Here is a 573,094-nt window from a genome sequence, read left to right as displayed (position 1 = left end):
CATACAGAGTAAAAAAAGTTATTCAGATTACTGGATACTGACATTCCAAAAAGCTCATAAAGTTTTATTTATTCCAACAGAGGCTAAAATGAATTCCATGTCTGACAGTAAACTTACTTCCAATAGCCATGTATCTGAAGAAAAGCCAACCAGAAATGAGACTGTCCTTTGTACTTCTTGGTTGTTTCTTCATGATGTCAAGATCTGGAGGATTGAAGCCGAGGGCTGTAGCAGGTAAACCGTCAGTGACCAAGTTAACCCACAATAGTTGAACAGGGATTAAAGCTTCAGGGATACCAAGAGCAGCTGTCAGGAAAATACTGAAAAAATGTTTAGTCTTGATAGTGAGTTAGGTCAACCAAAATTGAACATCCTTTTTTTGCCTTCAGAATTTGCAAATGACAAGTTATACTCTTTGAAATAATGACTGCAGTTCCTTCTAAAGTCATTACATATTTCATCCTGTTTCTTCTGCAATGAGCAGGTATACTTTACAATTAAATCTTCTGATTCAGCTAGCTCATAAAAAGAATTCAAAAATCACAAAAAAAATTTAAGTCTCCTTACCATACAACTTCACCAATATTAGATGAGATCAAATAACGGATAAACTGTTTCATGTTGTTGTAGATGGCTCTGCCTTCCTCAACAGCAGCCACAATGGAGGCAAAGTTGTCATCAGCCAACACCATCTGTGCAAAAGGAGTCAAGGACAAATATCTTAAGTCATTTATAACTTTACAGCTACATAAATTTGTTCTTCTAGAAATATAGGACCTTTCTTCTATGAAATAAATGACCCAATTTCCACATACTGTAAATCTATACATTTGTTCTGTGAACTATGTACATCAGTACTGCTTAATAAAAATTATAAAATACAACAGCCCTCTTTATGCTATTTAATGAGAATCTGTAATTTTGGTTCTTTTTTTTAAAATATAATCTTGAATTTTGTCATTCACAATGTAGATACTATGCAGAGGACCATTATCTGTAGATTGTAATTTGATAAAATTCATAGAATCTATGGAAAATCTATAAAGGTAAACAATTCTGTCATTAAACCAATAGGAATGTTACAGTCATCATATGCCTGCTAATATTATTTCTATGATATTTTTAAAAGGATATCTGATGCAGTCTTGGCCACAGCAGTTCCTGATCCCATGGCAATACCAATTTCAGCTTTCTTCAGAGCGGGGGCATCATTTACACCATCACCTGTCTGTAAAATAAGGAACAAATAGTTGAAAAACTTTATCACTCAAAATACAAAAGACTCATTTATAATATATCAAAATAAAGCAAGTGTTACTCATAAAAGAGATCTTACACTTCTCCAAGTACTTGCATTTGACTTTACTTTCAGACAGAGTACCTTATTATTTATTTTTGTTATAATGAGTAGTCTGCCCTTGATACTCAAGATTTATTGTTGATTGTCTGAATTGACATAAATCGGCACAACAGAAGAAAGAAAACTGACTAAACAAAGAATGATCAATGTTAAATTAGCTATGTAGATGAAGCTGTTTAATTTGTTCATGTAAATCAATGCTTAGTTTCCAGGGACAATTTCTTCTTTTTCTCTACTACAAGTATCAGCCAGTAAGATAACTGACAGTTTTCAAAAAATATCAATAAACTTCTTCTGTATCGTACCATGGCAGAAACTTCTCCTTCACCCTGTAAATACTCTACAATTTTACTCTTGTGTGTAGGTTCTACTCTGGCAAACAGTCTAGCCTTCATACATGCTCTTCTCTGTTCCTCGATTGAGAGATCATCAAACTCACGTCCAGTGAATGACAATCCTTCTGTTGATTCATTCTCTCCAAATACGCCAATTCTTCTACAGATAGCTTCAGCTGTTGCCTAAAATATATCAAATACTTGTATTAAAAATCATAACAGCCAGCTCGGAGAACATTCTTAAAAATCTGTATGCCCAAATTTGCAGGTTTCTAATGAAACCATACTAATTTATTTACATGTTATCTTTTTCAATTCATTTTCTTTTATCATAAAATTTACAATGTACTACAATGTGAACTTAATTATTGACAGCATTGATTTTGGTGGTTTTAAATGCAACTTAAAAAGTTACTTATTTTTAATGCAGTTTCCCATAAGACAAAATAAATTTAATTTTTTAAATTTCAGCTATATAAAAATTAATGCCTTATTTTCTATCACAGAATCTAAAATAGTACCTTATTATCACCAGTAATGACAATAACCCTGATTCCTGCATCACGGCAACGTTTGATGGAGTCCATTACTTCTGTTCTTGGAGGATCCAGCATACCAACTACACCAACAAAGGTCATGTTTGTCTACAAATACGGAAGAATCTTGTATCAATGGTGTAAAACAAAGTTAAAGCCAAAATCAGTAACATTTTCTAAGTTAAGTGTCACCAGGGGCAACTAACATTTTGGTGAGGGAAAGTTATCAATCACACTCACCTTTCCCTTTGAGATGTAGAATACTTAAAATTTCAAAAGGATTCATTAAGTTCAGAGTGCAAAGTTTTAGCACAAGCAAATTTTCATTTGAATTTTCTCATAGAAGCCAAACATTTCCAAGAACTCTAGACCACCCTAGTTCAATGAGGGCACAAATCGGTAGTTTTCCACTGTTTTAAATCATGCTTTGAGCTACATTCATATTTTGACTTTGTGATGACTTTTTTCATGCACATTTCATTCAGTTTTTTTCAATTCACACTCTCTTAAGTTGGAGGTCCAATTTCAACATCACATCAACAGTGTAATTGTGGTCAAATATCAGATAGGTCACAAGTAAAAACAAAACCTGTAAAGCTATCAAAGACTTACCTCGTACTCAATAAATTTTCGTGAATCTTCTAAGTCCATGTCCTCTCTCCTTGGTGGGTTATCAATTGTGGCTAAGGCCAAACATCTCAGGGTATCACGACCTAATTGATAGTCATAAAATGTAATTGATGGATGTAAAGAAAATATGATTAGATTCTTTCTTCTCAAGATTTTTTTTTAATTCAAATTTGTTGACAGAAAATTGATACATTCTGAATTTTAATTATCATAAATTTGAAAGCAGTTCATTAATTAATTAAAAGCTTGAATGTGTTAATGTGTTAAACTCGAAGATGTCAAACAGTATAGTGTTCTAGGATTCCACTTTCCTGTCATCTGGAAAGCTTGAATTTTTTAAAGGATTTGTTAAGTTTGGAAAGCAAACTTCATGTGTGGAAAAGTTACTCATCATTTAGAGTTTTTCAAAAGAAGCCTTAAGTTTTGAAAAAGATGAATGGTGTGGGACAATTGTCAAGAGCATAAAATTAGTTAATGCATACCAGTTCCGTAAGAAGCAACATGTTTCATGATCTCATTCTTGATGGCTGGTGACATGGGAACTTTGTTAGCTCCAACCCTGACATGAGTACATCTGTCCAAAATACCTTCTGGAGCTCCCTGAAAGTTCATACTGAACAATAAGGCACTGATAATAAATGTTTCATTTCAATGTAAATGCGTCAATATAACTATTGATACATTGAACTGGAGAGATAATTCATTATTGAATTTTTGTCCTGAAATTATCTGTAAAATATACCTGAATAAAGATAGTAGGATAGTAGTGATGAGGGAGATGAATGTTTTAAAGGAAGTCCACACTAAAATTATGCAGTTGGTTGCACAAAGACAAATTTTGTTTTCAAAAAATTTCCTCCCTTTCATTTCACCAATGCATCCTTTCTCAAAGTTGAATGTCATTTTTTTTTATTACACTGACAGCATTACAGCATTGAAATTCATTGAAAAAGGGAGATAACTCTTTTTTCATGAAAAATTTTGTTGCTTTGTAAGGGAACTTTTAAAATCATTATCAGAGCCATCCATCCTCCATTGTTTGAAATCACTATACTATTTGACATACGATATAATATAATATACATATAACATGAAAAATGAACAAAAACTTCTGTGAGAAAAAAAATATGTTGTGCCACCCACATCATAGAATATGCTTGAGTTTTACATAGACAGCCTATTAAATGCATGAAAATAAATGAGATTTTTGTTTGTTTGTTGGGGTTTAATGTCCCAACAAACAAACAAACAAACAAAAATCTCATTTATTTTTATGCATTTAAGAGGCTGTCTACGTAAAACTCAAGCATATTCTATGATGTGGGTGGCACAACATATTTTTTTTCTAACAGAAGATTTTGAAATAAAGATTAAACTGAAGATACTACTTAACCAAATCTTGTTGTGTAAGGAGGTAGATTTTCAATAACAAAAAATGCAGGCTTAACCAAGTACAAAATACTTTTTTTTAAAACTCTGTAACAGATCAGCTGATTTGGTCATGAAATGAAGGTTATAGAAATGTCATATAATTAGAATGCCAGAAGTTTCTAGCTAAGATCATCAGCATTTAAGCAGATAAGGCTTTTGCACTTCAAATTATGCAACATTCCATTAAACAAGTCAGTGCAAAAATCACCAATCTCAAGTTACTAATGTATAAACACAACATTATCACTAATAAATATTACATCATTTTAATTATAGAAGATTATGGAACTTGTTACATCAGAAACAATCTCAGCAAATATCTTTGATTATTTAAGGTATGACGTCAACATAAATCATTTCTGCCTTGTTATCACACTTAATAATCCTTCACCTGATTCAACTTCTATTTTCACATTTTAGAACTTCCTTCACCCATATAACATTGGTACTACTTAAGAATATTCATCTTGATGAATCCATAAGCTAAATAATCACATGAGTTGAATAAATAATATAAGGAATCTACTTTACAATGCGATCACAGTTCAAAATTCACAATTTTTTAAAATCATATAAAAAAAAAAACGACATCCTAATATATAACCTTACAAAGGTTCTCAAACCATGGTAAACAAATGACCAATATAGATAACAAACAGCTAAAACTTTGGGGTCATTGATTGGTTATTACTATGAGTCAAGAACATCAACAAATAGCTAAAATTGTAAGGTACATAATGGATTTTTTACCATGATTCAAGAATTTCAACAAACAGCCAAACTTAAGAGGTCACTGATTGGTTTTTACAAAGACACAAGAACATTCAAGATGTTATGATGGCTCTGATACACAGAACCTAACTTGTACATTTTCAATAAAATAAAATTGTAGTCATAATAGAATCAAAATTAATCACAAAGACTTTTGGTTTACCATGGACTGTCCATGTATGTTGATGAATTGCTAAAAACGAAATAATCAAAATACATTGCCAGCTCGTGGTATAGCTAATGATAATATGTATATTATTTCTATAACATCTACAATGACTTTTCTTATAGTTGATCTGAATTCAAGTTAACCAATGTCTGGCTAATCAGGCCAATTCACGATAGTAAAATTCCTTAACAAGAGTTATCTCACCTTGGCAAACATTTTACATCCCTGGGCAGTACGGGTGGGTTTGTTTGGTGAGCAATAAACACTCATTGACTTCCTGTCACGGGAGAACTCAAGCGTAAATTCCTTCTTCCACATTTGACTGATAACATGATTGCAAGCTGTACCCTTCTCACGTTTGTTTAGTCCAGTTTTATCAGTGTTGTAGTAGTTCATTTTCTCTACCAGCACAGTGAGGGCAGTCTCTGTGGCTTCTCCTACTTTCTCATAAATGTTCTTGGTCTTTAAAAAAAAAACCAAATTTATGTTTAATAATTCTTAAAAACTTAAAGAAAAAATCTTTATTGTATAGAACAGTTTCAAGTTACTAATTATTATTTGCATCATTATAACTAGATTATAATAAAAAAAAAGGGTTATTTTCTCTGCTATATATTGCATAATGAGGTTTTTTAAATGATACCAGTCTTCTTTATTATTTTAATTATTTAGGAGTTTAATAAGTAAAAAATAAACTTGTCTTTTTTCCAAATCTATTTGCCAACATCAACTTAACTCAAAGGTTACATGTGGAAGTCTTTATTTAAATAAATGACTCAATAAGTAGAAAAATTCATTTTTAAGGAATAAGGGAGGAAACTCACATCATTATAATCTACACTGGAATCATTGCACATGACACAAACTGTAGCCAACTCTTCTAATCCTGGGAATTCACCACTAAGAACCTTCTTTCCATCTTTGTAGCTAATAAATAAATGGTGATTGATTAAAGCATAAATGTTCAAGCACTGAATCATAATACAACAAAATAGATAAGATGAACATTTTGTCACAGTATACAGCTAAGATATAATCACAGTAATTAATTCTGGAAAATGTTTTGGACAGTTTCAGATATTATGTTGTGCATTCCCAACAGCAATCATGTCAATAAACAAAATAGTAGTTTTATTACTGGTATTCTTTTGCGAAAATTGGAAGTTTTTATGCTGACTGAATGTTAGAAAAACACAGAGAATAACCATGATACATAGCACTGTCCTTTATCATATTTAAAATTTCTATCAAATTTCATTGAAACTCATTTCACACTTGGGAAGGTTATGAAAAGAAAGACCTTGGACTAGTAAAGAATGATACATACATGTCACCTTCTGGAGCATATGTTGATCCTGTAATCTCAAACTGATCAGTTTTAACATCATTTCCTTCAATCTTGGCAAAGGTGAACATCTAAAAATATATACTAATAATTATATATGATAGAACCATGGATGCTAAGGTACTTAATGTACAAATTGAGTCTTAAACATTCAAGGAATGACTTTTACATTTTTTCCATGTATGAAGAAATAACCTCAATCATGGTGCACAATAAATAACCTGCATAGCAGGTTATTTTCAAGTGTGCACCAAAGACATAGATGTTACTTCAAATAGATCAAAAAAATTTAACAGTCAAGTCATTTCTTATAATTTAATGGAAGCATTAACATTCCAAGAGTAAAGTTTGATGACGTCAAGTTATAACAAACTTTTGTTATTTGTTCTTAGATGATGGAAGAAATTGTTCATCCAATCAGAATCTGTTACTTCTGAAATTAATCTATACAACAATAACATATGAGATGTTAGAATTTGTTATCAACTTAATCATGTAATTATGACTTTGTGACCAGTCTTGTATTTTCTTCTTGTCACACTCTAGACAAAATCATTTTGTAACAATTCATACTTAATATTGTCAAATAAAGTTAAGTTCTAAAAACTCTTGGAACTCTATGTAATAAAGCTTCTTGAAGAATTTTTGTGTGCTTAATTAAGATAAACTCATCTACTTCGTATATTTTACAACTTCAAGAAGTCAGCTATAATATCTACTAACAACACGACTGGATACTATGCAGTTCACTTGATTACCTACCCTGCAGACAGACATCTGATTGGTTGTCAAGGTACCAGTTTTGTCAGAGCAGATGACTGAAGTACACCCAAGAGTTTCTACAGATGGTAAACTTCTGACAATAGCATTCTTCTTGGCCATTCTTCTTGTACCTGAAACACAAATATTAAGACACTATTAAATTGTCCATTAGTTGTTATCTGGTTACAAAATGTTTAAAAACATGATTTTTGTTAAGGATAAGTTCCAGGAATAAACAATTGGTACATTTTTTTCTCAGTTACCAGAAGTTATTGAAAGATGATTATTATAAAACTGGGTCTTTCTGGGAGTATAAGTTGGGTATGACTTCAAAACGAATAAAACTTGAGAAATTACATATAAGTGAATTCCAAAATTTATGGCAGTGGTAATTTCCATGATGTTCAAGACTATTTCTTGCTATAAAATACTTCTAATAAATCAAAAAAAAATTAATTTTCATTGTGTTGTTTTTTGTTCCATATTTGTGTAATGTTAAATTTCAGATAATTAGACACTTTAGCATAGGAACAACTACTTGTATAAAATTGTGACAGTTGACCTGTATCAATACTAGGTTTGTAGGGTATCATAGCACCTGATGGCTGTGTACACAATAATCTAAAATAAATTCAAGTAGTTGTAACTACTCATTCTATGTGTAATGTGTATGTTATGGATCTAATCCTGGTAGCATTATCTCAGTATCCATTAACTACACACCCAAAGCAAGACATGTTGTGATGACAGCAGGTAATCCTTCTGGAATGGCAGCAACAGCCAAGGCTACAGCAATCTTGAAGTAGTAAATAGCACCCTGAAATAGTCAATTACAAAAGTGATTAACAGATATAGTATTTACTGTTAGGTTTTTACTGGGAGTTCTTGCAATATTCCTGACTCTGCCAAGTCAGAATGTTCTTTTAGGTCTAATTCAGATTTAGATATTTATCACATATATATATATTTCCTCGCTTAAGATATGTTTTTCAATGGTACACCAGGACTGTAAACCTACTTTTTCCTGAGACTTTTCTAACAATACATTATATTCCAACACCTAATTAATTTTTTCCCAAGTTTTGTGGTGCCAATGCTAACCCACTAGGATCAAAACCATTAAACAAGATGCATGGAGTAAAGCAAAAAAACAAAAAAAAATAAGAAAAAACAATAATTGCAGACCAAGTTGATGACTAGCAGTTAATGTTATTCAAATCAATATTTGACATTTCAATTGTGATTTACGTAAGTGTTAAACAGTGTATGTACATGTGTTAAATAATGAATTCTAAACAACCAACAGCAAAAATCACTCAAAGAAAATAGACCATATTCCAATGGAGACAATAACTTCAATACTTAAAGAAAATAAACCAAATTTCAAAGGAGAGAATAACTTCAATACTCAAAGAAAACAGACCATATTCCAAAGGAGACAATAACTTCAATACTCAAAGAAAATAGACCATATTCCAAAGGAGACAATAACTTCAATACTCAAAGAAAATAGACCATATTCCAAAGGAGACAATAACTTCAATACTTAAAGAAAATAAACCAAATTTCAAAGGAGACAATAACTTCAATACTCAAAGAAAATAGACCATATTCCAATGGAGACAATAACTTCAATACTTAAAGAAAATAAACCAAATTTCAAAGGAGAGAATAACTTCAATACTCAAAGAAAACAGACCATATTCCAAAGGAGACAATAACTTCAATACTCAAAGAAAATAGACCATATTCCAAAGGAGACAATAACTTCAATACTTAAAGAAAATAAACCAAATTTCAAAGGAGAGAATAACTTCAATACTCAAAGAAAATAGACCATATTCCAAAGGAGACAATAACTTCAATACTCAAAGAAAATAGACCATATTCCAAAGGAGACAATAACTTCAATACTCAAAGAAAACAGACCATATTCCAAAGGAGACAATAACTTCAATACTCAAAGAAAATAGACCATATTCCAAAGGAGACAATAACTTCAATACTCAAAGAAAACAGACCATATTCCAAAGGAAACAATAACTTCAATACTTTAAGAAAATAGACCATATTCCAAAGGAGAGAATAACTTCAATACTTTGAGAAAATAGACCATATTCCAAAGGAGAGAATAACTTCAATACTTTAAGAAAATAGACCATATTCCAAAGGAGAGAATAACTTCAATACTCAAAGAAAATAGACCATATTCCAAAGGAGAGAAATCAATAACTTCAATACTTAAAGTGTTGCTTTACGAAAATTAAAAACAGTGACAATCCAATTTATATTGAAATTTGGCTTCAAGGATAAAATAAAACCCCATTATAATACCAACTCTGACTAAAACTCAAAATATTTTTAAGGATAATTTACATTAAAATCAATAACATATTGAGCATTTAAAACCAGCCAAACATTTTCATTTCCCTAAAGCTAGAAAATTAATTTAAAACCTTTTTCAGTATGTGTAACTCCATGTCTCAAAAACATTTTATTATGATATATCAAGTCATTTTATTGTTTACAGTAAAATCCCCTTAACATGAATCTTCTATGGACTTGAATGGCTTGGGTTACTCAGTCTTATCAATTTTTTTTTATTAAAATATCACTTATTTGATTTACACAAGTGTTGGCATGAACATGTCTGAATATGTATTTACAAAAATGAATCAATATTTATCCACTGTCCATCTGTAGATAGAGACAGTACAGCAGATGGATGGATAGTATATTAATAACACTAAGAATTTTTACATTTGCTAATTAAACATTGATAGAGATTTGTAGCTCGTCTCATGTTTGACTATTCAGCAGTCCTTTACACAAAAGTTTGCAAGTGTAATATAAGATGTTAGTTACGATATTACAATACCTAGATCAATTATGATGTCATAACTTACAACAAATGAACACATTCTCACATTTGATAAAGAACTAATCCTCATTTTACTGCTTGACTGATCTTTAATTGTTCTCCAATACTTACTTTAACCCAAGATCCACCATGAGCAGGGTCGTTGAAATGTCCTATGTTAATGGCCCATACAGCAATACAGATAATGGTGATCACCTGAAAAATAGTACAGGAAAATACTGTTTACATACAACACAGGTTGATATGAGTATTTAGGGATTGAATACTGACCAATATAAAAAGCCTCAACTTGAATTTTGTTTACTGATCAACAAATACAAATATCTGCTGCTTGAAAATTTGTGAAAATAGAAACTCATATGTTTTTATAATATGGTTTTGGTTAATTGTCCATTAAAAAATATGTTTTTGATAAACAAACATAACTAATAACTAATTAATACATTATGTCAGTGGGCTTCTGCTTGTCATGTCTTTGGTTTCTTGTATTTTTCTTCCTAGGTTGAAGCCAAATTGTTTACAGTGAAATAATGTATTGATGTCAACTGAAAGTACTTTAATATTATTGACACACTTTTGACATAATATAAGGTAACAGTGAAAAATTAATGCCAGGGATAACACATGAAATCTCTATTAGCCATCATGAATCTAACACCTTAGAGAAACCCTGGTATTTTTGTTATTGAAATACTGAATTCTAAGGCAAAATCCGTGAGGCAGTATTATCTTTCAATACCATATATGCCTATAATATAGTATTACAGACATTTGTAAATTGAAGATAAGAACCATAAAGAAAAATCCCCATAGCAACTCAAAGTTTGCATATTTAGAGGTGTTGTCAGTTCATCCTTTTGTGTATATACATAATAACAAACCACTAATTAAAACTTTCCAGGAAACACACAAGAAATTATAAAATACAACAATAGCAAAATAGAAAATTACTGATGCTAGGAATGTTTGTTAGAATGTGTACTCAGTGATCCACAGGTAGAAATTAAATGAGAGTGTAAAAAACTAAATAGGGGTATTTAGTAGTTAATCAATACAATAGAGTTTTTTCAAAAAATGGATCTTCCAGTATCATTTATTACAAAATTTATTTCAAAATCATCTGACTCCGCATCAAATTTAAGGTGTGCTAACATGCAACCAACATGCTAGAATTCTACCTGACGTGGACCTGCATCTTGTACTTTACACATGATAAAAATATGACGTGCTCAATATGAATATGACATAACACTGAACTAGACATGACAGTACTAATTAGACAGTATCTGAAGCCCTAAAGTGTGAGTTAATATGCAGATCAGCAAAACCTTACATTGCCAAGATAAACAGCAATAAAATGCTACATATGTTTGTTATGTAGAACCTCTATTAAAACTTCAACAATACTGATTCACCATAGAAACAGTATAAATGTCACAAGATAGAGAATTCTGAAGTGCATATATCTGCTCTGAAGGGCCTAGCCCAATACATGGTATGAAGTGAAGCATATTCTGTTTACAAGAGGCTAGCAACTAATCTACTGAAGGTGGCACAAGCATATCCTTTTGACGATCAATCATTTACCACACACAAACCAAATACCAATTCAGTTTATAGTATATCTAAATGAACCAAATCTTAGTTCTACAAAAAAAAAAAGAATTTTCAGAACCATTCACAATCCAGCAGTCCACCCCTAGAGTTATAATACCATTCTAAAACAAACAATATGATAGGAAGTTACACACAGTGATATTTTTGTACCAAATATCTGCTATCATCTATTTCACATCATATAACATATTTCTCATCAGAAAAGTAATAATTTACACAATCAAAGGCATCCATCATTACATTTATGAGATCTTCAGGAAGCAAAGGCCAGTACATTTCAAAATAACATCAAGCCAATATGAAAGGATGATTAGATACAGCTGAACTAACTGTCTTTGATAGGCTTTTAGAGAAAACTCAATTTTGTAAAGATCAAAGGTAAATATACCTTTTCTTGATTAAACTGAAGAAGTATTGTCCTTGAAAATTGATCTACAAAAGATGCAACGTCAATTGGTAGAAAACTTAAAATGACCTTAAATCTAATATTTCAAGGTCATGAATACAAGGGCTACCAGAAATTTCAATACTTATAGAACTTAGGTTTACAAGGATACAGAATTAATTTCATTATGTATAGAGATTAACTGCAACTGGCTTGGATTAAAACTAACTTTATGCTAAAGTAAGAAGTTGTCAGATCTTCCATAAGTAGCATCTAGTAAATCTGTGATGATGATCAACACAAAAATTGGGGGCAGATGGGAATTAATTGACAATTATGATTCAGTCACCTCAATTATCAGTGTAATATGTCAACTTAGACACAGATATTAAAATTCTTCAGTACATTTAAAAAACAAATATGGGTGTGCAGATCATTAAGTAAGTAATATCCATGTAGAGTCATTGATGGAATGTAATAACATAGAAGTCCAGAAGACTATCAATACTTGCATGAAAGTCAAGAATGATAGTTAAGTAGTACTCCAGCTAAGAATCATGCAAAATATGATACATGGTTGGAAAGCCTACATATTTTTATTTTTGATATTTTGTTTAAAATGCTTCAGTAAACAGAAATGAACATTTGGTTTTTCGTATAACCCGTGCTCATAGGAGATAAAAATTGTATAGAATGCACTGTAGAATTCAAAATTAAGGGAGAAACTCTGTAAATGCCAGTCAAGTACAACAGAATCTATTGGATTTTTTGTGTTAATTACCTCTTAAGAGCAGGTAGATTTGAATTACACATTTCACAATATAGAACCATAAAACAACTTAATCACAAAAATAAAAATATGTAGCCTTATTTGCGGAGTATCACATTTTTCAGATTTTGCATGATTCTTACAAAGACAGCTACTTAATTCATCTGAGATCTGTTCTGTACTATTTTAACTGAGGGACAGAAAGTCATTTATCTGCTGTGAAATCCAAATAAAGAATACAATTACTGGGAAATATGAGTCAGGGTTAGACATTGGTTGTGTCAAGTTAAATAGACTTGTGAGACAAGTGGCAGTTACAGGACAGCCACAGACATTTGAGTATTGGAAGCTATTTGTTTGCTGTGAAATAAAACAGAGAAAAACAATTACCTACCAATGAAGAATATTGGATTGAAAGTAGATGTCTTCAGTATTTAACCTCAATACAGTTTTCACTTTAGACAGAATACATGAAAGGAATACTGATGCATAGCAAGTTTAATATACAACCAGGGGCGCATTTCTTTTACCCGAATCTGAAACATGATTCTGATTCATATTATTTTGCTTCGCTACCAAGCCATTTTGTTACTTTTGAAACATGTTTGTTTTGATAGAAACTGAAACATGTTACAGTTTCTCAAATGTTGTATTTTAATCACCGAATCATGTTTCTGTTTTTTGAAACATTGTACTGAAACATTTTTCAGATTCAGGTAAAAGAAATGCGCCCCAGGAGTCAGAATATTCATTATCAGTGTTTCAGGGTCAGTAAAATTAATACTGTAATAGCACTTTTGAAACAGAAGTGACAAAAAAAAAATTAAAACAAACAGGCAAAAACAAGGAAAGAACAATTTTAAGACAAACACTGTTCGATCTATACATTTTACATTTAATTTCATAGTAAATAGTTATGAATTTTCAGGTGTTGAAAAACCATTATTTATGTTATGGTAATTCCATTCAGATTTTTGATGTTGGACTTGATAATTCCTAACAAGTTACTACAATACTTTACCAAAAACAAGTCTATGACTGCACAATTTCTCTTCTTAAAGTTAGGAACAAATCCTTATTAGTACTAACGATGAAACATGCAAGGCATACCACACGTTTGTAGCATCACATGACACAGTAATCTCTAGAGAATTCACATGGAACCTTTACTGCATCAATTTAACAAGTAATAATGACCACATTGCTTAAAAACACAAACATATTATTTTTTATCTGATTTTCTTTTATTGAGAAGAGTCATGACCTTTGAATTGCTTACATCACACATATAGAACTAGAATTGCTTCATGCTCTGACATTTTAAAATCTGGATCTAATCATTGCAAAAGTACAGAAAAAAAGACAAAGTACAGGTACATTTTCTGAATTAAACCTGCCTTAGTACTATATGATGGGCACTTCAAATCCAACAATTCAATCTAGATAGAGTACAAGATAGGGACAAGTCCATTGTTCAAAGAAAGCACAAGGTTTAATGATGGCAACACAATGAAGATGTAAATTAGAACATTGATATAAAGCAAATTTCATGAAAAAGTGATCCAATTTTATAGAAAAGGCGGCTTAAACACAGAACTAAACACTGAAGTATTACATTCACATCTTTTACATTCTTAGCTTTCACAGCTATTCAGGTGCACACTTAAAACTTTAAATATGAAGGCCACAGTCCATTTTAGAGATTGGAAAGAGGTGTGAATTTAAATTTTTAGGTAAAGATGAGAAGTGTCAAAATCTGAACATACAGACAACAAAGTAAAACCAAACAGCCACAAAAATCAGCAGATAATTGTTTCCCTAGTTATTAAAGAAATAAGCCACCAAATCTGTGATGTAATCCAGATCTAACTGACTGAACTAATTACACCCCAGGAAATACCTGTAATCTTTACACATGCATAACATCAGGAACAGATACCAGCCAATCAGAACATGATATAGATTATCATCCTGGCAGGGGTCAGCCAATCATATCATCTGATACATAGATACTGGGGTGATAAGATATTTATAAAAACTGTTCAGCACTTATGCATGAAAAATTAAAGCTTTTCTCAGTTAAAAGCATAATTATGTTCGAATGATTAACACTCCATCTGAACAAAAGAAAATCCAACTGTCAAAATGATCCCTAGGAATTTTATCTTAAAAGTTGTATTTTGAGCCAAAATTTAATATAAAATCGTATCTGCCTTTTCTAGCATATTTCTTTTCATATTATTGATTCTAAGACAATCCTACAAACAAAGAACTGGAACTCAACAGGATTTCATTGATCTGCACACGAACTGAACACTAGCTACTGAAGGCTAATATTTACTTGCCTTAGACTGAGATAATAGCCTCTTAAGGAGTCATTGTATTACCCAGTTTCATTGGCGTTATATTTCAACCATCTTGACAATCAGATGGACAAAGTTTTATCATTTTCAATTATGATCCAGAAGGGGCATTTACCTTGAACCCAAAGACATGTTCCCTATAAATTGGAAGTTCACGACAGACTCTTTATGTCCAAAAGTAGACTAGAACAAACAGGTGAAGCATTCATGTCACAAATATTTTCAAGCTATTTTCTCCCTTGATACCTTTGACAGTTGTTGTCCAAACTCATCCAGTTTCTGCTGTAATGGTGTCTTTTCTGTCTCTGTGTCCATCATCTCGTCTCGGATTTTCCCTGGAAAGAGAAAAAGTTACTACATTTAATTATAGGACTGGTGTAATTTTTAAGCACCACGAAGAATATTTTGTCCAATTGTAAAGATAAGACACTAAATGTTCCATGCCAACAAACTTTGGGCATATAGAATTTGATTTGTGCATCTGTCGGTGACAGGGTTGGACACTTAACAGTAGTCCTGCCCCTTCATAATTTGTGAGAGGACTACTTAGAAATTTTAATTGGTAGTCCTTTGAGCTACCTTAATAATTTAAAAATTTTATCATTCCTAAGGACAGGACCGTAAAATAATTTTGAGGACTACCAAATATATCTATCAGAAAATCCAGTGGGCTACCTGTGCATAAATGGCTAGTGTCAATCCGTATCCAAACTTTTATTACTGCAAAATGTTTTTAACAACTTGATAAAATAATATTTTTTGCAATACAGTTCTGGTTATTATAATTCAGACTAACTCTGTATCTGAAGTTACATCTGTTCGACATGGTGATGCTGGAATACTCCTGCCTGCCAGGTAAAGCTCTGTTTAATGCCTCAATAATTACTCAAGTTAAAACAGTTAATCATCTGTAATCAACTCTGACATTTCAGTGCTCATTTTACCAAAAGAAATCTGTAGTAAATTAGCTTGTTAAATTATTACATCAGTTTCTAACTCAATTTTCACAACTCAATAATGTTTAAAATGCTTTCTATTTGTATCTGGTAGACAGTTTAGTGGGAAGGTTACATTCATTTACTTCAAAAAAATGTTACAGGTCTTAAAAACTACAAAAAAAATGCTTCACTTAAATATTTGAAAAATCAGGTGGTAAGTAAAGGATGAATTTATGTTCGTTTTTTTTCCTACACCTGCCCTGTCAAAAGAGACATAACCCCCAACTAAAAAAACTGGTTAAATGCACACATACATACATACACTTTGTATCATGTCTTAACTAACTATAAATGTTCATGAATTTGGAGCAGTAGTTTTTCATCTTAGGAGTTCACTTACATAAGTTTGACAAGAAGACATACAGGACAAAAACAAAAAGTCTTTCCACCAAAGCTGTGCCTTTGTAAATATTTTGTTCTTCACTGTGTGGAGAATTTGTTCAGTGAACAGTCAATAATGTAATCCAACTATTTTTATTTTTTATTATAAATGATGATCAAGCAATTTCAAGGTAAACATAAAGAAATCTTCAATTCCTAGTAAACCACAGATACCAAATATAAGCCAGTGACTTTAAAGATTACACACAGTATCAGAATTTGACAGACTCTAACTCAATGTGAGGATAAAATGAAGAAAAAAGAAAGATGCAAACAAACAATAAGTAAGCAAGTTGAAAAGTCTCAATTATCTTTCATGATTCAATATTGCTGTATAAGTTGCTTCAGAATAGACAAGCTCCAGACTATGATCACTATATAAAGATTTCCATTTTACCTGATGGGAGCAGCTGTATATAGGTCTTGGAAGTGATATCATTATAAAGTTATAGCTATTATCCTAGCAATGATGTATTATTAATCAATGTCATGATTCCCAGGGTAAAAAGAGCAAGATTGATAGGATGATCACTTAGACTATTGATCCTTATATGTCTATAAAATACAGCATCACCGATTGACAGGTTCTTACTTCACATACAGAACCAAAAACAACCCAACCTTGTTTATAGAAACTATTGGCGTTTCTATATCTATCAAAAAGTATAACAAGTTAACACTTCAGACACAAGATTTCTCTGGTTAGATTTTCTGTATTACACTTCTCTTGATTTAATTCACTTGTAATATGATGGGTGCAGCTGGCAGAGCAGGACATACTTATCCTTCCAGAGCACCTGATATCACTCCAGGTTTTTTGAGGGAGTTCACATTGCAAACTTGTGCTTATTTTTTTTTAGTTTTTGTGTAATCTTGTTTTTCCTTTCTTCAGTTTTAATGTGTAATTGTATTTTATTCTGTTGTCTAAATTGTGACTGTGGATCTTCTCTGTTTCCTGTTTTCATGTTTTGGTCATGTTTTGGGATTCTGACTTCTCTGCATTGTTTTTCTGTTTAATGCTTCAGTATTGCTATCAATTGAAGAAACTAATCAGTAGCCTAATGGAGAAAAAAGTTCATAGTAATTTGAAAGTATTGATAGCATTAGCAATGATAATACATGACCTTTCATTTTTCGACTAATATCTTCTAAGGGTGAATGAAAATCATAATAGCTGTCAAGATTACTGTTGCAAAAAATAATTGTGTACCCAATAAACCAGTCAAGTATTTATGTGCTCTCTAAATATGGGTAGAAGGTGTTCAGTTGATATAATTTACAGCTGTTCTAGCTAGTCTGGCAAAACACAAGGCTAGAACAACATATGTTTTCTCTGAAAAAGAATTGTTATGAGAAAACTGCCCTAAGTCTTCTGATTTGTCTAATTATATCAACATTATTATATAAAACAAAAATAAGTAAGATAAGCACGATCCTTCTGTTACCCCAAATATTAGCATTGTTCTGGTAAAATACAGCTAGTGAAAAAGCCCATGAATAAGGGGTTTCCATAGGGGAGTTCACATACTTTTTGGCATTACGTAAAAATAATTGGCAATTTAATCTGATATCATTGAAAAGTGTTTGGCATCTATTCATAACAATCTGCTGGTGCATGAAGAAAAGGATAAAAGTAGCTGAAGGACAAACTACAGGAGTCAGTGACCTCAGATACCAACCTTGAAGCATCTGATGGTAAAAAAAGAGACAAATAATGTGACCTTTTGAACCTAATATATTGAGGAGGAGGTTAGGGTTGGTTTCTCTTTTGTTACAGCACCTTAGTTAATCTGTTCTCATTGTTCACTTGTCAAATTTTCATCAACTTCCAAATGTACTACTGTAATTGTTATTGATCAAGAAAATAAAAACACTATTACAGAATATCTCTACATACAAACATGTGAAAAAGGTTGATTAGAAAACACTTTTATGTTTATTTCACCTTCTGTGACTGAGAAGTTGGAGAATATCCTTAAAACAAGCACTGTGTAGAGTAGAATTTCAAGTATTGTAAACTTGGACAACTTACAGTAAAGACAAGTGAATGGATATTTATAGAGTTTTAAGTACACAGTGGTCTATGAAACATAAAAAAAAAAAAAAAAAAAAAAAATCACATGAAAATTTCATTTCTATTTTAAATTTTTTTTTATCAATGCCTCCATATCTAATTGAAATTTTTAATGAAACTGACCACATCAATAACTATTGAACCTAAAGTGGCTGAGGAAGGTCAAAGTCAACATTGAACATCAACCACAGAGATTTACTAAATCTGTTCTAAACAGATTGTGTTGATCAATACTGGAACAAATTCCAACCATTTGGGGAATGAGAAATAATGTTTTAAGCCTTTCATATTTACAGAAATAGCACACTTGAATATAAATCACTTCAAAATCTCTAAAAGGAAATAAGAAGTCTCTATTAGGAAATAAGAAAGTGTGAAAATTGGAGACAGAAAACATCTTGACAGACATAGAACAATCCCATGGGGTATTAATTATGCTGTTAGATGCTGCACCACTGTATAGATACTTATTCATTGCAAATTTGCAGCCACATTAGTATTACCACCGGGATTTTCTGTTTTCTAAAATAAGTCAGAAATAAACCATACCAAATGGAAAATTAATATTAGACTGGACTATACACTAAGTGCTTACATAAAAAACCAATTAAAAAGTCAGTAATAGCCAGGAGTCAAAATTTTCTTTCAAGAATGAAACATCCTTAACTTCACTTGAGGAAAACCTTGAGACCCCAATAAAGTTTTAATGAATACAGCTGAAGGTCCTGGGTCAGATTTTGATAGTTCCGAGACCTCAGACCTCAAATAATTAGAATCCTGACTAGTAGTATGATATAAACTCTCATGCTATCTTATACAGTTGTAAATGGGGCATACATACAAGTTCTGCAAGATTCAAAGAAAAACTACAGGTAAACAGAAGAATGACTAAAAGGCACCTGTGATCACATAAATTTCTACAACCATGTATTTTTTCATTAAAAAAAAAACACCCACCACAAATGAACAGCTAACCAAACAATTAAATTATTCTCAGAACCTCTAATCTTAAATGAAAGTTTCAAACAGGTACTGTTCAAACTAATTACTGTCAATTTTATCTTTTTTATTGGCTCTTAAATACCAATGTTTAATACGTTGCACACCCTACCACTAATTCATGCACCTTTTGTCTGCTGTTTGAAAAAGACTACTTTACATCATTATTTCTTCTAAGTACAATTTTTCATATGCCAAGTTACATAGGGAGAGAAACTTCCATGTTAGAAGATGATGAGGCTCCATAAGCTTTTAATCACACAATCATTTGTATTATGTTCAAACATGATTTTTTAATATTCATAAATGCGATAAAAGACTTTCTGCAGGTGTACCTAATATTATATATATATATATATATATATATATATATATATATATATATATATATATATATATATATATATATATATATATATATATTCTCTCATCAAATTCTGATTTTTTTTGTAAATGATATTAGTCATTATGAACACTTAATGTGTTACAGCATACAGTATAAATCTTAACATAATTGATCAGTTGTCTGGAAACTCATTAAGTCATCAAATCATACAAAAAAATGAAATTCAAGGGCATCCTCAGGAGGCAAGCTTAAAATAGGTTATGTTTGATGGGAAATCGACTATAGATATGAATGTAGCCAGAACTTATTTTGCTATAACAGACCTTAGACATCAAAGATTTAAGCCTAAGATAATATAAGATCTATAAAGTTGAAGATTCTTTCAGGGATAGACTAGTCTATATAATACATGCATCATGGCATTGTCTGTGCCACTTGAACAATCAATTTCAACAAGTGACATTTCAGTAAACTTACTAAACTAACTGGTGTTGCTTAACCAGCCCATACAAACCAGACCACTTTTTATAGCAGACTATATCAAATAGAGGAATAGATGCTAACAAGCTTGAGACAAAACTGCAGGTGCAAAACTAATACTCATCAAAATTTAAGTCAATGACCTTTATTGCATGCTAAAATAAGATTATGTCTTTGAACAAAATGATTTTTGGCAATTGTAAACTCGTTATATTGATTATTCAATATAAATATTATGTATATCTGCAGTAAAACATATTACATGTTATTGGTTTTCCATCAATCTGTGAAATAGCTCATTTAATACATAGTTTACTCAAAAAGGACGGCTTTGTAGAACATTATCGAGGACAAATGAAATACTCAGCATGTTAAAGAGTAATCAAAGGATTGAAAAAAAAAATGAAATGGTGATCTAATGATTACTTGGTAACCTTTAATGGCAAATAAATAATAAACTTGAGTCAGTTAACCCTAAAAACTACAAGTTAATCATGTATACCTCCCATTATCATAAAGACATAGTTTGTGTCTAACTCGGACAGCAATGATGAAAAATTCTCTCAAGACAAGTGCAAAGATTCTTTTCTGTATCACTGTCATAGCACCCAGTAGTAAAGGTACAAATGGTTAACTGGTAAAATGTATCAATGTTATGACAGAAAATAAACTGAAATGGACAGAATAGGAAGTGCAAATGATACTGTTGATAATATTTGGGCAACTACTACATGTATTACCACTACCACGCACACTATTATTGTTTGAGGTGCCTATGTCTAGGATAAAGGACCCATTGTATGGCTTCCTGCCACTGTACCAGTGTTTTCAACAGCAACAACTGACACTGCAAAAAAAAAAACTCTTGGAAGCTAAAATAAGTTTTCATAAAACATAACCACAACATTTAATACAAAATATCCCCAAAAAAATATCAAAGTACCACACAGCACAGAACCAGATACAAACAGGTGACTGATCAACAGGTACTAGCAACTAAGTAAACAATAGGGCAGATTTTCAGTACAACACATCCCACTCTTGTCTATATTAACATCCATTTTTACTCCTACAGCACCATTTACCAATAACCATTACTTTCTTTGTTAAAAACATGTACTCTATAATTTAGCCTAATCTAATGACAAACTTCAGTTCAATATCCCTTAGACTGGTTACCAACAAAGACCAGAAATAAACCCTCCCACACCTGACCATTATGTTCTGTATAGTCATTATTTTTCCTATGTCTATAGACTAATTGATTGTTAACAGCTTTATGATCAACCACCATTATCTTAAATTAAAAATATCTAAATTATCAACCACCATTATCTTAAATTAAAAGTATCTAAATTATCAACCACCATTATCTTAAATTAAAAGTATCTAAATTGAGTTATATCTATCCTTGAAAAGTCTTAAAATATAAACCTAGAGATTGTGATAAATTTTTCAGAAAATATAGATGTTTGAACTCTTCATCATTATGCTTTAAAATTGCATCAATAAGATTCATGAGTCTGCAAATTGTGACAAAAACTATTCTCAGCCACTATATATTAATTTCATTAATTTTAATAATTAGTTGTCTGTCTGTCCCTCGACAGTTTCCAGATGAAAACTTGAAATCAAATTTTCAGATTCGTTTTGAAACTCTGCAGTTGCTAAGTACTATGAAATACAGGTTAAGTTCAATTTTCAGCAAAATCCAAAATGCAGTTTTCAAGTTGAGCCATTTTTAACAATTTCCCATCCCCCCTTTTTCACCATTACATGGCAGAAGCACTTACTGTTCAAATAATGGCCAACTTTTTTTGAATGATCGCCAGACATAAAAATAGTCCCGATAGTCTGTATCTAGTCTATTATAGTTGAGACCTAAATTTTAAAGAATTTGTTTAGGATCTTGCAAATCAACACCTGGAGGAGAATTTTGGGGAGGGAGAATGTCAGTTGTTCTTGTATTAGTTATATACATATGATCACTGCTAGTTGCTTCAAAAACCAAAATTCATTTTCAAAGATTTTTATAAAGTGACTATTGACCAGTAGCGAGTTAATTTTACAATGCCAAACACTACTTTCACAAGCCAGATTTCAGATTATCAGCACCTTCACTGGTTGTCTATTGTTCTTACTGACTGATAGTTCTTTTATCTCATTCTACTGCCATGATACTAAAAATACCTGCAATTTCCAATGACAATAATGTGTCAAATCGATTGTCACAGATGAACAGAACAGTGCCTACAAATGTACTTTGAAGGTCTCCTTTAGTTAGGTCTACCATCACATCTCATCTTATCAAGCTCAAAAAGATAGTCTCTGTCTTCACTTCAACAATTGCTGTTATTCTATATTTATTGTAGACTGACTATTTCTTCCATTACAGTGGGTGTTTTCCATTAATGAGAGACAATGAAAACACAGCTATATGTGGCAGACTTACATTTAGAGTTATAATCATTTACCTTCATCTGGGAGAAAGTGATCTACCTAATACCCAGAACATTCAAACTATATAACAATACTTCCCTACTTTAACCAAATGATTGGTAATTAACTGTTAAAGCCATTTTACTGTGGTATAAACTGTATTAACCTGGCACTTCCTTCATATGTTTACAAAACTCTTGGATTACAGGAATTAATGTTTACAATGTTTGGCTAAGTATTTACAGCCTACTTCAATTTTGTAACAAAATCTAACCCTGAATCTAATTTCCTATTTTTGAGATTTAAGATTTAAGTGTACTCTAGAATTCTAAACATCACTGATCATAGAAAAACTCTAAAGTAAACTGGAAATAGTTCTGTCAGCAGCCTGCCAGGTCTCTGGGTTTTATTACAGTTTCATTTGTCTTGATTTCTGCTTTCATCAAACTAATTACCCATTGTTTATTGTTAATTTTATTTCATCAAAAACACAAATTATAGCCTTACAGCAGGTGCTTCAGTTTTCTTGAAAGCCATAAAATAGGACTGTTTATAGAATTACAATCTCAAGGCCAGGCATATTAATGTTTTCATCAAAATCTCTACTCTATCCTTCAAATGTCAATATAAAGATAGGCAAGGAGAAATTTGGCTTGCCACGAGATTAATAAGACTGAATTAGAATTTCATTTTTTATGATTAATTAGATATAAGCTCTCAACAAGTTGGCAGAAAAGAAAGAATCTTAATTTGTTTAAATCCCATTCTCTGGCAATTTTCTAAGATTGGGTATAACCTAATATATCCAGCATCAGTAGACTGCTGGAAATTAAACTGATGAAATGGGTCTTTCAACATTCATGAAGAAGATTCGAAAATGTTAGCATTGTTAGAGGTTAGATTATAGAGAGCAGCAACTTTGATGAAAAATAGATGTCAACATTTGGCTTATGTATACACTTTTGCTTTCTCCTATAAGTCAAACTGTTTAAAAAAGATACACACAGAGTACAAAAGAACTAAATCAACATAGTTTCTCTCAAATTACATATGGTATAGCATTCAGTTTCATGAAGTAATAATTTAAAGATAATTCAAACAGTTCACAGTATCAAGAAAAACGCTCAAAAAATAGTAATTGTCCTGTTCAACCATTATGTTCCATCGGTGTTTGTTGAAAAAATAATCCACCTATGAAGCTACAAGATAAGATAAAATGAACTTTCAGCCTACCAAGGTATCATCTAAACTCTTAACCTATGTATAATCATATAACATGAAAACAAACATTTGTAAGACCAGATAAATCAAAATAATATCAATAAGAACTGACACAGAGGATCAATAAAAAGAGAGGGAGGTAAGTAACTGATATACCATGAATAATAGATAGCAAAAAGGTTTCCACAGAGCTCTTAGATATTCTGACCACCCTAGAAAAAGATGGAAGCATTCACAGCATGTTTTAATTTCTTGTTTGCAGAAACATATACTATAAGGTTATCATTCTTGTTACACAGATTTGTTCACAATGTCCTACAATGTAGTTATCTCTTACATGTATGTTACATATATAACCCAAATTTTAAATCATATGAACAACTTGGCTGGCATTCCTACAAAAGGGGAAGACACTAACTTTCCAGTGTACTTGGTCCATACTCCTAGCTTTCCAGTGTACTTGGTCCATACTCCTAACTTTCCAGTGTACTTGGTCCATACTCCTAACTTTCCAGTGTACTTGGTCCATACTCCTAGCTTTTGGTGGTCAAGGTTGCTCATTCAATGTTTAACTTCAGTGTGTATTCTTTTTGTTTATTTGTTTAAATTATGGTCTTTTTTTCTATCTTTTTTGGGTCTAATGTCTGTACTAGTACCATGAATATCCTGTTCCTAAGGTTTGTGGTTTTATGGATTGAGAAACAGGATATTCATGATACAGGGATCAAGACTATACCCCCCAAAAAATAGACATAAGACTATAACTTAAACACATAAACAAAATGAATACACACTATAGTTAAACATTGAACGAAAAACTGGGAGTATGGACTCCTTAAAGTTACTTTCAATTTAAAATTTTATCTTTGTGCAAGTTTTTATGTCCTCACAACTTCCCTCTCATATTCAGCTGAGTCAGCAAATTTCTCCTTTTGGCTAATAGAGGGTACAATTTAAGTGTAAAACAAACACAGGAAACCAACAACTGACATCAAAGAAATAAATCATTATCTAATACACTGCAGGGTATGACCAATAGTCAAAACATGGACAGCAAGAAGACATTAGAATCTCCCAAGTCACTATGATCCCTACCATATGTCTGAACCTTCTGTTCAGTATTTACTTTGTTATGGTTGAACATAACCAAACAAACATTACATCCCTGTAAACTCTGTATTCTCATGACCTTCTTGTGAGTTCTCTCAGTCTGATGATTAGTTTTTATTGATAGGAAATTAAGGGTAATCAAACAGACCTTGGTTTCAGGCTTTCAAATTAACAAGCATAGAAATTCTATCTTGGATTTGATTATTACAGATTCACTGAAGATCAAAAGGATGCCAGTGACAGGTTAGATACTGCCTGCCTGCCAATTACAGAATATATAGAATTATATGTTCAATGATATTTTGATTGTTTTGTTTTTATTTGAAAATGTGATGATGATCTCTGAATTTCCTTAATAATTCTTATTCTCAACCCTTTTTGTACCCAAGATTCCATATTCTTGTTAAGGCCAATCAATTAATATGTATCTATGATTACTGGTGTGATCCAAAGATCTGCTTTAGCTGCTAACATCCAAAGGAACCATCCATCACTTAAAGACCTTCCTAATCCCAGGTTTAACTTGTCTGTCAGCTTGTGAAGATTCAGTATCATCAGAAATCCTTGAGGAATTTAACTTATACAATGTATATATACTAAGATGTTGGCAGGGAAGTTATATTAGCTGTCAGAAATAAACTCTAAGAATTTATACTAAAGAAAAGATGCTTCATGACCTAAATAACTCATAAAATGAACAGGAACTCAGTGAAAACCATAGTCATTCTGAGATCTGTGTCTATGAGGGTGATTTCTGAAAGTATTTACTATTTTGGATTTATATTACACACAGTGCATTTGTGATGCTTCACAATATCTGTCCATTTACCATGTACTTAAAAAGCACACACAGAAGCTCAGAAATTACTAAAGCAAAACATTTTACTAGGTAGTCATTTTATCAATATTAATTCAAGACTTCCATTTTATTCAATGCTGATTTTTTCCAACAGAGAAAGCAATTTTTTTCTCATGTAATCTTGAAAGATAGGAAGTAATATGAAAATTAAATACTGGTACAGATATTTGCTACAGAATTGTAACCAAAGATATTTTGATGTAACCAGCAAAAAGCTAATTTAACTCTTCATAAAGATAAGTGTCGAGAGCATATTTCAATAGATGATTCAAGGGATGAAAGTCCAAAAATTGTAAAGGCATAAATAATCTGCATAGTGTAAGATCAAAAAGACACAAAACAATATCAGAATAAGACATTCAGAAGATATGGAAATATCCTAATTACTGAAATAGAAAAAAAGACATTCAGAAGATATGGAAATATCCTAATTACTGAAATACAAAGGTAATGTAATAAAACACAGCAGAAACACATGTCATAAATAGAAGACTTGAGCAGAACTGTTTCTACAGGAATAACTTATCAAGTGCAGCGTTTTGCTTAAGTTCAATTTATGTAGGTAAAGAAACTGCAGAAGAATACAACAGAAAGACATATTACCAGATAGCATAATCACAAGATTATGACAATGGCAATATTCGTTAGAAATATAATGGTAGTATAAATTAAGTAGCATACCAATGAATTACTGTATTTATACTCTGTAGGTGAGTTTCTTCCACAGTAAGAAAATTTTTATTAGTTGACTAAGTTTAAACTCCATACTATTATCCTACATGTCTACAAAATCCAGGTTATGAACATCAAGGCGCAACATAGGCAAAGAAGGTCATCAACTGTGAGATCATCAAAGATGAATGGATCTGAGAAGAGTTATGAAATCTCATATGAGTCTTAGAGAACATAAAATCTTAGAAACCTAAGTCTATATACATAGCTACTTACACTGGTTCAGTCCCCAGACAATTCAATGACAAACTGATTACTGACATATACATGTATATAAACATTTATAGAAGAAAAAGCTATATTTTTAGATTCCTGCCTTCATGCCATATAATCTTTGGTTTTGGTAAGTAGCAGACATTCTTTAATTGAATCTAATTCCTGAAAAGGGCTTGCTATGACACAGTCGGTCTTTCCAATCTTAACCTAAAAAATTTCCTACTGACAGAAACTCAGATTTGACCATTTTCTCGTACATTGTACATAAGCAGATAAAAACTTCCAAAACATTTGTCTGACATGTCTGTCAGTTGTTATTTCATAATGACTGCCTGTCACCACTAGCATCATGCCTGAGTCTAGTGGAAAGTAGAAATTCAGTTTCAATTTGCATACCTTTAAAGGAAAGTTGTTGAAATTCATGATTCAGACAAATATCTGAAAAAGTTATTGGCACATTACAAAGACAGGAGAGATGGATATAAATATAGGACATAAGGAAAAATTTAATGAGGAAAGATAAGGATAATAAGTCCTATCATTACTTAGATGAAAGTGCTATATTTAACAAAGATTTAATTAGATTCCTGCCTTCATGCCATGTGCCAAAACATACAGTAAAAGACATTCTCTGATTAAATGTATGCATCTAATTGAACCAAGTTGCCTGAAGTCGTAATTATTTTATTATGCAACGAAATTAACTCATTTCCACATAGATGACTTCAAGTTAGAAGGCTTCAGTAAATTATTACTTGTTCAAAGAAGGAATTCTTTTATGTTTTCCATTGCCAATGTTTAATTTTCCATTGAAGCTAAATTTAGCACAAAATATTATGAGTAAGGCAAACAATACAAACATTAGGCAAAAAAAAAATTATGTCTGTTTCCTGTTACCCTATCTACTCTAAACATTTAATGGACATTGTTAAGTCTTGATATTTTCATCATTAGGTTTTTGAAAAATAAAATAATTTCCCTATCTACCCTATGTTTTTCTTGCTGGTAGCAGGAAACAAGACTATTATCTTTTTGGCCTAAAACAATTTGTTTTAGGAGTAATAGATATACAGGGCTGCTCTATAATTTTCACTGCTAAGAGAACATTGCCAATAATTTCAATTCTTCTTGTCTAAAGTAAATGCTGAATCATAATCTTTAAGTATGCCTATGTAGCTAAATGCATATGTTAAATTCATTTACATAAAGTAACAAAAAAGTGTGTCATCAGTCTCAACACATTACATATTTTTTTTCAAATTTGTATCACAGGGTACATGAGCACCAAGTTTCATTAAAATACATGTAATACTTAAACACAATATGATGCCTAAACATGTATGTTTTCATTCTTGCTTAAGATGTTAAATATCAAATCTATATTCAAAGTCTTTTTAGTAATAGTCATTCATTTATGGGTTTTACTAGATTTTAAAGATAAAAAACTAAATGTATATTTCAAATTCACAAGTTCTACACTCTAATGATATTCTTTTTTTCATTTTATGCAAACACTATTTTGAATGTTATTATCACACTCCAATAGATTTGCATCCATAAATCCAAAATATATGTCATATTTGCACAAAATATCTTGCACTATTTGATGAAAAAATTGGTGAAGTTATAATTTAAGCTTTAGAATTTTTCAACTATTTTTGTACAAGGCCAATCTGATACGTCCAATAGTGGGGCAGATGCCAATACTAATGATGAAACAAGCAAACCAAAGCTTCAAGAGAATAAATATCTTTTAACATCATTAACATTTTGATTACACATTAATAAAGTAAATTTTTAAAGTAAGTACATGTATGAATTTAATCAAGAAGAATATTTTGATTACATTAATGTAAGGTTTTAAAGTAAGTACATGTATGATTTTAATCAAGAAGAACATTTTGATTACATTAATGTAAGGTTTTAAAGTAAGTACATGTATGATTTTAATCAAGAAGAACATTTTGATTACATTAATGTAAAGTTTTAAAGTAAGTACATGTATGAATTTAATGACATTTCACATTAGTCTTCTCAACATCATAGAGTGGTATTACAAACAATGAACCTTTTGCACTAAAAAATGTTTGTGCATATTAACAAGAAAGACAGATAAGCTGGTCTTATTTCATTTCATAACAACTTATAAGCTAAAGAAATATCTTTTCAGCACTGTAACATCAAGAAAGGAGACTTAGGCCAATAATGTGATCTTCTTTAGATCATCAATAGATTATAAGTCACTAATGGCTGCACCCAAGGTCATTCTCCTGATGCTGTGTGTTTAGACAGGAGATGCATGATTAGTGCACAATCTGCAGTATACTGTATCACTGTGACGCAAGTCTACATCTGGAACAGTACCCAAGCCATGTGCTGAATGTTAATTAGCGATTAATTAAACAATATTATCTTTTTTTTCCTTATCTATAGAGGAGATTCCTTGGCTCAAATGTCAAAATCTTGTTAGCTATTTGCTATTTATGTTCATACAATTTGCCTTCTCAATATTTAATCATCAGACCATCCTGATCTACGCAGTTCCTAATTTTATAGACTGGCAGTATAAATTTAATGTCTTCAGGACTTTTCTGTGATACTGCCTATTTCTATTAATGTTGAACAAGTTTGCCAACTGAGTATCTAATTTGGCATCATCAGAAACATACAGCTATTTTCTGCCATGTTAATGAAACCTTGAAGGAATATCTTTAAATTAATTTACCTTTCAATATAACCTAAGGAAATTACTTTAAGTTCATGTAAATTTGCCAGTTTTATAACCACATACTTAGAAAATGGTAGAACTTCTTATTTCTTATATTCTTTCTATAGAAATGTTAAACCCAGAGTTTGTACTATAAAGTACCCACATTGCCAAATGCTAATTTAGACCAGATGCACCTAATCAAGTCTAAGAAAGTCCCAATCTAAAGTATAGGATATAAGCCACACAATTTTTTTTCTGCTACTGTAATCAGTATAGCATGTTTAGCGCAAAACTTCTGTTAGTGCTAACACAGAACACTATTGTAAATTGTTATCCTATTTAAAGCACCCTCATCCACAGATAGTCAAAGTTATGAAAAAAAAAGTCACAAAGTAAAAAATCTGTATACAATGTATCTCCCCTTCACATCAGTCATAAATTAAGTATCTAACAAATACACAAGTCATTCCCAATTCTAGACAAAAATTTTCAAGAAAGCTCTACCATGTACATACATGTACATCAATATACAGCAGTCTTACTTAACCAACAACTAAAACCAGATTCATAAAGAGAACTCATTTCCAGATAGATTTAAAAGTAGATATAGGTATTTTCATTTACATCTCTTTATTTCTTTTTTATATCAGTTATGAACTTAATGCGAATTCAATAGGGTAATTGTAGTAATTTGTTTTATCATCAGCAGGAAGTTACATTAAGACATCATATTTTTTATCTGTCTCTCGAGGTTTTTGATAAATGCTTGCTTCACATATCACTATTTTTCCATTATCATTGCATAATTATGTAATATTAACTAAGTGAAATCAGCTGTTGAGTCAAGAAGTAACTCATCATCAGTACATACATTTTTTTCTGAGTTTCTCCAGTATGGGCTTGTTAGGTTACACTGTGTTTCTATTTATATTCAATTCAATGATTGTGTAATTTGTTCAGCTATCAGTTGATAGATAAGACCATATCTTTTCTCTTATTTCCTGTAAAGTTATGTATAACCTCTAACAGCTTACCAACGCATTAATTCACGCTTTGTTAAATCATCAGTTTGATACATGTAGAGATGTTATAACAACAAAAACAAGAAATAAATTGCCACCAAAGGAATTCATACGTTTTATACAGAGAGCAAAACAGTCCTTAGCTACAGCACACAGACTTACCAATTTCGGTGTTGAGTCCAGTTCCAATAACAATACCTCGACATTTTCCAGCGGCAATGTTAGTTCCCTATAAATTGAAATAAACAAATCAATTGAACAAAATATGGACATAACAAACAAACCTGTACATAACTGATTATAAAAAATGTCGATTTCTAGACTAAAATGTTGACCACTGAAAGCATTTTAGAAAATTACCTTCCAGAAAACTGATACAAAAGAATGGAAATCATGAAAAATTTTGTTGGTCACATGACAAAAGTAAGACAACATTTTTTTTTAGTTTCAGGCAGTGTCTTTCTCATATTAGTTAAATCAACTGTGTTGAAGAGTAACCAAGAGAACTAAGATTCCAGTGGAAATCAACAGAATAAATTCTGTCAATAAAGGCAAGACAGGGAAAACAAACAATAAAAAAGTAAATGAGCAACCCTGACTCCATTAAAACTAGCTAAGGCCAAAATAAAAAATATCCTAGACTCTCATCCTCTCCTGACCTAATTTTTTTACACTATCGAAAAATTTTATTTTGATTTTTTTTCCAAATTTAGGTCAACTTCTTTCAAATTGACAGCATTTTTCACTTAAACTGACAAAAAGAAAAAAATATAATTCCCCCACCAGCCTGCCCCTAATTTACAAAACTGTTTGATTAGAATCTAGGATTTTTTTTATGATGGCCTTAAGAGAAATATAAGCAGAAAACTTACAGAGAAGAGAACATTTTTCTTGTCCTGGTTGACAGCTCTTGGGTCTGGGATGGGGTCTGTATGTTTGATGACACTTACACTCTCTCCTGAAAATATACATAGGGAATATATAGAATGAGTATTGTAAATGTATTAATTTTCACAGATAATGTCACATAAACATTTTCTTGGTTTCAAAAACTGATAAGTGTTAAATAGTGTAAAAAATCCATTTCACTGGTACTACTTTTCATGCTTTCCTGTGCACTGTGAAAATAATAGAGAAAATAAGTAATATTATTTACAGTATATATGGTACATGTATTATGTAAGATTGTTGTATCAGAAATTAAAATGTTACATGTATACCATGAAGGAACTTTTATATTCAAGTATCTACTTTTTGATTGTCTGTCATTGATCAGTTCTTTGAAAAAGTTTTCTTGGCATATTTTAAGTATTCAATGAAAATTTTATATTGTGTTGAGAATTCATAATTTGTGGTTCACCAAAAACCACTCAAACAGGAAACCCACCAGATAAGGTAATTTTAGTGAACTTTTCACTCATGAAGTTGTCTAAATAGGGTTCCCTGTAATATCATCCAAATAGTTCAGTAGAATTAGTTACATGTACACATTCACCCAAGTCCTTGTTGTAAGTGGATTACAGGAAGTCAAACTTTATTGTGGTCAGGAGAAATTTGTTAGTTAGGATTCCTTTCCATGTACAGTAACATTAGCTATTTACAACTTGGATAATTATGACAAGTTTTCCATACACAAGAAGAAGTATCCAGCTATGAAATGAACTATGTAGACAAAAAATCAAGACTTGTATAATTTTTGTCTGCTGTTGGGTACCTTTTAAGAACTAAATATTCTCAGAGCCAAAAATTTTATTTGCATACCCACTTCTGATTAATTAAAGTCTGCAGGCACATAAACCTATTACCAGTATAAATAATGTAAAACTGAAGAAAATTAATGACACTGTCATTAAATGACTACATGTTTGGTCATTTAAAGTTAGGCCACAAGCAGTGAAATATAAATGGATTGAACCAATTTAATTACAGTCTACAATACACACAGGGTTAATTTCCTTTTACATGTCAATGTATACAGAATACACATCATATGTTGTAAATACAAATTGTTGACATACAAATGCATGTACAAGAACCACATGTGGAACAGCATATAGCTGTAACTACAACTACATGTATGTTGTGCAAAGAGAAAACAATTACCAAACTTGAAGCAATATTACAGGTTTTTTTTTAATGGTTCTTGGTTTATTTGTGTAAAACTGTTGGCAAATCAATATTGTTTTACACATGTATTTTAAATGCACATAATCTTGATTATTACTGCACCATAAGATAAACAGAAAGGTAGAATATTACCAGAAAGGTTATCAGTAAAATATCACTTATAAAGATCATTGTATATTAATTTTTTTTATATTTTTTAGTATATATATAAAGAACATCATGTTATTTATTATCCTATTTAATATCATACATGTACTAATCCAGAACTTCAATATAAGGTCTAGACTACATGTGTAAGTGTGTGCTGTTTTTTTTTCTGTGTGTACTTCTTGGTTCCTTTGTGTTGCAGCTTCTGTTTTTCACTTGTTAATTGTGGTGTTCAAGGTGTTGTCTTGTCAACGCCCTAGTTTATATCTGTGGTACTACTACTTTTTTCTTTAAATACACCATCTGTACATGTATATTATTAAAGATTAACTTTCCTATAAAAAAATCATATTTAATCATGTTGCCAACTTATCCTTCAGAGTCTGTTACTTAACACAATCTTTTTGAGAATTATGAGTTATAATGATTGATTTACCATAATAATCAGCATGAAATAATTCGATATCATGGATCCTTTCAATTGCAGAATCCTTGGTATGCAGACAAAAAGACAGAAATTTTCAATAGTTCTGATATTTAACAGATTAAGAGCTATTATAACCCAGTGAAATCTTTTCCTAATGACCACGAATGGCTATGAATATCTATACTTCAGGTAAAAACATTGATTGTGAAAAGTGAAAGTTATCTTCAACTACCTGGCAGTGATAATGGAAAGGAATTTAAGTATAAATGTAAATAGTTCTAATACTATTATGAAGTCAAATTTATAAAAGTTCCCTTTGTTTTAAACTGTAATGATTAAGGCTACATGAACATTGTAGTTATGCTCAATAACCAGTGAAACCTTTCCCATTTGGTTACTCTACAGGTAAGAAGATAAAGAAGTAACAAATAATATTTTAATGTTTGCCTAATACTATTTGGGTTGGGCCAATTTAAAAAAGAAACCAACAAAATTTGAATTTTGGCCTGAAGTTATATTTGTGTAGAGCCAATTTATAAAAGAAACCAACAATATTTTAATGTCGGCATAATACTATTTGGGCTGGGCCAATTAAAAGAAGAGACCAATAATATTTTCATGTTGGCCTTATACTACTTAAAGAAGAAAGAAACAAAAAATTACTGTTGGCCTAATACAACTTGAGTAGGGCTAGTTCTAAAGAAGAGACCAATAATATCTCACTGATGGCATAGGGCTATTTTGGGTAGGGCCAACCTTAAGAAGAAAAAATAAAATTCAGATGTTTGCAAAACACTACATCTACACATATTGTTATCTGCATTAAGGCTGATATCAGCATGTGTGGTACAGGAAATACTGAGATAAGGTATGCATGCTGTACAGGTTGAATGTTTATTGTCTTGTACAGATGCAGGAAATATTGGCACTGTACAGATTATTATACCTGTGTAAAGGGATATGACCTTTGTCTAAAAGCTACATAGAATTTTCATACTCAGGATAGTTTGGATGGACACCCTGGTGGTTTTAATTTAAATGAAAATTGATAATGTTATATAATCTGGTGCACAGATCTTTTCACATTCACCTATAATTTACAATGGAAAAAATGTAAACATACATTTGAAGGGAGGAATTTGCTAGACAAGGCTGTAATTGTGTGCATAGCAGATAGACCAATGACTTCCAACCTTTGACCTTACCTGTTAAAATGGACTGATCTATTCTAAGAGTTGTGGAATGGATAGTGCTTATTCTAATATCTGCAGGAACCTTGTCTCCCACTGAAAAAGAAAAATTTCTACTAAAATGTCTGATTACCTGGAACAAATTGAAAACTACTCAGAGTTTTTTTTCTAGACCAGGCCCTATTCCATCATTTAACTTAATATCATATCTCAAGGCAAAGCACAAGAAAATCTACCATTTAAAGAACAAGAATTATAGTTCAACCCATACAGGCACTTGAACAGAGTGAGACGGCCTCTAGCCCATGTCAATATAATTTGTTATTTATGTAGAAGAAATTTACCTTCAAGTATTAAAAGAAATCCTCATACAGAAAGATTTTGTAAAGTGTAAAATTAAAAACAAAATGAATTTCTAATTTTCTATTACCATTTTCCATTTCTGATATACCTATTACATCCTTTCTTTCCACATAATAATGAAGAGATAAAAACTGTAACCAACTTATGTCAGTATTAATTCACTTGGTATTAAAAGGTATCTTTATCTTATTGACTTGTATATAACTACATGTACTATAGCAGTTATGTAACACAAATGAAAACTGACCAGCTCTTATACATGTACATCATATGTTTCACAAGTAATCAACTTACTAGCCTCTAATTCTTATATACCACTATTTGGATTCTTTTCATTAAAAAAACCAAGGATCACCTTTAAATCAACAGAAAACCTAAATAATTACCAGCAAAATTTTCTGGGTCATTGTTCCTGTCCTCTTTAACCTTGGTATAATACAGTCAGTAGAGATTTTGTCTGCAGAACTAAATAGTATTCCATTTCTTCCAACTTATTCAAGGAAAACTTAATAAAATCCCTCAAAGAAGTCTGTTTTTCCCCCATCCCAATAATTTTCCTATCGGAGAGAAACTTACCAGAAACCTCTATAATACCCTTACTAGCTATAATTCTCTAGGTTCTTATCCATCCAATATTTAACCATGTCACAAGAAACTTACCAGAAACCTCTACAATATCTCTGGGGACTAAGTTACTAGCTATAATTCTCTAGGTTCTTATCCATCCAATATTTAACCATGTCACAAGACACTTACCAGAAACCTCTACAATATCTCTGGGGACTAAGTCACTAGCTATAATTCTCTAGGTTCTTATCCATCCAATATTTAACCATGTCACAAGACACTTACCAGAAACCTCTACAATATCTCTGGTGACTAAGTTACTAGCTATAATTCTCTAGGTTCTTATTCATCCAATATTTAACCATGTCACAAGAAACTTACCAGAAACCTCTACAATATCTCTGAGGACTAAGTTACTAGCTATAATTCTCTAGGTTCTTATTCATCCAATATTTAACCATGTCACAAGAAACTTACCAGAAATCTCTACAATATCTCTGAGGACTAAGTTACTAGCTATAATTTTCTAGGTTCTTATCCATCCAATATTTAACCATGTCACAAGAAACTTACCAGAAACCTCTACAATATCTCTGGTGACTAAGTTACTAGCTGTAATTCTCTAGGTTCTTATCCATCCAATATTTAACCATGTCACAAGAAACTTACCAGAAACCTCTACAATATCTCTGGTGACTAAGTCACTAGCTATAATTCTCTAGGTTCTTATCCATCCAATATTTAACCATGTCACAAGACACTTACCAGAAACCTCTACAATATCTCTGGGGACTAAGTTACTCACTACAATTCTCTAGGTTCTTATTCATCCAATATTTAACCATGTCACAAGAAACTTACCAGAAACCTCTACAATATCTCTGGGGACTAAGTTACTAGCTATAATTCTCTAGGTTCTTATTCATCCAATATTTAACCATGTCACAAGACACTTACCAGAAACCTCTACAATATCTCCAGGGACTAAGTTACTAGCTCTAATTCTTTGGATTCCTCTATGATTTTTTCTAACTACTTTAGCTATTTCAGGCTCATACTCTTTTAATGCTTCAATGGCACTTTCTGCATTTTTTTCCTGAGAAAAAAAAAGAAAAGAGATATTTAAATATTCTACTATAAAATATACAATTTACTATAACATCATCATGTCTAAGACATGACTGGTTGCAACTTCTATAAGAAGTAAAATCTTTCTCATGGCAATTAAGGTTAAACATGGTACCAACATACTTTTTGTAAAGTTTGATTTTCTACAAACAATATTTGAGCATTTTTTTCTCTCATCTTTTGGAGTCTTTATATCAATACAAATCAAATTTAACATTTGAATCTGAGAGTTTGCTCTTGTAATTTTTGTTGCAAAGGCCTACTCTAGTCCTACTAATATACATGTATAACAGACACTGCTGGTACCAGTGGTTCTTGTCAGTCTGATATAACCAAAAATGAGCTTACAAAATGTAAATTTTCCCATATGGTTAAGGAAATTTCCCACTGCCCCTTACATTCAATAATTGTTCCTTTTTCACAAAGATTTCTGTTTATTTAGAGTCAATAATCTTGTTTGTTCAGAGACTTAACAATTAGTACTTAATTAATGCTCTTTCTTCAGACTAACACATGTGTAACTTATCATAATAAAATAGGGTTAAATTCTGTGCCATCAAAAAGATACTAGATTTCTGAAGGACACCAAGATTTGATGTACTAAATAGAGAGGAAACAATTAGCTTATGAGATTCATCTGTCATTACATAATGTTACATGTACATCTCTACATGTAGCAACTGCCAAGCTAATTAATGCAGCAAGTGTTTCTTGTTTAGAGAAGGGCAGTGCATTAGACAGTTAATATCCTCAAAATTTCTTATGTCTGCCATTTCTTTTGGCTACAAGGAAAAAGGGAAGGAAAGTTCTTCTGTCAGAATGACAGTGTAGACAGTGCTTACATCAAGATTCTGCAGGTCTTTGATTATTTTTGGCAACATGAGAAAATGGCAGGAGGAAGACAAACAAATTCACAAAGACATTAAAGCTTCATGTTTCCATTTAACTGACCATTTAACTTCTGGATACACTCAAAAGTTGGAGGGGGAAAGAGATATAGAGCAGGGCATAATCTGGGTGGTGAAATGGAGATTTAAGTTGGCAAGAATTTTAAAAAATGGTAAAAAGTCTAAGAGAAGTCGTCAATGACTGTGAATTTTACATTTATATTTTAAGTATACAATTGTAAATGAAAAGCATATCTTAAAACATTTATCTCCCACCTTAAAAAATGCAAGAGGTGCATAAGTTAAGGAACATCAAATTCTCACTAAATTTTCAACACTATAAAATTAAAACACCTTAGGGTGTAAACAAAATAATTTATTCTAGGTCAGAACAAAGCATGTAAAAGATCACCCTTTCTTGAATCTATCTTAGTCATGCAAGTGTTTACATCAAAGCTTCTAGAGGATAATCAGAAATCAATTTTAGGTATATTATATTTACACCTGTCTAGAATTGAGAAAGGTCAAAAAGCTGTGGTGTATACAATCAACCATTATATTGAGCTTATAATGCTTTATTTATACCTTTAGTATGATGAAGTGGAAAATCAAAATAAAGTTTTCACATAAAGGATGCAGAGATTTAACAGATAAATGTCTTTTTTTTTCAAAGCTTGCTTTACATGTTCTACAAGACAACATCTTATTTTCACAGTGAGAACAGGTTTTCCAAGTTTTATTTCAAAATGTATATTTACTAGCTCATGAAAACATTAGTCAATGGTATGAAGAAGCTTAGCCTGATTCATACTTAATGTTCTCTTTATGACAACTACAGGTTTGATACGGTTCTTGTAACAAAACCAGACTAGCAACCAACATAAAGTTTTCCAGCCAGGTTTTCTAAAGAAAGATATCCACTAAGTCAACCTCAATGAACATCACTTACAGCCAAATAGAGACAATACATATTCAAGTATTTATATATAAGACACTCACACCAGTGATACAAAAATGTACTACCCTTTTTGATGTAAGATAAAGAAAACAGTGGTCTTCTAACTGCTGTCTTGAGTATAAATTAATTTAAAATGTTTTTGACTGACAACGAAAAGTACCCAAATATTGCTAGATCATGAGTAAATATTGAAACTGAAGTAAGTAATAGGCATGATATTAAAATGAAATCTTTGAATGAGAATTATAGTTCATCCAACTCCAGTATCAATACAATATTCTTGTCTTTATGCTATAATCTATTTACATTTCCATTCAAAGGGTAAAAATAAATTCATTTGATCGACACAGTTATTACACACACATTAGGAACCCACCCATCTAGCTTGAGCAATATAAGAGAGCAAGTTTTTAAAAAGCATTAGGTCGGTTTCTTCAATAGAAGTTTTTTTTTACTTCAGTGTTAGAACCTAAACCCTTTCCTCCACCCACCAAAACTATCAGTATTGACTGTGTAATCATTACATGTACATGTACCCAAGATTACCTATGATTCTAACAGCCTCGATATTGTGTGGAAATGTTTTCATGCTTCTACTGATGTTTTAAGTAGCTGTATTTGTAAGAATCATGCAAAATCTGAAAAATGTGACACCCCAACAAAGGCTACATATTTTTATATTTGTTATTAAATTGCATTATGGGTCTATACCATGAAATGTGTAATTATTCATTCCAATCTGCCTGCTCTTAGGAGATAATCAACATTGAAAATCCCATAGATTCTATTGTATTTGTGTGTCATTTGCAGAGTTATCTCCCTTAATTTTGAACTCTACAGTGTATTCTATATAATTTTTATCTCCTAAGAACACAGGTTATATGAAAAACTGAATGTTAATTTCTGTTTACTATGGCAATTCAAATAAAATATCAAAAATAAAAATATGTAAGCTTTTACCCATGAATCACATTTTGCATGATTCTTAGCTGGAATGGTACTTAACACACTGTACATAGTCTTTCAATATTATTAAAATTTTGTTAAAGATTTATATAAATATTCTAAATTCTTTGTGTCCTGTAATTTGTTTTCAGTCTAGTAAATGTTTGATGACCATATGCTACAGATTTTGTACCTTACATGTAAATATTTAAAACCTTTGGATCTCAGTAATTACAGCAACTCACAGGAGTCACACTTATTACTGAGGGCTAAATGGAAGCAGATTGTACAGTCTTCTCCCACTGTTACATATATGAACTGTACAATGTTACACTGTACAATGTAAACAAACATTAAACCGCAGTACTTGTAGTACACTATACTTATAAAAAATAAATTGTTTTGACACATTCCATTATTTATTGACCACTAAGTACCCATTGGACATTTTTATGTTTAATGATATAAAATAATAACACTTAACAAGTACATGTATATCTATATGTTTGGTCAACTGGAATGTGACATGTACTTGTACATGTAGCTGGTATGCTATAGTGAGGAAGTTCATAAATATGCATTGAATACTATAGAAAATTAAGAACTTAAGCACAGCATGATACAACTGCAGTGGTCAATCCCTGAACAAATGGGGCAAGTGTGGACACATTAGAAGTTTTTGACACACTTACGCATAAGGACTTACAATTCATTAGGAAACAACAACTGGTTTGGTCACAAATTCAGATAAAAAATTAAGATCCTGATTTTTTCGTGTTGCCCATTTGACTGCTTATAAAACCGTTAGAGATATCTGTGACATGATTGACAAATGCATACAGGATTTTTCATAAGGAATCCAATTATTTTAAATTTCAAAATCAGACCAAATATTAAAAAAAGCAAATTTTGGGGGTGCAGCCCTTTTGACTCCTTACAACTCGAAAACCATAAGTAATATCTGAATTCTGATTGAACAATGCAGGCAGATATTTTCATAAAGAATCCTATAAAATAAATAAAAATTGGACCAACAATTAACAAGTTATTGTCTTGACATCTGGAAAATGCATATTTCTGCCCCACCCCTCTTCTGCAAAGTTTAAGTCTACAACCTCTAAATCAATCCAAGTCTGACCATTGTGGTATTGAAAATTGAGAAACAATATCATTGACTGCCTATGCTTCTACAATGACTTTAATGGGACCCAAGCAAATTGCTACAAAGATACATCAGAGTACAGAGAAACATTAAACACAAGGTGAGTCCTCTGTTATACAAAAATACATAAAATACAAAAACAATTACTGTACATGTACATGTGACCACTCATTTTGAAGGTAAAATATTAATTGTTTTCAGTAGAAACATGTATTTTCATGTTACACCTGTATTTGCACCTGTTCCCTGGTATTTTTACCTTTAGTTATCTGTTATTAAACACCCACTAATATTATAAATCTATTCAACTACAATGGAGATCAATAACTAAAGTAAAGGCATTTGTCATTGGCCCAGGAAATCTAGGACATAATGTTAAATTGCTATGGTGTCACAGGACCCAGGATTCTATGACATATTGTAAACCTGCTGTAATGTCAAAGGACCTAGGAATCTGAGGCATAATTACAGTTCCAATGTACAATCAATCTATTGTTCCCAGGCTCCTACATGTAAATTTATTATGTTTCATATACATGCATTTTATAAATGTACTGGACAAAGTTGTGTCATTACAACAGTTACTGAGAAAGAAATATCACTAAGTTTTGTAGGGCTTCATGTACATGTATTATTCAAAATTAAAACTATTTTTTCTTTCATATACAAAAGGAACATGCAGGTCCACAAACCACAAAAAAAAAGAATCCACAATTAAAAAAGACATTTCAAAGAACTGTCCCAAGTTAAAATTGATAACTTATAGAACATATAGAATTTCATAGTACCTGCACATGTATTTTGTACATGTAACTATAATCAATTACATGTGGCATTAATTGTACAAGACTACGTCAATATCACATATGTAATAAACGCATGTACTGTGAAAGTTAAACAAGTTTGTGGATTCATGAATTAGTGGTTTTTGAATTTCCAGTATACACATCAATAAGAATCTACTATTCGTTGGGAACCAAATTTTGTGGTTTGACCTACCCATGAAAACCACAGAAATTAGTACCCAACAAACAATCGTACTTTCACAGTAATTAAACCAAGCTTATTCATATTGTATCAATGTGCTAAAGTGAATGACCCTTCAATGCAACACTTGCACCAGCTCTGTTCATTCACATCAAAGAGATGCAAAGGTGAATAATTTGGCCAACACACAAAACTGCCTAAGAGATTATATTAAGATGATGAGATTTATATTGGATCATTACAAAGCGTGCAATAAGCTATTAACTGGGCAACACTAGTGTAAATCAAGAATTTATAAGTATATATACACATGGCATAAGCTAAATTAGAGAGGAAGGGAGGCATGAACGTTTTCTGAAATTATTTGGTTAAGAGGACCAAATAGAAGCTTGTCATCAAGTCCAAGTAGACACTCTTTTGACAAAATGTAAATATTACATGTACATGTATACAAGTACACTTACTGGGTACATTCAGAATTCTCCTGATGCCATTACAGCACTGTGCTTTTTAAAAATGAATTTCAGTTTAAATGCACAATGAGCACTGTGTTGTTTTTGGAGACAAGCTTTTAGAGCTAGCTATGCCTGTATACACTGTTCTATTTCATACATAATGTATTTATGTGGAGGACATTCGTGCATATTCTGTATACCACAGTGACAGTAGCACAACTATGTTCAAATTATAGAATTCCTAAGCATAAGTACTAAACTCTGTTACAGTGTACCAATTAAATTTTCACTCAACAGACAGCATCAGGAATACAGCATGTACTTGTGTATGTATATTGATTACTGAAAACTACAAATACTTTCTATTTTAGTTCAGATCTTGCAAGGTACGAAATTGAGCATTGCTCAAATCTTAAATAAATACAATAAATATAGCTGAATGTGTTATAAACAAGAATCACAGATAAAAATAAACAGCCCTGAATCAAACAAGAAAAAGTTCTAAGATAAGGTAAACTTATTGAGGAGCTAGGCAAATAAAACCTATGAATATTTATTACAATACCTAACCATACTGACGTCAAATTGTAAATTTTTAGAGAGGGGTCATAATTTAACCAACTGGAATCAATTATACAGAGGGGCATGACGTCAAATCGTAACTGCTAAAGAATGCTTATAATCTTATCTGGTGTTCTATTTCTGTTACATCCCATGCACTAATGTGTAACAACCTTGTAATAACAGAAAACGCATTAAACATATGCTGAACAGGAAAAAAAGAGCCACTTCATGACCTTCATCTTCTGGTTTCAAAGTCAGCAAACCTTGATACATAATCAATTACCATGCAATTCCTGTTCCTGCCTATTACTTAATTAGATAACACTGCAGTCCTAGACCATGTTTAAATATGTACATGTGTATAAATACAATGTACATTTAGACTTCAAGTACAAATGTACATGTACATGTGCATGTGTATAAATACCTTTTACAGTATTCTCCTCCAAGTACATCACTACATGTACTTGTGTGTGAATATTTTTTGCATATTCTTCAGGTACAACAACATTGTAGCTCATTCTTCAGAGAAATGATTGATTACTTCACATGATGACTTATATACATCACATCAGACTTGAATTTTTGACTTCACACTTCGTTGTGTCATAGAAAAATTAACTAACTGTAGATCCTTTTTTCTTAGGGAGTATGATTTGAATTACTCTGTAAATTAGGAGCTGATATTCTGGGGAAACAAAATCAAGTGTGATAATTAATCCTGCCAATTGTGAGGTGTGAAAAAGATGTTGTTTACATTGGTTGCTAGGCAACAGTTAAATGCTGTACAAGAACAATTCTGTCGCTAATGAACTTCACATCACCTTGAGCGAGATCAATCGACACAAACTTGAGTTTCCTAGAAATGAGGCATAAATGTCTGTAGATTAATGCCCTGTGAATGTTGTTTTGAAAATTACTGAGTACCAGACTTCTTTGAGAGTAGTTATGCTATCAACGTATGTTGTACAGATGCAGTAAATATACAGCAATAATCTGGCTTAACAGGAAATTAATTGTTAGGAGAAAGGTCTGCCATAGTTTGCTATTAAGAATATGATTGGTTATTCATGATTTTCAAGTAATTAATGATGGAGGTACATGTACACCCCATTTTTAAAAAATTTTTTAAGAATCAATTTCATTTCTTATACAATAAAAAAAAACAAGAAAATGGCGAAAAAAGTCCTAAATTAATAAATTTTGGCAAAGAGATACAAACTTACAGTTGCATAGTACAAACATGTACTGTACATGTAGAGCAAAATTCTAATAAGTAGTCAACTGTCTAAGCTGCCAACCAGAAATTTGGGGTTTCCATCTAATACATGTATATAATGTACAAAATGAAGCTCCAACTTTCTAACAAATGGCTAAAAATTGTCAGGGGAGTACAAAAGTTTGTTCTTAATATTAAAAGAAGCTGTCGTCTAATTAATTGAATTTTACATAAATGCACTTAAGACTATCAAAATTGTTCTGGGCGGCTAGCACTTTACTGACATGTTTACATGTTTGGTTGTAATGTATCACTGAAGCCTGCATGTATTACTGTACATAAATGTAGAAAACAGAAAGAAATAGTGTACACTAGCCATACATACATTTGTACATTTATTTCTATTTAAAATTAACGTAAGTTTTAATTTCAAAATAAAATAAAAAAATATCAATTCTTCATGTCTTACTAGATATTTTATAAGGGTATTTGATTTAAATCGTTAACAAGATCTTCAATCTACAACAAGATCAATGTTTGTTGTTTATGTTCACAAAATAAAAAATTTAAATTACAACAAAATTTCAATAGCTTGCACATACAAGACCAGACCTTACATACAATAGTACAATGATGTAAGAGGCCTGAACAATAACTGTGGTATGTACATGTAACAAGAGATATTTAAAACTTTTGCCGTACAATAAATATGTAAATCTGTTGGTTTTTTGGGGGGGATACAAAAAAGGTAAAATTTTGAAACTAAACAAAATCACATATTTGTGAGTCAAATTGCATGGTTTACAACATGTACAGCCAAGTGTTCATTAAATTAGATTTACAGGGCTTATATGTGCATGTACATGTAAATACATTGTATGAACATTAATATATTACAATGCACTTTCAGTACATTGTCATACATTACCAAAGTTACATGTACATATTTTTGATTTTATTAAAAAAAAAAAAAAAAAAAAAAAAGAAGTCATCAACAGGGATCAAATTTTACTGGAAATACTCGCTAAATGCGAGTGGAATTTCAATTTAGCGAGTTGAAGCTACATCATACCGGCAAATTTTAGCAAGTGTTTTTTTTTAAATGCCAAGTTTCACTTTCCAGCGTCAGGATCATTAGAATGCTTGATACAAGGGTTATTTCTCTTGCCTTAAAGCATTTTACTGACCAGGTAATACACAAGAAAATTAAATGGCCTTGAAAGGTCAATATTTATTATGCCAGCACGAGTCGACAAATCACAGCTTTTCTAAATAACTAACAAACAGAAACTCTCAGAAGTAGGCTTAGATCATGCAGATAGTGGCACCACAAGCCAGCCGGACAATAACAACAACATTTTCATTAATCAAGTTGTTAATGCTTCTTTAAAGACTGTTAGGAAATGGGGGAAGGAATTTCAAATCATTTAATGAGAATTGACATGAGTGGAAGGCACTGAACAGTTACGAGTCAAGGCCATTTGTTACACGCTGATGATATAATGAACAGAAAACAAAGACGCCAAATACTGTCCCTTATGGCCCTAACCAATAGTTGTTTGTTGTCTTTTGATTGTATTTTAGCTGTTTAAATTGTTTAATATTACTACATACTAAAAAATTGAGCAAGTGACAATTTATTTTAGCAAGTTGAAAAACATAGCACTTGCTATTTTTAGCAAGTGGTAAGAAATGGGAAAATCAATCCCTGCATCAGTTGGGAAAGAGCAATGCAGCAGTGGAACTAGGGGGTGGGCATTAGGGTTGTCGTGTCTGATTTTGTGATTTTCACACAAAATTTGGACAATAATGAGCAAATATTGTCATGAAAACATCCCTTCTAAATGTCTGCATGGGCCCCTGCAATTTACAAATGCACTGTACCGTACAATAATGTACAATGTATCTATAAATGTACACATGCACAATGTACATTTACTTCAATTTTGATAAAAATGGCTCTTCTACATGCTGTAAAAAGTATAGAAATGCACAGAAATCAAAGATGTACATTAGGCTTAGTGGATTATTTCATTAAAAGGACTTACCTGCCATACACCAACAATAGCGTTACAAATTAAAATCGTCAATATAACAAATGGCTCTACAAAGGCTGTTACTTGTTCATCACTTTCTTCAAACCAAGCTAACACCTGTGAAGAACAAAGAGTCAATATTACCCTACCTTAAAACAAATCTAAGAATGTTTACCATCAATATTACCCTACCTACATTGTAAAAACAAAACAAACCTCAAATTGTTTAGCAACATTTTATAATGTCTGTAATCGAATGATTAATGATTATGAAATACATACATGTACATTAGAATTTCTTAGCATATGCTATATGATTTGACAGTCTGATTCCTTTGTTTCAACTTGCATGATATACCCTGTACATGTCTTTTCATAATCACTGGATTACAGACATTATAAAATGTTGCTAACAAGTCTGATGACCTGAGGTTAGTAAATATTGGAGAAGGCTACTACCGGTAAAAGCTCTATTTCAGTAAAACTCAAGAATAGCATTTTAGCACTCAGGGCTATTGGTTCTTTTTATCAGCTACAAGTAGCCTTGTGGTCTAGTGTGCCCGTCAAAGGTTTGATATTACTAAATTGTGATTTCAAAATGTAAATTACCTGAAATACTGCATGCACCTTGGTAAATGTGTACTGAAGTGTACAGGGCATTTATGATGGACAATATCCAATAGGTTTTAACAGTTCTGATTGAATCTTATACTGTAAATACATGTACACATACATGTATGTAAATATACATGTGCTTAATGCAGCACTGTAAGAAAAAGTGCTTTACTACACGTATGTATTGTAAATGTATATGTACATGTATGCAGAAGTAGAAATCTGACTGGTTAAGTGGGCAAGTTATACTTAAACAACCCCAATGGAATGAAAAAGATCAAGGCCACCCAAGGGTCTTCAATAAATGACGAGGAAACCCTCACACCACAGGGCAGGCTGTAAGTATTGAAGCAAGTAAAATGATTGACTGCAAGAAGTACATTGGGCAAGCTCTATTTGAATTAAACTTGGCCATTAAGAGATCAGCTTGCTATAGACTAGTGGGTGAGCGCTTACAAAACAATTGTACTTCAACCTCAATCTGAACACTTATCATAGTGGAAGTTATTGATGACAGCTCTACAATTATATTAATAAAATACTTACAAAAGATATTACAGCAGCTAATAAAAGAATCTTTACTAATAAATCATCGAATTGCTCTAGAATTAGTTCCCAGAGAGGTTTACCTGCAAAATACATCAGATAAAATGATTGATACCATACAATGTAAATCTTCAAGCAATGCAAAATATGGTTCATTATATTTAGCAGTAGCAGAAAGCAACATGTACAACTTGTATCATAATGTCAGATGATGACTTGCATTTTGTATGCAGGATAAAATAAGAACTTGTTAAAACATTATGAATTAAGAATGGAGGCACATGTACAAATAAAAAAACAGAACATATTTACCCCAACTAAGTGATAAAGTGACAGGTACAATACTATTATGAAGTGCAATTCCTTTCCACTTTTAAGAAATACAGAAATTACAGATGTTTTTATGTACATGTACATTAAAGAGTACACACAAAAAAAAACCCAAAATTTACACAAACTGGGATTATGGATAAGGTGTATTAGCACTACACGTAGCTGGGATAGCATCTTACACAGTTCATATGCATATTTTGTATATCATTTATGAATTGCACTTAAATAGTCCTTAAGGATTGTGTAAGTCAGGTCTGCTAAAAAAAAAATGTACATGCACCTTGAATCTGTGCCTGATTTTAAAAAAGGATAAAAATGTACAGTACCTTATGCCTTGTAGGCTCTTCCATGAACATCCACCCAACACATGTATATTTACACTCAGATGTTCAAACCAAATGAAATACATATACATGTAGTTAAAACATGTACATACATGTACTGTAAAGGTACAAATGTAGTGTACTGCTATACATGCACGCGTTTTGTAGGTCAACTACAATAATCTGTTTTGTCTACCAGGCAATTTATTGCTTTACATCAGTGTATTTTTTTAATCATATTGAAATTCATTAGAAGACAGCCATATGGCATACATGTAACAAAATTTTCTGAAACACATGTAATTTAGCCTTCTGTTAAAAGCAGCCGCTCCTGCTTATGTTGAAAACCACAGCAGGGTGCTTTAACATGCAAGGAACATGTTACAATATATGCAGTTATACATGTACATATATGTATTTTTTTTAGAACAGTTTAGAAAGAAATGTGGAGTTATTAATTATTAAAGTCAAAAATACAATGTACAATGAACAAAAAATGTACATCTTCTACCAATGTTTTTAATCAGTAATTTAAAATTTTACATGAATAGGCTTCAGTCGAAAATGTTAATCTTAATCGTCTCCCTCTTCAAATTTTAGTAAAAAGATGTGTACATCAAAAGTAAGACTTAGCCCTTATCATGAACAGCTCCCTCCATATACCTTACAGCTCTGTTCCTCACTTTTGGTGTGACGTCACACTTTAATTTGATTGGTCATTTGAAGGAATTCAAACTGACCAAAAGCCATTCAGAACTACCAAGCCCATGTGCCGAAATGGAATTTTTTTTTCAATCATAAAAAAATTTAGAAGTTGAATGCTCTGGAAGTTCTGTTCAAATGATCATTTAAAAGATGAGTTTTTAATAATAAAGAGAATAGTAGCTACAGGTTTTTAATTTTCTTTCGGGGTTCAACTAGTATTTACCAAAGGAACATTGAACCTACAGCAGTATATGAAGGTTCACCTGGCTACATCTAGATCTTGTGGTGCCCGGATGTTCAGAATAGAGAATAGTCTTATAATATCTCTTAACTTACATTTAAAGACCTACAGTATACAGTAGTTTTACACACATGTTCAATGTACATGTGTAAGAAATAAGCATACATGTACAAAATATATGTGGACTTATTTATTAATTTTATCAACACAAAATGTTCAGGCATTAAATCAATATCATCAATGTGCAATTGTTACTGTGTGCTATCATGAGTAAATGTACTGGATATTAAGACAGGTAGCTAAGGGCATGATCAAAATCTAACATCCAATCTTTTCATTATCCCAATTTATGGTTTCTCTATCATTTTGTAACATCACCTATATCAGTGGTTTCTTATGGAAAAGCATTATTAAGAATTGTTTTTTTAATATGGTACATTAAAATGTTCATTAGAAATCTCTGACAGGCGTGAGTGTAGTAGGGGTCAAAACGTGTTCAGTGTTTACACAGGAAAGGGAAGTAGCATTCAAATGATCAAACGTACAACTAAATGATAACATTCGTTACATGAAAACATACCTTCTTCTGCTGGTAATTCTGAAAAATAAATATAAAAATCTTCGTTTAAACAACTAAAACTTACAGTTCTTAAGAAAAATCTGTTAAGTACATGGAGAAATCGCGAAATGTAAAATCACATATTAGTTTTTATTAGGTGACGAAACATGTGTGAAAGACGTCATAGCACGCATGTAATTTGACAATTTACTCACCATTAGGACCATATTTTTCCAACCCGGATTTTACTTGATCCTCACTTAATCCTGAAGTTTCTGCTACATTAAAATAATCCAAAACTTCTTCCACAGATTTTGTATGAGAAGCCTCCATTGTCAGTCACTCTGTATTTATCAATTCGAAAAGCCTGTCAGAACATTCACGAAAATCCCATCAAATTATAGAATTAAATTCTCTGTTGGACCCTAAACACTCCACTGGTGACAAATGGAAGCTGTTTGAAAATTCAAGCAAGAAATTAATCAATTTCTAGCTTGAGTTTTCGATGCAGAACAGTAGAGCACCGTACTCTGGTATCACAGAATCGCTGCCGTGTTAGGTAAAGGAAGAATCTACGTCAGCAAATTAGGGGAGTCAACTCTGTATATTAATCAATGGCATATTTCATTGAAATATTGGTTTCCGTAATTTTAAGTTATTTTTTTAAATAGATAGTTACAATTTTTATTAATATGCCATTCAAGTATATAATTGTTCCCAAGAAATCATGGAACCAATGGAACAATCCAGTGTTTACATACGACCCAAATCAGATGTGGTGGAATTTGATTGGTCGGTCTATAATGACGCCCTGGGTCAAAGGAGTTGTAGTTACTATTTTTGTATCAAATTTCCCAACTTTTTTTTCAATCGTTTGAAAAAATGACTCCTTAGAGTTAACAATATATTATTCTTTGCAGTTTTTTTTCTGATCAATCGCTTTTAATTCTGAACAAACTCGTCGTATTGAATACTTATGACAGAGACTCGCCCCTTAAGTACTAGCACTAGGGGAGGGAAGCGGGAATGGAGTACCACCTCCACCCCTTATGTAAAAACAAAGAAGGAAGGAAACAAAAAAAAATACTAAAAAGACAGAAAAAACAAAACAGCAAAAAGAGAAATAAAGTTTATATAGTTTTAAAACGGGCTGATTTGGACAGGGTTGGAGGGTGATGCATATATACATAATTTTTCCTTGTATTATGACATCATTTGTAGGGCTTTCTTGGCTCTCTTATACTTATTTGTCATAGAAAATATAGTTAACCTTCTTCCTTAATTACAAAAAAAAATCCTTTTTAATAAAGCCGATTATTAACAAAATAAATAAATAAATAAATAAGCAGTAAATGAAATAACTAGAGCAGGCGCGTAGCTGAGGACAAATTGAAGTGTAGGCAAAATTACGGTAGGGGGTCTGGGGCCCCCAGCAGGTCCAGGGCAGAGCCCTGGTAGGGGGTACAGGGGGCCGAAGCTCCGCGGAGATAGCGTTTTAGAGCATCATTTATGCCTCTGCTGGATGTATTTTATCTCAAAAAAAAAAAAAAAAAATTGGCAAAATTAAGTGCAGGCAAAAGCTTTTTTATCTAACGGCAGCTACGCGCCTGTAGAGGCTCCAAACAACCTGAATCGCTCGCCTGGGTTGATCTTTTTTGTGAATACCAAGAAAACATATTCTTAATAATCATATCTGAGGTCCATTCTAATCAACTTTTATTGGATTCAGTCCAGTAATAGAATTATAAATAGAAAAAGGTAGAAAAGGGCAGTGACGCCAATAGTGGTTCTCTAATGTTCATTTGTTTTATGGAAAATTTATCCACAGACGAGCGACGCCGACGGCAGACGCAAAGTGATGGTATAAACTCTCATGGCCTTGGGACAGGCGGGCTTAAAAGCTAATGTTTGCCAACTTAACATTTTAAAATTTCACACTTTTGTCTTTATATCATAATATATATGGTATAGTTACTCTTCACTTGACATATATCTAAATGAATTCATAAAATCCGACACAACGGACTTTAAATGCGCCGTAGTTGTGTTTTTATATTTTAAAATAATATGTGCAAAGTAACATCCTAAATACTTAACATTTTGATGAAATCATAACTGTTTTGACCATCCATGAACCCCCATTCTTCAGAACATACTTAAAAGACTAAATTGTGTAATAACAGATCATTAATATAGTCATTGAGTTTTGACATACCAAAAGGAAAACAAATCCTCCAAACAATAAAACCAAACAAAAAAATACAAAAAACGAAAACGAAACAATAAAATAACGAACAAATAAACTTGTAAATGCAACCAAAGGTAGTCTGGGGTCTTAATTCAATACATAAACGATGAGAAAAATCTGCCATCGAGTAAAGCCCATGAACAACACGTAAAGGTGCAGTATTGATACATAATGGTATATATACATATATATTGTGTTACTCGTGACATATTATGAAATTTACTTGTAAATGATCAATTTTGTAATGAAATAAAACTGTGGGCTGCTACACAAACGTTGGTTAACCAGAATCAATGATGACATATCGGTAACACATTGTAAACCATTACTAGCTCTTAAGAACGATAACTCTAATTTAAAAAAGCCCTGTGGACAGCGAAGATGTATGAACTTGTATACAAAATAAATTTGAAACATCTCTTTATAAGTCTTTCTTCAAAATGTCACGGTTAATCACATTTTATAGCAAAGAAAAATATCGAAACTATTTTATCGTTAATGATAATACAGATATTCTCGGATCTTCTCACTCACAGTACTTTCTGCTAAAAGGTTAGGAAAGTTGGGGTCTGGATTTATTATATACCAGTCGACTCCCCATATACCAAAAAACTTCATATGGATCGTATCAATGCAATTTCAGCTATTATAATACACAATTTTCGTATTCATTTCCTTTTTTTTCATATTTAAAGACGTCTTTCGTGGAAGACTCCGTGGCCCAATGGATAAGGCACCGGCCTCCTAAACTTTTCATTGTTTGAAAAATACTACTTGAAAAGAAATCCTGTTTTACGTATCTGTGACGAAAATGTTGTGATTGACTTTTAGTATGCAAGCCACTATATGATATGGAAGCTTAACTTAACATACATGATATTATTAATTGTTATCTGTGATATGTGAATTAGTGGGAGATTAGCACAATAATTCTTTTACATGTAAATATATTTGTGTGAATAAACTTTTATCAAGAAAAAAAAAAGGCACCGGCCTCCTAACCCGGGGATTGCGGGTTCGAGTCCCGTAGGAGGTATACTTTTTACAACACCTGTTCTTTCAAATTTATCCACATAAAAGATAAAACATGACCTTTTCGACTTTAATTTTGCAAATCTTTCAATAAAAAGAAAACAAAGATCCAGCTAGCAAACATACAAAGAAGCAAATTAGAAACAAACAAAAAGTGTATTGTCTACGGCACCCGGTATTCCCAGGCGGTCACCCATCCAAGTACTAACCGGGCTCGACGTTGCTTAACTGGTCGGTTTTTGGATGCACCATCTGTAGGATGTAAACATTGTGTCGTCCGAGAATTTTTCTTTGTTTGGTGAGTTCTTCGCCGTATTTTTGTGTGTAAATATTTCCTGAACATTGTTAGATGATATTTGCTTTAAAGTGATAATAGTTTCCATATAAATATTCGTTTTATATCCCCTTTTCCTGCTTTTTCGTAGCAGGAAAAAGGGGGAGGAAAGGTGCGCTCCATTCTTTTCTGGAGATCTATCTAAGAACTAATGGCGAACTTTGAAAGAAGTGGACCAGAAAGGTCCAATAGAAAGTCTTTTAATGTTGAAAATGAATTTTCAAAGGAGAAAACTGTTTTAATTTCATGTGTACTTGAAGGTTTTGGGAAAGTAGAACCTGATTCAGTAATTGATGAAATTGAATTGAAATGTGGTAGAGGAAGTGTTATAGCATGTGTGCCAAAGACCGGCAGTGGATATGAAGTTGTATTTAGAGAGAGGCAGATGATGGAACCAATTCTTGGTGATTTATCAGTCAGTGGTAAAACATTTAAAGTGACTGAATTAGAATCCAGCTTCAGATATGTTTCAATACTCAACTTGAGTATGTATGTTACTGATGCTGAAATTATTGAAAGATTTTCAAAAATTGGAGTTGAAGTGGTGTCACCAATTAAAAAACATAAGATGAAGTCGAAAAAACTATATTTATGATGGAACAAGAGTATTTAAGGCAAAACTTCCGCCTAATATGAAATCCATCCCCTACTCGATGAAGTTCTCAGTGAATGAAAAAGAAACTGCATACTATCGTGTGATCCACAATCATCAAGTTAGAGTGTACCATGGGTGTTTTAGCCCGGACCACATATATAAAGATTATCCTGATTTCAAGTGTTTTGAATGTGGCGAGCAAGGTCATATTAGTAGGAAATGCTTGAAAAATAAGTGTTCTTTCTGCTTTTACAAGAAGGAGAACTGTAAGTGTGAAACCTTGAGGAAGACAGGCGTGGGTAATTCATGTACAGAATTCCAAACTGATTCCTACTCAGGCATTTTTAAGGATCATGACATTCAACATTCAAGTGACAGAATGTTTCATACAGAAAATGATGATTCAAGCGATGTTTCTGAAGATGATGAATGGGCACAGAACACTAGAAGATGTGAAAATGTTGTCAGTAGTGTTCATTCCCGTTGTCGTGGTGATGTCAGTCATGTTGACACTAATGGCGATGCTACCCATACAACTGTGGAGGCGGTTGTTGAGCCGATAGCGAATGGTGATAATGGTGTTGCTAGCCATATCACAGATGATGTTCCGAATGGTGTTGCTAGCCAGTGTATTGATGAATGTGACGGTGCTAGTCACGATGGAGAGAATCATGAAGTGGATGGTGATGACGTTTCTGAGGTGTTAGATGATGTTTGTGACATGGTTCATGGTGTTGAAGATGTTGTAAGTGGTGAAGATAAAGAAAAAGTAGAATCAGAAATCGATCATGACAATCTTACTAATAATGTAGATGTTAGCCATGTTAATTTGGTTGAATTTAATGATGTCTCTGGTGTATCTGAGAATAATGTTAAAGATATTGATCATATATCTAATATAGAAAATACTGTCTCCTCTCAGGATAAAATCAAAAGCCAGGGAGGAGTCAGCCATAGTACTTGTGATACTTTGGATGATTTTGAAATGGACACCCATTCATTGACAAGTGATTGTCAGTTGGCGAGTGGTGATGAGTTTACTGTTGTGGGTAAGAAAAAATCCTACTTGGGTATCAAAAGGCGAAATAAATTTCAGATTAAGCCTAATTTAAAGGCAGCTAGATTGTCAAATGTTAAAAATAAGTTAATGAAGTAACAATGGAGTGGAATGTGTCATTAGTTATGAACTTTTGTTTTGTGATGGCTACTTTTAACTTCATTAGCCTTAATTGTAATGGATTGTGTGACAAAAATAAAAGGGATTGTATTTTTGCATTATGTATTGAAAGAAAATATGACATTGTTTGTTTACAGGAAACATTTTGGACTGATAAATTGTATGAGGATATTCAAATTGATAAAACTGTATGGGATGGTGAGATTTTTGCCAGTAATAGCATTTGTAATAGGAAAGGGGTTGCCATTCTTGTAAGTAAAAGGTTGAAAAATGTTTTTAAAGTTTGTGAGAGTGTATGTGGAAGATTAGTTCATATACAAGGTAAAATTCTTGACAAAAGTTTGGACATAATTAATTTGTATGCTCCAAATAGTGTTAGTGAAAAGTGTAATTTTTTCAATGATTGTAAAAGTAAAATATATGGAGATGAATTTATTATAATAGCAGGTGATTATAATACCACTCTTTCCCCTTTAGACAAAAGTGGGAAAACTTTTTTTATGCTGACAGATCTTTAAAATGTCTGACTGAATTGATAAATGAAAAAAGGTTTATCTGATGTATGGAGAGATAGAAATGTAGGTGTTAAAATGTTTTCAAGAAAACAAGTTGTACAAAGTTTTTTAACTCAAAGTAAAATTGATTATTTTTTAGTTTCTTGTAATTTAAAACCATTTATAAAGAATGTTTTTTACAATGATACATCTTTTAGTGATCATTCTATTGTTAGTATGAAATTAGATTTTTCTGAAGTTGAAAAAGGACCTGGTGTTTGGATTTTTAACAAGTCCTTATTGAGTGATGATTTTTTTGTTGAAAAAATTAGAAATATCTTACTTGATGAAATTGGTTCAGATTTTTATTTTTCACATCCATTAATTTGGTGGGATAATTTGAAATATAAAATCAAGAAAACAAGTCAACTCTATGGTAAAGAAAAACAGAGAGAGTTATATAGAGATTATTATAGAATACAGAATAAGTTACAAGAATTGTCAATAAAGGCTGCTTGTGGTAATGATATAGATCATTTCAAATATTTAGAGTTGAAAGAGGAACTTGAAGGTTTAGAAAAACATAGATGTAATGGTGCTGTTATAAGATCCAAATGTCAATATTCATTAGAAAGTGATAAAAATACAGCCTATTTTTTGAATTTAGAGAAACATAGACAGAATAGAAATATGATAAATGGTTTAAAAAATTGTGATGGTAATGTTGTCAGTGAAACTGCTGAAATTTTAGATGTTATTTATAGTTTTTATAAAAGGCTATTTTCTTGTGTACAAACTGATTATGAAGCAATTGATAAAATGTTAGATTGTATTAACGTCAATGTTGACGTTTGTGATGTTGAAAAATGTGATGAGGAAATTAATATTGAAGAAATAAAAACCTCTATAAAAGGTATGAAACAAGGAAAAACACCTGGTCCTGATGGACTCACGGTGGAGTTTTATTTATATTTTTTTAATGAGTTGAAAGATGTTTTGAAATATATTTATGATACAGTTGAAGAGAATAAAGTTTTATTTAGGTCTATGAGGTATGGAATGATTAACCTAATTTATAAAAATAGAGGTGACAAAACTGACTTGAAAAATTTTGGACCTATCAGTTTATTGAATGTAGATTATAAAATATTAGCAAGAGTCATGGCAAATAGGTTTAAATTTGTACTTCCAAAGATTATTTCACTAACTCAGAGTTGTTGTATAATAGGTAAAGACATCTCTGATACTACTGTTACTGTAAGAGACATAATTGACTTGGTTGAAATGGATAATCTAGAATGTTATTTGTTAAAATTAGATCAGGAAAAGGCTTTTGACAGGGTTGGGCATGAATATCTTTTTTCGGTTTTACAAAAATTTGGTTTTGGGGAGAGATTTATATCTTGGATAAAATTTTTTTATACAGATATTTTTAGTACTGTCAAGTGCAATGGTTTCCTATCCAAATATTTTCCATTGGCAAACTCTGTTAAACAAGGTTGCCCAATATCTGCTTTATTGTATGTTTTAGTTGCTGAACCTTTAAGTATAATGATCAAAAGGAATGATAGGATTCAAGGTATTAACATTCCTGTTGTGAATATTGAAGAAAAAATATTTTCACATGCTGATGACACTACATTGATATTGTCTGACAAAAATTCAGTAACTGAATCATTTAATGTTTTACAATTGTATGAACAAGCATCTGGGGCAAAATTAAATAAAGATAAATCTGAAATTTTGGCATTGGGTACTGGAAAAATATCAAAAAATGATTTAGATGCTTGGAAAATTAAAGAGTGTGATGGGGTTTTACAGCTTTTAGGCATATGGATTGGCAAGGATAAAAAGTTATGTGATAGTCTGAATTGGGAATGCAAAGTGCAGTCTATTTCAAAACTACTGAATCTTTGGAAAATGAGACAATTGTCAATACATGGTAGAGTAACTGTGATAAATACTCTTTTAATGAGCAAACTTTGGTATACTCTGATGGTAGTTAATATACCAGAAAAATGCTATTTAGATATAAAGAAATTGTGCATCGGGTTTTTGTGGAATGATAAACCATCTTTGGTTGCTTATGATGTTGCTATTAACAGAATACTAGATGGAGGTTTGAACTTTTCAGAAATTTTACATAAGATGTATGCTTTTAGACTTAAATTTTTAAGTCGTTTGTTAGATGTAGAGTATTGTGCTGTTTGGAAGCATCTTTGTACTTATTTCTTTTCCAAATTACAAGATATGAAACTTGGTATTGAGATTTTGTTCTGTGAATTTAAGCAGAGACAGTTGGGGAGTTTACCCGATTTTTATAAATGTATGCTGTTTGCTTGGGGAAAGATACGTGATTATATTGAAATTGATATCAATTTGAATAATGTATTTGACCTGCTTCTGTTCAATAATCCTTTGATTACTAATAATGGTAATATGCTGTATATCAAGACTTTTATAGATGCAGGCATTATTAAAGTGAAAGATTTAGCATTTGAATGTAAAAAGGGATTCATGAGAGATGAGTTTGTTCAAGATATTGTTTCTGAAAAGTTTCCACAGGTATCTGCTGCTAAGATTATTAAGGTAGTACAATGTATAAAACAATGTATTCCTGATGAATGTAAAATTTTAGTAGAAAATAATGAAAATGTTCGTAGAAATCTCAGTTTGAATATAGAATGTAATGTTAATAATAGAAAGTACTCTTTTCCTAGTACAACAAAGTTGTTTTATTCTATGTTGTTGAAATCATTATCAAAAGAACCAAACGCTGTCAAATATTGGTGTGAGATGTGTTCTGATTTTGATACTCAAAAAGTCCAAACAATTTTGAACTTTCCATTTTTACCAAGTGATTGGATTGAGTTATCATTTAAAATATTTCATAGAGTTTTATTTACTAAGGAGAGGTTATTGAGATATCGCATTACTGATGATTCATTGTGTCCAGTTTGTGATGATATGCATGAGGACTTAGAACATCTTATAATTTCGTGTAGATGTTTGACTCGATTCAATGACTTTTTTAAAGACTTTTTACATAATATATTGTGTAATAGTTCAGCTAGCTTTATCAATATGTTAGACTTTAATTTTCTATGTTATTTCGGTCTACTCAAGAAAGATAAAAAAGTTAAATTTTATTTTGTTAATACTGCTTTATCTGTTAGAAGGTTTTGTGTGGTAAAGAGAAGAAATTTAGTCATGAAAGATGAGAAAGTTTTGCACATTATTTCTTATTTTAAATCTGTTCTTCAAAAGCATGTTAATTATGCTTACATGTATTATATACCGAAAAAGAACTTTTCTTTGTTTCAAAAATATTACTTGAATGACAATCCTGTTCTGCGCATCTCTGATGATAATGTTGTGATAGACTTTTAAATATACTTATTCATATATATACTGTCAATGTAATTGAAGGAAAATTTGTGATCTGTGATATGTGAATTATTGGGAGACTAGCCCAATAATTCTTTTATATGATGTTTTACTGTGAATAAAATTTTATCAAGATAAAAAAAAAGGCACCGGCCTCCTAAGCCGGGGATTGCGGGTTCGAGTCCCGTCGGAGGTATACTTTTTACAACATTTGTTCTGTCAAATTTATCCACATAGAAGATAAAACATGACCTTTTCGACTTTAATTTTACAAATCTTTCAATAAAAAGAAAAAAAAGATCCAGCTAGCAAACATACAAAGAAGCAAATTAGAAACCAACAAAAAGTGTATTGTCTACGGCACCCGGTATTCCCAGGCGGTCACCCATCCAAGTACTAACCGGGCTCGACGTTGCTTAACTTCGGTGATCAGACGAGAACCGGTGCTTTCAACGTGATATGGTCGTAGACACTAGTTTATTAAAATAAGCACATATCTGTTCTTTCAAATTTATCCACATAGAAGATAAAACATGACCTTTTCGACTTTAATTTTACAAATCTTTCAATAAAAAAGAAAAAAAAGATCCAGCTAGCAAACATACAAAGAAGCAAATTAGAAACAAACAAAAAGTGTATTGTCTACGGCACCCGGTATTCCCAGGCGGTCACCCATCCAAGTACTAACCGGGCTCGACGTTGCTTAACTTCGGTGATCAGACGAGAACCGGTGCTTTCAACGTGATATGGTCGTAGACACTAGTTTATTAAAATAAGCACATATAAAGCTTCGAATCACCGGAAGCTGGCTTTCTTTACTCAATTTGGCAAAAATTTAGATCAGAATGTTTATAAAAACTACAAAACAATAGATTCAATCATTTTTTAGCAAGGAACATCTCAGTACATGACTGTCTAAACTGCATTTTCATGATACAATTTTTGCAATCGTGCTCTTTTATCCTCTGATGAAAGGAAATGATACATTATACCACTTGGGTGATCCTTTGTTTTGGAGAAATAGATTTAAAGACTTCTTTACTATACATTTTTCAAGTTTCAGCATTTGTTGACAACAGTCATTCAGCACACAAATGACATTCATATTTAACGACATCTTTTGTGGAAGCCTCCAAGGCCCAATGGATAAGGCACCGGCCTCCTAAACTTTTCATTATGTATCCATCATTGATAACAGTAAGATTGATTTCTTGTTACTGCAAGAAACGTTCTGGGATGATGATTTCATTTTGAATTTTGATAGAATTTATGATGGTTGTGTTTTATATTCTAATAGTAGTACTAAAAGGCAAGGAGTTGCTATTCTTGTGAACAAAAGGTTTAAAAATAATGTTAAAGTTATTTTTAAAGATGATGTGGGCAGATTTTTACATGTCCAATTTGAACATGAAGGTTGTATTTATAACATATTTAATATTTATGCATATAATTCTGTTAAGGAAAGGTGTGAGTTTTTTACATTCCTCAATCAATATATTAGTTCTTATGAGAATATAATTGTATCAGGTGATTGGAATACAACATTGTCCAGCCTAGATAGATGTGGTAAATCTGTACACAGGAATGATATGAGTTATAACTTATTATGTAATTTGATGACAGATAACAATGTATATGATGTATGGAGATGTAGAAATCCTTGTGTTAGAACGTTTTCATGGAAACGAGTAAGTGATTTTTATTTACAACAATCAAGATTGGATTATTTTCTCATTTCTAGAAATTTGTCAAGTTTTGTACAACATATAAATTACAAAGACACTACTTTAAGTGATCATTCTTTTGTTGAAATGAGAATAGTTTTTGATGATGTAGAAAGAGGCCCGGGTGTGTGGATTTTTAATAATACATTGTTAGATAATAATGAGTTTGTATCAACTGTTTTGAATATTATCAATGATAGTAAGGAATGTACTCTTTTTGATGATGATGTTTTAATTTGGTGGGATAATTTAAAGTTTAGAATTAAGAAATTCTCTCAAGTTTTCAGTAAGAAAATTGCAAAAGAGAAAAATGCAGAGTATTATTGCATACAAAATAAGATACAGCGAATATGTATGAGAATTGCTGAAGGTGAACAAATTAATGTAGAAAGGTATGAGAATTTAAAGCTTGAATTAAACAATTTAGAGGAAGAGAAATGTAAAGGTGCTATATTGAGGTCGAAGGCTTTTTGGGCTACAGAAAATGATAAATGTACAAAATATTTTTTGAACTTAGAGAAATATAAGCAAGAGAGTAATAGTATTAAAGAACTTTTTGATCATGATGGTAAAAATATTGTTTCTGATACTGATGGCTTATTAGACATACAGTATAAGTTTTATGATGAGTTGTATTCATGTGTAGAAACAGACAAAAATGCTATGGAGGTTTTGTTGCAAAATATAGATGTAAAAGTTGATAGTTTTGATCGAGGAGTATGTGATAATGATATTACTGAAGAAGAGATTTTTGTTGCATTACATAAAATGTCTAAAAATAAGAGTCCAGGATCTGATGGACTAACTGTTGAGTTTTATTGTAAATTTTATCATGTTTTAAAAGATATTTTACTGAAGGTATTTAAGGCCGTTGAAAAATGTAACACTTTATCAAGGTCTATGAAAAATGGTGTACTGTCTCTTATTTATAAGAAAAAAGGTGATAAAAGGGATTTAAAGAATTATAGACCTATTTCATTGTTGCAAGTTGATTACAAGATTTTAGCACGTGTCATGTCAAATAGATTCAAATCAGTACTTTGCAAGATAATATCAAATAGTCAGTCATGTTGTATACCTGGTAGAGATATTGCAGATACAATAGCTAGTGTACGTGATGTAATAAATATGGTAGAAGATGATGGTGTAGAAGGGTATATTTGATCAAGAGAAAGCTTTTGACAGAGTGTCTCATGATTATCTCATTAGAGTATTAGAATGTTTTGGTTTTGGATGTAAATTTATTAATTGGATTAGGATTTTTTATACCGATATTCAGAGTACTGTCAAGTGTAACGGTTTTTTAACAAAATATTTTAAGATACGAAATGGAATTAGGCAAGGTTGCCCTATCAGTGCTTTGTTGTATGTTTTATCAGCAGAACCACTGTCAATGGCAATTAAGAAACATTGTAATATTAATGGAATACGTATACCTTACAGTAAAGAAACTGCAGTTTTGTTTCAACATGCAGATGATACTACCTTATGTTTGAGCGATAAAAAAATCTATTGAATGTACTTTTGATGTATTTAATTTATATAGTAGAGCATCAGGTTCTAAGATTAATAGAAGTAAGTCTGAAATTTTATGTATTGGAAAAGGAAGTTTGACTGATGTTGATAAGACTGTACTTGGATTAAGAATTTGTGAAAAATGTATTCAAGTTCTTGGCGTTTATGTTGGTGTAGACATTGATGTATGTAATGACATGAATTGGAAGGATAAGATCAGAAAAATAAGAAGTATTGTTAATATGTGGAAACAAAGACAATTGACTCTATCTGGTAGAAATATTGTAATTTCTTCTTTATTGGTATCGAGAATTTGGTATTTATTAGCTGTTTCGCCAATACCTGAAAATGTACTGACAGATTTAAAGCAAATATGTATTGAGTTTTTGTGGGATTCTAAATCTCATTTAATACAATATGCAACTATTACTGGTATGAAACAGGATGGTGGCTTGAATTTTCAAGATATTTATTTAAAAATGTGTTCATTTAGATTGAAATTTTTAGGAAGATTTTTAAACTCTGAGTGCAATTGTATTTGGAAAAGTATCTTCAGCTATTTTTTGAGAAGAGTACATTGTATGAATCTTTCTAGGCCTGTTTTATTTTTGCGTTTAAACAAAAATGATTTATTATGTTTACCGCATGTGTACAGAGAAATGTTGGAAGCATGGCAGTGCATTAGAAAAGATGTAACTTTTAATATAGGAAACTGTGATGTTTATAATCAACCACTGTTTTATAATAGCTTGATGTTCGTATCTGGTAAAGAATGGGAATGTTTTATAAAAGCTGGTATTGTACTAGTTAAAGATATATCATATGAAGCTATACCTGGATTTTTGCCAGGTCAGGCAATTTTTGATATGATGAGAGAAAAAGAAATAGATGTTAATTTTAACATTGTCAGGAAATTGTATATGTTATTATTGAATCATATTTCTGCTGAGTGGAAAGAAGTCGTTTTGACAAATTGTCATTTGAAAAATGAAGAACTCTCCCAATTTTATGTTCAATTCGACAGTAAAGTGTGTGACATGACGCTATGTACAACAAAAAGGTTTTATTCATTACTATTACAAAAGTGTTTTATTAAACATAAATGTTATGAATTTTGGTATGATCAATATGGTATTCATGAAAGTGATTTCCGTTTTGTGTGGAAACAAGTACATAATTTTTGGAAACCATCTGAATGTATTGATCTAGACTACAAATTGTGTCACAACAGGATTTTTACTAATGTTAAACTTTGTAAGATTGGAATAATAGACAGTAGCACCTGTCAAAATTGTGACTGTGAGAAGGAAACTTTATTTCATATTTTTTTGACATGTGAGTTACTTGTTAAATTTCATGATTTTATGTTTGATATTTTAGAGACACTATTTGTAAAATCAGAGGAAAATTTGATACATAACTATACTTACATGAGGATATTTATGCTGGGTTTATCATCTAATGTGAAAGGTGTTAATATTCATTATGTTAATTTTTTGTTGTCTATTGGAAGACTCTGTATAATGAAGCAAAGACAAATGTTCAAAAATGGCACAAGAGGTATTAACCTAATAACATATTTCAAATACACACTGAAACATTATATTAGTTATTTTTATTTCTATTGTAAATTTACAAACAGACTAACAGTCTTTGAAAAGAAGTTTTTGAAAGATAATCCAACTGTGATGTTAGAGGAAGATGTGCTGTTATTCAAACTGTGATAAATTGTATATTCTTAAGTTCTGTAACATGATGATTTTATAGATATTCTGATTTGTATTGTTATTTCGTATAGTTTTATTCAATAAAGATAAAAAAAAAGGCACCGGCCTCCTAAGCCGGGGATTGCGGGTTCGAGTCCGTCGGAGGTATACTTTTTACAACATCTGTTCTTTCAAATTTATCCACATAGAAGATAAAACATGACCTTTTCGACTTTAATTTTACAAATCTTTCAATAAAAAGAAAAAAAAGATCCAGCTAGCAAACATACAAAGAAGCAAATTAGAAACCAACAAAAAGTGTATTGTCTACGGCACCCGGTATTCCCAGGCGGTCACCCATCCAAGTACTAACCGGGCTCGACGTTGCTTAACTTCGGTGATCAGACGAGAACCGGTTTTTTTTTTATCTTTATTGAATAAAACTATACGAAATAACAAAATAGAATTTCCATACCAAGATTCATATCTAGAACTTTTGATAAAAAATAAGTGCAAGTATGTTTCCACCCTGCATTAGACGAGAACCGGTGCTTTCAACGTGATATGGTCGTAGACACTAGTTTATTAAAATAAGCACATATAAAGCTTCGAATCACCGGAAGCTGGCTTTCTTTACTCAATTTGGCAAAAATTTAGATCAGAATGTTTATAAAAACTACAAAACAATAGATTCAATCATTTTTTAGCAAGGAACATCTCAGTACATGACTGTCTAAACTGCATTTTCATGATACAATTTTTGCAATCGTGCTCTTTTATCCTCTGATGAAAGGAAATGATACATTATACCACTTGGGTGATCTTCTGTTTTGGAGAAATAGATTTAAAGTCTTCTTTACTATACATTTTTCAAGTTTCAGCATTTGTTGACAACAGTCATTCAGCACACAAATGACATTCATATTTAACGACATCTTTTGTGGAAGCCTCCGAGGCCCAATGGATAAGGCACCGGAGAGATGGTGGTTTTTGGATGTACCATATGTAAGATGTAAACATTGACGTCCGAGAATTATTCTTTGTTTGGTGAGTTCTTCGCCGTATTTATGTGTATAAACATTTTCTGAACATTGATTTGTTACCTTTGAGCTAAATTGATAATAATTTCTGCATAAAGATTCGTTTGTGATCCCTTTTTCCTGCTTTTTTGTAGCAGGAAAAAGGGGGAGGAAAGGTGCGTTCGATTCCTTTTTTTGAGATCTGTCTGTAAACCAATGGCAAACTCTGAAAGAAATGGACCAGAAAGGTCCAATAGAAAATTCTTTAATGGGGATTGATGAAATTGAAGCGCAGTGTGGTAGAGGAAATATTGTAGCATGTGTGCCAAAGTCTGGCTGCGGATATGAAGTGGTTTTTAGAGAGAGGGAGATGATGGAACCTATTCTTGGTGATATGTCAGTTGGTGGTAAAACATGCAAAGTAACTGAGTTAGAATCCAGTTTTAGATATGTCTCAATACTCAACTTAAGTATGTATGTCACTGATGCTGAAATCATACAAAGATTTTCAAAAATTGGAGTTGAAGTGGTGTCACCAATTAAGAAACATAAAATGAAGTCAAAAAATTATATATATGACGGAACAAGAGTCTTTAAGGCAAAACTTCCACCTAAGATGAAGTCTATTCCTTACTCGATGAAATTCTCCGTCAATGAGAAAGAGACTGCGTACTACCGTGTAGTACATAATCAGCAAGTAAAAGTATGCCATGGATGTTTTAGTCCGGACCACATATATAAAGACTGTCCTGACTTCAAATGTTTTGAATGTGGTGAACAAGGGCATATCAGTAGAAAGTGTTTGAAAAATAAGTGTTCTTTCTGCTTCTACAAGAAAGAGAACTGTAAGTGTAATACCTTGAGAAAGAATGATATGGGAAATTCATTTACAGAATTCCAAACTGATGCCTTCTCGGGCACGTTTAGGCATAATGATAATAGACATTCAAGTAATAGAATGTATAACATTGAGAGTGATGACACAAGTGTTAATGATTTTGAAGATGATGAATGGGCACGGAATACTAGAAGGTGTGAAAATGACAAAATCAGTGTTCATCTCCATCGTAGTGATGATGTTAATCATGTTTCCACTGATGGCGAAGCTAGACATATAACTGGTGAGGCTGTTATTAAGCCAATGGCGAAATGTGGTAATGGTTTTGCTAGCCCTATCACAGAAGATGTTGAGGAAGTGAACTTGGATGATGTTCCAAATGGCGTTGCTAGCCAGTGTACTGATGAAAGTGACGGTGCTAGTCACTATGAAGAGAATGATGTAGTAGATGGTAGTGATCTTTCTAAGGTGGTGGTTGGTGATACTGTTTGTGACACGGCTCATTGTGTTAAAGATATGGAAAGTGGTGAAGGAAAAGACAAGACAGATACAGATATAGATCATAACAATATTATAAATGATGTAGGTGTAAGCATGGTTAATTTGGATAAATTAGATAGTGTTTCTGGTGTGTCCATGAAAAATGTTTCAGATATTGATAATATGTCCATTGTAGACAATGCTGTCTCCTCTCAGGAAGAAATTGAAAGCCAGGGAGGAGACAGCCAGAGTACATGTGATACTTTGGATGATTTTGAAATGGACACTCATTCACTGACAAGTGATTTTCAAGGGGTGAGTGGTGATGAATTTACTCTTGTTGGTAAGAAAAAATCCTACTTGGGTATTAAAAGACGAAATAAATTTCAGATTAAGCCTAATTTAAAGGCAGCTAGATTGTCAAATGTTAAAAATAAGTCAATGAAGTAACAATGGAGTGGAATATGTCATTAGTTTTGAACTTTTGTTTTGTGATGGCTACTTTTAACTTCATTAGCCTTAATTGTAATGGTTTGTGTGACAAACATAAAAGGGATTGTATTTTTGCATTATGTATTGAAAGAAAATATGACATTGTTTGTTTACAGGAAACATTTTGGACTGATAAATTGTATGATGATATTCAAACTGATAAAACTGTATGGGATGGTGAGATGTTTGCCAGTAATAGCATTTGTAATAGGAAAGGGTTGCCATTCTTGTAAGTAAAAGGTTGAAAAATGTTTTTAAAGTTTGTGAGAGTGTATGTGGAATATTAGTTTATTATACAAGGTAAAAATCATGACAAATGTGTGGACATAATTAATTTGTATGCTCCAGATAATATCAGTGAAAAGTGCATTTTTGTTTTCAATGATTGTAAAAGTAAAGTATATGGAGATGAATTTCTTGGAATAGCAGGTGGTTATAATACCACTCTCACTTCTTTAGACAAAAGTGGGAAAACGGTTTTGTTATGCTGACAAATCTGTTAAATGTCTGACTGAATTAATAAATGAAAAAGGTTTATCTGATGTATGGAGAGATAGAAATATAGGTGTTAAAATGTTTTCAAGAAAACAAGTTGTACAAAGTTTTTTAACTCAAAGTAGAATTGATTATTTTTTAGTTTCTTGTAATTTGAAACCATTTATAAAGAATGTTTTTTATAATGATACATCTTTCAGTGATCATTCTATTGTTAGTATGAAATTAGATTTTTCTGAAGTTGAAAAGGGACCTGGTGTTTGGATTTTTAACAAGTCCTTATTGAATGATGATTGTTTTGTTGAAAAAATTAGAAATATTTTACTTGATGAAATTGGTTCAGATTTTTATTTTGCACATCCATTAATTTGGTGGGATAATTTGAAATATAGAATAAAGAAAACAAGTCAACTCTGTGGTAAGGAAAAACAGAGAGAGTTATATAGAGATTATTATAGAATACAGAATCAGTTACAAGAATTGTCAATAAAGGCTGCTTGTGGTAATGATATAGATAATGTCAAATATTTAGAGTTGAAAGAGGAACTTGAAGGTTTAGAAAAACATAGATGTAATGGTGCTGTTATAAGATCTAAATGTCAATATTCATTAGAAAGTGATAAAAATACAGCCTATTTTTTGAATTTAGAGAAACAAAGACAGAATAGAAATATGATAAATGGTTTAAAAAATTGTGATGGTAATGTTGTCAGTGAAACTGCTGAAATTTTAGATGTTATTCATAGTTTTTATGAAAGGCTTTTTTCTTGTGTACAAACTGATTATGAAGCCATTGATAAAATGTTAGATTGTATTAACGTCAATGTTGATGATTGTGATGTTGAAAAATGTGATGAGGAAATTAATATTGAAGAAATAAAAACCTCTATAAAAGGTATGAAACAAGGAAAAACACCTGGTCCTGATGGACTCACGGTGGAGTTTTATTTATACTTTTTTAATGAGTTGAAAGATGTTTTGAAATATATTTATGATGCAGTTGAAGATAATAAAGTTTTATTTAGGTCTATGAGGTATGGAATGATTAACCTAATTTATAAAAATAGAGGTGACAAAACTGACCTGAAAAATTTTAGACCTATCAGTTTATTGAATGTAGATTATAAAATATTAGCAAGAGTCATGGCAAATAGGTTTAAATTTGTACTTCCAAAGATTATTTCACCAACTCAGAGTTGTTGTATAATAGGTAAAGACATCTCTGACACTATTGTTACTGTAAGAGACATAATTGACTTGGTTGAAATGGATAATTTAGAATGTTATTTGTTAAAGTTGGATCAGGAAAAGGCTTTTGACAGGGTTGGGCATGAATATCTTTTCTCGGTTTTACAAAAATTTGGTTTTGGGGAGAGATTTATTTCTTAGATAAAAGTTTTTATACAGATATTTTTAGTACTGTCAAGTGCAATGGTTTCCTATCCAAATATTTTCCATTGGCAAACTCTGTTTAACAAAGGTTGCCCAATATCTGCTTTATTGTATGTATTAGTTGCTGAACCTTTAAGTATAATGATCAAAAGGAATGATAGGATTCAAGGTATTAACATTCCTGTTGTGAATATTGAAGAAAAAATATTTTCACATGCTGATGACACTACATTGATATTGTCTGACAAAAATTCAGTAACTGAATCCTTTAATGTTTTACAATTGTATGAACAAGCATCTGGGGCAAAATTAAATAAAGATAAATCTGAAATTTTGGCATTGGGTACTGGAAAAATATCAAAAAATGATTTAGATGCTTGGAAAATTAGAGAGTGTGATGGGGTTTTACAGCTTTTAGGCATATGGATTGGCAAAGATAAGAAGTTATGTGATAATCTAAATTGGGATTGCAAAGTGCAGTCTATTTCAAAAATACTGAATCTTTGGAAAATGAGACAATTGTCAATCCATGGTAGAGTAACTGTGATAAATACTCTTTTAATGAGCAAGCTTTGGTATACTCCGATGGTAGTTAATATACCAGAAAAATACTATAAAGATATAAAGAAATTGTGCATCGGGTTTTTGTGGAATGATAAACCACCTTTGGTTGCTTATGATGTTGTTATTAATAGAATACTAGATGGAGGTTTGAACTTTCCAGAAATTTTACATAAGATGTATGCGTTTAGACTTAAATTTTTAAGTCGTTTGTTAGATGTAGAGTATTGTGCTGTTTGGAAGCATCTTTGTACTTATTTCTTTTCCAAAGTACAAGATATGAAACTTGGTATTGAGATTTTGTTCTGTGAATTTAAGCAGAGACAGTTGGAGAGTTTACCCGATTTTTATAAATGTATGCTGTTTGCTTGGGGAAAGATACTTGATTATATTGAAATTGATATCAATTTGAATAATATATTTGACCTGCCTCTGTTCAATAATCCTTTGATTACTAATAATGGTAATATGCTGTATATCAAGACTTTTATAGATGCAGGCATTATTAAAGTGAAAGATTTAGCATTTGAATGTAAAAAGGGATTCATGAGAGATGAGTTTGTTCAAGATATTGTTTCTGAAAAGTTTCCACAGGTATCTGCTGCTAAGATTATTAAGGTAGTACAATGTATAAAACAATGTATTCCTGATGAATGTAAAATTTTAGTAGAAAATAATGAAAATGTTCGTAGAAATCTCAGTTTGAATATAGAATGTAATGTTAATAATAGAAAGTACTCTTTTCCTAGTACAACAAAGTTTTTTTATTCTATGTTGTTGAAATCATTATCAAAAGAACCAAATGCTGTCAAATATTGGTGTGAGATGTTTTCTGATTTTGATACTCAAAAAGTCCAAACAATTTTGAACTTTTCATTTTTACCAAGTGATTGGATTGAGTTATCATTTAAAATATTTCATAGAGTTTTATTTACTAAGGAGAGGTTATTGAGATGTCGCATTACTGATGATTCATTGTGTCCAGTTTGTGACGATATGCATGAGGACTTAGAACATCTTATAATTTCGTGTAGATGTTTGACTCGATTCAATGACTTTTTTAAAGACTTTTTACATAATATATTGTGTAATAGTTCAGCTAGCTTTATCAATATGTTAGACTTTAATTTTCTATGTTATTTCGGTCTACTCAAGAATGATAAAAAAGTTAACTTTTATTTTGTTAATACTGCTTTATCTGTTAGAAGGTTTTGTGTGGTAAAGAGAAGAAATTTAGTCATGAAAGATGAGAAAGTTTTGCACATTATTTCTTATTTTAAATCTGTTCTTCAAAAGCATGTTAATTATGCTTACATGTATTATATACAGAAAAAGAACTTTTCTTTGTTTCAAAAATATCACTTGAATGACAATCCTGTTCTGCGCATCTCTGATGATAATGTTGTGATAGACTTTTAAATATACTTATTCATATATACTGTCAATGTAATGTCAGAAAAATTTGTGATCTGTGATATGTGAATTATTGGGAGACTAGCCCAATAATTCTTTTATATGATGTTTTACTGTGAATAAAATTTTATCAAGATAAAAAAAAAGGCACCGGCCTCCTAAGCCGGGGATTGCGGGTTCGAGTCCCGTCGGAGGTATACTTTTTACAACATCTGTTCTTTCAAATTTATCCACATAAAAGATAAAACATGACCTTTTCGACTTTAATTTTGCAAATCTTTCAATAAAAAGAAAAAACAAGATCCAGCTAGCAAACATACAAAGAAGCAAATTAGAAACCAACAAAAAGTGTATTGTCTACGGCACCCGGTATTCCCAGGCGGTCACCCATCCAAGTACTAACCGGGCTCGACGTTGCTTAACTTCGGTGATCAGACGAGAACCGGTGCTTTCAACGTGATATGGTCGTAGACACTAGTTTATTAAAATAACCACATATAAAGATTCGAATCACCGGAAGCTGGCTTTCTTTACTCAATTTGGCAAAAATTTAGATCAGAATGTTTATAAAAACTACAAAACAATAGATTCAATCATTTTTTAGCAAGGAACATCTCAGTACATGACTGTCTAAACTGCATTTTCATGATTCAATTTTTGCAATCGTGCTCTTTTATCCTCTGATGAAAGGAAATGATACATTATACCACTTGGGTGATCCTTTGTTTTGGAGAAATAGATTTAAAGACTTCTTTACTATACATTTTTCAAGTTTCAGCATTTGTTGACAACAGTCATTCAGCACACAAATGACATTCATATTTGACGACATCTTTTGTGGAAGCCTCCGTGGCCCAATGGATAAGGCACCGGCCTCCTATTAGGAACAAGGAGTTTTCGAGTTAAACACGACCATCAGAGGCAGTTATGTAACTATTGTGGATCTCCTGGTCATAAGTACAGACAATGTCCACAACTAGTCTGTTTCAACTGTGATAAGCATGGTCATAAAGAGCATGAGTGTAAGATACCTCCGTGTGAATATTGCAAGAAAAGACTTAGGCATTGTTTTTGCAAAGAAAAGAAATGTCAATACTGCAACAAGGAAACATGCATTTGTCCTTGTTTCACTTGTGACAAGATGAAGGAAGATTGCAAATGTAAGTGCAAAGAATGTAGATTGGTAACTGAGAGGTGTATTTGCAGAAAGGAAGATAGTGATCATGTAATTAAGGATAAAAAAAGGAAACAACACTAAATGAGAATGGAGTTGAGGATGATCAAACAAATTACGAAGTTGAAATTGCAGATGTTTCAGTGGAAAGTGAGAAAGAAAATGGGGATTTTACAGATCGAGTTACTGAAGAGGAAGATATGGTCGGCGAGAAAAAATCAACAAAGGGTGTGGTCTGCGCGACCAATGTAGAAGTTGATGATGTGGTCTTCGGCGCCACAGAAAAGAATGATGATTTGGTCTTCGGGGCCAATAAAAATAGTGATGATTTGGCCTTCGGGGCCAATAAAAACAGGGTTAGTGTGGTCTTCGGGACTACAGAGGAGAGAAATGAAATGGTCCTTAGGACCATGACGGATGGTGAAAAGCTTGATCTGAGCGTTGGTGATGATAATATGGTCTTCGGGGCCAAAGAGGATTCTAATGTGGTCTTCGGGACCACATGTGATGATAACATTGACAGACAATGTAGTGAAGGTCTTACTGGAGATGAATCAACTGAAGGAATCGCTAAAGGACAGAAAAGACAAAGAGATGATATTTCAAGAACAGGTGACTCTGATGATGAAACTGTTTTTGTACATAAGCATATTGTAAAAGAAAATGCTGAAGAAGATAATATTGTTAGTGAAGGTATGGACACTGACACCATCTCCAGTGGTGAAAACACTGGAGTCGATGTCACATTAGAAACAGAGGTTGGTTTGTCTTGTTCTGGGAGCTCAGATGTAAGTGCTTCTGAATTTTGTACAGTAGAAGGTAAAAAAAGAAGGAACAAGATGAAATTTTATCCGAATGTAAATAATATTAAGAAAGACAAATCCAGCCAAAAGAATATTAACAATGGAGATGTTTAATGTATGTTTCAATATTTTTATTTTTACAATGGTGCTGTTTGTAAGCAACAATTGTAATGGGTTGAGAGACGTTAATAAATTTAAGAAATATGTATCAATTATTGATAATAGTAGGATTGATTTCTTGTTACTACAAGAAACCTTCTGGGATGATGATTTTATTTTGAATATTGATAGAATGTACGACGGTCATGTTTTATATTCTAATAGTAGTACTAAAAGACAAGGTGTTGCTATTCTTGTGCATAAAAGGTTTAAACAAAATGTAAAATTGATTTCAAAGGATGATGAAGGTAGATTTTTACATGTCCAATTTGAACATGAAGGTTGTATTTATAACATATTGAATATTTATGCATATAACTCTTTTAGAGAAAGATGTGAGTTTTTTACATTTCTTAATCAATATATTAGTTCCTATGATAATATTATTTTATCGGGTGATTGGAATACAACTTTGTCAAATCTGGATAGATCTGGTAAAACTGTACACAGAAATGATATGAGTTATAATTTACTTTGTAGTTTGATGTCAGATAACAATTTATATGATGTGTGGAGAACTAGAAACCCTGGTGATAAAACTTTTTCATGGAAACGAGTTAGTGATTTTTATTTACAACAATCAAGATTGGATTATTTTCTCATTACTAGAAATTTGTCAAATTTTGTACAATATGTAAAGTATAAAGATACTTCTTTAAGCGATCATTCTTTTGTGGAAATGAGAGTTGTGTTTGATGAAGTAGAAAGAGGTCCAGGTGTATGGATTTTTAACAATACATTGTTGGATAATGACGATTATGTAACAAATATGTTTAATATTATTGATGACAGTAAGAAATGTTCTCTTTTTGATGATGATGTATTGATTTGGTGGGATAATTTAAAATATAGAATTAAGAAATTCTCTCAAGTTTTTAGTAAGAGAATTGCAAAAGAGAAAAATGCTGAGTATTATTGTATACAAAATAAGATACAAAAGTTATGTATGAGAATTGCAGAAGGAGAAAATGTAGATGTAGAAAGATATGAAAACTTAAAGTTAGAATTAAGTGTATTAGAAGAAGAGAAATGTAAAGGTGCTATTTTGAGATCAAAAGCTTTTTGGGCCACAGAAAACGATAAATGTACAAAGTATTTTTTGAATTTAGAAAAGTACAAGCAAGAGAGTAATTGTATTAAAGAATTAATTGATTTTGATGATAATACTACTGTTTCTGATACTGATGGTTTGTTAGACTTACAATATAGGTTTTATAGTAAGTTATATTCATGTGTGGAAACAGACAAAAAATCAATGGATGTTTTGTTGCAAAATATAGATGTAAAAGTTGATGATTTTGATCAAGGAGTATGTGATAGTGATATTACTGAAGAAGAAATTTTTGTTGCATTACATAAAATGTCTAAAAATAAGAGTCCAGGATCTGATGGACTGACGTTGGAGTTTTATTGTACATTTTATCATATTTTAAAGGATACTTTACTGAAGGTGTTTAAGGCAGTTGAAAAGAGTAACACTTTATCAAGGTCTATGAGAAATGGTGTACTGTCTCTTATTTATAAGAAAAAAGGTGATAAAAGGGATTTAAAGAATTATAGACCGATTTCATTGTTACAAGTTGATTATAAGATATTAGCACGTGTCATGTCAAATAGATTTAAATCAGTACTTTGTCAAATAATTTCAAACAGCCAGTCATGTTGTATACCTGGTAGAGATATTGCAGATACAATAGCAAGTGTACGTGATGTAATAAATATGGTTGATGATGATGATGTAGAAGGGTATATTTTAAAATTTGATCAAGAGAAAGCTTTTGACAGAGTGAGTCATGATTATCTCATTAGAGTATTAGAAGGTTTTGGTTTTGGATGTAAATTTATTAATTGGATTAGGATTTTTTATACTGATATTCAAAGTACTGTCAAGTGTAATGGTTTTTTAACAAAATATTTTAAAGTTAGAAATGGTATTAGGCAAGGATGCCCTATTAGTGCTTTATTGTATGTTTTATCGGCAGAACCACTGTCAATGACAATAAAGAAAGATTGTAATATTAATGGTATACGTATACCTTATAGTAATGAAACTGCAGTTTTGTTTCAACATGCAGATGATACTACATTATGTTTGAGTGATAAAAAATCTATTAAATATACCTTTGATGTATTTGATTTATATAGTAGGGCATCAGGTTCTAAGATTAACAGAAGTAAGTCTGAAATTTTATGTATTGGAAAAGGAAATTTGACTGATGATGATAAGACTGTACTTGGATTAAGAGTTTGTGAAAAATGTATTCAAGTTCTTGGTGTTTATGTTGGTGTAGATATTGATGTATGTAATGATATGAATTGGAAGGATAAGATAAGAAAAATAAGATGTATTGTTAATATGTGGAAACAAAGACGTTTGACTTTATCTGGAAGAAATGTTGTAATTTCTTCTTTATTGGTATCTAGAATTTGGTATTTATTAGCTGTTTCTCCAATACCTGAAAATGTGTTGACAGATTTGAAACAAATATGTATTGATTTTTTGTGGAATTCTAAATCTCATTTAGTACAATATGCTACTATTACTGGTATGAAACAAGATGGTGGCTTGAATTTTCAAGATATATATTTAAAAATGTTATCATTTAGATTAAAATTTTTAGGGAGATTTTTAAATCCTGAATGCAATTGTATTTGGAAAAGTACCTTTAGCTATTTTTTGAGAAGAGTGCATTGTATGAATCTTTCGAGGTCAGTTCTATTTTTGTTTTTAAACAAAAAGGATTTATTATGTTTACCGCATGTGTACAGAGAAATGTTGGAAGCATGGCAGTGTATTAGAAAAGATATAACTTTTAATATAGGAGACTCTGATGTTTATAATCAACCACTGTTTTATAATAGTTCTAAGTTTGTGTCTGGTAAAGAATGGGAATATTTCATAAAAGCTGGTATTGTTCAAATTAAAGATATTTCATATGAAGCTATACCTGGATTTTTGCCAGTTCATGCAATTTTTGATATGATGAGAGAAAAAGAAATAGATGTTACTTTTAACATTGTCAGAAAATTGTATATGTTATTATTGAATCACATTCCTGTCGAGTGGAAAGAAGTTGTTTTGACAAAATGTAATGTGAAAAATGATGAATTGTCTCAATTCTATGTTCAGTTTGACAATAAAGTATGTGACATGTCGTTGTGTAAAACAAAAAGATTTTATACGTTACTGTTACAAAAGTGTTTTATTAAACCTAAATGTTATGAATTTTGGTGTGAACAATGTGATATTCATGAAAGTGATTTCTGTTTTGTTTGGAAACAGATACATAGTTTCTGGAAACCATCTGAATGTATTGATCTAGATTTCAAGTTATGTCACAATAAGATTTTTACTAATGTTAAACTATGTAAAATAGGAATAATAGACAGCAATGTGTGTCAAAACTGTGACTGTGAAGAGGAAACTTTATTTCATATTTTTCTAACATGTGACATACTTGTTAACTTTCATGATTTCGTATTTGATATTTTAGAGACACTATTTGTACAATCAGAGGTGAACTTAATACAGGAACATACTTATATGACGTTATTTTTGTTGGGTGTATCATCCAGTGTAAAGGGTGTAAATGTTCACTTTGTTAATTTTTTGCTGTCTATTGGAAGACTGTGTATAATGAAACAAAGACAAATGTTCAAAAATGGTACACGAAGTATTAACCTAATTGCATATTTCAAATACACACTGAGACATTACATTGGTTATTTTTATATGTATTGTAAATCTACAAACAGACTTTCAGTCTTTCATAAAAAGTTCTTGAGAGACAATCCCATTGTGATGTTAGAAGATGTGTTGTTATTCAAACTGTGATAAATTGTATAGTCTTCAATTGTATAATATTATGATTTTATAGACATTGTGATTTGCATTGTTATATAGTATTGTTTTATTCAATAAAGATAAAAAAAAAAAAAAAGGCACCGGCCTCCTAAGCCGGGGATTGCGGGTTCGAGTCCCGTCGGAGGTATACTTTTTACAACATCTGTTCTTTCAAATTTATCCACATAGAAGATAAAACATGACCTTTTCGACTTTAATTTTACAAATCTTTCAATAAAAAGAAAAAAAAAAAAAGATCCAGCTAGCAAACATACAAAGAAGCAAATTAGAAACCAACAAAAAGTGTATTGTCTACGGCACCCGGTATTCCCAGGCGGTCACCCATCCAAGTACTAACCGGGCTCGACGTTGCTTAACTTCGGTGATCAGACGAGAACCGGTGCTTTCAACGTGATATGGTCGTAGACACTAGTTTATTAAAATAAGCACATATCTGTTCTTTCAAATTTATCCACATAGAAGATAAAACATGACCTTTTCGACTTTAATTTTACAAATCTTTCAATAAAAAAGAAAAAAAGATCCAGCTAGCAAACATACAAAGAAGCAAATTAGAAACAAACAAAAAGTGAATTGTCTACGGCACCCGGGATTCCCAGGCGGTCACCCATCCAAGTACTAACCGGGCTCGACGTTGCTTAACTTCGGTGATCAGACGAGAACCGGTTTTTTTTATCTTTATTAAAATAAGTCATCATCATGTTCACAAATAAAAACATTATTATATCACAATAATCTGAAATATCACAGTTAATCTTTCACATATTATATGTTAAACATTAATACATTGTCAGTCTTTTCCAAAAGCGGATTGTACATTAAAAATCGTTTTTCAAAAACTCTACTTAATATCTTATTCTGACTCATGTACATATGGAAGTAATAAATATAATGCTTAAAGGTAAATTGAAAAAACTGGATCAAATTGACATTTGTTTGACCATTCATCACAAGATTTCTTCTTCTATAGATACAAAATCTCACTGTTGACATGAGGAAATTAACAAACACATCATTTACTCCTTTCACTGACCAGCGTAAACCTAAGAAAAGAAGTTGGTCACTCTCAACTAGGCTTATTCGATCGGAATCACAATTTTCAAAACATTTTGTCAATAGTAATGAAATATAATCAAGAAATTCATCTAACTCATCACATTCTAAAAATAAATGTAAAATGTTTTCTGGTTTTTGTCCACATACATCACAAATACCACTATCAGATAACCCAATTTTCTGTAGTTTAACTTTGGTATACAAAGTACCATGTAAAAGCTTAAAATCTAATTCTATCATATTAGCAGGTTTCCAGTACATATTCAAATATTTCCAGATTGGAACTAAATCAACATCTTCAATATTAAAAATTGTTTTCCACATGAGAGTACCAATAGGTTTTTCAGTACATTGACCAATCACACAGTTATACAATGTCTTTGATGTACAACTAGTTAATGCACATAATACATTTCCATACTCAATTAGTATGTCAATAGTCCTCAAAACATTTCTTCTATGAAGTTCTGTATTAACAATTCGTTTCCATTCCTCTGGAATAGCACATATTAATTTATAATATCTATCAACAATTCTGTCAATATCATAGTTTTCACATACATTTTGAATAATTTCTACAATGGCATTAGCTGGCAAAAACCCAGGTTTTACTTCATAACAAATGTCTTTCACAGATACAATACCAGCTAAAATAAAATCCTTGTAAACAATTATTTTGTTATCACTAAGTATTCTAGGATTACTAAAAAGAGGCTGGTCATAAATGTTCTCAATACTTAAATCAAAATGTATCTTATCTTTTAAAAAATACATAGCTTGAAACATTTCTTGATACACAACAGGAATATGACGCAACTCACAATTAGGTACTTTCATATACAATATATTCATCTCTATTCCCATATCATATATCTTGGAAGCAAAATATCTAAAAGTATGTTTCCACAACACATTATAATGTTCATCTATTAACCTACCGAAAAACCTTAATCTAAAAGCAAACATTTTACAATTCATATCAGATAATTGTAAACCACCATTATCTTTCGAGTCAATAATACTCTTATATTTTACAAGATGTGTCTTTTGACTCCAGATATAATTGACACATAATGTCGTCACCTCTTTGTTAACCCAATCAGGTAAAGGTATCACAAACAAAGCATACCAAAATTTTGACATCATTAATGAATTTATAACAGTAACTCTACCTTGTATTGTTAAATGTCTTTGTGACCACATGTACAATAAACGCTTCAATTTGTCAATTTTTGATTTCCAATTCATTTCTTCACAAAGCTTCTTATCATTACCAATAAAAACACCTAAAAGCTGAATTATATTTTCACAAATTTTTAAACCATAGTCAGTTTTTTCTACATCAGATAGCAAACCACTACCAATACATAAAATTTCTGTTTTCTGTCTATTAATTTTTGCACCACTTACTCTACCATACAATTCAAATTCATCAAAAGTTGCACATATAGATTTTTTATTACAAACAGACAAAGTAGTATCATCAGCATGTTGATATATTAATCCAGATTTGTCACTATTTGGAATACTTATACCTTGAATATCATTATTCTGTACAATTCTACTATGTAAAGGTTCAGCAGCAAGTACATACAACAGAGCACTAATTGGACATCCTTGTCGTATTCCATTTTTCACATAAAAATATTTTGATAGAAATCCATTACATTTTACAGAACTACTTATTCCTTTATAAAATATTTCTATCCACTTTACAAACCTATCACCAAAACCAAATTTCTTTAAAACTTGTAATAAATAAAAATGACTAACTCTATCAAAGGCTTTTTCCTGATCAATTTTAACAATGTAACCTTCAAGTTCATCTTGTTCCACAAGTTCAATGATATCTCTCACATTTGCTATATTATTACTAATATCTCGTCCTACAATACAACATGTTTGATCTTCAGAAATAATTTTAGGTAAAATATGCTTAAATCTATTGGCCATCACTCTTGCTAATATCTTATAATCTACCTGCAGTAGAGATATAGGCCTATAATTTTTAATACATTTTTTGTCACCTTTGTTTTTGTAAAAAACACTTAGAACACCACATTTCATGGATCTACACAATTCACCTTCTTGTTCAATGGTTTTGAATAACTGTAATAAAATATCTTTCAACTCATCATAAAAAGTACAATAAAACTCTACAGTCAGTCCATCTGATCCTGGACTTTTATTTTTTGACATTTCTAAAATAGCCTTATGAATTTCTTCAGGAAATATATCAGCATCACAAGACAAACAATCATCATCTTCAACTTTTTTATCTACACATGCTAAAAATTCATCAATTCTATCTATATCAATATTAACAGAAAAGTATAAATTGCTATAAAAATCATATTGCAATTGTAAAATACTATCAGTATCTGACACAATTTTATTGTCAGGAGTTAACAACTCCTTAATTGAACAATTTTCTTGTTTATACTTCTCTAAATTTAAAAAGTATTTAGTATTCTTGTCAGATTCAACTGCCCATATAGCTTTAGATCTGAGAATAGCACCTTTACATTTTTCACTCTCATACTCTGATAGTTCTAATTTAATACTCTCAAGTTTTGTTACATCAATAACTTCACCATTGGCAGCCCTATTACATATATTACCTATAAGATTTTGTAATCTATAATACTCTCTTTTCTTTTCTCTAGCTAATTTAGATGACAATATCTGAGAAAATTTCTTTATCTTATATTTCAAATTATCCCACCATATTACAATATCTCTAGTATACAATTCATTTTCTTTTTCATTCACAATCATTTCTCTAATTTTTCTAACATATTCATCATTAAGTAACAGAGTATTGTTCAAAATCCATAGTCCAGGACCTCTTTCAACATTATTACAATTTAAATTCATAATTACAAAACTATGATCACTCAGTGATGTAACATTGTAGTAAACATTTTGTACAAAGAAGACAACGCTCTACTGATTAAAAAATAATCTATTCTAGATTGTTGTAGTTCCCCATTTGATACTCTTTTCCAAGAAAACAATCTTGAATACATATTTCGAGCCCTCCATACGTCATATAAATGACTACTTTCTATAATTTGGCACAATTTTCTACATGGTTCATCAACAAGATGCTTTGTTTTACTGCCTCTATCAAGATTAGAAAGAGTAGTATTAAAATCACCACCAACAATAACATTTTCTAAAGAATCAATGTAAGTTTGCACATACTGAAAAAACTTAACACGTTCTGCGTTAATGTTTGGTGCATATACAGAAATTAAATTAAACACAATATTATTTTCAGTATATTTTACATGATTACATGTATAAATCTACCTTCAATATCTTTATGAACAAATGTTACTCTATTTTTGTCATAATTACTAACAAGTATGGCCACACCCTGTCTACTGTTATGTCCATTACTATAATATATATCGCCATTAAACAAGTGTTTAACACCATTTATATAATCATCACTCCAAAACGTTTCTTGTAAAAATACAATACCAAATCTTCTATCATCAATAACACTTACAAGTCTTTCAAAGTTATGTATGGATTTCAGCCCATTACAATTAAAAGAACATATAAGTACCATTACAAAAACAAAAGCATATAGTTTATATATAATCTTATCCATCATCTTAAAGTTCAGTTTTTTTCATTAGATTTTCTACAATGTTTCCCGTTAAGATTGGGAGTCACTTTAATTCTACCCCTTCTTTCTAATTTTCTTTCTAATTGTTTTTCTTTTTTCCTATTTTTCTTTAAGTCTTTACTACTCAAAGAAAATTGATCACTAGTATCAGGAGTACTCTGTGATTCCTCATCAGAGCACCCCGAATATAAAATATCAGATGCACCTTCTGCGGTGACTTCTTCGTCACCAACTAAGGTGCTTGCTGCCTCAGCACTATCTACAAAATTAGCAATCTGGTCTAAAAAATCTATTTCACCAGAAGAAATATCTTCATCTTGTATTTTAATCTTTTTACCATCCTTTCCCTCTTTACATAGCCGTGATGCCTCATTCTTATAACTGTCAGAGTCATCTTCATCATTCGCATCCCTTTCCTCACTACTATAATCGTTTTCACTAGATGAAACATCCAGTTTTCTCTTTCTGTTATCATCACCAACTTCCATTTGTTCATCTTTGTCATCAACACCAGACTCTGAAAAAACCTCACTACTCAAATGAGACTCTTCAACCACTGCTTCTTTCACCAGAGTAGTATCCACTTCATCATTAGTGGACACCTCGGAATTTAAGTTTTCAACTTCATCATCTTTTTCTTGTGAACTAGTACTATCACACGAACAAGGATGACAATTGCAGTCCTGGCAAGGACAAACACAAGGTTCACTTCTACAAAGTGAACACAAATTACTTTTCAAATTGCATTGACATGGCTCAGTTTCGCAAACATAACAAGCGCATGTACATGTAGTTTGTCCACACACTGAACATTTGCAATTGCAAAAGAATAAACCACAATCGTTGCAGCCAACTGTCGTCGGGGATACGGATTTCTACGCAAAAACCCATTTACACAAACGCACAATTTTGGAAAACGCTTACATCTGTCACATTTGTCAGCCTTACAATCTTTAAGTATATGTCCTCTATTGCCACAGCCATTGCACTCAATGTAAGGGCATTCTTTGCGCATATGATCAGGTGAAAAACACTCTGAACACACTTTAGCTTGATTGTTATGTTTTACTCGGAAATATCGAGTGGTAGAACCTACTCTAAACGGCATTGTCCATGGTAATGCAGAGATTCCCTGTGAAAATTTGCATTTCACAATTCTAGTGCCATCGGCAACTTGTGTTCCAGGGACTGTTTTTCTATAAACTGGAGACACTACGGAAATTCCTTTGCTAGTTAACTTCATTGTAATGGCATCATCCTCGATAAATGCAGGGAGTTTCATAAATGAAACTATAACAACATCAGAAAATAATAGGTTCACACGGTATCTGCGACCTGCTATATCAATACCATCAGCTAATTTAAAAGCGTTTTCTTGTGTATTCATCGTAATATCATAGCATTCGGAATCATTTTTCACCACTGCTAATACAGTATTGATTCCAGTAACATTCTCAATAGACTCTATGATAATCCTCTCACCGCGTATATTAGTATCTATTCCTTCAATGCGGAACGTACACTCCTTGAGATATCTCCTATTTTCATGAACATAAGTTCCCTTCCTTCAAAAGGAATTATTCCCATTCTTTCTTCCGGAATTCATTCCAACTCCAGAACTTTCCGGTGCGTTGGTCCGAGAATCGTTCATTTGGCTTTCAGACATATTGTGAAAAACAAATCAAACACACCGCAAACCCCCCTTTTTCCTGCGCGTAAAAGGCAGGAAAGGGGGAATATACGAAGTGTTCGTGCACAAATAACAATGAATATGAGTTCTTTACATCAATAATTACTAGCAGAAACAGTTCATCAATTCAAAATTTGGCGTTAGACTCACCAAAACATCAAATCATCGGGAGCTCCAGGAATGTAAACATACATACGGTACATCCAAAGACCGACCCCCAGATCAGAATGTTTATAAAAACTACAAAACAATAGATTCAATCATTTTGACTGTCTAAACTGCATTTTCATGATACAATTTTTGCAATCGTGCTCTTTTATCCTCTGATGAAAGGAAATGATACATTATACCACTTGGGTGATCTTCTGTTTTGGAGAAATAGATTTAAAGACTTCTTTACTATACATTTTTCAAGTTTCAGCATTTGTTGACAACAGTCATTCAGCACACAAATGACATTCATATTTAACGACATCTTTTGTGGAAGCCTCCGTGGCCCAATGGATAAGGCACCGGTGAGCTGGTTTTTGGATGTACCATGTTTAACATGTAAACAAAGTGTTGTCCGAAAATTATTCTGATTTTGGTGAGTTCTTCGCCATATTTGTAACTGTAAACATTTCCTGAAGTTTAATGTGTATTATATGATTGAATGTGACATATATTATCGCATAATATTTGTTGAATAGCCCCTTTTCCTGTGTTTTCGTTACAGGGAAAAGGGGGAGGGAAGGTGTGTTCGATTTATATTCAGTGGTTTGACTAAAGACTGATGGCAAACTTTAATAATAGTGGGGGAGAAAGTTCCCGAAAAAACATGAATTTTTCAAATGAACAGTTCTCAAAGGAGAAAACCGTTTTAGTTGGGTGCCCCGTAGATGGTTTTGGTGCCGTGGAGGCTGAAATAATTATTGATGAAATTGAGAAGAAATGTGGTGTTGGAAGTGTCGTTGCATGCGTACCGAAAAATGGAGTTGGTTATGAGGTGGTACTAAGAGAGAGAAAAATGATGGAATCCGTTATTGGTGAACTATCTTTAAATGGTAAAAAGTGCGCTGTTAATGAATTAGAGGCAAGTTTTAAGTACGTTTCAATTCTAAATTTAAGTATGTATGTCTCAGATCGAGAAATTATTGATAGATTTTCCAAGATTGGAGTGGAGATTGTTTCTCCGATAAAGAAGCATAGGATGAAGTCGAAGAATAATGTCTTTGACGGCACTCGTATTTTCAAAGTTAAACTTCCGCCGAACATGGCTTCAATACCGTATTCAATGAAGTTTTCAGTTAATGAAAAGGAGACGGCTTACTACCGGGTTATTCATAACCAACAAGTCAAGGTGTGCTCTGGGTGCTTTAGCTCAGAACATATATACAAAGACTGTCCAGAATTTAAATGTTTTGAATGTGGTCAGCAGGGGCACATTAGTAGAAAATGTTTAAAAAACAAGTGTGCGTTTTGTTTTCGAAAGAAAGACTATTGTAATTGCAAAGCCAGAGAAGAATTGCAAATTGTGAATCAATTTCCACAATTTTCTTCTGAGAATTTGCAGGAAATGTCATGTCGGGAGTTGATAAAAGAAGCAGATGAGGAGGCTATGAAAACCACAGATGTGAAAGTTGGATATATGGATAAAAATTGTAAGGAGAAGGAGGTTTGTACAAGTGTGCAGGAGAATGTTGATTCTCGTGAAGATACAGATGTAGGAGATAGTATGGAAGATGGAATCGTGAGTGTAAATGGCGATGCTAGTCATTACACTGAGGATGTAGATGAAGTGGGTTTTGGTGAAAGTGCTAAAGGTGGTGCTAGCCTTTGCACTGATGATGAGGGTGACGGTGATTGGAATGGAGATGGTATTTACATTGATCAGGAAGAGTGTTTTGAGATGGATGATGGTGTTGATGATGACATTGCGGAATGTGTCAGAGATGATAAAGTCAAGAAAGGTACAGATAAAGAATTAAACGATATTTGTTTGAATAATTGTAATATTGAACCAGTTTTGCTTACTAAATCAAATGTTGAATTGTCTGGTGAAAATAGAATTGATAAATTGTCTGATGGTTTAGGTGTTGAAAGTGCTGTCTCCCCCCTTGAACAAAATGACAGTAGCCAGGGGGAAGTCAGAAGTTCATGTGATTCTCTGGATGAGATTACTATGGACACTTTTCCCGTGGTCAGTGAAGACCAAGAGGAAAGTGGAGATACTTTCACTGTTGTAGGGAAGAAGAGAAATTACTTGGGTATTAAAAGGAGAAGTATGCTTAATATCAAGCCTAATATTAAAGCAGCAAGGTTGTCAAATTTACAAAAACATTTGAATAGTTAATAATGGAGTGTTTAATGTTGTATATTATTAGAATTATTTTTGTGATGGCTACTTATAACTTCATAAGTTTTAATTGTAATGGTCTATGTAACCAAAGTAAAAAGGATTGTATTTTTTCATTATGTAATGAAAGAAAGTATGATATTGTATGCTTACAGGAAACATTTTGGAATAATATTATTTTTGAAGATATAAAGAATGATAAGACATTATGGAATGGTGATATTTTTGCAAGTAATAGTAACTGTAATAGACAGGGTGTTGCAATTCTTGTCAGTAAAAACCTTAAAAATGTATTTAAAGTTTGTGAATGTGTACCTGGTAGATTTATTCATATTCAAGGTAAAATCAATGATAAAATTGTAGATATTTTTAATTTGTATGTTCCTAATAGTGTAAGTGAAAAATGTGAATTTTTTGAAGATTGTAAAAGTAAAATTAAAGGAGACGGATATGTTATAGTAGCAGGCGATTTTAATACTGCACTGTCTCCTTTAGATAAAAGTGGGAAAACTGCTTTTTATGCAGATAGGTCTGTGAAATATCTTAATACTATGATGCACGATAATTGTTTGTTTGATGTCTGGAGAGACAGAAATGCAGGTGTCAAAATGTTTTCACGAAAACAAGTTGTACAAGGTTTTTTGACACAGAGTAGAATTGACTATTTTTTAGTTTCTAGTAATGTTAAGCCCTGTATTAAAAATATTTTTATAGAGATACTTGTTTTAGTGATCACTGTATTGTTAGCATGAAATTAGATTTTACAGAGGTTGAAAGAGGACCAGGTATCTGGATTTTTAACTATTCCTTATTAGATAATGAAGAATATGTAACAAGAATCAGAAAGTTATTAGAAGATGAAATATGTTCAGATTTTTATTATTCAAACCCTCTCATTTGGTGGGATAATTTGAAATTTAGTATTAAGAGAATAAGTCAAATCTATGGCAAAGAAAATCAGAAAGAGAGAAGCAAAGAATATTTTAAATTGCAAAATAAGTTACAAGAATTGTCAGTGAAGTCTGCATGTGGTATAGAAATTGATTATGTAAAATATTTAGAATTAAAAGATGAACTTGAAGCTATAGAAAAACATAGATGTAATGGTGCTATATTAAGGTCTAAATGTCAACATGCCTTAGAAAGTGACAAGAATACTGCTTATTTCTTAAGTCTAGAAAAATATAAACAAAATAAGAATTTGATAAGTACTTTGAGAAATTGTGATGGTAATGCTGTTAGTAGTACTGTGGAATTATTAGATGTTGTGCATAATTTTTATGAAAAATTGTTTTCATGTGTAAATACTGACAATAATGCAATCAATGACATGTTAGATTGTGTTGATGTTAAAGTTGATGATATTGATATTACTAAATGTGATGATGATATATGTATTGATGAGATTGAACAATCATTGAAAGGAATGAAAAAAGGCAAAACGCCTGGCTCTGATGGATTGACTGTTGAAATCTATCTTTATTTTTTAAATGAATTGAAACCTGTATTGAAATATATTTATGATAGTATTGAAGAAAATAAAGTTTTATCTAGGTCTATGAGATATGGCATGATTAATTTGATATATAAGAATAGAGGTGACAAATCTGAACTTAAAAATTTCAGACCTATAACTTTATTAAATGTGGATTATAAAATACTAGCAAGAGTAATGGCTAACAGGTTTAAGTTTGTATTACCAAAAATTATATCACCTACTCAAAGTTGCTGTATTATAGGTAAAGACATTTCTGACACTACTGCAAGTGTTAGAGATATTATTGATTTGGTTGAAATGGATGATTTAGAATGTTACTTGTTGAAACTTGATCAGGAAAAAGCATTTGACAGGGTTGGACATGAATATTTATTTTCTGTCTTGCAGAAATTTGGATTTGGGGAGAAATTTATTTCTTGGATAAAAATATTTTATACTGACATTTTCAGCACTGTCAAGTGTAATGGATTCCTGTCCAAATATTTTCAATTAAAGAACTCTGTAAAGCAAGGTTGTCCTATATCAGCTTTATTATATGTATTAGTAGCTGAACCATTGAGTACAATGATTAAAAAGAATAGTAGTATTAGAGGTTTGAATATTCCTAATACAAACGTTGAAGAAAAGATTTTTTCACATGCTGATGACACTACTTTAATTTTGTCTGACAAAAATTCAGTAGATGAAGCCTTTAGAGTTTTACATTTGTATGAACAAGCATCTGGGGCAAAATTAAATAAGGATAAATCGGAAATTTTGGCATTGGGAACTGGAACTATTTCAAAACATGAATTAGATGCTTGGAGTATTAGAGAGTGTGATGGGGTTTTACAGCTTTTAGGCATATGGATTGGTAAGGATAAATCTCTTTGTGATAGTTTGAATTGGGATTGCAAAGTACAATCTATTTTGAAGCTATTGAATTTTTGGAAAATGAGACACTTATCAATACATGGTAGATTAACTGTAATAAATACTTTATTGATGAGTAAACTTTGGTATACTCTTATGGTTGTTAATATACCAGAAAAACATTATTTAGAAATTAAGAAGATATGTATTGATTTTTTGTGGAATGATAAACCATCTCTAGTTGCATATGATGTAATAACTAATAAGGTGTTAGATGGTGGTTTAAATTTTCCTGAAATTTTTCATAAAATGTATGCATTTAGACTAAAGTTTTTACAGAGGCTATTAGATATGGATTATAATGCTGTTTGGAAAGTTACATGTCTTTATTTCTTTTCTAAAGTACAAGGAATGAACCTTGGTGTTGAATTATTGTATTGCGATTTTACTCATAAACAATTAGGATGTTTGCCTGATTTTTATAAATGTATGTTGTATGCATGGGGGAAGATACGTCATTGTATGGAAATAGAAATTAATGTGACTAACGTTTTTGATATTCCCCTCTTCTGTAATCCAATGATTGTGAATGGTGATAGTATGTTATATATGAGAACATTTATAGAAGCAGGTATTATCAAGATTAAGGACTTAGCTTATGAATGCAAGAGAGGTTTTATGAAGGACACTTATATTCAAGATATTGTATCTCAAAAGTTCCCTGATGTTTCCGTTGATAAAATTATTAAAGTAGTTTTAGTTGAAGAAAATGCAAACACTTGTAAAGCAACTGTTTTAAATATAATTTACAGCGTTAATGGTAGAAAGTATGCTTTACCTAATACAACAAGATCATTTTATGATATACTGTTAAAGACATTAACAAGAGAACCTAATTCTGTAAAATACTGGTGTGAAATATTTTCAGATTTTGATGTTCAAAAAGTACAAAAAGTTTTGAACTTTTCATTTTTACAAAGTGATTGGATTGAGTCATCATTCAAAATTTTCCATAGAGTTTTCTTCACTAAGGAGAGACTGATGAGATGCCAAATTACTGTTGATTCTATGTGTCCAGTTTGCGAAGATGTGCATGAAGACTTGGAGCACTTGATCATTGTGTGTAGATGTTTGACTCAGTTCAATGACTTTTTTAAAGATTTCCTACATAACATTCTGTGTAATAGTTCTACTAGCTTTGTCAATACTCTAGATTTCAAATATATATGTTACTTTGGTCTAGTCAAGAAGGATAAAAATATAAACTTATACTTTGTGAATACAGTTTTATGTGCTAGAAGATTCTGTGTACTAAAGAGGAGAAATATCTCTATGAAGGATGATCATTTGATAGACATAGTGCCATATTTTAAAAATGTTCTGCAAAAACATGTGAGTTATGCATACTTGTATTATAAACAGAAGAAGTGCATGTATTTATTTGAAAAGTATTATTTAAACAAAAATCCTGTACTAAGGATAAGTAATGATGAAGTACATATTGAGTTTTAATTGAGATCTGTTGTTAATAATTGTTACAATTCTAACCAACACTGTGATAATATGAATTAATGGGAGACTAGCCCAATAATTCTTTTATGAATGTATTTATTTGAATAAAATTTTATCAAAATAAAAATAAAAAAAAGGCACCGGCCTCCTAAGCCGGGGATTGCGGGTTCGAGTCCCGTCGGAGGTATACTTTTTACAGCATCTGTTCTTTCAAATTTATCCACATAGAAGATAAAACATCACCTTTTCGACTTTAATTTTGCAAATCTTTCAATAAAAAGAAAAAAAAGATCCAGCTAGCAAACATACAAAGAAGCAAATTAGAAACCAACAAAAAGTGTATTGTCTACGGCACCCGGTATTCCCAGGAGGCCACCCATCCAAGTACTAACCGGGCTCGACGTTGCTTAACTTCGGTGATCAGACGAGAACCGGTGCTTTCAACGTGATATGGTCGTAGACACTAGTTTATTAAAATAAGCACATATCTGTTCTTTCAAATTTATCCACATAGAAGATAAAACATGACCTTTTCGACTTTAATTTTACAAATCTTTCAATAAAAAAGAAAAAAAAGATCCAGCTAGCAAACATACAAAGAAGCAAATTAGAAACAAACAAAAAGTGTATTGTCTACGGCACCCGGTATTCCCAGGCGGTCACCCATCCAAGTACTAACCGGGCTCGACGTTGCTTAACTTCGGTGATCAGACGAGAACCGGTTTTTTTTTTTTTTTTCTTGATAAAAGTTTATTCACAGAAATATATTTACATGTAAAAGAATTATTGGGCTAATCTCCCACTAATTCACATATCACAGATAACAATTAATAATATCATGTATGTTAAGTCAGTCTTCCATATTATATAATGGCTTACATACTAAAAGTCAATCACAACATTTTCGTCACAGATACGTAAAACAGGATTTCTTTTCAAGTAGTATTTTTCAAACAATGAAAAGTTCTTCTTTTTATAATACATATAAGCATAATTTACATGTCGCTGAAGTACGGACTTAAAATAATTTTGAATATCTAGTACTTTCTCATCTTTCACAGCTACATTTCTCCTTTTCACAACACAAAATTTTCTAAATGCTAAGACAGTATTAACAAAATAATAGTTACTGTTTTTATCTTTCTCAGTTAATCCAAAATAACATAGAAAATTAAAATCAAGCATATTGACATATCTTGTAGAGCTATTGCACAAAATATTATGTAGGAAATCCTTCAAAAAGTTGTTGAATTTAGTTAAACATCTACATGAAATTATAAGATGTTCCAAATCTTCATGTACATCATAACATACTGGACATAAAGAATCAATAGTAATATGACATCTGAATAATCTCTCCTTCGTAAATAAAACTCTATGGAAAATTTTAAACGATGTTTCAATACAGTCACTAGGTAAAAATGGAAAATTCAAAATATTTTGAACCCTTTGTACATTAAAATCACTAAATACTTCATACCAGTAGCTGACAGCATTTGGCATTATTGTGCTAGTTTCTAAGAGCATACCATAACAAATTTTTGCCGTTCTAGGTAATGTATATTTTTTACCATTATCATTATATACTACATTCAGAACAGGTTTATTATAGTTATATGCATTTTCTCTAACTAAACGTTTTACCTGTTCTGGAATACACTGCTTAATACACTGAACTACATCAACAATTCTATCAGCAACTAACTCAGGAAACCTTTGAGAGACTATATCCTGTACATATTTTTTCTTCAAAAAACCTTTTTTACATTCAAATGCCAAGTCTTTAATTTTAACTATTCCTGCATCTACAAAGGGTTTAATATACAACATTTTCCCATCATTTACTATCATTGGATTATAAAACAATGGAATATCAAATACATTATTCACATTTATATCAATTTCCATATGAGTACGAATCTTTCCCCAAGCATATAACATACACTTATAAAAATCAGGTAAAATACCTAATTGTCTATTATTAAGATCACAAAATAGAATTTCCATACCAAGATTCATATCTAGAACTTTTGATAAAAAATAAGTGCAAGTATGTTTCCACGCTGCATTATAATCATTATCTAACAATCGACTTAAAAATTTAAGTCTAAAAGCATACATTTTGTGAAATATATCTGGAAAATTTAAACCACCATTCAAAACTCTATTTATTATAACATCATATGCAACCAATGATGGCTTATTATTCCACAAAAAATCTACACACATCTTTTTAATGTCTAAATAGTATTTCTCAGGTATATTAACCACCATTAGAGTATACCATAATTTACTCATCAACAAGGTATTTATAACCGTTACTCTACCCTGTATTGATAAATGTCTCATTTTCCAAAAATTCAATAATTTTGAAATAGATTGCGCTTTGCAATCCCAATTTAAATTATCACAAACAGTTTTGTCTTTGCCAATCCATATACCTAAAAGCTGAAGAACCCCATCACACTCTTTAATATTCCAAGCATCTATTTCTTGTTTCGATATCTTTCCGGTACCCAATGCCAAAATTTCAGATTTATCTTTATTCAATTTTGCCCCAGATGCTTGTTCATACAACTTTAAAACTCCAAAGGCCTCATTTACTGAATTTTTGTCAGACAATATCAATGTTGTATCATCTGCATGTGAAAATATTTTCTCCTCACCAGATGCATTGGGAATTTGTATACCATGAATTCTATCATTCCTTTTAATCATAATACTCAAGGGTTCAGCAACTAACACATATAACAAAGCTGATATAGGACACCCTTGTTTTACAGAGTTCTTTAATTGAAAATACTTGGACAAAAAACCATTGAATTTGACAGTGCTGAAAATGTCAGTATAAAATATCTTTATCCATGAAATGAATTTCTCCCCAAATCCAAATTTCTGCAATACAGAAAATAAGTAGTCATGTCCAACTCTGTCAAATGCCTTTTCCTGATCAAGTTTCAGCAAATAACATTCCAAATCATCCATTTCTACTAATTCTATAATATCTCTGATACTTACAGTAGTATCAGAAATATCTTTACCAATAATACAACAACTCTGATTTGGTGATATAATCTTTGGTAATACAAATTTAAATCTGTTGGCCATTACTCTGGCTAAAATTTTATAATCAACATTTAACAAAGTTATAGGTCTGAAGTTTTTCAGGTCAGACTTGTCACCTCTATTCTTATAAATCAGGTTAATCATTCCATATCTCATAGATCTTGACAAAATTTTATTTTCTCCAATACAGTCATAAATATATTTCAATACCGGTTTCAACTCACTAAAAAAGTATAAATAAAATTCTACAGTAAGCCCATCAGGGCCAGGTGTTTTACCCTTTTTCATGCCTTTTATAGAGGTTTCAATTTCATCACTAGTAATTTCACCATCACAGTTTTCAATATCACAATTTTCACCACTAACGTTAACACAGTCTAACATTTCCTCTATTGCCTCATGATCAGTTTGAACACAAGAAAAGAGTTTCTCATAAAAATTGTGTACAACATCTAACATTTCAGCAGAATCATTGACAACAACACCATCACAATTTTTTAAACTACATATCATATTTCTGTTTTGTCTATGTTTCTCTAAACTTAAGAAATAAGCTGTATTCTTATCACTTTCAATTGAATACTGACATTTTGATCTAATAATAGCACCATTACATTTGTGTTTTTCTAAACTTTCTAATTCATCTTTCAATTCTAAATATTTGACATGATCAATTGATATACCACAAGCTGACTTCACAGACATTTCTTGCAGCTTATTTTGTAACCTAAAATACTCTCTATTTAATTCTTTTTGTTTCTCTTTGCCATATATTTGGCTGACTTTCTTTACTCTATATTTCAAATTATCCCACCAAATAAGTGGATTTGACAAATAAAAATCAGAACCAATTTCATCAAATAAAATTTGTCTAATCTTTTCAACATAAACATCATCATTTAATAAGGTTTCATTAAAAAGCCAAACACCAGGTCCTTTTTCAACTTCAGAGAAATCAAGTTTCATATTTATAATGCTATGATCACTAAAGCATGTGTCGCTATAAAAAATATTTCTTATACATGATTTTAAATTACTAGATACCAAAATATAATCAATCCTACTTTGTGTTAAAAAACCTTGAACTACCTGTTTTCTAGAAAACATTTTGACATTCATATTTCTATTTCTCCATACATCAAATAAACATTTATCATTCATCAAATTAGTTAAACATTTTACAGATTTATCTGCATAAAACGTAGTTTTTCCACTTCTATCTAAAGGACAGAACGCAGTATTGAAATCTCCTACAACTATAATATATTCATCTCCATATATTTTGTCTTTACAATCATTAAAAAAAATACATTTATCACTGATACTATTAGGAGCATACACGTTGATTATATCAACATTTTTACCTTCAACTTTACCTTGAATATGCAATAATCTTCCACATATACTATCACAAACTTTAAAAACATTTCTCAATCTTTTACTTAAAAGAATAGCCACACCTTTTCTATTACAATTACTATTACTAGCAAAAATATCACCACCCCATACACTATTGTCATTCTGTATAATTTTATATAAATCATCATTCCAGAATGTTTCTTGTAAACATACAACATCATATTTCCTTTCATTACACAGTGCAAAAATACACTCTCTTTTATTTTTGTCACAAAGACCATTACAATTAAGGCTTATAAAATTAAAAGAAGCCATCGCAAAACAAAAATGTAAAATAGCAAACATATAACACTCCATTGTTCCTTATTTCAATTTTTTATGTATATTCGATAACCTTGCTGCTTTCAGATTAGGCTTTATATTAATCTTACTACGCCTCTTGACACCCAAGGCATTTTTTTTCTTAGCTACAAGAGTAAAATCATTTTCACTTGCCCCTTGACTACTATCAGTCATCAGGAAAGTATCCATTTCAAAGTCGTCTAAAGTGTCACATGAACTCTGACTGACTTCCCCCTGACTGTTAATTTGTTCTAGAGGGGAGACAGAAGCTTCTATATTCAAAATAGAACCTATTTTACAATCATTTTCTGAAACATTTTCTTTTGGCATAACACATTTACTTTTAGATTTAACATAATCAACATTGTTAACATTAAGTTCAATATCAACATTACTTTCTTCTTTATCTGTCTTGTTTCTTTCTTGGTCACCATAAACCATACTATCATCTTGTCCAACTTCCCCAGACACTTCATCATCACCATCTACCATCTCAGCTTCATCATCATTGACCAAAACGGCACCATTCACATCACCATTACCATCACCCTCATCACTGCAATGGCTAGCAACGACACTTGAAATAACATCTAAATCAATATTCTCATCATCTTCAGTGATATGACTAGCAACGCCATTATCACTACAAGCCGAAGACTGACAACCACGCTCAACAGTGTAATGATTCGCAACATCATTCTTTCCGCTATCACTGACATCATTTACATCATCAAGATGAGCATTAACAGTTATATTACTCTCACCATTGGTATGGTCATCATCCATTATTCTGCTACATGGCCATACATCGTCATCTCGTGTAAATGTTCCTTGGAATTCAGCAAAAGAATTGTCTACGTGTGTTTTCTTTAGAGTACTACACTTACAGCTAACCTTCCTATGCAAACACTTAGAGCACTTATTCTTAAAGCATTTCTTCCTGACATGACCTTGCTCTCCACATTCAAAACATTTGAATTCAGGACAGTCCTTATACATGTGGTCAGGACTAAAGCAACCATTACAGACTTTTACCTGGTGATTATGAATCACGCGGTAATATGCAGTCTCTTTCTCATTGACTGAAAACTTCATTGAATATGGGATTGACTTCATATTCGGGGGAAGTTTGGCTTTGAAAATTCTTGTTCCATCATAAATATTGTTCTTTGATTTCATCTTATGTTTCTTAATAACAGAAACAATTTCAACACCAATTTTATTAAATCTATCCACAATTTCCTCATCAGTCACATACATACTCAAATTAAGTATCGAAACTAATCTAAAGCTAGATTGCAATTCACTCACTTTGCATCTTTTTCCATCCACAGTCAGATCACCGAGTACTGGTTCCATCATCTGCCTTTCTCGAAACACAATTTCATAGCCGTAACCAGTTTTTGGCACACATGCAATTACACTTCCTATACCACATTTCGATTCAATGTCATCTATCAACAAATCAGGCTCTAGTTTTCCAAAACCCTCCAGAGCACAAGCAATTAACACAGTTTTCTCCTTAGAAAATTTGCTATCATAATTAGCCGACTTTCCATTGGACCTGTCTGGTCCACTTCCGTCAAAGTTAGCCATTGGTTTTTAGTAAGATCTCCAAATAGTAATCAAACACACCCTTCCTCCCCCTTTTTCCTGCACCGAAATTGCAGGAAAAGGGGCAAACAAACAATTATTTCTAAGCAAACTGTGGTCACATTCAATCAATAATTAATTAGCAATCTTCAGAAAATGTTTATGAACACAGATAAGGCGATGAACTCACCAAACAATGAAAAATCTCCGGACGACACAATGTTTACATTTCACATATGGTACATCCAAAAACCAGTCCATCAACGTGATATGGTCGTAGACACTAGCTTATTAAAATAAGCACATATAAAGCTTCGAATCACCGGAAGCTGGCTTTCTTTACTCAATTTGGCAAAAATTTAGATCAGAATGTTTATAAAAACTACACAACAATAGATTCAATCATTTTTTAGCAAGGAACATCTCAGTACATGACTGTCTAAACTGCTCTTTTATCCTCTGATGAAAGGAAATGATACATTATACCACTTGGGTGATCTTCTGTTTTGGAGAAATAGATTTAAAGACTTCTTTACTATACATTTTTCAAGTTTCAGCATTTGTTGACAACAATCATTCAGCACACAAATGACATTCATATTTAACGACATCTTTTGTGGAAGCCTCCGTGGCCCAATGGATAAGGCACCGGCCTCCTGGAGCTGGTTTTTGGATGTACCATGTTTAACATGTAAACAAAGTGTTGTCCGGAAATTATTCTGATTTTGGTGAGTTCTTCGCCATATTTGTAACTGTAAACATTTCCTGAAGTTTAATGTGTATTATATGATTGAATGTGACATATATTATCGCATAATAATAATAAGATATTAATATAATAATATTAATATAATAAGATATTAGCACGTGTCATGTCAAATAGATTTAAATCAGTACTTTGTCAAATAATTTCAAACAGCCAGTCATGTTGTATACCTGGTAGAGATATTGCAGATACAATAGCAAGTGTACGTGATGTAATAAATATGGTTGATGATGATGATGTAGAAGGGTATATTTTAAAATTTGATCAAGAGAAAGCTTTTGACAGAGTGAGTCATGATTATCTCATTAGAGTATTAGAAGGTTTTGGTTTTGGATGTAAATTTATTAATTGGATTAGGATTTTTTTATACTGATATTCAAAGCACTGTCAAGTGTAATGGTTTTTTAACAAAATATTTTAAAGTTAGAAATGGTATTAGGCAAGGATGCCCTATTAGTGCTTTATTGTATGTTTTATCGGCAGAACCACTGTCAATGACAATAAAGAAAGATTGTAATATTAATGGTATACGTATACCTTATAGTAATGAAACTGCAGTTTTGTTTCAACATGCAGATGATACTACATTATGTTTGAGTGATAAAAAATCTATTAAATATACCTTTGATGTATTTGATTTATATAGTAGGGCATCAGGTTCTAAGATTAACAGAAGTAAGTCTGAAATTTTATGTATTGGAAAAGGAAATTTGACTGATGATGATAAGACTGTACTTGGATTAAGAGTTTGTGAAAAATGTATTCAAGTTCTTGGTGTTTATGTTGGTGTAGATATTGATGTATGTAATGATATGAATTGGAAGGATAAGATAAGAAAAATAAGATGTATTGTTAATATGTGGAAACAAAGACGTTTGACTTTATCTGGAAGAAATGTTGTAATTTCTTCTTTATTGGTATCTAGAATTTGGTATTTATTAGCTGTTTCTCCAATACCTGAAAATGTGTTGACAGATTTGAAACAAATATGTATTGATTTTTTGTGGAATTCTAAATCTCATTTAGTACAATATGCTACTATTACTGGTATGAAACAAGATGGTGGCTTGAATTTTCAAGATATATATTTAAAAATGTTATCATTTAGATTAAAATTTTTAGGGAGATTTTTAAATCCTGAATGCAATTGTATTTGGAAAAGTACCTTTAGCTATTTTTTGAGAAGAGTGCATTGTATGAATCTTTCGAGGTCAGTTCTATTTTTGTTTTTAAACAAAAAGGATTTATTATGTTTACCGCATGTGTACAGAGAAATGTTGGAAGCATGGCAGTGTATTAGAAAAGATATAACTTTTAATATAGGAGACTCTGATGTTTATAATCAACCACTGTTTTATAATAGTTCTAAGTTTGTGTCTGGTAAAGAATGGGAATATTTCATAAAAGCTGGTATTGTTCAAATTAAAGATATTTCATATGAAGCTATACCTGGATTTTTGCCAGTTCATGCAATTTTTGATATGATGAGAGAAAAAGAAATAGATGTTACTTTTAACATTGTCAGAAAATTGTATATGTTATTATTGAATCACATTCCTGTCGAGTGGAAAGAAGTTGTTTTGACAAAATGTAATGTGAAAAATGATGAATTGTCTCAATTCTATGTTCAGTTTGACAATAAAGTATGTGACATGTCGTTGTGTAAAACAAAAAGATTTTATACGTTACTGTTACAAAAGTGTTTTATTAAACCTAAATGTTATGAATTTTGGTGTGAACAATGTGATATTCATGAAAGTGATTTCTGTTTTGTTTGGAAACAGATACATAGTTTCTGGAAACCATCTGAATGTATTGATCTAGATTTCAAGTTATGTCACAATAAGATTTTTACTAATGTTAAACTATGTAAAATAGGAATAATAGACAGCAATGTGTGTCAAAACTGTGACTGTGAAGAGGAAACTTTATTTCATATTTTTCTAACATGTGACATACTTGTTAACTTTCATGATTTCGTATTTGATATTTTAGAGACACTATTTGTACAATCAGAGGTGAACTTAATACAGGAACATACTTATATGACGTTATTTTTGTTGGGTGTATCATCCAGTGTAAAGGGTGTAAATGTTCACTTTGTTAATTTTTTGCTGTCTATTGGAAGACTGTGTATAATGAAACAAAGACAAATGTTCAAAAATGGTACACGAAGTATTAACCTAATTGCATATTTCAAATACACACTGAGACATTACATTGGTTATTTTTATATGTATTGTAAATCTTCAAACAGACTTTCAGTCTTTCATAAAAAGTTCTTGAGAGACAATCCCATTGTGATGTTAGAAGAAGATGTGTTGTTATTCAAACTGTGATAAATTGTATATTCTTAAGTTCTGTAACATGATGATTTTATAGATATTCTGATTTGTATTGTTATTTCGTATAGTTTTATTCAATAAAGATAAAAAAAAAAAAAAAAGGCACCGGCCTCCTAAGCCGGGGATTGCGGGTTCGAGTCCCGTCGGAGGTATACTTTTTACAGCATCTGCTCTTTCAAATTTATCCACATAGAAGATAAAACATCACCTTTTCGACTTTAATTTTGCAAATCTTTCAATAAAAAAGAAAAAAAAGATCCAGCTAGCAAACATACAAAGAAGCAAATTAGAAACCAACAAAAAGTGTATTGTCTACGGCACCCGGTATTCCCAGGCGGCCACCCATCCAAGTACTAACCGGGCTCGACGTTGCTTAACTTCGGTGATCAGACGAGAACCGGTGCTTTCAACGTGATATGGTCGTAGACACTAGTTTATTAAAATAAGCACATATCTGTTCTTTCAAATTTATCCACACAGAAGATAAAACATGACCTTTTCGACTTTAATTTTACAAATCTTTCAATAAAAAAGAAAAAAAAGATCCAGCTAGCAAACATACAAAGAAGCAAATTAGAAACCAATAAAAAGTGTATTGTCTACGGCACCCGGTATTCCCAGGCGGTCACCCATCCAAGTACTAACCGGGCTCGACGTTGCTTAATTTCGGTGATCAGACGAGAACCGGTGCTTTCAACGTGATATGGTCGTAGACACTAGTTTATTAAAATAAGCACATATAAAGCTTCGAATCACCGGAAGCTGGCTTTCTTTACTCAATTTGGCAAAAATTTAGATCAGAATGTTTATAAAAACTACAAAACAATAGATTCAATCATTTTTTAGCAAGGAACATCTCAGTACATGACTGTCTAAACTGCATTTTCATGATACAATTTTTGCAATCGTGCTCTTTTATCCTCTGATGAAAGGAAATGATACATTATACCACTTGGGTGATCTTCTGTTTTGGAGAAATAGATTTAAAGACTTCTTTACTATACATTTTTCAAGTTTCAGCATTTGTTGACAACAGTCATTCAGCACACAAATGACATTCATATTTAACGACATCTTTTGTGGAAGCCTCCGTGGCCCAATGGATAAGGCACCGGCCTCCGGGACTTCCGGTTAAGCTTTCAAGGTGAGCGGACGTACCTGATTTAGCTGAGAGAAAATCCGAAGTTTTTGCTGTTTAAAACCAGCCATCAGTTGATGGTTGGTCCATGTATTGATTTAGTGTCATTATTGGTGAAGTATAGAATCTTTATTTGTCCATATTTTGACATTTTGTGACAGTTTAGCCCTCCCCTCACCATGTCGGGTGAAAGGGGGGAGCCCCGTTCCAAAACCCGAAAACTGAAGGAACACACAGTGTCAGTTGATGTTGGTGATAATAAACGTATAAAGGCAGCTGATGTCATTGCAAGTATTGAAAAGGAAGTTGGGGAGGGAATGGTGGAAGCGTGTGTACCAAAAAGCGGTAATTTCTTTGAAATAACACTCAAACAAACTGATGCTGTGGAACTTTTGGTTGATACTGGTTTTAAGGTTGAAAGTAAATCTTTTAAACCCAAACAGATTTTTTCCGAGCAAAAAGTTGTTAGTTTCTTCAATGTTTCGCACTACGTTGCAGACTCGGAAATAACAGATAAATTAGTTAATCTTGGCCTTGAAGTGAAGTCATCGATGAAACGAAACGTTCACCCAGGCACTCAAGTGGAAAATGGCACGAGGTATGTTGTGGTGAAATTTAACAATGAAATTAAAAGCCTCCCTTACACGATGAAATTACCAACAGGTGTTAACTCGTTTGAGTATATTCGTGTGACACACGATAATCAGAGGAAAGTTTGTACCAAATGCTTTGAAACCGATCATGTGTTTTCGAAATGTCCAGAAAACAGATGTTTCAAGTGTTTAAGGCTTGGGCACTTAGCCCGATTTTGTAACACTCCTCCATGTAGTAAGTGTAATCTACATGTGACGAGATGTAAGTGCCCCAGTTGGCCCGATGACACACATGAGTCCCAAAACAATGATGATAATGAGGAGATCGACACTGATGAGAATGTCGAAAAAGATGAGATAGGCAGTGATGATGAGTATGATGATATCAAAGATGATGATGTTGATGTTGCTAATGGTAGAGAAAAAGATGATGATCCTGTTACAAATGAACATGATGAGAGCATAAATGATAACAATCATGATGATACACATAAATCTGGAGAAAATGGTGATGATAATGGACAATCTGACGAGGAACTAAACCTGATGGCCTCTGGTGGAAATCAGACGGAACAATTAGACAATAACTCTTTTGTTGATTTACCTGTTAAAAAAAGTAATGAAAAATCAACTAGCCCTCCCCCCTCTACTTCACAATCGCCTCCTCATCACACTAATTCTGCCCCCTCTGGTATAAATAGTGACACTGAGATGACTGATGAGGAGTTGGCTGTGAATATGGTGAAAATTCGCCGCAAAAGATTGGTGAATGGTCCAAAGTTTTCGAAAGATGAATTGAAAAAGATAAGAATGGATCCCAGAAACAAATTAACAGAATCAAATTCATCCAATTAAATCTTTTTCAATTTATTATTATCTTTCAGATGATAAGTATTGTTTCTTTCAATGTAAATGGTCTTCGAGACTTGTCAAAATTTCAGCAGTTATGTACTTACTGTTCTGAAAATTATTATGATGTTGTAGGGTTACAAGAAACTTTTTGGTCAGAAGATTTAATTGAGAATTTGTCTAAGTTCTGGAGTGGTCAAATATTTCATTCATGTAGTGATATTCACAGACAAGGTGTGGCCTTTTTAATAAGCAAAAAAATAGAAAATGAAGTAAAATATATACAGGGTTTCGATGGTAGGTGTATTCAAATACAGCTTCACCAGGATGACAAAGTTTTTGATATTGTTAATTGTTATGCTCCTAATTTAGTCCTTGAGAGGAGCAAGTTTTTTGACAGCATATTAGATAAGTTATCTGACCCCGAAAATGTCATTCTGTTGGGGGATTTGAATACATCTATGTCAACACTTGATAGGTGTGGCAGATCACAACACACTGAAGACAAAGCTTATAAATCTATTAGTAAATTTTGTGACAATTTCAACCTTTATGATGTATGGCGCTCAAGGAATCCAAATGCTCGAGTGTACTCTTGGCGCCGAGTGGTTCAAAATATTCTCATTCAGAGTAGGATTGACTTCATCTTTATTCCAAAATCTTTTTCTGTTTTTGTCAAAAATATTTATCATAAGCACAGCACTTTCAGTGATCATTCTTTGGTAGTTTTAAATATAGAATTTTGTGAAGTTGAGAGAGGTCCAGGATTATGGGTGTTTAATAACACACTGTTAAATGATGAAGAGTTTGTTTTAAAAATTGAGAAATTAATAGAAACTGAAAAACAGTGTAGACTATATGATGACGAGCCACTGATTTGGTATGATAATTTAAAATTTAAGATTAAACAACTATCTAAAGTAGTTTCAAAAGATAAAAAGCGTGCCGAAAGATCGGAATATTTTAAAATTCAAAGAGAATGCGAAAAGTTCTCTCTTGCTGTGGCAAATGATGAAGAGGTTGATATAAATAAATTTGAAGAAATTAAATTAAAACTTAAAAGTTACGAGGACATAATCTGCAAAGGAGCTATATTACGCTCTAAAGCTCACTGGGCTATTGAAGGTGATAAAAATTCTAAGTATTTTTTAGAGCTTGAAAAATATAAGCAAAAAAGTAATGCTATCAAAGAGTTGAAAACAAAAGAAGGTATCATTGTAAATACAACTGAACAAATTTTAGAAGAAGTGAGGTCCTTTTATGAGGAGTTGTATTCCTGTACGCACATTAACAAGAATAGCGCACATGAGATTTTAGATTTTATTACCAAAAAAGTTCCGGAAAATGATATGGAAAATTTAGAAGCTGATTTTACTTGCGACGAAATTAAAACGGCACTATTTAGTATGACAAAAAATAAATCGCCGGGTCCGGATGGTTTAACTGCGGAATTTTTTTGCAGGTTTTATCATTTGTTTGAAAATATTTTTATGAAAATATTTAGTATTATTCAAGAAGAGCAGATTATGACTAGATCAATGAGACATGGGGTTATAACCTTAATCTATAAAAACAGAGGTGATAAAAATTCATTAAAGAATTTCAGACCGATTTCTTTATTATGCGTTGATTACAAAATAATGGCTCGCATCATGTCGAACCGACTAAAATTCGTTCTGCCTAAATTAATATCGAATAGCCAAACGTGTTGTATTTTAGGTCGTGATATTGCTGATACGACTTCGAGTATTCGAGATCTGATAGAAATAATTGAAAACGATAATTTAGAAGCATATCTGATCAAAGTAGACCAAGAGAAAGCCTTTGATAAAGTTGATCATGATTACCTTTTTCTTGTTTTACAGAAATTTGGCTTTGGTCCAAAATTTATAGAGTGGATTAAAATATTTTACAAAAATGTTAACAGTAGTGTCAAATGCAATGGCTTCTTGACCAAGTATGTTAAGCTTAAAAATTCTATAAAACAAGGATGTCCGCTTTCCGCGTTATTGTACGTTATCGCCGCAGAACCACTAGGACAAGCCATAGCAAAAAATCAAACTATACGAGGAGTAACAATTCCGAAATCTGAAAGAGAAGCGCGAATATTTCAACACGCAGATGACACGAATATTTTCACAAGTGACAAAAACTCGATAGATGAAGTTTTCAATGTTTTGAAACTTTATAGTGATGCGTCCGGTGCGAAAATCAACAAGCAAAAATCAGAAATTATGTGTCTCGGGTCCGGAACATTATCTGATAACGAGCTAAATAAATTAGAAATACAAAGATGTGAAGATGTTACAAAAGTGCTAGGCATTTACGTTGGTAAAAACCGAAATGCGTGTGACGACCTCAACTGGAGAGACAAGCTTAAGAAAATAAAAACTATTTTATTTTTCTGGCTAAAACGAGATTTAACATTACCCGGTCGAGCCACGGTTTTGACATCGTTAATTATATCACGGTTTTACTATACTCTCACAGTTTGTCCGCTACCGGAATATGTAAAAAATGAACTTCGAGTAGCCGTCATGAAGTTTCTGTGGCAAAACAAAGCGCATTTAGTGAAATATCAAACTATAGTTGGTGAAAAACTTTCCGGTGGGTTAAATATTCCTGATATTTTTATAAAGATGCAAGCATTCCGGATAAAATTTCTCCGGAAATATTTAGATCCTGATTGTACATCCATTTGGAAAGTAACACTAGATTATTTTATTTTCAAAATTGATCACATGAATCTTAAGCAGAATATTGTGTACACATTTTTGAATTCTGCTCAGCTGAAAAGGTTGCCTCTTTATTATCAGGAGATGTTTGCAGCTTTTTACAGAATAAAATCCAAGTTGAAATTTCAAATTGAAGTTCAACATGCCTACAGTAATCCGATATTTTGTAACCCGAAAATAACACACAACGGTAAGATGCTTCTTTTTGACGACTTTGCACAAGCCGGTTTGATTCAAATTAAGGATGTGTGTTATGAATTCATTCCTGGATTTTTCACTTCTGATGCGATAGTAGAAATTATTCATCGTAGATTTCCGGACGAAAAACCATACACAATCGAATCCGCTTTTAACAAGATATTGCGTTGTATTCCTGACGAATGGAAAATATTGCTCCGACATAACAATCCGGTCAATGCTAATTGCGTCCCACAAATAATGCTTTGCTTTGAAAATAATGCAGAAATTCCATTATTGACGGCTGTAACAAAACAAATATACAAACTCTTCATGTCTACTTTCTTTGAAAAACCGACCTCTGAGTTAAAGTGGGCGGAGAAATTTCCATCGATCAATTTTAGACAAGTGTACTCAGTAGCCAATCAGGTGGGACTTTGTCCAGATCTTCATTGTTTGAATTATAGGCTGGTTAATAGAGCAATTTTCACACTTGATAAACTGTCTAAATTTAGTCAGGTAGATACCAATACATGTAAAGCGTGCGGGTATTGTACTGAGGATTTAGCACACCTGTTTATTTTTTGTACGAAATTAAAATCAGTACATGATTACCTGAAAGATTTATTACATAACATATTTATTAATGTCCCACCTGATATTGTAAACATGATCAACTATGACGAACTGATATATTTTGGCTATTTGAGGTCTTCCAACATAGTAAATGTTCATTTTTTGAACTTTTTATTAAGTATTGCTAGATTGTGCATTTTTAAAGTTAGGAATATTCTCGTTTTTAAAGGTAAAAACTTGGATACTTTACGTTTATTTAAGTACACAATGCAGAAGTATGTAGAGTACGCATATTCATTTTATAAGATGAAAAATCAAATGTGGTTTTTTGAAAAATATTTTTTACGAAACAACACACTATTGAAAATACAGAATGATAAGGTAGTTTTATTTCTGTAGCTACTGGGGAGGTAGACTTCAGTCTGGCAGTTTTTGGGTTCTAATTATTTAAATTTTAGTTGGTACATTAGTCATTGCCCTGCACGGAATTTGCTTATTTACTGGTCGGTAGAGAGGCGCTTGCCACCTATCGTTAGGTTCGACTAAGTCTGGTGCGGGCCGATGGTGATATACTTTGTTGCATTTAGTTGATTGGTAGTCGTTGTCTTTTATCTACACAGTGTACAGTAAACAAAATGGATAACTTTACAATTTACACATACACGTACATGAATAGTATGAACACATAGAAATGACGTTAATAGTTACTCTGGGACTGTAGGTTATATCTATTTTCCCTCTAACCAATTGAATGAATGCAATGATACTTATGCAAATGTGGTCACGAATGATTACATAAGGCTGTGAAAACATCGAAAATTCTATCTGTAGTTTATTTCGGGCTATAACATGTGAAAATGACTTTTGTTGGTTTGGCTTGCAGTGTTGTGTACCTCCTTTGTGGTTAATACATATTAAGAGTGGGCTTCAAAACTATTAATTTCGATGTTATTTAGAACATATGAAATATTTTCAATGGTGTGTTGTGATATTTTAAACACAGTACAAATGAGGTTTTCCATCTATTATTTACATTTGCACCAGGGTGACTAATGATAACACCCTTAAATATATTAAAGAGTATTTAAGTTAGCCGTGTATACACATTAAATTTACGAGTAAAATGTAACGGTACCATATGTAACTTTATGAGGGTGACTAATAATAACACCTGAAAGAATTCTAAAGGGTTTTAGTCATATATACATATTAAAAAAGGTGACTAATGATAACACCCCAAAACTTCTTAGAATCAGGGTGACAGTACAAGTCAAAATTGCCCGCTGCTATGGTTCAGTATACAAAGAAGAATAACTTAAGTAATTATGACTTTAATGAGACCACAGTTGTGATCTCCCCTGGATAGTGCATGCATATGGACAGGGTCTTCTATTGGTTCCGGATTATTTTTTTATATACAAAGAAACCAATAGACGGCACTGATAACTTCTGCACCCAACACTCAATACTATACAAGTAAATAAAGACATTGGATTAATTACATCAATGATGGAATCCCTCACAGATGTACAAGATAAGCTCCACATTATAGTATTTAATATTTAGCACTGTGATAGCGGATTTCGGGGATTGTCCGATTCCGTTTTTATTGTATTGTATGTATTATAATTTTAATAAATGATAAAAAAAAGGCACCGGCCTCCTAAGCCGGGGATTGCGGGTTCGAGTCCCGTCGGAGGTATACTTTTTACAACATCTGTTCTTTCAAATTTATCCACATAGAAGATAAAACGTCACCTTTTCGACTTTAATTTTGCAAATCTTTCAATAAAAAGAAAAAAAAGATCCAGCTAGCAAACATACAAAGAAGCAAATTAGAAACCAACAAAAAGTGTATTGTCTACGGCACCCGGTATTCCCAGGCGGCCACCCATCCAAGTACTAACCGGGCTCGACGTTGCTTAACTTCGGTGATCAGACGAGAACCGGTGCTTTCAACGTGATATGGTCGTAGACACTAGTTTATTAAAATAAGCACATATCTGTTCTTTCAAATTTATCCACACAGAAGATAAAACATGACCTTTTCGACTTTAATTTTACAAATCTTTCAATAAAAAAGAAAAAAAAGATCCAGCTAGCAAACATACAAAGAAGCAAATTAGAAACCAAGAAAAAGTGTATTGTCTACGGCACCCGGTATTCCCAGGCGGTCACCCATCCAAGTACTAACCGGGCTCGACGTTGCTTAACTTCGGTGATCAGACGAGAACCGGTGCTTTCAACGTGATATGGTCGTAGACACTAGTTTATTAAAATAAGCACATATAAAGCTTCGAATCACCGGAAGCTGGCTTTCTTTACTCAATTTGGCAAAAATTTAGATCAGAATGTTTATAAAAACTACAAAACAATAGATTCAATCATTTTTTAGCAAGGAACATCTCAGTACATGACTGTCTAAACTGCATTTTCATGATACAATTTTTGCAATCGTGCTCTTTTATCCTCTGATGAAAGGATATGATACATTATACCACTTGGGTGATCCTTTGTTTTGGAGAAATAGATTTAAAGACTTCTTTACTATACATTTTTCAAGTTTCAGCATTTGTTGACAACAGTCATTCAGCACACAAATGACATTCATATTTAACGACATCTTTTGTGGAAGCCTCCGTGGCCCAATGGATAAGGCACCGGCCTCCTAAGCCGGGGATTGCGGGTTCGAGTCCCGTCGGAGGTATACTTTTTACAACATCTGTTCTTTCAAATTTATCCACATAGAAGATAAAACGTCACCTTTTCGACTTTAATTTTGCAAATCTTTCAATAAAAAGAAAAAAAAGATCCAGCTAGCAAACATACAAAGAAGCAAATTAGAAACCAAGAAAAAGTGTATTGTCTACGGCACCCGGTATTCCCAGGCGGTCACCCATCCAAGTACTAACCGGGCTCGACGTTGCTTAACTTCGGTGATCAGACGAGAACCGGTGCTTTCAACGTGATATGGTCGTAGACACTAGTTTATTAAAATAAGCACATATCTGTTCTTTCAAATTTATCCACATAGAAGATAAAACGTCACCTTTTCGACTTTAATTTTACAAATCTTTCAATAAAAAAGAAAAAAAGATCCAGCTAGCAAACATACAAAGAAGCAAATTAGAAACCAAGAAAAAGTGTATTGTCTACGGCACCCGGTATTCCCAGGCGGTCACCCATCCAAGTACTAACCGGGCTCGACGTTGCTTAACTTCGGTGATCAGACGAGAACCGGTGCTTTCAACGTGATATGGTCGTAGACACTAGTTTATTAAAATAAGCACATATAAAGCTTCGAATCACCGGAAGCTGGCTTTCTTTACTCAATTTGGCAAAAATTTAGATCAGAATGTTTATAAAAACTACAAAACAATAGATTCAATCATTTTTTAGCAAGGAACATCTCAGTACATGACTGTCTAAACTGCATTTTCATGATACAATTTTTGCAATCGTGCTCTTTTATCCTCTGATGAAAGGAAATGATACATTATACCACTTGGGTGATCTTCTGTTTTGGAGAAATAGATTTAAAGACTTCTTTACTATACATTTTTCAACTTTCAGCATTTGTTGACAACAGTCATTCAGCACACAAATGACATTCATATTTAACGACATCTTTTGTGGAAGCCTCCGTGGCCCAATGGATAAGGCACCGGCCTCCTAAGCCGGGGATTGCGGGTTCGAGTCCCGTCGGAGGTATACTTTTTACAACATCTGTTCTTTCAAATTTATCCACATAGAAGAGAAAACAGGTTGGTTTTTGGATGTACCATGTTCAACATGTAAACAAAGTGTCGTCCGGAAATTATTCTGAATTTGGTGAGTTATTCGCCACATATGTGTTTATAAACAGTTGTTGAAGTTTATTTTGTATTATATGACTGTATGTGATATATATTACAGACTAATATTCGTTTAGTATCCCCTTTTCCTGCGTTTTCGTTGCAGGAAAAAGGGGGAGGAAAGGTGTGTTTGATTTGTTGTTTGCTGATCTAAGTAAACCCCAATGGCGAACTTTGACAGCAACGGGGCAGAAAGGTCCCAACGGAATTGGTTCAATTCTAAAGACAAATTTTCTAAAGAGAAAACGGTGTTAGTAAGCTGTGTAATTGATGGTTTTGGTGCAGTTAAGGCTGAAAAACTAATTGATGAAATTGAAAGTAAATGTGGATTAGGTAGCGTTGTGGCATGTGTGATGAAAAATGGAGTTGGCTTTGAAGTGGTGTTTAGAGAGAGACAATTGATGGAACCAATTCTTGGTGAATTAAACCTTGATGGCAAAATCTGTAATGTGAACGAACTGGAGGCAAAGTTCAAATATGTTTCGATATTGAATCTTAGTATGTATGTTTCAGATGAAGAGATTATTGACAGATTTTCTAAAATTGGTGTAGAGGTTGTTTCTCCAATAAAGAAGCATAGAATGAAGTCCAAAATTAATGTATATGATGGCACTCGTATTTTCAAAGCTAAACTTCCGCCTAATATGGTAGCAATACCATACTCCATGAAATTTTCTGTAAATGAAAAAGAAACAGCTTATTACAGGGTTATACATAACCAACAAGTCAAGGTCTGCTCTGGATGCTTTAGCCCAGAACATATGCACAAAGACTGCCCTGAATTTATATGTTTTGAATGTGGTGAACAGGGCCACATAAGTAGGAAATGTTTGAAAAACAAGTGTTCGTTTTGTTTTCATAAGAAAGACAAATGTAACTGTGGTGTTAGAAAGGAATTGCACATTGACAATACATACTCACCATTATCTCAGATGGAAAGTTTACAGGAGACAATGTCTAGAGATAACATTGCAAAGAAGGGAGATGTGAAAGATAGCAAGGAGTGTGACGAGAATATTGATTATATTGATGAGAATTGCAATGTAAAGGAAAATAGCTGTACGAATGTTGATGATATGACTGATCAAAATGAAAGTACACCTGTAGATCAAAATGGAAATGCAAAGGTGAATGACGATGCTAGTCATTATTCTGAAGATGCTGGTAAAGTTGTTTCGAGAGGAAGTGCTCTAGGTGTTGCTAACCTTAGCACTGTTGAACTTGGTGATGATGGTAGTGGGGATGACATAGATGATGAATGTTTTGAGATGGAAGATGATGTGATTGATGACTGTGAATGTGACGAAAAAGTAAAGGCAGATACAAGTACAAAACATGATAATGTAGTCTTGAACAATTGTAATACTCAATCAATTGAATTTGTTAAATCAAGTGTTGAATTTTCTGCTGAAAATATTTTAAAAGATGATGTTAAATCGGATAGATTAGTTGTAGATGGTATTGTCTCCTCCCTGGAACAAGATAAAAGCAGCCAGGAGGGAGTCAGATATTCATATGATTCTCTAGATGAGATTAGTATGGACACTTTTCCTTTGACTAATGAATGTCTAGGGGCAAGTGGAGATGATTTTACTGTCGTTGAAAAGAAAAAGAAGTATTTAGGTATCAAAAGAAGGAGTAAGCTTAAGGTTACGCCTAATATAAAGGCAGCAAAATTATCAAATGTACAAAAAAAATTTGGTAAATAAAAATGGAGAGTCCTATTGTTGATATTATTATATTACTTTTTGTGATGGCTACTTATAATTTTATAAGCCTTAACTGCAATGGTCTTTGTGATAGAAATAAAAGAGATTGTATTTTTTCATTATGTAGTGAAAGGAAATATGATATTGTATGTTTACAAGAAACTTTTTGGAATAATGATACATTTGAAGATTTAAAGAAGGATAAGATTTTATGGAGTGGTGATATTTTTGCAAGTAATAGTAATTGTAATAGACAAGGTGTTGCTATTCTTGTTAGTAAAAGTCTTAAAAATGTATTTAAAGTTTGTGAATGTTTACCTGGTAGATTTATCCATATTCAAGGTATAATTAATGATAGAACGGTTGATATTTTTAATGTATATGCTCCTAATAGTGTAAGTGAGAAATGTCTTTTTTTTGAAGTTTGTAAAAGTAAAATTGAAGGAGATGGCTATGTTATAGTGGCTGGTGATTTTAATACTACTCTGTCTCCTTTAGATAAAAGTGGAAAAACTGCTTTTTATGCAGATAGGTCTGTGAAGCATCTTACTAGTATAATGAATGAAAAATGTTTGTTTGATGTCTGGAGAGATAGAAATATAGGTGTTAAAATGTTTTCACGAAAACAAGTTGTTCAAGGTTTTTTAACACAGAGTAGAATTGACTATTTTTTAGTTTCTAGTAATATTAAGTCTTGTATCAAAAATATATTTTATAGAGATACCTGTTTTAGTGATCATTGTATTGTGAGTATGAAGTTAGATTTTTCTGAGGTTGAAAGAGGACCAGGGATCTGGATTTTTAATCACTCCTTATTAGCTGATGAAGAGTATGTTGCTAGGATCAGAAAATTGTTAGAAGATGAAATAGGTACAGATTTTTATAATTCAAATCCACTCATTTGGTGGGACAATTTGAAATTTAGTATCAAGAGAATAAGTCAAATATATGGTAAAGAAAAACAAAAAGAGATTAACAGACAATACTTCAAATTGCAAAATAAATTACAAGAACTGTCTGTGAAGTCTGCTTGTGGTATAAAAATTGACCATGTAAAGTACTTAGAATTAAAGAGTGAACTTGAGACTATAGAAAAACATAGATGTAATGGTGCTATATTAAGATCTAAATGTCAACATGCCTTAGAAAGTGACAAAAATACTGCTTATTTTTTAAGTTTAGAAAGGTATAAACAGAATAAGAATTTAATATGTACTTTGAAAAATTGTGATGGAAATGCTGTTAATAGTACTGTGGAATTACTAAATGTTGTACATGACTTTTATGAAAAATTGTTTTCATGTGTAAATACTGACAATGATGCAATTAATGACATGTTAGATTGTGTTGATGTTAAAGTTGATGATATTGATATTACTAAATGTGATGATGATATATGTATTGATGAGATTGTACAATCATTAAAAGGAATGAAAAAGGGCAAAACGCCTGGCTCTGATGGATTAACTATTGAATTTTATCTTTATTTTCTAGATGAACTGACGCCTGTATTGAAATATATTTATGATAGTATTGAAGAAAATAAAGTTTTATCTAGATCTATGAGATATGGTATGATAAATTTGATATATAAGAATAGAGGTGACAAGTCTATGTTGAAAAATTTTAGACCTATAACTTTATTAAATGTTGATTATAAAATCTTAGCAAGAGTAATGGCTAACAGGTTTAAGTTTGTATTACCAAAAATTATATCACCTACTCAAAGTTGTTGTATTATAGGTAAAGATATTTCTGACACTACTGCAAGTGTTAGAGATATTATTGATTTGGTTGAAATGGATAATTTAGAATGTTATTTGTTGAAACTTGACCAGGAAAAAGCATTTGACAGGGTTGGACATGAATATTTATTTTCTGTCTTGCAGAAATTTGGATTTGGGGAGAAATTTATTTCTTGGATTAAAATATTTTATACAGACATTTTCAGCACTGTCAAGTGTAATGGGTTCTTATCCAAATATTTTCAATTAAAGAACTCTGTAAAACAAGGATGTCCTATATCAGCTTTATTATATGTATTAGTAGCTGAACCATTGAGTACAATGATTAAAAAGAATAGTAGTATTAGAGGTTTGAATATTCCTAATACAAATGTTGAAGAAAAGATTTTTTCACATGCTGATGACACCACTTTAATATTATCTGACAAAAATTCAGTAAATGAAGCCTTTAAAGTTTTACATTTGTATGAACAAGCATCTGGGGCAAAATTAAATAAAGATAAATCAGAAATTTTGGCATTGGTTGGGGACTGGAACTATTTCAAAAAATGAATTAGATGCTTGGAGTATTAGAGAGTGTGATGGGGTTTTACAGATTTTAGGCATATGGATTGGCAAGGATAAATCTCTTTGTGATAGTTTGAATTGGGATTGCAAAGTACAATCTATTTTGAAGTTACTGAATTTTTGGAAAATGAGACACTTATCAATACATGGTAGATTAACTGTAATAAATACATTATTGATGAGCAAACTTTGGTATACTCTTATGGTTGTAAATATACCAGAAAAACATTATTTAGAAATTAAGAAGATATGTATTAATTTTTTATGGAATGATAAACCATCTCTAGTTGCATATGATGTAATAACTAATAAGGTGTTAGATGGTGGTTTAAATTTTCCAGACATTTTTCATAAAATGTATGCATTTAGACTAAAGTTTTTAAGTAGGCTATTAGATGTGGATTATAATGCTGTTTGGAAAATTACATGTCTTTATTTCTTTTCTAAAGTACAAGAAATGAATCTTGGTGTTGAAATATTGTTTTGTGATTTCACTCATAGACAATTAGGATGTTTGCCTGATTTTTATAAAAGCATGTTGTATTCATGGGGGAAGATACGTCATAGTATGGAAATAGAAATAAATGTGAATAACGTTTTTGATGTTCCCCTTTTCTGTAATCCAATGATTGTAAATGGTGGTAGTATGTTATATCTGAGAACATTTATTGATGCAGGTATTATCAAGATTAAGGACTTAGCATATGAATGCAAGAAAGGTTTTATGAAGGAAACATATATTCAAGATATTGTATCTCAAAAGTTCCCTGACGTTTCCGTTGATAAAATTATTAAAGTAGTGAAATGTATTATGAATTGTATTCCACAAGATTATATGGTTTTAGTTGAAGAAAATGCCAACACTTGTAAACTACATGTTTTAAATATTATTTACAGTGTAAATGGTAGAAAGTGTGCTTTGCCTAATACAACAAGATCATTTTATGATATACTGTTAAAGACATTAACACGGGAGCCTAATTCTGTAAAATACTGGAGTGAATTATTTTCAGATTTTGATGTTCAAAAAGTTCAAAAAGTTTTGAACTTTTCATTTTTACAGAGTGATTGGATTGAGTCATCATTTAAAATTTTCCATAGAGTTTTCTTTACTAAGGAGAAACTGATGAGATGTCATATTACTGCTGATTCTATGTGTCCAGTTTGCGAAGATGTACATGAGGACTTGGAGCATTTGATTATTGTGTGTAGATGTTTGACTCAGTTCAATGACTTTTTAAAAGATTTTTTACATAACATATTGTGTAATAGTTCTGCAAACTTTGTCAATACACTAGATTTCAATTATATGTGTTACTTTGGTCTATTCAAGAAGGATAAAAATATAAACTTATACTTTGTAAATACAGTTTTATGTGCTAGAAGATTTTGTGTTGTAAAGAGGAGAAATATCTCTATGAAGGATGACAAATTGATGGACATAGTGCCATATTTTAAAAATGTTCTGCAAAAACATGTGAATTATGCATACTTGTATTATAAACAGAAGAAGTACATGTATTTATTTGAAAAGTATTATTTAAACAAAAATCCTGTATTAAGAATAAGTAATGATGAAGTACATATTGACTTTTAATTCACATATAATTGTTTGTTAACATTTGTTACAATTCTAACTAATACTGTGATATTGTGAATTATTGGGAGACTAGCCCAATGGTTCTTTTATGAATGTATTTATGTGAATAAAATTTTATCAAGAGAAAAAAAAAAAAAAGGCACCGGCCTCCTAAGCCGGGGATTGCGGGTTCGAGTCCCGTCGGAGGTATACTTTTTACAACATCTGTTCTTTCAAATTTATCCACATAGAAGATAAAACGTCACCTTTTCGACTTTAATTTTGCAAATCTTTCAATAAAAAGAAAAAAAAGATCCAGCTAGCAAACATACAAAGAAGCAAATTAGAAACCAAGAAAAAGTGTATTGTCTACGGCACCCGGTATTCCCAGGCGGTCACCCATCCAAGTACTAACCGGGCTCGACGTTGCTTAACTTCGGTGATCAGACGAGAACCGGTGCTTTCAACGTGATATGGTCGTAGACACTAGTTTATTAAAATAAGCACATATCTGTTCTTTCAAATTTATCCACATAGAAGATAAAACATGACCTTTTCGACTTTAATTTTACAAATCTTTCAATAAAAAAGAAAAAAAAGATCCAGCTAGCAAACATACAAAGAAGCAAATTAGAAACCAAGAAAAAGTGTATTGTCTACGGCACCCGGTATTCCCAGGCGGTCACCCATCCAAGTACTAACCGGGCTCGACGTTGCTTAACTTCGGTGATCAGACGAGAACCGGTGCTTTCAACGTGATATGGTCGTAGACACTAGTTTATTAAAATAAGCACATATAAAGCTTCGAATCACCGGAAGCTGGCTTTCTTTACTCAATTTGGCAAAAATTTAGATCAGAATGTTTATAAAAACTACAAAACAATAGATTCAATCATTTTTTAGCAAGGAACATCTCAGTACATGACTGTCTAAACTGCATTTTCATGATACAATTTTTGCAATCGTGCTCTTTTATCCTCTGATGAAAGGAAATGATACATTATACTACTTGGGTGATCTTCTGTTTTGGAGAAATAGATTTAAAGACTTCTTTACTATACATTTTTCAACTTTCAGCATTTGTTGACAACAGTCATTCAGCACACAAATGACATTCATATTTAACGACATCTTTTGTGGAAGCCTCCGTGGCCCAATGGATAAGGCACCGGCCTCCTAAGCCGGGGATTGCGGGTTCGAGTCCCGTCGGAGGTATACTTTTTACAACATCTGTTCTTTCAAATTTATCCACATAGAAGATAAAACGTCACCTTTTCGACTTTAATTTTGCAAATCTTTCAATAAAAAGAAAAAAAAGATCCAGCTAGCAAACATACAAAGAAGCAAATTAGAAACCAAGAAAAAGTGTATTGTCTACGGCACCCGGTATTCCCAGGCGGTCACCCATCCAAGTACTAACCGGGCTCGACGTTGCTTAACTTCGGTGATCAGACGAGAACCGGTGTTTTCAACGTGATATGGTCGTAGACACTAGTTTATTAAAATAAGCACATATCTGTTCTTTCAAATTTATCCACATAGAAGATAAAACATGACCTTTTCGACTTTAATTTTACAAATCTTTCAATAAAAAGAAAAAAAGATCCAGCTAGCAAACATACAAAGAAGCAAATTAGAAACCAACAAAAAGTGTATTGTCTACGGCACCCGGTATTCCCAGGCGGTCACCCATCCAAGTACTAACCGGGCTCGACGTTGCTTAACTTCGGTGATCAGACGAGAACCGGTGTTTTCAACGTGATATGGTCGTAGACACTAGTTTATTAAAATAAGCACATATCTGTTCTTTCAAATTTATCCACATAGAAGATAAAACATGACCTTTTCGACTTTAATTTTACAAATCTTTCAATAAAAAAGAAAAAAAAGATCCAGCTAGCAAACATACAAAGAAGCAAATTAGAAACCAAGAAAAAGTGTATTGTCTACGGCACCCGGTATTCCCAGGCGGTCACCCATCCAAGTACTAACCGGGCTCGACGTTGCTTAACTTCGGTGATCAGACGAGAACCGGTGCTTTCAACGTGATATGGTCGTAGACACTAGTTTATTAAAATAAGCACATATAAAGCTTCGAATCACCGGAAGCTGGCTTTCTTTACTCAATTTGGCAAAAATTTAGATCAGAATGTTTATAAAAACTACAAAACAATAGATTCAATCATTTTTTAGCAAGGAACATCTCAGTACATGACTGTCTAAACTGCATTTTCATGATACAATTTTTGCAATCGTGCTCTTTTATCCTCTGATGAAAGGAAATGATACATTATACCACTTGGGTGATCTTCTGTTTTGGAGAAATAGATTTAAAGACTTCTTTACTATACATTTTTCAACTTTCAGCATTTGTTGACAACAGTCATTCAGCACACAAATGACATTCATATTTAACGACATCTTTTGTGGAAGCCTCCGTGGCCCAATGGATAAGGCACCGGCCTCCTAAGCCGGGGATTGCGGGTTCGAGTCCCGTCGGAGGTATACTTTTTACAACATCTGTTCTTTCAAATTTATCCACATAGAAGATAAAACGTCACCTTTTCGACTTTAATTTTGCAAATCTTTCAATAAAAAGAAAAAAAAGATCCAGCTAGCAAACATACAAAGAAGCAAATTAGAAACCAAGAAAAAGTGTATTGTCTACGGCACCCGGTATTCCCAGGCGGTCACCCATCCAAGTACTAACCGGGCTCGACGTTGCTTAACTTCGGTGATCAGACGAGAACCGGTGCTTTCAACGTGATATGGTCGTAGACACTAGTTTATTAAAATAAGCACATATAAAGCTTCGAATCACCGGAAGCTGGCTTTCTTTACTCAATTTGGCAAAAATTTAGATCAGAATGTTTATAAAAACTACAAAACAATAGATTCAATCATTTTTTAGCAAGGAACATCTCAGTACATGACTGTCTAAACTGCATTTTCATGATACAATTTTTGCAATCGTGCTCTTTTATCCTCTGATGAAAGGAAATGATACATTATACCACTTGGGTGATCTTCTGTTTTGGAGAAATAGATTTAAAGACTTCTTTACTATACATTTTTCAACTTTCAGCATTTGTTGACAACAGTCATTCAGCACACAAATGACATTCATATTTAACGACATCTTTTGTGGAAGCCTCCGTGGCCCAATGGATAAGGCACCGGCCTCCTAAGCCGGGGATTGCGGGTTCGAGTCCCGTCGGAGGTATACTTTTTACAACATCTGTTCTTTCAAATTTATCCACATAGAAGATAAAACGTCACCTTTTCGACTTTAATTTTGCAAATCTTTCAATAAAAAGAAAAAAAAGATCCAGCTAGCAAACATACAAAGAAGCAAATTAGAAACCAAGAAAAAGTGTATTGTCTACGGCACCCGGTATTCCCAGGCGGTCACCCATCCAAGTACTAACCGGGCTCGACGTTGCTTAACTTCGGTGATCAGACGAGAACCGGTGCTTTCAACGTGATATGGTCGTAGACACTAGTTTATTAAAATAAGCACATATAAAGCTTCGAATCACCGGAAGCTGGCTTTCTTTACTCAATTTGGCAAAAATTTAGATCAGAATGTTTATAAAAACTACAAAACAATAGATTCAATCATTTTTTAGCAAGGAACATCTCAGTACATGACTGTCTAAACTGCATTTTCATGATACAATTTTTGCAATCGTGCTCTTTTATCCTCTGATGAAAGGAAATGATACATTATACCACTTGGGTGATCTTCTGTTTTGGAGAAATAGATTTAAAGACTTCTTTACTATACATTTTTCAACTTTCAGCATTTGTTGACAACAGTCATTCAGCACACAAATGACATTCATATTTAACGACATCTTTTGTGGAAGCCTCCGTGGCCCAATGGATAAGGCACCGGCCTCCTAAGCCGGGGATTGCGGGTTCGAGTCCCGTCGGAGGTATACTTTTTACAACATCTGTTCTTTCAAATTTATCCACATAGAAGATAAAACGTCACCTTTTCGACTTTAATTTTGCAAATCTTTCAATAAAAAGAAAAAAAAGATCCAGCTAGCAAACATACAAAGAAGCAAATTAGAAACCAAGAAAAAGTGTATTGTCTACGGCACCCGGTATTCCCAGGCGGTCACCCATCCAAGTACTAACCGGGCTCGACGTTGCTTAACTTCGGTGATCAGACGAGAACCGGTGCTTTCAACGTGATATGGTCGTAGACACTAGTTTATTAAAATAAGCACATATAAAGCTTCGAATCACCGGAAGCTGGCTTTCTTTACTCAATTTGGCAAAAATTTAGATCAGAATGTTTATAAAAACTACAAAACAATAGATTCAATCATTTTTTAGCAAGGAACATCTCAGTACATGACTGTCTAAACTGCATTTTCATGATACAATTTTTGCAATCGTGCTCTTTTATCCTCTGATGAAAGGAAATGATACATTATACCACTTGGGTGATCTTCTGTTTTGGAGAAATAGATTTAAAGACTTCTTTACTATACATTTTTCAACTTTCAGCATTTGTTGACAACAGTCATTCAGCACACAAATGACATTCATATTTAACGACATCTTTTGTGGAAGCCTCCGTGGCCCAATGGATAAGGCACCGGCCTCCTAAGCCGGGGATTGCGGGTTCGAGTCCCGTCGGAGGTATACTTTTTACAACATCTGTTCTTTCAAATTTATCCACATAGAAGATAAAACGTCACCTTTTCGACTTTAATTTTGCAAATCTTTCAATAAAAAGAAAAAAAAGATCCAGCTAGCAAACATACAAAGAAGCAAATTAGAAACCAAGAAAAAGTGTATTGTCTACGGCACCCGGTATTCCCAGGCGGTCACCCATCCAAGTACTAACCGGGCTCGACGTTGCTTAACTTCGGTGATCAGACGAGAACCGGTGCTTTCAACGTGATATGGTCGTAGACACTAGTTTATTAAAATAAGCACATATCTGTTCTTTCAAATTTATCCACATAGAAGATAAAACATGACCTTTTCGACTTTAATTTTACAAATCTTTCAATAAAAAAGAAAAAAAAAGATCCAGCTAGCAAACATACAAAGAAGCAAATTAGAAACCAAGAAAAAGTGTATTGTCTACGGCACCCGGTATTCCCAGGCGGTCACCCATCCAAGTACTAACCGGGCTCGACGTTGCTTAACTTCGGTGATCAGACGAGAACCGGTGTTTTCAACGTGATATGGTCGTAGACACTAGTTTATTAAAATAAGCACATATCTGTTCTTTCAAATTTATCCACATAGAAGATAAAACATGACCTTTTCGACTTTAATTTTACAAATCTTTCAATAAAAAAGAAAAAAAAGATCCAGCTAGCAAACATACAAAGAAGCAAATTAGAAACCAAGAAAAAGTGTATTGTCTACGGCACCCGGTATTCCCAGGCGGTCACCCATCCAAGTACTAACCGGGCTCGACGTTGCTTAACTTCGGTGATCAGACGAGAACCGGTGCTTTCAACGTGATATGGTCGTAGACACTAGTTTATTAAAATAAGCACATATAAAGCTTCGAATCACCGGAAGCTGGCTTTCTTTACTCAATTTGGCAAAAATTTAGATCAGAATGTTTATAAAAACTACAAAACAATAGATTCAATCATTTTTTAGCAAGGAACATCTCAGTACATGACTGTCTAAACTGCATTTTCATGATACAATTTTTGCAATCGTGCTCTTTTATCCTCTGATGAAAGGAAATGATACATTATACCACTTGGGTGATCTTCTGTTTTGGAGAAATAGATTTAAAGACTTCTTTACTATACATTTTTCAACTTTCAGCATTTGTTGACAACAGTCATTCAGCACACAAATGACATTCATATTTAACGACATCTTTTGTGGAAGCCTCCGTGGCCCAATGGATAAGGCACCGGCCTCCTAAGCCGGGGATTGCGGGTTCGAGTCCCGTCGGAGGTATACTTTTTACAACATCTGTTCTTTCAAATTTATCCACATAGAAGATAAAACGTCACCTTTTCGACTTTAATTTTGCAAATCTTTCAATAAAAAGAAAAAAAAGATCCAGCTAGCAAACATACAAAGAAGCAAATTAGAAACCAAGAAAAAGTGTATTGTCTACGGCACCCGGTATTCCCAGGCGGTCACCCATCCAAGTACTAACCGGGCTCGACGTTGCTTAACTTCGGTGATCAGACGAGAACCGGTGCTTTCAACGTGATATGGTCGTAGACACTAGTTTATTAAAATAAGCACATATAAAGCTTCGAATCACCGGAAGCTGGCTTTCTTTACTCAATTTGGCAAAAATTTAGATCAGAATGTTTATAAAAACTACAAAACAATAGATTCAATCATTTTTTAGCAAGGAACATCTCAGTACATGACTGTCTAAACTGCATTTTCATGATACAATTTTTGCAATCGTGCTCTTTTATCCTCTGATGAAAGGAAATGATACATTATACCACTTGGGTGATCTTCTGTTTTGGAGAAATAGATTTAAAGACTTCTTTACTATACATTTTTCAACTTTCAGCATTTGTTGACAACAGTCATTCAGCACACAAATGACATTCATATTTAACGACATCTTTTGTGGAAGCCTCCGTGGCCCAATGGATAAGGCACCGGCCTCCTAAGCCGGGGATTGCGGGTTCGAGTCCCGTCGGAGGTATACTTTTTACAACATCTGTTCTTTCAAATTTATCCACATAGAAGATAAAACGTCACCTTTTCGACTTTAATTTTGCAAATCTTTCAATAAAAAGAAAAAAAAGATCCAGCTAGCAAACATACAAAGAAGCAAATTAGAAACCAAGAAAAAGTGTATTGTCTACGGCACCCGGTATTCCCAGGCGGTCACCCATCCAAGTACTAACCGGGCTCGATGTTGCTTAACTTCGGTGATCAGACGAGAACCGGTGCTTTCAACGTGATATGGTCGTAGACACTAGTTTATTAAAATAAGCACATATAAAGCTTCGAATCACCGGAAGCTGGCTTTCTTTACTCAATTTGGCAAAAATTTAGATCAGAATGTTTATAAAAACTACAAAACAATAGATTCAATCATTTTTTAGCAAGGAACATCTCAGTACATGACTGTCTAAACTGCATTTTCATGATACAATTTTTGCAATCGTGCTCTTTTATCCTCTGATGAAAGGAAATGATACATTATACCACTTGGGTGATCTTCTGTTTTGGAGAAATAGATTTAAAGACTTCTTTACTATACATTTTTCAACTTTCAGCATTTGTTGACAACAGTCATTCAGCACACAAATGACATTCATATTTAACGACATCTTTTGTGGAAGCCTCCGTGGCCCAATGGATAAGGCACCGGCCTCCTAAGCCGGGTATTGCGGGTTCGAGTCCCGTGGGAGGTATACTTTTTTACAACATCTGTTCTTTCAAATTTATCCACATAGAAGATAAAACGTCACCTTTTCGACTTTAATTTTTGCAAATCTTTCAATAAAAAGAAAAAAAAGATCCAGCTAGCAAACATACAAAGAAGCAAATTAGAAACCAAGAAAAAGTGTATTGTCTACGGCACCCGGTATTCCCAGGCGGTCACCCATCCAAGTACTAACCGGGCTCGACGTTGCTTAACTTCGGTGATCAGACGAGAACCGGTGTTTTCAACGTGATATGGTCGTAGACACTAGTTTATTAAAATAAGCACATATAAAGCTTCGAATCACCGGAAGCTGGCTTTCTTTACTCAATTTGGCAAAAATTTAGATCAGAATGTTTATAAAAACTACAAAACAATAGATTCAATCATTTTTTAGCAAGGAACATCTCAGTACATGACTGTCTAAACTGCATTTTCATGATACAATTTTTGCAATCGTGCTCTTTTATCCTCTGATGAAAGGAAATGATACATTATACCACTTGGGTGATCTTCTGTTTTGGAGAAATAGATTTAAAGACTTCTTTACTATACATTTTTCAAGTTTCAGCATTTGTTGACAACAGTCATTCAGCACACAAATGACATTCATATTTAACGACATCTTTTGTGGAAGCCTCCGTGGCCCAATGGATAAGGCACCGGCCTTTTGCCGGTTAAGCTTTCAAGGTGAGCGGACGTACCTGATTTAGCTGAGAGAAAATCCGAAGTTTTTGCTGTTTAAAACCAGCCATCAGTTGATGGTTGGTCCATGTATTGATTTAGTGTCATTATTGGTGAAGTATAGAACCTTTATTTGTCCATATTTTGACATTTTGTGACAGTTTAGCCCTCCCCTCACCATGTCGGGTGAAAGGGGGGAGCCCCGTTCCAAAACCCGAAAACTGAAGGAACACACAGTGTCAGTTGATGTTGGTGATAATAAACGTATAAAGGCAGCTGATGTCATTGCAAGTATTGAAAAGGAAGTTGGGGAGGGAATGGTGGAAGCGTGTGTACCAAAAAGCGGTAATTTCTTTGAAATAACACTCAAACAAACTGATGCTGTGGAACTTTTGGTTGATACTGGTTTTAAGGTTGAAAGTAAATCTTTTAAACCCAAACAGATTTTTTCCGAGCAAAAAGTTGTTAGTTTCTTCAATGTTTCACACTACGTTGCAGACTCGGAAATAACAGATAAATTAGTTAATCTTGGCCTTGAAGTGAAGTCATCGATGAAACGAAACGTTCACCCAGGCACTCAAGTGGAAAATGGCACGAGGTATGTTGTGGTGAAATTTAACAATGAAATTAAAAGCCTCCCTTACACGATGAAATTACCAACAGGTGTTAACTCGTTTGAGTATATTCGTGTGACACACGATAATCAGAGGAAAGTTTGTACCAAATGCTTTGAAACCGATCATGTGTTTTCGAAATGTCCAGAAAACAGATGTTTCAAGTGTTTAAGGCTTGGGCACTTAGCCCGATTTTGTAACACTCCTCCATGTAGTAAGTGTAATCTGCATGTGACGAGATGTAAGTGCCCCAGTTGGCCCGATGACACACATGAGTCCCAAAACAATGATGATAATGAGGAGATCGACACTGATGAGAATGTCGAAAAAGATGAGATAGGCAGTGATGATGAGTATGATGATATCAAAGATGATGATGTTGATGTTGCTAATGGTAGAGAAAAAGATGATGATCCTGTTACAAATGAACATGATGAGAGCATAAATGATAACAATCATGATGATACACATAAATCTGGAGAAAATGGTGATGATAATGGACAATCTGACGAGGAACTAAACCTGATGGCCTCTGGTGGAAATCAGACGGAACAATTAGACAATAACTCTTTTGTTGATTTACCTGTTAAAAAAAGTAATGAAAAATCAACTAGCCCTCCCCCCTCTACTTCACAATCCCCTCCTCATCACACTAATTCTGCCCCCTCTGGTATAAATAGTGACACTGAGATGACTGATGAGGAGTTGGCTGTGAATATGGTGAAAATTCGCCGCAAAAGATTGGTGAATGGTCCAAAGTTTTCGAAAGATGAATTGAAAAAGATAAGAATGGATCCCAGAAACAAATTAACAGAATCAAATTCATCCAATTAAATCTTTTTCAATTTATTATTATCTTTCAGATGATAAGTATTGTTTCTTTCAATGTAAATGGTCTTCGAGACTTGTCAAAATTTCAGCAGTTATGTACTTACTGTTCTGAAAATTATTATGATGTTGTAGGGTTACAAGAAACTTTTTGGTCAGAAGATTTAATTGAGAATTTGTCTAAGTTCTGGAGTGGTCAAATATTTCATTCATGTAGTGATATTCACAGACAAGGTGTGGCCTTTTTAATAAGCAAAAAAATAGAAAATGAAGTAAAATATATACAGGGTTTCGATGGTAGGTGTATTCAAATACAGCTTCACCAGGATGACAAAGTTTTTGATATTGTTAATTGTTATGCTCCTAATTTAGTCCTTGAGAGGAGCAAGTTTTTTGACAGCATATTAGATAAGTTATCTGACCCCGAAAATGTCATTCTGTTGGGGGATTTGAATACATCTATGTCAACACTTGATAGGTGTGGCAGATCACAACACACTGAAGACAAAGCTTATAAATCTATTAGTAAATTTTGTGACAATTTCAACCTTTATGATGTATGGCGCTCAAGGAATCCAAATGCTCGAGTGTACTCTTGGCGCCGAGTGGTTCAAAATATTCTCATTCAGAGTAGGATTGACTTCATCTTTATTCCAAAATCTTTTTCTGTTTTTGTCAAAAATATTTATCATAAGCACAGCACTTTCAGTGATCATTCTTTAGTAGTTTTAAATATAGAATTTTGTGAAGTTGAGAGAGGTCCAGGATTATGGGTGTTTAATAACACACTGTTAAATGATGAAGAGTTTGTTTTAAAAATTGAGAAATTAATAGAAACTGAAAAACAGTGTAGACTATATGATGACGAGCCACTGATTTGGTATGATAATTTAAAATTTAAGATTAAACAACTATCTAAAGTAGTTTCAAAAGATAAAAAGCGTGCCGAAAGATCGGAATATTTTAAAATTCAAAGAGAATTCGAAAAGTTCTCTCTTGCTGTGGCAAATGATGAAGAGGTTGATATAAATAAATTTGAAGAAATTAAATTAAAACTTAAAAGTTACGAGGACATAATCTGCAAAGGAGCTATATTACGCTCTAAAGCTCACTGGGCTATTGAAGGTGATAAAAATTCTAAGTATTTTTTAGAGCTTGAAAAATATAAGCAAAAAAGTAATGCTATCAAAGAGTTGAAAACAAAAGAAGGTATCATTGTAAATACAACTGAACAAATTTTAGAAGAAGTGAGGTCCTTTTATGAGGAGTTGTATTCCTGTACGCACATTAACAAGAATAGCGCACATGAGATTTTAGATTTTATTACCAAAAAAGTTCCGGAAAATGATATGGAAAATTTAGAAGCTGATTTTACTTGCGACGAAATTAAAACGGCACTATTTAGTATGACAAAAAATAAATCGCCGGGTCCGGATGGTTTAACTGCGGAATTTTTTTGCAGGTTTTATCATTTGTTTGAAAATATTTTTATGAAAATATTTAGTATTATTCAAGAAGAGCAGATTATGACTAGATCAATGAGACATGGGGTTATAACCTTAATCTATAAAAACAGAGGTGATAAAAATTCATTAAAGAATTTCAGACCGATTTCTTTATTATGCGTTGATTACAAAATAATGGCTCGCATCATGTCGAACCGACTAAAATTCGTTCTGCCTAAATTAATATCGAATAGCCAAACGTGTTGTATTTTAGGTCGTGATATTGCTGATACGACTTCGAGTATTCGAGATCTGATAGAAATAATTGAAAACGATAATTTAGAAGCATATCTGATCAAAGTAGACCAAGAGAAAGCCTTTGATAAAGTTGATCATGATTACCTTTTTCTTGTTTTACAGAAATTTGGCTTTGGTCCAAAATTTATAGAGTGGATTAAAATATTTTACAAAAATGTTAACAGTAGTGTCAAATGCAATGGCTTCTTGACCAAGTATGTTAAGCTTAAAAATTCTATAAAACAAGGATGTCCGCTTTCCGCGTTATTGTACGTTATCGCCGCAGAACCACTAGGACAAGCCATAGCAAAAAATCAAACTATACGAGGAGTAACAATTCCGAAATCTGAAAGAGAAGCGCGAATATTTCAACACGCAGATGACACGAATATTTTCACAAGTGACAAAAACTCGATAGATGAAGTTTTCAATGTTTTGAAACTTTATAGTGATGCGTCCGGTGCGAAAATCAACAAGCAAAAATCAGAAATTATGTGTCTCGGGTCCGGAACATTATCTGATAACGAGCTAAATAAATTAGAAATACAAAGATGTGAAGATGTTACAAAAGTGCTAGGCATTTACGTTGGTAAAAACCGAAATGCGTGTGACGACCTCAACTGGAGAGACAAGCTTAAGAAAATAAAAACTATTTTATTTTTCTGGCTAAAACGAGATTTAACATTACCCGGTCGAGCCACGGTTTTGACATCGTTAATTATATCACGGTTTTACTATACTCTCACAGTTTGTCCGCTACCGGAATATGTAAAAAATGAACTTCGAGTAGCCGTCATGAAGTTTCTGTGGCAAAACAAAGCGCATTTAGTGAAATATCAAACTATAGTTGGTGAAAAACTTTCCGGTGGGTTAAATATTCCTGATATTTTTATAAAGATGCAAGCATTCCGGATAAAATTTCTCCGGAAATATTTAGATCCTGATTGTACATCCATTTGGAAAGTAACACTAGATTATTTTATTTTCAAAATTGATCACATGAATCTTAAGCAGAATATTGTGTACACATTTTTGAATTCTGCTCAGCTGAAAAGGTTGCCTCTTTATTATCAGGAGATGTTTGCAGCTTTTTACAGAATAAAATCCAAGTTGAAATTTCAAATTGAAGTTCAACATGCCTACAGTAATCCGATATTTTGTAACCCGAAAATAACACACAACGGTAAGATGCTTCTTTTTGACGACTTTGCACAAGCCGGTTTGATTCAAATTAAGGATGTGTGTTATGAATTCATTCCTGGATTTTTCACTTCTGATGCGATAGTAGAAATTATTCATCGTAGATTTCCGGACGAAAAACCATACACAATCGAATCCGCTTTTAACAAGATATTGCGTTGTATTCCTGACGAATGGAAAATATTGCTCCGACATAACAATCCGGTCAATGCTAATTGCGTCCCACAAATAATGCTTTGCTTTGAAAATAATGCAGAAATTCCATTATTGACGGCTGTAACAAAACAAATATACAAACTCTTCATGTCTACTTTCTTTGAAAAACCGACCTCTGAGTTAAAGTGGGCGGAGAAATTTCCATCGATCAATTTTAGACAAGTGTACTCAGTAGCCAATCAGGTGGGACTTTGTCCAGATCTTCATTGTTTGAATTATAGGCTGGTTAATAGAGCAATTTTCACACTTGATAAACTGTCTAAATTTAGTCAGGTAGATACCAATACATGTAAAGCGTGCGGGTATTGTACTGAGGATTTAGCACACCTGTTTATTTTTTGTACGAAATTAAAATCAGTACATGATTACCTGAAAGATTTATTACATAACATATTTATTAATGTCCCACCTGATATTGTAAACATGATCAACTATGACGAACTGATATATTTTGGCTATTTGAGGTCTTCCAACATAGTAAATGTTCATTTTTTGAACTTTTTATTAAGTATTGCTAGATTGTGCATTTTTAAAGTTAGGAATATTCTCGTTTTTAAAGGTAAAAACTTGGATACTTTACGTTTATTTAAGTACACAATGCAGAAGTATGTAGAGTACGCATATTCATTTTATAAGATGAAAAATCAAATGTGGTTTTTTGAAAAATATTTTTTACGAAACAACACACTATTGAAAATACAGAATGATAAGGTAGTTTTATTTCTGTAGCTACTGGGGAGGTAGACTTCAGTCTGGCAGTTTTTGGGTTCTAATTATTTAAATTTTAGTTGGTACATTAGTCATTGCCCTGCACGGAATTTGCTTATTTACTGGTCGGTAGAGAGGCGCTTGCCACCTATCGTTAGGTTCGACTAAGTCTGGTGCGGGCCGATGGTGATATACTTTGTTGCATTTAGTTGATTGGTAGTCGTTGTCTTTTATCTACACAGTGTACAGTAAACAAAATGGATAACTTTACAATTTACACATACACGTACATGAATAGTATGAACACATAGAAATGACGTTAATAGTTACTCTGGGACTGTAGGTTATATCTATTTTCCCTCTAACCAATTGAATGAATGCAATGATACTTATGCAAATGTGGTCACGAATGATTACATAAGGCTGTGAAAACATCGAAAATTCTATCTGTAGTTTATTTCGGGCTATAACATGTGAAAATGACTTTTGTTGGTTTGGCTTGCAGTGTTGTGTACCTCCTTTGTGGTTAATACATATTAAGAGTGGGCTTCAAAACTATTAATTTCGATGTTATTTAGAACATATGAAATATTTTCAATGGTGTGTTGTGATATTTTAAACACAGTACAAATGAGGTTTTCCATCTATTATTTACATTTGCACCAGGGTGACTAATGATAACACCCTTAAATATATTAAAGAGTATTTAAGTTAGCCGTGTATACACATTAAATTTACGAGTAAAATGTAACGGTACCATATGTAACTTTATGAGGGTGACTAATAATAACACCTGAAAGAATTCTAAAGGGTTTTAGTCATATATACATATTAAAAAAGGTGACTAATGATAACACCCCAAAACTTCTTAGAATCAGGGTGACAGTACAAGTCAAAATTGCCCGCTGCTATGGTTCAGTATACAAAGAAGAATAACTTAAGTAATTATGACTTTAATGAGACCACAGTTGTGATCTCCCCTGGATAGTGCATGCATATGGACAGGGTCTTCTATTGGTTCCGGATTATTTTTTTATATACAAAGAAACCAATAGACGGCACTGATAACTTCTGCACCCAACACTCAATACTATACAAGTAAATAAAGACATTGGATTAATTACATCAATGATGGAATCCCTCACAGATGTACAAGATAAGCTCCACATTATAGTATTTAATATTTAGCACTGTGATAGCGGATTTCGGGGATTGTCCGATTCCGTTTTTATTGTATTGTATGTATTATAATTTTAATAAATGATAAAAAAAAGGCACCGGCCTCCTAAGCCGGGGATTGCGGGTTCGAGTCCCGTCGGAGGTATACTTTTTACAACATCTGTTCTTTCAAATTTATCCACATAGAAGATAAAACGTCACCTTTTCGACTTTAATTTTGCAAATCTTTCAATAAAAAGAAAAAAAAGATCCAGCTAGCAAACATACAAAGAAGCAAATTAGAAACCAACAAAAAGTGTATTGTCTACGGCACCCGGTATTCCCAGGCGGCCACCCATCCAAGTACTAACCGGGCTCGACGTTGCTTAACTTCGGTGATCAGACGAGAACCGGTGCTTTCAACGTGATATGGTCGTAGACACTAGTTTATTAAAATAAGCACATATCTGTTCTTTCAAATTTATCCACACAGAAGATAAAACATGACCTTTTCGACTTTAATTTTACAAATCTTTCAATAAAAAAGAAAAAAAAGATCCAGCTAGCAAACATACAAAGAAGCAAATTAGAAACCAAGAAAAAGTGTATTGTCTACGGCACCCGGTATTCCCAGGCGGTCACCCATCCAAGTACTAACCGGGCTCGACGTTGCTTAACTTCGGTGATCAGACGAGAACCGGTGCTTTCAACGTGATATGGTCGTAGACACTAGTTTATTAAAATAAGCACATATAAAGCTTCGAATCACCGGAAGCTGGCTTTCTTTACTCAATTTGGCAAAAATTTAGATCAGAATGTTTATAAAAACTACAAAACAATAGATTCAATCATTTTTTAGCAAGGAACATCTCAGTACATGACTGTCTAAACTGCATTTTCATGATACAATTTTTGCAATCGTGCTCTTTTATCCTCTGATGAAAGGATATGATACATTATACCACTTGGGTGATCCTTTGTTTTGGAGAAATAGATTTAAAGACTTCTTTACTATACATTTTTCAAGTTTCAGCATTTGTTGACAACAGTCATTCAGCACACAAATGACATTCATATTTAACGACATCTTTTGTGGAAGCCTCCGTGGCCCAATGGATAAGGCACCGGCCTCCTAAGCCGGGGATTGCGGGTTCGAGTCCCGTCGGAGGTATACTTTTTACAACATCTGTTCTTTCAAATTTATCCACATAGAAGATAAAACGTCACCTTTTCGACTTTAATTTTGCAAATCTTTCAATAAAAAGAAAAAAAAGATCCAGCTAGCAAACATACAAAGAAGCAAATTAGAAACCAAGAAAAAGTGTATTGTCTACGGCACCCGGTATTCCCAGGCGGTCACCCATCCAAGTACTAACCGGGCTCGACGTTGCTTAACTTCGGTGATCAGACGAGAACCGGTGCTTTCAACGTGATATGGTCGTAGACACTAGTTTATTAAAATAAGCACATATCTGTTCTTTCAAATTTATCCACATAGAAGATAAAACGTCACCTTTTCGACTTTAATTTTACAAATCTTTCAATAAAAAAGAAAAAAAGATCCAGCTAGCAAACATACAAAGAAGCAAATTAGAAACCAAGAAAAAGTGTATTGTCTACGGCACCCGGTATTCCCAGGCGGTCACCCATCCAAGTACTAACCGGGCTCGACGTTGCTTAACTTCGGTGATCAGACGAGAACCGGTGCTTTCAACGTGATATGGTCGTAGACACTAGTTTATTAAAATAAGCACATATAAAGCTTCGAATCACCGGAAGCTGGCTTTCTTTACTCAATTTGGCAAAAATTTAGATCAGAATGTTTATAAAAACTACAAAACAATAGATTCAATCATTTTTTAGCAAGGAACATCTCAGTACATGACTGTCTAAACTGCATTTTCATGATACAATTTTTGCAATCGTGCTCTTTTATCCTCTGATGAAAGGAAATGATACATTATACCACTTGGGTGATCTTCTGTTTTGGAGAAATAGATTTAAAGACTTCTTTACTATACATTTTTCAACTTTCAGCATTTGTTGACAACAGTCATTCAGCACACAAATGACATTCATATTTAACGACATCTTTTGTGGAAGCCTCCGTGGCCCAATGGATAAGGCACCGGCCTCCTAAGCCGGGGATTGCGGGTTCGAGTCCCGTCGGAGGTATACTTTTTACAACATCTGTTCTTTCAAATTTATCCACATAGAAGAGAAAACAGGTTGGTTTTTGGATGTACCATGTTCAACATGTAAACAAAGTGTCGTCCGGAAATTATTCTGAATTTGGTGAGTTATTCGCCACATATGTGTTTATAAACAGTTGTTGAAGTTTATTTTGTATTATATGACTGTATGTGATATATATTACAGACTAATATTCGTTTAGTATCCCCTTTTCCTGCGTTTTCGTTGCAGGAAAAAGGGGGAGGAAAGGTGTGTTTGATTTGTTGTTTGCTGATCTAAGTAAACCCCAATGGCGAACTTTGACAGCAACGGGGCAGAAAGGTCCCAACGGAATTGGTTCAATTCTAAAGACAAATTTTCTAAAGAGAAAACGGTGTTAGTAAGCTGTGTAATTGATGGTTTTGGTGCAGTTAAGGCTGAAAAACTAATTGATGAAATTGAAAGTAAATGTGGATTAGGTAGCGTTGTGGCATGTGTGATGAAAAATGGAGTTGGCTTTGAAGTGGTGTTTAGAGAGAGACAATTGATGGAACCAATTCTTGGTGAATTAAACCTTGATGGCAAAATCTGTAATGTGAACGAACTGGAGGCAAAGTTCAAATATGTTTCGATATTGAATCTTAGTATGTATGTTTCAGATGAAGAGATTATTGACAGATTTTCTAAAATTGGTGTAGAGGTTGTTTCTCCAATAAAGAAGCATAGAATGAAGTCCAAAATTAATGTATATGATGGCACTCGTATTTTCAAAGCTAAACTTCCGCCTAATATGGTAGCAATACCATACTCCATGAAATTTTCTGTAAATGAAAAAGAAACAGCTTATTACAGGGTTATACATAACCAACAAGTCAAGGTCTGCTCTGGATGCTTTAGCCCAGAACATATGCACAAAGACTGCCCTGAATTTATATGTTTTGAATGTGGTGAACAGGGCCACATAAGTAGGAAATGTTTGAAAAACAAGTGTTCGTTTTGTTTTCATAAGAAAGACAAATGTAACTGTGGTGTTAGAAAGGAATTGCACATTGACAATACATACTCACCATTATCTCAGATGGAAAGTTTACAGGAGACAATGTCTAGAGATAACATTGCAAAGAAGGGAGATGTGAAAGATAGCAAGGAGTGTGACGAGAATATTGATTATATTGATGAGAATTGCAATGTAAAGGAAAATAGCTGTACGAATGTTGATGATATGACTGATCAAAATGAAAGTACACCTGTAGATCAAAATGGAAATGCAAAGGTGAATGACGATGCTAGTCATTATTCTGAAGATGCTGGTAAAGTTGTTTCGAGAGGAAGTGCTCTAGGTGTTGCTAACCTTAGCACTGTTGAACTTGGTGATGATGGTAGTGGGGATGACATAGATGATGAATGTTTTGAGATGGAAGATGATGTGATTGATGACTGTGAATGTGACGAAAAAGTAAAGGCAGATACAAGTACAAAACATGATAATGTAGTCTTGAACAATTGTAATACTCAATCAATTGAATTTGTTAAATCAAGTGTTGAATTTTCTGCTGAAAATATTTTAAAAGATGATGTTAAATCGGATAGATTAGTTGTAGATGGTATTGTCTCCTCCCTGGAACAAGATAAAAGCAGCCAGGAGGGAGTCAGATATTCATATGATTCTCTAGATGAGATTAGTATGGACACTTTTCCTTTGACTAATGAATGTCTAGGGGCAAGTGGAGATGATTTTACTGTCGTTGAAAAGAAAAAGAAGTATTTAGGTATCAAAAGAAGGAGTAAGCTTAAGGTTACGCCTAATATAAAGGCAGCAAAATTATCAAATGTACAAAAAAAATTTGGTAAATAAAAATGGAGAGTCCTATTGTTGATATTATTATATTACTTTTTGTGATGGCTACTTATAATTTTATAAGCCTTAACTGCAATGGTCTTTGTGATAGAAATAAAAGAGATTGTATTTTTTCATTATGTAGTGAAAGGAAATATGATATTGTATGTTTACAAGAAACTTTTTGGAATAATGATACATTTGAAGATTTAAAGAAGGATAAGATTTTATGGAGTGGTGATATTTTTGCAAGTAATAGTAATTGTAATAGACAAGGTGTTGCTATTCTTGTTAGTAAAAGTCTTAAAAATGTATTTAAAGTTTGTGAATGTTTACCTGGTAGATTTATCCATATTCAAGGTATAATTAATGATAGAACGGTTGATATTTTTAATGTATATGCTCCTAATAGTGTAAGTGAGAAATGTCTTTTTTTTGAAGTTTGTAAAAGTAAAATTGAAGGAGATGGCTATGTTATAGTGGCTGGTGATTTTAATACTACTCTGTCTCCTTTAGATAAAAGTGGAAAAACTGCTTTTTATGCAGATAGGTCTGTGAAGCATCTTACTAGTATTATGAATGAAAAATGTTTGTTTGATGTCTGGAGAGATAGAAATATAGGTGTTAAAATGTTTTCACGAAAACAAGTTGTTCAAGGTTTTTTAACACAGAGTAGAATTGACTATTTTTTAGTTTCTAGTAATATTAAGTCTTGTATCAAAAATATATTTTATAGAGATACCTGTTTTAGTGATCATTGTATTGTGAGTATGAAGTTAGATTTTTCTGAGGTTGAAAGAGAACCAGGGATCTGGATTTTTAATCACTCCTTATTAGCTGATGAAGAGTATGTTGCTAGGATCAGAAAATTGTTAGAAGATGAAATAGGTACAGATTTTTATAATTCAAATCCACTCATTTGGTGGGACAATTTGAAATTTAGTATCAAGAGAATAAGTCAAATATATGGTAAAGAAAAACAAAAAGAGATTAACAGACAATACTTCAAATTGCAAAATAAATTACAAGAACTGTCTGTGAAGTCTGCTTGTGGTATAAAAATTGACCATGTAAAGTACTTAGAATTAAAGAGTGAACTTGAGACTATAGAAAAACATAGATGTAATGGTGCTATATTAAGATCTAAATGTCAACATGCCTTAGAAAGTGACAAAAATACTGCTTATTTTTTAAGTTTAGAAAGGTATAAACAGAATAAGAATTTAATATGTACTTTGAAAAATTGTGATGGAAATGCTGTTAATAGTACTGTGGAATTACTAAATGTTGTACATGACTTTTATGAAAAATTGTTTTCATGTGTAAATACTGACAATGATGCAATTAATGACATGTTAGATTGTGTTGATGTTAAAGTTGATGATATTGATATTACTAAATGTGATGATGATATATGTATTGATGAGATTGTACAATCATTAAAAGGAATGAAAAAGGGCAAAACGCCTGGCTCTGATGGATTAACTATTGAATTTTATCTTTATTTTCTAGATGAACTGACGCCTGTATTGAAATATATTTATGATAGTATTGAAGAAAATAAAGTTTTATCTAGATCTATGAGATATGGTATGATAAATTTGATATATAAGAATAGAGGTGACAAGTCTATGTTGAAAAATTTTAGACCTATAACTTTATTAAATGTTGATTATAAAATCTTAGCAAGAGTAATGGCTAACAGGTTTAAGTTTGTATTACCAAAAATTATATCACCTACTCAAAGTTGTTGTATTATAGGTAAAGATATTTCTGACACTACTGCAAGTGTTAGAGATATTATTGATTTGGTTGAAATGGATAATTTAGAATGTTATTTGTTGAAACTTGACCAGGAAAAAGCATTTGACAGGGTTGGACATGAATATTTATTTTCTGTCTTGCAGAAATTTGGATTTGGGGAGAAATTTATTTCTTGGATTAAAATATTTTATACAGACATTTTCAGCACTGTCAAGTGTAATGGGTTCTTATCCAAATATTTTCAATTAAAGAACTCTGTAAAACAAGGATGTCCTATATCAGCTTTATTATATGTATTAGTAGCTGAACCATTGAGTACAATGATTAAAAAGAATAGTAGTATTAGAGGTTTGAATATTCCTAATACAAATGTTGAAGAAAAGATTTTTTCACATGCTGATGACACCACTTTAATATTATCTGACAAAAATTCAGTAAATGAAGCCTTTAAAGTTTTACATTTGTATGAACAAGCATCTGGGGCAAAATTAAATAAAGATAAATCAGAAATTTTGGCATTGGTTGGGGACTGGAACTATTTCAAAAAATGAATTAGATGCTTGGAGTATTAGAGAGTGTGATGGGGTTTTACAGATTTTAGGCATATGGATTGGCAAGGATAAATCTCTTTGTGATAGTTTGAATTGGGATTGCAAAGTACAATCTATTTTGAAGTTACTGAATTTTTGGAAAATGAGACACTTATCAATACATGGTAGATTAACTGTAATAAATACATTATTGATGAGCAAACTTTGGTATACTCTTATGGTTGTAAATATACCAGAAAAACATTATTTAGAAATTAAGAAGATATGTATTAATTTTTTATGGAATGATAAACCATCTCTAGTTGCATATGATGTAATAACTAATAAGGTGTTAGATGGTGGTTTAAATTTTCCAGACATTTTTCATAAAATGTATGCATTTAGACTAAAGTTTTTAAGTAGGCTATTAGATGTGGATTATAATGCTGTTTGGAAAATTACATGTCTTTATTTCTTTTCTAAAGTACAAGAAATGAATCTTGGTGTTGAAATATTGTTTTGTGATTTCACTCATAGACAATTAGGATGTTTGCCTGATTTTTATAAAAGCATGTTGTATTCATGGGGGAAGATACGTCATAGTATGGAAATAGAAATAAATGTGAATAACGTTTTTGATGTTCCCCTTTTCTGTAATCCAATGATTGTAAATGGTGGTAGTATGTTATATCTGAGAACATTTATTGATGCAGGTATTATCAAGATTAAGGACTTAGCATATGAATGCAAGAAAGGTTTTATGAAGGAAACATATATTCAAGATATTGTATCTCAAAAGTTCCCTGACGTTTCCGTTGATAAAATTATTAAAGTAGTGAAATGTATTATGAATTGTATTCCACAAGATTATATGGTTTTAGTTGAAGAAAATGCCAACACTTGTAAACTACATGTTTTAAATATTATTTACAGTGTAAATGGTAGAAAGTGTGCTTTGCCTAATACAACAAGATCATTTTATGATATACTGTTAAAGACATTAACACGGGAGCCTAATTCTGTAAAATACTGGAGTGAATTATTTTCAGATTTTGATGTTCAAAAAGTTCAAAAAGTTTTGAACTTTTCATTTTTACAGAGTGATTGGATTGAGTCATCATTTAAAATTTTCCATAGAGTTTTCTTTACTAAGGAGAAACTGATGAGATGTCATATTACTGCTGATTCTATGTGTCCAGTTTGCGAAGATGTACATGAGGACTTGGAGCATTTGATTATTGTGTGTAGATGTTTGACTCAGTTCAATGACTTTTTAAAAGATTTTTTACATAACATATTGTGTAATAGTTCTGCAAACTTTGTCAATACACTAGATTTCAATTATATGTGTTACTTTGGTCTATTCAAGAAGGATAAAAATATAAACTTATACTTTGTAAATACAGTTTTATGTGCTAGAAGATTTTGTGTTGTAAAGAGGAGAAATATCTCTATGAAGGATGACAAATTGATGGACATAGTGCCATATTTTAAAAATGTTCTGCAAAAACATGTGAATTATGCATACTTGTATTATAAACAGAAGAAGTACATGTATTTATTTGAAAAGTATTATTTAAACAAAAATCCTGTATTAAGAATAAGTAATGATGAAGTACATATTGACTTTTAATTCACATATAATTGTTTGTTAACATTTGTTACAATTCTAACTAATACTGTGATATTGTGAATTATTGGGAGACTAGCCCAATGGTTCTTTTATGAATGTATTTATGTGAATAAAATTTTATCAAGAGAAAAAAAAAAAAAAGGCACCGGCCTCCTAAGCCGGGGATTGCGGGTTCGAGTCCCGTCGGAGGTATACTTTTTACAACATCTGTTCTTTCAAATTTATCCACATAGAAGATAAAACGTCACCTTTTCGACTTTAATTTTGCAAATCTTTCAATAAAAAGAAAAAAAAGATCCAGCTAGCAAACATACAAAGAAGCAAATTAGAAACCAAGAAAAAGTGTATTGTCTACGGCACCCGGTATTCCCAGGCGGTCACCCATCCAAGTACTAACCGGGCTCGACGTTGCTTAACTTCGGTGATCAGACGAGAACCGGTGCTTTCAACGTGATATGGTCGTAGACACTAGTTTATTAAAATAAGCACATATCTGTTCTTTCAAATTTATCCACATAGAAGATAAAACATGACCTTTTCGACTTTAATTTTACAAATCTTTCAATAAAAAAGAAAAAAAAGATCCAGCTAGCAAACATACAAAGAAGCAAATTAGAAACCAAGAAAAAGTGTATTGTCTACGGCACCCGGTATTCCCAGGCGGTCACCCATCCAAGTACTAACCGGGCTCGACGTTGCTTAACTTCGGTGATCAGACGAGAACCGGTGCTTTCAACGTGATATGGTCGTAGACACTAGTTTATTAAAATAAGCACATATAAAGCTTCGAATCACCGGAAGCTGGCTTTCTTTACTCAATTTGGCAAAAATTTAGATCAGAATGTTTATAAAAACTACAAAACAATAGATTCAATCATTTTTTAGCAAGGAACATCTCAGTACATGACTGTCTAAACTGCATTTTCATGATACAATTTTTGCAATCGTGCTCTTTTATCCTCTGATGAAAGGAAATGATACATTATACCACTTGGGTGATCTTCTGTTTTGGAGAAATAGATTTAAAGACTTCTTTACTATACATTTTTCAACTTTCAGCATTTGTTGACAACAGTCATTCAGCACACAAATGACATTCATATTTAACGACATCTTTTGTGGAAGCCTCCGTGGCCCAATGGATAAGGCACCGGCCTCCTAAGCCGGGGATTGCGGGTTCGAGTCCCGTCGGAGGTATACTTTTTACAACATCTGTTCTTTCAAATTTATCCACATAGAAGATAAAACATGACCTTTTCGACTTTAATTTTACAAATCTTTCAATAAAAAGAAAAAAAAGATCCAGCTAGCAAACATACAAAGAAGCAAATTAGAAACCAAGAAAAAGTGTATTGTCTACGGCACCCGGTATTCCCAGGCGGTCACCCATCCAAGTACTAACCGGGCTCGACGTTGCTTAACTTCGGTGATCAGACGAGAACCGGTGCTTTCAACGTGATATGGTCGTAGACACTAGTTTATTAAAATAAGCACATATCTGTTCTTTCAAATTTATCCACATAGAAGATAAAACATGACCTTTTCGACTTTAATTTTACAAATCTTTCAATAAAAAGAAAAAAAAGATCCAGCTAGCAAACATACAAAGAAGCAAATTAGAAACCAACAAAAAGTGTATTGTCTACGGCACCCGGTATTCCCAGGCGGTCACCCATCCAAGTACTAACCGGGCTCGACGTTGCTTAACTTCGGTGATCAGACGAGAACCGGTGTTTTCAACGTGATATGGTCGTAGACACTAGTTTATTAAAATAAGCACATATCTGTTCTTTCAAATTTATCCACATAGAAGATAAAACATGACCTTTTCGACTTTAATTTTACAAATCTTTCAATAAAAAAGAAAAAAAAGATCCAGCTAGCAAACATACAAAGAAGCAAATTAGAAACCAAGAAAAAGTGTATTGTCTACGGCACCCGGTATTCCCAGGCGGTCACCCATCCAAGTACTAACCGGGCTCGACGTTGCTTAACTTCGGTGATCAGACGAGAACCGGTGCTTTCAACGTGATATGATCGTAGACACTAGTTTATTAAAATAAGCACATATAAAGCTTCGAATCACCGGAAGCTGGCTTTCTTTACTCAATTTGGCAAAAATTTAGATCAGAATGTTTATAAAAACTACAAAACAATAGATTCAATCATTTTTTAGCAAGGAACATCTCAGTACATGACTGTCTAAACTGCATTTTCATGATACAATTTTTGCAATCGTGCTCTTTTATCCTCTGATGAAAGGAAATGATACATTATACCACTTGGGTGATCTTCTGTTTTGGAGAAATAGATTTAAAGACTTCTTTACTATACATTTTTCAACTTTCAGCATTTGTTGACAACAGTCATTCAGCACACAAATGACATTCATATTTAACGACATCTTTTGTGGAAGCCTCCGTGGCCCAATGGATAAGGCACCGGCCTCCTAAGCCGGGGATTGCGGGTTCGAGTCCCGTCGGAGGTATACTTTTTACAACATCTGTTCTTTCAAATTTATCCACATAGAAGATAAAACGTCACCTTTTCGACTTTAATTTTGCAAATCTTTCAATAAAAAGAAAAAAAAGATCCAGCTAGCAAACATACAAAGAAGCAAATTAGAAACCAAGAAAAAGTGTATTGTCTACGGCACCCGGTATTCCCAGGCGGTCACCCATCCAAGTACTAACCGGGCTCGACGTTGCTTAACTTCGGTGATCAGACGAGAACCGGTGTTTTCAACGTGATATGGTCGTAGACACTAGTTTATTAAAATAAGCACATATAAAGCTTCGAATCACCGGAAGCTGGCTTTCTTTACTCAATTTGGCAAAAATTTAGATCAGAATGTTTATAAAAACTACAAAACAATAGATTCAATCATTTTTTAGCAAGGAACATCTCAGTACATGACTGTCTAAACTGCATTTTCATGATACAATTTTTGCAATCGTGCTCTTTTATCCTCTGATGAAAGGAAATGATACATTATACCACTTGGGTGATCTTCTGTTTTGGAGAAATAGATTTAAAGACTTCTTTACTATACATTTTTCAACTTTCAGCATTTGTTGACAACAGTCATTCAGCACACAAATGACATTCATATTTAACGACATCTTTTGTGGAAGCCTCCGTGGCCCAATGGATAAGGCACCGGCCTCCTAAGCCGGGGATTGCGGGTTCGAGTCCCGTCGGAGGTATACTTTTTACAACATCTGTTCTTTCAAATTTATCCACATAGAAGATAAAACGTCACCTTTTCGACTTTAATTTTGCAAATCTTTCAATAAAAAGAAAAAAAAGATCCAGCTAGCAAACATACAAAGAAGCAAATTAGAAACCAAGAAAAAGTGTATTGTCTACGGCACCCGGTATTCCCAGGCGGTCACCCATCCAAGTACTAACCGGGCTCGACGTTGCTTAACTTCGGTGATCAGACGAGAACCGGTGCTTTCAACGTGATATGGTCGTAGACACTAGTTTATTAAAATAAGCACATATAAAGCTTCGAATCACCGGAAGCTGGCTTTCTTTACTCAATTTGGCAAAAATTTAGATCAGAATGTTTATAAAAACTACAAAACAATAGATTCAATCATTTTTTAGCAAGGAACATCTCAGTACATGACTGTCTAAACTGCATTTTCATGATACAATTTTTGCAATCGTGCTCTTTTATCCTCTGATGAAAGGAAATGATACATTATACCACTTGGGTGATCTTCTGTTTTGGAGAAATAGATTTAAAGACTTCTTTACTATACATTTTTCAACTTTCAGCATTTGTTGACAACAGTCATTCAGCACACAAATGACATTCATATTTAACGACATCTTTTGTGGAAGCCTCCGTGGCCCAATGGATAAGGCACCGGCCTCCTAAGCCGGGGATTGCGGGTTCGAGTCCCGTCGGAGGTATACTTTTTACAACATCTGTTCTTTCAAATTTATCCACATAGAAGATAAAACGTCACCTTTTCGACTTTAATTTTGCAAATCTTTCAATAAAAAGAAAAAAAAGATCCAGCTAGCAAACATACAAAGAAGCAAATTAGAAACCAAGAAAAAGTGTATTGTCTACGGCACCCGGTATTCCCAGGCGGTCACCCATCCAAGTACTAACCGGGCTCGACGTTGCTTAACTTCGGTGATCAGACGAGAACCGGTGCTTTCAACGTGATATGGTCGTAGACACTAGTTTATTAAAATAAGCACATATCTGTTCTTTCAAATTTATCCACATAGAAGATAAAACATGACCTTTTCGACTTTAATTTTACAAATCTTTCAATAAAAAAGAAAAAAAAAGATCCAGCTAGCAAACATACAAAGAAGCAAATTAGAAACCAAGAAAAAGTGTATTGTCTACGGCACCCGGTATTCCCAGGCGGTCACCCATCCAAGTACTAACCGGGCTCGACGTTGCTTAACTTCGGTGATCAGACGAGAACCGGTGTTTTCAACGTGATATGGTCGTAGACACTAGTTTATTAAAATAAGCACATATCTGTTCTTTCAAATTTATCCACATAGAAGATAAAACATGACCTTTTCGACTTTAATTTTACAAATCTTTCAATAAAAAAGAAAAAAAAGATCCAGCTAGCAAACATACAAAGAAGCAAATTAGAAACCAAGAAAAAGTGTATTGTCTACGGCACCCGGTATTCCCAGGCGGTCACCCATCCAAGTACTAACCGGGCTCGACGTTGCTTAACTTCGGTGATCAGACGAGAACCGGTGCTTTCAACGTGATATGGTCGTAGACACTAGTTTATTAAAATAAGCACATATAAAGCTTCGAATCACCGGAAGCTGGCTTTCTTTACTCAATTTGGCAAAAATTTAGATCAGAATGTTTATAAAAACTACAAAACAATAGATTCAATCATTTTTTAGCAAGGAACATCTCAGTACATGACTGTCTAAACTGCATTTTCATGATACAATTTTTGCAATCGTGCTCTTTTATCCTCTGATGAAAGGAAATGATACATTATACCACTTGGGTGATCTTCTGTTTTGGAGAAATAGATTTAAAGACTTCTTTACTATACATTTTTCAACTTTCAGCATTTGTTGACAACAGTCATTCAGCACACAAATGACATTCATATTTAACGACATCTTTTGTGGAAGCCTCCGTGGCCCAATGGATAAGGCACCGGCCTCCTAAGCCGGGGATTGCGGGTTCGAGTCCCGTCGGAGGTATACTTTTTACAACATCTGTTCTTTCAAATTTATCCACATAGAAGATAAAACGTCACCTTTTCGACTTTAATTTTGCAAATCTTTCAATAAAAAGAAAAAAAAGATCCAGCTAGCAAACATACAAAGAAGCAAATTAGAAACCAAGAAAAAGTGTATTGTCTACGGCACCCGGTATTCCCAGGCGGTCACCCATCCAAGTACTAACCGGGCTCGACGTTGCTTAACTTCGGTGATCAGACGAGAACCGGTGCTTTCAACGTGATATGGTCGTAGACACTAGTTTATTAAAATAAGCACATATAAAGCTTCGAATCACCGGAAGCTGGCTTTCTTTACTCAATTTGGCAAAAATTTAGATCAGAATGTTTATAAAAACTACAAAACAATAGATTCAATCATTTTTTAGCAAGGAACATCTCAGTACATGACTGTCTAAACTGCATTTTCATGATACAATTTTTGCAATCGTGCTCTTTTATCCTCTGATGAAAGGAAATGATACATTATACCACTTGGGTGATCTTCTGTTTTGGAGAAATAGATTTAAAGACTTCTTTACTATACATTTTTCAACTTTCAGCATTTGTTGACAACAGTCATTCAGCACACAAATGACATTCATATTTAACGACATCTTTTGTGGAAGCCTCCGTGGCCCAATGGATAAGGCACCGGCCTCCTAAGCCGGGGATTGCGGGTTCGAGTCCCGTCGGAGGTATACTTTTTACAACATCTGTTCTTTCAAATTTATCCACATAGAAGATAAAACGTCACCTTTTCGACTTTAATTTTGCAAATCTTTCAATAAAAAGAAAAAAAAGATCCAGCTAGCAAACATACAAAGAAGCAAATTAGAAACCAAGAAAAAGTGTATTGTCTACGGCACCCGGTATTCCCAGGCGGTCACCCATCCAAGTACTAACCGGGCTCGACGTTGCTTAACTTCGGTGATCAGACGAGAACCGGTGCTTTCAACGTGATATGGTCGTAGACACTAGTTTATTAAAATAAGCACATATCTGTTCTTTCAAATTTATCCACATAGAAGATAAAACATGACCTTTTCGACTTTAATTTTACAAATCTTTCAATAAAAAAGAAAAAAAAAGATCCAGCTAGCAAACATACAAAGAAGCAAATTAGAAACCAAGAAAAAGTGTATTGTCTACGGCACCCGGTATTCCCAGGCGGTCACCCATCCAAGTACTAACCGGGCTCGACGTTGCTTAACTTCGGTGATCAGACGAGAACCGGTGTTTTCAACGTGATATGGTCGTAGACACTAGTTTATTAAAATAAGCACATATCTGTTCTTTCAAATTTATCCACATAGAAGATAAAACATGACCTTTTCGACTTTAATTTTACAAATCTTTCAATAAAAAAGAAAAAAAAGATCCAGCTAGCAAACATACAAAGAAGCAAATTAGAAACCAAGAAAAAGTGTATTGTCTACGGCACCCGGTATTCCCAGGCGGTCACCCATCCAAGTACTAACCGGGCTCGACGTTGCTTAACTTCGGTGATCAGACGAGAACCGGTGCTTTCAACGTGATATGGTCGTAGACACTAGTTTATTAAAATAAGCACATATAAAGCTTCGAATCACCGGAAGCTGGCTTTCTTTACTCAATTTGGCAAAAATTTAGATCAGAATGTTTATAAAAACTACAAAACAATAGATTCAATCATTTTTTAGCAAGGAACATCTCAGTACATGACTGTCTAAACTGCATTTTCATGATACAATTTTTGCAATCGTGCTCTTTTATCCTCTGATGAAAGGAAATGATACATTATACCACTTGGGTGATCTTCTGTTTTGGAGAAATAGATTTAAAGACTTCTTTACTATACATTTTTCAACTTTCAGCATTTGTTGACAACAGTCATTCAGCACACAAATGACATTCATATTTAACGACATCTTTTGTGGAAGCCTCCGTGGCCCAATGGATAAGGCACCGGCCTCCTAAGCCGGGGATTGCGGGTTCGAGTCCCGTCGGAGGTATACTTTTTACAACATCTGTTCTTTCAAATTTATCCACATAGAAGATAAAACGTCACCTTTTCGACTTTAATTTTGCAAATCTTTCAATAAAAAGAAAAAAAAGATCCAGCTAGCAAACATACAAAGAAGCAAATTAGAAACCAAGAAAAAGTGTATTGTCTACGGCACCCGGTATTCCCAGGCGGTCACCCATCCAAGTACTAACCGGGCTCGACGTTGCTTAACTTCGGTGATCAGACGAGAACCGGTGCTTTCAACGTGATATGGTCGTAGACACTAGTTTATTAAAATAAGCACATATAAAGCTTCGAATCACCGGAAGCTGGCTTTCTTTACTCAATTTGGCAAAAATTTAGATCAGAATGTTTATAAAAACTACAAAACAATAGATTCAATCATTTTTTAGCAAGGAACATCTCAGTACATGACTGTCTAAACTGCATTTTCATGATACAATTTTTGCAATCGTGCTCTTTTATCCTCTGATGAAAGGAAATGATACATTATACCACTTGGGTGATCTTCTGTTTTGGAGAAATAGATTTAAAGACTTCTTTACTATACATTTTTCAACTTTCAGCATTTGTTGACAACAGTCATTCAGCACACAAATGACATTCATATTTAACGACATCTTTTGTGGAAGCCTCCGTGGCCCAATGGATAAGGCACCGGCCTCCTAAGCCGGGGATTGCGGGTTCGAGTCCCGTCGGAGGTATACTTTTTACAACATCTGTTCTTTCAAATTTATCCACATAGAAGATAAAACGTCACCTTTTCGACTTTAATTTTGCAAATCTTTCAATAAAAAGAAAAAAAAGATCCAGCTAGCAAACATACAAAGAAGCAAATTAGAAACCAAGAAAAAGTGTATTGTCTACGGCACCCGGTATTCCCAGGCGGTCACCCATCCAAGTACTAACCGGGCTCGACGTTGCTTAACTTCGGTGATCAGACGAGAACCGGTGCTTTCAACGTGATATGGTCGTAGACACTAGTTTATTAAAATAAGCACATATCTGTTCTTTCAAATTTATCCACATAGAAGATAAAACATGACCTTTTCGACTTTAATTTTACAAATCTTTCAATAAAAAAGAAAAAAAAAGATCCAGCTAGCAAACATACAAAGAAGCAAATTAGAAACCAAGAAAAAGTGTATTGTCTACGGCACCCGGTATTCCCAGGCGGTCACCCATCCAAGTACTAACCGGGCTCGACGTTGCTTAACTTCGGTGATCAGACGAGAACCGGTGTTTTCAACGTGATATGGTCGTAGACACTAGTTTATTAAAATAAGCACATATCTGTTCTTTCAAATTTATCCACATAGAAGATAAAACATGACCTTTTCGACTTTAATTTTACAAATCTTTCAATAAAAAAGAAAAAAAAGATCCAGCTAGCAAACATACAAAGAAGCAAATTAGAAACCAAGAAAAAGTGTATTGTCTACGGCACCCGGTATTCCCAGGCGGTCACCCATCCAAGTACTAACCGGGCTCGACGTTGCTTAACTTCGGTGATCAGACGAGAACCGGTGCTTTCAACGTGATATGGTCGTAGACACTAGTTTATTAAAATAAGCACATATAAAGCTTCGAATCACCGGAAGCTGGCTTTCTTTACTCAATTTGGCAAAAATTTAGATCAGAATGTTTATAAAAACTACAAAACAATAGATTCAATCATTTTTTAGCAAGGAACATCTCAGTACATGACTGTCTAAACTGCATTTTCATGATACAATTTTTGCAATCGTGCTCTTTTATCCTCTGATGAAAGGAAATGATACATTATACCACTTGGGTGATCTTCTGTTTTGGAGAAATAGATTTAAAGACTTCTTTACTATACATTTTTCAACTTTCAGCATTTGTTGACAACAGTCATTCAGCACACAAATGACATTCATATTTAACGACATCTTTTGTGGAAGCCTCCGTGGCCCAATGGATAAGGCACCGGCCTCCTAAGCCGGGGATTGCGGGTTCGAGTCCCGTCGGAGGTATACTTTTTACAACATCTGTTCTTTCAAATTTATCCACATAGAAGATAAAACGTCACCTTTTCGACTTTAATTTTGCAAATCTTTCAATAAAAAGAAAAAAAAGATCCAGCTAGCAAACATACAAAGAAGCAAATTAGAAACCAAGAAAAAGTGTATTGTCTACGGCACCCGGTATTCCCAGGCGGTCACCCATCCAAGTACTAACCGGGCTCGACGTTGCTTAACTTCGGTGATCAGACGAGAACCGGTGCTTTCAACGTGATATGGTCGTAGACACTAGTTTATTAAAATAAGCACATATAAAGCTTCGAATCACCGGAAGCTGGCTTTCTTTACTCAATTTGGCAAAAATTTAGATCAGAATGTTTATAAAAACTACAAAACAATAGATTCAATCATTTTTTAGCAAGGAACATCTCAGTACATGACTGTCTAAACTGCATTTTCATGATACAATTTTTGCAATCGTGCTCTTTTATCCTCTGATGAAAGGAAATGATACATTATACCACTTGGGTGATCTTCTGTTTTGGAGAAATAGATTTAAAGACTTCTTTACTATACATTTTTCAACTTTCAGCATTTGTTGACAACAGTCATTCAGCACACAAATGACATTCATATTTAACGACATCTTTTGTGGAAGCCTCCGTGGCCCAATGGATAAGGCACCGGCCTCCTAAGCCGGGGATTGCGGGTTCGAGTCCCGTCGGAGGTATACTTTTTACAACATCTGTTCTTTCAAATTTATCCACATAGAAGATAAAACGTCACCTTTTCGACTTTAATTTTGCAAATCTTTCAATAAAAAGAAAAAAAAGATCCAGCTAGCAAACATACAAAGAAGCAAATTAGAAACCAAGAAAAAGTGTATTGTCTACGGCACCCGGTATTCCCAGGCGGTCACCCATCCAAGTACTAACCGGGCTCGACGTTGCTTAACTTCGGTGATCAGACGAGAACCGGTGCTTTCAACGTGATATGGTCGTAGACACTAGTTTATTAAAATAAGCACATATCTGTTCTTTCAAATTTATCCACATAGAAGATAAAACATGACCTTTTCGACTTTAATTTTACAAATCTTTCAATAAAAAAGAAAAAAAAAGATCCAGCTAGCAAACATACAAAGAAGCAAATTAGAAACCAAGAAAAAGTGTATTGTCTACGGCACCCGGTATTCCCAGGCGGTCACCCATCCAAGTACTAACCGGGCTCGACGTTGCTTAACTTCGGTGATCAGACGAGAACCGGTGTTTTCAACGTGATATGGTCGTAGACACTAGTTTATTAAAATAAGCACATATCTGTTCTTTCAAATTTATCCACATAGAAGATAAAACATGACCTTTTCGACTTTAATTTTACAAATCTTTCAATAAAAAAGAAAAAAAAGATCCAGCTAGCAAACATACAAAGAAGCAAATTAGAAACCAAGAAAAAGTGTATTGTCTACGGCACCCGGTATTCCCAGGCGGTCACCCATCCAAGTACTAACCGGGCTCGACGTTGCTTAACTTCGGTGATCAGACGAGAACCGGTGCTTTCAACGTGATATGGTCGTAGACACTAGTTTATTAAAATAAGCACATATAAAGCTTCGAATCACCGGAAGCTGGCTTTCTTTACTCAATTTGGCAAAAATTTAGATCAGAATGTTTATAAAAACTACAAAACAATAGATTCAATCATTTTTTAGCAAGGAACATCTCAGTACATGACTGTCTAAACTGCATTTTCATGATACAATTTTTGCAATCGTGCTCTTTTATCCTCTGATGAAAGGAAATGATACATTATACCACTTGGGTGATCTTCTGTTTTGGAGAAATAGATTTAAAGACTTCTTTACTATACATTTTTCAACTTTCAGCATTTGTTGACAACAGTCATTCAGCACACAAATGACATTCATATTTAACGACATCTTTTGTGGAAGCCTCCGTGGCCCAATGGATAAGGCACCGGCCTCCTAAGCCGGGGATTGCGGGTTCGAGTCCCGTCGGAGGTATACTTTTTACAACATCTGTTCTTTCAAATTTATCCACATAGAAGATAAAACGTCACCTTTTCGACTTTAATTTTGCAAATCTTTCAATAAAAAGAAAAAAAAGATCCAGCTAGCAAACATACAAAGAAGCAAATTAGAAACCAAGAAAAAGTGTATTGTCTACGGCACCCGGTATTCCCAGGCGGTCACCCATCCAAGTACTAACCGGGCTCGACGTTGCTTAACTTCGGTGATCAGACGAGAACCGGTGCTTTCAACGTGCTTACAAAACAATAGATTCAATCATTTTTTAGCAAGGAACATCTCAGTACATGACTGTCTAAACTGCATTTTCATGATACAATTTTTGCAATCGTGCTCTTTTATCCTCTGATGAAAGGAAATGATACATTATACCACTTGGGTGATCTTCTGTTTTGGAGAAATAGATTTAAAGACTTCTTTACTATACATTTTTCAACTTTCAGCATTTGTTGACAACAGTCATTCAGCACACAAATGACATTCATATTTAACGACATCTTTTGTGGAAGCCTCCGTGGCCCAATGGATAAGGCACCGGCCTCCTAAGCCGGGGATTGCGGGTTCGAGTCCCGTCGGAGGTATACTTTTTACAACATCTGTTCTTTCAAATTTATCCACATAGAAGATAAAACGTCACCTTTTCGACTTTAATTTTGCAAATCTTTCAATAAAAAGAAAAAAAAGATCCAGCTAGCAAACATACAAAGAAGCAAATTAGAAACCAAGAAAAAGTGTATTGTCTACGGCACCCGGTATTCCCAGGCGGTCACCCATCCAAGTACTAACCGGGCTCGACGTTGCTTAACTTCGGTGATCAGACGAGAACCGGTGCTTTCAACGTGATATGGTCGTAGACACTAGTTTATTAAAATAAGCACATATCTGTTCTTTCAAATTTATCCACATAGAAGATAAAACATGACCTTTTCGACTTTAATTTTACAAATCTTTCAATAAAAAAGAAAAAAAAAGATCCAGCTAGCAAACATACAAAGAAGCAAATTAGAAACCAAGAAAAAGTGTATTGTCTACGGCACCCGGTATTCCCAGGCGGTCACCCATCCAAGTACTAACCGGGCTCGACGTTGCTTAACTTCGGTGATCAGACGAGAACCGGTGTTTTCAACGTGATATGGTCGTAGACACTAGTTTATTAAAATAAGCACATATCTGTTCTTTCAAATTTATCCACATAGAAGATAAAACATGACCTTTTCGACTTTAATTTTACAAATCTTTCAATAAAAAAGAAAAAAAAAGATCCAGCTAGCAAACATACAAAGAAGCAAATTAGAAACCAAGAAAAAGTGTATTGTCTACGGCACCCGGTATTCCCAGGCGGTCACCCATCCAAGTACTAACCGGGCTCGACGTTGCTTAACTTCGGTGATCAGACGAGAACCGGTGCTTTCAACGTGATATGGTCGTAGACACTAGTTTATTAAAATAAGCACATATAAAGCTTCGAATCACCGGAAGCTGGCTTTCTTTACTCAATTTGGCAAAAATTTAGATCAGAATGTTTATAAAAACTACAAAACAATAGATTCAATCATTTTTTAGCAAGGAACATCTCAGTACATGACTGTCTAAACTGCATTTTCATGATACAATTTTTGCAATCGTGCTCTTTTATCCTCTGATGAAAGGAAATGATACATTATACCACTTGGGTGATCTTCTGTTTTGGAGAAATAGATTTAAAGACTTCTTTACTATACATTTTTCAACTTTCAGCATTTGTTGACAACAGTCATTCAGCACACAAATGACATTCATATTTAACGACATCTTTTGTGGAAGCCTCCGTGGCCCAATGGATAAGGCACCGGCCTCCTAAGCCGGGGATTGCGGGTTCGAGTCCCGTCGGAGGTATACTTTTTACAACATCTGTTCTTTCAAATTTATCCACATAGAAGATAAAACGTCACCTTTTCGACTTTAATTTTGCAAATCTTTCAATAAAAAGAAAAAAAAGATCCAGCTAGCAAACATACAAAGAAGCAAATTAGAAACCAAGAAAAAGTGTATTGTCTACGGCACCCGGTATTCCCAGGCGGTCACCCATCCAAGTACTAACCGGGCTCGACGTTGCTTAACTTCGGTGATCAGACGAGAACCGGTGCTTTCAACGTGATATGGTCGTAGACACTAGTTTATTAAAATAAGCACATATCTGTTCTTTCAAATTTATCCACATAGAAGATAAAACATGACCTTTTCGACTTTAATTTTACAAATCTTTCAATAAAAAAGAAAAAAAAAGATCCAGCTAGCAAACATACAAAGAAGCAAATTAGAAACAAACAAAAAGTGTATTGTCTACGGCACCCGGTATTCCCAGGCGGTCACCCATCCAAGTACTAACCGGGCTCGACGTTGCTTAACTTCGGTGATCAGACGAGAACCGGTGTTTTCAACGTGATATGGTCGTAGACACTAGTTTATTAAAATAAGCACATATCTGTTCTTTCAAATTTATCCACATAGAAGATAAAACATGACCTTTTCGACTTTAATTTTACAAATCTTTCAATAAAAAAGAAAAAAAAGATCCAGCTAGCAAACATACAAAGAAGCAAATTAGAAACCAAGAAAAAGTGTATTGTCTACGGCACCCGGTATTCCCAGGCGGTCACCCATCCAAGTACTAACCGGGCTCGACGTTGCTTAACTTCGGTGATCAGACGAGAACCGGTGCTTTCAACGTGATATGGTCGTAGACACTAGTTTATTAAAATAAGCACATATAAAGCTTCGAATCACCGGAAGCTGGCTTTCTTTACTCAATTTGGCAAAAATTTAGATCAGAATGTTTATAAAAACTACAAAACAATAGATTCAATCATTTTTTAGCAAGGAACATCTCAGTACATGACTGTCTAAACTGCATTTTCATGATACAATTTTTGCAATCGTGCTCTTTTATCCTCTGATGAAAGGAAATGATACATTATACCACTTGGGTGATCTTCTGTTTTGGAGAAATAGATTTAAAGACTTCTTTACTATACATTTTTCAACTTTCAGCATTTGTTGACAACAGTCATTCAGCACACAAATGACATTCATATTTAACGACATCTTTTGTGGAAGCCTCCGTGGCCCAATGGATAAGGCACCGGCCTCCTAAGCCGGGGATTGCGGGTTCGAGTCCCGTCGGAGGTATACTTTTTACAACATCTGTTCTTTCAAATTTATCCACATAGAAGATAAAACGTCACCTTTTCGACTTTAATTTTGCAAATCTTTCAATAAAAAGAAAAAAAAGATCCAGCTAGCAAACATACAAAGAAGCAAATTAGAAACCAAGAAAAAGTGTATTGTCTACGGCACCCGGTATTCCCAGGCGGTCACCCATCCAAGTACTAACCGGGCTCGACGTTGCTTAACTTCGGTGATCAGACGAGAACCGGTGCTTTCAACGTGATATGGTCGTAGACACTAGTTTATTAAAATAAGCACATATAAAGCTTCGAATCACCGGAAGCTGGCTTTCTTTACTCAATTTGGCAAAAATTTAGATCAGAATGTTTATAAAAACTACAAAACAATAGATTCAATCATTTTTTAGCAAGGAACATCTCAGTACATGACTGTCTAAACTGCATTTTCATGATACAATTTTTGCAATCGTGCTCTTTTATCCTCTGATGAAAGGAAATGATACATTATACCACTTGGGTGATCTTCTGTTTTGGAGAAATAGATTTAAAGACTTCTTTACTATACATTTTTCAACTTTCAGCATTTGTTGACAACAGTCATTCAGCACACAAATGACATTCATATTTAACGACATCTTTTGTGGAAGCCTCCGTGGCCCAATGGATAAGGCACCGGCCTCCTAAGCCGGGGATTGCGGGTTCGAGTCCCGTCGGAGGTATACTTTTTACAACATCTGTTCTTTCAAATTTATCCACATAGAAGATAAAACGTCACCTTTTCGACTTTAATTTTGCAAATCTTTCAATAAAAAGAAAAAAAAGATCCAGCTAGCAAACATACAAAGAAGCAAATTAGAAACCAAGAAAAAGTGTATTGTCTACGGCACCCGGTATTCCCAGGCGGTCACCCATCCAAGTACTAACCGGGCTCGACGTTGCTTAACTTCGGTGATCAGACGAGAACCGGTGCTTTCAACGTGATATGGTCGTAGACACTAGTTTATTAAAATAAGCACATATAAAGCTTCGAATCACCGGAAGCTGGCTTTCTTTACTCAATTTGGCAAAAATTTAGATCAGAATGTTTATAAAAACTACAAAACAATAGATTCAATCATTTTTTAGCAAGGAACATCTCAGTACATGACTGTCTAAACTGCATTTTCATGATACAATTTTTGCAATCGTGCTCTTTTATCCTCTGATGAAAGGAAATGATACATTATACCACTTGGGTGATCTTCTGTTTTGGAGAAATAGATTTAAAGACTTCTTTACTATACATTTTTCAACTTTCAGCATTTGTTGACAACAGTCATTCAGCACACAAATGACATTCATATTTAACGACATCTTTTGTGGAAGCCTCCGTGGCCCAATGGATAAGGCACCGGCCTCCTAAGCCGGGGATTGCGGGTTCGAGTCCCGTCGGAGGTATACTTTTTACAACATCTGTTCTTTCAAATTTATCCACATAGAAGATAAAACGTCACCTTTTCGACTTTAATTTTGCAAATCTTTCAATAAAAAGAAAAAAAAGATCCAGCTAGCAAACATACAAAGAAGCAAATTAGAAACCAAGAAAAAGTGTATTGTCTACGGCACCCGGTATTCCCAGGCGGTCACCCATCCAAGTACTAACCGGGCTCGACGTTGCTTAACTTCGGTGATCAGACGAGAACCGGTGCTTTCAACGTGATATGGTCGTAGACACTAGTTTATTAAAATAAGCACATATAAAGCTTCGAATCACCGGAAGCTGGCTTTCTTTACTCAATTTGGCAAAAATTTAGATCAGAATGTTTATAAAAACTACAAAACAATAGATTCAATCATTTTTTAGCAAGGAACATCTCAGTACATGACTGTCTAAACTGCATTTTCATGATACAATTTTTGCAATCGTGCTCTTTTATCCTCTGATGAAAGGAAATGATACATTATACCACTTGGGTGATCTTCTGTTTTGGAGAAATAGATTTAAAGACTTCTTTACTATACATTTTTCAACTTTCAGCATTTGTTGACAACAGTCATTCAGCACACAAATGACATTCATATTTAACGACATCTTTTGTGGAAGCCTCCGTGGCCCAATGGATAAGGCACCGGCCTCCTAAGCCGGGGATTGCGGGTTCGAGTCCCGTCGGAGGTATACTTTTTACAACATCTGTTCTTTCAAATTTATCCACATAGAAGATAAAACGTCACCTTTTCGACTTTAATTTTGCAAATCTTTCAATAAAAAGAAAAAAAAGATCCAGCTAGCAAACATACAAAGAAGCAAATTAGAAACCAAGAAAAAGTGTATTGTCTACGGCACCCGGTATTCCCAGGCGGTCACCCATCCAAGTACTAACCGGGCTCGACGTTGCTTAACTTCGGTGATCAGACGAGAACCGGTGCTTTCAACGTGATATGGTCGTAGACACTAGTTTATTAAAATAAGCACATATCTGTTCTTTCAAATTTATCCACATAGAAGATAAAACATGACCTTTTCGACTTTAATTTTACAAATCTTTCAATAAAAAAGAAAAAAAAAGATCCAGCTAGCAAACATACAAAGAAGCAAATTAGAAACAAACAAAAAGTGTATTGTCTACGGCACCCGGTATTCCCAGGCGGTCACCCATCCAAGTACTAACCGGGCTCGACGTTGCTTAACTTCGGTGATCAGACGAGAACCGGTGTTTTCAACGTGATATGGTCGTAGACACTAGTTTATTAAAATAAGCACATATCTGTTCTTTCAAATTTATCCACATAGAAGATAAAACATGACCTTTTCGACTTTAATTTTACAAATCTTTCAATAAAAAAGAAAAAAAAGATCCAGCTAGCAAACATACAAAGAAGCAAATTAGAAACCAAGAAAAAGTGTATTGTCTACGGCACCCGGTATTCCCAGGCGGTCACCCATCCAAGTACTAACCGGGCTCGACGTTGCTTAACTTCGGTGATCAGACGAGAACCGGTGCTTTCAACGTGATATGGTCGTAGACACTAGTTTATTAAAATAAGCACATATAAAGCTTCGAATCACCGGAAGCTGGCTTTCTTTACTCAATTTGGCAAAAATTTAGATCAGAATGTTTATAAAAACTACAAAACAATAGATTCAATCATTTTTTAGCAAGGAACATCTCAGTACATGACTGTCTAAACTGCATTTTCATGATACAATTTTTGCAATCGTGCTCTTTTATCCTCTGATGAAAGGAAATGATACATTATACCACTTGGGTGATCTTCTGTTTTGGAGAAATAGATTTAAAGACTTCTTTACTATACATTTTTCAACTTTCAGCATTTGTTGACAACAGTCATTCAGCACACAAATGACATTCATATTTAACGACATCTTTTGTGGAAGCCTCCGTGGCCCAATGGATAAGGCACCGGCCTCCTAAGCCGGGAATTGCGGGTTCGAGTCCCGTCGGAGGTATACTTTTTACAACATCTGTTCTTTCAAATTTATCCACATAGAAGATAAAACGTCACCTTTTCGACTTTAATTTTGCAAATCTTTCAATAAAAAGAAAAAAAAGATCCAGCTAGCAAACATACAAAGAAGCAAATTAGAAACCAAGAAAAAGTGTATTGTCTACGGCACCCGGTATTCCCAGGCGGTCACCCATCCAAGTACTAACCGGGCTCGACGTTGCTTAACTTCGGTGATCAGACGAGAACCGGTGCTTTCAACGTGATATGGTCGTAGACACTAGTTTATTAAAATAAGCACATATAAAGCTTCGAATCACCGGAAGCTGGCTTTCTTTACTCAATTTGGCAAAAATTTAGATCAGAATGTTTATAAAAACTACAAAACAATAGATTCAATCATTTTTTAGCAAGGAACATCTCAGTACATGACTGTCTAAACTGCATTTTCATGATACAATTTTTGCAATCGTGCTCTTTTATCCTCTGATGAAAGGAAATGATACATTATACCACTTGGGTGATCTTCTGTTTTGGAGAAATAGATTTAAAGACTTCTTTACTATACATTTTTCAACTTTCAGCATTTGTTGACAACAGTCATTCAGCACACAAATGACATTCATATTTAACGACATCTTTTGTGGAAGCCTCCGTGGCCCAATGGATAAGGCACCGGCCTCCTAAGCCGGGGATTGCGGGTTCGAGTCCCGTCGGAGGTATACTTTTTACAACATCTGTTCTTTCAAATTTATCCACATAGAAGATAAAACGTCACCTTTTCGACTTTAATTTTGCAAATCTTTCAATAAAAAGAAAAAAAAGATCCAGCTAGCAAACATACAAAGAAGCAAATTAGAAACCAAGAAAAAGTGTATTGTCTACGGCACCCGGTATTCCCAGGCGGTCACCCATCCAAGTACTAACCGGGCTCGACGTTGCTTAACTTCGGTGATCAGACGAGAACCGGTGCTTTCAACGTGATATGGTCGTAGACACTAGTTTATTAAAATAAGCACATATAAAGCTTCGAATCACCGGAAGCTGGCTTTCTTTACTCAATTTGGCAAAAATTTAGATCAGAATGTTTATAAAAACTACAAAACAATAGATTCAATCATTTTTTAGCAAGGAACATCTCAGTACATGACTGTCTAAACTGCATTTTCATGATACAATTTTTGCAATCGTGCTCTTTTATCCTCTGATGAAAGGAAATGATACATTATACCACTTGGGTGATCTTCTGTTTTGGAGAAATAGATTTAAAGACTTCTTTACTATACATTTTTCAACTTTCAGCATTTGTTGACAACAGTCATTCAGCACACAAATGACATTCATATTTAACGACATCTTTTGTGGAAGCCTCCGTGGCCCAATGGATAAGGCACCGGCCTCCTAAGCCGGGGATTGCGGGTTCGAGTCCCGTCGGAGGTATACTTTTTACAACATCTGTTCTTTCAAATTTATCCACATAGAAGATAAAACGTCACCTTTTCGACTTTAATTTTGCAAATCTTTCAATAAAAAGAAAAAAAAGATCCAGCTAGCAAACATACAAAGAAGCAAATTAGAAACCAAGAAAAAGTGTATTGTCTACGGCACCCGGTATTCCCAGGCGGTCACCCATCCAAGTACTAACCGGGCTCGACGTTGCTTAACTTCGGTGATCAGACGAGAACCGGTGCTTTCAACGTGATATGGTCGTAGACACTAGTTTATTAAAATAAGCACATATAAAGCTTCGAATCACCGGAAGCTGGCTTTCTTTACTCAATTTGGCAAAAATTTAGATCAGAATGTTTATAAAAACTACAAAACAATAGATTCAATCATTTTTTAGCAAGGAACATCTCAGTACATGACTGTCTAAACTGCATTTTCATGATACAATTTTTGCAATCGTGCTCTTTTATCCTCTGATGAAAGGAAATGATACATTATACCACTTGGGTGATCTTCTGTTTTGGAGAAATAGATTTAAAGACTTCTTTACTATACATTTTTCAACTTTCAGCATTTGTTGACAACAGTCATTCAGCACACAAATGACATTCATATTTAACGACATCTTTTGTGGAAGCCTCCGTGGCCCAATGGATAAGGCACCGGCCTCCTAAGCCGGGGATTGCGGGTTCGAGTCCCGTCGGAGGTATACTTTTTACAACATCTGTTCTTTCAAATTTATCCACATAGAAGATAAAACGTCACCTTTTCGACTTTAATTTTGCAAATCTTTCAATAAAAAGAAAAAAAAGATCCAGCTAGCAAACATACAAAGAAGCAAATTAGAAACCAAGAAAAAGTGTATTGTCTACGGCACCCGGTATTCCCAGGCGGTCACCCATCCAAGTACTAACCGGGCTCGACGTTGCTTAACTTCGGTGATCAGACGAGAACCGGTGCTTTCAACGTGATATGGTCGTAGACACTAGTTTATTAAAATAAGCACATATCTGTTCTTTCAAATTTATCCACATAGAAGATAAAACATGACCTTTTCGACTTTAATTTTACAAATCTTTCAATAAAAAAGAAAAAAAAAGATCCAGCTAGCAAACATACAAAGAAGCAAATTAGAAACCAAGAAAAAGTGTATTGTCTACGGCACCCGGTATTCCCAGGCGGTCACCCATCCAAGTACTAACCGGGCTCGACGTTGCTTAACTTCGGTGATCAGACGAGAACCGGTGCTTTCAACGTGATATGGTCGTAGACACTAGTTTATTAAAATAAGCACATATAAAGCTTCGAATCACCGGAAGCTGGCTTTCTTTACTCAATTTGGCAAAAATTTAGATCAGAATGTTTATAAAAACTACAAAACAATAGATTCAATCATTTTTTAGCAAGGAACATCTCAGTACATGACTGTCTAAACTGCATTTTCATGATACAATTTTTGCAATCGTGCTCTTTTATCCTCTGATGAAAGGAAATGATACATTATACCACTTGGGTGATCTTCTGTTTTGGAGAAATAGATTTAAAAACTTCTTTACTATACATTTTTCAAGTTTCAGCATTTGTTGACAACAGTCATTCAGCACACAAATGACATTCATATTTAACGACATCTTTTGTGGAAGCCTCCGTGGCCCAATGGATAAGGCACCGGCCTCCTAAGCCGGGGATTGCGGGTTCGAGTCCCGTCGGAGGTATACTTTTTACAACATCTGTTCTTTCAAATTTATCCACATAGAAGATAAAACGTCACCTTTTCGACTTTAATTTTGCAAATCTTTCAATAAAAAGAAAAAAAAGATCCAGCTAGCAAACATACAAAGAAGCAAATTAGAAACCAAGAAAAAGTGTATTGTCTACGGCACCCGGTATTCCCAGGCGGTCACCCATCCAAGTACTAACCGGGCTCGACGTTGCTTAACTTCGGTGATCAGACGAGAACCGGTGCTTTCAACGTGATATGGTCGTAGACACTAGTTTATTAAAATAAGCACATATCTGTTCTTTCAAATTTATCCACATAGAAGATAAAACATGACCTTTTCGACTTTAATTTTACAAATCTTTCAATAAAAAAGAAAAAAAAAGATCCAGCTAGCAAACATACAAAGAAGCAAATTAGAAACCAAGAAAAAGTGTATTGTCTACGGCACCCGGTATTCCCAGGCGGTCACCCATCCAAGTACTAACCGGGCTCGACGTTGCTTAACTTCGGTGATCAGACGAGAACCGGTGCTTTCAACGTGATATGGTCGTAGACACTAGTTTATTAAAATAAGCACATATAAAGCTTCGAATCACCGGAAGCTGGCTTTCTTTACTCAATTTGGCAAAAATTTAGATCAGAATGTTTATAAAAACTACAAAACAATAGATTCAATCATTTTTTAGCAAGGAACATCTCAGTACATGACTGTCTAAACTGCATTTTCATGATACAATTTTTGCAATCGTGCTCTTTTATCCTCTGATGAAAGGAAATGATACATTATACCACTTGGGTGATCTTCTGTTTTGGAGAAATAGATTTAAAAACTTCTTTACTATACATTTTTCAAGTTTCAGCATTTGTTGACAACAGTCATTCAGCACACAAATGACATTCATATTTAACGACATCTTTTGTGGAAGCCTCCGTGGCCCAATGGATAAGGCACCGGCCTCCTAAGCCGGGGATTGCGGGTTCGAGTCCCGTCGGAGGTATACTTTTTACAACATCTGTTCTTTCAAATTTATCCACATAGAAGATAAAACGTCACCTTTTCGACTTTAATTTTGCAAATCTTTCAATAAAAAGAAAAAAAAGATCCAGCTAGCAAACATACAAAGAAGCAAATTAGAAACCAAGAAAAAGTGTATTGTCTACGGCACCCGGTATTCCCAGGCGGTCACCCATCCAAGTACTAACCGGGCTCGACGTTGCTTAACTTCGGTGATCAGACGAGAACCGGTGCTTTCAACGTGATATGGTCGTAGACACTAGTTTATTAAAATAAGCACATATAAAGCTTCGAATCACCGGAAGCTGGCTTTCTTTACTCAATTTGGCAAAAATTTAGATCAGAATGTTTATAAAAACTACAAAACAATAGATTCAATCATTTTTTAGCAAGGAACATCTCAGTACATGACTGTCTAAACTGCATTTTCATGATACAATTTTTGCAATCGTGCTCTTTTATCCTCTGATGAAAGGATATGATACATTATACCACTTGGGTGATCTTCTGTTTTGGAGAAATAGATTTAAAGACTTCTTTACTATACATTTTTCAAGTTTCAGCATTTGTTGACAACAGTCATTCAGCACACAAATGACATTCATATTTAACGACAACTTTTGTGGAAGCCTCCGTGGCCCAATGGATAAGGCACCGGCCTCCTAAGCCGGGGATTGCGGGTTCGAGTCCCGTCGGAGGTATACTTTTTACAACATCTGTTCTTTCAAATTTATCCACATAGAAGATAAAACGTCACCTTTTCGACTTTAATTTTGCAAATCTTTCAATAAAAAGAAAAAAAAGATCCAGCTAGCAAACATACAAAGAAGCAAATTAGAAACCAAGAAAAAGTGTATTGTCTACGGCACCCGGTATTCCCAGGCGGTCACCCATCCAAGTACTAACCGGGCTCGACGTTGCTTAACTTCGGTGATCAGACGAGAACCGGTGCTTTCAACGTGATATGGTCGTAGACACTAGTTTATTAAAATAAGCACATATAAAGCTTCGAATCACCGGAAGCTGGCTTTCTTTACTCAATTTGGCAAAAATTTAGATCAGAATGTTTATAAAAACTACAAAACAATAGATTCAATCATTTTTTAGCAAGGAACATCTCAGTACATGACTGTCTAAACTGCATTTTCATGATACAATTTTTGCAATCGTGCTCTTTTATCCTCTGATGAAAGGAAATGATACATTATACCACTTGGGTGATCTTCTGTTTTGGAGAAATAGATTTAAAGACTTCTTTACTATACATTTTTCAACTTTCAGCATTTGTTGACAACAGTCATTCAGCACACAAATGACATTCATATTTAACGACATCTTTTGTGGAAGCCTCCGTGGCCCAATGGATAAGGCACCGGCCTCCTAAGCCGGGGATTGCGGGTTCGAGTCCCGTCGGAGGTATACTTTTTACAACATCTGTTCTTTCAAATTTATCCACATAGAAGATAAAACGTCACCTTTTCGACTTTAATTTTGCAAATCTTTCAATAAAAAGAAAAAAAAGATCCAGCTAGCAAACATACAAAGAAGCAAATTAGAAACCAAGAAAAAGTGTATTGTCTACGGCACCCGGTATTCCCAGGCGGTCACCCATCCAAGTACTAACCGGGCTCGACGTTGCTTAACTTCGGTGATCAGACGAGAACCGGTGCTTTCAACGTGATATGGTCGTAGACACTAGTTTATTAAAATAAGCACATATAAAGCTTCGAATCACCGGAAGCTGGCTTTCTTTACTCAATTTGGCAAAAATTTAGATCAGAATGTTTATAAAAACTACAAAACAATAGATTCAATCATTTTTTAGCAAGGAACATCTCAGTACATGACTGTCTAAACTGCATTTTCATGATACAATTTTTGCAATCGTGCTCTTTTATCCTCTGATGAAAGGAAATGATACATTATACCACTTGGGTGATCTTCTGTTTTGGAGAAATAGATTTAAAAACTTCTTTACTATACATTTTTCAAGTTTCAGCATTTGTTGACAACAGTCATTCAGCACACAAATGACATTCATATTTAACGACATCTTTTGTGGAAGCCTCCGTGGCCCAATGGATAAGGCACCGGCCTCCTAAGCCGGGGATTGCGGGTTCGAGTCCCGTCGGAGGTATACTTTTTACAACATCTGTTCTTTCAAATTTATCCACATAGAAGATAAAACGTCACCTTTTCGACTTTAATTTTGCAAATCTTTCAACGTGATATGGTCGTAGACACTAGTTTATTAAAATAAGCACATATCTGTTCTTTCAAATTTATCCACATAGAAGATAAAACATGACCTTTTCGACTTTAATTTTACAAATCTTTCAATAAAAAGAAAAAAAAAAAGATCCAGCTAGCAAACATACAAAGAAGCAAATTAGAAACCAACAAAAAGTGTATTGTCTACGGCACCCGGTATTCCCAGGCGGTCACCCATCCAAGTACTAACCGGGCTCGACGTTGCTTAACTTCGGTGATCAGACGAGAACCGGTGTTTTCAACGTGATATGGTCGTAGACACTAGTTTATTAAAATAAGCACATATCTGTTCTTTCAAATTTATCCACATAGAAGATAAAACATGACCTTTTCGACTTTAATTTTACAAATCTTTCAATAAAAAAGAAAAAAAAGATCCAGCTAGCAAACATACAAAGAAGCAAATTAGAAACCAAGAAAAAGTGTATTGTCTACGGCACCCGGTATTCCCAGGCGGTCACCCATCCAAGTACTAACCGGGCTCGACGTTGCTTAACTTCGGTGATCAGACGAGAACCGGTTTTTTTTTTTTTTTCTTGATAAAAGTTTATTCACAGAAATATATTTACATGTAAAAGAATTATTGGGCTAATCTCCCACTAATTCACATATCACAGATAACAATTAATAATATCATGTATGTTAAGTCAATCTTCCATATTATATAGTGGCTTGCATACTAAAAGTCAATGACAACATTTTCGTCACAGATACGTAAAACAGGATTTCTTTTCAAGTAGTATTTTTCAAACAATGAAAAGTTCTTCTTTTTATAATACATATAAGCATAATTTACATGTCGCTGAAGTACGGACTTAAAATAATTTTGAATATCTAGTACTTTCTCATCTTTCACAGCTACATTTCTCCTTTTCACAACACAAAATTTTCTAAATGCTAAGACAGTATTAACAAAATAATAGTTACTGTTTTTATCTTTCTCAGTTAATCCAAAATAACATAGAAAATTAAAATCAAGCATATTGACATATCTTGTAGAGCTATTGCACAAAATATTATGTAGGAAATCCTTCAAAAAGTTGTTGAATTTAGTTAAACATCTACATGAAATTATAAGATGTTCCAAATCTTCATGTACATCATAACATACTGGACATAAAGAATCAATAGTAATATGACATCTGAATAATCTCTCCTTCGTAAATAAAACTCTATGGAAAATTTTAAACGATGTTTCAATACAGTCACTAGGTAAAAATTGAAAATTCAAAACATTTTGAACCCTTTGTACATTAAAATCACTAAATACTTCATACCAGTAGCTGACAGCATTTGGCATTATTGTGCTAGTTTCTAAGAGCATACCATAACAAATTTTTGCCGTTCTAGGTAATGTATATTTTTTACCATTATCATTATACACTACATTCAGAACAGGTTTATTATAGTTATATGCATTTTCTCTAACTAAACGTTTTACCTGTTCTGGAATACACTGCTTAATACACTGAACTACATCAACAATTCTATCAGCAACTAACTCAGGAAACCTTTGAGAGACTATATCCTGTACATATTTGTTCTTCAAAAAACCTTTTTTACATTCAAATGCCAAGTCTTTAATTTTAACTATTCCTGCATCTACAAAGGGTTTAATATACAACATTTTCCCATCATTTACTATCATTGGATTATAAAACAATGGAATATCAAATACATTATTCACATTTATATCAATTTCCATATGAGTACGAATCTTTCCCCAAGCATATAACATACACTTATAAAAATCAGGTAAAATACCTAATTGTCTATTATTAAGATCACAAAATAGAATTTCCATACCAAGATTCATATCTAGAACTTTTGATAAAAAATAAGTGCAAGTATGTTTCCACACTGCATTATAATCATTATCTAACAATCGACTTAAAAATTTAAGTCTAAAAGCATACATTTTGTGAAATATATCTGGAAAATTTAAACCACCATTCAAAACTCTATTTATTATAACATCATATGCAACCAATGATGGCTTATTATTCCACAAAAAATCTACACACATCTTTTTAATGTCTAAATAGTATTTCTCAGGTATATTAACCACCATTAGAGTATACCATAATTTACTCATCAACAAGGTATTTATAACCGTTATTCTACCCTGTATTGATAAATGTCTCATTTTCCAAAAATTCAATAATTTTGAAATAGATTGCGCTTTGCAATCCCAATTTAAATTATCACAAACAGTTTTGTCTTTGCCAATCCATATACCTAAAAGCTGAAGAACCCCATCACACTCTTTAATATTCCAAGCATCTATTTCTTGTTTCGATATCTTTCCGGTACCCAATGCCAAAATTTCAGATTTATCTTTATTCAATTTTGCCCCAGATGCTTGTTCATATAAATTTAAAACTCCAAAGGCCTCATTTACTGAATTTTTGTCAGACAATATCAATGTTGTATCATCTGCATGTGAAAATATTTTCTCCTCACCAGATGCATTGGGAATTTGTATACCATGAATTCTATCATTCCTTTTAATCATAATACTCAAGGGTTCAGCAACTAACACATATAACAAAGCTGATATAGGACACCCTTGTTTTACAGAGTTCTTTAATTGAAAATACTTGGACAAAAAACCATTGAATTTGACAGTGCTGAAAATGTCAGTATAAAATATCTTTATCCATGAAATGAATCTCTCCCCAAATCCAAATTTCTGCAATACAGAAAATAAGTAGTCATGTCCAACTCTGTCAAATGCCTTTTCCTGATCAAGTTTCAGCAAATAACATTCCAAATCATCCATTTCTATTAATTCTATAATATCTCTGATACTTACTGTAGTATCAGAAATATCTTTACCAATAATACAACAACTCTGATTTGGTGATATAATCTTTGGTAATACAAATTTAAATCTGTTGGCCATTACTCTGGCTAAAATTTTATAATCAACATTTAACAAAGTTATAGGTCTGAAGTTTTTCAGGTCAGACTTGTCACCTCTATTCTTATAAATCAGGTTAATCATTCCATATCTCATAGATCTTGACAAAATTTTATTTTCTCCAATACAGTCATAAATATATTTCAATACCGGTTTCAACTCACTAAAAAAGTATAAATAAAATTCTACAGTAAGCCCATCAGGGCCAGGTGTTTTACCCTTTTTCATGCCTTTTATAGAGGTTTCAATTTCATCACTAGTAATTTCACCATCACAGTTTTCAATATCACAATTTTCAACACTAACGTTAACACAGTCTAACATTTCCTCTATTGCCTCATGATCAGTTTGAACACAAGAAAAGAGTTTCTCATAAAAATTGTGTACAACATCTAACATTTCAGCAGAATCATTGACAACAACACCATCACAATTTTTTAAACTACATATCATATTTCTGTTTTGTCTATGTTTCTCTAAACTTAAGAAATAAGCTGTATTCTTATCACTTTCAATTGAATACTGACATTTTGATCTAATAATAGCACCATTACATTTGTGTTTTTCTAAACTTTCTAATTCATCTTTCAATTCTAAATATTTGACATGATCAATTGATATACCACAAGCTGACTTCACAGACATTTCTTGCAGCTTATTTTGTAACCTAAAATACTCTCTATTTAATTCTTTTTGTTTCTCTTTGCCATATATTTGGCTGACTTTCTTTACTCTATATTTCAAATTATCCCACCAAATAAGTGGATTTGACAAATAAAAATCAGAACCAATTTCATCAAATAAAATTTGTCTAATCTTTTCAACATAAACATCATCATTTAATAAGGTTTCATTAAAAAGCCAAACACCAGGTCCTTTTTCAACTTCAGAGAAATCAAGTTTCATATTTATAATGCTATGATCACTAAAGCATGTGTCGCTATAAAAAATATTTCTTATACATGATTTTAAATTACTAGATACCAAAATATAATCAATCCTACTTTGTGTTAAAAAACCTTGAACTACCTGTTTTCTAGAAAACATTTTGACATTCATATTTCTATTTCTCCATACATCAAATAAACATTTATCATTCATCAAATTAGTTAAACATTTTACAGATTTATCTGCATAAAACGTAGTTTTTCCACTTCTATCTAAAGGACAGAACGCAGTATTGAAATCTCCTACAACTATAATATATTCATCTCCATATATTTTGTCTTTACAATCATTAAAAAAAATACATTTATCACTGATACTATTAGGAGCATACACGTTGATTATATCAACATTTTTACCTTCAACTTTACCTTGAATATGCAATAATCTTCCACATATACTATCACAAACTTTAAAAACATTTCTCAATCTTTTACTTAAAAGAATAGCCACACCTTTTCTATTACAATTACTATTACTAGCAAAAATATCACCACCCCATACACTATTGTCATTCTGTATAATTTTATATAAATCATCATTCCAGAATGTTTCTTGTAAACATACAACATCATATTTCCTTTCATTACACAGTGCAAAAATACACTCTCTTTTATTTTTGTCACAAAGACCATTACAATTAAGGCTTATAAAATTAAAAGAAGCCATCGCAAAACAAAAATGTAAAATAGCAAACATATAACACTCCATTGTTCCTTATTTCAATTTTTTATGTATATTCGATAACCTTGCTGCTTTCAGATTAGGCTTTATATTAATCTTACTACGCCTCTTGACACCCAAGGCATTTTTTTTCTTAGCTACAAGAGTAAAATCATTTTCACTTGCCCCTTGACTACTATCAGTCATCAGGAAAGTATCCATTTCAAAGTCGTCTAAAGTGTCACATGAACTCTGACTGACTTCCCCCTGACTGTTAATTTGTTCTAGAGGGGAGACAGAAGCTTCTATATTCAAAATAGAACCTATTTTACAATCATTTTCTGAAACATTTTCTTTTGGCATAACACATTTACTTTTAGATTTAACATAATCAACATTGTTAACATTAAGTTCAATATCAACATTACTTTCTTCTTTATCTGTCTTGTTTCTTTCTTGGTCACCATAAACCATACTATCATCTTGTCCAACTTCCCCAGACACTTCATCATCACCATCTACCATCTCAGCTTCATCATCATTGACCAAAACGGCACCATTCACATCACCATTACCATCACCCTCATCACTGCAATGGCTAGCAACGACACTTGAAATAACATCTAAATCAATATTCTCATCATCTTCAGTGATATGACTAGCAACGCCATTATCACTACAAGCCGAAGACTGACAACCACGCTCAACAGTGTAATGATTCGCAACATCATTCTTTCCGCTATCACTGACATCATTTACATCATCAAGATGAGCATTAACAGTTATATTACTCTCACCATTGGTATGGTCATCATCCATTATTCTGCTACATGGCCATACATCGTCATCTCGTGTAAATGTTCCTTGGAATTCAGCAAAAGAATTGTCTACGTGTGTTTTCTTTAGAGTACTACACTTACAGCTAACCTTCCTATGCAAACACTTAGAGCACTTATTCTTAAAGCATTTCTTCCTGACATGACCTTGCTCTCCACATTCAAAACATTTGAATTCAGGACAGTCCTTATACATGTGGTCAGGACTAAAGCAACCATTACAGACTTTTACCTGGTGATTATGAATCACGCGGTAATATGCAGTCTCTTTCTCATTGACTGAAAACTTCATTGAATATGGGATTGACTTCATATTCGGGGGAAGTTTGGCTTTGAAAATTCTTGTTCCATCATAAATATTGTTCTTTGATTTCATCTTATGTTTCTTAATAACAGAAACAATTTCAACACCAATTTTATTAAATCTATCCACAATTTCCTCATCAGTCACATACATACTCAAATTAAGTATCGAAACTAATCTAAAGCTAGATTGCAATTCACTCACTTTGCATCTTTTTCCATCCACAGTCAGATCACCGAGTACTGGTTCCATCATCTGCCTTTCTCGAAACACAATTTCATAGCCGTAACCAGTTTTTGGCACACATGCAATTACACTTCCTATACCACATTTCGATTCAATGTCATCTATCAACAAATCAGGCTCTAGTTTTCCAAAACCCTCCAGAGCACAAGCAATTAACACAGTTTTCTCCTTAGAAAATTTGCTATCATAATTAGCCGACTTTCCATTGGACCTGTCTGGTCCACTTCCGTCAAAGTTAGCCATTGGTTTTTAGTAAGATCTCCAAATAGTAATCAAACACACCCTTCCTCCCCCTTTTTCCTGCACCGAAATTGCAGGAAAAGGGGCAAACAAACAATTATTTCTAAGCAAACTGTGGTCACATTCAATCAATAATTAATTAGCAATCTTCAGAAAATGTTTATGAACACAGATAAGGCGATGAACTCACCAAACAATGAAAAATCTCCGGACGACACAATGTTTACATTTCACATATGGTACATCCAAAAACCAGTCCATCAACGTGATATGGTCGTAGACACTAGCTTATTAAAATAAGCACATATAAAGCTTCGAATCACCGGAAGCTGGCTTTCTTTACTCAATTTGGCAAAAATTTAGATCAGAATGTTTATAAAAACTACACAACAATAGATTCAATCATTTTTTAGCAAGGAACATCTCAGTACATGACTGTCTAAACTGCTCTTTTATCCTCTGATGAAAGGAAATGATACATTATACCACTTGGGTGATCTTCTGTTTTGGAGAAATAGATTTAAAGACTTCTTTACTATACATTTTTCAAGTTTCAGCATTTGTTGACAACAATCATTCAGCACACAAATGACATTCATATTTAACGACATCTTTTGTGGAAGCCTCCGTGGCCCAATGGATAAGGCACCGGCCTCCTGGAGCTGGTTTTTGGATGTACCATGTTTAACATGTAAACAAAGTGTTGTCCGGAAATTATTCTGATTTTGGTGAGTTCTTCGCCATATTTGTAACTGTAAACATTTCCTGAAGTTTAATGTGTATTATATGATTGAATGTGACATATATTATCGCATAATAATAATAAGATATTAATATAATAATATTAATATAATAAGATATTAGCACGTGTCATGTCAAATAGATTTAAATCAGTACTTTGTCAAATAATTTCAAACAGCCAGTCATGTTGTATACCTGGTAGAGATATTGCAGATACAATAGCAAGTGTACGTGATGTAATAAATATGGTTGATGATGATGATGTAGAAGGGTATATTTTAAAATTTGATCAAGAGAAAGCTTTTGACAGAGTGAGTCATGATTATCTCATTAGAGTATTAGAAGGTTTTGGTTTTGGATGTAAATTTATTAATTGGATTAGGATTTTTTTATACTGATATTCAAAGCACTGTCAAGTGTAATGGTTTTTTAACAAAATATTTTAAAGTTAGAAATGGTATTAGGCAAGGATGCCCTATTAGTGCTTTATTGTATGTTTTATCGGCAGAACCACTGTCAATGACAATAAAGAAAGATTGTAATATTAATGGTATACGTATACCTTATAGTAATGAAACTGCAGTTTTGTTTCAACATGCAGATGATACTACATTATGTTTGAGTGATAAAAAATCTATTAAATATACCTTTGATGTATTTGATTTATATAGTAGGGCATCAGGTTCTAAGATTAACAGAAGTAAGTCTGAAATTTTATGTATTGGAAAAGGAAATTTGACTGATGATGATAAGACTGTACTTGGATTAAGAGTTTGTGAAAAATGTATTCAAGTTCTTGGTGTTTATGTTGGTGTAGATATTGATGTATGTAATGATATGAATTGGAAGGATAAGATAAGAAAAATAAGATGTATTGTTAATATGTGGAAACAAAGACGTTTGACTTTATCTGGAAGAAATGTTGTAATTTCTTCTTTATTGGTATCTAGAATTTGGTATTTATTAGCTGTTTCTCCAATACCTGAAAATGTGTTGACAGATTTGAAACAAATATGTATTGATTTTTTGTGGAATTCTAAATCTCATTTAGTACAATATGCTACTATTACTGGTATGAAACAAGATGGTGGCTTGAATTTTCAAGATATATATTTAAAAATGTTATCATTTAGATTAAAATTTTTAGGGAGATTTTTAAATCCTGAATGCAATTGTATTTGGAAAAGTACCTTTAGCTATTTTTTGAGAAGAGTGCATTGTATGAATCTTTCGAGGTCAGTTCTATTTTTGTTTTTAAACAAAAAGGATTTATTATGTTTACCGCATGTGTACAGAGAAATGTTGGAAGCATGGCAGTGTATTAGAAAAGATATAACTTTTAATATAGGAGACTCTGATGTTTATAATCAACCACTGTTTTATAATAGTTCTAAGTTTGTGTCTGGTAAAGAATGGGAATATTTCATAAAAGCTGGTATTGTTCAAATTAAAGATATTTCATATGAAGCTATACCTGGATTTTTGCCAGTTCATGCAATTTTTGATATGATGAGAGAAAAAGAAATAGATGTTACTTTTAACATTGTCAGAAAATTGTATATGTTATTATTGAATCACATTCCTGTCGAGTGGAAAGAAGTTGTTTTGACAAAATGTAATGTGAAAAATGATGAATTGTCTCAATTCTATGTTCAGTTTGACAATAAAGTATGTGACATGTCGTTGTGTAAAACAAAAAGATTTTATACGTTACTGTTACAAAAGTGTTTTATTAAACCTAAATGTTATGAATTTTGGTGTGAACAATGTGATATTCATGAAAGTGATTTCTGTTTTGTTTGGAAACAGATACATAGTTTCTGGAAACCATCTGAATGTATTGATCTAGATTTCAAGTTATGTCACAATAAGATTTTTACTAATGTTAAACTATGTAAAATAGGAATAATAGACAGCAATGTGTGTCAAAACTGTGACTGTGAAGAGGAAACTTTATTTCATATTTTTCTAACATGTGACATACTTGTTAACTTTCATGATTTCGTATTTGATATTTTAGAGACACTATTTGTACAATCAGAGGTGAACTTAATACAGGAACATACTTATATGACGTTATTTTTGTTGGGTGTATCATCCAGTGTAAAGGGTGTAAATGTTCACTTTGTTAATTTTTTGCTGTCTATTGGAAGACTGTGTATAATGAAACAAAGACAAATGTTCAAAAATGGTACACGAAGTATTAACCTAATTGCATATTTCAAATACACACTGAGACATTACATTGGTTATTTTTATATGTATTGTAAATCTTCAAACAGACTTTCAGTCTTTCATAAAAAGTTCTTGAGAGACAATCCCATTGTGATGTTAGAAGAAGATGTGTTGTTATTCAAACTGTGATAAATTGTATATTCTTAAGTTCTGTAACATGATGATTTTATAGATATTCTGATTTGTATTGTTATTTCGTATAGTTTTATTCAATAAAGATAAAAAAAAAAAAAAAAAGGCACCGGCCTCCTAAGCCGGGGATTGCGGGTTCGAGTCCCGTCGGAGGTATACTTTTTACAGCATCTGCTCTTTCAAATTTATCCACATAGAAGATAAAACATCACCTTTTCGACTTTAATTTTGCAAATCTTTCAATAAAAAAGAAAAAAAAGATCCAGCTAGCAAACATACAAAGAAGCAAATTAGAAACCAACAAAAAGTGTATTGTCTACGGCACCCGGTATTCCCAGGCGGCCACCCATCCAAGTACTAACCGGGCTCGACGTTGCTTAACTTCGGTGATCAGACGAGAACCGGTGCTTTCAACGTGATATGGTCGTAGACACTAGTTTATTAAAATAAGCACATATCTGTTCTTTCAAATTTATCCACACAGAAGATAAAACATGACCTTTTCGACTTTAATTTTACAAATCTTTCAATAAAAAAGAAAAAAAAGATCCAGCTAGCAAACATACAAAGAAGCAAATTAGAAACCAATAAAAAGTGTATTGTCTACGGCACCCGGTATTCCCAGGCGGTCACCCATCCAAGTACTAACCGGGCTCGACGTTGCTTAACTTCGGTGATCAGACGAGAACCGGTGCTTTCAACGTGATATGGTCGTAGACACTAGTTTATTAAAATAAGCACATATAAAGCTTCGAATCACCGGAAGCTGGCTTTCTTTACTCAATTTGGCAAAAATTTAGATCAGAATGTTTATAAAAACTACAAAACAATAGATTCAATCATTTTTTAGCAAGGAACATCTCAGTACATGACTGTCTAAACTGCATTTTCATGATACAATTTTTGCAATCGTGCTCTTTTATCCTCTGATGAAAGGAAATGATACATTATACCACTTGGGTGATCTTCTGTTTTGGAGAAATAGATTTAAAGACTTCTTTACTATACATTTTTCAACTTTCAGCATTTGTTGACAACAGTCATTCAGCACACAAATGACATTCATATTTAACGACATCTTTTGTGGAAGCCTCCGTGGCCCAATGGATAAGGCACCGGCCTCCTAAGCCGGGGATTGCGGGTTCGAGTCCCGTCGGAGGTATACTTTTTACAACATCTGTTCTTTCAAATTTATCCACATAGAAGATAAAACGTCACCTTTTCGACTTTAATTTTGCAAATCTTTCAATAAAAAGAAAAAAAAGATCCAGCTAGCAAACATACAAAGAAGCAAATTAGAAACCAAGAAAAAGTGTATTGTCTACGGCACCCGGTATTCCCAGGCGGTCACCCATCCAAGTACTAACCGGGCTCGACGTTGCTTAACTTCGGTGATCAGACGAGAACCGGTGCTTTCAACGTGATATGGTCGTAGACACTAGTTTATTAAAATAAGCACATATCTGTTCTTTCAAATTTATCCACATAGAAGATAAAACATGACCTTTTCGACTTTAATTTTACAAATCTTTCAATAAAAAAGAAAAAAAAAGATCCAGCTAGCAAACATACAAAGAAGCAAATTAGAAACCAAGAAAAAGTGTATTGTCTACGGCACCCGGTATTCCCAGGCGGTCACCCATCCAAGTACTAACCGGGCTCGACGTTGCTTAACTTCGGTGATCAGACGAGAACCGGTGTTTTCAACGTGATATGGTCGTAGACACTAGTTTATTAAAATAAGCACATATCTGTTCTTTCAAATTTATCCACATAGAAGATAAAACATGACCTTTTCGACTTTAATTTTACAAATCTTTCAATAAAAAAGAAAAAAAAGATCCAGCTAGCAAACATACAAAGAAGCAAATTAGAAACCAAGAAAAAGTGTATTGTCTACGGCACCCGGTATTCCCAGGCGGTCACCCATCCAAGTACTAACCGGGCTCGACGTTGCTTAACTTCGGTGATCAGACGAGAACCGGTGCTTTCAACGTGATATGGTCGTAGACACTAGTTTATTAAAATAAGCACATATAAAGCTTCGAATCACCGGAAGCTGGCTTTCTTTACTCAATTTGGCAAAAATTTAGATCAGAATGTTTATAAAAACTACAAAACAATAGATTCAATCATTTTTTAGCAAGGAACATCTCAGTACATGACTGTCTAAACTGCATTTTCATGATACAATTTTTGCAATCGTGCTCTTTTATCCTCTGATGAAAGGAAATGATACATTATACCACTTGGGTGATCTTCTGTTTTGGAGAAATAGATTTAAAGACTTCTTTACTATACATTTTTCAAGTTTCAGCATTTGTTGACAACAGTCATTCAGCACACAAATGACATTCATATTTAACGACATCTTTTGTGGAAGCCTCCGTGGCCCAATGGATAAGGCACCGGCCTCCAGGAGGCTGGTTTTTGGATGTACCATGTTTAACATGTAAACAAAGTGTTGTCCGGAAATTATTCTGATTTTGGTGAGTTCTTCGCCATATTTGTAACTGTAAACATTTCCTGAAGTTTAATGTGTATTATATGATTGAATGTGACATATATTATCGCATAATATTTGTTGAATAGCCCCTTTTCCTGTGTTTTCGTTACAGGGAAAAGGGGGAGGGAAGGTGTGTTCGATTTGTATTCAGTGGTTTGACTAAAGACTGATGGCAAACTTTAATAATAGTGGGGGAGAAAGTTCTCGAAAAAACATGAATTTTTCAAATGAACAGTTCTCAAAGGAGAAAACCGTTTTAGTTGGGTGTCCCGTAGATGGTTTTGGTGCCGTGGAGGCTGAAATGATTATTGATGAAATTGAGAAGAAATGTGGTGTTGGAAGTGTCGTTGCATGCGTACCGAAAAATGGAGTTGGTTATGAGGTGGTACTAAGAGAGAGAAAAATGATGGAATCCGTTATTGGTGAACTATCTTTAAATGGTAAAAAGTGCGCTGTTAATGAATTAGAGGCAAGTTTTAAGTACGTTTCAATACTAAATTTAAGTATGTATGTCTCAGATCGAGAAATTATTGATAGATTTTCCAAGATTGGAGTGGAGATTGTTTCTCCGATAAAGAAGCATAGGATGAAGTCAAAGAATAATGTCTTTGACGGAACTCGTATTTTCAAAGTTAAACTTCCGCCGAACATGGCTTCAATACCGTATTCAATGAAGTTTTCAGTTAATGAAAAGGAGACGGCTTACTACCGGGTTATTCATAACCAACAAGTCAAGGTGTGCTCTGGGTGCTTTAGCTCAGAACATATATACAAAGACTGTCCAGAATTTAAATGTTTTGAATGTGGTCAGCAGGGGCACATTAGTAGAAAATGTTTAAAAAACAAGTGTGCGTTTTGTTTTCGAAAGAAAGACTATTGTAATTGCAAAGCCAGAGAAGAATTGCAAATTGTGAATCAATTTCCACAATTTTCTTCTGAGAATTTGCAGGAAATGTCATGTCGGGAGTTGATAAAAGAAGCAGATGAGGAGGCTATGAAAACCACAGATGTGAAAGTTGGATATATGGATAAAAATTGTAAGGAGAAGGAGGTTTGTACAAGTGTGCAGGAGAATGTTGATTCTCGTGAAGGTACAGATGTAGGAGATAGTATGGAAGATGGAATCGTAAGTGTAAATGGCGATGCTAGTCATTACACTGAGGATGTAGATGAAGTGGGTTTTGGTGAAAGTGCTAAAGGTGGTGCTAGCCTTTGCACTGATGATGAGGGTGACGGTGACTGGAATGGAGATGGTATTTACATTGATGAGGAGGAGTGTTTTGAGATGGATGATGGTGTTGGTGATGACAGTGCGGAATGTGTCATAGATGATAAAGTCAAGAAAGGTACAGATAAAGAATTAAACAATATTTGTTTGAATAATTGTAATATTGAACCAGTTTTGCTTACTAAATCAAATGTTGAATTGTCTGGTGAAAATATAATTGATAAAATGTCTGATGGTTTAGGTGTTGAAAGTGCTGTCTCCCCCCTTGAACAAAATGACAGTAGCCAGGGGGAAGTCAGAAGTTCATGTGATTCTCTGGATGAGATTACTATGGACACTTTTCCCGTGGTCAGTGAAGACCAAGAGGAAAGTGGAGATACTTTCACTGTTGTAGGGAAGAAGAGAAATTACTTGGGTATTAAAAGGAGAAGTATGCTTAATATCAAGCCTAATATTAAAGCAGCAAGGTTGTCAAATTTACAAAAACATTTGAATAGTTAATAATGGAGTGTTTAATGTTGTATATTATTAGAATTATTTTTGTGATGGCTACTTATAACTTCATAAGTTTTAATTGTAATGGTCTATGTAACCAAAGTAAAAAGGATTGTATTTTTTCATTATGTAATGAAAGAAAGTATGATATTGTATGCTTACAGGAAACATTTTGGAATAATATTATTTTTGAAGATATAAAGAATGATAAGACATTATGGAATGGTGATATTTTTGCAAGTAATAGTAACTGTAATAGACAGGGTGTTGCAATTCTTGTCAGTAAAAACCTTAAAAATGTATTTAAAGTTTGTGAATGTGTACCTGGTAGATTTATTCATATTCAAGGTAAAATCAATGATAAAATTGTAGATATTTTTAATTTGTATGTTCCTAATAGTGTAAGTGAAAAATGTGAATTTTTTGAAGATTGTAAAAGTAAAATTAAAGGAGACGGATATGTTATAGCAGCAGGTGATTTTAATACTGCACTGTCTCCTTTAGATAAAAGTGGGAAAACTGCTTTTTATGCAGATAGGTCTGTGAAATATCTTAATACTATGATGCACGATAATTGTTTGTTTGATGTCTGGAGAGACAGAAATGCAGGTGTCAAAATGTTTTCACGAAAACAAGTTGTACAAGGTTTTTTGACACAGAGTAGAATTGACTATTTTTTAGTTTCTAGTAATGTTAAGCCCTGTATTAAAAATATTTTTTATAGAGATACTTGTTTTAGTGATCACTGTATTGTTAGCATGAAATTAGATTTTACAGAGGTTGAAAGAGGACCAGGTATCTGGATTTTTAACTGTTCCTTATTAGATAATGAAGAATATGTAACAAGAATCAGAAAGTTATTAGAAGATGAAATATGTTCAGATTTTTATTATTCAAACCCTCTCATTTGGTGGGATAATTTGAAATTTAGTATTAAGAGAATAAGTCAAATCTATGGCAAAGAAAATCAGAAAGAGAGAAGCAAAGAATATTTTAAATTGCAAAATAAGTTACAAGAATTGTCAGTGAAGTCTGCATGTGGTATAGAAATTGATTATGTAAAATATTTAGAATTAAAAGATGAACTTGAAGCTATAGAAAAACATAGATGTAATGGTGCTATATTAAGGTCTAAATGTCAACATGCCTTAGAAAGTGACAAGAATACTGCTTATTTCTTAAGTCTAGAAAAATATAAACAAAATAAGAATTTGATAAGTACTTTGAGAAATTGTGATGGTAATGCTGTTAGTAGTACTGTGGAATTATTAGATGTTGTGCATAATTTTTATGAAAAATTGTTTTCATGTGTAAATACTGACAATAATGCAATCAATGACATGTTAGATTGTGTTGATGTTAAAGTTGATGATATTGATATTACTAAATGTGATGATGATATATGTATTGATGAGATTGAACAATCATTGAAAGGAATGAAAAAAGGCAAAACGCCTGGCTCTGATGGATTGACTGTTGAATTCTATCTTTATTTTTTAAATGAATTGAAACCTGTATTGAAATATATTTATGATAGTATTGAAGAAAATAAAGTTTTATCTAGGTCTATGAGATATGGCATGATTAATTTGATATATAAGAATAGAGGTGACAAATCTGAACTTAAAAATTTCAGACCTATAACTTTATTAAATGTGGATTATAAAATACTAGCAAGAGTAATGGCTAACAGGTTTAAGTTTGTATTACCAAAAATTATATCACCTACTCAAAGTTGCTGTATTATAGGTAAAGACATTTCTGACACTACTGCAAGTGTTAGAGATATTATTGATTTGGTTGAAATGGATGATTTAGAATGTTACTTGTTGAAACTTGATCAGGAAAAAGCATTTGACAGGGTTGGACATGAATATTTATTTTCTGTCTTGCAGAAATTTGGATTTGGGGAGAAATTTATTTCTTGGATAAAAATATTTTATACTGACATTTTCAGCACTGTCAAGTGTAATGGGTTCCTGTCCAAATATTTTCAATTAAAGAACTCTGTAAAGCAAGGTTGTCCTATATCAGCTTTATTATATGTATTAGTAGCTGAACCATTGAGTACAATGATTAAAAAGAATAGTAGTATTAGAGGTTTGAATATTCCTAATACAAACGTTGAAGAAAAGATTTTTTCACATGCTGATGACACTACTTTAATTTTGTCTGACAAAAATTCAGTAGATGAAGCCTTTAGAGTTTTACATTTGTATGAACAAGCATCTGGGGCAAAATTAAATAAGGATAAATCAGAAATTTTGGCATTGGGAACTGGAACTATTTCAAAACATGAATTAGATGCTTGGAGTATTAGAGAGTGTGATGGGGTTTTACAGCTTTTAGGCATATGGATTGGTAAGGATAAATCTCTTTGTGATAGTTTGAATTGGGATTGCAAAGTACAATCTATTTTGAAGCTATTGAATTTTTGGAAAATGAGACACTTATCAATACATGGTAGATTAACTGTAATAAATACTTTATTGATGAGTAAACTTTGGTATACTCTTATGGTTGTTAATATACCAGAAAAACATTATTTAGAAATTAAGAAGATATGTATTGATTTTTTGTGGAATGATAAACCATCTCTAGTTGCATATGATGTAATAACTAATAAGGTGTTAGATGGTGGTTTAAATTTTCCTGAAATTTTTCATAAAATGTATGCATTTAGACTAAAGTTTTTAAATAGGCTATTAGATATGGATTATAATGCTGTTTGGAAAGTTACATGTCTTTATTTCTTTTCTAAAGTACAAGGAATGAATCTTGGTGTTGAAATATTGTATTGTGATTTTACTCATAGACAATTAGGATGTTTGCCTGATTTTTATAAATGTATGTTGTATGCATGGGGGAAGATACGTCATTGTATGGAAATAGAAATTAATGTGACTAACGTTTTTGATATTCCCCTCTTCTGTAATCCAATGATTGTGAATGGTGATAGTATGTTATATATGAGAACATTTATAGAAGCAGGTATTATCAAGATTAAGGACTTAGCTTATGAATGCAAGAGAGGTTTTATGAAGGACACTTATATTCAAGATATTGTATCTCAAAAGTTCCCTGATGTTTCCGTTGATAAAATTATTAAAGTAGTGAAATGTATTAAGCAATGTATTCCACAAGATTATGTAGTTTTAGTTGAAGAAAATGCAAACACTTGTAAAGCAACTGTTTTAAATATAATTTACAGCGTTAATGGTAGAAAGTATGCTTTACCTAATACAACAAGATCATTTTATGATATACTGTTAAAGACATTAACAAGAGAACCTAATTCTGTAAAATACTGGTGTGAAATATTTTCAGATTTTGATGTTCAAAAAGTACAAAAAGTTTTGAACTTTTCATTTTTACAAAGTGATTGGATTGAGTCATCATTCAAAATTTTCCATAGAGTTTTCTTCACTAAGGAGAGACTGATGAGATGCCAAATTACTGTTGATTCTATGTGTCCAGTTTGCGAAGATGTGCATGAAGACTTGGAGCACTTGATCATTGTGTGTAGATGTTTGACTCAGTTCAATGACTTTTTTAAAGATTTCCTACATAACATTCTGTGTAATAGTTCTACTAGCTTTGTCAATACTCTAGATTTCAAATATATATGTTACTTTGGTCTAGTCAAGAAGGATAAAAATATAAACTTATACTTTGTGAATACAGTTTTATGTGCTAGAAGATTCTGTGTAGTAAAGAGGAGAAATATCTCTATGAAGGATGATCATTTGATAGACATAGTGCCATATTTTAAAAATGTTCTGCAAAAACATGTGAGTTATGCATACTTGTATTATAAACAGAAGAAGTGCATGTATTTATTTGAAAAGTATTATTTAAACAAAAATCCTGTACTAAGGATAAGTAATGATGAAGTACATATAGAGTTTTAATTGAGATCTGTTGTTAATAATTGTTACAATTCTAACCAACACTGTGATAATATGAATTAATGGGAGACTAGCCCAATAATTCTTTTATGAATGTATTTATTTGAATAAAATTTTATCAAAATAAAAAAAGGCACCGGCCTCCTAAGCCGGGGATTGCGGGTTCGAGTCCCGTCGGAGGTATACTTTTTACAACATCTGTTCTTTCAAATTTATCCACATAGAAGATAAAACGTCACCTTTTCGACTTTAATTTTGCAAATCTTTCAATAAAAAGAAAAAAAAGATCCAGCTAGCAAACATACAAAGAAGCAAATTAGAAACCAAGAAAAAGTGTATTGTCTACGGCACCCGGTATTCCCAGGCGGTCACCCATCCAAGTACTAACCGGGCTCGACGTTGCTTAACTTCGGTGATCAGACGAGAACCGGTGCTTTCAACGTGATATGGTCGTAGACACTAGTTTATTAAAATAAGCACATATAAAGCTTCGAATCACCGGAAGCTGGCTTTCTTTACTCAATTTGGCAAAAATTTAGATCAGAATGTTTATAAAAACTACAAAACAATAGATTCAATCATTTTTTAGCAAGGAACATCTCAGTACATGACTGTCTAAACTGCATTTTCATGATACAATTTTTGCAATCGTGCTCTTTTATCCTCTGATGAAAGGAAATGATACATTATACCACTTGGGTGATCTTCTGTTTTGGAGAAATAGATTTAAAGACTTCTTTACTATACATTTTTCAACTTTCAGCATTTGTTGACAACAGTCATTCAGCACACAAATGACATTCATATTTAACGACATCTTTTGTGGAAGCCTCCGTGGCCCAATGGATAAGGCACCGGCCTCCTAAGCCGGGGATTGCGGGTTCGAGTCCCGTCGGAGGTATACTTTTTACAACATCTGTTCTTTCAAATTTATCCACATAGAAGATAAAACGTCACCTTTTCGACTTTAATTTTGCAAATCTTTCAATAAAAAGAAAAAAAAGATCCAGCTAGCAAACATACAAAGAAGCAAATTAGAAACCAAGAAAAAGTGTATTGTCTACGGCACCCGGTATTCCCAGGCGGTCACCCATCCAAGTACTAACCGGGCTCGATGTTGCTTAACTTCGGTGATCAGACGAGAACCGGTGCTTTCAACGTGATATGGTCGTAGACACTAGTTTATTAAAATAAGCACATATAAAGCTTCGAATCACCGGAAGCTGGCTTTCTTTACTCAATTTGGCAAAAATTTAGATCAGAATGTTTATAAAAACTACAAAACAATAGATTCAATCATTTTTTAGCAAGGAACATCTCAGTACATGACTGTCTAAACTGCATTTTCATGATACAATTTTTGCAATCGTGCTCTTTTATCCTCTGATGAAAGGAAATGATACATTATACCACTTGGGTGATCTTCTGTTTTGGAGAAATAGATTTAAAGACTTCTTTACTATACATTTTTCAACTTTCAGCATTTGTTGACAACAGTCATTCAGCACACAAATGACATTCATATTTAACGACATCTTTTGTGGAAGCCTCCGTGGCCCAATGGATAAGGCACCGGCCTCCTAAGCCGGGGATTGCGGGTTCGAGTCCCGTCGGAGGTATACTTTTTACAACATCTGTTCTTTCAAATTTATCCACATAGAAGATAAAACGTCACCTTTTCGACTTTAATTTTGCAAATCTTTCAATAAAAAGAAAAAAAAGATCCAGCTAGCAAACATACAAAGAAGCAAATTAGAAACCAAGAAAAAGTGTATTGTCTACGGCACCCGGTATTCCCAGGCGGTCACCCATCCAAGTACTAACCGGGCTCGACGTTGCTTAACTTCGGTGATCAGACGAGAACCGGTGTTTTCAACGTGATATGGTCGTAGACACTAGTTTATTAAAATAAGCACATATAAAGCTTCGAATCACCGGAAGCTGGCTTTCTTTACTCAATTTGGCAAAAATTTAGATCAGAATGTTTATAAAAACTACAAAACAATAGATTCAATCATTTTTTAGCAAGGAACATCTCAGTACATGACTGTCTAAACTGCATTTTCATGATACAATTTTTGCAATCGTGCTCTTTTATCCTCTGATGAAAGGAAATGATACATTATACCACTTGGGTGATCTTCTGTTTTGGAGAAATAGATTTAAAGACTTCTTTACTATACATTTTTCAACTTTCAGCATTTGTTGACAACAGTCATTCAGCACACAAATGACATTCATATTTAACGACATCTTTTGTGGAAGCCTCCGTGGCCCAATGGATAAGGCACCGGCCTCCTAAGCCGGGGATTGCGGGTTCGAGTCCCGTCGGAGGTATACTTTTTACAACATCTGTTCTTTCAAATTTATCCACATAGAAGATAAAACGTCACCTTTTCGACTTTAATTTTGCAAATCTTTCAATAAAAAGAAAAAAAAGATCCAGCTAGCAAACATACAAAGAAGCAAATTAGAAACCAAGAAAAAGTGTATTGTCTACGGCACCCGGTATTCCCAGGCGGTCACCCATCCAAGTACTAACCGGGCTCGACGTTGCTTAACTTCGGTGATCAGACGAGAACCGGTGCTTTCAACGTGATATGGTCGTAGACACTAGTTTATTAAAATAAGCACATATCTGTTCTTTCAAATTTATCCACATAGAAGATAAAACATGACCTTTTCGACTTTAATTTTACAAATCTTTCAATAAAAAAGAAAAAAAAAGATCCAGCTAGCAAACATACAAAGAAGCAAATTAGAAACCAAGAAAAAGTGTATTGTCTACGGCACCCGGTATTCCCAGGCGGTCACCCATCCAAGTACTAACCGGGCTCGACGTTGCTTAACTTCGGTGATCAGACGAGAACCGGTGTTTTCAACGTGATATGGTCGTAGACACTAGTTTATTAAAATAAGCACATATCTGTTCTTTCAAATTTATCCACATAGAAGATAAAACATGACCTTTTCGACTTTAATTTTACAAATCTTTCAATAAAAAAGAAAAAAAAGATCCAGCTAGCAAACATACAAAGAAGCAAATTAGAAACCAAGAAAAAGTGTATTGTCTACGGCACCCGGTATTCCCAGGCGGTCACCCATCCAAGTACTAACCGGGCTCGACGTTGCTTAACTTCGGTGATCAGACGAGAACCGGTGCTTTCAACGTGATATGGTCGTAGACACTAGTTTATTAAAATAAGCACATATAAAGCTTCGAATCACCGGAAGCTGGCTTTCTTTACTCAATTTGGCAAAAATTTAGATCAGAATGTTTATAAAAACTACAAAACAATAGATTCAATCATTTTTTAGCAAGGAACATCTCAGTACATGACTGTCTAAACTGCATTTTCATGATACAATTTTTGCAATCGTGCTCTTTTATCCTCTGATGAAAGGAAATGATACATTATACCACTTGGGTGATCTTCTGTTTTGGAGAAATAGATTTAAAGACTTCTTTACTATACATTTTTCAACTTTCAGCATTTGTTGACAACAGTCATTCAGCACACAAATGACATTCATATTTAACGACATCTTTTGTGGAAGCCTCCGTGGCCCAATGGATAAGGCACCGGCCTCCTAAGCCGGGGATTGCGGGTTCGAGTCCCGTCGGAGGTATACTTTTTACAACATCTGTTCTTTCAAATTTATCCACATAGAAGATAAAACGTCACCTTTTCGACTTTAATTTTGCAAATCTTTCAATAAAAAGAAAAAAAAGATCCAGCTAGCAAACATACAAAGAAGCAAATTAGAAACCAAGAAAAAGTGTATTGTCTACGGCACCCGGTATTCCCAGGCGGTCACCCATCCAAGTACTAACCGGGCTCGACGTTGCTTAACTTCGGTGATCAGACGAGAACCGGTGCTTTCAACGTGATATGGTCGTAGACACTAGTTTATTAAAATAAGCACATATAAAGCTTCGAATCACCGGAAGCTGGCTTTCTTTACTCAATTTGGCAAAAATTTAGATCAGAATGTTTATAAAAACTACAAAACAATAGATTCAATCATTTTTTAGCAAGGAACATCTCAGTACATGACTGTCTAAACTGCATTTTCATGATACAATTTTTGCAATCGTGCTCTTTTATCCTCTGATGAAAGGAAATGATACATTATACCACTTGGGTGATCTTCTGTTTTGGAGAAATAGATTTAAAGACTTCTTTACTATACATTTTTCAACTTTCAGCATTTGTTGACAACAGTCATTCAGCACACAAATGACATTCATATTTAACGACATCTTTTGTGGAAGCCTCCGTGGCCCAATGGATAAGGCACCGGCCTCCTAAGCCGGGGATTGCGGGTTCGAGTCCCGTCGGAGGTATACTTTTTACAACATCTGTTCTTTCAAATTTATCCACATAGAAGATAAAACGTCACCTTTTCGACTTTAATTTTGCAAATCTTTCAATAAAAAGAAAAAAAAGATCCAGCTAGCAAACATACAAAGAAGCAAATTAGAAACCAAGAAAAAGTGTATTGTCTACGGCACCCGGTATTCCCAGGCGGTCACCCATCCAAGTACTAACCGGGCTCGACGTTGCTTAACTTCGGTGATCAGACGAGAACCGGTGCTTTCAACGTGATATGGTCGTAGACACTAGTTTATTAAAATAAGCACATATCTGTTCTTTCAAATTTATCCACATAGAAGATAAAACATGACCTTTTCGACTTTAATTTTACAAATCTTTCAATAAAAAAGAAAAAAAAAGATCCAGCTAGCAAACATACAAAGAAGCAAATTAGAAACCAAGAAAAAGTGTATTGTCTACGGCACCCGGTATTCCCAGGCGGTCACCCATCCAAGTACTAACCGGGCTCGACGTTGCTTAACTTCGGTGATCAGACGAGAACCGGTGTTTTCAACGTGATATGGTCGTAGACACTAGTTTATTAAAATAAGCACATATCTGTTCTTTCAAATTTATCCACATAGAAGATAAAACATGACCTTTTCGACTTTAATTTTACAAATCTTTCAATAAAAAAGAAAAAAAAGATCCAGCTAGCAAACATACAAAGAAGCAAATTAGAAACCAAGAAAAAGTGTATTGTCTACGGCACCCGGTATTCCCAGGCGGTCACCCATCCAAGTACTAACCGGGCTCGACGTTGCTTAACTTCGGTGATCAGACGAGAACCGGTGCTTTCAACGTGATATGGTCGTAGACACTAGTTTATTAAAATAAGCACATATAAAGCTTCGAATCACCGGAAGCTGGCTTTCTTTACTCAATTTGGCAAAAATTTAGATCAGAATGTTTATAAAAACTACAAAACAATAGATTCAATCATTTTTTAGCAAGGAACATCTCAGTACATGACTGTCTAAACTGCATTTTCATGATACAATTTTTGCAATCGTGCTCTTTTATCCTCTGATGAAAGGAAATGATACATTATACCACTTGGGTGATCTTCTGTTTTGGAGAAATAGATTTAAAGACTTCTTTACTATACATTTTTCAACTTTCAGCATTTGTTGACAACAGTCATTCAGCACACAAATGACATTCATATTTAACGACATCTTTTGTGGAAGCCTCCGTGGCCCAATGGATAAGGCACCGGCCTCCTAAGCCGGGGATTGCGGGTTCGAGTCCCGTCGGAGGTATACTTTTTACAACATCTGTTCTTTCAAATTTATCCACATAGAAGATAAAACGTCACCTTTTCGACTTTAATTTTGCAAATCTTTCAATAAAAAGAAAAAAAAGATCCAGCTAGCAAACATACAAAGAAGCAAATTAGAAACCAAGAAAAAGTGTATTGTCTACGGCACCCGGTATTCCCAGGCGGTCACCCATCCAAGTACTAACCGGGCTCGACGTTGCTTAACTTCGGTGATCAGACGAGAACCGGTGCTTTCAACGTGATATGGTCGTAGACACTAGTTTATTAAAATAAGCACATATAAAGCTTCGAATCACCGGAAGCTGGCTTTCTTTACTCAATTTGGCAAAAATTTAGATCAGAATGTTTATAAAAACTACAAAACAATAGATTCAATCATTTTTTAGCAAGGAACATCTCAGTACATGACTGTCTAAACTGCATTTTCATGATACAATTTTTGCAATCGTGCTCTTTTATCCTCTGATGAAAGGAAATGATACATTATACCACTTGGGTGATCTTCTGTTTTGGAGAAATAGATTTAAAGACTTCTTTACTATACATTTTTCAACTTTCAGCATTTGTTGACAACAGTCATTCAGCACACAAATGACATTCATATTTAACGACATCTTTTGTGGAAGCCTCCGTGGCCCAATGGATAAGGCACCGGCCTCCTAAGCCGGGGATTGCGGGTTCGAGTCCCGTCGGAGGTATACTTTTTACAACATCTGTTCTTTCAAATTTATCCACATAGAAGATAAAACGTCACCTTTTCGACTTTAATTTTGCAAATCTTTCAATAAAAAGAAAAAAAAGATCCAGCTAGCAAACATACAAAGAAGCAAATTAGAAACCAAGAAAAAGTGTATTGTCTACGGCACCCGGTATTCCCAGGCGGTCACCCATCCAAGTACTAACCGGGCTCGACGTTGCTTAACTTCGGTGATCAGACGAGAACCGGTGCTTTCAACGTGATATGGTCGTAGACACTAGTTTATTAAAATAAGCACATATAAAGCTTCGAATCACCGGAAGCTGGCTTTCTTTACTCAATTTGGCAAAAATTTAGATCAGAATGTTTATAAAAACTACAAAACAATAGATTCAATCATTTTTTAGCAAGGAACATCTCAGTACATGACTGTCTAAACTGCATTTTCATGATACAATTTTTGCAATCGTGCTCTTTTATCCTCTGATGAAAGGAAATGATACATTATACCACTTGGGTGATCTTCTGTTTTGGAGAAATAGATTTAAAGACTTCTTTACTATACATTTTTCAACTTTCAGCATTTGTTGACAACAGTCATTCAGCACACAAATGACATTCATATTTAACGACATCTTTTGTGGAAGCCTCCGTGGCCCAATGGATAAGGCACCGGCCTCCTAAGCCGGGGATTGCGGGTTCGAGTCCCGTCGGAGGTATACTTTTTACAACATCTGTTCTTTCAAATTTATCCACATAGAAGATAAAACGTCACCTTTTCGACTTTAATTTTGCAAATCTTTCAATAAAAAGAAAAAAAAGATCCAGCTAGCAAACATACAAAGAAGCAAATTAGAAACCAAGAAAAAGTGTATTGTCTACGGCACCCGGTATTCCCAGGCGGTCACCCATCCAAGTACTAACCGGGCTCGACGTTGCTTAACTTCGGTGATCAGACGAGAACCGGTGCTTTCAACGTGATATGGTCGTAGACACTAGTTTATTAAAATAAGCACATATCTGTTCTTTCAAATTTATCCACATAGAAGATAAAACATGACCTTTTCGACTTTAATTTTACAAATCTTTCAATAAAAAAGAAAAAAAAAGATCCAGCTAGCAAACATACAAAGAAGCAAATTAGAAACCAAGAAAAAGTGTATTGTCTACGGCACCCGGTATTCCCAGGCGGTCACCCATCCAAGTACTAACCGGGCTCGACGTTGCTTAACTTCGGTGATCAGACGAGAACCGGTGTTTTCAACGTGATATGGTCGTAGACACTAGTTTATTAAAATAAGCACATATCTGTTCTTTCAAATTTATCCACATAGAAGATAAAACATGACCTTTTCGACTTTAATTTTACAAATCTTTCAATAAAAAAGAAAAAAAAGATCCAGCTAGCAAACATACAAAGAAGCAAATTAGAAACCAAGAAAAAGTGTATTGTCTACGGCACCCGGTATTCCCAGGCGGTCACCCATCCAAGTACTAACCGGGCTCGACGTTGCTTAACTTCGGTGATCAGACGAGAACCGGTGCTTTCAACGTGATATGGTCGTAGACACTAGTTTATTAAAATAAGCACATATAAAGCTTCGAATCACCGGAAGCTGGCTTTCTTTACTCAATTTGGCAAAAATTTAGATCAGAATGTTTATAAAAACTACAAAACAATAGATTCAATCATTTTTTAGCAAGGAACATCTCAGTACATGACTGTCTAAACTGCATTTTCATGATACAATTTTTGCAATCGTGCTCTTTTATCCTCTGATGAAAGGAAATGATACATTATACCACTTGGGTGATCTTCTGTTTTGGAGAAATAGATTTAAAGACTTCTTTACTATACATTTTTCAACTTTCAGCATTTGTTGACAACAGTCATTCAGCACACAAATGACATTCATATTTAACGACATCTTTTGTGGAAGCCTCCGTGGCCCAATGGATAAGGCACCGGCCTCCTAAGCCGGGGATTGCGGGTTCGAGTCCCGTCGGAGGTATACTTTTTACAACATCTGTTCTTTCAAATTTATCCACATAGAAGATAAAACGTCCCCTTTTCGACTTTAATTTTGCAAATCTTTCAATAAAAAGAAAAAAAAGATCCAGCTAGCAAACATACAAAGAAGCAAATTAGAAACCAAGAAAAAGTGTATTGTCTACGGCACCCGGTATTCCCAGGCGGTCACCCATCCAAGTACTAACCGGGCTCGACGTTGCTTAACTTCGGTGATCAGACGAGAACCGGTGCTTTCAACGTGATATGGTCGTAGACACTAGTTTATTAAAATAAGCACATATAAAGCTTCGAATCACCGGAAGCTGGCTTTCTTTACTCAATTTGGCAAAAATTTAGATCAGAATGTTTATAAAAACTACAAAACAATAGATTCAATCATTTTTTAGCAAGGAACATCTCAGTACATGACTGTCTAAACTGCATTTTCATGATACAATTTTTGCAATCGTGCTCTTTTATCCTCTGATGAAAGGAAATGATACATTATACCACTTGGGTGATCTTCTGTTTTGGAGAAATAGATTTAAAGACTTCTTTACTATACATTTTTCAACTTTCAGCATTTGTTGACAACAGTCATTCAGCACACAAATGACATTCATATTTAACGACATCTTTTGTGGAAGCCTCCGTGGCCCAATGGATAAGGCACCGGCCTCCTAAGCCGGGGATTGCGGGTTCGAGTCCCGTCGGAGGTATACTTTTTACAACATCTGTTCTTTCAAATTTATCCACATAGAAGATAAAACGTCACCTTTTCGACTTTAATTTTGCAAATCTTTCAATAAAAAGAAAAAAAAGATCCAGCTAGCAAACATACAAAGAAGCAAATTAGAAACCAAGAAAAAGTGTATTGTCTACGGCACCCGGTATTCCCAGGCGGTCACCCATCCAAGTACTAACCGGGCTCGACGTTGCTTAACTTCGGTGATCAGACGAGAACCGGTGCTTTCAACGTGATATGGTCGTAGACACTAGTTTATTAAAATAAGCACATATAAAGCTTCGAATCACCGGAAGCTGGCTTTCTTTACTCAATTTGGCAAAAATTTAGATCAGAATGTTTATAAAAACTACAAAACAATAGATTCAATCATTTTTTAGCAAGGAACATCTCAGTACATGACTGTCTAAACTGCATTTTCATGATACAATTTTTGCAATCGTGCTCTTTTATCCTCTGATGAAAGGAAATGATACATTATACCACTTGGGTGATCTTCTGTTTTGGAGAAATAGATTTAAAGACTTCTTTACTATACATTTTTCAACTTTCAGCATTTGTTGACAACAGTCATTCAGCACACAAATGACATTCATATTTAACGACATCTTTTGTGGAAGCCTCCGTGGCCCAATGGATAAGGCACCGGCCTCCTAAGCCGGGGATTGCGGGTTCGAGTCCCGTCGGAGGTATACTTTTTACAACATCTGTTCTTTCAAATTTATCCACATAGAAGATAAAACGTCACCTTTTCGACTTTAATTTTGCAAATCTTTCAATAAAAAGAAAAAAAAGATCCAGCTAGCAAACATACAAAGAAGCAAATTAGAAACCAAGAAAAAGTGTATTGTCTACGGCACCCGGTATTCCCAGGCGGTCACCCATCCAAGTACTAACCGGGCTCGACGTTGCTTAACTTCGGTGATCAGACGAGAACCGGTGCTTTCAACGTGATATGGTCGTAGACACTAGTTTATTAAAATAAGCACATATCTGTTCTTTCAAATTTATCCACATAGAAGATAAAACATGACCTTTTCGACTTTAATTTTACAAATCTTTCAATAAAAAAGAAAAAAAAAGATCCAGCTAGCAAACATACAAAGAAGCAAATTAGAAACCAAGAAAAAGTGTATTGTCTACGGCACCCGGTATTCCCAGGCGGTCACCCATCCAAGTACTAACCGGGCTCGACGTTGCTTAACTTCGGTGATCAGACGAGAACCGGTGTTTTCAACGTGATATGGTCGTAGACACTAGTTTATTAAAATAAGCACATATCTGTTCTTTCAAATTTATCCACATAGAAGATAAAACATGACCTTTTCGACTTTAATTTTACAAATCTTTCAATAAAAAAGAAAAAAAAGATCCAGCTAGCAAACATACAAAGAAGCAAATTAGAAACCAAGAAAAAGTGTATTGTCTACGGCACCCGGTATTCCCAGGCGGTCACCCATCCAAGTACTAACCGGGCTCGACGTTGCTTAACTTCGGTGATCAGACGAGAACCGGTGCTTTCAACGTGATATGGTCGTAGACACTAGTTTATTAAAATAAGCACATATAAAGCTTCGAATCACCGGAAGCTGGCTTTCTTTACTCAATTTGGCAAAAATTTAGATCAGAATGTTTATAAAAACTACAAAACAATAGATTCAATCATTTTTTAGCAAGGAACATCTCAGTACATGACTGTCTAAACTGCATTTTCATGATACAATTTTTGCAATCGTGCTCTTTTATCCTCTGATGAAAGGAAATGATACATTATACCACTTGGGTGATCTTCTGTTTTGGAGAAATAGATTTAAAGACTTCTTTACTATACATTTTTCAACTTTCAGCATTTGTTGACAACAGTCATTCAGCACACAAATGACATTCATATTTAACGACATCTTTTGTGGAAGCCTCCGTGGCCCAATGGATAAGGCACCGGCCTCCTAAGCCGGGGATTGCGGGTTCGAGTCCCGTCGGAGGTATACTTTTTACAACATCTGTTCTTTCAAATTTATCCACATAGAAGATAAAACGTCACCTTTTCGACTTTAATTTTGCAAATCTTTCAATAAAAAGAAAAAAAAGATCCAGCTAGCAAACATACAAAGAAGCAAATTAGAAACCAAGAAAAAGTGTATTGTCTACGGCACCCGGTATTCCCAGGCGGTCACCCATCCAAGTACTAACCGGGCTCGACGTTGCTTAACTTCGGTGATCAGACGAGAACCGGTGCTTTCAACGTGATATGGTCGTAGACACTAGTTTATTAAAATAAGCACATATCTGTTCTTTCAAATTTATCCACATAGAAGATAAAACATGACCTTTTCGACTTTAATTTTACAAATCTTTCAATAAAAAAGAAAAAAAAGATCCAGCTAGCAAACATACAAAGAAGCAAATTAGAAACCAAGAAAAAGTGTATTGTCTACGGCACCCGGTATTCCCAGGCGGTCACCCATCCAAGTACTAACCGGGCTCGACGTTGCTTAACTTCGGTGATCAGACGAGAACCGGTGCTTTCAACGTGATATGGTCGTAGACACTAGTTTATTAAAATAAGCACATATAAAGCTTCGAATCACCGGAAGCTGGCTTTCTTTACTCAATTTGGCAAAAATTTAGATCAGAATGTTTATAAAAACTACAAAACAATAGATTCAATCATTTTTTAGCAAGGAACATCTCAGTACATGACTGTCTAAACTGCATTTTCATGATACAATTTTTGCAATCGTGCTCTTTTATCCTCTGATGAAAGGATATGATACATTATACCACTTGGGTGATCTTCTGTTTTGGAGAAATAGATTTAAAGACTTCTTTACTATACATTTTTCAAGTTTCAGCATTTGTTGACAACAGTCATTCAGCACACAAATGACATTCATATTTAACGACAACTTTTGTGGAAGCCTCCGTGGCCCAATGGATAAGGCACCGGCCTCCTAAGCCGGGGATTGCGGGTTCGAGTCCCGTCGGAGGTATACTTTTTACAACATCTGTTCTTTCAAATTTATCCACATAGAAGATAAAACGTCACCTTTTCGACTTTAATTTTGCAAATCTTTCAATAAAAAGAAAAAAAAGATCCAGCTAGCAAACATACAAAGAAGCAAATTAGAAACCAAGAAAAAGTGTATTGTCTACGGCACCCGGTATTCCCAGGCGGTCACCCATCCAAGTACTAACCGGGCTCGACGTTGCTTAACTTCGGTGATCAGACGAGAACCGGTGCTTTCAACGTGATATGGTCGTAGACACTAGTTTATTAAAATAAGCACATATAAAGCTTCGAATCACCGGAAGCTGGCTTTCTTTACTCAATTTGGCAAAAATTTAGATCAGAATGTTTATAAAAACTACAAAACAATAGATTCAATCATTTTTTAGCAAGGAACATCTCAGTACATGACTGTCTAAACTGCATTTTCATGATACAATTTTTGCAATCGTGCTCTTTTATCCTCTGATGAAAGGAAATGATACATTATACCACTTGGGTGATCTTCTGTTTTGGAGAAATAGATTTAAAGACTTCTTTACTATACATTTTTCAACTTTCAGCATTTGTTGACAACAGTCATTCAGCACACAAATGACATTCATATTTAACGACATCTTTTGTGGAAGCCTCCGTGGCCCAATGGATAAGGCACCGGCCTCCTAAGCCGGGGATTGCGGGTTCGAGTCCCGTCGGAGGTATACTTTTTACAACATCTGTTCTTTCAAATTTATCCACATAGAAGATAAAACGTCACCTTTTCGACTTTAATTTTGCAAATCTTTCAATAAAAAGAAAAAAAAGATCCAGCTAGCAAACATACAAAGAAGCAAATTAGAAACCAAGAAAAAGTGTATTGTCTACGGCACCCGGTATTCCCAGGCGGTCACCCATCCAAGTACTAACCGGGCTCGACGTTGCTTAACTTCGGTGATCAGACGAGAACCGGTGCTTTCAACGTGATATGGTCGTAGACACTAGTTTATTAAAATAAGCACATATAAAGCTTCGAATCACCGGAAGCTGGCTTTCTTTACTCAATTTGGCAAAAATTTAGATCAGAATGTTTATAAAAACTACAAAACAATAGATTCAATCATTTTTTAGCAAGGAACATCTCAGTACATGACTGTCTAAACTGCATTTTCATGATACAATTTTTGCAATCGTGCTCTTTTATCCTCTGATGAAAGGAAATGATACATTATACCACTTGGGTGATCTTCTGTTTTGGAGAAATAGATTTAAAGACTTCTTTACTATACATTTTTCAACTTTCAGCATTTGTTGACAACAGTCATTCAGCACACAAATGACATTCATATTTAACGACATCTTTTGTGGAAGCCTCCGTGGCCCAATGGATAAGGCACCGGCCTCCTAAGCCGGGGATTGCGGGTTCGAGTCCCGTCGGAGGTATACTTTTTACAACATCTGTTCTTTCAAATTTATCCACATAGAAGATAAAACGTCACCTTTTCGACTTTAATTTTGCAAATCTTTCAATAAAAAGAAAAAAAAGATCCAGCTAGCAAACATACAAAGAAGCAAATTAGAAACCAAGAAAAAGTGTATTGTCTACGGCACCCGGTATTCCCAGGCGGTCACCCATCCAAGTACTAACCGGGCTCGACGTTGCTTAACTTCGGTGATCAGACGAGAACCGGTGCTTTCAACGTGATATGGTCGTAGACACTAGTTTATTAAAATAAGCACATATCTGTTCTTTCAAATTTATCCACATAGAAGATAAAACATGACCTTTTCGACTTTAATTTTACAAATCTTTCAATAAAAAAGAAAAAAAAAGATCCAGCTAGCAAACATACAAAGAAGCAAATTAGAAACCAAGAAAAAGTGTATTGTCTACGGCACCCGGTATTCCCAGGCGGTCACCCATCCAAGTACTAACCGGGCTCGACGTTGCTTAACTTCGGTGATCAGACGAGAACCGGTGCTTTCAACGTGATATGGTCGTAGACACTAGTTTATTAAAATAAGCACATATAAAGCTTCGAATCACCGGAAGCTGGCTTTCTTTACTCAATTTGGCAAAAATTTAGATCAGAATGTTTATAAAAACTACAAAACAATAGATTCAATCATTTTTTAGCAAGGAACATCTCAGTACATGACTGTCTAAACTGCATTTTCATGATACAATTTTTGCAATCGTGCTCTTTTATCCTCTGATGAAAGGAAATGATACATTATACCACTTGGGTGATCTTCTGTTTTGGAGAAATAGATTTAAAGACTTCTTTACTATACATTTTTCAAGTTTCAGCATTTGTTGACAACAGTCATTCAGCACACAAATGACATTCATATTTAACGACATCTATTGTGGAAGCCTCCGTGGCCCAATGGATAAGGCACCGGCCTCCTAAGCCGGGGATTGCGGGTTCGAGTCCCGTCGGAGGTATACTTTTTACAACATCTGTTCTTTCAAATTTATCCACATAGAAGATAAAACGTCACCTTTTCGACTTTAATTTTGCAAATCTTTCAATAAAAAGAAAAAAAAGATCCAGCTAGCAAACATACAAAGAAGCAAATTAGAAACCAAGAAAAAGTGTATTGTCTACGGCACCCGGTATTCCCAGGCGGTCACCCATCCAAGTACTAACCGGGCTCGACGTTGCTTAACTTCGGTGATCAGACGAGAACCGGTGCTTTCAACGTGATATGGTCGTAGACACTAGTTTATTAAAATAAGCACATATAAAGCTTCGAATCACCGGAAGCTGGCTTTCTTTACTCAATTTGGCAAAAATTTAGATCAGAATGTTTATAAAAACTACAAAACAATAGATTCAATCATTTTTTAGCAAGGAACATCTCAGTACATGACTGTCTAAACTGCATTTTCATGATACAATTTTTGCAATCGTGCTCTTTTATCCTCTGATGAAAGGAAATGATACATTATACCACTTGGGTGATCTTCTGTTTTGGAGAAATAGATTTAAAGACTTCTTTACTATACATTTTTCAACTTTCAGCATTTGTTGACAACAGTCATTCAGCACACAAATGACATTCATATTTAACGACATCTTTTGTGGAAGCCTCCGTGGCCCAATGGATAAGGCACCGGCCTCCTAAGCCGGGGATTGCGGGTTCGAGTCCCGTCGGAGGTATACTTTTTACAACATCTGTTCTTTCAAATTTATCCACATAGAAGATAAAACGTCACCTTTTCGACTTTAATTTTGCAAATCTTTCAATAAAAAGAAAAAAAAGATCCAGCTAGCAAACATACAAAGAAGCAAATTAGAAACCAAGAAAAAGTGTATTGTCTACGGCACCCGGTATTCCCAGGCGGTCACCCATCCAAGTACTAACCGGGCTCGACGTTGCTTAACTTCGGTGATCAGACGAGAACCGGTGCTTTCAACGTGATATGGTCGTAGACACTAGTTTATTAAAATAAGCACATATCTGTTCTTTCAAATTTATCCACATTGAAGATAAAACATGACCTTTTCGACTTTAATTTTACAAATCTTTCAATAAAAAAGAAAAAAAAGATCCAGCTAGCAAACATACAAAGAAGCAAATTAGAAACCAAGAAAAAGTGTATTGTCTACGGCACCCGGTATTCCCAGGCGGTCACCCATCCAAGTACTAACCGGGCTCGACGTTGCTTAACTTCGGTGATCAGACGAGAACCGGTTTTTTTTTTTATCTTGATAAAATTTTATTGACAGTAAAACATCATATAAAAGAATTATTGGGCTAGTCTCCCAATAATTCACATATCACAGATCATAAATTGTCCTTAAATTACATTGACAGTATATATATGAATAAGTATATTTAAAAGTCTATCACAACATTATCATCAGAGATGCGCAGAATAGGATTGTCATTCAAGTAATATTTTTGAAACAACGAAAAGTTCTTTTTCTGTATATAATACATGTAAGCATAATTAACATGCTTTTGAAGAACAGATTTAAAATAAGAAATAATGTGCAAAACTTTCTCATCTTTCATGACTAAATTTCTTCTCTTTACAACACAAAACCTTCTAACAGATAAAGCAGTATTAACAAAATAAAAGTTTACTTTTTTATCTTTCTTGAGTAGACCGAAATAACATAGAAAATTAAAGTCTAACATATTGATAAAGCTAGCTGAACTATTACACAATATATTATGTAAAAAGTCTTTAAAAAAGTCATTGAATCGAGTCAAACATCTACACGAAATTATAAGATGTTCTAAGTCCTCATGCATATCATCACAAACTGGACACAATGAATCATCAGTAATGCGACATCTCAATAACCTCTCCTTAGTAAATAAAACTCTATGAAATATTTTAAATGATAACTCAATCCAATCACTTGGTAAAAATGGAAAGTTCACAATTGTTTGGACTTTTTGAGTATCAAAATCAGAACACATCTCACACCAATATTTGACAGCATTTGGTTCTTTTGATAATGATTTCAACAACATAGAATAAAAAAACTTTGTTGTACTAGGAAAAGAGTACTTTCTATTATTAACATTACATTCTATATTCAAACTGAGATTTCTACGAACATTTTCATTATTTTCTACTAAAATTTTACATTCATCAGGAATACATTGTTTTATACATTGTACTACCTTAATAATCTTAGCAGCAGATACCTGTGGAAACTTTTCAGAAACAATATCTTGAACAAACTCATCTCTCATGAATCCCTTTTTACATTCAAATGCTAAATCTTTCACTTTAATAATGCCTGCATCTATAAAAGTCTTGATATACAGCATATTACCATTATTAGTAATCAAAGGATTATTGAACAGAGGCAGGTCAAATACATTATTCAAATTGATATCAATTTCAATATAATCACGTATCTTTCCCCAAGCAAACAGCATACATTTATAAAAATCAGGTAAACTCCCCAACTGTCTCTGCTTAAATTGACAGAACAAAATCTCAATACCAAGTTTCATATCTTGTACTTTGGAAAAGAAATAAGTACAAAGATGCTTCCAAACAGCACAATACTCTACATCTAACAAACGACTTAAAAATTTAAGTTTAAAAGCATACATCTTATGTAAAATTTCTGGAAAGTTCAAACCTCCATCTAGTATTCTATTAATAACAACATCATAAGCAACCAAAGATGGTTTATCATTCCACAAAAACCCGATGCACAATTTCTTTATATCTAAATAGTATTTTTCTGGTATATTAACTACCATCAGAGTATACCAAAGTTTGCTCATTAAAAGAGTATTTATCACAGTTACTCTACCATGTATTGACAATTGTCTCATTTTCCAAAGATTCAGTATTTTTGAAATAGACTGCACTTTGCATTCCCAATTCAGACTATCACATAACTTTTTATCCTTGCCAATCCATATGCCTAAAAGCTGTAAAACCCCATCACACTCTTTAATTTTCCAAGCATCTAAATCATTTTTTGATATTTTTCCAGTACCCAATGCCAAAATTTCAGATTTATCTTTATTTAATTTTGCCCCAGATGCTTGTTCATACAATTGTAAAACATTAAATGATTCAGTTACTGAATTTTTGTCAGACAATATCAATGTAGTGTCATCAGCATGTGAAAATATTTTTTCTTCAATATTCACAACAGGAATGTTAATACCTTGAATCCTATCATTCCTTTTGATCATTATACTTAAAGGTTCAGCAACTAAAACATACAATAAAGCAGATATTGGGCAACCTTGTTTAACAGAGTTTGCCAATGGAAAATATTTGGATAGGAAACCATTGCACTTGACAGTACTAAAAATATCTGTATAAAAAATTTTTATCCAAGATATAAATCTCTCCCCAAAACCAAATTTTTGTAAAACCGAAAAAAGATATTCATGCCCAACCCTGTCAAAAGCCTTTTCCTGATCTAACTTTAACAAATAACATTCTAGATTATCAATTTCAACCAAGTCAATTATGTCTCTTACAGTAACAGTAGTATCAGAGATGTCTTTACCTATTATACAACAACTCTGAGTTGGTGAAATAATCTTTGGAAGTACAAATTTAAACCTATTTGCCATGACTCTTGCTAATATTTTATAATCTACATTCAATAAACTGATAGTTCTAAAATTTTGCAAGTCAGTTTTGTCACCTCTATTTTTATAAATTAGGTTAATCATTCCATACCTCATAGACCTAGATAAAACTTTATTCTCTTCAACTGTATCATAAATATATTTCAAAACATCTTTCAACTCATTAAAAAAATATAAATAAAACTCCACCGTGAGTCCATCAGGACCAGGTGTTTTTCCTTGTTTCATACCTTTTATAGAGGTTTTTATTTCTTCAATATTAATTTCCTCATCACATTTTTCAACATCACAAACGTCAACATTGACATTAATACAATCTAACATTTTATCAATTGCTTCATAATCAGTTTGTACACAAGAAAATAGCCTTTTATAAAAACTATAAATAACATCTAAAATTTCAGCAGTTTCACTGACAACATTACCATCACAATTTTTTAAACCATTTATCATATTTCTATTCTGTCTATGTTTCTCTAAATTCAAAAAATAGGTTGTATTTTTATCACTTTCTAATGAATATTGACATTTGGATCTTATAACAGCACCATTACATCTATGTTTTTCTAAACCTTCAAGTTCCTCTTTCAACTCTAAATATTTGACATGATCTATATCATTACCACAAGCAGCCTTTATTGACAATTCTTGTAACTTATTCTGTATTCTATAATAATCTCTATATAACTCTCTCTGTTTTTCTTTACCATAGAGTTGACTTGTTTTCTTGATTTTATATTTCAAATTATCCCACCAAATTAATGGATGTGAAAAATAAAAATCTGAACCAATTTCATCAAGTAAGATATTTCTAATTTTTTCAACAAAAAAATCATCACTCAATAAGGACTTGTTAAAAATCCAAACACCAGGTCCTTTTTCAACTTCAGAAAAATCTAATTTCATACTAACAATAGAATGATCACTGAAAGATGTATCATTGTAAAAAACATTCTTTATAAATGGTTTTAAATTACAAGAAACTAAAAAATAATCAATTCTACTTTGAGTTAAAAACCTTTGTACAACTTGTTTTCTTGAAAACATTTTAACACCTACATTTCTATCTCTCCATACATCAGATAAACCATTTTCATTTATCAATTCAGTCAGACATTTTAAAGATCTGTCAGCATAAAAAACAGTTTTCCCACTTTTGTCTAAAGGGGAAAGAGTGGTATTATAATCACCTGCTATTATAATAAATTCATCTCCATATATTTTACTTTTACAATCATTGAAAAAATTACACTTTTCACTAACATTATTTGGAGCATACAAATTAATTATGTCCAAACTTTTGTCAAGAATTTTACCTTGTATATGAACTAATCTTCCACATACACTCTCACAAACTTTAAAAACATTTTTCAACCTTTTACTTACAAGAATGGCAACCCCTTTCCTATTACAAATGCTATTACTGGCAAAAATCTCACCATCCCATACAGTTTTATCAATTTGAATATCCTCATACAATTTATCAGTCCAAAATGTTTCCTGTAAACAAACAATGTCATATTTTCTTTCAATACATAATGCAAAAATACAATCCCTTTTATTTTTGTCACACAAACCATTACAATTAAGGCTAATGAAGTTAAAAGTAGCCATCACAAAACAAAAGTTCATAACTAATGACACATTCCACTCCATTGTTACTTCATTAACTTATTTTTAACATTTGACAATCTAGCTGCCTTTAAATTAGGCTTAATCTGAAATTTATTTCGCCTTTTGATACCCAAGTAGGATTTTTCTTACCCACAACAGTAAACTCATCACCACTCGCCAACTGACAATCACTTGTCAATGAATGAGTGTCCATTTCAAAATCATCCAAAGTATCACAAGTACTATGGCTGACTTCTCCCTGGCTTTTGATTTTATCCTGAGAGGAGACAGTATTTTCTATATTAGATATATGATCAATATCTTTAACATTATTCTCAGATACACCAGAGACATCATTAAATTCAACCAAATTAACATGGCTAACATCTACATTATTAGTAAGATTGTCATGATCGATTTCTGATTCTACTTTTTCTTTATCTTCACCACTTACAATATCTTCAACACCATGAATCATGTCACAAACATCATCTAACACCTCAGAAACGTCATCACCATCCACTTCATGATTCGCTCCATCGTGACTAGCACCGTCACATTCATCAATACACTGGCTAGCAACACCATTCGGAACATCATCTGTGATATGGCTAGCAACACCATTATCACCATTCGCTATCGGCTCAACAACCGCCTCCACAGTTGTATGGGTAGCATCGCCATTAGTGTCAACATGACTGACATCATCACGACAACGGGAATGAACACTACTGACAACATTTTCACGTCTTCTGGTGTTCTGTGCCCATTCGTCATCTTCAGAAACATCACTTGAATCATCATTTTCTGTATGAAACATTCTGTCACTTGAATGTTGAATGTCATGATCCTTAAAAATGCCCGAGTAGGAATCAGTTTGGAATTCTGTACATGAATTACCCACGCCTGTCTTCCTCAAGGTTTCACAGTTACAGTTCTCCTTCTTGTAAAAGCAGAAAGAACACTTATTTTTCAAGCATTTCCTACTAATATGACCTTGCTCGCCACACTCAAAACACTTGAAATCAGGACAATCTTTATATATGTGGTCCGGGCTAAAACACCCATGACACACTCTACCTTGATGATTGTGGATCACACGATAGTATGCAGTTTCTTTTTCATTCACTGAGAACTTCATCGAGTAGGGGATGGATTTCATATTAGGTGGAAGTTTTGCCTTAAATACTCTTGTTCCATCATAAATATAGTTTTTCGACTTCATCTTATGTTTTTTAATTGGTGACACCACTTCAACTCCAATTTTTGAAAATCTTTCAATGATTTCAGCATCAGTTACATACATACTCAAGTTGAGTATTGAAACATATCTGAAGCTGGATTCTAATTCAGTCACTTTAAATGTTTTACCACTGACTGATAAATCACCAAGAATTGGTTCCATCATCTGCCTCTCTCTAAATACAACTTCATATCCACTGCCGGTCTTTGGCACACATGCTATAACACTTCCTCTACCACATTTCAATTCAATTTCATCAATTACTGAATCAGGTTCAACTTTCCCAGAACCTTCAAGTACACATGAAATTAAAACAGTTTTCTCCTTTGAAAATTCATTTTCAACATTAAAAGACTTTCTATTGGACCTTTCTGGTCCACTTCTTTCAAAGTTCGCGATTAGTTCTTAGATCTCAAGAAACGAATCGAGCGCACCTTTCCTCCCCCTTTTTCCTGCTACGAAAAAGCAGGAAAAGGGGATATAAAACGAATATTTATATGGAAACTATTATCACTTTAAAGCAAATATCATCTAACAATGTTCAGGAAATATTTATACACAAAAATACGGCGAAGAACTCACCAAACAAAGAAAAATTCTCGGACGACACAATGTTTACATCCTACAGATGATGCATCCAAAAAAAAGTGTATTGTCTACGGCACCCGGTATTCCCAGGCGGTCACCCATCCAAGTACTAACCGGGCTCGACGTTGCTTAACTTCGGTGATCAGACGAGAACCGGTGCTTTCAACGTGATATGGTCGTAGACACTAGTTTATTAAAATAAGCACATATAAAGCTTCGAATCACCGGAAGCTGGCTTTCTTTACTCAATTTGGCAAAAATTTAGATCAGAATGTTTATAAAAACTACAAAACAACAGATTCAATCATTTTTTAGCAAGGAACATCTCGGTACATGACTGTCTAAACTGCATTTTGATGATACAATTTTTGCAATCGTGCTCTTTTATCCTCTGATGAAAGGAAATGATACATTATACCACTTGGGTGATCCTTTGTTTTGGAGAAATAGATTTAAAGACTTCTTTACTATACATTTTTCAAGTTTCAGCATTTGTTGACAACAGTCATTCAGCACACAAATGACATTCATATTTAACGACATCTTTTGTGGAAGCCTCCGTGGCCCAATGGATAAGGCACCGGGGAGGAGTCGAACGCACCCAAGATGTCAGACGTGTTTTGTTACAGTGTTCTTAATGTTTGTGGAATTAGTTAGATTATCAGTTTTGGAATGGATTTTCCAGCCGAAATATAGTGATATGATGGACATAGTTACACAAGTAGTAAGTTTCAGTTGACAAAATACGTATTTATATACAATTGACATTATCGTGATAGCTTCTGCGGTTTTTGATTTGAGGGTCTTGTGGAAAATTGATTTATGAATTCAATGTTGAGAGATTAATTTATGTGAAAATGGATTGTTTACCGAAAACATTAACTTCTTTGTTGAAAATTGTAAATGAACAATATGCTGATTTTAGCTGGACATCTACTGAGCAAAATGGAAGAATGAAAATATCTTTATTGTGGACAAATGGTGATAAATTAACGAAACGGAAATCTAATGCATCTAGAAAACGTGACCGGAAACGACTGAAGCAATTTGTAGAAAAGAAAAATTCAGAAAATAAAACATCTGAAAGCGAATATGAATCGTTTATTGAAAGTGATACAGAAAGTGATATTCCATCTGAACCCACCGATGCGTTAATGGACGTGATCGACAGTGTTCCGTGGAGCGCCTCATTGTCGGTAAATACTAACAAAGGAAAGCAGTCAAGTGAAGAGAATAACCAATTGCGAACCGAGAGTGTGAAACATGTTAACGGAAATTTAAATGCCGCAGGGAAAATATGTATAAGTGAACATTCGAATACACAGAATATGTTAACTAAATCTCATGACGTTGTGAATACAGAAAATATTTCGAACACTGAAGAGAAATCAAAATCTCGACAGACACCAGTTCTAGATAAAATTGTTATCAAAACTTCGTTGAGTATGTGTAGCGCAACACTATTAACGTTGATCCCAATGATTAATTTAATCATGTCCTACTCATTGGGAAAGGAAGAGGACATTCATTATTTCGGTCCAGGAACAAAGCGGTACACGTACGCTTTGCACAATATTGAAAACGATTTTGATGATGTTAGGAAAACTAAATACATGAATAGTGATATAGCTAGTGCAATTGAGAAAATGGAAATTGTTGCCCGCAGGAAAATAGAGACATGGTTAAACTAGGTCTGATTTGATTTTTAAAATGTATGATAAAGTTTGAATGTATGGAAAATGTTTTGAAATATTTTTTTTTTTACATTTTTTGCATGCCAATGTTTTAAAGCAGTCTGGAATGGATAGCCAGCCGGAATCTTTAATATTTGGATATGAAATTGTGTATTGTATTTCAATTACCTGTTCACTTGTTTTTACATTTTACCTAAAATTAAAAAAAAAGAAAATAAAAATGTGCATGAATACAGTGAAAGAGTACAACTGTGATATCGCTTGTGCGTACATGATTGTGAATAAAAATATATTAAATGTATGAATATAAAAATTTTGTAGGTATTGCGAAAATGGACAATTGTGGTGACTTTGTTTTCTATGCGTATGTAATTGACATGTATGATATAACTAATCAATATGATAATAGTATGTCTATGAGAATTAATAACAATATCTCTTTGATTTGTAAATGTTTTTCTGTTAATAAAATTTTATCAAGATAAAAAAAAAAAAAAAAAAGGCACCGGCCTCCTAAGCCGGGGATTGCGGGTTCGAGTCCCGTCGGAGGTATACTTTTTACAACATCTGTTCTTTCAAATTTATCCACATAGAAGATAAAACATCACCTTTTCGACTTTAATTTTGCAAATCTTTCAATAAAAAGAAAAAAAAGATCCAGCTAGCAAACATACAAAGAAGCAAATTAGAAACCAACAAAAAGTGTATTGTCTACGGCACCCGGTATTCCCAGGCGGCCACCCATCCAAGTACTAACCGGGCTCGACGTTGCTTAACTTCGGTGATCAGACGAGAACCGGTGCTTTCAACGTGATATGGTCGTAGACACTAGTTTATTAAAATAAGCACATATCTGTTCTTTCAAATTTATCCACACAGAAGACAAAACATGACCTTTTCGACTTTAATTTTACAAATCTTTCAATAAAAAAGAAAAAAAAGATCCAGCTAGCAAACATACAAAGAAGCAAATTAGAAACCAAGAAAAAGTGTATTGTCTACGGCACCCGGTATTCCCAGGCGGTCACCCATCCAAGTACTAACCGGGCTCGACGTTGCTTAACTTCGGTGATCAGACGAGAACCGGTGCTTTCAACGTGATATGGTCGTAGACACTAGTTTATTAAAATAAGCACATATAAAGCTTCGAATCACCGGAAGCTGGCTTTCTTTACTCAATTTGGCAAAAATTTAGATCAGAATGTTTATAAAAACTACAAAACAATAGATTCAATCATTTTTTAGCAAGGAACATCTCAGTACATGACTGTCTAAACTGCATTTTCATGATACAATTTTTGCAATCGTGCTCTTTTATCCTCTGATGAAAGGATATGATACATTATACCACTTGGGTGATCCTTTGTTTTGGAGAAATAGATTTAAAGACTTCTTTACTATACATTTTTCAACTTTCAGCATTTGTTGACAACAGTCATTCAGCACACAAATGACATTCATATTTAACGACATCTTTTGTGGAAGCCTCCGTGGCCCAATGGATAAGGCACCGGCCTCCTAAGCCGGGGATTGCGGGTTCGAGTCCCGTCGGAGGTATACTTTTTACAACATCTGTTCTTTCAAATTTATCCACATAGAAGATAAAACGGCACCTTTTCGACTTTAATTTTACAAATCTTTCAATAAAAAGAAAAAAAAGATCCAGCTAGCAAACATACAAAGAAGCAAATTAGAAACCAACAAAAAGTGTATTGTCTACGGCACCCGGTATTCCCAGGCGGTCACCCATCCAAGTACTAACCGGGCTCGACGTTGCTTAACTTCGGTGATCAGACGAGAACCGGTGCTTTCAACGTGATATGGTCGTAGACACTAGTTTATTAAAATAAGCACATATCTGTTCTTTCAAATTTATCCACACAGAAGACAAAACATGACCTTTTCGACTTTAATTTTACAAATCTTTCAATAAAAAAGAAAAAAAAGATCCAGCTAGCAAACATACAAAGAAGCAAATTAGAAACCAAGAAAAAGTGTATTGTCTACGGCACCCGGTATTCCCAGGCGGTCACCCATCCAAGTACTAACCGGGCTCGACGTTGCTTAACTTCGGTGATCAGACGAGAACCGGTGCTTTCAACGTGATATGGTCGTAGACACTAGTTTATTAAAATAAGCACATATAAAGCTTCGAATCACCGGAAGCTGGCTTTCTTTACTCAATTTGGCAAAAATTTAGATCAGAATGTTTATAAAAACTACAAAACAATAGATTCAATCATTTTTTAGCAAGGAACATCTCAGTACATGACTGTCTAAACTGCATTTTCATGATACAATTTTTGCAATCGTGCTCTTTTATCCTCTGATGAAAGGATATGATACATTATACCACTTGGGTGATCCTTTGTTTTGGAGAAATAGATTTAAAGACTTCTTTACTATACATTTTTCAAGTTTCAGCATTTGTTGACAACAGTCATTCAGCACACAAATGACATTCATATTTTGTCAAGATCTATGAGATATGGAATGATTAACCTGATTTGTAAGAATAGAGGTGACAAGTCTGACCTGAAAAACTTCAGACCTATAACTTTGTTAAATGTTGATTATAAAATTTTAGCCAGAGTAATGGCCAACAGATTTAAATTTGTATTACCAAAGATTATATCACCAAATCAGAGTTGTTGTATTATTGGTAAAGATATTTCTGATACTACAGTAAGTATCAGAGATATTATAGAATTAGTAGAAATGGATGATTTGGAATGTTATTTGCTGAAACTTGATCAGGAAAAGGCATTTGACAGAGTTGGACATGACTACTTATTTTCTGTATTGCAGAAATTTGGATTTGGGGAGAAATTCATTTCATGGATAAAGATATTTTATACTGACATTTTCAGCACTGTCAAATTCAATGGTTTTTTGTCCAAGTATTTTCAATTAAAGAACTCTGTAAAACAAGGGTGTCCTATATCAGCTTTGTTATATGTGTTAGTTGCTGAACCCTTGAGTATTATGATTAAAAGGAATGATAGAATTCATGGTATACAAATTCCCAATGCATCTGGTGAGGAGAAAATATTTTCACATGCAGATGATACAACATTGATATTGTCTGACAAAAATTCAGTAAATGAGGCCTTTGGAGTTTTAAATTTGTATGAACAAGCATCTGGGGCAAAATTGAATAAAGATAAATCTGAAATTTTGGCATTGGGTACCGGAAAGATATCGAAACAAGAAATAGATGCTTGGAATATTAAAGAGTGTGATGGGGTTCTTCAGCTTTTAGGTATATGGATTGGCAAAGACAAAACTGTTTGTGATAATTTAAATTGGGATTGCAAAGCGCAATCTATTTCAAAATTATTGAATTTTTGGAAAATGAGACATTTATCAATACAGGGTAGAGTAACGGTTATAAATACCTTGTTGATGAGTAAATTATGGTATACTCTAATGGTGGTTAATATACCTGAGAAATACTATTTAGACATTAAAAAGATATGTGTAGATTTTTTGTGGAATAATAAGCCATCATTGGTTGCATATGATGTTATAATAAATAGAGTTTTGAATGGTGGTTTAAATTTTCCAGATATATTTCACAAAATGTATGCTTTTAGACTTAAATTTTTAAGTCGATTGTTAGATAATGATTATAATGCAGTGTGGAAACATACTTGCACTTATTTTTTATCAAAAGTTCTAGATATGAATCTTGGTATGGAAATTCTATTTTGTGATCTTAATAATAGACAATTAGGTATTTTACCTGATTTTTATAAGTGTATGTTATATGCTTGGGGAAAGATTCGTACTCATATGGAAATTGATATAAATGTGAATAATGTATTTGATATTCCATTGTTTTATAATCCAATGATAGTAAATGATGGGAAAATGTTGTATATTAAACCCTTTGTAGATGCAGGAATAGTTAAAATTAAAGACTTGGCATTTGAATGTAAAAAAGGTTTTTTGAAGAACAAATATGTACAGGATATAGTCTCTCAAAGGTTTCCTGAGTTAGTTGCTGATAGAATTGTTGATGTAGTTCAGTGTATTAAGCAGTGTATTCCAGAACAGGTAAAACGTTTAGTTAGAGAAAATGCATATAACTATAATAAACCTGTTCTGAATGTAGTATATAATGATAATGGTAAAAAATATGCATTACATAGAACGGCAAAAATTTGTTATGGTATGCTCTTAGAAACTAGCATAATAATGCCAAATGCTGTCAGCTACTGGTATGAAGTATTTAGTGATTTTAATGTACAAAGGGTTCAAAATATTTTGAATTTTCCATTTTTACCTAGTGACTGTATTGAAACATCGTTTAAAATTTTCCATAGAGTTTTATTTACGAAGGAGAGATTATTCAGATGTCATATTACTATTGATTCTTTATGTCCAGTATGTTATGATGTACATGAAGATTTGGAACATCTTATAATTTCATGTAGATGTTTAACTAAATTCAACAACTTTTTGAAGGATTTCCTACATAATATTTTGTGCAATAGCTCTACAAGATATGTCAATATGCTTGATTTTAATTTTCTATGTTATTTTGGATTAACTGAGAAAGATAAAAACAGTAACTATTATTTTGTTAATACTGTCTTAGCATTTAGAAAATTTTGTGTTGTGAAAAGGAGAAATGTAGCTGTGAAAGATGAGAAAGTACTAGATATTCAAAATTATTTTAAGTCCGTACTTCAGCGACATGTAAATTATGCTTATATGTATTATAAAAAGAAGAACTTTTCATTGTTTGAAAAATACTACTTGAAAAGAAATCCTGTTTTACGTATCTGTGACGAAAATGTTGTGATTGACTTTTAGTATGTAAGCCATTATATAATATGGAAGACTGACTTAACATACATGATATTATTAATTGTTATCTGTGATATGTGAATTAGTGGGAGATTAGCCCAATAATTCTTTTACATGTAAATATATTTCTGTGAATAAACTTTTATCAAGAAAAAAAAAAAGGCACCGGCCTCCTAAGCCGGGGATTGCGGGTTCGAGTCCCGTCGGAGGTATACTTTTTACAACATCTGTTCTTTCAAATTTATCCACATAGAAGATAAAACGTCACCTTTTCGACTTTAATTTTGCAAATCTTTCAATAAAAAGAAAAAAAAGATCCAGCTAGCAAACATACAAAGAAGCAAATTAGAAACCAACAAAAAGTGTATTGTCTACGGCACCCGGTATTCCCAGGCGGTCACCCATCCAAGTACTAACCGGGCTCGACGTTGCTTAACTTCGGTGATCAGACGAGAACCGGTGCTTTCAACGTGATATGGTCGTAGACACTAGTTTATTAAAATAAGCACATATCTGTTCTTTCAAATTTATCCACATAGAAGATAAAACATGACCTTTTCGACTTTAATTTTACAAATCTTTCAATAAAAAAGAAAAAAAAAGATCCAGCTAGCAAACATACAAAGAAGCAAATTAGAAACCAAGAAAAAGTGTATTGTCTACGGCACCCGGTATTCCCAGGCGGTCACCCATCCAAGTACTAACCGGGCTCGACGTTGCTTAATTTCGGTGATCAGACGAGAACCGGTGCTTTCAACGTGATATGGTCGTAGACACTAGTTTATTAAAATAAGCACATATAAAGCTTCGAATCACCGGAAGCTGGCTTTCTTTACTCAATTTGGCAAAAATTTAGATCAGAATGTTTATAAAAACTACAAAACAATAGATTCAATCATTTTTTAGCAAGGAACATCTCAGTACATGACTGTCTAAACTGCATTTTCATGATACAATTTTTGCAATCGTGCTCTTTTATCCTCTGATGAAAGGAAATGATACATTATACCACTTGGGTGATCTTCTGTTTTGGAGAAATAGATTTAAAGACTTCTTTACTATACATTTTTCAACTTTCAGCATTTGTTGACAACAGTCATTCAGCACACAAATGACATTCATATTTAACGACATCTTTTGTGGAAGCCTCCGTGGCCCAATGGATAAGGCACCTGGAGAGGAGTCGAACGCACCCAAGATGTCAGACGTGTTTTGTTACAGTGTTCTTAATGTTTGTGGAATTAGTTAGATTATCAGTTTTGGAATGGATTTTCCAGCCGAAATATAGTGATATGATGGATATAGTTACACAAGTAGTAAGTTTCAGTTGACAAAATACGTATTTATATACAATTGACATTATCGTGATAGCTTCTGCCGTTTTTGATTTGAGGGTCTTGTGGAAAATTGATTTATGAATTCAATGTTGAGAGATTAATTTATGTGAAAATGGATTGTCTACCGAAAACATTAACTTCTTTGTTGAAAATTGTAAATGAACAATATACTGATTTTAGCTGGACATCTACTGAAGAAAATGGAAGAATGAAAATATCTTTATTGTGGACAAATGGTGATAAATCAACGAAACGGAAATCTAATGCATCTAGAAAACGTGACCGGAAACGACTGAAGCAATTTGTAGAAAAGAAAAATTCAGAAAATAAAACATCTGAAAGCGAAGATGAATCGTTTATTGAAAGTGATACAGAAAGTGATATTCCATCTGAACCCACCGATGCGTTAATGGACGTGATCGACAGTGTTCCGTGTAGCGCCTCATTGACGGTAAATACTAACAAAGGAAAGCAGTCAAGTGAAGAGAATAACCAATTGCGAACCGAGAGTGTGAAACATGTTAACGGAAATTTAAATGCCGCAGGGAAAATATGTATAAGTAAACATTCGAATACACAGAATATGTTAACTAAATCTCATGACGTTGTGAATACAGAAAATATTTCGAACACTGAAGAGAAATCAAAATCTCGACAGACACCAGTTCTAGATAAAATTGTTATCAAAACTTCGTTGAGTATGTGTAGCGCAACACTATTAACGTTGATCCCAATGATTAATTTAATCATGTCCTACTCATTGGGAAAGGAAGAGGACATTCATTATTTCGGTCCAGGAACAAAGCGGTACACGTACGCTTTGCACAATATTGAAAACGATTTTGATGATGTTAGGAAAACTAAATACATGAATAGTGATATAGCTAGTGCAATTGAGAAAATGGAAATTGTTGCCTGCAGGAAAATTGAGACATGGTTAAACTAGGTCTGATTTGATTTTTAAAATGTATGATAAAGTTTGAATGTATGGAACATGTTTTGAAATATTTTTTTTTTACATTTTTTGCATGTCAATGTTTTAAAGCAGTCTGGAATGGATAGCCAGCCGGAATCTTTAATATTTGGATATGAAATTGTGTATTGTATTTCAATTACCTTTTCACTTGTTTTTACATTTTACCTAAAATTAAAAAAAAAGAAAATAAAAATGTGCATGAATACAGTGAAAGAGTACAACTGTGATATCGCTTGTGCGTACATGATTGTGAATAAAAATATATTAAATGTATGAATATAAAAATTTTGTAGGTATTGCGAAAATAGACAATTGTGGTGACTTTGTTTTCTATGCGTATGTAATTGACATATATGATATAACTAATCAATATGATAATAGTATGTCTATGAGAATTAATAACAATATCCCTTTGATTTGTAAATGTTTTTCTGTTAATAAAATTTTATCAAGATAAAAAAAAAAGGCACCGGCCTCCTAAGCCGGGGATTGCGGGTTCGAGTCCCGTCGGAGGTATACTTTTTACAACATCTGTTCTTTCAAATTTATCCACATAGAAGATAAAACATCACCTTTTCGACTTTAATTTTGCAAATCTTTCAATAAAAAGAAAAAAAAGATCCAGCTAGCAAACATACAAAGAAGCAAATTAGAAACCAAGAAAAAGTGTATTGTCTACGGCACCCGGTTTTCCCAGGCGGCCACCCATCCAAGTACTAACCGGGCTCGACGTTGCTTAACTTCGGTGATCAGACGAGAACCGGTGCTTTCAACGTGATATGGTCGTAGACACTAGTTTATTAAAATAAGCACATATCTGTTCTTTCAAATTTATCCACACAGAAGACAAAACATGACCTTTTCGACTTTAATTTTACAAATCTTTCAATAAAAAAGAAAAAAAAGATCCAGCTAGCAAACATACAAAGAAGCAAATTAGAAACCAACAAAAAGTGTATTGTCCACGGCACCCGGTATTCCCAGGCGGTCACCCATCCAAGTACTAACCGGGCTCGACGTTGCTTAACTTCGGTGATCAGACGAGAACCGGTGCTTTCAACGTGATATGGTCGTAGACACTAGTTTATTAAAATAAGCACATATCTGTTCTTTCAAATTTATCCACACAGAAGACAAAACATGACCTTTTCGACTTTAATTTTACAAATCTTTCAATAAAAAAGAAAAAAAAGATCCAGCTAGCAAACATACAAAGAAGCAAATTAGAAACCAAGAAAAAGTGTATTGTCTACGGCACCCGGTATTCCCAGGCGGTCACCCATCCAAGTACTAACCGGGCTCGACGTTGCTTAACTTCGGTGATCAGACGAGAACCGGTGCTTTCAACGTGATATGGTCGTAGACACTAGTTTATTAAAATAAGCACATATAAAGCTTCGAATCACCGGAAGCTGGCTTTCTTTACTCAATTTGGCAAAAATTTAGATCAGAATGTTTATAAAAACTACAAAACAATAGATTCAATCATTTTTTAGCAAGGAACATCTCAGTACATGACTGTCTAAACTGCATTTTCATGATACAATTTTTGCAATCGTGCTCTTTTATCCTCTGATGAAAGGATATGATACATTATACCACTTGGGTGATCCTTTGTTTTGGAGAAATAGATTTAAAGACTTCTTTACTATACATTTTTCAAGTTTCAGCATTTGTTGACAACAGTCATTCAGCACACAAATGACATTCATATTTAACGACATCTTTTGTGGAAGCCTCCGTGGCCCAATGGATAAGGCACCGGCCTCCTAAGCCGGGGATTGCGAATAAAGATAAAAAAAAAGGCACCGGCCTCCTAAGCCGGGGATTGCGGGTTCGAGTCCTGTCGGAGGTATGCTTTTTACAACATCTGTTCTTTCAAATTTATCCACATAAAAGATAAAACATGACCTTTTCGACTTTAATTTTGCAAATCTTTCAATAAAAAGAAAAAAATGATCCAGCTAGCAAACATACAAAGAAGCAAATTAGAAACAAACAAAAAGTGAATTGTCTACGGCACCCGGTATTCCCAGGCGGCCACCCATCCAAGTACTAACCGAAAAAACATGAACAGTTTTAGATGGTTTTGGTGCCGTGGAGGCTGAAATGATTATTGATGAAATTGAGAAGAAATGTGGTGTTGGAAGTGTCGTTGCATGCGTACCGAAAAATGGAGTTGGTTATGAGGTGGTACTAAGAGAGAGAAAAATGATGGAATCCGTTATTGGTGAACTATCTTTAAATGGTAAAAAGTGCGCTGTTAATGAATTAGAGGCAAGTTTTAAGTACGTTTCAATACTAAATTTAAGTATGTATGTCTCAGATCGAGAAATTATTGATAGATTTTCCAAGATTGGAGTGGAGATTGTTTCTCCGATAAAGAAGCATAGGATGAAGTCAAAGAATAATGTCTTTGACGGAACTCGTATTTTCAAAGTTAAACTTCCGCCGAACATGGCTTCAATACCGTATTCAATGAAGTTTTCAGTTAATGAAAAGGAGACGGCTTACTACCGGGTTATTCATAACCAACAAGTCAAGGTGTGCTCTGGGTGCTTTAGCTCAGAACATATATACAAAGACTGTCCAGAATTTAAATGTTTTGAATGTGGTCAGCAGGGGCACATTAGTAGAAAATGTTTAAAAAACAAGTGTGCGTTTTGTTTTCGAAAGAAAGACTATTGTAATTGCAAAGCCAGAGAAGAATTGCAAATTGTGAATCATTTTCCACAATTTTCTTCTGAGAATTTGCAGGAAGTGTCATGTCGGGAGTTGATAAAAGAAGCAGATGAGGAGGCTATGAAAACCACAGATGTGAAAGTTGGATATATGGATAAAAATTGTAAGGAGAAGGAGGTTTGTACAAGTGTGCAGGAGAATGTTGATTCTCGTGAAGGTACAGATGTAGGAGATAGTATGGAAGATGGAATCGTAAGTGTAAATGGCGATGCTAGTCATTACACTGAGGATGTAGATGAAGTGGGTTTTGGTGAAAGTGCTAAAGGTGGTGCTAGCCTTTGCACTGATGATGAGGGTGACGGTGATTGGAATGGAGATGGTATTTACATTGATGAGGAGGAGTGTTTTGAGATGGATGATGGTGTTGGTGATGACAGTGCGGAATGTGTCAGAGATGATAAAGTCAAGAAAGGTACAGATAAAGAATTAAACAATATTTGTTTGAATAATTGTAATATTGAACCAGTTTTGCTTACTAAATCAAATGTTGAATTGTCTGGTGAAAATATAATTGATAAAATGTCTGATGGTTTAGGTGTTGAAAGTGCTGTCTCCCCCTTGAACAAAATGACAGTAGCCAGGGGGAAGTCAGAAGTTCATGTGATTCTCTGGATGAGATTACTATGGACACTTTTCCCGTGGTCAGTGAAGACCAGGAGGAAAGTGGAGATACTTTCACTGTTGTAGGGAAGAAGAGAAATTACTTGGGTATTAAAAGGAGAAGTATGCTTAATATCAAGCCTAATATTAAAGCAGCAAGGTTGTCAAATTTACAAAAACATTTGAATAGTTAATAATGGAGTGTTTAATGTTGTATATTATTAGAATTATTTTTGTGATGGCTACTTATAACTTCATAAGTTTTAATTGTAATGGTCTATGTAACCAAAGTAAAAAGGATTGTATTTTTTCATTATGTAATGAAAGAAAGTATGATATTGTATGCTTACAGGAAACATTTTGGAATAATATTATTTTTGAAGATATAAAGAATGATAAGACATTATGGAATGGTGATATTTTTGCAAGTAATAGTAACTGTAATAGACAGGGTGTTGCAATTCTTGTCAGTAAAAACCTTAAAAATGTATTTAAAGTTTGTGAATGTGTACCTGGTAGATTTATTCATATTCAAGGTAAAATCAATGATAAAATTGTAGATATTTTTAATTTGTATGTTCCTAATAGTGTAAGTGAAAAATGTGAATTTTTTGAAGATTGTAAAAGTAAAATTAAAGGAGACGGATATGTTATAGCAGCAGGTGATTTTAATACTGCACTGTCTCCTTTAGGTAAAAGTGGGAAAACTGCTTTTTATGCAGATAGGTCTGTGAAATATCTTAATACTATGATGCACGATAATTGTTTGTTTGATGTCTGGAGAGACAGAAATGCAGGTGTCAAAATGTTTTCACGAAAACAAGTTGTACAAGGTTTTTTGACACAGAGTAGAATTGACTATTTTTTAGTTTCTAGTAATGTTAAGCCCTGTATTAAAAATATTTTTTATAGAGATACTTGTTTTAGTGATCACTGTATTGTTAGCATGAAATTAGATTTTACAGAGGTTGAAAGAGGACCAGGTATCTGGATTTTTAACTATTCCTTATTAGATAATGAAGAATATGTAACAAGAATCAGAAAGTTATTAGAAGATGAAATATGTTCAGATTTTTATTATTCAAACCCTCTCATTTGGTGGGATAATTTGAAATTTAGTATTAAGAGAATAAGTCAAATCTATGGCAAAGAAAATCAGAAAGAGAGAAGCAAAGAATATTTTAAATTGCAAAATAAGTTACAAGAATTGTCAGTGAAGTCTGCATGTGGTATAGAAATTGATTATGTAAAATATTTAGAATTAAAAGATGAACTTGAAGCTATAGAAAAACATAGATGTAATGGTGCTATATTAAGGTCTAAATGTCAACATGCCTTAGAAAGTGACAAGAATACTGCTTATTTCTTAAGTCTAGAAAAATATAAACAAAATAAGAATTTGATAAGTACTTTGAGAAATTGTGATGGTAATGCTGTTAGTAGTACTGTGGAATTATTAGATGTTGTGCATAATTTTTATGAAAAATTGTTTTCATGTGTAAATACTGACAATAATGCAATCAATGACATGTTAGATTGTGTTGATGTTAAAGTTGATGATATTGATATTACTAAATGTGATGATGATATATGTATTGATGAGATTGAACAATCATTGAAAGGAATGAAAAAAGGCAAAACGCCTGGCTCTGATGGATTGACTGTTGAATTCTATCTTTATTTTTTAAATGAATTGAAACCTGTATTGAAATATATTTATGATAGTATTGAAGAAAATAAAGTTTTATCTAGGTCTATGAGATATGGCATGATTAATTTGATATATAAGAATAGAGGTGACAAATCTGAACTTAAAAATTTCAGACCTATAACTTTATTAAATGTGGATTATAAAATACTAGCAAGAGTAATGGCTAACAGGTTTAAGTTTGTATTACCAAAAATTATATCACCTACTCAAAGTTGCTGTATTATAGGTAAAGACCTTTCTGACACTACTGCAAGTGTTAGAGATATTATTGATTTGGTTGAAATGGATGATTTAGAATGTTACTTGTTGAAACTTGATCAGGAAAAAGCATTTGACAGGGTTGGACATGAATATTTATTTTCTGTCTTGCAGAAATTTGGATTTGGGGAGAAATTTATTTCTTGGATAAAAATATTTTATACTGACATTTTCAGCACTGTCAAGTGTAATGGATTCCTGTCCAAATATTTTCAATTAAAGAACTCTGTAAAGCAAGGTTGTCCTATATCAGCTTTATTATATGTATTAGTAGCTGAACCATTGAGTACAATGATTAAAAAGAATAGTAGTATTAGAGGTTTGAATATTCCTAATACAAACGTTGAAGAAAAGATTTTTTCACATGCTGATGACACTACTTTAATTTTGTCTGACAAAAATTCAGTAGATGAAGCCTTTAGAGTTTTACATTTGTATGAACAAGCATCTGGGGCAAAATTAAATAAGGATAAATCAGAAATTTTGGCATTGGGAACTGGAACTATTTCAAAACATGAATTAGATGCTTGGAGTATTAGAGAGTGTGATGGGGTTTTACAGCTTTTAGGCATATGGATTGGTAAGGATAAATCTCTTTGTGATAGTTTGAGTTGGGATTGCAAAGTACAATCTATTTTGAAGCTATTGAATTTTTGGAAAATGAGACACTTATCAATACATGGTAGATTAACTGTAATAAATACTTTATTGATGAGTAAACTTTGGTATACTCTTATGGTTGTTAATATACCAGAAAAACATTATTTAGAAATTAAGAAGATATGTATTGATTTTTTGTGGAATGATAAACCATCTCTAGTTGCATATGATGTAATAACTAATATGGTGTTAGATGGTGGTTTAAATTTTCCTGAAATTTTTCATAAAATGTATGCATTTAGACTAAAGTTTTTAAATAGGCTATTAGATATGGATTATAATGCTGTTTGGAAAGTTACATGTCTTTATTTCTTTTCTAAAGTACAAGGAATGAATCTTGGTGTTGAAATATTGTATTGTGATTTTACTCATAGACAATTAGGATGTTTGCCTGATTTTTATAAATGTATGTTGTATGCATGGGGGAAGATACGTCATTGTATGGAAATAGAAATTAATGTGACTAACGTTTTTGATATTCCCCTCTTCTGTAATCCAATGATTGTGAATGGTGATAGTATGTTATATATGAGAACATTTATAGAAGCAGGTATTATCAAGATTAAGGACTTAGCTTATGAATGCAAGAGAGGTTTTATGAAGGACACTTATATTCAAGATATTGTATCTCAAAAGTTCCCTGATGTTTCCGTTGATAAAATTATTAAAGTAGTGAAATGTATTAAGCAATGTATTCCACAAGATTATGTAGTTTTAGTTGAAGAAAATGCAAACACTTGTAAAGCAACTGTTTTAAATATAATTTACAGCGTTAATGGTAGAAAGTATGCTTTACCTAATACAACAAGATCATTTTATGATATACTGTTAAAGACATTAACAAGAGAACCTAATTCTGTAAAATACTGGTGTGAAATATTTTCAGATTTTGATGTTCAAAAAGTACAAAAAGTTTTGAACTTTTCATTTTTACAAAGTGATTGGATTGAGTCATCATTCAAAATTTTCCATAGAGTTTTCTTCACTAAGGAGAGACTGATGAGATGCCAAATTACTGTTGATTCTATGTGTCCAGTTTGCGAAGATGTACATGAAGACTTGGAGCACTTGATCATTGTGTGTAGATGTTTGACTCAGTTCAATGACTTTTTTAAAGATTTCCTACATAACATTCTGTGTAATAGTTCTACTAGCTTTGTCAATACTCTAGATTTCAAATATATATGTTACTTTGGTCTAGTCAAGAAGGATAAAAATATAAACTTATACTTTGTGAATACAGTTTTATGTGCTAGAAGATTCTGTGTAGTAAAGAGGAGAAATATTTCTATGAAGGATGATCATTTGATAGACATAGTGCCATATTTTAAAAATGTTCTGCAAAAACATGTGAGTTATGCATACTTGTATTATAAACAGAAGAAGTGCATGTATTTATTTGAAAAGTATTATTTAAACAAAAATCCTGTACTAAGGATAAGTAATGATGAAGTACATATTGAGTTTTAATTGAGATCTGTTGTTAATAATTGTTACAATTCTAACCAACACTGTGATAATATGAATTAATGGGAGACTAGCCCAATAATTCTTTTACGAATGTATTTATTTGAATAAAATTTTATCAAAATAAAAAAAAAAGGCACCGGCCTCCTAAGCCGGGGATTGCGGGTTCGAGTCCCGTCGGAGGTATACCTTTTACAACATCTGTTCTTTCAAATTTATCCACATAGAAGATAAAACATGACCTTTTCGACTTTAATTTTACAAATCTTTCAATAAAAAAGAAAAAAAAGATCCAGCTAGCAAACATACAAAGAAGCAAATTAGAAACCAAGAAAAAGTGTATTGTCTACGGCACCCGGTATTCCCAGGCGGTCACCCATACAAGTACTAACCGGGCTCGACGTTGCTTAACTTCGGTGATCAGACGAGAACCGTTTTTTTTTTTTTTTATCATTTATTAAAATTATAATACATACAATACAATAAAAACGGAATCGGACAATCCCCGAAATCCGCTATCACAGTGTTAAATATCCCAAGACGAGAACCGGTGCTTTCAACGTGATATGGTCGTAGACACTAGTTTATTAAAATAAGCACATATAAAGCTTCGAATCACCGGAAGCTGGCTTTCTTTACTCAATTTGGCAAAAATTTAGATCAGAATGTTTATAAAAACTACAAAACAATAGATTCAATCATTTTTTAGCAAGGAACATCTCAGTACATGACTGTCTAAACTGCTCTTTTATCCTCTGATGAAAGGAAATGATACATTATACCACTTGGGTGATCCTTTGTTTTGGAGAAATAGATTTAAAGACTTCTTTACTATACATTTTTCAAGTTTCAGCATTTGTTGACAACAGTCATTCAGCACACAAATGACATTCATATTTAACGACATCTTTTGTGGAAGCCTCCGTGGCCCAATGGATAAGGCACCGGCCTCAGAGGTCGGTTTTTAGATGCATCATCTGTAGGATGTAAACATTGTGTCGTCCGAGAATTTTTCTTTGTTTGGTGAGTTCTTCGCCGTATTTTTGTGTATAAATATTTCCTGAACATTGTTAGATGATATTTGCTTTAAAGTGATAATATTTGCCATATAAATATTCGTTTTATATCCCCTTTTCCTGCTTTTTCGTAGCAGGAAAAAGGGGGAGGAAAGGTGCGCTCGATTCTTTTTTTTGAGATCCATCTAAGAACTAATGGCGAACTTTGAAAGAAGTGGACCAGAAAGGTTCAATAGAAAGTCTTTTAATGTTGAAAATGAATTTCCAAAGGAGAAAACTGTTTTAATTTCATGTGTACTTGAAGGTTCTGGGAAAGTAGAACCTGATTCAGTAATTGATGAAATTGAATTGAAATGTGGTAGAGGAAGTGTTATAGTATGTGTGCCAAAGACCGGCAGTGGATATGAAGTTGTATTTAGAGAGAGGCAGATGATGGAACCAATTCTTGGTGATTTATCAGTCAGTGGTAAAACATTTAAAGTGACTGAATTAGAATCCAGCTTCAGATATGTTTCAATACTCAACTTGAGTATGTATGTAACTGATGCTGAAATCATTGAAAGATTTTCAAAAATTGGAGTTGAAGTGGTGTCACCAATTAAAAAACATAAGATGAAGTCGAAAAACTATATTTATGATGGAACAAGAGTATTTAAGGCAAAACTTCCACCTAATATGAAATCCATCCCCTACTCGATGAAGTTCTCAGTGAATGAAAAAGAAACTGCATACTATCGTGTGATCCACAATCATCAAGTTATATTGTGCCATGGGTGTTTTAGCCCGGACCACATCTATAAAGATTGTCCTGATTTCAAGTGTTTTGAGTGTGGCGAGCAAGGTCATATTAGTAGGAAATGCTTGAAAAATAAGTGTTCTTTCTGCTTTTACAAGAAGGAGAACTGTAAGTGTGAAACCTTGAGGAAGACAGGCGTGGGTAATTCATGTACAGAATTCCAAACTGATTCCTACTCGGGCATTTTTAAGGATCATGACATTCAACATTCAAGTGACAGAATGTTTCATACAGAAAATGATGATTCAAGTGATGTTTCTGAAGATGACGAATGGGCACAGAACACTAGAAGACGTGAAAATGTTGTCAGTAGTGTTCATTCCCGTTGTCGTGATGATGTCAGTTATGTTGACACTAATGGCGATGCTACCCATACAACTGTGGAGGCGGTTGTTGAACCGATAGCGAATGGTGATAATGGTGTTGCTAGCCATATCACAGATGATGTTCCGAATGGTGTTGCTAGCCAGTGTATTGATGAATGTGACGGTGCTAGTCACGATGGAGAGAATCATGAAGTGGATGGTGATGACGTTTCTGAGGTGTTAGATGTTTGTGACATGGTTCATGGTGTTGAAGATATTGTAAGTGGTGAAGATAAAGAAAAAGTAGAATCAGAAATCGATCATGACAATCTTACTAATAATGTAGATGTTAGCCATGTTAATTTGGTTGAATTTAATGATGTCTCTGGTGTATCTGAGAATAATGTTAAAGATATTGATCATATATCTAATATAGAAAATACTGTCTCCTCTCAGGATAAAATCAAAAGCCAGGGAGGAGTCAGCCATAGTACTTGTGATACTTTGGATGATTTTGAAATGGACACTCATTCATTGACAAGTGATTGTCAGTTGGCGAGTGGTGATGAGTTTACTGTTGTGGGTAAGAAAAAATCCTACTTGGGTATCAAAAGGCGAAATAAATTTCAGATTAAGCCTAATTTAAAGGCAGCTAGATTGTCAAATGTTAAAAATAAGTTAATGAAGTAACAATGGAGTGGAATGTGTCATTAGTTATGAACTTTTGTTTTGTGATGGCTACTTTTAACTTCATTAGCCTTAATTGTAATGGTTTGTGTGACAAAAATAAAAGGGATTGTATTTTTGCATTATGTATTGAAAGAAAATATGACATTGTTTGTTTACAGGAAACATTTTGGACTGATAAATTGTATGAGGATATTCAAATTGATAAAACTGTATGGGATGGTGAGATTTTTGCCAGTAATAGCATTTGTAATATGAAAGGGGTTGCCATTCTTGTAAGTAAAAGGTTGAAAAATGTTTTTAAAGTTTGTGAGAGTGTATGTGGAAGATTAGTTCATATACAAGGTAAAATTCTTGACAAAAGTTTGGACATAATTAATTTGTATGCTCCAAATAATGTTAGTGAAAAGTGTAATTTTTTCAATGATTGTAAAAGTAAAATATATGGAGATGAATTTATTATAATAGCAGGTGATTATAATACCACTCTTTCCCCTTTTGACAAAAGTGGGAAAACTGTTTTTTTATGCTGACAGATCTTTAAAATGTCTGACTGAATTGATAAATGAAAAAGATTTATCTGATGTATGGAGAGATAGAAATGTAGGTGTTAAAATGTTTTCAAGAAAACAAGTTGTACAAAGTTTTTTAACTCAAAGTAGAATTGATTATTTTTTAGTTTCTTGTAATTTAAAACCATTTATAAAGAATGTTTTTTACAATGATACATCTTTCAGTGATCATTCTATTGTTAGTATGAAATTAGATTTTTCTGAAGTTGAAAAAGGACCTGGTGTTTGGATTTTTAACAAGTCCTTATTGAGTGATGATTTTTTTGTTGAAAAAATTAGAAATATCTTACTTGATGAAATTGGTTCAGATTTTTATTTTTCGCATCCATTAATTTGGTGGGATAATTTGAAATATAAAATCAAGAAAACAAGTCAACTCTATGGTAAAGAAAAACAGAGAGAGTTATATAGAGATTATTATAGAATACAGAATAAGTTACAAGAATTGTCAATAAAGGCTGCTTGTGGTAATGATATAGATCATGTCAAATATTTAGAGTTGAAAGAGGAACTTGAAGGTTTAGAAAAACATAGATGTAATGGTGCTGTTATAAGATCCAAATGTCAATATTCATTAGAAAGTGATAAAAATACAACCTATTTTTTGAATTTAGAGAAACATAGACAGAATAGAAATATGATAAATGGTTTAAAAAATTGTGATGGTAATGTTGTCAGTGAAACTGCTGAAATTTTAGATGTTATTTATAGTTTTTATAAAAGGCTATTTTCTTGTGTACAAACGGATTATGAAGCAATTGATAAAATGTTAGATTGTATTAATGTCAATGTTGACGTTTGTGATGTTGAAAAATGTGATGAGGAAATTAATATTGAAGAAATAAAAACCTCTATAAAAGGTATGAAACAAGGAAAAACACCTGGTCCTGATGGACTCACGGTGGAGTTTTATTTATATTTTTTTAATGAGTTGAAAGATGTTTTGAAATATATTTATGATACAGTTGAAGAGAATAAAGTTTTATCTAGGTCTATGAGGTATGGAATGATTAACCTAATTTATAAAAATAGAGGTGACAAAACTGACTTGAAAAATTTTAGACCTATCAGTTTATTGAATGTAGATTATAAAATATTAGCAAGAGTCATGGCAAATAGGTTTAAATTTGTACTTCCAAAGATTATTTCACCAACTCAGAGTTGTTGTATAATAGGTAAAGACATCTCTGATACTACTGTTACTGTAAGAGACATAATTGACTTGGTTGAAATGGATAATCTAGAATGTTATTTGTTAAAGTTAGATCAGGAAAAGGCTTTTGACAGGGTTGGGCATGAATATCTTTTTTCGGTTTTACAAAAATTTGGTTTTGGGGAGAGATTTATATCTTGGATAAAAATTTTTTATACAGATATTTTTAGTACTGTCAAGTGCAATGGTTTCCTATCCAAATATTTTCCATTGGCAAACTCTGTTAAACAAGGTTGCCCAATATCTGCTTTATTGTATGTTTTAGTTGCTGAACCTTTAAGTATAATGATCAAAAGGAATGATAGGATTCAAGGTATTAACATTGCTGTTGTGAATATTGAAGAAAAAATATTTTCACATGCTGATGACACTACATTGATATTGTCTGACAAAAATTCAGTAACTGAATCATTTAATGTTTTACAATTGTATGAACAAGCATCTGGGGCAAAATTAAATAAAGATAAATCTGAAATTTTGGCATTGGGTACTGGAAAAATATCAAAAAATGATTTAGATGCTTGGAAAATTAAAGAGTGTGATGGGGTTTTACAACTTTTAGGCATATGGATTGGCAAGGATAAAAAGTTATGTGATAGTCTGAATTGGGAATGCAAAGTGCAGTCTATTTCAAAAATACTGAATCTTTGGAAAATGAGACAATTGTCAATACATGGTAGAGTAACTGTGATAAATACTCTTTTAATGAGCAAACTTTGGTATACTCTGATGGTAGTTAATATACCAGAAAAATACTATTTAGATATAAAGAAATTGTGCATCGGGTTTTTGTGGAATGATAAACCATCTTTGGTTGCTTATGATGTTGTTATTAATAGAATACTAGATGGAGGTTTGAACTTTCCAGAAATTTTACATAAGATGTATGCTTTTAGACTTAAATTTTTAAGTCGTTTGTTAGATGTAGAGTATTGTGCTGTTTGGAAGCATCTTTGTACTTATTTCTTTTCCAAAGTACAAGATATGAAACTTGGTATTGAGATTTTGTTCTGTCAATTTAAGCAGAGACAGTTGGGGAGTTTACCTGATTTTTATAAATGTATGCTGTTTGCTTGGGGAAAGATACGTGATTATATTGAAATTGATATCAATTTGAATAATGTATTTGACCTGCCTCTGTTCAATAATCCTTTGATTACTAATAATGGTAATATGCTGTATATCAAGACTTTTATAGATGCAGGCATTATTAAAGTGAAAGATTTAGCATTTGAATGTAAAAAGGGATTCATGAGAGATGAGTTTGTTCAAGATATTGTTTCTGAAAAGTTTCCACAGGTATCTGCTGCTAAGATTATTAAGGTAGTACAATGTATAAAACAATGTATTCCTGATGAATGTAAAATTTTAGTAGAAAATAATGAAAATGTTCGTAGAAATCTCAGTTTGAATATAGAATGTAATGTTAATAATAGAAAGTACTCTTTTCCTAGTACAACAAAGTTTTTTTATTCTATGTTGTTGAAATCATTATCAAAAGAACCAAATGCTGTCAAATATTGGTGTGAGATGTGTTCTGATTTTGATACTCAAAAAGTCCAAACAATTTTGAACTTTCCATTTTTACCAAGTGATTGGATTGAGTTATCATTTAAAATATTTCATAGAGTTTTATTTACTAAGGAGACGTTATTGAGATGTCGCATTACTGATGATTCATTGTGTCCAGTTTGTGATGATATGCATGAGGACTTAGAACATCTTATAATTTCGTGTAGATGTTTGACTCGATTCAATGACTTTTTTAAAGACTTTTTACATAATATATTGTGTAATAGTTCAGCTAGCTTTATCAATATGTTAGACTTTAATTTTCTATGTTATTTCGGTCTACTCAAGAAAGATAAAAAAGTAAACTTTTATTTTGTTAATACTGCTTTATCTGTTAGAAGGTTTTGTGTTGTAAAGAGAAGAAATTTAGTCATGAAAGATGAGAAAGTTTTGCACATTATTTCTTATTTTAAATCTGTTCTTCAAAAGCATGTTAATTATGCTTACATGTATTATATACAGAAAAAGAACTTTTCTCTGTTTCAAAAATATTACTTGAATGACAATCCTGTTCTGCGCATCTCTGATGATAATATTGTGATAGACTTTTAAATATACTTATTCATATATATACTGTCAATGTAATTTAAGGACAATTTGTGATCTGTGATATGTGAATTATTGGGAGACTAGCCCAATAATTCTTTTATATGATGTTTTACTGTGAATAAAATTTTATCAAGATAAAAAAAAAGTCACCGGCCTCCTAAGCCGGGGATTGCGGGTTCGAGTCCCGTCGGAGGTATACTTTTTACAACATCTGTTCTTTCAAATTTATCCACATAGAAGATAAAACATGACCTTTTCGACTTTAATTTTACAAATCTTTCAATAAAAAAGAAAAAAAAGATCCAGCTAGCAAACATACAAAGAAGCAAATTAGAAACCAAGAAAAAGTGTATTGTCTACGGCACCCGGTATTCCCAGGCGGTCACCCATCCAAGTACTAACCGGGCTCGACGTTGCTTAACTTCGGTGATCAGACGAGAACCGGTTTTTTTTTTCTTGATAAAAGTTTATTCACAGAAATATATTTACATGTAAAAGAATTATTGGGCTAATCTCCCACTAATTCACATATCACAGATAACAATTAATAATATCATGTATGTTAAGTCAATCTTCCATATTATATAGTGGCTTGCATACTAAAAGTCAATGACAACATTTTCGTCACAGATACGTAAAACAGGATTTCTTTTCAAGTAGTATTTTTCAAACAATGAAAAGTTCTTCTTTTTATAATACATATAAGCATAATTTACATGTCGCTGAAGTACGGACTTAAAATAATTTTGAATATCTAGTACTTTCTCATCTTTCACAGCTACATTTCTCCTTTTCACAACACAAAATTTTCTAAATGCTAAGACAGTATTAACATTTTCATTTAATACAATATGCAACTATTACTGGTATGAAACAGGATGGTGGCTTGAATTTTCAAGATATTTATTTAAAAATGTGTTCATTTAGATTGAAATTTTTAGGAAGATTTTTAAACTCTGAGTGCAATTGTATTTGGAAAAGTATCTTCAGCTATTTTTTGAGAAGAGTACATTGTATGAATCTTTCTAGGCCTGTTTTATTTTTGCGTTTAAACAAAAATGATTTATTATGTTTACCGCATGTGTACAGAGAAATGTTGGAAGCATGGCAGTGCATTAGAAAAGATGTAACTTTTAATATAGGAAACTGTGATGTTTATAATCAACCACTGTTTTATAATAGCTTGATGTTCGTATCTGGTAAAGAATGGGAATGTTTTATAAAAGCTGGTATTGTACTAGTTAAAGATATATCATATGAAGCTATACCTGGATTTTTGCCAGTTCAGGCAATTTTTGATATGATGAGAGAAAAAGAAATAGATGTTAATTTTAACATTGTCAGGAAATTGTATATGTTATTATTGAATCATATTTCTGCTGAGTGGAAAGAAGTCGTTTTGACAAATTGTCATTTGAAAAATGAAGAACTCTCCCAATTTTATGTTCAATTCGACAGTAAAGTGTGTGACATGACGCTATGTACAACAAAAAGGTTTTATTCATTACTATTACAAAAGTGTTTTATTAAACATAAATGTTATGAATTTTGGTATGATCAATATGGTATTCATGAAAGTGATTTCCGTTTTGTGTGGAAACAAGTACATAATTTTTGGAAACCATCTGAATGTATTGATCTAGACTACAAATTGTGTCACAACAGGATTTTTACTAATGTTAAACTTTGTAAGATTGGAATAATAGACAGTAGCACCTGTCAAAATTGTGACTGTGAGAAGGAAACTTTATTTCATATTTTTTTGACATGTGAGTTACTTGTTAAATTTCATGATTTTATGTTTGATATTTTAGAGACACTATTTGTAAAATCAGAGGAAAATTTGATACATAACTATACTTACATGAGGATATTTATGCTGGGTTTATCATCTAATGTGAAAGGTGTTAATATTCATTATGTTAATTTTTTGTTGTCTATTGGAAGACTCTGTATAATGAAGCAAAGACAAATGTTCAAAAATGGCACAAGAGGTATTAACCTAATAACATATTTCAAATACACACTGAAACATTATATTAGTTATTTTTATTTCTATTGTAAATTTACAAACAGACTAACAGTCTTTGAAAAGAAGTTTTTGAAAGATAATCCAACTGTGATGTTAGAGGAAGATGTGCTGTTATTCAAACTGTGATAAATTGTATATTCTTAAGTTCTGTAACATGATGATTTTATAGATATTCTGATTTGTATTGTTATTTCGTATAGTTTTATTCAATAAAGATAAAAAAAAAGGCACCGGCCTCCTAAGCCGGGGATTGCGGGTTCGAGTCCCGTCGGAGGTATACTTTTTACAACATCTGTTCTTTCAAATTTATCCACATAGAAGATAAAACATGACCTTTTCGACTTTAATTTTACAAATCTTTCAATAAAAAGAAAAAAAAGATCCAGCTAGCAAACATACAAAGAAGCAAATTAGAAACCAACAAAAAGTGTATTGTCTACGGCACCCGGTATTCCCAGGCGGTCACCCATCCAAGTACTAACCGGGCTCGACGTTGCTTAACTTCGGTGATCAGACGAGAACCGGTTTTTTTTTTATCTTTATTGAATAAAACTATACGAAATAACAAAATAGAATTTCCATACCAAGATTCATATCTAGAACTTTTGATAAAAAATAAGTGCAAGTATGTTTCCACCCTGCATTAGACGAGAACCGGTGCTTTCAACGTGATATGGTCGTAGACACTAGTTTATTAAAATAAGCACATATAAAGCTTCGAATCACCGGAAGCTGGCTTTCTTTACTCAATTTGGCAAAAATTTAGATCAGAATGTTTATAAAAACTACAAAACAATAGATTCAATCATTTTTTAGCAAGGAACATCTCAGTACATGACTGTCTAAACTGCATTTTCATGATACAATTTTTGCAATCGTGCTCTTTTATCCTCTGATGAAAGGAAATGGTACATTATACCACTTGGGTGATCCTTTGTTTTGGAGAAATAGATTTAAAGACTTCTTTACTATACATTTTTCAAGTTTCAGCATTTGTTGACAACAGTCATTCAGCACACAAATGACATTCATATTTTGTCAAGATCTATGAGATATGGAATGATTAACCTGATTTGTAAGAATAGAGGTGACAAGTCTGACCTGAAAAACTTCAGACCTATAACTTTGTTAAATGTTGATTATAAAATTTTAGCCAGAGTAATGGCCAACAGATTTAAATTTGTATTACCAAAGATTATATCACCAAATCAGAGTTGTTGTATTATTGGTAAAGATATTTCTGATACTACAGTAAGTATCAGAGATATTATAGAATTAGTAGAAATGGATGATTTGGAATGTTATTTGCTGAAACTTGATCAGGAAAAGGCATTTGACAGAGTTGGACATGACTACTTATTTTCTGTATTGCAGAAATTTGGATTTGGGGAGAAATTCATTTCATGGATAAAGATATTTTATACTGACATTTTCAGCACTGTCAAATTCAATGGTTTTTTGTCCAAGTATTTTCAATTAAAGAACTCTGTAAAACAAGGGTGTCCTATATCAGCTTTGTTATATGTGTTAGTTGCTGAACCCTTGAGTATTATGATTAAAAGGAATGATAGAATTCATGGTATACAAATTCCCAATGCATCTGGTGAGGAGAAAATATTTTCACATGCAGATGATACAACATTGATATTGTCTGACAAAAATTCAGTAAATGAGGCCTTTGGAGTTTTAAATTTGTATGAACAAGCATCTGGGGCAAAATTGAATAAAGATAAATCTGAAATTTTGGCATTGGGTACCGGAAAGATATCGAAACAAGAAATAGATGCTTGGAATATTAAAGAGTGTGATGGGGTTCTTCAGCTTTTAGGTATATGGATTGGCAAAGACAAAACTGTTTGTGATAATTTAAATTGGGATTGCAAAGCGCAATCTATTTCAAAATTATTGAATTTTTGGAAAATGAGACATTTATCAATACAGGGTAGAGTAACGGTTATAAATACCTTGTTGATGAGTAAATTATGGTATACTCTAATGGTGGTTAATATACCTGAGAAATACTATTTAGACATTAAAAAGATATGTGTAGATTTTTTGTGGAATAATAAGCCATCATTGGTTGCATATGATGTTATAATAAATAGAGTTTTGAATGGTGGTTTAAATTTTCCAGATATATTTCACAAAATGTATGCTTTTAGACTTAAATTTTTAAGTCGATTGTTAGATAATGATTATAATGCAGTGTGGAAACATACTTGCACTTATTTTTTATCAAAAGTTCTAGATATGAATCTTGGTATGGAAATTCTATTTTGTGATCTTAATAATAGACAATCAGGTATTTTACCTGATTTTTATAAGTGTATGTTATATGCTTGGGGAAAGATTCGTACTCATATGGAAATTGATATAAATGTGAATAATGTATTTGATATTCCATTGTTTTATAATCCAATGATAGTAAATGATGGGAAAATGTTGTATATTAAACCCTTTGTAGATGCAGGAATAGTTAAAATTAAAGACTTGGCATTTGAATGTAAAAAAGGTTTTTTGAAGAACAAATATGTACAGGATATAGTCTCTCAAAGGTTTCCTGAGTTAGTTGCTGATAGAATTGTTGATGTAGTTCAGTGTATTAAGCAGTGTATTCCAGAACAGGTAAAACGTTTAGTTAGAGAAAATGCATATAACTATAATAAACCTGTTCTGAATGTAGTATATAATGATAATGGTAAAAAATATGCATTACATAGAACGGCAAAAATTTGTTATGGTATGCTCTTAGAAACTAGCACAATAATGCCAAATGCTGTCAGCTACTGGTATGAAGTATTTAGTGATTTTAATGTACAAAGGGTTCAAAATATTTTGAATTTTCCATTTTTACCTAGTGACTGTATTGAAACATCGTTTAAAATTTTCCATAGAGTTTTATTTACGAAGGAGAGATTATTCAGATGTCATATTACTATTGATTCTTTATGTCCAGTATGTTATGATGTACATGAAGATTTGGAACATCTTATAATTTCATGTAGATGTTTAACTAAATTCAACAACTTTTTGAAGGATTTCCTACATAATATTTTGTGCAATAGCTCTACAAGATATGTCAATATGCTTGATTTTAATTTTCTATGTTATTTTGGATTAACTGAGAAAGATAAAAACAGTAACTATTATTTTGTTAATACTGTCTTAGCATTTAGAAAATTTTGTGTTGTGAAAAGGAGAAATGTAGCTGTGAAAGATGAGAAAGTACTAGATATTCAAAATTATTTTAAGTCCGTACTTCAGCGACATGCAAATTATGCTTATATGTATTATAAAAAGAAGAACATTTCATTGTTTGAAAAATACTACTTGAAAAGAAATCCTGTTTTACGTATCTGTGACGAAAATGTTGTGATTGATTTTTAGTATGCAAGCCATTATATAATATGGAAGATTGACTTAACATACATGATATTATTAATTGTTATCTGTGATATGTGAATTAGTGGGAGATTAGCCCAATAATTCTTTTACATGTAAATATATTTCTGTGAATAAACTTTTATCAAGAAAAAAAAAAGGCACCGGCCTCCTAAGCCGGGGATTGCGGGTTCGAGTCCCGTCGGAGGTATACTTTTTACAACATCTGTTCTTTCAAATTTATCCACATAGAAGATAAAACATGACCTTTTCGACTTTAATTTTACAAATCTTTCAATAAAAAAGAAAAAAAAGATCCAGCTAGCAAACATACAAAGAAGCAAATTAGAAACCAAGAAAAAGTGTATTGTCTACGGCACCCGGTATTCCCAGGCGGTCACCCATACAAGTACTAACCGGGCTCGACGTTGCTTAACTTCGGTGATCAGACGAGAACCGGTTTTTTTTTTTTTTTTTTTTTTTATCATTTATTAAAATTATAATACATACAATACAATAAAAACGGAATCGGACAATCCCCGAAATCCGCTATCACAGTGTTAAATATCCCAAGACGAGAACCGGTGCTTTCAACGTGATATGGTCGTAGACACTAGTTTATTAAAATAAGCACATATAAAGCTTCGAATCACCGGAAGCTGGCTTTCTTTACTCAATTTGGCAAAAATTTAGATCAGAATGTTTATAAAAACTACAAAACAATAGATTCAATCATTTTTTAGCAAGGAACATCTCAGTACATGACTGTCTAAACTGCATTTTCATGATACAATTTTTGCAATCGTGCTCTTTTATCCTCTGATGAAAGGAAATGATACATTATACCACTTGGGTGATCCTTTGTTTTGGAGAAATAGATTTAAAGACTTCTTTACTATACATTTTTCAAGTTTCAGCATTTGTTGACAACAGTCATTCAGCATGGAGATGGTTGTTGGACATATCATGGGATGATGTTTACATTTTGCCGCTCCGGTTGAATGTGTCTTTTTGGTGAGTTCAGCTATATCTATGTGTTCAGATACATTTCTGTATGCTTAATATTGTTTCATTAATGTAAAGTGATAGGACACTTGTCGAATTTTGTCGTATATTTCCCCTTTTCCTGCCATTTATGTGCAAGAAATAGGGGGGAGAAAGGTGCGTTTGATTCGCTTTTACTGATTCAACCTAAAACCAAATTGGAATATGGAGAACAGAGCACCAGGAAGTTCTGGAACTCGCTTTTCAAATGCAATATATATTTACCATTTGTATATGGTAGTAAGGAAGGAGTTAGGCCAAGAAAGTACACAAATAGAAAGAAGATATATACGAAGGAATGTGCGGTTAAGATTATGAATATTCCGAAAGCACCTGGAACTCCAGCAAAAATCATTAAGGCTGCTGAGGAGGTTTGTGGTGAAAATACGGTTTTAGCAGTTGTCCAGGATGAAATTGAAAATTCGTATTGTGTTACTATGGACAGTGAAGAAAATGCAGATAAATTAACAAAGGGAGTTAATATTGATAGTAAATTTCATGAATGTTTATTTGTTTTTCAAAACTCAGTAGTGGTTTCATTTATTCATTTGCCTGCTCACGTTAGTGATGAATCAATTCTTAATGTACTGATAGAAAAGAATTGTAAACCATTATCTCAAGTTTTTAGACATGTTCATCCTGGAACTGAAGTTGCAGATGGGACAAGGTATATCCGAGTTCAGTTTCCTCATGGGATGACTTCCCTTCCCTGGTCAATGAAATTTGACACAGGATTAGGAACAAGGAGTTTTCGAGTTAAACACGACCATCAGAGGCAGTTATGTAACTATTGTGGATCTCCTGGTCATAAGTACAGACAATGTCCACAACTAGTCTGTTTCAACTGTGATAAGCATGGTCATAAAGAGCATGAATGTAAGATAGCTCCGTGTGATAATTGCAAGAAAAGACTTAGGCATTGTTTTTGCAAAGAAAAGAAATGTCAATACTGCAACAAGGAAACATGTGTTTGTCCTTGTTTCATTTGTGACAAGATGAAGGAAGATTGCAAATGTAAGTGCAAAGAATGTAGATTGGTAACTGAGAGGTGTATTTGCAGAAAGGAAGATAGTGATCATGTAATTAAGGATAAAAAAAAGGAAACAACACTAAATGGGAATGGAGTTGAGGATGATCAAACAAATTACGAAGTTGAAATTGCAGATGTTTTAGTGGAAAGCGAGAAAGAAAATGGGGATTTTACAGATCGAGTTACTGAAGAGGAAGATATGGTCGGCGAGAAAAAATCAACAAAGGGTGTGGTCTGCGCGACCAATGTAGAAGTTGATGATGTGGTCTTCGGCGCCACAGAAAAGAATGATGATTTGGTCTTCGGGGCCAATAAAAATAGTGATGATTTGGCCTTCGGGGCCAATAAAAGCAGGGTTAGTGTGGTCTTCGAGACTACAGAGGAGAGAAATGAAATGGTCCTTAGGACCATGACGGATGGTGAAAAGCTTGATCTGAGCGTTGGTGATGATAATATGGTCTTCGGGACCACATGTGATGATACCATTGACAGACAATGTAGTGAAGGTCTTACTGGAGATGGATCAACTGAAGGAATCGCTAAAGGACAGAAAAGACAAAGAGATGATATTTCAAGAACAGGTGACTCTGATGATGAAACTGTTTTTGTACATAAGCATATTGTAAAAGAAAATGTTGAAGAAGATAATATTGTTAGTGAAGGTATGGACACTGACACCATCTCCAGTGGTGAAAACACTGGAGTCGATATCACATTAGAAACAGAGGTTGGTTTGTCTTGTTCTGAGAGCTCAGATGTAAGTGCTTCTGAATTTTGTACAGTAGAAGGTAAAAAAAAGAAGGAACAAGATGAAATTTTATCCGAATGTAAATAATATTAAGAAAGACAAATCCAGCCAAAAGAATATTAACAATGGAGATGTTTAATGTATGTTTCAATATTTTTATTTTTACAATGGTGCTGTTTGTAAGCAACAATTGTAATGGGTTGAGAGACGTTAATAAATTTAAGAAATATGTATCAATTATTGATAATAGTAGAATTGATTTCATGTTACTACAAGAAACCTTCTGGGATGATGATTTTATTTTGAATATTGATCGAATGTACGACGGTCATGTTTTATATTCTAATAGTAGTACTAAAAGACAAGGTGTTGCTATTCTTGTGCATAAAAGGTTTAAACAAAATGTAAAATTAATTTCAAAGGATGATGAAGGTAGACTTTTACATGTCCAATTTGAACATGAAGGTTGTATTTATAACATATTGAATATTTATGCATATAACTCTTTTAGAGAAAGATGTGAGTTTTTTACATTTCTTAATCAATATATTAGTTCCTATGATAATATTATTTTATCGGGTGATTGGAATACAACTTTGTCAAATCTGGATAGATCTGGTAAAACTGTACACAGAAATGATATGAGTTGTAATTTACTTTGTAGTTTGATGTCAGATAACAATTTATATGATGTGTGGAGAACTAGAAACCCTGGTGATAAAACTTTTTCATGGAAACGAGTTAGTGATTTTTATTTACAACAATCAAGATTGGATTATTTTCTCATTACTAGAAATTTGTCAAATTTTGTACAATATGTAAAGTATAAAGATACTTCTTTAAGCGATCATTCTTTTGTGGAAATGAGAGTTGTTTTTGATGAAGTAGAAAGAGGTCCAGGTGTATGGATTTTTAACAATACATTGTTGGATAATGACGATTATGTAACAAATATATTTAATATTATTGATGACAGTAAGAAATGTTCTCTTTTTGATGATGATGTATTGATTTGGTGGGATAATTTAAAATATATAATTAAGAAATTCTCTCAAGTTTTTAGTAAGAGAACTGCAAAAGAGAAAAATGCTGAGTATTATTGTATACAAAATAAGATACAACAGTTATGTATGAGAATTGCAGAAGGAGAAAATGTAGATGTAGAAAGATATGAAAACTTAAAGTTAGAATTAAGTGTATTAGAAGAAGAGAAATGTAAAGGTGCTATTTTGAGATCAAAAGCTTTTTGGGCCACAGAAAACGATAAATGTACAAAGTATTTTTTGAATTTAGAAAAGTACAAGCAAGAGAGTAACTGTATTAAAGAATTAATTGATTTTGATGATAATACTACTGTTTCTGATACTGATGGTTTGTTAGACTTACAATATAGGTTTTATAGTAAGTTATATTCATGTGTGGAAACAGACAAAAAATCAATGGATGTTTTGTTGCAAAATATAGATGTAAAAGTTGATGATTTTGATCAAGGAGTATGTGATAGTGATATTAATGAAGAAGAAATTTTTGTTGCATTACATAAAATGTCTAAAAATAAGAGTCCAGGATCTGATGGACTGACGGTGGAGTTTTATTGTACATTTTATCATATTTTAAAGGATATTTTACTGAAGGTGTTTAAGGCAGTTGAAAAGAGTAACACTTTATCAAGGTCTATGAGAAATGGTGTACTGTCTCTTATTTATAAGAAAAAAGGTGATAAAAGGGATTTAAAGAATTATAGGCCGATTTCATTGTTACAAGTTGATTATAAGATATTAGCACGTGTCATGTCAAATAGATTTAAGTCAGTACTTTGTAAAATAATATCAAATAGCCAGTCATGTTGTATACCTGGTAGAGATATTGCAGATACAATAGCAAGTGTACGTGATGTAATAAATATGGATGATGATGATGATGTAGAAGGGTATATTTTAAAATTTGATCAAGAGAAAGCTTTTGACAGAGTGAGTCATGATTATCTCATTAGAGTATTAGAAGGTTTTGGTTTTGGATGTAAATTTATTAATTGGATTAGGATTTTTTATACTGATATTCAAAGTACTGTCAAGTGTAATGGTTTTTTAACAAAATATTTTAAAGTTAGAAATGGTATTAGGCAAGGATGCCCTATTAGTGCTTTATTGTATGTTTTATCAGCAGAACCACTGTCAATGACAATAAAGAAAGATTGTAATATTAATGGTATACTTATACCTTATAGTAATGAAACTGCAGTTTTGTTTCAACATGCAGATGATACTACATTATGTTTGAGTGATAAAAAATCTATTAAATATACCTTTGATGTATTTGATTTATATAGTAGGGCATCAGGTTCTAAGATTAACAGAAGTAAGTCTGAAATTTTATGTATTGGAAAAGGAAATTTGACTGATGATGATAAGACTGTACTTGGATTAAGAGTTTGTGAAAAATGTATTCAAGTTCTTGGTGTTTATGTTGGTGTAGATATTGATGTATGTAATGATATGAATTGGAAGGATAAGATAAGAAAAATAAGATGTATTGTTAATATGTGGAAACAAAGACGTTTGACTTTATCTGGAAGAAATGTTGTAATTTCTTCTTTATTAGTATCTAGAATTTGGTATTTATTAGCTGTTTCTCCAATACCTGAAAATGTGTTGACAGATTTGAAACAAATATGTATTGATTTTTTGTGGAATTCTAAATCTCATTTAGTACAATATGCTACTATTACTGGTATGAAACAAGATGGTGGCTTGAATTTTCAAGATATATATTTAAAAATGTTATCATTTAGATTAAAATTTTTAGGGAGATTTTTAAATCCTGAATGCAATTGTATTTGGAAAAGTATCTTTAGCTATTTTTTGAGAAGAGTGCATTGTATGAATCTTTCGAGGTCTGTTCTATTTTTGTTTTTAAACAAAAAGGATTTATTATGTTTACCGCATGTGTACAGAGAAATGTTGGAAGCATGGCAGTGTATTAGAAAAGATATAACTTTTAATATAGGAGGATCTGATGTTTATAATCAACCACTGTTTTATAATAGTTCTAAGTTTGTGTCTGGTAAAGAATGGGAATATTTTATAAAAGCTGGTATTGTTCAAATTAAAGATATTTCATATGAAGCTATACCTGGATTTTTGCCAGTTCATGCAATTTTTGATATGATGAGAGAAAAAGAAATGGATGTTACTTTTAACATTGTCAGAAAATTGTATATGTTATTATTGAATCACATTCCTGTCGAGTGGAAAGAAGTTGTTTTGACAAAATGTAATGTGAAAAATGATGAACTGTCTCAATTCTATGTTCAGTTTGACAATAAAGTATGTGACATGTCGTTGTGTAAAACAAAACGATTTTATACGTTACTGTTACAAAAGTGTTTTGTTAAACCTAAATGTTATGAATTTTGGTGTGAACAATGTGATATTCATGAAAGTGATTTCTGTTTTGTTTGGAAACAGATACATAGTTTCTGGAAACCATCTGAATGTATTGATCTAGATTTCAAGTTATGTCACAATAAGATTTTTACTAATGTTAAACTATGTAAAATAGGAATAATAGACAGCAATGTGTGTCAAAACTGTGACTGTGAAGAGGAAACTTTATTTCATATTTTTCTAACATGTGACATACTTGTTAACTTTCATGATTTCGTATTTGATATTTTAGAGACACTATTTGTACAATCAGAGGTGAACTTAATACAGGAACATACTTATATGACGTTATTTTTGTTGGGTGTATCATCCAGTGTAAAGGGTGTAAATGTTCACTTTGTTAATTTTTTGCTGTCTATTGGAAGACTGTGTATAATGAAACAAAGACAAATGTTCAAAAATGATACACGAAGTATTAACCTAATTGCATATTTCAAATACTCACTGAGACATTACATTGGTTATTTTTATATGTATTGTAAATCTACAAACAGACTTTCAGTCTTTCATAAAAAGTTCTTGAGAGACAATCCCATTGTGATGTTAGAAGAAGATGTGTTGTTATTCAAACTGTGATAAATTGTATAGTCTTCAATTGTGTAATATTATGATTTTATAGACATTGTGATTTGCATTGTTATATAGTATTGTTTTATTCAATAAAGATAAAAAAAAAAAAAGGCACCGGCATCCTAAGCCGGGGATTGCGGGTTCGAGTCCCGTCGGAGGTATACTTTTTACAACATCTGTTCTTTCAAATTTATCCACATAGAAGATAAAACATGACCTTTTCGACTTTAATTTTGCAAATCTTTCAATAAAAAGAAAAAACAAGATCCAGCTAGCAAACATACAAAGAAGCAAATTAGAAACAAACAAAAAGTGAATTGTCTACGGCACCCGGGATTCCCAGGCGGTCACCCATCCAAGTACTAACCGGGCTCGACGTTGCTTAACTTCGGTGATCAGACGAGAACCGTTTTTTTTTTATCTTTATTAAAATAAGTCATCATCATGTTCACAAATAAAAACATTATTATATCACAATAATCTGAAATATCACAGTTAATCTTTCACATATTATATGTTAAACATTAATACATTGTCAGTCTTTTCCAAAAGCGGATTGTACATTAAAAATCGTTTTTCAAAAACTCTACTTAATATCTTATTCTGACTCATGTACATATGGAAGTAATAAATATAATGCTTAAAGGTAAATTGAAAAAACTGGATCAAATTGACATTTGTTTGACCATTCATCACAAGATTTCTTCTTCTATAGATAGAAAATCTCACTGTTGACATGAGGAAATTAACAAACACATCATTTACGCCTTTCATTGACCAGCGTAAACCTAAGAAAAGAAGTTGGTCACTCTCAACTAGGCTTATTCGATCGGAATCACAATTTTCAAAACATTTTGTCAATAGTAATGAAATATAATCAAGAAATTCATCTAACTCATCACATTCTAAAAATAAATGTAAAATGTTTTCTGGTTTTTGTCCACATACATCACAAATACCACTATCAAATAACCCAATTTTCTGTAGTTTAATTTTGGTATACAAAGTACCATGTAAAAGCTTAAAATCTAATTCTATCATATTAGCAGGTTTCCAGTACATATTCAAATATTTCCAGATTGGAACTAAATCAACATCTTCAATATTAAAAATTGTTTTCCACATGAGAGTACCAATAGGTTTTTCAGTACATTGACCAATCACACAGTTATACAATGTCTTTGATGTACAACTAGTTAATGCACATAATACATTTCCATACTCAATTAGTATGTCAATAGTCCTCAAAACATTTCTTCTATGAAGTTCTGTATTAACAATTCGTTTCCATTCCTCTGGAATAGCACATATTAATTTATAATATCTATCAACAATTCTGTCAATATCATAGTTTTCACATACATTTTGAATAATTTCTACAATGGCATTAGCTGGCAAAAACCCAGGTTTTACTTCATAACAAATGTCTTTCACAGATACAATACCAGCTAAAATAAAATCCTTGTAAACAATTATTTTGTTATCACTAAGTATTCTAGGATTACTAAAAAGAGGCTGGTCATAAATGTTCTCAATACTTAAATCAAAATGTATCTTATCTTTTAAAAAATACATAGCTTGAAACATTTCTTGATACACAACAGGAATATGACGCAACTCACAATTAGGTACTTTCATATACAATATATTCATCTCTATTCCCATATCATATATCTTGGAAGCAAAATATCTAAAAGTATGTTTCCACAACACATTATAATGTTCATCTATTAACCTACCGAAAAACCTTAATCTAAAAGCAAACATTTTATAATTCATATCAGATAATTGTAAACCACCATTATCTTTCGAGTCAATAATACTCTTATATTTTACAAGATGTGTCTTTTGACTCCAGATAAAATTGACACATAATCTCGTCACCTCTTTGTTAACCCAATCAGGTAAAGGTATCACAAACAAAGCATACCAAAATTTTGACATCATTAATGAATTTATAACAGTAACTCTACCTTGTATTGTTAAATGTCTTTGTGACCACATGTACAATAAACGCTTCAATTTGTCAATTTTTGATTTCCAATTCATTTCTTCACAAAGCTTCTTATCATTACCAATAAAAACACCTAAAAGCTGAATTATATTTTCACAAATTTTTAAACCATAGTCAGTTTTTTCTACATCAGATAGCAAACCACTACCAATACATAAAATTTCTGTTTTCTGTCTATTAATTTTTGCACCACTTACTCTACCATACAATTCAAATTCATCAAAAGTTGCACATATAGATTTTTTATTACAAACAGACAAAGTAGTATCATCAGCATGTTGATATATTAATCCAGATTTGTCACTATTTGGAATACTTATACCTTGAATATCATTATTCTGTACAATTCTACTATGTAAAGGTTCAGCAGCAAGTACATACAACAGAGCACTAATTGGACATCCTTGTCGTATTCCATTTTTCACATAAAAATATTTTGATAGAAATCCATTACATTTTACAGAACTACTTATTCCTTTATAAAATATTTCTATCCACTTTACAAACCTATCACCAAAACCAAATTTCTTTAAAACTTGTAATAAATAAAAATGACTAACTCTATCAAAGGCTTTTTCCTGATCAATTTTAACAATGTAACCTTCAAGTTCATCTTGTTCCACAAGTTCAATGATATCTCTCACATTTGCTATATTATTACTAATATCTCGTCCTAAAATACAACATGTTTGATCTTCAGAAATAATTTTAGGTAAAATATGCTTAAATCTATTGGCCATCACTCTTGCTAATATCTTATAATCTACCTGCAGTAGAGATATAGGCCTATAATTTTTAATACATTTTTTGTCACCTTTGTTTTTGTAAAAAACACTTAGAACACCACATTTCATGGATCTACACAATTCACCTTCTTGTTCAATGGTTTTGAATAACTGTAATAAAATATCTTTCAACTCATCATAAAAAGTACAATAAAACTCTACAGTCAGTCCATCTGATCCTGGACTTTTATTTTTTGACATTTCTAAAATAGCCTTATGAATTTCTTCAGGAAATATATCAGCATCACAAGACAAACAATCATCATTTTCAACTTTTTTATCTACACATGCTAAAAATTCATCAATTCTATCTATATCAATATTAACAGAAGAGTATAAATTGCTATAAAAATCATATTGCAATTGTAAAATACTATCAGTATCTGACACAATTTTATTGTCAGGAGTTAACAACTCCTTAATTGAACAATTTTCTTGTTTATACTTCTCTAAATTTAAAAAGTATTTAGTATTCTTGTCAGATTCAACTGCCCATATAGCTTTAGATCTGAGAATAGCACCTTTACATTTTTCACTCTCATACTCTGATAGTTCTAATTTAATACTCTCAAGTTTTGTTACATCAATAACTTCACCATTGGCAGCCCTATTACATATATTACCTATAAGATTTTGTAATCTATAATACTCTCTTTTCTTTTCTCTAGCTAATTTAGATGACAATATCTGAGAAAATTTCTTTATCTTATATTTCAAATTATCCCACCATATTACAATATCTCTAGTATACAATTCATTTTCTTTTTCATTCACAATCATTTCTCTAATTTTTCTAACATATTCATCATTAAGTAACAGAGTATTGTTCAAAATCCATAGTCCAGGACCTCTTTCAACATTATTACAATTTAAATTCATAATTACAAAACTATGATCACTCAGTGATGTAACATTGTAGTAAACATTTTGTACAAAGAAGACAACGCTCTACTGATTAAAAAATAATCTATTCTAGATTGTTGTAGTTCCCCATTTGATACTCTTTTCCAAGAAAACAATCTTGAATACATATTTCGAGCCCTCCATACGTCATATAAATGACTACTTTCTATAATTTGGCACAATTTTCTACATGGTTCATCAACAAGATGCTTTGTTTTACTGCCTCTATCAAGATTAGAAAGAGTAGTATTAAAATCACCACCAACAATAACATTTTCTAAAGAATCAATGTAAGTTTGCACATACTGAAAAAACTTAACACGTTCTGCGTTAATGTTTGGTGCATATACAGAAATTAAATTAAACACAATATTATTTTCAGTATATTTTACATGATTACATGTATAAATCTACCTTCAATATCTTTATGAACAAATGTTACTCTATTTTTGTCATAATTACTAACAAGTATGGCCACACCCTGTCTACTGTTATGTCCATTACTATAATATATATCGCCATTAAACAAGTGTTTAACACCATTTATATAATCATCACTCCAAAACGTTTCTTGTAAAAATACAATACCAAATCTTCTATCATCAATAACACTTACAAGTCTTTCAAAGTTATGTATGGATTTCAGCCCATTACAATTAAAAGAACATATAAGTACCATTACAAAAACAAAAGCATATAGTTTATATATAATCTTATCCATCATCTTAAAGTTCAGTTTTTTTCATTAGATTTTCTACAATGTTTCCCGTTAAGATTGGGAGTCACTTTAATTCTACCCCTTCTTTCTAATTTTCTTTCTAATTGTTTTTCTTTTTTCCTATTTTTCTTTAAGTCTTTACTACTCAAAGAAAATTGATCACTAGTATCAGGAGTACTCTGTGATTCCTCATCAGAGCACCCCGAATATAAAATATCAGATGCACCTTCTGCGGTGACTTCTTCGTCACCAACTAAGGTGCTTGCTGCCTCAGCACTATCTACAAAATTAGCAATCTGGTCTAAAAAATCTATTTCACCAGAAGAAATATCTTCATCTTGTATTTTAATCTTTTTACCATCCTTTCCCTCTTTACATAGCCGTGATGCCTCATTCTTATAACTGTCAGAGTCATCTTCATCATTCGCATCCCTTTCCTCACTACTATAATCGTTTTCACTAGATGAAACATCCAGTTTTCTCTTTCTGTTATCATCACCAACTTCCATTTGTTCATCTTTGTCATCAACACCAGACTCTGAAAAAACCTCACTACTCAAATGAGACTCTTCAACCACTGCTTCTTTCACCAGAGTAGTATCCACTTCATCATTAGTGGACACCTCGGAATTTAAGTTTTCAACTTCATCATCTTTTTCTTGTGAACTAGTACTATCACACGAACAAGGATGACAATTGCAGTCCTGGCAAGGACAAACACAAGGTTCACTTCTACAAAGTGAACACAAATTACTTTTCAAATTGCATTGACATGGCTCAGTTTCGCAAACATAACAAGCGCATGTACATGTAGTTTGTCCACACACTGAACATTTGCAATTGCAAAAGAATAAACCACAATCGTTGCAGCCAACTGTCGTCGGGGGATACGGATTTCTACGCAAAAACCCATTTACACAAACGCACAATTTTGGAAAACGCTTACATCTGTCACATTTGTCAGCCTTACAATCTTTAAGTATATGTCCTCTATTGCCACAGCCATTGCACTCAATGTAAGGGCATTCTTTGCGCATATGATCAGGTGAAAAACACTCTGAACACACTTTAGCTTGATTGTTATGTTTTACTCGGAAATATCGAGTGGTAGAACCTACTCTAAACGGCATTGTCCATGGTAATGCAGAGATTCCCTGTGAAAATTTGCATTTCACAATTCTAGTGCCATCGGCAACTTGTGTTCCAGGGACTGTTTTTCTATAAACTGGAGACACTACGGAAATTCCTTTGCTAGTTAACTTCATTGTAATGGCATCATCCTCGATAAATGCAGGGAGTTTCATAAATGAAACTATAACAACATCAGAAAATAATAGGTTCACACGGTATCTGCGACCTGCTATATCAATACCATCAGCTAATTTAAAAGCGTTTTCTTGTGTATTCATCGTAATATCATAGCATTCGGAATCATTTTTCACCACTGCTAATACAGTATTGATTCCAGTAACATTCTCAATAGACTCTATGATAATCCTCTCACCGCGTATATTAGTATCTATTCCTTCAATGCGGAACGTACACTCCTTGAGATATCTCCTATTTTCATGAACATAAGTTCCCTTCCTTCAAAAGGAATTATTCCCATTCTTTCTTCCGGAATTCATTCCAACTCCAGAACTTTCCGGTGCGTTGGTCCGAGAATCGTTCATTTGGCTTTCAGACATATTGTGAAAAACAAATCAAACACACCGCAAACCCCCCTTTTTCCTGCGCGTAAAAGGCAGGAAAGGGGGAATATACGAAGTGTTCGTGCACAAATAACAATGAATATGAGTTCTTTACATCAATAATTACTAGCAGAAACAGTTCATCAATTCAAAATTTGGCGTTAGACTCACCAAAACATCAAATCATCGGGAGCTCCAGGAATGTAAACATACATACGGTACATCCAAAGACCGACCCCCAGATCAGAATGTTTATAAAAACTACAAAACAATAGATTCAATCATTTTGACTGTCTAAACTGCATTTTCATGATACAATTTTTGCAATCGTGCTCTTTTATCCTCTGATGAAAGGAAATGATACATTATACCACTTGGGTGATCTTCTGTTTTGGAGAAATAGATTTAAAGACTTCTTTACTATACATTTTTCAAGTTTCAGCATTTGTTGACAACAATCATTCAGCACACAAATGACATTCATATTTAACGACATCTTTTGTGGAAGCCTCCGTGGCCCAATGGATAAGGCACCGGCCTCCTGGAGCTGGTTTTTGGATGTACCATGTTTAACATGTAAACAAAGTGTTGTCCGGAAATTATTCTGATTTTGGTGAGTTTTTCGCCATATTTGTAACTGTAAACATTTCCTGAAGTTTAATGTGTATTATATGATTGAATGTGACATATATTATCGCATAATATTTGTTGAATAGCCCCTTTTCCTGTGTTTTCGTTACAGGGAAAAGGGGGAGGGAAGGTGTGTTCGATTTGTATTCAGTGGTTTGACTAAAGACTGATGGCAAACTTTAATAATAGTGGGGGAGAAAGTTCTCGAAAAAACATGAATTTTTCAAATGAACAGTTCTCAAAGGAGAAAACCGTTTTAGTTGGGTGCCCCGTAGATGGTTTTTGTGCCGTGGAGGCTGAAATGATTATTGATGAAATTGAGAAGAAATGTGGTGTTGGAAGTGTCGTTGCATGCGTACCGAAAAATGGAGTTGGTTATGAGGTGGTACTAAGAGAGAGAAAAATGATGGAATCCGTTATTGGTGAACTATCTTTAAATGGTAAAAAGTGCGCTGTTAATGAATTAGAGGCAAGTTTTAAGTACGTTTCAATACTAAATTTAAGTATGTATGTCTCAGATCGAGAAATTATTGATAGATTTTCCAAGATTGGAATGGAGATTGTTTCTCCGATAAAGAAGCATAGGATGAAGTCAAAGAATAATGTCTTTGACGGAACTCGTATTTTCAAAGTTAAACTTCCGCCGAACATGGCTTCAATACCGTATTCAATGAAGTTTTCAGTTAATGAAAAGGAGACGGCTTACTACCGGGTTATTCATAACCAACAAGTCAAGGTGTGCTCTGGGTGCTTTAGCTCAGAACATATATACAAAGACTGTCCAGAATTTAAATGTTTTGAATGTGGTCAGCAGGGGCACATTAGTAGAAAATGTTTAAAAAACAAGTGTGCGTTTTGTTTTCGAAAGAAAGACTATTGTAATTGCAAAGCCAGAGAAGAATTGCAAATTGTGAATCAATTTCCACAATTTTCTTCTGAGAATTTGCAGGAAATGTCATGTCGGGAGTTGATAAAAGAAGCAGATGAGGAGGCTATGAAAACCACAGATGTGAAAGTTGGATATATGGATAAAAATTGTAAGGAGAAGGAGGTTTGTACAAGTGTGCAGGAGAATGTTGATTCTCGTGAAGGTACAGATGTAGGAGATAGTATGGGAGATGGAATCGTAAGTGTAAATGGCGATGCTAGTCATTACACTGAGGATGTAGATGAAGTGGGTTTTGGTGAAAGTGCTAAAGGTGGTGCTAGCCTTTGCACTGATGATGAGGGTGACGGTGATTGGAATGGAGATGGTATTTACATTGATGAGGAGGAGTGTTTTGAGATGGATGATGGTGTTGGTGATGACAGTGCGGAATGTGTCAGAGATGATAAAGTCAAGAAAGGTACAGATAAAGAATTAAACAATATTTGTTTGAATAATTGTAATATTGAACCAGTTTTGCTTACTAAATCAAATGTTGAATTGTCTGGTGAAAATATAATTGATAAAATGTCTGATGGTTTAGGTGTTGAAAGTGCTGTCTCCCCCCTTGAACAAAATGACAGTAGCCAGGGGGAAGTCAGAAGTTCATGTGATTCTCTGGATGAGATTACTATGGACACTTTTCCCGTGGTCAGTGAAGACCAAGAGGAAAGTGGAGATACTTTCATTGTTGTAGGGAAGAAGAGAAATTACTTGGGTATTAAAAGGAGAAGTATGCTTAATATCAAGCCTAATATTAAAGCAGCAAGGTTGTCAAATTTACAAAAACATTTGAATAGTTAATAATGGAGTGTTTAATGTTGTATATTATTAGAATTATTTTTGTGATGGCTACTTATAACTTCATAAGTTTTAATTGTAATGGTCTATGTAACCAAAGTAAAAAGGATTGTATTTTTTCATTATGTAATGAAAGAAAGTATGATATTGTATGCTTACAGGAAACATTTTGGAATAATATTATTTTTGAAGATATAAAGAATGATAAGACATTATGGAATGGTGATATTTTTGCAAGTAATAGTAACTGTAATAGACAGGGTGTTGCAATTCTTGTCAGTAAAAACCTTAAAAATGTATTTAAAGTTTGTGAATGTGTACCTGGTAGATTTATTCATATTCAAGGTAAAATCAATGATAAAATTGTAGATATTTTTAATTTGTATGTTCCTAATAGTGTAAGTGAAAAATGTGAATTTTTTGAAGATTGTAAAAGTAAAATTAAAGGAGACGGATATGTTATAGCAGCAGGTGATTTTAATACTGCACTGTCTCCTTTAGATAAAAGTGGGAAAACTGCTTTTTATGCAGATAGGTCTGTGAAATATCTTAATACTATGATGCACGATAATTGTTTGTTTGATGTCTGGAGAGACAGAAATGCAGGTGTCAAAATGTTTTCACGAAAACAAGTTGTACAAGGTTTTTTGACACAAAGTAGAATTGACTATTTTTTAGTTTCTAGTAATGTTAAGCCCTGTATTAAAAATATTTTTTATAGAGATACTTGTTTTAGTGATCACTGTATTGTTAGCATGAAATTAGATTTTACAGAGGTTGAAAGAGGACCAGGTATCTGGATTTTTAACTATTCCTTATTAGATAATGAAGAATATGTAACAAGAATCAGAAAGTTATTAGAAGATGAAATATGTTCAGATTTTTATTATTCAAACCCTCTCATTTGGTGGGATAATTTGAAATTTAGTATTAAGAGAATAAGTCAAATCTATGGCAAAGAAAATCAGAAAGAGAGAAGCAAAGAATATTTTAAATTGCAAAATAAGTTACAAGAATTGTCAGTGAAGTCTGCATGTGGTATAGAAATTGATTATGTAAAATATTTATAATTAAAAGATGAACTTGAAGCTATAGAAAAACATAGATGTAATGGTGCTATATTAAGGCCTAAATGTCAACATGCCTTAGAAAGTGACAAGAATACTGCTTATTTCTTAAGTCTAGAAAAATATAAACAAAATAAGAATTTGATAAGTACTTTGAGAAATTGTGATGGTAATGCTGTTAGTAGTACTGTGGAATTATTAGATGTTGTGCATATTTTTTATGAAAAATTGTTTTCATGTGTAAATACTGACAATAATGCAATCAATGACATGTTAGATTGTGTTGATGTTAAAGTTGATGATATTGATATTACTAAATGTGATGATGATGATATATGTATTGATGAGATTGAACAATCATTGAAAGGAATGAAAAAAGGCAAAACGCCTGGCTCTGATGGATTGACTGTTGAATTCTATCTTTATTTTTTAAATGAATTGAAACCTGTATTGAAATATATTTATGATAGTATTGAAGAAAATAAAGTTTTATCTAGGTCTATGAGATATGGCATGATTAATTTGATATATAAGAATAGAGGTGACAAATCTGAACTTAAAAATTTCAGACCTATAACTTTATTAAATGTGGATTATAAAATACTAGCAAGAGTAATGGCTAACAGGTTTAAGTTTGTATTACCAAAAATTATATCACCTACTCAAAGTTGCTGTATTATAGGTAAAGACATTTCTGACACTACTGCAAGTGTTAGAGATATTATTGATTTGGTTGAAATGGATGATTTAGAATGTTACTTGTTGAAACTTGATCAGGAAAAAGCATTTGACAGGGTTGGACATGAATATTTATTTTCTGTCTTGCAGAAATTTGGATTTGGGGAGAAATTTATTTCTTGGATAAAAATATTTTATACTGACATTTTCAGCACTGTCAAGTGTAATGGGTTCCTGTCCAAATATTTTCAATTAAAGAACTCTGTAAAGCAAGGTTGTCCTATATCAGCTTTATTATATGTATTAGTAGCTGAACCATTGAGTACAATGATTAAAAAGAATAGTAGTATTAGAGGTTTGAATATTCCTAATACAAACGTTGAAGAAAAGATTTTTTCACATGCTGATGACACTACTTTAATTTTGTCTGACAAAAATTCAGTAGATGAAGCCTTTAGAGTTTTACATTTGTATGAACAAGCATCTGGGGCAAAATTAAATAAGGATAAATCAGAAATTTTGGCATTGGGAACTGGAACTATTTCAAAACATGAATTAGATGCTTGGAGTATTAGAGAGTGTGATGGGGTTTTACAGCTTTTAGGCATATGGATTGGTAAGGATAAATCTCTTTGTGATAGTTTGAATTGGGATTGCAAAGTACAATCTATTTTGAAGCTATTGAATTTTTGGAAAATGAGACACTTATCAATACATGGTAGATTAACTGTAATAAATACTTTATTGATGAGTAAACTTTGGTATACTCTTATGGTTGTTAATATACCAGAAAAACATTATTTAGAAATTAAGAAGATATGTATTGATTTTTTGTGGAATGATAAACCATCTCTAGTTGCATATGATGTAATAACTAATAAGGTGTTAGATGGTGGTTTAAATTTTCCTGAAATTTTTCATAAAATGTATGCATTTAGACTAAAGTTTTTGAATAGGCTATTAGATATGGATTATAATGCTGTTTGGAAAGTTACATGTCTTTATTTCTTTTCTAAAGTACAAGGAATGAATCTTGGTGTTGAAATATTGTATTGTGATTTTACTCATAGACAATTAGGATGTTTGCCTGATTTTTATAAATGTATGTTGTATGCATGGGGGAAGATACGTCATTGTATGGAAATAGAAATTAATGTGACTAACGTTTTTGATATTCCCCTCTTCTGTAATCCAATGATTGTGAATGGTGATAGTATGTTATATATGAGAACATTTATAGAAGCAGGTATTATCAAGATTAAGGACTTAGCTTATGAATGCAAGAGAGGTTTTATGAAGGACACTTATATTCAAGATATTGTATCTCAAAAGTTCCCTGATGTTTCCGTTGATAAAATTATTAAAGTAGTGAAATGTATTAAGCAATGTATTCCACAAGATTATGTAGTTTTAGTTGAAGAAAATGCAAACACTTGTAAAGCAACTGTTTTAAATATAATTTACAGCGTTAATGGTAGAAAGTATGCTTTACCTAATACAACAAGATCATTTTATGATATACTGTTAAAGACATTAACAAGAGAACCTAATTCTGTAAAATACTGGTGTGAAATATTTTCAGATTTTGATGTTCAAAAAGTACAAAAAGTTTTGAACTTTTCATTTTTACAAAGTGATTGGATTGAGTCATCATTCAAAATTTTCCATAGAGTTTTCTTCACTAAGGAGAGACTGATGAGATGCCAAATTACTGTTGATTCTATGTGTCCAGTTTGCGAAGATGTGCATGAAGACTTGGAGCACTTGATCATTGTGTGTAGATGTTTGACTCAGTTCAATGACTTTTTTAAAGATTTCCTACATAACATTCTGTGTAATAGTTCTACTAGCTTTGTCAATACTCTAGATTTCAAATATATATGTTACTTTGGTCTAGTCAAGAAGGATAAAAATATAAACTTATACTTTGTGAATACAGTTTTATGTGCTAGAAGATTCTGTGTAGTAAAGAGGAGAAATATCTCTATGAAGGATGATCATTTGATAGACATAGTGCCATATTTTAAAAATGTTCTGCAAAAACATGTGAGTTATGCATACTTGTATTATAAACAGAAGAAGTGCATGTATTTATTTGAAAAGTATTATTTAAACAAAAATCATGTACTAAGGATAAGTAATGATGAAGTACATATTGAGTTTTAATTGAGATCTGTTGTTAATAATTGTTACAATTCTAACCAACACTGTGATAATATGAATTAATGGGAGACTAGCCCAATAATTCTTTTATGAATGTATTTATTTGAATAAAATTTTATCAAAATAAAAAAAAAAAAGGCACCGGCCTCCTTAGCCGGGGATTGCGGGTTCGAGTCCCGTCGGAGGTATACTTTTTACAACATCTGTTCTTTCAAATTTATCCACATAGAAGATAAAACATGACCTTTTCGACTTTAATTTTACAAATCTTTCAATAAAAAAGAAAAAAAAGATCCAGCTAGCAAACATACAAAGAAGCAAATTAGAAACCAAGAAAAAGTGTATTGTCTACGGCACCCGGTATTCCCAGGCGGTCACCCATCCAAGTACTAACCGGGCTCGACGTTGCTTAACTTCGGTGATCAGACGAGAACCGGTTTTTTTTTTATCTTGATAAAATTTTATTCACAGTAAAACATCATATAAAAGAATTATTGGGCTAGTCTCCCAATAATTCACATATCACAGATCACAAATTGTCCTTAAATTACATTGACAGTATATATATGAATAAGTATATTTAAAAGTCTATCACAACATTATCATCAGAGATGCGCAGAATAGGATTGTCATTCAAGTAATATTTTTGAAACAAAGAAAAGTTCTTTTTCTGTATATAATACATGTAAGCATAATTAACATGCTTTTGAAGAACAGATTTAAAATAAGAAATAATGTGCAAAACTTTCTCATCTTTCATGACTAAATTTCTTCTCTTTACAACACAAAACCTTCTAACAGATAAAGCAGTATTAACAAAATAAAAGTTAACTTTTTTATCTTTCTTGAGTAGGCCGAAATAACATAGAAATAACATAGAAAATTAAAGTCTAACATATTGATAAAGCTAGCTGAACTATTACTCAATATATTAATAATATCAATAATAACTTCGGTGATCAGACGAGAACCGGTGCTTTCAACGTGATATGATCGTAGACACTAGTTTATTAAAATAAGCACATATCTGTTCTTTCAAATTTATCCACATAAAAGATAAAACATGACCTTTTCGACTTTAATTTTACAAATCTTTCAATAAAAAGAAAAAAAAGATCCAGCTAGCAAACATACAAAGAAGCAAATTAGAAACCAAGAAAAAGTGTATTGTCTACGGCACCCGGTATTCCCAGGCGGCCACCCATCCAAGTACTAACCGGGCCCGACGTTGCTTAACTTCGGTGATCGGACGAGAACCGGTGCTTTCAACGTGATATGGTCGTAGACACTAGTTTATTAAAATAAGCACATATCTGTTCTTTCAAATTTATCCACATAGAAGATAAAACATGACCTTTTCGACTTTAATTTTACAAATCTTTCAATGAAAAAGAAAAAAAAAGATCCAGCTAGCAAACATACAAAGAAGCAAATTAGAAACAAACAAAAAGTGTATTGTCAACGGCACCCGGTATTCCCAGGCGGTCACCCATCCAAGTACTAACCGGGCTCGACGTTGCTTAACTTCGGTGATCAGACGAGAACCGGTGCTTTTAACCTGATATGGTCGTAGACACTAGTTTATTAAAATAAGCACATATCTGTTCTTTCAGATTTATCCACATAAAAGATAAAACATGACCTTTTCGACTTTAATTTTGCAAATCTTTCAATAAAAAGAAAAAAAGATCCAGCTAGCAAACATACAAAGAAGCAAATTAGAAACAAACAAAAAGTGTATTGTCTACGGCACCCGGTATTCCCAGGCGGTCACCAATCCAAGTACTAACCGGGCTCGACGTTGCTTAACTTCGGTGATCAGACGAGAACCGGTTTTTTTTTTATCTTTATTGAATAAAACAATACTATATAACAATGCAAATCACAATGTCTATAAAATCATAATATTACACAATTGAAGACTATACAATTTATCACAGTTTGAATAACAACACATCTTCTTCTAACATCACAATGGGATTGTCTCTCAAGAACTTTTTATGAAAGACTGAAAGTCTGTTTGTAGATTTACAATACATATAAAAATAACCAATGTAATGTCTCAGTGTGTATTTGAAATATGCAATTAGGTTAATACTTCGTGTACCATTTTTGAACATTTGTCTTTGTTTCATTATACACAGTCTTCCAATAGACAGCAAAAAATTAACAAAGTGAACATTTACACCCTTTACACTGGATGATACACACAACAAAAATAACGTCACATAAGTATGTTCCTGTATTAAGTTCACCTCTGATTGTACAAATAGTGTCTCTAAAATATCAAATACGAAATCATGAAAGTTAACAAGTATGTCACATGTTAGAAAAATATGAAATAAAGTTTCCTCTTCACAGTCACAGTTTTGACACACATTGCTGTGTATTATTCCTATTTTACATAGTTTAACATTAGTAAAAATCTTATTGTGACATAACTTGAAATCTAGATCAATACATTCAGATGCTTTCCAGAAACTATGTATCTGTTTCCAAACAAAACAGAAATCACTTTCATGAATATCACATTGTTCACACCAAAATTCATAACATTTTGGTTTAATAAAACACTTTTGTAACAGTAACGTATAAAATCTTTTTGTTTTACACAACGACATGTCACATACTTTATTGTCAAACTGAACATAGAATTGAGACAGTTCATCATTTTTCACATTACATTTTGTCAAAACAACTTCTTTCCACTCGACAGGAATGTGATTCAATAATAACATATACAATTTTCTGACAATGTTAAAAGTAACATCTATTTCTTTTTCTCTCATCATATCAAAAATTGCATGAACTGGCAAAAATCCAGGTATAGCTTCATATGAAATATCTTTAATTTGAACAATACCAGCTTTTATAAAATATTCCTATTCTTTACGAGACACAAACTTAGAACTATCATAACACAGTGGTTGATTATAAACATCAGAGTCTCCTATATTAAAAGTTATATCTTTTCTAATACACTGCCATGCTTCCAACATTTCTCTGTACACATGCGGTAAACATAATAAATCCTTTTTGTTTAAAAACAAAAATAGAACAGACCTCGAAAGATTCATACAATGCACTCTTCTCAAAAAATAGCTAAAGGTACTTTTCCAAATACAATTGCATTCAGGATTTAAAAATCTCCCTAAAAATTTTAATCTAAATGATAACATTTTTAAATATATATCTTGAAAATTCAAGCCACCATCTTGTTTCATACCAGTAATAGTAGCATATTGTACTAAATGAGATTTAGAATTCCACAAAAAATCAATACATATTTGTTTCAAATCTGTCAACACATTTTCAGGTATTGGAGAAACAGCTAATAAATACCAAATTCTAGATACCAATAAAGAAGAAATTACAACATTTCTTCCAGATAAAGTCAAACGTCTTTGTTTCCACATATTAACAATACATCTTATTTTTTTTTAATCTTATCCTTCCAATTCATATCATTACATACATCAATATCTACACCAACATAAACACCAAGAACTTGAATACATTTTTCACAAACTCTTAATCCAAGTACAGTCTTATCATCATCAGTCAAATTTCCTTTTCCAATACATAAAATTTCAGACTTACTTCTGTTAATCTTAGAACCTGATGCCCTACTATATAAATCAAATACATCAAAAGTATATTTAATAGATTTTTTATCACTCAAACATAATGTAGTATCATCTGCATGTTGAAACAAAACTGCAGTTTCATTACTATAAGGTATACGTATACCATTAATATTACAATCTTTCTTTGTTGTCATTGACAGTGGTTCTGCTGATAAAACATAAAGCCTCCGTGGCCCAATGGATAAGGTGATTGCGGTTTTTGGATGTACCATATGTGAAATGTAAACATTGTGTCGTCCGGAGATTTTTCATTGTTTGGTGAGTTCATCGCCTTATCTGTGTTCATAAACATTTTCTGAAGATTGCCTTTTAATTATTAATTGAATGTAACCACAGTTTGCTTAGAAACAATTGTTTGTTTGCCCCTTTTCCTGCAATTTCGGTGCAGGAAAAAGGGGGAGGAAGGGTGTGTTTGATTTCTATTTGGAGATTTTACTAAAAACCAATGGCTAACTTTGACGGAAGTGGACCAGACAGGTCCAATGGAAAGTCGGCTAATTATGATAGCAAATTTTCTAAGGAGAAAACTGTGTTAATTGCTTGTGCTCTGGAGGGTTTTGGAAAACTAGAGCCTGATTTGTTGATAGATGACATTGAATCGAAATGTGGTATAGGAAGTGTAATTGCATGTGTGCCAAAAACTGGTTACGGCTATAAAATTGTATTTCGAGAAAGGCAGATGATGGAACCAGTACTCGGTGATCTGACTGTGGATGGAAAAAGATGCAAAGTGAGTGAATTGCAATCTAGCTTTAGATTAGTTTCGATACTTAATTTGAGTATGTATGTGACTGATGAGGAAATTGTGAATAGATTTAATAAAATTGGTGTTGAAATTATTTCTGTTATTAAGAAGCATAAGATGAAATCAAAGAACAATATTTATGATGGAACAAGAATTTTCAAAGCCAAACTTCCCCCGAATATGAAGTCAATCCCATATTTAATAAAGTTTTCAGTCAATGAGAAAGAGACTGCATATTACCGCGTGATTCATAATCACCAGGTAAAAGTCTGTAATGGTTGCTTTAGTCCTGACCACATGTATAAGGACTGTCCTGAATTCAAATGTTTTGAATGTGGAGAGCAAGGTCATGTCAGCAAGAAATGCTTTAAGAATAAGTGCTCTAAGTGTTTGCATAAGAAGGTTAGCTGTAAGTGTAGTACTCTAAAGAAAACACACGTAGACAATTCTTTTGCTGAATTCCAAGGAACATTTACACGAGTATGGCCATGTAGCAGAATAATGGATGATGACCATACCAATGGTGAGAGTAATATAACTGTTAATGCTCATCTTGATGATGTAAATGATGTCAGTGATAGCGGAAAGAATGATGTTGCGAATCATTCAACTGTTGAGCGTGGTGGTGAGTCTTCGGCTTGTAGTGATAATGGCGTTGCTAGTCATATCACTGAAGATGATGAGAATATTGATTTAGATGTTATTTCAAGTGTCGTTGCTAGCCATTGCAGTGATGAGGGTGATGTTAATGGTGATGAAAATGGTGCCGTTTTGGACAATGATGATGAAGCTGAGATGGTAGATGGTGATGCTGAAGTGTCTGAGGAAGTTGGACAAGATGATAGTATGGTTTATGGTGACCAAGAAAGAAACAAGACAGATAAAGAAGAAAGTAATGTTGATATTGAACCTAATGTTAACAATGTTGATTATGTTAAATCTAAAAGTAAATGTGTTATGCCAAAAGACAATGTTTCAGAAAATGATTGTAAATTAGGTTCTATTTTGAATATAGAAGCTTCTGTCTCCCCTCTAGAACAAATTAACAGTCAGGGGGAAGTCAGTCAGAGTTCATGTGACACTTTAGACGACTTTGAAATGGATACTTTCCTGATGACTGATAGTAGTCAAGGGGCAAGTGAAAATGATTTTACTCTTGTAGCTAAGAAAAAAAATGCCTTGGGTGTCAAGAGGCGTAGTAAGATTGATATAAAGCCTAATCTGAAAGCAGCAAGGTTATCGAATATACATAAAAAATTGAAATAAGGAACAATGGAGTGTTATATGTTTGCTATTTTACATTTTTGTTTTGCGATGGCTTCTTTTAATTTTATAAGCCTTAATTGTAATGGTCTTTGTGACAAAAACAAAAGAGAGTGTATTTTTGCAATGTGTAATGAAAGGAAATATGATGTTGTATGTTTACAAGAAACATTCTGGAATGATGATTTATATAAAATAATACAGAATGACAATAGTGTATGGGGTGGTGATAGTTTTGCTAGTAATAGTAACTGTAATAGAAAAGGTGTGGCTATTCTTTTAAGTAATAGATTGAGAAATGTTTTTAAAGTTTGTGATAGTATATGTGGAAGATTATTGCATATTCAAGGTAAAGTTGAAGGTAAAAATGTTGATATAATCAATGTGTATGCTCCTAATAGTATCAGTGATAAATGTATTTTTTTTAATAATTGTAATGACAAAATATATGAAGATGAATATATTATAGTTGTAGGAGATTTCAATACTGCGTTCTGTCCTTTAGGTAGAAGTGGAAAAACTACGTTTTATGCAGATAAATCTGTAAAATGTTTAACTAATTTGATGAATGATAAATGTTTATTTGATGTATGGAGAAATAGAAATATGAATGTCAAAATGTTTTCTAGAAAACAGGTAGTTCAAGGTTTTTAAACACAAAGTAAGATGGATTATATTTTGTTATCTAGTAAATTAAAAAGATGTGTAAGAAATATTTTTTATAGCGACACATGCTTTAGTGATCATAGCATTGTAAATATGAAACTTGATTTCTCTGAAGTTGAAAAAGGACCTGGTTTTTGGATTTTTAATGAAACCTTATTAAATGATGATGTTTATGTTGAAAAGATTAGACAAATTTTACTTTGATGAAATTGGTTCTGATTTTTATTTGTCAAATCCACTTATTTGGTGGGATAATTTGAAATATAGAGTAAAGACAGTCAGCCAAATATATGGAAAAGAGAAACAAAAAGAATTAAATAGAGAGTATTTTAGGTTACAAAATAAGCTGCAAGAAATGTCTGTGAAGTCAGCTTGTGGTATATCAATTGATCATGTCAAATATTTAGAATTGAAAGATGAATTAGAAAGTTTAGAAAAACACAAATGTAATGGTGCTATTATTAGATCAAAATGTCAGTATTCAATTGAAAGTGATAAGAATACAGCTTATTTCTTACGTTTAGAGAAACATAGACAAAACAGAAATATGATATGTAGTTTAAAAATTTGTGATGGTGCTGTTGTCAATGATTCTGCTGAAATGTTAGATGTTGCACACAATTTTTATGAGAAACTCTTTTCTTGTGTTCAAACTGATCATGAGGCAATAGAGGAAATGTTAGACTGTGTTAACGTTAGTGTTGAAAATTGTGATATTGAAAACTGTGATTGTGAAATTACTAGTGATGAAATTGAAACCTCTATAAAAGGCATGAAAAAGGGTAAAACACCTGGCCCTGATGGGCTTACTGTAGAATTTTATTTATACTTTTTTAGTGAGTTGAAACCTGTATTGAAATATATTTATGACTGTATTGGAGAAAATAAAATTTTGTCAAGATCTATGAGATATGGAATGATTAACCTGATTTATAAGAACAGAGGTGACAAGTCTGACCTGAAAAAATTCAGACCTATAACTTTGTTAAATGTTGATTATAAAATTTTAGCCAGAGTAATGGCCAACAGATTAACATTTGTATTACCAAAGATTATATCACCAAATCAGAGTTGTTGTATTATTGGTAAAGATATTTCTGATACTACAGTAAGTATCAGAGATATTATAGAATTAGTAGAAATGGATGATTCGGAATGTTATTTGCTGAAACTTGATCAGGAAAAGGCATTTGACAGAGTTGGACATGACTACTTATTTTCTGTATTGCAGAAATTTGGATTTGGGGAGAAATTCATTTCATGGATAAAGATATTTTATACTGACATTTTCAGCACTGTCAAATTCAATGGTTTTTTGTCCAAGTATTTTCGATTAAAGAACTCTGTAAAACAAGGGTGTCCTATATCAGCTTTGTTATATGTGTTAGTTGCTGAACCCTTGAGTATTATGATTAAAAGGAATGATAGAATTTATGGTATACAAATTCCCAATGCATCTGGTGAGGAGAAAATATTTTCACATGCAGATGATACAACATTGATATTGTCTGACAAAAATTCAGTAAATGAGGCCTTTGGAGTTTTAAATTTGTATGAACAAGTATCTGGGGCAAAATTAAATAAAGATAAATCTGAAATTTTGGCATTGGGTACCGGAAAGATATCGAAACAAGAAGTAGATGCTTGGAATATTAAAGAGTGTGATGGGGTTCTTCAGCTTTTAGGTATATGGATTGGCAAAGACAAAACTGTTTGTGATAATTTAAATTGGGATTGCAAAGTGCAATCTATTTCAAAATTATTGAATTTTTGGAAAATGATACATTTATCAATACAGGGTAGAGTAACGGTTATAAATACATTGTTGATGAGTAAATTATGGTATACTCTAATGGTGGTTAATATACCTGAGAAATACTATTTAGACATTAAAAAGTTGTGTGTAGATTTTTTGTGGAATAATAAGCCAGCATTGGTTGCATATGATGTTATAATAAATAGAGTTTTGAATGGTGGTTTAAATTTTCCAGATATATTTCACAAAATGTATGCTTTTACTTTTTAAATTTTAGATTTAGATCAGAATGTTTATAAAAACTACAAAACAATAGATTCAATTATTTTTTAGCAAGGAACATCTCAGTACATGACTGTCTAAACTGCATTTTCATGATACAACTTTTGCAATCGTGCTCTTTTGTCCTCTGATGAAAGGAAATGATACATTATACCACTTGGGTGATCTTCTGTTTTGGAGAAATAGATTTAAAGACTTCTTTACTATACATTTTTCAAGTTTCAGCATTTGTTGACAACAGTCATTCAGCACACAAATGGCATTCATATTTAACGACATCTTTTGTGGAAGCCTCCGTGGCCCAATGGATAAGGCACCGGCCTCAGAGGTTGGTTTTTGGATGTACCATGTTCAACATGTAAACAAAGTGTCGTCCGGAAATTATTCTGAATTTGGTGAGTTATTCGCCACATATGTGTTTATAAACAGTTGTTGAAGTTTATTTTGTATTATATGACTGTATGTGATATATATTACAGACTAATATTCGTTTAGTATCCCCTTTTCCTGCGTTTTCGTTGCAGGAAAAAGGGGGAGGAAAGGTGTGTTTGATTTGTTGTTTGCTGATCTAAGTAAATCCCAATGGCGAACTTTGACAGCAACGGGACAGAAAGGTCCCAACGGAATTGGTTCAATTCTAAAGACAAATTTTCTAAAGAGAAAACGGTGTTAGTAAGCTGTGTAATTGATGGTTTTGGTGCAGTTAAGGCTGAAAAACTAATTGATGAAATTGAAAGTAAATGTGGTATGGGTAGCGTTGTGGCATGTGTGATGAAAAATGGAGTTGGCTTTGAAGTGGTGTTTAGAGAGAGACAATTGATGGAACCAATTCTTGGTGAATTAAACCTTGATGGCAAAATCTGTAATGTGAACGAACTGGAGGCAAAGTTGAAATATGTTTCGATATTGAATCTTAGTATGTATGTTTCAGATGAAGAGATTATTGACAGATTTTCTAAAATTGGTGTAGAGGTTGTTTCTCCAATAAAGAAGCATAGAATGAAGTCCAAAATTAATGTTTATGATGGCACTCGTATTTTCAAAGCTAAACTTCCGCCTAATATGGTAGCAATACCATACTCCATGAAATTTTCTGTAAATGAAAAAGAAACAGCTTATTACAGGGTCATACATAACCAACAAGTCAAGGTCTGCTCTGGATGCTTTAGCCCAGAACATATGCACAAAGACTGCCCTGAATTTATATGTTTTGAATGTGGTGAACAGGGCCACATAAGTAGGAAATGTTTGAAAAACAAGTGTTCGTTTTGTTTTCATAAGAAAGACAAATGTAACTGTGGTGTGAGAAAGGAATTGCACATTGACAATACATACTCACCATTATCTCAGATGGAAAGTTTACAGGAGACAATGTCTAGAGATAACATTGCAAAGAAGGGAGATGTGAAAGATAGAAAGGAGTGTGACGAGAATATTGATTATATTGATGAGAATTGCAATGTAAAGGAAAATAGCTGTACGAATGTTGATGATATGACTGATCAAAATGAAAGTACACACCTGTAGATCAAAATGGAAATGCAAAGGTGAATGACGATGCTAGTCATTATTCTGAAGATGCTGGTAAAGTTGTTTCGAGAGGAAGTGCTCTATGTGTTGCTAACCTTAGCACTGTTGAACTTGGTGATGATGGTAGTGGGGATGACATAGATGATGAATGTTTTGAGATGGAAGATGATGTGATTGATGACTGTGAATGTGACGAAAAAGTAAAGGCAGATACAAGTACAAAACAGGATAATGTAGTCTTGAACAATTGTAATACTCAATCAATTGAATTTGTTAAATCAAGTGTTGAATTTTCTGCTGAAAATATTTTAAAAGATGATGTTAAATCGGATAGATTAGTTGTAGATGGTATTGTCTCCTCCCTGGAACAAGATAAAAGCAGCCAGGAGGGAGTCAGATATTCATATGATTCTCTAGATGAGATTAGTATGGACACTTTTCCTTTGACTAATGAATGTCTAGGGGCAAGTGGAGATGATTTTAAAAAATTTGGTAAATAAAAATGGAGAGTCCTATTGTTAATATTATTATATTACTTTTTGTGATGGCTACTTATAATTTTATAAGCCTTAACTGCAATGGTCTTTGTGATAGAAATAAAAGAGATTGTATTTTTTCATTATGTAGTGAAAGGAAATATGATATTGTATGTTTACAAGAAACTTTTTGGAATAATGATACATTTGAAGATTTAAAGAAGGATAAGATTTTATGGAGTGGTGATATTTTTGCAAGTAATAGTAATTGTAATAGACAAGGTGTTGCTATTCTTGTTAGTAAAAGTCTTAAAAATGTATTTAAAGTTTGTGAATGTTTACCTGGTAGATTTATCCATATTCAAGGTATAATTAATGATAGAACGGTTGATATTTTTAATGTATATGCTCCTAATAGTGTAAGTGAGAAATGTCTTTTTTTTGAAGTTTGTAAAAGTAAAATTGAAGGAGATGGCTATGTTATAGTGGCTGGTGATTTTAATACTACTCTGTCTCCTTTAGATAAAAGTGGAAAAACTGCTTTTTATGCAGATAGGTCTGTGAAGCATCTTACTAGTATAATGAATGAAAAATGTTTGTTTGATGTCTGGAGAGATAGAAATATAGGTGTTAAAATGTTTTCACGAAAACAAGTGGTTCAAGGTTTTTTAACACAGAGTAGAATTGACTATTTTTTAGTTTCTAGTAATATTAAGTCTTGTATCAAAAATATATTTTATAGAGATACCTGTTTTAGTGATCATTGTATTGTGAGTATGAAGTTAGATTTTTCTGAGGTTGAAAGAGGACCAGGGATCTGGATTTTTTATCACTCCTTATTAGCTGATGAAGAGTATGTTGCTAGGATCAGAAAATTGTTAGAAGATGAAATAGGTACAGATTTTTATAATTCAAATCCACTCATTTGGTGGGACAATTTGAAATTTAGGATCAAGAGAATAAGTCAAATATATGGTAAAGAAAAACAAAAAGAGATTAACAGACAATACTTCAAATTGCAAAATAAATTACAAGAACTGTCTGTGAAGTCTGCTTGTGGTATAAAAATTGACCATGTAAAGTACTTAGAATTAAAGAGTGAACTTGAGACTATGAAAATAGAAATAAATGTGAATAACGTTTTTGATGTTCCCCTTTTCTGTAATCCAATGATTGTAAATGGTGGTAGTATGTTATATCTGAGAACATTTATTGATGCAGGTATTAAGGACTTAGCATATGAATGCAAGAAAGGTTTTATGAAGGAAACATATATTCAAGATATTGTATCTCAAAAGTTCCCTGACGTTTCCGTTGATAAAATTATTAAAGTAGTGAAATGTATTATGAATTGTATTCCACAAGATTATATGGGTTTAGTTGAAGAAAATGCCAACACTTGTAAACTACCTGTTTTAAATATTATTTACAGTGTAAATGGTAGAAAGTGTGCTTTGCCTAATACAACAAGATCATTTTATGATATACTGTTAAAGACATTAACACGGGAGCCTAATTCTGTAAAATACTGGAGTGAATTATTTTCAGATTTTGATGTTCAAAAAGTTCAAAAAGTTTTGAACTTTTCATTTTTACAGAGTGATTGGATTGAGTCATCATTTAAAATTTTCCATAGAGTTTTCTTTACTAAGGAGAAACTGATGAGATGTCATATTACTGCTGATTCTATGTGTCCAGTTTGCGAAGATGTACATGAGGACTTGGAGCATTTGATTATTGTGTGTAGATGTTTGACTCAGTTCAATGACTTTTTAAAAGATTTTTTACATAACATATTGTGTAATAGTTCTGCAAACTTTGTCAATACACTAGATTTCAATTATATGTGTTACTTTGGTCTATTCAAGAAGGATAAAAATATAAACTTATACTTTGTAAATACAGTTTTATGTGCTAGAAGATTTTGTGTTGTAAAGAGGAGAAATATCTCTATGAAGGATGACAAATTGATGGACATAGTGCCATATTTTAAAAATGTTCTGCAAAAACATGTGAATTATGCATACTTGTATTATAAACAGAAGAAGTACATGTATTTATTTGAAAAGTATTATTTAAACAAAAATCCTGTATTAAGAATAAGTAATGATGAAGTACATATTGACTTTTAATTGACATATAATTGTTTGTTAACATTTGTTACAATTCTAACTAATACTGTGATATTGTGAATTATTGGGAGACTAGCCCAATGGTTCTTTTATGAATGTATTTATGTGAATAAAATTTTATCAAGAGAAAAAAAAAAGGCACCGGCCTCCTAAGCCGGGGATTGCGGGTTCGTGTCCCGTCGGAGGTATACTTTTTACAACATCTGTTCTTTCAAATTTATCAACATAAAAGATAAAATATCAAAATAACTGCCGTGTTAGGTAAAGGAAGAATCTACGTCAGCAAATTAGGGGAGTCAACTCTGTATATTAATCAATGGCATATTTCATTGAAATATTGGTTTCCGTAATTTTAAGTTTTTTTTTTTAAATAGATAGTTACAAGTTTTATTAATATGCCATTCAAGTATATAATTGTTCCCAAGAAATCATGGAACCAATGGAACAATCCAGTGTTTACATACGACCCAAATCAGATGTGGTGGAATTTGATTGGTCGGTCTATAATGACGCCCTGGGTCAAAGGAGTTGTAGTTACTATTTTTGTATCAAATTTCCCAACTTTTTTTTCAATCGTTTGAAAAAATGACTCCTTAGAGTTAACAATATATTATTCTTTGCAGTTTTTTTTCTGATCAATCGCTTTTAATTCTGAACAAACTCGTCGTATTGAATACTTATGACAGAGACTCGTCCCTTAAGTACTAGCACTAGGGGAGGGAAGCGGGAATGGAGTACCACCTCCACCCCTTATGTAAAAACAAAGAAGGAAGGAAACAAAAAAAAATACTAAAAAGACAGAAAAAACAAAACAGCAAAAAGAGAAATAAAGTTTATATAGTTTTAAAACGGGCTGATTTGGACAGGGTTGGAGGGTGATGCATATATACATAATTTTTCCTTGTATTATGACATCATTTGTAGGGCTTTCTTGGCTCTCTTATACTTATTTGTCATAGAAAATATAGTTAACCTTCTTCCTTAATTACAAAAATAATAAAGCCGATTATTAACAAAATAAATAAATAAATAAGCAGTAAATGAAATAACTAGAGCAGGCGCGTAGCTGAGGACAAATTGAAGTGTAGGCAAAATTACGGCAGGGGGTCTGGGGCCCCCAGCAGGTCCAGGGCGGAGCCCTGGTAGGGGGTACAGGGGGCCGAAGCTCCGCGGAGATAACATTTTAGAGCATCATTTATTCCTCTGCTGGATGTATTTTATCTCAAAAAAAAAAAAAAAATTGGCAAACTTAAGTGCAGGCAAAAGCTTTTTTATCTAACGGCAGCTACGCGCCTGTAGAGGCTCCAAACAACCTGAATCGCTCGCCTGGGTTGATCTTTTTTGTGACTACCAAGAAAACACATTCTTAATAATCATATCTGAGGTCCATTCTAATCAACTTTTATTGGATTCAGTCCAGTAATAGAATTATAAATAGAAAAAGGTAGAAAAGGGCAGTGACGCCATTATTGGTTCTCTAATGTTCATTTGTTTTATGGAAAATTTATCCACAGACGAGCGACGCCGACGGCAGACGCAAAGTGATGGTATAAACTCTCATGGCCTTGGGACAGGCGGGCTTAAAAGCTAATGTTTGCCAACTTAACATTTTAAAATTTCACACTTTTGTCTTTATATCATAATATATATGGTATAGTTACTCTTCACTTGACATATATCTAAATGAATTCATAAAATCCGACACAACGGACTTTAAATGCGCCGTAGTTGTGTTTTTATATTTTAAAATAATATGTGCAAAGTAACATCCTAAATACTTAACATTTTGATCAAATCATAACTGTTTTGACCATCCATGAACCCCCATTCTTCAGAACATACTTAAAAGACTAAATTGTGTAATGACAGATCATTAATATAGTCATTGAGTTTTGACATACCAAAAGGAAAACAAATCCTCCAAACAATAAAACCAAACAAAAAAAATACAAAAAACGAACAAATAAACTTGTAAATGCAACCAAAGGTAGTCTGGGGTCTTAATTCAATACATAAACGATGAGAAAAATCTGCCATCGAGTAAAGCCCATGAACAACACGTAAAGGTGCAGTATTGATACATAATGGTATATATACATATATATTGTGTTACTCGTGACATATTATAAAATTTACTTGTAAATGATCAATTTTGTAATGAAATAAAACTGTGGGCTGCTACACAAACGTTGGTTAACCAGATTCAATGATGACATATCGGTAACACATTGTAAACCATTACTAGCTCTTAAGAACGATAACTCTAATTTAAAAAAGCCCTGTGGACAGCGAAGATGTATGAACTTGTATACAAAATAAATTTGAAACGTCTCTTTATAAGTCTTTCTTCAAAATGTCACGGTTAATCGCATTTTATAGCAAAGAAAAATATCCAATCTATTTTATCGTTAATGATAACACAGATATTCTCGGATCTTCTCACACACAGTACTTTCTGCTAAAAGGTTAGGAAAGTTGGGGTCTGGATTTATTATATACCAGTCGACTCCCCATATACCAAAAAACTATATGGATCGTATCAATGCAATTTCAGCTATTATAATACACAATTTTCGTATTCATTTCCTTTTTTTTTTTCATATTTAAAGACGTCTTTCGTGGAAGACTCCGTGGCCCAATGGATAAGGCACCGGCCTCCTAAACTTTTCATTGTTTGAAAAATACTACTTGAAAAGAAATCCTGTTTTACGTATCTGTGACGAAAATGTTGTGATTGACTTTTAGTATGCAAGCCACTATATGATATGGAAGATTAACTTAACATACATGATATTATTAATTGTTATCTGTGATATGTGAATTAGTGAGAGATTAGCACAATAATTCTTTTACATGTAAATATATTTGTGTGAATAAACTTTTATCAAGAGAAAAAAAAAGGCACCGGCCTCCTAACCCGGGGATTGCGGGTTCGAGTCCCGTCGGAGGTATACTTTTTACAACACCTGTTCTTTCAAATTTATCCACATAAAAGATAAAACATGACCTTTTCGACTTTAATTTTGCAAATCTTTCAATAAAAAGAAAAAAAAAGATCCAGCTAGCAAACATACAAAGAAGCAAATTAGAAACAAACAAAAAGTGTATTGTCTACGGCACCCGGTATTCCCAGGCGGTCACCCATCCAAGTACTAACCGGGCTCGACGTTGCTTAACTGGTCGGTTTTTGGATGCATCATCTGCAGGATGTAAACATTGTGTCGTCCGAGAATTTTTCTTTGTTTGGTGAGTTCTTCGCCGTATTTTTGTGTGTAAATATTTCCTGAACATTGTTAGATGATATTTGCTTTAAAGTGATAATAGTTTCCATATAAATATTCGTTTTATATCCCCTTTTCCTGCTTTTTCGTAGCAGGAAAAAGGGGGAGGAAAGGTGCGCTCGATTCTTTTCTGGAGATCTATCTAAGAACTAATGGCGAACTTTGAAAGAAGTGGACCAGAAAGGTCCAATAGAAAGTCTTTTAATGTTGAAAATGAATTTTCAAAGGAGAAAACTGTTTTAATTTCATGTGTACTTGAAGGTTTTGGGAAAGTAGAACCTGATTCAGTAATTGATGAAATTGAATTGAAATGTGGTAGAGGAAGTGTTATAGCATGTGTGCCAAAGACCGGCAGTGGATATGAAGTTGTATTTAGAGAGAGGCAGATGATGGAACCAATTCTTGGTGATTTATCAGTCAGTGGTAAAACATTTAAAGTGACTGAATTAGAATCCAGCTTCAGATATGTTTCAATACTCAACTTGAGTATGTATGTTACTGATGCTGAAATTATTGAAAGATTTTCAAAAATTGGAGTTGAAGTGGTGTCACCAATTAAAAAACATAAGATGAAGTCGAAAAACTATATTTATGATGGAACAAGAGTATTTAAGGCAAACCTTCCGCCTAACATGAAATCCATCCCCTACTCGATGAAGTTCTCAGTGAATGAAAAAGAAACTGCATACTATCGTGTAATCCATGATCATCAAGTTAGAGTGTACCATGGGTGTTTTAGCCCGAACCACATATATAAAGATTGTCCTGATTTCAAGTGTTTTGAATGTGGCTAGCAAGGTCATATTAGTAGGAAATGCTTGAAAAATAAGTGTTCTTTCTGCTTTTACAAGAAGGAGAACTGTAAGTGTGAAACCTTGAGGAAGACAGGCGTGGGTAATTCATGTACAGAATTCCAAAATGATTCCTACTCAGGCATTTTTAAGGATCATGACATTCAACATTCAAGTGACAGAATGTTTCATACAGAAAATGATGATTCAAGTGATGTTTCTGAAGATGATGAATGGGCACAGAACACTAGAAGATGTGAAAATGTTGTCAGTAGTGTTCATTCCCGTTGTCGTGATGATGTCAGTCATGTTGACACTAATGGCGATGCTACCCATACAACTGTGGAGGCGGTTGTTGAACCGATAGCGAATGGTGATAATGGTGTTGCTAGCCATATCACAGATGATGTTCCGAATGGTGTTGCTAGCCAGTGTATTGATGAATGTGACGGTGCTAGTCACGATGGAGAGAATCATGAAGTGGATGGTGATGACGTTTCTGAGGTGTTAGATGTTTGTGACATGGTTCATGGTGTTGAAGATATTGTAAGTGGTGAAGATAAAGAAAAAGTAGAATCAGAAATCGATCATGACAATCTTACTAATAATGTAGATGTTAGCCATGTTAATTTGGTTGAATTTAATGATGTCTCTGGTGTATCTGAGAATAATGTTAAAGATATTGATCATATGTCTAATATAGAAAATACTGTCTCCTCTCAGGATAAAATCAAAAGCCAGGGAGGAGTCAGCCATAGTACTTGTGATACTTTGGATGATTTTGAAATGGACACTCATTCATTGACAAGTGATTGTCAGTTGGCGAGTGGTGATGAGTTTACTGTTGTGGGTAAGAAAAAATCCTACTTGGGTATCAAAAGGCGAAATAAATTTCAGATTAAGCCTAATTTAAAGGAAGCTAGATTGTCAAATGTTAAAAATAAGTTAATGAAGTAACAATGGAGTGGAATGTGTCATTAGTTATGAACTTTTGTTTTGTGATGGCTACTTTTAACTTCATTAGCCTTAATTGTAATGGTTTGTGTGACAAAAATAAAAGGGATTGTATTTTTGCATTATGTATTGAAAGAAAATATGACGTTGTTTGTTTACAGGAAACATTTTGGACTGATAAATTGTATGAGGATATTCAAATTGATAAAACTGTATGGGATGGTGAGATTTTTGCCAGTAATAGCATTTGTAATAGGAAAGGGGTTGCCATTCTTGTAAGTAAAAGGTTGAAAAATGTTTTTAAAGTTTGTGAGAGTGTATGTGGAAGATTAGTTCATATACAAGGTAAAATTCTTGACAAAAGTTTGGACATAATTAATTTGTATGCTCCAAATAATGTTAGTGAAAAGTGTAATTTTTTCAATGATTGTAAAAGTAAAATATATGGAGATGAATTTATTATAATAGCAGGTGATTATAATACCACTCTTTCCCCTTTAGGCAAACGTGGGAAAACTATTTTTTATGCTGACAGATCTTTAAAATGTCTGACTGAATTGATAAATGAAAAAAGGTTTATCTGATGTATGGAGAGATAGAAACGTAGGTGTTAAATTTTTTTCAAGAAAACAAGTTGTACAAAGTTTTTTAACTCAAAGTAAAATTGATTATTTTTTAGTTTCTTGTAATTTAAAACCATTTATAAAGAATGTTTTTTACAATGATACATCTTTTAGTGATCATTCTATTGTTAGTATGAAATTAGATTTTTCTGAAGTTGAAAAAGGACCTGGTGTTTGGATTTTTAACAAGTCCTTATTGAGTGATGATTTTTTTGTTGAAAAAATTAGAAATATCTTACTTGATGAAATTGGTTCAGATTTTTATTTTTCACATCCATTAATTTGGTGGGATAATTTGAAATATAAAATCAAGAAAACAAGTCAACTCTATGGTAAAGAAAAACAGAGAGAGTTATATAGAGATTATTATAGAATACAGAATAAGTTACAAGAATTGTCAATAAAGGCTGCTTGTGGTAATGATATAGATCATGTCAAATATTTAGAGTTGAAAGAGGAACTTGAAGGTTTAGAAAAAACATAGATGTAATGGTGCTGTTATAAGATCCAAATGTCAATATTCATTAGAAAGTGATAAAAATACAGCCTATTTTTTGAATTTAGAGAAACATAGACAGAATAGAAATATGAGAAATGGTTTAAAAAATTGTGATGGTAATGTTGTCAGTGAAACTGCTGAAATTTTAGATGTTATTTATAGTTTTTATAAAAGGCTATTTTCTTGTGTACAAACTGATTATGAAGCAATTGATAAAATGTTAGATTGTATTAACGTCAATGTTGACGTTTGTGATGTTGAAAAATGTGATGAGGAAATTAATATTGAAGAAATAAAAACCTCTATAAAAGGTATGAAACAAGGAAAAACACCTGGTCCTGATGGACTCACGGTGGAGTTTTATTTATATTTTTTTAATGAGTTGAAAGATGTTTTTAAATATATTTATGATACAGTTGAAGAGAATAAAGTTTTATCTAGGTCTATGAGGTATGGAATGATTAACCTAATTTATAAAAATAGAGGTGACAAAACTGACTTGAAAAATTTTAGACCTATCAGTTTATTGAATGTAGATTATAAAATATTAGCAAGAGTCATGGCAAATAGGTTTAAATTTGTACTTCCAAAGATTATTTCACTAACTCAGAGTTGTTGTATAATAGGTAAAGACATCTCTGATACTACTGTTACTGTAAGAGACATAATTGACTTGGTTGAAATGGATAATCTAGAATGTTATTTGTTAAAGTTAGATCAGGAAAAGGCTTTTGACAGGGTTGGGCATGAATATCTTTTTTCGGTTTTACAAAAATTTGGTTTTGGGGAGAGATTTATATCTTGGATAATTTTTTTTTATACAGATATTTTTAGTACTGTCAAGTGCAATGGTTTCCTATCCAAATATTTTCCATTGGCAAACTCTGTTAAACAAGGTTGCCCAATATCTGCTTTATTGTATGTTTTAGTTGCTGAACCTTTAAGTATAATGATCAAAAGGAATGATAGGATTCAAGGTATTAACATTCCTGTTGTGAATATTGAAGAAAAAATATTTTCACATGCTGATGACACTACATTGATATTGTCTGACAAAACTTCAGTAACTGAATCATTTAATGTTTTACAATTGTATGAACAAGCATCTGGGGCAAAATTAAATAAAGATAAATCTGAAATTTTGGCATTGGGTACTAGAAAAATATCAAAAAATGATTTAGATGCTTGGAAAATTAAAGAGTGTGATGGGGTTTTACAGCTTTTAGGCATATGGATTGGCAAGGATAAAAAGTTATGTGATAGTCTGAATTGGGAATGCAAAGTGCAGTCTATTTCAAAAATACTGAATCTTTGGAAAATGAGACAATTGTCAATACATGGTAGAGTAACTGTGATAAATACTCTTTTAATGAGCAAACTTTGGTATACTCTGATGGTAGTTAATATACCAGAAAAATGCTATTTAGATATAAAGAAATTGTGCATCGGGTTTTTGTGGAATGATAAACCATCTTTGGTTGCTTATGATGTTGTTATTAATAGAATACTAGATGGAGGTTTGAACTTTTCAGAAATTTTACATAAGATGTATGCTTTTAGACTTAAATTTTTAAGTCGTTTGTTAGATGTAGAGTATTGTGCTGTTTGGAAGCATCTTTGTACTTATTTCTTTTCCAAATTACAAGATATGAAACTTGGTATTGAGATTTTGTTCTGTGAATTTAAGCAGAGACAGTTGGGGAGTTTACCCGATTTTTATAAATGTATGCTGTTTGCTTGGGGAAAGATACGTGATTATATTGAAATTGATATCAATTTGAATAATGTATTTGACCTGCCTCTGTTCAATAATCCTTTGATTACTAATAATGGTAATATGCTGTATATCAAGACTTTTATAGATGCAGGCATTATTAAAGTGAAAGATTTAGCATTTGAATGTAAAAAGGGATTCATGAGAGATGAGTTTGTTCAAGATATTGTTTCTGAAAAGTTTCCACAGGTATTTGCTGCTAAGATTATTAAGGTAGTACAATGTACAAAACAATGTATTCCTGATGAATGTAAAATTTTAGTAGAAAATAATGAAAATGTTCGTAGAAATCTCAGTTTGAATATAGATTGTAATGTTAATAATAGAAAGTACTCTTTTCCTAGTACAACAAAGTTGTTTTATTCTATGTTGTTGAAATCATTATCAAAAGAACCAAATGCTGTCAAATATTGGTGTGAGATGTGTTCTGATTTTGATACTCAAAAAGTCCAAACAATTTTGAACTTTCCATTTTTACCAAGTGATTGGATTAAGTTATCATTTAAAATATTTCATAGAGTTTTATTTACTAAGGAGAGGTTATTGAGATGTCGCATTACTGATGATTCATTGTGTCCAGTTTGTGATGATATGCATGAGGACTTAGAACATCTTATAATTTCGTGTAGATGTTTGACTCGATTCAATGACTTTTTTAAAGACTTTTTACATAATATATTGTGTAATAGTTCAGCTAGCTTTATCAATATGTTAGACTTTAATTTTCTATGTTATTTCGGTCTACTCAAGAAAGATAAAAAAGTTAACTTTTATTTTGTTAATACTGCTTTATCTGTTAGAAGGTTTTGTGTTGTAAAGAGAAGAAATTTAGTCATGAAAGATGAGAAAGTTTTGCACATTATTTCTTATTTTAAATCTGTTCTTCAAAAGCATGTTAATTATGCTTACATGTATTATATACAGAAAAAGAACTTTTCTTTGTTTCAAAAATATTACTTGAATGACAATCCTGTTCTGCGCATCTCTGATGAAAATGTTGTGATAGACTTTTAAATATACTTATTCATATATATACTGTCAATGTAATTTAAGGAAAATTTGTGATCTGTGATATGTGAATTATTGGGAGACTAGCCCAATAATTCTTTTATATGATGTTTTACTGTGAATAAAATTTTATCAAGATAAAAAAAAAGGCACCGGCCTCCTAAGCCGGGGATTGCGGGTTCGAGTCCCGTCGGAGGTATACTTTTTACAACATCTGTTCTTTCAAATTTATCCACATAAAAGATAAAACATGACCTTTTCGACTTTAATTTTGCAAATCTTTCAATAAAAAGAAAAAAAAAAGATCCAGCTAGCAATCATACAAAGAAGCAAATTAGAAACAAACAAAAAGTGTATTGTCTACGGCACCCGGTATTCCCAGGCGGTGGAACCAGTCGAGTACGCCAATCATGTCGGACGCCTTTTTGTCTTTTCTGATATAAATTGTGGATATAACTCGTTATTGTGTTTTTGGATTGGAATTTCCAGCCGAACTTTGTAACAATAGGACTTTATTTCACAGAATGTAAGTCAGATTGACAATTTGATGCGTTATTTGCGTTTTTAGACTAATTTTGGTGTACTCTAAATTCCCGTTGAGGGTCTGTATGGGAGATACAATCTCTTCGTTAATTAGAAATGGATAATCTCCCAAAAACTTTGCTAGCTTTGTTGAACGTTGCAAATGAACAATATAGTGATTTTTCTTGGACGTCCATTGAGCAGAATGGAAAAATGAGAATAAGCTTGATTTGGAGAAACAACGAGGCAAAGCGAGACAAATCTAGTGCAACGCGGAGGAGTGATAAGAGACGATACGATGACTTTATTGCGACAAAGAACAACGTTGCTGAAAATGTAAATGTAGAGAATTTGACAAGTGAGACTGATTCCTCCGATGATGATTCCAATTCGAGCTCGGAAATGGATGTATCAGTTGCGGAAAAGTTAAAGAATACCCCGCGTAGATCCTCGCCCCAAGTAGTTAAATCACCTGTAAGACAAATGAACAATAAAAAGCAGTCAAGCATGAAACGTTGCGATGGTTTATCAATAATTGAAAGCGCGTGTAAAAAGGTGACAATTGATAAACCCGTTGAACCATCTTGAAAAGAACTGAATAACTCGCGAGTGAATACACATAACAAACTAGACAATACACAGGCGTTAGAATTAGATAAAATAGTCATCAAATTTTGTAGTGGAAGTGGTAGTGTATTATAAGCATTTTTGCCGGGAACAATGAGTATTCTTCACTACTGTATGTGGAAAAAAGAAACAATCATAATCGATCGCTCTGTCCATCATTGGAAATATTTAAGGAAGAATATAGAGGAAGACTTTGATGATGTGCGGAATACTACGTTTTACAACGAATCAGTGGAGGAAGGGATTGAAAAGATGGAAAATTTCTTAAAGAGCCAATAAACTTTTAGTATACGAGTGAGTGCTTTCGGGTTGAGTGTTGTTTTTGTATTTATTTAATATATTTAGTTATAACTTAATACCCAAGTTAATAATGAGGGCTTGGATTTCCAGCCCAGTTTTCAACTACTGGACTATAGTAATAACTGATATATTGTATAAAAAGAAACAATCTTAACATCGTAAAGTACACACTTGTTATATTTCGTTTTTAAATTTTATGTAAAATTTTGAAAAGTTTAAAAAAAATGAATGGTTGATATTATTGTCGAGAAAATACGACGTGTGTGTGATATATAATTAAATTCTTTCGAATGAAGTGCTGCGATATTTCGATAATATAGACAATTGTGAACATGATTGTTTTCAGTTCCAGATTGTAATATGGACAATTGTGATTTGATGTTAATATGATGAAGATATCTGTGATATACAATTGATGATTAAATTTAATAAAGATAAAAAAAAAAAAAAAGGCACCGGCCTCCTAAGCCGGGGATTGCGGGTTCGAGTCCCGTCGGAGGTACACTTTTTACAACATCTGTTCTTTCAAATTTATCAACATAAAAGATAAAACATGACCTTTTCGACTTTAATTCTGCAAATCTTTCAATAAAAAGAAAAAAAAAGATCCAGCTAGCAAACATACAAAGAAGCAAATTAGAAACAAACAAAAAGTGTATTGTCTACGGCACCCGGTATTCCCAGGCGGTCACCCATCCAAGTACTAACCGGGCTCGACGTTGCTTAACTTCGGTGATCAGACGAGAACCGGTGCTTTCAACGTGATATGGTCGTAGACACTAGTTTATTAAAATAAGCACATATAAAGCTTCGAATCACCGGAAGCTGGCTTTCTTTACTCAATTTGGCAAAAATTTAGATCATGACCTTTTCGACTTTAATTTTGCAAATCTTTCAATAAAAAAAATCCAGCTAGCAAACATACAAAGAAGCAAGTTAGAAACAAACAAAAAGTGTTTTGTTGAAAGTATTGCCAATGCTCTGTTTTATATGATAGTTGAAGCACACACACTTTTGTCACTTTTGCTCTGTCTTTATTATTGAATTAAAAATATTGCATTGTATAACTTGATGATAGCATACGGGAAAAGAAAGAAGGTTATCAACCAAACTTCTAGATCTATAAAATTTTAGACCGCATACTGAGTTTTGTCTCCGGTATTAATATGCTTAACAGCAAGACATTGCCAATGCTGTGTTCTATATGATTCAGAAGATTGGATCCAACATTATTATGACAAAAATGTCCTTATGGTGGAGATGGAATCATCTTTTCTCTCGATTACGTACATAATGGTAAGAAACAGTGTCTTTCGTTTTTTTTTTACTTATTCTTAAAATCGGCTTCAAAGCTTATCTAAATTGTTCATAATGTATTTTTTAAACTTTCACATATAATTATAAACTAATTCACGAAAGTAAATGTGTTTCTACACTAATACGAAGAATTAACGATTTGAAATGTTGAGTCATTCAGTTCAGTGGCTAGTTTTTCCTTCGTCGACTTCTTTAAGTTTGACTAAACAAAATTAAAAAAAGCATGTTTTATTTGCTCGAAACAAAATGATTGGATAAAGGTAAATCATTCTTATTTAGAACTTTCCGATATATAGTAAATGAATATACAAAAATATAGAATACGAAAGCATGCTCAAACAATATATGAACTATACATTATTATGATGAGTGTAACTAAACATGAGATAGAGAGCAAAGTAGTTTTGTAATTTTGTAATTGTTTTCGTTTTCGACGTTCTTCTAATGGTTACCAATTTACTTATTTATATATGATTTCAATTTTTGTAAACACCGGTGACGGAGTTATAAATCTAGCCGCCTTCGTTTGGGTTTGCTCTAGATAGTTTTCCAGTGAGTAAAGAACTAAAGTTATCCTATACTTCTGGGACATATTCTAATAATGGTCGGATGTAAGGTGAATATAAGATGAATATAGTTTTTTCAAGATATAACGATTCAGTTGGAATTTACATTTTCGTACTACATTGTTATGCTTTTTGCACTAGCTATTATATTTTCAATATGTATGGACCACTTTGCATCACTAGTGAATATAATACCTAGGTGTTTATGATGATTTTCAATTCGAATTTCAACTCTAGAGAAAACTGAAACATCGGTATTTCGCTATTAGAGAATAACATTATAAGTCATGAGCCAAGTTTTTGGACATTTATCCAAATCATTAATCACGACTAATGACCGTTGTATTTTTTCACTATCGCAATCAGAGTAGTTTTATAATGTGTCATCTGCAAAAAAATCTGCATAAAGAGCTATGATTATTAGCTATATCGTTAATAAAAACGACAAATAATTAAACAAGAGATCCAAGTGCTAAACCTTGAAGCAGATGACTTTTTGGCGAGATTGCTGAATTTAGAACGACCTTTTATATCCTGTCACTCAGTTAGCTTTGAAACCATTTATATATTCAGAATATCTCCTTGAATATCATAAGATTTTAGTTTATGCATTAATCTCCTATGTCGTACTTTGTCGAAAGCTTTTGAAAAATCACAGAAAACAAAACAGTTAATATCTTTCTTCTCTAAAGAATTAAGAATACAGTTATATATTTATATCAACTGATGAACGCTGGAATGTTTTGGCATAAACCCAGACTGATAACTATAAATTAACTTGTTACCATGAAGACGGTTACAAATATATTCGAAATCTTTTCTTACCCTACCGCTGCACCTGGTCCATGCTCTCAGTTTTCAGTGGTCCGAGTTGCTCATTTACTTTTTTTGTTTTGTATATGTCGTTTTGGTTACTTTGTGTTCTTTGTTGTGATTGTATGTTTTCCGTGTCCGGTCTTTGTCCCTGGGTTGCATTTTTTGTTTCCGCTGGAGTTTGGTTCCCTTGGTTACTCTTTCTGTTATTTTGCCAACACAGCTTATTAATGAAATAGGCCTGTAGTTAGATCGCCCTTTTTGAATATTGCCATCACATTAGCCGTCTTACAGCTAGATGGGAATTGACTAGTTGAAAGTTATTTTCATGGAGATTGCAATTTTTTTCAGGATATAATTTAAGCATTCTGTGGCTAATAATATCGGGACCCGATGCTTAATCTGGTATCAGAATATGGATAAAATCAATTATTTCTTATTCTTCAATCCTGATATCCGAAAGATGATTATTTGCTGTGCTGACTAATGATTTTCGTCATCCAATTCTGAAACAGAACACAAATGTTTAATTAGAAGCATACATTTCTTGTATGTTAGTAGTAGCTTTACCCGATTCCGATAGCATTTTCATTATTTTCAAATAGCTTTTGGGGTTTCCTGCATTTTTCAAAATAAAATTGCCAAGTTGCTCTTTTATTCATATAGTTAACTTTATTTCTCTGTCGCTTGTAAGTTACTACATCTTTCTCTAACTTTGATTTAATTGATTCCTTCGTAAAAGGTCACGTGCACGTATTTCTCTTCTTAAACCAGAGTCTTTCATTTTTCCGAACTGTTACTTTTGTTTAAATACACTCCCTCGATACGACGGAGAGAAAAATAGCAGTAAATATACGACACATTTCATCAACATCTACTTCGTCTCGGTGGAGTGCATAATTTGTTGTCAAAACCGTAAGAACAAACCACCAAAATATACAAAGGAGCTAAAAAAAACAACAATGTCGAGCAACAGCTAAAACCGGTGGTGGTCTCGGGTCTCTGGAAAGATAAAAATATTCCGTTGAAGGACTCCGGTCCTGTTCAGAGAACCATATGGCTATATGACAAAGCGGACGAATAGAGAAGTGCATTTCCAATTAAAGCCTCCATTTTTTATGAATTTTTTAAATTATTCTAACGTGGATCGTTACGGTGTATCCATCTGCGCCATAAAAACTGATTTGTTCGGGACATGGTTTTCTTTTGCTCTTTTGTCTACCCCGGACTTTTTATGAGCAACTCGGTGGGTGTTTCTAGAAAAGCATAGGACACTTCCCCTACCGGTGCATCTGGTCCATGCAAACAGTTTTTAGTGGCGTCCGAGTTGCTCATTGGCTTTTGTTGCTTTGTGTGTATGATTTTAGTTACTTTTTCCATGTCTGGTCTTTGTCCTTCGGTTGCATTCTTTTGATTGCCGCTGGAACCTTGGTTCCGTTTATTACTCTTAAGACACTTCGTTATTTCAGTTCTATTTCTCTACAATTGCGTTTTCGTATTTTTTTTTATTATGCCACTTACGATTTTGTGGGAATAAAAGATAAAAAATATGTTTACACCATTCGAATTATAGTCACCGAACAGATTTAGTTATATAATTTAGACGTTTTCGCCAGATATTCGATAGTTCTAGTAAATATCCTGTAGAACTTTATGACTTCTTTGTAGTGAGATATTTTATCTCACATAGCCTAGACGTGGGCATCATTTTAAAAGGCAAAGTGATAATACAACGATTTCATTTTATTTCATACTTAAATATTGTATAAATCGAAGAGTAATCAAGGGAACCAAAGTTCTAGCGGAAATCAAAAGAATGTAATCCAAGGACAAAGACCAGACATGGAAAACAGACGTACACAACAAAGAAAAAAAAGTAACTAAAATCATACATACGAAGTAACAAAAGCAAATGAGCAACTCGGACTCCACTGAAAAACTGGAACGTAGAAAGAAGACATAAAGATATTACAAACCAGCAGAACCGCCGGATAGACATGATATTTTGCTATGGGTAAGATAGTCTATCTAGCTTGCTGTTATTAGCAGACGCAACTTAACAAACTGCAAATGCATGTAAAAGTAAAAAAAATATAATAATTCTTTTAAAGTGCTTGTCATTTTCAAATAAGATAGACATAATTCATACGGGTAAAGGTTTGTTTTAATGTGTGTTTTCTGTTTCTTTTTCGGTTACAAATCCAACGCTAAATGACAAATAAAAAGAACAACAAAAATGAATACCAAATTTTTAATATGAAACCTCTGATCATTGTCTGTTTTTTTTTAAATTTTAAATTTTTAATTGATAAATAATTTAATTAATACCTCTATAAGTTCATGGCACTAACATTTAAAAAGCACTCACTGTACGTCTAGCATAGAACCTGGCAGTTAACTACATAAATTACTATAAATTAATCAAATACCCAAAGCATATACTATATAATACTATGGTCTACATACCCTTGGAAGTTATAGCAGAATGTGGAATTCTCATAGATACATGTAGATATAATTTAGGTTTAATAGGAGATGTAATTGATGTCAACTTACAATAAAACAGTCTTCTAATGGTTTTATAAAAAAGTAACTGTTTCAAAGTAATCATTAAGTATCAGTCTTTCTAAAAATCAGACAGAAGGTGATTTATGCATGTCATAAACCCAACAAATTCAGTTTTATTTCTTGTTCTGAAACAGTTACTGATCACATAACCAATCGTTGTTTTTTCATTTGGTTGTTGCGCTTTTGAAATAGAACAAATTCATAGATTGAACATGAAATTGGCACTTTGCAAGAGTTATCGATCTTGATTTGGTTCCATTTGGTTGATTACAGTGGGAGATAGATGTATGATTCTATAAAAAGTGCAGACCTAACTACAGAAATGATAATCGTTATGTGAAATTATAGCATTGAGAAAGCATTGTTTGCTTGTTGGTTTTTTCCACATCATGAATCACTTTATGAGCAACTCGGCGGGTGTTTCTAGAAAAGCAGAGGACGCTTACCCTACCGGTGCACCTGGTCTATGCTCCCAGTTTTTAGTGGAGTCCGAGTTGCTCATTTACTTTTGTTACTTTGTATGTATGATTTTAGTTGCTTTATATTCTTTGTTGTGTGTGTCTGTTTTCCATGTCTGGTCTTTGTCCCTGGATTACGTTCTTTTGATTACTGCTATAATCTTGGTTCCCTTGATTACTCTTCACCATTGGTAGTGTCTGAATTTTATGTGGACAGGTACTTAAATGTCTAAACATAGTTGTACAGAATGTTGCCTCAACAACCAAAATTATTTTTATCTAGCATTACTGCCTTAACAGTCTTTGTCTAGGAATTTATCAGAAACCAATAAAGCAAAACAGATCTGAAAATTAATGTTTTAAGCCCTGCTCAGATATGGATTAATCATCATTATTAAAATTGTACGTGCATTGACTTTATGTATTCTTTTTTCACAATGGTTACTATTAAAAGATTAACCTCCCCTTCATGTAAAAAGCTGAAAGTACTTCTACCAACTCTAATTGGCATCAGGTGTGTATTCTTGATGCCCTCTAATACTGGTAAGTTGTTCACATGGCAACACAAAAAAAATTATATCTGTGTCTTGTTGTGGACAGTATAATCAGTTCACGGAAAAAAAGTTAATGTTTATACTAACTCAGATCATTTTCCTAACAATATTAAAATTGTACAAAATCAGATCATTTTCTTTACAATATTAAAATTGAAAAAAAAATCAGATCATTTTCTTAATAATATATAATAATACAAAACTCATATCCTTTCCTTAACAATAATTAAATAGTACCAAAAGTCATCATTTTTCAAAGTAATATTAATTTTGTACAAAAACTCGGGTCATTTCTAACACAGGTCATACTTTAACAATTACAAAAGAATACATGTATATAAAATATGATTAGAACAACCTATATTTTCAGTACATACAGATAAATGTACATACAATCAAAAACAAAATAGTGTTTAATCAATTTTTTGTTCAAAATTATACAAATTTTGTATTAGATATTCTGTGGTAATCATGGTAACCATGAATAAAAGTACTTTCACAGTAATATTGTTTTGTCAAAGAAATACATACAGCAGATTACCAAGCTAACATAACAATGGCAGAACCAGGCAGTTGTGTTAAAATGGTACAAAAAAAACCCAAATAGTATTATACTTTTGGATTGAGAAATAAATAGCAACCAACATCGTGAAGGGCAGATAACTCTTAAAATTACAATAGAATGCATTTTTTAAAATTCATAATTAAAACAACTCTTATCCAAATTCATTTTCAAAAACTTATATTACCTTTTTATAGAACTTTAAGAAGAATATATCAACAACTTAAAACACCTGGGATATTTTTTCATGGGACCTGCCAGGTTGTTTAGAAATACCTGTCATTAATAAGTAAATGAATTCAATAATAGTATGTAAGCTACTATTGGTAAGTATAAAAACCAAAAAAATAAAATTATTAAAAGGAAAATCAAATGGACCAACGCACCATGAACACCACAATTTAGGAAAACCCCGTAGGAATCCCTCCACATGGACCAACACACTACGAGCACCACGATTTTGGAAAACCTTGTAGGAACCCCTCCACTATAAAATTCACTACCTTATAACTGCATTATAAGCACCCATAAGATGTTTTAATGTTTCTAAACAGAACAAATACCATAAAGCTTTCAGACTGTTCACAAGCCAACAAAGTAAGGCCATGCCAAATTTTTCTGATGCTGTCCAGGGGATGAATAAAAGTACAAAATATTTTTTTTCATATGGAAGTCATAATTAATACCATTTCTCTAATACTCAGTACACTTTCTCTAATGAGCATCTTTATTCCTCTTCTGATACATTTTACACACACAAGTGATCAGACAAAGAAATGATTCTATAGGCATGGCTTAAGGTGATAACATTTAAAAAATCATGTGTTTTTAAACAATGAAAAAGTTGTATAACAAAATATAAAAAGTGTATAAAAAGTCAATGGTGAGCAAATGATCCTGAAACAAAATGTAAAAAAACGTTACTTCTCAAAACCTCAAACTAACATTTATATGAAAGGAAGTCAGAACATAAAATGTTTAGATAAAGTTGTAAACAAAACAAACAGATCTTGAACTGTTAAAAATACAATACTAACATGTAAACAAATTTGTGACAAATATATAGCCAACTTAAATCATAGTTAACAATAAACAAAACTTTGATTAACTATAAATCTATAGCAAACATATTATAAATGTACCCCAAAATTTTGTAAGCAAACCCTGTAAGAAAGATATACCAAACAAACATGTAAGTACCATATGATCCCAGTGATAAGATTTAGGCAAAACTTCATAAATTATTTGTATTCCCTTCCCAATTCTTACAAAGCTAAGGTGTAGATTTTTATGGTACATCTTTCGGCTTAATATAATTTTGTTCACAATATATATTAAAAAATCAAAATATTGGCATAAACATAATGATTTTTTAATGAGTTGGTCCATTTATCTCAGTAGAAAAGGGAACAGGGAACAAATAATTATTAATTTTGGCCTCAACCATAAATAATACATCTATAACAGCACCAAGTGTCTAACTTTTTGGAAGATATTTATCCTCAGCTTTGACTAGTTCATCATCCCTCTGCAGTCTGAATACTTCCTTTACACTCACAATCTGTTAAAATACAAAAAGTCATTTGACAGGTACTCAAGACATTTTCTATGGTTTACATTTTGATACTTTTCAAATTGGCAGTATAACCTCATAAACTTGGAATATTTAGACTTGGCCTGTCATAGAACAGAACTTCTTTAAATAACAGATGTTCATAACAGAAGAAATATAAGTGAAGTTTATAATTTTTTCTTAACAAAACAAGCTTTATAAACCGGGCTGGATAGGATGTTCATGTATTTAAGACATTCATGCTAAATATAATAGTGTTACATTTGAAGGATTTCATATTTAAAATGCCAAATTTAATTTGAAATATGATGCTTTCATGTGTTTAATTCCATAAATCTATAAAATAATGATAATATTTTGTTTTTGATTGTTTATTAAACCATGGCCTTGTTTTGTCACCTAGAGAAACATCCACTGATTCTCCACTAGCTCTATCTAAAACTTTATAGGAAACGTTTTCATCAGTTAAATATTTCTTAGCATTTTAAAATGTGTTAACAGTTCAGTTTCAATTTCTACTTTCACTACACAGTGGATGTGATGTTGCATGAAAACAGGCCAGACAGACATGGGTTCCATAATTGTAATATTTAAAACACATTCAGTTTGGGTTGATTGATTTGAAATGAAAGAACCCTCTTGTGAAATTTTTTAAAACTTTGGGTTTCTACAATTTTTTGTCACAAAAAATTTGAGAAATCAAATTTGAATTTCAAAAAAAAGGAACAGAAGGCCACAGAAGCCTGTTTTTTTCTTAAATATAAAAGATACATAAAGATTGAAGTAAACGTCCTATATGCATAACAACACATAATATTTCATGTTTTAAAGTGTATCCAATCAATTTTTACCTTGTTTTCAACATTGACCAATGATTGATCATCATAGATCTGTTTTGTCGTCTGCTGCATTGCATTGATTGAAGACCTAAGGTTGTGATTGGCCCAAATCACCATGGAAACACCCATATCGCGGAAATCTTGTGTTGGTGTCTTGTAGTATTTGGTTGGCACTATGACAACAGGACCCTGTAATAAAAATGTTGGACTTTAAAGACCCTAAACATGTCACAATTTTTTCATTATTTAATTTAAGAGTGTCCATGCCAAAAAAAAAAAAAAAAAAAAAACAGGCAGTGGGTTGCACATGACAAAATTTGTTTTTAAACATTTTCATCTATTTCATATCACAAATGCATCTATTCTCAAGGTTGAATGTTGGTTTTTGATTAACAGCAATGGCTAAGACAATTTTTTTCACAGATTTACCGCCAATGTAGAGAATTTTATTTTAAATAAAAAGTGGCAAAAACTGGTTCCCCTAACAAAAAAGAACCACTGTTATGCTTTTGTCTTTGCACATATTACTAAATATCTATTATCTCAGAGCCATCTAACATGTGAGTTATTAATAATAAGTTGTATTTATATCAATAATAAATTGAATATCCCAAGTAGGCATATTTCATCAATATACAAAAATTCTGTTTTATGTGGCAAAAATAATGGTCTCTAGGCTCTTAACTCCAGCAATGCTAGAGGTTGTCTAGCAAGCTATTTTCTGATTTGGTGCCATCCCATATCATTAAATCTAAATTTAAAAATTAAAATTTATAAAAGTATTTGGTTTTTAACACTACAATGAAAATTTTGCTATTTAAAAACAAAATCTTAGGATTTCATGTTTTCTAAACCATCAATACCCACATACAGAACGGGATGACTTCTCTTTGATTGCAATTTAGAAAGATTTTATTAAATCCTTCCAGTAAAATCGTGTCACAAACCTGATTGTTCCAAGCCTTCATGAAAGCCTCTATATCTGAAGGGTCACTCTTCTTACTGTGCATTAGAATAGCATCAGCACCTAAAAATATTATATTAGTATGTTAATTATAGGTTCCATAATGAGTAAAATTTGAATATTGCAAAAAAATCAACTCAAGTTATTTAATTTTAACTTCATAAAAATCAATCCTAGGCGAATTTGTTATTATGTTGAAATTAAACAACGAGAGTTGATATTTTGCAATATTCAACTTTCACAAGTTATGATTCCATTAGAATACTTCTGCCACTTGACACATGGCATCTATCATGACAGAAATTCTAGCATATCGTCTTTCTAAAATGTCACCAGTGATGTCGGGAGAACCTTTTTAGAAATGTCAAAATGTTGCTTTTGAACAACCAGTTTTATAGAAAATGATACACAATTCTCAATGACAATCTTTTCTTATCACTGGTTCTTCCCACATTATCCAATGTATGATATTGCAAATATCTAGCCACCCAAAAAGTGGATAAAACAACCAAATCAGGGTGAAAAACCACAGCTGATTGTATACAGCTTGATAGTATTGATAAGGCCAAAATTGAAAATACTGATAGAATTTTTCCATCCTTTAATCATTCCATTTTTAAGACATATGTAATAGCGTTATTGCCATTACAAATAGTTTTTGTTGTTCATGTTTTAACACCTATCAATAAAATCAAAACAGCCCTTAAAGTGACAGGAAAAAATAATTAATCAAATTCCAGAAATGAAAAAAAAGAAAAGAAAGATTGACAATGTTCAACCAATAATAACTTTTCAGTAGGGGCTTTTAGGTGGGTTGGTAGGACTATGGCACTCAAATTAATTTTTGTTGGCTTAAGTGATGTTTATTTAACAAAGGTGTCATTTTAATGTGAGCACACTAATGCTAGAGCTATCAATTTAACCCTAATGTTCAGAGAGTTCAGCAGAAAGACAAAACCACTTATTCTGGAAAGGTAATTACCAAACCTGGTCAGGAAACAAGTCAATTACATCATTTTTCCAATTTTGTTCAATGTTCAAAGTTTAATTTAAGAAGAGACTACCATTTAATATCTGTATCTTAAGAAATTGAGAAAATGATTGACCTCGTGAATAATTAATGACCATGCCAGTAAAATTTACAAGAAATTGGTATTTCAGGAATCAAATTATTTCAATGTATATTGAGAAATGTTCAACAGATTTGACAAGGCTTCCTGATGGGAAGAGAAAAGTTGGTCGGCCTTTAACAACATGAGTAGGACTACTGAGCAGGAAAGATCATAACTGTACCAGTAGTTGGACATCAGCAAGGGTGGCACAATTTGAGGCAGTGTTTCAGGACTTTATGTGACAGCAGGCACAGAAAGGATTTATGAACTGAGGTGAGATGTTTACAAAATTTTTTTTTCAAGTTCAAAACTCTATGTTACCTGCATTTCTATAAGCCTCTGCTCTTTTAAGGGCCTCATCCAATCCCCAGCCGGCAATGAAAGCCTCAACTCTGGCCACAATACAGAAATCAGGATCAGTCTGGGTCTCCTTACACGCCTGTCAAATAGAGTTGAATTAAATCTTCAACAGAAAAGTTCTCTTCAAATACTGCATCCTGTACATGATAGATAAGAACACAATGTACTAGAACCAGTCTTAATCCAACTATATAAAAGAGTACCACAATTCTATACATTGCAATCATTTTCCAATCAGTTTCAATGCATTCTAAGTACATCTGCCAAACCGCCCAAAAAAAAAATCAATACATACTATCAAACAAGAGGCTCCCAAGAGCCTGAATTGCTCACCTAGTTAAATTTTGCCTTTCAAGGGCAATAAATTAAACATGAAGTTGTCCAACAATTTTGACTCAAGAAAACTTGATTGGACTTATCATAAGGGTCACTTCAGTAAATGAAAGTCTAAATCTATCATAGTTTTCAAGACATTGGCTGAAAACAGTAAAAAAAAAAAAACCTGTCATTTTTCCCCTGTCAAGGGCAATAACTCTTATAAGAAGTCGTCTGAGAAATTTTATGCCTGAAGACTTTTCTAGTCCTAAAAATAAGGATCATTTCAGCAATTGAAAGAATTTGGCTAAACCTAACTGTTTTGGAGATATATGCAAAAAACTACTGTCTGACCCCTATGTTCTATTTTTAGTAACAGTGGCTATGTTTTTCGACGGGTCAAAAATCCCCACATCAGTTCTATGTAGGATACCCCAAAGAATATTCATACTAAGTTTAATTCCATTTGGTCAAGTAGTGTCAGAGGAAAAGATTTTTGAAAGAAATAAAAAATTGCAAAAAACATTGAAAAAGGGCAATAATTCCAACATGGCTTAATAGATTAAAATGAAAATTTGACCCCAGATAGATTTCATCATGCTGAACACTTTTACCCCCTGTCAGAATTTGGCTAAACCTAACTGGAGATATATGTGAAAAACTACTGTCTGACCCCTATGTTCTATTTTTAGTAACGGTGGCCATGTTTTTCGACAGATCAAAAATCCCCACAACAGTTCTATGCAGGATACCCAAAGGAACATTCACACCAAGTTTGGTTCGAATTGGTCAAGTAGTTTCAGAGGAGTAGAGTTTTGAAAAATTGTTATCGATGATGACAGACGACAACGGACACCAAGTCATGGCAATAGCTCACATGGCCTTAGGCCAGGTGAGCTAAAAACAGGAAATACTGAAACTTTACAGCCAACACACCCTTGGTACCCATTCCCTATAAATCAGTGATCAAAAATACCACTGGAACTCGCTTCCTATAAATCAATCATCTAATACACTAGAAAAGCAATACCCACTAACTCATATATGTGAACCTACTGGCGGTAGTTCAAATCTACTGGAATTAGAACCTTACTACCATTCTACTAATGAAACAGTAAATCTACCACTTTCTGAACATTATACCTCATTTTGGCCACCATTTTTTTAAGGAAAAAGCCTGAGAGAAGGGAATAACAGCATTTTCGGTTACTTTCAGGTAAACAGGTGAACATGTGAATTAGGGTTATAAACAGTATTTTAGAACTTTAGTGGTTATCGATGAGATGTAATTTTAAAAGGTGTGATGATTATATAACAACAGATGATTGACAAATATCTCCAGTTTTGAAGGAATCACTTTATCACATGTACGCTAACTTGATACCCCTACTCCCCCAATTTATAACATGCACATTTTGATCTCCATTTTGATTTGGACCTAAATCTAAATAGGAGTTGCTCAATGGGAACATGTAATAATGATTCCGTGAAAAATTCATTCAATTCATCCAGTGGTTAAGGAGGAGTAAGAGATGAGAGATGAGTGCCCCTTGTCCCCATATTAACAAATGACAGAGTCCATGGTTTGCTATGTGAATCCCCCAAATTGATATGATCAAATTCTGAAAAGGGAGGTGCACAATAAAAACATGTAATAAAGATTCATTCAATTCCATTCAGTGGTATAGGAGGAGTACCGGACAAGAGATGAGCAAGTGGGGGTATAAATATCTGGAATTTGCTCCCTTCAAGACCAATCATCTAATGGAACAGTAACCATACCTTTATCTTCAGAGAAAACTCTTCAATGTCAGCTAATGGTTGAGCTCTACCGTCATGTAAAGAGTTAGTCTTTGGAAATAATTTATCTTCTAAACAAGCACCTGAAAAAAGAAAAAAAAGATTTCTAGAACACTCGTATAAATGTACAAATATATTACTGTGACATGTTTGTCAATCTTCTTTTTTGGAGAATATAACATAAAAGCAATCTTTTGACGCAAAAATTCAATTATTAGTCTTTTCACATAAAAGGAGCAATATTAACTAGAAACCTTCCACAAATCTTACATTTTGCGTGGGAGATTCTAAATTTTTCATTTATATTGTGGTAGTCTCCAACCTAATGTGGGAGGGTCAACAGGTGTTAATAAGACAAGGTTGACTATTTCTATTGATACTGCTTTGGACATACTAACTTTAAAAGCTGTAAGCCATTTTTCAAATGCATGGGAAAAGTTGAACCAAAGCTTTTTTCTTCAGAATGAAGATAAAGTCTGGATCAGCTTAAAAAGTCTGAAGGCAAACTGTTAATGACTTTTGACCTCACAAGAATGAAACACCACAGCCAACTGGCTACATCTGGGAAGCTGACAATATTAATTCCCACTGCAAAAAATTCAATTAGATACATAGTTGTACATGTATTTGCTCTGCAGATTATTTGAATATCTTAGGATATTAGATTTCCTGGAGATATAAGTCAGAGACCATCAATACTATATACACTGTATCAAAATAGTTGTATTGCTGAAATAGCAGTACAATGAAACCTTTTGTACTTCCAAATGTGTTTGGTTTATCAAGGTTCAAGTACATGTAAATAGGGACTTGAAAAAGTTTTCCGGTTTGGACAGGTTCCAGATAATTCAGGATTTGGTTCAGAAAGGTTTACAGATTATTCATGGTTTGGTTTACATAGGTTTTCCAATTTTTCAGGGTAAGATTAAGACAGGTTTCCTGATTATTCACAGTTTGGTTTAGACAGGTTTTCTGATTATTCATGGTTAGATTTAGACAGGTTTTCTGATTATTCATGATTTGGTTTAGACAGGTTTACAGATTATTCATAGTTTGGTTTAAACAGGTTTTCTGATTATTCATGGTTTGGTATAGACAGATTATTCATAGTTTGGTTAAACAGATTTCCTGGTTATTCATGGAATGGTTTAGATAGGTTTACAGATTATTCAGTTTGGTTTAGACATGTTTTCTGATTATTCATGGTTTGGTTCAGACAGGTTTTCTGATTATTCATGGTTTGTTTTAGACAGGTTATCTAATTATTCATGATTTGGTTAAGACAGGTTTTCTAATTATTCATGGTCTGGTTCAGACAGGTTTACAGATTATTCATGTTTGGTTTAGACAAGTTATCTGATTATTCATAATTTGATTTAGACAAGTTTTCTGATTATTCACAGTTCGGTTTAAACAGGTTTCAATGTATATGTTTAGAACATCTCAAAAACAAATGTATTTCATTTGCTTAGGACCAACATGAAAAATATATGATAAGGACTAAAGAATAAATTCATGGAAAACAATGTAAGGACTGTTCCAATAAAACATATGAGGATGAGGGGAAGGCACTTTTATTCTTTGTATATGGGTGGGTGTTCACGTCTCTTGACAAAATATGAAGTTTAATACAAAACATCAACAGAATTTGAATAGATGGTTCCACTAGTAAATAAGTGCCTTCCCTGTGTACCTCATATCTTTTAATGGAACAGCTGTAAATTAACATCATATGGTAATAATGTTTTCTATAAGACCTCATAAATAAATAGGTTTTAGATTTGAATGATTTAAAAATAAATATACTTCAATATGATTAATAGGAATAAAAACCTACATTTCGATATCGTTTCTAAATACAGATTTCCATTTGTTAAAAAAACATATGAAAACACTGTTGTAATATTTTCTGTGAACAATACCTGCTATTCCTCTGTCTTCCAGTTTCCTAACCAGTCTCCTGGCATTGTTAAAGTTCCCATACCCAGTATCAGCATCCAATAGTATAGGCACATCTGTAGCATCACTCATAAACTCTAGAACCTCAACAACCTGTGTCCATGAGGCTTCGTTACTATCCCTCACTCCCATCTGGGCTGAGACTGATAGACCACTGCCCCATATACCCTTAAAACCTTCAATTATATTCAGTTTACTATATTAAATTAAATTTATGATACAGTTCAAAGATTTTGTTTCTATGTCTTTTTTTTCTTTACATTCAAAATTACCACTGATTCAGTAAAACATCTATCAATGAAAGAAACTTGCAACTTTTTAAGGAAGTAGACCTAGGGTAACTTAAGGGCCACAACTCTTAAAAAATCATTGGAACATTTGTATGCAGCATCTTAAATTCATCTTATGTAAGCATCTAATTAACTTGGATTGATTTTATTCTGCTTTAAACAGAAGGCTTTGGTGAAATTTAATATAATTCAAACATATCACTGATTTCAAGAGTTATGTCCCTTTCCCTAGGTCTACCTGCTTAAACTGATAAATGTTTGTAAGGTACATGAATATCTGGAATTTGTTTTGGCCACCTAATTTTGTCAAATTTTGCACATAAAAATTATATGAGAGATAAATAATTGACATTCGTCAACAGTACTTATTGACCCACTATGAATGACATATAGTCTGAACAATGTACTTGTACCTGCTTCTTGGACAATTCTAGCACTGAGTCCATTATGTGCTTCCATTATAAATTCTAAATCCTTGGAATTCAACATCTGTTTCAACTGAGTGGATTTCTGAAGTATGCAAACTACATTAATATTGCTAACAATTCTAAGTTAGCAATGTTACAGATTCATTAGATAAGAAAGATCCAAATTAGAATGAACATTTTGAAATGCTTTTTTTTAAATCATTTTCTCCAATAGGTCTCCTGAATAAGAGAAAGGTACTATTTTAAATGAAATTGTATTATTTTCAAGTCTTAATGAAGCAAGCAACATGCCTCGGGCAGAGTAAAAAAACAAGACTAGAAAGTTCTTAAGATGTAGTGCATTATATGTATAATTAACATGTACATGTATGTAAAAACCACCTATCTATTGTAACCATGATTTTCTCTCCCCTGGAAGGTCAATCAAGACTAGTTTGAGTGTCAAATAAATTTTGACTTGGCGGAACTGCTCAGAATGGAGTAAAAAATAGTCTATTGAAAAAACTGTCTTATTCTGTTGACATTACAGTAATATAAAGTTTTGTTTCACATTATTAACTTAATATGTTTAGACTTGTAAATATGTGTATCTATAACACTCCTGCTACTCACCTTTGGTTTACTGGACATGGATCTTCTAGAAAAATTACATGGTCCAACATCTACAGAAAAAATAAGAAAATGATCTGAAGATAAAAAGAGAAATGTTCAATTGATACTACTGTAAATGTACATACTATAAGATGTTACATTAGTATTTAAAAGAGACAAGTTGTAACCTGTAATGCACATCTGTGGCATTCTAAAATTCAATATACATTGTATATGATGTCATAATGATGAGAATAATTTCTATGATGTATTACTGCATACTTGCAATATGTTAAATTTCGAATTTTTTTGTAATGTACTTGGCTATGCTTTATCCAATAATTACAGTACTTCTATTGATAAGATGGATCAACCAAGAGAAAGACTAAAAATTGGATTGACTATCAAGAAATAATGATATGCTTATGGTAGAGCAGGATTTGGGGGCTTTAGTCACTTTTGCATAAAGCACGACTGACATATTAAGGGCAGCAGAATTTGTAAATAGTCAATAGTATCATAAACTAAAGATATAAACATGCTTAATATATTTATTTTCTGTTTACAGACACAGGCATAACAATAAATACAATAAATGTTACAACAAAATAACTGCTATTTTCTATAAGAAAAATGTGTGTTACTTAATAAAATAAAAAAGGTACTATAAGAAAAATTGATTTTTTACATCATGACAAAGCTTTGATGCATTCAGTCTAAAAATAGCTACCATTTGACAAAAGCTACTATTATGGTATGACCTGACACTCAACTAATAAGAGAAAATCCTCCTGTCCTTTGCCAAACACCACACCTCAAAAAACCCTCTTCCACCTAAAGCTCCTCAAATCAGAAGGATGGAGACAGATCTTTAGAAGAGAATTGATTGATGAAACCTTGAGCCTGTTCCTATGATAGGTCTTGATCAGATAGTACCTACTAAATCCCCTCTCACAGTCACCAGAAAATAAAGCAGAAACAAGACAGATAGAAAGGAGCTTGGCCTAATTGGCATTGTCAACTGTAGAATTTTGAACTCCGTAAGCGGTTGCTCCGTGATGTCTTGCTACTGGGTGGTAATTTTTAACAATGTATGACTCCGGATCATGAGTTGAATTGAAGAAGTTCGTAATCATGGTGATTTCGTTTCAGAAAGAAAAGAGAATCGTAAAATAAATATTTATTGTTGATTAATACTTCCTAACTGTCCAATATTGCGTTAAAATTAATTGAAATCCTTTAGATGGCCAGTCACACATTGGAGACATTGTTTATATAATGTGACATAGTGTGCATTTAAATTTCTAAAAATAGATAGCTATATGTGTGTGAGGTTCGTGAAGGGTTTGTTTTCATGTGGGAGTAAATATCGGTTGGCATTAATTAAAGGTCAAAAGCACATTTAACACGACTAATCCTGAAATAAGGATATATGTAAGTTATATTTTAAACGTACTTAAAATAAGAAATGCCTCAGTAAACTCAAAGCTTTTTTCGGCAGTTGAAAACGACCGGCTGAAGACAAGTGAGAACCCTGGGATTATCTTTATATTCCTAATGATCAAAAAATTGATTAATTGTTATTTTAAAGGATTATTAACGATGCACATATCAGGGATGCCAGGTTAATAACAATAGAATGTATTTCAAACCTGGTCGACCAGGTAATTACCAAGTGTGGGGTCATAATCTTGTCAGAATGTAAGGCCAGGAGAAATTATGTAACTTTTGATTGACAGTTTTTAACAACATTTACATTTAAGGTGATGAAAATTTATCTGAAATAGTTTTTGGATGGATTTTTTTATATACACTTTTCAAATTTTAAGTGACTAAAATGACCTAAAACATTTTCGTTATTTATGAAATCCTTTCATAAATGGTGAAAATGACGAGTGCTAGCTAAATCACTGGTAGAGTATCACGAAAGTATTTGAATTAAAGTTTTCAAAATGGGCCATTTTAGTGATATTCTGGTTTAAATAGCCCAGTCTTTGTAAAACTTAATTTTACGAATTTAATTTGAAAAGCGGTGCACGGCCCCATGTAATTCTAATCACTGCATGTATCTATAAATCACATTACAAGTGCAAATGGGGGAGCTTGTTAGGAGGAAGGAGTTTGATGCCCTAAAACATGAATGACTCATAATTGTTGTCAGAAATAGCATATGCAGTTAGGAAGTGGTTGTATGAACTTTTAAAACAGACTCACTGGAAACTATAGGTAAAGGTAGGATAGTCAAAACCCCCTCGCTACTCTAAAAAAATAAAAATCGATGCCAATGGTTGATATCACGAGTGATGTGCATGATAAATCAAGCACTGGTTTTTGAGCATTTCTATCGTCTCTTTTAACTTGTACATTGATATTAAGTGATCGTTTTACCCTCTTTCAGAAGTTTTCCTATGTTTCTGGTGCATAACGTTGCCAGTCTCATCGTTGTTACTGTAGTTGACATCTTTTTACCGGCGAGAAGGCGTGCCACGCGACAACTTATGTTTACAGAGGAAGAAGCGAGGAATATCAAAATCAATGACGGTCATTTCCGAAAATTAATAGGGCACGCTTTATTTTATTTATTTATTTTATTTTTTTTTTGATAATTCAAGAAATGGCAGGGGCATAGCTGCCTATACGCAAATACGCAGTTGCGTACTTTCGGAAAAAGTAACAGAAATAAAAACACACATTTTAAAGAGGAAATAAAGGTCATTTATCACATATGCATACCATGAACGTAGCATAGGCTCTGAAAAACTGGCTACAAAATCGTTAAAATTCAGGAGTTTCCCTCAGGGCTTTGCCTTGCCGGACTCACTGGGGGCCTTGAGCAACCCCCCCCCCACCCAAGACCCCTCGCCGTAATTTTGCGTACAACTAAAACAGGCCTAGCTACGCCCCTGAATGGGGCTCTGACTTTTTTAATCATTTGCCGGGATGAGATTAACTTTCATATACAAAGTTTTTAGACGAAACATGACAATGCCCTAATTAACACACAAAGTGAACTACACTCTTTGAAACTTGAATTCAAATACAAAAAATATATATATTTAGGGACCGGTCAAAATTTATCGCCAAATATCAGTAGGACAGATACTTTTTTTATGTAATGCTTTTGTTGGGACACCACTTTTTTACAGATAATACCAACAGGACACATGTTTTATTTACGAACAAATACTTTGAACTAAATTCATTCCAAGGGTAGATAATTCAACTTAAAGTTTCATACCGTGTTTATGCAGCGGGGGTATCCTTTGTGAGTTTCGCTCATAGTATTTCTTGTTCCATTTACATATATAATTGAATATTCCAGAAAAGACATCTCCGTCCCAAAGTGATACTTCCATTTGTCTAATTATACTATTTTTATTTATATCTGATGCTTTTCATCACATATTTTCATCGTCACTATATATAGCTATAAAAATAGTATCATGCACACGTTTTATTTTTCATTGAGAATTTAATATTCTAGCTATCTTTTCTATCTAAAGCAGAAAATATGATTTTTATTTGAGTGAGAAAGTGTGTGTCACACGTTAAAGCACACAAGGTTACTACACATTTCATGTAACTAAAATTTGCACTCGTTTTTGCGAAACAATGGAATATTAAGTTCATTCAGATTATTTCATTATCTGAATAAATGCGAAAATTGTGTGCCTTGGTGATCTTTCTTTTCTATCACAAGGGACCGGTCAAAATTTATCGCCACATAGGACGGGTGCAAAAAACAAAGAGCCTAAATAAAAGTTGCAACCCTATGGCTATCTGACTTGAAAAAATATGATGTCCTGTGTCAACCTGGTAAGAAAAAAGTTGGTGTCTTATCATGGTTTTCTTATAAAGTGTAATTAAAAACAAGCATATATATATGGCCCAGTGGTCTAAGGGGCTGGAGTTTGTGCAGGCGGTGTTGTCATAGATATCACAGCGGTATGAGTTCGAGTTCGAGTCCGCGGAGGGAACGACCAAAAATTTGCATCGCAAATTTGACAGTTCTAACATCGTTGGGAATTTTTCAGACCCTTCTATAGGTTTACGTTATCTTCCCTGTATCAATTTGATCCTTCCCTGTATCAATTTGATCCGATGGAGCAGTGTAGCGAATAGAGTCGTCACATTCTGATTGACTGATTGATTGTTGGGTTTAACGCCAGAGCAGCAATATTTCAGTTATATTCAGGCGACGAACATGAAATGGGTGATAAAATGAACATGAAATGATGACGATAAAATGAAAAAAAAAACGGATTGGACACAAGGGTAATAGGGACGACAACTTTTGATTGCCACAAGAAAAAGGGAGGGATGGGTAGGGTAGGGCAATTTAGCCTCCTGTGGCGGAGCGCAAAGGTTCTTACTCCTATCGAATACCACAGCAGGGTTCTTTAGCGTGCAAGGAACGTGGCATCTTTCCCAACACGGTGCACCACTATGGTTTGCGGTCAGGTTTTCCGTATTACAATATGACAACCCCAGCATGTAACACGCCAGGGGTACCCCATTTCACCACACGGGGCACACAATCCAGTTACTCTGTAACCCGGCTAGGTTTCTGAGCACTATTTAGTCGCCTTTTACGACAAGCTTAGCACTGCTGCAGGCCTATTCTTTTGATATACATATATATTAAATTCCATAAGCTGGGGGAATGGGGGGGGGGGTTCCTCATGTTAATTTACTATAAATATACGCCATTGAGCAGGCATTTATTTATGTTCTTTCACGAAAATGATAGAAATTCGAAATTCAATTTGTCTTTAATCGTCATTCAAAGTTGTGTTATTTCAAGTTCTTATTAGATCAATGATCCCAAATGGTGAGGTAAGTCACAAAATAATTATTTCTGACACTTTTGCTACATTTTTCGGAAGTTTCTCGTACTTTCTATTATAATAACACTATCTATCTATCTACTTTCTTGTTTAGTTGGCATGAGACTATCATTTCAGAAACAGGCATTTCCTAAGATAATGGATGACACACGGTATTTTATTTTGTTCAAATGTAATGTTTATACCATATATCTTTGTCCAAAGGAACAGTGATTTAAATCGACAAAGTGTGGATAAGAAAATGATTTTTCAGTTGCCTAAGAAAGCAACCAAAATATTGCAAAAAATGAAAGAGTTATCACCCTTTTTCAATGTCTGTGTAATGTATTTCTCCTTAACCGTTGCAATAAGTCAAAAACCAGTATTAAACTTTGAGACGGATGCATTTGAATTCTTTTTCAACAAAATGTGCTTCCTCCGCCTGTTTTGTGTGTGTGTGTGTGTGTGGACGCCCTCTTAATTTGATAGCAGTTAAAAAAATGTATAAAATAGCTATATCATACATGTGGTTTCGTGTTTTTTTGTTTTTTTGTTTTTGTTTTGTTTTGTTTTTTTTTATATTAGATGAGATATATATTAAAACAACGATTGATATACTGTATAGCAGTTAATTAAGACGTGTCTAAATGGCTATAACATGAATGAGGTTTCAAATTGGTGTTTTTACTTTTAATAAAAGATGAGGTATTGTAACGAGAATGGATATGGTGAATATTGCATGCTTCACCTTGTTCCGTTGTAACTGCAATAATTTACAACCTGTTTAAAGTTTCGCATATTAGCTATCCATTTCTGCGTTTTTTTTTTTAGATAGAGACAGAAACTAATGAAGATCACGTGATTATTGAAACATTTTTAGCCTCAGAGAACTAGAACGGATGGTGGACTCTCTCTCTCTCTAACTTCTCCCTTTGTAATTTTATTGCGATGCCATTTTAGTTTATGAAACTGATAATGGACTCTTTCCAACTTCACCCTTTGTTTTTGGAGTTAAAACGTTTTAGCCTGATGAAACTGATGAAAGAGTCTCTCCAACTTCTCCCTTTTTTATTTGATGTTCATGCCATTTTAGCCTGATGAAACTGATGATGGACACTCTCCAACTACTACATTTCTTATTCGATTTTCATGCCATTTTAGCCTCCTAGAATTGAAACTGATGATGAATTCTCGCCACATTCTCTCTTTGTTATTTTATTTTGATGCAGTTTTAGTCTTATGAAACTGATAATGGACTCTCTCCAACGTCTCCCTTTGTTTTTGGATTTTTAACGTTCTAGCCTGATGAAACTGATGAAGGAGTCTCTCCAACTTCTCCCTTTTTTATTTAATGTTCTTGCCATTTTAGCCTGATGAAACTGATGGTGGACTCTCTCCAACTACTTCAAATCTTATACAATGTTCATACCATTTTAGCCTCCTAGAATTGAAACTGTTGATGGACTCTCTCCATCATCTTTCCATCCTCTGTTATCTAATTTTCACGATGAATGCCATATTAGCCTGATCCAACTTCTCCCTTCGTCATTGGATTTTAAGTACACGCATGATACAAGCTCTATACAGATATTATGACTGTAAATTATACACTATTAATGACAAGTAGTAAAATTTTACTGTCACACGTCAGATTATCGATCATCCCTTGATGTCAGTAACAAAGAAGATTCAATTAGGTCCACAGTCACACTGTTATATTTTCCTATATAAAAACTTTGAAGCTTTTAGCTACACTTGATATCAGTCTCAAGCGTTATATAAATCATCGCTATTCGGGAATAATTGATAGGAAACCATCTAGTTTCCGGAAGCCTTCCGCAGCTGTTTTGTTCACGTTATGTTGGTTTTACTATACACGTCCCGTTACTGATTGTGATGATTGTTGGCAATATGGAGTAGTCATTGAGCACTTTATCACAGTAAGCCACTTATTTGTACATGATTTTTTATTTATCAGACTGTACATGTAACTGTTTCAATGTTATGGTTCTCTAGAAAATTATTAGTACACATAAACTTACTCAACTGCTATAAACCCCGAATCCTTCTGACTTGATATTTTCGGTTTTCGATTCTTTGATCTGAGAATGGGAATGTTCTAACATATGACTTAATTATATATATAGTGTAGCTAGTTAAATTTGATGATAGGTTTAGAAAAAAGTGGGTCTATACGGCTCTTGTTCCTGCGAACTTGATATATATATATTTTTTGCTCTTTAAATATTAAACCTTATATCATTTCCGCTAAACTGCCGTAAAGTAATCGAATATTTTAGTTAAGGATTCAACCATATTGGCAGATATACTCTTTTTTGCTTTTGAAATTGACTCAATAGACTACTGTAAATCATCATTTCAAGAGCATATCTTAAAAGGTAATATATAAAGGTAGGTAATGTAGGTCTACCTAAATCATCTCTAATTCTTTGAATGTGTGTTTTATGAGGTTTGGTTTAATCTAGCTCGGTCGTAATATGACTGACAATTACGATGAAATGATGTAATATTTGTTGTATTTTTTTTTAATTTTTTTTTCTCTAAACCACGCGACTTCTCTGATGCTTTTAATTTCCTCACTAGACAATTCTATTGATTTTCTCTATTTTGTTTAACGCTTTATTTTTAATATCAATAAGCAACGTGACGCTCACTTTGTTTTCTCCTAGTGAACAGGTTTGGATCATAAAGAATACCTTCGTGTTTTATCAAACTGTTAGGCCTTTTTTTCGGTATGAATAAAATGTTTACCTGTAACATGCTATTAACCAGGTACACTCTCTCATTAATTAAAATGCAAATGTTTAATTATGAATAATGAATATATTACTGTCATGTCAGAAAAGTTTTATTTGTATTGTTTAAAAGAGGATATTACTTTAATCAGGTAAATAATAACTTTACTATTTTTTTTCTATTTCTTATCTCTACCCCAACATCTTACTCCGGGATTTAATGTTTGAGGAGGATATCGGTTGGTTAGACGGTAGTGCAGGGTATTGGTTGGGTAGACGGTAGTGCAAGGTATCGGTTGGTTAGACAGTAGTGCAGTGCAGGGTATTTGTTGGGTAGACGGTAGTGCAGGGTATTGGTTGGGTAGACGGTAGTGCAGGGTATCGGTTGGTTAGACAGTAATGCAGTGCAGGGTATTGGTTGGGTAGACGGTAGTGCAGGATATTGGTTGGTTAGACGGTAGTGCAGTTGTTTGATATCTGTTAGTAATTGTCTCTCTGTTTTGAAAATGGAGGTCTATCTATACCTATATACATATATTTACATGAAGCCCCATGTTTGATATACAATATCATGATTTACTTGGATAGTAATGATGTAATAGTTTGACCTACACGTGTACTTCCATTGCCGCGTGCTTAATAGCAATGTGGCTACTTTAGTTGATATGAGATGTTTACCAAGTATATACAGACGCGTCGCTGCAATTGGCCACCTACTTCTGCCTTTGAATTATCTACAAAAATGAGTAACTTTGACGAAATTAATATTTACGGTTGACTCATGATGATTGTATTTGATGATGAAAAGTGAATGAGGAATTTCCTGTGCGAGGTTTCCATTTGAACAGCGCTATTTTAACCTGTTTCAGTGTGGTTTGTTTTAAGAGTGCATATCACCTGACTAATTATTGCATTTTGATTCTCTTTCAAAAAATAAGAATTCCTACTTATTCTTTGTGCATTATCTTACACTTTTTGCTCGTTTTTTTTTAAGGATGTATTTGACAGCACAAACAAGTTTCAAGATTTATTGAAAAATGTTTTAATATATATACTTTTAGTTAACTAGAGATAATTGTTACAATGTTATGCAGCAAATCTGTTGAACGAAGATCAAATTTCATAGTTCTCTAATACTGTAGGGGAAAAATAGATAAAATTATTTCACCAAAAATTGATCTTGCAAATTTTTATGATATGACGTACATACAATCATGAAAATCGTTTATTATTGAAATTGATCCTTTAAGTTTCCTTTTAATATTGTATAGATTGTTTCAGGTGAATGATTATTGTAGCACATGTTAGAACATAGTTAACAAATGCCTATGTTTGTCAAAGTTAATATATGATTTCAACGATAGAGCACCTGTTACAGTAACATCAATCAGTTATATCGACCGATCGTAAACCATCAATAATATTGTTTTAACTGTACAATGGAATTCCATTATACGAATCTTTATCTTTCACATTTTTTTTTATTTTCACTGATCGAAGATTATGAGATTAATGTTGGTTTTGTTACTTTACAGCTTGTTCCTATCTTTAACGAAATCATTTTGCATTTGCCGTTAATATTGACTTCAACATTAAATCAAATGTAAATACAATCAAATCGAACTTTCTTGTGCTTTCAAACGTTTGGTTCAACAAACAAAATTCTGACACATGTACATATGTAAATAAGATTTCTCTAGGTTTACATCAATGATTCTGTTCTCTTTTAATTATTACATATTTATCTGTGCTATAGTAACTCTTGGATTTTTTTTTTACAGTAAATAGAATTAGGGATTGATTGAAACTAACTCCGTCATACATGTTTTGATCTGATTTAAAAGGTTGGTTGATTGAATGTTGGTGTTTAACGCCTAAGCAGCAATATTTCAGCTACATCCGGACAATGAACATGAAAATGACGATGAAATGAAAAATGGCATAGGAGACAAGGATAATAGAGTCGACGAGTTTTGATTGCCACTGGAAATACGGAGAGGGGTAGGGTCGGGCAATTTACCCTCCTGCAGCGGACCGCAAAGGGTCCTACTCCTATCGAATACCCTGCGCGGTTCTTTAACGTGCGAGGAACGTGGCATCTTCCCCAACACATTGCACCTCTATGGTTTGCATGGTTAGGTTTTCCGTATTATGGCCAGACGACCCAGCATGCAACATGCTAGGGATACCCAATTCCACTGTCTAGAGGACACAACCCAGTTGCTTTGTGGACAGAGCACCTTAGCCAAAGGCCAGGGTTCTGAGCACTATTTAGTCGTCGCCTTTTACGACAAACTTAACGCTGCTGTGGGCCTATTCTTTGACACCCGTATTCGCACGGGGCTGTTCAAAAAGAAAGAACATCGTTTAGCTAGATCCATAAATCTCAGTTTCCGCTATATAGATGATGTATTATCGTTAACCATACATAGATTCGGGGATTTTATATATACATCGCTTCAACCCCAAAGAACTTGAGATAAAAGATACTACAGATACTCTGAAGTCAGACTCATTTCTTGATCTACACTATCGATGGTGAAGGAAAACTATTGACTATACTATACGACAAGTATTTTCAACTTTCCTTTCACCTACATCCCTTCAACACCTGCGTATGGAGTTTTCCTATCACAACTCATACGTTATGTCAGAGCTTGCTGTAACTACTCAGACTTCTTACAATTAGGCTTCTGAAACAGGGTTATGTTGCTACAAGATTGAAGTCATCACTACAGAAGTTTTATGGTCATCATCATGAACTCGTGGATCGTTACAGTGTTTCCATATGCACCACGAAAACTAATTTTTCAACGCGTCACAGTTTTCTCTTCCTTTTTTCGTCAATAATGGACTTGACATTTTATGAGCAACTCGGCGGGTGTTTCAAGAAAGGGCAGAGGACGCTTACCCTACCGATACACCTGGTCCATGCTTTTAGTGGATTCCGAGTCGCTCATTTACTTTTGTTACTTTGTGTGTATATGTATTATTTTTGTTATTTAATGTTCTTTGTTGTGTTTGTCTGTTTTCCATGTCTGGTTTTTTGTTCCTGGATTACATTCTCTTAATTTCCGCTAGAATCTTATTTCCCTTGATTACTTTTTGAAGATAAAATGAAAGCATGACATATTTATAAATTATATGAAAAGTACAGTATACCTGATAATGAGACAACCATTTCATTCTGAGGTTGGGGCTTGACAGTGTTTTGGAAATAAACTTTCTGGCCTACACTTCCTAGAAAATAAATAAATTTTCTTACCTCATGCCAGATTCTTCATACAGTGAAAATAAAAATTTTCGATGTTGTCGGAAATAAAAGTCTGACCCGCAAAAGTTCCAAAATAAATATTCTGACCCAACAAAATCTGCTAGACCCACCCTCAGAATCAAATGGTCGTTGCCTAACTAACTAATGTTGATGAAACTGATGGACAAAATGTTAACATGGATACCATAGTACATGTAAGTGCGATCCAAGTCAAATACAAAGGAAATAAACTCGCCAGGGTGAACTCTGGCGCTTCGAAAGGTTAACGCTTCATACAAGACTCCAGTCGTGCTTCCAAAAGAAGACCAAAATCAGATGGAATGGGAAGAATTAGAAAAATGAAGATCACGCCGAGTTTCTGATTGGAAACGGACACTTTATAATGGTCAATCAGGTCATAGTAGCAACCGTTGAAATTTTGGAATAACGATTTTTAATACTTACCAAGTAGATGTGGAATAAGAAGCCTGTCAATATCTAGAAAATTAGTGTAAATTATGCAATTTCTAACATGAATAAGAGACAAAAAATGCATGCCGGAACGACTGTAGTGTTACTATATGAAAATGGTAATAGGGAAACCGAAGTTTGCCACATAGTTTAGAGGAAAGAATTTCTCTTTTGTCAGACAAGATAAGAGACACCCATCCGCGAGTCTTTACTGCCCTTAATCTAATCTATTGGAGATATGAACTTATTAAGATATGCACCAATTCGATGACTTTTAGTGATAGAACATCTTATATATAGCGACAGCTGGAATTAAAGGAGTCTGCCATGTACGTTGCTTTTTGTTCAAGTTGTGGGTGACGTGCAGCGGTCCATCCCTGTCATTGGTAAACATGTAAATGGGTGACGTGCAGCGGTCCATCCCTGTCATTGGTAAACATGTAAATGAAATATGTTTGTTTAAGATGTTTAAATTTGGAGCTGATGACTTCTTTCTTTACGACAACTTCTAATAGATTGTAAGATGACACTGTTATTAAGTACAATAAGCAAAGTGTGCGACACAACACATCTGTGGCTGGTTTTTTTTTTCAGTGTTGTGTTTATATTTGTTTGTGTAACATAAGTATTCAGTGTAAACAAGTAATATATTGTGTTATTCTAGGAATGGGTGTTCGTGTGTCATTTAACCTGAATAAAAAAAAAAAAACATAGGTAAAATTATGTTTAGAATTATTTGATTTTTGACGCGAAGTTGGTTTTTTACGCCTTTTTGCCATAGCACGGTTTTAATTTTTTGTTTTTATTTTTGGGAAAATCATTCAAGTTGGTATGAATTTTACGTTTCTATAAAAGTTTCAACTGATGGCGGGAATAAATACATGGACAAGGCTTTGTTACCAAAAGTTAACAAAAGATTTACGGTCGGTACCATAACCTAGCTGTCGATATAATGCTTTCTTTTCGAATATGATCAGCAACCTCCAACTGTCATAGATGTCTTTCCATTTCACCGGATTTAGTTTTCAGTGAATAGTGTCTTGCAGATAACAGGAAATGTTGACCCTTCGAATTATCAGTACATATTTTAATCCCTTCTCAATGTGGTTCGCTTTGTTTATTTTTCTGAATGTTCTTTTTGATTTTTCTGCGTACATTTGTTCTTTACCTTCGATATTACTGCTTCTTTTTTCATTAGGAACACCAGACCAACCTCCCCTTTTTTAGAGCAAAATATCTGCAATCTGTTATACGTTTTTCTTTCAAATTTTGGGCATGAACTTGTTTCAAAGGAGTGGACGAAAAATCGATTGGCGAGAGTTACTTGCTTGCTGCTCTTATACCAGCATGTTTTCGACGATGATTCGGCCAAAATTATTGATGATGATATTATTTCGTTCATTTCAGTTATCTATGATGATTTTGCCAATACTGCTGGTGATGCTTTTCACCGAGGTGTCGGGAAGGATGAAGATGGGTGCGCGGGCGCACTGTGATGATGGACATGTAAGGCTAATATGATACACGTCACAAATGTAAATGCACCCGTGTACATTTTTGAAGCGGACAACTAGTTGATGCTCTCTCTGAAAAAAGGGAAGTGGAAAATTAAAACAAAAATGTGATTTAGGAAGGGATAACAAACACTCTGACCAACAAAAAAAATCATTTACGCCCAATAGTAAAATTTTACACTCTATTTCTTCTAGTATTGTATCATTGTATAAGTACTAAAAAATTGAATAATTATGTACTGATTTAAAATGTCAAAGATGTACATCTACCCTGGTAAAACATTTAAAATAATAGCTGTAGTTATTTCCCATTTTATATCAAAAATGCTTGAAGATCCGGGTTAATGATTTGAACTGCCTAATAATTTCATAAAATTACAATTAATTCAACTGTCAATAATTGTCCTATTGCACAGAACAAGCATAAATTAAATGTATATCCATTTTAATAGATTGTCATGGATATTCTATAATCGAAGATGTTTACAAATATCGCGTTTTGTCACATAGAACATTCTCAACAAAAATATGAACTTCTTTTTTACAGACAAAATTGGACAAGGACTTTACCTGCGCTGAATTTATGTGTAATGGGAGGCAGATAAAGGGGGCTGTAAAGGTATAAATGGATAACTCTATCCACTTATTTTTTTTTTCTTTTTTTACTCATTGACATTTACCCTACTTTGATTATCCTCAGAGAATATACAGTACTAAAAAAGGGAAAGAAAGAAAGGTGTCATGTAATTTTGATATATAATGTGTCATATAGATCTTGTAGCGTTGGTAATTGTAATAACGGACATAAATAAAAAAAAAGAAAGAGGGAGGGAGAATTATTTCTAATTGTAATTAAATAAAGGGAATAATTTGAAAATCACTCAACAAAATTAACCTGAACTGTGGCGACTTTTGTCATCAATTGACCACCCATGCCCAATCAAAGCAATCGATGTTTTCGTAGCAACTCCTAGTTATAATTGTTTATATCAATTGCAATAAAATGATACTGGGAATTCACCTTAGACGAAGAAAACTGAAATGGTAAAACAAATTATGCATTTGAAATAAGATCACGAAATGTTAAAGGGTGAAAGCCTGATGTTCTTAATAATTATAGTTAATTATAAAAAGATTTTTTTTAAATATAGGTTATGATGAAGTTCCAAGAATATGAATACAATTGCACTGGTTTCTTTATGGAAGTTTATTATCTATCAAGGGACTCATCATAGTCATCTGCATATTTTTGTTTTATCAGTCTCGATAAAATAATGCATCAGTTGATAACTATCATGTTTACTCGTGCCGACACCGTCTTTTTTAACATTCCATTTTTTTCTGATTATTTTTTTTTCAGAACATTATTGTAAAGAAACACATGAAAGAGAAAGATTATGGGGTACGGTTATATACTTGGTTATTATGACCTTTATTTTTAAACTCCTGTCTATGGAGTTTTCATATCACATACGTTATGCCAGAGCTTGTCGAACTTTCGCAGACTTTTTTTTACCGCGCTATACTTCTTACAAGTAGGCTTCTAGAGCAGGGTTAATATGTTGGTTTAAGATTAAATTCCAGATCCGAAAAAATAAGAGATGTAGTATGATTGCCAATGAGACTGCCATTCACAAAAAGTCAACGAATAATTAAACTTCTATACAGGTCATTATCACCACACGGTCTTCAATGGTTTCCAAACTCATACAATAAAGCAAGCTGTGAAAGTAGTATATTGTATGTGCAAAAGACAGTATATTAATCATGTCACATTTCACATTCATAATTATAGAATGACCATGCTTGTATGGACAAAACTCTGAGCTACAATGTCACAATTCCATCAAGGTACGTATTATGTAATTTTAATGGATTATAATACCTGTTTGTTTGTTTTTGTCCTTTTAACTTGTCGTCAACGTGTCATAACTATATCGCTTAACTTTTTATGACGACTACGTAGATTTTGATGTTTCTAGAGTGTCTTTCTATTTTGATTCTTTGGTGTGTATTTTTTGTCGATATTTAGCCATCCAGGGATTTGACACGCACATAACTAATATATTAACCTGATATTTTTCCAATACTTTTCACGTTTTAGCTTGAGTTTCATAAAGAAAATCTCGAACCTGTTTTTTAAGGCCTACATTTCCAGCAATCGTATCAGAAGGTTTAAAATTTAGTTGATAATTTTAGTAGTACTAATTTGATACTGTTTAGAAGCGAGATGATTTTCCCTACATCTTGTTTAATATGACTCTATGTATTACCTAAGCCGGACGGAGCTATTTATACTCATGTAACGACTATGAGTGATACTCTATCTCAGAAATGTGCTTGACTTCCTATAACACAGTGCGTTTGGTATGGGTTTAAATTTCAAACAATCGCATCTTAAATACAAACGTCACTTCCGACAGGGCGATGTTCCAGAGCATCTACACATACAGAACATCACTAACCCCCCGTTCCTATATTAACATTTACCGATATGCAGCTTGTTTTATACAGAATCGGTAGAATTGAAAGTCTGATAGTTACTTGTATATTGAAGCCGATACTTTAATCACGGAGTATTAAAATACAAAAGTTGTCTCATGATCATGAAAATATTGTCATGATCGAACTTTAAGTAATTATGAAACTATTTTTTATGTTTTAACGTGCAAACTGCGTACCACATAAACAATATCCTGCTAATTATCCTTTACACAATATTTTCAATTATGATTGAATCCAATCGTTTCGTTGTGTTTGTTTGTTGAGGTTTAACGTCCGAGCAGCAATATTTCAGCTATATTCAGACGAAATCTGAAAATCGTTTCGAAAGTTACGAGAACATTGCGATCCAAAATCAATCTAACACAGATACCAGAGTATGGTTTCAGTAGTAAAAGACCTCGCCATGTGTTATGAATGTCACTGAGAGGGCAAAGTTTAATAATTCATGTGTATGTTTAAAGGCAATGTGTTGCACTCAATTTTGTTTGTCTAAGCTTCATATTACAAGATTGCCATTTATGAAATATCTTCCCAAAAGGAGTATGGTTAATAACCCAAAATTATTTTTGCAAAGCTCTTCAACTTCACTTTAGCATGAGTGATCTGGTGCATGGTCTGTTTTTTTTTTTTTTTTTTTTTTTTGTTTTTGTTTTTTGTTCTTTATGGTTTTGAACTGTGCTTCATCTTCGACTTTGAATTTGTTAATAAGCCATGTAAGGTGTCGTGTTGTGTTTATATGTTTGGTGTTTTTTAACAAAAGTTACATTTTCGCCCAAAAGCACATCATCAGCCACCTTACACTATTAAGATGTGTTCTTTTTAAATCACAGAAAGCGAAACACCTTACCCTATAATGTTTGTGCAGCTGCTACTTCGGAAATTCCAGACATAATGTGTCCAATTTAGAGCAAACATGTCGACGATTCATTTTAGAAGATTTTTGTTACTATTTTTGTTGCTTTTTTTCCTGATTTTTCAAAATTTTGTATTTCAAATAAGGCTAAGCGTTTTAAGTTGCTATATTGTTAGTGACTTCTAGCACTCGTGATTTCGGTACTGTATCTACCCCCACCTTATGCTGCAGATAGGTGCCATAGAACTGTCACTTCTAGCTAATGCTTAATAGGTAAATGTTCCTCTTAAATGCCATACACATGTGTTCTAAGTGTGTTTTTTAGAGCGGGAATTTTACATTCAAAGAGGAAATGATCGATTAGCATTGAACTTCCTGTAAAATATATCTGAGAAACGCCTAGTCTCCGATTCACAGGTTACCAGTTGTTTTGATTGAGGAACAGCAACGAATTTAAGAGCATATCGCAACTTCGATTGAATTCTTACCGTTTCGGACTGACTCGAAGTTTGCCGAACTTGGCCGATTGATGAACTGTTGCTTTACGAACAAGTCAAGTAAATTTTCGAAAAAAACTTATTTTGATAGTAATGTACAAATGTACGATGTAAAAAGATGTGAAATGGAAAAGAACACGAATGTTTGATATCAATCATCATCATTGCATAGACTTCCTTAAATTGACCTAAAATCTTCAAGTTTAAGCTCGCTAAAATTTGTGATTGTCTGAATTCTGAACCAAGTCCATACATATATTTCTAGTGTTTATGGTGAAATTGAGAAAATCACTGACTGATTGATTGGAAGTGAAATTTAGTAGAGTATTGTATTCGCCTGGATGTTGGAAGCAAGCCAGAATCAGCAGCATGGAATATTTGACGATTAACGACCTTGAAAACTTCAGTCTTTGATTTTTATACAGATCCCAAATGATTTTTTTTTTTGCTAATAGCTGTAAATGACCCATATTAAAATACGTGGTTGATCATGAGGATCAATTTAAACAACATATCTCCCAGATTGATACAGACAACTGTCTCCAATGTAAAATAAATGTATTTGTATAAAATGTGTACATTCTTTATAATATGATCGTATGTTTTCTTTCTACATAGTGGGACACATCGTCCGGCGTGGCCTAAATACGGAGAATATCCTTACGTCCCACCTCAAAGATGGATTCATAGTTTAGAGGTAGGAGTGTTATATCTAATTACGTGTAACTGTATTCAGAAGAGCGTTGTAATTTGACTAAGATAAAAAGCTAAGTAGTTTAAGAAGTCTAAGCTAGTCATCGTTTGAAATAATCCATAAAAACGCGTAAAAAAGTCAGGAAGACTTAGTACTTGATTTGAAAAAATCAAAATGTCCGCGGTACCAAGATGACAACCTCTCTCGAAAATTACATTTTTTTAAACATAACCCCAAAACATTGTGAAGCAATAGAAACATATTTTTGAAAACCGTGAATGGGAACGTTTGGGAAACATCTATGTTGATATCCGAATTGTTATCGCCATAGTACGCATGTTTTCTTTCTTTAAACATGGTTTCAACCCTGCCTAAATTATTTTACAAATATATTGTATTTGATCAATAAATATCGCAGTGATATCAATGATGTATATGGTATTGTTTTCTGTATGACAGTTATTGTACTAGATTGTTTTGTTTGTACTTGCATTCAGTGCTGTAATGTGTTTATTTTTCTGTTCTTTTTTTCATTTAACCTCGGCTCCGAAGGTTAGGGTATACTGTTTTGTCCTTATCCATGTTTCAGTGTTTCCGTCACAGTTTTTTTTTCTAGTGGTCGCAGTTTGCTCAGTCAATACTGACCACAGCGGCTTGAAATTTTAACACTATGCCATATGGTGAAGTCATTTTTTTTTTTTTTGGAAAATTTTGACAACAACTTCCTGTTCAACGAGAACTTTGTTTATTTTCCTTATATCGAGATTGACTAGTAAGCCATCGTTTACAGATTTTGTTTTTGTTTTGTTTTGTTTTGTTTTTTTTTTAATTGTTCTTAAGTTAGAAGGCGTAAGACTAGACTAGACAAAATAGCAAGAATCGTTTCGTTTAATATGGGCAAAATATTTTTTTATTAAATATGTTTATGTTTTTGGTCTGTTTTAGCATGGCGCTATCGTCTTCCTTTATAATCCATGTCTGGAAAGGAGCCAGGTTGAACTATTAAGGAAGGAAACACAGCGCATGGCGAGGAAACGTAAACACCTCTTTATAATGACACGATACAATTTACCGGCAGACATGGTAAGTAGATACTGTGACAACTGAACAGCTCGGGATACAAATATTAATCCCTATACCGGTTTAATATACAAACGGTAGCTCGAGATGCGTACTATTTTCAATATTTGATGAGTTATTCCGAGCTTGTGTAATGATACTACGTGTGCTACTAATAATTGGAATAACTTCTATCTGATTATTTCTTTCTATACAAAAGAAAAACAAAAATACGATTTAATCCCTCTTTGGAAAGGCTTTGTCATCTGGTCAATGGACAATTCTGTATCAGATTTATATACACCTGCCTCATCCATATCTTAAATTTACCTGCTGACGAAAATTTAACAGCATATGTAGAAAAAAGTACATGTGTTGTATATCTTAAGCCGGTTACTAGAAAACGTTTAGTAGAATGAAAATTGCACTGTTTTGATTTCTTTTATTTTGTGAGTTTTTTTTCACAAATGAGACCATATGAAATTAATAATTATGTTAATAGTACAACTTGTTTCTGACAGTTTTATACATTGCAAATAAAAGTAAAGTCAGAACTAAACTAATTGACCTTCTATATGTATATTATGATCTATATTGCTGAAGACGTTACGCGCGATGTTCGTACATGAAAGCGTAACAGAACGTCAGGATTATAAGCAACGCAAACTATTAGGGAAAACATCGGTTTTAGCTAGTGGAACAATCTTGTAAGACTGAAAATGTGACGATGTTTTAATCTTAAACAACAGAAAATAATAAAATATGAATTATATTAAAATTGCGAAAAACAACGGTCTGAAAATTAATGAAATTAAACCTGTAAAAGAGCATTACTAAACAAATCATAGCTGGTAACTTCAGTCACTCTCGGTTTTTTTTTCGGACCAAAATTGGAAGTGCGGGCAATCCTGTAAGCCTCGAAAAATAGCTTATATATCAAAATGTTACGTCTTGAAGGCAAATTTGCTGAATAATTATAAACTTTAGCGAAATAACATTTATTAAGTAACAACATTATCGCTTTTTCTTTATCTTAAATTTTTATTCTTTGGTTCTACAATAGGTTTGTCGTTTTCACTTTTCATACGGGACACATTTCCTCTTTCCATGCGGGACGCACTATTTTTCCGCAACATCACAACACCATCAAACAATATTACCAAAATAACTACCAGAACCCCTTGTTTGATAAAACAATGATATGCTTTACAATCATTTGGCATTTACTTGAAAATAGTAGTTAGTACATATGATTGCTGAAAAATGTTACCGGGGATTTGCTGAATAAGTCGAATTCAAAAAGTTGTAATCGTGAAGCGCGTAGCTTAAAAATGAAATTTTTGCCCAATATTTCGATAATTTTCTTAAATGTCTTTATTTTTCAAAATAAATTCTGTGAGGAAAGTGGTTCTAACGCAAGAAAATGACAATTATTGGACATGATTCTAGCCATACACGCTGATTATGAAATACAAACAGCGCGCGTAACGTCTGTAGCATATTTTTACATATTGTACTGTTTGATTCCTGACAACGTACTAATTCAACTGTTTTACATAATCATCTTGAGACGATTACATATCAAAGTTCTTAACCATGAATTGCCTTTTGGTAAAAGTGTGAACTATTCTTTTTTAAAGCCAATCGCACTTGTAGCATGGAGGGCCAATGTGCAGTTAAACGGTGTAGATTCTGCTGCCATTCGCGAGTTTATCAAGGTAATTTACCAATACGCCAATACAGCTAAAGTACCAATTATTTTAAAGGTGGAGGGGAGGGAGAAAATGGTTTGTGCCCTGGTGCACAACCTGCTTGAGTATCAAAACGATTTGGAGTTGGTACGTCCACTTAAAGAGTCGAAAGCTGAAATGTGATCTTTGACTTCAGTGTGTACTTCGGTTGTTAAGTCACTCGGTATCATGATTTCACACATTGATTTAAAATTTATACACATCATAAGGCACTGATTCACAAGAATGACACCCCATAAATCTATTCTAATGTCTGTTGGAAAAGAACAAGGGAGGTAACCTTACCATATAGAATGGAAAGTTCAAATGTACTGACGTTAGTTTGCCCGATGGTGAAACTGAATTTTTGTTTAGTTATTCCGTTACCAGCTACAACTAAAGACTTCCAAATCAGTATTAGTGTCGTATAGAAAGATTTAATGAGGTGTGGGATTAGTCAAAATTATCATTATTTAAGGAGGTCCTTAACTGTATTTTGAACCTCCTCAATTATTTCTGGACCTACAATCGAATTGTGGAACTCCTCAAATATATTTGGACGTCCTGAAATCAAATTGTGGAGGTCCAGAAGTATTTAATGACCTCCTATAATAATTATGATTTTCACTATTAGTAATTTCGTGCCTCATATCATTTCGTATAGGGTATGCACTACGGTTGCGTACACATATACTTATATCAGAATCATGAAATAATTATACAAGTAAAGTGTCATCAATGTCAGAAGTCCACAGAGTGAATACATGTGATCATTGTACTACTGTAATACACAGTACCCAGACGAGAATTGGCTTTTAGATACACATGAACATAACGCAATAAGGGGTCAATATATGTTGTCGCTAGGATTTTTTTTAAAATATATTGATTCAATAAAACTTTCACTTATGTAGTTTTTCTAAGGACATGCGAAAAAATAATTTCGTGCAAAGAAAGTAGGGTGAGTCCACGAAGATCGGACAGAAAAGTAGTCTTGAACTATAGATAGCCATTCACTTTCCTTTTGCACTCGTCAAACCAACCTTTTCAGTGGAACATTTTTATGTTAATATGTTAGATTTTCTTTTAAAACGTTTGGCATCTTATAGTGTGATGTTTGCTCTATTTAATAAGTCATCGTTCATATCTTTTGACAAAACATTAGTTTGTAGAGAGGCAAAAAGAAAATGCACTATATCTTACTAGCCTCCATGTTTTGAAGTATACCCGCTCAGGGACATGCAATGCAATGCTGGTTCCTATTGTCCCTTATCCACAATGACAGACTGTTGTAAGAACATGTCAAGTATTGTCCCTTATCCACAATGGCAGACTGTTGTAAGAACATGTCAAGTATTGTCCATTATCCACAATGGCGGACTATTGCAAGAAAAAGTGTTGCCCTTTATCCAGAATGGTAGATTATTGTAAGAGCAAGTATTGTCCCTTATCCACAATGGCAGACTATTGTAAAAAAAAAAAAAAGTATTGTCCTGTATTCTCAATAGCAGACTATTGTAAAAACAAGTGTTGTCCCTTATACACAATGGCGAACTAATGTAAGAACAAGTATTGTCCCTTATCCACAATGGCGGACTAATGTAAGAATGATATTTTTATGATTTTCAGGCAAAATACAACCAAGGACTAGAGAAGGTTAGTAAGGATGGACAGTACAACTACCTACAAGGAAAGAAAGAAATTCCGGTAGAGTTTATAGAATTCTGTCGGATGATGAATGTTCAGAGCCAATTTGTCCAACAATATCCCTATAACTTAATATAAAAAAATTGTTTTGTGGTGATCTTGTTCTTGTTTCTTCCATCTGATGGCTGTTTGAGACTTTTTGAGTGAAAGCGGTGAAATCATAATACATGATAGCTTTTTGTGCCAGTCTTTGTTAGGCAGTTAAACAACACACACACACACACACACACCGTCATTATCATCGTCACCTTAATAGTATAATGTAGATATTGTCACCGTCATAACTTACTATATGATCTTTAACACTTTTTTTCATCTTTATTGTAAAAACAACATATAACTTCAAGTAGCACACTTTCCTGACTTTTATAATTTTACACTTATAACCACAGTTTATTGGGATATTTTTCAAAGCTACCCGAACTCAGTCCATATATATCTTAGTCCTAATTCGTTGGAACGATCTTGGATGAATTAAAGGTTCTCCTTCAGTAAAGAGTGGTTTAAATTATTTCTCCCATACACCGCTCGAGCGCGTGATTATAAAATTTGTAATTTCCCGCCACGAGCCGGGAAATTAAAATGTGGCGTGAAGACTCCCACGCTTACCACGTTTACCATGTTTACAGTCGTTATTCATATTGTTGGTCAATTAAATACTTGTTGATTTACGAATGTTATTCATATTTTAAAAGATTAGTTGGTAGTGTATCAAATAATCGTAATGGTAGTGACAGCGATGACGCAATGACTTGATGACTGGAGGGGAGGTCCTTGATGACGTAGTTGACCTTAGGTAAATTAGGGTATTGACTAATTTATTTTTATGGTTTTATTTATGGGAGAAACAGATTCTCCACTCTAGATGGTAAAATTTAAATTTTCAGCAAGTGAGCTGTAGCAAGAATAGGTTGAAGGAGAATTGGTTTCTCCAATTAAATCTGTAGAAAAATTGAAAATGTAAAATTGCGGGTAAACTCTTGCAGAAAATCACGGTCCGGTGGTTGAAAAAGTCACGTGCATCTTTAATTACCGGCTGAGAATGTGAAAAAAAAGTTCATTCTTTCATTGGAAGCAACGACAGTGACACTATACATAAATATAAAAAATGTGTAAGATAGTGTTATCACTGACGTGCCATCTTTATTTTAGTGGTTTACACACGGTGACGAACATGTATACGCAGAATAAAAAAACAGCACAATAAATAAAGATGGAGAGGACGAGAAAGAGAAAAATAATACGATACGAAGTCTTGTGATACGTAATTTCTCTACGTCCAAGGAATATCGGCATTTGATAATTGTACAACTTCTTGTACAAGTAGATATACTGAAGGGTAGATTGTCGATCGGAACAACCCAAGTCCTTCTTGTCACACAGAATAAAGGCGTTATTTTTTAGTGTAAGAGTAATCAGGGAACAAATGTTCTAGCGGAAATCAAAAGAATGTAATCCAGTGACAAAGACAAGACATTGAAAACAAACACAACGAAGAGATCCAAATAAATAAAATAATACATACAAAGTAACAAAAGTAAAGAACAACTCGGACTCCACTAAAAATTGGGAGCATGGACCAGGTGCACCGGTAAGGTAAGCGTCCTCTGCTTTTCTAAAAACACCCGCCGAGTTTCTCATAAGAAGTCAAGTCCGGGGTCGACGAAAGAGGAAAGGAAAACTATGACCCGTTGAACAAATCAGTTTTTTTGGTGCAGATGGATGTACTGTAACGATTATTGGTGTACACCATTTTCAAAATTACGGTCTATATATTAAACAGCAAAAAAGTTGTACCCATAAATCGTCAACCATATAAACCAAACCCCAGATTTTGAGACGGTAGTATCATCCTTAGTATATCGTCAACCTAGCCAAGAAAAGCAGCCAAACAATAATACACAAATAGACACCATTATACCTCTCTAACTCGGTACAAACGTTGAGCAAGCCGACTAAAGAAGCTACTTTTGATTTAAAATGAACGACTTTTCTAAATGGCGGGACAAGATTTAACAAAATGCAGGGTGGTCAACACGTCAAGGCAAGACGAAAATTGATTTAAACAAGTCGGGAAAACTTAACCGAACACAGTAAAAAAAAGTTAGATCAGAGATTACAGTTGCTACAAAAAAAAATGAAGGACAGAATTTATCACACAAGCTTCCATAACTATCAAACAGTAGCTCCATTTATACCACAAATAGAACTCAAGGCCGTCCGTTCGTGATTCCTTATTGGATAAATTCGGCAATGAGGCAAGTTCAATTTGTAAACAAGTTTAATGTAATACGGCAAGACGGAAATAAACATTGAAATCGAATGATACATATCTGATAAAAAAATATTCGGATTCTGATCTTGATATGAAATGTACAGATGTAAGACGACGTTCTAAGTGAACCTTTTAGTGCTGATTGAGTGTACATGTGAAAGGTAGCCACGAGCTGTCTGATTTATGTGTTAGTTGCAACCGTGACAATTAAGGTAGGTGGTTAATCTGACACATTATATTCAATAAAGCAATGAATAAATGAGATGTGAAATCGAACTGTTTATCTACCAATACACCCAGGTGTTACTGTTTGTCAGATTTGGATCAATGTCATGAAAGTCGGTTTATTTTGTTAGTCTTTGATCGACCGGGATAACGTTTAGACTCAGCTGGATTCACCTGTTGATAATCAAGATTCCAGGTAAAAATTCATTGTTTTGCATGTGCGAATCAAACGTTATATAGTTATATGAGACTGCATTTAAGTGAAAAATGTAACTACAACGAATCGTAATAATTTGTAATTTAGAAATATGAAATTAAGTTAGAATGTATTAATTATTATTTTTCTAATGAAGATTGAGTGTACATGTGAAAGGAAGCCACGAGCTGTCTGATTTATGTGTTAGTTGCAACCGTGACAATTAAGGCAGGTGGTTAATCTGACACATTATATTCAATAAAGCAATGAATAAATGAGATGTGAAATCGAACTGTTTATCTACCAATTCACCCAGGTGTTACTGTTTGTCAGATTTGGATCAATGTCATGAAAGTCGGTTTATTTTGTTAGTCTTTGATCGACCGGGATAACGTTTAGACTCAGCTGGATTCACCTGTTGATAATCAAGATTCCAGGTAAAAATTCATTGTTTTGCATGTGCGAATCAAACGTTATATAGTTATATGAGACTGCATTTAAGTGAAAAATGTAACTACAACGAATCGTAATAATTTGTAATTTAGAAATATGAAATTAAGTTAGAATGTATTAATTATTATTTTTCTAATGAAGATTTATACAGAAAAACTATTGTACGATTCTCACGTTTTAGAAAGTGAAAAAGGTGTTTCGTGGTGATAAAAACAGATCAGTATAATGGTACAATCCAATAGGTTTTAATTTGCCGAGAAATTAATGCATCTTCGTGATTGTATCGTCAACGTGGATTGGTATCTAGATGTATATTCCAGGATTTTAAAATGAAACACAGAATTGAGGTAAATTGGATGTTGTCAATAAGATATGTCTAGAATCAATATTTAACAATTTGTCGACTACATTATTAAGGATTGGAAACATGATAACGACATTACCACTGATGATTGTCCTGTAGATATGACCGTCAACAGAGGGAAGCATACAAACTGAACGATTTTAGGGGGAGTGGGGTCGGTATTGCCAATTGGCGCCTGGTGCTACATGTATACGAGTAGAAGCATACGTGGACTCAATGGAAAGTCTCTACTATTAGTGGGAACCCATCGCGGATCAAGCGGATCAAAATTGTACACCAATATGTCTTTTTAGGAACCCTCTTAAAAATTATCGTGGAACCATGCGTCAGTCCTTGTCTGCCTGGGTGGTAGCAGTTGTGCTCAGTGTTTCTAGTAGAACGGTCAACCATTTCTTTTAAGCTGAAAGAGAGAAAGCATGATAAGTTATCGATAAATCTGTTCTTACAAGTAGTATACATGTATAGGATCGTTAGCTTTCCCTTACTGTGTTGTAAAATATCACGAGAAACATAACTTCTTCCACTTAAGCAAGAAAATTTGGTTTGGATCTTTCTGCAAATGTAAATTGGCTCCTTGATGGATATCAACTTGAAGGTCAGCTGTTGGAAGCAGAACCAGAAAGAACTAGAATTAACGTATTAAATTATTACGACCCTTATTTCGCATTTACTCCTTCATTATATTTTAATGCTACCAGTCAACGGTTGGTAATATTTTTTTTAAATCTCTAAACTATACTATGTAACTGAAGGAAGTTATTAAAATCGGCCTCGAGCGGACAGTTTGGATTATGTACCGAAAAACAGAGTATGTCCTCACTAGAAGCTGGGCGATTGCATCGACTATATGTCTATCTCAATCCAAATCATCAACTTGAGGTACGGTTAAAGTGAATGTGTAACTTAATATAAAGTAAATAATCTTTTGATATTAACATTTTCAATGCTTCCATTTTTCATTGCCTTATACTCTTTCGTTTGTTTTTTACTGTCTAAAGAATATTGATCATACACAGATGGTGACACTATTTGTATTTTAATAACGAGGGTGGGGCTTTATCCAAACGTCAAAATTGTAATGTACGGATTCTTAGGAAGTCACCAATCTCCTCCACAGACCTATAAACGCTTTCTTATTTACTATATTTCACGCCGCTAGATTAAAGGCTTTGCTATATAGGATTTAAAAAAATCACAAGGCATGAACACTACTCATTACAAAGTGGAAGTTGTTTCGTTGTACTATACTAATTTTCTCAAAAGTGGGCGTAAACACTGAGTGTGGCAGGCGTGTAAAGCAAGCAGATTGGGAAGGTACATAGGCGGACCAAAAGATTCCTTATAAAGTTTTTTTTTAATATGTTATATGCTTTTTTAATAAAATATCGGAAAAAAAACACCCCGAACACAACAAATGCCAATAAATAAATAATCAACCAAATTTTTTGTTTGACATTGTATAATTATAATGCAATTTTCCCAATTTATCAAATTTGGGACCCCTGGTTTAGCTTCGTTTTGTTAAACTTCGTTAAACTTACTGGATCTGACACTGAATTATTGAATTAAATATAATAACATAATAACCTTCTACGCTCTAGATTTGTTTTATGCTTTTAAAATTTTTATTATCTCTATATATTTTTTTATTTCGAAAATTAAAATGTTGCGCATATCATGTTTTTGTATGGTTAAGAACAAAAAAAGAAACATAATTTTTCCGCCAAAAAAATACATATATCGACCAAAAAAAAGGATCTCTTTAGAATATTCGCTTTAAATTCGTCAATGAATTATAGAATCAACAGCATTGGATTTACTTTGACAACATTTCCTTTAATTTTTCGTGTTACATTTCTTTCTTGTTGGTAGTATTTGTTTTGCGTACACACAGAAAGGACCAATTCACGAAAAAGGGCATCGGGCTCCCTGAATCTCTGTTAAAATCGAAATTAAACATTCTGCGTTGTATCTTTGTGTAGTTCGAGTGAATGTCTTTTTTTCGTTCGGTTTCATTTTGTTGTTCTGGCTCCCTTTACATGCTATATTTTTGCCTTTGGGGTATCTGCTTTAAAAGCTTCGAATTTCGTTCTGTAATTATGACAACCGTAATATTTATTATTGTTAATGAATGAAGTTCTCGTTCTGAGTAACGCCATACGTGTGCATACATGGTATATAAACTATAGCTACCACAATGATGCAACAATTTACGAATGATATTTTGACTATGTATAAGACGGGGTACGGAACGCCGTAGCATTCATTTATTAGTGATTGACGAAAATATGACAGTTACGGCGTTCCACAATGGAGGTTTCACAGCGAGGTTACTGTTCTAGTTGCTCTTTAACGTCTGATAACAATCATAAACTACATAATTTGTCTATCAAAACTGCAAATAATGCTTTGAAAACCTTTTAAAATTATTGACATAATCGACTTCGATTGAGTCCTTGAATGATCGTTGTTACTTTAAGTTACATCAAAACACTTTGAAAATTACCTTTTGGTCATATCTCTAAGGTATTTGAAATGTTGTTCCAAATGTTTCTAGATATGTTAAACTTTGCAATCGATCTGAAAATTTCACGGGATCGTTGCTTAGCAGCAATATTTAGTATCTACAGATATATGTCAACGTTCATTCAAGTTAGGTGACCCATAGAGAGGAAGCTTCCACTTGCCACCGAAATACTATGAGTTTTGTTTTGAAATTTTACTGTTTTTTTATTTCGTTGCAATATCATTGGGATAAATACATGAGCAATTTTTTTTATGTTTGAATCGATTTACACATGTAAAACAGAGAACAATCATGTATGTATAATCACTTGAGCAATCCAGGCATACAAGTCAATGGGCCATACGCACCATATATGACCCCTTCACGGAATTATCGAGACAACTTTTTTAAAAACTTGTATCATAACATTATTACATTTGCCAATGTCTTGTGGCGGTTGAAGTGAAAACCAACCCTTACCCCAAAACCTACCCCTTCCCCACAACTTACCCCTACCCCAAAACCTACCCTTCCCCAAAACTTACCCTACCCCACAACGTACCCTACACCAAAACCTACCCTTACCCCAAAACCTACTCTACCCCACAAGCTACCCCTACACACAATCTGCCCCTACCCCTAACACACAACCTGCCCCTACCGCACAACTCCCCTACCCCAAAACCTACCCCTACCCCACAACCTACCCCTTACCCAAAACCTACTCCTACCAAACAACCTTTCCTACCAAACAACTTACCCCTATCCCTACCCCATAACGAAACAATAATTATATAAAGAGCATTTTGTACCATTAGAATTTATAATTCGTGAAATTAAATGCAAACTCGATACATTTGAGATGAAAAAAATATTTTTATATTTTATATTTTATATATTTAAGTTTGAATATCGTAGTATATTTTGTACAGATAATTAAATCAGTCGGTGCATAATAACAGATGCAAATAATTGCTTGAAATCGATCATACTTTACTTTTAACATCAAATTTTTAATTTTAATCATATCTTGTATCGTTTTCATCTAAATAGATGAAATAATAATTGATTATACATAATTATACAAGACCGTAGCCAGGTTTTCTGAATGGGAGGGTGCGAATTGATCACTGATAAGCAATTTTACTTGGTTATCTGGTGTGATTTCTCTTCAATTACAGTCTAAGATGTAAATCAAAGTTTTTTTCAAAAGATATATCAAAATTGATTTTATTATAATCATTACTGAAAACAAATCTTACCACTTTACAGTAATGACACATGGCAAGTCTATAGAATGTATTCAAGTCTTGTCATACAAATCTATGTGTATATAAACCCAAAGAAGAGAGTTATTTAAAACCTCTATTCACGCATTTACTTTGATTTAGGTTTACACAGCACCAGTACTCAATTGATTGGATTTTAATTAATTACAAGCCTTAATTGGCTTTAAACTCTACACATGGCTGTTTCAAAATGATCTAGAATATATATTTCGTTAATGTACACGAAATGACATTTTTTAATATAGCTTCCTATGCCGTATTAACAAAATACACCTGCATTGTATCAATTTTTTCAGTACATTGAATTATAAACTTCAAAACCTCCTATACATAAAACATTGAGGCTTCATTCTTTGCAATGAATGTATGTATCTATCAAATGATGGCATAACTCAGAAATATGCAATGTACAATACACTGAAATGTTGGTTTTTGTTTACTTTTTGGATAAAGAAACTAGACTGAGACTAAGGAACCCACAAACTATGGACAAAATATAAAACAAATTAATACGATGAAAAAAAAACAATCCAACATTTCGGAACAACAAAATTCTCTTACCTTTATAAAAACATTATATCTTGACAAAAGTTGTTGGATAGTGGTATACAGTAATCAATTGTCAACAATTTCAAAATTATTCAAAAAATAAGTCTGAAGTTTTCCTTAAAAATTGAGCACATTAGTTCGTAAATTGGAATGATGAATGTTCATTACTAACTATGGTTTCAACATCTGTGGTTTTGTCAGGTAATGTACATAGTAAGGTTTCGGGATTGTTACAGTGTAGTTCGTCGAGGTATACAGAAAAACGGGTGTTCCAAATGTCAGTCCAAAAAACCTCGCGGAGAATGGAAGTACAAAGACAAAATAAGGCGAAGTGTTCAACAGTGTCAATGTAACTTGCTTGTTCCACATTTAATACAAGTTTTGGTCTCAGATTGAGGTACACAGCTTACAGTTTTTGCAAGAAAAACACATTGTTCAGAACTAATGTGGATTTAGAACCCATGAATTGACTATTGTTCACCACTATATTCCTAAAACGTGAAAAGTCACTATCAATGTCCATTGTTTCTACCTTTTGCTTGTTCGCAGACATCATTACATGCTGTTTCACTACTCGTTTCCATAGGCTTTTCGGAGGAAAAGTATTGCCTCTAATAAAATTGTCATTGAAGTTCATGAGATGGTACTTCTGGAAATGCGTAAAGAAGTCTGGAATAAAACCAAACGAAGTATGTTCTCGACTACTCAGGTAATTGTAAAAGAATATACACTTGGTGACGGTCTCTGTTCGAGTGGAGTCTGTGTTGCTCATTTGCTTTTGTTGCTTTGTATGTATTATTTTGGTTACTTCATGTTCTATGTTGTGTATGTCTGTTTCCCATGTCTGGTCTTTGTCGCTGGATTACATTCTTTTGATTTCCGCTAGAACCTTGCTTCCCTTGATTATTCTTCCGAAGTGTTGTTAGTTTTTGGAATGTCTGAATGTCACGTTTTGACATAGCACTCCATAGCTCACATCCATGTTTTAACACATTGTAATTTGACAAAAAACATTGATGAGGGCGCTACTTTTTAATTAAAATCATATCAAATCGAAATACATATAGATTGCTAATATATTGATAACAGAAAATTACATTTATTACAAATAGCAATTCTACGATTTTTTCTCAACAATACGTATGAAATATATGAAATCCTTTTCAGGTTACGTTGAAAAAAATGACCGGGGAACGAAGATACTCGAGATGGTAACTACGCAGCTGGATAACACATCAGACATGCACTTTCCGAATACAACCAAACATACGGAACTTATCTGGATGATTCCTAGAGAAACCCAGTTTGTGAGCGCTGTCTATCTTTCCATAGGATTTGCAATTGGAATAATTACAAACATCTGTTTAATTTCTGTAATATGTCTCTCACCAACTCTCAAAACCCCTCCTAATTTTCATTTAGTAAATTTAAGCTGCAACAACGTTTTATTAAGTGTATGTATGCTGTTTTCTACTTTGTCAGTTTTTGGGGTACGTGATTCTGATAATTTTTTCGTTGCGGTACAAATTTTTGTCACTGAAAACTGCACAATGCAATATTTTGCAACATTTGCGGCAATTGGAATATACCGAAATATTACATTAACCAAACCGACTCTTTCATTACGAGTCAGACGACGTATCGTCCGACGATCGGTCTCAATAAGCTGGTTTGTATCTTGCTTACTCAGCCTTATATTTACAGTGACTTTTATAGAGAAAGATTCGTTACAATGCATTACAATGACACCATTCCAACGGAGTTTTGTAATGTGTAAAGAAGAAGATTATCTACTAGAACCTGGAAAAATCTGTATGTCTGTGATTATTTGTTTTTTCTATATCGTGGCTTTGATATCAACGCTTTCGTCGTACTATACAATTTCCAAAGAGTTAAATATAATCAAACCAAAGATTACAAACAAAGTCTTGCCTATTTCTTGCGCTTTAAGTATTTCATCAGAAGACACAGGAGACCCACAAAATCATTATCAGGTAGAACCAAGTATTGGTAGTCAAAATGGAACTATTCAGGTCTACTCGATTCCTTGTCAAGAAAATGAAGATGCGGTCGTCCATTACCAGAAAAATGAAAATATGGTTACATTTGAGGAAGTTTTTGCTCTACAAAATCCCATTTTAGCACAGACTATTGCTAACTCTAAACGTCCGCTGCAACCGACACTTAGTAATGCTTCAACACAATCAAGGACTTCTAGAATTGACTTTACCGACATATCGCCAAACGCAGATCTCCAGAGATTTCAAATGCTAAAGAACAATTCTGCTCTTAGAAATCAAACGCTCAGACGAGACAGAATAAGTGTGCGTAGTGCTACTAAAAATAGTTTCATAATGTTTACTGGATACCTGTTCACGTCATTGCCACTAGTGATATGTAGCGTGCCTTATGTCACCTATAGACATGATGCCAAAGAAACCAGGGTGTATATATTTCTTTTCCTCAAATTTCTTTTTTATACAAATGCTTTTCTTTCCTCTACTTGGTACTTGATCTTTAGCAAGAGAGTGAGAAAATGTTTTATCAGAATCGTGGAAGGCAGTTTTCCTTGTTTGTTTACCAGGCGTTGATAATTATGGGTAAAGTTGTTGGATCATATATCAAAGTTTATTTATTGAGTGACCATATGATATACATGAACGAAAATTTGATTTATTTAAAAATAAAAAAAATGGTAGAAATGATGTTTAAAGAATCCAGGAACATTAATTGGTTCTCTACGTAAAAATAAATAAGAATTAAAAATACATCGAAAAAAGTAAGGAATCACCCATTTATCGTATCACTGCTTTCTTTGATACCGTAATAGGTGTTGAAAATGGTTTTTACACACTTCTTTTTAATATAATTGCATGTGAGGATATTTTCTCTCTCAAAACAATGTATGTCTTCAATTGATTTGTGATATATTTTCCGTTATTCGAATCTAGTAGTCATGCAAAATTAAACGAAAAAAAACCTAAAACGGTGTTTTCACTAAGGAATTTTGGAATATGAGATAAGTGACGAAATGTTAATAGAGAAAAACTGCTACATGTAATACAAATATGTCCTTATTGTGTAACGAACATATATAGTTGGAAAAATCCCCTCCTGATGCCATAGGAGCGGATGTACCAACACCACAGCCATCTTACTAATCATTATTTTAAACGTGGGCATGTGGTATTCATTTATGCTAATATTTTAAGAGGGCATGCGTATTACCACATGATAGTGCCCAGAGCATTACCGCCATTGCAGCGCAGAAATGCCCTTTTTGGATTCTTTATTGAAATAAACAATATAGTTTCTCATATAGAGAGTATCATTGATAATTTGTCTGCCCTTGGAAAGTGATATTGCCTTCAGGCCAAGAAGCATTTAGTTCAAGTCATTTGGATAGATCGCCAATTCGAGGATTGGTGAACACAAATAAGCACATCTAAAATATGAAAAGTGAGATAAGAAAAAAAACTCCTCAAATAGTTCGTTCGTTTAAACGAGATTTACTGAGATGTAGAATCAAGACTTAAAAGAATGTTATCTGTTATACAAGCATACAGTTCTATGGTAAACAAGATCTCGTTTTTAATGTCAAGCGAAGTTGCTAATGCATTTTCAAGTTAAAGTTCACGTCACTTGTAAAAGGTGATGTGTTCCACGCAACAAGAAAGAAATCTTTTTACCCTTGCATGTGACGGCATGTATCTGACAATCTACACTTTCTACAAATACAGCTGCAAACCTGCAGTTAATATGTCCTTTAAGCAGGTACTAAACCAATAATAAGTACTATTCAATGGTAAATAAAGAAAAAGTGATAAGATAATTCAATTGATTAGAACGTAGAACGTGCTTTTGTTTTGTTTTGGTTTTTTTGTATAGGAGTGCAGTCTCCTTAAGTATTTTTATATGTTTATTCTACAGCATTTTTACGATGTTGATTCTTCTTCTAAATTGTTGCATTGGAAACCAGAGCAAAAATTTCATTAAGAACTCAACATTTGATAAGCATTTAGAGACATAAGCAATTGGGCAACGTTTCATAAAGAAACGTCTCAATTATAGATTTTCCTCAAAACCATTCTCAACTCAAATTTAGATCAGTACGAATATGAATATTAAAGGAAGAACTCAGCATTTTGAAGAAAATCGCAAGTTGAGGCTCAACAGACTCCCAAAAGAGGCCCTTACTCCCTGCATTTTGTTGATATCATTGCAAACTACGTGATGGACTAAATGTTCGACAAAATTGACCGACTTGCGCGCACCGAGACGGTATGACTGTGTAATCACTCATGATCAATAAGTAATATTTTTATCATAAAATGACAATAAATGCTGCATTTTTTAATATGTTTTGTCATATATTTGAATACAAAATCAGTTAATACAAATGCCAATAAAACGAAATCTCTGTATGTTGATAAATTTAAAACAAAAATATGCAGTTATTTTGTCGGCATCTCCCTCAAAACAGTCAAATGTCAATAGATCATTAACTAGCAAACAATTTTCGTTATGTGAAAATCTCAGTTGGTTCAAACTCTTTGTTTATATTCTGTTTCGGTCTTTTCTTACTGTTGTATTTTAAGCAATGTTGACAATAGTTTATAATTCTGAAAAAATCATCGAAGGCAAACTACTGATGAACATGTTTTATTTTAGATTCTAATATTTGTTGAGTCTTAGATTTCTTTATCTTTCACAGTAGGTTTCTAAAGTTGCTGGTTGTTTCTTACGCGTTGATTTATTGCTTTTTTGTTCTTGTCACGACCGAGAAGGTGTTTTTTGCTGGAAATCTAAATTGAGAGGTCTCGAAAGGTATGATTTTCCAGGTAATATTTGATGTTCACTGCTCCTTGTAAGTTCATCAAAATGATATATTATTAACTCGTAATATTGAAGGACTTATACTTATTACTGTCTATCAAGAAATAGCCCCAATTATGTGGACAAGAAAAAAACATTTTTAAGTTAATAATCATCTTAACAAACTCAAAACCTTTTTCATTATCTTGGCTTCATAAGAAATGTCTTTATAATCGATTACCAAAACAGTTCATGGTATTATAAAATGTTTAGATTTATTATATAGATAGCATAGATTTACCGAAAGTTCCCAGTGTAATTTTTTTTCGATAATTCACACTGTGAAATAAATTCGGTAATTTCACTCTCGCGCTTTCTCCCGCCAAAACATCACAACACGAATATCAATCCGCCGTTCACAAAAATTTTAAATTAATGTTGAAAATAACAATGAGTAATGCATGGAAATCTATATAATAAAAAGGATAATCAATTTGTTATCGTGAAGAACCAAAATATCACTCGTGCCAAGAACAAGTTCCACACACTCGTTAAATATAGGCCTTCTTCGGCACTCGTGATCATATTTTGGTTATTCACTCTTTCCAAATTAATTATCCCATTAATACTTATTGATAAAGGATTTGCAACTCTGTAAATTGCGACTCATAAAACGTGATCTTAACATTTGTATGTGTAATGTTTTGTTTTTTTTTGTTGTTGTAAATTTCGAAAATGCAACAGGAATCATGTTAACTTTAATACTGTTTTTTTTAGATATAATTCCACACAGATTTTCTGGTAAAGAAGACCCTTTTCATCAGTAAAATCATTTATATCCAGGTTATTTCCGAAAAATTGCGAGTGATCAGAATTCTGAAAAGAATACCACCAATCTATTGTCCTATATTTCTTTTTGTCGATACTTCTTACAGAAGTGTATACATTTTCTACGGTTTTAATTTGATAATCTGGATTTGTCATCATGAATTCTTGCCCACCTTGTTATATCATAATCCATCCCGGAATTAAGTTGATAGAAGGCGATAAAGTAATTATTAAATAAAAATATTAACCTCATTGTCGGCAATGACACATCGAAGGAATTCTGCACAAATGACCAATAAGGACTAATTAAAAGATGACATAAACATCTTTGTCGATTTTTAATAAAAGACAATTCACGGAATGAGTCGGCAAAAGTGACAGACATATAAAAATATTTGTTTATATTTATATATACTGACTAACAAAAAAAAACACTTTTTATTACTTAACCTTGAACGACTTTCTATATGTTATACCTGAATTAAATATAAAGGAAATTGAAATTTCGGAATAGCATCATTTGCAGCAGATTCCAAACATTTTATCAAAATAACTGCTTAAGGAATCACAGTTGAAAAAGATAAATATAAAAATAGGAGTTTCGGTAAAATTGCCAATGAAACAGCCTTTCACCAAATACCAAGCAACGAACAATTCAACTTCTAAAGATCACCACACGGTCTTCAAAAATGGGAAAACCCCATACCATAAAATAAGCGGTAAAAGGTCCCAAAATAAATGACGCGATATTATTCATAAAAGAGGAATATCGACCTAAAAAAAAAGAAAAAAAAAACAATGCATGGGACAGGTGCATATAGTATGTGGCCAGGTTAAACATGTTTGCGAATGCTTAAACCTTGACCAAGATGGGAGAGTGGTGGAAAAATACAACTATAGATCAAACTATAAAAATCTGTTTAATTCGGATTTAACTCTTGGGATCGATACAGAATACATATACACCCAGTATATATACTTTAACACGTTAATTTTGAAGACTAATGAAAAATAACTGGTATGTAAAGCTTATAATGATAATTTAATAATGAGGGATAGTTCATTAAAAAAAAAGAACTTTAAAAAACTCTCTTCAATTTGATTGGATTTGGATATATGAGAGAAAACTGGGGAACCTTTCTAATAAAAGGACACCAATTGATATACAATGCTCCAGGAAAGATATTATTACTACTGACATCATATGCTATGTAAAGATAAGGGTAACAACAAAATTACCGAACGCTAATCCGATTCATAATCAACTCGAGTCCAAAATAAATCTTGCAAAATAGACACCGAAGCAGCAGGTACCGGAATGGTCCTGACTTGGTACATGCACTTCGACCAAGATGATAGATTAGTTTGAGGAAATGAGTATATAACTTATCAAGATTTTAAAAAAGAATTTGAAAGGAAACATTATATACAGACATTGATAAAAAGATTCTAGCTAATTACATTAGAATTCGTATTAGTAATTGTAATTTGAATATTGAAAGGGTCGCTTCTTAAAGAAAGGAAATCGCAGTGCATTTATTTCTATAAAAGTGAAGTAAGATGTTGTGTTTCATGTTATAATCAGTTTATCAATATATTTTTACCTTAGTTGTGGTCAAGGTTAATAATGATTGTAAAAGTATTGTACACAAAGCATATCATCTAACGTCTGTTTCATTTGTATCGAAGCTCGATTAAAATTAGCTATTTGTAAAAGCAATATCGTTAATATCACTTTGTAGGTACTAAGAACAGTCAGAAAATAATACAATATTTGAAAGATTGAGCTATGATTGAGAGCAATTAATAATAATGTGAAAACAACGCTATTTCCAACCAATAATCCATTTTAATAGTTTATTCAAAATATGATATAACATTTTCAAAAAATGTCATTTCGAAAACAAGAAGTGAAACAACGATATACGTGGCGAAAAAAAAAATTATGCTTGTTTTTAGCAAATTGCATAAATCTAGGCAAATGTCATAAATAGCTAAAACAAGTCTATGTAAGTCCGTATAAAATATGCAATATCAAGGCAAACCGTCGTTGTTATCACCACGTTTGAAACTATTCAACAATTTGGATCTTTCTTTATTAAATCACCTACAAGTAACCATGACAATGACGTACCGATGAAATAAGAATCTAGATTACTGAATTTGTCCTTGTAAACCCTGTCAATTATAAGCTTTGATGGCTTACCCAGGAATATCTACTACTTTAATCAAGTACAAAACACATTATAGTCACATTTGTAATCATTGCTACGTACACTTTCTAATTAATAAAATATATGAACAATGTAGTGAATAAGAGTTATAATAGACAGCTACTGTAGGAATCATGGCGAGCAAAAATTGTGCACGTCCACTTGATTACATTTCCCGACATTCTTGCGTCAGTTTTCTGACCTTAACATTGTCCCCGAGTACATGAAAAAGAGTTTCAGCATAACTGATCAAAAATGACTGTTAACATGCTAGCTTTCCAGATTTATTCAACGTGTCATAGTTTTCCTTTCCTCGTTTATCTACCCCGGACTTGACTTTTTATAATAAACTAGGCGGGTGTTTCTAGAAAAGCAGAGGACGCTTACCCTACCGGCGCACCTGGTCCATGCTCCCAATTTTTAGGGGAGTCCGAGTTGCTCATTTGCTTTTGTTGCTTTGTATGTATTATTTTAGTTACTTTATGTTCTTTGTTATGTATGTCTGTTTTCCATGTCTGGTCTTTGTCCCTGGATTGCATTCTTTTGAATACCGCTATAACCTTGGTTCCTTTGATTACTCTTTCCATTAAATGAAATACAGCGATAACAATAACTAAGCTTCGGTGAAAGCCTCATTAAATGTAATTAAAGAACGGACTATATCATGTTCGTTGTATTTAGATGATAATGAGGAAAGTATTTTCAATAGTCTTTCAACGTGTACATTTCGTCTGTCATTAGCGTCATTTGTATCATTTAGTAACTTAAGAATTTGATTAAAACCAAAATCTTTGTTATATTGCAATCAGGGTTTTATTTCTTAACTGTCATTCAGTACTATATAAAACGACGTAGTCACTGTAGAATTTGTAACGACATAATATACAGTGAAACCCACCTTAACAAAACCTTGAATAATCCAAAAACCTGTGTAAACCAGTCAATTTTTTAGGACTCTTTATACTTCTTAAGTGTGTTTGTAAGAATTAGAAAAAATGGGAAAAATCAGAAACAAGCATGTCAAAATCCCACCGATCAGACAATATAATACCACTCAAGGATGCTTTCTCTATTTGAAAATGAGGTTTTTGATAGAGTTATCTGCCCTTGAAATATTCATTTTCAGCGCATTTCACTGAAATTGTAACTCATTGGTCCAACATGATATGGAAAATCTTGTCTGTTTTCCTTGATTCTGATTGAGCAAATAGTCAAACTTAACTTTCAAAATGGTGGTTTTTATCATATCATGTTTCACCAACTGCCTGATTCTTACAAGGTCTGACATTTAAATATGTTCTTAACCTGAATACATCGAAAATATTCTAAAGTCTAGAAAGGGTTCAGGCTGACCTCAAATTATAACAGATTTTATTTATCATATTTATCAAGTTGTGAGGTTTTATTCTTTGTATTGCGTATGGTATAACCTTTCGGTGATTATTTTGGTATCCTATTTTGATATTTATGGTTTTGACTACTTTTGATAACAAAAAAAATAATAATGCATGTCATAACCGCGTAATATTCTGCATCTTGACTTGCTGTTCTGCATTATACATTGCACAGCCGAATGTGCCTCTCATGTGAGAATCATATGGTTTGCAACATAATTGAAATCATATATATTACGCGTCATATGATAATCATATATTTTAGTTATCATATGATTATCGCATCATTATCATATGATTATCATATGTTTTCATGCCAGTATAAACATATACGAGAATAACATGACAGTCATATTACTATCGTTATTAAATTATGATATGATTATCATATGAATTGAGCACCATATGATTGTCATATGTGGCGCATTTGGTTGTGTATAATCACCCATTTTAATCCAGATCTTTCATTTATTTATTTATTCATTTTTAAGAGACTTTTTAACAGTTTGTATGAATTTCATGCCTAAATGGGACCTGTTTTGTTTTTAGAAACGTTATAATGAAACTAAATTTGCATTTATCAATTACATAAGTAAATATAATCTGTTACAATATGCCAACTTCGGTCATCTTCTTTCGCCTTACTAATTTCGAAAACATTTCTGGACACAAAAAATTCCGGTGCTTCAAATTCGTCTTTGATTTAATTGATTTTTATTTTTTTGTCATTCTTAAAACGAAACTTTATCAATTGTGTTTCAAATCAATCATACTGGTTTTTAATACTAATGGTGTTCGTACTCTGTAAAAGAGTAATCAAGGGAACCAAGGTTATAACGGTAATCAAAAGAATTCATCCAGGGACAAAGACCAGACATGGAAAACATACATTCACAACAAAGAACATGAAGTAACCAAAATCATACATATAAAGTAAAAAAAGTAAATGAGCAACTCGGACTCCACTAAAAACTGGGAGGAAATGCAGGAAATTGTTTTATTTCATGTAAAAATATATTTCTAGCTGTTTTTTTTTATAATTTATATTCATTTAAAATCTGTTGTATTTTACGGAAGATCAGGTTCTTAACATCCATTTTCAGTAGAAGATACCTAGATCAGCGGTCTTCATATTCATCATTTTTCTATTGGTCTTTTTTAATGCGAGTTCAATTATGCTATCGAAGATTCATTTTAGAAATTGTAATTTTCGTTTAGCATAAAAACAGTTAATTTATTTCCTGACTGTATATGTTTTTTTTTAACATACAATCCAATGATGAAATATAAATATGAAACGAAATTAAAGCAAAGCTTTATATTTCGCATCTAACAGAACTGGAAATTTACCGAAATCGACGCCTGTTGGATAGTATTTATGCGACGGGTAATACTGGCGAAGCAGAACCTGGTTCGTACTATGAACTGGCTTTCACAAATCACGTGAAGAATATAGAGTTATTTCTTTTTCATTTATAGATCGACGGTAAAGGAAAACTATTGACAGAACTATAAGACAAACGCAATGACTTCATTCCGTATTGTCAACTTTCCTTTTATCTGTGGCAACATCCCTTCATCACCTGCGTATGGAGTTCTCATATTACAACTCATACGTTATTCTAAAGCTTGCCGTTACTAAGCAGACTTTTTGTATCGTGCTAGACTTCTTACAATTAGGCTTCTGGAACAGGGTTATGTTGTTACGAGATTGAAGTCGTCACTACAGAAGTTTTTTGGTCGTCATCATTAATTCGTGGGTCGTAACGGTTTCTATTAGCACCATAAAATCTGCCATGTTCAACGTGTCATAGTTTTCCTTTATTCTTTCGCCTACCCTTGACTTGGCGGGTGTTTGTAGAAAAGCACTTATCCTACCGGTGTACCTGGTCCATTCTCCCAGTTTTTAATGACGTCAGAGTTGCTTATTTACTTTTGTTACTTTGTATTTTAAGTTCTTTGCGGTGTGTTTTCCATGTCTGGTCTTTAACTTTAATACTTTAACCCCGCCACAATGTTTGCGCCTGTCCCATTTCAGGAATGAATTTCTGGCCTATGTCTTTATCAGTATGTTTTCACTTTCAGTACTTTTATGTTGCTGGAGTATACAGGGGAAACTATTCCGCTGTACCTGTGTATAATGTTTTTTTTTTTTTTGTGTGAATGGGTTTTCTCGTCGTTATTTGAAGACCCATGTGTGGCCTTCAGCTGACATTTTCTTACATACCGGTGAGGTTGTTGTCTCTTTGACATATTCATACTATCCATTCTCCTAATATTTCCCATTTCCGTATCACCTGAAATCACAACCGAAATTAAGTTCATATTGCGATTACTTCAGTGTTTTTTTTAGTGTGCTGTCTCGACTTTCTAATCTTCAAATTTTATTTTGTACTGTTTATTTTTTCATTTGTTTAAATTTAAAGCCGTGAGGTCTTAAATTTTGAAACGAATGAAAGTTTTAAGTAGGTCAATGAGTGCCAAGGCTACATCAGTTTTCAAAGACCCCGACGTAGCAAAAACATTGTCTACTATACATGACAAATATGTTGTCGCACCAGCAGACAAAGCCCAAAACAACATTGTTTTTGTCTGCAAAACGTTTTACATCCAATGTTTATTATCAGAGGTAGACGTAGAAAATAATAGCAGTGATAAGACCTACACTGCTACCACTCTTTCCAAAGAAGAGATTGTGGAAAACCATAAATCTGTGCTATCCTCTTTTGGTCTCTCTACCAAGGACGATGATTGTGATTTACCGTCTATGTAGTGTATTCCTAAACTCCACAAGAATCCAAACAAACAACGTTTCATAGCTGGATCTGCAAAATGTACAACCAAACCTCTTTCAAAACTTTTAACTTCTATACTCACAACTGTCAAAGAAGATCCGTCCTACCACAACACTTGTTACTCCCGTAGTGGTATTAATTCAATGTGGATCCTGAAAAATTCGAAAGATCTTTAAGAGACAATCAGTTCAAGACTATTATCTGAATATAATAGCATTAAAACCTATGATTGTTCAACACTGTATACTTCTATTCCCCATACTCAGTTAAAATCCCGACTTAAAAACATTATACATCGTTGTTTTTCCAAAAAAGGTGGTACACCTAGATACAAATGTATAGTTCTTGGTAGAGATTCCTCATGCTTTGGAAGAAATAATTCCAAATAATCTTCCAAATATACAGAGGAAGATGTTTACAAAATGCTGGGATTTTTAATCGACAACATATTTGTCCAGTGTGTTGGACGTGTTTTTCAACAAACGGTCGGCATCCCAATGGGAACAAATTGTACTCCTTTGCTTGCTGACCTATTCCTTCTCTCTTATGAGACTGACTTTATGGCTGATCTGATCAGAAAAAAACAGAAATCGTTTAGCTAGATCCTCAGATCTATATACTCATATGTAATTCTATGGCCACGATTATCATACAAAAGGACTTCACGTGATCTAATTAAATTAAATAAATCAGTTTGCTGTCCCACCTTTCTTCTATGTTTATGAAAATGACTTAAAGACTTAAAAATTAGGCAGAATAGAAAAACACACAAATGAATACATAATATATTTATTTTTGTTGAAAAATTTTATTCATTGCTGGTTTAATGAATCAACCCCTTGTTTGCCAACAAAATAGTTTGTGGATATTAACGGTATACACCACATGGAATCGAAACAATTAAAAACAGAAAAAAAAACGTAAAAGCACTATGATATTTAAGATTCGGTTTCATGGATCAACAAACTTCCCACGTGATCCTTCGAATAACCAGTATTAAATTTATTTCCAACAGAAATATCTGAACAAAGGTCTTAAAAATGTAATTTCCATTGTCATAAATTTTGGACGGTCATTATCTTATGTAAGTTAAACTATGTTTAATGAGTAAGTAATTACAAATGATTATAGAGAAAAAAAGAAAGGATTCATTTTATGGAGAGCAAAATGAACATTATTGATGTTCGGTTACAATAATCATATTTCAACTTAATTGAATATTTTATCAGTGGATTTCAAAAGCCTTATATTCAGATAGTAATCTATATTTTGCACGAAACACCTGCGTCTAAAAATAACTTCGAAAACATCTAAAACAGTGGTTATCTTCACAATATCTGAAAAATATTCAATTTTCAGTTATTGCGCGGTCATAATGAAAATGATAACTGATCTATTATTAAAAAAACATCTTAAATTTTTAGAACCTTTAACATTATAGATATAGATAATAATGATAATATTGAGAATATGTGTCTACACATTTTAGCCTAATGAAAACAATTGTGTACATACTTTTTTTCAAAGAGGAATACTTTTATGTACTGTAAACATTTCAAATTTTGACTTAAGGGAATATTACAAATATTGTACTTATTTCTGAGGATAAGTAAATACATGTCATACAGTAATATGATGGAGACAAGAAATAAGCATAGTGCATTTTGTGCATTTAGACAATAAACGGAAAAACAATCTTATATTATAATTGTCAATTTTGGAATGCCGTAGACAAGTTCCTAATGGTAACTTCTCACCAGCAGCCATATTAGAACCTAATACGAAGAACGGACGAGACTTCCATAATAAATTTTCTACAAGATATCATTTGTTCAAATTAATTGAAATAGGAAGTAAAATATCTAGCACTGGGAACATCTACCATGTAAAATACAAGGAATTGATCAAAAGATTTTACCTTACTGACCCACTGTTGAATTACAGAGTAGCTATAGATCACAAGGGAGATAACTTAAGATATTATAGTGTTTCAATGAAAAAATACAAACTTTATGATATGTGTCATTCAAGCTCACTGTAACTGTGTTTAGAAGAAAATCATTTGAATAAATGTTTTATATGTTATTTTCGTTTGATTCAACAATTTTCATTTGCACTTTTCACAAAGTGTATTTAAAAAAACATATTGATATAAGATATATTCTCTTCAACGAAACATGCATAATTGTTTTATATTAAGAAAGACGTACGCACTTTCCCATTTAAAGGTAAGTTGATTACATGGCCATTTTCAAAAGTGTTATCTTGGATTTTAAAATTGTTTTGGTTTATGAATATATAAAAAGAATAAAGTTATCCAATCAGTAACAAGTAAATTACTTAAAAGTAGAATACAAGCTACCCAAACACACTGGTGGAAGGTATTATATAGAAGTTAAGGTAATCTGATAGCCTTTAAAATACAGTGTCCAAAAATCACACAGGTGTTCAGTAGTAAGTAGGACATATTGGTAAAATGTATGGCACATGCTACGGAAATTGTTCAGTATCCTTCCTAGATTGGTATTGAAATTGGAATTAATATAAACCAGCGAGAAGTGCTTTGCTTACTTTATCACAAATTGTAGCGCAAGAAATTTCAATTTAGTTATGCATATTTATTATTTACAAGATTATCTTTTTAAGATAGCTGAAGCCTTCCGCTTAGTAGTTTTTCGGAAAAAAAAATATTTGTCTTATTCAGTTGCACAAGATTGTATGAATCTTATAGATTCAAGAGTTTATTGCAGACTGTTGGTTTGTTTTAATGATATTGTTTATTTGGCATTTACCTACTCAATTTCTATTACTTTACAGAATGTCTCCGTAGTACTACAGGTTTATGGTGGTACGTCTTAACAAAAGAAAACTATTAAAACGAACTACAGATATTTAGACTATGAAGATACAGAAATCTGGAAGACTTTATATCTGGCATAAAGTTTACAAAGTATATTCTTAAACAACTTGAATTTTAATTTTGGAAATCTATCCGACCCGAATTTAAAATAATTTTTCGTTTACAAATAAATACAATCTTTTTAAAAAGTTTGGATTTACATTTCTTGTTAAGTGAGTAGTGAAAGTCGGCGCGCGAATAAGATTCACCCTTTTTAGGTCTTTCAGATGTCATGTTTTCGAGTTGATTAAGAACAATTCATTCTCAGATAATCTTTTGTTATTTAAAGGTTACATACCACTATTCAACCAATGAGCTTCTAAAACGTACGCAAAAATAGTCTTACACAAGTTTTAATGCACTTGTGTTATGTTACTGTGGAAAAGTGCACATCAAATCTTCATTTCTACATAAAATGGTTACTGTAACTTACTGAATCAAATATTTGTATTAGTTCTGTATGAAGACCCCTTTTTGTGAAATGTAAGGTAATTCCCTTTCTATTTTTAGCTCATTTTCGTCCACGAGCCAGTGTTGCACTGCAAGGTAGTAAATCCAACATAATATTTTCAGGGTTATTAGTGTAAACATGCAGCTTTTAAGTGCGTATAGACTTCTTCTGGTTAAATGTAAGGTAGAAGCTCCGTAACACATTGAACGTAGTGAAATTAGCATCGGAGCCTTTTGAAGTGATTTGCAGCTTTAACTAAAATGCATGCCAAAATATTATTTTTCACAAAAGTGCTCCGAACTGTCTTAAATTCTTTAAAACCATGCAAAGAGCGATGTACACAATTCCCTCCAGAATAAAAAGAAAAAAACAAAACAAAACAGAATATCGCTATGGCATGATTTCTATGAAGAAGTTAAGAATATTTCAACTAATTACTCTCAGTGGTTTTGGAGAAGTTAAAAATAAGAAGTTGGTCCCCTAGACCAGCAAATGACTATGCCCATTGTTTGAATCAGGAAAATCCGAAAGTCAGAAAGCAAAATATGAGGTGCTTAATGGCTTTATGTCACTGGAAGTGCGACAGCTATTCATTTATACAATAACAAACGTACAAAACTCATTTATTGGCCTACGATGCTATCGGTTGGCACGTATGCGTTAGAGTACGATTCACAAAGGGAAACCACATACTTACGAAGTTCACTATTCAAAATAGGTTTGTATACAAAAAATATCAAAATTCTAAAATATTGAAAAAAAAAGAAGCTAAAAACCAGTACCAGAGAATATTAAAGGAGTTATATTATTGTAGTCCCATTTTGATTACATGGAATGAAATCTAAGTGCTTTTAAAGGGAGTTTCGAATTTTGTAAATTTTGTGCTACGGCAAAAAGTAGTAAAAATAGACGATATCTAATAGTTTGTGGTTAAAAAAGTCTAACAACTGGGTGAATACCTTCGACATCGACCATGATGATAACAAAATGAAAAGGAGTAATCAAGGGAACCAAGATTCTAGCGGAAGTCAAAACAAAGTAATCCAGGGACAGAGACCAGACATTGAACACAGATAAGCACAACAAAGAACATAAAGTAACTAAAATAATACATACAAAGTAACAAAAGTAAATGAGCAACTCGGACTCCACTAAAAACTACGAGCATGGACCAGGTCCACCGGTAGGGTAAGCATCCTGTTTTTCTCGAAACACCCGCCGAGCTGCTCATAAAAAGTCAGATCCGGGTGAGACGAAAGAGGAAAGGAAAACTATGACACGTTGAACAAATCAGTTTTATGGTGCAGATGGATACACCATAACAATCCACGAAATTCAAAATCAAAAGGTGTCTATTTCAAATTTGATATGTTAGATATATTCTTCTTTATAGAGTGTTTTCTGGATCACACGCTGTATATAATATTTTATGACCACCGAAGTTATAATTTTCCGTTGAGGTAAGCACAAGTAAGAAACTATTTCCATAGTCGGCTACTTTTCTTTCTGAAAAGTTAGCCTACTCTTAAAAAATATGTATTTTATTGTTATATGTTTATTGAAATATGCATTTAATTTCATACAATAAAAATTTGTAAACGATATAAATATCACGATTTCTTGTTGGATAATATCAGTTATAAAATCAGTAAAATACAGATTTTTGTCAGATGCATCTTAAACTAACATTTTAAAAATGAGGTGCACAAATCAGAGTGCAAGTTAGGAGGTCCAACATTATTTTGCATCAGAACACAATTAAGTGTCAATATTTTATGTGATTCTCCTGAGTTCAATTGTTCAAACTGTTTCCTAACATAGGTATAGAGCTGTCTTCTTCGTCATACATTGTAAATTTCGGTATACTGTACACGTCTTTCAAGGAGTAACCTCCCATAATTTGGGTCAGACAATTCTTACCACTAGACTAGTGAATTCCACAAGCAGTATTTTATTCCCAATTTGTCATTAATATAAATGTATATAAAAAGAATCTGTAACACGGTTAATTTCATGCTGATTTTTCTATTTTTTAACGGGAAGGAAGCTTTAAAAATTGTCATTTCGGGTATCTTACCTCACGTGAAATATATAAGATAATTTTAAAAATGTTTTAAGGTTAAAGGGTACCAATTGATTGAAATTCAAACACTGGGTACTGCTTTGAGGAAACCACAATCGTAATAATTGTGTAAGTGTAAGAATTCCACACCTCCATTTTTTAAGTTTTATACATACGTATGACAAGACTTAATTTTAGGACTTGCAATGGGTCATTTCTGGAACATATAAATAGATATATTTTCAGTAATGATTTTCAAGAAAACCTGACATAAAAACAAAATAATAGAAATTTATTTTAATACATAAAAAGTCCATTTCTTCTTTTTTGTTGAAAATGACATAAGTGCTGAGAAAAATTAATATTGTAAATAAAAATATCGATTTAAATCAATAACTTGAAGTTCCATGCCAAACATCAGAGATGTGAGATAATTTCTAAGCTCTAAAATTAACCCATTTTTCAAAATTGTGCTTTAACTTTATTTTTTTATTTCTTAAAGTTCTATATTCAAACTAGAAACGCCGAGTTGCTCATCAAAAGTCAAATCCAGGGTAGACAAAAGAGGAATGGAAAACAATGACACGTTGAACAAATCAGTTTTCATGGTGCAGATGGGTACGCCGTTACGATCCACGAGTTCATGATTACGACCATATACCGTCTGTACTGATGGCGTCAATCTTGTAGATACATAACCCTCTTCCAGAAGGTATCAGTCTTGTATTAAACATTCCTGAGCTGGTGTACGTCAGAACATGGAGGCTAAAATATAGTCACTTTCATTTTGCTTTTTCCTGTTTTTGTTTTTTTGCAAATGATTATCACTTTTCATCAAAGGTATATGATACATATCAAGTTATGACACCAACAAAACTTGTTTTTGAGAAAAAACAGTATTTTCATGAACAATGATGCTTCAGAAAAGACATCTATTTTATGAACTGAAAATAAAAATTAAAGTAGAAGAAATCTATTTTTAGTTCGATCTGTTCTGGTGAAACCAAAGTTCGTGCCCTTTTTTCCTAAAATGGTCCTAAAAATTACTTTTGACCTTTTCTTAATGGAAAAAAAACATGGTCAAAAATTAGATTGAAACTACTTGTTTATTTTTACGTTTCAAAATTAAAGACCTCACAACCTTTATTATATGTAATTTTCTCAATAAAACAGGGATAGGGGTAGCTGTTTTCACATCATATGAAATGAAGCAATACTAATTGTTATACTGTTTGGGCTCACCGTAAAACAGAAACGCATGAGCACAGTTTAGAATAACAAAACTGTAATTTTAGTGAAAAGATATATTATTTAAAAGAAATACGAAAAACAAAAAAAAAAACAAAAAAAAAAAACAAAAAAAACAAAAAAAATCCAAATATACGGTAGTTGTATATTTTGAATTTATTTTAATTACTTTGTAGTAATTGCCAGTTGACAAACAGATCAATTCAAAACATCCAGTCAGGTTGAGATATAAATCTATCAGTGCAAACAAAATCAAAGTATTCCGATGAGCAAGCTTTTTGGCAAGCTTATTTGCTTTCACCTTTGTTATACATAAGCCATACACAAAATGACAAATCAAAAGGCAAATTTAAAAAATAATAGTATTTTGGTACTGTGTTTGACGTTTCGTGTTTTTTACAGTAGTAAATATAGCGACGCGTCAGCTGAGCCAGTAAAGGAATATTTAACACCGAATTGTGAAATACGTCTGTGAAAATAACGTCTGTGCAGATATAAATCATTTGATAAGGTCAGTTATGGAATAGATTCACTAAAATGAGTAATGTTGATCAATGATACTTACCGTTAAGATAATTGTTGAATTGTTGAATTGTTGAACAATAAAACACCGAGGGGAAATAGAATAAGAATTGTATATGGAATTATAAACATACAAAGAAGAATAACCATATTTTATATCTGATATTAACTGCAAAAATGTTGTTTTAACTGAAGGCCCACAAACTTTAACATCGAAATCAAACTGGTAAAATACAGTATAAACTCGATATCAATTGTCTACAAGTGCATGTACAAAATTCAAGATACTATAGTTCTTACAAATTTCTTATTTCATGAATACAATTAGTCTTCATCTGCATATTTATTAGAATCGATTGGAATACAAAATGCTATGTTAAAATTTGAAAGAAAGCACAAAGCAAAGCAAAATAAGATATGAATGTGAGAGAAAATAGAATATACATGTTTGACAACAAATAATCCGAGGGACATGTCTTAAAAATAACAATCATATCAGAATACAAGTATTTGAAGCCAATGGTGTATAGAACGTCTACAAGGTAGAAAGTTTAAAAGTCATAATACCTAAGTCCTGATGATAAGGTACATTATAAGTTATAAGCTCCCATATGACCGTCTACGGTTATTTATACCTTTAGTAGATTTTGTTGGAGGTTGAGGCGTCAGCCGAATCACTCCTACAAATCTACTGACTATCTAAATAATCATAGACGGTTACGGAAGCTACAAGATTTTTGTACGATTTTGCTTATCTATATTGTTGAGAAATGAATTAATCTTTGTATCGAAACATATTTCTTGGAAGTTTTTTTTGGAAATCATTCGGTAGTTGCTAGGTAAAATATATTTTTGTTTTTGCGTCCAGGTGAAATGTACACACTGGCCAGTGGCGTAATGAACTGTTCGAAAGTTTGAATTTTAACAAATATGTTATGTCCCAATTCTTTCCCTTTCATTGTCAATGAACGGAGATTATCTAAGAAATATCTTCAATATCAACATGAACATAGAAGATTTCTAATCATGCAAATTTGTCGATGGCGTGTCCTCCATTTACATTGTGAACAGTTAATTATGACCAAGTTTAATCATCAAACCACGTATTGTGCATAGGTGTTTATTTGTTAATCCAAACTACTCAATAAGCATTAAGGTGGGATAAGTAATAAAATTAACAAAACTTTCTTTTCATATTTCTATGTTCTATAAGGACACGTTTGATTTGCTGACATGGGTAAGATGATGTGAATGTATAATTGTTCGTAGGGTACTTTTTTCGGCGAAATACGATATTTCAATTCTAAAAGAAAAGTTTTTTTTTTATTTATATGATTGAGTTGTCGAATCAATGATCTATGAACTGACATTTCTTCTCAAAGCAACTCAAATACGTAACCTTGTTTAAGATTACTTTCATTGTCTCATCAATAAATAATATTGTATACTCAACTTTAATATGTATTGTAAACCCCACCGCATCATTTGCGTCTGTCCCAAATCAGAAATTTCCTGCATCTGTATGTATTGTTTCGTTTTCGCCTTAAGTTTAAATCTATGTTACTTGAGCATATGTTGGCAACTCTTTCGTTGTACCTGTTTATAATGTTGTTTTGGAGCCAACTGCAGGCTACCCTGTGGTGTGAAGGGTTCCTTGAGGACTCATGGTTGGCCTTGAGCAGACATTTGTTTTAATTCCCGGTATCGTTGTTGTCTCTTTGGCATATTCACCACATCCAGTCTCCTTATATTGACAGATATACCAAGCCGTTAGATTTTTTGCTGAGTAATTTTGCATTGAAAGGTATCTGTATTAACGGCTTCAGTTGATATTATTTATTATTGTTGAGCTGTATATATATAAAAAATGTAATAGTTTAGTTGCGTTACGCAAAAATGTAGAATATCGATGAGGATGCAATCGCTTGCGTTGTGAAGTTTTTGATTTGGTAAAAAGCATTCCATTTCTAAACAAGCATACGACAGATTTGTTAATTTTGTTAACTTGTTAATCAAATTACTATTTTCTTTCCATTTTATACGTCATTTAAAATTTCATTTATCGCAAAATGTATTTTGAACTAATGTTAAGATGAAATAATCCTTATAATATATATCTTCATCTACTCTGAAGTACCTATAGTTGATGTTTGCACTGTCAACTCAAACTAATACGATGTTAACAATACAATGTGAAAGCTGTCATTTAACGCGAATAAAAACCTCTTAAGATGACATTTTGTAAATATTAGCTTAATTTAAAGATTCGTTAAAACGTCTTTTCTCATCGATGAAACACCTTTACAAATATTAAACAGTATCATTAAAATCAGCATAAAATAAATCAATCAAATTCTTTTGAGAGGTTGTTTGTTTTAATATATGCATTTCAATGTTTAAAGATATGAAAATTCCTTTATTGGTCGTTCTAGAAAGAACATTACCATTAATTTAAAGATCTTTTAAGCTTCAATTTAAGCATAATTGTTTCGTTATAGCCTAGGACATTTACACCTTTTAACAATACCTTGTTTTTCCTTTGAAGTGGACGAAACAGTAATGAAGAAGGGATCCATTTATCATACTATAGTATAGCCTCCTTAGCTAACACTACAAAATGTAGGGCGTTTTGCATGTTATTGAAGAAATTTAAACCTGAGCATGAATGCATTCAGAACTAAAACACAGCCTGCCAAGTGGTATGCAGGTGTCCTCGTCGTTGATTGAATACCCATGGGAGCCTTGAGCTGACATTTTACATCCTGGTGTGGTTGTTGTCCCTTTGGCATATTCACCATATCCAATTTCATTATATTGGATAAAAATAATTTCTTTGAATATGGAATATACAACGACATAAGAAAAAGGCAAACAGAAACTATTATTATTAATGACAAAATGTGCACCATTAAAATGAAAGGGTGGTTAGAAATAACGACGGCAACCTCTAAAAATGTAAAACGAGAGGAACAATGTTGTGTTTAAATTTGAATAAATGTTATATGGTAATAAATCACGGTCCTTTATATTTGTAAAAAGTCAAGTGTTAGACATATTTACTACAATCTAACAAGATTTAACATATTTTGAAATGATTATTATGTCTTCAAAAGTTATCACCGTCTACTAAAAGAAAGCATAAATTATCGACATTAGAAATGTTATTTATGATGTACTTCTATGGTAACACTGTCTTTGCTTGAGCATACGTTTTTAATGAAATTTAATTATAAATATTTTGTTGAAGTGAAAAGATGCTATTTGCACTCTTTCCCTTCAGAAAAAAAAAATTAGATTAGTCCAGTATTTCCGGTTAGCAGGAGACAGCGTTATGAATGAAATCATACGTTAAAAAGACATTTTAATTAGAACTTGTTTTATCTTCTATTCTCCCCTTACCACCCATTCCTGATTATCTGTTTTATATTTCCTTAGATTAAATGAATGCAAAATATAAAGGAGAAAGGGTTTATCTATATTATGTGGAGATCAGTCTTTTAAAAATTTATCAAGCTTCAATTAATTTTCTCAGTTTATTGTGTCAAGTCAATAATAAATTGTAATACATATTGAACGGCGACAATCAATAGACTTAAAGTCAATTTTACATCTACGACCAAAGATTAAACCTAAAAGTAGACAAACATTTGTTCAGTAAGGTCGGGGGTTTTTAATATTGAGGAAATATTTGTGCTATAAGGTCGGGGTTGTTGTGGACATATTATGCCTTCAAAGATTCTTTACTTTCTTGCTTCAAAGACCTCTGCCATCAAGGTAGGACCTTGTCAATTGTAAATTTTAATTTACTTTTTTTATTTTCCGTATTAGGTTTCGCTTACATGAAGAAAAAAAACATGTTCATGACGAAGTAAGTTTTTGATTTGTTTTAATGAAGTATTTATATACTTACGGATTAAAATTTATCCATTAGAGCTGATTGTTTTACTTTTATTTTAAGTATTAATAACATTTCATTGAACATTAAAACAAATGGACGATGACCCTAACAGTGAACCTGGTCCACGCACCCAGTTTTTAGTGGAGTCCGAGTTGCTCATTTGCTTTTGTAATTTTGTATGTATGTTACTTTATGTTCTTGTTTTCTGTGTCTGGTCTTTGTTCCTGGATTACATTCTTTTGATTATCCTATAACCTTGGTCTTGAAAATAGTCATATGAAGTTAAGAAACGATATTTTTTTCACGCACGTCCTAATCTTGATATGACGTATCAAATTACTTTTTCTTTCTAAAATGGCTTAGATGCATGCTATTACAAATGATTTTTTTGTGTGAATTGATAGTGACATTTACTGAATATATTCTTCAATTCAATAGCACACAATCGTCATTCGGTACATTATAAATAAAATGAAAGTTATGCGCCTATATGTGTAACATATCGACCTATCCTCATTATTATTAGTACATATTAAAATGAATGTCTATCTTGGTTTTTAGTTTTTAATATAGAACCTATAAGCCTTTGTCCTCATAATCTGATCATTTTACATTTCTACAGAGTTTTACAAGTTCAATCAATAAGCTTTCATTGTCAACATATCTGTTGAAAAATAGAACAAATGTAATACGGAAATCAAATCGTGCCTTACTTTTTCCTAGATCTATAGAATTTTACAGATATAGACATTGTCATTGATTCTCGATTAAAGCAAATGTTCCATGAATGATAGTACATGAAGAGAGACTTATATGATTTGAAGTTTTTGAAACGTGAATTTTTATCATGAGACTTTCTTGATATTCATATGAAGTACGAAACTTCATTAAGTTAATAAAACATTAAACATAAATCATTTAGAACAAAGTCGAGCAGTGTCTTGTTGAAATGAATTCTGAAAACTTTACGACAAACGTGATGACTTTTCATTCAGAATTGTCAACTTTCCTTTCATCTGTGGCAACATCCCTACAGCACCTGCGTATGGAGTGTTCATATCACAACTCATACGTTATGCCAGAGCTTGCCGAAACTACGCAGACATTTTGTATCGCGCTAGAACTCTAACAAATAGGCTTCTGTAACAGGGTTATGTTGCTACAAGATTGAAGTCATCACTACAGAAGTTTTATGGTCGTCATCATGAACTCGTGGATCGTTATGGTGTATCCATCTGCACTATGAAAACTTATTTATTCAACAGGTCATAGTTTTCCTTTCCTCGTTTGTCTACCCCGGACTTGACATTTTATGAGCAACTCGGCGGGTGTTTCTAGAAAAGCAGAGGACGCTTACCGTACCGGTGCACCTGGTCCATGCTCCCAGTTTTTAGTGGAGTCCGAGTTGTTCATTTACTTTTGTTACTTTGTATATATGATTTTATTTACTTTATGTTCTTTGTTGTGTATGTCTCTTTTCCATGTCGGTTCTTTGTTCTTGGATTGCATTCTTTTGACTACCGCTATAACCTTGGTTCCCTTGATTACGCTTTCAAAATGTATTAAAAATGGCGGAAAAAGAGCTTAAGAATTATTTAGTATAGGCAAGTGTCTGGTTTACTCGGGGTTCGGTAAAGATATGTTTCATTGAAAATAAGAAGAAAAACTTTGCGACTTAGTAACGTTTTATGTAAAAATCGTTAAGGAACTCAGTATTTGCTATCTTTAAGAATTAAAAATGGTGATATAATTGTAACTGTATTTCATTTAGCAATAATAATGTGAATAGTCATGTAATTACGATTTTATCAATTGATGACTTCATCCTGATATACCTGTACATAACTATACTCTTTATTTAAAATACTTTTAAACAATAATTACATATTTGTCTCATGAAATATTAAGCGCCTAATCCTATGTATATAATTAAGTTAAAACTAACACCCTTTTAAATGTAACCCAGACATTAAGTTCTATAAAAGGGATTATTATCCCGATTAGCTGATTATGTTTATAGGTCAAATATCAATCAATTAATATTGAATTACGGAAACAGTTGTTTTTGGTGTTGGTTCCCCATTTTCAATGTAAGTATTTTATCAAATTATTTAGGAAATTTATATTACTTATATTTGCATGTCAATTGATTATTGTTCGCAAAAAGGAAATGAAAATAGTCGTAACTATCACTTTGTTTTCCTGTCCCGTTTGTGCTTTTATTGCTCGAAATTAAATCAGTCAAAATGATAAAAGATTAAAGGCATAATATAGAAAATTGTATTTTTTTCACAAAATAAATGACGATGTATATTAAATAATCGTTACCAGTTTTCACAATTAAGAATTTTCAGGATAAAGTCTATATCAAAACAATACATAATCCATGTTCCTTTATTGCTCAATCAAATCGTTTATCTAACATAAATTGATTTTATCAGTTTGATTTATTTGTGTACACATTCTAATATCCAAGAATAAAAAAAGCAATAAGCTGATAAACACGATACTTGTTTTAGTATATAATGTATATAAATTTGACTGGTGTGAGTTTTAAACTCGCATTTAAATGTGAATTTCTCAATGTTTCCTGAACAAAATGTCAAACATATGAAAAGGAGGTTTATTAATTTGCAATTATATTTTCCTCTTTCAGGAAGAAATAAAGAAATATTAGTTCTAAAATATAACAATGAATTCCATTCTACATGGTGAAATATTCATTTATGACTTAAGTATTGGCCCTAAGATAAAATGAAAAATATGAAAAGGCATTTGTTTTCAATTTCATGTTAAAAGTAATATGCAGATATTATATTTGAGCAACTTTCTCACTACTTTTGATGCTTTTTTATTGACATTGGTAATACATTCTTATACAATGGAAAAATTGTAACATATGTGTTTTATATGTTTTGAAAAAACCTGAAAAAAATGGTTTAGGACCGTCAAGAAAAACATTTGAAAAACATATGTTTGAGACTAACAAATTAGTTCATGAAAAACGGTTTAATAAAAATCATATGGTAATTATACGTCTTCAATGGAACTTATTGTATGAAAAAGGTATGGTTTCATATAATTTAGGAAAACTGTTGTTCATATATGATTTATAGTAAAAAAAACTTTATATATTTCCATAATATGTTTTCATATGTGTCTTATGTAGTACAATTTTTCCTGTGATTCATAGCAATATAATCATAAAACAAATGGATTGCTTATTATGTATTGTACGATGTTTATTTTAAAAATCACCCTTCTCTACTTCTGTTAATTTATACATTTGTAATATACCTTCTTATGCAACTTACACAACCAAACACGCATGTTGATTTGTACATGCATCAGCATGACAGATCAAATGCTTTGTCACGCACATGGTTTAGAATTCTAACTGACATATGATTGGAACTTAGCACATCTGGCTTTCAAAGATAACATTGTTAGTATTGTTAAGGAACCTACATGTTGAAATATAAATGTTAACTGTAATGAAATATAGGTCTAAGCTGTGTATGGTTCAACAATGTTTTTAATCAAATTATTAATTATAATAACTGCATAAGGAACTTTTAAATCCTTTGCACTCGTCGTTGTTCTATCTACAGGTGGAAGTACTTAATATTTACCTGTACAAAAATCTAACTAATAAGTGTATTCGGTTGCCTTTCTTCTACCAGAGGTAATAAAATAAGATACATAAAGTGTTCTGGGTCTGATTTCTTAAAAATCTCAAATAGGAATTTTCCTCAAGCCCTTCCTCAACTCAAATGTCGGCCAACCAAATCGCTTGAAAAAGAAGATTTGAAGGCAAAATCAAGGAGATTTGTTTATGAAACTCAGATCAGGTCCTTTGTCGCAACTTCAAGTTGTTCCATTGATCTTTTAGTCATACTTTTTTTTCTTCAGCATATATGTCGCGTTAGAAACCATGACAACAATGTCCGACAAAAAAGTAACGACATACTGAGTATGTCGCCGGTTAACATGTCATAACGCCAGTTTTGAATCGCGTTTTCCTTACATCAGATTTTGGATAAATGGGCCGTTATTCTGGGTGCATTATAAAATAATCCATGTGTTGGTAAATTGATGTCGTCGTTAACGTTAATTGAATGCCCCCTCCCCCCCCAACGAATTTTAGGTAGTGGCCAGAGTAGTAAATGTATCAAATTAAACATAGAATAACAATACGTATAGGTAAAGAAAAGAGAATGATTAAATCACAGTAACAGAAACGGAATGTTTGTTTAAAAATAAAAATTATCAAATGGCAGTGTTGATATAAAATAAATCACTCAGTACATTTGTGAAATTGGGCTGAGTACTTATCATGCTAGCGTAGATAGATGTGTACATGTAATATAGTTAGTTTTTATGTCACCGTTTAATTAACAATGCTACATTTCAATAACTTACAGTATTTAGCCTGTAAAAATATTTTAATCAAGCAAAGTTTGAATTGGGTAAAAGCAAAGCACAAGGTCGATATAAAGTATACAAAAACTGTATGACACCAGCATGTGTTTGACAATAGTACTTAAGGTTTTGACATAAAATATTTGATCTTGACAGTAACATTCTAAAATAGGGTAACATACTATTATGAACTGTTTACTCAATTGAAAGTATGTTTTTTTCACAGGATATTGTGAGCATTTAAAGGACATTTTCCTTTATGCAAGTTTTAAAAGAACACAAAACTATAGTATCACAATAATGATATCTTCAAATATTCAATAACTGATTGACGAAATGCACAGATGCAAAAGTACTTCACATAAATACTTTGTTGACGTAAGGAGTAAAAAACAAATATATATAAGATTATCAAATTAATGCTTATAATCAATTTTATTTCGAGTAATTTAAAATTAAAATAGTCTCGCTCATATAACTATCGTAAGTATTTCCAATGAATATAGATTGATCATCTTAATCTTGAATTTGACGATTCTATTCGCTACACAGCTACGCTATATAAAAATATATGTTTCGCTGGCCGGGCCATTCCTCCTCGTAGGATTAATCTAAGGTTGTAACTTAGTACACAATGTATGGTAGTACGGGACATCTCTTCTAGGTGTTATCATGTAGGATAGAGGTTCAAATTAACGATGCATGTCACAAGAAATCATATTATACAAACGTCTCAGGATGTGACCACTAAATTCGCTACCCAGCTCCGTCGGATCAAATTGATACCGGGAAGAAAATGTAAGCATAGAAAGGTCTGAAAAATCCCCAACAACGTTAGAACTGTCAAATTTGCGGAGAAAATGTTTGTCCTTCCCTCCGCGGGATTCTAACTCGTGCCACTGTGACATCTATGGCAACACCGCTTGCACAAAGTCCAGCACCCTAGACCACTCGGCCAGTAAGGCCATTCAAAAATATAGCTTTTCGTAGGATTAATCTGAGGTTGTAACTTGAAGTACGCGATGTATAGTATTAAGGGACAGCTCATCTAGGTATTGTTATGTAGGATATATATATATTTTTGCCAAAGCCTAAAGGATACTTACAGCGGTAGTTGTTAGTGGAGAAAATGCCTAACATGGTCATATAGGTTAAGATTTCACGAACGAGTACCACCCGCTACAAGCACTGCAGTTGATAATGTTCCCCAAAAACCAAATTGATATACCATCGATTGAAAAATAATAATAGTGGTTGTACATGTATTAGTGAAATCATTGTATAAATAAACTAGTACATAGAAAAGGAATAATTCAAATATGCTGAATTAAGCCGATAACGTGTTGATAAGTTACAATACTCCGATCCATTATCAAAATATTAAGATATTCGATTTCCAAATATTATAATGTGTACGGAAATATTGCAATATATGGGGAACATTTTAACTGCCATATAGGAAAGATATTAATGAAATAGACCGCAGCTCATGTGCAACATTCAATTTTGATAAAATCTGTAAATATTTTAGAATAACTACTTATATTGAGTTTTTTTATTCATACTTTAAACAATAATTTATATAATGCCCTGTACATACGTGAAAACAGTGTTTGTGTAGGATCTTAAAGGGGTAGATCTAGGGTAAGGGGCATAATTCTTACAAATCATTGGAACGTTTGTATTCAGCATTTTATATCAACCTTAGGTAAGCATCAAAGTAACTTGAACTGATTTTATTCTGTTTCAGATGAAAGCTTGATAGACTTTGGCACTGATTTCAAAAGTTATTCCCTTATCCTAGTCTATCTCCTTGAGGAGTGTACTGATGAAAAGGGTGTGGCACGTCAGCGTGTACACACAGACGTGTTTATGGAAGTATAGCAAAAGTTAAACTCTTCATAATTATTTGGTAATTGTTAGAAATTGAACAGCGATATTTAGCAATCTCCATCGGTTTGGATTATATATTCATTGACTATGATACGTCGGGTATTGTTCTTATGTGACATTTTTATACAGGTTTCGTTTAATACGGCTGTTTTGACTAAATTCAGTGGTTTATTTATGATTAACAATTAATGCTTACAGTGCCAATCATTTCTTCTCCCCAACAAATCATAATTGAATGTATAGATGGGAAGGCATTAGAGCTAGTTTACAAAAATCATTTAAAATATGTCCATTGGCTAAGTTAATCGCATCTACCCAAAAGAACTTGAAATAAAGGATACTACAGACACTGTGAAGTCAGCCTCATATCTTGACCTACACTTAGAAATCGATGGTAAAGGAAAACTATTGACCAAACTTTACGACAAACGTGATGACTGTTCATTCAGAATTGTCAACTTTCCTTTCATCTGTGGCAACATCCCGTGTGAGTATTCATATCACAACTCATACGTTATGCCAGAGCTCGCCGAAACTACGCAGACATTTTGTATCGCGCTAGAACTCTAACAAATAGGCTTCTGGAACAGGGTTATGTTGCTACAAGATTGAAGTCATCACCACAGAAGTGTTATGGTCGTCATCATGAACTCGTGGATCGTTATGGTGTATCCATCTGCACCATGAAAACTGATTTATTCGACGGGTCATAGTTTTCCTTTCCTCGTTTGTCTACCCCGGACTTGACTTTTTATGAGCAACTCGGTGGGTGTTTCTAGAAAAGCAGAGGACGCTTACCGTACCGGTGCACCTGGTCCATGCTCCCAGTTTTTAGTGGAGTCGAGTTGCTCATCTACTTTTGTTACTTTGTATGTATGATTTTATTTACTTTATTATCTTTGTTGTGTATGTCTGTTTTCCATGTCTGGTCTTTGTCCTTGGATTACATTCTTTTGATTACCGCTATAACCTTGGTTCCCTTGATTACTCTTAATAAAATTGTTCTTTGCCATTCTAACTGTGATCACAGTTATTACTATTTCATTCATATATATAAAAGATAACGTATGTGCACTCATATAGCGCTAGTGTGTAATCTGAAATTTTTGTTGGTTGAACATTTGCTTTGTCAATAAACGGACATATCATTTCAAATTGAATAGAAAGAGCTGATCATACATCAAAAACTCGTCATGCACCTTGTTTGACCAATCTTTCTAAAATGTGATTTGAAGTTATACAAACGATTTTTAAAAGTATTAAATTCGTAGCATTTCCGATATTCTCTTTCTTTTTGTAGGGTAAACGTTTTAAAGTAAAACCTTTTATATACAAATTTGTTCAAATAGCCGTAAACACAATGAGTTTTAACAAAATTAGATTTTTAAAGAGTCATAAACATGTATTTTGGTGAATTAAGGCAATATACGAGTACAGTTACAAATGCCTTTAAAAATTGTCATTTTCATCATGTATGCAATCAATTTCACATTTTAGTTAAGCTGAGCAACATAACAAGAGAAATATAAATTTGCTTTAAAAAGTACAGGTTTATAGTAAATGTAATGAAATATTTTGTAACTATCCTTTTTAAAGATTTTTTTTCTTGTAATCTTAAGATATAGGTTTGTTTGACAATGCGTGGTTGGTGCATGGTCGTTACGCTAACCATTGCTCTGTCTTTTTGTGTAATCTGCAATAGTCTGTTTTCATATTCCCACGTTGTATAGTCTTTAACAACCAAAATATAGAAACACGAAAGAACTTGATCAACGCTCTGTGATTAAAATTCGTAAACAGATGTAATCACTAGGAGAAACACATCTAACAATGGTAAAAGGGAAACCGATTGAATGAATAGTTAATAAAAAAAAAAGAAATGCATAGCCATTAGGAAAGGTTCTGTTATATCTTGACGTTAACTGAGATATAAAATATATAAATTGTGTATGAAAACAGATTATTGGAGTGGAATACCTCATCAATAAAGAAAAATCTTAAGACAGCGTTTCGTGCCCTATCTCCTTGTAATAGATACACAGCATGTATATTATAAAACAGTGTTTACATTTGATTACCTTCGCATCTTAAATATCATAGCTAGGTTAATTTTCTACCGTTGAAGTACAAAATTGTGTGTATCTGAATTACTGTTGAAAACTTTCAATCATGTTTTAAGATCAAAGTGATAAGTATCCTGCAGTCATACTTAATAGACTGTACCCAGTCTAAATTATTCCGTTTACGATCGCGTAAAATAAGAAATGAATAAAAATCAATTACAATTATCTCTTCTTCGCTTAATATACTTTCAATTAATACGTGCATGCTTTTACATGACCAATGGACATGGCTAACATGGGACCTTTAAGTTAGCTGGAAATTGAAAACGTTGCAATCCAACACGATTCAAATATTTAGTATGTAGATTATACTGTTGAAGCATGAATATTTCATGTACTAGACAGAGATTATGTACTTTTTATGGTTAGTTATTACATTAACGTTAATTATTTTATATTACAGGTCGGAGACGCGTAATGAAAGCTTTCATTTAAACTTTGAGGACCCAGTACGGTTTAAAAGATCTTGAGTGAACTCTGTTATACATACGTCCAAGGTAAAACAAATATGAAAGATTCAAACGATAAAAGAATAAATTAGTTTTCAAAGGATCTCCTCAACACAACAACACGTTAAACATAATTACAGCCTTTAAGTATGATTTCACAATTGATAATTTGAAGATATTGTTTTGAAGTATTATTAAAGAAACATAATGTAATCAAAAGAAATAAAGTAACGTCACGCAACACGTCACAATGGATGGTGTCAGTTCGTCCAGATTTCCACCATTGATAAGGTTCTCCGTTAGTGGAGTAAGATCGGTAAGATCAGAACCGACTGACAGAGGCTGGGCGGGAATTAGAACGTGTTTAATAGATAATCCAAGGGATGATGAATGTGACAGACGACAAGAGGTGTGGACGTATCAAAATAGAAATAGAGGAGTTGTTAAATCGCTTTTAAAGAAATTACCGAACATTCCGTTCCGGGTTAAAAAGAAGAAAATGAAACAGCGAGATATTGAAAACGAAAGGGATAGAATAAGACAAACAATATCAAAGCTTCCTAATATATCAAATACCGAACATCTGATAGGAAATGGAACATTTGGTCGAAATACAAGCACGCGACCTCTTGGAATGTCAAAGTATTCCGAATTTCACTTCCGAACTAATGATCAAGGACATCATAATGTAGTTGACATTGATATTGAGAGAAATTATGACGACAATAACAATGAAAATGAAATAGAACAAACGTCTAGTCGACTTCCAGTGTTAACAGATAGACCGACAAGAACAAGCCCGGCGAAAATGTATAACAAATTAGACGACCGTTCGAAGAAGGTTTCATTCTCTACGAACGACTTAACGAAAGAAATAGATAGGAGGAGTCCATCCACAGTGTCTGGAACTAGTACAGTATCAGATAGTGCAATGGAAAATTACGGGCACACTAGTTACGGAATCAGTGAAGTGACACCCAGATCTGTCTTAGATGTGTTTGGCAATAATGATGACGATGAAACTAAAACAAAGAAAACCCAATTTGTTGTGTCAAACAATCATCAGAAGTGGTTTAAACGGGTTGTTGGTGACAAAGAATTAATTGCAGCGAATGACTATGAAAATTTCGCAAGGATATCGCGACCCGAAGGTGTATCGGATAATATCCCGGTAAATGGGAAAATTCCTCCAGAGAAGCAATATTCGAAGTCTGGTTGGAATGTGCGCTCTCAACCATTTTATTCAAATCAAACAAACAAATCAGTGAATTCTACAGGATTTGATAAACATGACAATAAAATGTCTAAACTAAGCTCTACAAAGGTAAGTTCTAGATCAGTAGAATCGAGGTTTAATGATTATAATAATGTGAGACAAAACGACACTGACAAATTCAAGAGATTTGATCGAGCTTATCAAACTCAGACACTAACACAACATAGAATAGCAGAAAGAGTAACACAATCAAAGTCACCTGATCGGAATGGGAATCTGTCGGAAAGGGGGAGACCATTAGACCGAGATAGATCACCAGAACGAAATATAAATGCTCAATCACAAACGCCTAGTCGACTTGCCGATCGTCTTGCCATGAATAAATCTCCTGAACGATTAATGCAAGGGAGTATTCGTAACAATCTCTCTATGGGTAATTCTCCAGCTAGACTGGATCAAGGAAATTATCGAGCGTCTCCCCAAAGACATAGTAAATTAGCAACCGTAGAGCAACAATTCAATGACGTTGGTGCGTATACTAGTAGTCCATATTTATCGCCTAGTCCTAAATTCATGGGTGAATATAAACTATCGAAATCTCCCCCACCTGTCTCTCCCGGAAGATACTTTCCGATCTTTCCAACAGATGGAACGCCTATGAGAAAGATTGGTGGGAAAAACAAAATGCAAAAATCAAATTCTAGACAAGACAATATAGTACTACCTCTTCAAGAAACCGATACCTATCTGATATCATGAAACATGTCGAATAAAACTGGACATAATATCATAAACGTTACCGAACAAACTAGATCTGATATCATTTACGTCCAATGTAACATTTTTCCTTGACAAATTGATATTATGAACGGAAAATGTTGGAAGTATCATTCATAATCAGCACTAATTGAACTTCATCTAAGATTTTAGTGTGCACAATCCATAAGTAGCAATCAAAACAGATAGGAACATGTATCATGGAAATGCGTGAATTGCCACGCAAGTTCCGAACATTTGACATCAAATGACGTCAATCTTATTTCTCGCTACTCCTTCTTTCAATGTAACTTAAGCAAAGCAACTATATCCAATTACCAAAAGAATGTCATCCTCTGTTGTTTCTCGTGATAAAACTAAATATTAAATGTTGTTCATTTGAATTCGTGCTGCTAAGATCCTTGTTCTTTCGGGATATACTGGAGATTTTTTGTTTGTTTTCATACACTTTGTTGATTTGTTATATAGTGGAAAGTCTTTTCTCCAATAAAGGAAATATGTTGTTTTATATAAAGGTATACTGGTAAGTTACTAATTCAGATGTCATATCTTCGAAAGGCGACTCGTTCTTTAATAGACACGAAAATTTTGGCAATGCGATTCTTAAATATCAATGTTTCCTGTTCATAAAAATATGAAAAAAAACGATTTTTGCAAAATAAAAAGTAATCGCTGGAATTAAGAGTGCAATCTATTTTTACCTGAAATTAATGTCAAGTTAATATCAAAATGTCTAAAGAGAAAGGATGGGAAATTTAATAGAATATCTAGATACAAAAATGCATATACCTACCACAAGTCAAATACAACAAATGGAGTAAACGCCATGCAACTAATGAAATATGCTGGTGATGGTCTCATGAGAACGTGAAAAAAAAGAGACACTGAGACCTTTTCAACTGAAGAAAAATACAAATCAAAAATATTTTAGAGCGAAGACTTGTTTCAATAATTTATACTGGCATAAGTGGAAATTATATTCAATAATACGGTTAAAAAGAAATCAGGGAACTTAATATATACGATGCAACATGTTTGTGATCGGCAGCATCAAAACCACATACATAGAAAGTTCAGGGAACTTCTATCCACTGAAGTTAATTACTGTAAATGTATTCATTTTCGGTGTGTACTAATTTTCACTTTTCTCGAAGTGGACAGAAAATCGCAAAAAAAAAGTACCCGCGAAATTTTTAACACTATGTAAACGCTTGATATTTTTTTGATATCGCGAAAATTGGTACCCGGCGAATATATTCACTTGACAGAATCCGTGAAAAATTCGCAACCACGAAAATTAATACCTTTACAGTATTTTACACGCTTGAATCCTTTAAACTGATATGGTTAAGTCTAAACTAATATCCGTAATTTTAGCTGCCTTATTTTTATTGATTGGTAGACTGGTTATAGTTCTATATCCACTGGAAAATAGTCCATGCATATCATCATGAGAAATGACTGTGATTAATAAGAGACACTGTTTATCAAATTTAATCATGGCATTTGGAAATTATGAAAAGAAACACAGGAACACTCAAAGAAGGCAGAGGGCGTGAGTCTTCAAGGATAAGATGCCACTCCATTTCTAACAAGAAAAGCCATTGGATTAATAATAGACATATGTGCAAATTGATAATTCCTATTCAAATATGCAAATTTAATACAAATATCTAAAATAGTACTTCAATAATATTAATTTGAATTTTATTGTTGAAACTAGAAAACCATTATAAAATTGTTGTTTTATTCAAGTTGTTCAGTTTCCATCATGAAAACAATGTACAAAATTTACACTATTTAAACATACACTTGTTCACAATTAAGCACACATAATATAAGCAGTAGCTGATTATTTGGTATTGAATATGGGTTATAGTTGACATCAGTGCCAAAAACTGAGTCTTTCATACTGATTTAGTCAAATCAATATAACTGACACTGTGTTCCTCACACATACCTGCCAAATGTCACTATTTGTAGTGGATTTTCCCCATGAATGCATGAGAGCTTCAAAATTCAAATTTTCAAAAAGCAATATTGACCACAATTTACAACCCAAGACTCAAAGGAGTAGTGCATTAGATTTGTTTTGCCAAACAAAAGCCTGAAAACAAGAGTTTGATGAATTTGAAGGCCCCTAAAATGTTATTTAGTTGTTGATTACTATGTGTAAAACCCCAATGAACATTTTCAAAAGTTGGCAGGTATGCTAACAGTGATATGAACTTTAAATCCTAAAAGTAATTAAGTACAAATCCAAATAAAAACCAATAATACAAAGTGATGAAAAACCCATTTAACAATTGATGACTTTTTGCTCTACATACCAACATTTTTTCCTTACTATAGTCCTTTCACTTTACTGACCTTTAGGAGAAAATCACACATTCATCTCCCTCTTAATTCTTAGATCAACCAAATCAAGAACAATAACTCTTGCAAAGTGCTAGTTTCTCATACAATCTATATATAATTTATCTCAAAAGTGCAAAAAAAACAATGAAATACTTAACCTTGTTATAAAGACCAATGAAATACTTAACCTTGTTATAAAGACCAATGAAATACTTAACCTTGTTATAAAGACTGTAACTGAATAAAAAATAAAAGTAAATTTTGTGGGTTTTTGACATGTATGAATCACCTTCTGTCTATTTTTTTTTTATTATTAAAACTGTATTTAGTACTTTTCTTACTAACCATACATGTAGTCAACAAAAAACATTGAAATCTTATAAATAAATATTTCATCTTTTTGGGATATATGAACCAACGATCATATTTCTAATGAATTACCTCTGCAAATGGTCTTAAAAGTGAAGATTATGAATCAGTCAGAAATATTTTGTTCTTCTTATGAAAATCTCAGAACGTCTGCTTGATCATTTCCCAAAAGAATTAAATTTTGGAACAATTTTGGCTTGCACTTATGAATTGTTATAATGAAATAAAAAATCATACAAATATCATCTTTTCCTCTTTCTTTTACCAATAGTAAATAGATATGGTTCAGGACTTTTTTACCCAAAAAGACAGAGTAAAAAAGCACTCATAAAAATAATAAATTATGCTAAAATTGATATCTACAAAACTATAATTTAACAACAAACAAGTATCCTTAAGCAAAGGAAAATGTGGAAGCACATATAACATGAGGTTATTAATACATGTATGTTGTGATCTCAACAGTAGATATCTTTTAGTGACAATTTCTGCTACTTCTCAGGCTCAACATTAATTCAGATTCATGCAGTCCTTGTAATTATCTTCTCTGGGGTCATAAAACAAAACAAACAACCCTAGTATGTGCAATTTCAATACTTTAAAATTTTGCCTGAAAGCCATTACTCTTGCAAAGAGCAATGGCTAAATAAAACTGTTTGAATCTAAACATCTCAACTTAATTTATAAGAAAAAACAAACAACATATTCATTCTAAAACTGAGTTTTTCTCTATGTATATAGTACCCTTTCTACCGGTGATGAAAACAAGTGTTACATGTGTGTGTGGCATAAACTTATGAACAAAAGGCAAAGTTAATTAGCTGCCCGTCAGGGTGAAATGGGCAGAGCGTGATAATGATGCACACACTATGTTCAACAAATTGGTCACAGCTTAGTTTATGGGAGTAAAATTTGAAGAATTTTCAATAATAGTTCAAAGTTTAAAAACCCTTTTTTCTGAAATAAAACCTAACTTTCCAACAGGGATTTTGAATTATATTGCATGGTACTTTTTGCTTTTTCTCAATAAACTAAAATGGAAATGAGAAAAATGAACAATAATTATAGTCCAAGTCACCTCAGATTGTTTGCGGTTTTTAGCGTTTATTTTTGTAATTACTCGACGGTTCCTTTCAAAAACTTGCCATTTTATTCATGTCGTTCAGTACTATGATTCCCTTACAAATATTTTTCGTTCTTACCTCCGAGATTGAAAAAATTCAAAATTTATTTTTCCTACGTGAATTTTGCATTGAACGTATTGTTTATCCGCCATCTTGTTTCTATGGATATTTTGAAATGTTCCCTATTATCTCACAATTGAAGAGCTGAAATACCATGATTTCCCACCATATTTCTGCTCTTTACCTTTAGTAAAAGACAAAACCAGAAGTTCCGAATGAAAATGCTACAACTGGTACTTAATAAGAGTCTTACCACATAAAGTAATTAATTAGCAGGGAACCAGAAATATGGCGGGAAATCATGTTATTTCACCTCTTCAATTGTGAGATAATAGGGAACATTTCAAAATATCCATAGAAACAAGATGGCGGATAAACAATACATTCAATGCAAAATTCTCGTAGGAAAAATAAATTTTGAATTTTTTCAATCTCGGAGGTAAGAACTAAAAATAATTGTAAGGGAATCGTAGTACAGAACGACATGAATAAAATGGCAAGTTTTTGAAAGGAACCGTCGAGTAATTACAAAAATAAACGCAAAAAACCGCAAACAATCTGAGGTGAATTGGACTATAGGGAATAAACAATGTTGGTAACAAAATTAGTCAAAAGTTTTATGTGTATCACAGATTTCCCAAACTTTATAATTTCTAAGTAGAAAAGCTACTACTCGTATCAAAATTGTTATTTTTTCCTTCACATTAGTTTGCTTCATATTCAAATAAGATTTATTGTACAACGTACCTAACTTTCATTTATAAACCTAGAAGTTCTTATCTTCAAAGTAGGCTTGTATTCTCTGAACTAGTATAAAAAATTCATTAATGAATTTAATCTCTATTATACATGCATGTTTCATATCATCGTGTCAATGTCATCTTGAAACCTGTTGTATGACAGATAGACTAACTGAAACTAAAGCCGATGATCACTCTTGTAGATCGAAGGAAGAAAAAAAGAATGATTTTACTAGGCATGCATCTCCTTTGCAATTTTTCTCTCAAACGAAACACAATGAAATAAATGAGGATATAAAAATCCCATCTCCCACATCCAAGTGAAAATTAGCCAGGGAATGTTGCATTTTACAATAAATGCAAGTTCCATAAATGATGGGAAGGTAAACTTTTTAATATTAATTTGAGTCAAGTCAGGAGAAAGCTGATATTTAAAAAGTTGGTGTTAAATGATAGTCCCATTACAGCCCAAGCATAAGCAAACAATTCCAACAGACCTGTTTTACTTAAATACCACTAGTGTTAAGACGGATCATAACAGTCTTTTTCTGTAAAATTAAGGAGCACTATAAACATAACAATTAGGAAAATTTGCTGATTGAAAAAAAATTCTTCATTAATGTAGTAAAAACTTGGATTTGAAGTTCAATTAAAATTGTTTTACACAGTGGTAGATTAACCCTATTGTAATACACTATAGTAAAACTTATTTAAGTATTCAGCTGATAGAAAACTTTATCATTGGAAGGTGATAACATATGGCATGGGAGCAACATACCAAAACAAAACAACATGGTATTGAGTTAAACCAGTATCAATACTCAGACCTTGTAAAAGCTTCATAACATGAAGCCTAACACACTCAGGTAAACCTTGCAAACAACTGGTTGACTTTCCATAATATACATCTGCAGTCAGTTCCATGAAAACTTCTAAGTATATAATTGATCTTTGCTTTTAATAATTTAACATGTCCTCTGATAATGCAATCAGAACTTTCAATCAATATGACACTCTGACTTTCCATGAAATCAACCCCTATAGAACCACTCTGCATTACATACTATGATAAATATGATTAAAACCATACCACTGCTATAGCACTTTTAAATATATCACAATTTGAGTTCATTTAAATACTGCATTTTGTTGTGGAGAAATTCTGTAACTTCCCAGGCTGATACTTGGTAACTTTTCTCTACTTTCTTCCACATATCCTTCTCTATAGCAATATCTTCCTGCAAGGTACACAAATAATACATATACATGAACATAATCATTCTTTCTGTAACACATACAAATTATGTATATACTTGTAATATGAAGTTCACACATACTTTCATCTAACTTACTCAATAATCTTTTTTTATCTATAGCATATACAGTATACATGGTTTTATATGACAATGACATATACTGTGACAACAATTCATTTATACAAAAATACTTAATACATTTGTGTTTATAATATAATTGCTGATCTTTTCTTCTTTCGTTTAGCTACTGTCATGTTTTTCTCCCATGAATCCAAATCCATTATCAATTAAAGTTTGTTTTTGTCTGCAAAAACATATGTCTTTCCTGCGAACTGTTCTGAGCAGAAATAAAAGCTATGTTGGTAAAGTAATGTTTTCCCAATTTTAGATTATTTTCAGTATGAATTTCAATCAGTAAGTTATATCAAAATATAGTTGCTGGACATTGCAAAGGCCTCTTAACAATTATTATATAGGTATCAGTCTTGTATTACATATTCCTGAGCGGGTGTACGTCAAAACATGGCAGCTAAAAAATATAATGCGCTTCCTTTTTGCCTTTTCCTGTTTTTGTTTCTTGGCAAATGACTATTATTTTTCATCACAAGTACAGGGTAAATATCTATCTATGACACAAAAAAATTGTTTTTGAGAAAGAACAGTATTTTCATGAAAAATAATCTTCAGGAAAGGGGTCCATTTTATGAACTCAAAATAAAAGTGAAAGTAGAAAAAGTCTATTTTTAGTTTGACCTGTCTTGGTGTACCAAAGTTCGTGTCTTTTTTTTCTAAAATGGACCTAAAACTTATTTTTGACATTTCCTTAATTGAAAAACATGGTCAAGAGTTAGATTGAAACTCTTTGTCTATTTTTTAAAAAATCATGAAAATTTAAGGTATACTATAGAAGCCTATAGGGAAAAGAATACAAGACTGAGACCTATAATACCTGAATAATTTTTAATGGAGTTGTGCTGACAAGGTAACTTATGTGGATTTTATTCACATCTACATATGAGACTTTTGCTACATTCCAGGTTTCCAAAAATTTTGTTCAGCAGTTTCAGAGGACTTGCACTGACAAAGTAACTTATGAGGATTTTTGGCAAATTTATAAGTTCAAAGGGCTTATCTCCTACAAAAATTAAGCGATAAAAAATTTCCTGGTAATCTGCACAACTAAATATGATGTTCTTGCTATATACCAAGTTTTGTAAAATTTGGTTCAGTAGTTTGAGAGGAGTTGCTCTGACAAACTTTGTGATAGACAAGCCCAAAACAATATGTCTACCCACGGAAGTGGGGGAAGACATAATAAGCAGATATATGTCATAAAAACATAACTGCTCATATACTACCCAATCATGAAGATTTATTTATTTAATCAAAAGTGAAATGTAATGATCAAATGTACAGGTAAAGGTTAATAATTAGGACAAAACTTACCTCATCAGCTGTGAGACCTTCTGTAAGACTGAGGTTAGAGAGATCAAGAGATAGAAATACAGGGTCAATATCTAGAACAGCTTGATGAAGATCTTTGGCTACCTTCTCTAATGATGATAAATGTTGATTATAATTCTCAAATGTGCATGGCTGAAACAGAAATGAGATGCAAGTTACAATGTTGAATTTGTTGAATTCAGAACAAATATTTTGCACAGAATTAATTGCCCCATTAAAAAAAAAAAAAAAATAAAACACTATAACTATTTTGCTTATATTACATTATACCCTAAATATTCAGCTAAAGCTAAGTTTAAAAATTATGTGTGTGCCCTTACTCAACTCCTTTAAAACATTTTTTCAAATGTTTTGTTAAGTTTCATATTACTGACCTTCAAAATCCCTCAACAATTCCTTGAAAATAAGAAGTAAACCACTTACTAGTTTAGCTGGTGCAGTATCTTTACGCTTTTTACTTTTCTTATGAAAAGATGACTTTAATGGTCTAAGTATTCTATGGCACACACCAGTTAATATAACTACATGAGATAAAGTCTGCAAAATAAAGAAAAAATCACATGAGCACGTAAGTTAATATTATAAACTACAGTGTAAATTTGTAAGTTAGAAAAGGGTTGATGCATTAAGCATGTTAAGTCTTCGCAGGAATCAGACAAAATGAGAAAAATTTGAAACATGCATGTAAAAACAACAACAAACTGGTTATTTCACTCAAGGAAGACCTTTTAATTTGAACCAACAATTATTTGATCTCTGCATCACTGGGGATGTTAGGAATTTTTTCTTTTATATACAAGAAAATTTAGTTTTTTTTGTTTTTTTTTGGTCACAAATTTGGTTTTCTTTCCTTGCTATGCATTTCATTTGAAATTATTATTCATTATACCAAAATGTTATGAAAGTGCATTTCCATGAAATTATAACTCATTGTAACAAAATTTAATTAAAGTTCTTTTCAATGATATTATAACCCATTGTACCGACATGAAATGGGAGCGCATTTCGATAAAGCTATAACCCAATGTACCAACATGATATGGGTGTGCATTTCAATGAAGCTATAACCAATACTACAAAAAAATCATAAAGAAATGCAATTCAATGAAATTATAACTCATTATATCAAAATGATAAGGAAGTGCATTTCAATAGAATCATGACCCATATTACCAAATTGATAAAGTAGCGTTTTAATGAAAATAAAACTCATTGTATCAAAATGATATGAAAAATACTGCCTGATTCTTACAGAGATTATTAGATTATTAAATATTTTTCTACGAGAGGGAGTTTCTCATGCCTATCTCATCAAGCAGCCTTGCCACGAGACAAGATCAGCATGAGAAACTCCCGCAAGTTGAAAAAATATTTAATAACCTGTCTATCGCTGTTTTGCTGAATTGTAAGGTATTAGTTTTCGTTTATTTTCAATAGTCTTGACCTAAATAAGTAAGTTTTATAAGCGCTGCAAAATACTCTTTCGAGACTATTTTTCGGTGACATGCTATGTGACTTCACGTATGTTTTGCAGTTGTGATACACATTATTTGAAAAAAAAAAATCAGCTAACTATGACAGTTGCGTTTAAAATTTGTGGAATAATTTGGGGCTTTATTCATTCTAATCGGGTAAGTTACTGTATGTAATCATTTTTCATTGTAGACTAGACAATATTGCCACAAATTAGCCATTATTTCATATGCAGTAAACAAAGAGATGATTATTTGGGTCGTCAAATATTCCTACTCTGTTGCTTGTATGTTACGCGAAGACATAGAAACTAGCGATAATTTTCATTCTCACTCGACTGACGTGAGATTGAAAATTATCGGATAGCAAGATGAAAGGGATTTTAAACAAAATAGTGATAATAACACATAAATCATTTATACCAGGTATGAGATACATACCATTAACAACTTTGGGCAAAATAAGATGTAAATTTTCAGTAAAATAAAGTATTCTAGCAGTTTAGCATAGAAAAATCAAATATGGTTGTAAATTAAGAAACTGTGTAAAATATTTTATCTTTGGTAATGATGTGACTGGTATAAATTAACAATTAAAATATTAAGTTAAAGATTTCTTAGCAGAAAATATATCTCTCTGTCTGGAACTTTCCTTTGTCTTTTGATGTCAGATTAACTTGAGTTTACAATACATTTATAAACTTACCTCAGCTAAAAAGACAAGGTTTTCTAAAACTTTGGGATTTATAGATTTTCTGTCATTATCTGTCTGTAGTAAACTACATCGATGTTTAGTCAGTAAACCTAAAAAATTGTGTAGAAATCTAGCTAATGAACTTAATCTCTTCCTTTTTTGTGTTTTGCCCCATACAATTTACAGTCAATAGACACCAGTGACAAACAAATTGATTTGGAGGATATTCTTTAGTTAGGTTTGGGCCCAAGCTCCCCCAAAACTTGAACAATTACATAAGTCTGAGCAAATTCTTAACTGAACTGTTTGTGACGTCATAAATTTCAATGACTTTGATTAGAGTTACCATGGAAGTTCAGAATATTCTCAGACTTAAGTATTTTTTGAACTTTTATAGTTTTTATACCTTTTTAAGACAGATTAATCGGGGTTCACATAAATTTAGTTTTACTGTTTTTTAATAATCTTAGATTGCAAAATGCAAAAAATTATCAGATGCAGGAGAATACCATAATTTCCAACATACATGTAAAATAAGTCTGACTATAAGTTACCTTCTAAAAGACTAGGAACACTGGATTTCAATTGGTTTTCTTGTTCTTCACTGACACTACCTAAAGTTCAATGAAATTGAATTAAAACCCATACAATTAGCTATTTAACTATTAAGACTGAATCATTGTTTTTTATATTAGGGCTATTCCAAAAATAAATGTAAAGGAGGGAGGGGGGTCGGGAGACACTTTTTATTTGACCCCAAAATGCATATAACTTTTATTGATTTATTCTTTCATGGTTAAGGCTAACTATCTTAAAAAACAACCATCCATCAAATTTTACAGAGGTGCCTCCCAACTTCACTCCCCTAACAATTAATTCTGGAATAGCCCTTATATGTATTTTTCCATAAATGTACCACTGACAAAAACCCATGTGACTAGAAGTAACACAGTTAACGATCCAATGGATATCAATATAGCATCATTAATTACCACATTATGATATTTTTATATCAAAATAAGGCAGTGTAGATGCTTTAAACATGTGATTTCTTAAATCAGGTGGTGACAAACAAGATTCTTGCTCTTTTAACAGAATCTCTGAAAATCCCCAAAATTGTAGGGCAATGTACAACAGAATCACATAATAGAAGTCCTTAGTAGAAATGAAATATTCAAACCTGAAATATTTCAAATATAATGAGAATAGGTATGATGTACATGTCAATGAACGACAAGGAAACCCTCATACTACAGGGTAGGCTGAAGCTGGCCCCCAAAACATCATTATACACAGGAACAGTAAAAGAGTTGCCCCTATATAATCATGTTACATAAAAAAATAAACTAAAGGTGAAAACAAAACTAGTCATAGAGAGGCCAGAAATTCCCGACTTGGGACAGGTGCAAAAAACGTAGCAGGGTTAAAGTACTTTGGCGAAATCACAAACCTATCCCTTTTGCCACTGTGCAAAAACACACATCTAAAAATCAGTTCAAAAAGGCCAGAGTCCCTTGTTACACATGCATGTTTAAAAGAATGAGAGAATATAAACGTTCTTCATTAATTATTAATAGTTTAAATTCTACAGCAAACAAGGCATAATTTTGCTGACTACATTGGTGCCATGTACCTTTTGTTTTTGTTTTTTTTTTAAAGTTTAATTTGAGCAATTTTTTATGAAGGACTAAATGCTTAGTTTGAGTAATCTTCTGACAGGAAGGCTTAACCAAGTGGTTGTGCTTAGTTTTTTGGTCATGTCATGAGCACTTCCCCACATCTTGGTTTGGCAATCTAAAATTTCTTGTCTATACATTTACCTAAACCTTCTTCTTGGAGTTTATACACATATACTACATTGTCAACCATCTGAGAGAAGATTTTACTGTGACCATCACACAGGTAGCCAGACAGTTTGGTAGGATATGGGCCTTGTGTCGGATACTGTAATAAAATATTGAGACAAGACATGAAAATCTGGCTGACAGGATTGTTGTAACGTAACTAAAAAAGGTGTACTGGTCAAATGACCTGTATATGATCTGTCTGGTGTTAAGTTTAAACAATAATAGATCCTTTTACTGGATTTTTATTTACAAATAGTGCCATTCTTGGCACAACATCAGGCAACAATTCAATTGATACATACAAGTATGAACAAAAAACTCAAGTCAAACCATTGTAGTGACTACAATTTGTATCTGAAGGCTCAAATCAAAACATTGCAGTGACTACAATTTTACCTACAGGCTCAAGTCAAAACATTGTAGTGACTACATTTGAACCTGAAGGCTCAAGTCAAATCATTGTAGTGACTACAATTTGTACCTGAAGGCTCAAGTCAAAACATTGCAGTGACTACAATTTTACCTAAAGCTCAAATCAAAATAGTGTAGTGACTACATTTATACCTGAAGGCTCAAGTCAAAACATTGCAGTGACTACAATTTTACCTTAATGCTCAAGTCAAAACATTGTAGTAACTACATTTGTACCTGAAGGCTCAAGAAATAAAGAAGATTTCAGTTTCATTTACTACAGAGCTACAGAGCCTAGCTATAATTTTATTTCATCTTGGGTCTAACACTGCTATTCTTTAAATTATTTATTAATTTTCATTAGAATATTTTCATATTCTAACAGGAACTCAGAGAAAATTGGCATAGTAATGCTACCATTCTCATGTTCACACATTTCTTGCATAGGGACTGAACATGATCAGTTCCCATTATACCCCTCTAAAACAACTGTTTTTAAAACTGTGCCTATAATTTACAACTACCTTATCAATAGATGATATAAAGCTATCTAAGTGAACTTGAAACCAATCATGAACAGAATAATGGACAAACAGCAAAAATAGAAGATAAGCCCCAAGCTCTCGCAAAATCCTAGGGACAAGAAATTCAAAATTTACACAGAAAGTAGAAGCAACACTGCACTCAGATTTGTTTTATATACGATTTGCACTCATTTTTGCATTAGGTTCAACTTTTACCTGGTAAGGTTTAGAAAAGTCCTGAATATTACTTAAATGTTCTTTGAACTGTTTGACCAGATCTTCCAAGACTTCATTCATTGGTCGAGATTTTCCATGGTCTATACCATTTTTATTGTTTGTATCACTTCCCGATTCTTGTCCTAATATCACACATGCACCAAGGATTCTCAAACTAAGGTCTCTGACTTGTACCCAGGCTTTCTATCAGAAAAAAAGATACAAGGTTACTAAATGCATCAATTTCATACATGACAAGTTCTTGATTTCCAACATTATTAAAAAAATATGTTGACCAATAACTTTTCTAGAAAAAAAATTCCCATGATATAAATGTAAGAAACATTTAACAAGAAACATTTATATTGATCACCCAGAATAAAAAAAAATCTGATCAAATCATTTCATTTTTTTAACACTTATATATATTATCTATATCAAAATCTATCAAATTCACAAAATAAAATATATTAAAGGCAAAAAAAAAGATATTAGTCCAGCAATTAAGAAATAGGGTAGGTAGGTAGGGAAATTATTTTATTTTTCAAAAACATTTTACATTGAGTTAATGGGGAAACAACCTTGACTTTAACAATGCTTGAACCAAAATGGCCATAAAATGTTTATGGTAAACAAACAAACAAGGGTTAATGGGGTACCAGGAAACAGACATATTATTTGTCTTGGCCTGAGTATAAATTTCAACATACATGTACAATTACATACCTCTTCTTTAAAAGAAAACTCCTCTGCCTTCCTAATATCACATCTACAATTATTGTATAATGATAATATTTCTTGCAAATTTATATCAGAATTCCTAACACTTTAATTCAATATTTTACAAACATGTATATTGACCAATATTTTTTTCACAAAAAGATTTTATTATAATGCTTCCTCATAAATTTGTAAGACACATTTAACAAGAAGCATTCTGATAACCCAGAATAAAAAAATTAAATCTGATCACAGAATTTCATTATTTAAACACTTAAAGCATGAATGTATTACAGCTTTGTTCACACTAATGACAATACAATACTTTACATACATGTATGATGACAAAACAAAATAAGGTACACTAATTTGATGAAAGAAGATATTAAGGATATCATTATTTCATATGCAACAACAACATATTGATTTTGAATGATGCTAATATAAATTATTGATTGATTGATTATGATCTAACTTCCTATGGCCAACTTTTCATTCATTTTAGGATGAGAATGATTGACCTATTGAACAGACTTTGTGTAAGTCAGACATGATGAGTGGGATTTTTATTATGCCAGCTCACAGACGCAACAGCTTGAAGTACGCATACCACCCTATTTAGACACATTATTCCGACTCTGAGCCAACCAGTCAACGTTACTCTAGCCTAAAAAATTTGCTAGGTGGGGAAGCAGTGACTTACAATTTTAAAGTCTTTGGTGTGACTTGGCCATGAATTAAACCCATGACCTCCTACACTTGAGGAGAGCATACTACCCTGAGACCACTGAGGTAGTCCTAATATAAATTAATAACAGACAGTATGACACTTACTTCATAGGACAAGCCCAGGGCCTCATTAGAGACAAGTCTCTGTTATCACATAAATCATCAAAATTTGTCTTCTCTGCAACAGAAACAGGATTTTATGAGGCACAGCAGGCAAAAATTGGCAATATAGGAAGTATACAATAAGATAATGAATCATTACTTAACATAACAGTGTTCTAGGATTCCCATTACCCGTTACCCATGGTAAGTGAGTTTTCAGGTCATGAAAGTCCTTTGGGAGCCTTTGGTTACCCGTGGGGAAGTCAGTTTTAAAGTTTGGGTATGAGTCCTTACTTTCCTGACCTGTGACAATTATTTCTGAATTTATTTCAGCAGAATTTAAGTTTTATTCTTTAGAAAACATGATTGTTTCATTTTGCTTTTTTATTTTAGATAATATACATGTAGTTATTATAATTAGATCTCTTTTCTTCCATTGAAGTCAAACATGATCATGATGCAAAAACAATAATTTTCGATTCAAAAACAGTAAAATAAGAAAATCTGTATTTCAAAATTCCTAATTTTGAACAGATGGATAGTTTCTTTCATCATTATATATTTGTTTGCAAATAAATATGAAATGTATTGATGGGAGAGGGGACACCTGAGTCTGAGAAAGGTGACTAAAGGGTAAAAAGCCAGAAAAATGTAAAAGTTCCCATACAAGTTTTTATCATAGTTATGCCCAGAGCATTCTTTTTTAAATACAATACTAAATGTTTGAATGGTAAATTCAAAATAGAAATGGATCTCCATAGTTTTGGGTTCACATCCTCTAAGAAACCAAAACTTGATAAAAAGGAAAGGAATAAAATTAACCCCATTTTATCTCAGCCACGAAAACTTGTTGAACTTGAGCCTGAGGATAAATAAATGAAGAATCAAAATTGTTATTGCCTTGTTATCTAAGTGTATTCATTTATAAGAATCAGACAGTAAAAATACATCACATTCTCTGCTTCTTAGAAATGATTGCACTTGTTACCAAATCATATGACACATATTTTGTCTTTGAAATGTTACTTTCAAAGTGGGTAAGTTCATTTAAAGTGTGGGTAAGTCATTTTTTGGAGACCACTTACCCGTGGTAAGTCAAGTTGACCAAAAAATCCTAGAACACTGCATAGATTTGAAATAGCAGAAATAAATCGTCAATAATAATGCAAGTGGTGAGCTCATAATGGTCAGAGTAGATCTTGCCGTTTTCAAGAAAGAAGCAATTTTCGCCAATCTGCTCACCGAAATTTTATTTCTCCATGATAATCGTATGATTGCTAAGGGAACAAAGTAGCAGAAATCTGCAACATGTTTTTTTTCATAAATTTTGGGCATGAAATTGTTTCACATGAGAGGATGAACAATCAGTTGGCAATAACTACTCCTTGAACAGTTAAGCTGTATTTAAAAAAATGCCATAGTTGTGACAGAAGTTTAAATTTCAACATACATGTACTGGTATAATTGAATGGGGTTAGCTATGATGATAAAATCAACAGTTCATTTCTATATTTTATCAAAACCTAATTCATAAAGCATTCAAAAAAAAATAAAATAAAATAATTGATTACAAACCTTTATCAGGTGCAAGGGCCATGTATGATACCATTAATTCTGTTTTCTGATGTCTGAAAAAGTGTTCAATACTTATAAAATTATCCCATACTAAAGATATGACAACTTATGTCCTAACATGATATAATTCATCTTTAACATTATAATGAAATTATATAAATCATACAAGCTGTTTGTCATTTATTTTTTCAAAAGAGGCAGGGAAATCTAGTAATGGCAGACATCACATACATGTATATAGTAATTACTTGTATTCATGATCTAAATTACAAGTCCCAGAATATGCTAGGAATGAAAGTGATATCAAATCACAGGTCTTGAAATGGAAGAAACAATGATATTCTGATTGATGTCAGGTTTCTTCACTAGATCCAACAAGGCCCCAACAAGAATCTTGTCAAAATATCAAAGAAAATGATAAAAATGAAAATGTAATAACATGTATATGTTCTGACAAAAAAGAAATTCAGTACCTATCTTTCATCTTCTAGACCACTCAGCAATAAATTGTTCCCATGAGTACTTATGTTAAACTTGTTCTCTACTAAGACATTAAACTAATAACAGAGCTTCAAATTAATGATTGACTTGAAGAAAATCAAAAGTCTCAATAATGTAAAGTTGAAGGTCCCTGAACTAGGTAAATGAAATTTTAAAGGACCTAGATAATAAATTGTAGGTCCTGGACCTCACCCAAGCACTAAATTGAACTCCTGGTCTAAAACTTAACTTATGGCTATAACTAATCTAGACCCTAGCATTGAGCACTGGCGTGAACTACAAAGTTTGTTCTGCCTTTTTATCACATGATTACCTAACTATCTACTTACATGTTATAGATTACATGTTTTGCAGATGCAGAGATCATATCATGGCTTTTTCAAATAAAGAAAGCATTCTTCTGTGAAAGAATATTGTCAGATCAGTGGTTTTCTGGCATGCATATTTATGATTTTTCCCATTTTTCCTGATTCTTACAAAAACTACGACTTAACGACATATAATTGATTACTTACTTAGCTGTTTCCATGACCATATCTAGCAGCATACTTTCTACTTGAGCACTGATATACTGTAAAGAATTCTGAAGTCGATTTCTAAACCTCACAAACTCATTTATCTACAACATAAATAAAATGACCAGAAAACATATTAAAAAATCCTTTGATTAATAAAGCCTCATGCATTTTAACAAATTAATTAAAGAACATTAGTGAACGCACTCACTAAGCGCGCTCACATACTCTACGCGTCCCATGTTAGATACTCAAGTTAATTTGTTTGTAAGAGAAAAACATGTAGAAGGACCCCGAATAAAAAAGGAATAAGAGTGTTTTTTAGGCTTTAGACCTTTTTCTTCTAAGTAAATTCTGGTACTCAGAATGGTAGTTTCGAACTCCAGATGGTGACTTCTTTGAGTTTAAGTTAATACAAAGCACATATCATCGTAGTGGAACAAAATGTACACTTGACCTGTAACTTATCATGGTGAACTTATATACGAAAAATCATGTCATAATCTGCAAGTGTTTAGAAAAAAAAAGTCTGAAAACTGGTTGTTTCTGTGAATTTAGCTATGTTCAAGGCCCCTAATTTTGGTAAAAATCATTGGAGTGGAACCAACTTCAAACTCGTCCTGTAAATTATCATGTTGAATTTCTGTACTAAAAATAATGTCAATATCTGCAAGCGTTCAGAAAAAAAGTCAGGAAAACTTTTTTCCTGTTAATTTTGCAAAGTTCAAGGTCCGTAATTTCAGTAAAAATCATCAGAGCGGAACAAAACGTAAACTTGACCTGTAACATATCGTGAGAAACTTATATACCAAAAGTCATGTCAATATCTGCAAGCGTTTAGAAAAAAAGTCTGGAAACTGATGATGGACTCACTGATGGACAGGTTAAAAACATTATACCCATCGCAACTGCATTGTGTGGGGCATAATTATAAAATTTCTCCATGATAGAATTTTCAGCAAAAGCTATAGACAGTGCTTAAACTATCTTTATTTTTAAACTATCAAATCAATTGTACAGTTAACTAAGACAATTCTTTAGGTGATGGTCATTCAATAAAGAGAAAACAGACTCACATCTCATGAAGATTATCATTTTACTTACAATAAACCAAAATACAACCCCCTTGTGATTTTTTAATAAGACAAAGATTGATGTCAATGACATAACAAAATGATCACTATTTTACCTTGTTAAATGAACCATATTTGTAAGAAGCAATCAGATACTCTGCTGTCTGTAATAAAAAAGGTAAATAATAATGCTGAAACAAGAGGAAATATATTATTACTAGGTAATTAATGCCCCATCCTTTCAACACCAATGAGTTTAAGCTGTCTCTCCAGTAAACAGGAAGCTGATGTGTCACCAAGGAAAAAGAAATGCATGTGGTACAATCTATCATGCTGAAGCAGATAACCTACTTTTAAATTATTCCTCATACAGGTTACAGCAATAATGTTGAAAAGAAATAATATTACAGCAGTATAACTTTTGCCAGGGCATAAATGACCATTGTTTCAAAACTTGAACACTTGAACAGAAGATACACATTTGAAAATGAGATACCAATCAAAGCTTAATATCCCAAAAATATGACCAACTTACTTCTTTATGATTCACAGCAAAGAACTTTAACATAGAACCATAAGTAGCACAGGCTGCCATAAAATGTCCTAATCGACTGATGTGATTAAATATTGTGTGACTGAAAGAGAAATATAAAATGTCCTAATCGACTGATGTGATTAAATATTGTGTGACTGAAAGAGAAATATAAAATGTCCTAATTGACTGATGTGATTAAATATTGTGTGACTGCAAGAGAAATATAAAATGTCCTAATCGACTGATGTGATTAAATATTATGTGACTGAAAAAGAAAATTAAGAAATAGACCACAGATCTCAATTTATCATTGTTTTACCCTGAGTGATAGCAATGTTAAACTAGAGGCTCAAGAGAGCCTGAATCACTCACCTGGTTAACCATTTGCTTATTTGAAAAACTTGAGGAATGAGACAGGCTAAGTTAAAATCAACTAAATTGTCAAATGCAGGAAATGCTTTTCATAGCATTTTCATTACCTGAACCAGAAATTTGCTAAAGGCAACAATTTTTGAATTTTTTTCAAAAACCTGTCTTGTGACCTATAAGTTCCTTTTTTAGTATAGGTAGCCACATCTATTCACGAATTAAAAATCACAAGTCATTTTGAGCACAATACACTGAAGAACTATTATGCTTATTTTCATTCAATGATCTTAAATGCTTTTAGAGAAGATTTTCAAAGTTGTACATGTGAAAAAAAAAAAAAAAAACTGTTTCAGGGGTCGTAAATCCTACATTAGGAAATGAATTATTTTTGAAAATTTCGGCATAGGTCCTTCTCATGATGCTTAACAATTTTACCCGTGCCAGAAATTTGCTAAAGGCAAGGGTTTTTGAGTTATTTGCAAAAAACTGCCATCTGACCCCTACGTTCTATTTTTAGTAATGGCGGCCATGTTTTTTCATGAATCAACAATCCCATCTGTCAATTTATGTGGGATACCCTAAGGAACATATATGTCAACTTTCTTTGAATTCTGTGCAATGGATTTTTGAGAAGATTTTCAAAATTGCACATGCGAAAATGCAAAAAAAAAAACTGTTTCAGGGGTCGTAACTCCTACATCAGTTGACCAATTGTTTTGAAGATTTTGGCATAGGCCCATCTCATGATGCTGAACAATATTACCAATGCCAGAAATTTGCTAAAGGCAATGGTTTTTTAAGTTATTTGCAAAAAACTGCCATCTGACCCCTATTTTTAGTAACAGCGGCCATGTTTTTTCATGGATCAAAAATCCCAATGGTCATTTTGTGCAGAACATCCTAAGGAACATTCATGCTAAGTTTAAAACCTGTCAGTCTAGTAGTTTCAGAGGAGAAGATTTTTTTAAATTTGTCCACGACGACGGACACCAAGTGATGGCTTAAGCTCACTTGGCCTTCGGCCAGGTGAGCTAAAAATGCCATTAATGGCCAGCCTGTGGTAAAACAATGATAAAATGGAATTTCTGTGATTAATTTCAATTCTAATAGGAAGGGTTTCTTCATATTTTTGAATAGACGCAGCCTATGTGTTGCATGAAATAATGGTCATGTGTTAATCACCTTTTTAACTTGGCTGTGGTCTAAAGAGCTTTGAAGCATGTCATATTAAAACATAAAATATCTTATGGACTGATGTGATTAAATATTGCTTGACAATTAATGATTAAGTGTTTAAAGTGTTCCCTGTGAATTTGGACTTGACTCCATAGCAAAGCAGCAAACATATGGACTGGAGAAATTGCAATAAAAGGACAAAAGAATTGTTTACCAAATTTCAGATATTTTATCAATTTTGTATTTTTTTTCTCTAACATTCTGACAAGGAAATGGTGTCTACATCCAAGAAACAATCCCATATTTAGTGAATATATTCATTATTACATAGTATCATATGAAAAATGATGCTGTTTCTTCATAGTGGACTTCAGTTTTCTGGATGTAAATATGTCAGAAAAAAAAAACAACAAAACTAATCATTCTCAGCAGTTTTAAATAAAATGATGTTGAATTGTGACACCACAATGTGATCATTACAATGAACCTATGTCACAAATTATTTATTTTCCTAATGCATTTATATTTTACTTTGTTTTGAAAAAAAAATGATATTACAACTAAATTGATTTTTTTTTGCCATATTCATATTCATAGCTTAATGCCCCAACACTTTCCCTTGGAACCAAGACTACTCTGAATAATCTATTTACATGTTGTAAAACATAAATTAAACCATTCATCAGTGAGTTGTTTTTAATGTCAAGTCAATTGAAAACAGAGATTTACTTTCGTATTACTGTAATAGTACTATTGTTTCTGGGGTACCACTTTTCATGGTTTTCATGCATAAGCCAAACCACAAAACTTGGTTCCCAATGAAAAGGACATTTCCACTGATGTGTATACTGAAAATCTAAAAACCACGAATTGAAGAATCCATTAACTTATGTTTCTTCTTTAATCCATAAAAATTAGTATTCACAAATGAAAGAACATTTACATAAGTATAACTTCAAACAATAAATTAAACTACAGAGAATGCAATGAACTATGATTCCAACTCATTAGTGGACTTTGAATATGTACAATCTTAAATTAACAAAATGTAAATCTAACAGCAAATTTTGGGTATGTATGGTCGGACATGACCAGCACTTTTAGCCGCTGGCCTGGTAAAATTTGTGTGATTTCCGGACCAGAATTCTGGTACGTTTTTTTTATTAGAAACGCCTCAACCAGAACTGCTGGTTTAAAGATGGCATCCGAATCGAGACAAATTTAAATCGGTACGCCAGATAACTGTTCGATCCAGCAGATTGTGTTAAGTTGCCGGACCAAATGTCCGACAGGTAGAAAAATGATTTCGCCATGTCTGACATGTATATCTTCGAACATATCAGATACTCTTCAAAGGTTTTAATTCTTCAATATCTGTACATTGTATGTACAACTGACAAAAATCCATGTAACTATAGGTTACACAGTTAACGATCCAGTGGATATTATTATAGCATCATTGTAGACCTCACAAAGATACATTAACTTCAGAGCAAGGTTGTGTAGATGCCTTAAAGTAGTTACAACATTGTAGACCTCACAAAGATACATTAACTTCAGAGCAAGGCTGTGTAGATGCCTTAAAGTAGTTACAACATTGTAGACCTCACAAAGATACATTAACTTCAGAGCAAGGTTGTGTAGATGCCTTAAAGTAGTTACAACACTGTAGACCTCACAAAGATACATTAACTTCAGAGCAAGGCTGTGTAGATGCCTTAAAGTAGTAACAGAACATTGAGCATACTACTGACAGTTTAATCCACTTACCCTAATGTATCATTCATGATATGTTTAACTTCTAAACTCTCATACAACGTATGACATGGGCCATACACACCTGAAACATTTAACATTTTTAGGTCATCACTGTAATCTAGATTAACTTGGTTCTTCAGATAGAAAAATAATACTCCAAAACATTATGGTGATCATATAAGGATTTATAGTATATTGAAAACTAATTGTCAAATAAATGAAAGATAAATGAAATGTATAAGAAAGGAGTTGTATGTCACAACTTTTTAACGGCTATTAAAATGAAAGCCTAATACTATTAATGTATTCATTTTCACAGTGTACTTATTTTTGCTATTTTCGCGCTGGGATAAAAAAAACCTAAAAAAATAGTACCTGCAAAATGGGTTTGTAAGCACTATATATCGCTCACTATTTTTTGATACCATGAAAATCAATACCTATGAATATCTTTGGTTGATGGAATCCGTGAAAATTAGAAACAGTGAAGTTTATACGTTTACAGTAACCATCTCTGGTCAAAAGAATGTATGACAATAACACAAACTAATATAAAATAATCTCAATTGTTTTCTGGTTTTCTAAAATACCAACCCATTATACAGTATAATCTCATGAGCAAGACTTTTATTTGGAAGTTTGAGATACTCCTCTTCATTCCTTTCTCTAATTGCACAATGCCCTGCCATAAATAGGTTGTTTCACCTGCAAACAGAACGTAAATATCTATATTTCCATCTCATAATGTAGAAATTGTGAAGTTACATGATCCTAACAAGTCACATGACATATGGTAAATAAAACAAGTTGATCTGGTGATTTATTTTTACAGTACAAGGCTTATAAGCCTGGGATAAGATTATAAGCAGAGACATGAACAGTTAATAAAGAAAGTTCATGTGTTCTTAAATCATCATCAAGAAACCCAAAAAAGGATAGATTGTTGATAGGAAAGGATATAATGATATACCCCAATTTGTCAAACAGGGGTATTGTACATGAATATACAAATTAACTATTGCCAGCTTGGTTGGCCTTGTTAATCTAATTCTTTTTGTAAGCACAAGTCTGCTGTTATTTTAATATTTATAAGAATAATATATGAAACCTAAATTTGGTTTCACATGTGTCAAAAATCATATCCATTACGGCATTCTGATTTTATAACCTAGAGCAAAGAAATGAAAAAGCAACATCATTATCATGATATTACTATAAACAAATACAGGGGTAGACTTATTATTTTAATCAATCACAGAAAAAGCTACATATATTATGGTTGACAGACCGATGTATTTGATAAATCCAAAATTTCAAATATCACAGAAAACTATTCATTATAGGCCATAACAATATATATGTCAGTTCATGGTTACCTGACTGACCTTACTTTTTGCACCAACCTTAAGTAATTGTATCCACAAACTGAAAGTACTCTTCAGCTAAGTCATTCCAGCATATGATTTAACAGGGTGTTACATTGTTCAAAGCGTATCAGCTACTCATGCTAAGAATTTGACTGAGGTGAATGTACAACTGTGCTAAAAAAATTCAATGAAAATGCTTACTTTACCATCCTATTTTTGTTTAGAATGATATCGTACACAGATATATTATTTTGCATGGCCTTGTATTCACATGTATGACTAATGAAGCTGATATAACACAATCTCGCATACCTATATACATGTATATTGGTCTTAACAAAAGGTAATACTAACCTGTTTCCTCCCATAAATCAACTAACATGTAAACAGCTAACAAAAGATAACTATCACTAAACTGTATGTCTGTTGATAACAATTCTTTCCCTGAAAATAAATGTTTAATTGGATATTTTATTCTTGATCTGAGGTAAAACCATGTTTTCGAATCATAAATTTGTACATTAATGTTTCAGCATCATGAATATATTTACAGTTCAATAATTCAACTTTAAGAAGGGAGATAACTCTTGAAATCAATGATATCTTTGCATAATGCAATCAATTTCATCATATCCTTAGATGATTTACTGCTCTATCTGACAATTTTTCTACATTCATACCACTGAACTATCTGACAACATATTTACAATAAACTGATGAACTATCCTATCTGGAAGTTAAATGAGACTGTGTCAAAAGTTACTCAGTACAACCTAGTATGCCGTAAAAACATAAATTTAAGGAACATGAGAGATTAATACTTTTGATTAATGAATTTATAAGACTTAGGTACATACATGTACTTGTATTGCAGAAGATTTACTATTTGTATGTGTAGTGTGAGCAGACACACAAACTGAATATTAAATATCCACTAAAATTGATTTAAAATTCAAATATACTGAAATGCACTGCAAGACCCAGCTTGATGCAACCATAGAGGTTGAACCTTAAACAGGACACACATTTTGGTACAATTTCAGAAGATACATTTAAACAGTCAAGTTATTGTCGAAACTTCATGAAGATCCTAGTTTTTAGCCCCTACTGTCTCGTCATGTCTACTGATGATGGTGGCAACAACAACGTCACAACACGAGGTCATTATACAACAGCAATTTTTTGAGGTTGTATAAAAACCCTTAGGTAGGATTCTCTCCCATTGGAGTCCTTTAACAATAATTATATTCCTTCATGCACATAAACATATGATGCTGAACCTTCCTACAAACTTTTTTTCACGGGAGGAGTTGTGCTAATACAAGGAATGTCCACAGACAAAGGGATGAACATACAGATAGGGTGATTCCTTTGTTTGGTGGGTTGGGGGGGGGTGGTTATAATAAAAATATTTTCATATTTATGCACTAAATTTTACACAATCCCCTTACCAAAATTTAATCCATGTTTATGTCTAGTTAAATATTCCTGTGATAAGGATAATCTGTTTTCTATAGACAATTCATACAGTAGTCCAAGATGTCTCCGTAATTTACATATCGTTATGTGTCTCTGCATTTCTTTCACCTACAAAGTATATTCATCGAAGGGTAATCAATATATGTCATGAAAAATGGTGAAAATCTTATTGAAAATCTCTAAACAGAACATGGATACGCATGTTTAAAGTTCCTCTTGCTGGAAGATTTCTGATTACATGTCAGTATAGTAAATGTAAACCATCAAAGTGGAGTTTTTTTTTTAAAATCTTCTCCAAGTTATTTGATTTGGTAATATTCTAGTTTAGAGCCATGTAATACTTTATGAAGACCTGTAACTGGCCTTGAGCTGATTATTTTTCCTGGCGGGGTTTGTTGTCTTCTTGACATATTCACCATATCCATTTTTGTTTTATTTTCCTGTTCTGTTTTATAAATGACTGTATAAATAGATAATAAAGTCATATAACATTTTCCAGATGTTAAGTGAAAGAAATAGCCTGAATACTTACATTAGAAGGAAAAGCTAAATCATCTTTACATTTACATATATCTAATGTCTCTGAGAAGGAATCCATCAACTGAAAAAATAAAATGTACATAATCAAATGTTTAAGTGTAAGTGTAAGAATCAAGCAAAACAGGAAAAATAAGAAATATGCCTGTCAGAACCCCACCAATCTGAAAACAAAATATCACTTAAGGATGCTTTCTATATTTGAAAAGACCACTATTTGATCTCTGCATTACAGGATTTGCTCAGAAATTTTTAAATGGTATCTTAGAAAAATGAGGTTTTAGACAGTTTTTTTTCAGTGCATTTCAATGAAATTGTAACTAAGTGGTCTGGCATGATATGGTAAATCTTTTCTGTTTTCCTTGATTCTGATGGTGCAAACAGTCAAATTACATTATCGAAATGATGGGTATTTCATACCATGTTTAACCTACTGCCTGATTCTTACAGGGACTGACACTTTAAAATACAAACTTTGTATAGAGATGGAATTTTTGCACTCACAAAAACATTATTAGTGCAAAGTCTGTTCAAAACCCATAAAATATGAACAACATCATATGGTAATTCACAGATGTATAAAACTTTCATTTATCACCATAGTTTGGGAAATTTGCTCACAATATTTGCTGACAATCAGTCGAGTAAAGCTAATACTATAGAGTACTTGTAACCTTAATGTTGAACCCTTACAAGTGATATTTCTTGAAATAAGAAATCAACTAAAAAAAAAAAACTGCAATAAAAGCTCACTTGGTAGTAACCCCTCCATCCCCTGCCCCCTTCCTAGAATTTACCATATAAGAAACCCTAAGAGTCATTCAGATAAAAAAAAACAAACAGAAAAACAAAACAAAATAGGAGGTGCACAATGGCATCATAAAGTTTCTCTGAATTCCATTGGGCAGTTTAAGAGAGTCACAGACATGACCTCCCTTGGCTGACCAATGGTTTTGCATCATCAAAAAGTAGAGTAAGAAAAGAGAAATTGAATTTCCAAAAAAAAAATGTTTATCTCAAGTAATATGTTACCTGCTTTCTCTCTTCTTTGTTGAGCAATTCTGAAAATGCCGTCAAATCTTCTACACAGCAAAACTTGTCACCAAATAATTCATAATACTCTTCTATCAGAGTTATGTGTGATCCTGAAAAAAATGAAAGGAGTAATGTGTAGTCTCAATCTTATTGTAAGTAAACGTATTTATTGCTCTGTTCAGTCACATATATAAGATCAAACAACACTCGATTTTATTTTCTGTTAAGACGTCCTTTTTGATTAGCCAATCAGATTTACAATTGTAAACCATCATGTAAAGGAAGAAGCCAGATGATTCTGAAACGTTCACCTGAGTAAGTATAATGGAGTGTTGTTAGATGTTACATACAGTTTCTGAATGGAACAACCAGTAGATCTAAAATGATCATTTATATATAAAAAAACAAGAAAAAAAAAACAAAAAAAAAGTTAACAATTCACCAACTAATTCTTCTATAACTAATTTTTGACAATCATTATTTTATTGGTATTACTTGGTTTATTCACTTTACCTCAGTACCTGCTGTATGTTAGTTGCATCTGGATACGGTAAAATTTGTATAAAAAAAATAAGGTATTGCATTCAACATCATGCTAAGAATACCCTAACTCAATTATATCAGTCAAAACTGGGAAAGGGAGACACAGTACAATTCAGTATGCAGACACAATATGCCAAATATCTGAGCATTCACTTAAGTAGAAACTGAGAAATCTGTTACAAAAATTTCCATTATGCAGCATCCTAAAAAAGTACAAAGTTGATCGATAACCAGGAAATAGATGAGTGATGAACCTATAACAGGGAGATATGGTACAAGTCATCACCAGAAAGCAATATATTAGACTAAAAAAAATATGCTAGGTTCTCAGACCCTGCAACATCCCTAAAAACCTTCCCGCATCTATGAGTTTTAAGACAGTAAAATCAGTATATTTTAATATCTGGTCCAGAATCGACTTTCAATAAGTTAACAGAATCGTCTGCGCGCTTGACAGAAAGGTAAAAAATATGAAGTAAATAATGGTTCTTATTTCTAGCCACATATCATATTCCAGTAAAGTTTTAATGCAGTGGTGTATGTTATTTAACATCTCAACATCCTGTATATTTACAAAATTGTTCAATGCAATGAAAATTCTAAAAAATACAAAAAAGAAAACTTGATTCGCTAATAATTTTTTTTAAAAAGTGGCCTGAGAATCTAGGCATTTTTTTTGTACTACTTTACATATTTAAGCATTCCATTCAGTAGAAGCTGAGATATCTGTTACAAAAATTTAAGTTATGGTAACAGAAAGTAGATAAGTGTTGAACCTGAAAAGGGGAGACATGGTGTATGTCATCATGAGAAGGCAAAACACCATATATCTAAGCATTTCCTCCAGTAGAAGCTGAGAAATCTGTTATGAAAGAATTGTAAGGGATAGACAGACTGACAGACAAGGTGATTGCAATATAATCTTTCTCTAATGAGTGAGGATATAATACAGTCGACACTTAATCGCATATCGCTTTATTGCATATTTCGGTTATTAGCATAATTTTCTCCTGCACAAAACCATTTCCTATTATTCTATTAGGGAAAAAATCGCTTATTTGCATAGGCCTTGCAGGTGCATTTTGGTTTATTGCATAGAGAATTTTGCCTCATCGAGGTAAAGACAGGGTTTCCCAAATTCTATTTTAAGCCTTCGGGTCATAAATATGTCAATCATATTTATTGTTGTAAAAACTAGGTTATCATCAATCAGGAGGTGTTAATTATGGATTAAAAACATAATGGACATAAAAGACAATTTAAATGATTTCTAATTGCATTAAAATAAACAAGCACCTAGGTCAACAATGACTTCTGACGACATGCCAAACATCACCTTATGATGCGGCTTCGGGTTCGGCTTGGGCTATTTTTGATCCCTATTTAAATTCTTCCGACTACAAATGATTATCAATGTAAATTTAATTTTCTTTAATGAGCTGAACAGTTTTTAGTGAGCTTGGGTTACTAGGCATAAATATCAACCGAAAATTAAAAGTCATCATTCATTCAGTACAATGTCTAATGAAATTCAACTACCCTAAGGTTCCCCATACTATCCACACTTCATAGAAATATATTGAGGTCAATGACACGTATAATACACAACTATCAGTGTACAATGGTGATTGAACAGAGGAATAAAAACGCACAGACCATTTCAAAAGCCCAGAGACTGCAAACATTGATAAATATTACACTGAATCCTGGCTGAAATATGAAATATGGGATTTTCTTTCACAGAAAGGTCAGGAAATTACTTGACTATTTATAGATGAGAAACACGTGGTTTTACTTATAAATACACACAACGTAAAGAAGGTCAACAAACAAGATAAACACAATATATATTATTATTTATTGATAAAAGAACAATACAATGTGAAGGTCAATAACAATTAAATACCAGATCAGAAATGTTGAACAGTGATATCCCTGGTTGATCCACAGTATTGTCGTCTTACCTGAACTCACACTTCCGGTGAAATCGTAATTTCGGTTACAAGAATAGCCTGGTTATTTGCATAATTTTTACTGACAAATAGGCTATGCAATAAAGCGGAATCTACTGTATTAGGCCTTCATTTACTATAGAACTCCCTATATCTACATGTATTTGATTATGTTTTTGCACTTAAAAAGTAGGATGAGACAACTGCCAACTAGTACTTAAGGCTTTAAACCCCACATAAAGCACCATAAACTCCATTTATTAAATTACTGAAAAAAACTAGATGGGACCCTTTAAGTTGTAAAAAAACATAATAATAGTTGTAAAAGAAAATACAAGTATTTATAAAAGGAAATACATGAAGAGGCAGGTGTCTTGCAAGAACACAGCTTCTAAGTTCAACTCGTTTTCAGTAGTGTTTGTGCTATTAGATTCTCTCTTCTGTTTTAAAAAATCTTTTTACTATTTGACATGCATATGATAAAAAAACGTTACATTGGAAAAAAATTCAGTGGGATAAAATTTACCATGTGCCAACCATATCATACTGCTTGGTTTCTATGTGAACAGTCTCTTTAAAATTGTTAAACAAGACTGGTCTGGAATAGCATTTTTTAAAATTTTATACTCATTAACCATTCATTTTATTGGATTGCTCACTGTAACTTAACTTACTAGACAATGGTTTGTCTATTTTCAACTCTTTCATCTGTTTCATCAATTCTAATCGAGCCATATATGGCCCTCTCAATGTCCGTCTGTCTGCCCTCCATTGTAATATATCATCTATGAAATTAAGCACCATTTCTGATGTGTAATGAACATCTGAATAGCTGAAAAATTTAGAATTCTAATTAAAATACTATGTAACACTTCTTCAAAGGTTTGCAGGAAAATACATGTTTTATTAGATAAGATTTTACTTATCGTACAAAGGTTAGAAGACTTTGAACATGTTAAATAAGTAGATTTGACAATGGCATTTTGTAATAGGAACACTTTTAAGGGTAACACCATGAAAATATCTCTAGAATAATTTGTATGAAACTTATCTGCTATCCAACTTTATAATGTAAAATGTAACATAACTTACACATCATCATTCTCAGGAGGACTCCACCCAGTAGATTCTAATTTTAAACATGATGAAATATAATTCTGCCAATTTGTCCAATGATCTGCACTGAAATTCATCAAAAAACAAAAAAAATGGTACATCATTCTGTAAAAAATGTATAAATATTTTATCAACAAAACAGTAACACACTATAAACATGTATCAATTTTAAATTAGTAAAGCCAATTAAAATAATACTTGTTCTCAAGGGATCGTCCCTACTGACATTAAAGTTGTGTCTCATTTCCAAATTTTAATTCATTAAGACAATAAACACTCCTTTCATGAACCAAAGTGATAAAATACACCTGAATTTGTCTCAAGAAACATATGAATAACAAAATGCTTCAGTTACTAGAACAAAGCAAAAACATTTCTGTATTCATTGAAAAAGTTTTTCTCTGCAATAAAGTATTCCTAAATTCAATTCAAGCCAATCCAATAGTCCTTACAAAATTTCATTTACTTACTTTTCTTTGATTAACCTTTTGTAAGCACCATTTGCTTCAGGCCACTTTCCAAGCTTTGTGTACAATTCTGCTTCCCTTGTCTCCTTGAACAGCAATTCACTTGTCAATTTTTCTGCAGAAGTGATAAAAAAATGGTTGTAAAATTCTACTCAAGAAAACTAACAAATTATTAATTTAATAGTTTAACACAGTTTAATGATAATTTACTTGCAATCTTTAATTCAGAAACCTGTTACTTCTTTCCTTAAAGTACAAAAACACCAATCTCCTAATGTTTTTAAAAACTTTGGTATGCTGTACACATAACCTATCATATCATCAGTAGCATTTGAACCACATACAAGTACATAGAATAAATAATCTCTTTCAATTTCCAATGACCAAGTCAGTGAAAACTGCTTTGCTAGAGCACATGATACTACCATTCCCATTTTAGAATTTAAAGTCCCATAACTCACAAATGAAAACTTGAGAAATAATGAAAAACAAAATGAGCTTTCTTTTATAATAACAGTGTTACTGTACCATACAATATAACAGCATTTGTGGGTAATGTTTCCAAAACTTGGAAATCCCCCCATTTTTTTGTGAATGAAGTCTCAAAACCTGGATAATCAAATTCATATTTGGGGTCAAAAGACACATTGTATATACTACTCACAAAATGCATGAAACTTTCTATATCCTAAGAGTGTAAAAAAAGGGTTGATGGAACAAAACTTTAAATTTATATGTACACGAAAATTAGCAACATTGGAATGTGATTTTCAGTACCTCCCAATGGGCTTCTCAGTAGATTTAATGCTTCTTCATATTTTTCCAACAATTCTAATATGATGAGATACAGCTGGACCTCTGAAATGAACAAATAAATACACATTAGACTTCCCACTTAAAAGTAATGTTTTTTTCCTATTGATGATGTTTTAGTTCTATCGATTTGTTTTGTTTTGTTTTGCAGCACTTGAGTAAAAGACAAACAGGTATACCGCCAGAAAATTGAGGATCTTTAACTTGTACTAGTGTTTTCATAAATGATACCAAAAAATTAAGAAATACCATTATAAAAAAGTATACTTGAAATGCTTTTGCTAGCAATAACATTTAAATTACATTAGGACACAGCAGAATTTATGAACATTGCAACAATATTGGAGCAAATCATGACAGACAGCAGCAAGGCAGACAACCAGATATAGTTATATGCCTTAACACATCCATCAAAACACGGGCATATAAAATGTGTGTATGTGGTGAGAGAAATGCATGAACACTAAGACCCTACCTGCTTCAGCATTTATCTTATCTTCATCAACATATTTCTTTGTCATTCTGTCTGCCAGTGGTAGGAACATTGCTTTGGCTAACTTTTTATCAGAGTGACTCTGCAATATGAAATTCTCACAATTATAGTTTATAATGGAAATAACAAAAAAAAATTCAATATCTAATTCATTGTAATACTGCTGATACTTTATGTTTTGAATCGAAAGCTATCATTATTTCATAATAAAATTGAATATCATGAGTAACAAAATATAGAAGAACAAGTATTCAACATTGTCTGATGCCAAAATATTTATACCAACCTGCATGACAATACTCATTATAGCCCAAAAGTAGTAAGGATTTTTCTGAGGCTGCAGCCTGTGTAGTGACATTGCCGTCTGTTGCTGTTTTTTGTAGTTTCCAAGTCTAACGTATGCCATGAACAAAGCTGATAAGATCTCTTCATTGTCAGGCTTTATCTTATGGGCATTTTCATACATGTCTACAATGGCTTCCACTGAAAAATAATCAAAATTTATTTTCACTGTATGTATTTACTACTTTACTGATCTATGCTGGGTACAAGTGGAGGAAATCATAGTTTAACTTCAAAATAAAACAGTCTATGCAAACTAACAGCATCAGGGTATGGCATTAACATTTTATGAACCTTGTCCTATCAGACAAGTTAATGAAAATTCTACTTGCCCAAATTGAAATATATGTTGTCCTTAACAAAATGAATGTTAAAAAATGAATAAGAAATGGTTGTCCTCTAGTATAATTGAACTTTTACTTGTCTGAATGGTAGTTTCACTTTTCCTAGCAATAGAACAACCTTTAATTTTATACCCTGAACTATATACAGAGTAACTACTGATTAGTGCAGTCAAAATATGAAGTTACACATGTGCTAAATACACTTCACTCGTACAACAATCCCACAAAGAAGGAAGTTGATACTGGACAGCAACCAAAACTGCTTACAATGTATGTTGTGTCTATAAACATGTACAGCCACATACCATATTTTAAATCAATCCATCCATTTAGAGTTGAGATAATTGAGACAAAATTTGGATGGACAGACAAAATGGTTTTAATATACATGTACATGCAACTTCAACTCAGGCCAAATAAAATTATACCTCTGTTTCCTGTTACCTGACCGACTGTGGAATTTCACTCCAGCTGTGTCAAAATTTAAAAAGCTGACGGACCAGAAATTTTTATCACCGGTCAGTCTTTTTTTTTTCTATGTGACTACTTCCGGTTTCCAGAATATTCTCGAAAAAAATGGCTGCCCACATGTTGACCACCAGCAGTCTTTTCACCATTCAGCTTAAAAAATGTCAATATGTGGCTCAACGAGAGGCTTTTGATGAAACGAGTGGAGGACCCGAACATGCTAGATGAAATCTTTGAGGCAGAACATGTGTCAATTGCCATTAGGATGATTTGGTTATTGCTGCTTAGAAAAAAAAAACCCTACCTACCTACCCATTTTTTTCTGGCATGTAACAGGAAACAGAGGTATAATTTTATTTGGCCTCATTGAGTATAATATGTCTTACATGCCTTACCATAAGCAATTGCTACTATGAGCTAACACATTAAAAATTTGACACATGGCCCCTCCAAAATGATCCTCCTGGATACCTACATTTATATGTTTCTCTGTAACATATACACATAGCCTGTAAAGTGGCTTCATCAACTGGATGCTGGGCATGAACTTCATCCAAAAGATTAGAGCTGTCATCGTGTTTTCCAAGCCGTAGCAAGGCTAAAGCTTTCAAAACCTGTAAAAGTAATTTTAGGCATGTTAACATCAACAGTTGAGACATTCAAATGTAATTGGGTTGACCTATCAACAAAACAAATCTTACTGTCTAGATCTAGACCACTGAATTAAAACAAATATTGAATTTTTTCATTAGTTTGTACTTAATAATGTTGTACAATAAAATCCCTAGGTGATCAATCATGAAATAAATTGTTAACAAAGCACCATCTTAGCATGTAGCGGCTCATGAAGTTGTTTATTACTAAGTATGAAAATGCAAGGCAGAATGTATATTGTAATAACAAAAACAGAATATAGTGCAAAATGAAAAAAAAACAGAATATTGTGCAAAATGAAAAACAAAAAACAAAAAAAGGAATACATTTTACATTTTCTGTCTAGGGACAAAACTTGCGAAAATATTTTAATTAACTATTAACCACATAGAACTTTCCTGTAAAATGTTTGGAATTTGACAAGTTTCTAGTAGCCATGAGTTACTGGACCCTTTGTAATCCTTATTTCCTATAATATTGTGTATTACTGGTACTAGCCAAGTCATACCACAGGATAGCTCATTCAACTATAACACAGAACTGTGAAAATGCCTTTTTGACAGATAGACATATGTTATACAATTTTCTTTAAGCAGAAAGGCATAGAATAAAAAGTCTTTAGTAAGGCCAAAAAATAATAGTTTAGTTTCCTGCTACCAGCAAGTAAAAAATAGGGTAGGTAGATAGGTAAATTATTTTATTTTTCCAAAACATTTCACATATACATTGAGTTGATGGGGAAACAATTTAGAATTTAACAGTGTTCGAGCCAAAATGACCATAACAAGTTTTGTGTAGGCATAAAAAAAATAAGTAGATTTTTTTGGGGTGTAGCCCATTTGACCCATTATAACTCAAAAATACTAAGAGATATCTGAAATCTAATTGTCAAATGCAGACAGGAATTTAATAAGGAATGCAATTAAAAAAAAAGAAATTTCATAATCGGACTAACAATTCAAATAGTCAATTTTTGGGGATGTGGCCTCTTTGACCCTTATAAATCAAAAACTGTCACAGAGATATCTGAAATCTGATTGAAAAGTGCAAGCAGAAGTTTTCATAAGGAATCAAAATAAAAATATTTGCAAAATAAGACAAAAAATAAACAAGTTATTGTCTTGACATAAGGAAAATGCATAGTTCTGCCTCCTTTTTGACCCTATTTTCTGAAAAGTTCATCTTTACCCAAAAAAATCAGTCTAACTGTTGTGAAATAGAATATCAAGAAACAATATTATTGACCTTGCTATGCTTTAACTGGAGTTTTATAGTTGAATTCTATGCATAGCTTGTTCTAGACGCCTTTTTGACCCCTTATACTAAAATTGTTGAGGATATAACCCCCACAATCAATACCAACCTTCCTTTAAAGGTTTGAAACCTTATTATAAAATTTTATAAAGATTAACCAACAAATACTCAAGTTATCGCTAAAAAAAAACTATGGATGATGCTGTCAACACCACACCAATATATGACTGTATATTTTCTGCGGTCATATTAAAACAAGGGTAGGTAGTGTAGCAGGAAACATATTATATTTTGGCCTATTTAAATACAACAAATGAGTACATCTTATTACCTTAGCACACTGTAAATCTTTCTGTTTCTTTAAAACCTTGTCAGCCTCTTGAATAGCCTTCTTGTTGTTTCCATTATCTAAGCAATCTAAAAATAGAAAAGAAAATAAGCCCCTATACTGTTGCATGCATTGTATTATGTGCTAGATCCCATATTTTGCATTTTACATATATCCTCCTTACATAGAACAGGAGGCTCCCAGGAGTCTGAATTGCTCACCTGGTTCAATTTTTGCTTTCAAGGGCAATAACTCTAACATGGAGTTGTCTGACAATTTTGACTCAAAAGAAGACTTAGGTAGGACATATCATAAGATTAATTCATCAATAGAAAATGTCTTTCTACCTATTATATCTTTCAATATATTGTCTGATAATTGCTAAAAACATCAATTTTCACCTTTCAAGGGCAATAACTCTAAAAAAGAGTTGTCCAACAATTTTGACTAACAAGAATTCTTAGAAAGGCCTTATTATAAGGATCATTTAAGCAATTGAAAGTGTCTAAGTTTCTGTCTATCATAGTTTTCAACACACTATCTAAAAACTGTTAAAAAAAAAATTTTCTTGCCTTTCAAGGACAAGACCTCTAACAAGGAGTCCAACATCTTTGATCCAATGCAGACTTCTGTAGGCTGTATCATAAGGATCATTTCAGCAATTAAAAAAATTTGGCTTAACCTAAACAGTTTTTAAGATATATGAAAAAAATTTCTGTCCAAACTTTATGTTCTATTTTAGTAATGGAGGCCATATTTTTCCACGGATCAAAAACCAACATATCAGTTCTATACAGAAAACCAATTCTGAAACATTCATACCAAATTTAGTTCTAATTGGTCTGATATTGTCAGAGGAGAAGATTTTTTAAAAAATTAACATTACAAATAGCAACAACAAAAAAATGTCGAAAAAAAACAATAACATGGTTAAACAGGTTTTCGCAAAAATTAAACCACAGTTAGATCTCATCATTCTGAACCTTTTGCCCTGTCTGTTTAAAAGATATATGCTAAAAACTTCAGTCTGACGCCAAGTTCTCGACAGATTAAAAATCCCTGTATCAGTTTATGTGGAATATCCCTGGGAACATTTATACCAAGTTAGGTTCTAATTGGTCCATTAGTTTCAGAGAGGAAGAGTTTAGAAAAATTGTTAATGACAATGGATGCCAAGTGATGGCAATGAAAGACAATGAAAATTTTAATGCTACACGAAAAAAAACAACAAAACAAAACAAAAACAATACAGTAGAGACAACCCTTAACAAACTTAAATGCAAACACAGATAATAAATAAAACTGTTCATTTTCCTCAGTATTTTTTTTTTTTATTTTTGTTCATGTTATTGTTTTGTACCTCTTAATGTGTATGTGTGTCCTTTCTGGCAGGTAATCTAGACAGTCACATCAATGATAAAGAGAAGTATGCTTCTACATTTATGCTTGTTAGAAAAACTTTTGTTAAAAACAAAAGGAAGAAGACAGCAATAACAAGGAGAATTGTTTCTTCTCCTTTCTCCTCTAGGTTAGTCTCTGGTCTCTCAACAATGTGAACAGCCTAGTCAAAATCTGACTAACCTTATATGTCACATACATGTACTTTAGTAAATTCTGTTCCTGTTTGTTACATTGTTTTGTTTTGAAAGAGAAAAAAAAACATCTGCCACCGGCTGTATGTAACAGTGAGATAAGTGCTGATGAGCTTGCTTAATAAGTTCCTACAGACTGGTCTAATTGGTCATGTATTCACAAATTAGCTTTTTCATGAAAAAAATATTTTTTTATGCAAATTATTACAACACTTATTAACTACCCAACGAAAGTTTAATGTGGCATCTGTATATGTACTTTGAAATTACTCACATGTCTTTCCAACACTATATTGATTATTAGTCATTCGTTGGGAAATTCAAAAGTATTGCAATAATAGGCATAAAAAAAGCAGCGGCTGCTTGTCCATGTATTTGTGGACAGGGAGCCTCTACAGGCGAATCATCCACACATCCGGTTTGCATCAATTATACACAGAATCATGTCAGTTATGGAAGTATTGATTAATGACTTCGTGAACTGTTAACTGAACAGTTTTCTAATGAATGAATTTTTTTACATTCCCCTATTGTTTGCTCTGTGCTTACCTGAAATGGACAGATTTTATGTTGGTCAGACATTTGATACTTCTGACAATATGGAACACTTTGTCATAGACTATGAAGAAAAGAACTATACAACCATACAAAAGAAAAAGTGAAGCATCATAATTAGCTCCCTTATCCTTCATGGATATACACAGAATTTTACTTTCTTAACTCTTTTCATTACTTTCAAAATGGGCTGTCCCTTTAGCGTAAAAATTGGAGTAACTAAAGATGGAATGCATTTGATAATTTGAGAAATTGACACTAAACACAATCACGATGTAAATAAAACCTCATATGGCCACCTTCCAAGACGGAAGGAAGCTTGATGATGACAAAAACAGGATATGAATAAGTACATTACATCTACATATATGACATTTTCGTCATGATTCCATATTGTTATTGACACAAACCAAATGCATGGACAAGCTGCCACTGCCTGTGAAAAACCTTTTTTCGTGAAAAAACTTATTACATATTTGAATTATTTAGAAAGCAATTATGTCACAAAAATAAGTATTTTATTGATGTTTTCAGATGAGTACACCTTATTTTTGGAAAAAAAAGGTCAAGTTTTCTGTTAATCGAGGTACTGGAATCACATACATCAAATATTTTTAATTTAAGTCAAATTCTGGAGGGTTTCTGCCTCAGATTTCTGGTAACTGAAGACTCACATAAACATACTAGGAGAGCTGTGTTCTTAGTCTGTGTTAAAAGACATTAGCAGAATGCTAAGCAAAATGCCGATTGCAAATGTTCATTAACAAACAAGGCACAACCTGATTACAAGGAAATTTTCTGAATTATGAGTGAATGTAAACATCTCATTTTAAACACATATTTTGAGCATACATAACAGAAATTCATACGTCTTCTGTTTAAATCACATATGCTATAATCAAAAGAAAGTAAAAAGGGTGATCCTTGCTATTTCACTTATCAACAGACCATATATGGGCCGCAATCTTCTCTCATTTACATCCACATGGCTACGAGAAGCCATTTTCAGGCAAATCTCATCGGGTACTTCTCGTCAAAAACGAGAATTTGTAACGTTTTATTCATGCGCATCATTATTTTCATCAGAAGAAAATTTTAAAAAATAAAATCTTAGTTTTTTTTCCAAAAATCTACATTTGCTGTCACCAAGACAAAAGAATGAAAATGTAGAGTAGAAGTTTCCCAAAGAGGAACCTGATACTGAGATCTACATTATTTTGCACAATATTTCCTTTCTCTGTTGTTAGGCACTTCCGCTTTCACATTACTTATGTTTTGTGATTGTGCAATGTCCTCATTTATAAAGTTGTTAAGTGGATGAGGTGATTGGGAATAATATCAATGGCTTCAAATTCTGTTAGTCAAACTATTTCAGAAAAAAATAGTGAGTTTCAACTTGGTGATTCCGGAAAAGATAATCTTCAAGAATCAGAGACTGTAGAGATGGCTTGTTCTTTTGACTCCACCAAAAACTTAATATCCAATGGGATACATATCACCAAGTATATTTTACAGAAGGAGAAATGGCCAAAGGAAGGGAGGCATATCGTTGCACAGTATGATGACAAGAGTGTCATCGTATATCAAGCATTTAAACCAACTATTGCAAAATATGCTGTTCAACATCAGAAGTAATTAAGATCTTATGAAGTTATTCATTTTAAATTGTTGTAACAGAGATTTTGAAGATATTAAAAGATTTCTAAATCTTGAAATTATTGAAACATTTGATATTTGATACAATTGAACATCATTAACATTTTGAATGGCATAAATTTATAATACCTTACAGTTCTACACATGTATTCATTCAGTGTTTTTGAAATATACATGTACACATTTATGGTTTTTACAGTCTTCTGATATCAACCTTCTTAGACTTGTGGTTGTCATACTGTATATGTATGTATAATTTAAAATACAATGGAACAGAGGTAACTTGTATATGAATCATACATCTAAATTGATTTTTGTAACGTGGTCCTGGTACATGGATCATCTTATCATTTTGCATACTGTAGAATTTATGTTTATTTCAGGTTTGGAGGCCCTGATTTTAGTTACACAAGAATGTCATGGATAAAGACCAATTTCTTATGGATGATGTATAGATGTGGTTGGGCTAGTAAGAAGAACCAAGAGAGAGTACTAGCAGTTAGAATTAGTCAGCATGGATTCCAGAAAATTCTCTCTAGAGCTTATACTGTCAAAGTTAGTACATTTTGAGTTTACACAATAATACTACTGTCTTGACAATCAGTTTCTACTCTCATCTTAACTTAACTTAGTCAAACTAAAAAGTTGTATGTTTTCTTTTACCTTACCCACCCTTTTTTTGCAGCTATAGCAGTGTACCCTAGAAGTATTTTTGATAAGCACTATATAGGTTGGAATGTTTCTCCGATAGACTCAAAGTAAAGAAATATCAGTGTTCTAGGATTTTTATGTTAGGTAAAGTTTCCAAGGAAAAGTCATAACTCAAAACCTACTTTACCAGTCAATGTAGTAACTTTCCCTGATATTTTTAAGGTTAGAGCAATTTTGGTCCAAAAGAAAATAAACTACAGGCATATTTTATCTGGCCACAGTCAGCTAGCGTCTCTTTTAAACTTTTCCGACCCCCTAACTACCTACGTAGGTGTTTCTCAATAGGTGTAATAGGAAACAAACTTTTTATTTCTAAGGCCTTTAAAACTTGTTCACTTTAATATCTTAATGAATATAACTGTATCAAATGAATTTTTCCTTTCTTGGGAATCAATGACAGACCAAATTTTAGATGCTATTGTAAGTGGTAATTAATTTCCCTCCTTATTCATAGACAATTAAATATTTTTATGAAAATTGGTACGTATTTTTAAATGACAGGACATGACCTTTTAAAAAACAGTCCAATGCGTCAATCATGTCTACATGCTAACATGTTTACTTTTCTTACAGAAAGAACAAAGGAAGCATTTTCAAGTAAAAATCTATCGATTTATAGTAATGTACATATGTATAGTCTCTTAAGTGCCTGTATGATATTGCTTTTTATCATTTGCACAGTTTCAAAGACAAGAAAATGTTGAAACACATGAGATTGATGTGAGATTACAGTGGGATCCTGACCATTCACCTACTTACGTTAATCAGGCTAGAAAGGCTATACAACTTGGATTAAAGGGTGATGTAAGTTTTAATTTAGACCATCTTGGATATGGTTAAGAATAAAAAAGTACACATTTATTTACATTTATTTCTTTTTGTACATTCTTTAACCATTTTCAAATGGCTGTAAAAAAAGTTGCAGTTGTATAATGGTATGGTGCTGTCGACCATGTTGTGTTGCCTGTAGATACTATGTTTTTGTGTGATACTTGTAACTTGAATATTAATTGGTTGACCCTTATTAAAGTTACAACAAGGTTCCAAATCACAGAAGTAAGATTTCTATTGATTTTGGGGTTATGACTTCAATCGTTTTGGGAATTAGTGGCCAAAAAGGGGCCAAAAAACAGCATTTTTCTAGAATTTTTCATATAAGTGTATTTTGGGGGGGGGGGAAATGTCTAGACTTTGATGGGATAGACCATGAAATTTCAGAATAGTCTTAGTATTTTTTAAATTTTAATGGCACCAAGGCCAGGTCTGTTATGAAGATCATTAAACTTTAATATGTCATGAACTTCACAAGATTTTTAATTTTAACCTCTGCAGATGTAGTCAATGTTGTAAAAGTTGTTCTTTAAATGCAAAAAAAAGTTATTACTGGACTACTTGACACATCAAAAATTGAGGGTCACAGTGACAAACCTTGGATAAGTGCTAAATTGAACTCTTGCTTAGTTTCTGATTATGAATATTACATGTACAGACATTAAAGACTTATGGCGAAGACTGGATCCAAAGTATTACAGATATTACTGATTTTGTCAAGGCTCAGAAGAAAATCCTAGACAGGGAAGGAGAGAGAGAACTACTAATGCCAATAGAAAATGTCTATCCTGTGTTTGATGAAAATATCTGTAACAGGATAGGGCTTGATGTTTTTCAAGTATGTATCATTTTATAAGATAAAAATACAGGTGATTCCTATTAATTGCTTTGTCCCTTGTCTGTTTGGATTTTTTTTGTCTCCACAGTCTGGGTCAACAGTGTAGCTTTTGATACTTTTTGCCCCTGACCAAAATTTGGGCCTCCTTTTCTTTATTTTTATACTTTTCTTTTGTTATTTTATTTGTATCTAGTTTCATTTTACCTTTTAAAAGTGGCTATTGTTTGTTCATTAATTATTATTAAAACATTAAAAGTTTTCAAAAAATTATTACCCCAATAAAATACATTTTTTATTACACGGGGAGCAAAAGATCTATACAATAAATGTTAATTATTTGATTTTACAAAGTGTATATGTAATTTTTTTTTATTTCAGCCTGATTTAAGTGTCAATATGAATAATCTATCAACAGAACAGATCTCTTCACAGACTACCAAACATTCATCTCCAAAACCAGGTAAGACGTAGTGGCTGTCACAGGTAGATTTACAAACCACAAATTTACTCATTTGTGGTATTTATCAATAGTAGCAGAATAAGAGTATTCTGTTACTTATTCAGGCATAAAGATCAGAGTCTAGTTGTTTGAAAGATTTATCCGCTTGACAATTTCATCCACTGGATGAGTCTAAATAATCTAAGGGATAATTATTTATCCAACAGGTAATGTTTTGAACAACTGTTGGTTTGTATTGTTTAAGCAATTTTTGGTTTCATTGTCATATAGTATTGAATAATTGGAAAGTGCATTATGTAAAACATGTTAAGAAATTAATTTCGTCTCCACAGTCTGAGTCAACAGTGTAGCTTTTGATACTTTTTGCATGATAAATTAAAGCTGTAGGAAGTGTTAAACACATGGTTTTATTCTGGATGTGGAGATGGACAAAATGCAGTTGATAATGCTTCTTTTAGACTGATATAAATGAACAACCTAATTCACTTTTCATTATGTACATGAAATATGTAGTGAAGTCTGCCTACATTGTTTCATGACTTGAATCCTGTCTAAACCAAACAAATTTTGAAGTCCCTTATGAAGAATTGAAATATTTAATATTGAACCACCTGCTTAAACTAAAAAAAAACCCATTAAATCCTAGATGGGTTTCACTGTAAAATATAGAATAGATGGTAAATTGCCAGCTTACACTGCTCACAAGGTTAAACAAAGCTTCCAATATTGGCTGGTATAGCTGGTACAGATAGGAATTTGTTCAATAAATTTTTTTGGGTAATATGTTTTGCAAATAAGGAATTATTTTGCACATTTTAAAAATTTTAGAAGAATGAATTACATGTGTCCTTGTGGATAATAATTAATCGCCACTTTTCTTCAACTTCAGAATCTGACCTCTCTTTGAATAACAAATGGAAGTGTACAGAGTAGGTATTTCCTTACTTAAGGTAAATTTTAGATAGACCCCAACTATCATCTATAAATATCAAAGAGCTACAAATCAACTACAACATATATACTACATTGTTTTTTTGTTGTTTTTTTTTTATCAAAAATCCTATATTAATTCTGTATATTGAATAGTTTTCCCCCTATTTTTTATCCCTATATATGTGATCTTGAGTGCATATTAAGTGCAAGTGTTTGTAGGAATCAGGCAAAATGGGAAAAATAAGAAATATGCATGTCAAAACCCCACCGATCTGACAATGTAATACATGTATCACTCAAGGATAATTTCTCTATTTGAAAAGACCATTATTTGGTCTCAGCATCAATGGCTTTGCTCAGAATTTGTTCAATAGAATGTTAGAAAAATGAGGTTTTTGACAGAGTTATCTGCCCTTGAAATGTTTGTTTTCAGTGCATTTCAAGGAAATTATAACTCAATTAGCCAAAATGATATGGAAAATATTATCTTTTTTTTTCTTGATTCTGATGGTACAAACAGTCAAATTACACTATCAAAATGATGGCTTTTTTCATACCATGTTTCACCCACTGCCTGATTCTTACAGAGACTGACACTTATGTTACTTCAAAAATATGTCTCAATTTCAGAGGATGTGGGAATATAAATATTAAAGCTAGAAAAAGATGCAGTAGATGTAACAATCCTCGGACAGACATAGAACCTTACCAATCTCAAGCAAACACTACCCAGACTTCACAAAGTACCTCAGGTATGTGTTACTTGGATAATGTGTGTATGTCCACAGCTTTATAAAAAAGAATGCAAGAAAGAATAGTCAATTGTATTAACTTATCTGTGAAAATAAACTTACAATCACCAACATGAGCTTATGTCCATCTTCACTTTGGGTACACATTTATTGAATTCATCTTTATATCTTTACTAGAAATGAAATGAACAACTTATCACATATACATTACTGGTCTCAAAATTGGGCTATTTAATTTAATCCATCAAAGACTGAGTCTCTTCTGTTCTTTTGAAGAAATGTGGATAACTATCCTGCATATTTTGGAGGTCCAGATAACTAGCTAAATGACGTTGATGTACATGCATACTTGGATCTTGACTTTCAAACCAATGCAAAATGGAACAATCACAGAAAATAAGATTTACCAAAAGGCATGGGAAAGACTAAAATTGCTTAGAATGTTGAAGTGCCAGGTCTCTAGGAAAGCTTTGATCAATATATATTTTTCATTTATTAGGCCAGTACTAGAATATGGGGACATTGTCTGGGATAACTGCACATTATATGGATCGAATTTACTTGAGAGTGTTCAAGTGGAGGCCTGTAGAATTATAACTGGTCTACGAATAAATTCCTCAAAAACAAAGATGTATAAGAAATTCAGATTGGATACTTTATACAAGTGTCTTGAGAAGCACAGGCTAATTTTGATGTATAAGATGGTTAATGGTATTGGTCCAGAATATTTATCAAATATTATACCACTTTATACATGTACTATGAACATGCACATAATCTTGGGCAACAAGTCAATAATGATAACATGCATTTGCCGGTCTGTAACACTATGGCTTATTCAAAGAGCTCCATACCTTCAAATATATGACTTTTGAACCAGCTTCCTTCATCAACAAAAAATAGGCCTTCTGTTGATGTTTTCAAAAAGAGGCTAAATTTAGTCAGCCCTATAGTACCTGAATGTTTCAACATACCGGTAGGCATCAGAAAGGCTCTGTCAGTTGAGGTGTGAAGCTAGCAACCTGAACTTTCACTTGCAGCTTCACTGCTTGACTGATAACCCAAATTGTCCTGACTGTGGGAACACAGTCAAAGATAACTATCACTATTTTATGGTTTGTCCTTACTATCATCTTCAGACATGGTCACTGCAGAATGTCTCTTTGGAACTACAGACTGACTTTAATTTACAAAGCATACTATATGGTAATGAACTCCTGACATATAATAATAATGTTAAGATGATGTTGGCTGTTCAAACCTATATCAAGATTTTAGTAGTACACAATTATATATGATTGAACATCAAAATTTTTTCAAATTCTTTCTTTTTAATTTTTGATATATGATTCTGTGTGAAAATAAAAATCTTTGATGATACATCATTTTGGGTAACATATTTTTACTTATTGTTTACACATTTCATTTTCCAAAAGTACAATTTTACTTTATTTTTCAAAGAAATGCATTTTGATATGTAATGAATTATTTTCATTTTCCATTGAATAGAATTATCTTTCTTTGAACGTATTCTTTTACATAATTTTATAGTTTTATTGTACATATTCCCATGTAATGTATGTTGCCTTGTGTGGAGAGGATGTATATAGACCTAGCCTGCTATCCAATCCTATTCATTATAAATTATGAATAAAATATGTTAAAACTAAATGAAGAACTTAACCAGGTACTTCTGTAAAAGTTTGAGGTGCACTCCACTTGAACACCTGGTCATTGCTCCCTGTTTTTTGTGGATTCTGAGATGTTCATTGAATGAAGAACTTAGCAGATGTTTCTTAAAACGTTTGAAGTGCACTCCACTGGAATACCTGGTCATGCTGTTTTTTTGTGGATTCTGAGATGTTCATTGAATGAAGAACTTTGCAGGTGCTTCTGAAAAAGATAGAGGGTGCACTCTACTGGAACACCAGGTCATTGCTCCCTGTTTTTTGTGGGGTCTGAGATGTTCATTGAATGAGAAACTTAGCAGGTGCTTCTGAAAAAGTTTTAGGTGCACTCCAATGGTACACCTGGTCATTGCTCCCTGTTTTTTATGGGTTCTGAGATGTTCATTTAAAATTTGTTTTGAGTGTGTTTTCTTTCAGTTCCTGTATGTTGTTTCTGTCTCCTTGCTTGGTCTTTGTTCCTCCACATCTAAACTTCAATTTTGTTACTGTAGTTATACCCCCTGCAAACAAAATTTATATGTTCTGTCCGTCTGTCTCTACTGTTTTCTGAGCAGCTTGCAGCATTGTCACAAAACTTCGTAGGATGTAATATTTTCATATGGAGATGTACTGTACATATTGTCAGAAATTCATGTTTGGGCAAAAATTGTAGAAATGATGGCTGATGGACTTCTGCATTTTTCAACAAAAATTGGTCTTATGCATTGTCCACAAGTCCTTCCTAATGACTTGCAGGATTGTTATGAAACTTAATGGGGTTTTAGATTACCATACTGAGATGTGCATATTGGCAGGAATTTTTGTTTTGGCAAAAATTGTAGAAATGACAGCTGTTGGACTTATGTGTTTTTTAGCAAAACTTGGTCTCATGTTGTCTGCAACTCCTCCTCAACAACTTGTAGGATTGTTATGAAATTTAATGGGGGTGTTAAAATACCATATTGGAATGTGCATGTTGTCAGGAATTTATGTTTTAAGTAAATTTGTGGTTATATTCTGTCATTGTGTTGTCAAAAAAAATATTACTGATTGCAGTTTGGAGTTGGGTGTTTTAGAAATGGCAACACAATTGTGTATCAAAACTGTTAGGTTCATATCCCATAAAAATTGTGTCCAATACAAATCATGTGTCCACATTGGTCCTCAATGTACAGGGTTCAACAGAATGTGGGGGTATTAGTCCTGTTAGAGGCAATATCTAGTTGCCTTTGATCTGAATTTCATTATACCAAGACAACAAAGTTTAGGTGTGTACATAGGTATTACCTTTCTGTCTCTCTGTCCATCTGTCTGTTCTTCCTTTTTTTCTGTCTACATTTGTTGTAAGTGCAACTCCTCTTAACCACTGAAGGGATTTTGATGAAATTTTGTAGAAAGGTCCGGCATAATGTGTACATTTGCATGAAGGAGTATAATTACTGTGTGAGAAGTCCTAAGGGACATGAGGAAGATAATCTACTCATGGGTTTTACATGCTACAACCTCATAAGCTCAACTCATAGAGCTCTCAAGGGAATTTGATCATTTTCCCCAAAAATGGGGTACTATTTCCCCAAAAAGAAGGCGGGGATTGAATATGGGATTGTGCTTACTGAGGAATTTAAGGGACCAAAATGGGGGTCACTTCGATTTTGTTCAAATTTGTTTCCTGTGTCAAATATTTAATCACAATCAAAGCTTGTATCCAGCTTGAATGGTGTGTCTATACTTGCCCCAACTGTTAAGGGTTTGGCCTCTGTGGTGGTAGCAAGGTGCACTCTTTGAAGCTTTTTATATACCTTGCTCATATTATTTCTGTTTTTGTCTGGGCATTTGTATTATATACCAGTGTTGAAGTAAATCAGTGTCTCCTTTTGATTTTCAGATAATGCCAAGTTTACTGTTCCAGAAAATTTGCATATACCAGCAGGAATGGCTGTGGTAAATAATTTACCATTATATAATTGTAAAAAAAAGATCATATGTTTTTTTTGGAAAATTTAATTTAGGATCGATTAAGGTTTGTTTGAGAATTAACTTTAAAATCAAATAACATGAAGTAGTAACCATGTAACCAACATTCAGTACATAATGACAGTTGAAAGAATAATTTATACCCACTTGAATATATGCATTGCAATCGATTTGTCTGTCTGCCCCCAACACTTTTCTGTAACAGATTTTTTCAGCTTCTGTTGGAGGGAATGCTTAGATATTTAGCATATTGCTTTTGCTCCTTTCAAGGTTCCTTGCTTATGTACTTCGTGTTTACTGAAGGGCTTGGTTTTTTTAAGTGATGCATAATGGAAACTTGTTAAATAGATCTCGTAACTTCTACCAGAGGGAATACTGAGATATTTAGTATATTTCTTTTGCATGATGATTTGTTCTGTGTCTCGTCTTTCCAGATTTGACAGAAATGTATGAGTAGGTGCATTCTTAGGATGACAGAGCATGAAACTTCTTGTTTTATTTGTTAATAAAATAATGGAGGAAAACATGTGATAATAATTAACAAGAAATGTAACTTCAATTTCAGCCTGATTCTGAAGAGAAACACAAATTGATAGAAAAGACCGCCAAATATGTAGCTCTTAATGGTATACAGATGGAAATGTTGATTAAGGAGAGGCAGGGAAATAATCCTCAACTTAGTTTTATGACATTACATGATCCTCTTAATTTCTACTACAATCACATGGTGAAAATGATCAAAGATGGCAAATATACTCCAAAATAGTTATAGGGTAGGTTTTGTAACACTCGGTGAAAGTCTAGTGTAATAAATTATTTTGAATAGATTTCATAAGGTTTTATTCCTATAATGAAGTAGGTAAAGTATCATTGCTAATACAATCAAACTTTTGAGATAAAATATAAAATTTAGTCAAGTAAAAAGTTCACTTGATTAATAAGATCCTAAAGAAAAAGTTTCTCTTACTCTTATCCTTCTTTAAAATTTAATGATAACAGACTTTTTCAGGCATTTTAAATGCTGGGCAGGGTAAGCTATACAGAAGTTTCTCTTGATGGTATGGAGTGAAATATAATGATCTATAGATGTAAAACATTATGAACTCCCTTCACATGATCCACCATTTTTTTCCTAAGGGATAATAATTGCCAACCTGAGAAAGTTGTCTCTATTCAACTTTGAAAAATGTTAATACACATGAAGATAATTGTAAATAAATATTTATTACATGTGAAAATATTTTATGATTTTATAAGTACCATGCATTGAAAGATTTTACCATTTTTAACTGAACATGTAATATTTATTAACTTTTCAGGCTTCTTCCATAAATGTTACTAATGCTGATGTGAAAGAGATTTTCATCAGGTGTTGACATTAAGCTAAAATATGGTGGAAATGATTGTGAAGATGGAGTAATGAGCCAGGAGCTGGAGCTATTTAAACATGTATTAATGATATTAGGAATAGTTTTGAGGTGGATTAGTTGGAAGTAGATGTGTAAATGCAGCATTTCCTGAAGTCAGTCATTGAATATAAAATATATAATACTGGTACTTATTCTACTTTTTACGGTACTCTGATTTTCATCCATTGTAATGGTTGGGGTACATTTTTTACATGAATTTAACGGTTATAAGTATAGTTGTTATGAAGTTTTGATGGGTTTTTTTTATCAAGTTTGCAATACATGGAACCTTTTTTGTTAATTTTTAAAGAGCTGTGATCTTTTTTAATTTTATTTATTAATAAAAGTAGTGTACACATATTTTATGGTTTTAATTTATAGTGGATGTTGATACCAGCTTGATATTTGTTCTATATCAAATGCACTGGGCCTTATTCAGTGAAGATCTAATCAAAAGGAGGAGTCACACTTCTTTAAAAAGTATTCAGATCTCAAATTTCAATTAAAGTATGTTTTTGCCTGCAAAAATGTAAGTCTTTCCATATTTTAAAGTTCAAGTGGGTATAACTTACAAAAAACACTGTAGATCATAAATTTATGACAATTTTCACAACTACATATGTCCTAACTACCTACAAAGTTTCATGAAATTTGGTGCAGTAGCTTCTGAGGAGTTGCACTTTAGAAAGTGTGACAGATGGATAGCCAGACAGTAGGACAGGACAAAAACAATGTCTTCCCACCAAATGGGGGAGACGTAATCAGCAAAGACAAAGGGTTTAAGGGTACATTGTGTTCATTTCTCCATAAAATAATTAAAACGTTATATATGAAGACTGGTGATCATATGAAGATGTGAACAAAGAGGAACCTGTTTTTCCACCAGTCTTATTTGATTTAAACCTACTGTATGTTTCATCCAGTCTATGCATGTATAAATTTTTGCTACTTTTGTTTAAATGACCTTTTAGTTCAGGCAATCTGATTTCAGCTTTCATGATTTTGTATTATTGGAAGGTAAAAACCCAATGATTCAGAAAATTGAGCAAACTTTTATAAATGATCACAAACAATTTGTGGTCCTATAACTGTATGATGCTGTCATTGTGGTTATCACCATGTTCATGCACATTAATTGTGCTGACAATAACTTGATTTTTTAAAATTTTTATACTGTAATTTTTCATCAGCCGTTTTGAAATATATACCGGTAGGTATGAGGGGTCATAAAGGGACCAAAACAAGCATTTTCTTGGTGTCTGCAACAACTTGACTAAAATAGATCTCTAGAAATTGTACCACAAAGTGCCATAGCATAGGCCTCTTTACACTTCTAAATGACAATCCATATTTTTGGCCTTATTTGGGCGTTCTGACTACAACTATTTAGGAGTTCAGGGCCACAAAAAAAGATTTTTTCCTGATGATGACTAGAAAAAAGTTAATGGTTCTCTATGAAATTGTACCAAAAGGTGCAAAATCACCCAAAAGGAATGCTGGGATTTGTCTTGGGGGTTGTGACTTGAACAATTTAGAAATTAGGTGCCTAGTCAAATTCATATCCTGTGGCAAATTTCAAATAACAATCCAAATTCAAAGCGGTGTCAACCTTAAATGATGTTTCCATATATGCTGTAACTATTTAGGGTTCACTGTGGTCACATCAAGCAGCACCCTCCAAAGCACTTGTAGTATGACACCTTGAGGTACATATGTGTCCATACAGCTTCACAAAGATTATCAAATGTGTTGAAAAGACAACAATGACAAAGCCATAAATTACATGACAGTAAATCTATAAAATAAGTACTGAAGCATTTTTTTGCCTATTTAATTACACTGAATATCACATAAAACAATACAATAAAATATATGTACTCATTAGCCTCTTAATTCTCTTAGTAACATCAATGAAGATAACATGGTTTTTTCAAAATTGTTACAATTAGTGTAATGAACTCAAGGCGAGGGGATTTCAGAAATCATATTGTTTATAAAAACTGTTTTTCTTGAATAACCAGTGAAATAACATCACTTGCTCTTATAGAAATTCATCTAAAAAAATTATCATACTGACACTTGAGAAACTTTGTTAAAACGAAACAACTACATCATGATCTATTGAAGCTTTAGAAACTGTACATAAATGCTGCCTGTACAAAACGTCAAAGTTATTTGATCGGAACTAGTTGGAGAGATTGTGATAAAACCCTGCTTTGTATGTCAAACCTAAACTGTTGGATTGATAATTTTATCTGGAATGTCCATGGCCTGTTCCAACTGATGAAAATATCATATTCAAAGTCGACAAAAATGATGAATGCATGATCTACTTTTCGAGAAGGAAAATTAGTCTTTTATGCTTTCCTCCCATTTCAGGCCAATACTTCTATGCTTTTCTCCCACTTCAGGCCAATACTTTTATGCTTTTCTCCCACTTCAGGCCAATACTTTAATGCTAGCTTGCCATAACAATGGGACATTTTATAACCTTTTTCAAAAATTTGTTACAAAAATATTGAGGAGGAAATTTGTTTATACATTCGTACAAGTCTAACATAATATAGGTGTACCATTACACCTATAGCTTACATTTACATTGTCAAAAATAAATTACAAGTGTTCTAGGTTTTGCTTTATGAAAAGGTGACCATAAAAACTTACAATAATTTAAGGACTAGTTATATAAATAAAATATACTTATTCTACTATTAAAGTGATTGTGCCAATAAAGCTTCTTAAACATTTTCAGAACTAATCAGCCTTATGCAACAGGATAACTCCTGAATAAAATTATTACTGTATTTTAAATCTGAATTTATCCAACCATGGATGTGTGAAAAAAAAAAGACTTCTGCATGAAATGAAACATAAATTTATGCAAGTATGAGTTGATCATGTCCAGATAGCCTAGACTGTCATTTTGATTTAGACAGAACAGACTTCTTTTTTGTTCTTTATTCATTTCAGAACTACTCCAGTTTCAACATATTAAATCAATACAGCTGTATCTATATCCTTGATTTTAACACTGTTCATTTACTCCACCATAAATATTAAAGAACATATCTACTACAATTTATTATCACAGTCAAGGTTTCTGCATTTGTTCTTGCATTTGTTTTACTGCAGCTTCATCTTGTTGTGACAGTGAAGTCAATTTTTTACCAATATTGTCATGCATTTCTAAATATTTAGCCACACATCTATCTAAACAGACAGATTCTCCTTTTGATAAGTCAGCTTCATTGTATTTAGGTGGTATACACTTCTTTTGACAAGCAGTGGTCATTCTAAAATAGAAATTAAAAGCATGTTAATATTGACATGACATATACACCTTACCTATTCTCTTTATAATAAAACTGTGAAATTCATACATTGTTTTATAGTTTGTCTGGCTACATGCATAACATTCCCCTTAGTTAATTGGTTGTTTAAAACAGTTTTTTCATCAGTAGATTCTATTTTGGCCACTCAAACCTAGAAATAATTTCAGCATGCTCAATTTGTGAATCCCGCTGCTTCAGTTTGAATTTAATCATGTAAAACCCTTCAGTTGGATTTATATCACCTTGTGCAAGGGTCCAACAGTTTTGATCTTCATTTATTTGCATATGATTTTCAATCCTCCTTATTCATCAAATCTGATGAGTCATTAAGAAGTTTAATTGGATATCTTCCCTTGAAGGAATTCAAAAATTATTATCTCTACATACATTCCATAATGCCAAATCTCCCTAGAAAGAACATCGTTTAGCTAATTCTTTAATGGAAAACATACGCACATAACAAATAACATTAAAAAAAAATAAATAAATAACAAAATGATACGTACAAAGCAACAAACGTAAATGAGCAACTCAGACTCCACTAAAAACTGGGAGCATGGACCAGGTGCACCTGTAGGATAACGCCAATGCTTTTCTAGAAACACCCGCCAAGTTGCTCACAAAAAGTCAAGTCTGGGGTAGGCAAAAGAGAAAAGGAGAACTAAGACACGTTGAGCAAATGGGTTCTCATAGTGCAGATGGATACACTGTAAAGAATTATGTGTTCATCATGACAACCATGAAACTTCTGTAGTGACTGACAACAATCTAGTAGCAACATAACCCTGTTCCAGAAGCCTAATTGTAAGAAGTCTAGCATGATACAAAAAGTCTACATAGTTACGGCAAGCTCTGGCATAGTGTAAGAATTGTGATATGAAAACTCCATACCAGGTGCTAAAAGGATGTTGCCACAGATGTAAAGAAAGTTGACAATTCTGAATGAAAATTCATCACATTTGTCGTAAAGTGTGGTCAATAGTTTTCCTTTACCATCAATATCTAAGTGTAGGTCAAGATATGAGTCTGACTTCACAGTGTCTGTGATATCCTTTATCTCAAGTTCTTTATGGTAGATGCAATGAATAAAATTCCCTTAACTAGGAATGTTTAACGATAATGTTTCATCTACATGCATATAGTGGAGACTAAATGAAGTTCCTTCTTTTGGATCAGATCAGCTATAAAGTCAGTCTCAGAAGAGTGAAGGAATAGGTCAGCAAGTAAAGGAGCACATTTTGTTTCCACTGGAATGCCGAACATTTGTTGAAAAATGTGTCCACCACACTGGACAAATGTTTTTTTTTACAAAGTATGAGGAATCTCTACAAAGAACTACCGGGGGTACACAGCATTCATAAAATTGAAAAGTTATAATTCTAATTTATGGGCATGGTTCATGGTACTTAGGACCTTTACAAAGCACCTTAGAGAGAGATTTCAATGATGCTTAAATCTTCTGTAATGACGTGACCCAGAGAGTTTTTACAAGAACAGTCAGGTGGTTTTGCCTTGAAGTCCTAAATCTCAAGGTCCTGCAGTAACTTTTGTCTAAAGGAAAGAGATTGCACCTGCTCATTATGCCCACAGGAAAAATTGGGGATTATTTTTTTTAGACAAGTCAGAGATTTTTCTAGAACTCTTTATTTTCGTCATTGACGAAAGACTTTTCAGGATGACCAAAATAATCTAGTCTCATTTTGACACCTGAAATCTTTGAAAGTTCTCCCTGGATTACATTCTTTTGATTACCGCTATAACCTTGATTCCCTTGATTACTCTTTCAAAAAACATTATGAGCTGAAAGCACACGCTGGTTCAAGAGGCGAAAGTGACAATTTTATTACCCCAAGCTAATTGCAACTCTCAACAGATGCTGGGAAAATTCCTGTACTACTCTTTTACTTTGTATCAAAATTAAATAAAAAGTTGTTTATCATTTATTTTTGTACATCAAACTTGAGAGTAAACCAGATGTGGGTAATTTGGGTCACTAAACTGATGTCACTACATTTTGCAGTTGCATGTCAGCAATATTAACTATCTTGAAAAGATCATTTATGCTATGAACTCGTCAGAGACCAATACTAAATATACATGTGAAACAATGACATAAAATTGTCATTAACGTGGTCAGGAGATGAAATTGTGCTAAAAATAGAATCTCATGAGGCAACACAGGGAAAAATACTTATTTGAATATATTTATATAGATCTACACTTTCGTGTTTTTGCAAAGGGTGGCCATGCATAAAACAGCATTTTTCAGTATTAAAAATGATGTAATTTATTCATATGCAATGTACATGTAAGTTTTATTTAATGTCACAGTGCTGTAAATAACAGACATACTGAAATATCTTCTTTATGCCAGATGCAAAAACTACTTTAAAAAATAAACCATTAAAATGGTCCTCATTTTCTTGCGCAAAAGTGACTAAAACTTTCAAAATCCTGAAAAAATCAGCTAGTCAGAAGTGTCTCTGATTATGCCCCATATATGCATAAGTTGGGCCAAATAAAAATGTAAATTTGTGTACACATGTAGTTATGTTGGAAAATTATTTAGAAATTTTCTTTTTTGTAAACAACTCACAAGGTTGGCTTGAAATGTTGCTGAATTCTGCAAGATGAATGCCCTAAGGGAAAACAATCATTACAACAACTGATCACAAACAGGAATAAAGCATCAACAAGCTAAAAGTTTACTACAGACCAGACCACAACTGAAAACCATAATCTTTCAGCTGTCTCACTGCCACAGTTGCAAGAAAGCACAAAGCTAATGTTGTTTACTATAGACAGTATTCCATATTGGGAAATCTGGAATTGTTTTGGAAGTTCATGTGACAAAAACTGGTTAAAAAATAATATACTCTTAAAACAAAACTTTTGATCTATAACTTAAAGTGGGTAGTGTCAGTCAGTGTTTCATGTTATTTTTTTATTTTTTTTTTTTATTTTGGAAAAAAACATATCTATACCAGCAGTAAAAACTAGGTATAGTACGACGACTGAAACACACATTATGTGACATATTTATTTACTCAAGCACAGATGTTTGTTTCAGATAAAAAAAATAAAAACAATAAGTACTGAGTACTCCCTCTCTAAAAGGTCAATATGAAGAATCAGACGATGTTTAGATTCATTGTTGATACTCCACAAAAACACCACCAAATTTGCATTCACTTGCAGTCTTACACAATTAGACTCCTGAGACTTTTATATTTAGAATGTGCATAGCCTTCCTATTCAAACTTCTCAATTCACTTCATAATTTGACCATTTGTTGTCGCAGGATCTGTTAGACGTTTTACCAAAGAATTTACTTCCAGTTTGTTAAGTTTTAGTTAAAAAATAATATAAAATGTTTTCTTTAAAAATACAAATACAGTGTTGTATGAAAGTTTATATTTTTTAAAGTTTGTGGAAATGCATACTTTTACATAAACAGAATTTAGAATCGATTTAGAATTTTAAGAAATTGAAAGTTCATTTAGCTGGAAAAAACAAAAATCCCAAAAAAGATGGTGAATGGATACATGTATGTCTGAAAATCTGAAAGGCCAAAACAACACAATTGGCTTCTGGTTAGGTTAACCTGGTTAAATAAGAATTAAAATTTAGTTAAGAAAACACTCTCCCCATTATTTGTTACCATTCAAAAATGTCATTGCATGTGGTATCGATAGACCGAACTTTGAAGAAAAAAGATGGACTGGGGATATTCCCAGTGAGTGCTTTTTAAAATGGTACTTGGTCAAAATGGCAACTATGTAAATAGTTAAAATGGTACTATTTCTAACTGGAGGTTTCATAAATAATACTCAATTTCCAACTATAATTTTGGGTTCCTTCTATGCTTATTTCAGTCTTTAAAAAATAAAACATCATCACATGATCAAAGTTTTATTTGAAGTTGAAGAGAAACTAATTCAATATTCTATGATTGATTTTGCTTTATTTCTCAAATAATATTTTATTCAATATGATGTAGATCTATTGAAAAATATAATTGTCAGAATAATTATTCAATTCAGCATACAATTCAAAAATCACAAATATCTTTCAAATTTCAATATTTTAATCTCCCGGGCTGTAAATTCAGCTCCCGTCACTTATTATATCACTTCAACACTTGGCGATTCAGGACCCAGTAAGTGTTACCAATCATTTTTCACTGCAGAACGATTTACGCCATTTGTAAATGGTAAAACATCTAACAGATCCAGTGATGGCAAATCATCAAATTATGAAGTGAATTGAAAAATTTGAGTAGGAAGGCTATGCACATTCAAAAGATAAGTCTCAGAAGTCTTAACGGTGTATGTGAATACAAATTTGGTGGTGTTTTCGCAGAGTATAAACACTGAATCGAAACTTCATTTGATTCTTCACATTGACGGTTTATGAGAAGGCGTGTTTATTGTTTTTATTTTTTATATGAAACAAGCGCCTGTGACTGTGTACTCAAGTCAAGGCCTTATTTATTAATATTATTAAGACTAAAATACTATCTTTGTTTTATTGCTTCTGCGGAGGCAAAAAACGAGTCAGATGTGTAGAATATCATAACAAACGTCATACTAATTCAACTTTCTGATTTTAAAGCTAAGAACGGCACTGCATTTGATGCTGATGCAAACCAAGGCCCAAACCAAAAGGTCACATTAATTTTCAGATTAGTAGATACACAGGAGAAGTTGATGCTAAATTTACCTATTGTACATGTCTGCCATCATTTCAAGTTCCAAATCGGATACCAGCTTTAATTGCGCTTCGTTTAATGATGTTGCCATGTCTAATCATTCAAATGATAATCAACAGCTAGAGATTATTCACCCACGTGCAGGTATCTAGATGTATCGGAAGTAGAATTTGAAGCGAGTTAGCCTAGGTGAAGTAATCCAATCAAAACCGAACTTTCAGAATTTTCGACCAATCGAACTTACTGTAACAGTTAAAGTCGATCTGTCAAAATATTTTGTTGACAAGAAGCACTTGATCATCGATTGTTAAGGGGAAAACCCGTTGTATTTTTTACTCATTACTATTCAGACTCAGATTTTACTCCGAAAGAAATCAGAAGAACCGAAAATATGGTTTTACATACTTTTTGTTGACAAACTTTGGCGTATTTTTTTGTTTGTAGTATTTTTGGAAATTCGCAATTAACTTTCATTTTCAGTCACATCACGAGGAAGGATGGCAGAAGCAACAGGAGTGGAGACAAAATTTTGTAAAAACTGGTAACTGTTTTTTTTAATGAAAAACCTGGTGCTTATATCTTTTTCATCTATATTTTGTCTTTTTTTCATCTATATATTTTCTTTAATTAGTTTTATTTTGACAGGTGAAAATCAGACTATTACACTGAAAGTGAAACGTTATCCCCTTTGGGATTTGGACCTGGGGATATTTTTGGTTTTGACCACCACCGATCAAAAGGGACTAATTGAAATTGTACATACCGAAATGTAACCCTAACAGTACCAACTTTTCCTGTACCCAAATACTATTTTGCTTATTTTTTCATTATTAAGTGTTATTTCCAGCTGATAATTTGTACACCTATACAACATGATATGAGAGCAAGGCTAGAATCAATGTTTTTTAAAATGCTTTTAAAAAAATTTGTATGTATTATGATATACTGGAGTCTGTCGGTCTTTCCATGGTTCCCATTTCGCACAATAACTGAAAAACACTGCACAAATTTTTTTAAAACTTAGTTAAATTGTTTCTTTTTATTGATGTAAGCTCCCTTGTAATTTTTATGAATATCTAATTTTTCATTTTTTGAGTAATGTGACTTTATTCATACAAAAAGGGCTAATTTTCAGTTTTCAGACCATAATTCAATAACTGGCGCAGCTATTTCAATAGATCCTTAATGAATTGTTTATTTGCATTGATGAAAGCTTGATCCTTTTCAATTTTTGAAAATTTGTGATTTAACGATACCTGAAGTACCAATTAAGGTACAGCTTCTGCAATTGAGGCCAGCTGAAAATCCACATTTTGTAATAGTGTGCCAGTAATGCAAAATGCATATTATTATATAATGCTTAGAATTGATTTTAAGAAGGCCATTTTCAATGATATTCAGAATTTCCATGTGCCATTCTTTCATGTTCTTTGTAAAAATGTCTGGCTTTCATTGGTCGTATCAGCTGGAATGTCCAAAGGTCTTGGGCTTTATGAACCTGATCTGTAATGTCTGTATTACATTATTGGTTCTATCATTATTTGATATGTAGGACCTGGAATTCTGTATATGATGATTTTTTTTTTTAATATATACTTTTTGGAGACTATTTTCTAGTACATGTTTATGATTTTGTATCTAAATTTATTTTTAACTGTAGCAAACGAGACATCAGTGCAGCAAATTTTGTAATGCATGAGATGCACTGTATGAGGAACATCACACTGTGTAAACACTGCCAAGAACCTGTTCCAAAGGGTGAAATTGATCAACATTTTGAGGAACTCCATGCAAAAATTTCCTGTGAAAAATGTGGAAAGCATGTTGAAAAAAGTCACCTGGAAAAACATGAGGTATACATCAATGAAGATGAACATTTTTCAATCAGTGTTGAACATAAAATATGAATTTTAAGATAAAATTAGTGGTATTATGAAGAATTAATTTAGATAATGCTTGATACATATTAACATTTTGAAAGGTTTAAGAAGTTTTTACAGTAATTATGTTACTGTTTCTCAAAATTTTATTAAAAGTTATCCATCTGGTAATCTGAGAACTGTTTGGAACATGATAGTCCAGAGTACTAGTGCTAGTGCTACATGTGAATTCATACTTTGAGAAGTTTTAAATATATTTGTAAAAGTTCACAAAACTGCAGAACTGTGAGTGTTTTTTCAAATGAATATTCATGATAACACATGCAGGTATTGTTCAGTGTTTTGTTTACTTATAATTGAGTTGATCAATGGTGGTAATACAGTACTTCGTCAGTGTAATCCCTCTATGTAACTATAATGAACATGTCAAGTAAAAAAAGCAAAATATACTTTACTGGTTGTTGAACAGTACATATGTATTTATATCTTACCATCATATATTCAGGAAGAAGAATGTTCTAAGCGACCAATGAAATGTGCATACTGTGAACTAGAGACCCCCCAGGAAGAACTGAAATCACACCTTGAGTACTGTGGCACAAGGACAGAGGAGTGTCACAAATGTGGACAGTTTATCATGAAAAAAGATGAAGTTAAACATGAGGCCAGTAAATGTACCTATCCTACATCTAAACCTGTCATTGACAACAGCTCAAATCGACCAGTTGGTGGACAGGAAGTGCTTGTTCCAGGTTTCAGAAATGACCCACATTATGACCCCTTTGTTTTTGATGAGATGCACAGACTTTTGAGATCAGAGGATGTTTCAGGTGCTGCAGGTGGTATGGCTAACCCTATTGTAAATGACACAAGGAAGGAAAAGATGAAATTTACCAAGAGTAAAACAAACAGGAAATCAGAGATAAATAAACAGAGAGGTAAGTTGAAGTAGCAGCTCAGTAAAAATGACAAAACTTTTGTTTCAGATTTTTTTTTTTTTTTTTTTTTTTTGAGTGAGTTTAATTCATATATGTCAATGTGGGTTGACATATCCTTCTGTTATTTTTTAAAAATACTTTCCAATGAACATTAAAATGCACAATGCATTAGATAACTTAATGACCTGGTAAATCTTTGTGGCTGGTGTTTGTTTAAATGTCTTCAATAGATCTTTCCTCGATTGGCACTTCATCTGCCATTTTGACTAAAAGACAAATTGAGTGCCCTAGGTAATTTAGGTTGAAGTAGGTACACCACACAAAGAGAAAAATCTTTGCATAGTTTCATTATGCCAGAGCTTGTCGAAACTACACACACTTTTTGTATCACGCTAGAACTCTAACAAATAGGCTTCTGGAACAGGGTTATGTTGCTACAAGATTGAAGTTTTATGGTCGTCATCATGAACTCGTGGATCGTTATGGTGTATCCATCTGCACCATGAAATCTGATTTCTTCAATGGGTCATAGTTTTCCTTTTCTCTTTCGCCTACCCCAGACTTGACTTTTTGTGAGCAACTTGGCAGGTGTTTCTAGAAAAACAGAGGAGGCTTACCCTACTGGTGCACCTGGTCCATGCTCCCAGTTTTTAGTGGAGTCTGAGTTGCTCGTTTGCTTTTGTTACTTTGTATGTATGATTTTAGTTACTTTATGTCCTTTGTTGTGTATGTCTGTTTTCCATGTCTGGTCTTTGTCCCTGGATTACATTCTTTTGATTACCGCTATAACCTTGGTTCCCTTGATTACTAAAATGCATTTATCCTTAAAAACATTGATTCCCAATCATTGACTGTAATAGCAAGTTGAAAGGTTACCATATTTCTTATTTAATTAAGTTTGTAAAGCCATTTTATTCAACATATCTATTGTATTACTCATTTTATATTGTAAGTGAACACATTTCTTAATTTTGTGGTTTTAGAGAGAGTACAGAATCACAGAGCAGACCCAGTTCACAACAGGGAACCAGCCCACAGTCAGGAGGAACAAGATAGGTTATTGGCCATGCATCTTGCCCATGATTTAAATGAGAATGACAATATTGAAAACATAATACAGCAGTTTGATAAACCATCCTTAGTAACCAGAGGTGGTCAGTCTTCGAGAAGTTATGATAGAAATGTTGCCGATGGGTTAGATATTGAACCAGATATTGCAGGTAATATTTTCAAGAAGGTTGAATCATTTGATTCAAGTCTCAACTTCAAACATTAAAATATTTTCTTTTTTGGGGAGTAACATGTAATATTCTAATTGCAATAATGAAAGAATGACAATTTATACCAAGCTATTCAGAGAATAATGCATGATGCCAATATAATGCGAAAATCATGCATACCCACAAATGAAGAATTAAAAAAAACAGCGTTTTCAGTGTTTAATGTTTTTATAGTTCAAGGATCCACTCATGGAACAACATATAGTTGAAAAGAGAAAAAGAAGAAATCAGTTGTGTCTTCCATTCCATAACTTTAAATTTTCTTTTTGTTAAGATTCTTCATTGCTACCATGCGAGTTTTGTGGTGAGGCCATACCACTGGATGACTTGGTAAATCACCAGGTTAGTCAGTATTTTATTACTTATACAGTTGTAGATAACTTTAGGTCAGACGAAATACCATTACCTCTTGACAAATATGTCAATTTTGAGATAAGTTAGTTGATATGTTGGTACTTAATGATGTCATATTTATTTTTTCTTTAGCTATGATTTTTATAGGGGGAAAAAATATTATTTAACATAATGCTTTAAATTAAATCATGATCTTAGAGGAAAATACCTGTACTTAATTAGGGTGTAGTGTAGTTGTTCTGTTTGATATTGTCATAAAAAATTGTTATTTTTTAATTATAGAGTAACTGCACAGATGATCCTTTAAGTTCTCTGATGCCCCAGTTAAACAATCGACAAGATCCGAGCTGGAACTCTGGTCGTGTTGGGGATGATTGGAGTTCAGGTATTGTGGCTCAGGAGACTATACCACAAGAACTGGACAATAGGTTACGTTCTCAAGACAACTCTCGTCAACAACCTTCTGTGATTAATAATCTTGATTATGGTGCTGTTCAGAACATGTATGCTAGGTTGGTTTAATATATACTTAACTCAAAACAATAACAGTATATATATGTGGTCTTTCATCTTCAGGTCAGACATATTAATTTTGTCACAGTTAAAATCACAACCTCTTCATGTTTGGGATATTATTATCTTAAGTTAGTGTATAATTGCTGTAATTAGCACATTCCTTTACTATTCTCCCATACATGAATGTTAGAAAAAGGAACATATTCGATGTAACATAACAGATGCACCATTGAACACGGCCTTTTAAAACTTAGATGTGCTTTTGTTAAAGGGGTGAAGTCATTAAGTGCTATCATGAAATATTTTTAGATATGATGATTTTACTTTATTTCACACTGAAGGACATTTTTGTATTTAAAAACAGGTTATTTTAATTAAGCAAAGAACAGTTTGTGTAGCACTTCCAAAGTTAGGAATATATATTTAAGAAATAATTCATGGAGGGGATAGATTTGTACTCATTTTAACCTGGGTACGGCATTTATATTCGATTATTTAACAGCGAGCAACGTTAAAATGTTCAAATGATAACAAATCTACCCCCGGAAGGAATTATTTCTTTTCTAATATATATATTTCAAAATAACGACTGTTCAGTTTAACCTCCACGGTATGGAAGTTGGATTAATTTAGAAATTATCCATATATACAAGTAAACCATTTATTGAATAAGTATCAATATAGTATTAGATAACCTCTCAGTCGATAAATCATCACATAAACATTTTTAAATGAGTGTTTTGTCTTGAAGCCACAGCGAAAGAAAAGAGACAGTGCGCAGGTGCTAAAGAGGGGATTGTACCAACATATACTGTTTGAAGATATGAAGACGTCATATTTGAATTATATATATATATCATATGGCAAACTACTTGTAATTTCCAAAATTTCAGTCTTTACATTTATGTCAATTATCTCTGCATTGAAATTACAAATAAATTTTTACTTAACTGGATATATTGTGTCAAGCAATTCCTAAGGTAAATATCTTTTTGTAACTCACATTGTGACACTTTTATTTCGTGCCAAATATGACTAGGAAAAAAAGTAAATTCTCAGACATTGCACTGAAAAAAAAATCATTTTCAAGCTCCTAAACTGACCAGAACATTAAAATTATTTTTTGGTTATTTTTTGCAATTTTTAAAAGTCTGTATAAAATTTTACCATCAATACATAGCGCCTTTCATTTTCAGTGACAATACTAACACAGATATTTATGGAGACCATGATGATTTGTTTATGCTACCTTGTGAGTTCTGTAATGACCTTTTCCCTCAAGATGTCTTAGTTCAACACCAGGTATGGCTTTACTGATCCTATTTGTTAGACCAAATAAATAAATGTGTGGTCCAGTTGCCCGACCAACCCTAGACTTTTTTTGCCAGAAAAAAAGAAAAAAATGAAAAAAAAAAACAGACTGACCCTACCAACTTCAGTTCATCCAGGTTTTTTTTTTGCAAATTCTTCGAACCAGACTTGGTATTAACATAGTAAAAACCAAAGGCTGTGCACTTGCTTGTGATCAGTTGTTGCAATTAATGTTTTCATTTTAGCATTTAGATGTTTGTCTTGTAGGATTTAGTGATATTTCAAGCCTCGCTCATTAGTTTAAAAAAATAAAAATTTATATCAAAAAAAAATTTCAACCTACCGACCCTATTTTATTCAAAGAGGTTACCAGAGGCTCTCTTATTTTTTTTTTGGCCTAATGTAATTTACTTTGTCTTGAACCTTTGCTAGAGAGTGTCTTCTTATATAGCATACACCACATGGTATGTTAGTTTTGTCATGTGTCACCTTGACATTGACTGATATAGAATCAGTTGCTTTGTTGTTTTTTATCTTAAAAGAATGGCTTAAAAATGGCACAATACAAACTTCCTGCATTATACCTTACCTTCGCTTCCTAACATAATTTTACAAGAATCACAATAAAATGCAGAATAAATACTGTATTTATTGTTAATGGTTCTGAACCATCAATGAAATTAAGTAATTCTAAATATTTTTAAATCTCAGGCTGTATGTGAACCAAATTCTTCCTTGACCACGGTTCTACGAACACCTAAGAAACAGAATACAGAGCCTGGTGTACAGAGAGACAGGCATATTGATACCTCAAATCAACAGTCTTCTAATTCAAGGACAGGTCATGATGAGCCACCTTCCTGGCATATAAGGGAGACATTACATAAATATGGTGTGGAGATGAAGGAGCCCAAACTTCCTTCTTCAAGGAGATATTCAGGGACTCATGACAGTGATGAAGAAAATCACACAACTCCAAGGAGATTAAGTCAACCAAGAAAAACTGATAGTGCTGCTAGGACAAGGTCAACTTTAAATGACCTATTGACCCCCGACCTTCCAACTTCTAACATTAACTATTTGGGTCATATCACTAAACAGAAACAAAGCAAAGACAATGTAAATGTGTCCAGACAAGGCCAGAATTCTCGGAATTCACCTGGATATGTTCCTACTGGCGCCAGAGGTCTGTATAATATTTCTGAGCTAATTTGTATGTCTGTTGTTCAGTGTGTAATACATAAAGAATATATCATTGACAGAAATCCTTTTCTAAAGTCAATACCATATTTTGTCTATATATATTACATGTAAGCTGCTTACGGTGAAAGACATTTTTGAAAATTTTGAAATTTTATTTTAAGATTACTACATTGTATTTTTAGAGCATCCCCATTTATGTTAGCTCTGTCAGAGGTATTTACCTTTATGGATTCTCAGTAGTATCTGCAATCTGTGACCTTTGACTTCCATTACACTTTGCAGATAGTGAATGTCTTCATAGTCTCTTTGCAGTGCTTGCCTTTAGTGACTAGCCCAAAGACCTGGGCAAGTAAAAAATGATTCAGGCTAGTGAAATAAGGAGTACATTTCTTGTTTTGGACTAGTTGAATCCTATACAGTCCTCTGTTATTTGGGCTAGTCATTGAGAATTTTGAAGGAAAGGATTGTCTTTGTCTTTTTTTCAAAAACCTAAAAACAAAAACTAAAAAACACTTATTAAAGAATAAGTTTTCTCTTTTTCAGTCCTTAGCTGTAACTTTGGCTTAAGATTTCTTCAATGACCAAAATTGTGACCATTAAATTTACTGGTATACACAGGAAAAATTGAAACATGTTTAGGAATAACAAATTAATTGATGAAAAAAGATAAATAAAAATTAAATGGTAACTATATATCTTACATTGGCAGTGTTCATTCCAGAAATTTTCAAAGGGGTGCCAATTGCACCCTTGACAGGAAAACAAGGGGTCATTTTCAGAAAATAGGTGGCCTGTTTGTTTTTCGTCGGTTGGCTCTTCCACGATTTGTTGTATGTTGTCAGCAGGACTTTGGGAAACGACCCTACCTCCTACGGCACCATCAACAGTTTCCTTAAGTACATGTAATTTTGACCTGAAAAAGTTTTAACTTTGGTTTATCTAGTTTACCTATGAAACGGTCAAGGTTATTGGTGCTTCAAATAATAGAAATGCGGACAAAGAATTGAAAAAAATCTGGCAATTCAGAGAATTGTGCATCCACAGGACCATAGGCCAGATTTTTTGTGTGTTACATGGTACAAGGGCTTGGTCTGGAATGAACACTGCGTAGGACTTAAAGTATGAAAAAGGTACAGTTTTCATATATTTTTGAGCGACTTTTTGTTTTCATGTGATTTTACAGACAAAAAAACAGTAATTTCCATAGTGGTCCTAAACATATGTTTACATATGTTTTAAAATATATGAAAACATATGTTGCATTTTTTCCTGTGCATGTATGAACTTACCTAGGTTTCACATATACCTTGTGTTCAAAATACACTGGAATTGAGCACATGTTTCATACTAAACTCTGGATTTTTCTGTAGGTGACTCCAAAACAAATAAAACAACAAATTCCACTAGAGGTACTAGACATGACTTGGAAGTAAATGGCAGCTCACCTTTAGATTCTAGATACTCGTCAAGGTACATTATACAATACTGCCACAAAATTCAATCTTTATTAATTTATTCCTGTTACTTCTAATACTTAAAAGTGGGAGGGGTGCATAGTGATCATTATATCCAATGCCCCCAGTTCTAATTCACAACTTTCCTGAAACCAATCAATGGAATTTGATGAAACTTTCACAATTTTTTTATCATATGATGCCACAGTGCTGCATTGCACCTCCTATTTTGTTTTCCCATCTGAATGAGTTATGGGGTTAACGTGAATACTGTAATCCATCAACCAAACGGGGACTATCATCTAATCCGCAACTCCTTTTAATCCAGTGAATGGAATTTGATGAGACTATTGCATGATGACTTACTATTTTGTTTTTCTATCTTAATCACTGATATGGAATCCTACATGGTTTCTTGGGAGGATTGTAGAGTATCACTAAGTGAACTTGTGATGGATTAATGTCTATATTATTATCTATTGTAAACTCAAACTTAAAAATAGAAAACTGCAAAACAACAAATTATCACCTTTCACAACCATGGATTGTCTTATCATGCTTATCACCATTTGTGATTTTTTATTTGTTATACGATAACAGTAGCAACCCATTGGATACCTTTCTGATTTGTAGGTTTTGTATATAAAATCTGACAGGTAAGTTGTTATCACCAACAGACATTTTCTTTCAAGACTTTTTTCACCCCACCATATTGTGACATGGTTTTGTTTAATTTTCAGCAAAATCCAAAATGTCATTTTCAAGTTGGGCCATTTTGAATGTTTTGTCATCCCTTTTTTTTCGCCATTATGTGGCGGGGTATCACTTAATATTCCATTGATGCCCTATTTTGTAATTACCAGTACTGTACTCTTAATAGTCTGCCAGTGTGCATTATTTCTCATTGTTATACAAAATATTTTGTAGAAATTCAGGATCCACACTCAACACCTCCAGCCGATCAAGAAACCAGCCCAGTAGTACACGCACAACACAAGAGAGAGGGTCAAGAACACGACCTTTTGATTATGGTACTAATAAAAACACAGTAAGTTATTTTTCAGATACAGTCATCTCAGTAATAAAAATTAGCCCACTGTTTACCCAGAGGGTTTTCTTATCCCTATTACCGTAGCAACACATTAGAATAACTTGTCACAAAATTGTTTAAAAAATTAACATTAGATTATGCTCAGATTAGTATGACATGATATAAATCAAATCACTTTGCAGATATTGAAAAGGAAAAAAATAAAGGAATGCAAGCTTTAATTATAACCATGGCAATATGAACAGTAGTTGGATGGAGTAACTTGAATTGTAAACTAAAGTTTAGAGTGAGCATTTAACTTCTTTTCATTAAAAGTGAGTTTTTCCTTCAAAATTAGTTTCTTGAAAAGTTTGATTCATCATGGTCTACAAGTTTTTTTATTGGTTAAACCCAAAATAAGTTTCTATAGACTAAAATTTAAAATTTTGTTCCTAAAACTACAAAAAAAAAACTTTTTTTTTTTGGTATCATAAGTTAAACTTTTTTATTTCAGCGAACACCTAACAGGAGATACCCAGACCAGTTGTGATAGAAGATCACCATATAAGTTCTGGGACAATTAAATAACATCAGATTAGTCCGATTTTATGATATAATCATCAGACATTGTATGGCTATGCTAACACGCTTTATTAGAAACAACATCACTGATTATATACACAAATAGAATGTCTCAGATCTGTGATTTTAATCCTTAATCATTGCTTATTCTCCTCAAAAGATTCATTTTTGTAATTCCACTTATGATTTAAAAAAAAAACCAAGATAACAGAGCTGCCAAACCTTTCTATGTTAGCATAAGGCCTCTGATTTTTGCCATAAAAATATGACATATGAATTAGGAGGAAAATCTTACATGATTTACGATATTTTAGGGGAAAAAAAATTAAAATCTCAATTAGTTTTCATCATCGTGAACATGTATGGTTTTAAAATTACTCAAACCTGCATCACTGTCTTTATAGCATTAGCCAGTAATTTGTTTTTGCAATACAGATTGAATGGTTTTTGACTGAGTTCATGTTGAAGCTTTGTAAGAAAAAATGATTGCTCCTCACAAAAAATCTTCAACCTTACTATTTTGGTTATCTCTGGGTTGGCAGCTCTGAGATTAGATGGTATTTAAGTCCAGTGATGCATAACTGTTCGTGTTTATTAAAGTCTTTAGTATCATGACATCACTAATTAAAGATTTCATCAATATTTTATATTGCTGGTAATACAAGTACCTTTAGTTACCAAGCTTTATTATTGTCCCCTGCAATTTTTGAAAAGGTTAACGTTAGGGTAATCCAGGCAAAAAATGGTTCTCCATCACATTAGAGCAAAATTTTAAGGCACATCTAGTGAGCATTAACATCTTTTTAGGGAAAATTGGCAGAAGAGAGAAGACCTTTATATACCTATCGACAAGGGCAGGGTGCCCTACCAAATATTCTGTAAGGAACAACAGATGTACTAGCCAAAACCAAAATATATTTTGTTTTAAGGCAAAAAGTAGTTTCTCGTAAATGTGGAAATAAGTTTGTGAGGATCACTTTTCAATGAATTACAAAAATTTGTTTTCTTCAGAAACTTTAAACCTAAATTCATACTTCAGTTTTGATGACTTCTAAGCATGATATTGCAACATAGTTTACAAGTTCTGTGCCAATGTTTGTTGAATGTTTGTTATGGATTTTTACAGAAAAAAAAATTGTTAATTTGTAATGCTGTAAGTTATATATCCTAATATGATATTTTCCTCAGATCTTTTATTAACTCAAATTTCACCTGGTTTTAAAGATTTGAAGGGAAATTCAAGGATCTAAGAAAAATTTCAATTTGAGTATCTTTATGAAATTCTGGTCTAATGTAACGTATCATATTGATATGGGATTGATTAGTTTTAATATAACTGTGATATAATTTATGTATACTAATGCGGTGGGTAATAGTCTATAATTCATACATATCGCCTGAAAACAAAGTTGTTGGGGTATTAGGAATAATTCTGCCTGTCTGTACTTTGTCCATGTATTCTTTCTGAACTGCACAACCAATGGCAATGAGTTTTAAAACAGATTTATAATTAGATTTATCAATCAGACAGAAATAATGGTTGTCAAGGAAAAAAGGGGGTTGATCAGAACCACCCATGCTCAAAGTGCCTTGGAAGCATAACTCCTTTTTAACCATCAAATGGATTTTAATGCACTTTGATAGATAAAATAGTCATAATTTGTCGAGTTGCATGAAGAAAGATAATTATTGACAGGTTCTTGAAAACGAAGATTATCCAACTCATCAACTGCTTAATTAATTTTGATAAAATATTATCGGAAGTTTAGGCATAATATTTGATAGAATTCAGGTCATGCAAGGGTAGATTATCCAACTCAAGGGTTGGACATGTCTTGAAGCTGGGTAAACTCTTTTATGAGCTTGCTCACAGTTTATTTTCCTGTAAAAAATGTCTCATCATGGTGTATTTAAATAAAAAATTATTTTTGTACCACCCAATTTTCACTTTTTGTATTATGATCCATTCTTTAAGTTAGTAAGGAATTTTTTTTTTTTTATCATTATTATCCCAGTAATAATTACTTTTGTAATATGCTATCGATCCATCATTCATTTTGGGAGACTGGATAGCCATTAGTTTAAAATATCGGTTTCAATGCCATGACTAGCTTTATCTTTTAGTGTTAAAGATGTGAAATCAATGGTTTAATCATATTTTGGTGAAAGAGCTTGATTAAGGTACTTGGGTGCGTTTGATTCGTAGATAACCTGGCTTGTAAATCTAGTATAGTTTTGGTTCGACAAACATCAGTACTTGGGTGCGTTTGATTCGTAGATAACCTGGCTTGTAAATCTAGTATAGTTTTGGTTCGACAAACATCATCTCAAAATCACATAGCTTACTTATAATGGTGTTTTTACACTCGTTGAAAACTTTATGGTGATCTCTGAAAGTATTTACTATTTTGGATTTAGGTTTTACACTGGTGCGTTTGTGTCGTTTTACTATACAGTTCTTTTTTTTTTTTTTTTTCAATGTTACAATTTTCCTTAATTTCAAAACTGTACCTTCAAGTTTCAAAAAAAAGCTTTTTATAAAAATAAAATTAAAGTAACAGTAGAAACTGAGTGTATGAAGATTAATGTTATCTATAAATTCTTTATTAAGTAACCATTTTCACTTACTAAACCAGATTTCAGTTAAAAATTTGTTGGTAGTGTTTTGTTTGTTGTTGTTTTTTGCTATGTATACTGTATTGTTATTTTTTCATTCATGATAAAAAAAAAAAATTCAAATTATATTTTCAAAAATGGTCAATAATAAAGAATATTTATCATAACAACATGCATATATTTGTTCCTGTCTGTATCTCTGAAGTGTTGTTTTCCTACTTTCTAATACAATGTACCATATTTCGATGAATTTGGATGGTTTTTGCACTGTTCTTGCAATAAAAGAACCTAATGATTTTATTAATTGATACCCCACTCAATGAGTGGGTGGTATATTTTCTTCCATTCTAAGCCTTGATAATATAATGCATGTGACTTTTTAACCACTGGGTGATGATTAAAAATTTCTGTGAGAGTTTTCTTGCCATTTTAGATTTCCGTGTTTTCTACAGATTTCATGGGAGAAACAGATTCTCCACTGATGGTCATGGTGATTACAAGATTTCTCTACTCTTGATAAATTTTAAATTTGACCCACTTACTGAAGCTCGTGAGTTGAAATTTAAAATTTAACTATCTTTGGTGAATAATCTTGTAATCATCTCGAGACTGAAGTAGAATCTGTATGGAGTCACCAGGTCCATCCGTCCAGATGGCTCCAAATGGATGGGTTATTTCAAATTCGGTGTTTGGTTACACATAGATGAGACATAGATGATGATTTTTGGTTGCTCTACTACATCTACTTTCTGTGTGAGTGGGGGGTATGCACAGAACAACGTGTGCAAGTTAATGTTTATTCTTATTGAAAGTTTATAGAAGATGAGGCAAGCGAGTTATATTACATTGAAAGTAGCGTAAATTTAAATTGGGAAATGAGGGATGAAGCTTGGCATTCTCATATCGATGACTTTCTTTGTTATGCATTTAATGCCAGAAATCGTATGTTGATTATTGGCTTTTAATGTCGTATAAATTGTTCTTGATGAAAGAAGCCAATAAAATTGGAATATTCGCTGTTTTTGAATTTGAATATATTTATATATTTGTTTTCACACATAGTTTTGGTCTATGTTAAAGCGATGACAAAATATAAAGACTGTAAATTAACCTGGTATATGTCTTTTTGAGTTGGTAACACTGTGTGGAGGGAATTGATGATTTGAAAATAATTTATTAAAACTGCAAAATTTCACGGTATGTTCCTGTGTCACCACCCCTTCACCTCACGAATATGTAAAATTGTACTGCAGTGTTTTATAACACAAAAGTCAGATTGGGTTCGGTTTGGGGGATAATTTCCTGAAATCTGTAAGAATAGGGCTGATAAGCAATAAAGAAAAACATTTCCCCTTATCCCAACAGTAAGTGTATTCACTAACTGTTTGGATACTAGAAAAAAAGGCCAGAATGAAGCAATGAATCAATTACTGAAAAGACTATTGAGGACTTGAACTTTCAAAGGCAGGACAATATATATTTTTCGCAGATAAAAAAAAAAAAAACTTTTATTCTGAATTGTACCTTTCATTGTACCCGTAATTAACTGCAATCTATTACAGTAATATGCAGAAATTTCTATATAAATTTATACTGTTTTACTCAAGTTATTGCCCAGAAACAAGAAAAATGGTTGTTTTTGGACAAACGGAAGTAAAGATTCAGTTTGTCCAAAAAGAACCATTTAAATGGACCATGTTTAGCGAATTAAATCTTCTATAGCCAACTTATTAATAATCACCGCTGGCTCACAATAAAATCAACCATGCCATGAAACCTCGGATTATTATCAACTATTACAAGGAAACCAGGTTACTAGAAACAAAAAACTTCAGAAACAAGACATTGCTCCCATCGGGACTAATACCCCCGCAGTCCATTGAACCCTGTACATATGGGGACCATGCAATGTTGACAAACGATTCATATTGGACAATTTTTATGGGGGTAATCACACGGAACTTTGCTGCCGAACTCAAAACCACAATCAGTACATTTTTTTGTTGTTGACAACACGACAATTAATTATGACTGCAAATTTACTTTCAACATACATTCCTGACAATATGCACATCCCATTATGGTAATCTAGTTTAACACTATTTTTGCCGACAACGTATCAGACGAAGTTTTGCTGAAAAATAAGTTGAAATAGCCGTCAGTTCTACAAATTTTTGCCAAAACAGAACTTCCTGACAATATATATACTCGGCCCAGTATGGGATTTAAACATCCCATTAAGTTTAATAACAATCCTGCAAGTCGTTGAGGAGGAGTTTCGGGTCAAGTTTTGCTTAAAAACACACAAAGTCAACAGCCGTAATTTCTACATTTTCAGTCCAAACATTAATTCCCGACTCTGTGCATTTACATTATATCCCATGAGATACAAGCTACTTAGAAAATTATGTTTGCGAGGGGTGTAACAATGTGCAAAGAAAATAGTTCAGATAGACAGGCGGACACAGGGTGAAACTTATAACCACCCCTCCCCCACCCCCCCCCCAAAAAAAATCAAACCGAATCAACTTCCGTTTGCGGAAGCAGCCGTAAAAATGTTTTTCTTATTTAAAAGATTTTCTTAATGTTATTTTAGTTTAACGGATATTTCAGTAGTACCCAAATCTATATCAGGAAATAAATTGTTTCACAAAGCACAGCTTAATATAACCGCTATAAACAGAGGAACCATAATTCAATCTTGCGAATAAGACGATTAGGGCATGATTTATGTACGTTTTAATTTATCTTGAGCTACTATATCAGAAAACCGATAGTAATCCACTGTTTATGCATTTGTAAAACGTATAATCAGTTTATTTATGTTTTAACAAGGGAATGACTGTTAAGAACTGATTTTTAGGTGGGATTTTTTCCGAGGGGCCGGGTTTAATCAACGTGCTGTTAGCACTGGGGCAACCATTTTGCTGTACCGGCTAGCTGCAGCCTGCCTGTGGTGTGAGGGGGGTTTCCACGTCATTCACTCAAGACCCACGAATGGCATTGACTTGACATTTTTCACCCCGGTGGAGTTGTCTCCGACATGGTCACCATATCCATTCTCATTATGTTTGACCAAAATCAAATTGGCTTCTTATTCCTATATTGTTCAAGATGTATCAAATCAACCACAGGCACTTAAAGGCCCAATGTTTAGAAATCCATTCCCTCTTACCAACTTGGCCCAGGTAATCAACCAGAAATTCAGTAATCATTTGTTTCTGGTCCTAATTTCCTTATCAGCTCGAGTCACAACCCCCAAAATTAATCCAAAATTTGAGATTTTCTTTTTATGGTAAGGCACACTGTTGTACAATTAAGAGAGATCCATTTACTTTTACTGCAATTTTCTGGTGCTCGTTCCTGGTCATAAATTCCATATTGATATGTCAAACCCAAAATTCAATCCCACTATACCTTTAGTGATGTTACATCTCGTCAGCAGGGTCTGATATTAAGTTATCCTATATATGGCCCAGGATAAGTAATATTGACATTTTGGGCAATCTAAAGTATCATCATTCTTGCCCAAATAGAGAAGCAAATTTCCAGTATTTTTTAACATCCCTTCTTCTTTCAAGTGCAGATAAGTGATTTTTTTTAAATTTGCCCACACAAAAGGGTTTAATTACAATCATGAACAATTCTTCACACAATTTTTTAAGCCACAAACAGGAATTCGAGCATATTTCTCCTTGGTATTGGGACACAAATTCAGCCCTCAAATAAGGGTTGGAAAATAACTTGTCTCATGAAAACCAAGTGTTTACAGACAATGAAGGCAGAACCATACCATTACATGACCACACACTTAGTTTATTTAGTTGTATAAAAAAATCAATGAACCAAATACAAGACTACGAGCAACAAAATACACAGTTACTAGGACTAACTATAATACAACTAAAGCCACTGGGTATGAACTTTCACCTCTCAGGTAAATCTTCAGAATGATTCTGACCTTTGACCAAAGAACAATTGACATAATTCCTTAAGTTCTAACATATGGTAATATGGTTTTCAAGTAATATATGCAACCAAGAAAAAATATACAGGTTTTATTATTCAATAATCACAGTTAAAAAATAAAAACAATTCATTCATATACTTCTACAAATTTCCTGTAAAATAAGATGAATTATTATTAAAAAAACAAGCACTATTACCAAAATTAGGATAAGATTAATTTGGCATAAACAAAAGGTATCGATAGGATATTCATGAAGAAAAATTTAAAACTTTCAAGGGTAAAATTAGAAAAAAAATCCTTATTTTCAAAACTTTTACCAAAATGAATATTTTACCCATGATCCTTGTGCTATCCATGATGGTAATTCCATGATAGTACTCCTTTCCAGATTTGCCTAAATTTCCTTTAATTTTTATCTCTTTCCTTTTATCCAAAGAGGATTTTCCTTTCCATTTTTTTCCAAAGAGCCAGCAATTTTCCATTATTAGACTGATTTTCCCCAAAAATGCAACGATCCAAAAATTTATCCTGATCCTGATCCTAGAAATCCAAAAAGCCAGCAATTAGGAAATTCCTGACTGAAAGGGCAATATCCTATCCATGTATCCTATCCTCAAATATCCTGATAGATCTATCCTCTTTTCTCAGATAATCCAAGCTAAGATTTTCCCAGGATGTGCTTTTCCTAACCATAAGGATGCAAGTGCAGTTTCACACATAGATGAAATTAAAATAATGTTCAACTTGAATATACCCATAGAATAGATAAAATAATTTAAAAAGGAAGAATTAAGATTTTGAATGGCAGACAGTTTTGAATTACAGGTATCAAATATGAGAATCTGGCTTAAAAGAACTATGTGTGAAAATGCATGGGCGGGCAACTCCAAAGTAAACTGATTCAGGACGGAAGAGGCACATCCAACTCCATGATCCGAGAGAAGAGATTGCTGCTCCTTCCTAGTGACCTTTAGAAGCAACAAAAATACAATTGTTAATACATGTAAACTTTTAATTTAATTATCTGCACTGGAAACATTAAAATCAATTCATGCTCCTACATGTAACTCTAATTACATATTTAATAATTGTGTGACTTTCTTACATATAATCAGGAGTAATATATTGATGTTACTTTACCAAGTAAAACATTATTTCCTACTTGTACTCTACAAAATCTTACCTTTATTATATATGATGTGAAAAAATACAAAGTAATGATTAGGCTGAAGTAAATGATTATGGTAAATTGATAAAAAAAAATAATCAATATATAATAAAATTCAAGAATAGTGATGTTTATGAAGATAAACATGATGTACAACAATAAAACTTATTGAAATACGATAAACCAAAGGCAGATTCTGGTGTTTTCACAGGAAGTCTACATATCAAATGTTGCTCAGAATCACTTGTTAAAATAATGCAATCTGGCTATTGAAATGTCCGTCAAATATGCATAATATATGTAAATGAATTTTCCCAAATTTATTCATATAACACTGAAGATTTTTGTAAAACTTCCATTTGATAGGACAGTTTGGTTTATAATATAACAATCATACACAAGTCTGACCCACTGAAAAAATACATATTGCAAAGTTTTACAAATTCAACATTTATGACTATATACAAAATGAAGTATTTCTGTTTTTGACTACAATTGTCACATGATAAAAACAAACATGATAAGATATGCCATGAATATCATGCATACCATTGTTTTGTCCCATGAGAAATGGTGATGCATCAACACAGGATTATCTCCCTGGACTGGTAATCTGTTTATCTGAAAATGAAAATAAAGTTCTGAGTTTATAGCATGACATGGTTTAGAAGTTAAGAGAACTTTTTCTATCAACACTGCTTGCAGCTTCAATGTTTTTCGTAATGTGAAATAAATTTTATATTACTTCTATTTTTATAGTAACTTCAAATGAAGAGCTTGCCATCTAAATACTTATCTTGAAAACTAAAAAAGGTAGACACTAAATTATGCCACATAAAATTGGCCAAGAAATAAACTAATCATAAAGCTTAAGATACATGTAATGCTTGTTTTTAAAACTGAAAAAAAAAAAAGAAAAAACAACAACAAAGAATAACCTTTTTTCACCAATAGAGTTGTTTCTTCTTGTAGCATAATGTCAATTACCTTAAGGAAGGTAACTGGCAATTGAAATGATTTTTACTTTCTTTTGTGCAGTTAAAAACCCATGTCAGTTCATTAGCCAAAGACCATTAAATCAAGGTAAGACCAACTCTATCCCCTGAACTTCACTACTTTACTAACTATAAAGAATGCCAGATATGTGAATATCTAGACTAGATTGCACAGAGTACTAATCATGCCTACTTTAAAAAGTAATTATAATAATACGGACTATAAACAAATTGACAGCCTTTCAAAATGTGCAACCCAGTCCTGAAAAGAAAGAAGTATAGTAAAATAAAGTTTCCCATCTTCATCATTTATGCAGCCAAATAAATATAAAAGAGCCACTGGCTGAAAGTTGTCTACCAATTTCTGCAGTCCTAGGATTTTGAAGATGAGCGAGAGCGTGGAGGTGGTGAATACCGTGGCGATGCCCTTGATCTTCTTGGTGACATGCTCCTGCTACGAGATCTTGATCTTCCTCCTCCGCCGCCGCCGCCTCCACCTCCTCGGTAGTCCTCCTTCACACGGACATAAGAAACTTCTCCCTATAAATAGTAAAAATAAAACTTTCATATTTATACAACAGATGTCTTACAATGTAAAACCTTGCTTAGATTGATTTTTTATACCTAAAGAGAAATATTATGTGTTTCTGGTAACCTGCAAAAACGTATCAGTAGGTTTGACCTTTCTCTGTAATAGACTTGTTTTTGTGGGGACACTGACTTTCTAAAGTTTCCATAATCACTTTCATCATTATAACTGAAGGAAATATCGTAATCATATTGAAAATAAATACATCTGCTTACTTCAATTAGTATTATTTCTCTGACATGCAAAATATCAACTCAACTGCCACATTGTATATTTAAAACTTGCAACTAACAAGTTTTTAGTAATTTGTAAATGTGTTAAAATGAAATAAATACACTCTTACACTTTACGAGTAATTAACTGATGGTTCCTCATGATATAAGTTTGTCTGCAACATGACATTGGTTGTATAGATGTATGAATTTTCAGCTGTTTATGGCAATGTTAAAAAAATCTAAGAAAGTAACATTTAAACAGATGACATTACCCTGATGTCCGGAAAATAAGTGTATTCATAGTAAATACATCTCATTATCTAGGATGTAATGATAGAGAGACAAATCATTAACAATTTACCTCATGGGATCTGAACTTAGAATCGTCCAATTTTCTAACAGCATATCTCATGTCCTCTTTCCTAAGAAATTCTACAACACCAGTACCATCTTTGTAAACATCAGCATAACACACGTCACCAGCTTCCCTCATATGATCCTTCAAGTCCTGCCAACTTCCAGATGGAGGTAGACCTGACATAAAATACATAAATGATATGCTACTTACTCATTTCACGCTATTACTTAAGACTTTTAAATAGCAAACGCAGTATATCAGTTATTTCCCCAGGCCCTTTAAGCGCTGTGCTTTACAAGATGTATACAATATTTTTGATGGGCAGATACATTTGTACCCCTTTCCAAGTTTTTCGTTACATTTTCAAAATGTTTTGAATGTGTATTTCAAGTCATTTGTAAACATTTGGACCCTTTTTACAATATATTTTTGCCTAGGTAAATACATCAGAAGCCACGCCACATTTGATCTCATTGTGACTAATCAGTTACGGTTATTAGTTGGAGAATCACATTTGTATTATATCCTTGGTATGACTGGATGTCGGCATCTTATTGATATAATGTGTTTTGATAATGGTTTTATTGGTAGGTGAAATGATCTTGATAAAAAGCTGCAGCTGAGATGTGCAATGTTGTCAATCAATCTTTGGTTTATGTAATTTGACAGTTAAATTTAAAAAGGTCTGTGTCATTTACAAGCCAGATAAAATGATAATTATAGGCAAGATGTTTACATTCACATACTTTTATTTTTATTTTATTTTTGGCTAAAATAGAGTCGGCAGTCCAGTAAAACAGATTATAAAAAAAACTATTTTCTGATATGAACCAATCAAAACTGACAATGGTAAAAAATCACTAAACCCTGGACAAAAGCATGTGGCTATTTATAATAATTGCACAATCATATTATGTTTTCAACATTAAGAAGATGATTCACCTGATAAAATTCACTAACAATATTTATTCCATCAGATACTTCCAAAACACTTTGAAAAGAAAAAAGGAAATGGCCGTCTTTTATTTACATTGATGCGACATAAATGAACAATGATAAAATTGAGTATCCGTGATTTATTTCGATTATAACTAGACAGTTTGCGTGCTTTTTGCATAACTGTGTCACTGAAGGTAACCTTATACTCCGGGTCATTTGTTTACATTGCCATGTTGTGTAACAAGAGCACAAGTTTTTTGGCAGAAAATTAGTTAAGAAATAGATCCTAAAATCCCCCAAGTCTAAAAATAGTACAACAGGTGTGAGGAAATTTTTTTGGGGGGTAAATAATGATATGGGGTAAACTACATATGAACATAATATTTAAAAACAAAACAACTAGTGTGCCAACTTTAAATAACAAGAATAAGATTTATGTTTTTTCCTGGTATAACTCCACACTACTTTCTGAAAATTTTGGGAAACATGAATATTAAGACCAGAGCAGTCTTTTACATGTACCTGATTAAATAATATTCTAAATATATAGATATATTGAAAGTTACTAAGACTAGAAAAAGAGTTTACTAGAGATTGCTCTTAATCAAATGAATATCACATTCAAATGAGCTATTGAGGCCCCAAAACAAATGAGAAATTGTAATTTCCAAGGGTCTGCTGTCAGCAAAAATTTGAAGAACACTGGGCACGTATGAATTAGAGGAAATATTTATGAAGAATTACTTATCATAATTTGATAGAATACCTTTAATTTTTCTGTTAATTTAAAAGGGAAAAATCAAAAATGGTATTAAGTTATAATTACTGCAAAAGAAGAAAAAATGTAAAATATCTACCTTCAAATAATTCATGTAAACATATAAACGGCGATGTACAAATGTACATTTTTAATACACTGATCAATCTCTATATAATACATGAAATACAAAGACAGTGGCAAGTTTTGATACGAGACATGTTAACGTTTTGCACTATCTGAAAATCCTGGGGAGTATCCTGACACAAAACACAGATACCAAAACTGGGAGTAAATATTCAGTATAAAGAACCAAAATTGCAAAAATAAACATAAATAAAAAAAAGAAGGTAAATTTCAGTATGAAGCAGAAAGAAATACCTTACAGCATAAAGGAAACTGTCAATGAATAAGAAATAGAGGAAATGTTTAAACATGTAAATCATCAATATACATGTATTCATAGCTCTAGTCTAGTACACCCATCTCACATTTAATACCCATGCCATGTGAAAATTACACCTGAGAAAGCAACATCTGTAAGTTATGCATGTTGACTGGAAAGTAATTTTTTTGCCACATAATAACAGGAGTCAGATGTTTCTTCTATTAATTTTCAACATATAACTCTCACTGCGAGACTAGAGATTTCATACCTGATACTAAAACTCTGTACTCTGATCTCCTTGAGGGGGGACCACCTCTCCCACCCCCTCCAAAACCTCCACCTCGACCGCCATATCCTCCACTACCACGGAAACCACCACCACCACCTCCTCTGAAACCTCCACCACCACCACCACCACCACCACCCCCACTCCCACTACCACCACGGGGGAATTCTACTCGGAGGGTGTAGCCATCATAGTTGTATCCATCTCTCTGAATAACTGCATCTTCTGCATCACTGAAATGACATTACATAATATATTAAAAAATTAATTACATTAATGGAACATTAAGAGATACCTCACCATGTTGTGGGGAAACAAGGGGATGATAAAATGTTCAAAACTTGAAAGCTACATTTTTTATTTTTCTGAAAATTTAACCTGCATTATACAACACTAAGCAGTTATGCAAATTTATTTAAAAAAAAAAACACTGATTCTTACTCTCAAGTTGTCATCTAGATTCCATCTGGGGTGGGGGGAAGGAGGGATCAACACGCAAATTTATAAAGGGCATCTATTATTAAATCCAGGATTAGAAAAGGGTATGGTAATTTTTTTCCAAACCACACTTTTTGCCGCAATGTTTGATTTTTAGGGTACATTGATTTGTTTAAAAATTGTTATACAGTTTAAAAAATCAAAGACACATCTAAATTAAAACCTCTTTATTTGAACTAAAACTTAATTTGAGAAAGCTACATACCTGCCAACTTTTGAAAATCCCCAAGGAGGTTTTTACATGGGACGTCGTGTGAATTGACATTTTCAGGGCCTTTTTCAGTTGAACAATATGTGCATGCACTATAACAGATTGACGTTTGCAAGCCCCCAATTTTGTGTTGGATTCCTCCAAACTTATTTAAAATTCCTAAGTTTTTTTTCCAATTCAAAAAAAATAAATGAGATAACTTTTATATACATTCAAATTCATTTTTACTATGGGTATTTGAAAATTCATACATTGAATTCATGTTTCCTTCTTTCAATTTATGTCATTTGAAGGGGAGTTGGTATTCATGTTGTGAATTTGAAGTTCAACAGTTCAGTAAGTGTTTTGGGACCTTAAAAAGTCTCAAGTGGAATTTGTAACAGCATGATGCTGTATAGTTTCTTCAGTGCAGATTTAGGGAAACTTGGGCAACTTACTTTTCATCAAATGCATACCATGAGGTGCAGTATATGAGGAAATGTAACAGATATTCAAGAATGTTGATACTGAACTTCCAAAATCATCACTATTTGAAAGGAATAGTATTTCTTTTAACTATTGCAAACAAAACTTTTGGAAAAAAAAATGCTTTGTAGAAATTACAGGAAATGTGTAGACTGCAGAGGAAGTAACTCATTTTGTATAAAGGAGTCAGTACGGATAAGCCCTAATGGTCATAAGTGAAACAAGGTTAATCAAAGAACTATGATCAGTAGATTTTTATCCTCCAAGTGATGACCTTCCTTAATTTTGATAGCAGATACTGAACTCGCATTGGTGTTTGCTATAGCGCTATTACTGTGATAATGGGTCTCCACACCGGAGAACGATTTAAAAACAATAAAATGCAAATCGGCGACAGATAGCGCCACACTTTCTGATTTATTTTTTTTCTGATGCCATAAAAAAGTCGGGGGGGGGGGGGGGCACAAACAGGGGTTGGTCGGGTTACCAGAACACATTTTTTTTAGACCTCATTTTCTCCATGAAAGTGACTAATGCTTTCATAGACTTAGGACAAACCCTGAAGATGGACAATATCAGATTCTTATATTTTATTTTCAGTTTGTGAAATAAAACGACTTTGTAACCACAGACTAACATATTTTTGTCATACGACCTCAATATCATTATGCTAATGGTAAAAATGGAATTTGGACTTAGAGCCGAACGAGAATTTGCAAACCCCGCAAAAGTAGGGAGGTCAGTCAAAATATGAAGTATATAGAAAATGTACAAGTTTATATTAGTTTGAAAGAGCCCAAGAAATGTAACTTACTGGTGCAAAAATTTTTAAAATCGGTCAAGGGGTTCAAAAGTTATTACAATTTAAAGTTCAAAATTTTGGTCATTTTTCTTGCGAAGGCAAAAATGTCACATTTTGGGCACTTCTGTGGCCCACATAAGTCAAACAGGTAAAGAAATTCATACATTGTGTCTTAATCATTTAAATAAAGCCATTTCATACTTTGATTTAAGCCATTCAGGAAACTTGTATCTTAGATACAAAGAAAATTACACTTTTTTAAAATTGGCAAAAAAACACTTTGGACTTAGTTTTTTTTTGCTATGTGTCAACAGCATCGTGAATTAAAGTGCCATTTTTGGATATTCATATTTGGAAATTGGAAGGTAGTAGAAATCTGATATTTTGCTGTTCTTTCAAGAGTAATCCATTAAACAGAAATAAATAAACAAATATTATGTCAAAACCTCTGATTTGTTTTTCATTGGAATCAGAAACACTGCGGCAGACCCCCTTTTTTTTAAATGCGTTTTTTCAACAAAAAAATACATTTTTGCTTACTAAGAATTCAAAAAAAATATTTAATTTTTTCTGTCACTTGTTTTGTGTGGCAATAAAGTTGCTTGACTTGAAAAATCATGTTTTTCAGCTCAAAAAAATTTTTTGAGGTCGAAAATTTACATTTTAGGGTAAATTTTAGAGCTATTTTCAGTGGAAAAAATGGCGAAAGGTCAGACAAAAAAAGACATTTTGAATTTAAAAGCAGTTTTTAGCACATGACAGTTATTGTTATTGTGATTAAATATGTAAAAACACATTTTTATCAAGAAATAATTGAATTATATTTAAAAACCAACAAGCAAATGTTGAAAAATGGGGGTAAATCGAACATTTTTGAAAATTTCAGATTTAAAAAAAAAACCGCATATTTATGCTTATATTTATCAAAATATCAACCTACCATATACTTATGTGGTACCATTTTAAAGCTTAGAATCTAAGCTATCACATGAAGATACTTTCATCTTATTTTGCTATAAAATGTTTAATGTGGATGAAAATTTGTTAGGCCTATACCTTAAATGAAGCCAGACGATAATCAAAATAAACATACATTTTTCCCGCAAAAAGTGGCAAAATAATATTATATCAAGGTCTGGTCAATTCTAAGATTCCTAATGTAGTCTTGTAATGTTTTCTTGTTTAAATAGGGTCTTTTAACATAATAATAATCTCATTATTATGTTAAAATTGAATAAAATTTCAAAAACAAATGCTGTTTTCCCAAGAAATTGAGAAAATTTTTATGAATACATTGACTTGAACCAATGCGCATCCTTTCACTATGGAACTTTGAAGCCCTAGCTGTTTCCTCATGTGTACTATTATGTACATTAAATGATAATAAACAAAATATCATCATTTGATTAAGTTTAATGAACTTTTCGAAGTTTCCATTTCAGGCCAGAAGGGTTTCTTCACCAGGATCTACTATGTCTGCCAAATCTACAAAAGAGATTATGTACATAAGGACATTACACCTATTAACATCATTTACCTTATCAATTTACTTACAATTAGTTTACTTTCTATTAAATCATAATCTGGTTTGCTAACAATCCGAAAAAATGTAAAACTTTATTTGATGTTGGTTGCTCACAAAGCGGTTGACAAAAGATGTGGCGAGGAGTTAAAAACACCAAACTTCCTTTTCCAGAATAATTATCTTCATTTCAAAACAAGAAGATTGTTTTATAAGGTTATATTAATGTTATGTTAAATAACTTAATATGAATAATTTCGCTGCGTGATCTGTCTGGTTCTTCTATCAAGTGTTGAACTCTCTTACCAATCAGGTTATCGGGTTCAGGTGTGTCTGGAACTACCCTACTTACTGTACCCCACATGGTCCTACCTCAGACTCAGTCCATATTCGTCTCATAGCATAGCCCACTATGCTGCTCAGGCCATCTGAAATAAACAAGTAGTGGACTTCAATGAATATGTACTGTGAGGCAGTTTTAAAGCAGAGTCTAAACACAAAACTAATCGACAGTTCTTGTAAGTAATATATGATTCAAATGTAAATGCTTATTTGTTACCATAATCAAAAGACTCAAAAGTTTTATTATTAAAATAAATAAAGCTACTAAACTAAATCAAAGTATAAAAACTAACTTACCATGAATTCGAAACATCTCCAGAACTCAACAAAATGAAACTAAAATGATGAAAAACAAACAGAAAATAAAACTAAATCATAATAAAATTTACATCAGTGTTTACTTTTTATATGACAAAATAAAATAAATATTTAGGCAGCCTGTTTACTAATACTTTCTTCTGAAATAAATCAATAATTAGAAGAAAAAACAATAGTACAAGTATGTTTCATATACATACAACAAAAGATTGGTATTATGAGTCAATCAATGTGATCCTAAAAAGGCCAAAAAAATATTAAACCATAATTAATTAAAATTTAATGATAAATAATGTATATTACTAGGATTTTAAACCTTTTCCAAGCAATTGTACATGTATATGAATATTAAATAAGTAGAGCATCTACAATCCTCTAAAAAATGAATATGTAAGTTAGCTGTTAAAAATTGTACAGTATGAATATATAAAGTAAACTTAAGAAGATGCAGTTAAAATGAATATAAAGAAGGTTTATGCTTAAACATGTGAGTTTCATATAAATTGGGCACTACATATAAATTAAAATTGAATTATCAAGGAAATTAAATGCAATATGTGCAAATTCTCCCAACCAATAGAAAAAAGCTAGGTAAAATACAGAGACTTCCGATAATATAGGAAAGTCGATAAAGTCCGAAAGATTTTGAATGGATTGCAATCAAACGTTGGGAGAATTTACCTCATTACATATTCATCGTTTAATAAAAATGTTATGGAAACATATTCCAACTAATGCTAAATGAGAGTAATCTTTTTTAAATCAGCTCATGCAGAATCAAACGAAAATCAGACCTTCCAAGAAGGTGAATATAGTTTTTAAGCTTGCAGATGATAAAAGGTCATTCTAGAATTTGACCTTACGGAAACAGGGCGATTAGGCTTATATTAGACATAATTTAGGTACTTACCGTAAGTGATTGGCCTCCATGGCCTAGGTCCATCGTTGTCTGCACCACCAGTCAAAAATCCGTCCAGAAAACAGTCGGTAAAAGGCATTTATCCACGAGTGTTCGAAAATCTTAACAGAAGCTATGGCGGATCAGTAACATCCGGTTAGCAAGAACGATAACCGGTCCCGCTTTAATTTTTGTGAAAACCACGCCCTGACCACCCTAATATCCAATCGATTCCGCAAGCTATTATTGTTTTTCTTCTGAAACCAGGGTTACGGATGAACGCAGAAAGGATTAAATTTTCGGAATCCGACTGTCAGTGCATTCCGGGTACGCAAAAACTATTTTTTTTCAACATGTTTTTCCTTAAAATTACGTAAAAAATATGTTTTGTAACCAAAAAATTAGCCTGACAACCGGATTATCAAAATTGAAGATATTTCCAAAAATTTAAGCCATAAATGAAGAAAATCGATCCAGTAATAGCTTGCGGAATGAATTTTGAAATAGGTATGATCTTTGACACATAGTTTTTCAGGCGGCCATTTTTCTCAAAGTATCGTCACTTCAAACGTTTGTACCAAATGACCATCAACTCCAATAACAATGAAAGTTGTATATTTAGAAAGAGAAATGTCTCATCTTCAATTACATATATTTTTTATTGTCATGCAATGGATTTTTAACCATTTTCTAACGTGTTAAAGTTGACTCAAAATTGAGAATTTTGCTCTCGCAAGAATATCGATAAACGCACTACCGACCTCCCTAGCAAAAGCTAAGCTAAAGGCAGCTTAGTTTTAAAATCATTCAAAAAATACAACCGCTTTCAAAAATAAGCATTTTCTCCAATGATTTTGCCATGCACATGAAAACCCAAAATGTACAAGTATATTTTCAAAGGAATCTACCGTGGATCTTCAAATTCGACGAAAGCAAACGGTGGTCCTCTCCTTGTTTTCAAGTCTACGAAGTTTATACGACCATATTTATAGAATAAATCCTCGATATCTCTTGCACGTATGTCGGGTGGAAGATTTCCAACATATATTCTAGAATCAGTGGGTGATCTTCCGTATGACATATCTACAGTCTGTTCAACAACCGACAACTTCCAACAACGTGGGAAAATGGCGTCAAAAGCGTCTTTTTTTTAAAACGAGACTACAAGGTAAATCAATAAATTTATCTGAAAACCAAAGTGTTATTGTTTAAAAACATAAACTTACAAAATATTAAATATTTAATTTCAAGGCTTTCAGGCGCGTAGCTGAGGCCAAATTGAAGTGTAGACAAAATTACGACAGGGGGTCTGGGGGCCTCTTAAGCCCCCCCCCCCCAACAGGTTCAGGGGGCGAAGCCCCCTCCGAAGCTCCACGGAGATAGCGTTTTAGAGCATCATTTATACCTCTCCTGGATGTATTTTATCTAAAAAAAAAGGGCAAAATTAAGTGTAGGCAAAAGCTTTTTTGCCTAACGGCAGCTACGCGCCTGGCTTTTGATGGGGAAGGCAGTCTTGCTCCTACAACGTTCTAACTACATTTAATAATATTTTATTCAATTCAGCTACAATATGTGATCAAGTTAAAACAAACAAAAAACACGACTTTTTCAATATTTTGATGATTTTGACTTAGCCCAGAGTTTGAATTGTTCTCCATCATTCGTTTTAAGTCCCTTTTTCAGCATCAAGACACTTTAAGATCGATGCATATTTAACTCCTGACAAGGCCAACTTTATATTTTGTGGGAAAGAGTAATCAAGGGAACCAAGGTTATAGCGGTAATCAAAGGAATGTAATCCAGGGTCAAAGACCAGACATGGAAAACAGACACACACAACATAGAACATAAAGCAACTAAAATCATACATAGAAAGTAACAAAAGCAAATGAGCAACTCGGACTCCACTAAAAACTGGGAGCATGGATCAGGTGCACCGGTAGGGTAAGCGTCCTCTGCTTTTCTAGAAACACCCGCCGAGTTGCTAATAAAAAGTCAAGTCCTTGGTAGACAAACGAGGAAAGGAAAACTATAACCCGTTGAATAAATCAGTTTTCATGGTGCAGATGGATACACCATATAAATGATCCACGAGTTCATGATGACGACCATAAAACTTCTGTAGTGATGACTTCAATCTTGTAGCAACATAACCCTGTTCCAGAAGCTTATTTGTTAGAGATCTAGCGATACAAAAAGTCTGCGTAGTTTCGACAAGCGCTGGCATAACATATGAGTTGTGATGTGAACACTCCATACGCAGGTGCTGAAGGAATGATTCCACAGACGAAAGGAAAGTTGACAATTCTGAATGAAAAGTCAGCACGTTTGTCGTAAAGTTTGGTCAATAGTTTTCCTTTACCATCGATTTCTAAGAGTAGGTCAAGATATGAGGCTGACTTCACCGTGTCTGTAGCATCCTTTATCTCAAGCTCTTTTGGGTAGATGCGATGTATCAAATCCCCGAAATTAGGATTGTTTAAAGATAATACGTCATCTATATAGCGGAAACTGAGATTAAAGGATCTAGCTAAGCGATATTCTTTCTTTCGGATAAGATCATGCAGCTATAAAGTCAGCCTCATAAGAGTGAAAGAATAGGTCAACAAGTAGAGGAGCACAATTTGTTCCCTTTGGAATATCGACCGTTTCTTGAAAAACGCGTCCACCACACTGGACTTAGGAAGAGGTTGGAATTGCATTCCTAGATACCAAGTTAGAAAATAGCTTGTCAGACAACCTCTAGCCATAGACCTGTACAGGTAGCTAAGTAAAAAAATATAGCCGGCTTGCCAGATAGTCACTAGCATTGACCTCATCCTCCAACAGAATCTACAATCTATATAACCACTGACGGTCACCTGGGAGTTTATAACTTTTACAACTTTTACAACTATTTACTATTACATGCAATTATACTTATCTGATAGTTACAAATTATACATAACCATACACAGACCTGTAATTGAATTTAATTAAAAATCTCTGACATAACAGAAATATATACTGGGTACACACACACACACACACACACATATATATAATATATATATATATATATATTGTTACATGAGCGGAGCATGATACTTGTAGCTATAAAGACAGAAATTGCAAGGAATATACATGTAACCCGTTACAAACTCTCCCATAATTAATAAATAAAACATTATAAATTTTAACTAGCTCTTGACCAACTTCGGTTAACTTTCTTATGCTCAATCAAGGCAAAATACTAACTTGTAAAAAGAAATTTAAGTTCTCTCAAAACATTAGGGTCATGATTGTAGCTATTCAAAATGACACATATATAAAACAAATACTCGTACTGACACAAGTATTCTTATAGTAGGCTATAGCTATATATAAAAATAGGAGATGAGGTATGAATGACAATCCACCAAAAGCCAAGCAACGAACAACTAAATTTCTACAGGACATGACCACACGGTCTTCAATGATGGGCAAAATCCATACAATAAAGCAAGCTGTAAAATGCCCCAGAAGCTATGCATAAAAGACGAAAATCGACCTAATCTATAGAAAAAAAAAACAGTTAAACGAATAACAATGAACATAAAAAACAACAACCATGCACTGGTCTACAGGTTCATGGCTTGGGAAAGGCACATACAGTATATATGTTACGGTGTTAAGAATGTTTGTGAGCGTTCAATTATCCCCCCTAAACATGTGACAATGGTTGGAAAATACAATAAAACGAACTATAAAATTTCGTTGATTCGGATTTCATGTAAACTTTTAATTGAGATCGATACAGAATACAAATACATGTACAAATGGGCCAAAAAGACAACAAGCTGCATCTATCTTAAAGGATATTCGCTTTTTCTGTAAGCTAGTTAAAAATGATAAGCACACCTTCTTTACTCGAACAAAAATATCAATAAATCACATCCATCAGGATTTTGTGAAAATATATCATAAAATTTCTCAGTAGAACAATGTCTCCGTGCATATTCCAAGGTAAAAGACGACAACGTTCGCATAATAATATTACGTGGAATTCGTTAATTTTGAACTTTGTGAAAGAACTATATGAAACACCACCGACAAACTAGAAAATACGGAAGAGTACCTTTATTAGTAAAGAACTTGTTGATTCAATAGATCATACAGTTGTGAGTATGATTACCTATCGTAAGGATTTATTGGAAACATAATAAAATGTCTAAATAAAACAAGGTCATCGTGCAAATGCAAAAATAATGACAGGAAGTAGGACGAAATGTAAGAGAGTTTTATAAACCAGAGAGTCAATGCTAGAACCTAAAAACATTCAAAGATTTAACAATGATCCTTACGACTAAGTTTATTCAAATACTTTTTCCAGACTAAAAGGATTCTGTTTAAACTTCGAGCTTTATATATTACATTACCATAAAAAAACTATAGGATGTGAAATCCCATTTTTGATTAAGTTACGACAAGTACAGCCAAACTTCATCATCAAATCTTTATATTAATGGAAGAATTTAGTAAAATTGATAACTAATTCATGGTGACGAAAACCTTGACACAACAATTCACCGTAATACAGAGGTTTCATTCATTCAAGTCTAAAATACCGCTACAAAACGGGCGCATCTAAGAATGAAAATTTCTACTTTCCAAACCATGTACTCATCCGAGAGTCAAAATATTATCACATTACTGATACAGATAAGCTAAATGATCTCGCGGAACATTTTCAAGTCCCTACAATACCTTGGTTGCCTAAATCACTCACAGAATCCCTTCAAATTCTGTTCATCTCAGCGTCTAATAAGTGTATTACAACTAAAATTTCTGCCCTTTTAACAACTTAACCAAAGAAATAATTATAAATTATTGTAATACCGCCCATATGACCATAATGGTGTTAACTATATTTTTGGAGTGTGAAAAATGCGTGCGCTGAAAAATTTTGGATAAATCACATGCTTTGGATAAACCAGTAAAAAAAGTGGACAATATCATGATTTCTCTACACTTTACACCACACCACCACATTACCTCATTAAACAGAAAATTTCTTATCTTATTAAATGGTGTTTCGATAAAAACAAATCAATATATATTTGCTGTAATAAAGAAAGGTATTTTTTCTCAGACGAATGAGACTCATATAAAAGTTATACTTACCGGACCTGAGAGGACATGATTAATTCAGTCAATTTTCTTCTTGACAACATTTATATCCGTTTTTGGGGGAAATAGCAGCAGATTGTCGGTATTCCGATGAACACAAATTGTGCTCCTTTAATAGCAGATTTACTCCTGTACTGTTATGAATCTCAGTTTATGGCAAAACTTCATTAAGATCATTCCAAATCGTATTTAATAGACAAATTTCATAACACTTATCGCTACCTTGTTGATATTTTTGCGGTGAATAATCCTGACATTTTCAAATACACTGCTGAAATTTATCCTAAGGAACTGACTTTAAATAAAGCTAATAAGGACAGTTTTAATTGCTTTTTTCTGGATTTGGATATTTCTATTTCACAATGTAATTTACGACAAGAGGGACAATTTTTCGTTTTTAATTGTTAATTTTCCGTTCCTTGACGGGAACTTCATACGGTGTATATATTTCTCAAGTTGCCCCATTTAAGTATATTTACATATTATACTACCACATTATTGGCTGCATTGTCTGCTGGATAAATACGAACTGAGAACGGAGTTTCTAATGTTTAATTTTAATTCTTGAACATGGAGTGACATGGGTTTTCTGTTAATTTTTAAGTTGTTTTCAAGGTAAGAAATTCGAATATTTACAATGTTTTTACCTTTATCGAGAAAAGCACCAAGAGATTTTTTTATCACCTTTCTCTCGCTTGCATCACTTTTTTACAATTACATGTAATAAGGAAAAAAAGAACGTCATATTTGACCCGTCGACACTCCGCCTATTTTTGAAGGCTGACGATGTTTGGGTCTCTTTTTCAAAAAGTGTATTACCGTTCGGTCTTTGACTATGTTAAAGTCATCGATAATGAAATGGCCCAAGGCTCATAACTGAATTTGGATATGGTACAGTCTCATGATAAAGAAGTATTATCTTCAATATTAAGATACGATGTAACTGCTGTATAGTTAAAATCTAAATTTCTACTGTATTTTAGCATGATTTGAACACAAGCTAATATGATGCACATTTCCGCATATTCTTGATGAAAAAATTTAGGACCTAGCTAAATAAAACGACAAAGATTCTCCTTTAGTAATGATTTTTTAAATAATTTCTATTCGAGATGATAAAATTAAAAATGTCTTAATTTTATTACAGAGAGTGGAGAAATAAATTAATTAAATCAAGAATAGGCAGAAAGAGAATATGGTTTCTCCCATGTAATCTGTAGAAAAGTCAGACACAATAATTCTACTACGAATAGATCCTATCATGCTTAACACTTTAACCCTGTCAGACACAGTATGGAGATAAATGAGAAAAAAAACTTTTGTCTCGCCCATATGATCTATTTATAACAACGGTGGACATGTTTTTTGACGGATCAAAAATCCCTGCATAATATTCTATGCCGAATACCCTATGGAACATTCACACCTTATTAGGCTCTAAATGGTCTAGTAGTGACAGAGAAGATTTTTCTTAAAGTAATAGCATCTAAATAGTGAAAAAAACTGAAAAAGGACAATAACTCCAACATGGCTTAACCAATTTACATGCAAATTTCACCACAGATAGATCTCATCATGCTGAACACTATAACCATATCAAAACTTTGATAAATGTAACAGTTTTGGAGATATATAAGCAAAACTTCTGTCTGATACCTATGTTCAATTTTTAGTGTTTCAATTAAAAATCCTTACATCTTTTCAATGTAGAATATCCTAAGGAACATTATTATCAAGTTTTGTTCTATTTGGTCCATTTGTTTCTGGGGAGAAGAGTTTAAAAAAAATTGTTAAAGATAATGGACACCAGGTGATGATAATAGCTCACATGACTCATTGGTCCAGGTGAGCTTACTGGTATGTACAAGATCAGGGGCCATAACTCAGCTAAAAATCATTTGACCAGAACAAAATTGAAACTTTAACTCATATAGATACAGCTACATAATAAAAACCATATCAATACATTGAAGGATGTCCAAAAGCATCCTGGAAAACTGAACTTTAATCAAAATACACAAATCCAGGGGCCATAACTCATCTAGATATACATTGTAGCTACATACCAAACATCAAGTCAATATTCAAGGATGACTGTCAAGATGAAAAAGTACCAACAACCAACATGAAAGACAGACAAATGGAATGTAAGATTTTATTGCCCTTTGACTTTAACCAGAAGGGAAACTATTGCGTTCTGTAAAGTTAATGCATATACATGTAAATGTATCCTGTTCTTTTTTTCATTTTGAGACTTCAAATGTTTATTTCAAACAGTTTGATTAGCACACTGATGTACATTTGTAGCTACACATAAGAAGTAGGAACAGAACAGCAGTTCTGTCAAAATTAAAAATGCTTGAATTTTGAAGTTTTGAAATGATACTTATTTTTTGTCTGAAACGTATGCTTTGTCATTTTTTTAGCAAAGTTGCAGCAGAATAAGTACAGCAAGATACAGAACATCAAGAAACTATTAAACAATATTATTCCTTTCACTTTTGCATTTAAAATGAATTGTTATTGAAAACTTTATAATCCATACATGAATCAGAATGTTTCAAAGTTGAATCTTTCATCATCCTAGTTACGTAACTACTATGCATGTCATGTGTAAAACAAACACTTCATCAGAGTTTACTAGTCACTTCTGTCATCTCTCGTCATCACTACTGTAATTTCTACTTTGTCTTTTTAATGGGATATTGCCTGAAAAGAACCAAAATGTCAAAAACAGAATATAAACTAAAATGGGAGATAAAAAAAAGCAAATTTATTGCCTGGAACCACCCCTCATTTAATATTCTTGACCAGACTCTGTCCCCACTACATTTCTGGATCTTTTCCTGGCATGTATGTTCTACAATATTCACATGTACACTCAAAATCATAAAATCTCCCGAGATAGGCCCAAATGGTTGTAAATTTTATTAATTAAATTTTGGCCACTTCAAGATAATTGTAAAATACTTGTCCACAATATTGATAACTATAGTATCAGATTGTGGATTTCATTTGTTTAAGGCCTGAAAAAATTACACTTTTTTGCTAACCCAATCAACCTTAGTTTTTATGCCTACCCTAAAGACTTTTTCAACATTTTTCACAAGTATTATCAAAGATCCAAAACCAAAAAGTCAAAAATTTTAAGTTTTGCCAACCAACTAACCTAGGTGTTTTTTAGAGCAAGTTATCATTAAAACAGGTGAATTTTTCTTTGCCTAACAGTTTATAAATGAAATTAATATGACTGATGACTATAACATCTAAAATAACAAGAAATAACTAGACATTGCCATTAACAGGACTAATACACCCCCACAGCCTGTTGAACCCTGTAGATTTGTGGACCTATGTGGACACACGATTCACATTGGACACAATTTTTATGGTGGATAGACTAAGCAATTTTTACACAAAACTTTGCTATCGTTTCTTAAACGCACATCTCCAAACCACAATCTGTATTATTTTTTTGTTGTTAACAACACAATGACAGATTATGACAATGCATGAGACCAAGTTTTGCTGAAAAACTCCTCAGTCCTGCAGCTGTCACATCTATAATTTCTGCCCAAATATAAATTCCTGACAATAAACACATCCTGATATAGTTATCTAACACCCTATTAAGTTTCATAATAATCCTTATATAAGTTGCTAACAAGACATGAGACCAAGTTTTGCTGAAAAGTGACTAAGTTCAACAGCCATTATTTCAAAAATTTTGTCCAAACAGTATGCACATCTCCATCTCCCACAAAATTTCATATCAATGCTGCAAGCTACTAAGAAAATAGTCAAGACATACAGACAGTGAAACCTATATACCCCCTCCCAAACTTTGTCGGCTGGGGGTATAAATATCAATTTGCCAACCCTACCAATTTAGGTGGTATACTAAAATTATTTCAGTTAATCTATTGCTTACTAATTTGTGGCAAGTTAGATCTGATTTCCCACACCTATTTAATGTGGGGCTTTCTGTTATTACTTAATGTTCAAACTGATGGATTAAAAAAAAATAATCAAGTTTTTTTAGTGCAAGGGAAGGATACAAGAGATAAGTGCTTAGTTATTCTATTTTCCACTGGTAATCGTAATATTCTTTGACCAATCTATTAGGTCTGAGTCTGGAACTCTATATCCTTTAAAATCCACATTTTTACTACTATGAAAAAAAATGCAACTCCATTCCCTTAACCTCTTTTTGACCCAATTGGGTTTTGTTATGTCATATTTCAAGTCAAGCTAGGAGGGGATATGATCAAACTAAAGTAACTGTAAAAAAATACCTTTCATGACACAACTTGATAGAAGCACTGAGGTCAAACTCTTAACAAGTAGGGAAAGCATGGAGACAACATTCAAACTTGATACGGCTTAGAATTTTGATTGTGCTTCTGCATTTGACACAGGATAAGAATTTGACCAGAAGATACCTTTTTTCTGTCCTCTAATTCCTAAATGGTTCCAATTATACCTTCAAAATCAATCACAATCTTCATTTGGGGTATGGCTTCTTGTGGTACAATTTCAAGGAAGTCCATTCACTTTTACTCAAGTTATCATCCAAGAAAAAGAAAAATGCTTGTATCTGGTCAGTTTGCGGCCTCTTATTTTTACTCAACTCAAGTTACAATCCCTATTATCATCCCCTGGCCCTAATTCCCAACTTATTCAAGTCATACCTCCAAAAACTAATCCCAGCCTTTGTATTGTGGTATGGCACCTCATGGTACGGTTTCAAAGAAATACCACTAACTAATAGTCAAGTTATTGTTTGGGCATCAGAAAAATGCTTTTTTCCCCTAATTCCAAAATCGTTGGGGCATAACCCTCAAAATCAATATCAATATTTCTTTTGTGGTGAAGATCTATTTATAAAATTAAGGAAAGATCAACCATCTAATACTCAAGTTCCTGCAGGAACAAAATAGTGTTTACAAATTAGGATGGTGTGGTCAATTAAAACTAAGACCTGAAATCCAAAAATAAAATATTTTAGGGTATAAAGAGGTCTCAGGGGATAATTTACGGGGGAAATCAAAATTGTAAATGTTGCTTTTTTTAACTAAGTTTTGTTTAAGTAAACATGTGAGTATATGCAAGATACTGCAAGTGAATACCATAATAGGTCTTCAGAAAAAAAAAAAAACCTTCATATTACCTGGAGGTGCTACAAAATAATCTTCTATTGTCTTCACTGCATTACTGAGTACTGCCTGTTGACAGTTACCATCTGTAACTTGGTCTTCTCGGAGGTACAACATTCTAAAAATAGGACAACTTATGGGAGATTAAATGAAATCCTGCCACATTTTTGGCAACAGAGTAAGCACATAAAGATCCATTGTTAAATATTTAGGCATGTCAATGAATAAGTGTAACCCTAACCTAGCATGTTTGTACATGTCTTGGTTGTCTATCATTGTAAATTCAAAGTTGTTTTATGCATCAGTTATATGTCTATTACTACAAGATAATACATGATACAGTGAAAACTGACTGAATCCTACCTCTTTTGGTTTTTTAATTGGTTTGGTTTAAACAGGTGTTCTGTGTACTAAGCTTCATAATACATGTACATTTAACCTGATGTAAAGGGATTTCAAAAAGTGTCTAGTTACAATAGATTTTAAGAATTATTCAGTGTTTGGTTTAGACATGTTTTGGGATTATTCAGTGTATGGTTTAGACAGGTTTTGGGATTGTTCAGTGTTTGGTTTAGACAGGTTTCACTGTAGTTAATTTTTTTTTACTGTGGAGGTACCTGTCTTCTAATACTGATTCCATTGGTTCCACACCATCAGTGTTAACCATATGAAGTTTGTTGGCAGATTCTATGGCTTTAGATAGTCGCTCTATCCCAGCTAGGTTGTTAAACTCTACTAAAGATACTCTCTCAAGGTGGTCTATCATTTTTTGGTCTATGTGTGGAACATCTGGTATCTTCTTTGGGTCTATGTCTTCCCATGCTGATTCATTTGGAACCTATATTAATCATTGTAAATATAATTTCTTTGAACATTTAAAAATTTGAATTTGTAATTCATTAGATGTTGGTGTTGGTCCATGATTGATTAATCAGCTTAAAAAAATTTGTTTTCAATTTTTTATTTACATTTCAGCAGCAACAAAAATAAATATCTTTTTTGGAAAAATCTGCCTTGTTAGGTTATGGGGAAAATACAGAATCATTTTTAATTTTAATGGATGAGTAAATAATGTTGTTTTCTAAATTTTAAAACATTAATTTTTTTTTCGAAAAGATCCAAGCTCCCCCATCACTTATGAAATGGTACTTTCCTAAATTAACAATGAATGTCCATTTTAAATAATTTACCATGATGGTGTTCTTATTCTAAACAACATTTGCTTGCAAATTGGATGTCCCAAATTTAAAGGGAAGATCAAGGGAACCAGGATTGAAAGGCAATTAAAAAACAACATAATCCAAGGATAATCACTAGACAATGAAAATAGACACACACAACAAGAACATAAACATATCCAAAATAACACATACAGAGCAATACAAACTCCACTAGAAACTTGGAACATGGTGCAGTGGTAGGGAAAGTGTCCTTTAATTTTCTAGGAACACCCACAGAGATTCATAAAATGTTATAAAATTGAAAACTACAACAGTGAACAAATAGGTTCTCATGGTGCAGATGTATACACTGTATTGTGATCCACAGGTTCATGATGACAAACATAACACTTTTGCAGTGATGACTTCAATCTTGTTGCAACATAACTTTGTTCAAGAAAACTAACTATACAGAGTCTACGACAATACCAAAAGTCTTGTAGTTTTGGCAAGCTTTGGCATGACCAATGAATTGTGGTATGAAAACTCCATATGCGGGTGCTGAAAGGATGTTGCCACAGATGAAAGGAAAGTTGATGATACAGAAAAGAAGTCATTGCGGTTGTCATAAAGTTAAATCAAACCTGTCGTCTCATACTTTTAAGCATAAAGTCATGCTCTCACAACTCAGGATCTCAGGATTTTTGTTGTCCTTGTTATTCAGTTTTTCTGATATTTTTCTCCCAAAACTAAAAATCAATGAGGGTCTAGTTTAATAACTATCCATCTCTTGAATAAGATCAGTCTTAAAGTCACCCACAAATGAGTAAAGGAATATGAATGTGTATAGCACAGCAAAATTTGTTCCCATAAGAATACCAAACACATCCAACACATTGGACAAGTTCCAGCAGTTTGATATATTTAGTCAAAATAATCATAATTTTCACTAATGCAGTTTTAAATCTGATGTCAATGGCTGGATCTCCTGTACTTGGTGATCACAATGCTGGTTTTTTTGCAGTATTGTATACCAGTATTGTACCAGTATTGGGATTTTTTAAAAAAAAATATTTTACTTGTATATCCATAGTATTGTAGTAAGTATTGTCATGTGTATTATGAAAATTTAACTCAAGGACTGTTTTGTCATTACCCATTTCTTAACTTTTATTGATGTAGCAATATTATGTTGACTGATATGAAAGACTGCAAAAACTGTTGTATGACATTTATTTTGTACATGTTAGAAGAAAATTGAGCATTATTTTAATGAAAGCACAAATCAAAATATCATGATAAAATTACATATTAAGGTGGTGATTTACAGCTACTGTCATTAGAGTGAGTCTTAAATCTTCAATGGTCTTAAGTCTTAAGTGATCCCTGTTCTTGTCGTAGTTTGACTAGGTCTTCATTTTCTTTGATCTTTTCAAGTAGGTCTTTTTTTCCCCAGGAATATGGCAAACCTAAGCGATCGGTGGATGGACATTGCTGTAACTGGGGCTGATTCACCATCATCTGGGTTGGTTTATTCATCAGCGCTGTCTGATGCCATGGTAACCGACTGTGTCATTTTTCAGGGGAAGGGGACGTCACAAGAAATTGTTTCAGAAAAATGTATGCCAAACATAAAAATGTTCAGAAAATAACAGATAGGCAAATCCAATATCTTAATTACAATACTAGTATACAATACTAATTACAGTACTAGTATTCCAGTATTGTACAAAATTTTGAAAAAAAATCACAATACTGGACCAAATTTTTATACCAGTATTGTGCACAATACTCGTATACCAGTATTGCAATCGCCAAGTACAGGAGATCCTAATGCCTCACTAACACAGGGGAGTGACCCTGCAAAATAAGAATTAGCCTCAAAATTATAATTATAAATGGATTATTGGACTATGCTATGCCTAGGCTATGGTATATTTTAAAAAAATCAATGTTTTTCGAAGTTGTGCTATTCACAACTTTGTAGTAAAAGATGCACCAATTTTCAACAGCATACCTTACAAAAATACTTTCTATCGTATTTAAATATACGTTGATGTCTAAAATGTTTCAATCTGTAAAATTTTCTTGATAGGCTCATGCTTATTTTCTTCTTTTCGGTTAACAGATGTAACATGCGTATGAATATCAAAATTAACATAGTCTATACATACAGTATTACATGGTAATTTTTATCATTGAGCACAGCAATATCACTATGATTAATTAATCATAATAATTTTTTATATCCTTAGAATGTGTAAAAGAATATTCACCCAATTATTATGAACTATTTGTCGGACGAAGCAGTTTTCTAAATGCAGGTGTTGTAGGTCACTTCCGGAAAATGAACAGCATTGGGCAAGAGTGCCAAGAGTTAAAAGAAGCGTATGATAACTGTTTCAATAAGTGGTTTTCGGAACAGTTTCTGAAAGGCAAGAAGAAAGATCCGTGTAAAGAGCTATTTGGGGTGTACCAATCTTGTGTAAAGGTAAAAATACGTGATAGTTGATACACAGAATTTCATTTTCAGAAACACGATATTAAGACTTAAACCAAAATACTAAAATTGCTATTTCATCTCACATTTTACTTTTTGAGGGGATGTGTATATGTGTGTCAAAGATAACACTTGAATTATGTTCTATTAGATCAAAAACTCATCATGTAGATATTGTCTGTAGAATATTAAGAAGTGTTGCATCACTCAGGTAATAATCCCTTTGGGATTCAGTGTCCAAAGCTATTTTCTGACGTGGCTGTCCATTAGCTTTGGACATTAAGCCCCAAAAGGATTATCATAAGATTTACCACTCTAGGAACACTTAAATAAACCCTATTTGTAAACATACTCAAAACCAAATGTATCAGCCAAGATTAGCACTGAAAAGCTCTACCAAAGAATAAGGCCTCGTCCTATCCCCATCCACATGTTACTATGTTGGTTACCATTCTTTTAAAAAAATATACTTTATATTTAGGGGTTTATTTTTTTACGTAGTTCCTCCTCTAAGATCCCTAATAATGCCCACTTTAAAAGGCTTTATACCTAAATTCATGTGAAAGAACAGTGGATGGGACCCTGTGGATTGGATTTGAACCCCATTTGAAGTAAAGAAGTGGACATATAAATAAAACTTTAATCACAATAGGCATATATAAAATGGCAATTAAAGATGAGGACTGGCAGGCAGCAAGAATAAAAATAGGTTTGTGTAAATCCTATATTTATTTTGGCTTTAAACATTTTCTACATTGACTGTTTAATCTCCATCTTTGTTTTTTCCTTTCATTTCAGAAAGCGATACATGAGAAAAAGATTGATTTGGGTGAAATAGAAAAGGATGTTCTTGGCACAGAAAAAGAACAACAACCCCCATAGCAGATATACACATAACATAAATATGTGCTGTTTAAAAGAGTAAAAGAATAAATGGATTATACAATGATAATTTGCATATAGGATGGAATAGTTGTGTAGAACATTGTGAGTAAGGAAGAATTGCAGTTAAAACGAGTTTGAATGAAAAACAAGTCTTTGAAATGATTAATTTACCTCAATTCCTCAATACTTTTTTCATTTTCATTTGTGATACATATATGTATCAAAAAAACATTTGTATTGTTAACATGATATTCATCTAAAGTCTAAGCATTCATATTTGTATAAAAAAAAACATTTATATCATTGTCTAAGCTTTGTTAAGTGATTTTGTAACTGGTTGTATGAGTAAAAAGAATTTTGTGATTTACTCTCTGTGTCTCATGTTACGAAATAAGTTTTGCTATTGTTGAGTTAATGGATTCTTTTAAGATTTGTATTTTTTTTGTACATGTATTATGGTTTTGTAAAAAAAAAAGTATTTTTACCAGCAGTATTATCTTTTTTTTCTGTTTTGACAAGTTGCAGGCTAGTTTTCAACATTCAGTATAGAAAAATATACTTATAATCTACCAGGGCAGTATATTGATTTCTATAAACACGTACCAGGCAACTGCACACAAATAATTTGCTGAAATTTTGCTGAAATCATGCAAGATATAAAAAATTGACCATCCTTTTTGTAGTTTGATTTACCTCTATTCCATCGATGAATGCATGTCTAGTAACCACCAGACTCTGTCCCCACTTCATTCCATCCACCAAGCTTAGAGGGTACATACTTTATTATGCCTGACTTTAAAGCAGGATGATTGCTGTCAATCAATTGGACTTTCCTTCTTTTGGCTACTCCTTTTGTTTGGTTATTTTGTTATTACCTTTTATTTCTATCAGATACATACTAGATGAAAGAGTAATTTCTATAGTTCATAGTGTTAATGCAAATATCGAAGATACATTATGTGTATGTGGAGACAAACCACATTATTTACCACCAGGATGAAAATTGTTAGGTGTTATATACTGTGAAAATTTCATTTATAAAAAGTAGAAATTTTTTTTTAAAAAAGAAGCATTCTATAATAAAAAGAGGTTAGTTTCCTTTAAAGCATTCATGGTTCATATCAATAGCGGATCCAGAGGGGGATGCAGGGAGTTGGCACCCCCTTTTATTAGAAAATTTGTCATTTTCACCCCTCCTTTTCCAAGTGTCTGGATCGGTCCTTGCATATGTTCTGGTTATATAAGCAACTTTTTTGCTTAATTAATCACATTACATCATACCAATATTAGTTCGACATTTTTTTATTACCCATAATTATTATGATATACAGTACCCAAGCACTTCGGTCACAGATCGTTTCAACCACCCCCTTTTTTCTTAACCATTATTTCCCTCTGATTGTGATATGATTAAAAATCGTATTTATTGCCATTTTTGGACACATCTATTGAACATATCACAAAGGAATGCCCAATACCACCGTCTAATAAAAAATGATCTTATACAAATACCTGAGTTCCTCCAGATCCACAACATCAAGTCCAGGTACTGGACAGATTCAAGGGACCAACAAATTGACTTCTAGAGGGGAAGAAGTTTCAATGATCAAATTTTTGTGTCTTAGATTCTTCGTCAGTAAAATTTCTGACCAGACCTTTTTATTAGATCACCTGGACCAAAGGTCTCGGTGAGATTATGCCATCTATTTGCGTCCGTCGTCTGTAAATTTTTCACATTTTGCTCAACTACATGAAAACCCTTCGACCAAATTCAACCAGAAATCACGGAAATGGTGTATGCAAGATCTTTCTACAAAAAATCCACTTTTTATTCCATTTGATCAATTTTAAACAAGATTGCCACGTAAGCTATTTTAGCTTCTGATTGATTCAACTCCTCTGAAACCACAGGTGACAATGTTTTGAAACTTTATAGGTTTAGTGACGCCGATGTCCTCTACAAGCAGTCTACTTTTTGTTGGAAACACATTTTGAAATAATTCTCTGGCTTAAAATGTGGCTTCGGCGGTTCCGTGGATGGCAGGAAGGATGTGAGTATAAGACACACTCCATGACAAGATGATTTCAAATTATCTAGGTAATCTCTTGCCTGTCCGTGATTTTTAGATCCTGACTGACGTGCATCTTGCCTAATTATTTTACACTATCGTTCATCCTGATTTTTTTAACCATACAGCATCGCACTTCCTTTTTACTTGAAATTAGATCCCGCCATTAAAAATCATATGGTTGCCATTCTCTATTAGTGATCTTTTGTGGATATTTTCATAAAGTCGGAGGATTTCATAGTTTTTAGCTAAATTATAGCGAACACATTGAAATAAATACTAAAATCGGACCGGACATGTCCAAACCCCAGGCCATCAGTTTCACTTTTATTTCTAATTCAGAAATAGTTACAGAACACATGCATACTCGGTCATAGTTTTGAATTATATAAATTGCGTATGGAATTGGCACTTTCCAACAGTTATTGCTCTTGAACTGAGTGAGAGATGAATGCCTGGTTTCTTAAAAAAGATACAAATCTTTTTGCAGAGAGGAAAGTATAACTAAGGGAACCAATATTCTAGCGGAAATAAAACGAATGTAAGCCAATTAAGGACAAAGATCCGACATGGAAAACAGACAAACATTTTTGGCTCAACAAAGAACATATTATACATAAAATCATACATAGAACATATAATAAATAGAATTATACATACAATGTAACAAAAGTAAATGAGCAACTCGGACTCCACCAGAAACTGAAAGCACGGACCAGGTGCATCGATAGGATAAGCGTCCTCTGCTTTTCTACAAACACCAACCGAGTTGCTCATAGAAAGTCAAGTCCGGGGTAGACGAAAGAGGAAAGGAAACTATGACACGTTGAACAAATCAGTTTTCATGGTGCAGATGGATACACCGTAACGATCCACGAGTTCATGATGACGATCGTAAAATTTCTGTAGTGATGACTTCAATCTTGTTTAAGAATTGGCTATCAGATTACAGTATTAATCTCAAATTAATTTATAACAACATAATCATGTTCCAGAAGCCTAAATATAAGAAGTGTAGCGCAATACAAAAAGTCTGTGTAGTAACAAGCTAACGTATTAGTTTGAAAACTCCCTACGTAGGTGCTGAAGGAATGTTGCCACCGATGAAAGGAAAACTGGCAATACTGAATGAAACGTCATATCACGCTTGTCGTATAATTTGGTCTATTTATAGTTTTCCTTTACCATCGATCTCTAAGTGTAGGGCAAGACTTTACAGTGTCTGCAGTATTCGTTATCTCAAGTTCTTTGGGGTAGATGCGATGTATCAAATCCCCGAAACTGGATTTGGTTAAAGATAATACGCCATCTGTATAGCGGAAACTGAGATTAATTGATCTAGCTAAACGGTGTTCTTTCGTTCTGATCAGATCAGCTATAAAGTCAGCCTCATAAAAGTGAAGGAATAGGTGTATCAGCAATTATTAACGTTACAGAAAAAAATCTAAAAACATGAATTTTTATATGCACCCTTATGTATACTTCCCATCAAAAGTATCGGAAAACTTCCTTTAACTTGAGAGCATGTAAGGGTTTAAACCTATTTTGAGGGAATCAATTTCTACATTTAAGTATCCCTCCGGCAATGGATGCTCAATCTCATCACATATTAGCCTCAACGAAACGGTTACTAATACGATTCTTTGATTCTCTTATATCATGGTTAACAAGACATTATTTTTGTGGGATGTCCAGAGGTAAAACTAGTACATATCCAGGTATATATTCGAATATAATGCATCATGATGGGAGGGTCTGTTGCGTGTAGAGCCTAAAGCAACTAATTTTCTTTGATGCACGGCCAAATTATTTCATCTAACTTTCTACTGTACATACATACATACTATCACTATTTTTTGCATATCTTTGGTTACAATATCTACTGTAATTTAAAGATTGTTTTGCAGTGTGTGTGTGGAAGCTATGTGAATATGCTGCATGCGTGTAGGTCTATACTAACGACGGCGCGTGCGTTTTATTTTTAATCTACAAGCTTTAGTCCACAGGGACTGATGAACCAAAAGAAGTATTAAATATTTTGAGTTTTGTTTTTAAAACTTGGTCAACAGAAAGGAACATGTATCAATAAATGATCATGCAATTCTTATTAGATATCGTGTTCAAAGTTTTGAAACAATTAATGATTCTATTTTTAAAGAAAAAAATTGGTACTCTTTTGTAAACATTTGAATACGCCACTGCTTTTTGTGACTTGTGGCAATTTTCATGGTCACACATTTTCTGACTTAGTTAAAAACAGTATTTTTGAAATATCACCAATAACTCTTTCCTTTAAGTACAACTTCATGTTGAAATACTCTGCAACTTAATTTTGCCATTCAAAAGCAAGTTGAAACTATATAAGAAATTGGAAGAAAAAAAAACGAACACGGGAAAAGTTGTAGAAAAAATTAATTTCCTGTGTTACTATATCACAATACAGAATATACACACAACGCCGTAACTGAAAGTGATATTTTAGATAAATCGTCATCACTATTCGCGTTTTAGGACGTCTTTTCAATTTATTTCGGTACTAACCTTAGCGAAAATAAGTTGGTTTACAATGAAGAACCGTCAATGCACACAAGACTTTCATCCATCGAACAACAATTTTTAGACTAACCAAAACTGAAGAACATTGTCCAAGTTTTCACGGGTCTTGTGTTTTTTTAGAGTAGCATTTTCTAGTGGAACATGAATTGGTTCTAAACCACAAAATCCTGAATTAAACGTATAAAAATGCGTTGTGCCAAAAGTGATTCCCTTGTGAATTTTCTTTACAGAATCTCAACACATTAAAAAAAAATAATGCGATGCTTTTACGTCGTCAATCTGATGGAAATTTTATAGCGCTAAAAACAATTTTTTAAATGTAGATTAGGGACTTGAAATGTATAATTTGTAATAATAATGTCACTACTATCAGATATTCATTTACCATCCATTTAAAATACAGAGGTCTCGAGTCTTGCAGCAAGTCGAACTTCTAAAAGAATGGTCCGTTTGAAGTTAGATCTTGAAGGTTTTAGCATACGAGCCCGAGAAAAGTACAATCAAACGAGCGTTGAGTCACGGTCTACATTTTTTAATCAAGCCAGAATTTCCCATTATCTTTAGTTTCTACACGTATGCACTGAATGGGTTGTCTATACTCAATTTTCGTTTTCTTTTAATGTGAGGTACCTCGACTTCCATTAATAGTACTCATGTACAGTTGAGTTCATCCAAGCATAATCATATGACAGGACTGCTTCGCAGTAAGCCGGTTGTAGTCAGTTTTAGCCCGTTTGAAATGACATGTTCTTGCATACACAGTTAAAGGTATCTGTGTTCGATCAAGCTGTACGAAATGATCAAACTAACATATGACCAGACTGCGCTACACGAGTTACCAGAAGTTTATGAACAAGGCCACTTAATATGTGCAAATTCCGGACAAAATTTTCAAATTGCATTTTGTCCAGCATAATTTTTTACTTATATATGGTCAGACAGATCAGAAACCTTTTAGGTGTCGTTACATTTTGGGCAGAAACTTTCAGCAGTACCAGGTCTATACTATATTCACCAATTTTGCCGGCACATGAAAAATCTCGCACAATAAAAAGTGGGGCCATGAAATTATTTCTTTTCGGTTGCATATGTAAAAAAAAAACTTGCCAAACCCTAATGGCAAAACATTACATTTTAGGTCCACCACTGTGTGCTTCTCTGTAGACATCAGTGTAAGAAACTGTTTTCCCAAGTAACACAAACAGACAATTTTAGTTATCACAATTTATACAACAGATCTTTTTGTATATAAAATAACAATAAATAACAAAAAAAAAAGATGGGATAAATAAAAGTTTTTTCGCTGTCAGCAAGTCACAAAAATAAAATTCATTGGCAGTATAGTCATTGTTCCCTCAAAGGGCCAGCATAAAATTAAGTGTCCTTCGGCGGTAGATCTTGTAGTAGTCTCATTTTTATTAGTACTGAAATTTGGTTATTAACCAGATTTGAAGAGAAGAATGGCAACTTGTCCTAAGTAGAAGTAGATGAAATGCTTGGTTTCATGTGTTACGTAGCTACCAAAGTTACGTCCAACGATACAATGCCAGGTTGGGTTGTATTTTTTGTCGAATTCCTTCTTGATGTAGGCAGCAATATCTTTCTCAATGTTGTATTTCTCTAAAGCCTGTGTAGCACAGTCTACAGCATCCTGCTGCATGTCTTCTGACATATCAGCATTCTTGATCACAGCTTTCCTTTCAGACATTATGATTTCTATTAAGAAAATAAAAATCTTTAACCACACAACAGACAACCTAACTCCAACAAAAATAAATAAATAAAAAAAACAAGACTGCAGTGAGTGCTTCTCAATCTTTAATTTTTTCCTTGGTCTTAGATACGAAAACACTGTGGTAAAAAGCAGTTGAGAATGACTACTTAGCATACGTGCCAATGAATGTTTTGATACGAGATTGAATAAGAATTACATACTGTAGGACGTAATTGAAGGTAAAAATGCAAGAATATAAACTCTGTACAAAATACTGTCTATACTATAATAGTGCCTATTACAATTTACAAGTTAACTCAGACCTTAATATAAATGATAACGGAATTCATTTTAAATTGCTAGTTTTTTTAGCGTAACACGTGATTCTCAAAAACATATTTCAAATAAAAATAAATTAACTTACTTTTGTGACTCTTCCACTGTGTACAGCTGACAATTTGTGTATTGGAATGATCAATATTCCTAGCAACCTAAATTAAAAACCCTGCCTATCTGTTATTCTAATTTTGATTGGTTGTTAAGACAAGCTCTATAGATTAGTTTTTCATCCCACAATGCACTTAAAGCGGAAGTACTCTAAAAAGCCTTTTAACGGACCCACAAATTATCCGGTTTTAATAGTAATAGTATAGTTAAAATAATTTATGTTAAAATAATCCATTTAAGAGGCTCTATATTTTTTTTCTGCAACAAAAAAATAATTTTTAAAAATCTGCATATAGTAGCGATTTCATGTACACTCTAAATACTTGGGACACATTTAAAGTATTCATTAGACTCGTAGCTCTGTGCAATGTTTTAATAAATATTGAAAACTACTTATATCGTCTCCAATAGCGTTCATACATATGCATGCACCTTTGATAATAGCCAGGAAGTGTAGCTCAGATTTAGAATAGATGAAATGACAAACGCTTTATTTTTTTCTATTTTGTTTAATATTATTGTTACTTAACTATTTCAATAATTATTTCAATAATTACTAATATGTTGATCATTTCTATGAAAGAATTTTATAGTGGATATAATTATCATTGATTCCAGGAGTCAAGTGATCCTATGTTCCTATATTTTTCCTATTTTTTTCCCAGAATTTTGCTATATTTCCTATATTTTACCAAAATTTCCAATATATTGACTGACTGTCCTTTATTTTCAATTTTAAAGAAAAATAGAAATGAGTATTTTTTACATGTCCAATGTATTTCATTTTGATATTGAAGAATATTTTAGCTTGAAATAGATGGTGCTAATGTTAATACCTAATATTAACATGATATAACAATATTGCCTTAGTGTTCTAGGAGTATTCCATCCCTTCACAAAAAAGAAATCTTGGTTTGCAAATTTGTTTAGTCAAACAATGTTCATTTGATATAATTTGTACCAGTAGAGCCAGTAGAGGAAGCTCCCTATTAATTTTAATATTGCACTTCTGATAGAGGGACCGGACCCTTCCTGTCAGTTTTTTTTACCTTTTCTATTACATGTAAGATGAGATATTAAATTAGCATCAAACTTTCGATTGGCAATACATACATACATACATACATATACATATACATATATATTCTTAAGTGGAAGCTCCGAGCATGCTTGGAGCTTTTCAGTAGTCTCTTCTCAGCAGTTTATGTAACACAATTATTATTTTTCATTGAAACCAGCTGGATACTAGATGTGCAATCACTTCTATGAAGAATGAAATCTATCATAATGTGTATTCAGTTGGTAAATAAATAACTCATTACATCTCACGTTTGTTTTTATTTTAATATTTGCCAAAGATCATAATAAATTTGACAGTCTAATTCCATTTCCCCATAAAATAAAGAGCTTTCTCATATCTGAATTTGAGTGCTTAATTTTAAAATTAACCTCACGATTTTACAACCAACCAAAAAAAAAATATTTACAAATGTTGTTTAGACACTGAAGTAATACATGTATTTATAAAAAAAAATTGTGAAATGAATTAATCTGTAAGACAACATGAGATTTTTTACAAACTATGTGGTATTTGTGTAAAGATTCATCAATTAAATCTAAAGGGACTCTCATTATTTACAGCTTCCACACCTGTTTGTAGAAAATACAGAACTATGTCTTATCAAAGTCACACTGTGGGATATAAAATCTACGATACAAAATTTCAGCTATCAAGTTAATCATCTGCTCAAGAACTAAAAATAAGATTGTACTGGTAATGGAACTCCGGCCCTTTTTTTTGAAAAATTAAGGTCATGATACACTTAGTGATCCTTTTTGTCTGGAGTATTAAGAATGCTTGCTTTAATATTGCTTTTATAAGGGAATTCACTAATGTGTAAAAATCAATGCCTTTTGGCCTTGTCTAAAATTTTTGTAAATAATTGTATAAAATTTTTGTAAATATTTGTCATCTATGCTGCCATAATGAAAAATAATAATTGTGTTACATAAACTACTGAGAAGAGCCTACTGGAAAAACTCCAAACACGCTCGGAGCTTCCTCCTAAGAATAAATCTATCACCCCTTATATCTCTGGTAAATGAAATTTAAAAAATGTAACATTGTCCTAGGACACTGAGAACCTTCTATTTTTTGTAATTAGTGTTTCTATTGTATTTTGTCTTTTCCTTTGCTTGGCAGAAAACAAAATGACATCTTTAGAGTTCTGTCATTGACTACACTAGTATCCCATTTTTTTTATTTCGTCAGAGTTTATTTGAATTTTCAACATTTTTGAGTAATTCTTCACCCTATACTTAGTCAGATAACTAAGGTGCCATCAACTGCAGAGCATTTGTACCAATATTGGAATTTGGGGAACAAAGTACAAACAACCACAGTATTTGAAAGTTAATTACGTATTTAATTATGATTTAAATGTATAACAATGACAAAATTAAAGACCAAATTCCAAGAGAAATTGATGTTGAATGACACCAAAAAAAGTGAACTTTGTGAAAAGAGACAATAATCTTAACTCTTTTTTTATTATGTTTTCCTTTATATTTTAAAGAAATGTTCAGTAAATGCATTTGAAACAATTATCTAATATCTAAGGGAGGTGTGGTATTGCTAAAGGCTATATATGTATATATATTGGTAAAATCCTATTTTCCTATATAGTTTTTGTCAAAAATGGCTTGACACCCTGTTGATTATATATCTTTCAATAAAATCAGTGTTGTTAGAATGTTAATAGAAATAGTTTAAATGTTTTTAAAAGAAATCCTTCTGGAAAATTTGTATGCGATTTTTTATATTCCCTGCTCTGTATGAATTATTGTCTACCCTGTAATTATTTACATCTTAATTATGTGAATTAAACAAATTGTCAAAATTAAACTTTATACCACCAAATGCACAATAAAAAGTCCTTTCCAAATTTACAGCATCATCCTTTATTCTTGTCCTGCGTAAAGAGTACTAATTTGAATAATTCTAAAAATTAGAATAGTTTTTGAAAGGAAAAAAATGCACACTATGTTACTACATCTGTGTACTATAGGCTTTATCTCCATAATGACTTCTAAATGTGAAAACAAGAGGTTCCCTATGCTGTTAAAGGTTTTTCTATTTCGGTGGTTACGGTTGCACTGCCCAACTTGCCCTTCTTTTCTGGCATATACATGCACGAGTGATGGTATTAAATACACAACACGAACCATTCAGTAAGACGAGGTGGATATTATATGGCAGCGGAACTTACTACAACAATAGATATAAAACCTTCAGTCTTAGTGGTCCCGAGTTACTCAGCTTCGATTTAAGACTTTTCTGTGAACAGTATGCTTTTTAATTTATTTTTTTATTAAGTTTTCTCAATCATGTAGTGGATCAAGAGATTGTGTGTATGTGTTTGCCGGGGAGGGGGGGTCCAAATGGCCATCTCCTAGATCCACCACTGCAATCGGGTTGTTCGAATAAAAGAAAATGGCACATTTCATTTTTAAAAACAAACCCTATTGATAAAGGACAATTTTAATGTTGGACAAACGGTCAGCATTCCAATGGGAACAAATTGTGCTTCTCTACTTGCTGACCTATTCCTTCACTCGTATGAGGCTGACTATAACTGAATTAATCCGAAAGAAAGAATATCGATTAACTAAATCCATTAATCTCAGTTTTTGCTATATAGATGACGTATTATCTTTAAACAATCCAAATTTCGGGGATTTGTTACATCGCATCTACCCCAAAGAACTTGAGATAAAGGATACTACAGACACAGTGAAGTCAGCCTCATATCTTGACCTACACTAAGATATCACATCATGAACTCGTGGATCGTCACGGTGTATCCATCTGCGCCATGAAAACTGATTTGTTCAACGTGTCATAGTTTTTCTTTCCTATTTCGTCTACCCCGGACTTAACTTTCTATGAGCAACTCGGCGGGTGTTTCTAGAAAAGCAGAGGACGCCAACACTATCGATGCACCAGGTCCATGCTCTCAATTGTTAGTGGATTCTGGGTTGCTCATTTACTTTTGTTACTTTGTATGTATCATTTTAGTTACTTTATGTTCTTTGTTGTGTAGGTCTGTTTTCCATGTCTGGTCTTAATGTCCCTGGATTACATTCTTTTGAATACCGCTAGAACCTTGGTTTCCTTTGATTACTCTTACAGCTTAAGTTAACCCAAAGTTATAGATTATTTCTGAACATAAAAGAGCAATCACTCAAACAAAAGCAATTCGCAATTCATTATCGTTCAACGAAGCTAAACAAGTAAATTCAAAACTGAGTTTAATTTAAAAATCTACCAAACAAACAGAACAGAGCACTGTAAATACAAAAGTGTCAATGCATTTTTATTTCTCTAAAACTAAATGTCACTTTTTGTCTTTAAAATTGAAAAATGGGATTATCTGTCGTAAGCTGGTTCCATCCGATTAAAGCCTCGTCATCTCAGTGCTATCAATCTCACATTTTATATAGACGCAGTCATCACGCACATAGTCCATCGTCTTTAGAGCCTCTAATTCAACAAATTTCTGTGCTCCAAAACTAGCGTTTCTTTCACCAACTGGTCTCCCTAGAAACGCCTTGTTGTCTTTGATAATGTTCGGTTTAATCGTATAAGTGATGTTGCGTCGAGAATTCGGATCTTGGCACTGATCGATGAGGGAAAAGGATATACGATGGGTGAACGGCCAAGTAAGTAGTGAGTCGTGTTCACCTTTGCAGATACAGATAAAGATAGACAGAAATTTACCTCTTGCTGAAAAAAAAAAGAATGATAATTATTAACTATAGTTATAAAAAGTGTTTGTGTTGGTTGCAAGAACTTTTAATATACTACTGTAATTTTAATGGAGTTTAAAAAAATCAATCTGAGAATTTTTTTATGAAACCGGGCTCAGCAGGTAAGACTTTAGGGAAGGAACAAATTAAGGGGCTGGTCATACATTTATAAATCATGCAGATCCTATGATATGGGTCACATAGTGTTTATTATATCCCACTGATTTTTTTTTCATTTCAATGTAATGTTTATATCATGTGTATGTCAAAAAGTATAAAGAGGTTTTTAAATCAACAATGGGTCAGAAATTGACTCTAAACTTCTCTAACAAAGCAACCAAATTTTGTGCAAATTAAAGAGTTATCTCCCGATTTTAATACTTTCCTCTTTAAACGATGTAGTTAATCCCATATCAATATTCAACTATCAGTGAGGATGCTTTTGTGATATGAAAAATTTGAAAAGTTTTTTAAAACGAAATGTGTCATGTGCCACCCATGGCATGTTTTTTACAAGGGGCACCCTCTTTAAAAGATTACTACCCAAAACAATGTATTCCTACCTCTACCATCACCATATGGACATAAAGACATCGCCATTCTATATCCATGTCGTGTTGTTAGAAACGGTGGACTGAATATGTTTGGTTTCCTGCCAAGTTTGGCATCAGACATTTTATCTTCCCACTTTTCTATTCTCCAGACCAATTGACAGCCGTACAGTTTCTCCAGGGTATCCACTTTACTCTCTAGAACTGCTATCTTGTTGGTATGGGTGGCCAGCTGCTTCATGTTATTATCCAGTTCTCTCCCATGAGATATAATCGTATCTATAGCCATACCCAAATGTGATATCGGGTCCTCTTTTATGTGTTTGTGTAGATGTTTTCGTTTACTCTGAAAAATGTAAACAGTTAAAATATGTATCAGAATTACTAAAGTATTTCAAAACGTGTTGATGAATGTTTTTAATTATTTATTACCTAATTTGGATAGCTGATAGGTATAGAGAGAACCAAACGAAGAAAGGTACACAGGGTCCAATTTTAGTAAGACTGAGAAGAACTTCACAAATAAAGAGTGCTATTTATATAGCCTTTTTGAAATTTATTAGTACGGATCGAGCTAATGGAATAGCTGAGTGATACGTAGTGAAAAGACAGTGGATAATAGATCTGCCGAGGAGATCAATATACTCTTACCATGAAATCACAACCAGCATCAGCAAACGGACAAGGTATCTGTTGCTGAGGACACTTCTCTTCAATGTGGAACTCCATCTAAAAGTCAATAAAATTGCAAATAATTTTTAAATTTAAAACTTGAACGTGATCGTGCTTTTCAATGGAACAAGAACAATTTATCGGTTCACACTCTAAATGTACTCCTACAACGTAAGAGGTTGGAATTCCGTTTCTCCATACCCCAACCTCTTACTTCCGAGCGCCATATTGCATAACGCTCGTTCCGCCGTCCCTTGAAATCGGCGGAATTATAGTAAACTATTTTCCATTTAAAACGTTTTATACAGTTTCTTTACCATTTCACGGGAGAAGGTGACTAAAATAAAGAAAAACAATGATCTACCTGATGAGAAAATCCAGCAATCCTGGAAATCCTTTGTAAAAGCAGTTAAAATGAACTCCATATTTGGTTTTTAGCTTTTTGAGTGTGTAATTCCGATTGATAAAATTACGGATTTTAAAATTTGCGAAACAAAAATATCAAATTAACCAACGAATTGCCTTTACCAACTTTAAGTTCGTTTTGTCAAAAATGTATTTTATTCCGTAAAATTAGTGACCTAATTCAAAATTGCAGGTCATTTGGACAACTGTCTTCAATACAAATGTTTTCAAGTTATTTAACAAATGTTCAGGATTTTTATCTTTCGATTTCCGGTAGGGTAAACTTCCTTTATGCAAATAAAAGAAGTAAAGTATTTTATAACACATGTTAAGGTAATTAACATTTGCGAAGGCTTTCAACATGTCAAATGCTAGAGGTTAGGATGGTACCAAGTCAGAAAACAGAAAATAGCTTGCCAGACAACCTCTAGCATTGTTGGAGTATCTCTAAAAGGAACTGCATGATAAAAAGTAATTGCAAAATTTCATAATGAACTTGGTCTCAGTTTTGATCCCCAAAATGACACCCCTGTTTGCAAAGCTAAATCTAATCTAAATTGATACAGTACAACAAGTGAAACATTTAACTTGTAGTCGTAATAAAAATGTTAGGACGTGCAATACTTGTAATATTGACCTATGAGTGTTATTATTGTCATTGGTTTACCTCTTCTCTTGGAATCTCTCCTTTTTTACAACCATTAGGGCATGGTAACAAGAACTTGCCACAGACTTCCAAATGAGACGATTCTTCTTCCTGTGTAATTGGAATGTGACAAAAATCACATCGGATGCCTCGTTTTGAACATTCTTCTTGAAGATGCTTCCGGAGATGGCTTTTCTCGAGATCCATTCCGCAGTTTTTCGGACATTTGATTGGCGTGTATCGACAATCCTCAATATGCATCTACGAAGGACAAGAATGAAGAAGTAAGATATGTAACCGTGTATTTTATACTGCACGTACATGACTTGGTGCGTTTTATTTTCAGTGCCACCATTTGTCTGTTTAACTCCTTCTGTCTTGATTGCAATAGTAATAAAAATAAATCAACATAAAAGGCAACCGCATTCTTTATTTAATATTTTTCCATTGACCATTCGTATACATAGTAATCAAAAACAAGACTACGCCAGTCACTGAGCACCCTGACAAGATTGTTCGCATGATAAATTGATTATGTCTACAATAAGTATCCTTACACTTGTATTTTTTACACAGAACTGACGTAATGACACATCAAAGCTTTAGAATAATATATCTGGAAGGACTTATTCAAACCAGGGATATATAGATTTTTTAAAACAAGATGGCGCACATGCACAAGTCAATAAGAAACGATAAAAGTCGTTAAAGTGCTCCTGCCCCGAATCTGAACATGTTTATATCCATTCTGTCAAAACCCTGTAATACTTAGTATCCCGTAATTATTCTAACTCTTATAATAGCTGTTGACCCCTGAACCTGTAACCTACCTCTAGATCCTTCAGTTGTCCAAACCATGTACATCCTCTATGGACGTGGGAACACTTAACTTCTAGAGCATCAAGTTCTTGCTGGAAAGCTCTGTCAACACTGACCTAAGTGATACTAATATAGTCATTTATATATATAAAGCTAAAATCGTAAATAAATTAAATTACAACACAATGCATCTACCAATTGAACGTTCTAAATTATATTTCTTTTTCTAAAAATATAGAGTTATTATGCATGACAATGAATTTATATTTTTTGTTGATTTTGGTAGATCTTGAAAATTAACCAGAAGTACAAAATATTTCAAAGTGGCCCTCTCTGAAATGAAATACTAATAGTAACCTGAGAAGCAATTTAGTTTTTTTTCCAGATTCGCTGCTTGAAATATAAAACACCCAATATTTGTACCGGGTTATTATTTTAATACCTCTCGTTCTCTGTCAATAATCTTTCCGTCTATTGGACATTTCGGGGCAATTCTACAAAGTATGATATAAATATAGTCAAGGTAAGAAATAATAGAACACTCTACACGTTGACGTACTCCCAAATAGTTAAAGTAGGGAAACGCTCTGGGATCCACGTGGGGTCTGGGAATAGGCCAGAGCGTCAACAGGCCAGTCCAGCCGCTAGTAGGACATACGCTGAGTTCTTCGGTCAGGTATCCCGAAGGCTGGGCTACGCTACCTTCAACTACTAACAGATATATACTAACACAATCCCCGCAAGGGGCGATCGTTTATTTGTTTTGTTTGTTAGGGTTTAACGTCCGAGCAGCAATATTTCAGCTATATTCAGACGATGAACATGAAATTGATGAGAAAATGAACATGAAGTGATGATGAAATGAAAAAGGGATGGGACACAAGGACAATGGGGTCGACACATTTTGATTGCCACTGGAAACAGGGAGAGGTGGGTAGGGTCGGGCAATTTAGCCTCCTGTGGCGGAGCCCTATGGTTCCTACTCCGGGAGAATACCACAGTAGGGTTCTTTAACGTGCGAGGAACGTGGCATCTTTCCCAACACGGTGCACCACTATGGTTTGCGGTCAGGTTTTCCGTATTATAGCCTGACAACCCCAGCATGTAACACGCCAGGGGTACCCCATTCCACCACCTGAGGCACACATCCCAGTTACTCTGTGGGCAGAGCGCCCTAGCCCCCGGCTAGGGTTCTGAGCACTATTTAGTCGCCTTTTACGACAAGCTTAGCGCTGCTGCAGGCCTATTCTTTTAACACCCGGACCTGCACGGGGCAGGGGCGATCGTGCGAGATCCGGAACGTTAGTCAATACCATATAAACCACCAATCGGAAATAATAGAACCATGTATTAAAAAAACACTTGCCGATATTTTGATTTTCTCAGCACCATTGTACGCTAACGTATAATGTCTGAGTTGACAACACTGCCTTTTTATTACTAGGTAAAAGTGTTGTTTCCTCTTTGACAAACTTCTCGTCTACTAAAAATGCTTGTAAACATTACTGTAGTATACAGTGTTCAGTTGTAGCTTACCAAATCTTTCTAGTATATTTCTGAAATGCTGTAAATACCTTAGGTGAACTTTACACTAACCGATAAGTAGCTAGATTATACTTCACTCAAAAAAGTAGAATATAATGTTAGTTCCTTGGGCTAACTGTACCTACGAAATTTCGTTTGACGAGCATATGAAGCTCCAGGTCACCATAATGAATACAGTACCTGAGAAGTTCAGGTAGACAGGAAGCACAGCATCTGTGACCACATTCTTCAAACAACACTGGATAGCGTAGAACATTAGAACATACAGGACACTCATGTATCTTGTCTAACGGGGCACAAAATATGTACTCTATTTCATCTTTGTCGCTAAAGAACAAAAATATAATCAATCGTTTAATAAATTGGTATATTTTGTTTATACATAAGCTAGGCAAACTTTCAATACTACACGTAACTGCAAAATGTGGATCGTAAATTAGATACGTTGTAATGATTCTGATTTAGCACAAGAAAGCAACCACTGTGTTGTTGGTAATACTTTGTTCTCAGAAACCTTGTATTCTTTGTATTGAAGTTCTACATATTTGATGATTTTGAGACGTAATAGTGGAACAACAATTTATTTTTGAATATAACGTTCTTTCTGATTGGCTGACTTTTACGTTTATTATCTCATAGGCGTAATTTTTTTTTATTTTGGCTAGAGTCTTGGATCCCTTGATTACTTTTTACCACGTTATTGTCGTGTTATATAAGGCTGTTTGTTGGTTGTAGATTGCAGAATTATATGTACGGAATGATTGTAATATTTTTTTGGTCTATTAGAAATAATGAATGCTCGTGATGCAGACTTGAAAATATCTGCACCATATAATTGAGGTTATTTCATCACTGACAAAAATATATTGCAATTATTCCATAAATGTTTGAAACTAGGCAACATCTCAGATGTCAAACATGTAGTAGATGTTTAAGAAATATTTTTTATTTCGGTGAAACGTTGGAAAAAAACGTTATTAAAAAAAATATCACAAATATTACCTCAAAATGCCACCGTCCATTCCCTGTGGTCTGAACATTCTTGACTCAGCCCGGGTCCCGGGGCGGGTGAGAAAATCATCGTTTTCCATGCCTCAAAATCCGCCAAGGAGCCGTTTCTCTTTATAATTATGTTAAAAAACAAGAAGCGATCCCAAGGAATTTCATAGACTTCATTAGTATTTGTTCAATCTATTTTACTGAATAACTTTAAAAGAAGTTTTAACTTTAAAATTGATCAATGTTTATGAACAATTATAGTTTATTTTATGTAAATAATAAGAGAACTGGTAATTTAGTACTATTGATTACAGAATCGATTCCTGAACTTTTCCTTATTTTGTCATATTTTTATTCATAAGAAAAGCAGTTATGCATCTTTATACGCTTAAACCACAGTGCAGTTTTTATATGAGTTAGTTGAATAGGACTAAAACAAAAAAACAAAAACAAAAACAAAACCAAAACCAAAAAAAAAAAAAAAAAAAAACACACCCCCCCCCCCCAAAAAAAAAAAAAAAAAAAAAAAAAACCGAAGAGTAAACGTATGTTTTGATTTTCTTTCTGAAAGCAAAATTTCAAGTAAATCCAGCAATTTCGTTTGCCAAGGGATAAAATTTTGTACGCCTGAAGAAAGGAGAGAAATTGGACAGTAAACAATGTCTAGCAAAGATGTTGATCCGAACTATGAATTGCTGGACGCGCACATACAAAGTTACCAGACCCCGTGATGAACAATACAGAAAAAAAAAATGATTTGAACCGACTTGAAAATCTATGAAGTTATTGAACAACAATACTTGAGACACTTAGTGAGTCTACTTTCATTATTTGCGTAAAAAGAGACACGTGCTTTTAGTTTTAGACCACAGGGAATGCTAATTTAATATTGGACCGATATGTTTCTAAAAAGTATTTTGAAGTTAACATTAAAAACCCATTATTTATTCGATAACAATGATAATGGGTAAAATTTTCAAATAACAACTGTGAACTTATTGTTTGCTAAACCTATGATATTTGACTCTAAAATGCCAGAATACATTTCATTCAGTAATGGGTTCCCATGATTACTCTTTAAAAGCAAATCAGTACAAAATACCAACTGGTTTCTGATAGTGAAGGAAAATACACTATGGGTAATTCCCAGTTATCGAAAAAAAATACTAGTATATAAAATGAATGACTTTTTTAGGCGAGTAATGATTGAAATTGTATTTTTTTTTATGTCAATACAGGTTTAATTAATAATATCGACCAATAATGTTCTTAACATGATATCTAACTCTAAAGAATTGTGAGGTTGTTTAACGAAATTGTCCATGAATTCATGTTACGTCATTGAAATAAGGTAAATATTAGGTATTTAGAAAGTAAGCTAAACAATATCTCTCACTTGCAAACAGTTAAGGTGTATTGACCGAATTGTCATAGCTGTGTATCCGCAATCAAGAGGTCATTACTTAGGCATATGTTTGGAACATTAAATGAATGATTTTACGTGATCAGTCACATTCATGCGAATATAATAAATGATTGAAAATACGTCGCCGGAAGCTGTGAGTTCTCTATCTCCATCAATTACGCCAAAATTGGGCAAGTGTTGGAACATTTTAAAACGAATTTCGATAGCCTCCTACAACTTGACCCCAAATCATCGTTTATGATATCTAAATGCCATTTGACATGCTTAGTCCGGATGAGTTACGATATCCCTCGGTCACCGTTGGTGGAGATCTTTAAAAATAACAAATTGCGGTACAGGTTATGTTGGTTTATTATTTATGAAAATTGATTTAAAGGTGGATACCGTATTTAACGGTACATATGGCATGTTTTGTTATTGACTTCAGATTCATTTAATGACATATGTAATAGGAAATAATAAAACAAATTATATATATACTATATGTAAATCTTTGAAATTTAGATGTATTTTAAAAGCTAAAAAAGTATGATTAAAAGAGAGTCATATGATTAAGTATTATAGGATGATTTGTACGATATGCATTTTAAATGTGCAACATTGTTTACATTTAGGTACTTTTCTGGAAAAAAGAAGGAAGTTATAGCTCATTAAAATGAGTGTGAATAATTACGTATATACAAATGAAACCATTGAGATTTGATATAAGGGAAACGTATAAGCGGACACCAGGTTTTTTTAGGATACTTGTATGAATTCTAAGAAATGTAAATTTAAATGCTTTAAATAGATTGAGGTATCATTAAAACGAGTAGAGATCACATATTCCCCCCGCAAGAATGGTGGTAAATACGACGGAGAATGACACCATTGTCAGTGGAATAATTGCTTAACGAAAGGAAGGGAGAAAGTACGGATGGAAGTAAGAACATCCTTATCACTATACATTGTATATCCCACTCATGAAGGGGGTACAAGAATTATAATTGCTTAACGAAAGGAAGAGAGAAGGTACGGATGGAAGAAAGAACACCCTTATCGCTATACATTGTATATCCCACTCATGAAGGGGGTACAAGAATTATAATTGCTTAACGAAAGGAAGGGAGAAGGTACGGATGGAAGTAAGAACACCCTTATCACTATACATTGTATATCCCACTCATGAAGGGGGTACAAGAATTATAATTGCTTAACGAAAGGAAGGGAGAAGGTACGGATGGAAGAAAGAACACCCTTATCACTATACATTGTATATCCCACTCATGAAGGGGGTACAAGAATTTCAAATCAAGACATCTAAACATTTTGAGCATTATTTATAGTGAACTGTTTTCTGAAACACACAATAATCACAAATGACAGAAATGAAATATTTCTTAAAATAAAATGTCAATATAAAGAAATCTGTTAGCTAATATTTCAACCTAAATCAGCTAAAATTTCAAGCGTGCTTGTAACTCTGAGTATGGAGACCAAGATTGCATGTCTTTGACAAAACATTTTTGGGTTAAGACTGAAGTAATAACTGTATACTTCGACAATGGTACGGAGTTCAAATTTGAAAAGAACATACATTGGTAAGTACACCATATAGAAGACTAACAATACAAAATGAACTGTGATGAACTGTGTATACGGACATGTCTGGCTTGATTCCAGTATAAACTTCAAATTTTAAAATAAATATACAGATTTACTTGAACATGTTTTTTTTTTTCGGAAATGCAAATGTGCTGTAGCCTAAATATCTAGTCCAGTGTAAGCCAGACATAATGTACGACAATTTGCCAGATTTGAATGAAAAGTTTTAACTTTTATGTTTATTAATGTTCAGCTGGATCATGGCATAAAACATCTCAGTTCATCTAAATTTAAAGAAATGATAATTTTTTCAAGAAAATTAATGCTAGCTTGCACTGCATAATACATTTAAGAACAGGACTGTAGGAACCTTGTTTTTGACGGCTGAAGATTTTTTTCTAAAATATGTTGTGTACACTTTTATTGTTAATGTTATATAGAAGTTATAACACATTTTGTCCCCAAGTTTGACTTGTGCTTGTGTGTTAAATACATATAAAGATGTATTTAGCAATATGTTAAAATTTCATTAAGGAATGTCCTATATATTAACTTTAGCTGGACCATAATACCAATAATTATCTGAAACATGAAAGTTAACATAACCATCGATTAAGATATGTTTTCACTTTAAGTATTTTAGCTTTTCTATTAGTAAATGATGCGACGTTGTCCTTCATTCTTACAACAATTGTGAATTACTGAAGGAAATCACTACTATCATTTGACAACCATTTCTCATTCGTTTAATTACTATATTTTTATACGTATTTTTAAACTAAAACGAAGTATTTGCATGTTTTGATAGTTGCACATGAAAATATAGTGCACGTAAATTTTATGTGAATCCATCTTCACATGAAATTCACATGATTTTCATGTGAAGCTAGTTTACTTACCATGAACTTGTGACAAAGTCACGTGGATTTCTTTTAAAATTAAATTCGCTCGAATTTCAAGCGAACTCTGTTATAAAATTTATTGGCTCATTAATTCAGGTGAAAGTCATGTGTAATAATTTTGCCTGTGTATAACTGCAGGCACTTCGTCTTGTTTATTGTTCATTACTATGATTTGACAGTAAATACTCAAGTGGGTGAAATGGTTACTTGTAGTATTTGGGTTAAAATTTTCTGAAGCTAAAGAGTCTATGTTTTGAAACAGATAAAAATTTACTGAATTGTATGCAAGTTCTTGTAATAAACATTTTATCAAATTTGTCGATGTTTAAAACTTGTACAAGAAAGTTATCCATAAATGCAAGTTTAATATATATTTTGAAGATTACTTTGCTTTGCAATAAAAATTGAGCGGACAGACATACTTTCGATAGCGAATTAGAAACGTACGTTACATTTCAACCTCTTCCCGTGTTAAAGATTACCAAAGTAGGGTAACCTGTTGTTTTGACATGTTAAACATCCATGTCAACAAGTTACTCGACGTTACATAATAAAAACAAATTGTTTTACTGCATAGATTTAACTAGCAAGAAAATTATTGAAATTTCTGTATTCGGTCCGTGTAATACACGTCACAATGAAAAATCATCAATGAAGAGGCTGGAAGCCATAGCTCATTAAAATAACTTTGAAGAAATATACGACTGAAACTATTGAGAATTTTATTAAGGGAAATGTTTTCAGGATACATATTCGAATCGATCCCAAGCATTGCACAAGTAGATGATTTAAATTGATGAGGTATCTTAAAACGAGTAGCGATCAAATAATTCCCTCCAAAAGAATGGTAATAAATACGACGGAGAATGAAATTGTCAATGGAATAATTGCTTAACGGAAGGAAGGAAGTACGGACGGAAGAAAGGACACCCCTATCACAGTATATCCCACTCATAATGGGGGTACAAAAATAAAAATTGACACATTACATTTCTAATCAAGACTTAAAAGTCATGAAATATAAACAAATATTTTGAGCATTATTTATAGTGTAAATACGCAATAATTGCAACTGACAAAAATAAAATATTATTAAAAGTAAAATACTTATACATATACAAATCTGTTAGCTAAGTCTATTAATTGAAATGTCGAGCGTGCTTGAAAATCTCAGTATGGAGGTAAATATTGTACATCAATGTCTAAACGTTAACGGGTTCATTTGGTTGTGGAAAACATCGTTTGAAGACTGTAGTAATATCAGTGTATACCTCGACAATGGTGTTACGGAGTTCAAAGTTCAAAAGAATATATATTGGTAAATACAACATATAAAAGACCAACAATACAAAATGAGCTCTGATGAACAGTTTATACGGACATATCTGGTTAGATTCACCATTCACCGTAAAGGACATGATCAATGCTGTTGTCGGCAGTTCTATAGATAATGTAAGTACCAATATTCCGATAGCCTGACCCTCCTGCAAAGTCGCTCTTATATTGCGGGTAAATGCAGTTTGACTGTTCGCATAAATCTTTTTACGCCTTAGATAAGTCAGTCGAATCGCATAAATGAGAAGGAAGATACATACTGTCATCACTGAACATGGAATTACCTGCACAACAAGAGCATAAAAGTAAATATAAAACTTTGAATAGGTAAGTACGTCTATTCCTTCGCGATAATGATAGTTACAAAGTCGTCTCGTGTCTGAGGTGAAATCAAATAACTTGTATCCATGAACCACGAATGCACCAATATATATAGCTGCTGTGTATCTTAAAAATCCTTTAAGCTTATACCATACGAGTGCTTTGAACGGCCACCTAAAGCTTAGAAATCGCTGTAACCCATAAAGGGTAAGTTGCCACATGCTAGCGGTGTGAAGCATACATGGTATCACAAATCCTAATACTCTGTATGCATTGCACCAGTCGCTAGAAATCAATTCCTTTGTAGAATTTCCACCAAAGAAATATATAAATATTGGTAATTGGAATAAACCGTGCAGCGCGTTAGATAAGGCAATTCCTGTTCCTTGTATTGTAGCGGCGTTTCTGTCGTTTTTATCATAATTTATCAGGATTATGTAGAAAATGTTGTTTATGAGAGTAATTAAAATGATAATTGGAGCAGCAACTCCATATAAATCCTTCGCAAGACTGTAGTCACACGTGGTGCTTAATGTTCCATTAATAAATGGAGGCAATCCAAGGAATGATTCCTCCATTATACGATTCACTCATTAGCTGTCATTTATAGATAGTGTAGATACGTATTAATTGTTTTTATAAAATAATGGTTACTTCCTGTTTTGAATTTCCTTTTGATGTTACAAGCATAAGTGTATTATATTGAAGTGTGTTGTTTACTGTGTCAATCAAATTTACTACAGCAACAGACATTCGTAAGCAACTGATTATCGATTTCCATCACGCTATAGTAAGATATAGAAAAATGATGAAATAACCAAATGCATTTTATTGAAATCGTGTTTATCACATTAAATAACAGAAATGTAACTTAATCAAATGACCATTTTGTATTTTTTTTCTTTTTGCCTTTGAATAAAAGATAAATCAATAGGTACTTAATGTAAGTTTTTGTAAGAATCAGGCAAAATGGAAAAAAATAATCAGAAACATGTATTCTCAAAAGCCACCGATTGGACAATATAATTTCACTCAAGGTTGCTTTCTCTATTTGAAAAGACCATCATTCAATCTCTGCATGACTGGATTTACACAGAAACTTTCTAATAGAATGTTAGAAAAATGAGATTTATGACAGAGTTATCTGCCCTTGAAATGTTCATTTTCAGTGGATCAATGATGTTATAATTCTATTTACCAAAGTGATATGGGAAATATTTTTTCTTCTTGATTCTAATGGTGCAAATGGTCAATTTAAACTTACAAAATGGTGGGTCTTTTCATTTTATGTTTCACCCACTGCCTAAATCTTTCTGACACGGACAATTTCAATGGAAGTGTCCTAGCTTTTTAACAGGAAATGATACGACGTTGTCCTTTATTCTTACAACAATTTTTCTTTGTGATCTACTGATGAAAAATGACAAAAAAATCATTTGACCATCAGTTCTCATTCGTTATATTATCATATTTTTTATGCTTAACCTACGTTAGTGAAACTAAAACGTTCCTGTATTTTTAGACAATTATGCAGTCAAATACTGAGCACGTATAGTTCATGTGAAATTAGTAAGAACTTCACATGAAATTATACTGATTTTCATCTGAAGCTAATTTACTTAACATGACCTTAGTGGGAAAAATGCACGTGGATTTCATTTTGAGGCTCGATTCTCTCGAAATTTAAATTCTGTTACAAAGTTTATTGGCTCATTAATTCGGGTGAAAATTATGTGTAATAATTTTGCTTGCGTATAACTGCAGCCATTTCGTTTTGTTTCTTGTTTATTACTATGATTGGACAGTAAATACTCACGTGGGTGAAATGGTTACTTGTAGTATTTGGGTAACAATGCTCTGACGCTAAAGAGTCTAAATTTTGAAAAAAAGATAAAAAGTTACTGAATAGTATGCAAGTTCTTATGAGAAACCTTTCATCAAATTTGTCAATTTTAAAAATATATTCAAGAAAGTTGTGAAAAATATATTTTGAAGGCTCATTTTCCCTTGCAATAAAAATTGATCAGACAAACAAACTTTCGGTCGTGTATTAGAAAACTTATACATTTCAACCTCTTACAGTGATAACGATAACCAATGTAGGGTAACTCTGTTGTTGTGACATGTTAAACTAGGAAACATCAATGTCAAAAAGTTACTCTACGTTACATAATTAACAAAAGACAATTATGTTTTACTGCATAGGTTTAATTAGCAAGCAAATTATTCATTAATTTTGTGTATTCGGTCCATGTAGTATACGTCACAATGAACAATAATTAATGAACAGGCTAGAGCATTTCAAGGTATGTCTTTTGTCTAAATTTCAGTTTTTTAAAGGTCTCTGTTGGTCATTTTTGTCTTCTTACTATTTTGTTAACTTTCCCTTCATCAAGTATTACTAAGTATTATTAAAACAATACAATGAAGTGTATATTTATTCTTACGATGGAAACGAAACCGATGAATGTTAAGCATTAACCTTAAGCATATGTTACAAAGCGACGTAAATACATTTAAAAGTAGAAAATAATTCTTAACTATTTTAACGCTTTTGATTGTTCGTTTCTTTATTTTCGTTTTGTAAAAACGTTGTACCAATGTTTATAATTTCCTTACCCTAGTTACCATTTGCATTTGCATTTTTGAGACATTTGTCTATAATATGATATTGTAACATTTTATTAAAAAAAATCTTAATTTAGACACCGATTAACTATGCCCAATATATTGCAAGTATTTCGCAGATAGATTTAAAAAAAAAAGACATATTTTTCTTTAACATCCGTTTTTGCAGTTAGCCAAATTTCACCAACAAAAAGCAGGTATATATTAATAAAGTATAAAATATGTTTACAAATCAGCAAACGGAAAGCTCAATATTTTGTGAACATGTAACTGATAACGTTGTGATATTGACCAAATCTGGTTGCTAATGATTAATTGTGTAAGCCCGTTTTCGAATACTTCCACAATAATCAGACCTTATCAGAAAAAAATATTTGTGTTAACTCTTTACTCAGTATGTCTGTGTATTTGATGGAAAACATTATTATGATTAAGTATTCGAACCAACTAAACTTGCCTGAAGTCCTGAATGTAGTCAGATAATGTGACCCTAGCCATAAAAGCCAATCTATTTAATATGTATATGACTATTTTAAGATCAAAGGAGTACAGTAGAGTACAATAGATGTACATCGACGATGTCCTTTTTAACCCAATAAATTGGATGCTTTTTGACTTCTCTAACTTTTCTTTTCGTAGATGCATCTAGTGGTGCTAGGAGTGGCGTGGCTGTTACCACGTTTTGTCAACTCATTTGCTGCTTGGAATGGAGCAATGGGACAAGGAGGGATGCAGCAAAACCCCATGTGGGGTGACACAAATATGTTTGGGATGCCCTATGGGCCACACGATATGATGGGCGTTACGATGCCACCTTTAGCCACTACAAAAGCTCCATCCAGACGAGAGTATCTACTAAAAGTGGCTCCCAAACGTAAATCCGATGGACTCAGATTTAACAAAGCCAAATATGATAGAATCCAGGCGGAGAAAACAGGAACGTTACAGAATAAAGATGAACTAGATTTGTTTGTGGATTCAGTCAAAAAAATGGCCACTGGTTTTAAACGTCTTGAATATAGGCTGACAAAAGCCGTTAGAATGATTGACAAATTTGTGATACAAATATAATTGTCGAAATGATATGAATGCAATAAATACATGTGGATTTATAGCTCTCAATTTGTCTTATAAGAATTTGCAAAACAAAAGTGAAACAAGATTAAAAAAAACAAAAGAAAAATAATTAATAGATCAAATGAAATAAAACAAACACTCAGAAACAAAACAAAAAGGTCTGAAAAATTCCCAACGATGTTAGAACTGTCAAATTTGCGATGCAAATTGTTGGTCGTTCCCTCTGCGGGACTCGAACTCGTAGCGCTGTGACATCTATGACAATACCACCTGCACAAAGTCCAGCGCCCTAGACCATTCGGCCAGCTATGCTATATAAAAATATAGCTTTCGCTGGCCGGACCATTCCTCCTTGGATTAATCTAGGGCTGTAATTGAGGACACGATGTATGGTAGTACCGGACAGTTCATCTAGGTGGGAATTTTTCAGACCCTTCTATAAGTTTACATTATCTTCCCTGTATCAATTTGATCCGATGGAGCAGTGTAACGAATAGAGTCGTCCCATTCTGAGACGCTTGTTAGTAAGAGTATGTAACAAACGCAAAAAGTTTGGCACAACTGTTTGAATAAACAGTAAAACTAAATTATTTATAACAAATATAAATTAACAGTATTGAAATAAACCGGTTGCAGCATGTTCAATTCATTCAAGTTAACTAGATAATCAACATTCATGCCAGAAAAAAACCCGAAAATTGCAGAGGGATATTTTTAAGTTCTGAAAGGTCAAAAGGGTCATACTTTATTCTTACAGATTCGACAGTTCCAAATGAGTCTGCGGTTAAACTGACCATCTGAAGGCATCTCTTGGCTCGTATGTAGAAAAACAAAACAACCGTAAATCTCTTCTACATTCAATTCGTGACACTAGTGAGAATACAATCTTTGATTAGTATAGGGATAAAGACTGTTCGTGTAATAGTAAAAGATAAACAATTGACCGTAATGATATTGTGGTAAGTTATGGTTGGACAAAAGATTGATAAATGTCAATTCGTATGAATCACAGATTAGCAATATACGATGGACTATTTTGTCTTCTTATGCAACCTAGTTATGCCAATCATAAGTTCTTTAATTTAATTAAAAAGTAAAACATGTGCATCTAATTTGGATTCATAATGTTTGCGTATAATACTATTTGTTTAAATACTTTGCTTTTTTGCATAACATACTTTCAAGTTTAGAGCGTTTTTAATTTGCAACATACTCTTCTCTGTTAAAAAACAACAAAAACAAAAACAAATACAAAAACAAAAACGAAAAGAACGAAAACAAATATAGAAGCAAGTAGGCCATGATTAGAACAAGGAACATGATATTCATAATTCGGGAACAAAGACTAGACGCGGAAAAGAGGAAAATAAACCAAGTACACACAGTAATTAAAGAATAAATGAGGAAGCTGGACTTCAATTAAAAAAAATCCTGAAAATCAGAGAAGGTGCACCGGTAGGGTAAGCGCTCACACAAAATTTTAAGGTCTTTGTAAGTAGTTTTGAATGCCAATGTAAGATCACTATTTTACCGGTAGCCCATAGGGATATATCCGACAGGGCGCTACGCTAGGATAAACGTCCACACATAATTTGAAAGTCATTTGGAAGAATCAGGCAGTACTCGGTACTAGAATGCCAACGTCATATCATCACACCGCCAAAAAAAGTATCCTACCCGATAGATTTATATCGTAAATGTCATTTTTGGTCTACGTAGTTGAACACCTTTACTCTTTTGCAGACGTTGCCTTTTAAAAATCAAGTACTTCAACAAATAAAACTAGTCAACTCATGCACAACGCTAGTATATCTCTATCTTAATCAAAAGGCTATACAGAATGACACAATGTTATACCAATGTCAGGAATTGAAATTTATTCAAGCGTCTAACCATGCTATTACTGCCGATACTTACAAAATGTTTTACTAAACATTCAGAAACTCACATTCTACGGCATTAGGGAATCATTTGTCCATGTGCAACTTTGTCTCATTTTGTTCTGCAATCATGCATTCACAAGTTAATGCTTTTATTTCTGTTCAATTACTAAATCTTACGAAGTGCATCGTCAGTAATAAATAAATAAATAAATAAAAAAGTTAACCGCCTTCGACAGTAAAAATGACCTTTACGTACAACTCTTTGACGATTGCGAATACAGAGTTTCTGAACAAACGAAATAAAACTCGAAGATGTGAAAAGCTTCTACTGGAAATAAATATTTCACTGCGATTTAGATATTTCTTTCGACCATTAAATGTCATACACAAGTGTTAAACATTACATTAAGACGTTTTTGACGTCAGTGACTATTTGTGTCTTATAGATGATGTTTGAAAGCTCAACAATGCGTGACGTGTCTGAAGATAACTTTGTTTCGGGGATACAGCGGTTTGAGGTCAAACTTTTTGTACAATTGCGCATATTTTTAGCAATTATGGCATCAAAGTTTATATTTATATATATATGCATGTTATTTCAAATGTGAAGGTGCATAAAATGAGTCATCAAGGTATCCTGAAGGATGCATTGAATAACCTGCATGCTGACTGGAAAGTGGAATATTACTTTTTGTATAAGTCCCCTTATTTGTTCCAACAAAATAACCTTGATAATAAAGAGCTGCGTTTGTATTGTTTTTCTAAGACCATGTATGGATAATCAGGCATTTATGTGCATTATATTTATGACCACCTTCAAATCACTCGTGTTTTAGTTAATTCTTATTTACATACAGCATGCTACAATGTACACCACATATGACAAGCTTGTAAATTTAATAAGATATGTGTCATGTCTTCTTGTCAAAAACATGCAAATTATTCAATTATATATGCAAATTTCAGAACGGAACTACAGGGTTAGTTTGAAGTAAAGGAGAAACCTTATGCTCCCTTCTGTCTGAGAAGCAATGATATGGTTGGTTGATTAATAAGATCTGAACTGGATTCCGATCGGCAGGCCGATACGGATTAATATTCCCAAAGGAGCGGGCTCCAAAAGGATTATTTAGGTAAGAATTTGCATATAATTGTATTTTACATCCACCAAAAACGAATATGTTAAAAGTAAATAACCGAAAGCAGCATGTCCAATGGTAGTTACCAGTGAGAAAGGTCAACATTAACGAGAGCGCCACAAACATCTCACGTAGCTTTAATAAATAAACAAAAACACGTTTAGTAAATTTAGATTATGATACAAGATGAGAGAGGAACTGATTTTTTTGAGAATCTCAATTTGATCATAAAACTTACATACATTTTCATATAGGCATTAAAAACAAAAACCAAACAACAACAAAGTATTGTAACTTTTTACTTTTGTTCTCGAAAACTTTTTCCTGACCACTGCAAAGAAAATAGATACAAGCAAGGTTATACTATACAGTCATCTGATACATACACAGACTAAGATGTGATGATGTTTACCCCAGTTAAGATATACTTATATACCATATATTTATATTAAAATATACCTTTTTAGTATATGTATTTTACGTGTTTTTTTTTAAATCCTATATCGTTTACCTTATATCGCATACCCTATATCGCATCCCTTCACGGACCGTACTTGAAGTATAGTTAGAATATATGATATAATGAACATGACATGTCAAAATCTGTATCACATGTGGTATCAACCCTCGACCTATATCACCCCGCTGTCAAGACATTTATACCCGTCTTAAAAAGATTAAGAGTTTAAATTGTCATCCGGGTTGACCAATGTCACATTTAATAAATTTACTGAACAAAAACATGACTATATACACTGGAATTAGTTTAACTTTGATACAGCGTTAGATGACAATGACGATGTATTTGTCAATCGCTTCCTTTAGTAGGACAGAAAATTACTTTAGCAATTTTGTAGCAATTCCCACAATGAGGAGAGGTTTGTTGAAAAATGTAGTGTTACTTTCCTCTTCTGTACTTAGATGCATTGGTTTTACCGACTAACCGTTTTTTTCTTGCCCTGGTATTGCCATTTTTTACACGGACTTTCCGTTTAGACTTCCTTTTGAGTGCTGCTTAGATTTTATCAGTTCGGGAATTTTGGTATTACCCTCTTCACATCAAAAAAAAAAAAAAAAAAAAAAAAAAACTATCAGTGCACTTTGTCCGTACACCCAGTATTTGGTGGATTTAGCTCCATGTTTGATGGAGTCCAGGTCGATCATTTATTTTTGTAACACCAAGTGTGTATTCTTTCATTTAATTTGTGCTATTTTTTTGTCAAAGGCTGTTTGATTGATCTAGCCTATGTCCTTACCTTATGAACATCCTATCCCTTATTCTAATTATGAAAATTTCTTGAAAACAAAAAAAAAAAAAAAAATATTTCATCTAACTGATATTTTTTATTGAAGTACATATTACCGATGAAAATGTTTTTATTTTCTTGGAAGATATTGACTTCTATTGACTGTATGATAGTAATGAAACATCAAGGAAATATTCTGACATAGTTTTGTCTATAATTGTGATTTATTTCGTGGTAAAAAGATACATATTGCTGAATATAATTGACACAAATTACCTTTTAAATTGTTTTGAAACAATAAACAAAAGGCAATGAAAATTCATTTGATCAATTTTTCCTATGTGAGGGCAAAGAGTACATTTGTGAATGCAGTGGTGGGATAAAAAAAATGGCACTTTGGCTAAATTCGTTTGACGATTACTGTTTTGTTAACTGTTTGATAATAGTGTTTAGCTAGTGCATCACTTGGTACCGGATTGTTGAAAATCACGTAAGTATTTAAAGTCAAAACAAACGTTTGAACCTTAATACTTTACTAAAAACTGCATCATATTTATAGTGTGATAAAAATGGCTTTTTGTAAACAATGTCTTTTAGTAAATATCATTAAAAAAGCACCGATGATGTATTTACTCATGGTTTACATACAACTTTTATCATTTGTAGAAGCAACATGACAAGTACAAAGATGTTACCATATACTGCATTATTTCTATGCTTCTGTCAGTTTTTAACAACAACAGCCCAAGGTATTTGTATAAAAATAGAACCATATACACGTAAGACCCTCAACTTTTAAAATGTTTAAATGATCAAACAAACACACTAATATTCCTACTCATTTGCTGATATTTTATTTATAATTTAGATGGGACAAGTATACCTGTTTATAATATATAGAAAAGAATAATAACACAGAATTAAAATAAAATCGGTCATGGGTACTAATTTTGAACATATATTCCATTGCCGAATCATTATTGTAATGTATGATACGGTTAACATTTCCTTGTCATGTCATATCAGAAATTTAATCAAATTGCTCAATATTTTGTTCCACAATTCATTTATTATAATGGTATTCGCGTTAATTGATTTCGTATGATTGATCTACATTCACCAGTAATGACATTTTGTCTAATTTATCATGTTAATGATAAAACGGACATTTGTTCCACTTATATTCCTTTTTATTGACGAAGAAATGAAGAAATATAAAGACGTAATTTTTAGATATAAACAAGAGAAGTAAAACAAACTCAACTCATGTCATATCATTCAAATTGCATTGCTAAAATCCACATTACTGCAAAAATATATTAATCACGAATTGAATTGTCAAAAAAATGTTCATTTAGATTATATTGACCAGGCAGACATAGTATTTTTGTTGGATGGTTCTGATAGCATCTCAGACGGGGAATTCGTAGAACAAAAAACTCTTGTCGAACGCTTCATCACACAGGTAGACATTGGCCCGGAGAGGGTTCGTGTGGGTGTCATTGTTGTTAGTTCGGACATAGGTGATACAGTTGATTTAGCACAATCCACAAACAAAAATAGTTTAATTAAAACCTTACATACGTTACAACAGCCACAGGATGGTAGTAGAATAGACTTGGGAATCAACAAATTAGAACGGATGTTTTATTCAAGTGGACGCCAAAAAACGGCGCAGATTGGTGTCATTGTAACTGATGGACGATCCAAATATCCTGATGCTAGTAGGGGCGAAAGTGAGGCACTGAGGTCAGTTGGAATACACCTATTCTGCGTTGGAGTTGGGAGACTCGTTGATGAGAAACAGCTGAGATCGATGGCTTTCAAACCAAATGAGTATTTTTATATTGAGCCAATCGACCTTGCTGTGGATAAGCTTGTACAGTCAGTAAGGAAACTAACAACTTCAGGTGAAAAATTAAAAAAAAATATCATGAATTACACTGTATTATTTGATATAATGAAACAATATACATTGCTATCCAAATATATGATTTTGTGCCGCTTTTTCTTGAAATCTTAATATGGTTTAAAAATGGATGAACACTGCAAGCATTTTTTATTTAATATAACAAAAATCTATTAGCTAGTAATGATTTCCTATACCTTATTAGAAAAAAATAACTGAAAAATGTGCATGTGTTGTATCCCGATTAACTGATGCAAAATAAATCCGCTTGTTAAAATATCGATCTTCTCTACTTGTAAGTGTTTATAAATCACATTTTGTCTTATAATAGCATCTACAGCTAAAATACCAGCCAGTGCCGATCATGTTGGTATGCCTGCTTCTGAAATTAGTCCTAAATTCAATGCATTGCCAACAAAAACAACTATAGCAACAACTATAACAACAACTAAATCAACAACAATGAAAACTACGACAACTACACGCAAACCAACACAACCACATATACAACCAAAGAGGCGAGGGCCTACTGCAGACAGGGTCAACGATGAATTGACCCCCTCTAGACAATGGCCCACAAGGGAAGCAACCGACATGAAATCGCCTTCTTCAAGTTTATTGCAAGCAGAAAATGGCAAAAAAGAACCGTCTGCAGGTTGGCAAACACAAGACACAATTGACAATAATCAAGATTCGTCAAGACAATGGCAGACAGATAGAACCATTGACAGTAATAATGGGCCGCAAAGACAGAATCCAACAAGAGTCAGTGTTGATAATAGACTATACAGACATAGGGAAGAAGACAGAGATACAAACAAACTTTTAAAAATATCTGTTGAAGCAAATTTGCTTAATGGAAAAGATATTGTTGGAACAAAAATTGAAAAGTTTGTTGGTGGCGATCCATGGTGGACCCAGAATACCAATCCAAATTACGAAGTACAAGACCCGACATATCAACAACCATCTTTCAACGAACAGAAGTGGTATAAACAATCAGATCCAATCAAAGCTCCATGGGTTAACATACCTGTCCAGAAATCGACACCAGCAGCTTGGAAAACTTACGCACCGTCAACACCATCTTACCAGGTTTACACAAAACCTCAGACTGAGACACAAACGACGACAAGTGCATGGGCAAGTGAGTATCGAAATCCTCTAATATCACCTGTAACCTTATTTAGTATTAATGGACCAGTAGATAACAGAAGGACACAACCAGTTTATCCAAGACGGCCAATACCAAGATTTCTTACAACTACGTCGACAACTACAACGACAACAACTACAACGACTCCTCGGGCACCTGTCGTATCTGAACCACAACCATTTGCTGTTGGACCCGCCCAAGGAAAAGACAGAATTGAAGAAGAGCGTAAGTTTAGTTTTATTTCAGTTCTACCCCTTTCTTTGTCAACAAATAAGACATCTGTATTCTTAAATAATAATATAAGGCTTAGTAAATTTCAAAACATTTTTGCAATGTATCCGAGAATAAAATGAGAAAAAGGTATATCGAGAAGTTACAAGCAAATGACTGAAAAACAAGATTATAAAATATTCTCATGAAATCTTCTATTTTTTCAATGATAGAAAGAAAATGTATTGTTTGATCAGCTTGAATGTTTAGACTGTCTGGCAAGTGGGGATTTGATATTCACGGTTTAAATATTTTCAACTTATTCCTATTATCAAAAAGAATGTATTAAAATAAAAGAGTGTAAAGAGGGGTTTAATAAGAATACCTTGCAGATAGATCAAACCATGCTGGCGGACATCATGCTGGTAAGTCACGTGATCTTACAGTCACCATGGCTGTTTGGAATATATCTATACTATAGTGCCACAAAACGAAAACAAATATCGAGACGAAGTTTATTTTCAGATAATGACGCCATAAAATATATGCAATTTATTTAAAGTTACATTATCAAAAAAAGATTACTATTTTGTTAAGATACTTTGTTGGTTTTGTGGCCAGAGCTTTTTTTTGTCAAAACTAAGATTTTATTCCAATGACAACATTTTGATTTTGGTTAAAGTTCTGAAGAGTACATGACAGAGATTACTTTCCAAACATCGGGTCTGTAAAATATATCCCATTGTTTAACTTATTAATTATGTAATTTAATGTTAAAGTAACAAATAACTTATTAAAGAATATAAGTATATGTTGTATCAGCATTTGATATCAATTAAACCGTTTAATGTTCGAGAGTGATCTCCATGTAATATAAATAAGACATTGCTGGCTTGTCTTACAGCAGAGCTATGAGAAAATTGACGCTCACAAGATCATACGTGTATTTTATATTCAGATCAACAACATCATCATTACTCAAGAATCTTTGTTGGTGTTATATTTTTCTCTTGAAGTGAAATGAAATATGAACTTTATGCACATTCTCCATTTTTCTTCCAAAAAAAATTGTCATTAAAATTAATTTAAGTAACAACACCTTGGGGGTGTTAGTTAACCAAGATCTGTTTTCAGAAAGTGTCTTTCTAATGTAGTTTTAACTGCGGAAAGTATCAAATGGGATGTGGCTCCTAAAAATGTAAATGTCACACTATACCTCAATATTACTAAAGCTTTAAAGAAGCCTGTTTTAGACATATGTCGGATATCCTGTAAACCTGTCAGAAAAAAAGTTTCCTGTCTTATAAATTTAAGCATATCATTTGAAGATCTAAAATACTACCTTATGTTTGTGACATTAAAATATAACATTTAAAGGTTATCAAACATGCAATAAACTTTCATAGCATTTCATAGGTGTATGGAATATTATATAATTAGAAAAAAAATAAGAATAGTTTGTCATAACCAATCTCTTTCAACAGTACTTTTGATCTGGTACTGGTTACCGACATGGTTGTACATCCGTTTATTTAGGATCATTTCATCTTCCTTCAATGGAAAACATCTTTATTCATTCTTTAGTTCCTTTGAACATTTTAACTACCATCATATACCGCCACTACTGTATATCCTCTATACGTTGCCTTCTATCTATTTCTTAAATATTAAGTAGAACTCCAGCTAAGGATCATGCAAAATGTGATTCATGGGTGAAAAGCCTACATATTTTTATTTTTAATATTTTGTTTGAAATGTCATAGTAAACAGAAATTAACATGTGGTTTTTCATATAACCGGTGCTCTTTGGAGATAAAAATTGTATAGAATGCACTGTAAATTTCAAAATTAAGGGAGATAACTCTGTAAATGACGCTCAAATACAGTGGAATCTACTGGATTTTTAATGTTGATTATCTCCTAAGAGCAGGCAAATTTGAATGAATAATTACACATGTCATAGTATAGACCCATAAAACAAATTAATTACAAAAATAAAAATATGTAGCCTTTTTTTAGGGTGTATCACATTTTTCAGATTTTGCATGATTCTTAGAAAGACAGCTACTTGAAACGACTGAAAAGCTTCAGTTATTCTTTTCTTCCTTTGTACTTATTCTCTCCCTTTTTACCCGATAACTAATAGGTATGACGCTAACTTGCATTTTAGATTGTTTGATTCATTTTGTTTTCTTTTTTTAATAACAGATCTATGCTATGGCAGTCAGTACGTGGATGGTGTAGGATACAACGCAGACCCAAAAAGCTGTAATGAATTTATACAGTGTTTCTACGAGGGTGGACAGATTAAGGTTGAGAGGGCCAGGTGCCCATTTAGAATGTTTTGGGACCAGAGACTTCTACTGTGTAGGCCATCTGGATCTATGTCTTGTTGGAGAGGTAAGTTTATTCAATGGATATAATTAAACACACAATATACAAATAACAAACTTGCAAATTATTATGAAATTAAGCCATTTAAAATTCTGTCGACAAGTAACTAGTAAATTTCATAATGAAACTTATTGCTAGAAGTCGACCCTCATAATTAGGTCACATTTTGGAGTACCCAGTTAATGCCGAAACAATTGTACGTACACAGGTGATATGTGTAATATCTGGAGTTGTCGCTAATACTTCTACTAGTAAGTAAATACAAAGAGAGAGACCAGTTTTGTATCTACATTGATGAAAATACGATTTCAATAAACTAACGCAGAGTTACAAAATATTGTAAATTGTGTTCTAGTCTTACGAGTTCATACGATGGATATTTGATTATTTTTAGATCCCTGCTTCGATTTCACGGTTCGATCATATGATCATAAGGGGAACTGTCGTGCGCACTGGTCTTGTCGTAATGGTCTGTCGCAAGCCAAGTGTTGTCCCGACGGATTTGCATTCAATGAAGAAAAACAGGAATGTGTGCCAGACCCTGGTTGTCATGACTGGTGTGAAGATTCTGGAGAGCTGACATTTACATCACCCTTTGGTAATTTGATAAAACAAAAATGTATTTAAAAGTTGATATGAATTAAGCATTATCTACGTCCTAGTATATGTAGATGTTCAGAAACATGAATAGCTCACAATAGTTCTGTCAGAAATGACGTAAGCAGTAAGGAAGTGATTGTTCGAACTTTTAACACAGATACACAGCGCGTAATATAGAACGTCTCGTACATTACCATTAGTACATGCACCAGCGATATAACAAAGCGGTGTATTATCAAGTCATATGTTATTTGAAGACAAATAGCGCTGTCCCTCATAGGCAAAGACTTAAACCATATTGGTTTATAACGTCAAAAGGCGACACTTTGCATGACGCCATAATTTTCAGATTAAAGTAAGTACATAAAACGTTTAAATTATACAAAAGCATATTATACAATTTTGTTTGTAAATTTTGACAGTTTTGTTTACAAAAAACTAAAGAACAAACTCGATACAGTGCAGAAATAAGTATCGCCAGATATAGTTATGTTTCTGTATCATTTATCCCAATGTTAATACCAAACTGTTCATGGATGACGCCAGTGTTTCAATAGGCTCTTTTTTCATATGCTGCTTATTTACCTATAAATGTGATGTGGTGGATTATCATCCCACACAAAAAATGATGTGTCATGACGCGAGACATGTGTGTCTGAAGCCAAACAAATGCATTCTTTAAATTCTAGATTGGTTATATCTATAAACAAATAATGTTTATCTCTTTTTTACACACTCAAAGTAAAAGTTCACTGGAACCTTGTTTTTCTCTTTTTGTATATTTTTGAATCCCATGCCTTTGCAAAATTAAATAATATTCTTTTGTGGTCAATGTGAGCCATTTTGAATGGTGGGTCACCTTTAAATGACAAAAAGCAAACTTTTGTTCCATGATGGGTCATATTTTTTATGATGAAAAATGTGATCAACCGAGGGTCATAATTAATTGTGGTTTATGTCATTATGATGTTTAAAGGTTTGCTTACCTGTAAATTTCGACTAGAGACAAGAAGATATCTACGCTTTCATTTGTGGATCTTGTTCGCGTTATTATTAATCATTGTAGTGTCTTATGTACATATATAGGATGGCATAACAACTTTTTAATGACTATTTTATACACTAACATTTTAAGGAATAAACATTTTTTGTCACTTTATTAAAATACCTGTGTCCTTATAGCACTTAAACCCCCCCCCCCAAAAAAAAAAAAAAAAAAAAAAAAAAAACAATTGTTACACAGACCATATGTGAATGAACTTTTAATCTATGAAAAGGCAGTCAATGAAATCATTTCATATTTCTATTACCCATAAAGTTAATAAGTACATTTATGTTTTAGTTAAAGTACGTCAAAGTCGCCCAAATGACATTAGTCACTTACCACACACTCTTTGTTATTGTTTTAGCGAATACTGACTTGACCAGTGTCAATTTAGATATTTACAATTCCTGTATGAAGTGGTTTGGGTGTTACAACGGGATCTTGTTCGTGACAAGACTTCATATCGAGAAATTGTTCAATGATGTTAGCACTTTGGAATGTATTTAATCTACGTAATGAGTTTTAATACGAATATTAGTACAGTACTGGCATTCGATATATTTTTTATCATAAAGTACATATATCTTTTTCTCACCAGTAATTGATTATGATACTTCTTTACACCCGAGCATGTTATTAAACAAGTCATAAAGTATTTCATATTTAATATCCAACGATTTCATTGTTGCCCCTACGAATATACTTTACTATTTATTTTGTCTTCAAAACATAAAGGTCACCCTGTTAGTATGACTTCTCGAAACCTGAGAATTCTATTTTAACAAAATACGACATTGTTCGATAGGTTCTAGATTCTGTTCCTTAGTGTTTTATCGAAGTTGTTGCGTGATATAGGTACCTTTTCATAACTTATACAGTTATGAACATTTGAAAAGATTGAAATCGTGTTATTAAACCTTAAGTTTAAATGTTTCGAATACGATTTTTATTCTAGCTAGTTGTAGAATGACTCCATTTGAAACAAACGAACGGTTTTACTTTGAGGAGATCCCAGGTCTTGGAATGATGACACGATCCTGTCCACGTGGGTCACAGTATAATCCGGGTCTCTGTACATGCGACAGGAGTGAAGAAGTGCGAAAAAATTGTGAGTAGAATGCTATTGTAATTGTTTTGTGGTATTTCATCAGTACTTAGAAACGTTGGAAATTTATTTGATTTTTTTAGGCTTCCCGTCTTTTTTTCATTGAATACTCTATCACAAATATGATATTAGAAATTTCAGAAGTATAAGAGAACAACAACTTCTGTTTTTGTACCTTTTTGGTGAAAAGGGGGTCTATGCGAAAACAACTAGGAACTTGTTTCGAATGTTATATCTATTTCTGCAATTTGCATTTCAATGAAGTATTTGTTTCATGTCCATTAAACAGCCTGCAGACCAGAACTAATACTTGACTTTAATGATGGATTTAGTGACAAATCTGGAAACAATTTAGCAGTTACACCAGAAAATGTTCACATAGAAAATGGAGCTGCGCGATTCGACGGAAGCGGGAAGATTAGATTGTGGCGATTTTCTGGTGTATCATACGGGTCACAGTTTGCAGTAACAATGAAGTATAAGGAAAATCCCCACGTTCAATCAGCTGAACCTATGCATTTATTGTCAAACTGTTTTAATCCAGAAGTTATGCGTCCGTCAATAGACATTGCAATATCACCAAATAAGGGCGCCATGTTTTTAGCTACAACCGATAAAGGAGGAGAGCAAATGTCAGTCATGAAATATAATGTAAGTAATTTGTACGATGTTAGCGTTCTGGAATAATGTCATACAGTATACGTTATGGTAAGGGAAAACTGTTGACCAAACTTTACAACAAACGTGATGACTTTTCATTCATTATTGTGAACTTTCCTTTCATGTATGGCAACATCCCTTCAGCACCTGCATAAGGAGTTTTCATATAACAACTCAAACGTTATGCCAGAGCTTGCCGTAACTGCGCAAAAATTTTGTATCACGCTAGACTATTTACAATTAGGCTTCTGGAACAGGGTTATATTGCTACAAGATTGACGTCATTACTACAGAACATGAACTCATGGATCGTTTTTGGTGTTTCCATCTGCACCATGAAAACTGATTTGTTCAACGTGTCATAGTTTTCCTTTTCTCTTTCGTCTACCTAGGATTTTACTTTTTATGAGCAAGTCGAAGGGTGTTTCTAGAAAAGCAGAGGACGTTTACCCTACCGGTGCACATTGTCCATGCTCCCAGTTTTTAGTGGCGTCAGAGTCGCTCATTTACTTTTATTACTTTGTATGTATTATTTGAACTACTTAATTTTCTTTGATGTATTTGCCTGATTTCCATGTCTGATTTTTGTCCCTGGATTACATTCTTTTTAAATCCGCGAGAGTCTTGATTACTCTTGTAATAATTTTATGTTTTTATTATACCCTACTATATGTGTTCAGCTAAATTCGTAATTAAATCATATTAATATATTTTTCTCTATAAATGATGGAACACACAGGAATATTGGATATAGAAACTTTACGATACTAACCTTATTTTCTCTATAGAAGCCTCGAAATTTCAACCATAGCATACTGCGTACTATGATTGAAGACACGGCGGTCTCTTGCTCGCCTTGATCTTCAGATGAGTCGCACCAAATACATAAAAGGTATTCACTGCTTCAAGAGAAGCGACAGGGAGGCTTGGTTATGGAAGAATGTGCTCTATTGAAATGATATGCTTACCTGCGAGCTGAGGCCTTTTTTGAGCTAACATAATAAAATCACCCTTAGCTTGTTTGACTATTACAAAACAGCGATTAGTTAAACATTCTCGTCCTAATATTCATGAAATATCTTCAGTAGGACATAAAACTAAAATAAATTAATCAATCATTGGAATGGGAATTAGTTGTGATCTATTTCAACTTGTTTATTTCCTATAACAATAGTCTTTTTTTCCTAAATAGACTTTGTAAATGTATTTGAATATATTTTTGTAACTATCCTTTTAGAGTACATCATGGAAAACATTAAGTTTTGTCTATGATGGCAGACATCTAATCGGTAATATAGATGGAAAGAAAACAACTGTTCCACTTACAGGTAAAATTGAATAATTAAAAAAAAATGCATACAATTTATTGGATAAAAAACTAATTGCAAACTAAGTGCACGTCCGTATTGAAATAAATCATAGTTATTTCAACTCAAAATTCTAGATAAAAACAAATCACAGAACAAGATCAAACAAAACAACGTGCTTGAATGTTAACCAAGTAGATGTAACTCTTCCGTGATAGCAAAAGGAAGATGAATTTGTATTACGAATAGAGTGTCAATTTTTTTTATGCCCTTACCAGACTTCTATGTGGTCATGTTCGCAACCATTGTACCTAAAAATGTGAAGAGTTGTAAACACACACATATGCATATGACAACTAGGAATTATGAAATAACGAGTAATGTGCGTCTTGAAATTCATGAAATGTTGCTAGTATCGTGTCTTCATTCATCTCGACTTGAAACATCTCAATTAATATTATCATATTGGAACGACCTCCGAAGTTTCGAAAATAGAACTTCGCATATGAACGAACACTTAGATACGTCTACGAGTATATATTTTTGTAATATTTTTTTTCAAATCCCACGTTATCTAAAATAAAATAAATAATCAAAGATTGATACTCTAGATTTATCTTAAGAAGCAAATGGACTATTTTGATATGACATCATACACACGTCAAACTGTATATTTTTTGTGATTTTAGAAAAGAAAAAATCATGTTAGATATTGTGCTCATATACAAACGGGTCAAATTTTATATTCATATTTCATACCTCGCTAATGTCAGATACAAAACAATTGAATACAAAGACCACACCCATGTTTGAATAAGAACAACACTATACCCGCCATGAATAGCTACTTAAATAACACACTGATTATACAGGTACGATAGAAGAACGACCGAGTGCGTTGATATTAGGGGCATGTGATTATTTTGGAGGGTATATAGGAATGATGGATGACGTATGTATACATTAATTTACAAAGTCATTTTAGTGACAACAAAGTTATATATTTTAATTGGATCAATGGCCCTTGATGATATTTTGTTCTGCTTTCATAAGATATGTTACATTTCAAATAATCATTTAGGATTTTTTTGTTATTTGGTAAACTTATATCACATAAAAAGATATTTATAATAAGAAAAGCAGCATTTCGTGTGAAAAGAAACGTTGAATATACGAATAGAGTGCCTTATATACAGATCAAACCAAAATTCAATGTAAGTAAATGAGGTTTGCAGCAAAGCAAGCTTTTAAAAAAGCAGAGCACATTGTTATATGGAACGTCATTACATTATCACGATATCTTATGTAATATTAAAAACAATGCATTAACATATGGTGACTTTTGTTGTTATAAGACCATTTGGAGTATGAATGTTTCTTTTCTATATTTCAGGTTAAGTTATATCTTTGTGTTCCACATGGTATAACGTAGTCATGACAACATATGTCGCCTTGACAATCTGTGCAATATATTTTTATAACGGTATTATGGTTCTGATATCAATCCCAAACACCAGCTTTCTGTTTCTATGCTGCGTTTGTATGATCATGGGTTCTAAAGATATAAATATGACGGGTATATCTTTAATACAATATTGATATAGATATCTTTAATACAATATTGATATAGATGGTATAATAGCGTATACTATGTAGTCAGTGTCACTTCTAATACAAACCTTCATCTTTTGCTTTTTAATTGTAGACTCACCTAATTTTGAAATTTACAATTATTGAATTACGAATCAGGAAATGCCATCCGAATTTGCATTACATAGTATTGATATTTTGTATTTATTACAATAAAGAAATATAAGTGAAAAAAATTGTTAATATATGTGTTTGTATCGTAAATCTGCCAGAGTTTAAAAAGTAAAAAAGGTACAATGGTGACTTTTAAAAAGTGAAGAACCTAAAATATACGATACCTCTGAAACCTTGACACTTGCTTAGTTCAAAATGAATAAAAATAAGTTTGATAACAAAGCGCTGTTTCCAGTCGGATTTCAGATACAGTTTAACCTAATAGTTTATAAACCAAACACCATTTAGAATTACAGTTTGTTTGTTTTTATCAGGTATTTGGTTTTCCAAGGTTCAATATACATTAATACTGATATGAAGAGACTTTCAAAAGTGTATGGTTAAGACTGGTTCACGGTTTAGACATGTTTCACTGTATTATAAACAATATTATACAGCGATACTGGACATTTCTTAAAACACTTCTTAAAATGATTATTTGTTGACACTTAAGGAGGTAGACCTCGGGTAAGGGACACAATTCTTACAAATCATTGGAACATCAAAGTAACTTGGACTGATTTCATTCTCTGTCAAAGAAAAGCTTGACAGGCTTTGGTGAAATCGAATTGATACAAACATATCACTGATTTCAAGAGTTCCTTACCCTAGGTCTACCTCCTTAATATTATATAATAGTTTTGTCTTCATCAAACTAAAATAATAATCTTGTCATTTAAAAGTCTACAGAGTATGCAATAGCGGCAAGGGAAAATAAAATTGAAGGTGTTTGGTGATTGTTTATGAAATTGTACCAAACACATACATATACTGCGATCTTATTTATTTGGTATAGCTGCATTTGATAGACAAAATACAAAACATTTTCTATATCTGATTGAAAATAAATAGATGTTTGTATTTAAAAATGATTATTTTATAACGTGTCTAAAGAACTGTAGTCGATTGTATATATCTCTCTTTGGTTACATAACCATTATAGCATTTGTTTTGGAAAAAAAAACTGATTAAAAAAGTAAAGGAAAAATAGTTCCTTATTGCGAATCATATTAATTCTGTAAAGAGACCTGTCATTTAATTAAAACTTTAATATAGAACAAGTAATGCAAAAATGCATTTTTAGTTTCCCATGGTAACTTCGGTACATATTAGTTGTTGTATATGTCAACATTCATATCGACATTTAACTAAGTGAAACAGAAAAAAAAAACATTTAAGCATATTTATGCACCAAAATATACAAGACTGTGGGAAAAATGGTTTTGCTGATGAGCATACGTCGTGTAACCGGATAATTGCCATGACAGTTTTTTGTTTTATGTAATGACTGGTCAAAATAAGTCTCAGTTATTCTGAATTTGTGATGGTTATTTCAAGAGCGTTTTGGCACTTTCTCCTTTTTGTTACATTGATATATATACGCAACGTCAAATCTGATGTCTCAATTTAATGCCTAAAAGTCAAAATTGTATACTTCCATACTTGCTAGAATTTTAACACTAAACCATATGTTTCAAGTTACCGCACATTCAGAAACTATTGTGTTAACTTATACTTTGGATTTCATCAATTTGGAAAACACGCACGCACGCACGCACACACACACGCACACACACACACACAAAGCTTCATCGAGCGCGACATGATACGGCTGCTGTGGTCAAACCATGACCTGTTCGGGCAACTCTAGGCTCAATATTAGTTTTTGACACACTTAAGCGGAAGGACTTACAATTTGATATGGACTCATCAAATGGTTTGGACACTATATACATGTAGCACAAAATTTTGATTAAATTTTTTTTTCAAAATCAGACTAAAAGTACAAAAAAGTATTTTTTGAGACGTGACCCTTTTGACCCCTTATAAATCGGAAACTGTAAGGGATACATGAAATTTGATTGTAAAACGTAGGAAGGGATTTTAATGAGGAATCCAATAAAAAACAAAGAATTTTCGAAATCAGACCAAAAATAAAAATGTTGATTTATTGGGCGTTGCCCAACTTTGGCCTAAAACACATAAAATCTGCTGATACATTTTTTACCATAATTGAATAAGGAACAAAGTAAAAACGAATAATTAAAATCAGAAAAAGCAAACAATCCATATGGGTTTGAATAAAACATATTTTTACACTTTTTTGCCCCTTCTTCTAAAACGGTGGGGACTACAAAGTCCAAATTACACTGAAACCTTCCGTTAGTGGTAATATCATATCAGATCATATCAAAAGTTTAGATAAATCGGTCAACCACGACTAAAGTTATCGCACAGAAACGAAGTGTCTCTAGACGGAGACGGCGATGACGACTGTGCAATAACACTGCGGCCGCAATGTTTTTGGTCGTATAAAGACCGAATGTAATTAAAGAGATTAAAAACCTGTCGTATTGTTTTGAAATAATCTAGATATTGAATTATGTCTGAATATTTACTCCTGGAAATGACTGCAGTTTGTTCAGTTCGGAATTTGAAACGTTCTATGACATAATAAGCACATTTATGAGTCGATGCATCCCATTTCTAGCTTATCATATAGGGAACGTCCGCAATGTATTGCATTTCTTAAAATAGAATATAAACAACCGAAACGGGTTTCGTCATTACAGACGCTTTGTACTGAAGGAATACAATATGAGAAACATGTTAAATGTAATTATAAGGATTTTATTTTCATTATTGGTGTTTCAGTAGCGTGTAAAAGGATTGACCATAGCGCATTTTCAGTGAAACATCAAAACACACAGAAAAAAAAGAACGTTACAAAATACTACAAACAAAAATACAAACAAACAAAAGAGCAAATTCAAAAAAAAATATTTCGAAACTAATGCGGAAAATCTGGACATATATCAAAAAAGACATATAGAAACTTCTTAAATATGCAATTTTATTTTATAAGTTTCCCAATTGTTTTTTTTTGTTTGGAGACAGAAAATACCATCTTAAGTATTTGAACAAAGAGTGGTTTTAAACCTTTGCAGATAAACCGAAGGAAAAATGATTGATAAAGGTGTCACGGAAGATCTGGATGGTGCCATCAGTTAAGTGGAAGTGGCATTGGGTTACGAATCGTCGTATAAAACGTCGGCATTACGTCAATCAATTATAGTCATCCTAAACCAAATACGATTGTACTTAAACATAAAACTAGACCGAAACGAAAAAAAAAAAAAAAATAATATTAATAAAAAATAAAAATAAATCTAATATATATTGATACAATGTTTGATGAAAAAAATTCTTTATTCAACCTTTAATTCCATAATTTTAAGAAAGGTTAAAATAACCCTAACGTACCTTGCTCATTTACCTTTGTTGCTTTGTACGCATTATTTTGGTTTTTTACGTTCTTTGTTGGTTTTGCCTGTTTTCCTAGTCTGGTATTTGTCCCCGGATTACATTTTTTTATATCCTCTAGAATATTGCTTCCCTGATTACTCTTAATGAAATGTATAACGAGGTTTAGCAGGTTTTGAAAATATTTCATCATAATTTCTTTGTCTGTTGCAAAAATTCTCTATAATGTACTATTTCATTCTGTGTAAATTTGTCTTCTTATTGTTACTTTTTGTTCGGAAGATAGTTTACAAAATACTTCTCTGCTATCGAATGTCTTTCAATTTACATTGACCAAAATACGAGTAAAACAAAGTAGGGCGAGGAGATCGAAACTCAATAGACAGATTAATGGTACACGCAAAATAGAAACAGAGTTTCTTTAGCATTATTTACTTTTTAATATAAAATTTCTACCTGGACGTAAATTGCAATATTAATATCATAGTTAATTCCCTTGAACCAAAAACTTAACAAGAAATACGTTGATATGTACGGATAACAAGTTGATGAACGTTGTTAAAAACTGTTTAACATGCTTTTGATTTTCTCAATTTTCTATGTTTGTATTATTGAAATTCAAAATTTTTGCCATAATTAAGCTGATAGTATTTATCCTAATGTCTATTTTGCTTCATTCTTTATCATTAAATTGTACTTTACCCTTCACTCTTTATTTGGTGTAACATGGCTGAACATATCACGGCTTAAGAACAAAAATGAACCAAAAATAAAATGAAACTGAACTACCATTACAAAATGGCATTATCATATACCGGTACTTGATATTATAAGGAGCATCCCCTCTTGATAAATTTATATTGCAAGCTCTGTATTCTACTTGTCGTCTATATTGTTCATAACTTCTTTTATGTTTGTTCTTCAAGTCTCAATAGTAGTTAGACATTTTGAAATGTAAGTGTTCATTCATTATTCTGTTAAAATAGCCTTTCCTGACTTCCGCATTTATTATTTTATTAAACAAAGTAAAACATCCAAAAGGCTAATGAAAAGAAAACTTTAAAACGAGATTTCCTAGATTTTGCCTTCATATCAAAGTACGATAAGGTCCATGTTAAGCCCAATATTTGATGTGAAGTATTTTTATGTTTTTTAGAATGTTAAACTAATGATTTAGCATGTTCAACCACATTTATTAGAATATCATATTTGAATGATTGAAAATATGGTGCCCTAAATTTGGTCATTCTGCGAATTTGCTTTCAAATACATACCGAAAATTTCACTTTGTGGAACTTTTTTTTTTCATTTTTGAGTGTCTCCGACATCATGAGTAAAATTATTACTTGTGATTTCTAAATGCAACTTTGATAGAAGTAAACACCAGCCAAGATATCTCGGAGTCACTTTAGCGAAGATCTAAATAATAAAAGTAGCATGGAGCATTTGCAATTTCCCCAAATTTGTTGTTTTTGCAGTTTTTCTGCTTCCATGAAACGAAAGGTTGATGAAATTTTGAACATTAAAAAAAATCACCAATATAACAGTGCATATAATATTTCAGTCATTTACTTTTAACTTCCAAATATGGCCCTGCTCGCACCTAGTCCTTAAAATGTCTGACTTCAAAATGGAACTTTGTGTATTTTCTTACTCGGATCATCTATTGAACCCCACTGCGAATTATTAAGATAAACTAATATTTTATTTATTTTTTGTAAAGTGTATTTACTGAAATGTTTTCAAACAAAGGACTTTCATCGTTAGATGCATAATCTGTGTGAACATTTATTAAAGATACTTTTTTGATTACGCACCTGACCCGTTATACATAGTTATGTGTCAAATAATTTCATATTTTTATTTAATGTATGAACAATCCTTAATAAGATTAACAATGATTTTTCTGATAAAATAAAAATATATATTAATGTATTTTAGTAATATTTGTTACAATAATAAAAAAAATAAATGTGTAACAAATGCAAATTTCACCCTCATGTCCTAATAAGATTAATAACAAAGGAACCAAGATTCGTGTGAAAATTAAAAGAATATAAACTAGAGATGGAAAGTAGACACATACTAATACGACAAAAAACATGAATTAACCAAAACTTAACACGCGCAGAGAAACAAAAGTAAAGAGTAGCAATAATAAAACTACAAACGAGAAGATTCCTTGGACAAGACATCCAGGGGAACACCGAAAACACAACATACGAAGAAAAAATCGAATAACATAAAATAACTTAAAAAGACACGAAAAACGAATAGCATGAGGCCCACAGCCATTCATAGTGACGACTACAGAACTTCTAAAATTGTGACTTTTTGGAATCATTGTCCTATTAGTTTTTTTTGAAAAAATGGTTGTGCATTAACTGAAATGTCGGTTTGAAGGTAGCATTTGCCGAAAATGTATATGGAAAGAACTCTTTCAAGAGTAAATTTTTCAACCGCGAAAGCATGGTTTTAAACTTGTGTTTTATTTGTGGACACTTTTGTGACGTCAACAATGGGAGTACTCGTAAAAATATCAAAATTACTTTTCTAATAATCCAGTTCTACGGAATGTACACCGGCTCTATACAATGATGATTTGAGTTGAAGAGGTTTCTCACTTTCTTATTTACTCCCATATCTGTGTATATGTTTAAACATTAGTTATAGCTATCAATGAAAAATGGAAAAATGTCAGCACTTGCATGTAAAACAGAACTCTTAAGTCAATGTGCTATTGTTCGAAATCACTTTATTCTTTTCGATATTTTGACAAAATTATTTTCATTGAATTATTGGAGTTTATTATTTAGATTGTTAAGATTATTTGTTGTTCACACAAATGCGTTTACTTTGGAAGATTGACAAATATAAAATTGGAATCATGAAATAATTCCAGTTCAAAAACTGCCTCATAATGCACTATTCCTTTCTTTTAAGTCAAGTATTACAAAATTAATATAGCGATACATGAAGAAAGAATAAATTAGAAATTAAAAAGAAAAAGAGTAAAACTGATTTTTGTAGAACTTGTCAACATACGAAATATTAGAGATAGTAGACAATTAATTGTACATTGGAATAAGATAATGTTTCGTGTCAATTGAAGTTAATTTTTAGGCATATTTCGTATGACATAAGGTGGATATGTATAAGACAGTGATTTGGTGAAATCAGATTTCAGTGTATTCCAATGACTTTTTCTGAGTTAGAAATTAACTATTGATATATTTCTATACTTTGATTCATTCTTCACTACACATAAAAAGGACTACTAAATCTCTTATGTATTATTATCTTGTGGACAGCTACTTACAATTCGGTTGCTCTAATTTACACTGCCTCCATCATGTTGTCGAAAAGGTTATTTATAGAAGCGACACCAATCATATATGGTATATGCACATATCATAACGTGTTAAAATGACACGTTACTGTGTCTGATGTCGTGATAAATTTGTCTTTTATTTATTACTCTGACAAGGGTACAAATTTATAGACACACTTTCAATTTAATTACACACCACTAAAATATTAGTTTTTGTATTGTCGTGCTCATTAAGAGATTGTAGTCAGAATTTTAATTACAAGAACCAGAAGATACATGATCGTGACCTGTTGAAGCGTTTTGAAGACAAAAACTACTGTTATATGGCATGTAATATGGTATATTTGCATAAAATGATTTACATGATTAATGAATAAACATTTCAACAAAATAGAAATAACAATAACTCAACATACATAAAATACTCTGTCATGTTTCAACATTACGCGTTATTTAATTAGAAAAGTCGAAACACTATTTGTGTAATTTTTGCCTTTACACACGTCATAGATGCAACGTTAAGTACATATTATGACGCATAAAAGCCGTCCTAAAACGTAATTGAATCACTTCATGACATCCGGGCTTTGTACTCTCAAAGCAAATAATGCTATCTGGAAATGAGAAACTCAGGCAGAGAATTTGCATATTCTTGGTGCAATGCTTATAATATTATTTATACATAAACAATACAATAGAATAAAATAAGAAGGAAACAGTAAACAAATAAATATAAAAAAAGCAATCATACAAAACAATGGTGACAAAAGTGATATTTTGTAGAATGACACTATGTTTGTGACCACAGACGAATCGATGATTTACCTGTAATAAATTTCAATTCAAACATATAGCACTACATTCTAGATTATCGCAGACAATTCTCTACATATCGGAACCAGTCCCGAAACCGACACGAAAACTAACTAATGGGTAAATGGTTCAACAGGATATGACGTTTAAACATGCGACCTGCGCATATTGAGTTGTATCATGCCAATAAGGTATGAGAGAGGATTTCACCGACGGTTCCGTTTTTTCAAAATGTCTCTTGGAATACAGCCACTATATATTTCAACCTAAAATTAAAAAAAAATGGAAATTTATCAGAAACACTTGCTTGAAGCGAACGATCACAAAGTGTTGGGCGAATCAGTTTGTTTTGTGATAACGAAGTGTTGATTATGTATATATTTATGTGTTCTGTATTTTTGTATTGTTTCGTATATTTTCTGTGCAATGTTTATTAAGTACACGATACACTATAATAAATGTTACTTTTCTATTGTTTTAAAATTACAGATTTTGCTTGGAATAATGTAGTTCTATTCGGTCATTGCTTTTTTGCATGATGACAATTTTTTCCATCAGAGTATTTATATGTGGTTCAATCGAACCAAATTAAAAAAAATACTTACACTATCAATCAAACCTTTGTATCCCTTTCCGGGTCTGGGACATCCACCAATGACTATGGCGTTAGACCTGGTCTCTAGTAAACCTGTACAAATGTGAGACTAAAAGCTTACTTAGAAGTTAGGGAAGTAGTTCAACAATTTTATTAAAAATAAATGAATATAAAAATGCAAAACAGTAGAATTCTTATATAAAAGACCATGCCTCACTTTAAAAGTGCAAAAGCTGTCCCAAAGATATTAAGAGGAAGCCCATGCAAAAACCAGGCAGTGGGTGGCACATGACAATTTTTTATAACAAAAAAAATTCACCCATTTTATATCATGGAAGTTGGTATTTCATAAACTTTAACGATTAAAGAGAGATAAATTACATAGAAAACATTGAAATTCATTGAGAAAGGGAAAATATTTTTTTCATTTGAGCAAAATTTGGTTGCACGATTGTTAGGGATTGTTAGGGGATTTTTAATTTAATATCTGAGCCATACTTTGTCGATTTAAAACAAACTTTAAACTATTTGACATACATATGATATATACATTGGAACAAACAATTCAGTTGGATATTTTTTTTACCATTTGCTACCTATATCATAGGACCCGCTTGATTTGTACATGGACAGAGTATTAGACATAGAAAACACGATTATGTAAATAATTTCTCTTTTAAAATTAATCATATAACATTACCTCCAAGTGGTTTTCTTTGTTTATATCCATTCGTTAGAACCATAAAATTTCTACCGTCGTAAACATAAGTTATGTCATTCCAAGAATATGGCTGGAATAAAGAAAATGAATAATTCGTTAGCATATCAGATTGACAAGCGTACAAAAGTGTAACACTATTTTTCATTTTTTATGTTTTAAACTCAGATGATGATACGATACAAGGGCTTCCAGATAACATGGCAATAATTTTTTATGTACGTCATTTCTTCATTTTAAAAAAAATGTACTTTCTCTTTATATTAAAGGTCATCATTACATTGAATACAAAGCACATGCAAAATATTGGAATACTTACGTCAAAATGATCTTTGATTTTTGTTGGCTCGGTGAAACTTTTACTTTTGGCAGATGATACCAACATATGCTTTTGTAGGTCTATTGATACTGTAGGGGAACCTGTCATCCCACAGTTGGATATCAGACTGCCTCTGTCAGTTGAGGTAGGGTCTGGCTTAAATCGTAATCTTATAGCAAATCTGGTACCAAGTTCTCTGTTCATAAATCCCCAAAGTGTGATTTTACCCTTCCCGTCAAACTGTGCAGCTCTGTTTGTTATGACGACATTGTTGACGTCAAATGCCATATTTGATCCTGAATCTTCTTTAAAGCCTTGGTCGAAGTCCATTGCAAACTGCGGTTTACATTCTAATAGAAAAAATATCAATGAATAAGGGTAATTGAACAAATAGAAACTTGAAAAAAGACATTACTGTTTTTTGGGATATCAATTATGTGGATGGAAAATATGTTCCTTCATGTTTAAGATATAACTAAAATTTGAATAAAAATGTTTGAATATAAAAGAATTACAAAGTAATTACACATTCTTTTTGTATCGCGCTAGACTTCTTACAATAAGGCTTCTGGAAGAGGGTTATGTTAAGACAAGATTGAAGTCATCACTACAGAAGTTTTATGGTCGTCATCATAAACTCGTGCATCGTTACAGTATATCCATCTGCACCATGAAAACTGCTTTTGTTCAACGAGTATTAGTTTTCCTTTCCTTGTTCGTCTACCCTTGAACTTAACTTTTTGTGAACAACTCGGTGGGTGTTTCTAGAAAAATCAGAGGACGCTTACTCTATCAGTGCACCTGGTCCATGTTCCCAGTTCTTAGTGGAGTCCCACTTTCTCATTTTCTATTATTACTTTGTATGTATTGTTTTGGTTATCTTATGTACTTTATTGTGTGTGTTTCCCATGTCTGGTCTTTGTCCCTGAATTACATTTTTTTGATTTCCGCTAGAATCGTGATTTCCTTGATTACTCTTTGTATCAACCTTTTATGACTGTTTACTTCATATGGATAGTAACTTCAATTTATTTAATTATCTTACGTCTCATTCGTCGTCGGCTCTGTCGGTACTTCGGTGATCCTTTTCCAATCGAACGACAACCACAATCTCGGGCATTAAAGACAGTTCCACTGGGACATGCTCTGATGCGGAGTCCATTGTGTTCCATGGTGATGTAACCATATGGGTTATACTCATCGGGTAGGAACTTACAAGCTGTATGATACCAAAGAGTATCTTTACAATGGTAGACTTAACCGAACATTAAGTGAATTAGCACCATTCGAAGCTATTTCCTTCCAAACGAAAGTGACAAAAAAAGCACGGATATATCGATCATAATAAATTAATTAAAACAAAAATTAGGAAGGTATCCTCAGTATGGTTTATTACATGTCAGGAATATTGTGTATATTGAGAGTAAACAACTCAGTACATAATTGAGTCGACACTTTTTCTTGAAGATTCAGGGTTTATGCGAATAAAAATAAATTTCGACAAACATGCAAGTAGTACTTATACTGGTTGCTCAAAACCACTATGCGTAGAATATACTTACGTTGGTATCTCATTTGTTGCTCTATGTCGAAGGGGGTTGAACATGGGTCATAGCATGTGGCATCTGGAATGCATCGTCTTCCATTAAACCGGAAACCCTTATCGCAGCATTGTGGGATAGAAATTCCGTATTCGCATGCGTAATACGATCGACACCCACCAGATCTGTTGTATTGGACAATGTCAATGTCGAGACAAGGATCTAAATAAATCATAATAAAATGAATGTAATGTAACTTTGTTCTCTATTTTAATTATAAGCTCATGTATGTGATTGTGTTTTTAGCTATTCCTAGGCGTGTAATGATAAGTAGTTCTGTCTAAAATTGAAAAGAACATGAGGAAAGGATTACAAAAAAATGTGTAAAATTTAAAATAAAAAAAACTTCAACTACCATCATAACAAGGAACTTCAGCTGGTGGCCGACATAAGACTTGTTCTTGATGCCAGAAATACCCGTAGGGACAGTCTCTCAGAACAGCAATATCACGCCCTCTATAGTTATAACACTGAACTAATTTGTCACAGCGACCAGGATATTCTGCATAACCAATACTATCGATGAACGAACTATGCTCACACAAAGCTGCAATTATTGAACATGTACTTTGTAAACAAATAGTATATTGTCAGAGTGTACTCTCATACAATGAAGACCTGTACTGATGCATACTATACTTAGTATGTAAGAACAAAATATTCGTATAATTTTGAATATAATCGTTAAGATATTTTAATTTGTGTGATAACTTCATTTCTTAAGTTAAACAAACAATGACAAATATGCATTGTTTTCCATTTAAAAATGTACCTGAACCCTTAAACAATGCAACATACTTGCTATCTCTGGTGTGTTGACGTGACTTTATTTATGTTTAGACCAACAACAGTGTCCTTTTTACTTTATCAGTTTCAGTTCTAACATTCAATAGAGTTTGTTATTTACTTAATCATTACCTATGTTCAGTGTAATGACTTACATTCCAATGCAAGGCCTGATGTTTCTGTCTGCTGAATTGTTTCTGTAACATCTTGAATTGGGTCCTGATCCAGATTTCCAATATGGTCTGCTTCCCGACTCAGTAAATTGTTTCCTGTTTCTTTCTTAGATGGTGTAATTCCAAGATCTTGGAACTCTGCCTTCAGATCACCCGTTGTTACATCATTTCCAGCAGTATCAGCAACTTGTTTGGGTTGTTGAATAGTAGATACTATCTGTTTATCATTGATCGGTTTTCCAGTCAAAACATTTTCGAGTAAATGGGTCGTTTGTGGTTTTAAAGGATTTGCACTCTCTTTTTCTGGTAGATTCTTTGAATCTATCACAGAAACATGTTGTTTGTCTCCCGTAACAACCGGTTTTGGATCGGTATATGTAACAGATTCTCCAGGGACGGCGTTGTCTAGAACTGCCCCCTCTACTACCATTTCAGCTTTAATATGCGTATTATCAGCCTGTGGCACAAATGAACCATGGATCAAGTCTTGGTTGGGGTCAAGGGCTATTGCTGTAACTTTTTGTGTTTGGTCGGGAACGACTTCCGGTACAATTTGTACCGGATCAAGTACTGTTTCTTGAGCAGTTTGAACTGGACCAATAACAAATTCTGGCACAGTTTGTACTGGATCAGGCACTTTTTCTTGTACAGTTTGTACTTGTTCGGGTACGATTTCAGATGCAATTCGTACTGGATCAGGTAATGATTCTTCAGGAGGAATTGCTGTGTCTGATTCATTTTGAGAAGCCTCTTTTATATATTGCGAATTAAATGCAGCTAATGCTTCATTAACGAACTGTGAGTTAACTCCCGTTTGAATGTCGACTATTTTTTGTGCTTCTTCTAAAATATGCTTATCAAATACTAATTTGTCCGCATCGCCAATTTGCGTATCAACTAATTTGGAGACTTGTCCAGCTCCTGATTTAGTTTGATCAAAAACGTTCATATCAATGACCGTTTGAGTTGCATTTCTGACTTGTGTATCTCCTACCGATTGAGCTGTATCTAAAACTTTGGTATCAATTCCTGTTTGAGCTGCATCAGTGAGCTGCTTATCAACTTGCTGATCAGTTGCACGGACAGTTGTGGTGTCAACTATTGCTTGAACTGCATCCCCAACCTGAGTGTCAGCTACTGTTTGAACTTGTTCAACAACTTGTGTGTCAACAAATGTTTGATCTGCATCTCCAACTTGAGTATCAACTCCTGTTTGAGCTGCATCTAAAATTGTGGTATCTATTCCTGTTTGAGATGCATCGGTAAGCTGCTTATCAACTGCTGGTTCAGCTGAATGGATATTTGTGGTATCAATTACCGCTTGAACTGAATCACCAACCTGAGTATCAGCCACTGTTTGAATTGGTTCAACAATTTGTGAATCAACAAATGTTTGACCTGCATCTCCAACATGCGTACCAACTACTGTTTTTGCTGCATCTATAACTTGTGTATTTTCTTCTGTATTAAGTGGACCAACAACTGGTTTATCAACAACGGTTAAAGATGCATCTCCAACAAGCGTATCATCAACGGTTTGAACTGGTTTAACGACGTGCATATCAACTAATGTTTGAATTGCATCTCCACCCTGAGAGATTTCTGTTTGAACACGGGGATCAGTTTTTGGTTGAGCTTCATCATTTTTAAGCGTTTCTATCCCTGTTTGGGTGTCGATTATAACTTGTTTATCTTTTTTAACTTCATATTGAGCTGCATCAACAACATGTGCATCGGGTTTTGCTTGAGTCAAACTCATATCGACACCTGTTTGTTTGTCATTTTCAATTCGTGTATCGAATCCTGATTCTGCGGAAATGAGTGGTTTTGCATATGTTTGTGCTGTTTTGGGAGACTGCGTGGGAACTACCTGTACGGTTTCACTCTGTACCAAAGCGTCTGTATTTGCTGTTGTATCAGTACTTGATTTCACTTGGTCTGTAACAGTTGTTTCATCGAATCTAACATCTGACTTGATTTCGTTGGTTTGTGTGGTACCAGTGCTTATGCCTTTTCCATTCCCTTGTATTTGTTCAACCATTCCTATATCAAAAAAGACCGGCACGCCAATATTCGGAATGTCTGTTCGTTGTTCACTTCTGGCAATTACTGCTTCTGTAGTTTCTTTGCCACTAACTGTGTCAGTAACGATTTGTGTTTCGCCTTTTACGACGGTAATCTCAGGCTTTTCTTTAACCGTTTCCTGTGCTACTTCAGTAATAACATTTTGTGATTTTTCTTCTTTAATTTTGCCTTCATTTGTGTAATGATTTGAAATTTCCTCGACTGGTTGAATAACATTTTGTTCTTCTGTGGCCTGTTTATTTTGTGGTGCGATTTCATTACCGAGCACAACTGTAGGTTGTTCTTCTTTTGTAACAACTGAATCTGTAGTTTTATGTTGAGTGTCTTCTAAAACAACGGTATCTTTTATTGGTGTAACAAGGTGTCCGGTAGGATTATCTTGACTATTTAGTGCTGTCTTTCTACCGACTGTCAAATCAGGACTTGTCTGAACACTATCTTGTCCAGTTAAAGAATTGTTTTTGTTAGCTTTTACATGCCCTTTTTGAATTGTTTCGCTGGCACCTTCGTCTGTTGCTGAAGTATTTGTCACAGATGTGTCCTGCTGACTGGAGATAATTGTGTCTGTAAAAAGAAAATTTGGAATAACGATGCCAACAGCACCAGGTGTATTAACTTCATCATTAATGGTTTTCCCTGAGTTTTGCTGTCCTTGATCTTTTTCAATTACTGTGGAGGAGTTTAGTTGTTCTTTTTCAGTAACTATATCCACGACAGCTTGTGTCTGATCTTGTTCAGCACCTGGATCGACAACGTCTTTTGTCTGTTTCTGTCCAGCAACTGAATCAATGATAACTTGTGCGTTGTTTTGTCCAATAACGGAATCTACGACACCTTGTGTCTGTCCCTGTCCAACAACAGCTTGTTTCTGTTCTTGCCCTAAACTTAAATCTACGACAGCTTGGGTTTGTTCTTGACCATCAACAACTGAATCGACGATAGCTTGTGTCTGTTCTTGTCCAACAACTGAATCGACGACAGTATGTGTTTGTTCTTGTCCTACACCAGAATCCACAACAGCTTGTGAATGTACTCTTGCAACAACTGAATCGACGACAGCTTGTGTATGTTCCTGATCTACAACTGAATCAACGGCATTTTGTGTCTTTTCTTGTCCAGCTACTGAATCGACGACAGTTTGTGTCTGTTCTTTTCCTACAGCTGAATCTACAACAGTTTGTGTATGTTCTTGTCCATCAACTGAATTGACAACAGCTTGTGTCTGTTTTTGTCCAACTACTGAATCGACGACAGTTTGTGTCTGTTCCTGAACTACACCTGAATCTACAACAGCTTGTGAATTTTCTTGTCCAACAACTGAATCGACGACAGCTTGTGTCTGTTCTTGCCTATTAACTGAATCGACGACAGCTTGTGTCTGTTCTTGCCTATTCACTGAATCTACGACAGCTTGTGTCTCTTCCTGACCTACAACTGATTCAACGGCATTTTGTGTCTGTTCTTGTCCAACAACTGAATCGACGACAGTGTGTGTCTGTTCTTGCCTATTAATTGAATCGACGACAGCTTGTTTCTGTTCTTGCCTATTCACTGAATCTACGACACCTTGTGTCTCTTGCTGACCTACAACTGATTCAACGGCATTTTGTGTCTGTTCTTGTCCCACAACTGAATCGACGACAGCTTGTGTCTCTTGCTGACCTACAACTGATTCAACGGCATTTTGTGTCTCTTCTTGTCCCACAACTGAATCGACGACAGCTTGTGTCTGTTTCTGACCTAAAACTGAATCTACGTCATTTTGTGTTTGTTTTTGTCCTACAACTGAATCTACGACAGCCTGTGTCTTTTCTTCTCTTTCAATTGAGCCAACTGTAGGTTTTGCTTGTACCTGTTTGACTACGGTATTAACGACAGCTTCACTGTGATCATTAACAGCAATCGTGTCCACGACAGCCCGTGTTTGTTCTGTATTCACGATATCTTGCGACTTATCATTTAAAGCGGCAGAATCCAACTGCGTTTGTTCTTTCACTACAGGTGTTTCTACGGCCTCAACTGTCTCAATACCAGACTGTGGTTGCTTCTGTATGGCATTTGTATCTGAAATAGTCTGCATTTGTTCTTGTTCAACAGAACCCTGATTGTTGTCCTGACCGGCAGCTTTTTTAACTGCAGCCTTAGTTTGGTCATGACCGCTACTAGTGTCTTGGACAATCGAATCAACAGTAGTTGCGTCAGTTGCCGTTTTTGTATGTTTTTCAATCGTGTCTTTGATTGTTAGATCTGTTGTGTTTCCTACAGAATCTACAGCAGTAAATGTTTGGTCTTTCATTTGATTTGAAACAGGAAGTTCTGTAGCCGGTGTTGTTTCTAGTACGTTTATCGGTTCATCGGTTAATGTGTCATTCAGTGACTCATCTGCAATATGTACATCAATGACATTGCCGGGCAATATTTTACTTTGCTCATTTGCAAAAGCCATATCGGAAAAGATTTTTGTGCTTTCAACATTACTAACTAGCTTATCGTTATGAAGTTTGGTAGTCGAATATGCCAACGGTAAATCAGCTAAGAGTGCATCTGGTATAATAATTCCTGCATTTTCTATTCTTGTTCCAGTTTCAATGGTTTCTTTTGTTACATTATTGTCTAAAGATTTACTTGCATCAATATTTTCTTCAACGACGAAAGATTCATTCGCATGTGTATTTACCATGTCCCCGGATTCCATACCTACAGAATTTGTAACCGGTTGAAGGTTTCCAGTAACTGTTTTTGATATTTCACCTACTTGGTCTTGGACGATAACTCCATTTCCAGCAGAGTTAGTCTTTACGATATCTGCGTTTACGATATCTGTCGCCCCCATTGCCTCTTTGGGCAGTTGTGAATTTTCAGCAGGAACAGTGTCCGCAATTACTACACTGGTACTTTCTTTGTTTCCTATGGGAAATGTTTCCTGTTTTGTTTGATCATCGTTATTTTCCTGTGTCACTGTTGATGCCGTAATGTCTTCACGGGTTTCATTTTTGGGATAATTGTCAGTAGTACTTGTTATCTCTTGCGTAATTGAATTTTGTTTTTTCGTGTCTTTAATACTGGCATGGAGCATATCATTGTACATTATGGATCCATCAGATGAAACCTGTACAGCAATAGGTTCAATGTACGTATTATACGGGGAGATATTAGAATCGACAGTCAATCCAGTTGTTCCCGTACTGTCTTGTCCATCATTTTGTCCTACTCCAGACGAGACAATCGTTTGTTTTGCTTGTGGTGAATCCTTTGATAATTTGAAGAGCTTAGGCTCTCCTCTCACGTTTATGGTGTCATCTCGTTTTGGGTCGACTGGTTCATATCTTACCGAGTATGTTTGCTTAGTACCTTGTGTTTGGTTTGATAATGATTCAACTGGTTGGTTTACATCTTCTGTAATAACAGTGTCCCATCCTTGGGCGTGTACAGTAGATATTATGAATGAAACCAGAATCACTTTGCATTCTGTCCTCATGTCCAGTTTTCTTGTTGTCTGTAAATATAACAACAAATCAATTAAAAACAATTCTTTATATTTTCAGTTTCTTTTCTTCGATTACTTTTCGAAATGTTTTTTTCCTATGAAACAATATATTTTCATTTTACCCATATATATAGCTATAACATTTATCAGCTTAGATTTAAGATTTAATGTTGTTTGGCATACTTAAGTTAATGTTCAAATATATGTGGTATAGCTGATATCCATATGGCATGATTAAAGATATGACTTAATTCGAATTCTCAAAAATACTGATAATTGCGTTATGTGTACACCTTATTTTCAATGGCATTTATAAATCACAAACAAGACGTCACACACATGAAAAATAAAAATTATTATAAAATATTTGTTGTGTATATTATATGTTAAAAAAAGAGTATACAACCTAAACTCTTGTGAAAGATGTCGGAAGAATCAAAATTTAACATTTCTAAATTTACATCTTTCTGAAAAAAAGTTTTAAAATATGTTAAATGTTTACTTACTGGGCTATTGATGCTCGGGTCCAGTTCTTGCCCTCCCTTGCGTAGCGACCAGAGTGAAAGGACTCTTCAATAAACCGTCACGCGTTTATTGACAAATTTTAGGCTCGAACCTCTGACCTTATTGTAAAACACAATACAAGATTCAATTAATGCCTCTGCGTGCGCTTTATGACATGCTCTGACACGTTCATGATGACATTTTAATTACAGTGAAAATAAAAACAATTAAAACACGACAATGTTTTGCATTAATTTACGAATGTAACCACCAAGTTAATTTAAGAATTACAGAATAATTTGTTGGTGCATTGCGACATGTTACATGATATGATTTGCCATGAAAGAAATAAATTTAGGAATGCATCAGTTAAATAAAACAGGTTAAATATTCGAAAGCTAAAAAAAAAAAAAACAAAAAAACAAAAAAACAAAAAAACAAAAAAACAAAACAAAAAAACAACGAGCCACACAAGTGTGTCATTCAGACGCATGACAAAAAGTGCATATAAGCAAATACAAACTTTACTATGTGTTATGCGACTACTATAATTACATTACTTTCATTTTATTATTCAACTTAAGTTAAGAGATTTAATAATAAAATAAAATTAAAAACAAATATCCATTAATGTCTTGTGAAAATATACAAAATTTTTACCCCTTTAGGTTGTGATGCATTAATTAACAAATCTGCAATCTTGACTGTCAAAACGAGAATACACGCTCATAATTGGTCAATTAGGAAACTGGTGTTCTTGTTTATGGTAATATCTTACACAGTGAATTTTGTTAAAATATTCCATATGATTATCAGATTAGAACCCTCTTTATGATAGCATTGTCGAAACTGAAAAAAATGAATGAATAAATATAAAGAAAATGATAATGATAAAACAATGATCGTGTCTTGGTGGCTTTTGCCAATAGCTTATAGCTCCAATTCGTGATACTCTACATCGTGAACAACAATTATGCGACTTAGTATGCAATAATCCTATAAATATTAAAAAAGCAGCGACTGCTGTTCTATTGCAATTGCGTAATGTTGAATTAAGTCATATAATTGACAACAGTATTCACAAAAGTGGGTCAATTGTATTTGAGATTACTTATTCTAGGAGATTTATAATGTTGATTGCGACAACGCGGACACTTTTGATGAAAACTTCCGCAATAAAAAAGTTTAGTTTGTTTTTATATTCAGTCTTTTAACCACATTGCACTACTGTGGTTATATCATATATTTTCACACTTTCTTTTTCTAATTAAAAAAGGCAAAAAACAAAAACAAAAACAAAAAACAACCAAACAAACAAAAAAAAAAAAAAAAAAAAAAAAAAAAAAAAAAAAAAAACAACATTGCATACCCGGACGTGACATCTTATAATTAAACCAGCGGCTGTTTCTAGATCAAACAATACATTTTCCATAATGATGGACCAGGTCCACGCTCCTGAAAGGTATCTTATATACTTTTCAACTATGCACGTCTTTTTTTGTTATGGCATATTCTTTGTTGTTCATGTTTATTTACATAGTTAAGTCGTAATCCCTTAAACATTTTTTTTATTACAGCCGACAAACATTCGGTCACAAATATACAATTTTTTCTTGAATACTTTAGGCCCAAGATGAGCTTGATAGAATGTTGATTTTTAAACTCACAAGATTTTTCGTTTCTTTAAAGTAATTTTTTGAGCTGGATATGCGACATTTAACAACTTCCTACCGAATTTCAATGTTTAACACGCATTGCACTACGACAGAAGTAAAACCAGTGAATAGTATATATGCAAATCTGTAATGTTTGAGCTTGTCTCTCAAACCACATTTTGAATATGAAATGCCGATACGAGCATATGAATATGAATTCCCAAAAAGACCCTTGTACCAATTAAAAGTACCATACTGTTTAATTACTTATTCATACAATTGATAATTGACAATTTAATATAGAGATATCAATGCTGTCAGTGGTACAGGTTTATATTATCAGTTTCCCTTTGAAATTTGAAAGTCTGTTAGTGATTTATTGATCCATTATCTGCCTTTTTAAAGAAAGTGCATTTATTTTATGACACATTGATATGTATGTATATAATGTAATGCTACCATTGTCTGTTTATTCCCTCCCATCTCTTTCGTTTTTGTAAGAAATATTTTGAAGAACATTATACTAATAATGCTTTGCAGGTTTTGATATGTTAAATGCCACATTTAGATCCGTCTTGAAAACGGGTGTATAAGGTGATCATTCTGTCCATCCCAAGTTCTAATCCGCAACTCCTCTCAAACCGCTGAATGCAACGTTTTATTTTTGTCTCCATCTAAATATCTTTTGAGATTCCACGGGGGGAAGCAAGGGTATCACATATTTTCTAGTTAGCAACTGAAACGTTGTTACGCTTGTACGTGATAATTTTGATCATTTCATGTAGACTATTATCTGAATATGATAGCATTAAAACCTATGATTTTTCAACACTGTATACTTCTTTTCCCCTACTCAGTTAAAATCCCGACTTAAAAACATTTTGCATCGTTGTTTTTCCAAAAAGATGGTACACCTAGATACAAATATATAGTTCTTGGAAGAGATTCCTCATACTTTGTAAGAAATAATTCCAAATCATCTTCCAAATATACAGAGGAAGATGTTTACAAAATGCTGGAATTTTTAATCGACAACATATTTGTCCAGTGTGGTGGACGTGTTTTTCAACAGACGGTCAGCATTCAAATGGGAACAAATTGTGCTCCGTTATTTGTTGACCTATTCCTTCACTCTTATGAGGCTGATTTTATAGCTGATCTGATCCATAAGAAAGAACATCGTTTAGCTAGATCCTTTAATCTCAGTTTCCGCTATATAAATGACGTATTATCTTTAAATAATCCCAATTTCGTGAATTTGATACATCGCATCTACCCCAAAGAACTCGAGATAAAGGATACTAAAGACACTGTGAAGTCAGCCTCATATCTTGACCTACACTTAGAAATCGATGGTAAAGGAAAATTATTGACCAAACGTAATGACTTTTCATTCAGTATTGTCAACTTTCCTTTCATCTGTGGCAATATCCCTTCAGCACCTGTGTATGTACGTTATGCCAGAGCTTGCCGAAACTACAGAGACTTGTTGTATCGCGCTAGAACTCTAACAAATAGGCTTCTGGAACAGGGTTATGTTGATGTCATCATCATGAACTCGTGGATCGTTTATCTGTACCATGAAAACTGATTTATTCATCTGTCATAGTTTTCCTTTCCTCGTTTGTCTACCCCGGACTTGCCTTTCTGTGAGCAACTCGGCGGGTGTTTCTAGAAAAGCAGAGGACGCTTACCTTACCGGTGCACTTGGTCCATGCTCCCAGTTTTACGTGGAGTCCGAGTTGCTCATTTGCTTTTGTTACTTTGTATGTATGATTTTAGTTACTTTGTGTTCTTTGTTGTGTATGTCTGATTTCCATGTCTGGTCTTTGTCCCTGGATTACATTTTTTCGATTACCGCTATAACCCTGGTTCTATTTTATGAGTTTATTGTCCCTGTCTGGTCTTTTTCTTTGAAGAATTATCTATTGATTTCCGCTTAAACTTTGGTCTCCTTGATTGCTTTTGAATAAGCTAAAACAGAATAGAACTTTCTGATTTATCTAATCTGGATGCCCGGGTATTTTTTTCGTTCCACAAGTTTCTTTCAAATAAAACCCAGTTTCACCAGTGACGTCTTCTGTCGTTCGATTTTATTTACTTAATACGTTCCAATATATAAAATAAAAAAGATTTTTAAAAATATTTCTTTTAACTTACTTCTATACATATGAATAGTTAATTTAATAATTTCATATTTGTTTTTTAATCAAATAGGCGGGAAGTTGCTCAAATAATGTGCATATCCATCACTAGTGACATGAGTCTATATTTTAGCAAGCCTAGGCCGGTTTATGATATTGACCAGGAATCCAGATTATCTGGTTTGTCTAGCCTTGTTAAGTAGCTTTACCACATCTATTTTACTTTGGTCCCGGTACCTGAATTTTCCATGCTTGATAAAAATCCAAATAAGTACTATTGTTCCAGTTGTTAATTTAAAAGTAAATAAAAAGTGTATTTTATAAATGGTGAAGACAAAAACGCAACAAAAATGTTTCTACAAATTTTAATTTTATCGTAAATATCAAACAACAAAGAAAAACAATAACAACGAATAGAAAATGACAAGTAGAAAAAAAAACATATTTATATACATGAAATAGCAGTATAAATCAAATACCTACTGTACTACATTTTTTTCAAATTTCAAACTCCTTTGTCATTGACTGATATTAATAATCAAAGATTTTGTTTAATTTTTACGTTTCTGAAATTTTACAATATTGTAAAAGCTATTGCCATTGACTGATAGTAATGATCTAAGATTTTATCAAATTTTTTATTGACATTAAAAAATTATTGACACTGTAGGTCAAATAATCAAAATGTCATGAATTTGTTTTTTTTTACAGAAGAGCTCCATCATAGGTATATACAAAAACAGATATATAATATATAACTATGACTATACTAGGATGAAATATAGGAATATAACTTCAATGTACAAAATTATGAACAATGAAATGTTTCACCGATGTTAAATTCATATATCTAACGTTATCTCAAACAATGAGCTCCAAATCAGATGATAAATCTCCATTTCTACTTGGAATGCATCATTCCTTTCATTTTAAAGGGAGAATTTGAACTGGTTTTCTTACTTTTTTTGTAACACCTATTATCCAAACACTTCTGTTTAGAACTTAAAAGTTGGATGCTGTTGGATGTTTTGTAACTTGATTATTCACTATCGTCCGTTTAGGTTTTTTGTGTACACCGAATGGAATACAACCACTAAAAATATCCACCTGTAATAAAATTAATATAAAGTATGTCTTCAACATATATTGTACTCCGGAAAAAGATTTTTAAAAGAGAAGACTATTTTATTGTGCAAGTCATAAATATCGTGTCTAATCTGTTTAATGTTCATGAAAATTAAATTGAAACAATTAAATTTCTTTTCTTAACTTATAGCGATTTATAATTAGGGAATTTGAATTTCCCGCGACCATGGGCGTCACCATGATAGGTTGAGATATGACGTCACGAAGTTTGTTTGTAAAGTGAAAGTAAATAGGCAAGTGATTACGATGTCTGACGAAATCGCAAATTTGTTACTTTTCTTCTATAATTTCAACCCAAAATAAACAGAAGAAAAGATTGAGGCACAACTTGTAAGCAAATGCCGGACAACACTGACGAACAACGGGGTTTTCAGCCAGAAGACTAGTATGTCTGAGGAAAATCTAATGGCTATTTCCGAAGAATGTTCGTGTTGCCGGTCAAAAAACTTTTAGAATATTTCTCTTTTATCAATCGTGCAATCGTGTAAACTTGACAAGACAACATGTTTTGGTGATAAAAAAACATGATCGAAGAGATATTTACGGAATATTTTTTGTTTACATATTATTTGCAGTACTTGTGTCAATACCAAACCGACTTATTGACGTCACGAGCCGATCGGCAGCTATCGGTAAAAATCAATAAAGTCTGCTTATAAACTTCCTTCAGATAGGAGAGTTCTGCAAGCTGGCTATCCACATATATTTGAAAGATTGCAAACTTGCTTAGCCTTGAGCATTTTATAAAAGCCTACTTTGCATTAAAGGTTATTTATTGTTGTTTACGTGGATATGATTTATCCTAAGAGCCTGTCTTAATGCAAAGGTGGTCTTTCCCTTAAAAGTGTATTAAGCATGCTGTGTAACCATATTACCGTCAACGATTATATGTTTTTTATGATTTTCTAATCAATTAAATTCGGAAGTACAAAATTAGTTGTAAGTTATATAATAAAAAATCAAAATAATATTTCCTATTTTTTGTGAAACTGCTGATATAAACATACCTTATCTATAAGACCTTTAAAGTCCCTACCCGGTTTCGGGCAGCCCCCAATCACTAAAGCATTCGATCTAGACTCTAACAAACCTACAAAAAATAAGCGCCCGGTGCAAGCATGAACAAATACTATAGATATTGGTATTTTTGTTATCTAGTTTTGGTGTTTGAATCTCTTATAAACACTGGCTGTATATGGTTTATAACTGGACTTCACAAGCAGAGATATCATAAAACATGTACTCTATTTCTATTTTCATACACTTCTGAATTTCCAAAGTCAGGAACTTGCTCCATGAATGCATTTTCCCTTTTCTGCTAACCTCTTGCTAGTTTTTTGTGTTGACCTTTGTTTGTATTGGACAACAAATACATCTAGTTTTTTTTATTATTGCAGGGCATTCATTGGGAGTCCTACTGTACTATATGTTGAATGCTAAACGACGTCCTCTTATCGTATTTGTAAATGACTGCTTGTGCGGTGTTTGTCTGATGGACATTTCTCCTAAATTTTTAATCACAATAAAGAATAGCATTTATGCATGTCAAAACCTTAAATTAAATTATGTTTCTTCAACATTTTTCAACAGTATTGAACCACGCAAGAAAATTACAGAAAATCTTATGATAACAAAAATTAGAAACAACAGAAAGCAATATTTATATTTAATGTTCAATTATATTTATTAAATAATACTGACAAAGCAATTTACTTCCATACAATAAATTGTTACACATTGTTTATACCAAAACATGCATCGAGTTTCAAAAGATTCAACGCATGACAAATAAAATACTGGTAAATAGTAAAATTGTGAAAGAAAAACACACGAGAAACCTTTGTGAAAATTAAATTGTATATAAAACTAAAATAAAAATTGTAATATATATACCTGTAATTGGTGTCCTATTGTAACCTCGATTTGTCTTGACAATAAATGCTGAACCATCATAGATATAGGTTACTTCATTCCATTTATCCGGCTGAAAAAATAATTGGTTAATTTCATAAACATACTGCTGACGCTCTGGTTTGTTTTTGCTGATATATATGCAACTAACTGTTGAATATTATACTTGCTACGGAGTTTAATTAATATATTGTGTCTATTCAAGAGTGTTTATTTCAATGACATAACAATTGTGTTGTATTCGTGTTATGAGAACACATTAAAGAAGTTTAAAGTCATATTAATTTTTTCAGATAATATAACGACGTCATGAAATGATTTTATTCGTTTTATTTGTAGTTTTTGTATTTTCCATGTCATAACAATAACATTCAAAGGGTAACTTACCAAACCCTAAGTGCACTCGATATCATTATATTACTGATGCAATGCTATTTGTTTAAATGATACACTTAGAGCTTATACAGATTAACATATTATGTCTCGTGTAAGGTATTTTGTTTTCATGAGACTAATCTATTAACATTTTTCTTAGTACAATATTTGATAACCATTTGATTGACATACATATTCTAAGGGTCAATCACGTGGCAAAACAGAGCAACTTAATTAGAAAAACAATATTATCTACTTACAACAATGTCGTCACTTATTTTTGTAACTTGACTGAAACTTTTACTCTTTACTGACGATACCAGTTTCCCGTTTTCTATATCAATCGAAACAGTGGGTTCCCCTGTCAAACCACAGTTTGATATAAGGCTACCATTTTCAGAAGGCATTAAATCAGACTTGAAACGTAATCTAATCACAAACTTCTTTCCAAGATCCCGATTCATATAGCCCCATAATGTTATTTTGCCGTTGCCATCGAAATGAGCTGCTCCTTCGTGAATTACCACCTTACTAACATCAAATGCCATATTCGATCCCGACAGCTCTTTAAAGCCTGTATTGAAATCTATAGAAAATTCTGGGGAGCATCCTGAAAAAAAGAATATAGGTTTACTCATTCATAACGTTGTTGTGAATTGTTCTTTTAATTAATTGATTAGGCGTTTTGCAGTTTGGATATTTTGATACATCACTATAACATTTATAACATTTCCATTATATATACACAATCATAACTTTTTCCTTATTTTTTTAATCAATCACCCAAGATAAAAACAAATCCAAAAAAAAACTAATAACAGCCCTTAAAATACTATATTACATACATTTCAGATGTATCGTTAATGCACAAATGTATCGTCAAATTCAATTAACACACTCATAAATATTAAAGTATTAGAAATGTAATATCCGATATTAGTTTAACAAAGTCATGTTTAACTACTTTTATAATGCATACAAGCTTAACTAAGTACCAGCAAGCTTACCTAAGTACCAGCATTTCAAGGGTCGTACGGTCCAATATACTGATAGTTATATTTAAATATTGTAAGCATATGTATCGTAATGAATTGTAATATTTCAACGACATGTGTATCTAATATTTCTAAGTATACTTACGTTTCATTTGTCGACGTGACGTACTAAATTTCATTCTGATCGGTCGACACCCACACTGTTGGGCACTAAATACGGTGCCACTTGGACAAGCTCGGATCCGGAGTCCATTGTGCTCTAAAGTCAGATATCCATATGGATTGTACTCATCAGGTAGGAATTTACAAGCTGTAGAAAAAAAACATTATTGAAAAAAAATGTTACTATTGACATCGTAAGTTTAAAATATTCGTTTTAGGTGTACTTACACTCTCAAATGATAGAAAAGGGTGCCATTTCAAAATTTTAATATTACTGAAAATTACATTGATTCTGTGTCTTTATGGTTTAAGCAGTTTTCATCACTGTTCATGACAGGCTGTTGGACCAAAATTGTAAACATACGACTCATACATTCCCCCAAACAGTTTTATTTCGGATTTCCAGACCTTACTGAGAAACATTCTATGTCTGACAAACATAATACTGATAATGGATATTCATAATAGCAACACATTTATATTCCGTACATTTTATTTATATATCTGATGGTTTTCATTTTGAACTTGGCGCGTCTTCCCCAAAAAAAGTTTAAGACTTCTTGAAGTTGCTGTCTCCTCCATTTTACTTGTATTGTAATTGTTTTTTATTTAATTTATTTATTGTTTATATTTTCTGCGCTGTTTTGACTACCGATTTTACAAATTTTGAAAGGTGGTAATCTTATATTACCCATTCATATTGTAATAAACCGGAAATAAAAAATCGCAATGGAAACGGGAGGTGTAACTCGCTACAAACACGGTCTAATGCACAATTTTCATCGCAAATGCCTGTGCCAAGTCGAGACCATTGCCGTGTTTTTCAGCTTTCCAGTTTTTTGCCTAAGTGTTGCAAATAGTTATACAGATTTTCCTTTTAAACTAGGCCATTTGCCTACAGTTTATAAATTTGGTAATTTTGGTTTTACCTCCATTTGATGAAATAAGTTAAATAGTACAAGTTTATAAATTAAGGTACCCCCTTTCCTCGCCACAAAAAAAAAAAAAATAAATAATAATAATAATTATAACATTATTCCAAAAAAATAATTTGAAGTTACAAACTGCAGCAAATTAATCATGGATGTGTCGAACTGCGAATGTTTTGTTTTGAATGCATTATCAAAGAACACTCGATATATCTGAAGAATTCTGAAATTACTTGTAATAAAAAAAAAGATCATGTAAGCAATCAGGTTTGCTAGTTCAAACTTACATTGTCTATTCAATTGGGTTTCAATGTCGTAAGGAGTTGAACACGGCTCATAACAAGTGTGATCCTGCACGCACATTGTCCCATCATAGCGAGAACCTATCTCACAGCACATTGGAACAGATACACCATATTCACACGAGTAATAAGACCTACAACCACCTGTTCTGTTGTATTGCATCACATCAATATTCAGACATGGATCTGAAAACAAATTAATATTATTTTAGATCTTATTACTCTCATAAAATATATCTTTTTGGTTTCTGTTTCACATGTCACGATTAGACCCGATTTGCCGAATATTTGAATATTTCATCATTTTTATATAATTTTCTTTTTGGAAAGGATCCTGTTACAAGATCCTGCTGAATGCTAAAAAGATCCATTGTAAAAGCTGACATTTAGTGACATGGTAGTGGTGCAAAGTCATAAGTTTTAAATGTAGAGAGGTACTTCTAATCTTTACTACTTTTATTTACCATTATGTCTTATTGTGTAAAAATACACTTGGTTTAAAGGTAGACAAGAGCGTCAAATATTTCAATACGTATAGGTTTTGTTACCAATATATGTATATGCTTCTTATATATGAACATTCACAATTAGATACGATAAATGATTTAAAATGAATTTTATGAACATTGATCATTAATTTATTTCCATAAACCGTAAATACACTGGTACTGAAACATTACACAATATTAAAATAAAAACAAAAACAAAAACAAACCCCCCCCCAAAAAAAAACAAAACAAAAAGCAAAAAACAAAAAGAAAACAAAACAAAACAAGACAAGACAAAACAAGACAAGATAAGACACGTACACTCTCACTTTACTTCACACATTCACCTTTTCATACACCATAAGAACATTTACTTTTTAAGAAGGTAAACCTACAGAAAATTTGTTTTTGTGGTGCATTTTATACATCTACATAGCTTTTCCAAGTCAATTCTATTTTGGGAACACATGATTTGTCAATATTTTGAAAAAAAATTCTCCTAAACAATTCTTGATAAGTCATGAATTTTAAACCTTTTTGACATCTTACTTTAATTAGCTTTGTACAATCTATATACAACAAACATAGTCCTGTCCTTAGGGCAAAAGAATGTATTACAGATTAATTCGCTAGCTAGTGACACATTAATTCTAAAAATCAGAAGCTTCAAGTTATTATTAGTTGAATAATAGATTAATATTATGTATGGAATAAAGGAAGTATACAATCACGGTATATCTCCGTTTTTATCTACACAATTTAAAGTCAAAATGAATCATAATGTTCGGGATATTTGGTCTGCCAGAAGAGACATTTAGAAATTTCAAGTCAAAATGTCTTCATTGACTATGTATTTTAACTGTCAGATTTCTGTACAGATGTTGTATTTCAATTTTTTACTTATTTTTTATGTTGCAAAAGTCATTGATTACATTACCATAGTAATTGTAATTTAATTAATTACTTTACAAATTTTATGTAATTGTAATTGTAATTTAATTGAAGAACTTGGCAAGCAATTCGGTTTTTATTAATTGCTTTTCCATGTAATTGAATCAAGGTCTGATCACAATTTATTTCTGTAAGACGCAAAATATAAATACATGGGTATAAATACATTTGTATATAGTGATGTTATACAGCCTGATGAAAAGCCAATCTTGGCAGAATACAGTATCATGCTTTTGCATGTTTTAATTGACCCCTGTATTTGCAGTTATCTACAAACAAAATCCATTTGCTCTTGTGGTATGCATAAATGACTCACATAGTGGCTCATCATCTCTGGATAAGGTTTTAAGTGATTGAATTTCGCGTTCGTATAGTAAAGTTAATTACCCTCATAGCATGGAACTTGACTAGGAGATCTACATAAAACTTGGTCCTGATGCCAGAAATATCCGTATGGACAGTCTCGTAGAACAGCAATATCACGCCCTCTATAGTTATAACACTGAACTAGTTTGTCACAACGTCCCGGATATGACGCATACCCTATGCTATCTATGTAAGAGCTGTGAATGCATAGTGCTTAAAAGATGAAAAAAACAGAAAACTGATAAAACTGTAATCAACAGAGTTATCAACAAATCCTTTACCCGATCAAAATGTATGTATATTTATTGTCAAACATATGTCATTTCTACATTACTAGCCTGGATGAAATGTATTCTCAGGAGCTATCAACTCTTGTTATTACTGTGATACCGGATTTGAGGTATAATTACAAAATTGTTCAAAATAATACAAGTTCTTATAAAAAAAAAATTGATCAAAGCAAATTTTATGTCTTCGTACATTTTCAAAGTATTAAAAAAATTAAATTCAACAAACCTAAATTACTTGAAATAGTTTCAGTATCAACTTACATTCAAGTGATGGAGCCAAAGGTTCCTGAAAAGGATCAACAGTAGGGTCGTCAGTAGGAGCATGATCTGTGATACCAGTTGTATCCGTGGAGGATTGACTAAGTGTTTCTCTATTTCCAACTTGTTCGGGGCTTACAGTATTTGACAACACAGTTTTTTCTCCCTGTGTTGTTGACTTCTGGTCATAATGTGCATTCGGTTCTCCTCTGGTTAAACTAGTATCTATAACTTCTGTGTGTCGGCTGCTTTGTTGGATACTTTCAAGGTGTTTTCTTTCAACCCCAGAAAGTAGATCTGTATTTGGTTGAGAACTGTCAACAGATTGCGGAAACCAACCGACCGACCCCGACACACCCCGATGATCAGCGTGCGTGTATTGTGTAAGTCTTCCATCCACCATATATGGCGTGCCACCTGATGGTTGTTTAGGAAGAGGTCCAGTATTGGGACCGTCAGTGTAATGATATTGAGGATGTCCTCTATGAGGATGTCTCACATCAGTTTGGAATTGTCTTCCTGGTGCACCTTCAGTTGGAAACCAAGGTTGTCGGTGCCTGTCATGTCGACGTTGGCTTTCGGGTTGTGTTGAGGGAAACCATTTCAGGTTAAAGATACGCTGTTGTTTAGGATGAATTCTACCTCTAGCATTTCCTTGACGTAACCCGGGAAACCATGAACCTTTTCCCAACTCATTGGGTTGTTGTTGTTCTGGAATATTTGCTGGGTCACTAGGTATTATTCCGTGTTGATCTTGACTTAAATGTTTCTCAAAATTGATAGTCTGTTGAGCATTAACATATTCAGTTTCTTTTTTATCATAGCCAATATATGGTTTATTATTCCCAGTTTCATATGTCTGCCCTTGTTGTAAATTGTTCGGAGCATCAACGAACAGTTTTAAACTTTGCCTATATCCTTGTTGCTGAGTGTCAACTAGTTTTACATCCTCTGGGCCAGTACCTGCCATCATCGGTTTTTGTAAACTACGATCGTTTTGACTATTGTATATGTGTTGGATAAGGCCGGTTTGTTTGATATCCATTGTATTTGCTGTCAATGACTGTTTGATATTTTGCAAGCCCTGATTACCAAGGTTCTGATGATGATAATTGGCTTGTTTGATATCCACTGCATCTGTACTGGCCTTAAATGACTGTTGGACATTTCGTGCTGCCTGGTTATCGTTGCTTTGTTGCTGGCTATCGACTTGTTTGATATATGTACTGACTGGCATTGATTGTTGAGCTTGGGTAGTATAACTTTGTTGGTAATCAGTAACTTTGGTATGCATCTGAACTGTACTAGCTGCAGTAGATTGTTTGGTATTTTGCACGCCTTGGCCAAGATAATTGTGTAGCTGATTGTCGATTTGTGTAATATCCTTTTGCCCAGAGTCAGTTGTTATTGACTGCCGGACATTAATCTCGCCATTGTTACCATCGATATGTCGCTGACCCTCGCTCTGTATATCAAATTTGCCAGTATTGGCTGGCACTGTTTTTTGAACCGATTCGACTTGTTTAATATTTATTTGATCACCGACGACTGATTGTGGCTGACCCTGGCTTTCAAAACTTTGTTTGTGTGTCTTGGTGTGAGAATACTTTGGTGGAGGCTGCTGAGTCTGTAAAATCGGGACCACTTCTTCTAAAGGTGCTTGTGTAAGACTTTGAGATTTTAGTTGGTGTTGATCTACAATAGGACCTGTTTTGTCAGTATTAGGAAGGTGAAGGCCAGTTTCTGTATTTTCTGGTTGTACTTGACTCTGAGCGGGGTTTCCTGATTTATTCTGATGGTTAGATTTGTTATCAGGTGACTCAAAAAGTTGCTTTTCTGGCACGACATTTGGTTTCTTTTGAGAAACGAGGTGATCCAGATTATCAGCATTTTTGCCATGATTTTGATTTGGTTTTACAGAAACTGTGTTGAGTAAATTATCATTCTTTAGAAGTGGTGCTATAGAAACTACTTGTTGTGTGTTTTGCACAGAAGTTGTTTTCAATTCAGGGAGTTCTGGAGCAGGCAAATTTTTATGATGGGGCTTGTTTGGAGGTTCACTTACAGTGTTGTTATCATACAAACTCATATCTGTTTCATTTTCCTTCGTATGAAAAGAGTCGTCGGCGGAAGGAGATTGTGCGTAATAAGGATAAAAATATTGTTGCTCTTGATATGAACCTGGATATTGTTGTTGATATTGTGAGTATGCTGCTTGTTCATTGTAAGGTTGATACTGGTATTGCTGATTCATTTGTGCATCGCCAGCTGCGTATTGGTATTGATCTGGATAAGGATACATGCCTGTATTTTGGTAATTGTCAGCATATTGACCTTGATGTATTGAATACGGATCAACTGCTGCATTGTGTTGTTGATCTGTGTATTGACCTCCATAAGGATAATACTGTTCTGAATAATACGCTGCTGCTGCCTGTTGATAATCCATACTGGGGCTGATTGTTACTTGCTTTTGGTATTCTGTATGTTGCGTTCCATTTGTTTGATGTGTTTGTTCTGTATACGGACCAATTAGCGGTTGTTTTTCTGTATACGGACCAATTAGCGGTTGTTTTTCTGTAGACAAACCAGCAAGCGGTTGTTTTTCTGTAGACAAACCAGCAGTCGGTTGTTCTTTACCGATTACAGAACCAACGACTGCTTGCTGTTCTGTATAAGATCCATCGGCGGTGTATTGTTCTGTATAACTCCCAGTGGCTCCTCGTTGCTCTTTTGTATAAGTTCCACTAGCTCCTCGTTGTTCTGAATAGGAACCAACAGCCGCCTTTTCCTGTTGGTCAGTATATGATTTTAAAGCAGCTTGTTGTTCTGTGAAAGAATCCAAACCTGTTCGTTGCTGTTTATTGATATAATCTGTTGCAGCTTTTTGTTGATCTGTAACTCCTGCTGTTTGTTGGTGTTGTTCTGTGTATGAGTGTTCAGCTTCTTGCTGATCGTATGCTGCGTTTGAATTTATCTTTACATGTTGTTTATGATCTATTAACGAACCTACGTCTTTTTGCTGAATAGTATATGGTCTAATTGTTGTTTGTTGCTGTTCTGTATATGAATTTACAGTAGTCAGTTTTTGTTGAACTGCATAAGAACCTTGAGAGACCTGCTCTGTGTACGAGCCGTTGGCTGCTCCGTATGCAGTGTACAGACTGTCTGTTGTATTTTGCTGCTTTTCTGTATATTTACTAACGTTTGTTTCTTGGTTTTGTTGTTCGTATTGACTTTTATTTGCATTTAAAAACTGGTCGGAAAGAATTGTTTGTCCTACATTTGATCTTTGTTGATTTCTATTAGATACGACATCTGCTTGATTGGTGGGTTTCTGAATCGATTTTTCGGGTTTCCGTTGATCTGGGTATAACTCCAAGGATTTTGCTTGTTCATATCCAGACTGGTGTTCCCCTATATAAGAAATACCTGAAATTACTTTCTGCTTTTCAGTTAACGGTTGATTCAATTGTTGATATCGCACGTCATTGTCTTGTTTAATCACTTCAATGTCTTTTATTTTAACACTTTTTACAATATTATTTTCCATTCCATTAACGTTTTGTAGCGTTACATTTTCAACATGGCGTATTGATCCTTTCGTATCCACCGTTGATGTAAATCGGCTTTTATCCTCAACTTGTTTTTCTGTTCCATACTTTGAAGTTCTAGATTTAAACTCCGTTTGGTTAGCAGATTTATCGAATTGCCCATCGAGGCTTTTTACTTCCACATTACTCATTTGGTGAGTATTGGTTGTGTCAAGGTCATATGTGTAAACCGGATTATCGGAAGTTTTATCGATTGGTTTTATGTTAACAACAGCATCACTACCTCGTAATGTAGGCTCTGTTTGTGCATACACATATGACGTGCTGCCAGGTGTCGATGTATTTGGGTCGGCCGTTGGTGTAACCATGGAGAACTCATCTTGGTTGTAGTTATTTTCTACTACATATGATTGTTCGTTTGGCCACGTTCCTATTTCCCCTTGCTCGGTATAATCTCCATAAGCCGGATTTGTTGGCAAGTTCTGTTGTTGATTGACATGGTTGCCCGTTAATGTATCCTTAACATAAGTAGGTTCAGTTTGTTCGGTTTCAGCTCGAGTACTGTAAGAACTATGATGACTATAAACTGTTTCTGTTGGTTTTGTCGTATACACCCTTTGTTCGTGATTCTCTGTCATTATAGTTGGTAAAGTAGTAGTGGTAGTACGGCCTTGATAGGTTGTCAGGTCTCTTTGAGGCTTTGCTTGGCTATTACTATAAGCACGGTACTCTGGATAAACCGATGTTTTCTGAGTTGTGTCGTTTTGTCGTTTTTGTTCTTGTTCTCTGTAAGAGTGACTAGCGGTCGTGTCTGCAGATTGAGTCGTACTCATCACGCCATGTGAAGAGTGCATAGATACAAAGTTTGTCTCCTTTTGTAGATTTCCTGGCTGTGTATAACCTTGATTTGTATAATATCGGTCGTAGGGTTGTGTATGTTTGTTGTTTTGCTGTTTATACTCCTGCTGTGTAGATTTAGTGGTTTTGTAGTGTGTTTGTTCTTTTAATGTGAGTGTAGGTTCGGTAGACATACTATTTACTGGTTTTGTTTGAACAATGCTGTGTTCTTTATATATATCTGTAATATTAGATGCTTCAGTCCTAGTACTGCTCTGTTCTGTATATGGATATTCGACAGGTTGTGCCGATGATAATTCACTAATTACAGGTGTCGCTGTTGTAGTTTTAATTTCACTCCATGTGCTACTTTGCACTCGATGTAAAGGTTCTACTGAAGTGACTGACGATAAATCTTTTTTCAAATCAGTTTTCGCCAAGAGATCATTCTGCACTGTTTGTGAGGTATAAGATTGTTCTACAGTAGTAAGTACACCATCAGTCTGCGAATAGTCAGTGGCTTCGTTTTGAAATTGACCCTGTCCTCGATACGTTGGTTTTGTCTGTAAATCCATTGCTGACGTGCTCCCCGGCGTTGACGTGTTTGGGTCAGCCGTCGGAGTCACAGTCGCTCCACCGTAATCAGCGGCCTCTTGATCTCCCCATGGGGCTTGAGCAAGAGATAGTGTTATGTTGAGGGAAAATAGCACAAAGACTATAAAGGATTTCATGTCATCTGGTTGCTGTCTGAAAGAGAAGTATTTAAATAATAAAGTTGTCAACTTGCAAAAACCAAAAGTAGTACGTTACCTTAGTTTACAAGGTAAATAATGAAATACATTTGGAAAGTTTTATTTTGAAATTCAGTCAACACCTTTAGAAAATCTTTTTATACAAGTAATAACACTGATATCTAGTGTTGTGGAAAGAGATGAATATTGCTATATAACAGAAAACTTAAAACATAGCGGGGGAAAATTGTAGTGCTTCTTAACCAATTAAAAAATGGTAACGCATTACTTCACTACGCTGGTTCTGTACTACGAAGTCCTTAAATTAATATCTGATGTGTGATGATTTCATTTTTGCACTAAAAATTATCGCAAAATAGTTATTGCTGTTCCACTATTATTAAAGGAACTGTCATGTCTGATTCTTAGATAAACCCGTATTTAAGTTGAGTATACATGTCATTATGTTATTATTCATTTTAAATGAGTACAATAAAGAGTCAATTAATGTTTACCAAACTTGTTCAACCGGTGGCCATATTGCTTTCCTAACCGGAAGTACATGTTTTATTAAACATGAAACATTTAGAAAATTCATACGATACAATTTATACGTTACAAGAAACACCATGTAAAAGAACAATACAGCTTGTATTTGAATAATTATGGTAACTATTAGCCAATTAAAATTATCAATATTATGTAAGTCATTTGTAAAGAAGTGTTGACTGACATTAAATTACGTATTCAGCACAATTCTGATATATATTTCGTGACATGCTTGTGACCAGTATGTATGGTCTAATATTAATATACATAGCATAAAATAATGGCGTTAATTCTTTACAATTTCAGATTTTAATTGTGTTCATTTCGCCTCACCATTAAAAATTCTGAATTGTGCATCTCCGGATAAATGCTCAGAAGAATTATGACTGTTAAACGGTTATTGTTGGTTTTTAAGAGTGATAGAGTATCTTTCAGACAGTTTTTTCCGTTTATGGACGTGTGTTATTTTTAAATGTTTGCTTGTGTCACCCTTTTAAAAACATTAATTCGATTATAGTTTCCCATTGTGTTTAGCATGTATGCACTGAATCGAGTCATTTTGAACGTGATATGAATTTTTGACGTTGGGGATGGGGAGATAGATGCATTGCGGGGCGTCGCGAATTTTCAGGAAACGATAATCTCTAAAATGCTTACCAGATATTAGTACATCCGGTGTCACTCTTCCTCGGTCACAGGCCAGATAAACAAAAGTTTAAATTTTAAAAAAGACAAATGAATTGACAATTATTCCATAGTGCCACGATTTAGTCCCTATTTCCTCTTTTGCGTGTACTTTTTGACATGTTTAGTCATTAACGTAATGACACCAAACAACAATGTATGTTGTTTAATTACATCTGTATATTGTCTTATTACTTTTGAAACGTTTGAATAATTAAGACATGAGATTGTTTCACATCTAATTTTAGACCACCGAATTAAACCCGCATTCCCTTCATCACCTTCTGTTTTGTGGTAATGTTAATTTGCAATATTAAAGAAAAAGTAGTCCTGAAGTTTTTGAAATGCAATTCATGTTAAAAGGGCTGATGTTTTCAATCCATGGATAAAAAATGATACATGATTTCACTTCTCAAATAAATAATATTAGTATGTAAATCTAGGTCAAAGTACATACGTTAAGTGTTTGTGTATATCCCTAGTTGTTTGCACATTTTTCGTACACATTATTATACAAAATCTTCCTATGTTTACCTTTTTTTGCTCCTGTCAAAACAGATAATTGTGAAAGAGTAATCAAAGGAACCAAAGCTATAGCGGTAATCTAAAGAATGTAATCCAGGAACAAAGACCAGACATACACAGCAAAGGACATAAAGTAACTAAAATCATACATTCAAAGTAACAAAAGCAAATGAGCAACTCGGACTCCACTAAAAACTGGGAGCATGGACCAGGTGCACCGGTAGGGTAAGCGTCCTCTGTTTTTTCTAGAAACTACCGCCGAGTTGCTCATAAAAAGTCAAGTCCGGGATAGACAAACGAGGAAAGGAAAACTATGACCCGTTGAATAAATCAGTTTTCATGGTGCAGATGGATACACCATAACGATCCACAAGTAGTACTTTGCGTAGTTTCTGCAAGCTCTGGCGTAACGTGTGAGTTGTGATATGAACACTCCATACGCATGTGCTGAAGGGATTTTGCCACAGATTAAATGAAAGTTGACGATTTTGAATGAAAATTTATCACGTTTGTCGTAAAGTTTGGTCAATAGTTTTCCTTTACCATCGATTTCTAAGTGTAGGTCAAGATATGAGGCTGACTTCACAGTGTCTGTAGTATCTTTTATCTCAAGTTCGAGTGTCTTATTGAAATTACATTTTTTTTAGAATGGCAATCGATCACAATCTCCTGCTTTGAGGGTATATTCGCTATTTCTAATGCTTTTAAACCTCTGTCACATTCAGTGATAAACCCCACCCCTTTATGCAAATTAGAAGAGTACACTGTAAACTTTGCGGATTTCTAATGAGTAGTGCTCATGCTCAGTTAATATTTTCACATTCTGTAGAGCAGCAATCTACTGCGTAAAGGGTATATTCGCTTCATTTAAGAAATAAATCATAAATTATTTACATAGATAGTAGTGTTTTATCGAATATTTACAGTATAATAAATTTCGATAATTCACACCGTGAAATAAATTCGGTAATTTCACTCTCGCACTTTCTCCCGCAAATAAAGTTACGAATATCCATCCATCGTTCACAAAATTTAAAATTCATATTAAAAAGGCAACGAATAATGGAGGAAATGTATATAATCAGTAGAATAATCAATTGGTAATCGTGAATAATCAAAATATGATCACTCGTGAATAACCAAAATATGATTACTCGTGTCAAGAACGCATAAAGATTTAACTCGTGCGCGACACAAGTTCCGCTCACTCTTTAAATATAGGCGTCCTTCAGCACTTATGACCCTATTTTGGTTATTAACTCTTTCCAATCAATTGTCCTATTATTCTTACATGGAAAGAAAATTGAAACATCAACGAAAGAACTCAAGTAATTTTGTATATTCTCCTATTCAAAAAAAATATAATGTCATATATTCAATTGTATAATTTTCTTCTTCGGCCACTAAGGCCAATTCTTAAACTCTCAAATATGGCAAATGCCACAATCGGAATATGCTAAGCTTTACTGTTAAAGAAAGATCGAATATCTTAACTTACACAACAAAACACCAAATTCATTCCAAAGTTATTGTAGAAAAAAAAACATTCGCCTTAAAAGATGGGTTCTCATTTTCAATCGTATAGCCGTCTTTAGGTTGTATTATTTAGTTATGGCCTTCGAATATGCTTTTAATTCCAAACCAATGGAATAATGCTTTGTTCAGAGACAGTCTATAAATGTACATTGAGATAACGAAGCCTATCCAATTTCGAATCACAAGGAGTCAACATTCATGCTTTTATATGGAAGAAATTTCAGAAAGACGAAAATATCAGACATGCCCATAATTAAGTTCATCACAAATTAAAACATTATTTTAAAAACTTAAAACCGCCGTATTAATACGATCTTCTATATATTGTATGTTACAATGCATTTCAGAGTTTTAGGAACTTACATAAAACATATCCCAATAATAAACTTGATGGAGAAAATGTCAACAAAATGATTGACGAATACAATTACCTAGAAAGGAAACTGCGATGAGGTTAATGATCTTCGAAAGCTTGGCGTGCTTTAAAGTATGTCACGTACATGTTTCTCGTCTCATTATATCTTTGCATAATCGCTGGTTACGTACTTCTCTTTGTTTTGTTGGTGTAACGAATAGAAACCGATGTTTTATTTTATATAGACGCTATTTTGTTTTGAAATAAATAAAAGATAATCAAAATAAGGATTGAAAAATTAATGTATTAGGCATATATATTTACCTTGTCTTAGGTAAAATAAGAGTAATACAAAGTCCGTGCAGTAAACATAAATTTTTCGGAATGCAAATGAGCAGAAAAATGGACGGGCCGTAATACGGTTACTTTTTGATACCTTTTGTATAATTAGAAATAAACTTTGGGCAAAGAAATATTTGTACCATGAGGTTTATATAAATTTATATAAATAGTATGAATTTTGGTATGCTGTGCACGTTTTTCAAGTAGTAACCTCTTATCGACAGCATTGTAGATGGTATGGTATCAATCGGTTGTTTACTCCATAGACACGCCGTTGAGTATGCTGGTGTTTTGAGAAATGTTGTAGATGTTGGTCTTAGTTAAGTATAAACAATTAATTGGCTAACAGGTTACTGTCTTTTATATTGTATATGTTAATATGTTGATCTGTTAGGAGTTAACCCAAATTGTTTTTCCCTCAATAACCGGCGCATGTGTTACCTTTGACAGCAGAAAGATATAAACTAAAAATACCAAATTGAAAGCTAGTTTATATTACTTTTTGTAATAAACAGAATCGTTTTCTTCATTTTCTCAGTTATCAAAATTGGAAACAACTCATGACTATCAACTTATCGAATCATGTGGTATCCTTTTATTCAAATGTATAGGCTACCATTATGAATACTAGTACTTTATGATTCGTTTTTTTTTTAATTCATTTACGTCAGGAAAGTAGTCAAAGTCGCAATACATAGCAATCAAGTAGGTGCAATTATGTTTCGTCTGTCATGTCATTCATACACAGGAACAATACGTATTGCACATAAATCATTTGACAGACATGTAGGTGGGATATTCATTTTTTAGGTTCCATATCAGATCATTTTATTGACACTGAGCATCAAATAAGAATTTTAAATGCTACATGTGACCTTTAATTATTGTTTCAATCTATTGTACATCGCATTCATGTTCTAATTCTTTTTTTAAATAAATAAATCTGCACATTTGTTGTAACTAACACTGTTAACTTTTTTCTATACCACTGGTTTCCCTACCTTCATGATGTAAGTAGTGGTTTATAAAAAAAAAAAAACTGAGGTTAGAAGTATAAAATTCTACCGTGTCTTGCAATAAGACCAAACTAGCATCTGTTTTATTATTCTGTAATAAATTAACACACAAACAAATGAATGAGACAAATTATTTTTGCAGTTTAACAAATTTGGACAGTGTGGTGATAAGTTTAGCTAAACTAGCTCTAATGTCATTGAATGTTCCCATCATTTGATTCATAGACTGACTAAACTGAGCCATGATTCCCATCCTTTGTTGTTGACTGTATCGTTGTTGTCGTGGACCTCCCATCATTTGCATTTGGTTCATCATAGGATTTTGCATCTGTTGGAAGTTTCTATTTTGCATCTGTTGATGTTGCATAGCGTGTTTTTGTATGTTGACGTTTGGAGCGCCAGCTTCTCCTGCTGCTGCGGCACCGCCTTTGCCTTTAGCAGGTTTCTTGGTTGGTGCTGGTGCTTCCGGTGGCTCGTATTCAACGGCAGGTTGTTTTTTGCCCTTTGCTTTTCCACCTTTGCCAGCTGCCCCTCCTGCTCCAGGGCCTCCGCCAGCGTTATTACCCATCATTCCTTGACCACCACCTGGCATCATGCCATTTCCCATCATTCCGTTTGGATATCCCATCATGCCTCCACCCATTCCTCCACCCATTCCCATGCCACCCATTCCCATACCTCCCATTCCCATACCTCCGCCCATTCCCATGCCTCCGCCCATTCCCATGCCTCCGCCCATTCCACTCATCATATGTTGGGGTAACGGTGGTGGATTTGTGAATCCTCCTCCGCCTCCACCCATGGCAGCTGCAAATTCAGGTGGAACAGGGTCATTCATTCCCGGGTGTTGACCTCCAAAGCCTCCTCCTGCTCCTTGGCCATTCCAATTACCACCTGCTCCTGCCTCGCCACCAGCTCCTCCCCCATTCCACATCCCTTGACACAGACATGTTGGCAGGAAGAAGACAGAGGCCACCACATACATTGTCATTCTGAAAAGGAGAAAAACAATTTTTAAAAAATTCAAGGTTAAACTGTCATGCTTGATTTATATTTTATGAAGTTCGTGGAAGTGTTGTTATAGAAAAGTACATCACTCTCAATAAAGTTCGCACAACATAACCGTCTGAAATCCCTACCCTATTCTATTGCTAATTATACATGTGTATAAGGTAATTATAAGATAAAAAACAATTAACAAGGATTCCAAAATAAGTTATTGAATCACAGGAAAAGATAGATATCAAGTTTTTTTATGTAAAAAAGAATTAAAGATACTACAGAAAGTATGAAAAGTCTGCGTTCTATCATAAAGAAAACACAGCCGCTAGAATAATTCAAATAATTGGCATCAAATATGGGAAAAAGTGAGAAAGAAGTAATCCACAAATGAAAGCCTTCGGGTTTATTACATTTCCTTTTCTCAAATACGTCCACATTTAAGTCTTTTGTTTACTTTAAAGGCTTAAAAAAACAATTAAAATTCTAGTAATTAAAGTTAAAAGCCTGTAATTAATCATCTGTTGGCAAATTAGTTTCAATTGTTTAAAAAGATGTTGTTCATATCTTAAATTCCCATACATGTTACAGTGATAATAACCATTGGAGATTTGATAATAGTTACAGCTGGTCTAGTCCGGTATGTACCATTCTCACTCACTGATAAACCTGTCTTGTTAACTACATTTTCCTTAAAACTTACCGACAAGATACTCAGTACAGTCGTGACTATTATAGTGATATTTTTGTGACATTTGGAAAACCCGTCACGTAGGAAATATGAATCCGAGTAGTTTTTACGCTAAACGAGTAAATCATATGGCAAGTTGTCTTCTTAACATGCTTATTTGTTTTTAGTATCAATGAGATTCAATGAACCAACTTTTTTAAATTATCGTAGCTCGTGTAATGGCGGACAGTTTCGATATTCAACTACTCTCGCTTATTCAATAACAGTCTGACAGTTTTATTTTTATTTATTATTTATTTATTTTTATAGAATTAATGGTTTCTTACATTGCACTGTTTCAATGATGTAGCAGCGATATTCCTGTTTCTTCTTATTTCTTAGAAAATACCCAAATTCTTTAACACATCTATTGCCCTACCTTTTAATAATGGCGGCACTTCCCCGTACAGTCTATGTGATTAATAAAGTCTATGTCACCGCTGTAAGTGATGATGCCAGCGGCATGACATGTGCTTATACCTACAGAATAATAATGAACTCACAAACAACGATGTATTGAATGGAACAAGATCAACTAATTAAAATTACGTAAATGCTAACTTAATTAATGAGTATGGTACATATCATTTTAATGGTTGGGCAGTAAAAAATCTAGCAAGAAGTTGGAAGGATACATATGAACCAATAATGATGATAATGTTATCGATTGCATCAGCATTTGAAGCATCTTTTGAAAGTGCTGAAACATTAATTATCAATACTCAGAACAATAATTAATTAATTTAAAAGGAATTCATACATTTTTATAATCTTCTACGATTTGTTGATGCCAGGAATGTATTCAAAGAAAATATTTTAACTCTGGTGAAAACAAACCACCGGCATTTTCGGTTGTCTACTGAAAAGATAAATGTTTTTTTTTACTATCAAGACAAAGGTATTTCTATTCTTGGCCTGGCTATATAAGGACATCTCAAAAACCTTTTAGTTAGAATTTAAATTTTCTCTAGCACGCCGGAGACTCATTAAAAAACATGAAAATATTACCATATGGTTTGTGAATTTTCTCTGTCTTGTATATAAGGTGTTGATTTATTTCACTCGTGTACACAATGTAATGAATATTTAAATCTAGACAAAGAATCAATTACCTCCAGAAAATAAGCCTGGCAGTCTGTTTTTTCTCCACCTAACACTTATGCTTATTTGTATTTTTTGACCTTATTATTTTAGACTGTCTGATCACCACGCAATATAACTATAAAAAGCCCAGGAAATACATGCAATATAAATATTTTACCTGTTACATTTCTTCCATATTTTTTTTAATACGACCTCTTATTTCAAAGCAGTTGAATGAACTGGATAAGAAGAATCGTTTGGTATAAAGGGAATGGGTGGGCTAGTTGGGGTTGTCTTTATCGTTAGGTTTAGTTTCTAACCAGAAGGTCTTTATTTACTATGTACGGTGGTTTTCTTCGAGTTACCCAAATAAAAAAATGCATACAGACTTTTAATTTTGCTAATTTCACCGCTAACTTAAGTATGATAGCAAGAAAACTGAGGCATGGGCATAGAGTTTTATTTTTTTTAGAGAAGGGAGAGGCCAGGATTCAAATGCTCTAAGAATGTTTTTTTAACACATAACTGTAGCAAAATTTGATAATTTATTTATTTGTCTGGATTTAGACTTCTATTCATTACTAAAGTATTCCAATCACTCTTTTCAGGGAATGAGCAAACATTTTCAATAATATATGATACATGAATTTCGTTTAAACTTTAACAGTATTTTCACATAGCAGTTCATAACTCTTATAAAAAATTTGCAATTTCACAAGGGATGCAGTTCCGCGGGATTCAGCTTTGAATTTCTTGTCTGGACTAAGCTCATCTGAAACTTTACGACAATGCAAAAGATTTCGCTTATTATTTGTGTTCCAGCTCAAAATTACACTTCAATTAGGCTGATGATGAACTTTATTCTTATCAACTACATATTACATAGTAGAAACATATATACAATAATGTTTAACAATTATATGCATGTGTGAAAAATACAATACGTAATAAATTGGAAGATTAACCCGAAGGACTGACATTTATATTTATCATCTTTACAAATCTGCTTATTTTTTCTATAACATTTGTTCCCCGTGCAGGTCCGGGTGTTAAAAGAATAGGCCTGCAGCAGCGCTAAGCTTGTCGTAAAAGGCGACTTAATAGTGCTCAGAACCCTAGCCGGGGGCTAGGACGCTCTGCCCGCAGAGCAACTGGGATGTGTGCCCCAGGTGGTGGAATGGGGTACCCCTGGCGTGTTACATGCTGGGGTTGTCAGGCTATAATACGGAAAACCTGACCGCAAACCATAGTGGTGCACCGTGTTGGGAAAGATGCCACGTTCCTCGCACGTTAAAGAACCCTACTGTGGTATTCTCCCGGAGTAGAAACCATAGGGCTCCGCCACAAGAGGCTAAATTGCCCGACCCTACCCACCTCTCCCTATTTTCAGTGGCAATCAAAATTTGTCGACCCCATTGTCCTTGTGTCCCATCCCCTTTTCATTTCTTCATCATTTCATGTTCATTTTATCATCAATTTCATGTTCATTGTCTGAATATAGCTGAAATATTGCTGCTCAGACGTTAAACCCCAACAAACAAATCTATAACATTTGTTGTAATAAATAGATTTTCAATAATAAAAATATTATTATTTTTCCAACAACACTCAAGAAGTAATTTTATTCTAACTAAAGAAATATATTTGCAAGATAGAATGTAATGGAATTTGTCACCGATGTCACTCGAGTCGCAAAGTTGACAGAGTCTCTCGTTTCTAGGGACGCCTTGCCACCTTCCCGTCTCGATTGGCAGACGGTGACTACCGCATCTAAATTTCCATATAGGCCAAGTACCCTAAGCAACAAAATGCATTATAAAAATCATGTTTGATATACATGTACAATTGTACTAACTCTTGTTTCCAGTTCCTCAGTTTACAGCACCCTTCAGAAAAAAAATCAATGAGATGTTGTCTAATAAGGGAGGAAACCTAGTGTACTGGAGATATACATTTTTTTTTTTAGATATTTGTCACTTGCATAAAAATAAGTATCATCTAAACTTTATGATAACTAGTGAAAAAAATAATAATTACAGATTCAATATTTTATTATAGTCACACCACGTACAAACATACATATTTTTAAAATCTACATAGAACAAATAAGCAAATGAAACACTAGCATTGTATGCATTTATGATAGATTTTTGAAAAGACATGAGTGTATTCTATATACAAACTTCATACATTATATTTATATGCGAGACGATTGCATTAAATGCTCGTCATTATTGCGAAAAGGTCAAGCCAAGGTTTGCCTTTAAGTGCCAAACTTTTCTGTATCAAAATATTTGTAACAGGTAGCATAGATTGTAATCTTTTAAAATTTAAGCCTTGCGATCCCTGTTTCTTTGGTTTTGATCAATTGATAGTGTGTAGTTCCTAAACACAAGCCACGGGGTTGATAATTGGCCCATTATCTCTAATGAACTGAAAAAGTAGAACTACTCAATATATTTTTACTTATTGGAATTAGTGCGCAAATGTCATCATCACTAAAACCTATACTGAAGTGTATCCGAGGTTTAACAATATCAGGGAAGATTTATATAAAATATGTTAGATAAAAATAAACTTGAAAGAAAAAAAAAAATGGCAGTGAAAACCATATAAATGTTTTATTCGTCATGAACATGATTTTCCGTTTGCTTCTTTATGTTGGTCCCGTCTCTTGGTTTTTGCTTCGTCTTTCAAATTTCCTTTTAACATTTTTATAGCAATTTTGCTACAAAGAAGAAATGAAACAAGCATTTTTCGTTTTGTGACTTTGGAGAGCATCGACGTTACGCACGCTATTGCATCATATGCGGTAACGTCGGAAATCGACGTTTGGCAACACTTTTCGTTTCTTGCTTGCTTACTGAAACACGTGTACAGTATAGCAATACATACAATAATTATTTGATTGGTAGCAATTGAAACATCTTGAACATTTCTTAGAAAATCGAAAAAAAATAATTAAATTGATTATCAGTAATATCAGTAACTTCAATTAGCACATGCATGAGCACAGCAGCGTCGAATGCAACCGCAACATATATGCGCACTCTGTCTAGAGAGGGGATACTGCAAGTTTCTCCTAAGGTAAGTTAAATTGTGCATTTTGATATACATGTATGATTTAGTTACATGTACCAATAGCAGAATTTGGACCTTCTACAACTTAGTATTTCGATTGAAAGAGCTTTCTATTCATCACAAAATCGGGTTTTCATCAACAGCCTTACAAAATGTATATAGCCGCTCATTGATTTTCATTTCATTTGCTCATTTGCGCTTTCCTAAATAAAAAATGTTTATGACCCCCTTTTCTACTTTCATTCTATCTATAAGCATTCTGCTTTTCTATACTTATTTTAAACTTCTGTCAACTCTATGTTGCGTTTCGGTCATTCCGCTCCGGTCGAATTCCTTGTGTCTAAACTAAAAAATTATTCAGTTCTTTTTTGTTTTATTCATATTCTTTCGTTTATTAATAAGACAAATATAGATACTTTTAGTCTTTTTTTATACGATCGATTTCGATTTTTTGTCTCTTTCAGTTGCATGTTCGATACTTGTAATTAAAGAGACGAGTATAAGTGTCTGGTTTTTGTTATCATAAGCGGAAAATATTTCCGTTTTATTTCCCCATTCTCAACGAACCCGTAAAATATTGACATCTGACATTTCTTGAGACATTTTCAAAAAGCCGTAACTTCTTTCTTTGTACTGAAAGTTTTATCAAATGCCGACGTTGAATTGCTGAAAGTATGTACATTTATAGGAAATATTAATCGGAAAAGAATATTGTGTAAATAAGTTCTTACTTTAATAACAGAATTTTATTACTGAACACTTTTAGAAATCTGACAATTTATCAACCCTCATTTCTGCATTGAATATATTTTTTGCTTAAAATTAACGCAATTTCGATAATTATCTAAAAAAGAACATATATACAGTTATTCTTCCATGCAAAATTTGGCGAATTTCGTACCCTCTGCAATAGCGCAATTCACGATTTTAGCTTTTTTGAGTCTATAGTTCGTTACACTTGACAGGTGAAATTTTGACGTTTTTGCGGGTTTTTGACAAGTTTAATTGATTGTAAAGAATTAGGACAAATATTCAGAACTAATAATTTGTACTGATTCCAACAGTATACAGCTTTCACATATTCACATTTTTGAGTGTTTACAAAAGTTATTTATAGTTTTGGTGTGTTTTTTTTTCAACACAGCCGCAATAGCGTGCGTAACGTTGTCCCGGTTTCAATCCATGGCTAGTACATGATACTATAGTGAAATCCATAGACAGTATACAGTAGTTAAATCCCTGGCTAGTACATAATACTATAGTATAATCCCTAGACAGTACATAGTACTGTAGTTAAATCCCTGGCTAGTACGTGATACTATAGTAAAATCCCTAGATAGTACACGGTACTGTAGTTAAATCCTGTGGTAGAGTCTGGTACGGACTATAATGCCAATACAAGTAAAACTGACTGTAACGTTTATTACAAGAGTAAAAGCGAGCTCTCCGAATATACATGTTCAAGAGTATATACCATTCAATTATATAAGACACATCCATCAATCAATGTGAATCTGGACATAAACATTCTATGTGTCCAGTTTACCCGTACATGCATATAATTCAATTTATAGTTAACATAGACAATATTAATTCTTAAAGTCATTATACATTCCTCCCTTTCTCAACAATAACAATTTAATCAATAATGTCTAAGTACTGTCCTACCATATTTCCTCCCTTTCTCAAAGAATTATCGTAGATAATTCAGCAAACAGGCCGGTAACCGTACTTGCATTGTGGTAGTACTCGCTAATTGTGTACAGTCAAGTTTATTTTGAAAAATCCGTCACCAGAAACTAGGCACACATCAAATGAGAAAAGTTATATAAAGATGAATGTCAATGTCCGACACCGCATGAAGATGATAAATGAAGTTCCGATCCTATCGTTACTGGAACATCAAGTTCAATAATATAATAACAGATCAATGAGTTTATTTACAAATCATCCGCGCTCCAGCTCTCCTCTGCTCCATGATTATATAATGTAAACGTTTGTTTATACAGTTACAAAGTCACCAACACCGTCAACTGCGCTCCAGCTCTCCTCTGCTCCATGATTATATAATGTAAAAGTTCGATTATACAGCTATAAATTGTAAAAGTTCAATTATACAGCTACAAATTGTAAAAGTTCGGTTATACAGCTACAAATTCACTAACACCGTCAACTGCGCTCCAGCTCTCCTCTGTTCCATGATTATATAGTATCGTCAGTTTGTGTGAGTTTGCCATATTCGTCTCCCGTCTAATTGCCATCACTGCTAAGGGTTGTTAACGATTGTGTTGCGCCTCGAACGAAGCATATATCTTGGAGACTGTTTTCATGACCACTTGCTCTACTTTGTTTTCGTCTAAATCGCAGTATCGTCTATCACGTAACCCAGAGTCAGCATCTGTCGACACCGTTGGCACCAGTTTATACCCATTTTCAGCTGCTTCATGTTCGTCAGACTTGCCTCTGTTTTTTTTCTGGCCAACCATGAGTGTCTGCAAAAACTAGCTTGTCGACAATAACAAAATATCCCAACCCCAATTAATATGGCAATTAACAATGAGATACCTGCATATACCCAATTTGGAATTTGAAAACTAGTATCAATTGTTCGTAAATCTTTTAACTGACTGATTAAATTCGCCATTGGTATGGTTTCCATATGTTGCAATGTGTTAGGAAGCTCATCAATAGTAAAATTAGGCAAAGCTAAATGAAAAGGTTGCTATATTGTGAGTTCAGACACATTGTAAATTTAATTAATCTTTTTAATGGTTGTGAACTTTGAAAACGGTCTTCACCCTTGTAATATGGTAAAAGTGTTAAAGAATCACTATTAGCAGAACAAGAAGTTTGTAACTTTACTAATCCAATAGGTGAATTTATTCTTGTGGTAGATAATTGGGAAGGATGACGACAAACTACAGAGAATCTTAATCTTTTTTGTGTGGCTATTACCCAAAGACCTTCCCGTATGTGATCTGCCATAGGTAGAATCGAATTAGGATAAATGAGTGTTTGGCAACGTGTATTTAAGATATTTTTGTTTTTCATGAAAAGAGTAATAATGCAGGTCTTACTTAAGTTTACTGGGTAGACTGTACTTTTAATGTTGCAAAACCCGACTAATGGATTGGAACACTGTTTTAATTCATCTGGAGTCAATAGCACATATTGCATTCTAGCCTTATTAACTGCCAATGCATTACTTTCTAATTTATAACTGAAGTTTCAAATTAACTAAATAAAATAAATCTTTTTCAATCATGAAAAGAATTCCTTTAACTAAACCCCGCCAATGAAAATTAAGTATCTTGAAATTTTCTACACTTACAATATGTTTCTCTAAAATTCTGTATTGCAGACGACCTATGAGTCCCCTATACTTAGTGACCAATGAATTTTGAAGTTCCCTATTTTGTAAAACCTCATTTCTCGTCATATTTAAAATAGATATATACTTTTGGACACTACATGTGTAATCGTTTTCTGATTACGACCAAAGAACCAAAGAGCAAGAAGACAACCAGATGGAACATCACCATCTCTACAATAAATAAGACCAAAAACTAGTCAAATTATACAACAAAACAACTAAAATGAAACAACGAAATATGCATATGAGATACAAAACATACAACTCAACAACTAAAACCACAATAAACGAAGGCGCACTCATGAAAGCAATTAAGTGGATTAAAACACAAATAGTTTACTAACATAAGCGCAATTAGACACCAAAATGAATGAACAAAAAAGAACACAATCATATTTATTATGTACATGCTGTATTGTCCCGATAGGGTAATGTCTGGAATAGCGTTCCAGAAACTGATAATCAAGGCGCCAGCTTTGGCAAAACGGCTCTTCTGTAAGCGAATCAGAAATACTGCCAGAAATGTTAACATGGCTGGTTCATTTTCAGGTTCTCTGAAGTAAAGTGCCATCTGCATAAAAGATACACGAACCCAATGTTATAACAACAGATAATTTCTAAAGCTTTGGCTAAATGCCAACGAGTTCAACTGAATTCGATCTGAACCACCATTTTCTAGTTAACTTTAAGGAACCATAACTAATGATTTCAAAATGAATAAAAAATAAAACAATGAAAATGAATGATATGACTACAATGAAAACTTTTGTGAACATCTGAAGTCTTCACAGACAACTAATAAAAACTTTAACTGTGCACAATAAAATTGACAACAGAACTACAAGATCAATATGACAATGAATTAAACGCACTGCAAAGACATCTAAAGTCAATTTCAATGTCTCATTCCCTTTTGAGGATTTATGATGACGACGTTTCTTACTTGATGGAAGTATATGTTTTGGAGTAACAGCATCCACTGACATCTCTTCTCCACTGCTTGAAAGCTTGGTTGACCCCGTTGAGCCGACCTTCGACGAAAAGGATTCTGAAATGTACTTATCAGAATGTGACGAAGAAAAAGGAGAAGAATATTCACCAGAGAAAGTTGTAGTACTTACTTCCGTATCAGTATCTATATCAGTCTCTGAAATAGATTCCTGCTTAATTTTGACACGTTTCAATAATCCGAAAATACGGCCGCCAATAAATAAATAATCCCTAACAATTAATAATAAAAAAAAATCAACTTCAAAAATACTCCTATGCATTTTAAATAAAGTATGCTCGGCAAATTTTAAGCATGCTAAACATGCCTAAAATAACTAAATGGTAAGAAAGACCAAATCAAAATCTGGATAACCAATTCAGAGCAACTTAATAACTTTTCACAAAACTTCACGATGCACCTCATTACTACATACGCATTTCTGTGTTTTCTTATTGCCTCGGTCAACAATGTTACCTCTAGTAACATAAAAACAACGTTATCTACGTTCAAATGACGGCCAACTGCCATACAGCCATATATCTAACGGCCTCAACTAAATAAAACAATAACGGCAAACTGCCATAGAGCCATATATCTAACGGCTTCAACTATAATTAAAATAATAACGGCGAACTGCCATAAAGCCATATTTATAACAGCTTCAACTAAACAAAACAACAACGCGTGCGAACTGCCATGAAGCCATATACCTAACAGCTTCAACTAATTAAATACAACCGACCACTTCTCGTATATATACGCGACGACAAGTGGAGCTGACAATAACAAAAGATAAAATTACGTATGCACCAATAAAAATAGAAGTGAAGTTCTGTGAATAGTAATTTGCATCTAGGGAATATCAAAGAAAGAATAAGATTTTATAGAAACCATCAGAAGAAAAAAAAATTCGACCAGAATATATTTGACCTATGAACCAACGTTCTCTAGTTCCATAACTTCACAACTTATCAGGAACATAAAAAATGTAACCTTACATCACTATTTTGCTATCCGCAATACATTTGGTACATGATTTGTTTGAAGCATGAATCTTAGTCCATTCTTGGTTTGAGTCAACCATAATAGAGTGTGTAGACAATAACAAGACTACAATACATTCACTATTGACATTAAAATTTACCCCGGCAGATCACCATATGCTTCCTCAGCCAAATTTAATAACCTTTCAGAAAACAATTGAACATTTTCATCATGTTTTTGCCTAATTCTTCTTAGCATTTTCCCGCGAAATGAGCATCAGAAACAGTACCAAAACGAGCATTCAATTCTTTCTTTAACCCTTCCCAAGTTTCTTCTGGAAAATTTGTAAGCCTGCGTTGAATAGTGTCACATAACCCTTAGAAGTCAATAAAGGTAATTGTTTAATTTCATGAGCAGGTATCTTACTGATAAAAGCATGTTTTTACTAGAGCCTTAACCCAACCTTTAAAATCTTTTGAATCCCCGTGAAACGGCTTTATACGATTAAGAACTGTTTGTACATTTACTGAATTCGACAAGCTAGCTAATTGTGCAGTCAATCCATCAAATGGATTTTGGTCAGTCATTTTAACAGAAAACAAAATCTAACATAACATTAAAGCGACTTACTTTCAGGAACGAACTGTCACGGCACCAAAAATATGTGGTAGAGTCTGGTACGGACTATAATGCCAATACAAGTAAAACTGACTGTAACGTTTATTACAAGAGTAAAAGCGAGCTCTCCGAATATACAACATGTTCAAGAGTAAAAGCGAGCTCTCCGAATATACAACATGTTCAAGAGTATATACCATTCAATTATATAAGACACATCCATCAATCAATGTGAATCTGGACATAAACATTCTATGTGTTCAGTTTACCCGTACATGCATATAATTCAATTTATAGTTAACATAGACAATATTAATTCTTAAAGTCATTATACATTTCTCCCTTTCTCAACAATAACAATTTAATCAATAATGTCTAAGTACTGTCCTATCATAATCCCTAGCTACTACGTGATACTATAGTAAAATCCCTAGACTATAGATAGATTATAGTTAAATCCCTGGGTAGTACATGGTAAAATCCATGGCTAGTACATTGAACTGGAGTAAAATTCCTGGATAGTGCATAGTATTGGAGTAGAATCCCTGGAAGGTACATAGTTTTATAATAAAATCCCTGGCTAGTACATAGTTCTGTAGTACAATCCCTGGCAACTACATAGTACTGGCGTGCCTCATCAAACATCGATAGAGGACAGTTAATAGTCTGATTTCTAATGCGAATATAAATGAACCAGTACACATAAAAAAAAAAAAATACTTAAATGGTTTAATTTTGAAGAATTGTCACAGTTCTGTTACTTTGTACTTTATTACTTTGGTTGACTTGGCCTTTCAGTTTACATTTGATGAAGACCTTTTGATGATCTCGGAAAGTTTTTACTATTTTGTATTTAGGTTGTACGCTAGTGCATTTGTTGCTTTTAACCATATCCGTTGTTTTTATCGATAACAACCCATTCCTCTGTATAAACAAGTAAGTTTATCTATCAATGGTTCAAAAATATAAAATGTTCTATTAAATAAAGTAGTATTTAATTGAAATAACTAAAATGATCTAGGGACGCTTACAGTACTTGTAGCCATTCCTTTATTCGTTATAGTCAATTATTTATTTTACCGTATTGGGTATAAAAATGGTAGCAGGGAATCTCAAACACTAACTGCACGGATAGACAAATATTATTTTTTGTTTAGAGAAATATCATACAAATTTAATAGTAAATATCACTCTTTTGACACGTCAGAAGAATGCCTTTTCCTCAGAAAAACCTTTATCTCTAAAGCTATATATAATACTGACGCAACAGCATGTAAAGTGATAACTATGATAAGTTTAGTCCTGACACAAAGTACAGTACTTATAGCAAAGTAAATTGTGAACCCAGTGGCTTTCCATGTGTGGTAGTTAGCAAACGCTGGTTCTGTGTTGACTGGAAACAGTAGACCAACTAGTGCTGAAACAGAGAAAAGATATCGCATCATGTAATTAGAGTAGCAGTCTTTATAAAAATCAGATTCGATTCGTGCATGTCAAAACCCACCGAATTCACTCGAATTTCTTATTCGGAAACAATTACAGAGCCATTGTAAATTTTCATTTTTTTGTTGCACTTTTGAGAAAAAAAAATATGTAGATTGAATATGAAATTGACGCTGTGCAAGAGCAGTCGTTCGTAATTTGGTTAGTTGAGGTGCATAAATGCATAATTTTCTCCATAATACAGATCTGTATACAGGAAGGACTATAGTAACGTAAATATATGGCGTGTGTAGATTGAAAAAGCAGTCTGTTCGATGGGCCTATCTGTACCTTGAATCACCTCTACCACTGGCATTGTCTGAATTTTATGTAGATTGGTACTTATAATTAAGAGGGTAAACAATATATACAATCATGCTCTAGAGGTGTAGCATCCAAATCTTGATTAGTACGGAGAGAATGACGCCTTGCCATGGGGTTCTGGCGACAGTAGTATAATATTCTATCTTTTTTAATCTTTGACGAGAAATTAGGTACGGCATGCCGTACCAACAAAAATTATTGGTACGTCCCTATCCGTGCCTGCCATACCAGGTATTACACCTTTGTGTTCCCAAAGAAATCATATGAACAACTCAAATCGAGATACACCATGTACAGAAAGGCCAAAATTTTGTTGAGTTTGACCCGAGGCATTGAATGAGGTTAAACAAAATTGCTGCATTTTCATGCCGAAATTTGTCGAAAAATAGCGTTCAGACATGGACCAGATGTTGAAACATTAGTAGTACAAGTATGAGCTTGCTCACCGATAGCATATTTTATTTTTGGTTGTATGTTGATTTGATCTGTTGTTATTACCTAAGTCTATCCTGTATATGTATACTAACCATCGGCCTTTAATTAAAACTATACATTTAGTCCCGGAAAATGATGAGCGAACATACATGTATAAGTAAATGATACTTTTATCATATACTAGACTCTGAGAATACTTTCTATATCGTACAATGAAATGTGTAAAAAGAAAAACTATAATTATTCTTCAGAAGCATTGAAGCAGCACAAGAATTCAACAAATAACTCCTGTTCACCGTAATTACAATGTTGACACAGCTGAAAACTTTGAGTAATTGAAAAGAAAAACAAAAAAAGCTCTTGAAATACATTTTGCCCAGAGAAAGGGGCTATTGCAACATCAATGCGTTAATTGGACCTAGATTTTTCTCACTCTGCTTTTCTTTAAGGCCAAAACCATGGTAAATTCGAAGAGCACAATATTTGTAACATATATTACCATTTGACTGTGTTTGCCATATTCCCTCCGCTATTCCCCAAATAATTGCCATTGCAAAGAGGTATGGTATGTCATCTGTACCGACGGGCTTATAAACATACATGGCGACAAAGATGCACATTTGTATGATGATGGCTATACCAAACAGCACATGTCTCCCGGAATATTTAGCGAGGCGAGACGTAATCATAGCAGAAATGGTCGTGGATGTTCCGTAAGACGCCATGATGAAACCGACCATCCTGATTCCAACTGGACAGCTTATGTAAGACTAAAAAGATGTGTACATACATGAATTGCATTTATTTCACTACTTACTTAATTAATCGATTCGAGACATAAAAAAAATAAATATACCAACATAGTGTCCATTTTATTCGCGTGACACTTTATATGTGTGCACACTTAAAAGATTCAGCGCACAAATATTGACTTGTAATGTTATTCCTAACAAACATATTCCCAACAGTTTCCTATAGAAAGAAGCTATAAGACGCTTGAATTCTATTATAAAATTCAATGAAACCATACATGCTACCATACAATTTTAATAATATGAGTTAGACACAGCCTCCAACCGAGCATCGCACTGGTATATTTTTTCTCATTGAAAAGAGACGATACTGAAAGGGTCGAGAATGGATAGGTAAACGGTTGTCCATAAAAAAAAAATCAGCGTACGGATCTAGATACTGTAAAGAATTCTTTTTTATTATTTTTCTTTGTTTTTGGATTGCATATTGTGATTCTAAACTAATTTAAAGGCTGCCACTTGCCTGACCCGTCTGATACCTACTCCTGTTTGACTGAACGTCTATCGCCCCGAGCAGGTCCGGTTGTTAAAAGAATAGGCCTGCAGCAGCGCTAAGTTTGTCGTATAAGGCGACTAAATAGTGCTCAGAAACCTAGCCGGGGGCTAGGCGCTCTGCCCACAGAGCAACTGGGATGTGTGCCCCAGGTGGTGGAATGGGGTACCCCTGGCGTGTTACATGCTGGGGTTGTCAGGCTATAATACGGAAAACCTGACCGCAAACCATAGTGGTGCACCGTGTTGGGAAAGATGCCACGTTCCTCGCACGTTAAAGAACCCTGCTGTGGTATTCGATAGGAGTAGGAACCTTTGCGCTCCGCCACAGGAGGCTAAATTGCCCGACCTTACCCATCCCCCCTTTTTCCAGTGGCAATCAAAATTTGTCGACCCTATTATCCTTGTGACCCATCCTTTCTTTTTTTCATTTCATGTTCATTTTATCCATTTCATGTTCATTGTCTGAATATAGCTGAAATATTGCTGCTCGGACGTTAAACCCCAACAAACAAACAAACAAACTGAACGTCTATCGTTACCCTCGTATGCGATACTCGGTATTATTAACTTATCTCTGCCTGTTTGGTGTATGCTCGATGATACGTCTCGATAGTCCAACATATTAGTTTCTTCATAATGCAAGAATCACTTGATAATTGTATTTCAATAACCTGCATTTTTAATATAAATCTATCTTAAGTTTAGATCATTCAATGATGAAACACAAACCTTCGTAAAATCAGTCCACAATACAGCCTGTTCCATTGCCATTAACATAAGCAGAGGGACCTGTAGAAACATTCTGTGATCACCGAATGTAGCGAAACAAGAAATAGCTGAAGTTCGAATAGACGACGATTCTGACCATGTGCTCTTTGGTAAGGGAGGTAAGAACGTTGAAGTCAGCATCAAGCCAAGGACATCAAATACTAAAAATATTCCCAGTAGGGTATAAACTACTTCTTGTGACGGTTGGTGTAGCTCCGTTGTTGAGTTTCCGTTCTCAAACGGACAATCACAAACGCCACATGACAAATGAGGAGACGTTGACGTCGTTTTCCCGTCAACATCTCTGTAAAACACCAAGGAAGATACCATGTTACCAAGTATTTGAGTCAATTCATAAACGGTAAAGAAAATCCCGTTTAAGTAGCTAAGAAGTGCATGTTGGTTCTTCCCGCTATTTTCCACCAACGAATAAGCATGTTTTGTTATATACGTGCACTGCGACGTCCATAATGGACCAGACATTGATCCAAGAAGTATCGATGATGGAATTAAAGTCCAAAATCTGGGATAGAAGTTAGTTAAAGTGTACACCACATGCAGAATCCAAGGAAAGACAATTGCCAATTTGCTGCCAATAAGTTTCATAACAGTTGGCGCCATAATTGATGACAAAATTATAGATCCGTACAAACATGATAATGACGTCACTCCTAATCCTGCATCCTGGTTCAAGCTACTTTGTAGGTTTTGAATTGCCATATAAGCAGTGAAAACGAAGAGAAAAGAAAAAGACACAATATAGGTATTTCGTATTTCTCGTCCTTTTAGGTCGTTCTTCACTGGACTGGAACACTTACATATCCATTCAATATCATCTATCTCGTCCGCCATCGAATCAGATCTACAGGGTGATAACTGGAGGTGATATTCTTTCTAACGTATATTCCTGAAATAATTAACGCAAGCTGATCAACAAAAAAATATTACACGATATGTCCCATTTTCAGCGCTTATAATACGGACAAAGAAAGGCTCACAGAATTAAGAAACAAGTCCAACAATACAACAAGTGATTAAACAGTGATAAAGTATTCTAATGCAAAATGCAATAGCGATGGAGAAATGTTTCTTTATCGTATGGACTATTATATCTCTCCTTTAATTGTTACAAAAGTGATAAAGGCACATTTAACTCCAGAGGACGTTTATCATGTCAGGTCACTAAGTCAAGTTCAGAAAATTACAACGTTGTTTAGGAAATGGTCGTCCTAAATTTTGGCCATTATGAGCAATAATAACAAGTCATTCTTTTGAAGTACATGTGAAAGTAGTTTCAAACCTGTATGCATTAAACATAATTCTAAAGCGGATACAGGCCCGGTGCGCCATGCGCACACTCTCGTTTTTCAGACAAAAAATGGTTAAAAATAGAAGAAAATTACAGAAGCGTGACTATGTGCTTCCCTCTCGTTCTCCGACTCCTGTATCTGCTCCTGTAATAAAACATCTTAATGTTGGGCACTGACATGGGATAAAATATATTTGAACCACCGGCCGATCAATGAATTTATGTGGACTGTTTCCTACAATATCAAGTTCCTGAGTTTTCTACGGCTTACTTCAGAGAAACTCCCCTATAACGTTTAAATAAAACTAACGTCTAAGTCCTGATTTTAACCGCATCTCCCGTCGCGACAGTTAAAAAAGGTAAATTTTAGCACGCTCGTTCAATCCGCATATTGAAAAAAAAAAAAAACAAAGCAAAACAAAAACAAAACAAAACAAAAAACAAATAATTACAGTCTCAACCACTTTACCTAGAAAAAATTCTTTATTTGAATTTAATTCTCATTCAACGAAAACATTTGCTGAGGCGTGTCCACCTAATATATAGAAATGTCGCCCTTCCTTTGTAATATTGGGAAACTCAACAGATTTCAAATGTAATTCAATGTACTTTTAAGTACCATTCTGTGTAAGAATCAGGCAATGTGTGTGGCACATCATATTTCTGATTTTGGTCTATTTTTTTCTCAAATATATTCAATACATCTAGAAAACTACTGAAAAGTTAGTTAGATTTTTCCTGAAGCATCTGTGATGTAGATATTTTAGACTGCTTATATAAAGAACAACTACGGGAAAAGTTTCCCGCCATTTTTCCATAGTGCATTTCAACATGATTTGACTTATCAACATCTTAAAGCTGCATTAGCTGCCAGATTTGTTCAGTTTTGATTCTACTGAAATTTGCCGATTCAATGAAATAAGTTAGTAGTAATGCAATTGAAGCAATGAATGTCGATAATACCTACGGAATATTGTGAAAACAACGTTTTTTTTTTTTTAATCAGAGAAGATCGATAGCTCTGATCTAATTGTTTTTCGCCAGTACTTCCGAAGATTGCCGACAGGACATTCACCTGGGTTAAAAATACTTTTAACCTTTTTAAAAAAATATATAACAATAAGGGATACACAGGTAAGCACGTGTCTTGTTTTCATTTCATTTCATCTACTTCTTGATTAGTTTTCAGATAAATAATGACCATATTAAGCTACATTATATCACAGTAGGTAAATTACAAAAGGATCCTTACGTTATAACTTTTTTCTTTTACGGCTTGATTCCGTCGGTCTTCTTTACTATTGAATAACCACTTTGCAATCAGATTTGTTATTAAAGAAGCGACCCTTATAGCATATGCGCGGATTAAGGTCACCAGAAGTCACATGCATACGAATTTACCTTTGTCGATTTTTTTTCTTGCAAGACAATAAATATATAGACACCTATTTCATGCATTTAATGCTTTTTATATGTGGATATCAAATTAAGTTATACAGGAAAAGTACAATTTAGTAGAAATAATTCAAAGTTAAGGTATATTTCAATAGAAACAAAAAAATTTACGAAAATCAGCTAATGCAGCTTTAAAAAGGCAAATTTTACAAACACTTTGATGGATATTTTTGAAGGATATTGGGTATAAACACTTGATTAATGCAATAAAGTCTCTTTGTTTTTTCCTTCATGTGCCACACTTTATACACATTTTGCCTGATTCTTAGATGGAGAAGTACTTAAATGAAATGTAGCTATATTTGGTATCTTCGTTTAAGAGAGTCATTCTAAAAATTGTTGTAGAAAGAAGTTGTTTTCATAACATGTTAATTCTACGTCAGAAATAACGATTCTTGCATGGGATGGTATATGAGCTGACCTAATATATAAGGTTTTGGTTTGTATTTCTTTACATCGAAGGGAAGCAAGTCATTAAGAAATGACATATTTTTTTTCTTTAAAATAAGATTGACCTTTGATCCCATTTTTGAAGAGACACGACTTCAATCGATTCGTACGACATCAATATTTCGAAAGAGCTTGAAGTAAACTTTCCGTTGGTTTATACATTTGCCGTTATATTCTCAAGAACCGATAGTCTGCTATTTTACTAAAATTGAAATGTTCACTCAATTAACGACGAGTTCACGGTAAATAGTTTGATTGATTACAATAAAAGAAGACAGGACAAAGACGATATTCTTCCGTACGTTTTTTTTAATAACGAGCCTGTCATGTTAATACAACGAAACAGAGTAGACTCTTTTGTCACTCCCATTCACAAATTAAACTTATGGATTTATGACACAATTTTTAATTAATTCACTCTTTCAAAAATAAATAGAAATAAACAAAAATAATTAGACAAATAGAAAATAATTAGCTACCAGAAAAGTGTTTTGAAGAATGTTAGATAACCAGACTTATTCAAACTAAACGATTCTTTTAGATCTCATTATCTAATGTAGGAGACAGAGATATAAATCTGTCCTTACTGTACATCAGATAAACAGTGTGTAAAAAGCAACATTTAAGGTCCCTGAGTTAATCTAAGCTCTAGATACACTACTCACTATATCAACAGACGCACAGACCACCAAATCCCTATAATAACCCGTACATTTTAATATAAAAAGATGAAAAATTACAAGGCAGTTCCGTCATCGATCATGAATTTCATTTCAGTTCGATAAAAAGTTAAATAAGCGAAATGATAAGAGAGATAAATACAAATAAAACTCTGTGCAGATCTAGATATTTCGGAAAGGGGAGAAAATATTGGGGAGTCCCAAAAAAGGGAGTTCAAGGTTATTATTTGCTCATATTTGCCGAATTTTGCACGAAGTCAACAATATATTCCACCAGAAGTGGGTGTTCGACCCCCGGTTTTACCACCTAGATCCGTTACCGATAATTAAAAAGGCATTCATATATTTATATTATCTGTCAAATAAAGTTGTAACTGAAAAGTCCTAAGCCAAGATAACATGGACCTCCTTACTATACTTCATTGACCAACGTTCGAATATTATTCTAAACATGATCAAAACTGACAATACAATGCAAAATATGACAGAGCGCCAATACGGGATTTAACCGTCCAATACGGTTTTTACTCGTTTGTTTTTTTAATGGCTTATAAAATCCATATTGGCCTAGGCTAATTTGACGTATTGGACTGGTTAGTTAAAGAAGGTATAATAGCGTAATGTTTTCCATATTGGCTGACTTATTTGTCCTTGGTTAGCGATATTGGACTTCGGCTACGCCTCGGACCAGTAACTAGACCAATATGGAAAACCTTACGCAATAATACTATAATATGTCATCCAAGGAAAAACTGTATCGTCATGAGACTGATGAGTACAAAAAAAAAACGTTTTTACACTTCACTTATAAGAGCAGTGATTTTATACATTATAGTTGTGTTAAAAAGATAATGGAGAATCAAGGTGTAAGATCTGTGTGTAACATAAATAGTGTTTGTGTTCTGCAGTCCGTATACTTTACTTATAACAATAAATATTCTCGACACCATCATCAAAATGTACTTAAATTCTTTTACACATATGTATGTATTAACATTCACCCTAAAGAAAACGACCTTGAAATCGATTTGAACTCTGAAAGTACACGCGACAGATTGTGTATTATATGTCTTATAAATATGGAGTAGAATTGATAATTTGTGACTTAGCCTATACCAAATGAATTAACCACCGACCTGTTCTAAGGTAAGATTTTAAGTCATGTAGGTAACAAATTCGTGGAATTAAATTAAATGATGCAGTATAGGAATCATTGAATTTCAACAGATACAGCTGAGTACCTTGTAAAATTCGGGGAAGACAATGACTTGGTTAAGCATCCTCGTCTCTCTTAACAAAAATCAATATATACCATGTATACATTTGTATATATAGATGTTAGCAATAACATGCTAATTTATTCGAGTCCAAGCTGCTTGGAAATTTACATAATTTCTCGACAATTAGCAGTATTTCAACTGCATTATTAATGACAGTTTATGTAATAAAGTAACACACGTCGTAAACTGTTATGAAACGTGTAGCTAAATACATTTGTAGTTTGAATGTTTTCTGTAATATGTCTTCCTTCACAATGATAAACTGTCAGACCAAGACATTAGCAACAGAGCATTCTTGTGCATATAGTAAACTTTATATTTCAAAGAATGTAATTACATTGATGTGTCGTATATGCCACCCGTCAACTTTTCTGGACTTCCATCTTAGAATAGGGAGAAGCTTCCATCTAGGTCTGTGCTCTTCAATGCTATTTTGCAATGACTATCATACTTTCATTATACATGCAAAATAGTATTAATTGTACCAAAATTGATCACTATTTTAGCTCTTGATAAAATATGTCACATTAAGTCTAATTTGATAAATATATGAAATGGGTAACCCGGAGTACAGCACAAAATCAAGCATGGATCATGCGCACCAAAAGGGTAAGAATTCTTTTCTTTTTAGCTCACATGGCGCCATGTGAGCTATAGCTGTCGTTCTTACCTTTTTTGAATAGTCTCTTTGAAACCACTCAGCGGATTATTACCTAAGAGTTAACTAGGGAACCAAGGTTCTAGCGGTAATGAAAAGTATGTAATTCAGGGACAAAGATCAGACATGGAAAACAGACACACACAACAAAGAACATAAAGTAAATGAAATCATACATACAAAGTAACAAAAGCAAATGAGCAACTCGGACTCAACTAAAAACTGGGAGCATGGACCAGGTGCACCGGTGGGGTAAACGTCCCCTGCTTTTCTATAAACACCTGCCGAGTTGCTCATAAAAGTCAAGTCCGGGGTAGACTTGCAGTTGGTCACCAGTATTCTTAGGGCATGTACTTAAGAAGTGTGTCGATTATATAGATCAAACCTTAAAGTGTTATCAATGGAACCAAGGTTCTAGCGGAAATCAAAAGAACGTAATCCAGGGACAAAGATCAGACATGAAACAGACAAACACAACAAATAAGATAAAGTAATTAAAATAATACATACAAAGTAACAAAAGTAAATGAGCAACTCGGACTCCTGTTTATCTAGAAACACCCGCCGAGTTGCTTATACATGTAAATTCAAATCCAGGATAGACGAAAAAGGAAAGGAAAACCTATAACACGTTGAAAAAAATCAGTTTTCATGGTGCAGATGGATACACCGTAACGATCCACGAGTTCATAATGACGACCATAAAACTTGGCCATCGGAAAATAAATGCTACTGTCTTTCTTCATTTTGAAGAGTTCGACATTAACCAAATTCGTACTGGGTAAAAGTATTCAGCATGATGAGATTTATCTGTGGTCAAATTTTGGTGAGAATCTGTTGACCCATTTTGGAGTTATTGCCTTTTTTTGGACGATTTTTGCTGTTTTTGCTGTTTTTAATTTCAAAAATCCTCTCCTCAGAAACTCCTGTACAGAACTCAATGAAAGTTAGTGTTTTAGTTTTTAGGATATCCTGCACAAAATGACCGTTTGGATTTTCGATTGGTTAAAAAACACGACCGGCGTTACTAAAAATAGAACATAGGGGTCAGACAGCAGATTTTTGCATTATCTCCAAAACTGTTAAGTTTAACCGAGATTTGACAAGGGTAAAAGTATTCGGCATGATGAGATCTATCTGTGGCCAAAATGTGGTGAAAATCTGTCGACCAATGTTTAAGTTTTTGCTCTTTTTGGACGTTTTTTTGCTGTTTTTGATGCTATTACTTTAAAAAATCTTCTCCTCAGAAACTACTGTACAGAATTTAATGAAAGTTGATATTTTTATTTTTAGGGTATTCTTAATGTTTGTATTTTTGATCGGTGAAAAAAAATATGGCCGCCGTTACTAAAGTAGAATATAGGGGTCAGTCTCCAAAACTGTTAGGTTTAGCAAATATCTTTCTGTTGTTGAAATGATCTTTATTATAAGGCCTACAAATGTCTCCAAGTGATAAAAGTTGTCACACGACTCCATGTAAGACTTATTGCCCTTGAAATGCAAACATTAAGTTTTTAGAAGTTTTCAGTCGATATCTTGAAAACTATATTAGATAGAATGAAACTTTTAATTGATGAAATGATCCTTATGATAAGTCTTACCAAAGTCTTCATGGCGTCAAAATTGTTGGACAACTCCTTGTTGGAGTTATTGCCCTTGGTATTCAAAAAATTAACCAGGTGAGCGATTCAGGCTCCTGGGAGCCTCTTGTTTATTTTAAGTGAAATTTCGAAAATTCATTTTTCGTTGGTTTCCATATGAAAATTCCTGCCTTCGGATTTCAATCAGACTTAAGATATCTCTTACAGTTTCTGATTTACAAGGGTCTAAGCAGCCATGCACACCCAAGAAAAAATTTTTAAAAAAAAGGATCGGCTTCAATTTTTGATCAGAATTCGAAATTTTAATTGAACTAAATTGTGTCTTAACCAGTTGTTATGTCGATATTGAATTGTAAGTCCCTATAAAAAATATATTGTGTCCACACTTGCCCCACGTGAACGAAGTTGGACATGTTGCGGTTGTATTATGCTATGCTCAGCCTAGTTCTTAATTTAGAATCGTTCTCTATTCACGAACGCTGACAAAGGGGTATGTTAGACTCACTATGAGACCCCATGGTTTCACGAGAAGAGAATGGGTCCTAATCAACCATTCAAATGCATGGAAACTTTGTCATTTACAGAGCGTCGAGTTCAGTAAAATGACAAATACATATTTCTACCTGATAAAAGTGATAAGGAAGGCAACAAATAGGAAATTTTGCATTATAATGCAACGTTTCGAGATCCTTGAGGTACATAAAAACAAAATGCATTTAAAGACTTTTTCCCGGTAAGCCTTAAGGGAAAGAAGTGCAAACCTTATGACGTAACAAATGAATGGCGTAAATTTTTGTATAAAACCAGATTCAAATCCGGTTCGTAATCATTGTTACATGTGCACATGTATTAAACTTTCATTAAAGTTACATTATCTTTTACCCGATCGCCTATACATTTTTCTTTATATAAGCAATCACAAATATCTACTGTATGTCATAGATATATTGAATTTAATTTATTTGAGACATTAAAGCCCGAATTTAGAAAAATAATGTGCCACCCACTGTCTGATTCTTACAAAGAATGATTCTTAATAAAATGTAGGGCAATCTTTCCAAAATCTACTAGTGAATTCGTACTTCCTGTTCTTTTGTAGCTATTTCAGAGCAAACAAATCATCCAAAGAATATCGCGGGTGTTTTCTCATATCTCGCGTATATGTAAAGTTATGGCATAATTAAACCAGTTAATATTACCGAAGTACGACATGTATCTCCGTATGTCCCCATTTTGTGTTGATTACATCAGAACTCATTTACAATATTAAAAAAAAATTGATAATGATAGTTATTATGGTTGTATGTGTTTTCGATCACCTAATTGACATTAGTGCATATCATTGTTTATTTCCATTTTCACTACATAGCCTTCCAACATACATTGTATTGGTGACATGTGAATTCGACCATCCTAGATAATAACTGAGGTTTTAAACAAACATAACTTTTTGCAGGTTTAAACTAGTCTGGAGCTGGCATGTCAGTAAACTGCTATACTCGTCGCTTTGTTTGTTTATTTGTGTAACATATTTTAGTATATTAGTACTAGTAATCAGTTTCCTTATTTCTGTTTTAATATTTTGATTTTTAGGTGTGTATAATCGGTAGTATTTTTTTTTACCCTAACCAGATTTAAGGAAGGGTTGTGATCACGCAAAAGAACTTTAACTCCGCCGCATTTTTTGCGCTTTTCCAAGTAAGGACTCTGTATGTATTGTTTCGTGTTCACTTACCTTTAAATTTACCTTTTATATGGACAACTATTTCGTTGCACCTGTGTATAATGTTGTTCTGGGGCCAGCTTCACCCTGTCCTGTGGTGTGAGGGTTTCCTCCTCGTTCATTGAAGACCCATGGGTGGCTTTGAACTTTCATTTTTCATCCTGGTAGGACTGTTGTCTCTATGACATGTTCACCATTTTTATTCTCATTATACTATTGTATCAGACTAATTCTAATTGTAGTTTTATGTCACATTTAAGCATAGTGAAGTCGAAATTGCACCAATTCAATTGAACTTGCAATGACTTTAGTCAGTATGCTAAATACGTACAAAATGTGTGCCTACTCAATATCAAGATACCTATGAGAATCGTCTTTTAAATTAATTCGTTTATAAATTTATTATTTTATTTTCTTCTAAATTCTTATAGGGATCGAGATGATGATAAAGCTTCAACAAAAAACCTCAATAAAAGTTGAAAAATGAATTTTGAATTGAAAACAAGAATATGGCAAGCCAAAGTGGACAAAAATAAGTGTTTTCTAATATTAAAAAATGATTTAATATTACAAATTCATTCCTTAATATAACAAATTTGCTTTCTAATATTACAAAACCCTTTTTAAATATCAAAAATCATTTTTTGATATTAAAAATTCAATTGAATTTCTAATATTAAAAAATGATTTTTAATGATTCTATCATTACCAAAACAAGTTTAGAGACGAACAGAGGGGTAAAGTTCTGAGTATTAAGACATGCGTTTTAGGTATCACAAATTTACAAATAGAAATGGAGTAATTAAACTGAGGTAAAAATAAGTGTTTGACCAGATTAATTCTAAAATTATATCTAGTTTGGACATAAGGTAACGGTATTTTCAAACGTACGCAAATAAGTAGAAATAATTCAATCAAATTTAAGATCCCTCTTACGGTTTCAGATTTATAAGGGGTCAAAATAACCAAAACAATCAACTTTTAAAACTTTTGTGCAATTTCGATTTTTTTCTTTGGATTCCTTATGAAAATAAAATCCCTTCCTGAATTCAGATTTCTCTTACGGTCTTGGACTTATATGGGGTCAAAGGGGTAACACACCCAAAAAATCGACTATAAGTATTTTATTTTTGGTCCAATTTTGAAAAATTTTAATCAAATTTCGATGTTTGTGATATATTGTGTGCAAACCAGTTGTTGCGTCTTTAATGAACTGTAAAACACTATGCATAAATGTGTCAAAAACTTATACTATGTCCTCATATGCCCCAAATGAACAGAGTTCGACGGTTGCAGTCGTATCACGCTGCGCTCTGCGAAGCACTCGATTTTACATGGCGACCGAAAACACACAAAGACCAACGATTGTAACAGGTAATGCCAAAATGCAATGTTTAAATGAGACTACTTATATTTTCAGGCAGCGATGACAAAATGTTCAATGAAAGTGTTCCTCAGCCTAAATTCTGAGAAGTCGGGGAAGATCGAAAGTCCATTACAATGTACACTTGTTCTTTCCATAGCTTTCTTTTGTGTATTCTCGGCATATTTGTCCGTACAAGCATTGCAGACTAGCCTCAATATGGAAGAGGGTCTTGGTACCAAATCACTCGCCTGTGTGTATGCTGCTACTATTATATCATCATTTTTATCGCCATTTTGTATCAAGCTTTTAGGAGGGAAGTTGACAGTGCTCGTAGCATTCTTCGTACATATAATATACATTGGTAGCAACTTTCATCCAAAGTTTTATTCACTTCTCCCGTCCTCATTTATGCTTGGACTTGTAACAGGACCGTTATGGACAAGCCAAAGCATGTTCCTCTCAGCGAGTGCCAAGCGGATATCTCAACAACGTGAGAAAGATTTATTAAATACTTTAAATAAACACAATAGCATATTCTTTTCAATGAATGGCATTGCACTTGCTATTGGTGGTATCGTCTCGTCAGTTATTCTTAGAAATGATATTCATCTAGGAGGCTTTAACTTCACAAAACCATGCGGGGTATACCAGTGTGATTCGACAACTCCTAAAACAAACGTTTCCCACAATTCAACAGTCACTCCAAGCTATTCAAGACATTCAGAGGACTCTCTCTATCAGCTGTACGCCGTGTATCTTACGTTTGATATAATCGGTGTTATCATCGTTGCATTATTTTTACCTCCTTTACCAAAAAGTGACTGGTTGCAGAAGAAATCTCCGTTAAAATCTCTATTTTCTATGTTTTCATTGCTAAGTGATGCAAAGATGTTACTGATGCTTCCATATATTATAGCTGTGGGGATACAACGGTTTTTTCTCTATGCAGAATTTTCAAAGGTAAGAGTTGATGTTACTACATATTAATTTAGAAATGAGCATTGCATTGAACGCCAACAATGGGACAAAGAAAGATTTTAAGCAATTTAAAACTAGTGACATATACTTCTACAAAATATTCTAGGCTTTGTCAAATGTACTATACTGAGAAAACAATCATTTGCTTTTTACTTGGGTGTATGTGTTGAAAAATAGGGTGGGCAGTTTGGATGAATATTTCTCTTCTGACTTTTTATTTTAAAAACAATTTAAGTCTGTGTGTCTGTTTTCTTTGCTGCAAATGCATCGAATTTTTGTTTTTGTTATTTTTATAAATATGTGCAATAAAATATCAAGACATTTAGACATTTAACCTTTTTTTTTTTATCCCAATGGCATGTCCTTTCTTTCAAATTCAGTAAATTTGGATCCTTTCTGTTTTTATTTCACAATCAAATAATTAAAAGACGATGAACTTGGTTTCCTTATCCTGACACATCATTTTTCATAAACTGCTTCATTTATTTCTGATTTGATTCCAGCCTCTTGAAAATATGTATAATTCTCTCTTATTTATTTTAGGCTTACATAACCTGTCCGTACGGTGTTGGTGTGGTGGGACTTGTTATGGCCAGTTACGCCCTGACCAACACCGTTATAATGCAACTACTTCCCAAAATAATGAAACTTCTGAATGAACTATTGATGGTTGCTATGGCCTACAGTATCAATGTCGTTTGCATGATACTGTGGATGCTTTGGAATCCGGCTGCCGATCAAATTCCTCTAGTATTTGTTTCTGCTGTATCATGGGGTATCGCTGACAGCATATTTAGAATTGACATATATGGTTAGTATTTAACGAACTACTGTTTGATTTTCACATGTACATAGTAAAGGAAGTGACAAGACCAAGATGGATCCCTTCCCACCGAATGGTCTTTATTTAGACAATGCTTTATTGAAAAGCTTACAACTACTTTTTTTTCTCTTTAACTAGCATATTTTCCCACTCAAGTAACAAAGAATTAAACATGTCGCTAAAGAAACTAAGCCTTTGGGAAAAATGTAGGACCTACAATGTATGAATTACCATTATGAAAAGTTTTTGTACGTTATTGTGATCAACCAAACTCGAATAATTCAAGCCCTCACTGTTATCGATTCTCTCCGACTCAATGTACCGTCCGATTGTGAGTGGAATATAACGACTGCATTATTCGGGTTATTATCAACCGAATGTTTTGAATACTGTCCCTTTGTTGTGATTTAAGGTAGTTGATCTGGAGTAAGGGAAGTAATCCAAATTGAAAGGATTTTAGTCACTACATCGTTTGAATGACTCCTAATATGCAAGCTTCAAATTGATACTGATGTTAAATGGAAATAACTCCAAGAAAGCGTTCAACTTCTAGAACAAAGATGCCAGCCGCAGTAACTCTGGTCTTTTAAAGTGTTAATTAAATATTTCAAATGGGTACGTTGAGCAATATATTTTTATAAGGAGGGAAAAAGTTTGAAATGATGTCTTCTACTGTAAACTTTTAGATAAAATATTCAAATTGAAATTTGAAAATAATCTTTGTCATGAGATAGTACGGCTAATCAATAACCTAGCATTTTTATAACTCCTTTACTTTTTAGAGATAAAAATACTTTATTTTATAATTCCTTATGACTTCAAGCTTTCTGTTTTCATTTTGTTGCTTTGCTCAGCATATGACTATCCAGCACTGAACTACTTTTTACGTTTAGCATATGAGTTTGTCCCTTCGCGCAGAAGTATGAACATTTATGTAAAATTAATATGCAACAGTGATTGAGTAGTTGACCCAAGTTGTGCTTGGCAATGCTCTTTCATCAATATAAGTCATATTTGTTAACCTTATTAAATATCAACAGGATTTTAGCCACAATGACTAATTATTAAAAAAAAAATATTTCAATGCCTTACCCTACAATCATTAAAACATTAAAAAAAACTACACGGTGAACTTTTCTGAAAATTTGTTTATTGATTTGCATATGTATAGTCCATATAATATAAGTTTTGGTCGAAAATTGAATTATGGAATTTTTGCAAAATAAGGTTTTTATATAAGCAAATGGCCGAAAATTGTCCCCTTTTTGTTATTTTGGCAAATTAAAAGCCAAGTATATCTTCTACAAAATGGGAAGAAAAAAAAGGAAAAAAGTCCATGTTAAATCTGATACATAAATCGTCTTGAAGTGAATTTGACTTAATATTCAGTTATTTATTTAGATATATTGTCAAAATGACCCTGAAATACCAGATAGGTTTCAGTTTGGCCAATGATGCAGATTTCTAAAAATAGTAATATTTTATCTTTATTGTTCAAAATCTGCACGGGGAATTTTCTTGAAACACTGACAAATGATGCGCCACCATTAATGTAATATCATGTACGAAATTAAAGAAAATTGAATTGTGGGAAAATTTGGGGGTACCCCAGGTCTACCACCTTAAGCTTTGGTTACATGGATTGAAATGGTTATGTTTTTTATACTCTTGAAAATAATTATCTTATTTCCCGAAAAGAAACCTGGATATAGGTAGAATTATTTTTAACAAAATACTTTTTATCGTACCTGGCCATAGGTCATGTGAGTTATTGTTATGACTTGGCGTCCGTCGTCGTCGTCGTTAACAATTCTTCAAACATCTTCTCCCCTGAAACTACCGAATGGATTTTATAATTGTTTCGTAGAGTATTCTTCACAAAATGATGGTTTGGAATTTTGATCTGTTAAAAAACATGGCCGCCGTTACTAAAAATAGAACATAAGGGTCAGACATAAGGCACCTATCTTAAAAACTGGAATATCGCCAACTTGCTCAACATTAAAATTAACCCTTTAAAATTAATCCTTTAACCGTTCAAAAATAATAATAAAAAAAAAAAACATCCTCGAATTCTCTTGTTGAGTCTTCCTCATTTCCTCAATTTTACCGATCGTGGTTGAAAGAAAGATAATTATGATCGGCATACTTTGAAAAAAAGTATGAAATTAAATTATTTCGAGAACAACATTAGTTATTGAAGCTCTGATGACGAAACTTCGACATCATTCATTTATTAAGTGATGTTATATTCCAGTTTTAAAGTCAGCTGTTTAAAATGAGTTTATCCACAAATCCTTCGATAAATCATTCGTCGTTAAACTTCCAGTTTCAGATGTTAGATGAAACCGGATCTATATTTGATGGTTTATTTATTTATTTACCTTTTTTTTGCCATTGAAGTGCAACGTGTTAAAATAAGTGTTAGAAAAAATACATAATTCAGAGAGGATGGCAGTAAGCATGGGGGATTTCATGGAACCTACTTTATCAATATCATAAGTTTGTTATATCAGAAGCCTATAACAACAGCTATTTCATTCAATTTGTTAAATACGAACACGGTATTTTGTCAAACTAAAAGAACTTCTTTTTCCGTGGTAACAGTTTGGAATATAAAACTACTGATTTTCCGAATGTAAGTATCATATTTTATATTTATTTTCCAGGAACCTTACCAATACTGTTCTCTGACAAGAAAGAGCCAGCATTCGCTAATTTACATTTTTGGCAGGCCATAGCTTTTACGTTATTTTTCCTAACAGCCAATTATATTTGTATATTTACCAAGTTAGTGATATGCTTGTCGTTTTTGACTTTTTCTGTGGTGCTTTATGGAGTATTGCAAAACAGAGTACGTAGGGAAAGACGGAGGTCAGACGTCGACATAAGTGTTATTGAGAAAAAGGCTCTAAATCAAAAATATTTAGATGACTTTAAAGATAGCAGTTCCCGTCGTAGTTTTAGTGACAAAGACGTGACAGAATTGTAGGTTAATAAAAGTGGTGTTACTTTACTTAAATAGTTTTGTTATACTTTCTGGTTCAGCACGACATAGTAAATATGCACATTAATACTTAAGTATTAAAATCTCCGTAGAGACCAAATCATGAAAAGGTCTTTCCCGTTTTAGACCGGAAAAACATTTTTTCTTTCTCATATAATTTTTTTTTTCTCCGGCATCCGTGACAAAATAATTTCGACACTTGGTATGCAGTTTGAATATCTTGGGACGCTTTAAGATTGACCCTGCTTAGCAATTGATATTATCTCCATGAAAGTGAAAAAATCTTATTTCATTTAAATTTCGCGCATTGTCTAGGGTACACACACACAAAAAAACCAAAAAAAAAACCTGAAAGCTGTATTTTCTTCAGAAACAGACTTGATGTTTTCCTGGTTGTGTGATTTTGCTGTCTAATATGAAACGATGTCGGTTGGTCACTGTAATTTCGTAAAAACTTGGAATCTTCACCAGGTAATCTTCAAAATCAAAGTTTCATCGGTGTCCTTGACCTTGTTACTGCAATAACCCGAAAACGAGGACTGATAGAAACAAAAATATTGGATACCAAAAATGTATGTCTTGTTTAGATCTATATTCTGTATTTCAGTTCTTAAAGTTTTGATTCCGCGTTGATTTAGAGTAATAGCCCTCAAACCGGTATTTTTAGTTATTTTGCTGTCGTTTCCAAATATATCAAATGCCAGTACTGGAAGAGGACTAATTTTAATTAATAATATATTCAGAATAGAAAACTAGACAAGAAAAGTGAGTGTTCATTTGTTTCACCACCGTCAGAGTTATTACCCCAAAAATGATCTTAAATGCTCTTTATAGACAAAAACGGTACTATATACCGGTATATATAACATCAATGTATATTCTTGATCAGATCTAGTAGTGTTACCTTAAAATGTAAAGGTTAAAGGTCATTTCTCACGGCAGTTTCGTTTTCTTGTCCAAACTAATATTTTGAAACATGATGTTTTTAATCATCAAAGCATCTCACAAAATTGTATGTTGACAAATGTGAACAACAAATGCCATTTGTCTTGTTAAGAGATAAACTCGTAGGATTAGACTTTAACAGTTGACCTTTTCATTTTGAATTTATTAATCTAACTAAAAAAGTACTATATAAATATTTCAATGTCGCTAAGGAAATTCTGCGTAGAACAATCTAAAAAAATTGAAGACTTACAATAAAACGTTATTGTAAAATTGTTTGTTTGTTTGTTTGTTGGGTTTAACGTCCGAGCAGCAATATTTAGCAATATTCAGACGATGAACATGAAGTTGATGACAAAATGAACATGAAATGATGATGAAATGAAAAAGGGATGGGACACAAGGACAATGGGATCGACAAATTTTGATGGCCACTGGAAATAGGGAGAGGTGGGTATGGTCGGGCAATTTAGCCTCCTGTGGCGGAGCCCTATGGTTCCTACTCCGGGAAAATACCACAGTAAGGTTCTTCAACGTGCGAGGAACGTGGCATCTTTCCCAACACGGTGCACCACTATGGTTTGCGGTCAGGTTTTCCGTATTATAGCCTGACAAGCCTAGCATATAACACACCAGGGGTACCCCATTCCACCACCTGGGGCACACATCCCAGTTGCTCTGTGGGCAGAGCGCCCTAGCCCCCAGCTAAGGTTCTGAGCACTATTTAGTCGCCTTTTACGACAAGCTTAGCGCTGCTGCATGCCTATTCTTTTAACACCCGGACCTGCACGGGGCTATTGTAAAATTGTAAAATACATAAAATAATAAAACGTTGCACACTCTCTAACCCTTTCCACCGGTTACACGACTTCAAAGGTAAATTTTAAGTCATTGCAAGAATTCTATAATCTGCAGTGTGATGAAACAGTTGGAGTGCAAACAAAGCCGGTATCAAAGGACTTGTCATGTGATAAAACAAAAACTCGAAAAAGCAAGAACCCTAGTAATGACCTGATACGTATGTAGTGTAAGCATCCTGTGTTTAGATCACTATATGCAATTGGAAATCAAGGTTTTCCCCTCTTTTTAAATATTTGTGGATTATGCATCAGTTAAGTTTTAACAGATTTGGTATACGTTTACTAATGTTAAAAAGTATCAGATCAAGTGAACGACAGACATGGGGTGATTGAAATCGATTACAATTAATTGATGTTTTAAGGAACCACAGTAATCGATTATCAAAATGAATTTTAATTACTTAAAATCCACAAAAGCCAATTACAGTTTTTAACAGGTCTTTCCACATCCGCTGAACGGGTTAAATACCTCTGCTTACTGGTCTTTCTACATCCGCTGAACGGGTTATATACCTCTGTTCACTGGTCTTTCTACTACATTCGCTGAACGGGTTAAATACCTCTTCTCACGGGTCTTCATACATCCGCTGAACGGGTTAAATACCTCTGTTCACTGGTCTTCCTACATTCGCTGAACGGGTTAAATACCTCTGCTCACTGCTCTTTCTACATTCGCTGAACGAGTTAAATACCTCTGCTCACAGCTCTTTCTACATTCGCTGAACGTGTTAAATACCTCTGTTCACAGGTCTTTATACTGTGGCAGAACTGCTTGATTTATGTCCCTTGATTAATTTATTTCAGTTTAATTAATTTTGTTGTGTTTTGAGATTTAAGTCATTGATAATTTATTTAGATAATCTAAAGATACTGAAAATGAAAATAAACTTTATCCAGATTGATATATTTTATAACAGATTTTCTCAGACATTGAAGTATTATGATTTATTATTCACCTTATCAATGAATATTTATAGATTTGAATAAGACAACTTTGCCAACTTTTCATAATTGTCTGAGGACTAATTTCTAGTCAAACATAGCGAATAGCCTAGCTGTTCTAACAAGGTTAGTGCAACTGCCACATACCTACCCCACTTAAAATGAGATTGCTCCATTTTAATGACTTCTGTATGCAATAAAGTATTTTGTACTTGGGAAATAAAATGTATTGCTGATTGTATTGATTCCTTTACATTCGACCCACATTGCGCTACAAAGCTTTGCATTCGTCGTCCCTCTTATAGTCAATCTAAAGCTGGTATGAATTGCAATCTGAGTCTGCCGAATCTTAAGCAGTAATTGCACCTGCTACAATACATTCGCTGAACGGGTTAAATACCTCTGCTCATTGGTCTTTATACATTCGCTGAACATTCAATGAAACGAAACAGTACTATTGATTAATTATACAAAGTTGTTGATTACTCACTAACCCTTACTGAAAACAAATTGACATGTATTAATGAGAACTGTGAATATGTCAAAGTCCTGGAAAAGTCATTATGAGCTTCCGGAAAAAATCCATAGACCCCCTTCTTAAATTTAAATGCAAATTTTGCCATGTCGAATTAAACTAATTCTATAGTAATTTTTTTTATAGATAACAGGGGTAATGAATGACAATGAAAAATACTATAATACAGTTAAGTACATCTTTCAATATATAAAAAAATGTACTATTTTCTTTTTATCTTATTTGAATTAAAAATGTAACAAAATATGGTTTGAAATATTCAATCCAAAAAGATATAACATTTTCAGCAGTACATATTATTGCTGAAACACTTAACAATATCTGAAAATAAAACATTTTAATCGTTTATTAATCTCTATGCTCAACGATAATATGGAGCAAGCATTGCCTCATCGAGCACAGTGAGCTTTACCATAGTAGTTACATGTATTACAAATACTAAAATAATCCGAGAAAATCTGAAACAAAGTTTTAACTTATCATCAATTCATAGAATAAATTTGTTATTACATGTATACAGACTTATGTTTAAAAATTACTGTACAAACTATTTAATAGCAACGGGTCTTTACCTGATTAATTTAACGCAGTACGAATATATTCATGTTTGAGTAATTCATCTTTGATCAGTTAACAAATTAACTGATTCCATACAGAGATCACCAACTTTTTTCCAACTTGTCTTTGCTAATTTTCATTTACTTTATGCCACTATTGTAAGTAATTACAAAATCAACAATACGTTGAGTACTCATTTATTACTCAATCCTATGTACATTTATTTACATTGATTACATAACTAATACGTATTCCTATATACCGACAACAGAGTTATACTTGAAATTTTATTGAGGCCCAGGGAGACTACTGATAACCCTTTAATTTTTTACTGGCTAACAACTGGCCTACGTTGACATAGTGCCATAAGAACCCCAGTAGTTACCACCACATACCTTGAAAGTGAAGGGGGTCACCCTCGTATTACCGATGCCCCGTTTTTTAGCCCACCACCTGTTAGCAGACGGGGGCTTTTCCTTTAGGATAGGAGATGAAGCAAGTCTCAGAGTTACGCAGCTGTAGAGCCCAAAATTACACTACCCGCCTTTTTACAATCTTCAAATTTTATAACTTGTCAGGCAGGAGTCTATAGACCGAGTGAAATAACCGCTGAAACACTACCAGTCTCCCTGTACCATGCCCCACTAAAAACTCTGCGCCTGATTAATAATGTAATAAGAGTTCTTCATGAATCATAGAATGGAATCGCCCAACAATTGTTTACATTTTTTGTTACTCAAAATTAGATAACAATAATCTTATTCTTTATAGAAATTCGGGACACAGTGCAGTGCTGTTAGTACGTAAATTGTCATAGTTCCTTGGATTGAACACATGTAGACAGAAGCAGAACGGCCGTTCCTCTCTGGACAAAAGGCAGAAATATACAATAGACGGAGCTTTTACTATCTTGTTGAACAATGCATATTATGTTTTTGTTTAGACATTGGTTCTGTGTTGTAAGGCTGAGAAATACTGCTTCCACCATAAATCTACAGCAGCAGTAAATGTTCTATGAGGAGGGGGAGGGTTTTTTGTTTTATTTGTAAGTGTGTCTTCCGGCATTGCTGCCTCTTTTGTAATCGCTGTGTGGTGTTTTAATTTTAAAAATAACTGCCGCAGCGCTGCCATGTTTGGCAATGGGCGTGCTACTTCACCCTTGATCGCATGAGTAAATTAAACTTGATTATCTGAATATGAAATTCATTCATTCGTTAGACCCTTTAATCTCAATTTCCTCTACATACTGTAAAGAAAAGCTATTGGCAAAACTATACGACAAACGCGTTGATTGTTCATTCCGTATTGTCAACTTTCCTTTCATCTGTGGCAACATCCCTTCAGCACCTGCGTATGGAGTTTCATATCACAACTGATACGCTATGCCAGAGCTTGCCGTAACTACGCGGATTTTTTTAGACTTCTTTCAATAAGGTTTCTTGAACTGGTTTATGTTGCTACAAGATTCAAAGTCATCACTACAGAAGTTTTATGGTCGTCATCATGAACTCGTGGTTGATCGTTATGGTATATCCATCTGCACCATGAAAACTGATTTGTTCAACGTATCATAGTATTCCTTTCCTCTTTTGTCTACCCTGGACTTGACTTTTTATGAGAAACTTTGCGGGTGTTTCTAGAAAGGCAGAGGACGCTTACCCTAACGACAGACCTGGTCCATACTCCAAGTTTTTAGTAGTGTCCGCGTTGCTTATTTACTTGTGTTGCTTTTTATATATTATTTTCGTTATTTAATGTTCTTTGTTGTGTAAGAAAAAAGTACACTGACCGACCGTCGGTCTGTTGCAACCACCATATTGAAACAGGTAATTAAATTCTTTGAAATTTTATTGGTTGATCAAAGATATAAATTTGATATGGTTTAAAGCCATCATTAATTGTTTTAAAATGGTTTTACTATAATTTCTTTGATTTCTTTACATATATTCATATACGCCCATATTAGATAGTTTCATTATTGATCATACGTCTTTGCTAAGATAAATTTGATTCAATTATATTTTCAAAAATTTCAAAACGTCAGAAAACAAAAACAGATAGTTGATATGCATGATTGTCTGGCAGGTGTTTTAATAATGAAAAGTCTTATCAGTATTTGGTTTTTTCTTGTCAGTTTGATAAATATTGTTTTTTCTATAGCCGTGATTTACCTTGTTTTTTAAGTGTTTTGTTTTGTTTTGTTTAAGGTTTTATTTGTATCTAATTTCTGTTCACTAATTATTTACTTTCTAATTCTTTTCACCCACCGCTTTCAGGCTACAAATATGTATTTCGCCCAGGCTTTGACCGTGAGGTTTGTGACTCTTCTCGCTACCAACCATTCATATTTCGGAGGAAGGACTATACCGATTGCTTTTTTCAAAGGTCGAAATGCAGAGAACAAGGACAATTTATGTACATAAGAGGTTTCACTGGTACTGATCTAAGATATGCATGTGATAACAATAAAAGATACGTTTTATCACAAAAACTCACACATTACTATATTCCATCCGAAGAGGACTGCACGTGTTACAATGGGAATGTATCAATACCAAAAGGTATGCTATTTCTGTGTTACTTAGACCACTCAACAAGGAATAACAAGACATTTAAAAAAAATCATGCTTTTAAAAATCTTTTAAAGCTTCTTTTCTCTTTATAAAATGATTTGTATAAAAGTAAATACATGTTTAAAAATTTATACACCAATAAAACTAATAATTGTTGTGCAAGGTGTAGCTTGCTACACAGTAAATCTATAACGTTAAAGATAATTAATATTTTATACTACATTTATAGTAGTGTTGCGTATCTGGGAAATACACAAAATGAAATAAACACGGCTAAATCATACCACATTTATTTGGGTTCTTTTCGTCAACTTGTTTGGTGTTATATATAGGAAAACACATTGTAAGATAATAATAATTATGAGCTACATTTACGAAAACGAAAAGTGTATAACATTATAAATAAAAACACATAAAGAGATTCATACCATAAAATGCATAGCGTAGTACGCTTAGAAGATCCGGGCACTACATTTAAAAGAAAACAATTTGCATCATTTAAGTAATACATGTATCTATATAGCTACACTGCAAAATGAAAACAGTCGATTTTGTTTCTTCTAACTACAAAAAAATACAGATAAACTCCCAGATCAATTACGCGCATCGTTTCTGCTTCTGTAAGTAAGCAGTTAAAAGAGTATTCAAGGGAACTAATACAGAACGTGTAAAATACAATTATTCTGTTAAAATGACTTAACATTTACAATATACATTGTAAGTTAATACAGAGGTTATTTTACTTCCCAATACTATGAACAGGTGATATCAAACAGTCGTACCTACAGTACAATATGAAAGTTGTGACTATCTTTTCAAAATAGAGTTGCGGGAAACCATTATACCAGAGCTTTAAATCATAACAGCTTAGATTTTTTTAGAATTTACAAAAGAAAATGTACGTTGCCAAAAATATCTTAATAGACAATCTGGATATAGAAGCTTTAGCCTTTGTACCGCAATTTGTTTTGCTTAAATAATGGTAACAACAAAATTACCGAACACTAATCCGGTCCATAATCTAGTCGAGTCCAAAATAAATCTGACAAAACATATATTGCATCACCGGAGTAGCTGGTACCGCAATATTATGATCCTGAATTGGTACAGGCTGTGGGTTAAAATCTAGGTTTTACAGCGCGCCAAACATTGCGGTGTGAATATACCGATGGTGATTAAATAGTATTCGCAGGCTATAGTGTCATAATCGGTAAATCGGTAAAAACCATATACAGGAGATGAAGGTATATTGCTTCACCAGAACGGAACAAATTATAATTTTAACACTTAAGTCGTCTCTTTTATCATAAATCTTTGTGCTGAGATGTAGGTCCAAAACAAGATGCTGAACAAGCTGTTTCTAAACCATATCACGTTAAAAATCTTTTTTTACAACTAGCGCTCGATAGTTATTCGCATATTTGTGCACAATCACTTCTTTTCATAAATACAGTTAAACCGTGAATTTTAGATCTAAACAATTAAAACATTTTGCTATGATAATGAAACACTAACCAGAGCTTTAATACTGATTCTGGAAATTTGAACTAGAATTTACATAATATAAAACAATTGAGTATCAAGGCAAAAACTCAAAACATCTAGCTAGCTCAAAATCTGAATTCACTATGATATTATTTCCTCGGAACAGTAATAATCTAAACTCAAACCAATATCAAAACCTAAAATACCTGACAAATATCACACCTGAGAGAACCTGAATAAAAATACGACATTACAATAGAAATATGGCATGTGCATAAAGTAAATTAATTAATACATTGATGCATTACATTTCAATACATTACACTACATTATAAATAAATAAATGAACCTACAAATGTACAATTATTCAACTTACCGCATATTTTATTAAAAAAAAGGGTAATTCTAATCTGATAAATCGTTTATGGAATCATATATATTTTATACAATATAAAGTAGCTGTCTGTCGACAGCAAAACGCCACGAGTATGAAAATTCATTTTTTTATTTTTTTTGGGTTCAATACAGTTCAGACATTGGTACGATCGATGATGATGATATAACAGTGTTTACACGGTATTTTATCTAAAGTTTACGTTAATTCACCAGTTTAAGAATATCAAAACTGATGTATTTTAGAATATTGAAATTAAACTTTAACCCACACATATATACACAGAAGAAGCAGTGATTTAAAGCACGGTTGAGGTTTTTGTGCTGTTTTGCTTTCCTTATCGTTATATTTTATATGCAAATTATTCGGTTCACTATATTGTTTATATAGACCGTCTTTGTTTCCTGTTTTCATGTTAAGGCCAAGAATTTGGATTTTGACATATTTGAACTGTCACATAGTTTAAAGCTTCGGTATTTTTGCCAATCTTGTTGACGCTGTATAGGACGATTTACTTGTCGACAGAAATATACCTAATATGGATACGTAATATGAAATAAAAATGTCGGCAAATGCATCCGATTG

The 573,094-nt window shown here is 32.9% G+C and overlaps 21 protein-coding genes, 2 long non-coding RNA genes, 177 other non-coding genes and 1 pseudogene across 229 annotated transcripts in view; 67 read left to right on the top strand and 134 right to left on the bottom strand.

The window, feature by feature from the left end:
* Window positions 1–50,005, bottom strand: part of LOC148608192 (sarcoplasmic/endoplasmic reticulum calcium ATPase 1-like) — a 63,353-nt gene extending 13,348 nt beyond the window's left edge. For 5 of the 7 annotated variants that reach the window (XM_088545493.1, XM_088545491.1, XM_088545489.1 and 2 more), the window contains exons 1-22: window positions 49,641–50,004; window positions 49,447–49,464; window positions 47,265–47,347; window positions 46,116–46,220; window positions 36,720–36,858; window positions 34,848–34,928; window positions 31,814–31,899; window positions 31,104–31,170; window positions 15,601–15,689; window positions 10,332–10,415; window positions 8,063–8,156; window positions 7,340–7,470; window positions 6,560–6,648; window positions 6,057–6,159; window positions 5,437–5,694; window positions 3,344–3,461; window positions 2,844–2,944; window positions 2,217–2,339; window positions 1,666–1,878; window positions 1,135–1,228; window positions 568–694; window positions 118–320 (exon numbers count right to left, since the gene is read on the bottom strand). In XM_088545493.1, coding sequence (XP_088401619.1) covers window positions 118–320; window positions 568–694; window positions 1,135–1,228; window positions 1,666–1,878; window positions 2,217–2,339; window positions 2,844–2,944; window positions 3,344–3,461; window positions 5,437–5,694; window positions 6,057–6,159; window positions 6,560–6,648; window positions 7,340–7,470; window positions 8,063–8,156; window positions 10,332–10,415; window positions 15,601–15,689; window positions 31,104–31,170; window positions 31,814–31,899; window positions 34,848–34,928; window positions 36,720–36,858; window positions 46,116–46,220; window positions 47,265–47,347; window positions 49,447–49,464; window positions 49,641–49,758 — 2,524 coding nt within the window. In that variant the 5' untranslated portion in view covers window positions 49,759–50,004. Of the gene's footprint in view, window positions 1–117; window positions 321–567; window positions 695–1,134; window positions 1,229–1,665; window positions 1,879–2,216; window positions 2,340–2,843; window positions 2,945–3,343; window positions 3,462–5,436; window positions 5,695–6,056; window positions 6,160–6,559; window positions 6,649–7,339; window positions 7,471–8,062; window positions 8,157–10,331; window positions 10,416–15,600; window positions 15,690–31,103; window positions 31,171–31,813; window positions 31,900–34,847; window positions 34,929–36,719; window positions 36,859–46,115; window positions 46,221–47,264; window positions 47,348–49,446; window positions 49,465–49,640 lie in introns of all 7 variants that reach the window. The other 2 variants (XM_088545490.1, XM_088545488.1) reach the window with 1 other exon arrangement.
* A 9,039-nt stretch (window positions 50,006–59,044) lies between these two features.
* Window positions 59,045–59,163, bottom strand: LOC148608191 (5S ribosomal RNA). Its single transcript, XR_015915681.1, has one exon. It is a non-coding gene; the product is annotated as a 5S ribosomal RNA (ribosomal RNA).
* Window positions 59,164–59,331: 168 nt separating this feature from the next.
* On the bottom strand, window positions 59,332–59,450 carry LOC148608190 (5S ribosomal RNA). Its single transcript, XR_015915680.1, has one exon. It is a non-coding gene; the product is annotated as a 5S ribosomal RNA (ribosomal RNA).
* Window positions 59,451–70,681: 11,231 nt separating this feature from the next.
* On the bottom strand, window positions 70,682–70,800 carry LOC148608189 (5S ribosomal RNA). Its single transcript, XR_015915679.1, has one exon. It is a non-coding gene; the product is annotated as a 5S ribosomal RNA (ribosomal RNA).
* Window positions 70,801–76,616: 5,816 nt separating this feature from the next.
* Window positions 76,617–76,735, bottom strand: LOC148608188 (5S ribosomal RNA). Its single transcript, XR_015915678.1, has one exon. It is a non-coding gene; the product is annotated as a 5S ribosomal RNA (ribosomal RNA).
* Window positions 76,736–89,254: 12,519 nt separating this feature from the next.
* LOC148608187 (5S ribosomal RNA) lies at window positions 89,255–89,373 on the bottom strand. Its single transcript, XR_015915685.1, has one exon. It is a non-coding gene; the product is annotated as a 5S ribosomal RNA (ribosomal RNA).
* A 9,318-nt stretch (window positions 89,374–98,691) lies between these two features.
* LOC148608186 (5S ribosomal RNA) lies at window positions 98,692–98,810 on the bottom strand. The gene has a single exon (XR_015915691.1). It is a non-coding gene; the product is annotated as a 5S ribosomal RNA (ribosomal RNA).
* Window positions 98,811–98,978: 168 nt separating this feature from the next.
* LOC148608185 (5S ribosomal RNA) lies at window positions 98,979–99,097 on the bottom strand. The gene has a single exon (XR_015915697.1). It is a non-coding gene; the product is annotated as a 5S ribosomal RNA (ribosomal RNA).
* A 7,211-nt stretch (window positions 99,098–106,308) lies between these two features.
* Window positions 106,309–106,427, bottom strand: LOC148608184 (5S ribosomal RNA). Its single transcript, XR_015915690.1, has one exon. It is a non-coding gene; the product is annotated as a 5S ribosomal RNA (ribosomal RNA).
* Window positions 106,428–106,595: 168 nt separating this feature from the next.
* Window positions 106,596–106,714, bottom strand: LOC148608183 (5S ribosomal RNA). Its single transcript, XR_015915677.1, has one exon. It is a non-coding gene; the product is annotated as a 5S ribosomal RNA (ribosomal RNA).
* A 370-nt stretch (window positions 106,715–107,084) lies between these two features.
* Trnar-ccu (transfer RNA arginine (anticodon CCU)) lies at window positions 107,085–107,157 on the top strand. Its single transcript has one exon. It is a non-coding gene; the product is annotated as a tRNA-Arg (tRNA).
* A 156-nt stretch (window positions 107,158–107,313) lies between these two features.
* LOC148608181 (5S ribosomal RNA) lies at window positions 107,314–107,432 on the bottom strand. Its single transcript, XR_015915676.1, has one exon. It is a non-coding gene; the product is annotated as a 5S ribosomal RNA (ribosomal RNA).
* A 167-nt stretch (window positions 107,433–107,599) lies between these two features.
* On the bottom strand, window positions 107,600–107,718 carry LOC148608180 (5S ribosomal RNA). The gene has a single exon (XR_015915675.1). It is a non-coding gene; the product is annotated as a 5S ribosomal RNA (ribosomal RNA).
* A 370-nt stretch (window positions 107,719–108,088) lies between these two features.
* Window positions 108,089–108,161, top strand: Trnar-ccu (transfer RNA arginine (anticodon CCU)). The gene has a single exon. It is a non-coding gene; the product is annotated as a tRNA-Arg (tRNA).
* A 6,109-nt stretch (window positions 108,162–114,270) lies between these two features.
* Window positions 114,271–114,389, bottom strand: LOC148608178 (5S ribosomal RNA). Its single transcript, XR_015915674.1, has one exon. It is a non-coding gene; the product is annotated as a 5S ribosomal RNA (ribosomal RNA).
* A 168-nt stretch (window positions 114,390–114,557) lies between these two features.
* LOC148608177 (5S ribosomal RNA) lies at window positions 114,558–114,676 on the bottom strand. The gene has a single exon (XR_015915672.1). It is a non-coding gene; the product is annotated as a 5S ribosomal RNA (ribosomal RNA).
* A 370-nt stretch (window positions 114,677–115,046) lies between these two features.
* Trnar-ccu (transfer RNA arginine (anticodon CCU)) lies at window positions 115,047–115,119 on the top strand. Its single transcript has one exon. It is a non-coding gene; the product is annotated as a tRNA-Arg (tRNA).
* A 156-nt stretch (window positions 115,120–115,275) lies between these two features.
* LOC148608175 (5S ribosomal RNA) lies at window positions 115,276–115,394 on the bottom strand. Its single transcript, XR_015915740.1, has one exon. It is a non-coding gene; the product is annotated as a 5S ribosomal RNA (ribosomal RNA).
* Window positions 115,395–115,560: 166 nt separating this feature from the next.
* Window positions 115,561–115,679, bottom strand: LOC148608174 (5S ribosomal RNA). The gene has a single exon (XR_015915739.1). It is a non-coding gene; the product is annotated as a 5S ribosomal RNA (ribosomal RNA).
* A 168-nt stretch (window positions 115,680–115,847) lies between these two features.
* On the bottom strand, window positions 115,848–115,966 carry LOC148608173 (5S ribosomal RNA). Its single transcript, XR_015915671.1, has one exon. It is a non-coding gene; the product is annotated as a 5S ribosomal RNA (ribosomal RNA).
* Window positions 115,967–116,336: 370 nt separating this feature from the next.
* On the top strand, window positions 116,337–116,409 carry Trnar-ccu (transfer RNA arginine (anticodon CCU)). The gene has a single exon. It is a non-coding gene; the product is annotated as a tRNA-Arg (tRNA).
* Window positions 116,410–116,565: 156 nt separating this feature from the next.
* On the bottom strand, window positions 116,566–116,684 carry LOC148608171 (5S ribosomal RNA). The gene has a single exon (XR_015915670.1). It is a non-coding gene; the product is annotated as a 5S ribosomal RNA (ribosomal RNA).
* A 370-nt stretch (window positions 116,685–117,054) lies between these two features.
* Trnar-ccu (transfer RNA arginine (anticodon CCU)) lies at window positions 117,055–117,127 on the top strand. Its single transcript has one exon. It is a non-coding gene; the product is annotated as a tRNA-Arg (tRNA).
* A 156-nt stretch (window positions 117,128–117,283) lies between these two features.
* LOC148608169 (5S ribosomal RNA) lies at window positions 117,284–117,402 on the bottom strand. Its single transcript, XR_015915669.1, has one exon. It is a non-coding gene; the product is annotated as a 5S ribosomal RNA (ribosomal RNA).
* A 370-nt stretch (window positions 117,403–117,772) lies between these two features.
* Window positions 117,773–117,845, top strand: Trnar-ccu (transfer RNA arginine (anticodon CCU)). The gene has a single exon. It is a non-coding gene; the product is annotated as a tRNA-Arg (tRNA).
* Window positions 117,846–118,001: 156 nt separating this feature from the next.
* Window positions 118,002–118,120, bottom strand: LOC148608167 (5S ribosomal RNA). Its single transcript, XR_015915668.1, has one exon. It is a non-coding gene; the product is annotated as a 5S ribosomal RNA (ribosomal RNA).
* Window positions 118,121–118,490: 370 nt separating this feature from the next.
* Window positions 118,491–118,563, top strand: Trnar-ccu (transfer RNA arginine (anticodon CCU)). Its single transcript has one exon. It is a non-coding gene; the product is annotated as a tRNA-Arg (tRNA).
* Window positions 118,564–118,719: 156 nt separating this feature from the next.
* LOC148608165 (5S ribosomal RNA) lies at window positions 118,720–118,838 on the bottom strand. Its single transcript, XR_015915667.1, has one exon. It is a non-coding gene; the product is annotated as a 5S ribosomal RNA (ribosomal RNA).
* Window positions 118,839–119,007: 169 nt separating this feature from the next.
* Window positions 119,008–119,126, bottom strand: LOC148608164 (5S ribosomal RNA). Its single transcript, XR_015915738.1, has one exon. It is a non-coding gene; the product is annotated as a 5S ribosomal RNA (ribosomal RNA).
* Window positions 119,127–119,294: 168 nt separating this feature from the next.
* On the bottom strand, window positions 119,295–119,413 carry LOC148608163 (5S ribosomal RNA). Its single transcript, XR_015915666.1, has one exon. It is a non-coding gene; the product is annotated as a 5S ribosomal RNA (ribosomal RNA).
* A 370-nt stretch (window positions 119,414–119,783) lies between these two features.
* Window positions 119,784–119,856, top strand: Trnar-ccu (transfer RNA arginine (anticodon CCU)). Its single transcript has one exon. It is a non-coding gene; the product is annotated as a tRNA-Arg (tRNA).
* A 156-nt stretch (window positions 119,857–120,012) lies between these two features.
* On the bottom strand, window positions 120,013–120,131 carry LOC148608161 (5S ribosomal RNA). The gene has a single exon (XR_015915665.1). It is a non-coding gene; the product is annotated as a 5S ribosomal RNA (ribosomal RNA).
* Window positions 120,132–120,501: 370 nt separating this feature from the next.
* Trnar-ccu (transfer RNA arginine (anticodon CCU)) lies at window positions 120,502–120,574 on the top strand. The gene has a single exon. It is a non-coding gene; the product is annotated as a tRNA-Arg (tRNA).
* Window positions 120,575–120,730: 156 nt separating this feature from the next.
* On the bottom strand, window positions 120,731–120,849 carry LOC148608159 (5S ribosomal RNA). Its single transcript, XR_015915694.1, has one exon. It is a non-coding gene; the product is annotated as a 5S ribosomal RNA (ribosomal RNA).
* A 370-nt stretch (window positions 120,850–121,219) lies between these two features.
* Window positions 121,220–121,292, top strand: Trnar-ccu (transfer RNA arginine (anticodon CCU)). Its single transcript has one exon. It is a non-coding gene; the product is annotated as a tRNA-Arg (tRNA).
* A 158-nt stretch (window positions 121,293–121,450) lies between these two features.
* On the bottom strand, window positions 121,451–121,569 carry LOC148608157 (5S ribosomal RNA). Its single transcript, XR_015915736.1, has one exon. It is a non-coding gene; the product is annotated as a 5S ribosomal RNA (ribosomal RNA).
* Window positions 121,570–128,775: 7,206 nt separating this feature from the next.
* On the bottom strand, window positions 128,776–128,894 carry LOC148608156 (5S ribosomal RNA). The gene has a single exon (XR_015915689.1). It is a non-coding gene; the product is annotated as a 5S ribosomal RNA (ribosomal RNA).
* A 168-nt stretch (window positions 128,895–129,062) lies between these two features.
* LOC148608155 (5S ribosomal RNA) lies at window positions 129,063–129,181 on the bottom strand. The gene has a single exon (XR_015915664.1). It is a non-coding gene; the product is annotated as a 5S ribosomal RNA (ribosomal RNA).
* A 370-nt stretch (window positions 129,182–129,551) lies between these two features.
* Trnar-ccu (transfer RNA arginine (anticodon CCU)) lies at window positions 129,552–129,624 on the top strand. The gene has a single exon. It is a non-coding gene; the product is annotated as a tRNA-Arg (tRNA).
* Window positions 129,625–129,780: 156 nt separating this feature from the next.
* LOC148608153 (5S ribosomal RNA) lies at window positions 129,781–129,899 on the bottom strand. The gene has a single exon (XR_015915663.1). It is a non-coding gene; the product is annotated as a 5S ribosomal RNA (ribosomal RNA).
* A 167-nt stretch (window positions 129,900–130,066) lies between these two features.
* On the bottom strand, window positions 130,067–130,185 carry LOC148608152 (5S ribosomal RNA). The gene has a single exon (XR_015915661.1). It is a non-coding gene; the product is annotated as a 5S ribosomal RNA (ribosomal RNA).
* Window positions 130,186–130,555: 370 nt separating this feature from the next.
* On the top strand, window positions 130,556–130,628 carry Trnar-ccu (transfer RNA arginine (anticodon CCU)). The gene has a single exon. It is a non-coding gene; the product is annotated as a tRNA-Arg (tRNA).
* Window positions 130,629–136,737: 6,109 nt separating this feature from the next.
* On the bottom strand, window positions 136,738–136,856 carry LOC148608150 (5S ribosomal RNA). Its single transcript, XR_015915660.1, has one exon. It is a non-coding gene; the product is annotated as a 5S ribosomal RNA (ribosomal RNA).
* Window positions 136,857–137,024: 168 nt separating this feature from the next.
* On the bottom strand, window positions 137,025–137,143 carry LOC148608149 (5S ribosomal RNA). The gene has a single exon (XR_015915659.1). It is a non-coding gene; the product is annotated as a 5S ribosomal RNA (ribosomal RNA).
* Window positions 137,144–137,513: 370 nt separating this feature from the next.
* Trnar-ccu (transfer RNA arginine (anticodon CCU)) lies at window positions 137,514–137,586 on the top strand. Its single transcript has one exon. It is a non-coding gene; the product is annotated as a tRNA-Arg (tRNA).
* Window positions 137,587–137,742: 156 nt separating this feature from the next.
* Window positions 137,743–137,861, bottom strand: LOC148608147 (5S ribosomal RNA). The gene has a single exon (XR_015915658.1). It is a non-coding gene; the product is annotated as a 5S ribosomal RNA (ribosomal RNA).
* Window positions 137,862–138,028: 167 nt separating this feature from the next.
* LOC148608146 (5S ribosomal RNA) lies at window positions 138,029–138,147 on the bottom strand. Its single transcript, XR_015915735.1, has one exon. It is a non-coding gene; the product is annotated as a 5S ribosomal RNA (ribosomal RNA).
* Window positions 138,148–138,315: 168 nt separating this feature from the next.
* Window positions 138,316–138,434, bottom strand: LOC148608145 (5S ribosomal RNA). The gene has a single exon (XR_015915682.1). It is a non-coding gene; the product is annotated as a 5S ribosomal RNA (ribosomal RNA).
* A 370-nt stretch (window positions 138,435–138,804) lies between these two features.
* Window positions 138,805–138,877, top strand: Trnar-ccu (transfer RNA arginine (anticodon CCU)). Its single transcript has one exon. It is a non-coding gene; the product is annotated as a tRNA-Arg (tRNA).
* A 156-nt stretch (window positions 138,878–139,033) lies between these two features.
* Window positions 139,034–139,152, bottom strand: LOC148608143 (5S ribosomal RNA). The gene has a single exon (XR_015915734.1). It is a non-coding gene; the product is annotated as a 5S ribosomal RNA (ribosomal RNA).
* Window positions 139,153–139,522: 370 nt separating this feature from the next.
* Window positions 139,523–139,595, top strand: Trnar-ccu (transfer RNA arginine (anticodon CCU)). Its single transcript has one exon. It is a non-coding gene; the product is annotated as a tRNA-Arg (tRNA).
* A 156-nt stretch (window positions 139,596–139,751) lies between these two features.
* LOC148608141 (5S ribosomal RNA) lies at window positions 139,752–139,870 on the bottom strand. Its single transcript, XR_015915657.1, has one exon. It is a non-coding gene; the product is annotated as a 5S ribosomal RNA (ribosomal RNA).
* A 370-nt stretch (window positions 139,871–140,240) lies between these two features.
* Window positions 140,241–140,313, top strand: Trnar-ccu (transfer RNA arginine (anticodon CCU)). The gene has a single exon. It is a non-coding gene; the product is annotated as a tRNA-Arg (tRNA).
* Window positions 140,314–140,469: 156 nt separating this feature from the next.
* Window positions 140,470–140,588, bottom strand: LOC148608139 (5S ribosomal RNA). The gene has a single exon (XR_015915656.1). It is a non-coding gene; the product is annotated as a 5S ribosomal RNA (ribosomal RNA).
* Window positions 140,589–140,757: 169 nt separating this feature from the next.
* Window positions 140,758–140,876, bottom strand: LOC148608138 (5S ribosomal RNA). Its single transcript, XR_015915733.1, has one exon. It is a non-coding gene; the product is annotated as a 5S ribosomal RNA (ribosomal RNA).
* Window positions 140,877–141,044: 168 nt separating this feature from the next.
* Window positions 141,045–141,163, bottom strand: LOC148608137 (5S ribosomal RNA). Its single transcript, XR_015915655.1, has one exon. It is a non-coding gene; the product is annotated as a 5S ribosomal RNA (ribosomal RNA).
* A 370-nt stretch (window positions 141,164–141,533) lies between these two features.
* On the top strand, window positions 141,534–141,606 carry Trnar-ccu (transfer RNA arginine (anticodon CCU)). The gene has a single exon. It is a non-coding gene; the product is annotated as a tRNA-Arg (tRNA).
* Window positions 141,607–141,762: 156 nt separating this feature from the next.
* Window positions 141,763–141,881, bottom strand: LOC148608135 (5S ribosomal RNA). Its single transcript, XR_015915654.1, has one exon. It is a non-coding gene; the product is annotated as a 5S ribosomal RNA (ribosomal RNA).
* Window positions 141,882–142,251: 370 nt separating this feature from the next.
* On the top strand, window positions 142,252–142,324 carry Trnar-ccu (transfer RNA arginine (anticodon CCU)). Its single transcript has one exon. It is a non-coding gene; the product is annotated as a tRNA-Arg (tRNA).
* A 156-nt stretch (window positions 142,325–142,480) lies between these two features.
* On the bottom strand, window positions 142,481–142,599 carry LOC148608133 (5S ribosomal RNA). The gene has a single exon (XR_015915653.1). It is a non-coding gene; the product is annotated as a 5S ribosomal RNA (ribosomal RNA).
* Window positions 142,600–142,768: 169 nt separating this feature from the next.
* Window positions 142,769–142,887, bottom strand: LOC148608132 (5S ribosomal RNA). The gene has a single exon (XR_015915732.1). It is a non-coding gene; the product is annotated as a 5S ribosomal RNA (ribosomal RNA).
* A 168-nt stretch (window positions 142,888–143,055) lies between these two features.
* LOC148608131 (5S ribosomal RNA) lies at window positions 143,056–143,174 on the bottom strand. The gene has a single exon (XR_015915652.1). It is a non-coding gene; the product is annotated as a 5S ribosomal RNA (ribosomal RNA).
* Window positions 143,175–143,544: 370 nt separating this feature from the next.
* On the top strand, window positions 143,545–143,617 carry Trnar-ccu (transfer RNA arginine (anticodon CCU)). The gene has a single exon. It is a non-coding gene; the product is annotated as a tRNA-Arg (tRNA).
* A 156-nt stretch (window positions 143,618–143,773) lies between these two features.
* LOC148608129 (5S ribosomal RNA) lies at window positions 143,774–143,892 on the bottom strand. Its single transcript, XR_015915650.1, has one exon. It is a non-coding gene; the product is annotated as a 5S ribosomal RNA (ribosomal RNA).
* A 370-nt stretch (window positions 143,893–144,262) lies between these two features.
* Trnar-ccu (transfer RNA arginine (anticodon CCU)) lies at window positions 144,263–144,335 on the top strand. The gene has a single exon. It is a non-coding gene; the product is annotated as a tRNA-Arg (tRNA).
* A 156-nt stretch (window positions 144,336–144,491) lies between these two features.
* Window positions 144,492–144,610, bottom strand: LOC148608127 (5S ribosomal RNA). Its single transcript, XR_015915649.1, has one exon. It is a non-coding gene; the product is annotated as a 5S ribosomal RNA (ribosomal RNA).
* Window positions 144,611–144,779: 169 nt separating this feature from the next.
* LOC148608126 (5S ribosomal RNA) lies at window positions 144,780–144,898 on the bottom strand. Its single transcript, XR_015915731.1, has one exon. It is a non-coding gene; the product is annotated as a 5S ribosomal RNA (ribosomal RNA).
* Window positions 144,899–145,066: 168 nt separating this feature from the next.
* On the bottom strand, window positions 145,067–145,185 carry LOC148608125 (5S ribosomal RNA). The gene has a single exon (XR_015915648.1). It is a non-coding gene; the product is annotated as a 5S ribosomal RNA (ribosomal RNA).
* A 370-nt stretch (window positions 145,186–145,555) lies between these two features.
* On the top strand, window positions 145,556–145,628 carry Trnar-ccu (transfer RNA arginine (anticodon CCU)). The gene has a single exon. It is a non-coding gene; the product is annotated as a tRNA-Arg (tRNA).
* A 156-nt stretch (window positions 145,629–145,784) lies between these two features.
* LOC148608123 (5S ribosomal RNA) lies at window positions 145,785–145,903 on the bottom strand. The gene has a single exon (XR_015915647.1). It is a non-coding gene; the product is annotated as a 5S ribosomal RNA (ribosomal RNA).
* A 370-nt stretch (window positions 145,904–146,273) lies between these two features.
* Trnar-ccu (transfer RNA arginine (anticodon CCU)) lies at window positions 146,274–146,346 on the top strand. Its single transcript has one exon. It is a non-coding gene; the product is annotated as a tRNA-Arg (tRNA).
* Window positions 146,347–146,502: 156 nt separating this feature from the next.
* On the bottom strand, window positions 146,503–146,621 carry LOC148608121 (5S ribosomal RNA). The gene has a single exon (XR_015915646.1). It is a non-coding gene; the product is annotated as a 5S ribosomal RNA (ribosomal RNA).
* A 169-nt stretch (window positions 146,622–146,790) lies between these two features.
* Window positions 146,791–146,909, bottom strand: LOC148608120 (5S ribosomal RNA). Its single transcript, XR_015915730.1, has one exon. It is a non-coding gene; the product is annotated as a 5S ribosomal RNA (ribosomal RNA).
* A 168-nt stretch (window positions 146,910–147,077) lies between these two features.
* Window positions 147,078–147,196, bottom strand: LOC148608119 (5S ribosomal RNA). The gene has a single exon (XR_015915645.1). It is a non-coding gene; the product is annotated as a 5S ribosomal RNA (ribosomal RNA).
* A 370-nt stretch (window positions 147,197–147,566) lies between these two features.
* Window positions 147,567–147,639, top strand: Trnar-ccu (transfer RNA arginine (anticodon CCU)). Its single transcript has one exon. It is a non-coding gene; the product is annotated as a tRNA-Arg (tRNA).
* Window positions 147,640–147,795: 156 nt separating this feature from the next.
* Window positions 147,796–147,917, bottom strand: LOC148608117 (5S ribosomal RNA; annotated as a pseudogene).
* Window positions 147,918–148,171: 254 nt separating this feature from the next.
* Trnar-ccu (transfer RNA arginine (anticodon CCU)) lies at window positions 148,172–148,244 on the top strand. The gene has a single exon. It is a non-coding gene; the product is annotated as a tRNA-Arg (tRNA).
* Window positions 148,245–148,400: 156 nt separating this feature from the next.
* LOC148608115 (5S ribosomal RNA) lies at window positions 148,401–148,519 on the bottom strand. The gene has a single exon (XR_015915644.1). It is a non-coding gene; the product is annotated as a 5S ribosomal RNA (ribosomal RNA).
* Window positions 148,520–148,688: 169 nt separating this feature from the next.
* On the bottom strand, window positions 148,689–148,807 carry LOC148608114 (5S ribosomal RNA). Its single transcript, XR_015915729.1, has one exon. It is a non-coding gene; the product is annotated as a 5S ribosomal RNA (ribosomal RNA).
* A 169-nt stretch (window positions 148,808–148,976) lies between these two features.
* Window positions 148,977–149,095, bottom strand: LOC148608113 (5S ribosomal RNA). The gene has a single exon (XR_015915643.1). It is a non-coding gene; the product is annotated as a 5S ribosomal RNA (ribosomal RNA).
* A 370-nt stretch (window positions 149,096–149,465) lies between these two features.
* Window positions 149,466–149,538, top strand: Trnar-ccu (transfer RNA arginine (anticodon CCU)). The gene has a single exon. It is a non-coding gene; the product is annotated as a tRNA-Arg (tRNA).
* A 156-nt stretch (window positions 149,539–149,694) lies between these two features.
* LOC148608111 (5S ribosomal RNA) lies at window positions 149,695–149,813 on the bottom strand. The gene has a single exon (XR_015915642.1). It is a non-coding gene; the product is annotated as a 5S ribosomal RNA (ribosomal RNA).
* A 169-nt stretch (window positions 149,814–149,982) lies between these two features.
* On the bottom strand, window positions 149,983–150,101 carry LOC148608110 (5S ribosomal RNA). Its single transcript, XR_015915728.1, has one exon. It is a non-coding gene; the product is annotated as a 5S ribosomal RNA (ribosomal RNA).
* Window positions 150,102–150,269: 168 nt separating this feature from the next.
* Window positions 150,270–150,388, bottom strand: LOC148608109 (5S ribosomal RNA). The gene has a single exon (XR_015915641.1). It is a non-coding gene; the product is annotated as a 5S ribosomal RNA (ribosomal RNA).
* Window positions 150,389–150,758: 370 nt separating this feature from the next.
* Trnar-ccu (transfer RNA arginine (anticodon CCU)) lies at window positions 150,759–150,831 on the top strand. The gene has a single exon. It is a non-coding gene; the product is annotated as a tRNA-Arg (tRNA).
* Window positions 150,832–150,987: 156 nt separating this feature from the next.
* On the bottom strand, window positions 150,988–151,106 carry LOC148608107 (5S ribosomal RNA). The gene has a single exon (XR_015915639.1). It is a non-coding gene; the product is annotated as a 5S ribosomal RNA (ribosomal RNA).
* Window positions 151,107–151,476: 370 nt separating this feature from the next.
* Window positions 151,477–151,549, top strand: Trnar-ccu (transfer RNA arginine (anticodon CCU)). The gene has a single exon. It is a non-coding gene; the product is annotated as a tRNA-Arg (tRNA).
* Window positions 151,550–151,705: 156 nt separating this feature from the next.
* Window positions 151,706–151,824, bottom strand: LOC148608105 (5S ribosomal RNA). The gene has a single exon (XR_015915638.1). It is a non-coding gene; the product is annotated as a 5S ribosomal RNA (ribosomal RNA).
* Window positions 151,825–152,194: 370 nt separating this feature from the next.
* Trnar-ccu (transfer RNA arginine (anticodon CCU)) lies at window positions 152,195–152,267 on the top strand. The gene has a single exon. It is a non-coding gene; the product is annotated as a tRNA-Arg (tRNA).
* A 156-nt stretch (window positions 152,268–152,423) lies between these two features.
* Window positions 152,424–152,542, bottom strand: LOC148608103 (5S ribosomal RNA). The gene has a single exon (XR_015915637.1). It is a non-coding gene; the product is annotated as a 5S ribosomal RNA (ribosomal RNA).
* Window positions 152,543–152,912: 370 nt separating this feature from the next.
* Window positions 152,913–152,985, top strand: Trnar-ccu (transfer RNA arginine (anticodon CCU)). Its single transcript has one exon. It is a non-coding gene; the product is annotated as a tRNA-Arg (tRNA).
* Window positions 152,986–153,141: 156 nt separating this feature from the next.
* On the bottom strand, window positions 153,142–153,260 carry LOC148608101 (5S ribosomal RNA). Its single transcript, XR_015915636.1, has one exon. It is a non-coding gene; the product is annotated as a 5S ribosomal RNA (ribosomal RNA).
* A 169-nt stretch (window positions 153,261–153,429) lies between these two features.
* LOC148608100 (5S ribosomal RNA) lies at window positions 153,430–153,548 on the bottom strand. Its single transcript, XR_015915727.1, has one exon. It is a non-coding gene; the product is annotated as a 5S ribosomal RNA (ribosomal RNA).
* A 168-nt stretch (window positions 153,549–153,716) lies between these two features.
* Window positions 153,717–153,835, bottom strand: LOC148608099 (5S ribosomal RNA). Its single transcript, XR_015915635.1, has one exon. It is a non-coding gene; the product is annotated as a 5S ribosomal RNA (ribosomal RNA).
* Window positions 153,836–154,205: 370 nt separating this feature from the next.
* Window positions 154,206–154,278, top strand: Trnar-ccu (transfer RNA arginine (anticodon CCU)). The gene has a single exon. It is a non-coding gene; the product is annotated as a tRNA-Arg (tRNA).
* Window positions 154,279–154,434: 156 nt separating this feature from the next.
* On the bottom strand, window positions 154,435–154,553 carry LOC148608097 (5S ribosomal RNA). The gene has a single exon (XR_015915634.1). It is a non-coding gene; the product is annotated as a 5S ribosomal RNA (ribosomal RNA).
* Window positions 154,554–154,923: 370 nt separating this feature from the next.
* Trnar-ccu (transfer RNA arginine (anticodon CCU)) lies at window positions 154,924–154,996 on the top strand. Its single transcript has one exon. It is a non-coding gene; the product is annotated as a tRNA-Arg (tRNA).
* A 156-nt stretch (window positions 154,997–155,152) lies between these two features.
* On the bottom strand, window positions 155,153–155,271 carry LOC148608095 (5S ribosomal RNA). Its single transcript, XR_015915633.1, has one exon. It is a non-coding gene; the product is annotated as a 5S ribosomal RNA (ribosomal RNA).
* A 370-nt stretch (window positions 155,272–155,641) lies between these two features.
* On the top strand, window positions 155,642–155,714 carry Trnar-ccu (transfer RNA arginine (anticodon CCU)). The gene has a single exon. It is a non-coding gene; the product is annotated as a tRNA-Arg (tRNA).
* Window positions 155,715–155,870: 156 nt separating this feature from the next.
* Window positions 155,871–155,989, bottom strand: LOC148608093 (5S ribosomal RNA). Its single transcript, XR_015915632.1, has one exon. It is a non-coding gene; the product is annotated as a 5S ribosomal RNA (ribosomal RNA).
* Window positions 155,990–156,359: 370 nt separating this feature from the next.
* Window positions 156,360–156,432, top strand: Trnar-ccu (transfer RNA arginine (anticodon CCU)). The gene has a single exon. It is a non-coding gene; the product is annotated as a tRNA-Arg (tRNA).
* A 156-nt stretch (window positions 156,433–156,588) lies between these two features.
* Window positions 156,589–156,707, bottom strand: LOC148608091 (5S ribosomal RNA). Its single transcript, XR_015915631.1, has one exon. It is a non-coding gene; the product is annotated as a 5S ribosomal RNA (ribosomal RNA).
* A 169-nt stretch (window positions 156,708–156,876) lies between these two features.
* LOC148608090 (5S ribosomal RNA) lies at window positions 156,877–156,995 on the bottom strand. The gene has a single exon (XR_015915630.1). It is a non-coding gene; the product is annotated as a 5S ribosomal RNA (ribosomal RNA).
* Window positions 156,996–157,365: 370 nt separating this feature from the next.
* On the top strand, window positions 157,366–157,438 carry Trnar-ccu (transfer RNA arginine (anticodon CCU)). Its single transcript has one exon. It is a non-coding gene; the product is annotated as a tRNA-Arg (tRNA).
* A 156-nt stretch (window positions 157,439–157,594) lies between these two features.
* On the bottom strand, window positions 157,595–157,713 carry LOC148608088 (5S ribosomal RNA). Its single transcript, XR_015915628.1, has one exon. It is a non-coding gene; the product is annotated as a 5S ribosomal RNA (ribosomal RNA).
* A 169-nt stretch (window positions 157,714–157,882) lies between these two features.
* On the bottom strand, window positions 157,883–158,001 carry LOC148608087 (5S ribosomal RNA). The gene has a single exon (XR_015915627.1). It is a non-coding gene; the product is annotated as a 5S ribosomal RNA (ribosomal RNA).
* A 370-nt stretch (window positions 158,002–158,371) lies between these two features.
* Window positions 158,372–158,444, top strand: Trnar-ccu (transfer RNA arginine (anticodon CCU)). Its single transcript has one exon. It is a non-coding gene; the product is annotated as a tRNA-Arg (tRNA).
* A 156-nt stretch (window positions 158,445–158,600) lies between these two features.
* On the bottom strand, window positions 158,601–158,719 carry LOC148608085 (5S ribosomal RNA). Its single transcript, XR_015915626.1, has one exon. It is a non-coding gene; the product is annotated as a 5S ribosomal RNA (ribosomal RNA).
* A 370-nt stretch (window positions 158,720–159,089) lies between these two features.
* Trnar-ccu (transfer RNA arginine (anticodon CCU)) lies at window positions 159,090–159,162 on the top strand. The gene has a single exon. It is a non-coding gene; the product is annotated as a tRNA-Arg (tRNA).
* A 156-nt stretch (window positions 159,163–159,318) lies between these two features.
* On the bottom strand, window positions 159,319–159,437 carry LOC148608083 (5S ribosomal RNA). Its single transcript, XR_015915625.1, has one exon. It is a non-coding gene; the product is annotated as a 5S ribosomal RNA (ribosomal RNA).
* Window positions 159,438–159,807: 370 nt separating this feature from the next.
* Trnar-ccu (transfer RNA arginine (anticodon CCU)) lies at window positions 159,808–159,880 on the top strand. Its single transcript has one exon. It is a non-coding gene; the product is annotated as a tRNA-Arg (tRNA).
* A 156-nt stretch (window positions 159,881–160,036) lies between these two features.
* On the bottom strand, window positions 160,037–160,155 carry LOC148608081 (5S ribosomal RNA). The gene has a single exon (XR_015915624.1). It is a non-coding gene; the product is annotated as a 5S ribosomal RNA (ribosomal RNA).
* A 370-nt stretch (window positions 160,156–160,525) lies between these two features.
* Window positions 160,526–160,598, top strand: Trnar-ccu (transfer RNA arginine (anticodon CCU)). Its single transcript has one exon. It is a non-coding gene; the product is annotated as a tRNA-Arg (tRNA).
* A 275-nt stretch (window positions 160,599–160,873) lies between these two features.
* LOC148608079 (5S ribosomal RNA) lies at window positions 160,874–160,992 on the bottom strand. The gene has a single exon (XR_015915725.1). It is a non-coding gene; the product is annotated as a 5S ribosomal RNA (ribosomal RNA).
* Window positions 160,993–170,310: 9,318 nt separating this feature from the next.
* Window positions 170,311–170,429, bottom strand: LOC148608078 (5S ribosomal RNA). The gene has a single exon (XR_015915688.1). It is a non-coding gene; the product is annotated as a 5S ribosomal RNA (ribosomal RNA).
* Window positions 170,430–170,597: 168 nt separating this feature from the next.
* On the bottom strand, window positions 170,598–170,716 carry LOC148608077 (5S ribosomal RNA). Its single transcript, XR_015915623.1, has one exon. It is a non-coding gene; the product is annotated as a 5S ribosomal RNA (ribosomal RNA).
* A 370-nt stretch (window positions 170,717–171,086) lies between these two features.
* On the top strand, window positions 171,087–171,159 carry Trnar-ccu (transfer RNA arginine (anticodon CCU)). The gene has a single exon. It is a non-coding gene; the product is annotated as a tRNA-Arg (tRNA).
* Window positions 171,160–171,315: 156 nt separating this feature from the next.
* Window positions 171,316–171,434, bottom strand: LOC148608075 (5S ribosomal RNA). The gene has a single exon (XR_015915622.1). It is a non-coding gene; the product is annotated as a 5S ribosomal RNA (ribosomal RNA).
* A 169-nt stretch (window positions 171,435–171,603) lies between these two features.
* LOC148608074 (5S ribosomal RNA) lies at window positions 171,604–171,722 on the bottom strand. Its single transcript, XR_015915724.1, has one exon. It is a non-coding gene; the product is annotated as a 5S ribosomal RNA (ribosomal RNA).
* A 168-nt stretch (window positions 171,723–171,890) lies between these two features.
* On the bottom strand, window positions 171,891–172,009 carry LOC148608073 (5S ribosomal RNA). The gene has a single exon (XR_015915621.1). It is a non-coding gene; the product is annotated as a 5S ribosomal RNA (ribosomal RNA).
* Window positions 172,010–178,473: 6,464 nt separating this feature from the next.
* On the bottom strand, window positions 178,474–178,592 carry LOC148608072 (5S ribosomal RNA). The gene has a single exon (XR_015915620.1). It is a non-coding gene; the product is annotated as a 5S ribosomal RNA (ribosomal RNA).
* Window positions 178,593–178,962: 370 nt separating this feature from the next.
* Trnar-ccu (transfer RNA arginine (anticodon CCU)) lies at window positions 178,963–179,035 on the top strand. Its single transcript has one exon. It is a non-coding gene; the product is annotated as a tRNA-Arg (tRNA).
* A 156-nt stretch (window positions 179,036–179,191) lies between these two features.
* LOC148608070 (5S ribosomal RNA) lies at window positions 179,192–179,310 on the bottom strand. The gene has a single exon (XR_015915693.1). It is a non-coding gene; the product is annotated as a 5S ribosomal RNA (ribosomal RNA).
* Window positions 179,311–179,680: 370 nt separating this feature from the next.
* On the top strand, window positions 179,681–179,753 carry Trnar-ccu (transfer RNA arginine (anticodon CCU)). Its single transcript has one exon. It is a non-coding gene; the product is annotated as a tRNA-Arg (tRNA).
* A 156-nt stretch (window positions 179,754–179,909) lies between these two features.
* LOC148608068 (5S ribosomal RNA) lies at window positions 179,910–180,028 on the bottom strand. The gene has a single exon (XR_015915723.1). It is a non-coding gene; the product is annotated as a 5S ribosomal RNA (ribosomal RNA).
* Window positions 180,029–180,398: 370 nt separating this feature from the next.
* Trnar-ccu (transfer RNA arginine (anticodon CCU)) lies at window positions 180,399–180,471 on the top strand. The gene has a single exon. It is a non-coding gene; the product is annotated as a tRNA-Arg (tRNA).
* Window positions 180,472–180,627: 156 nt separating this feature from the next.
* On the bottom strand, window positions 180,628–180,746 carry LOC148608066 (5S ribosomal RNA). The gene has a single exon (XR_015915619.1). It is a non-coding gene; the product is annotated as a 5S ribosomal RNA (ribosomal RNA).
* A 169-nt stretch (window positions 180,747–180,915) lies between these two features.
* Window positions 180,916–181,034, bottom strand: LOC148608065 (5S ribosomal RNA). The gene has a single exon (XR_015915722.1). It is a non-coding gene; the product is annotated as a 5S ribosomal RNA (ribosomal RNA).
* A 168-nt stretch (window positions 181,035–181,202) lies between these two features.
* Window positions 181,203–181,321, bottom strand: LOC148608064 (5S ribosomal RNA). Its single transcript, XR_015915617.1, has one exon. It is a non-coding gene; the product is annotated as a 5S ribosomal RNA (ribosomal RNA).
* A 370-nt stretch (window positions 181,322–181,691) lies between these two features.
* Trnar-ccu (transfer RNA arginine (anticodon CCU)) lies at window positions 181,692–181,764 on the top strand. The gene has a single exon. It is a non-coding gene; the product is annotated as a tRNA-Arg (tRNA).
* Window positions 181,765–181,920: 156 nt separating this feature from the next.
* LOC148608062 (5S ribosomal RNA) lies at window positions 181,921–182,039 on the bottom strand. Its single transcript, XR_015915616.1, has one exon. It is a non-coding gene; the product is annotated as a 5S ribosomal RNA (ribosomal RNA).
* A 370-nt stretch (window positions 182,040–182,409) lies between these two features.
* On the top strand, window positions 182,410–182,482 carry Trnar-ccu (transfer RNA arginine (anticodon CCU)). Its single transcript has one exon. It is a non-coding gene; the product is annotated as a tRNA-Arg (tRNA).
* Window positions 182,483–182,638: 156 nt separating this feature from the next.
* On the bottom strand, window positions 182,639–182,757 carry LOC148608060 (5S ribosomal RNA). Its single transcript, XR_015915615.1, has one exon. It is a non-coding gene; the product is annotated as a 5S ribosomal RNA (ribosomal RNA).
* Window positions 182,758–182,926: 169 nt separating this feature from the next.
* Window positions 182,927–183,045, bottom strand: LOC148608059 (5S ribosomal RNA). The gene has a single exon (XR_015915721.1). It is a non-coding gene; the product is annotated as a 5S ribosomal RNA (ribosomal RNA).
* A 168-nt stretch (window positions 183,046–183,213) lies between these two features.
* LOC148608058 (5S ribosomal RNA) lies at window positions 183,214–183,332 on the bottom strand. The gene has a single exon (XR_015915614.1). It is a non-coding gene; the product is annotated as a 5S ribosomal RNA (ribosomal RNA).
* Window positions 183,333–183,702: 370 nt separating this feature from the next.
* Window positions 183,703–183,775, top strand: Trnar-ccu (transfer RNA arginine (anticodon CCU)). Its single transcript has one exon. It is a non-coding gene; the product is annotated as a tRNA-Arg (tRNA).
* Window positions 183,776–183,931: 156 nt separating this feature from the next.
* LOC148608056 (5S ribosomal RNA) lies at window positions 183,932–184,050 on the bottom strand. The gene has a single exon (XR_015915613.1). It is a non-coding gene; the product is annotated as a 5S ribosomal RNA (ribosomal RNA).
* A 370-nt stretch (window positions 184,051–184,420) lies between these two features.
* On the top strand, window positions 184,421–184,493 carry Trnar-ccu (transfer RNA arginine (anticodon CCU)). The gene has a single exon. It is a non-coding gene; the product is annotated as a tRNA-Arg (tRNA).
* Window positions 184,494–184,649: 156 nt separating this feature from the next.
* On the bottom strand, window positions 184,650–184,768 carry LOC148608054 (5S ribosomal RNA). Its single transcript, XR_015915612.1, has one exon. It is a non-coding gene; the product is annotated as a 5S ribosomal RNA (ribosomal RNA).
* Window positions 184,769–185,138: 370 nt separating this feature from the next.
* On the top strand, window positions 185,139–185,211 carry Trnar-ccu (transfer RNA arginine (anticodon CCU)). The gene has a single exon. It is a non-coding gene; the product is annotated as a tRNA-Arg (tRNA).
* Window positions 185,212–185,367: 156 nt separating this feature from the next.
* On the bottom strand, window positions 185,368–185,486 carry LOC148608052 (5S ribosomal RNA). Its single transcript, XR_015915611.1, has one exon. It is a non-coding gene; the product is annotated as a 5S ribosomal RNA (ribosomal RNA).
* Window positions 185,487–185,655: 169 nt separating this feature from the next.
* On the bottom strand, window positions 185,656–185,774 carry LOC148608051 (5S ribosomal RNA). Its single transcript, XR_015915720.1, has one exon. It is a non-coding gene; the product is annotated as a 5S ribosomal RNA (ribosomal RNA).
* A 168-nt stretch (window positions 185,775–185,942) lies between these two features.
* On the bottom strand, window positions 185,943–186,061 carry LOC148608050 (5S ribosomal RNA). Its single transcript, XR_015915610.1, has one exon. It is a non-coding gene; the product is annotated as a 5S ribosomal RNA (ribosomal RNA).
* Window positions 186,062–186,431: 370 nt separating this feature from the next.
* On the top strand, window positions 186,432–186,504 carry Trnar-ccu (transfer RNA arginine (anticodon CCU)). The gene has a single exon. It is a non-coding gene; the product is annotated as a tRNA-Arg (tRNA).
* A 156-nt stretch (window positions 186,505–186,660) lies between these two features.
* Window positions 186,661–186,779, bottom strand: LOC148608048 (5S ribosomal RNA). The gene has a single exon (XR_015915609.1). It is a non-coding gene; the product is annotated as a 5S ribosomal RNA (ribosomal RNA).
* A 370-nt stretch (window positions 186,780–187,149) lies between these two features.
* On the top strand, window positions 187,150–187,222 carry Trnar-ccu (transfer RNA arginine (anticodon CCU)). Its single transcript has one exon. It is a non-coding gene; the product is annotated as a tRNA-Arg (tRNA).
* A 156-nt stretch (window positions 187,223–187,378) lies between these two features.
* Window positions 187,379–187,497, bottom strand: LOC148608046 (5S ribosomal RNA). The gene has a single exon (XR_015915608.1). It is a non-coding gene; the product is annotated as a 5S ribosomal RNA (ribosomal RNA).
* A 370-nt stretch (window positions 187,498–187,867) lies between these two features.
* On the top strand, window positions 187,868–187,940 carry Trnar-ccu (transfer RNA arginine (anticodon CCU)). Its single transcript has one exon. It is a non-coding gene; the product is annotated as a tRNA-Arg (tRNA).
* Window positions 187,941–188,096: 156 nt separating this feature from the next.
* On the bottom strand, window positions 188,097–188,215 carry LOC148608044 (5S ribosomal RNA). Its single transcript, XR_015915606.1, has one exon. It is a non-coding gene; the product is annotated as a 5S ribosomal RNA (ribosomal RNA).
* Window positions 188,216–188,384: 169 nt separating this feature from the next.
* On the bottom strand, window positions 188,385–188,503 carry LOC148608043 (5S ribosomal RNA). Its single transcript, XR_015915719.1, has one exon. It is a non-coding gene; the product is annotated as a 5S ribosomal RNA (ribosomal RNA).
* A 168-nt stretch (window positions 188,504–188,671) lies between these two features.
* LOC148608042 (5S ribosomal RNA) lies at window positions 188,672–188,790 on the bottom strand. Its single transcript, XR_015915605.1, has one exon. It is a non-coding gene; the product is annotated as a 5S ribosomal RNA (ribosomal RNA).
* Window positions 188,791–189,160: 370 nt separating this feature from the next.
* Trnar-ccu (transfer RNA arginine (anticodon CCU)) lies at window positions 189,161–189,233 on the top strand. The gene has a single exon. It is a non-coding gene; the product is annotated as a tRNA-Arg (tRNA).
* A 156-nt stretch (window positions 189,234–189,389) lies between these two features.
* On the bottom strand, window positions 189,390–189,508 carry LOC148608040 (5S ribosomal RNA). The gene has a single exon (XR_015915604.1). It is a non-coding gene; the product is annotated as a 5S ribosomal RNA (ribosomal RNA).
* Window positions 189,509–189,676: 168 nt separating this feature from the next.
* LOC148608039 (5S ribosomal RNA) lies at window positions 189,677–189,795 on the bottom strand. Its single transcript, XR_015915603.1, has one exon. It is a non-coding gene; the product is annotated as a 5S ribosomal RNA (ribosomal RNA).
* A 370-nt stretch (window positions 189,796–190,165) lies between these two features.
* On the top strand, window positions 190,166–190,238 carry Trnar-ccu (transfer RNA arginine (anticodon CCU)). The gene has a single exon. It is a non-coding gene; the product is annotated as a tRNA-Arg (tRNA).
* A 156-nt stretch (window positions 190,239–190,394) lies between these two features.
* LOC148608037 (5S ribosomal RNA) lies at window positions 190,395–190,513 on the bottom strand. Its single transcript, XR_015915602.1, has one exon. It is a non-coding gene; the product is annotated as a 5S ribosomal RNA (ribosomal RNA).
* Window positions 190,514–190,883: 370 nt separating this feature from the next.
* Window positions 190,884–190,956, top strand: Trnar-ccu (transfer RNA arginine (anticodon CCU)). Its single transcript has one exon. It is a non-coding gene; the product is annotated as a tRNA-Arg (tRNA).
* A 156-nt stretch (window positions 190,957–191,112) lies between these two features.
* On the bottom strand, window positions 191,113–191,231 carry LOC148608035 (5S ribosomal RNA). The gene has a single exon (XR_015915601.1). It is a non-coding gene; the product is annotated as a 5S ribosomal RNA (ribosomal RNA).
* A 370-nt stretch (window positions 191,232–191,601) lies between these two features.
* Trnar-ccu (transfer RNA arginine (anticodon CCU)) lies at window positions 191,602–191,674 on the top strand. Its single transcript has one exon. It is a non-coding gene; the product is annotated as a tRNA-Arg (tRNA).
* A 156-nt stretch (window positions 191,675–191,830) lies between these two features.
* On the bottom strand, window positions 191,831–191,949 carry LOC148608033 (5S ribosomal RNA). Its single transcript, XR_015915600.1, has one exon. It is a non-coding gene; the product is annotated as a 5S ribosomal RNA (ribosomal RNA).
* A 169-nt stretch (window positions 191,950–192,118) lies between these two features.
* Window positions 192,119–192,237, bottom strand: LOC148608032 (5S ribosomal RNA). Its single transcript, XR_015915599.1, has one exon. It is a non-coding gene; the product is annotated as a 5S ribosomal RNA (ribosomal RNA).
* A 370-nt stretch (window positions 192,238–192,607) lies between these two features.
* Trnar-ccu (transfer RNA arginine (anticodon CCU)) lies at window positions 192,608–192,680 on the top strand. The gene has a single exon. It is a non-coding gene; the product is annotated as a tRNA-Arg (tRNA).
* Window positions 192,681–192,836: 156 nt separating this feature from the next.
* On the bottom strand, window positions 192,837–192,955 carry LOC148608030 (5S ribosomal RNA). Its single transcript, XR_015915598.1, has one exon. It is a non-coding gene; the product is annotated as a 5S ribosomal RNA (ribosomal RNA).
* Window positions 192,956–193,325: 370 nt separating this feature from the next.
* On the top strand, window positions 193,326–193,398 carry Trnar-ccu (transfer RNA arginine (anticodon CCU)). The gene has a single exon. It is a non-coding gene; the product is annotated as a tRNA-Arg (tRNA).
* Window positions 193,399–193,554: 156 nt separating this feature from the next.
* Window positions 193,555–193,673, bottom strand: LOC148608028 (5S ribosomal RNA). Its single transcript, XR_015915597.1, has one exon. It is a non-coding gene; the product is annotated as a 5S ribosomal RNA (ribosomal RNA).
* Window positions 193,674–199,834: 6,161 nt separating this feature from the next.
* Window positions 199,835–199,953, bottom strand: LOC148608027 (5S ribosomal RNA). Its single transcript, XR_015915595.1, has one exon. It is a non-coding gene; the product is annotated as a 5S ribosomal RNA (ribosomal RNA).
* A 2,218-nt stretch (window positions 199,954–202,171) lies between these two features.
* Window positions 202,172–202,290, bottom strand: LOC148608026 (5S ribosomal RNA). The gene has a single exon (XR_015915687.1). It is a non-coding gene; the product is annotated as a 5S ribosomal RNA (ribosomal RNA).
* Window positions 202,291–202,458: 168 nt separating this feature from the next.
* LOC148608025 (5S ribosomal RNA) lies at window positions 202,459–202,577 on the bottom strand. Its single transcript, XR_015915594.1, has one exon. It is a non-coding gene; the product is annotated as a 5S ribosomal RNA (ribosomal RNA).
* A 370-nt stretch (window positions 202,578–202,947) lies between these two features.
* Window positions 202,948–203,020, top strand: Trnar-ccu (transfer RNA arginine (anticodon CCU)). The gene has a single exon. It is a non-coding gene; the product is annotated as a tRNA-Arg (tRNA).
* A 156-nt stretch (window positions 203,021–203,176) lies between these two features.
* On the bottom strand, window positions 203,177–203,295 carry LOC148608023 (5S ribosomal RNA). The gene has a single exon (XR_015915593.1). It is a non-coding gene; the product is annotated as a 5S ribosomal RNA (ribosomal RNA).
* Window positions 203,296–203,463: 168 nt separating this feature from the next.
* Window positions 203,464–203,582, bottom strand: LOC148608022 (5S ribosomal RNA). The gene has a single exon (XR_015915592.1). It is a non-coding gene; the product is annotated as a 5S ribosomal RNA (ribosomal RNA).
* A 3,064-nt stretch (window positions 203,583–206,646) lies between these two features.
* LOC148608021 (5S ribosomal RNA) lies at window positions 206,647–206,765 on the bottom strand. Its single transcript, XR_015915591.1, has one exon. It is a non-coding gene; the product is annotated as a 5S ribosomal RNA (ribosomal RNA).
* Window positions 206,766–206,934: 169 nt separating this feature from the next.
* On the bottom strand, window positions 206,935–207,053 carry LOC148608020 (5S ribosomal RNA). The gene has a single exon (XR_015915696.1). It is a non-coding gene; the product is annotated as a 5S ribosomal RNA (ribosomal RNA).
* Window positions 207,054–209,263: 2,210 nt separating this feature from the next.
* On the bottom strand, window positions 209,264–209,382 carry LOC148608019 (5S ribosomal RNA). Its single transcript, XR_015915686.1, has one exon. It is a non-coding gene; the product is annotated as a 5S ribosomal RNA (ribosomal RNA).
* Window positions 209,383–209,550: 168 nt separating this feature from the next.
* Window positions 209,551–209,669, bottom strand: LOC148608018 (5S ribosomal RNA). Its single transcript, XR_015915683.1, has one exon. It is a non-coding gene; the product is annotated as a 5S ribosomal RNA (ribosomal RNA).
* A 168-nt stretch (window positions 209,670–209,837) lies between these two features.
* Window positions 209,838–209,956, bottom strand: LOC148608017 (5S ribosomal RNA). The gene has a single exon (XR_015915742.1). It is a non-coding gene; the product is annotated as a 5S ribosomal RNA (ribosomal RNA).
* A 38,577-nt stretch (window positions 209,957–248,533) lies between these two features.
* LOC148608016 (5S ribosomal RNA) lies at window positions 248,534–248,652 on the bottom strand. The gene has a single exon (XR_015915692.1). It is a non-coding gene; the product is annotated as a 5S ribosomal RNA (ribosomal RNA).
* Window positions 248,653–248,821: 169 nt separating this feature from the next.
* On the bottom strand, window positions 248,822–248,940 carry LOC148608015 (5S ribosomal RNA). Its single transcript, XR_015915698.1, has one exon. It is a non-coding gene; the product is annotated as a 5S ribosomal RNA (ribosomal RNA).
* Window positions 248,941–270,900: 21,960 nt separating this feature from the next.
* LOC148608014 (5S ribosomal RNA) lies at window positions 270,901–271,019 on the bottom strand. The gene has a single exon (XR_015915741.1). It is a non-coding gene; the product is annotated as a 5S ribosomal RNA (ribosomal RNA).
* A 4,155-nt stretch (window positions 271,020–275,174) lies between these two features.
* Window positions 275,175–289,825, bottom strand: LOC148608013 (phosphoenolpyruvate phosphomutase). The gene is made up of 9 exons (XM_088545304.1): window positions 289,699–289,825; window positions 287,332–287,381; window positions 286,705–286,801; window positions 285,965–286,177; window positions 284,025–284,125; window positions 281,889–282,006; window positions 280,439–280,518; window positions 279,504–279,680; window positions 275,175–278,640 (listed from the first exon to the last, which is right to left on the bottom strand). Exons 1-9 carry the CDS (start codon window positions 289,769–289,771, stop codon window positions 278,557–278,559), a joined length of 993 nt encoding a protein of 330 aa, XP_088401430.1. The 5' UTR covers window positions 289,772–289,825; the 3' UTR covers window positions 275,175–278,556.
* A 3,997-nt stretch (window positions 289,826–293,822) lies between these two features.
* LOC148608012 (uncharacterized) lies at window positions 293,823–309,272 on the top strand. Of its 5 annotated transcripts, XM_088545548.1 has the most exons (10): window positions 293,823–294,076; window positions 295,026–295,044; window positions 300,024–300,122; window positions 300,678–300,749; window positions 301,491–301,532; window positions 301,926–301,981; window positions 304,604–304,682; window positions 305,625–305,762; window positions 307,379–307,456; window positions 309,098–309,272. In XM_088545548.1, the coding sequence occupies exons 3-10, from the start codon at window positions 300,030–300,032 to the stop codon at window positions 309,251–309,253; spliced, it is 714 nt and encodes a 237-aa protein (XP_088401674.1). In that variant the 5' UTR covers window positions 293,823–294,076; window positions 295,026–295,044; window positions 300,024–300,029; the 3' UTR covers window positions 309,254–309,272. The 5 variants fall into 5 exon arrangements, with proteins under 5 accessions (XP_088401674.1, XP_088401673.1, XP_088401675.1 ...); XM_088545547.1 differs by lacking the exon at window positions 295,026–295,044; XM_088545549.1 differs by lacking the exons at window positions 293,823–294,076; window positions 295,026–295,044 and adding an exon at window positions 294,880–294,929.
* Window positions 309,273–311,696: 2,424 nt separating this feature from the next.
* On the top strand, window positions 311,697–321,327 carry LOC148608011 (uncharacterized). 3 transcript variants are annotated; one of them, XM_088546400.1, is made up of 2 exons: window positions 311,697–313,567; window positions 318,200–321,327. In XM_088546400.1, the coding sequence occupies exon 2, from the start codon at window positions 318,241–318,243 to the stop codon at window positions 319,621–319,623; it is 1,383 nt and encodes a 460-aa protein (XP_088402526.1). In that variant the 5' UTR covers window positions 311,697–313,567; window positions 318,200–318,240; the 3' UTR covers window positions 319,624–321,327. The 3 variants fall into 3 exon arrangements, with proteins under 3 accessions (XP_088402526.1, XP_088402527.1, XP_088402528.1); XM_088546401.1 differs by having other exon boundaries at window positions 311,698–312,671; XM_088546402.1 differs by lacking the exon at window positions 311,697–313,567 and adding an exon at window positions 317,570–317,741.
* Window positions 321,328–339,802: 18,475 nt separating this feature from the next.
* On the top strand, window positions 339,803–351,551 carry LOC148608010 (uncharacterized). 3 transcript variants are annotated; one of them, XM_088543839.1, is made up of 3 exons: window positions 342,141–342,247; window positions 346,330–346,491; window positions 348,999–351,551. In XM_088543839.1, the coding sequence occupies exon 3, from the start codon at window positions 349,295–349,297 to the stop codon at window positions 351,017–351,019; it is 1,725 nt and encodes a 574-aa protein (XP_088399965.1). In that variant the 5' UTR covers window positions 342,141–342,247; window positions 346,330–346,491; window positions 348,999–349,294; the 3' UTR covers window positions 351,020–351,551. The 3 variants fall into 3 exon arrangements, with proteins under 3 accessions (XP_088399968.1, XP_088399965.1, XP_088399969.1); XM_088543842.1 differs by lacking the exons at window positions 342,141–342,247; window positions 346,330–346,491 and adding an exon at window positions 339,803–340,033; XM_088543843.1 differs by lacking the exon at window positions 346,330–346,491 and having other exon boundaries at window positions 342,184–342,247.
* Window positions 351,552–352,727: 1,176 nt separating this feature from the next.
* LOC148608009 (N-alpha-acetyltransferase 25, NatB auxiliary subunit-like) lies at window positions 352,728–389,062 on the bottom strand. 5 transcript variants are annotated; one of them, XR_015914924.1, is made up of 29 exons: window positions 388,913–389,062; window positions 385,821–385,906; window positions 384,057–384,195; window positions 382,714–382,910; window positions 382,410–382,509; window positions 381,899–381,979; window positions 381,125–381,236; window positions 380,631–380,759; window positions 380,213–380,370; window positions 377,041–377,153; window positions 376,004–376,072; window positions 375,444–375,579; window positions 374,347–374,436; window positions 373,220–373,330; window positions 372,638–372,707; window positions 369,323–369,422; window positions 368,904–368,951; window positions 367,715–367,818; window positions 366,699–366,751; window positions 365,127–365,199; window positions 364,299–364,341; window positions 363,573–363,776; window positions 362,395–362,518; window positions 361,129–361,188; window positions 360,587–360,684; window positions 358,832–358,945; window positions 358,391–358,540; window positions 353,614–356,926; window positions 352,728–353,583 (listed from the first exon to the last, which is right to left on the bottom strand). XR_015914924.1 is itself a non-coding variant. In XM_088543834.1 (28 exons), exons 1-28 carry the CDS (start codon window positions 388,965–388,967, stop codon window positions 356,804–356,806), a joined length of 2,940 nt encoding a protein of 979 aa, XP_088399960.1. In that variant the 5' UTR covers window positions 388,968–389,062; the 3' UTR covers window positions 352,728–356,803. The 5 variants fall into 5 exon arrangements, 4 of the variants coding, with proteins under 4 accessions (XP_088399960.1, XP_088399961.1, XP_088399962.1 ...); XM_088543834.1 differs by having other exon boundaries at window positions 352,728–356,926; XM_088543835.1 differs by having other exon boundaries at window positions 352,728–356,926; window positions 380,631–380,720; window positions 388,913–389,061.
* Window positions 389,063–389,187: 125 nt separating this feature from the next.
* On the top strand, window positions 389,188–399,555 carry LOC148608008 (uncharacterized). 2 transcript variants are annotated; one of them, XM_088543845.1, is made up of 11 exons: window positions 389,188–389,595; window positions 390,004–390,175; window positions 391,013–391,135; window positions 391,821–392,000; window positions 392,379–392,460; window positions 393,350–393,389; window positions 394,024–394,145; window positions 397,698–397,753; window positions 398,352–398,559; window positions 398,796–398,816; window positions 399,106–399,555. In XM_088543845.1, the coding sequence occupies exons 1-9, from the start codon at window positions 389,306–389,308 to the stop codon at window positions 398,550–398,552; spliced, it is 1,266 nt and encodes a 421-aa protein (XP_088399971.1). In that variant the 5' UTR covers window positions 389,188–389,305; the 3' UTR covers window positions 398,553–398,559; window positions 398,796–398,816; window positions 399,106–399,555. The 2 variants fall into 2 exon arrangements, with proteins under 2 accessions (XP_088399971.1, XP_088399970.1); XM_088543844.1 differs by lacking the exon at window positions 398,796–398,816 and having other exon boundaries at window positions 389,189–389,595.
* Window positions 399,556–401,010: 1,455 nt separating this feature from the next.
* LOC148608007 (mitochondrial import inner membrane translocase subunit Tim10-like) lies at window positions 401,011–407,421 on the bottom strand. The gene is made up of 2 exons (XM_088543848.1): window positions 407,250–407,421; window positions 401,011–402,488 (listed from the first exon to the last, which is right to left on the bottom strand). Exons 1-2 carry the CDS (start codon window positions 407,327–407,329, stop codon window positions 402,287–402,289), a joined length of 282 nt encoding a protein of 93 aa, XP_088399974.1. The 5' UTR covers window positions 407,330–407,421; the 3' UTR covers window positions 401,011–402,286.
* Window positions 407,422–407,493: 72 nt separating this feature from the next.
* LOC148608006 (TRAF-type zinc finger domain-containing protein 1-like) lies at window positions 407,494–421,421 on the top strand. 2 transcript variants are annotated; one of them, XR_015914925.1, is made up of 12 exons: window positions 407,494–407,779; window positions 408,899–409,091; window positions 409,624–410,056; window positions 411,040–411,276; window positions 411,611–411,678; window positions 411,973–412,202; window positions 413,403–413,508; window positions 414,229–414,703; window positions 416,091–416,190; window positions 416,808–416,830; window positions 417,102–417,222; window positions 417,719–417,802. XR_015914925.1 is itself a non-coding variant. In XM_088543838.1 (11 exons), the coding sequence occupies exons 1-11, from the start codon at window positions 407,736–407,738 to the stop codon at window positions 417,752–417,754; spliced, it is 2,043 nt and encodes a 680-aa protein (XP_088399964.1). In that variant the 5' UTR covers window positions 407,494–407,735; the 3' UTR covers window positions 417,755–421,421. The 2 variants fall into 2 exon arrangements, 1 of the variants encoding a protein (XP_088399964.1); XM_088543838.1 differs by lacking the exon at window positions 416,808–416,830 and having other exon boundaries at window positions 417,719–421,421.
* A 3,024-nt stretch (window positions 421,422–424,445) lies between these two features.
* Window positions 424,446–436,282, bottom strand: LOC148608004 (serine/arginine-rich splicing factor 1-like). 4 transcript variants are annotated; one of them, XR_015914926.1, is made up of 6 exons: window positions 436,032–436,282; window positions 430,050–430,300; window positions 427,701–427,873; window positions 426,894–427,075; window positions 426,090–426,161; window positions 424,446–425,340 (listed from the first exon to the last, which is right to left on the bottom strand). XR_015914926.1 is itself a non-coding variant. In XM_088543846.1 (5 exons), the coding sequence occupies exons 1-4, from the start codon at window positions 436,202–436,204 to the stop codon at window positions 426,908–426,910; spliced, it is 765 nt and encodes a 254-aa protein (XP_088399972.1). In that variant the 5' UTR covers window positions 436,205–436,282; the 3' UTR covers window positions 424,446–426,161; window positions 426,894–426,907. The 4 variants fall into 4 exon arrangements, 2 of the variants coding, with proteins under 2 accessions (XP_088399972.1, XP_088399973.1); XR_015914927.1 differs by having other exon boundaries at window positions 426,951–427,075; XM_088543846.1 differs by having other exon boundaries at window positions 424,446–426,161.
* Window positions 432,496–435,900, bottom strand: LOC148608005 (uncharacterized). 4 transcript variants are annotated; one of them, XR_015914931.1, is made up of 4 exons: window positions 435,136–435,900; window positions 434,205–434,243; window positions 433,938–433,993; window positions 432,496–433,528 (listed from the first exon to the last, which is right to left on the bottom strand). It is a non-coding gene; the product is annotated as an uncharacterized LOC148608005 (long non-coding RNA). The 4 variants fall into 4 exon arrangements; XR_015914930.1 differs by having other exon boundaries at window positions 432,496–433,993; XR_015914929.1 differs by lacking the exon at window positions 434,205–434,243 and having other exon boundaries at window positions 433,872–433,993.
* A 6,130-nt stretch (window positions 436,283–442,412) lies between the features above and the next one.
* On the bottom strand, window positions 442,413–448,717 carry LOC148608003 (glutamyl-tRNA(Gln) amidotransferase subunit C, mitochondrial-like). The gene is made up of 4 exons (XM_088546045.1): window positions 448,605–448,717; window positions 446,045–446,265; window positions 445,442–445,545; window positions 442,413–442,980 (listed from the first exon to the last, which is right to left on the bottom strand). Exons 1-4 carry the CDS (start codon window positions 448,686–448,688, stop codon window positions 442,925–442,927), a joined length of 465 nt encoding a protein of 154 aa, XP_088402171.1. The 5' UTR covers window positions 448,689–448,717; the 3' UTR covers window positions 442,413–442,924.
* Window positions 448,718–448,895: 178 nt separating this feature from the next.
* On the top strand, window positions 448,896–450,462 carry LOC148608002 (TP53-regulated inhibitor of apoptosis 1-like). Its single transcript, XM_088546633.1, has 2 exons — window positions 448,896–449,078; window positions 449,886–450,462. Exons 1-2 carry the CDS (start codon window positions 448,935–448,937, stop codon window positions 449,967–449,969), a joined length of 228 nt encoding a protein of 75 aa, XP_088402759.1. The 5' UTR covers window positions 448,896–448,934; the 3' UTR covers window positions 449,970–450,462.
* Window positions 450,463–455,806: 5,344 nt separating this feature from the next.
* Window positions 455,807–456,872, bottom strand: LOC148608001 (dynein light chain 2, cytoplasmic). The gene is made up of 2 exons (XM_088545813.1): window positions 456,736–456,872; window positions 455,807–456,313 (listed from the first exon to the last, which is right to left on the bottom strand). The coding sequence occupies exon 2, from the start codon at window positions 456,303–456,305 to the stop codon at window positions 456,036–456,038; it is 270 nt and encodes an 89-aa protein (XP_088401939.1). The 5' UTR covers window positions 456,306–456,313; window positions 456,736–456,872; the 3' UTR covers window positions 455,807–456,035.
* A 4,201-nt stretch (window positions 456,873–461,073) lies between these two features.
* Window positions 461,074–467,698, bottom strand: LOC148608000 (TNF receptor-associated factor 4-like). Its single transcript, XM_088545811.1, has 8 exons — window positions 467,208–467,698; window positions 466,386–466,532; window positions 465,103–465,154; window positions 464,672–464,776; window positions 463,863–464,102; window positions 462,770–462,847; window positions 462,131–462,464; window positions 461,074–461,544 (listed from the first exon to the last, which is right to left on the bottom strand). The coding sequence occupies exons 1-8, from the start codon at window positions 467,294–467,296 to the stop codon at window positions 461,216–461,218; spliced, it is 1,374 nt and encodes a 457-aa protein (XP_088401937.1). The 5' UTR covers window positions 467,297–467,698; the 3' UTR covers window positions 461,074–461,215.
* Window positions 467,699–470,122: 2,424 nt separating this feature from the next.
* LOC148607999 (uncharacterized) lies at window positions 470,123–473,479 on the bottom strand. The gene has a single exon (XM_088546357.1). The coding sequence runs from the start codon at window positions 473,348–473,350 to the stop codon at window positions 472,319–472,321; it is 1,032 nt and encodes a 343-aa protein (XP_088402483.1). The 5' UTR covers window positions 473,351–473,479; the 3' UTR covers window positions 470,123–472,318.
* LOC148607998 (uncharacterized) lies at window positions 473,460–476,514 on the top strand. 2 transcript variants are annotated; one of them, XM_088546359.1, is made up of 2 exons: window positions 473,460–473,562; window positions 476,040–476,514. In XM_088546359.1, exon 2 carries the CDS (start codon window positions 476,040–476,042, stop codon window positions 476,469–476,471), a length of 432 nt encoding a protein of 143 aa, XP_088402485.1. In that variant the 5' UTR covers window positions 473,460–473,562; the 3' UTR covers window positions 476,472–476,514. The 2 variants fall into 2 exon arrangements, with proteins under 2 accessions (XP_088402485.1, XP_088402484.1); XM_088546358.1 differs by lacking the exon at window positions 473,460–473,562 and adding an exon at window positions 474,950–475,078.
* Window positions 476,515–479,326: 2,812 nt separating this feature from the next.
* On the top strand, window positions 479,327–492,973 carry LOC148607997 (uncharacterized). The gene is made up of 11 exons (XM_088546065.1): window positions 479,327–479,493; window positions 481,413–481,495; window positions 482,105–482,656; window positions 482,987–484,036; window positions 486,230–486,421; window positions 486,810–487,013; window positions 489,016–489,168; window positions 489,455–489,816; window positions 491,063–491,153; window positions 492,005–492,084; window positions 492,526–492,973. Exons 2-11 carry the CDS (start codon window positions 481,420–481,422, stop codon window positions 492,562–492,564), a joined length of 2,799 nt encoding a protein of 932 aa, XP_088402191.1. The 5' UTR covers window positions 479,327–479,493; window positions 481,413–481,419; the 3' UTR covers window positions 492,565–492,973.
* Window positions 492,974–499,768: 6,795 nt separating this feature from the next.
* Window positions 499,769–529,078, bottom strand: LOC148607996 (uncharacterized). Its single transcript, XM_088543576.1, has 17 exons — window positions 528,912–529,078; window positions 522,587–527,721; window positions 522,057–522,248; window positions 520,216–520,416; window positions 518,983–519,147; window positions 518,103–518,452; window positions 517,450–517,540; window positions 516,564–516,646; window positions 515,458–515,517; window positions 504,518–510,116; window positions 503,932–504,123; window positions 503,538–503,738; window positions 503,021–503,194; window positions 501,976–502,325; window positions 501,639–501,729; window positions 500,949–501,031; window positions 499,769–500,609 (listed from the first exon to the last, which is right to left on the bottom strand). The coding sequence occupies exons 2-17, from the start codon at window positions 527,703–527,705 to the stop codon at window positions 500,550–500,552; spliced, it is 13,011 nt and encodes a 4,336-aa protein (XP_088399702.1). The 5' UTR covers window positions 527,706–527,721; window positions 528,912–529,078; the 3' UTR covers window positions 499,769–500,549.
* Window positions 529,079–532,765: 3,687 nt separating this feature from the next.
* Window positions 532,766–534,973, bottom strand: LOC148607995 (uncharacterized). Of its 2 annotated transcripts, none has more exons than XM_088544457.1 (2): window positions 534,821–534,973; window positions 532,766–533,704 (listed from the first exon to the last, which is right to left on the bottom strand). In XM_088544457.1, the coding sequence occupies exon 2, from the start codon at window positions 533,701–533,703 to the stop codon at window positions 532,843–532,845; it is 861 nt and encodes a 286-aa protein (XP_088400583.1). In that variant the 5' UTR covers window position 533,704; window positions 534,821–534,973; the 3' UTR covers window positions 532,766–532,842. The 2 variants fall into 2 exon arrangements, with proteins under 2 accessions (XP_088400583.1, XP_088400584.1); XM_088544458.1 differs by having other exon boundaries at window positions 534,729–534,881.
* Window positions 534,974–544,661: 9,688 nt separating this feature from the next.
* Window positions 544,662–550,019, bottom strand: LOC148607994 (N-acetylglucosamine transporter UNC93A-like). The gene is made up of 3 exons (XM_088544456.1): window positions 548,849–550,019; window positions 547,312–547,582; window positions 544,662–545,988 (listed from the first exon to the last, which is right to left on the bottom strand). The coding sequence occupies exons 1-3, from the start codon at window positions 549,737–549,739 to the stop codon at window positions 545,759–545,761; spliced, it is 1,392 nt and encodes a 463-aa protein (XP_088400582.1). The 5' UTR covers window positions 549,740–550,019; the 3' UTR covers window positions 544,662–545,758.
* Window positions 549,557–564,232, top strand: LOC148607993 (N-acetylglucosamine transporter UNC93A-like). 2 transcript variants are annotated; one of them, XM_088544455.1, is made up of 4 exons: window positions 549,557–549,650; window positions 559,464–560,369; window positions 560,931–561,198; window positions 563,880–564,232. In XM_088544455.1, exons 2-4 carry the CDS (start codon window positions 559,470–559,472, stop codon window positions 564,200–564,202), a joined length of 1,491 nt encoding a protein of 496 aa, XP_088400581.1. In that variant the 5' UTR covers window positions 549,557–549,650; window positions 559,464–559,469; the 3' UTR covers window positions 564,203–564,232. The 2 variants fall into 2 exon arrangements, with proteins under 2 accessions (XP_088400581.1, XP_088400580.1); XM_088544454.1 differs by lacking the exon at window positions 549,557–549,650 and adding an exon at window positions 553,771–553,927.
* Window positions 564,233–565,478: 1,246 nt separating this feature from the next.
* LOC148607992 (uncharacterized) lies at window positions 565,479–570,515 on the top strand. Its single transcript, XR_015915551.1, has 3 exons — window positions 565,479–565,612; window positions 568,829–569,102; window positions 570,334–570,515. It is a non-coding gene; the product is annotated as an uncharacterized LOC148607992 (long non-coding RNA).
* The last annotated feature ends 2,579 nt before the right edge of the window (window positions 570,516–573,094 follow it).

This window comes from Perna viridis, chromosome 9 (genome assembly GCF_037379345.1).
Source record: "Perna viridis isolate PV_CMFRI_1.1 ecotype Kerala chromosome 9, ASM3737934v1, whole genome shotgun sequence".
NCBI lineage: Eukaryota > Metazoa > Mollusca > Bivalvia > Mytilida > Mytilidae > Perna > Perna viridis.
This window is presented reverse-complemented; position numbering and strand designations above follow the sequence as displayed.

What these genes read in the sequence shown, in the direction of transcription:
- LOC148607999 (XM_088546357.1), bottom strand. Translation starts at nt 473,350, where the DNA reads ATGGAGGAATCATTCCTTGGATTGCCTCCATTTATTAATGGAACATTA.
- LOC148608008 (XM_088543845.1), top strand. Translation starts at nt 389,306, where the DNA reads ATGGCTTCAAATTCTGTTAGTCAAACTATTTCAGAAAAAAATAGTGAG. An exon ending in AACTTGGATTAAAGGGTGAT is followed by an intron (nt 391,136 to 391,820) that starts GTAAGTTTTAAT and finishes TTACATGTACAG; the next exon opens with ACATTAAAGACTTATGGCGA. An exon ending in ACATTCATCTCCAAAACCAG is followed by an intron (nt 392,461 to 393,349) that starts GTAAGACGTAGT and finishes CTTCAACTTCAG; the next exon opens with AATCTGACCTCTCTTTGAAT.
- LOC148608001 (XM_088545813.1), bottom strand. Translation starts at nt 456,305, where the DNA reads ATGTCTGAAAGGAAAGCTGTGATCAAGAATGCTGATATGTCAGAAGAC.
- LOC148608003 (XM_088546045.1), bottom strand. Translation starts at nt 448,688, where the DNA reads ATGAGCCTATCAAGAAAATTTTACAGATTGAAACATTTTAGACATCAA. An exon ending in GAATCAGTATTAGAAGACAG is followed by an intron (nt 445,546 to 446,044) that starts GTACCTCCACAG and finishes TCCTATTTTTAG; the next exon opens with AATGTTGTACCTCCGAGAAG. An exon ending in TTATTTTGTAGCACCTCCAG is followed by an intron (nt 442,981 to 445,441) that starts GTAATATGAAGG and finishes GGTTCTTTTCAG; the next exon opens with GCAATATCCCATTAAAAAGA.
- LOC148608007 (XM_088543848.1), bottom strand. Translation starts at nt 407,329, where the DNA reads ATGGCAACATCATTAAACGAAGCGCAATTAAAGCTGGTATCCGATTTG. An exon ending in ATGGCAGACATGTACAATAG is followed by an intron (nt 402,489 to 407,249) that starts GTAAATTTAGCA and finishes TTTCTATTTTAG; the next exon opens with AATGACCACTGCTTGTCAAA.
- LOC148608012 (XM_088545546.1), top strand. Translation starts at nt 299,498, where the DNA reads ATGGACAAGGCTTTGTTACCAAAAGTTAACAAAAGATTTACG. An exon ending in AGATAAAGGGGGCTGTAAAG is followed by an intron (nt 300,750 to 301,490) that starts GTATAAATGGAT and finishes TTTTTTTTTCAG; the next exon opens with AACATTATTGTAAAGAAACA. An exon ending in ACAATTTACCGGCAGACATG is followed by an intron (nt 305,763 to 307,378) that starts GTAAGTAGATAC and finishes TCTTTTTTAAAG; the next exon opens with CCAATCGCACTTGTAGCATG.
- LOC148608009 (XM_088543834.1), bottom strand. Translation starts at nt 388,967, where the DNA reads ATGGCTTCTCGTAGCCATGTGGATGTAAATGAGAGAAGATTGCGGCCC. An exon ending in GGCCCTTGCACCTGATAAAG is followed by an intron (nt 365,200 to 366,698) that starts GTTTGTAATCAA and finishes TTTCTGTTGCAG; the next exon opens with AGAAGACAAATTTTGATGAT. An exon ending in ATACTGCACCAGCTAAACTA is followed by an intron (nt 358,541 to 358,831) that starts GTAAGTGGTTTA and finishes TTTCTGTTTCAG; the next exon opens with CCATGCACATTTGAGAATTA.
- LOC148608002 (XM_088546633.1), top strand. Translation starts at nt 448,935, where the DNA reads ATGAACAGCATTGGGCAAGAGTGCCAAGAGTTAAAAGAAGCGTATGAT. An exon ending in TGTACCAATCTTGTGTAAAG is followed by an intron (nt 449,079 to 449,885) that starts GTAAAAATACGT and finishes CTTTCATTTCAG; the next exon opens with AAAGCGATACATGAGAAAAA.
- LOC148607996 (XM_088543576.1), bottom strand. Translation starts at nt 527,705, where the DNA reads ATGAAATCCTTTATAGTCTTTGTGCTATTTTCCCTCAACATAACACTA. An exon ending in TTTGGCTCCATCACTTGAAT is followed by an intron (nt 522,249 to 522,586) that starts GTAAGTTGATAC and finishes TCATCTTTTAAG; the next exon opens with CACTATGCATTCACAGCTCT. An exon ending in CAATAGGACACCAATTACAG is followed by an intron (nt 516,647 to 517,449) that starts GTATATATATTA and finishes TATTTTTTGTAG; the next exon opens with GTTTGTTAGAGTCTAGATCG.
- LOC148607993 (XM_088544455.1), top strand. Translation starts at nt 559,470, where the DNA reads ATGACAAAATGTTCAATGAAAGTGTTCCTCAGCCTAAATTCTGAGAAG. An exon ending in TCTATGCAGAATTTTCAAAG is followed by an intron (nt 560,370 to 560,930) that starts GTAAGAGTTGAT and finishes TATTTATTTTAG; the next exon opens with GCTTACATAACCTGTCCGTA. An exon ending in ATTTAGAATTGACATATATG is followed by an intron (nt 561,199 to 563,879) that starts GTTAGTATTTAA and finishes TTTATTTTCCAG; the next exon opens with GAACCTTACCAATACTGTTC.
- LOC148607998 (XM_088546358.1), top strand. Translation starts at nt 475,055, where the DNA reads ATGAACAGGCTAGAGCATTTCAAG. An exon ending in ACAGGCTAGAGCATTTCAAG is followed by an intron (nt 475,079 to 476,039) that starts GTATGTCTTTTG and finishes TTCTTTTCGTAG; the next exon opens with ATGCATCTAGTGGTGCTAGG.
- LOC148608000 (XM_088545811.1), bottom strand. Translation starts at nt 467,296, where the DNA reads ATGGAAAACGATGATTTTCTCACCCGCCCCGGGACCCGGGCTGAGTCA. An exon ending in TTATTGACAGAGAACGAGAG is followed by an intron (nt 464,777 to 465,102) that starts GTATTAAAATAA and finishes AGTATCACTTAG; the next exon opens with GTCAGTGTTGACAGAGCTTT. An exon ending in GAGAGATTCCAAGAGAAGAG is followed by an intron (nt 462,848 to 463,862) that starts GTAAACCAATGA and finishes ATTGACTTTTAG; the next exon opens with ATGGAGTTCCACATTGAAGA.
- LOC148607997 (XM_088546065.1), top strand. Translation starts at nt 481,420, where the DNA reads ATGACAAGTACAAAGATGTTACCATATACTGCATTATTTCTATGCTTC. An exon ending in TGAAGAAGTGCGAAAAAATT is followed by an intron (nt 489,169 to 489,454) that starts GTGAGTAGAATG and finishes TCCATTAAACAG; the next exon opens with CCTGCAGACCAGAACTAATA. An exon ending in ATATAGGAATGATGGATGAC is followed by an intron (nt 492,085 to 492,525) that starts GTATGTATACAT and finishes TCTATATTTCAG; the next exon opens with GTTAAGTTATATCTTTGTGT.
- LOC148607995 (XM_088544457.1), bottom strand. Translation starts at nt 533,703, where the DNA reads ATGACAATGTATGTGGTGGCCTCTGTCTTCTTCCTGCCAACATGTCTG.
- LOC148608006 (XM_088543838.1), top strand. Translation starts at nt 407,736, where the DNA reads ATGGCAGAAGCAACAGGAGTGGAGACAAAATTTTGTAAAAACTG. An exon ending in ATGTCTTAGTTCAACACCAG is followed by an intron (nt 413,509 to 414,228) that starts GTATGGCTTTAC and finishes TTTAAATCTCAG; the next exon opens with GCTGTATGTGAACCAAATTC. An exon ending in TGTTCCTACTGGCGCCAGAG is followed by an intron (nt 414,704 to 416,090) that starts GTCTGTATAATA and finishes ATTTTTCTGTAG; the next exon opens with GTGACTCCAAAACAAATAAA.
- LOC148607994 (XM_088544456.1), bottom strand. Translation starts at nt 549,739, where the DNA reads ATGGCGGACGAGATAGATGATATTGAATGGATATGTAAGTGTTCCAGT. An exon ending in TGTGGACTGATTTTACGAAG is followed by an intron (nt 547,583 to 548,848) that starts GTTTGTGTTTCA and finishes ACATCTTTTTAG; the next exon opens with TCTTACATAAGCTGTCCAGT. An exon ending in ATGGCAAACACAGTCAAATG is followed by an intron (nt 545,989 to 547,311) that starts GTAATATATGTT and finishes TCTCTGTTTCAG; the next exon opens with CACTAGTTGGTCTACTGTTT.
- LOC148608004 (XM_088543846.1), bottom strand. Translation starts at nt 436,204, where the DNA reads ATGTCATACGGAAGATCACCCACTGATTCTAGAATATATGTTGGAAAT. An exon ending in GTCGAATTTGAAGATCCACG is followed by an intron (nt 430,301 to 436,031) that starts GTAGATTCCTTT and finishes ATGTCATTTCAG; the next exon opens with TGATGCAGAAGATGCAGTTA. An exon ending in GTACAGAGTTTTAGTATCAG is followed by an intron (nt 427,874 to 430,049) that starts GTATGAAATCTC and finishes ATTTTATGTCAG; the next exon opens with GTCTACCTCCATCTGGAAGT.
- LOC148608013 (XM_088545304.1), bottom strand. Translation starts at nt 289,771, where the DNA reads ATGTCAACTACAGTAACAACGATGAGACTGGCAACGTTATGCACCAGA. An exon ending in AGAGGCTTATAGAAATGCAG is followed by an intron (nt 280,519 to 281,888) that starts GTAACATAGAGT and finishes TAATATTTTTAG; the next exon opens with GTGCTGATGCTATTCTAATG. An exon ending in TGGTCAATGTTGAAAACAAG is followed by an intron (nt 278,641 to 279,503) that starts GTAAAAATTGAT and finishes GTATTTTAACAG; the next exon opens with ATTGTGAGTGTAAAGGAAGT.
- LOC148608010 (XM_088543842.1), top strand. Translation starts at nt 349,295, where the DNA reads ATGGATGGTGTCAGTTCGTCCAGATTTCCACCATTGATAAGGTTCTCC.
- LOC148608011 (XM_088546400.1), top strand. Translation starts at nt 318,241, where the DNA reads ATGGTAACTACGCAGCTGGATAACACATCAGACATGCACTTTCCGAAT.